Source organism: Pinus tabuliformis, chromosome 4_2 (genome assembly GCF_031772625.1).
Source record: "Pinus tabuliformis cultivar Carrire ecotype Pingquan chromosome 4_2, CPIR1, whole genome shotgun sequence".
Classification (NCBI taxonomy): Eukaryota; Viridiplantae; Streptophyta; class Pinopsida; order Pinales; family Pinaceae; genus Pinus; species Pinus tabuliformis.
Genome location: NC_142304.1, coordinates 764,918,020 through 765,494,735, shown reverse-complemented (window position 1 = coordinate 765,494,735; position 576,716 = coordinate 764,918,020). Strand labels below are relative to the sequence as shown.

The 576,716-nt window shown below is 39.3% G+C and overlaps 1 protein-coding gene and 1 pseudogene across 1 annotated transcript; one reads left to right on the top strand and one right to left on the bottom strand.

Moving 5' to 3' along the window:
* The first annotated feature begins 103,241 nt into the window (after positions 1-103,241).
* Positions 103,242-338,131, top strand: LOC149171847 (long chain acyl-CoA synthetase 4-like). Its single transcript, XM_089424140.1, has 20 exons — positions 103,242-103,690; positions 103,833-103,981; positions 216,463-216,526; positions 216,667-216,756; positions 216,958-217,014; positions 217,634-217,682; positions 217,864-217,940; positions 218,072-218,111; positions 218,262-218,356; positions 241,878-242,045; positions 242,341-242,451; positions 242,599-242,686; positions 242,780-242,846; positions 242,964-243,039; positions 243,146-243,263; positions 243,430-243,675; positions 336,832-336,971; positions 337,094-337,276; positions 337,421-337,540; positions 337,687-338,131. Exons 2-20 carry the CDS (start codon positions 103,836-103,838, stop codon positions 337,723-337,725), a joined length of 1,974 nt encoding a protein of 657 aa, XP_089280266.1. The 5' UTR covers positions 103,242-103,690; positions 103,833-103,835; the 3' UTR covers positions 337,726-338,131.
* Positions 338,132-424,960: 86,829 nt separating this feature from the next.
* On the bottom strand, positions 424,961-566,278 carry LOC149171846 (ubiquitin fusion degradation protein 1 B-like; annotated as a pseudogene).
* Between the last annotated feature and the right edge of the window lie 10,438 nt (positions 566,279-576,716).

Sequence of the window (576,716 nt, the reverse complement as noted above, 5' to 3'; positions counted from 1 at the left end):
TTGGATCCCTTGGATTATTGACAATTCATGCCTGATGCTGCAAGGCACAAAATTGTCTATAACAATGTGCGAGCTTCAGACCCTATAATCTCGGACCTGTACGAACCGCTTTCCACATCCCAACCCCAAACCTCTGCAAACCAATCAATGAAGAAGAGAAGAATAAGGTGCTTGGTGATGTCTAAATGAGCTTGAGGTCACTTGTATTTATAGGCTTCCAAGGGTGACTGATTTCTTGTTAGTGTTGACCTAATTAAATGTGACATTGTGGGCTTCAATTCAAAAATGCACTTTCCCTTGTCCAAATTGAGTGCTTCAATAGTCAAAATTGATCCTCTCGAAAAATAGGAATCTAGTAACATAGTTCGAAATTTTCACTGAGCTTGAAAAATAACATATTTAAGGTGGTAAAGGCTTCTAATTTTGTGCAGGAATTTATTTTTGGAAAGGACGTTTATTCAGAAAAGGTATCGGGATTACAAAAGAGGGCACTAGTTGGCCACTAGGAATTCACCAAAATGGATGAGAAGTTGATGAATGATTGGGTGGATACCTAATGGGAACCCATTATACATTATAATTCCAATATTAGTGTGTTGATCAATAACTAGTTCTATTTTCATTTTCATCATCCCAAGGTTGGAGATAAAATTATGGGCATTCCATGTGTTCAAGGGCGGAGCTTCTTGAGTCTGCAACATTGGTACGCTGGCTTTAATCCAATCATTGAGGTTCCTTGTAGGAAATTGATTTGGGTGAAGCTTCCTAGCCTTCCCCTGGAGCTGTGGACTAGACATGCCTTGGTATAGATTGGTAATATGATAGGAAAAATTATTTTCCTAGACGACCATAATTTATGTGGGTTGGATAAGCATCTTTCTTGGTTATTAGTGGAGATGGATTTCTAAGTTCTTTTTATTATGAAATTGGATATAATTTAGGGTGATATGTCTCTCCATTTGCAGATTAATCACTCGGGGTTCCCATCTAATTGCAAATTGTCCTCTGTGTTTTGGGAATCCTTCATATGTGCAGAAGGAAAATATTTGTACGAGGTCAATTCATCAGGATTGGGCCTCATTGATTGATGACAAGGCAACTAGTTCATATTTAATGATTCATCGTACCTTTTTAGGTACTGATTAAGCTATTGTTTCTAATTTTCTCTCTTCCGACTTTCCTGATTGTGGTGTTGAATTGGTTTCTAATTTACGTGTTAATAAATCTATATGTTATTCAGATGCACATATTTCTCCTTTTAAAAACCTGGTGATTATGTCAGGGTTTATTGATGTTTCTTCTATTTTCAAAGCACTCCTTGATATTAGGCCTTGTCCCCCCGAAAATGTTCCCTCGATCACTGAGGATTCTAGGGTGGGAGGCAGCCTTCACATGCTGGATGTGAATTTTGACCCCCTTTCAAAATTCAAGTCCCTTGTGATTTTTTTTGGTTCTTATATTAGTGTGCATTCGCAACAATTTTGTTGGTAGTGACATTGATATTTTATGACACAAATCGGCTCTAAATATTGAGCCTCTAACCATATAGTCAACTGCGGTTTCTCTGAATTGTTTGTGCATTAGGATGAATCCAAAGTGAAATGTTACCATTAGGAAGAAGTGAAGGTGTAGGTTACATAAGAATCCTCTGAGGTACCCTAATCCTCCTAGAAAACCATTAACATTCCAGGATTGTTTGGATTCACTCATATCCCCTTCCCTTGTTGATTCTAAAAAGCGGGCTCTTAGATAATTTTCACCCATAGACAACATTCCTCCATGACGAATATGTCCCTTAATATTCATGGATTGGGGAATTCCCCTGAATTGAATTCCCTACGTCACATGATAATGGGACATAGGCCATTTGTTATTTTAATCCAGGAGACTATGGTTATTGGTGAAAAGGCTCATAAATATTTTCTGAAATTATGCTTGTGGTGGAAGTTATGTTTGATGGATTCCCTTAGTCTCTTGGGGGTCTGGCTTCTCTATGGGATCCTCGAATACTTAATTTCATGGATTCCAATTTTTTTGTAGGCATATTACTAACATATTTCACTGAGTCAAAGGTTCAATTTCACATCTTAAATGTTAATGCTTCCTATGATTCCATTCTATATTTCTAGAACAAGATCGATAATTGTGGGTTGTTTAAGATTGGATCCCTTATAGTGGCAAGGGATTTAAATTTTACAATTTATGTGGAAGAAATATGGGGTCGCAATGAAAATTAGATCCATTAGATGGTTATTTTAAGGAGCTTATGAGGCAAAACCACTTAGTGTAATTCTTCCCATTCCTCTTACTCCTACTTGGAGGAAAGGGTGCACTCGCTTGGATGGGATTGCCAAGAGATTGGATAGATTCATTGTTCAAGAGAACTTGTTGGAACAATTCAGTTCAATGTGTACTTGGTGTAGAAATTATGGTGTATATTTGCAACTACTCATGAAATTTTAATCAAAATCACAAGACACAAACCTACTCTATTATTATGCAGAGTTCAATTCACAATTTAAAACATCAATCACAAACATGTAATGAGAAATAACACACATGCACACAATATTTTTCCAGGGGAAAGAAACTTGTTAAAAATCCCTTTTCATGTTTGCATTAATCTGATGAATATATATGCATTAAAATTGCTTTGCTCAACTGAGCATAACCCACAAGTGAATAACCTATATCTCTGCTCACTGAGAAGATCTGACCCAAACTTAGTCAATTTTTACCTCTTCTTTAGCCCCTATTTGCTTGCATAATTCTTGAGGAAATCATGCCCCTATTATTAAGGAATTTCCTCCAAAATCATTGTGCAATTTCCAAGGTTGATCATCTGACTGCATGCAACATCTATACATTTAAGACTAGTATACAACTGAAGTTAGATTGCCTTGGAATCTCCACAACAGTTGAGGAACTCGAATTCTCTACATGCATTAGCTATTTTGGGCTGATTGATCAATTAACTAGATGATCACTAAGTTAGATTGAAGTCCCAATGCACAACTGACCTTCCATTAGTTCCTCCAATAGTTAGAACTAGTTTAACTAAAAGCAACTTCAAATAACTGACCCTGATTGCTACAAATTATAAATCACACATGCTTAACTGAACTCCAAGCCCTCTAAAACGAATTTTCTGAGCAAACCGAGTGAGATAATCCATGTCACACACATTAACTACATCCAAGTTGTCTGTTGATGTGGAAACCTGAATTTTCTTACTTTGACCAACGCAAAATCAAATTGAGACTTTCTTGTTGCATTTTTCAACACTCCATCTCACCGATAAAGGTATTATCAACCACCCCTATCCCTCACCTATGGAATTCGAACTTCCCTCTTGACAAAGCCTTTGTCAAAATGTCAACATCTTGTTCCTCTGTCAGAATGTATTGTAGCAACATTATCCGCCTTTGCACACAGTCCCGTAAATGGTGATACCAAATATCTATATGCTTGGATCGATCATGAAATACATCATTCTCAAAGAGCTTAATGAAACTATGATTATCACAATAGAGCACAATTGGATCCATCATTTGACCAAACATTCCCAAAAGTACCTTTCTCATCCAAATCACCTCACATGTTGCTTGACTTGCAGCCATGTATTCTGCTTCTATTGAGCTGAGCGCGACAAATATTTGCTTTCTATTGTACCTAGAAATAACTGCAGACCCAACACTGAAAATTCTATCTAATGTACTATTTTGGCCTGCTTGGACTCCCTGCCCAATCTACATCTGTGAAGCCACATAACTTCACTCCCTCTACCTGTTTGTACCATAGTTCAAACTGGGTGGTGCTTTAAGGTATCGTAAAACATGCTTAGTTACTTTCCAATATAATTTGGTTGGCCTAACCATAGCTTGGCTAAGTTGGTTGACTTCATAGCACATATCTAGTCATGTGTTCACAAGATATATCAGTGAAACCACTGACTATCGATAAATGGTAGCATCCACTTCCTCAACTAAACTAGCATCCTCTTTCCTTAACCTAGTAGTTAGAGGTGTCTCCATGGGTTTACAACTCTCCATGTAGAATCTAAGTAGTATATCATTTTCATACTTGCCTTGAGACATAAACAATTCCCCATTGCCTTCCCATACTTCCAACCCGAGGAATTAGTGCATTAGATCCATGTCCTTTATTTCAAATTCCCTTTCAAGTCTGTCCTTGCAAGATATGCTCAACTACTCATCACCAGTTAAAATCAAATCATCAACATAAAAGACAACAATAAGAAATTTACCTCTAGAGTTTTGCATATACTTCACTTTTTGTGAAGCCCAAACCAGTGAGATAGTTGTTGATCCTGGTGTACCAAGCACGAGGTGCTTATTTGAGATCGTATAAAACTCACTTGAGTTTGTACACACAAGATTCATGATCAAATGTCTCAAAAACTTCTGGTTGCTCAATGTACACCTCCTCCTTAATAACCGCATTGAGAAATTTTGTTTTTACATCCATCTAGTGGATCTTCCACCCCATCTGCGCAACTAGTGCAAGAATTGATCTAATGGATGAGTACCTTGCTATAGGAGCAAAGGTCTCCTCATAGTCAATTCCCTTAACTTGAGAGTACCACTTGGCCAAAAATATGACCTTATACTTCTCTATGCTTTTGTATGCTGCATGCTTAACCTTGAAGATCCATTTCGAGCCCACAACTTATTTATCTATCATTCTTGGGACCACTTCCCAAACATTGTCCTTTACAATGGATTCATATTCTTACACCATTGCATCAACCCATACAGGTTTCTCTATTGATTCCTCGAAAGAGGACAAATCTAGCTCAATCTCTACAAGATTAGTCATTAGAGCCATGTAGCCAGTGTACCATTCAAGTGACCTCCTCTACCTGTGCAAATTTGAAGGAGCTCCCACATTCTCCCTCGCATCCTGCACAATTCTATCATCTTCCCTGGTTCTTTTCTTGCATTCTCTGGATGTTTATGCTTGAGTGGATGTCTCCACTCTCTACTACTCTACTTGTGGCTACTCCACAACTTCTTGAGGCTCCTCCTTTGGAGCTAAAAGTTCCTCTTCTAGTTGGATCTGAAGCCCCCTCTCTAGAGACCACTGCATCGCTTTCTCCTCATCAAAATTTACATCCCTTCGCACAACTGTCATTCTGAGGGAAGGTAAGTACACATGATAGTTGTGAGGAGTTTCTCTGTAACCCACAAATAACCCCAACTCTGTTATCATCTCAAGCTTCTTCCTTGATTCTTTGGAGACATGGCAGTAAACAAAGTCTCCAACAATCCTGCAGTGCGACAAATCTGGATTTCTCCCCGAGAAAGCCTCCTCCAGTGTAATCATACCAAAAATATCATGAGGAATCTAGTTCTACAAGTATGCTATTGTTTTTCATGCATCAATCCACAAATGCAAAGGTAGGCCTTGGTCATGCACCATAGCCCTCGCAACTCCCACAATGTTATGGTTCTTTTTCTCGGCCACCCCATTATACTGTGGGTTGTGGGGTGTTGTCAGCTCTCTTTGAATGCCTTCTTTCGCACATAATTTTTTGAATTCATTCAAAACATACTCACCTCTATTATCACTTCTACGAGGCTTTACCTTCTTGATGGGTTCTTTCTCAACTAGTGCCTTGAATTATATGAACTTTGAGAATGACTCATCTTTCTTCTGCATGAAGAAGATCCAATACTTCCTTGAGACGTCATCAATAAAAATGACAAAATATTTGTGTTTGGTAGTGGAGGTTGTCAAGAAAGGTCCATAGACATCATAGTGGATCCTTTCCAAGACTACATGTACTTTGTTGTCCTGGTCATGTAATTTGGATTTTGCATACTTCCCCAAGGTTACATCATTTGCATACATCATGCTACTCAAGTGCTCCTTTGGAGAGGCCAATGGTTATTTGTTGCATAATCTTCAAGGCACCATGGTGCAAATGGCCAAATTATGTGCCAAATTTCATGACTCTGCACTTTCTCTGCCTTATTGCTTAATGCAACACAATCTTCCACATCTAGCTTATACAAGTTCATCACACAAATCCAGATCTACTTCATTTGTCCCATGGCTATGTGTCTCAAGAATTATTTCCCTTTGCCGAAGATCGCATCATAACCATGGTCTTCTAAAATTGCAACAAAGATGATATTTTTATCTAGGCCTAGAACGGACATGACATCCTTGAGTCTGAGATGGGAGTTTGGCTCCCTCTGAAAGGTGATTGTACCAATCCCAGTCGTGTTGTACCTTTTGTCATCCCCCATCTCGATGTGCATCTAGAGATATTTCTCCTCCAAGTCACTAAAAAAAACTCTACACCCTATCATGTGGAACGATGCACCTGAGTCCAAGTACCACACACTCCCCATCAACGTGTTTGCCATACATGGGATAAGGGTGAATTCAAGATCAAACTGTGAAGCCAAAGCTTCACCTGCTACCCCTCTTGAGGTCTTCTTGCTTGACTTTTTTTGTGGACACTTCATAGCATAATGATCAAGGTGGATATTGGTGGCCACCCACCTATTCCACCTAGGTCTCTAGTCGGTTTCATTTGTTTCCTTGTTTATTTCAGCATTTACTATTTTTAGCAGTTTTTTGGTTCTCGAACTTCCAGAGCAGTTTTTACCCCCTAAACGACATTTTTTGAGGTCCACTACAGGTTTCCATTAGCACGAACCTATACAAAAACCTATAGTACTCAGAGAGACCTTTCCAACAAGGTATCGTACACGCCAAACAAAGATAATATGACTAAGTTATGACCCCGGGAAGTTGGCTGCCCAACTAACCCCAACAAGGCACACAAACTCTTGGTGTTACATCTCCTAGGGTTAGGGTTTTCTCATGTTTTTCAATAATAAATAGGCCCTTGAGCCTCATTGTAACACAATTCAAAGGCATTTAGCTGCCACATCTCTTCTCAGAGACCATCGCCCGAGGTAGTCTTATTTCCATTCTGCTTGTAAGCACATTTCAGTATTTTGATAGTAATGAAATGAAGTGTTATTTATGATGCATCTTTGTGTTTATGGCTATATCTGTAATTTGTTGCATTCCTGTTTAAATTCGGATCGGTGGTATCAAAGTGATCTGCTCTTTCTCTATTTTTCTTTACATGTCCCCAACAAGGTTGGAATATAAGGACTTAGGGCTTGAACTGGTCAAACCTTTGCAAGACCAACCTCGCAAATCCCGACAGCCTCCCATGGGGGAAGAAAAGAAAGATGAGGGGGCAGGAGATCCTTTCAAAATCTTGCTCGAAGAATCCCTCTAGCAACAGAGGAATGTGATGATGGACAACTTTTCCCAAATCCTTCAGCGGCTACCCAAGGGTGACACATCTACTTTGAGTAGCTACTCTAGAAGTGCCACACCCTTTAAGGTACAAGTTAACTTTGAAATTCCCATATTTGAGGGCCAGAAAGATGCGGACGTCGTAGATAAATGGTTAAATATGCTAGAAGGATATTTGTTGTTCATGATTTTTCCAGCCGAGAAAAGATTACTTGTTCTCTTCTCAAAGCGACCTCCGCATCAAGGACTGGTGGGAAACCTACTATGAGCAGAAGGATGAAAGTATGCCCTCACTATTTTTGGCTACACCCACTTGTCGTTTCGGGATGCCATCAAGGAGCAATAATGCCTTGTTGGAAGCTATGAGGATAAATACATAAAGTGGACCACACTGCAACAGGGAAAGGGCCAAGATGTGTCGGAGTTTACCAATGTTTTTAATACCCTTCGCACTAAGTTAGGTATCAAGGATTCTAAGAAACACTTGGTATTCAAGTACCATGACTGCCTACATAGATACATCCAGGACGAGATGCAGTTCTTGGACATCTCCTCGCTCGGCACGGCGTACCGATATGTTGTCAAGATTGAGCAGAATATTAAATAGAAAAAGTGAGACTTTGGATCTACGAATCTGAAGCAAGGGAAAGGCGCCCCCAAACTGCAAAGCAAAGGGAAAATCCAAGGCGGGACGACCTAGGATAACCCACTAAAGCGCCAAGAAAAGAACAATGCCATGAAGACAAAGGACATGGGAAAGTGGTGTGAATTCCATAAGAGATCCACTCACAACATAAGTGAGTGTCAGATCAAGCAGTCATGGTTGGCTAAGCTTAAGGATTTTGAGTCCGATGTATGTTCCAAATCTGAGTCAGAACCCAACAAGGGGAATGACAAAGGGAAGTATATCATTAATGCGGAGCCCAGTGCCACTATGGCCACCACCAAGATCAAGAAGATTGATCCTGAAGATCCAAAAGAGGGTGAGTGACTATTCCACTCACAGACGTGGGTGAAGGGTTCTCCAATGCACTTCATTCTCGACAGCAGGAACCAAAATAACCTCATTTCAGCAAAGGTCATGAAGTGATTGGGCCTACCAACTACAACACATCTGCAGTTGTACACCATCAGGTGGCTTGACCAAGGACGAGATCTTTGTGTTAGCCAGCAGTGTCACCTTCCCTACAACATCAAGCCCTTCACGGATGAGGTATTGTGTGATGTGGCTCCTCTTGAATTTTGTGATGTATTATTAGGATAACCATACTTATGGAAGTTGCATGTTCTAGATGAGTCTAGACCTCACTATGTTATTATTTCTTTAGGTACTAAGTTATACAGGATACCGGAAGTAGCCCCACCTATCGCCATCTCTTTGATCTATGCTAAGTAATGTAGTAAGGTCATCTCCCAGACTGGGAAATTTGTTTTCTTTTTTATTCGCTCTTAAAGTAAGGGGAAGGTCGTGGCCACATGCATGGCCCTCGGGAAGGGTTCCTCCAAGCAGTGGAAGCAGGTGGATATGGTCATGGAATAATACAGGGACATCTTCTCCTCACCCACAGGGGTACCCTTGCATTCTTAGGTCAAGCATTCAATCAATCTGACTCCTGGAGCACCTCTACCCAACAAGCTGATATATCATCGCTCCATTCTAGAAAATGAAGAGATAAGCAGAAAATCCAAGAGTTGTTGCAAAAAGGGCACATCCGATCAAGTTCCTCGCCTTTTGGGAGCTTGATTGTACTTGTATAGAAGAAGGATGGGACCTGGAGGCTCTGCATTGATTATTGGGCATTAAACAAAATCACTGTCAGGAACAGGTATCCAATCCCATGGATTGATGACCTGCTGGACCAACTCAAGGGGACCAAGTATTTCACCAAGATCGATCTGAAGTCTGGTTATCACAAGGTTCCAATAGAACCCATATATATATGGAAGAACACCCTTAAATTCAAGGAAGGCCTTTTCAAATGGTTGGTCATTCCCTTCGGGTTGATAAATGCCCCTGCTACTTTTATGAGGCTAATGGATGACATCTTGCGGCCCTTCACTGAATCATTCGTGGTGGTTTATCTAGACAACATCCTCATCTTTAGCAAGAGTTGGGAAGAACACTTGCAACACATTCAACGAGTCCATCAAACCCTTCGATAGCACAAACTGTGTGCCAACTTAGAGAAATGCACCTTTGGCATGAACCAGGTCCAATACTTGGGTTACATCATAGATGAGCGTGGCGTGCATGTGGACCCGACAAATATCCAAGTCATTCAGGACTGGTCATCCCTGACCACTTTAACGGAGCTTCTCAGCTTTTTGGTCCTTGCAAATTTTTATCAGAGGTTTGTGTTGGTATTCTCCCATATTACTTGGCCTTTGAGTCAGATTACTAAGGGCAGGGAAAAAGAAAAATTTTCCTGGTCTGAGTCCCAACAGAAGGTGTTCATTGAGTTGAAGCACTACCTCTTCTCTACACTGGTACTCACACTGCCATACCTACAGCAGCCATTTGAAATCGAGATAGACGCCTCAGACTATGTTAGTGGTGCAGTCCTCACCCATCACGGGCATCCAGTGGCCTATCATAGTGAGACACTTTCTGATAAAATTCAGAAGTAACCCACCTATGATAAAGATATGCATTCCATTGTGTAGGCTTGCCGACAGTGGAAGCACTACATTCTAGGGAAGGAGACAGTCATCCACATCAATCACCGACGTCTTCAGTTTATGCAGACACAGAGGAAGTTGCAGAACAATCACCATCAGAAGTGGTTTACATATATGCAACAATTCCACTTGAACATTAAATACAAACAGGGAAGCACCAATCTGTTGGAAATAATACTAATAGAGGGGGGGATCAGTATTAGTCAATCAATTACTTTTTCTTTTCATACTCAAAATTTATATACGCTACTTTAATGAAGGTAACTCGTGTGTACACGCAACTGTCTCTAAGCAACCACCGTATATCTAGTAAACTTATGATTCTATTAATTCATCATATGTTGATCTTTAATCAGTGCATCAGTACTTCATTAACCATATAAATAGTAACCATGTGCAGTAATGATATAATAAACCATCACACATAAGCAACACACATGAACACCAAGATTTAAGGTGGAAACCCAATGCAGGACAAAAGCTACCTGTTGATGTCTTCTTTTAATATAAGAAAAACCGGTTTAAAATCTTATACTAGTGCAGACTGATATCAGTACGCAGGCACCCACCTGCATAAGGCTACAACCTTCTCTCATTCTCCAGCTTCTACTCGAAGGAAGCTACAACCCCCTAGCTCTTGTACTACCCGATCCATTTACTAGTACGTAGGCGTCAGCCTATAGAAGGCTCTAACCTTCACTTGTTTTCCAGCTGCTACTAGAAGGGAACTCCAACCCCCTGGCTCTTGTACTGGCCGATATGTTTACCATTATGTAGGTGTCGACAGAAGTCTACGACCTTCTCTCTTCCTCCAGGGACCACGTTTCATAAATTTTCATACTGGATACTCCTGGAACACCACACCACAATTTGAAGGCCACGTTTCATCTAATTTTCATACTGGACCCATCAGTAACATTGAAGCTCAAAATCAATCACCACTGCAATACAACCATCAAATACATATGCATCAACCAATCACTGAAACTCAGTCATCAATCTATGAATCAACCACAACTGAATCAATCAATCACTGAAAACCCATCATCACTGAAGCAAATCACAATCAATAAATTTGAAGATTCAGAACATTGTCACTAGAACACAAACAAAACCCAGAACTCTGCATCAACAACCAGAACCAACTGCAACTTCAAACATCATATTTCATAATGTATACGCTACTTCAAGGTGCCAAACCAACATGTATACGCGCTTTTACCAAAGTGAACCAGTGACATACAGATATGCAAATACTAACTTAAAACATCACAACTATTCCAGACTTCAGTCATACCCAGATCAGAACATTTACAGTGTAAATCATGTGTTAGTATTCAGATCTAGACTATCCATGATTAGACCACATAATGATAATTCATTTCAGGTCTTATGATCCTGATCCATCATTAGATCTCATCCCTCATCAACCACTAAGGTTCATCCTTAGTTTAGATCAAGCAAAGCACCAGAAACCCATAACATGCATATTTTCTTTTGATTTCACTCTTCATAAGATATTCATTACTTGCACACATATCCCTTTGATCTTCTCCTCCTTATATAGTTTTAGGCCTTTCTCAATACCTCAGACCAAAACCACTTAGGACCAATACCTCGAACCAAATACCTCAGACTAATACCTCATACCAAAACCTTCATTTTCCATTCCATACGCGCTTTTTCCTTCTGTGAAAGTGCGTGCACACATATACATCTTTTTGTTCTGTGAGACCGCATGTGTATGCTACTTGGACAAAGTGAACCAACGTATACTTCTTAAACTACTCTCTTTCTTCAATCTCTGGAGTCTGATCTATAATCCTTTTTTTTTTAACCTGTTGCACTCTGAACTGTCATCTATGTGAGTTGCCATCAAGGACAACACCTGTATCATAACGCCAACACAATCATCCTGTAGACTGCCTCAGCAAGCCCCAAGTTGCAGCACTGACTATTGTTCTCAACTCTTGTGGTCATGAGACCTCTTGATGGCCTTAGCTATACAAAAATGGTCCAGAGTTCGCCTCCACATACCAGCCAGCCGTGGCAATCCATCTCCATGGACTATTTGTGTGGCGTCCTGTCTACCAAGCATGGTAACGACTATGTATTCGTTGTCGTGGACAAATTTTCTAAGATGGATATATTGGGGACCTGCAAGAAGAGTATCACTACGGAGGACATCTTCTTTGAACGAGTATGGGTAGATTTTTGCATCTCGCATACCATTATATCATATCGGGATAGCAGGTTCCTGAGCACATTCTGGTTAAGCGTCTGGACACTATTGGACACCAAGCTCGCCAAGTCAGATGCCTTCCATCCCCACACTGATGGTCAGACAGAGGTCGTCAATACGATGATAGTGCACATACTCCACATGTACAACTCCAAGCATCCTCTAACTTGGGATGAGAGTCTTCCATATGTGCAACATAGTTATAATAGAGCTCTCGATAGCTTGACTGGTCGCAATCCCTTTCAAGTGGGTCTAGGATTTCAACCATTGTGTCTGATTGATGTTTCCATGCCTCACGTGACCACACAGACAGAATCCACACGTGTATTGTCCGAAGCTGATAAAGCGACCAAATTTATTGAATGCATCCAACACATCCTTCGGTAGGTTCATGACATCCTGGAGAAGTCAAATGCCAAGTACAAGCAGTGACATGATCAACAACTGGTGCCACACAAGTTTTAGGTGGGCGACAAAGTTTGGTGGCATTTGCAAAAGAATGCCTTAACGAAGCCCAATGGAAGCTAAAAACACTTCAATATGGTCCTTACACCATTACCAAGGTTGTGGGAGACAATGCTTTTGAGTTCAACATTCCCCCATTCCTTAGCCTGCACCCAATGTTCAATGTGGACCGCCTTCAGCCATACTTCCCACCATTTATTGACACATCAGACATTGCAAAACACCTCACACCAATAGAGCTGAACCCAGACTGCATGGAATAAGCCACAAATAATCTAATTATGGACACATAGGTCAAGGGCAATCGCCAGCAGAAGATCCAACTATATCAGATTGTCAAATCTAGCCAACTCCTACACCAAGGCAAGTGGCTCATCAGGGACTACGTTCAATAGAAATTTCCTCACCTCATGGAGGCTCTGCACGCAATGGGGACCATTGCTTCCTAAGGGGGGAGGAATGATCCAAGTGGATATCGGTGGCCACCCACCTATTCCACATAGAACTCCAGTCGGTTTCATTTGTTTCCGTGTTTATTTCAACATTTACTACTTTGAGCAGTTTTGACCCCCTAAATGGCGTTTTTTTGAGGTCCACTGTAGGCCCATAACTATAAGTAGGTGCCTATGGCAAAACTTGTAATACTTGGACATACCTTTCTAACAAGGTATCATACGCGCCAAATGGAGATAATATGACCAAGTTATGACCCCGGGAAGTTGACTACCCAACTAACCCCAACGGGAAATGTAACACATTTCAGAGGCATGTAGCTGCCACATCTCTTCTTATAGATAATCTACCATTGCCCGAACTAGTCTTATTTCCATTTTTCTTGTAAGCATATTTCAGTATTTTATAGTAATGAGATGAAGTGTTATTTCTATTGCATCTTTGTGTTTATGGTTATATCTGTAATTTGTTGCATTCCCGTTTAAATTCAGATCACATAATGCCCAAATTCATGCCAATTGAAGCATTTAATTTTGGAAAAATATTTCCTCTTTCCCCCATGGTTGGATTCTGGTTTGGTTTGATATTTTTTCCCTTTTCCCTTCTTTCCCTTTCCAACCATTGCAAATTTTTCTTCATCCCTGCCTTTAGATGAAGTCCCATCTTTGGTATTCCGTTGTATTTCCTCTTGTACCAAATCAGACCGTAAACATTCCCAATTCAGTAGTTTCTCCCTCCCATTCACTGAATGTTGGTAGTTATGCCAACTCTTGGGAAATCCTAGAAGGATTAGGCTCACCAAGTCATCTTTTGCAACATTAACACCAACCCCACCAAGTTCATCTCGAACTTGTGTAAATTTACTCAGATATATGGGATAGTGTCATTCCTCTGCATCTTGATATTTCAAAGTTTATCCTCAAGCGCCAACTTCCTGTGGTCACTATTATTCTCAAAAAATTTTGTCAGTGATTTCCACATTGTGAATGAAGTTTCTTTCCCATGGATATTTGAGACAATGTGATGCCGTACTCCCTCCAATATTATTCTCCTCACCTTGGCTATATATTTCTTCCATTGGGCTAGGTTCTGTGCATCAAATGTCTATGGTTTTTCAACATTTGTTTTGATATATTCTAGCAATCCATTGTCATCCAACATCACCTCCATGTGATCCTTCCATGCAATGAAATTTGAGTTTCCTTCCAAGGCATACTCAAGTCTCAACATGTTGAAGGTCATTCTCCCAACTCTGAAGAGATCCTGCTACATTGAACTACAAATTCCATCCTCTTGAGAAACAACTTCGAAATTCTTGTTCTAATGTGAATCCTACTCTAATACCATGTAGAAATTATGGTGTAGATTTGCAACTCCTCATGAAATTTTAATGGAAATCACAAGACAAAAACCTACATTACTGCTCTGTGGAATTGAATTCACAATTTAGAACATCAATCAAAAACATGCAATGAGAAATAAAACACATGCACATAATATTTTTCCAAGGGAAAATAATCTACTAAAAACCCCTTTGTCTGCTTGCATTCAAATGATAAATAGAGATGTATTACAATTTCTTTGCTCAACTAAGCATAACCTGCAAGTGAATAACCTATCTCTCTACTCACTGAGAAGATCTAACCCAGACTTATTCAATTTATGCCTTTGATTGACCCTCTATTTCCTTGCGCAATTCCTAAGGAGATTAGGCCCCTGTTATTTAGGAATTTCCTCCAAAATTATTGTGCAATTCCCAAGGTTGATCATTTGAATGCATGCAACACATGTACACTCAAGACTAGTATACAACTGATGTTACACTGCCTTGGAATCTCCACTATAGCTAAGGAACTCAAATTCTCTGCATGCATTAGCTATTTTGGGCTAATTGATCAGTTAATTGGATGCTCACTGAGTTAGAATGAAGTCCCACTACACAACTAACTTTCCACTAGTCCCTACAATAGTTAGAACTATTTTAACTGAAAACAACTTGCAATAACTGACCTTTATTACTACAAATTAGCAATCACACATGCTTAACTGAACTCCAAGTCTTCTAACTCGAATTCACTGAGTAAATTGAGTGACACAAGCCATTTCACACAAGTTAACTGCATCCAAATTGTCTTTTGATGTGGAAATTCGTATTTTCTCAATTTGACCAAGGAAAAATCAAATTGAGACTTTCTTGTTGCATTTTTCAAAACTTGGGTCAACTCATCGATTATGTCTGATCATTCTTCGATTTTTTACAATGGTTTGGTGAGTTTACATTGAAGGGCCTCCCTTTTAAATTTAATCATTCATGGTTAAAATTCTGTGACTTTGAGAACCTAGTAAAGGATACATTGTAAAAGGTGGAATTTCAAAATGAGACTTCCTGGATGGATGTTGTTCGTTTGAAATTAAAGGAACTAAATAAGGTGCTAAAATGATGGGAAAGAGATAAAAATCATAGGAATAAAAAATAACTAACCTAGATAGACCGAGAACTCGAGTTGATATCTGACCCACCTGATCTCGACTTTTTCTCTGGGGCTAAAAAACAAATGGTCTTGGATCTGGAAGCTTGAAAGAGAATGATATTAAAACCAAAAAAAGAGGAATGTAGGCTCATAAGTTGTCCCATTTGGATTGATGAGGGTGATAAAAACAGAAAATTATTTCATAATTTTGCCTATCAAAGAAGGAAAGATAATACAATTCGGGACCTAGAGGAGGATGCAGGTAGGAAAAATTTCAAACTCAGGGATTTCATAAGGAGGTTGTCAGATATTTTGGGAATCTATTTAAATTCAGGGAAGGGGTGGACATTAATTCTTAATTTGGGTTCATTCAATCATATCCTTAGATGTTCACTACGAAAGACGATTTGGTTATGGGGAGGTCAATCACAGTTGATGAAGTGGTATATATTATAAAGTCTTTTTCCAAGTAAAAAATCCCAGCCTAGGATGGGTGGACCATGGAATTATTCCTTCATTTTGAGGATATCATGGGGCCGACTCTGTTACTCTTATCTAAAGAATCGTGGACTTCATGTAAAATCGCATGTACTTTAAAATATACTTTTATTGCCTTGATTCCAAAAGTACCAAATGCTTCTTATTTCCAATATTATCAAGCTATTTCACTGTGTAATATGGCATATAAGATGGTTTTGAAGATTATTGCAACTAGGATGAAGGACAAGTTATTTAGATTCATTACCCCTAAAGAATTTGGTTTTTTTAAGCATCATCAGATCTGGGATGTTGTTGTTATTACTCAAGAATGCATGCATTCCATTAAGGCAAACAAATAGAGGCATTGCTTCTAAATCTAGATTTGATAAAAGCATATGATTGTGTGGCTTGGAACTTTCTTAGGATGGTTTTACACAAAATCAATCTCTCTTTGGGCGTTGTTGATTGGATTATCACTTGCATCACTTTGGTTAACTAAGCAGTCTTGATAAATGGTGTTCCTTCAAATTCCGTTAAGTCATCAAGGGGACTGTGGCAGGGATGCTCATTGTCCCCCTTATTATTTATGTTGGTTATTGATGGACTAAGCAAATTGTTTATGGAGGCACACATTAGGGAATCTTTTGTGGGCATTAAGATCACCAAAAATATTTTTGTAACACACCTTATGTTTGTGGATGATGTTCTAATTTTTGGGCAGATGTTCACTTTGAAATGGAGTTATCTTCATCAGATCATCTCCACTTTTGGTGATGTAATAGGTCTATATAAGCAAATAAAAATCTATGCTTATTAACGCGTCTGTTGATCAGGTTATTGTTTCAGAGATTGCCAGTATATTTTTTATATAGGTGGTTGTGATGGACAGGGGTTTCAAATATCTTGGCTTCCATTTGAAACTGAACAACTATGGTATTAGAGACTGGTGCTGGCTGATTCAAAAATTTGAAAGAAGGTGGTTGTTTTTTCATTAAAGTTGCTGACTCTTGGGGGAAGGTTGATTTTTGCTCAGCCAGCTTTGAAAAATATTTCAGTATATTGGATGCGCCTCTATTTGATGCCTAAAAATATCATTAAAACGATAAACTTTATAATCTCTAATTTTATCTGTTTGAGATCCAAAGATGAAAACAAGATTCATCTAGTTTTTTTGGAGGATATTTCTATGAGGAAGTACAATGGAGGTTGGGGATTAAAAAAACATTGATAATTTTGGATGGACATTGGTGGTAAAGATTTTATGGTGTGCTTTATTTGGAGTAGGTATTTCACAATGGATATGGTAAAGGAAAAATACATAAGAAAGTAGTTTGTACAGGAATGGATTAATTTTGGGGTTCGGGTCCCAACATTGCCTCATAAATATGGAATAGTTTCATGAAGGTCAAACATTGGTTGTTTGGGAACTTGTGATGGGAGATAGGATTGGGCACATCAATGGAGATATGCTTGGACCCTATAAGGGGATTCCATGATAACCATTCATTGCCTTTAACTCTCAGCAGGTACATCCATGAAAAGGGCATATATTAATTAAATTAGTTCCTAGTTGCAAATGATCCTACTTTTCAATATCTGATATGGATAAGCCCTAGTGATTTGGGTCTAATTAGTGATTTAACAAAGATTTTGGATAGGTATGTGATCAATTTATCCCTGGATGGAATCTCTTTAGTGAAAAAGGCTGACATCTTTACATGGGATGGAAAATTTATTCAGGAGCATATCACTATCAAGGAGGCCTATAAGTATATTTCTTTATCACGCGAAATGTATGAGGATAGATGGTGGTTCTAAAAAATCTAGAAATGGAACTTTACCCTAAAGCTCAAAAGTTATGGGTGGTTGGTATGACAAAATAAGATTTAACTTGGGCGAATTTATGTAGGAGAGGATTCATTGGTCCTGGAAGATGTATTCTGTGCAAGTCTACAAATGACAAAGTTTCATATATATTTCTTAAATGTCCCTATACAATTTCCATTTGGATCGGTGTGTTGAACATTTTAAACATAAATGTGGTATGGGTTTTATCATCTGTTGAGAAATATCTGAAGGCCTCAAAGTTGGAATATAATGAATATAGAACCCTTCCATTCTATATATTATGGGGAATATGGAGGAACAAAAATGCATATATATTTTAAAATACTCCTTTGGATATCGACATAAATTGCATTTAAATATGTGCATATTTTAATGAGATCGGGCCAGCAACATATAAGAGATATTTGAGATGCATACAACCAGTATAGATATGGAATAGATATCCAACATGTTTCTTTAATGGGGTTGCACATTAAAACACATGTGGTAGTGGGGCATACATTGTCATAAATCTAGGTCACTTTTATCATTTATGTTGGAACAATGGTACTGACACAAACACTTGGTCTGAAATCATTGCTCTTTGGGGAGTTTTATTATGTGCAAAATGGTTATCCATTGAGACATTGGAAGTCTTTGGGGATTCAAAAGCAGCTATAAAATGGGTAAATGACAGGTCTTCATTCCCTCCACCAATGCTTATTAACATGATGAACAAAATTAAGGCATTAATTGGACATTTCAGTGGGGTGACCGTCACTCATACATATAGGGAAAAAAATAGTGCTATTGATGCTCTCTCAAAGATGAGGCATAGAGATCAACTGGGGGAGATTAATTTCTCTGCATATATGATGTTGACCTCCAGGTTTCCCATGTTTAGATTTAGTCGTCCACTTTTGATGATTGTTATTTTCATATGCAAAATTTGTAAAGACTGCAGAGACATATTTTAAAAATATGGGATATGTGTTTTTCCTTTTGTGTTTCAGTCACAATGTTAGTCACGGTGATTAATGGATTTATGTTATATGTAAACCATTTTTATTAAAATAAAATCTTTTTGGTTCTTTATTTCCTGATAATAATAAAAAAGGGTCATTTAAGTCCAAAGCATTGAACAAATATGTAAATTAACTAAGAAATGTATACACATAAATGGCATCAAAATATAACTTCAAAAGTGTACTTATATAACCTAATTTGAACTATGCCTACTTCAATGGTAGAAACATAAATGCATTCCAACATATTTTCATGATTCCTAATCTCTTTCATTAAATAATTCTCTATTTATCCATAATTATTCAAAATAATCGTGTAACTTTGCACTGATGTGGTTGATGGCATATATATATATATATATATATATATATATATATATAGATAATTTTATTTTAGTTTATTTTACTTCTTTTTTTTCGAGGAAAAATATCATAATTTCATTTATAAATAAAACAAAATTACGTGTTGTATATACACGACCAATTGTGTATTCATGAAAGGTCTGCCAAGAGCCTTTCGGAGGCAAAGAAAAAAACAAAGCATATTTCCCAACATAAAAGTTCATATATACATCATTTTATCCTGAGGGTCACCATAGAACTCATAAAATCGAAGAGATATAAATTCCATATACAGACTGTCAAAATTTTAAGAAATTTCAGTCTAAGAGCTTCTAAAAATAGTGCAGAAAAGAAAACAATCTTCATCTAATGAGATAAGAAGTAGAAATAGTAAATATAAATAGGAGCTATATCTAAAAAACATGTGCGTCCATGTATGGACGATGGAAGAGATGGAAATGTTTATCGTTTAGAAACTCCTCAATGGTCTAAAGCCCCCAATCAAGCTGAACGCCTCTTTAGAAAGCTTGTCTGTTTCCCAATTTTACTAGAAATTACGATGTTGATTTGCAGTTGCTCATGAAATTTTAACCAAGATCACAAGACACAAACCTACTCTACTTCTCTGCAGAAAGTAATTCACAATCTAGAACAAAAATTTTAGACATGCAATAAGAAAGCACACACATGCAACAAGTATTCTTCCCAACGAAAGAAAACCGCTAAAAACCCCAAAGTCTGCTTGCGTTAATTAGAAGAATAAAGATGTATTACAATTGCTTTGCTCAATTGAGCACAACTTGCAAGCGCATAACCTATCTCTCTCCTCACTAAGAGGGTCTGACCCAAATTTAGTCAAATTTTACCTCTGCTTGAGCTGTTATTTCCTTGCATTGTTCCTTGAGGAATTAAGCCCCATATTATTTAGGAAATTCCTCAAATTGATTGCGCTATTACTTTAGGCTGATCCTCTGACTGCATGCAACACCTATACACTCAAGACTTGTCTACAACTAATGTTACACTGCCTTGGAATCTCCACCTCAACCGGGTCACTCGAATTCTCTGCATGCACTATCTATTTTGGGTTGATTGATCAATTAACTAGATGATCACTGAGTTTGACTGAAGTCCCACTACTTAACTAGCCTTGCACTAGTTCCTCCAAAAGTTATAACTAGTTTAACTAAAAACAACCTAAGATAATTGACCTTGACTGCTACAAATTAGCAATCACACATGCAAAAATGAACTCTAACTCCTCCAACTCGAATTTACTGAGTAAATTGGGTGACACAATCCATATCACACAAGTTAACATCATCTAAGTTGTCTGTTGATGTGGAAATTCGAGTTTTCTCAATTTAATCAAAGCAAAGGAAAATTGAGAATTTCTTGCTGCATTTTTCAACACTCCCTCTCAGCAAGAAATGGATTATCAACCACCCCTATCCTTCACCCGTGGAACTCGAACTTCCCTCTTGACAAGGCCTTTATTAAAGTGTCGGCATTTTGTTCCTTTGTCAGAATGTGCTGCAACAACATTATCTACCTCTAAGCACAATACTGTAAATGGTGATACCGGATATCTATATGCTTGGATCGATCATGAAAAACAAGATTCTCATAGATCTTGATGCAACTATGATTATCACAATAGATCACAGCTGGATCCATCATCTGACCAAACAACCCAACAAGTATCTTTCTCATCTAAACCGCCTCACATCCTACTTGACTTGCATCCATGTATTTTGCTTCTGTTGAGTGGAGCATCATAGATCTTTGCTTCCTGTTGTACCAGGAAACAACTACGGACCCAATACTGAAAATTCCTGTAACGGCCTTGGTGAAAATTCCATGTAATAAAAGTTAATAAAGGAAAAATAATAACCATTGTTATGGGACACTTATTCCAAGTTGAATGTTGGACAAAATATTCTAATGTGGGTGCTCATTTCGGTTATTATGACTAAGGAAATTGGTAAAGGAAATAAAAAAGTCTTTGGAAAGGCAAAATGGTTTTTTTGGAAATTTATTTATGAAAATAATGGAAATTAGGAGAAAAGGAAGGTAAAAGGTCACAGGTTGCATGGGAGGAGGAAAATGAAGGAAAATAATAGAAAATGAGGCTTTTGGTTAGTTCAATTTTTGAGTTCTCTCTCTATTCTCTCTCTCACACACTCTTGGATACTTCGAGTTTTCTTAGAGCACTTCAGCATTAGATCAAGAAAGACAAGAGGAAGCAAATATCAAGCAAGGAAGAGTAGGATCAAATTGCTGCAGCGGGTTTACTTGCAGGTATCGATTTGCATGTGTGATTTATTTGCTATATTTGGCATGCATGGTTATGCATGTGTGTTCTTGGTTCTCTTGTTGTCATCGACATGGGTTTTTCCAAGTGTGACAGTGTTATTTAGCCTTGCCTTGCCCTTCCATTTCCGGATAGCCATGGTGAGATGGGGTTCACATGTTTTGGTTGAGCTGGATTGTTGGATGGATTTGAAGTTGAGTGAGGTGGATCTTTGAATGAAAGAACACATGGCCTGGTGATCCATGAACCAGACTGTGGGTTGCAATAAAGCCAGTTATTGTGTGCCTAGGAATCATCGACCGATGAATAGAGGGATATACATAAATCTTAGAGGTGGTTTCCCTTGATCAAGCATAGGAATCCTTGTCGGTGAATGGTGGGATATACCCCTAACGCCTAGAGGGAGGTGTCTTGATTATGGCCTAGTGATCCCTGGATTGGAATGTGGATTGTGGTAAATCCTAGAGACTAGGAGACAGGAAAACTCCTCACGGTGTAGTTGGAGAAATCCGGCGGCATCCATGCTTGTTTATGGACTAATGATTCAGTGAGCATTGTGTTAAAACCTGATTCTATTGATGAGGGTGAGGTGGTTTAGCCTCAAGAAGCCCTAGTTGGTTCTTTTGGTTTGAGTCCCACATTCATGCTCAAAAAATGGCACGCAATTGATTGGAGGAAGAGAAACTTGGCTCGACCAATCTATGGTCGGGTGGAACATGGTAGTCCCATACTAGGTTGGATTTTGCATTCATTAATAGGAGTTTCTTTTCTTGGTAATTTATGAGCAAACGTACTAGATTATATGTGGCATTTATGGCTAATTTATCCTCATTATTTCTAATGTTTATATGCTAGTTATGAATATATTTTATGACAGTGAAAATGTATGCTTCTCGTCATGTTTTGATTTGTAAATGAATGTACAATAAATATATGACATAATATATGATAATGTAGCTAATGTGATAAGGAATCGATGCTTATTAGTGATTCTCAGATAATTATAAGACCCCTATGCTCAGATCTATTATTTAAACTTGTAGAATGCATATTTGTGACAAGTTTGATGAAATGCATGTGATGGCTAGCAGGGGTCCAGTCAAGTCTTTGTTCAAAAATTGACATCGGCATTGTCTCTATGTTTCTTTTAATTTATGTGAATTCCATGAAGTTCTAGGAAGTGAATGGGTCCTAGCCCTAGAATTTAGCCTTAGTTCTTACGTTCGCTGGCATAGCACTAGCAAAGAAAGGCTACAATCGCACTGAAGCAGGCTCATGGGAGCGACTGGGACCCTCATTCACTTGGAAGGCTTGGAAAGGGAGTGACTGGGACTCTAGGTCCTTGAACTGTTGAGTTTTCTCTGGGGTTGGTCACCTGGAAAGGTGGGGTAGCTCTTAGAGGTTTTGTAGGATGTGTGGATGGTCAGTTTGGTTGTGTTTTTTCGGTTCCACTTCCTTAAGGTGACCTATGAGGTTGAATCAAATCATAGTATCCTCTCGTCACAAGTTTACCCCAGCTGGCCGGTTACTTGGGTAGATGTGGGAGGAGGGTGTTATAGAGTGGTATTAGAGCATGGTACACCCCTTGGACTTGATGGGCGGTGTGTTGCTCATACATTCATGTCAGTTGCATATGTGTTTTCATTTTTATGGTCTATGTGATGGTTGTGTATGCATGGTATTGGTTATGGTTACAATGGTGTTGCCATGTGAAAATTTAATGTCGTTGTTGTTGGATGTGTTTATCATGAGTTTATGTTAGTTATGCACTCGACATGCATGTTAATGTTTGTATGTAAGGTGTATGCATGTGTGTCATACTTATGTTGATTATGAATACATTGGTATGGGTGTAGTTGTCATGCATGAGGTCATGATGTGTGATGGGTATGGTCATGCATTGATGGCTGGACTATGGTTAGGATGATATCTATATGTTGATATGATTGTATTTATATATTTATTGTGCTAATATGGTCAGTCTTTCAAATGAAATATCCTCCCTGAGTTATACTAAGGTATGTTGGTTTATTTATGATTTGATTTAGTTGACACAATATGCCTTTCAGGAAGAAATCAAGATGACTAGAAAGATGGTAGACTACAAATATTCTCCCTATGAATTAGATAAGCAACGTGGTTTTGGGCACTCTTTTGACTCAGCAGACACATTGAGGAGTTTGAAGAAAGAAATAAGGAGTTGTAAAGCAGATAATGATAGAATCATGCAGGCATGTGAGAAATAAGCAGAAGTCAATGCAGTAATCCTTCAGAGTTTGTCAAAATTGTTGAGACAGGGACCACTCTGGATCAGCTATGGATAGGAAAATGGGACTAATGGGGCATATGGAAGTAGGTATCATGGTCATCATAGTTCAGATAGAGATGACGTGATTAGAGATGGTAAATTCTTGGATACTCCAAATAAGAGAGTTGATGGACACCGATACTATTCTAGTTATGGCTCTGATAGGTATCATGATCGTCATTGTTATCACCCTTACAGGAGGAGTGATAAGGGATACTTGTTGGATGATTTTAAGAAAGTGAATCCACCTAATTTTGATGGAGAATTGAAGAATCCTGAGGATGTAGAGGCTTGGTTACTTGGTATGCATAATTTCTTTGAACTGCATGAGTATACTGAGAATATGAAGGCCAAAATAGCTATCTTCAGCCTCAAAGGGAAAGCAGATATCTCGTCAGAAGATGTAAAATAGTTCAGAGACATCAGGAAAGAGGTGTTGATTTGGTATGACTTCAATAAACTCTTAAGAAAGAAGGGCTTATCGAAAAGGTACTACGACAACAAAGCCAGGGAATTATATGAGCTCAAAATGGGATCGATGACAAATGAGGAGTATACGACCAAGTCCTTAGAGCTACTAAGTTATGTACCATGTCTTAAATATGAAAAGGCTAAAGTTCTGATATTTTTCAGTGGATTTCCATTAGAATTTAGAGATCAAATTGAGGATGATGATCCCTGGTCACGTGAGGAAGTTATTGGGAAACTAAATAATTGCTATGAACAGTCAAAGCGTAAGACAAAATCTCAGGAAGGATGGAAAGGGAAAGATAGAAGTAAATGTAAATGGTAGCCGGAAAGAGAAAGGCCTCATAATGCAAAAGGAAAAGAGAATGTTGCACAACATAAGAAGTTCGATGTAGCTAGAAAGGGACATCATACACAACAACATAATATAGGTGATGGTACAGGACAGTTGGAGTGTTGGACATGTGGTAAGGAGCATCTTAAGATGGATTGTCCATAGAATCATGGTGGTAGGCCTAAGATCTATAGTGCATAGTAGGTGCATATTGTTGGGGATGTTGGGCAGAGCATTCCTCGTATATATGAAGTGTTGGATAATACGCAAGAAAATCATGAGGCATATATCATTGAGATGGATGGTAAGCTTTGTGATCAAGTTGTTTCTATTTAGATTGACCCTGGATCTAATTATAGTTCTTCACATGGTGGATAAGTGTGGTTTGAATAAAGAAGTGCATGTAGAATCTTGGTTAGTACAGTTGGCTACAGGTACCAAGAGAGAGTTCATCATGTAAGAAATTATGAATTTGAGTTGAATGAAATATCTACTTCAACACATTTGAATGTATTACTATTGGGGTCATACAGTATGCTTTTGGGTATGGACTGGCTATATCTTCATAGGACTAAAGTGGACTTTTATGGCAAATCCATTGAGTGCTTGGATGACAATGGGGAGCAGAGAATCTTGCAGGGTAAGAAGAAAGCAACATTAGTTAGCATGGTGACAACTATGAAGGCAAAGCGCAGTTGCATAAAAGGATGTGTGTTATTTACAATGCACATTTTTGGTGACAAAGGTAAGGAGGATGAGGATGTGGAGATAGTGAGCAGGTACCCGATTTTAAAAAACATTTTCAGGATGTGTTTCCAATGGAGATCTCATAATTTCTGCCTCATAGAGAAGTGGAGTTGGTACCCTGGGCAACACCAACATCAAAGGCACCATACAGGATGAGCACTCTAGATTTAGTAGAGTTGAAGTTGTAGTTGAAGGAAATGTTGGACAAAGGATACATTAGGCCAAGTGTATCACCATGGGGTGCACCGGTCTTGTTTGTGAAGAAGAAAGATGGTACTCTCAAGTTATGCATTGATTACAAGCAATTGGACAAGGGGACCATCAAGAACAGGTACATGTTGCCGAGGATTGATGACTTATTTTATTAGTTAAAGGGATTTGCAATGTTCTCAAAGATTGATTTGAGATCCAAATATCATCAGGTACGCATCAAGGAAGAGGACATTTACGATACAACTTTCCAGACCAGGTATGAGCATTATGAGTTTGTTGTAGTTCCATTTGGTTTGACTAATGCTCCAACTACCTTTATGTGTTTGATGAATAATGTGTTGCATCCATATCTAGACAAGTTTGTTATCATATTCATTGATGACATTTTCATCTATTCTAAGAATGAGGAAGAGCACCTCCAGCATTTATCAGCAATGTTGAGACTGTTGAGAGAGCATCAATTGTATGCTAAGCTCAGTAAATGTAGTTTCTTTCAAATAGAAGTGCATTACTTGGGGCATGTGGTCTCCAAGGAAGGCATAACAGTAGATCCAGAGAAGATAAGACCTATCAATGGAGTGGTCAACTCCTGGAAATGTGGATGAGGTATGATCATTCATGGGGATAGAAAATTATTATAGGAGGTTCATTACAAACTTCTCTTGAATTTCATATCTATTACGTCATTACAGAGGAAAGGTAAGAAATTTGAATAGAAAAAGGAATGTGCAACAAGTTTTGAGTAGTTAAAGCAATTGTTGACAAACGCTCTAGTGTTAAATATTGCGGACCAAGACAAAGAGTTTGTAGTGTGTACAGATGCTTGCAAGAGAGAACGTAGTGGAATCCTTATGTAGGAGGGACAAGTAGTATGTTACGAGTCATGGAAACAGAATGAGCATAAGTAAAACTATCTAACACATGATCTTGAATTGGAAATGATCATTCAAGCATTGAATATGTGGAGGCATTATCTTCTTGGAAGGAGGTTTAAATTTATGAGTTATCACAATGGATTGAGATACTTTTTTGACTAGCCAAATTTGAATTTTGGGCAAGTTATATGGTTGGCCACAATCAGTGAGTTTGGCTTTGAGATCAAGTACATTAAGGATAAAGAGAAAAGAGTTGCATATACTCTTAGCAGGCAGATACATGTGAATCATATAGCAGCTATGAGCTCCTATGGGACAGACTTACAGGATCAGATTTTACAAGTAGGTCAGCAAGATGGTAGGTATAGAGAGCTTAGGAAAAGGTTACAACAAAGTCAAGGTATAGGTAAAGGTAGTGGTACAGGTGTACAGGATGTGGACTATCATCTCTCAACACATGGCTTGATCAAATTTTGGGACGCGATATATGTGCCAGACATTAGTGAGCTCAAGAAGATTATCTTGAGGGAGTTTCATGCAAAACCGTATTCAGGTCACCAAGGCTACCAAAACACATTGACATCAGTAAATAAGTTTTTTTATTGGTTTAATCTAAAGAAGGATGTGGCAGAGTTTTTGGCTACATGTTTGGACCGTCAACGGGTAAAGGCAGAGTGTAGGCATCCAGGTGGACTACTACAGTCGATTTTGAATCCAGAATGGAAATGGGAGGTCATTTCCATGGATTTCATTATAGGTTTGTCGAGGACATCTAGACATCATGATTCCATCATGGTTATGGTGGACATGTTGACCAAGGTAGCACACTTCATTCCAGTGAAGACTATGTATTCAGCTAGTGATGTAGCACAGGTCTTCATCAGAGACGTGGTTAGATTTCATGGTGTTATGAAGAAGATTGTGTCAGATAGGGATGCAAAGTTCACTTCCAAGTTTTGGAAGGAGTTGTTTGCAGGTTTAGGTATAGAGTTGACCTTCAATACAACTTATCATTCGTAAACATATGGACAGACAGAGAGGGTCAACAGGATATTGGAGGACATGTTAAGGATGTATGTGATGCACCAGTAAAGGAGATGGGAGGAGTATCTGCCATTGGTCGATTTTTCTTATAACAATGGTAAACAAGATTCACTGAGGATGAGTCTGTTTGAGGCATTGTATGGGTGGATTTGTAATACTCCCATTAGTTGGAGTGATTCAGTGAACATGGTATTGATTGGACAGACATGTTAGAAGAAACGGAACAAGAAATGTAGGTAATCAAGAAGAATCTAAAGGAAACATCAGACAGACATAAAAACTATGTAGATCGGAACAGGTTGTTTAAGGAGTTCTAGGTTGGGGAACTGATGTACTTGCACATCAAGCCAAATAAGAGATCCTCGTAGATTGGATCGTGTGCCAAGCTGGCAGCTTGGTTTTTTGGACCTTTCAAGATTCTTGAAAGGGTTGGACTAGTAGCCTATCGAGTTGCACTGCCTCCACTAGTGAAAGTGTTAGGATATTCCGACACATAGGATATAGTTAAGTTCAGCTTGGTCTAGTATAGAGTTAGGTTAGAGTTAGGTAAAGTGTGTTTCTTTACCGTTGTACATTTTGTAACTTACAATCCGACGGTCACGATATGTAGTGATCCGACGGTTCACTCTCACCTCAGTATTACCGACACTTGATCCGTGGCTTGACACCCGATTGGTCCATGAGTTCTATTTAAAGCGCATGGAGGGTCATTGTTCGGGTAATCCGTGCATGAGAGAAGCTTATGTAAATTTTCATTCTTTGATTAATAAATTGCCTGTAGTACCCACGTTGGGACAGGCCGTGGACTGTTTCCCTCCTTGCACTTTGAGGTTTTAACCACGTCAAAAATACTGGTGTATTGATTTGAGATCTGGTTGTGAGCGGTGTCCTTTTGGTATTCTTTCTGAGGAACTTACCCTGTAAATTCCTACATGGTATCAGAGCTATTTGAGGGCCGCGTCCGTTGGTGATCCAAATCTGAAGCCGATAGAACTGCATGCGGCTGTCGTTTCCTAGATCTGTTGTTTCTGACTGCTTTCGGGCCGAGAGGACTGCTCTGTTGCGTTCGGAGCATCTGTTCCAGTGAGGAACCCCTTTCGTTTCACGCGAAAAGGTTTCCGGTAGCCCTAGCTGCGTCATTTTTCAGATCAGGAGGTATACAGTGTTTTTTTTGCAGTTTACTGTTATTTTCTCTCTGCTTATTTCGGTCTCAGTTTATTTAGCCTTTTTTTTTTAACCGGATCTATACCTTTCATTTCTGCGTATGCTCTTTGCCCTGCGACTCTGTGCGATCTGGGCAAATCAGAAACAGAAAGGAAGGATTTTTCTCATGCGTATGCTCTTTTCCCTGCACCTTAGTGTGATCTCGGAAAATCAGAAACATTGAGAAAAATATTTAGTTTTTCGGCTAAAGCTAACTTTGAGATTTTTTTTTAAAATTTCTAGTTTTTTGGCTAAAGCTAACTTCGAGCCGTAAGGTTCATTTTTCTTTGCATATTCGTGTTGGGTTTTGTGTTTTGTAGGGAAAAAGAGCTTTCTCAAGGCAAGCACGCAAACCAAGGTCCCCCCCCCTCTCTCTCTCTCTCTCTCTCTCTCTCTCTCAAATTTTTTGTATAGATCAATTGGTTCAAAGCTATTTTAAGAGAGTAGAGGTCTTGGGTTCAAGTCTCCATTTTGTGGGGGCGGATTTTTTCATTCCCGCACATTCGCGCACTTTGCCGGCAACGTCAACATTTTTTTTTCAAAAAGCCATAACTTCTTCATCCGGAAGCCTTTTTCAGAGCCGTTTTTTTTAAAACCGCCTATTTTTTCGAGATCTATCCATTGGAACACTTACTTTCAGCATCTTCAGCTTCAGTTTTTTACAAAAATGGAAAGTCCATGCCAAGTCATTCTTGACAGCACTAACTACTTCCAATGGGTAGCCTACATGGAGATTTACTTAGAAGTAAAGGTCTCTACAGAATAGCCACAGACCAAGAGAAGAAACCAAAAGATGAAGACAAGGCGGCAAAATGGGAAAATAGACAAGATCAAGCACGTGGTTTGATAGGGATGTCTGTTTCTCCTGATCTTAGATTCCACATTGCAGAACTTGAGACTCCTCATGAAGCATTAGAAAAACTTGCTAAAGTTTTTGGAATTAAAAATGAAATTAGAGCCCATCAACTTGAAAATGAGCTGCTTACTTTGGATCCTAACAATTTTTCTTGCATTGAAGATTTCTTGTCCAAATTCAAGACCCTTAGATATCTCTTGGAAGGTGTTAAAGTTAAGAAAGAAGATGGTAACCTTATTTATTCCATCCTTACTAAGTTGGGACCAGCCTACTCTGTATTTGTTTCCACTTTCCATTCTACAAGGGAAGCTTTCATTTGTCAAGGACAAGAACAAGGCCCCTTCCTTTGACTCCTTTTGTGATTCCTTAATAAGAGAACAAGAAAAACTCTTACACCTTGGTCTTCTTAATCTTCTTCCAAAAGCTTCCCGAAAGCATTAGCCAACCAAGCAACCAAATTCAAAGAATCCTAAGAAGTCATATCCTCAAAAGAATGGTCCTAAACCATCTCAGCCTCAAAATGAAAGATCATTTCAGCAAAATGATAAGACCAATAAAAACAAATGGAAGAAGTCTGATAGACATTGTAACTTTTGTAATTGAGATGGCGACTTAGAATCTAAATGCTTAGAAGATGGAAGCCTTTAAGCCGCAAAAGAAACAAGCCTGTGGAAGCCGCAATGAAGAAACATAACATCCAATGGCCTACTCTGCATTCAACTTCATTATCTTTCTCATCTCATCTGGTTATGCATTTATGTATCTTCTTCTTCTTCTAATTCTCATGAGTGGCTCATTGATTCTGGAGCCTCTTGTCACATGGCCAAAAATCAAGCCATGTTTTCTTCTTTAAATGATTGTAACACCAAAAATATATATATTGGTGATGATAGATCTCTTAATGTTGTAGGGACTGGAACTGTTCATCTAGACAATGGTCAGTTTAATGATGTATTATGTGTTCCAACCTTATCCTGCAACCTTCTATCTGTCTATCAGATAACTCATTCAGGTGAAGGTAAAATTGTTGAATTTTCACCTCATGATGTTGTAATCAAGGATCTAAAAGATCCTAAACAGATTCTAGCTACTGGTCTTGCTGATGATTCCAAAAGGTTGTATAAGTTTCACAACTTTGGGTCATCAAATCTTCCCTCAGTATTTGTTGCTCATAATGATGAAGTGAGCAAACTTTGGCATGAGCGATTTGGTCACTTAAACTATCGCTCCCTTCAGCATCTATGTAAAGAAAATATGGTGACAGGTCTTCCTATGGTATCTTGCAAAGATGGTGTTTGTTCCGAATGTGTACTCGGAAAACATCATTGGGACAGTTTTGACAAACGTGCCTCTTGGCACGCCTCAGCCCCTTTACAGCTTGTGCACAGTGATTTATGTGGTCCTCTTCCTGTTGCTTCATTCTCTGGCTGCAAGTACTTCTTAACTTTCATTGATGATTTCTCCAGACGCACTTGGGTATACTTCTTAAAACTCAAGAGTGAAGTATTTAACACTTTTTTGGCCTTCAAAGCCTTTGTTGAAAAACAATCTGGACATCAAATTCTTAAGCTAAGAACTGATAATGGTGGAGAATATGTTAAAAACACATTCATCAACTTTTGCACCGAAAATGGAATTCAAATGCAACATACTGTTCCATACACTCCACAACAAAATGGTGTAGCTGAAAGGAAAAATCGCACCTTAAAGGAAATGGCTAATTGTATGCTGCAATCTAAAGGACTCAGTCTTAGTTTTTGGGCCGAAGCAATTAATTGTGCAAATTATATAATCAATCGCACTCCTACTAAGGTTCTAGAGAATATCACTCCAGAAGAAGCTTGGAGTTCCATTAAACCAGATGTAAGTCACTTTCGTGTGTTTGGAAGTGAAGCATGGGCCCATATTCCAGATGAAAAGCATAAAGCTTTAGAACCTAAGAGTGAGAAATGTACTTTTGTTAGATATTCTGAAGATGTAAAAGGTTATAGACTTATTCCATTTAAGTCCAAAAATGTTATCATTAGAAGAGATGTAAAATTTGATGAAACTAAATCGGCCTGCGAGCCTAGTCCGGCGGATGTGCCACCTCTTCCTATCTCTTCTACTTTTGAAAACATTTCTTCTTCAGATGATGAAAGCGAGGATGATAATCCTCCCCCACCTTCTCAGGATCCTCAACTTCCAAGATGGGTCCGTGCTACTTGGGATGCAGCAGGTGATCTTGCCGGTGATCCTACAGATCAGCGACATACACATTCTCAGTTTGAAAGAGCCTCTTCTTTACTGGCTCAAGCTCCAGTAAATCATGATCCTGACACTTTTGCAGAAGCTTCAGGCCATCCACATTGGGAAGCAGCTATGAATGAAGAATATCATTCATTGATGACAAATGATACATGGGATCTTGTTCCTCTACCAAAGGGACGCAAACTTGTTAGATGTAAATGGGTTTACAGAACCAAGTATGGACCAGATGGGAAAGTTGATAAACATAAAGCTCGTCTCGTTGCTAAGGGATTTTCACAGGTTGAAGGCATTGACTACACTGAAACCTTCTCCCCTGTTGCCAAAATGAACTCTATCCGTCTTGTTCTTTCCCTTGCTGCCTCTTTAAAATGGGAAGTCCATCAGATGGATGTTAAATCTGCCTTCTTGCATGGGGACTTGCAGGAAGAAATCTATATGGAACAACCCATTGGCTTCATACAAACAGACTCCAGCCTTGTTTGTCGACTTAAGAAATCCCTTTATGGCCTCAAGCAAGCTCCTCGGGCTTGGTATGCCAAAATGGATAGCTTTCTTTTAGAATCTGGCTTTTCTAGGTGTCATTCTGACAATACTGTCTACACCAAGAAAGTGGGCAACTCTCTTTTCATCCTTGTTCTTTATGTTGATGATCTTATTCTTACTGGTAGTGATACCAACCTTATAAACCATGTGAAGTCCAGCCTTAAAAAGAAATTTGAAATGACAGACTTAGGACACTTACACTATTTTCTTGGTCTTCAAGTCTTGCAATCCCAAGAGGGTATTTTCCTTTCCCAGTCAAAGTATGCTTGTGATATTCTTCGTCATTTTCACATGGAAGACTGTAAGCCAGCCCCTTCTCCCTTTCAGTCTGGAGTCAAACTTTCAGTCTCTTGTACTTCTCCTAAAGTTGATGCTACCTTATACCGTTAACTTGTCGAAAAACTCTTGTATTTAACCCATACTCATCCTGATCTTTCCTTTGTTGTTGGCTTTGTTGCTCGTTTTATGCAAAACCCCCGTGAAAGTCATTGGAAAGCAGCTAAAAGAATACTTCGTTATGTTCCAGGTACAGTACAGTTTGGGATTCATTACAGTGCCAAAGCAGCTCCTCTGTTAGTTGGTTTCACTGATTCTGATTGGGCTGGTGACCCTGATGATCGAAAGTCTACTGTCGGTTATGTCTTCACTCTTGGTTCAGGACCTATTACATGGGCTTGTAAGAAACAGGCTGCCATTTCTCTTTCGTCAGCAGAAGTAGAGTATCGTGGTGCCGTGGAAGCTAGTAAGGAAGCCTTGTGGCTTTGTCAGATCCTATCAGAGTTTGGCTTTGAGCAACAGCATCCAACCACACTTTGGTGTGATAATCAAAGTGCCATTCAGCTATGCAAAGATCCAGTCCAGCATCAGCGCAGCAAACACATTGAACTACACATGCACTTCATCAGAAAGCTCATTCATGACCATGTTCTTGAAGTGCAATATTGTCCAACAGATGATCAGGTTGCAGACATCTTCACAAAGGCTCTCACAGAGGCGAAGTTCACTAAACTTCGATATATGCTTGGAGTTCAGGAAGTTGTCACTAAGGGGGGATAGGCTCTAGTGCCTCCTTCCTTCTCCTATTGTGTCATATTTGTAAATCCTTCAATCCTATCCCAAGTTGTTCTTAAGGGGGGATGTTAGGATATTCCGACACATAGGATATAGTTAAGTTCAACTTGGTCTAGTATAGAGTTAGGTTAGAGTTAGGTAAAGTGTGTTTCTTTACCATTGTACATTTTGTAACTTACAATCCGACGGTCACGATATGTAGTGATTCGACGGTTCACTCTCACCTCGGTATTACCGACACTTGATCCGTGGCTTGACACCCGATTGGTCCATGAGTTCTATTTAAAGCGCATGGAGGGTCATTGTTCGGCTAATCCGTGCATGAGAGAAGCTTATGTAAATTTTCATTCTTTGATTAATAAATTGCCTGTAGTACCCACGTTGGGACAGGCCGTGGACTGTTTCCCTCCTTGCACTTTGAGGGTTTTAACCACGTCAAAAATATTGGTGTATTGATTTGAGATCTGGTTGTGAGCGGTGTCCTTTTGGTATTCTTTCTGAGGAACTTACCCTGTAAATTCCTACAGAAAGTACATGATTTTTTCCATGTGTCATTGCTTAAGAAGTATGTTAAAGATGTTCATCATGTGATTGAATGGTATGTATTACAGGTGTAGATGGATGGAGAATTCTGTTGATTTTTGAATAGCTTGGGAGGTACTCCAATACCTAGGTTTTAGAGTTTGGAGGATGGAGCATCACAAGAGTCACTTGTGGGCTTGGAACCCAAGGTTGGTGTTTTTCACCCATCATGTTTTGGTCCAAAACCATGAGCACATTTTGACATGTGATGGGTGAGGATGATAGCTCTCGTCGAGACCAATCCAATGCGATGAAGATCACTCGATTTAGAATTGTAGAAATGGAGTTATGAAATTTTGAAGTATATGAGTGGGTTTGTACCATATGAGTCAAGGCTAGCTTGAGTTAAATAAGCTCCTTGAAATTTGGATAAGCCCTTGTTGGATGTTTTGAGAAGCCCTTCTTATGTGTATATATAGAAGGTGTTGGAGGACACTTAAGAGCATCCATTTGTGAAACACAAGGGCAGCATGTTAGAAAATTATATATTACGGAGCAATGGAACACATAAAATATTACAGAAATATAAACACAGAAAATGCATAAAACAAGAGAGACACAGATATACGTGGTTCACCCAGTTTGGGCTACGTCCACCCCAAACAGCCAGTCCTTCCTTTCTATTATCCAACAAAATGAAGAGACACAACCTACAGAAAATCCGTTGTAATATCCTCTATTTTCTCTCACAGTCTCACCTCTCTGTTTCTCGCTCAGAGAATACACATCTATGTCACAGCCTCAAATATAGTGCCCTCATACAAAGAGAGGGGTTGCCTTCTCGGGCAAAAACCCTAAACTAAACATCAGTTCTACCGTCAGATCATCCGCCTAATGAACGGCCCAGATTGGCTAGAAATTACTATACTTTTACAAGGCAATTTTACATCTATTTTTGGCTTCGGGGGCGCTACCCCTGGACCCCCCAGCCAGGGGGGGTCGGCCCCCCTGGACCCCCCAGCCAGGGGGATCGGCCCCCCTGGACCCCCGCGGGGGGGACAATCCCCCTCCGCACCCCCCCCTCCCCCCCGCGTGGAGGGGTGTACAAACTTCCTAGGGTATACATCCGACACAAACAAAAGACCTCTGAACAATCATGCTCCACACACAACAATCTCCCACTTGGAGAATGATTGTCGCAACTCCATTGTTGCTTCATTTGTTGGACAATGACTCCTATTTGGACCTGACTGTTTCTCATCTTCATCGTCATCCTTGAAGACCAATTGAAACTGAGAATGTTCTCAGTTTCTCCCTGGTTATAACTTTTGTTAGCATGTCTGCAGGATTCTGGCTAGTGTGTATCTTTTCCAGCTTCAACTCTCCATCTTCCAACACTAATCATATGAAATGGTACTTGAGCTGTATGTGTTTAGTCCTAGAATGAAATGTTGAGTTCTTTGCAAGATGAATGGCACTTTTTCTATCACTGTATAATGTGCCCATATCATGCACCTTACCCAATCCACCCATAAACCTTTGTAACCAAATCATTTCTTTACTAGCCTCTGTAGCAGCAACATACTCTGCTTCTGTTGTTGAAAGCGCAACAACACTTTGGATTTTTGAAACCCAACTGACAGCTGTTCCACCAACAGTAAATACATATCCTGTAGTGCTCCTCCTGTTATCTCTGTCACCTGCCATATCTGCATCAACATATCCCTGTAGAGAAATGTTTGAACCACCAAAGCATAATGCTTGATTTGTGGTACCTTTCAAATATCTGAGAATCCATTTCACTGCCATCCAATGTTCCTTTCCTGGATTGTTCATGTACCTACTTACAACTCCCACTGCATGTGCAATATCAGGCCTTGTGCAGACCATTGCATACATTAAGCTTCCAATTGTTGATGCATATGGAACTTTAGACATATAATCCATGTCTTCTTGGGTCTTTGGGCACATTTCCTTACTAAGTTTGAAATGGCTAGCAAAAGGTGTACTAACTGGTTTTGCATTGTGCATATTAAATCTTTTCAACACCTTTTGTATGTACTCATTCTGAGACAATGTTAATTTACTATTTTTCCCGTCTCTAGTTATTCTCATACCAAGGATTTGTTTTGCAGCTCCCAAATCCTTCATTGCAAATGAATTTGCCAATTTTCTTTTGAGCACATTTATTTCCTGCATGTTAGACCCTGCAACAAGCATGTCATCTACATATAATAACAATATAATATAGCTGCCATCATTTTGCTTTTTCAGATAAACACAATGATCAGAGTGACATCTAGTATAACCTTGTTCAGACATAAACTTGTCAAATTTTAGATACCACTGCCTTGGAGCCTGTTTTAAGACATACAAGCTCTTCTTCAACCTGCACACTAGTTTCTCCTTCACTTTCACCTCATATCCTTGTCGTTGCTGCATATATATCTCTTCCTCCAAATCCCCATGGAGAAAGGTTGTCTTTACATCTAACTGCTCAAGATGCAAATCTTCAGTTGCTACTAGACTTAAAATAGTTCTGATTGCAGTCATTTTAACAACAGGAGAAAATATTTCATCAAAATCAATACCTTTCTTCTGTGCAAACCCCTTCAGCACAAGTCTAGCTTTGTACCTCTGTTTCCTTCCATCTTCTTCCTTCAGCTTGTAAACCCATTTATTCTTCAATGTAGTTTTTCCTGCAGGCAACCTGACTAAGTCCCAAGTCTGGTTATGCATTAAGGAGTCCATCTCTTCTTCCATGGCTGCCTCCCACTTCTTCCTGCTTTCAACCTGCATTGCTTCTTCATAACATTCGGTTTCACTAGAATCAGTCAACAATAAATAATATAATGAAGGAGAGTATCATTCAGGGGGTCTACTTATCCTGGTAGATCTTCTAACACCACTTTCAGGTGTTTGGGGTGCATGTTGTTGTTGTGGTGGTTTCTGCTATTGTGGTTGTTGATTATTATTATTTTCAGGCACCTTTACTTTTTCAGTGATTTCGTCAAGAACTGCATATTCCTTGTTTTCTTTTTCTTGCTTCTTTTCCTGCAACTGATTCTTATACAAGACCTTTTCATTGAACATTACATCTCTGCTCCTAATGATTTTGTGATTTTCGTAATCATATAAGCGATAACCAAAATCATTAACACCATATCCAATAAAGGTATATTTCTTTGACTTTGCCTCAAGCTTTGTTCTATTTTCTTTATCAATATGGACAAAGGCCTCACAACCAAAAGGCTATAAAAAGGAGTAGTTTACCTTTTTACCTATCCATGCTTCCTCTGGAACACCACCATCCAAGGAACTTGAAGGCCCTCTGTTTATTAGATAAACAGTAGTATCTACAACATCTGCCCAAAACTGTAAAGGCAATCCTGCATGCAATCTCATGCACCTTGCATGCTCCATGATTGTTCTGTTCATCCTTTCTGACACACCATTTTCTTGTGGTGTTCTTGGAACTATCTTCTCTCTGCGAATTCCATGCTCTGAACAGTACCTATCAAACTCTTTGCTGCAATATTCACTTCCATTGTCTAATATAAGACACTTCAATTTCTTTCCTGTCTCAATCTCAACCAAAGCTTTCCATTTCTTGAAAGTATCAAATACATCAGATTTATTCTTAATACAATAAATCCAAGTTTTTCTAGTTGCATCATCAATAAAGGTAACATAATAATGAGAGCCGCCGAGAGATGATACCTGAGCAAGTCCCCATACATCTGTATGCACAAGCTTTAATTTTTCGCTCTTCTTTTCTTTCCCAACTCTGAGAAATCTGTCTCTCTTCTGTTTTCCATAAATGCAATTTTCGCAAAAGTCCAAATCAACATTCTTCAAACCTAGCAACAAATTCCTTGAGTGAAGAATCTTCATCCCCTTTTCACTCATGTGTCCGAGCCTATGATGCCATAATGTTGCATCTGCTCCTTTAGAAGTTAAAGCATTAATAGAGTTAGAAATACCATTGCATAAATACAATGTACCAACCTTTTCGCCTTTTGCTATTACTAGGGCTCCTTTGGTGACCTTCCAAGCTTTATCTGTGAAATTTGTGACACAACCTTCACCGCCTAACTGCCCTGTTGAAATCAGATTTTTCTTTAGATCTGGAACATGCCTTACCTCCTTTAGTAGCCATTGGTTTCCATTCTGTTGTTTTACAAGAACCTTACCCATTCCAACAATTTTACAGGGTTTATCATCACCCAAACGAACTTGTCCAAAATCTCCTTGAACATAGTCATGAAAGTATTTCTTATCAGGTGTGGCATGGAATGAGGCCCCTGAATCTACCACCCAGGAATCAGTAATATTTTCGAAAGAAAGAATCAAAGCATCTTGTAACACCTCACCTGTCACATTTGCTTCATGATTGTTTTCTTTTTTTGCATCTCCTTCTTTTCCCTTCCGAGATCTACAGTCTTTCTTTAGGTGTCCTTTCTTTCCACATTTCCAGCACACTATCCCCGATCTGGACTTGGATCTGCCTTTCCTTGATTTACTGCGATATCCTGAGCTCTTTCCTCTTTCCATTTTTCTTCCCCTAGACTCTGCACTCAAAGCATTACCTGATGTCTCACTAGAGCTTTTCTGTCGCATTTCCTCGCTAAGGATAGCACCGACAACATCATCAAACTTTAAAGTACTAGATCCAGAGACAGAGTTACTAATGGCCATTACTAAACCATTCCAACTTTCTGGCAATGAGCACAAGAATAACAGAGCTCTAACTTCATCTTCAAAGTTTACCCCTACAGAACTTAATTGACTTGTAACTGTATTAAAATCATTTAAATGATCTGCAACAGATCCACCTTCTGACATCTTCATATTAAATAACCGTTTCATAAGAAATACCTTGTTTGAGGCTGAGGGTTTTTCATATAGTTTCGACAACGCTTGAATCAAACCCTCTATCGTTGTTTCCTTCGAAATGTTGAAGGCGACTGACGCAGCGAGGCACAACCGTATTGTTCCAAGTGCCTTTCTATCGAGAAGGTTCCATTCTTCATCTATCATAGCCGTCGGCTTCTTTGTTTTTCCGCTCAATGGTAGGTACAGATCTTTCTGATATAGATAATCTTCCATCTGCATCTTCCATAGCGAGAAGTTTTGGCCGTTAAATTTCTCAACCCTAAACTTACCATCTTCCTCCATTGCTCCCACTCGAACAAGGAACCCTTCTTTCCTGCGAATTTATCAGCCAAATATACCTTCGGCTCTGATACCAGTTGTTAGAAAATTATATATTACGGAGCAATGGAACACATAAAATATTACAGAAATATAAACATAGAAAACACATAAAACAAGAGACACACAGATATATGTGGTTCACCCAATTTGGGCTACATCCACCCCGAACAGCCAGTCCTTCCTGTTAGTGTCAGTCTTTCCAGCCTTCCTCCAGTGATCAAATGTGCTCTTACAAAGTGATTTTGAAGTGTCAAGGTCAAATTTTGTCATTTCAGTGAGTCTTCAAGCAAAATTTGGTCACTAGGCATTAGGTCTAGGGTTTGCTTTCACTCTTCTCAAAGTTGTCCAAATGGCGGTCCATGTCATCATTCAGCTGAGTCTATCATCATTCATAGGGTTTTCATTATCATCTCAGTGTCTAATGAGTCTTTTTACAACTTATTCATGCTTCAGTTGTGCCTAGGCAAGGTCATTTCCCTCTCCTAGGGTTTTGAAGGCAATTTCTCTTGGGCGGCTAAATAATCGGAAAAACTCATATCCTAATGTTCATACACCTTCCCCTATCCTTAAAGTACCTTATCAAACACTTCCCAACACTCAGATCCCCCAAATTCCTCATTTTTTCACAAACCCTAGTTTCTAGCTACAACCTGGCAATTTTCTAGGTTGGGCCTGTGTTTTTCCCTTTTGGACCCCTTCCCCTCACTCAATCTCTGAGATTCCACTTTCCCCTACTTCCTAACATCCCTCCATACTCCCCAAAATTTCCCCAAGAATTTAGAAGCCCCTTATCCCCTTCATTTCGCTTCATTTCGACAAAATTCCTTGTTTCACACATCGGGACAAGTTTCACTCAAATTATGTTTCAGAGCAATCAAAGATGAATTTTGGAAAACTGAGAGAGGTTTTTGTCAAAAACATGCCAAGGAAGAAAAACCTCCTTCACTTTTTACACAGGTGTCATGGTTTGAGAGAAATTTCAAGAATATCGTTGCCTCAGGAGAATCAAAGACACCTCTGAAGTGACCTTGGGAAAATCAAGTTTTATCCTAGCTTGGTTGGCCAAATGATTTTCTTGATGGGTAAAATGATAACTAGACACAAAGAGCTTTCCAATGAGATATCATGAGCTCAATTGGGGTTTGAGGAAGGCATTCAAAAGTTGACTACAACAGCACTCTTCCTTGAGGCAGCCTCATTTGGCACTTTTTGACTAGTCTTGGGAGATTTGATTTTTGACAGGTCAAATGAACTCCAAATTGAAAAATTCTAGTTGGGTTGGAAAGTAGACTCAACGACCTTTCCAACGAGCTATACTGCACCTGATTCTGACACTGGGAAGGCCTCCAAAATCCTCCTGCAAAATTGCGCGACCCGTCAGAGGCGCGCAACCCGTCAAGACACCTTTACCAGTGCAAAAATTACACTGGCGCGACCCGTCAGGGGCGCGCGACCCGTTGGGGATTTCTCCACAGAAATTTACCAGTAAACTTGCCAAGGAGCCAAAAATTGCCAAATTTTGTAAGGTAGGCCCTCAAATCATCAAAAATTGTTGCTTGTTACAGTTTAAGAAGATCATGATTATATTTGTAGAGGTCTCCATTTGCAAGTAGAAGTCTCCATTGTGCTTTGGTTTGAAGTTGTCAAATTGCTAGGGTTTTATATTCTGTTTTGAGGTATCCCTTGTCTTCCCTATTTTTCACCTCCCATTCCATATTCCCTATCATTTTTTTAAATTTCCCTTCCACAATTGCTAAGAGCCCTAAACCCTACCCCTCTTCCTAAGAAATCAAAAAATTAAACCCTAACCCTACCTCCCATAACATCCTTGCAAATGAAATTGTATGATGATGTATATGTCATGCACAGCACCACCACCACATCCTGAGATTGTTCACGAGGAGGAAGGACCATCACAGCAGCATGACATCCTCGTCACTAGACATGTCAGCTCCTCACCTTTGGTTACTTATCAGAGAGGCCAGAGGGCCTTATTTGCAGCAGCTCGGCGAGTACTTTCTCCACAGCATGTGGAAGGGGTCTCGCCTTCATCATCAGCTCAGCGAGTGTTATATCCACATCGGGTGGAAGGGGCCTCGCTTTCTTCACCAGCACAGGTAGCACAGAGGGGCAAACATCCCATGATTGATGAGGGTCCATCAGGAGTTCCCGATATTGAGTTTGTTGACCTTGAGGCCAGTTCTCCTAGCCAAGAGGCAAAGGAGATCATTCAGCATCTCAGAGCTAAAAATGATGCCTTGCAGAGGAGATTAGAGGGGGCACAATGGACCATCACCTACCTTGAGCAGCGCAACAAACAGTTGGAAGATGAGCAGGCACTTGATGAGTTATGGAGGATTCGTAGTGACCGAGTCTTGAACCGAAGAAGACCCGGTGATCCATTGTCCACTGACCGAGAGTCCATGCTCATCCAGGAGAACGCACACTTGGAGAGGCTGTTGGCTAAGGCCAACCAAGAGAAGAAATTGCTGAGGAACATGAAAAACCATTACTGGGCAAGAATGCATGTGTGCAAGGCCAAGATGAAAATGTTTCAAAGGCGGTTGTCCGAGGCCCTTAAACGGAAAAAGAGGACCAATCCACTCTGTATCTTGGCTGAGGCTTCCCTCAAAGATCAAGGCACTAATTAGCCCAACCACAACACAAAACCCAAAAAAAATTGAGAATTTTGGGTGAATTTTGACATTTTCAGGCAATTTGCAGGTTTTTCCCATTAACGGGTCTCACCCCGCGCGCGACCCTTCATCATGGCAACTCCTTTTGGCGAAAACTCAGCATTTCTAGATTTTTCATGCAAAGTTACATATGCCCATGGATGGACTTGAGATTTTGTGCAGTTTTGGTCCCCCAAAAGGTCAAAAAACTACCAAAAAATGACTTTCTGGCCCTTTTTTGAGTTGCAGAAACCAGTCTTGGGAGAATTAAGTTTTGATAGGGCAAATGACCTCCAAATTCAAAAATTCCAGTTGGGTTGGAAAGTAGACTCATATACCTTTCCAACAAGCCCACTTTTGCTTAATTTGGACACCTGAAAGTGCCTCAAACATCGCTCCAAAGGCGTGTGACTCGTCAGGCAGGGGCGCGCGACCCGTCAGGCAGTTTTTGCCAGATTGCATTGTACAGCCCAGAAAACGCAGTTTTGACCCAGTTTGACTTTTTGGGGTGGAAGATGATTATATTTGATGTAATTATTGTAACTCTAAGACACTTTTACTCTTGTTTAACACTTCTAGAAGATTCATTCATGTAAAGGGTAAATATTAAATGAATGAATTGGTTTCCTAGCTTATAGAGGCAAGTTGTTTTGACTGCCTAGTTTGTAGTGCTTAGTTTAGAAGTGGTTGAAACAGCTCCTAGGATAGTGAGCTCGACCCATGGAGGTAGGGAAAGAGGTTAGATCATCTATATTATGTACTTTCTTGCTCATTTTCATGGTTGGACTCTTGAGGGAGAAGCTATCATTGTATTATTCATTGTATCAATGCAATTTTTGGCTAAGGAAGACCAGGGTTTTGCAGTCCTCTTTGGGATTCTTGTGGACTCATGTGTTTATGGTGTGCTTCTCAATGTACTTGTAAGCTTGTTATGTGATTCATTTCCTTTCTTTTACTTCTGCACATTAAACAAATGAAGTGTTAAAGTAAGAATTCATGCTTGCCATGCTCTGCTTTTAAGTTTGTTTAATTTCAATGTTTTATACTGTCTAAAGAGAATTCAAAGTGATTGTTTGCTCTCTTTAGCTCCTCACCTTTCATTCCTGACCATCCACCTCAGTTAAAGGCATCAACACTGTCTCCTACCTCGCCCCAAGGAACCCCCTGCAGAAACTGTGTCCAATCCCCGCACCCAAAATTGCCCTCTCCTCAATTTGCCACCAAAAACCCAAAAAACCCCAAATCAACCTTTTTTATTAGTTTACTAGCCTAATATCAGTGTTACCTTGTTGGTCATCTCATCCCATTGAATATTTCACGAGATAGACCGGAGAGAGCCTTCTCCTTCCTCGTAGGGCTAGCTACGAGGCTAAATGGTTTGATGTTGCCTTGAGGTTTACCTTTCTCAGCCTGAGGTGAAATTTCAAGCGCTAACACTTCCTTTCTATTATCCAACAAAATGAAGAGACACAACCTACAACAAATCCATTGTAATATCCTTTGTTTTCTCTCACAGTCTCACCTCTTTGTTTCTCGCTCAGAGAATACACATCTATGTCATAGGCTCAAATACAATGCCCTCATATAAAGAGAGGGGTTTCCTTCTCGGGCAAAAAACCCTAAACTAAACATAAGTTCTACCATTAGATCATCCGCCTAATGAATGGCCCAGATTGACTAGAAATTACTATACTTTTACAAGGCATTTTTACATCTATTTTTGGCTTCGGAGGCGCTGCCCCGAACCCCCGCTGGCCCCCAGACCCCCCAACCGAGGGGGATCGGCCCCCCGCGTGGAGGGGTGTACAAACTTCCTATGGTATACATTCGGCTGAAACAAAAGACCTCTGAACAATCATGCTCCACACATAACACAACATAGAAGGATAGATAGGAACTCGTAGGAGGAGAAGAGGCATCTTTGTTTTGGGCCGTAGAAGTAGGGCTACTTCAGTAGAGAAAGACGGTTCATTGGAGCATCTCCATGACTATTTGAAGGTGTGTTTACATCTGCAGGAAGGTCACATCAAAGAGGGAGAAGTTTGGGTTGTTGGGAGGTTGTGTTAGGGTGATTCCCACCTAAAATTTGTAGGCCGCAGCCCTGTAGTAGTCACAGGAACAACGCAGACTTGTTAGGGTGATTAAAGAGGGTCATAAGGCTTATTTATACAGTTGGAAGTGTGGAACAGGATAGCGTGGATAGGTAGCAAACAAAGGAGGGTAAGGCATAGCATTTGAAGGACTGTTGAGGGTGTTTTTAAAGTCGACGTGGACTGTGTATTCCCTAACCAGAATTGCAATAGTCACAACAATCCATGAGATAAAGGTATGGGTTTTCTCTATGGTTTCTAGGTTTTGGATCCTTATTAAGGACCAGTTTTGAATCATTTTGTGAGCAACCTATAAGTTCCATGTGTTGAGGTGAAATTGGGCAATGGAAGACCTCAACTAGGAGCAGAACTTAAAGTGAAGTGTTGGGTGCCATTGGTCTGGTGGAGTGCAGTGTGTTGGTTACCCAAAGTATCCCTAAACAATCAATCTTGAAGTGACGAAGAGAGTTGAAGGTTGGGTGAAGTTTGGTACCTAATGTGCAGCACTTCGCCGGACAAAAGTGACTGCTAGATTGACAAATTGGATCTCAAGGATTGGATAGCCTAGAAAGTAGATTGGTTCAGCTTGTGTACATGCAGCAAAAGTGACTTGCAACATTGTTAGGTGGAAACCCTCCTGGAGTCTCTATGTGTTTTCCTTTGAAGGAATAAGGGGCAGTTAGAGAGTAGTATGGAATCGAAGGACCGACATGACAAGATACGACATAGAAGCTACAATGAAGATTGTCATTCTATATTGTATTCCATTTATTGTTGTATTATTTAGATTGGTTTAATATAACGAAGATTGGGTTGTACAATATTTTTTAAAAATTGTGTATACTTGTGCATATGTGATTTAATACTTTGTATTTTCTGTTGTGCAAAGTAGTTCTTGTTGAGATTCTTGGTTTGGTAGCATCAAATATTTTAAGATTCTAACCTAGACCCAAGATCATGGAAATTCAACAAATTCCAGCCGAAACGTTAATGTATATTACAAAGAAATGTGCTCATGCTCTAGAACAAAGCAATCGAGTAGGCTAAAGTGCAGTGGAAGTACTTTGGGCTTGATGAAGCTAAATGGGAGATGGCGGATAAGATGCAAGCTATGTATCCTTCTTTATTCACTGGTTGAGAGAATGTCCTTGATATATGTTTTGGGTATATGTGTTGGTGATGTTTTGGTATATGTACATATGTATATGGATGTAAATATCGCCATGAGTTGCATTATAAAGCTCCAATAAGTGATATAGGTGTCATGTTATTATGGTTGTCATGTTGTTATGTTGTCATGTCGATTTGCTTTTCAGCAAGTTGATCATTGTAAATACTGCATTGAGCTAAGTTATAAAGCTTCATGGGCAGTATCTTATGCTTTCAGCAGTCTTGTTGGTTGTAGGTGTCATTGAACACCGAGGATGGTGTTCCCCCAAGGGGGAGGGTTCTGTAATAACCCTGGTGAAAATTCCATGTAATAAAAGTTAATAAAGGAAAAATAATAACCACGGTTATGGGACACTTATTCCAAAATAAATATTGGGTAAAATATCCTTGTGTGGGTGTTCATTTCGGTTATTATGGCTAAGGAAATTGGCAAAGGCTTTGGAAAGGCAAAATAGCATTTTTTGCAATTTATTTATGAAAATAATGGAAAATAGGAGAAAATGAAGGTGAAAGGTCACAGGTTGCATGTCAGGAGGAAAATGAAGGAAAATAATGGAAAATGAAGAAAATAGAGGCCACATTAATAAAAAGGCTTCTGAGGGTCAGTTCATGGCTTTTGGTCAGTTCAATTTTGGAGTTCTCTCCCTATTCTCTCTCTCACACACTCTTGGATACATAGAGTATTATTGGAGCACTTCAACATTAGATCAAGAAAGGAAAAGAAGGCAAAGAGGAGGCAAAGATCAAGCAAGGAAGAGAAGGATCAAGCAGCTACAATAGGTTTATTTGCAGGTATCGATTTTCCATGTGTGATTTCCTTTCTAGATTTAGAATATATGGTTATGCATGTGTGTTCTTGGTTCCCTTATTCTCATTGGCATGTGTTTTTCTAGGTGTGAAAGTGTTCTTCAACGTTACCTTGCCATTTCTGGATAGACATGGTGAGATGGGGTTCTCATGTTTTGGTTGAGATGGATTGTCGAATGGATTCGAAGTTGAGTGAGCTGGATCTCTAAATAGAACACATGGCCTAGTGATCCCTGAACCAGATTGTGGATTAAGGTAAATCCACTGGCTTAGTGACCCCTGAACCGAACTGTGGGTTGCGGTAAATCTAGGTATTGTGTGCCTCGATGGCTCTAGGAATCCTCGACCGGTGAATGGTGGGATATACGATAAATCTTGGAGGTGGTTTCCCTTGATCAGGCCTAGGAATCTTCACAGTGAATGACGGGATATACTGTAAAGCCTGGAGGATGGTGTCTCTATTATGGCCTAGTGATCCCTGGATTGAACTGTGGATTGCGATAAAGCCTAGAGATTAGGAGACAGGAAAATTCCTCACGGTGTAGGTGGAGAAATTTGGTGGCTCTCATCATGTTTTGATTTGTAAATGAATGAACAATGAATATATGACCTAATAGATGATAATGCAACTAATGTGATAAGGCATCAATGTTTCTTAGTGATTCTTAGATAAGTATGAGACCCCTATGCTCAGATTTGTTGTTGTGACCTCTAGAATGCATATTTGTGACATGTTTGATAAAATTCTTGTCATGGCTAGTAGGGGTACAGTCAATTCTTTGTTAAAGATTTGGCATTGGCATCATTGTTTCTATGTTTCTTATAATTTCTGTGAATTCCATGAAGTTCTGGGTAGTGATTGGGTCCTAGCCTTGGAATTTAGCCTTAGATATTATAGTCGTTGGCACAACACTGACAGAAAAAGGATACAATAGCACTCAGGTAGGCTCATGGGAGCGACTGGGACCCTTAGTCGCTTGGAGGACTTGGTAGGGGAGCGACTCGAGCTCTAGGTCCCTGAACTGTTGAGTTGCCTCAGGGGTTGGTCACCTGGAAAGGTGTGGTAGCTCCTTGAGGTTTTGTAGGATGCGAGGATGGTTAATTTTGTTGTGTTTTCTCGGTTCCACTTCCTTAAGGTGACCTAGGAGGTTGAATCAGATCACAGTATCCTCTCGTCACATGTTTACCCCTGTTGGCCAATTACTTGGGTAGATTTGGGAGGAGGGTGTTAAAATTCCACCTGATGTACTCTTCTAGTTTGATGGACTTCTTGCCCAATTTGCATCTATGAAGCCACACAACTTCACTTCCTCTGTCCATCTATATCATAGTCCAAATAGGGTAGTGCCTCTGAGGTACCGTAAAACATGCTTAGTTTCCCTCCAAAATAATTTGGTTGGCCTAACCATAGCTTGTCTCATCTGGTTTACTGCATAGCACATATTTGGTTGAGTGTTCACAAAGTAGATCAGTGAACCCACTAGTTTTCGATAAATGGTAGCATCCACTTCCTCACTTTAAGCGGCATCCTCCTTCCTCTAGTGGGTCGCTAAAGGTGTCTCCATGGGTTTACAACTCCCATGCGAATCCTCTTTAGTATCTCATTTGCATACTTTCCATGAGAGAAAAACAATTCCCCATATCCTTTCCGTACTTCCAATCCAAGGAAGTAGTGCATGAGACCCATGTCCTTCATTTCAAATTCTCTTGCAAGGTCCTACTTGCAATATCTAGTCATTTGTTCATCACCAGTTAAAATCAAGTCATCAACACATAAGAAAATAATCAATAATTTACCTTCTACCAAATATGATAGAGGTTTGCATCTGCTTCACTTTTGGTGAAGCCCAAACTGGTGACATAGCTATCAACCTTGTGTACCATGCACAGGGTTATTTCTTGAGACTGTACAATGCTCGCTTGAGTCTACACACATGAGAATCTTGATCAAAAGTCTCAAAGCCTTCAGGTTGCTTGATGTACACCTCCTCCTCAATAACTCGATTGAGGAATGTTGTTTTTACATCCTTCTTGTGGATCTTCCACCCCATCTGCATAGCGAGAGAAAGAATTGATCTGATGGATGATTAACTTGCTACAAGAGAAAATGTCTCTTAACAGTCAATCCCATCAACTTGAGAGTACCCCTTGGCCACAAATTTGGCCTTGTACTTTTCTATGCTTTCATCTGTTGCCCACTTTACCTTGAAGATCCATCGCGAACCCACAATTGATTTATCCGTTGGTCATTGGACCACTTCCTAAACATTGTTCTTTACAATGGATTCACATTCCTCCACCATTGCATCAACCCATATAAGTTTCTCTACTGCTTCGTCGAAAGAGGATGGCTCAATCTCTACAAGCTCAATCATTAGAGCCATATAGCCAGTGTACGGATCTGGTGACCTTCTCTGCCTATGCTAATTTGAAGGAGCACCCACATTCTCCTTGGCATCCTACACAAGTCTCTTAGCTTCCCATAATGCTACAATTATTTCTCTCATCCAACCCATTTTGTTGTGGGTTGTGGGGTGTTGTCAACTCTCGTCGAATGCCTTCTTTTGTACATAATTTTTTAAATTCATTCGACAAGTACTCACCTCTACTATCACCCTTGAGAGCCTTCACCTTCTTGTCAATTTATTTCTGAACCAATGCCTTGAATTCTATGAACTTGTATAATGTCTTGTTTTTCTTCTGCATGAAGAAGATTCATCACTTCCGTGAGAAGTCATCAATAAAAATGACAAAATATTTGTGCATGGTAGTGGAGACCTTCAAGAAAGATCCACAAACATCAGAGTGGATCCTTTCAAGAACTTCATGCGCTTTGTTGTCTCGGTCATGGAAAGTTGATTTTGTGTACTTCCCGAAGTACATCCTTTGCATACATCCTGCTGCTTATAAAGTGCTCATTGGGTAAGCCCTATTGTTATCTGCTGCATAATCTTCAGGGTGCCATGATGCAAATGGACAAGTCTTCTATGCCAAAATTCACAGGCATTGTGGCTCTGCACCTTCTCTGCCTTTCTTCTTAATGCAACACAGTCTTCCACATCTAGCTTATATAGGTTCTTCACACAAACCCTAATCTTCTTCACTTGTCCCATGGCTATGTGTCTTAGGAATGGCTTTCCTTTGCTGAAGATCACATCATAACCATGGTCTTCCAAAACTGTAACATAGACGAGGTTTTTCTTTAGGCCCATAATGGACATGACATCCTTGAGCCTGAGGGGGGATCTTGACTCCCTCTTAAAGGTGATTGTACCAATCCCAGTTGCGCTATACCTTATGTCATTCCCCATATCGATGTGCATCTGCAAGTCTTTCTCCTCTAGGTCACTGAAAAAGTCTCTATTCCCCGTCATGTGGAACGATGAACCTGAGTCCAAGTACCACTCCCTCCCCATCACTATGTTGGCCATGCATGCAAGGAGGGTAAAGTCAAGCTCGAACTTTGAAGCCAAGGCTTCACCTTTTTCTCCTCCTAAGGTCTTCTTGCTTGCCTTCTTGTGTGGAAACTTCGTGGAATAATTCTTGGATTCATGACAATGCAAGCATTTAATTTTAGACAAATATTTCTTCTTACTCCCTTTACTGGATTCTGGTTTGGATTGTCATTTCTTCCCTTTTCCCTTCTTTGCCTTTCCATCCACTGCAAAGTTGTCTTCATCCTCGCCCTTGAATGAAGTCCCATCTCTAGTATTTTTCCTTATTTCTTCTTGCACCAAACTAGACCATAAGCACTCCCAATTCGGTAGTTTCTCCCTCCCATTCACCAAATCTTGATAGCTATGCCAGCTCTTAGGAAGGCCTAGAAGGGATATGATTACCAAGTCTTCTTAAGGGACAGTAACACCGACCCCGCCAAATTCATCGCAACGCTCTATAAACTTGCTCAGATACTATGGAATTGTGTCATTCTTCTGCATCTTGATAATTCAAAGTTTATCCTTGAGTGCCAACTTCCTGTGGTCACTATTATTCTCGAACAATTCTGTCAGTGCTTTCCACATTGTGAACAAAGTTTCTTTTCCATGGAGATTTTAGAAAATGTGATCCCGTACTCCCTCCAATATTATTCTCCTCGCCTTGGATACATCTTTCTTCCACTAAGCAAGTTTATAGGCATCAAATGCTTGAGGTTTTGCAACATTTGTCTTGATGTATTCTAGCAATCCATTGTCATCCAATATTTCCTCTATGTGATCCTTCCATTCAACAAAATTAGAGGTGCCTTCCAAGGCATACTCTAGCCTTAGCCCATTGAAGGCCATATTCTCATCTCTGAAGAAATCCTGCTATATTGAACTCCAAAATCGAACCTCCTGAGAACAACCTTGAATTCCTGCTCTAGTGTGAATCATACTCTGACACCATGTAGAAATTACGTTGTAGATTTGTAGTTTCTCATGAAATTTTAACCAAGATCACAAGACACAAACCTACTCTACTGCTTTGCGGAAAGTAATTCACAATCTTAAACAAAAAATTTTGACATACAATAAGAAATCACATACATGAAATAAGTGTTTTCCCTGAGGAAAGAAAACAACTAAAAACCCCAATGCCTGCTTGCATTAAATAAGAAGAATAGAGATATATTACAATTGCTTTGCTCACTGAGCACAACCTGCAAGTGCATAACCTATTTCTCTGCTCACTGAAAGGCTCTAACTCAGCCTTAGTCAAATTTTGCATCCTCTTGAGCTCCAATTTCCTTGCATTGTTCCTTGAGGAATTAGGCCCCTATTATTTAGTAAATTCCTCAATTTGATTGTGCAATTCCTTTAGGCCGATCCTTTGACTGCATGCAACACATGTATGCTCGAGACTAGTCTACAACTGATGTTACATTATTTTGTAATCTCCACCTCAACTGGATAACTCAAATTCTCTGCATGCACTAGATATTTTGGGTTGATATATTAGTTAACTAGATGATCATTAAGTTTGACTAAAGTCCCACTGCTTAACTGACCCTCCACTAGTTCCTCCAAAAGTTGGAACTAGTTTAACTGAAAACAACCTGAGATAAATGACCTCGATTGCTACAAATTAGAAATAACACATGCAAAATTGAACTCTAACTCCTCCAACTTGAATTTACTCAGTAAACTGGGTGACACAAGCCATGTCACATAAGCTAACATAATCCAAGTCGTCTACTGATGTGGAAATTTGAATTTTCTCAATATAATCAAGGCAAAATCAAATTGAGAATTTCTTACTGCAATTTTCAACAATTTCTCTCCCTGTAAATATGATTACAAGAAAAAGATACATATGTAAGTTTGATCCTTTGTGAGTCCTCCAAAATGTGTAAAAGGTGTAAACTACGACATTGTTTAATTTCATTGACACAGTTAATGAACAACAAATAATCACCAAAATATCGTAAATGATTACATCTCTTCTCACGAAAAAAATCCAATAAAGAACGACAAGATAACAATTCAGTTAGATTGTTTGTTCCCCTCCCTAAACCCATGTTGATATCGTAAAAGTGTTGTTCAGAAAATATAGAATGAAACCACCATTGCAAATGGTATCTTCCACTTGCTCAACCCCATCAAAGTAACCCCATGGTCGCGATTTGTCACGTTCCTCCGGTTCATGACAAATATTGTTGTTGTGTGAGTAGAGATATTAATTCATATACATACATAAAAGAAATAATTATTATATCATTGCACCAAATCATCTTAATATACTATAACCTTTGATGGTTTATAAAATTGTATTACTTTCAAGCTTGAAAACAATTCTTGCATTCCACACATCCACAATTATTATTTTGCAATTCAAAATCATTTAGCAGTTGCAATCAGTCAAAGGATAAAATACAATTTTATAAATAATCAAAATTGGTAGAATAAATTACAATTTACAATCAAAACAAATATTATTGGTACTTATTCAAAATTGATGGGATAATTATATATGTTGGTTTATTAGTTTTGAATGTTCAGTTCTTTCAATATTGTACACTTCTGAGAACATTGAGGCATGTGCCAGAAAGGGTTGGGACTCCTAGGTTTTCTTAGAAGATTCATTGGCATAAATCACTCGATAAGTCTTTATATGTGGTCTTATTTGTAGAAATCCTTTTGCAATTCTTTACATGCAATTATACACATTACATTATTGAATTCATATATAATTGATTTAATTATGGTTTTTTTTTTATGCCGAAACCTCTCTACACAACCTTCTACCATTATTGTGGTGGATTGAATTTATTGAATACATGTATTTTAATTTAGTATATACTAAATTAAAATACATTTATTGAATAAATTCAGTGCACCACAATAACGCTAGAAGTATATATATATATATATATATATATATATATATATATATATATATATATATATATATATATATATTTATTTATTTATTTATTTATTTATTTATATTTTTCTTATGTTAATTATATAAGTTTTTATATATACTATAAGTGTATATATATTTTTTACATTCTTATGTAATTGTATATATGTTATTATGCTTTTATGTAACTACGTAATTTCAATTAAAACTAGTGAGATATGTCTCTAAGTGGTAGAATAGAGAAGCCCTCAAATAATAGAATTTACATTAATAGATATATTTGAAATTTAATATAATATTATAAATTCGAGCATCTTATATATTCTAGCAAACCTAAAAAAACATAACTCGACCATTTAAATCCAAAATATTGAATAAATATAAATTAACTAAAAATTTTATATACATAAAAATATAACGTAAAACGTAAAAAGTGTATATATATAACCTATTTTGAACCATGTCTAAGTTCAATGTAAGACTCCAACATATTTTCATGCTTGTAAATCTTTTTCATTTTGTTATTCTCTAATTACCCAGGATTATTGGACTGATTTAGTTGATAACAAGCATTGTTGATGTCTGGGTAGAGATATTAATTTATATATTTATTAAGGAAATAATTATTATGTCAATGCACCATATCATTTTAATATACAATAAACTTTGATGGTTTATAAATTTGTATTACTTCAAATCTTGAAAAAGGTCTTGCATTGGTCTTGCATTCAACACATTCACAATTATTATTTTTCAAGCCAAAATCATTTCACAGTTATAATCTATGATCTAGAGAGGGATAAAAATGCAATTTTAATGCACACTTTTATAAACAATGAAAATGGGTGGATAATGATCTACATTGGTTTAATAATTTTGAATGTTAAAGTTAATTCGATTTTGCATACTTCCAAGAACATTAAGGCTTGTGCCACTAAATAAAGAGATTGACACTCAGGTTTTTTTAGAATATTGGTCGTAGAAGTGACTTAACAATTCTTTTTATGTGGGCTTATTTGTAGAAATTCCTTTGTAACTCTTTACATGCAATTATACATATTACATTCATATCTAATTTATTTAAATTGTTTTTTTGTGCAGAAATCCAATTACACAACCTTTTGTGGTTCACGTATGTAGACTAAGTTTATTTAATAAATATATTTTAATTTTATATATAGAGTAGTTATATGTGTGCGTGAGTGCGCAAACACCTTTACATAATTATATATGTTGTTAAGTTAATTATGTTTGTTTTTATATCTACTAAAATGTATATATTCTTGCATTCTTATGTAATTGTATATATTTTATTATGCTAATATGTAAATACATAATTTCAATCAAAATTGGTCTCTCGATGATATAGTAGAGAAGATTTAAGATGGTAGAATTTGCATTAATAGTTATAGTTGAAGTTTAATATAGTATTATAGATTCAAACATATTATATATTCTAGCAAACCTGAAAAAGAATGAAACTCATTCGAAAAATTGAGAGAACCAATCTTTTATGTTGCAGGTGTATTGTAATTGTTGTATTAATTGATTTTTATTTAATAAATATTTCTTTTATTTTTCTTTTTATATGGCACGTGTCGACTCCACATTGAGCATGGACGAAATGATACATCATCCTCATATTAAGTTGTAAAATGCACCTCTCAACACAAATATAATTGAAATTGACTAAACAAATTACAATAATAATAAAAACTTAAAACACTAAGATTTTAATATTTTAATGTTAAAAAATAAAACTATATAAAATGATTTTTTATTTCTAAAAAATTAAAATTGATTAAACAAATATTATATAGCATTTTTTGCAATTTATTTATGAAAAATTAAAATTAAAATAGCATTTTTTGCAATTTATTTATGAAAATAATGGAAAATAGGAGAAAAGGAAGGTGAAAGGTCACAAGTTGCATGTGAGGAGGAAAATGAAGGAAAATAATGGAAAATGAAGAAAATAGAGGCCACATTAATAAAAAGGCTTCTGAGGATCAGTTCATGGCTTTTGGTCAGTTCAATTTTGGAGTTCTCTCTCTATTCTCTCTCTCACACACTCTTGGATACTTAGAGTTTTATTGGAGCACTTCAACATTGGATCAAGAAAGGAAAAGAAGGCAAAGAGGAAGCAAAGATCAAGCAAGGAAGAGAAGGATCAAGCAACTACAACAGGTTTATTTGCAGGTATCGACTTTGCATGTGTGATTTCCTTTCTAGATTTAGCATATATGGTTATGCATGTGTGTTCTTGGTTCCCTTATTCTCATTGGCATGGGTTTTTCTAGGTGTGAAAGTGTTCTTCAACGTTACTTTTCCATTTCTGGATAGCCATGGTGAGATGGGGGTTCTCATGTTTTGGTTGAGATGGATTGTCGGATGGATTCGAAGTTGAGTGAGGTGGATCTCTAAATAGAACACATACCCTAGTGATCCCTGAACCAAACTGCGGGTTGCGGTAAATCTAGGTATTGTGTGCCTCGATGGCCCTAGGAATCCTCGACCGATGGATGGCGGGATATACGATAAAGCTTGGAGGTGGTTTCCCTTGATCAGGCCTAGGAATCTTCACAGTGAATGATGGGATATACGGTAAAGCCTGGAGGATGGTGTCTCTATTATGGCCTAGTGATCCCTGGATTGAACTGTGGATTGCGATAAAGCCTAGATATTAGGAGACAGGAAAATTCCTCACGGTGTAGGTGGAGAAATTTGGTGGCTCTCATCATGTTTTGATTTGTAAATGAATGAACAATGAATATATGACCTAATAGATGATAATGCAACTAATTTGATAAGGAATCAATGTTTCTTAGTGATTCTCAGATAAGTATGAGACTGCTATTCTCAGATTTGTTGTTATGACCTGCAGAATGCATATTTGTGACATGTTTGATGAAATTCTTGTCATGGCTAGTAGGGGTACAGTCAATTCTTTGTTAAAGATTTGGCATTGGCATCATTGTCTCTATGTTTCTTATAATTTCTGTGAATTTCATGAAGTTCTGGGTAGTGATTGGGTCCTAGCCTTGGAATTTAGCCTTAGATATTATAGTCGTTGACACAACACTGACAGAAAAAGGATACAGTAGCACTCAGGTAGGATCATGGGAGCGACTGGGACCCTCAGTCACTTGGAGGGCTTGGTAGGGGAGCGACTCGGGCTCTAGGTCCTTGAACTATTGAGTTGCCTCATGGGTTGGTCACCTGGAAAGGTGTGGTAGCTCCTTGAGGTTTTGTAGGATGCGAGGATGGTTAATTTTGTTGTGTTTTCTCGGTTCCACTTCCTTAAGGTGACCTAGGAGGTTGAATCAGATCATAGTATCCTCTCGTCACATGTTTACCCCTGTTGGCCAATTACTTGGGTAGATTTAGGAGGAGGGTGTTAAAATTCCACCTGATGTACTCTTTTGGTCTGATGGACTCCTTGCCCAATTTGCATCTATGAAGCCACACAACTTCACTTCCTCTGTCCATCTATATCATAGTCCAAATAGGGTAGTGCCTCTGAGGTACCGTAAAACATGCTTAGTTTCCCTCCAAAATAATTTGGTTGGCCTAACCATAGCTTGGCTCATCTGGTTTACTGCATAGCACATATTTGGTTGAGTGTTCACAAAGTAGATCAGTGAACCCACTAGTTGTCGATAAATGGTAGCATCCACTTCCTCACTTTAAGCGGCATCCTCCTTCCTCTAGTGGGTCGCTAAAGGTGTCTCCATGGGTTTACAACTCCCATGCGAAACCTCTTTAGTATCTCATTTGCATACTTTCCATGAGAGAAAAACAATTCCCCATATCCTTTCCATAATTCCAATCTAAGGAAGTAGTGCATGAGACCCATGTCCTTCATTTCAAATTCTCTTGCAAGGTCCTACTTGCAAGATCTAGTCATTTGTTCATCACCAGTTAAAATCAAGTCATCAACACATAAGAAAATTACCTTCTACCAAATATGATAGAGGTTTGCATCTACTTCACTTTTGGTGAAGCCCAAACCGGTGACATAGCTATCGACCTGGTGTACCATGCACGGGGTTATTTCTTGAGACTATACAATGCTCGCTTGAGTCTACACACATAAGAATCTCGATCAAAAGTCTCAAAGCCTTCAGGTTGCTCGATGTACACCTCCTCCTCAATAACTCGATTGAGGAATGTTGTTTTTACATCCATCTTGTGGATCTTCCACCCCATCTGCATAGCGAGAGAAAGAATTGATCTGATGGATGAGTACCTTGCTACAAGAGAAAATGTCTCCTAACAGTCAATCCCATCAACTTGAGAGTACCCCTTGGCCACAAATTTGGCCTTGTATTTTTCTATGCTTTCATCTGCTGCCCACTTTACCTTGAATATCCATCGCGAACCCACAATTGATTTATCTGTTGGTCTTTGGACCACTTCCCAAACATTTTTCTTTACAATGGATTCACATTCCTCCACCATTGCATCAACCCATACAAGTTTCTCTACTGCTTCTTCGAAAGAGGATGGCTCAATCTCTACAAGCTCAGTCATTAGAGCCATATAGCCAGTGTACGGATCTGGTGACCTTCTCTGCCTGTGCTGATTTGAAGGAGCACCCACATTCTCCCTGGCATCCTACACAAGTCTCTTAGCTTCCCATAATTCTACAATTATTTCTCTCATCCAACCCATTTTGTTGTGGGTTGTGGGGTGTTGTCAACTCTCGTCGAATGCCTTCTTTTGCACATAATTTTCTAAATTCATTCGACAAGTACTCACCTCTACTATCACCCTTGAGAGCCTTCACCTTCTTGTCAGTTTATTTCTGAACCAATGCCTTGAATTCTATGAACTTGTATAATGTCTTGTTTTTCTTCTGCACGAAGAAGATTCATCACTTCCGTGAGAAGTCATCAATAAAAATGAAAAAATATTTGTGCATGGTAGTGGAGGCCTTCGAGAAAGATCCACAAACATCAGAGTGGATCCTTTCAAGAACTTCATGCGCTTTTTTGTCTCGGTCATGGAAAGTGGATTTTGTGTACTTCCCCAAGTACATCCTTTGCATACATCCTGTTGCTTATAAAGTGCTCCTTGGGGAAGGCCTGTTGTTATCTGCTGCATAATCTTCAGGGTGCCATGATGCAAATGGACAAGTCTTCTATGCCAAAATTCACAGGCATTGTGGCTCTGCACCTTCTCTGCCTTTGTTCTTAATGCAACACAGTCTTCCACATCTAGCTTATATAGGTTCTTCACACAAACCATGATCTTCTTCACTTGTCCCATGGCTATGTGTCTCAGGAATGGCTTTCCTTTGCTGAAGATCACATCATAACCATGGTCTTCCAAAACTGTAACATAGACGAGGTTTTTCTTTAGGGCCATAATGAACATGACATCCTTGAGCCTGAGGGGGGATCTTGACTCCCTCTTAAAGGTGACTGTACCAATCCCAGTTTCACTATACCTTATGCCATTCCCCATATCGATGTGCATCTGCAAGTCTTTCTCCTCTAGGTCACTGAAAATGTCTCTATTCCCCGTCATGTGGAATGATGCACCTGAGTCCAAGTACCACTCCCTCCCCATCACTATGTTGGCCATGCATGCAAGGAGGGTAAAGTCAAGCTCGAACTGTGAAGCCAAGGCTTCACCTTTTTCTCCTCCTAAGGTCTTCTTGCTTGCCTTCTTGTGTGGAAACTTTGTGGAATAATTCTTGGATTCATGACAATGAAAGCACTTAATTTTAGACAAATCTTTCTTCTTACTCCCTTTACTGGATTCTAGTTTGGATTGCCATTTCTTCCCTTTTCCATTCTTTTCCTTTCCATCCAATGCAAAGTTTTCTTTATCCTCGCCCTTGAATGAAGTCCCATCTCTAGTATTTTTCCTTATTTCTTCTTGCACCAAACTAGACCATAAGCACTCCCAATTCGGTAGTTTCTCCCTCCCATTCACCAAATCTTGATAGCTATGCCAGCTCTTGGGAAGGCCTAGAAGGGATATGATTACCAAGTCTTCTTCAGGGACTGTAACATCGACCCCACCAAATTCATCACAACACTTTATAAACTTGCTCAGATACTATGGAATTGTGTCATTCTTCTGCATCTTGATAATTCAAAGTTTATCCTTGAGCGCCAACTTCCTGTGGTCACTATTATTCTCGAACAATTCTGTCAGTGCTTTCCACATTGTGAACAAAGTTTCTTTTCCATGGAGATTTTAGAAAATGTGATCCCGTACTCCCTCCAATATTATTCTCCTCGCCTTGGATACATATTTCTTCCACTAAGCAAGTTTATAGGCATCAAATGCTTGAGGATTTGCAAAATTTGTCTTGATGTATTCTAGCAATCCATTGTCATCCAATATTTCCTCTATGTGATCCTTCCATTCAACAAAATTAGAGGTGCCTTCCAAGGCATACTCTAGCCTTAGTCCATTGAAGGCCATATTCTCATCTCTGAAGAAATCCTGCTATATTGAACTCCAAAATCGAACCTCCTAAGAACAACCTTGAATTCCTGCTCTAGTGCGAATCGTACTCTGACACCATGTAGAAATTACGATGTAGATTTGTAGTTTCTCATGAAATTTTAACCAAAATCACAAGACACAAACCTACTCTATTGCTTTGCGGAAAGTAATTCACGATCTTAAACAAAAAAATTAGACATATAATAAGAAATCACATACATGAAATAAGTATTTTCCTGGGGAAATAAAACAACTAAAAACCCCAATGCCTGCTTGCATTAAATAAGAAGAATAGAGATATCTTACAATTGCTTTGCTCAACTGAGCACAACCTGCAAGTGCATAACCTATTTCTCTGCTCACTGAAAGGCTCTAACTCAGCCTTAGTCAAATTTTGCATCCTCTTGATCTCCAATTTCCTTGCATTGTTCCTTGAGGAATTAGGCCCCTATTATTTAGTAAATTCCTTAAATTGATTGTGCAATTCCTTTAGGCTGATCCTTTGACTGCATGCAACACATGTATGCTCAAGACTAGTCTACAACTGATGTTACATTGTTTTGTAATCTCCACCTCAATTGGATAACTCAAATTCTCTGCATGCACTAGATATTTTGGGCTGATATATTAGTTAACTAGATGATCATTGAGTTTGACTAAAGTCCCACTGCTTAACTAACCTTCCACTAGTTCCTCCAAAAGTTGGAACTAGTTTAACTAAAAACAGTCTAAGATAAATGACCTCGGTTGCTAGAAATTAGCAATAACACATGAAAAATTGAACTCTAACTCCTCCAACTAGAATTTACTCAGTAAACTGGGTGACACAAGCCATGTCACACAAGTTAACATAATACAAGTCGTCTACTGATGTGGAAATTTGAATTTTCTCAATTTAATCAAGGCAAAAGCAAATTGAGAATTTCTTACTGCAATTTTCAACAATTTCTCTCCCTGTAAATATGATTACAAGAAAAAGATACATATGTAAGTTTGATCCTTTGTGAGTCCTCCAAAATGTGTAAAAGGTGTAAACTATGACATTGTTTAATTTCATTGACACGGTTAATGAACAACAAAGAATCACCAAAATATTGTAAATGATTACATCTCTTCTCACGAAAAAAAGCCAATAAAGAATGACAAGATAACAATTCAGTTAGATTATTTGTTCCCCTCCCTAAACCCATGTTGATATTATAAAAGTGTTGTTTAGAAAAATATAGAATGAAACCACCATCGCAAATGGTATCTTCCACTTGCTCAACCCCATCAAAGTAACCCCATGGTCGCGATTTGTCACATTCCTCCGGTTCATGACAAATATTGTTGTTGTGTGAGTAGAGATATTAATTCATATACATACATCAAAGAAATAATTATTATATCATTGCACCAAATCATCTTAATCTACTATAACCTTTGATTATTTATAAAATTGTATTACTTTCAAGCTTGAAAACAATTCTTACATTCCACACATCCACAATTATTATTTTGCAATTCAAAATCATTTAGCAGTTGAAATCAGTCAAAGTATAAAATACAATTTTAATCTACAATTTTATAAATAATCAAAATTGGTAGAATAAATTACAATTTACAATCAAAACAAATATTATTGGTACTTATTCAAAATTGATGGGATAATTATATATGTTAGTTTATTAGTTTTGAATGTTCAATTCTTTCAATATTGTACACTTCTGAGAACATTGAGTGCCACAAAGGGTTGGGACTCCTAGGTTTTCTTAGAAGATTCATTGGCATAAATCACTCGATAAGTCTTTATATGTGGTCTTATTTGTAGAAATCTTTTTGCAATTCTTTACATGCAATTATATACATTACATTATTGAATTCATATATAATTGATTTCATTATGGTTTTTTTTAATGCAGAAACCTCTCTACACAACCTTCTACCATTATTGTGGTGGACTGAATTTATTGAATAAATGTATTTTAATTTAGTATATACTAAATTAAAATACATTTATTCAATAAATTCAAATATACTAAATTAAAATACATTTATTCAATAAATTCAGTCCACCACAATAACGGTAAAAGTATATATATAGAAGTATGTATATATATATATATATATATATATATATATATATATATATATATATATTTATTTTTATTTTTCTTAGGTTAATCATATAAGTTTTTATATATACTATAAGTGTATATATATTTTTTACATTCTTATGTAATTGTATATATGTTATTATGCTTTTATTTAAATACGTAATTTCAATTAAAACTGGTGAGATATGTCTCCAAGTGGTAGAGTAGAGAAGTCCTCAAATAGTAGAATTTGCATTAATAGATATATTTGAAGTTTAATATAATATTATATATTCGAGCATCTTATATATTCTAGCAAACTTGAAAAAAAAAACATAACTCACCTAAATTTAAAGGACCATTTAAATCCAAAATATTGAAGAAATATATAAATTAACTTAAAAAATTTATATACATAAAAATATAACGTAAAAAAGTGTATGTATATAACCTAATTTGAACCATGCCTAAATATTGAAGAAATATATAAATTAACTTAAAAAGTTTATATACATAAAAATATAACGTAAAAAGTGTATGTATATAACCTAATTTGAACCATGCCTAAGGTCAATGTTAGACTCCAACATATTTTCATCTTTGTAAATCTTTTTCATTTTGTTATTCTCCAATTACCCAAAATTATTGTACTACTGATTTAGTTGATAACAAGCATTGCTAATGTGTGGGTAGAGATATTAATTTATATATATTTATTAAGGAAATAATTATTATGTCGATGCACCATATCATTTTAATATACAATAAACTTTGATTGTTTATAAATTTGTATTACTTCAAATCTTGAAAAAGGTCTTGCATTCTACACATTCACAATTATTTTTTTTCAAGCCAAAATCATTTCACAGTGATAATCTATGATCTAATATACAATAAACTTTGATTGTTTATAAATTTGTATTACTTCAAATCTTGAAAAAGGTCTTGCATTTTACACATTCACAATTATTTTTTTTAAGCCAAAATCATTTCACAGTTATAATCTATGATCTAGAGAGGGATAAAAATGCAATTTTAATGCACACTTTTATAAACAATGAAAATTGGTGGATAATGATCTATATTGGTTTAATAATTTTGAATGTTAAGTTAATTCGATTTTGCATACTTCCAAGAACATTAAGGCTTGTGCCACTAAATAAAGAGATTGACGCTCATAGGTTTTCTTAGAATATTGGTCGTAGAAGTGACTTAACAATTCTTTATATGTGGGCTTATTTGTAGAAATTCCTTTGTAACTCTTTACATGCAATTATACATATTACATTCATATTTAATTTATTTAAATTGGTTTTTTTGCGCAAAAATCCAACTACACAACCTTTGTGGTTCACGTATGTAGACTAAGTTTATTTAATAAATATATTTTAATTTTATATATACAGAGTAGTTATATGTGTGTGTGAGTGCGCAAACACTTTTACATAATTATATATGTTCTTAAGTTAATTATGTTTGTTTTTATATCTACTAAAATGTATATATTCTTGTATTCTTATGTAATTGTATATATTTTATTATGCTAATATGTAAATACATAATTTCAATCAAAATTGGTCTCTCGATGATATAGTAGAGAAGCCCTAAGATGGTAGAATTTGCATTAATAGTTATAGTTGAAGTTTAATATAGTATTATAGATTCAAACATATTATATATTCTAGAAAACCTGAAAAAAGAATGAAACTCATTCGAAAATTTGAGAGAATCAATCTTTTATGTTGTAGGTGTATTGTAATTGTTGTATTAATTGATTTTTATTTAATAAATATTTCTTTTATTTTTCTTTTTATATGGCACGTGTCAACTCCACATTGAGCATGGACGAAATGATACATCATCCTCATATTAAGTTGTAAAATGCACCTCTCAACACAAATATAATTGAAATTGATTAAACAAATTACAATAATAATAAAAAACTTAAAACACTAAGATTTTAATATTTTAATGTTTAAAAACTAAAACTATATCGAATGATTTTTTTATTTCTAAAAAATTAAAATTGATTAAACAAATATTATATAAAAATTCAAAACATTACCTTTTTTCCCCAAAGAAAAATTGTAATTTTATTAGTGAAAACAAAATTACATGTTGCAGATGCTTAAAAGCATTCCATCATCTAGTCTATGACTGGTGATCATAAGTTCATAAAAAAAAAAAAAAAACTAAAAACAGATGAAGAGAAAAGTTAAACCTTTCTCCCTTTATTTTTTTAAACCTTCCGCCATTCTCCTTAAGATGGTGTGGAAGAGACAAGAGAAAGTTGATTTCCTTGTTCTATTCTTGCAAGATTTTAATATTTTAATGTTTAAAAAATAAAACTATATCAAATGATTTTTTATTTCTAAAAAATTAAAATTGATTAAACAAATATTATATAAAAATTCAAAACATTACCTTTTTTCCCCAAAGAAAAATTGTAATTTTATTAGTGAAAACAAAATTACATGTTGCAGATGCTTAAAAGCATTCCATCATCTAGTCTATGACTGGTGATCATAAGTTCATATAAAAAAAAAACTAAAAACAGATGAAGAGAAAAGTTAAACCTTTCTCCCTTTCTTTTTTTAAACCTTCTGCCATTCTCCTTAAGATGGTGTGGAAGAGACAAGAGAAAGTTAATTTCCTTGTTCTATTCTTGTAGTGTCCTTGTCTGAATCTGACGTGTCTGATGTATGATGACATTTGTAGGAAAGCTGATTTCCTTCTTCTATTCTTGCAGTGTCCTTTTCTGAATCTGAGGTGTCTGATATATGATGACATTTATAGCCGTCGGTATCCTTTACTTCTGGTATCTTTTATGACTATGTCAGGATGATCTGTAATTCAAATGGATCTTGAGATATTTCCCCCTTTTCTTCTTTTTTCAATCAACATTTTTATAGCTCTAAAATTAATTAAAATTTATATTAGATTAAAAAAGGTTCCCAAACATTTAAATTATACAATTTCAATAATATTATTTTAATGTTTTTGTACTAACTAGTTATTGTGAAAATTATGAACTTTGAACTTGGATAAAGGAAAAAACAAACTTTCATTTTAAATTTTAAATGGTGTGAATTAAATATTTCCATGATTTTTACATTTTGAATCAATACATAATTTAATCAAAAAAAAATAAAAATATCAAAATATAAATTAACAAAAAAAACATTTAATTTGTATTTTACCTTCATTTCTAATTGAAAATTATTATATCATAGAAAATTTTATATGGCTTTTAATCTTAAAAAAACATTCACAAGGTATTACCATTAATAATGATTTAATTGTGAAGTTAATATGCTTTAAAGTTAGGTACCATTTTATTCGTATGAGGTGACTTAGGAAGTAAGCGATAGTGGGGAAGCGGGGACACAACCACCTCCCACCATGAGAGAAGTTGATGTGCTTCCCTCCCACATTACAAAGGATATATGTGATTAAACTCGGGCTATCGTTCATTCATTACTACATGTGGCCTTTCACCTCCATGGCACTGGGCCATATCCCTAAGGAGATTGTCACAAGCACATCACTCTACTTCTCTACACTTGGTTTATCGACCATCATGGTGTTTAGTTGCTCTATTTCGAGGGCACCTTCCTCCATTATGTTGGTTTAATGTTTATTATTTTGTGTGAACCTGATAGTGTCTTGTTTAGAAGCTTTCTATTTTTGTTGGTGGTTTATTTGCAATATTTTCTTCACTTAACAAGGTAGACTCTGCATCCTCTTCTCATGCCATTGCATATTTTTTTGTAGCCTCTCCCTCCTTGTGGTGTTTCTTTCCCTAGTATTTTAGTGTCTCTCATTTCTTCCTCTATTGAAACCATGGTAAAGGAGAGGGATTGTTCTGGGTGTGGTGGTGAATGATCTGAAATGATCATATGTTAAAACTAAAGTAGAATTGATTATGACAACAGTGAAACGAATGTTAACTTAAAGTGCTCAAACCATTTGCTTGAGAAGATAGACTTTACGACAGATGATAAACATAAGAAAGATGCAAAACATAAGTGAAAACAACAAATACACAGCGATACCAGATAGTAAGATTGATTACGGAGTTCTTCCTTGATGGACTACGCTCTGGGTCCACTTTCAAGATGGGCGACTGCTTTATTAGGATTGAATATGAGAAGGTCGATTACACAGAAAATTGACCAAACTAAATGTGCATGCAGGCACTTCTGGTCACTTTCATAAGAAAGCTTTCTGAACCAACTTTCCAACGCCTATCATGGTTCCAAATTTCGATTCTGAATCTTCCTGTTACACTGAAAACAAAACATCCTATATCCTCCAGAACCTGCACATAAAACTCAAAAACACTCTATCTCATCTTCAAAGAGCAAAACTGCCTTTTATAACCTCCTAGATGCATTCGAACTTCCTCATCCAAGTTTTGGAGTGAACTACTTCTAATTTTGGTTACAAAAGGCTCAGTCTAGTTATGATGTGCCACCTTAGGGTTAGGTTGCATGGTCTTGTTATTAGTTTAACCCAATAATACCTTTCAAAAACCCAAAAATAACTTTGGTTACACATAAACTGCAGGTGGTCAGTAAATGGCGTGGAAACAGTTTAACTGTTCCATGTGAACAGGACTACTGTGCCACCTAGCCGTTATCTTTGGCGGTCCAATGTGAACACCTGGCGGAAAACTGTCTATGGTTTGTTCAAGCGACAGCTACTGTTACAACCTCCACCCGATTATCCTGTCCGTCATGGTCAGCTGTAACCTGTTCACATGACCTGTAACTGTTGGTTTTCGCGCGGTTATCCTGGACCTCCGACACCTCCTACCCGTAGTTGCTATCTCCCATTTCTACTCACATGATGCACTACGGTTAGCTCCCTGCGCGATTTAGGCCAGCGGTCAGGGGAGTGTATATATATTGCAATGTTTTTAAAAGGTCAAGAGGGTTTTTTAACATAGGTTATGTGTTTTGAATTGTTCTTATTACATAGTTTATACATGTAACATGGTCCGATAAGTTTAGGACTTAGGGTAATGGTTTTTAAATGCATTTTTAATGTTTGTATTAGATTTTAGGTTAGGTTTTAGGGTTTACATTTGATTTGTACCATAGATTTTTAAGGCTATGACTTAGGTTTAGGATTTTAGTCATCACATCAAGAAACCCATTTACAAAAAATTGTCACAAAGTGACATTTGCGACAAATGTCACATGATGATGACAACCAAACTATAAAAAGGAGGATGACCAACCCACGTTGACAACCATATCTTGGTGGAACTGACGACAACCAACATGTCAAAAACCAAATCTGGCGAGGCGAAAATGACGACAATCACATATCGCAACTAGGTATCCAACCATATCATCATGAAAACCATATACATTACCGGACAACTTGAACCATAAACATCACTGTCGAAGCTGACGACACCAGCCCTGAATGCTGACGACTAAACTAAACCTGTGCAACTGATCTGACAAGATCCTCCTGGACCAGTGAAGGTTGTGGCTCATAGGTAAGTTCTTAAGCTCAACAATAGGTTGAGGACTTAGCTTAACTCTTCAAAACAAATATTGCAAGGTGTTAACAACTAACTACACAAGGTTCCAACCTGATTAGAGAGCATAAATGTATATTGGATTATGAGGTCTTGAACGTAGTCGTTGCATGGGTGCCAAACGTGGGGCATACCCATAAACAAAATAATGAATACATTTATATCATAGATCTTTACTAGCACATGAAGGCACTCCTAGGCCATGTCCTGCTAGACAAGAATAATGTCAAGGATGAGATCCTCTTGGTTTTGGATGACATGGTTCTACAATGTAAGCAGATAAACATGTTAACTCATATTAAAGATAATGCGACTCCAGGCCCTGGACCAAGAAACCAAAGCCATATGGAACTTGTGCTAGTTGAGGATGACACCTCCAATTCCTCCTAGTTTTCTTGATGCTTAGTTATTTAAAATCATTTTTGTTTACTAGTAGGCCAATCAAGGCTAGAATGTCTCATTTAGGTAGTTTCTTTTGTAGCCCTTTGGCAAAATAGATTGTTTGGACAGTCATAATATTTTTTTGGATGGGTTATGCTTAAAGATAGATATCTCTTGTTCTATCAATGGTTTGGTTTCCCATGTGGCAGGCCACTGATAGACAAATATTAATGATTTATATAACTTGCAGTTACTAATTGAAAATATTAGCTTGCCAAAAACAAATTTAGGTACCATTCATAATTTATGAGTGGTTTTTAGTAATTATCTCTCTCTCTCTCTCTCTCTCTCTCTCTCTCTCACACACACACACACACACAGAGTAATACATGTCCTGTAAATTGGTATATATATTATAAATTATAATGTGTATTTTTTTTAGTAAATCTAATATTTATTAATTATCAATTGTAACAAAGGAAATAACGATTTAATTACAAAATTACTATTTTTTAAAGTTTTTCTATTCATTCATAGTTTTAGTGGATTTTGGCAAAAATTTACACCCACAAACATAGTAATAAATGTTGTAATAGTTGGGATATGCATAATTAAAGTTACTATGCTTTAAGGCCCACACAAAGATTCATAGTCTCATGATTGGTTCTTCGTAAATAATTAATTGCAAAGTCATTATGCTTTAAGTCTTATGTATTTATTCATAGTCTCATGATTGGTTCTGTTAGAGCCTAGATTGACCTCAAGCTGAAGGGAGGCAATCCTATGATAACCACAAACCAAGCTTAACCTAGTAGCTAGCCCTGCCAGGTCGGGAGAGGGCTCTCTTCTTGTCAATCTCAGTTGAGATGACTGCAAATATGGATTTAGGCTAGGTATAGTAGCTCTAGGGTTTTTTGATTGATAGTGTTGGTTTTTTGCTGGATCAAATGGAGCAGGCAGCTTTGGGTCCGGGAAATCAAGTCAGGAATGCAGGGTGTTCTATGGGGCGAGGAAGGTAGGTGTTTTAGCACTTGAAATTGAGTGAGATGGTAGGTTTAAGACTAATGAGGAGCTAAGGAGGGCATGCAGAGATCATGTGTCCTCTTCAAACTGTAGAAAACATCAAAAACTAAATGGATTCCCGAGGCAAAGCACTGTAACCAATGTATTCTACCTATCTATCTTGATTTCATTTAGTTTAGAAGAATGAATTAGATTTTGGCACACATAACACATGAGAAAAACTAATAACAAAAGGAGAAACTATGCAAAAACACTTTACCACAAGTATCCCACAAAAATAGCTGCAAATCCTGGTTTATTTCCTTGCCAAACTACTGTAAAGATGTACAATGTAGCTCAGAGCATCCAAGAGAGTCCAACCTTTGCTAATGACTGAAAAAGTACATAATATAGACAATAAAACCACCTATGCTAGCCATCAGGGGTTGAATCCAAGAGATAAGGAACTATTACAACCATTTCCAAACAAGGAGCAGGAATATAGGCAGTGGAACAACTTACCTCTATAAGCATGGAAACTGATTCATTAACCCCCAAACCACCTCAAAATGATGAATCTACCCTGTAAGGTCATTCTACAATTACATTTACATAGAATAACATCATTTACAATCATAAATTCATACATGATGAGAGAAAAAGTCAACTTGTAGAAAAACTAGGCGAAAACTGGATTTTTGAGCAAACTAGCTCTATGCATAGCGCCACTGGCCAGGTGCGTAGCGCCACTTCATAGCTACTTTTGGAGGCCTTCCCCTTAGCCAAATTGAGCCCAATATAGCTCATTGGAAAGGTATTCCTGTCTATTTTCTGGAACATCTTGAATTTTTTCATTTGGAGGTCATTTGCCCCCTCACAAGAGGTTGCTTCTGTGTGTCCAAAAAGAGGCAGAGAGGTCATTTTTTGATGGATTTTTGACCTTTTGGTGACCAATTTTTGCTCCAAAATTGTTGAGATTTTCTGGGTTTGATGCTCTCATCATGCTGAATCCAAATATACAAGCCATTTCTTCAACAAGTCCTCTAGTGAAAAGCTTAGCACCGGTTTGGTGCGTAGCGCCAATTCATTTTTACACTGTGCAAAATACCCAAGTGCGTAGCGCCAGTCAGATTTCTCCAAAAACACAATAAATGCACCCCTTTGCTCAATAACACTTCAAAATTGCGTTTTTAGCTCATGGACTTCAACTCAAACAATGAAATGAATTAAGAGAGGGATGACCTTTATATAGCTTTTCAACTTTTGATTTCTGAATGTTCAAAACCCACTTTGTAATGTCTATTTGCTTTTCAAATACTCTGTTTTTAAGATGCTTGATATTTGGCTTGAATAGGTGAACTGATGCTTGATTTCTTTGACTTTTGTAGTGGCATGTACTTGGAAATACCAGCAGGTGACCAGGAGTAGCATGAAACTATTAATTACATATGAGAAATAATAAAATTACATGAAATTTACAAATAATACCAATTTTCACCTTAGAACTAGTTTTGAGGTGAAAATTTTATTAAGCTTACAAATTATGATATTAAAACTTTTCTGATGATTATTGTCATCCTCACGTGTCTGCTGACCATTATTAGTTACTGTAAATTTGACCATGGTAAAATCCTAATACCTAATGAGACTGAGACCCTAAGGCCTAAGACCAAATTGATGAAATGAACTGAAAATAAACATGAATCATGGACTGAAAAGTATGAAAGGAGGTCAACAGATATATGTCATGAGGGAAAAAAACTGAAATGAACACTACCATCAGTTGATCCATGACCTAATGGAATGCAACTCATCAGAATGGGACACCTAGTATGAAATGCAAAAGAGTAAATTTTGATCACTGATGGCAGTGTGAAGGCACTGACACTAACATGTTCTTTGTAAATAATTAATTGCAAAGTCATTATGCTTTCAATCCTATGTATTCATAGACTTGTTAATGATTTTTTTGTAAACACTATGCACCTCAAGACATAGTCATAAACATTGTATGGATTGGAATATACATCATCAATACAAGTTGTATATATTGGGATATAGTTTATATAAGTTAGGAGGTAAAGGTTGGTGTAGATATACATCCAAACTTATATTGAGTATATCCAAATTGATAGGTATACTCGTAAATTTATAGAGTATATTCCCACTAGTAGTGGATTTTTAATTAAATGATATCACTTATACTACAATTCAATTTGTAGTGAATTTAGAAATATAGTATACACTAAATATACATCATATATTAGCATGAATAAGTTGAGATATACTCCATGTAGGATGATATTTTGCAATTAAATATTTAGAAAATGTCACTCATGATACTACGAATTATTTCATAGCCTTTAAAGCAAAGTGATGTATATCCCAACCTATACAACATTTATTACTATGTTATCGGGTGTATAATGTTTATCAAAAGTCATTCATGAGACAATAATGTCTACATAAGCCTTAAAGCGTAGCAACTTTGAAATTAAATGTTTATAAAAAATCACTCATGAGACTATGGTTGACTACATAGGCCTTAAAGTAGATTGACTTTGCAATAAAATGTTTCCAGAAAAAAATGTACATGAGAGTATGAATGGATATACAAACCTTAAATCATAGCGACATTAATGATGTATATCCCAACCCATACACTTATAATTTAAATATGAATTGATCGGTATACTTATTTATACCCCAACCTATAAAAAGTATATCCCAATTGAAAAGTGTATCTAGACACATATTAGTTGGAATATGATGTTGGCATTATGACACAGATGTGGTGCTATGGCATAAGTGTTGTCCTTGATGGCAACTCACTTAAGTGGAAAATCATTGTTCAGGCTCTCAAAATGATAGAAAATGAGATACCCGCAGGTGCGCCTAACAAAAGCTTCGGACCCGCAGGTGCTCCGAACAAGAAGTGCGGACATACCCGCAGGTTCTCCGAACAAAAGTGCGGACGTCACTTTCACTCACTTTCATGCAGAGAAGCGTGTGCACGTGGAAATTTTATGATTGATCCATGGTATTTAGTCCGACGTTTTTGATCCTATGGTTTTGATCGTGGTATTGCATCTAAAATATTGAACCCCGGTTTTGGGTCCCTTGTATTGGCTTTCTACGGTTTTGATCCATGGTTTGAGTAAGGGCTTGCCTATAAAAAGGAAAGGAGATCAATTGGCTAGGCACTGATGTGTTGAATATCTTAAGACGAACAAGATCTGAAATACTTGTAATCGGTTGGTGAGCTATAGTTGAACTTGAGCATGAGAAGACAGATCAATTGAGGGGTCGTGATCTCTTTGGCGCATGATCAGATCTGTGAATCTGACAGTCGAGGGTATATCTGAGGACTGATAAATTGTCTTTATCCGGAGGTCCGCAGGCCAAAAACAATTCAGGTACAAAGGTACATATATCAGAAGACGCACCAGTTGCGGAGGTGCGCGGAGAAGCCGACAGTGCAGGTGCGGAGGTGCGCGAAGCAGCCGAGAGTGCAAGTGCAGAGGTGCGCGAAGCAGTAGACAGCGCAGGTGCGGAGGTACGCAGATCAGAAGACGTCGAAGGTGCGGAGGTCCGCAGGGCAGAGACAGTACAAGTGCGAAGCTGCGCAGGCCATAGACAGCACAGGAGCGAAGCTACGCAGGTTACTGACAAAGAAAGTGTGGACATCCGCAGGTTACATTTGCGGGAGTTGCGGACTTTTCTCTTGAAATTTGTTTTAGCTGCTTCTGTCTATCACTGCTGTGTTCAGGGTTCTGATTGGTGTCTAATTACTGGTACTGTGTTCTGAGAAGTTATTGATTCAATATTTGCACAAGGAAGTTGGTTGATTGCAGATCTATTTGATGTTTGATTGAGATTCTTGGATCCAGTTTGAAAATTTATGAAATGTGGTCCCTGGAAGAAAAGAGAAGGTTGAAGCCTTTAGTAGGTGAGCACCTACGTACTAGTAGCTCAGCTAGTACAAGAGCTAAGGGGGTTGTAGCTCCCTTCCAGGAGAGTCTGGAAAACGAGAGAGGGTTGTAGCTCTCTGCAAGTTGTAGCCTGCGTACTGGTAAAGGACTACACCAGTACAGAATCATTGTAAAAAGAAGTTTCTAATTGAAAGAAGATAGAGACACATTGCAGCAGGTGGTTTTCACCCACATTGGGTTTCCACCTTATATCTGGTGTTCTTTGGTGTGACTGTCTGTTTTTCTTGTTCCTGTTCATTATTATTCAAATTAATGGTCAACATCTGAAGAATAAATTAAATTATAAATCTAGAGGGTATATTGAAAAGAATTTGATAATACTAATTCACCCCCCCCTCTCAGTATTATTTCCAACAATTGGTTTCAGAGCAGGTCCTTCAAAAGAAGCTTGATCGCTTGAAGGAAGATCTATCATCATGAGCAACTACGAGAGAGAAGCATCAATCAGGCCACCAATTTTTGATGGGACAAACTTCGTATACTGGAAGGTAAGAGTCACTGCCTATCTTCAATCTCTTGGTACATAAGTCTGGGATATCATAGATACAGGGTACACTTTTCCGTCAGCAACACCTACAGATCCGGCTGGTAAGAAGCAATATGAAACAAATGAAAAGGTTGTCAATACTCTATTAGGATGTCTATCTCAATCAGAGTTAGTCAAGGTTATGTAGTACAAATCCCCAAAAGGAATATGGGATAAGATCGTTCTGAGCTATGAAGGAGATGAACAGGTAAAACGAGCAAAACTTCAAACCCTCAGAATTCAGTATGAAAATCTCAAAATGTACAATGATGAAAGTGTGGCTAACTATTTTCTATGTATAGATGAGATTGTTAATTGTATGAAAAACTTGGGTGAAGAAATAAAAGAGGCTGTTGTGGTTGAAAAGGTACTAAGATCTTTGTCCTCTAAGTTTGAATCAAAAGTTTCTGCAATAGAAGAAAAACAGAATCTACAACAACTTACCATGTCACAGCTGCACGGGATTCTAATTGCTTACGAAATGAGGAAAGGAGGACCATCAGACAGGAGAGAAGCTGCATTCAAGGCTGTAGGCAAAGGAGATTACTATGAGTCAGGACATATGTCAGAAGAAGAGGAAGAATCAAATTTTGTCAAGAACCTTCAATGAGGAGTTGGAAGATTCAGAGGTAAGTTACCTTTCAAATGCTTTGCTTGTGGAAGAGTTGGTCACTATGCTGCCAAGTGTCCTCATAAGGATAAGCCTGACAAAGGTAAGGAACCTGTTAGATGGAACAAGAAACAGAATGTAAATAAGAAAAGCTATTACACTCATGAAGACAGTGATGGACTTTCAAATAGTGATGAAGATGAACAAGGTAATAATTATAGACTTTTAATGGCCTTTGAAGATGATGATTTCATGGATGCTATAGATGAAGAAGGTCTGTATGAAGAAATTTCTAAACTCAAAATTTGTTTAGAAGAGAAAAATATGATTATTGATACTCTGCAATTCCAACTGGATGAAAGGGAAAAACATCATGAAAAGTTGGAATGTGAAATTGTGGGTCTTAGAAAAGAGATTGAGAAAACAAAAGCGCTTAATCTTAGATTTGTTAAAGGATATGAAACTCTAGATGAAATTATCAATGTGCAACGTTCTCCTCTAATCAAGACAGGTTTGGGATATAATTAAGAAGCATCTTAAGCACAGAAACCATCCACCTCCAAAAGTTATCTTGATGCAGCAAGGAGGAGTGAACAAATTGACAATCGACAACAAAGGCACTATGGAGATCACCAGGTAAATCAGGGACAATTTACCTCAAGAATGAACAAAGACTACCAGGTAAATCGGGGGCAATCTACTTTAAGGATGAACAGAAGCTACAACCAGCCACAGGTAAAACATTCTCAATTTGCCTCAAGAATGGATGTTGATAGAAAATATAATCATTTGGTTGGTAGATTTGATAATCGCAGGAGTTTTTTCAATGGCCAATGTTTCTCTTGTCATAACTTTGGTCACAAAGCAGCTCAATGTGTTGCCTATAAGACAATCATGACTAGAGAAGCTCAAAAACAAAGAAGTATGACTGGGATCACGAAAATAACCGACAATAACTTTTTTGCCCTTGAGAATGAAATTGAATGTCCTATTTGTAACAACTTCGGTCATGAAGGTTCTGAATGCAGGAGTAGGTTTCGGCAAACAAAGGAACAAGCCTCAAATTCCAAAACATGGAGAATGAAAGAACCGTAACCAGAAAGATGTGGTATAGCCTTATATGCGAAAGGGCAAGAAAATCAATGGTACATCGACAGTGGATGTTCGAAACATATGACGGGTGATAAAGGAAAACTTCAGTCATATAGTGCCTTAGAGAAGGAGAAGAAGGTCTCATTTGGAAATGACACCCCTGCAATCATAAAAGGTAAAGGTTCTGTTCAGTTGAAAGAAAAGGTCAAAGTTGGAAATGTTATGTATGTTGATGGCTTAAAGCATAATCTATTGAGTGTCAGTCAGATGTGCGATCAAGGAACGGAGGTAATGTTTCGATCAAATGGATGTAGTGTTCGTGATCTTGATACAGGAAAACAGTGATCAAAGGCGTAAGGACTCCAAATAATTTATACATATTCAAAGAAGGACAACATCAATGCTATCTAAGCAAGAACGATGAACACTGCTTATGGAACAGAAGATTGGGGCATCTTAGCTTCTCACAGATAAGGAAAGCATGCAAATACCAGGCAGTTCGTGGTCTTCCAGACATCAGAATTCCAGAAAATACAATATGCAAATCGTGTCAGTTTGGTAAGCAAACTAGAACTAACTTCCCTGAGAAGGAAGGATCAGCTAGCAAGCCACTTGAAATTTTCCATACTGATGTATGTGGTCCATCTAGGAAAAGGTCACCTCGAGGAGAAGAATATTTTATATTATTCATTGACGACTTTTCCAGGATGTGTTGGATAGGACTTATGAAGCACAAAGACGAAGCCTTTGAAAAGTTCAAATCATTCAAAGCCTTGGTGGAGAACGAATCAGATCACAAAATCAAATGCCTCAGGTCTGATAGAGGTGGGGAGTTTACCTCAAATGAATTTTTCAATTTTTGTGAAGAACATGGAATAAGAAGGGAATTCTCTACAGCTAGGACTCCTCAGAAAAATGGAGTAGTGGAAAGGATGAACAAAACGGTTCAACAAATGGCTCGTGCTATGCTTGATGAGTCTGGAACTCCCGCAACCTTCTGGGGTGAAGCCGCATTTGCTGCAGTTGTTATTCTCAACAAGACAAATATCCGGGTGAACAGCACTCAAACTCCTCATGAGCTCTAGTATGGTGAGACTCCTTCGGTAAAACATTTCAAAAATTTTGGAAGCAAATGCTATATTAAAAATAATGATGAAAATCTTGGTAAGTTTGAACCTAGAGCAGATGAAGGCATTCTCCTTGGTTATTCTCCTCACAGCAAAGCATACAAATGTTATAATAAAAGGCTTGGAAGAATTTTCGACAGCATTGATGTAGTGGTGGATGAAGAAGAAATCACTCCCAAACAAGTAAGATCTGAAGACTTCGAAGATGATGAAGATTATCCATCAACATCAAATCAGATTCATAATGAAGAAGAAACCCATGAGGCACCAGAGGAACAGATAAGGATAGAAGAAAAGACTCCATCCAGGTATGTTCAAAAGAATCATCCAGAATCTCAAATTTTGGGGCAAAAGGAGGCAGGTATACAAACAAGAAGAACAATTGCAGAAGCTTCAAGCTATTTGGCATTACTCTCCTCCGCTGAACCACAAAATGTAAAAGAGGCATGCCAAGATGAATGTTGGGTCAAGGCAATGGATGAAGAACTTGAGCAGATCGAAAAGAATAACACTTGGGAGTTGGTTCCTAGACCAAAAGATAAGAATGTCATAGGGACAAAATGGATCTTCAAAAACAAGTTGAATGAAAATGGGGAAGTAATTAGAAACAAGGCCAAACTTGTTTGTAAAGGGTATGCTCAACAAGAAGGAATAGACTTTGAAGAAACTTTTGCTCTCGTTGCTAGACTTGAGGCCATTAGAATGTTCCTTGCTCTCTCTAGCTTTCAGAAGTTCAAAGTATTTCAAATGGATGTGAAATCAACCTTTCTGAATGGAGACTTAGAAGAAGAAGTGTACATTGAGCAACCAGATGGTTTCATCCTTGGGAATGATCCAAATCTTGTATGCAGGCTAAAAAAGGCTCACTATGGTCTTAAACAGGCTCCAAGGGCTTGGTACTATCGTTTGGACAAATACCTACATCAACAAGGTTTTTCAAAAGGATCAACAGATAGCAATCTTTATATAAAAATTGAAAATGACAAATTGTTAATACTTGTTGTGTATGTAGATGATATTATCTTTGGCAACAATGAAGAAGCTATGAGTCAAAGCTTTGCCTTGGTAATGCAGAAAGAATTTGAAATGTCATTGCTTGGAGAGCTGACATATTTTCTTGGTCTACAAATCCAACAAAATGAAGGCGGTATATTTTTATCTCAAACCAAGTACCTCAAGCAGATCTTGAAGAAATATGGCATGGAAGATTCGAAAGCAGTATGTACCCCTATGGTTACAGATGCAGCCTTAGTGCAAATGATGAATCAGAAGCAGTGCATCAACCAACCTATAGATCCATGATTGGAAGTCTGCTTTATTTGACAGGTACCCGACCAGACATCATGCATGCAGTGGGAATAGTTGGAAGATTTTAGGCAAATCCAAAGGAAACTCATCTTCAGGCAGTTAAGAGAATCTTCAAATATCTTCAAGGAACTCAAAACTATGGCTTATGGTATCCTAGAGATACAGATCTCACACTTCATGCTTATACAGATGCAGATTGGGCCGAAAGCGTGGATGACAGAAAAAGCACTAGTGGTGGTGCATTCTTCATGGTTTCCAGATAAGTATCTTGGTTCAGCAAAAAACAAAGTTCAATAGCATTATCTATAGCTGAAGCAGAGTATGTGGTTGCTGCATCTTGTTGCACACAACTTCTTTGGATGATGCAAACTTTGCAGGATTTTCAAATCACTTGTACTCCACCTATCTCCATCCTATGTGATAATACAAGTGCTATCAGCATTTCAAAGAACCCAGTCATGCATTCAAAGACCAAGCATATACCTATCAAATATCATTTTCTTCGGGAACAAGTGCTTGAACAAAAGGTCAAGTTGGAGTATGTTCCCTCTAAGGAACAAGTTGCTGATATACTCACCAAACCACTGCCCAGGGAGACCTTTGAATACCTCAGACAAAAGCTGGGGGTAGTTGATGCATCATCTTGCTGTTGAATCTTGTCTGTTTCAGAGATTGTTGGTTGTACGCGAGTTTCATATGGGGCATACGCGTACATTCGCTGGTTTATGGATTGGTCAAAGACCAACTGGCATAGGTTCAGGGGGAGCATATATTCTTCTAATAATGCATTGTTGGCATTATTGTAGAAGATCTTGGAAGAGAAAGTACAGAAGGAGAACATGGATGCTGATCTGAATAATGTTGCTAATGTTTTGTCTCTATGTCTTATATTTCTTTTGTCAAGGTCATGTAACGGCCTATTTTGGTTTCCCCTCTATGCCTGGGATGAATGATATAATGTACTTGGTTGTCATATGTAAATTTCTGATGTAACCCCACTTGGTTGGGTGGATGATCCCCACTTGGTTGGGTGATGAATGTATGTATAGAGTCTTTTGGTGATAGGAAGGTCATTTATGGTGTATGGTGGATTATGGTTCTTCTTGAAGAAAATTTCTTTTGCAGATCTGGCCTACAGCCAGGGGGAGCACGATCAGCATAGCAGAGCAGAGTTTTCAACATGTTCTCAGGGGGAGCATAACCCTTTGCCCTTGATGACAAAGGGGGAGAATGACTTTGAGGATCTTGGGGTTGCCATCAAGTCCAAAGGGGGAGATTGTTGGCATTATGACATAGATGTGGCGCTATGGCATAAGTGTTGTCCTTGATGGCAACTCACTTAAGTGGAAAATCACTGTTCAGGCTCTAAAAATGATAGAAAATGAGATACCCGCAGGTGCGCCTAACAAAAGCTGCGGACCCGCAGGTGCTCCGAACAAGAAGTGCGGACATACCCGTAGGTTCTCCAAACAAAAGGTGCGGCGACAATTTCACTCACTTTCATGCAGAGAAGCACGCGCACGTGGGAAATTTCATGATTGATCCATGGTATTTAGTCTGACGTTTTTGATCCTATGGTTTTGGTCCGTGGTATTGCATCTAAAATATTTAACCCCGGTTTTGGGTCCCTTGTATTGGCTTTCTACGGTTTTGATCCATGGTTTGAGTAAGGGCTTGCCTATAAAAAGGAAAGGAGATCAATTGGCTAGGCACTAATGTGTTGAATATCTTAAGACGAACAAGATCTGAAATACTTGTAATCGGTTGGTGAGTTATAGTTGAACCTGAGCATGAGAAGACAGATCAATTGAGGGGTCGTGATCTCTTTGGCACATGATCAGATCTGTGAATCCGACAGTCGAGGGTATCTCCGAGGACTGATAAACTGTCTTTATCCGAAGGTCCGCAGGCCAGAAACAGTTCAGGTGCGAAGGTACGCAAATCAGAAGACGCCCCAGTTGAGGAGGTGCGCGGAGAAGCCGAGAGTGCAGGTGCGGAGGTGCGCGAAGCAGCCGAGAGTGCAGGTGCAGAGGTGCGTGGAGCAGCAGACAATGTAGGTGCCGAGGTACGCAGATCAGAAGACATCGAAGGTGCGGAGGTCCGCAGGGCAGAGACAGTACAACTGCGAAGCTGCGCAGGCCATAGACAGCACAGGAGCGAAGCTATGCAGGTTACTGACAGAGAAAGTGCGGACATCCGCAGGTTACATTTGGGGGAGTTGCGGACTTTTCTCTTGAAATTTGTTTTAGCTGCTTCTGTCTATCACTGCTGTGTTCAGGGTTCTGATTGGTGTATGATTACTGGTACTGTGTTCTGAGAAGTTATTGATTCAATATTTGCACAAGGAAGTTGGTTGATTGCAGATCTATTTGATGTTTGATTGAGATTCTTGGATCCAGTTTGAAAATTTATGAAACGTGGTCCCTAGAAGAAAAGACAAGGTTGAAGCCTTCAGTAGGTGAGCACCTATGTACTAGTAGCTCAGCTAGTACAAGAGCTAAGGGGGTTATAGCTCCCTTCCAAGAGAGTCTGGAAAATGAGAGAGGGTTGTAGCTCTCTGCAGGTTGCAGCCTGTGTACTGGTAAAGGACTACACCAGTACAGAATCATTATAAAAAGAAGTTTCTAATTGAAAGAAGATAGAGACACATTGCAGCAGGTGGTTTTCACCCACATTGGGTTTCCACCTTATATCTGGTGTTCTTTGGTGTGACTGTCTGTTTTTCTTGTTCCTGTTCATTATTATTCAAATTAATGGTCAACATCTGAAGAATAAATTAAATTATAAATCTAGAGGGTATATTGAAAATAATTTGATAATACTGATTCACCCCCCCCCCCTCTCAGTATTATTTCCAACATATGGTCCATATAGGTTAGTAGTATACTTAATAGTTGAGATATGCTTTGTAGAGGTTTCTAGTTGGTATACCTACTAGTTGGGATATCAGTCAAGATATAATGTGTACAAGTTACTAATACACCAGATACCATGTACAAATTAATGGTTGATAAACCTATAAGTTGAGATATATTTCATGTAGGTTACCTGCTGACGCCCCTCCTAGTGGGATATATTTTAATAAATTACTAGTTGGTATATACTCTATAGAAGTTGGGATGTATAGGTAGCTCCCACTTTGGATATACTTTGTGGAGGTACATCTATGTTTACATCCAACCTATACAATGTATCCCAATATATACTTCCTAACCTATGCAATACTTATGATGTCAATGCGCATACAACATTTATTGACATTAATACAATATTTGTTGGTGTTAATAAGCATTGAATACAATACAATATTTGTTAATGTCAAGAAAATCTCGATACAACATGCAAGATTTATTGAAATCAATAGATGTTATATATAACATCAATGATGCCAATAAATGACATTATATATATATATATATATACACACACACGTCATTAACATTGCATACAACAATGTTGTCTATGTATAATATTATTGATGTCATCAACATTATATACAATAATGTTGACATATACCTATATATGACATTACTAACATCATTAATGATAATGATGCCAATAATTGTATTAACATTGTTAACATCATTAATGTCAATTACATTAGTAATGTTGTCGTTTATATATAACATTATTGATGTCATTAACGATGCTTATCAACACCAACATTAATAAACATAGTTAATGACATTAATAATGTTATATATAAACATCATTTATTGATGATATTAACACTATATACAATACTAATTGCTGCCATTAATGTCATGTACAAATTTTATTGACATCATTAAAAGGTGCATGTTGTATTAAATGATTATTGATATTAATAAATGTTCTATTGAGTTCTATATCTAGTGTTTATTGATGTCAAAAAATGTTATTTAGGTATTAGCTATTGGAAATATGTTGTCTTTGATGTCAATAGGGTAGTCCCTGATGTCAATAGGGTTTCCATTAAGCATATCGTTGAAAATGATGTCAATAGGTGGTACAATTGTCTCAGAAGAACATGTTCTAAACACAAGAAGAAGAGTTAAGGTGCAAAGAACAATAGAGAGTTTGAAGCCATTTTTCAGGCAACGAGCTCGAAGTGTTAAGAAATCAATGCTTATGGGACTTAGGGTTTGATTGCTCTTCCTTGATAATTACTTGTGACTTATGTTGGATTATTTTACTTCTTTATTAGTTTATATTTCATCAAGTAATTACCAAATTATATGTATATGAAGACCACAAGAACAAGAGACACAAGATGTAGGAACTCAGCTATGGAAAAATCCCTTCAAGGGGAAACGTAGACCAACTCTTCAACTAGTAGATTCAAATCAAGATGAGACAATCCAAGACCCTTTATACCTAGACAAATACCTCCACCAACCACCAAGTCATCCTTTCCTTCCAATAGATGATCCCTGTCAAAGTCTCAAAGTGACAACTTCCCAGTAGCAACGTCAATCCACATTTTCGGCCCCCAACTATTGAATTTCAGACCTACAATAGACTTTAGAATTTCGTCCCCAACAATTGCCTAAAAATTTCGCACATTTGAGAGATAGATAGCCCAAAAACTCGAATTATGTCTTCCCATCTTCTTTCGTCCTTCTCTAACTACTTCTCTCTCTTTTCTGCTTCTCTTCCTTTAAGATCAAACTTGTTGAGTAAGCAGCCCAAATAGGTCGAAATGCCTCTCTCTATATAGCCTTTCTGCTGGGTGGAATTGCCTTAATGTAGGACAACTTCATGGGGACAGGGCCGACTTGGTATGGAGGTGACAAATAACATTTTTGACTAAAAATTAATTCTTTTTACATATACAAAATCCCAATAAGGGTATAATAAAAATGGCAATGACTCTAATGACACAAGACAAAACCTAGAAGCCTTCAATGGAGACTTTGACCTAGAAAACATTGACCCAAGCATGAAACCCATGGTTTAATAAGTCATTTTATTTAATAATAAAACCCTCTTAACTAGGGAGGTATTCATAATTACATACATATGAAGCTACATGGAAGATCTCAAAATGAAATGAACTATGAAGAGTTCTAGCACACTTAGTGATACATATTAGATCCCTGACCAGTGTACTCTAATCGGTTGGGACTAAGGTGAAATCAAGCTTTAGCCACTTTAGGTACCATCAGGATTTTAATCTCTATCACCAACCCAAGGATCTAGGTGCGTATCTAAGTTCGGAGCTCCATGACAACCACCACCCTCCCTATTTCGGGATCTAGACATCAACACATAGGCCAACCAGATGTCCTCCCAAGCATATTGTCATAATATTCTTCATATCTCCCTATCAACTAAATATATAACATCAACCAATCCAAGCATGCTTCTAAAATATTCAAACTTCTTATTCAAAAGAGTTTTCATCAATACATAAGCTACCTATTCATCTGTCGGAATATATTGTAGCTTCACAAGCCCATATTTTACCAAAACCCTAATGTAGTGGTACTTGTTGTTGATATTCTTTGTCCTTGCATGAAAAATGAGGTCTTCAAACATCTTGATGTTGCTTTTATTATCACAATTTATCATTGTAGGATCTAGAGGCTTTCCAAACAAATCTGACAATAGTTTTCTTAACCAAACAACTAATTTTCATGTTTCACATGCAACAACATATTCCACTTCGACACTACTTAACAAAATAGGGTCTTGTTTTCTACTCATCCATGAAATCATTGCAAATCCCAAACTAAAACATCCACCGATATTGCTCCTTCCATTAGTCTCACTGCCACCCCAATCAAAATCAGTAAAACATGTTAACTTGACTTCCTTTCCATCATACTTTAGGCAATGATGTATTGTTCCACTTAGGTATCTCAAGATATGTTTAACAGCTATCCAATGGTCATGACGAGGCTCCAACTAAAATTGAATAAGAACATTTATAGCAAAACATATATGAGTTCTTGTATTTACCAAGTACATTAGAGAACCCACCAACTTACGATAGCTAGTAAGATTGATGAGACTAGAGTTGGAGCTTATCAACTTCTTGATATTAGTGATCAGGGAGTGGTCATAGGTTTGGAATCCATCATATCTAACTTTTGTAGCATCTTAATTATGTACTTCCCTTGACTAAGATATATCTCACCGTGTTTCTGCCAGACTTCCAAGCCCAAATAATAATGCATGAGTCCCAAATCTTTCATTACAAATTTTGTTGTTAGCATTTTCTTGCTTTCTAGAATTTTGTGCTCCACATTTGTAATAAATAAATCATCCATATATAGTACTATAATCACAGGTTCATTCTTCACTATCTTGATGTAGAGTTTTACATCGACATAGCTTTTGACAAACCCAATCCGTAAGAGATATGCATCCATTCTTGCATACCAAGCCCTAAGAGCTTACTTCAATCCATATAGAGCTTTCTTGAGTCTGCAAACATGTGTATACTTGTTATTTATTTCAAAGCCTTTTGGTTGTTCAATGTATACTTCTTCATCAATGGTTGCATTTAGAAATGTTGTTTTGACATCCGTTTAATGGATATTCCATCCCATAGCAGCAGCTAGTGAAACCAAAGATCTTATAGTGGTATACCTGGCAATAAGAGCAAAGGTTTCTTCATAGTCTATTCCTTCCCTTTGTGATAAACCTCTTGCGACATATCTAGCTTTTTATTCATCTATGCTTCCATCAATGACATGTTTGAATTTGTAGGAGGTGACAACTGATTTGTCACTTGGTCTAGGAATGATTTCACAAACCCCATTCCTCATGATGGATTGATATTCTTCCTACATCACCTTCTTCCGTTCTTCTTGATGAGAAACTTATTCAAATGTAGTTGGTTCTACTTCTATTATTTTTTTCATGTATGCTGCATATCTTAAATATCTCTTTGGTCTTTTTCTTTCTCTAAAAGACCCTTTAGTTTCTCCATGTCCTTTGGCCTCTTCAAGAGTATCTTTTAACCAATTTGGCCTCTTCTTTGTTTTGGGAATTATTATAGGATGAATAAGCTCACTTTTTCCTTCTTCTTCAAATAGCAGTATATCTTCCTCATCATATTTTATTGATATACCTTTCGATCTTTGTAGGCATAGTTTTCATAAAATATAACATTATTGTTAACTTCAATTTGTCTTCCTTTTCCTTGATGTAGATTCTATAAGCCTTTGATAAAATACTATAGGCAACGAAGATCCCTTTTATGGTTGTATAATCCAAATTATTTCGCTTGTATTTTGGAACATGGATGTATGCGGGACAACCAAAGATTCAAAGATGATCTGCACATGGCTTCTTCCCTATGAATGCTTCTTCTCGTGTCATATTGTCAACGATTCTATGAGGACTTATATTTTATATATATATTATTGTCATGGTTGCTTCTCCCCATAGAAATTTTGGTAGACCTTGATCAAATATCATAGTCCTTATGCATTCTTCAATGGTTCTATTATTCCTTTCTGTAACTCCATTCTACTCGGGGTTGTAGGGAACAATGAGCTCCCTCTTAATACCTGCTTATTTACAATATGCAATAAACTCTTTTGAAGTGTATTCCCCTCCATTGTCGGATCTTAATTTTTTTTTTATTTTTCTTTCAGTTAAGGTCTCAAATTTAGATCTAAATTCTTTGCACTTTTCAAATACTTCGTCCTTTGTCTTGAAAAGCTAGAGCCATGTATCTCTAGAGTGATCATCAATGAAGGTCACAGAGTAAATATGGTCTCCAATATATTTATTAGACATTGACCCACACACATCAGAATGAATGAGTTCTAGTATCTTTTTAGACCTTGTATCACTGATTGCAAAAGGTTTCTTAGTATTCTTACCAAAAGCACATCCCTTGCATACTCCATGATCTCCCTTGATGTTGGGGATGCCCTTTACCATTTGACTAAGAGAGGGTATTATATTGTAATGAATATGCCCATATATTCTATGCCAAAGTTTGATGGGTTTGATCTCCATGAGAACTAGGGCTTGAGGATATGGTGTTAAAACTCTCTATAGTCTTCCTTCACGAACTCTAATAACCTTTTCCTTTTCAATACTTGAATCATTTCCCCAAACCAAAAATTTACCATCTACAAAGACAATCACATCTCCTTTATTTTTTAAACAAGAAATGGAAATTAAATTATTTTTCAAACCTAGGACATAGAGTATGTTGTTGAGCTTTAGCTTTGCTCCGCTTTCCAGCTTTAATGATGTAGATCCAAGGTCCTTGACTACATAATTGTTGTTGTTTCCTAGCTCCACTACATGTGATGATGGTTCCCTTGATAGAGTATGAAGTTGTCCACTTTCCCCTATCATATGTCTTGATGCTCCATTATCAATGATCCATATGTTGTCATCATCAAGAGTATTTGTAACTGTAGCCAAGAATCCTTCACTCTTGATTCTCCTAGATAGATTGTAGACGATTCTTCCAATCCAGCTTCCTACAACTTTCATGATATTGAGACCCATATTCAAATAACTTGCCTAGAGGGAGTGACCTTTTCTTCTAAGACTACTTTTCTCTTCTTCAAGTGATTGCCAACAAAGTGATCTTCAACCTTCTTCCACCTTAGCTCTGATACCATGTTGAGAAATCAATGCTTATAGGAATTAGGGTTTGATTCCTCTTTATTGATAATTACTTATGAATTATGTTGGCTTCTTTACTTCTTTATTAGTTTATCTTTCGTCAAGCAATTACCAAATAATATGTATATGAAGACAACAAGAACAACACACACAAGATGTAGGCATTCAGCCAGGGCAAAACCCCTTCAAGGGGAAAACCCAGTCCAACTCTTCCACTAGTAGATTCAAATAAAGATGAGACAATCCAAGACCCTTTAGACCTAGAAAAATACCTCCTTCAACCACCAAGTCAACCCTTCCATCAAATAGATTATCCATGTCAAAATCTCCAAGTGATAACTTCCTAGTAGCCGTTTCAATCCAAAATAACGGCCCCCAACAATAGATTTTCAGCCCCTAACTAAAGCATTTCGGACCTGCAGTGGACTTCAGAATTTCAGCCCCATCGACTGCCAAAAAACATCGTATATGTGAGAGATAGATAGCCCAAAAACTCGAATTAGGTCTTCCCAGCTTCTTTTGTCCTTCTCTAGCTACTTCACTCTCCTTTCTGCTTCTCTTCCTTGAAGATCGAACTTATTGAGTAAGTGCTCCAAATAGGTCAAACTGCCTCCCTATATATATCCTTTATGCTGGGTTGAATTGCCCTAATGTAGGCTGACTTCATGGGGACAAGGTCCGACTTGGTGTGGAGGTGACAAATAACATTTTTTACTCAAATAATTATTTTTACATGATACAAAAGCCCAAGAAGGGTCTAATAAAAATGAAAATGACTCTAATGACTCAAGACAAAACATAAAAGCCTTCAATGGAGGCTTTGAGATAGAAAACATTGACCCAAGCATGAAACTCGTGCTTTAATAACTCATTTTCTTTAAAAATAAAATTCTTTTGACAAGTACAATTATGAAGACTGACACTAGTTACATTCTTCAACACAAACACTACATCAGACCCACTTAACTGGAAAGTGCAGTGAAAGATTTTACAACAGTATAAAGAAGTTTGCAAATGGCCTTTTGGACCAAAAGATAGAGGTAGTCAAAGTTTGTCCTACAAAAGTCAAAATCTCGTAACCCTGGAACCCTGGAAGGTTGGAATCTTGGAAGGTCAGAATCCCGGAGGCAGGAAGCTCGGAAGGTCGAAATCCAGGAGACGGGAAGCCCCGAAGGTCAAAATCTCGGAGGTGGGAAGTTCGGAAGATCGGAACTCCAGAACTGCGGAACCCCGTAACTATTTAATAATGCATGAAAGGGCGATGGGTTAGCGAGTTAGCATGGATTATTAGCTGATAGAACAACAAGAGACAAAGTTTTGCCAACACATAGTGTTATAGGCCATTTGTTAACATCCGATTAGTGAGCCTCCTAATGGGATCAATCAACATCCTATTCCCCCTTGTCACCATCTTTCACAAAGCCCTAAGCATGTTCCCTTCATCCCCCATAATTTCAGCCCTAAACTGCATCATCTGAGCCAGTTTTAGGACCAATGCTCCCTGTATGCCTACTGGGGTGCGATCACCTACAAGTTGCTCCATTGTGGCCTGCGTTGGTCACCAACAGGTTTCTCCCCTTTGCACTTGCATTGGTTCTAGAAATATGGGAGAATGATCAAGATTCTGGAAGCTTCCCCTTCTAGGAGTTTCTAGAAGTTTTTTCAACTACTTACCTTGGATAAAACATTCGGATCCTATCCTTCCCTACTTTGGAGTTTTCACCACTTATCCTTTGATCCTATCCCTCCATAAAAGGTGGATCTTAAACCCTATATTGGTAATTGGATAAGAACTCCCAACTTACCCTACTTCTCTATATATTCCCAACCTTCTATGTGATTGGGGGTTGGCTTTGGGAGAGTGATTATGCCCTTATGTTGTTGTAGTGGGTGGTCATCGTCTCATGCATTTAGTGTGATTGGAGGTGCATATTGTGACAAGGAAAGGATAAGTCATCAACTTGGAGGAGCTCTTCTACAATATCAACTGCTACTTATGGTTGTAATCTCCTTCCATTTATATTAATGCAAATAATTCATTTTTTTCCTATATGCGATGTTGTTATTTCATATATTTCAATACCATGTTGATCTATTGAATGAAGTATTTAGATGATACTGCATAGATCTCGTAGTTTCTTGGCTTGTGTTATCTAACTGTGTAAATTCTAATTTTGGCATTCGGAGTTGGAATTGGAGCTTCCAAGTTAAATAAGGAGCGAAGTGTGCAAAGGATTCCAGGTAGGCCTCACTACATCATCTATTTACTTTAATGAAAAGCATTATGTTCTTTTTCTCTCTGTTGTTCTAGGTTAGCCACCAACCTAGGGGAGATAATTTTGTCTGCAATTGTAAATCTCATATAAGACATAGAACGGTAGAGGTGGCCCCATGGGTGGATGACAATCAATCACAATCAATGGGTCAGATAAACTCTCGAGCAACGACGTAGATCGAATCCAATGTATCCAATGGCGAGGAGCGACATGAAGTTTATCAAACATTAACAAATAAAGTGGTCCCAGAAGGTGGTTTAATAAATCGTGATCTACTGCTCACAACTATTCCGGGGGCACTCTCCCCGATTTCAGAAACCACCGAGGGTGGATTTCGATACCACCATGGTATTCTGTGAGACCCTTAATCGTTTGCAAAACCAAGGATCGAGGGACCCTTTCTCTCTCCTTCGATAGGATAGGTGGTGACATTCATGTTGTAAAATGAAAAGCCCTGGGGAAGCTCTATTGGGTAGTAAGGTTATATTTAGTGGTAGCGACAAGTTAAAAAGCCTTGAGGTTTGGCATTGAAAGATGAGATGGCATCTGTTTTTGGTGGTATGATCCCGATAGAGGCATGGATGGGCCGAAAACTATTTTTGGACGGTGTTCTTGGCATAACTACCTGTTAAGAGACAATTTTGACCAAATTTATAGTGGTGTTAAATTTAGCTAACCTCAGTTAAATCTTTAAAAGGAAAAATTGACTGAAACTAGTAGAAAATTTCACAAAAAAGGTTGATATTTGCATAGGACCTTAAGATAACATGAAGAGCAGATTTAGAGGACCAACTTGAACATGACAAAGGAAAAAATAAGAAAAACCATGCAGTAGATCAAAGAGCAAGATAACTCAAGTCCAATACCAAAAATATCAGTTCAGAGTTCTTTAAAAGCGGAATTAAAGCAGCAGAGTGATGGTGGAGTGCAACAGATTATGAAAGAGTAGCAACGTGTGGGAGAATGTGTGTGAAAGTCGCTGGTATGCATAAGAGGTGTATCAGAGACCTGTTACCACTCAAATTATTAGGGACCCTAAAAGGGGATCCTTGAAGGGTTACTACTAGGCTAAGGGCAACCACAAAGTGATATCCCACTATCACCTCAGCTAAGTCTCCCTACTCTTTACAAATTTTCACCGATGGGAGGAGACCCATTATTATAAGGATCACAAAATGGATGGATCAATGATAGGGCGAGGGGTGATATTGGAAGCCTATTCACAAGAGAGGCTCAAATATGTGGCTTTCTTGTCTTGGAAGACAAGATGGAAGGCTCTCCAGGAAGGGCCTGGGGAAAATTTCTAGTGTTCGGTTTTGAGTATGTGCCTTATGAAGGAGATCCCTGAGTCTAAGAATTCTTGTGGAATATTAGGTTCCAGGTGATATTTGAAGAACTAACCTTGATAGTGCATGGGCCCACACAGGTCCAAGTGGACCGAAGGTTCAGTCAAGGGGATAAAATTTAACAGCCAATGATATGCTTGACCTAATTAGGGAGGGGAAAGGGATCAAGGAATGAATTTTTAATGAAAGGAAATTTAAGGATCCCAATGAGGTTTCTAGCCTAAGGGAAACCAAGGGAAATAATTTATTTTCCAGCTAGGGCTTGCGATATCTCTAGATCCCACCATAGGAATCTCATAAAATTTGGAGGGTTTCTTGAGGACACACCATTTGTGGACAAAAAATTGAAGTATTTAGGTGGAGATAATTGATGCCCTAGGTGACCTAGAGGACTATACCTAAAGAAGAGGAAAGGGGAGAAGGAAAATAGGTTTAAGGTGATCACCTTTGGGTGGACCAATGCCTAATACTTTGAGGAGATTGGAGTCAGGTAGAATTATGACTATGGACCTTTGGATTTTCTAGGTCAATTAGGCCTTAAAGACAACTTCGCTTAGCATTAGGGCAACAACAAAAACAACTTCAAAGACTTTATACTTCGTTTTGCAAGGTAAATGGATTGTCAATATGAATTTCAGTAATGAAACATCCCTAGGAACATTCATTCATTATACATGGCCCATGCATGAAGCATTCACTCTCTAAAAACAAAATTTCCACAACTTCGCATAAGAGATGCAACAAATAAGCCCTAGTATAGTAAAATCCCAACAACAATGTATTTGAAAAAATTAGAAAGAAATAATAACTTTAAAATGTACTTACATGTATAAGAATATATCCAACCATCCAAAAGATTTCCATCAAGAAGCTCTAAGGCATATGAAAATGATCCAAACATCAAAATTCATTCCATGCTCCAAAAAATCGTCCTCCAAGAAGGATAACAAAAGTTTATAAAGAGATACTAGTTCCAAATACAAGTGATGATGCTAAAATGAATCCTCATCACTTCTATTTATACACTTCTAATGAATTTGATTTAGCTACTTGGGCCTACATTAGCCCCTAAAATAAAAATATTGTGCAAATAACTAACTTTTGGTGACAGGCCCACCAAACTAGCTCATAAACAAAAGAATAAGCCTCTCAAGAGGTCGAATGATCAACGATACATGTCGTTGGGCCTTCTAGGAAGGATGATGAAGTCCAAAAGTGCCACAATGATGAATAGGACTCCCAAAAGTAGTGGACAAGGGGTTTGCCCCTTGTTCTCCATATAATAAACCTGTGGTGCTCCCAATGGGTGTGAGGGCACACAAGTAACCTCACAGGTCTCCAAGTAGGTCGAAGATGCCTGTAGACCATCTGTAAGGGCTCAGATGATCATGTAAGTGATACCACATCAGTGTACAAGTCCTGGGTCGTCTGCCAAGTGCATGGTACAACTATGGGGTTGGCTGGGCATAGTGGACTAGGTGCATCTTCCTCATCCAATAGGTGAATCTCGAGCAATCTCTAAAAATATTTGGGGATCCATGGAGTGTTTTCTACTGTTGTGGAGGCCCATGTCTCTCAACACACACCCTACATGTGCCAATGTAGCCCTTTGGAGGGTTAGGACCCCGTATAGGGAGACCAAACCCAAAATAGAGACCATCTGCAATCCTTCATAAGATCCAATGCGTCGCTTAGCCTTCCAGTACAATAAGTCATAAAAGGAAATCGAGTAAAAGAGCTTACAAATCATGGACAAACAGGTGGGCACTTCATAATGGCATGCCCTTCCATAGTGGGTTGTGGCATGTGTTAATGTCTCTAAGCTCCAAATGGGGTTAACCAAGTATCATATTAGGTGGTTTCTACTTTAGAGGGGATAGTCTGTCCAAGGTACATCCTCTAAAGGGTGGTGGCATGTGATAAATAGATGAATGGAGTAGGGAATGAAAGGGGTGGCCCTGGGCCACATGCTAGGGTACAAGGGTAGCTAATAAAAGGGAGGCCCACACTTGGGTATATAATGTATAGGAGGGAGAAATCGTGGTACATGAGGTACCCCGACCTTGATTTTTCCACCCTTATTTATATGCCTTTTTCCTTTTATGATTTTTCTTTAATTAACTGCTCAGGGCTCAAGGGATAAGAGCATGATGTGTAAGATATAGTAGTGGATACCCCTTTTAAGTTAGGGAGATTCATTGCCTACCAAGGGTTGGGACAATTATGGCTTCCTGAATGATAAAGGAGGCTCATCTAGGGCCTATAGGAACTAGGGTGATGGCCATGATGATGGGGTAGAGCTCATGTATTGAATTTTTCCCACGTGTTAAATCTATTTGTCCCGACCATGTTTTGAATTTTGTGGTACTTCTTGTTGTTGAATGTGGCCAATTATGCTTTTACTTTTTTTTTAGCCGCATCAACCTCTGTGGCAACATTCTAGACTTGACCCAAGGTGTGGGCAAGGTGAGGGGGAACGATAACCCTATGCGGACCTAGTGGAGGAATGTGGACCCAGGTGGGAGAAATGATGAATGGGGTTATAATGAGTGGAAGGGGAGTAATATGTGTGGATGAGGAAGCAAGACCATGAAACCAAAATCAAGGTTTCCCATGTAGTACCATCCCTAAATCCAAAATGGTAGTAAAAGAGATCCCATGGGACAAGGGTCAAAGGTTAACATCCAAAAGAGGCCTAGGGGACAAGAGCACAAACCTAGCCCACTCTTTCCGTCGAAGCCCCTCATTAATCCATGCCCAGAAGTATCCATGACAAGTAAATTGCAACACTCAATTACCAAATGACAAGGCATACCATTAGGTTTGAGAGGCCCACCTTCAAACATACGATCATAACAGATGGGTGAGGGACCACATGGCTAGCTCAGGTGGTGGAGAAATGGCACAACGAGCTAGTTGGTGGCTACAAGGGGTTGGTGGCTGCCAACTGAGGACTATCTTGGAGAAAAATATTCTCCTAGGGATATTAACCATAAAATGGTGGGTAACAAGACCAATCTTCGTATTTGAAAGCTGTTTTAGAGAAGAAAACAGAGATTGTTGAAGGCATTGGTGATCAAGGAGAAATTGTTTTAATGTGAAAGGAGAGATGACATTCATGGATCTAGTGTGAAAATGGATGAAAGATTAACCATTGAGTGTTTAGCAAGTTGTATCTTGAAAATTAGGGGTTGGTGCTGGAAAATATTTGGGGTTTTAACTCTATTCTGTTGTAGCTGATAAATCAAGGAGTTGAAGCTTCCTATTGGTTGTAGCCAGAGAATTGTAACAACAAGTTGCAGCTTGCCCTATGAATGAATTGAAAAGTGGTTTTGAAAATTTACTTGTTCTTTGTGCTTTCCATTGATATTGTTGATATTGATTCTTGTTATGCTTGCTAATTGTTGAAGTGTTTAATGGTGAAAGAAAGTTGTTCATTGTTAAAAATTCCTACAATATCGATTCACCCCCCCTCTCATTATTGTCTTGGTTTCCAACATTAGCAACTATAAACACTATATATGTTGGGATGTATAAGGGGGGATATCATGTATCCCAACTCATACAACATTTATTACTTAAATATTGGGTGCATAATGTTTACCAAAGATTGTTCATGAAGGGCTATGTAGGCCTTAAATTACTCGTGAGACTATAATATTTATTATTCATTTGTTAGCTCCATAATGTTTAACAAAAATCACCCATGAGACTTTCAAGGTCCTCATAGGCTTTAAATCGCTCATGAGACTTGGAATTGCTAGGTAGCCAACTTTTTGATTGTGTGCATATGCTTACCAAACATTGCTCATGAGACTATAAAGGGATATGTAAGCCTTAAATTTCTCATGAGACCTAGAATGGATTTGTAAGCAAATTCATAACTAGGTGCATAATGTTTACCAAATTTTTTTAATGATATTATGAAGGGATACACAAGCCTTAAATCACCCATAGGCGCATAATGTTTATGAAAAAATATTCAGGAGATTATGAAGGATTACATAGTCCTTAAATAGCTCATGAGGCCATAAATGGCTACAAAAAGTGCTCCTGGGAGCATAATGTTTATAAAAAAGCTTATGAGATTATGAAGGGTTACATAGGGCTTAAATCACTCATGACATCATAGTCATTCATAGGCTCACAAGCAATTTAAACCATACCTATCCCTTCATAGCCTGATGAGAAATTTTTGATAGTGTTATGCACCCATGGGTGATTTAAGGCCTATGCAGTTATTCATAGTCTCATGGGTATTTTTTGGTAAACAATATGCACCCACATGGCTATTCATAGATGTGAGAATTTATGAATCTACACATCAGAAATCCTACTGCAATCACTGGTTTATCATCTCCTACTTGTTATTTACATTCAACAAGTTATTTAATTACTTAAACAATGATGAAAACACTATTGCACCCTACACATACATATAGATCATGAAATGAAATAAATTGAGACAATCACACAAGGGAAACCGTTATTTTTGGACAATCGTCCCCTGAAAAACACAATTCGGGAAAACTGGTGCAACATATAGAGGGTTTGTATTATTAAGCAGATTTCTGAATACAACTAGGGTGCCAAATCCGGCTCACCCAGTTGAGAATAAACCTGGAAGAAGTACCTCTATCCAGAGACATATAGTTTGGAAATATAGCAACTAGATGATCAAACCCCACAGATGACAACTGTTGTTCCCAATGCTGGGCAACGATGGTTGCTCCAAGATCTGCGATGGAGTTGTTTGTCACCTCCTCTAGGAGCTGCGTCACGCTCCCAGTGAACGTCCGTTGCTCAGAAGTCAATATGTTGAATTGCTGCTCTCTCTGCTCCACAGAAAACCCCAGCACTGCATCTAAGGAACTGTGTCAGCCCCTCTAGCTTCTGCATCACCCTCTCCAGAGTTGCGTTGTCTCTCCTATTTCTGTTATGTCTCTATGATATGTATCCTCGGCCTTGGATTGAAGTGCTTCTGCCAAACTGTCCCTCTCATTGCAAATCAGATCACTTATCTCCACTTTCTTAGCAAACCACGCCCCAGAAAAATCAAACTCTTTGATCTCTTGGTGTGTCTCCAACTGACCCTTAAGCCTCCTCTTATACTTTTCCTCTTGATGAATCAACGGTTGTGATCTAATCTCTAATCGATGGCTAAGATTAAAACAGGGTTGATCCTCGTCACTTAGAACCTTCCCACCCATATTTTTATTAATACACATTAATATTTTATTTTCCTAAGTTTAGACTTAAGAACCCATTAAAAATATTAATTATTTTAATAACTCCTTATCCGGGTGGAATTTGTCCAAACAATTTCTGGGTTCTGGAGATATCATGTGTTCTAGACCCTCCACAAAAGTTTGGAGCTAGATCACATCTGATGCTACCCAAAATCAACACTCCATCTTAGCAAGGAATGTGCTTTAGCAATACTTCTCAATAGAAGTACTACATTGATCCACTGCATCGGTCCTCTGCGCTGCTGATGCTTGACCTACTTCCCTTCATCCACTACATCATTGCTTCCTATACTGCTACCCCTGACTCTCCCACTACCACTGCTACATTTGTATTGCAACTGAACCATCACCCAAAAACTAACATCATGGTCAGTATGGATGCCTCGTGATGCTGAAGCTACCTCTACTACTAATCTGTGTTGACCCTCTGCTGCCATTGCGTTGCTGCAAACTGCTCTGTGCCTCTCGCACTGCTACAACATCCACTGCGCTGCCTTAGACTTTGGCACTCTAGCAATGCCACTACTGCTCCATCAGACCTCGCTCCAACTAACACCCACCATTTTGCTACTATCGTTAAGGACTCCCGTAGCCGTATGTGATCAAGAGTTTGGGCACCTCAAGGAGGACTACAACTCAATGTCGCCCCACCTCTTCTCTATAGGTGCATGAGCACTCGTGGCACATTCGTCATCCTCACCTTCCTTGTCTGCTTTCGCTGGAGTAGCCTTCAATTCAGAAGCTTCCCCCTTGCCCTTCTTCTGGGGGCATTGAGTGGCATAATGTCCTAGTTCCCCACAGTTGAAGCATCTAACCTTGGTGATGTCCTTCTTCTTCCTCTTCTACTGCACTTGCTATCCCGACGATGTGAGAGTTGCATCCTCCTCCTCCTCCTCCTTGACTCGGGCTCCCTTGCCGCTACTCCCTGTCTTGGTCATCCTCTTGAGCTCTTCTTGTCGAAGAGCTGCCCACATCTCCTCCCAACTGGGGAGAGTCGCTCTGCCCAAGATACTTTGGACAAAGGTCTCCCAATCCTTGATGACTGCATTAAGGGCAATCCTGACCATGAACTCAGGATCTGGTGTAGACCCCACAGAAGTCAACTGGTTGCGAATCTCTTGCAACCTAAGAAGGAAGGGATCAATCTCTTTTCCCTTCTGCATCTGGTACTATCTCAGTTGATTTTCTAATAGCATCTTCCGTTGGATGGAAGAGCCCTGATACAAGGTGGTCAGCACCTCCAACATCTCCCTTGTTGTGTTCTTCTCAGCAATGTGTGGTACTACATGATCTTTGACCCCGTCTAGGATCATGCACTTGGCATTAGCCTGGGCCTCCTCAAACTTCTTCAACGGAACAACGTCGACTAACTTAGCAAATACCTTCAAGGCATAGTCCTTGATGCGATGTTTGTCTAGGATTGCTAGGATCCTAGCCTTCTAGATGACAAAATTGGATACTCCATCCAACCTGTCCCGATCCCTCAACCCATTCATTGCCATCTCTACTAAAAAATAGGATTGGTTCTCTTCTCCCTCTCCTGATGTCAATTTAGAAAGATTTGGATCTGGTTTTCTTTGGTGCAAGAAACCCTATAAGGAACAAGCTCCTCTAGACTCCCTCTGAGTCCTGATTTCCTTCACGGAAATACTCTTGCCAACTGTCAAATCAATTTCTCTCCAATCCTCCTTTGTTGTTGCAACTCAAATTTAGATTTCTTTGGCTTGAAATCTATCAAGGCAGTGACTCCCTCTACCTCTATGTCTCCACAAACAATGTTCCGCACCAACAAAACCAACGTCCCACTAGCTCCTCAAATCGAATATGCTCTACCTCCTCAACCCCGACAACTCACTGATTTGAACCTCTCAGGCTCTGCACTGGCCCAGAGAGCTGACACGGTTAATGCGTGGGCTCCTCTCTGGCTCTGCGTCACCCTCTGCAAGCTTGAAATGCTAACACAGGCACTGTGTGAGCCTCTGCATCACCTCTCTTGTTCTGCGTCACTCCTTCAGCTGCTCCTCTGCCTTTGAAACAACGTTGTCACTCGGGACAACTGCTTCTCTGCAGCAAATTCACTGGATTTCCTGGCTGATGTCTTTAGTGTCCTATGATTTTCAATCGTCTCATACCATGTGAGAATTTATGAATCTACACATCAGAAATCCTACTGTAATCATTGGTTTATCATCTCCTACTTGTTCTTTACATTCAACAAGTTATTTAACTACTTAAACAACAATGAAAACAATATTGCAGCCTACACATACATAGAGATCATGAACTGAAATAAACTGAGACAATCACATAAGGAACACCATTATTTTTGGACAACGGTCCCCGTAAAAACCCAATTCGAGAAAACCGGTGCAACATATAGAGGGTTTGTATTATTAAGCAAATTTTTGAATACAACTAGGGTGCCAAATTTGGCTCACCCAACAGAGAATAAACCTGGCAGAAGTACCTCTATCTAGAGACATATATTTTGGCAATCTAACAACTAGATGATCAAACCCCACATATGACAACTGTTGTTCCCAGTGCTGGGTCGCGATGGCTGCTCCAAGCTCTGCACTGTAACTGTGTCACCTCCTCTAGGAGTTGCGTCACCCTCCCAGTGAGCCTCCCTTGCTCAAAAGTTGATATGTTGAACTACAGAAAAGCCCAACGCTGCCTCTAAGGAACTGCATCAGCCCCTCCAGCTTCTGCGTCACCCTCTTTGGAGTTGCGTTGTCTCTCTTGTTGTTGTTCGGCCTCTTTGATATGTATCCTCAACCTTGGATTGAAGTCCCTCTGCTGAACTACCCCTCTCACTGCAACTCAGATCACTTAGTTCGACTTTCTCAGCAAACCACACCTTAAAAAAATCAATTTTTTTGATCTCTTGGTGTGTCTCCAACTGACCCTCAAGCCTCCTCTTATACTTTTCCCATTAATGAATCAATGACTGTGATCTAATCTCTAATCAAAAACTAAGATTAAAACATGCTTGATCCTCGTCACTTAGAACCTTCCCACCCATATTTTTATTAATACCCATTAATATTTTTATTTTCCTAAGTTTAGACTTAGGAACCCATTAAAAATATTAATTATTTTAATAACTCCTCATCCGGGTGGAATTCCTCCAAACGATTTATGGGTTCTGGAGATCTCATGCGTTCTAGCTCCTCCACAAAATTTCAGAGCTAGAGCACATCCAATGCTACCCAAAATCAACAATATCCTCACGAGTGATTTAAGTTCTAAATAATCTTCATAGTCTCATGAGCACTTTTTGAAAAACATTATACAATTACCAATAGAGTAGTAAATGTTGTATAGATTAGGATATACAATGTGAGTGAAACAAAGTAGACCATTTATAGTCTCATGAGTGATTTTCGATAAACATTATGCACCTTGTAGCAGAGTAATAAATGCTATATAGATAGGGATGTACATTGTGTTAGTTTTTGGTAGCATCAAATGTGCTCTAGCCATGAAAATTGTTGGAGAGGCTAAGGCACATGAGTTCTAAAGAACCCATAAATCGTTTGGTGAAATTACATCCGGATTGTATTTTATTAAAATAATTAATATTTTTAATGAGGTTCCTAAATCTAAACTTAGGGAAATTAAAATATTAATGGGTATTAATCAAAATATGGGTGAGAATGATCTAGAAGGCGGATCAAGTCAAGTTTTAATATTAGCTGTTGACTAGAGACTTACTCTTGGCCATTGAAGTCTCAATGAGAAAAGTATAAGAAGGAGGCTTGGGGTTCATTTAGAAAGACACACAGAGAGAACAAATTGATCTGGAGTTCGATTTATGGGGTTAGGAAGCTGAGAAATTTGAACTGAGTGATCATTATGAAGCAGAGGGGCAGGGATAGTTCGGGAATATTGGGCAGAGAGGCACATAGCCACTAGTGGAGGCAGCGCAACATCTAGAGGGACTAATGATGGGCCAGTCTGGGCCCACGCAGTCTTGATGCTGAGCCAGAAGGGCAAGCGCAGAAGTGAGGCTGCCCTCATGTAGAAAGCCGAAAATTGTCGAGGAACTGCTAGAACAGCCGGGAGAGGTTGAAGAAGAAGTTCTAGGAGGCAAAAAGAGACAACGCAGGGCAAACACAGAGCTTGTAAGGTTAACGCAGGGCCTACGCAGGGTCAGCGCAAAGATAGCCGGGGTTAGCCAGTTTTGCTATTGGATCAGTCGGATTCTACCGAGTGAAGTGAGGTAATATCACTCAAGTTTTCTGCCATTATATTTTTCTTTGTCGCTGGATTTTCGGGAGGGCCTCCAACATTTTATTCAGAACTACTGCTTAATAATAGAAAACCCTCAGAGTTGCTGCACTGGTTTTCCCGCATTGGGTTTTTCCAGGGACTATTTTGTCCAAAAATAATTGTATCCTATGTATCTTGTTCTTTGCTCAGTTTCTTGTTTCATGTAATCAAATTTAGTTGGTGTAGGCTGCAGAAGTAATTTACTTTAGTATTATTCAGAAAATAGCTTGATAATGTATATTAAAATCAAGTAGGAGAAGTAAATTCAGTTTTGCTACAGTAGGGGTCCCTTAAGGATAATGAATTTTCACATGGTATCAAAGCATTGATTTTGAAACAGGAAGAACAGATCCAACGCTGAGCAGAGAGGCCAATAGCTTCATTTGGCAGCAATTTGAATCCCCTTGAAGGGATTGTGCAGTCCTTGTCGGGAAAGCAGAGATTCCAAGGAAACTCTCTCTCAGAGAATCGACAACGGTACAATTTCCAGTTCATGAGATTGCAGAGGCAGAGGGAGTGACGCAGAGCCTGAACGTAGTGCTTGAAGGGTGCAATTTCTACTGGGGCAAAAATTTGTCGGAAAAGAGCGAAGACACATAGAAGGGGAATTTTCTCCTCAGCGGACTTTTATCGCCAAAAGTTCGAATTTTTCACTTGTCGGGTAGCATACCAGTGCTGAGCAGTGACTAGAGGAGTCAATTCGACAGTTTGGTTGAGATGGCATCACATGGGCTAAGAGATCAGGACAAGTTGGAAGGAGCTTCCGACTATGTCATATGGAAGACCAGAATCTTAGCTATTCTGGAGGAGTACGATCTCGAAGCTTACATCAAGAGTGTTGTGGTTGTTCCCGCTGACAATGATTAGAAAAAGAAGTACAAGTCCAATCAGGGGAAGGTGAAGAGGTTCATACTCGTTGGAGTTCGAGATCATGCGGTCTCACATTTGCAGTGAAAATATACAACCCAGGAGATGTGGGAAGCTTTGTCTTCACTATATGAAGGCTCTTCCGAACAACGAAGGATGTACCTAGAACAAAAGTTGCAACAGACATTGATGCAGAAGGGAGAAGGAGTCAACTCCTATCTTCAATGTCTTCAGGACACCAGAGACCAGCTTGCTGCAGTGGGGTCTACTCCTCAGTCTACTGTGATGGCAAGGACAACCCTGAATGGAGTCTCATATGAATGGAAAGTCTTTGTCCAAAGTATATTGGGCATGGAAAGACTACCTCCGTGGGAGGAGATGTGGGGAACCCTTCAACTGGAGGAATTACGGAGGGACCTGGTAAAGGTCAACCTCAATGGCAACAGTGGGAGTGGCACGAAGACAAAGGAGGAGGAGGAGAACACAACCCTAACATCAAAGGGACAACAAAAGCAGAAGCGGAAGAAGGACATTTCGAAGGTGAAATGTTTCAAATGTGGCGAGATGGGCCACTTTACATCCCAGTGTCTTTTGAAGCAAAAGGATAAGGATGAGAAACATGATCCTAAGGTTGCTACAACAAAGATTGATCAAGATGAGTTTGTGATGAGTGCCCACGCATCTCTAAGAGGGAAATGGGGCGATATTGAGCTGTAGTCAGGAGGACTATATGTGGGCAGGATCCTTGAGGAGTCCACATATTGGATTAATTCCTTGCTACAGGAGCCCAAGATTCAGCAATAACGAGATGGACTTAGTGTCAGATGATGCAGTGGATTGGTTGGAGAGACAAATGTAGTAGATGGAGACCAGAGACTGATCAACGCAGAGTAAGGTCGGCAACAATGCAGATGGCACAGTGCAGAAGTTAGAGGCAACACAGAAGATTCAAAGGGTCAGAGACTAGTAGCAATCAGATTCCAACATTCATGGTATTATGCTAAACATAATTAAGTTTAATTAAGTTTAGATGCTTTTCCATTGCTGAGCAACAACAATAGGAAAATGACGCAGTGTAGAGCTAGCAGTGGCAGTGTTAACAACAGATGCAGATGGAGCTGTAGTACAGATGCAGCAGTGGAAGTGGTAGTGTCATGGGTAGCAGCAACACAATTTTGCTGGCAGAAACATTGCAGAAAGGAGGTGCTTCAGAAACAGAGCAGCATGCAGTTGGACATTGTTGCTATAACACTTTCCTCGCTAAGAGGGAGTGTTAGTTTTTGGTAGCATCAAATGTTATCTAGCCATGAAAATTGGTGGAGATACTAAGGCACATGAGTTCTAAAGAACCCAGAAACTGTTTGGTGAAATTCCACCCGGATTGTATGTTATTAAATTAGTTAATATTTTTAATGGGGTTCCTAAGTCTAAACTTAGGGAAATTAAAATATTAACGAGTATTAATCAAAATATGGGTGATAATGATTTAGAAGGCGGATCAAGTAAATTTTTAATCTTAGCCGTTGATTAGAGACTTAATCTCGACCGTTGAAGTCTCAACGAGAAAAGTATAAGAAGCAGGCTTGGGGTTCATTTAGAAAGATACAAGGAGAGAACAAATTGATTTGGAGTTCAATTTCTGGGGCTAGGAAGCTGAGAAATTTGAACTGAGTGATCATCCTGCAACAGAGGGGCATGGATAGTTCGGGAATACTAGGTAGAGAGTCAGAGATCCACTTTTGCAGGCAGCGTAGTATCTAGAGGGACTGACCCTGGGCCAGTCTGGGCCCACGCAGTCTTGACGCAGAGCCAGAAGGGCCAACGCAGAAGTGAGGCTGCCCTCACGTAGAAAGCCTGAAACTGCCGAAACAATCAAGAGAGGTCGACACAGAAGTTCTAGGATGTAGAAAGAGACAACCTAGGGCTGATGCAGGGCCAGTGCAGAGATAGCTGGGGTTAGCAAGTTTTGCTGCTGGATCAGCCGGAATCTACTGGGTGAAGTGAGGTAATCTCACTCAAGTTTTCCTCCATTATATTTTTCTATGTCACTGGATTTCCAAGAGGGCATCCAACATTGTATTCAAAACTACTGCTTAATAATAGAAAACCTTCAGAGTTGCTACACCGATTTTCCCGCATTGGGTTTTTCCGGGGACTATTTTGTCTAAAAATTACTGTCCTATGTATCTTGTTCTTTGCTCAATTTCTTGTTTCATGTAATCAAATTTAGTTGGTGTAGGCTATAGAAGTAATTTACTTCAATATTATTCAGAAAATAACTTAATAATGTATATTGAAATCAAGTAGGAGAAGAAAATTCAGTTTTGCCTCAATAGGGGTTCCTTGAGTGTAAGAATTTTCACACATTGTAAGTGCAATGAAGTAGGTTGGGATATCCATTATGGGTGCATAAAAGTAGGTATATCCCAATACATTAAACATTTATTACTCATTTTGTTCCACTTAGTATACTTTAAGATATACATTATCTCAATGTATATCCCAACCTATACAATGTTTGTTATTGTGTTACACACATTTATTACTAATTGTAACATCTAAAATGTATATCCCATGTTGTATAATATTTATTGCTTCACCTTTGCGTGCATAATGTTTATCAAAATAGTTAGTGACTTTTGCACAATGTTTGCCAAAAGTTGTTATGCTTAGCAACTTTTGGTAAATATTATGCACCTAGAGGTGGAGTAACAAACATTGAATAACTCATGATATGCATTGTAGGTGCAACAAAATAATAAATATGAGTGCAATAACTTTTGGTAAACTATATGCTAAACATAACAACTTTGGTAAATATTATGCAACCAATAACAAAGTAATTAATGTTGTATAGGTTGAGATATATATTATAGGTGCAATAGAGTAATATATATGGGTGCAATGAAGTGATAAATTCAAATTACAACAATTGACATGAAATGAACTAAAAACAAAAATAGAAAGTCTTTCTTTTGTACTCCCAAGCTTGCATGAATGTTCGGGAAATAATGTTTGTAATTCTATAAACAACATTACACTTCTTATTCATTCAAGGGCTCAACTACTCAAATCGGTGTGTTAGATGTTCCTAGTAAAGAGTGATGGTATCCTGTGTGACCCCATGTAACTATGTTCTATGTTTTTTTGCTTTTATGACTCCAAATCAATAACATGAAATAAGAAAAAAGATGGGTTGGTTACAAATAACAATTTCTTACTTATCACACAACGTAAAAAAAAATATGTGAGTACAACAAAGTGTCGAATCGCGACCATATCTTACTTCCCCAATTCATAAATAATATCTTAAACAACGATGCATAAAAGAAAAAATAGATATGCATCATCACATCACTACTATTATCTTACCCTTTATCTCCATAAATAATAAATTATACCATAATATATAAAAGATAAAACACATACTTATAAGACTTATAAGACTTTGAATTAACAGTGAATAAGTGTATTATATTGTTACAACACTGAGTGACCATATATTATCAATTCAAATCTCTTATAAATTAATCGAGAAATAAAAAAACATAGAGATTAGATATACACCATCATCACATCACTGCTAAACCGTGATGATACTTTTGCTTTAGGGAGGGAGGGCCACAACAATAAAGTCACAACGAGTAAAGTGAAATATGAAGGATTTAAAGGTAGTTGGAGGGCCGAGTAAAGTGAAATAGGAAGAATTTAAAGTCACGACGAGTAAAGTGAAATAGGAAGGATTTAAAGGTAGTTAGAGGGCCTACCATAGGAGGTGGCTTCGAACCTCGAATTTTAAAAGAGAGGTGATGCTTACCCACAAAATCATCATCCCTCAACTGGTCGCAGCGTTGTTGACCGCTAAAGGAATGAGAGACACTTTATCTATCAATAATGAAACTCAAGGTCCTACCATCAATCAAATATAGTTAGAAAAATGCATTCACAATTTCAATGTATACCCCATGCTGCATCGTCGGAGCATTAAAAGCTATATAAGTTGTGATAAAACTTATATACCTACTCTACACACCAATTTAGGAATCAGGTGAGCGTTCACGCTGGGCTACTACGCAATTAAACGTTCTCTGCTCTGGTTCATTATTTCATATTGGTTGCCGTGATTTTACATGTTCCCTGACTGACAGGATCAAGAAAGTAGGCCGTACGCACACATGTCAAATACAGAGGCGCAGTATGTACAAAGCCCTGAAAATTCCTACAAGACACAGAAAAACTGGCCCAAGGACAAACTGACACACCCGTTACGAGTTAGACTCCATAAGATAATTTCTGAGAACATTAAAACTGAACCTACTCCCAGCCGACACTCATCAGCGAGGAGGAATGGAGACCAAAAGTAAGCAAATTTTGGCGAAGGAACCATGGACAGAGGACTGTTCAGTTAGTCATCCTTTACACACAGCATTAAAATCACGTTAAATACATTTGTTGCGCGTCAGTTCGCCATTACTGTTATCACCTACTACACATTATGTCATTTCAATTCAGAACTGTATGCCTTTGAGCTACAAAGTTTACTTTTAAAATCAGCGAAACGTGACTCCTCTGAGACTCCGACAACGAGAAATCTGAAGACGCAAGATTTGGCGCATCTAAGGTTTTTCGTGTTTGATACTTTATATTTTATTTTTACAGGGATTCTTCGCAAGACGACGTGTTAATTTCCATTGTCTGGGCTGCAGGAAACGTTCTTTAAGCGTTTGCAAATTTGTTTTCAATTGTTTGATGTATTTTGGCAGAAAATGGGCCAGTATGCGGTGGCGATGGAGCCCGGACGCGAAGGAAAGAATGGCGCGCCGTCGGTTGGTCCCGTTTACAGAAACATATGGTCTAAAGACGGTTTTCCTCAGCCACTGCCTGGTTTGTCGACGTTGTGGGAGGTTTTCAGGTATTTATTTGTGATTCTCGTGTATACATCAATGCATAAGGTTAAATGGTTTGAAAAAATGAACAATGTTAAGTCTGTAAAATTTAAGCTAAGAATAAGAACGTTATTGGTTTATTATTAAAAATATTACAAATTTAAATGTTGCAGCCAATCTTTGACACATCCTCTATTTTTTATGCATATGTCAATAGACAAAAAAATGAGTGTGAAATGTTAGTAAAAATATCATAGGACTTGAAGATTCAACCACATTTGGGGGAAGTCATCAAAAGAAAAAGGAAAGAAATTGCTCCGAAAGAAATTGCTTAAGGTTATGTAGTTGCTTGGCAGACTTTGGAGAAAGTCATCAAAAGATAAAATTTTGCTTAGAGGAATTTGTTTAAGGTTAGGTAGCTGTTTGGTCGACTTTAAAGATTGCACCTAAATTTTATAAGAACTTAAAAAGAAATAGTTGCAGGGAATCATCAAAGGATAGGTAAGTTTGGCAGGCTGTGAAGATCGCAGCTAAATTTCACAAATCGTTCAATGATAAAATTTCCCCATGAGAAATTGTATAAGTTTAGGCCCTTTTAGAGGAAATTGTTTAAGTTTAGGTAGCTGTTTGGCCGACTTTAAAGATTTCACCTAAATTTTATAAGAACTTAAAAAGAAATAGTTGCAGGAAATCATCAAAGGAAAGGTAAGTTTTGGCAGACTTTGAAGATCGCAGCTAAATTTGACAAATCGTTCAATGATAAAATTTCCCCATGAGAAATTATATAAGTTTAGGCCCTTTTACACAGATTTTAAGGTTTCATATACTTTTAAAGGAAATTATTAAACTGAAGTTGCGATGCCTCAGATTATGGAAAGTTTCATTTAATTTTCTTCCTTTCTTTTAGTTCAGCAGTTCTTTGGAGGAGGAATTCAAAAAAACATAGAGTTGGATACTGGGAAGCAGGTGATATGACATGTCTTAACAGGACCGATGTGGTTTATCTGAGATGAGAGTCAACCAGGGCGGAAACAGAACACAAAAAACCGGTCAAGAAAGGCAAGAAATTTGTATGTACATAAAGAATTGGTGAATGTTACGTACAAGCCAAATTACATTACTACCTAAATGTCCATTATTTATTGTTGCCATAAGTGCTAATAAGAAATGTTTCGTTTGGCTAACCTAAAATGCAATATTAACGTTAAGTTATATCTGTGACATACACGATTTGCACGATTAGGAGAATGTCCAAAACATAAAAAACGCTCTTCAATTTCTCTGTACTTAGAAGGAAGTTATCCCTAATAAGGAGATCCACTTAGCTTGTTGAGGCAAGCTTTCTTCTTCGTCAAGTAGCTATGTGGTAGTATAATTCCTTATAGTAGTTCTGGTCCCGTTGTTGATGGACCATAGAGAAAGAATGTGGAGATGAGCTAGAAGAAAAGGTTAAAGCGAAAATTATTTGGTTAAATATTCAACAAAATTATGCATTTGATGGATTAAAGATCATAGAAAGAATGTGGAGATGAGCTAAAATAAAAGGTTATAGCGATAAGCAATTGGTCAAATCTTCAACAAAATGATGCATGGACCATATTTAATGGGTTTTTGATCCAGGTGGATTTTGGTGGCCTTGCTAAGTCCACTTGGACTCCCACCATTGTTTCTTTCAGCTTTTCAGTTTCCTTAATTGTAGCATAGTTTACTATTTTTAGCAGTTTTTCGGGTCCTGAACTTCTGGAGCAGTTTTGAGGCCCTGAATGACGTTTTTTGGAAAAACTGGGAGCAACATGGGTCCATGGATCGATGTGCTCTTCCCAAAGTTGTAGTTCTCAGATAGATCTTTTTAATGAGATATTGTGCGCATCAAACGGAGATCGTATGCCAAAGTTATGACCTCGGGAAGTTGATGTACCAATTTACCCAAACGGGGCCCATAGTTTGGTGTTTCATCTTCTAGGGTTAGGTTTTTGGATGTTTAGGGTTCTCCATTGTCTCTCAATAATAAATAGGCCTTCGAGCCTCATTGTAACACAATTCAGAGGCATGTAGCCGCCACATCTCTTCTTAGAGATAAGCTACCATCGCCCTAGCTAGTTTATTTTCATTTTGTTTGTAAGCATATTTCAATATTTTACAGTAATGAAATGAAGTATTATTTCTGTTGCATCTCTATATGTATGGTTATATTTGGAGTTTGTTGCGCTCCTGTTTAAATCCGGATCAGTGGTATCAGAGGGGCCTGCTCCTTCTCTGTCTTTCTATGCATGTCCCCAACGAGGTCGGGATATAAGGAGTTAGGGCTTGAACTGGTCGAACCTTTGCAAGACTAGACTCGCAAATCCCAACGGCCTCCCATGGTGGATGAAAAAAAAGACGAGGGAGCAGGAGATCTTATCAAAATCTTACTCGAAGAGGCCTTTGAGCGACAAAGGAATGCGATGATGGACAACTTTGCTCAGATCCTTCAGCGGCTACCCAGGGGCGACACATCTACTTCCAGCAGCTACTTTGGAAGCGCCACACCCTTTAAGGTACAAGTTAACTTTGACATTCCCATATTTGAGGGTCAGATAGATGCAGACGCCGTAGATAAATGGTTAAATCTGCTAGAAGGGTATTTTTCTGTTCATGATTTTTCCGGTCGGGAAAAGATTACTTACGCTCTTCTCAAAGTCGCTCCCTATTGGAGCCTTCGTTAATTTTGAAGAGTTTTGACCAATCGTAGGGCGGGAAAGGACAAATGGCAGCAATGGTTGGGTGGCAGAACGAGCAGTTGCAGGAAGGCAATGGCAAGGTGGCAGCGAAAGGCAAAGGCAGCCGCGGAGACGGTAAAGCGCAAAGGTAACCAAGGAAGCAAGCAGCCGAGCAAGAACTCACAGTCCAGGCAGTCGAGAAGGATATAAAAAGAGGAAGAACAGAAAGGAAGAGGTTGGTTGTTAGTGGTGTTGCTACTATTGTTGTTGAGTTTTGTTGATCGTCGGTGTTGTCGCTGAGACACTAAAGCATTGGGCCGCTGAAGAGGTACGCAGACACAAGAGCAGAAGCAGGAAGGGCTAGAAACTAAGGAACTGAGTTGCGGAGTAGATCTGACCCGAGCTACTAAGCCGGGTATTCTCTATATTGTTGATGGCGAGAAGCTGAGTTATAATGTATTCTATTTTGTCACTTTAATGTAATTCAAGTTGATGATTGTTAAGACTCATAAGTGTATTGCACATCTTGTACTATGGCTTATCAAAATTTTAATTAGTCTCCTTTTTACATGAGGCTGGTGCTTGATAGATCGATACTAGTATGTTGTTAGTTCTATGGTATATATGATGAGTCCCTATGTATGAGTTTAGGATATCATTATCTCTGTTCCATGTTTTATGAACGCATATGTGTATGACCGCCTGTGTCTAACTTAGACCCCCTCAATTCCATGCTGAGCCCTTCTCCCCTTTTGGTCGCGGCGTGCTTCGGGTGAGACTCTTTGCCCTTCGGGGTGAGGTGAAAATGCCAACGCTCTCGTAGACTACAGTGGACCATTGTTGGCCTTCCGTGCTTGAACCCGGGGTCTTTTCCCTGATGACTCGCTTGAGCCAACACCCCCCATGTTAAGGACTAGTGGGAAACCTACTGCGAGCAGAAGGATGAAAGTATAGCCTCATTGTTTTCATTCGCACCCACTTGGAATTCATTTCGAACTGCCAGCAAGGAGAAATACTACCCTGTCGAAAGCTATGAGGATTAATACATAAAGTGGACCATGCCGTGGCAGGGAAGGGACCAAGACGTGCCGGAGTTTACCAATATTTTCCATACCCTTCGCACGAAGTTGGGTGTCAAGGATTCGGAGCAGCATTTGGTACTTAAATATCGCAGCTGCCTGCACAAGTACATCCAGGAAGAAATAGAATTCCTGAACATCTCCTCGCTCGACACGGCATATTGATATGCCGTCAAGATCGAGCAAAAGTTTAAACAAAAGAAGTGAGACTCTGGATCTGCGAATCCGAAGCAAGGGAAAGGTGCCCCCAAACCGCAGAACAAAGGACAAAGCCAAGGCTGGGCGGCCCAAGACAACCTGCCAAAGTTGCAAGCAAAGAACAACGCCGCGAAGCCAAAAAAGGACACGAGAAAGTGGTGTGAGTTCCATAAGAGCTTCACTCACAACAAAAGTGAGTGTTGGGCCAAGCAATCACTGGTGGCCGAGCTAAAGGTTTCAGATTCGGATGCATGTTCCGACTTTGAGTCAGAACCTGACAAGGGGAATGACAAAGGGAAGCAGATTATCGATGCGGATCCCAACGCCACTGTTGCCACCACGAAGATCCAGAAGGAGGAACCCGAAGATCCAGAGGAGGAGGAGCGTCTCTTCCACTCCCAGATGTGGGTAAAGGGCTCCCCGCTATAGTTCATTGTCGATAGTGGGAGCCAAAAGAACCTCATTTCGGCAGAGGTTGTGAAGTGGCTGGGCTTACTGACCACGACACATTCACAACCGTACACCATCGGGTGGCTTCACCAAGGACGGGATCTTCGTGTGAGCCAGTGGTGTCGCTTTCCATACAACATCAAGCCCTTCACGGATGAGGTATTGTGTGACGTTGCTCCCCTTGATGTTTGTGATGTATTATTAGGACAACCATACTTGTGGAAGCGACATGCTGTGTATGAATCAAGGCCTTATGCTGTTATTGTTACTTTGGGAAATAAGTTGTACAAGATACCGAAAGTAGCACTGCCTACTGCCATCTCTTTGGTTACTGCAAAACAATGCAGTAAGCTCATTTCCAAAACCAGGAAATTGTTTTCCTGATGATACGCCGTCAAAGAAAGAAGAAGACGGTGGCCACAACCTCCAGATAGGGACCCTCCGCATGACAATTACAGATGGACAAGGTCGTGGAGGAGTATGAGGACATCTTCACCTCCCCTGCAGGGGTTCCTCTGCATTGTCAGGTCAAGCACTCCATCGATCTGACCCCAAGTGCGTCGCTGCCCAATGGACCAATCTATCGGCGCTCTATTCTGGAAAACGATGAAATCAAGAGGCAGATTGAGGAGCTACTGTAGAAAGGTCACATCCATCTGAGTTCATTGCCTTGTGGGAGCCCGATCGTGTTGGTACAAAAGAAGGATGGGACTTGGAGACTCTGTATTGACTATCGGGTGTTGAACAAGATCATTGTCCGTAATAGGTACTCGATCCCATGGATTGATGACCTCCTGGACCAACTGAAGGGGGCAAAATATTTCAGCAAGATCGATTTGAAGTCAGGATATCACCAGGTACCAATCGAACCCTCCGATGTGTGGAAGACTGCTTTCAAAGTCAAGGAGGGCCTTTTCGAATGGTTGGTTATGCCTTTCGGATTGACGAATGCTTCTGCAATCTTCAAGAGGCTAATGGATTACATCTTGCAGCCATTCACCAACTCATTTGTAGTGGTATACTTGGATGACATCTTGATCTTCAGCCAGAGTTGGGAAGAGCACCTCCATCACATCCGACAGGTTCTCCAAACATTGCGGCAATACAAGTTATGTGCCTGTTTGGAGAAATGCACTTTTGGCATGACCCAGGTTCAGTATCTGGGATACATTATTGATGAACGGGGGGTGCATGTGGATCCAGCCAAGGTCTAAGTCATTCGGGATTTGCCATCTCCAACCACTCTGACAGAGCTCTGCAGCGTTCTAGGTCTTGCCAACTTCTACCGTAGGTTCGTGTTGGGATTTTCTCATATCACTTGGCCCTTGAGTAAAGTCACCAAGGGAGGAGCGAAAGCAAAACTCTTTTGGTCTGAATCTCAACAGAAGGCATTCACAGAGTTGAAAGATTGCCTCTGCTTAGCACCAGTGCTCGCATTACCAGACTTGCAACAACCATTCGAGGTCGAGACAGATGCCTCTGACTATGCTATTGGGGTTGTCCTTATTCAACACGGGCATCCAATGGCATATCACAGTGAGACACTTTCAGACACAGTCTGGAAGTATCCCACTTGTGACAAAGAGATGTATTCCATTGTGTAGGTCTGCCGACAATGGAAGCATTACATTTTGGGGAAGGAAACGGTCATCCACACAGACCACCGACCCCTGCAGTTCATACAGACCCAAGGGAAATTGCAGAATGATCGCCATCAGAAGTGGTCCACATACCTGCAACAGTTCCATTTGAATATCAAGTATAAGAAGGGCAGCACCAATAATGTTGTAGATTGCCTCAGTCGACCACCGATCATGGCGTTAACCACCGTGCTCAACTCTTGTGGGCACGAGACTTCTAATTGGCCACTTCTCTACAAAAGTGACCCAGAATTTGGCCACACATACCAGACACTCTTGGAGGGTTAGCATGTTCCAGATTTTCACCTCCAGGATGCCCTGTTATGCCACTTGGGTCACCTTTGTGTTCCTTCAAGCGAGCGTGCCAAGATGATTTGGGAAGCACACTACAGTCGGGCTGCTGGGCATTTCGTGGTCGAGAAAACAGTGGCAGTACTGCAGAAGTATTTCTATTGGCCGAATCTTCGACAGGATGTCGAGAAATACATCAGATCATGCACTGCCTGCGCCATTGCCAAACCGACCATCAAGAAGCAAGGCCTCTATACCCCGTTGCCTACCTCTAGTCGACCTTGGAAATCCATTTCCATGGATTACATGTCGGACCTTCTTTCTACTAAGCATGGAAACTACTATGTTTTTGTGGTCGTCGATAGGTTCTCGAAGATGGCTATTATGGCAGCCTGCAAAAAGAATATCATAGTAGAAGCGACTGCTAAACTCTTCTTTGAACGAGTGTGGGTCCACTTTGGGATCCCACAGTCTATCATCTCAGATCGGGACAGCAGGTTCCTCAGTACATTTTGGTCCAGTCTCTGGTCGATGCTGGACACTAGACTCACTAAGTCCACAGCCTTCCATCCTCAAACTGATGGCCAGACAAAGGTTGTCAACAGGGTGATCGTACACATTTTGTGCATGTACAACTCAAAGCATCCACGCACATGGGATGAGAGCCTCCCCTATGTTCAACATAGCTACAACTGGGCTCTCCACAGCTCGACTGGTAACAACCCTTTTTAGGTGGGCTCGAGATTCCAGCCACTATGTCCCATTGATGTGGCCATGCCATTTGTAGCTACTCACGTAGATTCAACTCATGTCCAGTTCGAAACAGATAAGGCAAACAACTTCATTGAGCACATCCAACATATTTGCCAGTAGGTCCAAGACATTCTGGAGAAATCAAATGCCAAGTACAAGCAACAACATGATCAACATCGGGTGCCACACAAGTTTCAGGTGGGCGACAATGTCTGGTTGCATTTGCAAAAGGAACGCCTTACCAGAGCCTATTGGAAACTTAGACGACTCCGATATGGTCCTTACACCATTACTAAGGCTGTGGGAGACAATGCATTTGAGCTCAACATTCCCCCTTTCCTTGGCCTGCACCTAGTGTTCGATGTGGACCGACTTTGGCCATACTTTACACCATTACTAGACGCATCCGACATTGCAGAACAACTCACACCCACAAAGTTAAATATAGACTGCATGGAACAAGCTGGAACAGATTGGATTGTGGACACACAGATCAAGCACACTTGCTAGCAGAATATCCAATTGTATCGAGTTGTCAAAGTAGGCCAACTCCTTCACCAGGGCAAGTGGCTCACCAGGGACCAAGTTTAGTAGAAGTTTCCTCATCTCATGGAGGAACTCAATGCAATGGGAACCATTGCTTCCTAAGGGGGGAGGAATGATCCAGGTGGATTTTGGTGGCCACCCGCCAAATCCACTTGGACCCCCACAATTGCTTCTTTCAGCTTTTCAGTTTCCTTAATTGTAGCACAATTTACTATTTTTAGCAATTTTTCGGGTCTTGAATTTCCGGAGCTATTTTGAGGCCCTAAACGACGTTTTTTGGGAAAACTGGGAGCAACATGGGTCCATGGACTGATGTTGCTCTTCCCAAAGTTGTAGTTCTCGGATAGATCTTTCTAACGAGATATTGTGCGTGTCAAACGAAGATCGTATGCCAAAGTTACGACCCCAGGAAGTTGATGTACCAATTTACTCAAACTGGGCCCACAGTTTGGCATTTCATCTTCTAGGGTTAGGTTTTTGGATGTTTAGGGTTTTCCATTGTTTCTCAACAATAAATAGGCCTTCGAGCCTCATTGTAACACAGTTCAGAGGCATGTAGCTGCCACATCTCTTCTCAGAGATAAGCTACCATCGCCCTAGCTAGTTTATTTCCATTTCTGTTTGTAAGCATATTTCAGTATTTTACAGTAATGAAATGAAGTGTTATTTCTGCTGCATCTCTATATGTATGGTTATATCTGTAATTTGTTGCGTTTCTGTTTAAATCCTGATCAATTTTAATTTTTTATTTTGTTGGTTTGTGAACCTTTGTCTTTGTGAGTGCAACACACGTTGTGTCCCACTTGAAAATGAGTCTGTTCTCTGAGATCTCCGTCTTAAAGATGATGTCGGACCCTATGATTTATTAAAAAGATTGATATTTATCGTTGACGTTCTATGTATTTGCACTAAAAGATCTAAAAAGTACTTATAGATACTCTTTGCTCATGTTTTGTGGAAGGTGTGAGGGGCTAAATAGAAGCTCATATGGTGAAAGGAGTTGAAGTTCATAGTAAACCTAGGAAAGCAAATCAACATCTTTTTCTAATGTTTTCTCTCACTAAATGTTGGATCAATGATAAATGTATGGACAAGGGTCCAATTTGATCTATAATGTTAGGGTTCAAGGAGTGATAATGTTATCACAACAACGAGTGATAATATTATTACTAAGATGAGGTAAAAAATACATTAATGAAAATAAAGGTAAATAATTAGATTGCAATAATCTTTGATTTTTCACGTCCAAGACTCCCTATGCCCTAGCATTTTCACTTGCTACACACAACCATATATGTGACATGGATTTACCCACATCTTATTTTTTCATCTTTTGAACATCATCTAACACACCCAAAGACACCTACCAATATGGAATCATCACATACACCTAATATTAATGCACACATTTTAACTCCTAAAAATGCCCTTCATTTCCATATTCACAGGTAGGCCAATCATCTCTTAAAACTTTTCAAACCTTTATGTTCTGAGAGGTTTAGAAAAGAATTACGCTATTTGTTTGTGTATGTTGTAATATATTACCTTGATTTTTCCAATCCACACTGTATCTTTTGTGAATTTGAATGTGCTTGCTCCTTGAATAATATGTTAGGTTTTTCATGAAATTTAGTACTCTCTAATTGTTGCCAAGGATCTTTATAGACTTGCTATGTTTTAACTGTGGATTTGAGCGTTGGAAATATTGAGGGGGGTGAACCAATATTTCTTTCAATTGTTATATTATGCCAGTGAAAGTTTTTCACACATAAGATGCATTATTAATATTAGAACAAAAATAACTTTATTATTGAGAATAGTAATGAGGACTTCAATCCTTTTTTACAAAATTCAGGCTCTAACCTGTACAATAGGATATCCAAATTCTTCAAGGCACCAACCTTGAATGAGGACACTAATCCTCTTTATCAAATCTAGGCTCAAACTTGGTCTACATGAGGACACCAATCCTCGTGGACAAATCCAAGCACCAACCTGGTCTATATGAGGACACCAATCCTCCTAGGCTCCAACCTTTACAAAATACTTCAAATACAACCCAATAACTCTATCAAGATAGATTAAGATACTCCTTCAAGGTGTCTTCAAGGTTCAAATTCTCTTCAAAGGATGCTCCAAGATAGCTGCTCCAAAACTTCTTCTTTGATTGCCCAAAGTATTCTCCAAGGCCAGCTTCAAATCTCCCAGCTTCAAATCTCCTTCAAACAAGCTACATGGTTTGTTCCAGAAACCCTCTAGAGTCACTCCAAAGTTTGCTCACAAATACTTCAGATCCTTCTTCAAGAATTGATTCTAAGTCTGTTCCTAGATCTACTCAAGAAGATAACTCCTCAACCATATCCATGTCTTCTCCGAATAAGGTCGAAAACACAAGGTTGAATATACTTCTTTGCCTCAGGACCGAATTCTATCACATGAGGCTGAATTTCTTATCTTAGGGTTGAAATTCCGTAGGCCACAAAGGAGTTGAGTCACCACATACAAAAGTATCCTATCTCAGGCCGAATCATAGAATCCTCAGGCATAACCATTGGTCGAACTTCTAGCTGTCAAGAGGCCGAAATATGTGCCTTAAAGAGGCTAAATTTTGAGCTGTTTAAGAGGCCAAATTCTAAGGCTAACTCAGGCTGAGTTCAAGCTACAAAATAAATAAATATAGCTTCAAAAATTTTCCCAGAGTCTGATAAAAAACCCATAATAACATTTGTAAAAATCTCTGTTTTCCCACCCCGGTTTTCAGTTTCTCCTTATTTCTCCCATGTAGTTAAATGCCCATTCCCATAACCATACATTTAACAGACTGGAAAAAATAAATATTGCTGAAAACACAAATTCTGGAAATTTTTCAGAATGCTGGAAATTGCAGAATTAAAAATCAGCAATCAAAAACAGCCATTAAAACACATTAAAACACTGATATTTTTGGTCAACTTGACCCTGGAAAAACCCCCTACAACTCTTGGGGAAAACCAGTTTGAGAGCTCTTCTTTATTTCTGAAAATTGCCTTTTTACAGTGAGAATTATTCAGCAAAAAATCAGCAAACAAATTTACAACTTATCTCCTTTCCCGCACCTCATAGCAATCTGGAAATTACAACAAACAGGACAACAATAAATGTTGTACGGCCTCCGTTTTGTGTGCAGAAAAATCAACAAACTGCTCCTCGATTTTTGTGCAAAAATTTGCCTTTCACTATGTGCTGAATCAGCGGTACAAATCTGCTCAACTGCTGCCTTGGAATGTGTGCCAAGCTGCTGTCTCCTTCTCCTCCCTGCTCAGAAATCTCTCTTGCTCTCTTGCTCTCCTTCTCCCAATCTGCTCATGAAAGAATGAATGACCTTTTCCTCCTTTTCCTCCTTTAATATAACTCCAAGTGACTTTTGGGTGATCTCTAAATCCAATGGCTAAAATAGATTTAGATCAATGGCTGAGATTAAATGCTCATTTAAATCTCACTTTCTATTTTTTAATTCACCCCACTTTAATAAAGACCCACTTAGTCATTTATTTCCAAAGTCACTTTTCCTTTCTAATTTTTCATTGACTTTATAAAAGTCACTTTAAAATTAGACTTAATAACTTTATCACTTAAAGTCACTTTTAAATTAAATTTAACTTTATAAAATTATAAAGTCACTTTAGGAGAAAAATTAAATTCTTTTGGACACTTTTCCCTAGGCCAAAGATCAAAGCCTAAGGGAACCACCTGTCCTCCGGTACCAAATTTCAACACTCCCTCTTACCGAGGAAGGTGTTCCTCACCACACCCATCTTGTCCCTGAAGTAGACATGCTTGCCCCGTGGTAAGGCTTTGGTAAGAATATCTGCAACCTGCTCATCAGTGGAAATATACTCAAGCTTCACAGCTCCCTTCTGAACATAGTCTCTGATGAAATGATATCTGATCCCGATATGCTTTGACCTGTCATGAAATACTGGATTCTCCGTGAGTTTAATGCAACTCTGATTATCACAGTAAATCATTGAAGGTCTCAACGGCTGACCAAATAAGCCAAACAACATCTTGCAAAGCCAGATAGCCTCACAACTAGCTAGACTGGCTGCCGTATACTCTGCTTCCGCTGAACTCAGTGTTACTGACTGCTGCTTCCGGCTGAACCATGACACTACTGCTGAACCCAACCCAAAACAGCACCCTGAAGTGCTCTTCCTATCAGAAGCACAACCTGCCCAATCAGAATCAGTGTATCCTGCCAATCTCACTCCATCTCCCTGCCTGTAGTCCAGACCATAATCCACTGTCCCCTGCAAGTACCGCAAAATGTGTTTTGCAGCCACCCAGTGAACCTTCCTAGGCTCACACATAAACTGACTCATCGTGTTGACTGCAAAACAGATATCTGGTCTAGTGTTGACCAAATACATCAAGGAACCAATCAGCTGCCTGTACAATGTGGGATCCACCAACTCGGAATCCGAAGCATGAAGCTTCTTCCAGTTGGTGATCATCGGTGTCGACATGGGTCTACAATCCTCCATGTGGAATCTGCTAAGGATGTCCACAATATACTTCTCCTGCCCTAGGAAGAAATGCCCCTCCTCCTGCCACACCTCCAAACCCAAAAAGTAATGCATCAAGCCGATGTCCTTCATCTCAAACTCCGCCGCAAGATCTCTCTTGCAGTGCTCTATGAGTCTCTCTGCACCTGTAATGATCAAGTCATCCACATACAGCACCAGAATGAGAGGCTCCTCACCAATCACAATAAAGTAAAGGTTCGGATCTGCCTCACTCTTTGTGAAACCCATCCCCTGCAAGTATGCATCTATCCTGGAGTACCAAGCTCTGGGAGCTTGCTTCAGGCCATAAAGGGCCTTCTTCAATCTGCACACATGGGACTCCTTCCCATGCACCTCAAAGCCCTGTGGCTGCTCAATGTACACCTCCTCCTGTATGAAGCCATTGAGAAATGCGGTCTTCACATCCATCTGGTGGATCTTCCAACCCATCTCTGCTGCTATCGATATAATGGAGCGGATCGAAGTATATCAAGCCACGGGAGCGAAGGTCTCCTCATAATCAACTCCCTCTACCTGGGAGAACCCTCTAGCCACAAACCTCGCTTTGAATTTCTCAATGCTGCCATCTGCAGCATGCTTTACCTTGTAAAGCCATCTGGAAGTAACCACGGATTTGCCCTCAGGCCTCGGCACCACCTCCCAAACATCATTCTTCATGATAGAAGAATATTCCTCCTGCATGGCCTCTCTCCAGACCTGCTGGCTAGCTGCCTCCTCATAGCTAGAAGGCTCAGAGTCAAGGATGCTCGTAACCATCGCCATATAGCTACAAAACCTCTCAGGTGGTCTACTCTCTCTGACCGGCCTCTTCGGCTCAGCAACAGATGTGGCATCTCTCAAGGTGTCCTGAAGCCACTTGGGCTTCCTCTTCCCTGAGCGCACTTCTCCCACCGGAGAATGAAACTCCTCCTCCTCATCATCATCAGTAGCCTGAACTCCTGACTGTCTGTCTGCTGTCCTCCTGCCTGCACCTGAACCTGTAGAAGCTGAGGTACCGTGTGAACTGTCCATCAGTGGACTCCCTAGTGAACTGCTCTGTGAACTGCTCTGCATGCTGCCCGGAGCACCACCCCTCTAGCTCGATGAGCCACTGCTCACTGACGGACCTGACATCCTCATAGATGTACCTCCTGATCCTTCTGATCCCTGCCCACTGGATCCCTGCGACTGACTCAACTGCTGCTGAGGGTCTGGCTGATCCAGATACTCTAACTCCCGTGACCTCCTAAAGGCCCTGTCCTCCTCGAACTTCACATCCCGTCTGACAACAACTCTCCTCTGTGCAGGAATGTAAATCCGAAAGGCCTTTGAGGTCTCACTGTAGCCCACAAAGATACCCTTCTCTGCGGTGGGCTCTAGTTTGGTCCTCTTCTCCTTGGGTATATAGGAGTATGTAATGCATCCAAAGATATGAAGATGACCAATATCAGGCTTCTTCCCAGAGAAAGCCTCCTCCGGAGTCATGTGCCCCAAGGCACGATGCGGACTCCTGTTCTGCAAGTAAACAGCTGTGTTGCAGGCCTCTGCCCACAAGAACAATGGCAACCCCTGATCATGTACCATGGCTTTGGCAGCCCCTATGATGGATCTGTTCTTCCTCTCTGCAACCCCGTTCTGCTGGGGGTTGTAAGGAACAGTGAACTCCCTCCTAATGCCTGCCTCCGCACAATAGTCAACAAACTCTCCAAGGGTGTACTCTCCTCCATTGTCCGACCTCAAGGACTTGATCTTTCGACCTGTCTGAGTCTCCACAAGAGCTCTGAACTCCTGAAACCGCTTGAAGACCTCACTCTTGGTTTTCAAAAAATAAATCCAGGTCCTCCTGGAGTGATCATCAATGAATAAAACATAGTACTCATATCCACTCAAGGAAACATGAGACATCCGACCGCTCACATCGGAATGAATCAAATCAAGTATCCCCGTCGCTTTGCTGTCACTGCTGGGAAAAGGGGATTTGGCAAACTTGCCCATCGCACAACCTCTGCAAGTATCAAAGTGATCAGTACTGAAATCTGGCACACCTGTAGTGATCTCCCGCAATGTCCTCAAGGCTCCATGATACATATGTCCCATCCTGCGGTGCCAAATCTCACACAGCTCAGAACTGCTAGCTCTGCTGTCGGTACTACTGCTCAATGCCAAAAGGGGCTGAAATGCAAACTTGTACACCTTTGCATGGCGTACACCTATCACTCTAGCTGAATCAGCTGGAGTGTCCCTGGGATACATCAACACCTGTCCTCCCCTGAACAGTACCTCATATCCTCTGTCCTCCAAAGCTGAGACGGATATGAGGTTCTTCCTCATCCCTGGCACATAAAGAACCTCTGACACCTTCAATGGAGGTTTGGACTCCCTCTGAAATGTCACTGTCCCCACCCCAACTGCTCTAACAACTCTGTCATCACCGAGTACTACCTCAATATCAGTGCCACTCTCTGAAAGCTCTGAGAAGTACTCACGGACTCCTGTCATATGACGTGAAGCTCCACTGTCCACATACCAGATACCTGAAGATGCTCCGCTAATCGAGGGAAAAGCATGCTCCCTCTGAACCTGTGTGGCAGGTGATCCTGCACTAGAGGACTCACACGTGGTGAACGCAAACTCTCGGTCAAAACGACCAGCAAAGTCCTTAATCTCTGCTGAAGCTGCCACGTCCTGGTTCTTCCCCTTCTTCTTCTTCTTCTCCGGACACACAACTGCATAGTGTCCCATCTTCTAACAATTCCAACACTTCACTTTGGAATAGTCCTTCTGTGTGTTCCCCTGTTTACCTTTACCTTTGCCTTTGCCCCCACCACTGCTTGTGGAAGCCTGCTTCTTCCCTTTGCCTTTCTTGCCTCCTGCCACCAGTGCTACATCCTCATCCTGCTCAACTGAATGCAATCATCCCAAAACCTCTCCCATGTGGGAAGGGTCTCACGTGCACAAACCCCATCAACAAAGTTCAACCATGAACGGGGGAGGCCATTCACTGCAATCCGCACCAACTCAGTGGGTGGAATGGCCTCTCCAATCGCTGCCAACTCATCTCTCACATTGGTAATCTTTGTGAGATATCCAGCTGCACTATCATTCCCCATCTTAATGTTCTTCAGCTTCTCCTTCAGGACCATCTTCCGGTTCTCATTGGTACTCTGGTAGAGATTGGACAATGCTGTCCACATCTCATGGGCATTGCTCTTTCCTCTCACATGAGGAATGCAATGGTCTTTGATTCCGTCTAGAATCAGCTTTTTACCCTTATTGTTCTTCTTTTTATACTCAGCCAACTGAGTAACATCAGTGGGCACAACAACAGGGTTCTGTGCGGTATGCACCATGATATCCCAGACTTCTGCCTCCTCAAAGATACTCTGCATTCTCTCCTTCCAAACACTGTAATTTGTATGCCCATCCAACCTATCCTCCACCCTCAATCCCAATGACATCCTGCTGTCCTAAAACTGAAAGAATAGCACTGCTGTAGTAAAGATAAAACTGCTGTTTATGAAAAAATCAGCTTGCTGGAATTTTCTGAGTGAAAAATCAGCAACTGTAATTTTTCCTTTCGCTGTCCCAAACTGCCCTTCAGCACTCAAGCTCTGATACCATGTAAAAATTTCTGTTTTCCCACCCCGGTTTTCAGTTTTTCCTTATTTCTCCCATGTAGTTAAATGCCCATTCCCATAACCATACATTTAACAGACTGGAAAAAATAAATATTGCTGAAAACACAAATTCTGGAAATTTTTCAGAATGCTGGAAATTGCAGAATTAAAAATCAGCAATCAAAAACAGCCATTAAAACACATTAAAACACTGATATTTTTGGTCAACTTGACCCTGGAAAAACCCCCTACAACTCTTGGGGAAAACCAGTTTGAGAGCTCTTCTTTATTTCTGAAAATTGTCTTTTTACAGTGAGAATTATTCAGCAAAAAATCAGCAAACAAATTTACAACTTATCTCTTTTCCCGTGCCTCACAGCAATCTGGAAATTACAGCAAACAGGACAGCAATAATTGCTGTACGGCCTCCGTTTTGTGTGCAGAAAAATCAGCACACTGCTCCTCGATTTTTGTGCAAAAATCTGCCTTTCACTATGTGCTGAATCAGCTGTACAAATCTGCTCAACTGCTGCCTTGGAATGTGTGCCATGCTGCTGTCTCCTTCTCCTCCCTGCTCAGAAATCTCTCTTGCTCTCCTTCTCCCAATCTGCTCATGAAAGAATGAATGATCTTTTCATCCTTTTCCTCCTTTAATATAACTCCAAGTGACTTTTGGGTGATCTCTAAATCCAATGGCTGAAATAGATTTAGATCAATGGCTGAGATTAAATGTTCATTTAAATTTCACTTTCTATTTTTTAATTCACCCCACTTTAATAAAGACCCACTTAGTCATTTATTTCCAAAGTCACTTTTCCTTTCTAATTTTTCATTGACTTTATAAAAGTCACTTTAAAATTAGACTTAATAACTTTATCATTTAAAGTCACTTTTAAATTAGATTTAACTTTATAAAATTATAAAGTCACTTTAGGAGAAAAATTAAATTCTTTTGGACACTTTTCCCTAGGCCAAAGATCAAAGCCTAAGGGAACCACCTGTCCTCCGGTACCAAATTTCAACAACATTTTCAAAATCAAGGATGAAAACTAAGAAAAACTTCCTTCAAATTGCCTTTAGGTTCATGAGATATGAACCTTCTTCATTCCTTCCTAACGCTGAGTTCTTCCTCAAATCTGCTTGACCGAGTTGGTGGTGGAATGAGGGAGAGGTTCTTATTTATACTGGCCCAATCACCCAACAAAGCTAACTTGTCTATGGGGGGGTGTTAATTTTTTCCACTGCTCTATACAATTTCAATTACTTTAGCCCAATTCACTTTTTCAATTAGCAATATTTTCAACAATAATTAATTCTTCCAATAAACAATGTTGACACCTAATCATAGGGATTGGGTAAACAACTGTAATTAGTGTAAATAAATAATAGAAGAAATGGAGAGTCATCGGGAGATGAACTGAACAGTCTCTCCCTCTTGGATATAATAATAAACAACTTGAATGAATAATACGATTACATTTGAGGAGTTACCTCCTGGTCTGACATGGTATCAAAGCCAATGCCACTTTTGGCTTCCCTCTCTGCTTTGTAACTCCCTTCTGCCTATTTTGCCTATATTCTGTCTATTTTGCAGAACTAACCTCTTGCAACCGCTCCACAGGTGTGCCTCTGTCAAGAATTTGATAACTGTTCTACAGGTTTTCCCCTCTTCGGCAACTACTGCAGATGTTCGGCTGGTTATGTGAGGCAATTGCTCCATGGTATTGGCCCTCCGCCTTCCCTAAAAAAAATTCATGGGTACTTGCTTTGACACGAAGTTTTAGACTGTGACTCTCAGATTGATCGTGAAGAAAACCTGTAGATTACATGCCTTATTATCTATTCTAATATGTTTTTAAGTGGGCTGTACTGGTGAATTTTGAAAGAGGCATTTTATTTGAGTCCTGTATAGGATGTTTTTAAGTGGGCTGTACTGGTGAATTTTGAAAGAGACATTTTGTTTTGTCAAAAGTGTGATTGTTTTCATCAGAGGTACAAGTTCTGAATGTGTGCTTTGTTGATAGTTAGACATTGAGGTTCAATTTTTGTGTGGACCATCTCTAAATTGGACCTTCTGAAGTGGAAGCCTTACATCTGTACTCACCTGTTGGGTTTTGTGAGCATTTCCATACCTCTGTTATATACATTAAAATTGTAGTTAAAAAAAAAAAATGCACTCATTAATATCTATTGTGGGAGTGGTCCTCGATGGAAAGGAAAATTATTCTGAGTGGTCTCGGAAAATCAAACACACTCTCATTTTTAATGAGCTGTGAAAGGAGTGTGTGTTGGAAACGAAGATAAAGAGCTAGAACAACTTACCTTAGACAAGGAATTCGCCATTTGGGAAAATAAGAACAACAAGGCTTATGCATTGATTGCAGCGTCAGTAAATGAAGAGGTGAGTCGCCATATTTCGCCATTTTCAAATGCTTTCGAAGCCTTACAAAAACTGAAGGAACTCTATGACTCACACTCTGCACTTGAAGTTGTTCAACTTATGATTAAATTGTTCACCCTTGAATTACAAAATGATGATCCTCTTGCTCTTGCATCAGAAGTAAAATCTATTATGCATGATATCAAAGTCGTTAATGTTGAACTGGACATTCCTGTGATAGCTTTTCTCAAGGCACTTTATCCCACTTACTCAAATTATCTTGAGTCATTGCAAGCAATTGGAAACCTCAAAGATATTACCTTTGACTCCCTTGTGAAAAAATTTGTTGAAAGGGAGAAAGTTTTTGGGAAGAAGACAACTCCTCAGTCTTCTGAAGAGGTTGTGTGCATTGCACATAGAGAGAAGAATCTTGCTCAAGATTCTTCCAGAGGAAGAGGTGGTCGAAGAGGAAGAGGAAGAAATTTTAGAGGCAGGGGGGGCAGATACTCTCAAGGAGAAAAGTCATTTGCACTGCATACGCTGCAAAAGAGATGGATCACATGATTGATCCACATGCAAGTTGCCTTGGGACAAAATTGAGCATGAAAGAAACCAACCCAAAGGTAAAACTCATGACAAGCACCTGAATCTGCTCACTATGTTGTGGCACACTGTAATATTGGAGTAAATGAAGACTTATTTAATGCTTCACTTGCTTCTAGGAAAAATGATTGGTTGCTTGATTCAGGAGCAACTTGCCACATGATTTTTAGAAGAGATTTTTTTGAATAATTTACTGACAATGTTGATGGAGCAATGTATTTTGCAGACAAATCAAAACTCAAGCCATTAGGGCTTGGTACAATCAGGCTTAAATTGCCTAGTCTTCCAGACTTTCTTTTGCATCATGTTTTATATCTCCCACAACTGAGGAGAAACTTGTTGTCCTTGGTCCACATCCGCCAGCAAGGACACTCCATTCATATGTTTGATGTCAAGCTTGAGGTGAGAAAAGCATCAGACCACTCACTTGTCATGACGGGGATAGAAGAAGAAAGGCTTCTCAAGCTGCAGGGTACCTCTGCTCGTGCACAAAATTTCTCATACAATTCTCATTATGAGAAAGGTACATTTCCATCAAGTTTATTATGGCATGCTAGATTTGGACACTTGAACTATGACAACCTCCGCTTGTTGAAGAAAAATGGTGTTACTGGTTTGCCTACAATTCCTAGGAAACTTAAGCAATGTGATGCTTGCATTCTTGGAAAGCATAGCAAACATCTTTTCATGACTCACATCCCAGAGCACATAGAAAACTTGAACTCATTCATTCAGATTTATGTGGTCCAATCCCTGTTCCTTCTGTAAATGGAAATAAATATATGATGACATTTATTGACGACTACACCAGAATGTGTTGGGTTTATTTATTGAAGAACAAATTTGATTCTTTTCAAACATTCAAGAACTTTCATACATGGATTGAAAATGATGCACAATCTCATATTGGCTCTATTCGCACTGATAATGGAAAAGAATACACTTCAAATGAATTTGAAAACTATCTTCGCCAAAATGGGATCAAATATCAAACAACTGTGCCTTATAATCCCCAACAGAACGGAGTAGCTGAAAGAATGAATAGGAAGATCTTAAATATGGTGCGCTCCATGATGTTTTTCAAAAATGTAAAATTGATGTTTTGGGCTGATGCAGTTCTATGTGCTGTATATGTAAAGAATAGATGTCCATCTAATGCTATTAAAAACAAGACTCCTTATGAAATGTGGTATCGGCACATTCTTTTGGTAAAGCATTTCAGGGTCTTTGGTTCCACATGTTATGCCTTGATACCAAAGGTACATAAAAACAAACTTGGTGCAAGAAGTCGTAAGTGTATCTTCCTAGGGTATTCAAACACCTCCAAAGCATACCGTCTCTATGATGAAGTCAATAAAAAGTTTGTTGTATCTAGAGATGTAATCTTTCTTGAATCATCCAAAACTGACAATGTTGTTGAGTGGCAACTTGATCGCTTGGATAGATTCGCAAATGCAAAATCATTTCAAGAATTTGATAATCAGATTCCACATCTTGAAGGGGGGATTCCTATACTAGATCAACCTGTGGAATCTTCTTCTGAAGCACTCTCTCCCCCACATGAAACTCCAACAACAGATGATACTTTGAGTAATGTGATTGACAGAATTGGGAGACTCAATCTTGATTTAGTCCCAACTCAATCAACGGAGCAGCCTGCATCATCTCAGAAAGGTCCCTCAAAATGGCTAACAAAGACACTTGAAAGTGTTCATCCTGACGAGGTTGGAAAGATAGGAACTAGAAATTCAACTCGGCAAAATGGAGGTGATGTAGATGACTCTGATTCACCTGTTGATATGGATGTTTCTTATGATTGTGAATTGAATTTGTCTATAGATTTTGAATCAACTTCTTTCAAAGAAGCTGCTTCTCATGATGAATGGAAAGAAGCAATGCAAAAGGAGTATGATGCCTTGATAAAGAATGGCACTTGGAAGCTAGTTGATCCTCCATTGGGAACTAAACCAATTGGCTGCAAGTGGGTCTATAAGAACAAGTATAAAGTTGATGGCTCACTTGACAAGCACAAAGCCAGGCTTGTGGCAAAAGGTTTTGCACAGAAGGAAGGGGTCGATTATGAAGAGACTTTTGCCCCCACTGCAAAATGGGCTACCATCCGGACACTCTTTGCCCTAGCAACTCAGAACGGTTGGAAAGTCCATCAAATGGATTTAAAAACTGCTTTCTTGAATGGAGATCTAAAAGAGAATGTTTTTATGTCCCAACCTGAAGGGTTTGCTGTAAAAGGACATGAACATAAAGTATGCAAACTTGTGAAATCTTTGTATGGCCTAAAACAAGCCTCGCGAGCCTGGTATGAAAAACTAACTGAGCATCTTTTGAAACTCAATTTCAAACATTATGATCTTGATCATGCAACTTTGTTTATCAAGAAGGTTGGCAAAACAGTTGTATATCTTGTGGAATATGTAGATGATCTTTTGATGACAGGGAACAATGAGAGCTACATTGCATCCATAAAGAAGGAATTGAAGAAATGTTTTGAAATAACTGATTTGGGCTATTTTCATTACTATTTTGGTATTGAAGTAACTCAACATCCGAAGTCCATATTCCTTTCTCAAAAGAAATGCATTGGAGATCTGTTGAACAGATTTGGCATGATTGAATGCAATCCTCTGACTACTCCAATGGAACAAAACTTAAAGCTCACATCCATTGAAGGAAAATAATTTGAGGATGTAACAAAGTATAGACAGCTTGTACGAAGCCTCAACTACCTAACTACTACCAGACCAGAGATTTCGTTTGCTGTTGGAATCCTCTCTAGGTTTATGCAAAAGCCTTGTGAGGGACATTGGTTGCTGCAAAAAGAGTTCTAAAGTACTTGAAAGGAACTCAAGACTTTGGAATCAAGTATACACAGGTGGGCGACTTCAGCTTGATTGGATACTTTGATTCAGACTTCGATGGAGACAAAGAAACCGGGGTATCTACTTCGGGTTATTCTATGAGTCTTGGATTAGGAGCTGTCTCCTGGAGATCGCGCAAACAATTAGTTCTAGCAGATTCCACAACAGAGGCAGAATATGTGGCAGCAGCTGAGGCAACAAAAAAAATTGTGTGGCTCAGGAAAATTCTTGAAGATTTGCAAGTAAAACAAGTACAATCAACTCCACTCATGATTGACAATACCTCGGCAATAAAGTTGGCCAAGAACCCAAAGTTCCATGATCAAACGAAGCACATCAATACAAAATATCATCTGATTCGACATCATGTTGAGGCCAAAACAATCCATCTTCGCCATTGTTCCACTAATGAGCAGATTGCAAACATCTTCACTAAAGCGCTTGGAAGAGAAAAGCTTGAAAGATTCAGAACGATGCTTGGACTCACCAACATCCCTTCAGATTAAGGGGGGGAATGTTGACACCTAATCATAGGGATTGGGTGAACAACTATAATTAGTGTAAATAAATAATAGAGGAAATGGAGAGTCATCGGGAGATGAACTGAACAGTATCTCCCTCTTGTATGTAATAATAAACAACTTGAATGAATAATACGATTACATTTGAGGAGTTACCCCTTGGTCTGACAAACAATAGTAACTAAAGATAGAACAATAAATGCAATGACAATAATAAACAATCAACACATCAACAAGAGACACTGATTTGGTCAAAGACTAGGGAAAAGCCCCACGAGGGGGAAAACCCTTTGAAATTCATCTTCTATTAGATTGTCATAAAATGTTCAACAGAGAGTACAATGAGCAATATCCATCAACAAAAGTGAAAGTCAAAGGCTCTGACTATCAACCAAGTCAACCAACCATAAATGCAATATACCAATGATGAAAAGTCAAATTTGGTCAACTATCATAAATCTGCAATTTTGTCCAAGTCAATAGCAGTGAGCGTGCCCTAACCAATCCACAAATGTCAACAGTGAACCCTCCAAACAACTTGGTCAAAGTAGCAATAAATGCAGCCTTGAATGCTGGTCAAAATCAACCCAAAATAGTCCAAGATATTCTAGTCAAACTTGGTCAAAGTATGCACTTTTCTCTGTGGTCAAACTTGAAGTAAACGCCAATCAAACAACCCATATTTCCTCGGTTCTTGTGCCAGTCAACTTGGCCTCTGAAAATCAGAATTTTCCCAATGAAAGCAAGTCAAATGATGAAGTCAAGCTCGTTCAAACTATCCATCTAAAATGTCAACATAGAAATTGTCTCCTTGGACCCTTGCACGTGTGAAAGAGAAGTTCCCTTGACCTGTATGAACCAATCAAATTCAAAGAGAGAAGAAGAGATGTTGTGATGTGATGATGTCCAAATGAGCTTGAGGTGTCCTTAATTTATAGGCGTTGGAGGAGGGCTAATTAGCCTCTAGGCCGACTTGATTAATTGTGACATTGTGGGCTTCACTTCAAAATTACACTTTCCCTTGTCTGAATCTAGTGCTTCAAAGGTCAAAATTGGTCCTCTCGGAAAGAGGAATCTAGTCCAATGATTGGAATTTGTCACTGAGCTACCAAATTAACACTCCCTCTCAGCTAGGGAGAAATTCCAACTGTATCATGTGATCATTGCAAATATCCTGTCATCAAATCATGTCCCATCTCTGCTCAACTCTATCTGCTGAATCATTCTTGAATTTAAAGAAGAAGAATCATAGGGTATCTACAACTACCACCCTCTAGGGATAATGAGGAAGGTCCTATGGGACACTCTCACCTCATGTCTATGACAATGGGGAAGGTCCTATGGGACACTCTCACCCTAAGTCATCTTATTGAGCAATAGGCAAGATACAACTTATCACATAAGGATCACAACCATCGCATTATCCAATCAATGGGTGAGATACCATTTGCTATATAAGAGGTAAATATCACATCCATCCTACTGCCTATCGATCTTCCCAACAATGACCCTCAAGAGTTGTGGTAGAAAACCTGCATCATAATCCAAGCTTGGGTGAGGTACTCGGCTTACCAAAGTTAATGATCACGCACCCCCAAGCCTCCTCAACCCATTGGCCAAATGGGGAGGGACAGTCCCAACAAACCCGTCTTGTGGGTATGATGCCAACTGGGGTATACTCTACGAGACCAAGATAGGGGGAGATACCTGACTTGTCAAAATGAACAAGGATCACACACACCCTATGGGTGACAAATAGGGGAGATACCCTATTGTCCAGAGATCCCTCAACCCTAGGAGCCCTCAAAGCTCCATTCTCGCATTGGGAGCTCAACCAAGGGGGAAGAGCTATATTCAGTGTTCTTGATCAGCGAAGCCCCTTGTCAGTAGGGTTCATATCCATTAGTCCAAGCTGCTCTTTGAAGACCAAAAACTTTCCTTTCGGCAAAGCCTTGGTGAGAATATCTACAATCTGCTCATCTGTTGAAATGCGATGGAGTTTAACAACTCCTTTTTGCACCATGTCTCAAATGAAGTGATATTTGATCTCTATGTGCTTGGATTTGTCATGAAATACAATATTCTTTGCCAATCGAATCCCACTCTTTTTGTCGCAATTTAATACTGCAGTGTCTAGAACCTGCTCAAACAACTCTCCAAAGAGCTTCTTCAACCACGCTGCTTCGCAACTAGCCATGCTAGCGGTAATATACTCTGCCTCGGCAATACTCAATGCTACAAACTTCTGTATCTAGCTCATTCAAGATATCATGGCAGATCTAAGGCTAAAACAACATCCAAAACTGCTCTTCCTGCCAAGTCAACATCGGTATATCCATGAAGTCTCACATCTTCGACAAAATATCCCAGACCAAGGGTGATGGTCCCATGCAAGTATCTCAAAATGTGTTTAGCAACAATCCAATGTGCACGGAGAGGCTTGGTCATGAATTGATTCAATGTGTTCACTTCATAGCATATGTCCGGATGGGTGTTCACTTAGAACATTCGAGCCCCAATCAACTGTCTATACTCGGATGTGTTTGCCAAATCTGGTCCTGCAAATTCTCCACATAGCTTCTTGAAATTCATTTCCATCGGTGTGGGCAGGGACTTACATTTTGTTCTTCCAAATCTCTCCAACAGCTTCACAACGTATTTTCCTTGTGAAAGGAAAATCTCACTGGGCCTTTGCCACACCTCAAGGCCTAGGAAGTAGTACATGAGTCCAAGGTCTTTCATCTTGAATTCTAAGGCTAGATCCCTCTTACACTCGATCATCAAGGGCTCACTACTTGTCAGAAATAGATTGTCAACATATAAAACTAAAATCAATGGCATACCTTGGACCACCTTGAAGTAGAGGTTGGGATCGACACTACTTGTGAATCCAAGCTTCCCCTAGTAGCTATCTATGCGGGCGTACCATGCTTTGGGGGCTTGCTTCAAGCCATACAATGCTTGTTCTTCAACCTGCAAAAGTGTGTCTTTCGGCCCTCTACTTCAAATCCCTGTGGTTGCTCAAGGTAAATTTCTTCCTGTAACATGCCATGGAGAAATGTCGTCTTCACGTCCATCTGATGAGGGTCCATTCTTGACTTGCGGCAAGGGAAACTATTGAACGAATGGTGGTGTATCGGGCCATAGGAGCAAATATATCATCATAGTCTTCTCCCTCTTTCTAGGAGAATCCTCTCACCATGAACCTTGCCTTATATTTCTCAATACTTCCATCGGCTCCATGCTTGATCTTGAATAGCCATTTTGAAGTCATAACAGATTTCCCCTTCGGTCTCGGCACAACATCCCATACATCATTCTTCATAATTGATTCGTATTCTTCGGCCATAACATCCTTCCAGACTTGTTCTTTCACGGCTTCTTCAAAGGTGGGAGGCTCAACTTGAATCATATTGCTCATCGCTACAACATATCCCTGGTACTTGCACGGATTCTTACTTTCTCTAAAAGTCCCTCTAGTGGGAATGTGTCTCTCGACATCCTGTAATGTGTCACGAAGCCAAAGTGGCCTCTTCTTGGCAGGGGGATCACATGAAGGAGGATCCAATGGGTCCATGGGATCATCAACAATGTCTCTCTCAGATTCAAGCACGAAAGGACCTTCTAGAACATCTATATCATCACTTTTCTTCTTAGGAGGAGGAGGCAGAGGAAGATCCCTTGCTTTCCCAAGGAAAGCATCTTCATTGAACGTTACATCCCTGCTAATTTCAACCTTCCTTTGACTAGGAATATACATTCTAAATGCTTTGGAATCGTCACAATACCCAACAAATGTACCTTTTCTTCCAGTGGCTTCCAACTTGTTTCTTTTGTCCTTTAGCACATGGAAATATATAGGGTAGCCAAATATACAGAGATGACCAATGTCGGGTTTGGCACCTGTGAATACTTCTTCGGGAGTCTTTTTGTCCAGTGCTTGATGAGACACCTTGTTTTGAACATATATCGCTGTATTTGTTGCTTCACCCCAAAGGAGCTTCAACAACTTTTGATCATGGAGCATGGTTTGGGCAGCTTCCACAATAGACCTGTTCTTTCTCTCATCCACTCCATTTTGTTCGGGATTATAGGGCACAATCGTCTCTTTCTTGATGCCTTACTTCTTGCAAAAATCTATGAATTCATTTGAAATGTACTCTCCATCATTGTTAGACCCGAAGATCTTAATTTTCTTCCCTGTTGATCGGGAAAAATGACCCTTTCAACATTCTAAGGGAGACCACCTGGTCAAGAACATAAATCAATTTCTTTTCCATTGAAATGGTAGTTCCGACTGGTTAGACTAGGTCTAGTTACCTTTTCTCTTTCTCTATTGGCTTAAGGTATGTCTTTTAATTACCAACATATAAGAGACATTAGATCAATTCTCCTTGTTGATCAGGCAAGAGAATGATCCTTAAGCTAACTTTGTGGCTCAGCCAAACCACTCTAAACTTTGCCTCTTTGGGAAGAGGACTTCTAAGATGCAGAAACAAGAATTAAAATGCAAAACTTAACCTATGATGCACTTATCCTAGACCTATCTCGATTGAGGAAAGAATAGTCTTTCTCTTAATCGAGAGCAAGCTAAAAGGACAGGAAAAGAAGCATGTAGGAATTGGAATTGGAATGAAGGAAATAGACCAAGTGTCATGTCCCTTCTCAAATGAATTAGTCACGGGATGCAACTACACAATTTTGGCAGCAATTTTGGTTTAGGAGGACCCCACACGCAGAAACTTAGGAACTATAGGTAGTTCGAATTATTTTTGGTAGCTAGTGGAATGTGGGGGCCACCACATGCATAATTCGAATTTGGCCAAGGAGGACGTTGGAGGGAATTCGAGCTAGTGGAAGGAGGGGCCCACAAGAGGTTAAAGGAGCCCAAGGTGATAAAAGAGGATGGAGCTCTCATTTTCTAGCATTCTGACTTTTTGACAAACAAATTCACTCCTGCATGCTCTATTGTTTAGCGAGTCTACCGACTGTTTAGCCACGAGTCTTCCGCAGGGAAAATTCAACCTCTACTTCGGGGGACTATCTGTGCCTGCCCTAGGGAGGCCATTCCATAGAGATTGTAAGAGTTTCCAACAGTGATTCACAGCTTAGCCAACCACGCAGAGGGACTGCGCATTTTTTGGGCAGCGAGAAATACGTAGAGGTTGATTCAGCCAGCCAAGGGGCCACTAACTTGTTGGGAGTTTTCGAGAGCAAAAAAGATAGAGGATTGAGGGTATTTTATCAGTGTTTGCAGCCAGCTAGCCAGTACACGCGACATTTTACATTTCTGGGAAGAGACACTGCGCAGTGGCCTCCGACAACAAATTCGTGGGGCTTGATTGAGCAGCCATCAGGGCCAAATACCATTTGGGAAGCAAGGGATCAAATAGTATAGGGGAAAGCAGCATTTTAGGGGTGTTTCCAGGTGGATTTGCAGGTTGTTTGTTGCAAATTGAATTTGGCAACAATAGCCGGAGAGTAGCTCCCAAGAGGACGAAAATCCAAAGTCAAAATCAGAGAAATTCCTTTCTGGGTTTTTTTGGGTTTTGTCCAAGGAGTCTAAGGCTAAAAGGGAAAAATTTTCTGGGCACTTTCCAGCAGGCCGAAGTCAGCAGATCAACAGTTTACTGGGATAGCGCAGAGCATATTAGTGCAGTAGCTGTGCAACCATCTTTCCAGCTATTCTACCACTTGGGTTTGGTCCAGCTTGTCCTTGAGACAAGCCCAGGTGCACTACTCCATTTATATATTGTACTCATGCTCTCATATTTCATAATATATGGCTCAACAGTTCCAGTATTACAGTGTCTGATGGGTGTTTGCTAAATGTTTTTAATTTTTCATTGTTTCACTGTTTGTTTAATTGGATTATCACTTAATTTCTTGTTTAGGAACATTACAACAAGGAAATAGTTCACGAGACCTGATCCTTGTTAAAACAAATACAAACAACTAAATGCCTAATAAATAGTTACCAGACACTTAACTGTAAATAGCTCCAACTCCTAATAAAAATATGTATAAGAACGAGAAATTCATGTCATAGTACTAAAGTAGTTCAAATAAAATGTCATGTAGAAAAGCAAAACATCTATAACTCTAAACTGTTAGATAGCTAGCCGGCCTAAAGAAATAAATGTTTGTTCTTGTTGATTTGGGGTAGCATCGGATGTGCTTTAAGCCTCAAATTTTGTAGGGAGGCTTGGTCATAGGTATTCCAAAGAACCCAGAAAGCATTTTGGGAAATTCCACCCAGGGACAATTATATTAAAATAATTAATATTTTTAACGGGGTTCCTAAGTCTAGACTTAGGAAAATTAAAATATTAATGGGTATTAATTTAATCAGGGTGAAACTTCTAGAAAAATCCATGGATCAAGCCAAAATGATCTGAGCCTTTGATTAGGAGTTAATCTAGGTCGTTGGTTGTCCAACAGGGAGATATAAGAAGGGGCTTGAGGGTCATTTCGAAAACACACAAAGAGATTGAGAAAATCAATTTTCTGAAGTGAGAAGTTCTCAGGAGGAAAATTGATTGAGGAGATCTTGCAGCAAAGGGGTAGTGAGAATCCGGGAGAAGGAATTTTCGGAGAGTACAAGGCAGAGAGAGGATAAAAGACTCTAGAGGAACACTGACATTGGCCTACGTAGTGCTGACGCAGAGGCAGTGCAGTCAGTGAGGGGAAGTCGAGTCCCTGCTGAGGGAAGTTGAAGTTCAGTTGCCGGAAGCCAGGTTGTGAGTCTGGGGGGCAAAAAAGTCGATTTCTTAGCTAGTAGAGGATCCAAAGGAGAGGCGACGTAATACCAGGAGGGGTGATGCAGAAGCTGCACAAGGTGACACAGTTTTGCGTAGAGGCCATGCAGAGAGTGACGCAAAACATCTAGAGCTGAAGGATTAGTCACTGATTCTCCAGTGAGAGGGTGAGATCATTTCACTAGTCTTTTGTTCAATATTCTCTCTGTAATGGATTTCTAGTTGAGCATCCTAGAATTGTAATCAGAATTTTCTCCTGCATAATAATAAACCCTTAGAGTTGCTGCACCGGTTTCCTCGCATTGGGTTTTTTCGGGGACTATTTGTCCAAAAATAATTGTGTCCTATGTGTTGTATTTTTCTTTATTGCTCAGTGTTTTGTTTCCGCATATATGTAAATTAAGTGAAGGTTGTAGATGTATTTACTTCAAAATTTACCGTAGAAGACAGTAAATAACTTGTATGATTTAATCAAGTAGGAGAAGTAACATTAGTTTGCTGTAGTAGGGATTCTGGCGTAGGAATTTTCACACAGTATCAGAGCTAGTGCAAGTGAGACAAGAAGGGCAGAACCAGAAACCCCAGCGCTGAGCAGAAGGAGAAATCGAAAAGCTGTAGGAGGCAGCTAGTTGAAACCCAAGAGGGTTTGCGCAGTTCTAGCCGAAGGATCGAAAATTCGAGGTAGTCTCTCTCTGAGTGAGTTGATGGAGATAAAGAACTTCTAGTTCGAATTTTTTCATGGCAGAGGGAGGAGTGCTGAGCCTCAACGTGAGGAGCAGTTGGTGGACGTAGATTTTTCAATAGGCAGCTTTGTTGGGCTGAAAATATGTTAGAAGAAAGAAGCAGCAGAGCATAGTGAGGGAATACTTAGTGATTTCTTGCTGAGGAAATCAACATTTCTCAATTGCTGAGCAACAGAGGAGCAACAACTTACCAACTCCATCAAGGAGTGTGTAAGTCAACCCAGAAGCTACGCAGTAGGGAGAAAGAGGGAGTTGTTCGACAGTTTTCGGAGGAGATGGCAACCAGTGGCTTGAGGGATTATGACAGGTTGGATGGGGCTTCCAACTATGCCATCTGGAAGGCTAGGATGACTTTCCTTCTAGATGAGCATGCCCTCAAGACTTATGTTGATAATGTGGTAGCTGTCCTAGTGGATGCAGATCCGTTGAAGAAGTACAGAGCTGAGATGGCTAAGGCGAAGAGGATGATCCTGGATGGAGTCAAGGATCATGTGTTGTGCCACGTTGCAAGCAAAGGAATTTCTAAGGAGATGTGGGATGCCTTGGCTACATTGTATCAGGGATCGTCTGAGCAGCGGAAGATGTACTTAGAGCAAAAGTTGAGATCTGCTCAGATGCAGAAGGGGGAGTGAGTGGATTCGTTCCCTATGAAACTGAAGGAGACTCGTGATGAGCTGTTAGCTGCGGGACATACTCCTCAAGACTTGGAGTTAGTGAGACTGACTCTAAATTCCATCTCAGATGATTGGCAGATCTTTGTCCAGAGTATCCTTGGCAGAGCAGCGTTGCCAAATTGGGACGAGATGTGGGCAACTCTGAAACAAGATGACCTGAGGAGAATCTGCTCAAGGTGAAACTTGACGGGAGCAGCAGCAGCAGTGGGTTGAAGCCCAAAGTAGAGGAGGAGGATAACGCAACCCTTGCATCAAAGGGACAACTGGGGCAACAGAGACGAAAGAAGGACGTCTCCAAGGTGAAGTGCTTTAGATGTGGTGAGATGGGCCACTATGCATCCCAGTGTCCTTTGAAGAAAAAGGACAAGGATGAGAAGCATGATCCCAAGGTTGTAGCCGCAAAGATTGACGAGGAGGAGTTCGCCATGACAGTCGAGATACCTCCAAGAGGGAGGTGGGCTGATATAGAACTGTAGTTCGATGGACCTACAAATGGGCATGATCCTTGAGGAGCTCACCTCTTGGATCATCACCTTGCTACGAGAGCCCATGATCAGGAGTAGCGGGATGGTGGAGTTTCATTTGATGCCATGGAGTGTTGATTCGACAGATGCAATGGCTAGGAGAGCTAGAGACTGAGCAACGTAGAGTAGAGAGGCAATAGTGCAAAGAGGCACAGTGTAAAGCTTCAGTAGCGTTAGAGGTAGAATGGGACTAGCACCAGTTAGGATTTCAACACCGAGGTGTATCCACTAGATACTTGTCCAGTTTGGGTGTTTTCAGTTGCTTCTCTTAGCAACTGAGTTGCAATACGGATGCAGTGTTAGTAGTGGCAGTGCTAACAGCATGGTAGATGCAACATTTGAGAGGGAGCTGCAGTACAGATGTAGCATTGGCAATGGTAGTGTCAAAGGCAGCAGTACAGTAGCAGCGATAGCGCAATGGTTGATGGAAAACATGTTAGGCATCAATAGCGCAGTGGTTGATGGACAACATGTCAAGGATCAACAACGCAAAGACGATGCTTCAGAGTTAGAGCAGTATGTAAAGAGGCAGTGTATTCTTAGAGCACATTCCTCGCTAATAGGGAGTGTTGATTTGGGGTAGCATCAAATGTGCTCTAAGCCTCAAATTTTGCAGGGAGGCTTGGTTACAGGTATTCCAAAGAACCTAGAAAGCGTTTTGGGAACTTCCACCCAGAGATGATTATATTATAATAATTAATATTTTTAATGGGGTTCCTAAGTCTAAACTTAGGAAAATTAAAATATTAATGGGCGTTAATCTAATCAGAGGTGAAACTTCTAGAGAAATCCACGGATCAAGACAAAATGATCTGAGCCTTTGATTAGGAGTTAATCTAAACCGTTGGTTGTCCAAGAGGAAGATATATGTAGGGGCTTGAGGGTCATTTGGAAAACACACAGAGAGATTGAGAAAATTGATTTTCTGAAGTGAGAAGTTCTCAAGAGGAAAATGGATTGAGGGGATCTTGCAGTAGAGGGGCAGTGAGAATCTGGGAGAAGGAATTTATGGAGAGTACAAGGCAGAGAGAGGACAAAAGACTCCAGAGGAAGGCTGACGCTGGCCTACATAGTTTTGACGTAGGGGCAGTGCAGTCAGTGAGGGGAAGTCGAGTTCCTGTTGAGGGAAGTCGAAGTTCAGTTGCCGGAAGCCAGGGTGTGAGTCTGGGAGGCAGAAAAGTCGATTTCTTAGCCAATAGAGGAACCAAAGGAGAGGCAATGTAATACGCAGGAGGGGTGACGCAAAAGCTGCTCAAGGTGACGCTGTTCTACGCAGGGCCATGCAGAGGGTGACACAGAGCCTCTAGAGCTGAAGGATCAGTGACTGATTCTCCAGTGACACGGTGAGATCATTTCACCAGTCTTTTGTTCAGTATTCTCTCTGTAACGGATTTCTAGTTGAGTATCCTAGAATTGTACTCAGAATTATCTCCTGCATAATGATAAACCCTCAGAGCTGTTGCACCGGTTTTCCCGCATTGGGTTTTTTTGAGGACTCTTTGTCCAAAAATAACTGTGTCCTATGTGTTGTATGTTTTTTTTCTGCTTAGTGTTTTGTTTTCACATATATGTAAATTAAGTGAAGGCTGCAAATGTATTTACTTCAAAAATTTACCGTAGAAGACAATAAATAACTTGTATGATTTAATCAAATAGGAGAAGTAACATCTGTTTGTTGCAGTAGGGATTCCAGTGTAGGAATTTTCACATGGTATCAGAGCTAGTGTAGGTGAGACAAGAAGAGTAGAACCAGAAACCCCAACGCTGAGCAGAAGGGGAAATTGAAAAGTTGCAGGAGACAGCAAGTCGAAACCCAGAGGATCGAAAATTCGAGGTAGTCTCTCTCTCCAAGTGAGTTGCCGGAGGATCGAAAATTCGAGGTAGTCTCTCTCTCCGAGTGAGTTGATGGAGAGAAAGAGCTTCCAATTCGAATTTTGCTGTGGCAGAGGGAACAGCGCTGAGCCTCAGCGTGAGGAGCAGTTGGTGGACGCAGATTTTTCAATAGGCAGCTTTGCCGGGCTAAAAATACATCAGAAGAAAGAAGCAACAGAGCATAGTGAGGGATTACTTCCTTAGTGATTTCTTGCCGAGGAAATCAACATTTCTCAATTGCTGAGCAACAGAGGAGCAACAACTTACCAACTCCATCAAGCAGTGCGTAAGTCAGCCCAGAAGCTACGCAATAGGGAGAAAGAGGGAGTTGTTCGACAGTTTTCGGAGGAGATGGCAACCAGTGGCTTGAGGGATCAGGATAGGTTGGACAAGGCTTTCAACTATGTCATCTGGAAGGCTAGGATGACTTTCCTTCTAGAAGAGCATGCCCTCAAGACTTATGTTGATAATGTGGTAGCTGTCCCACCGGATGCAGATCTGCTGAAGTAGTACAAAGATGAGATGGCTAAGGCGAAGAGGATGATCCTGGATGGAGTCAAGGATCACGTGGTGTGCCACGTTGCAAGCAAAGGAATTGCTAAGGACATGTGGGATGCCTTGGCCACATTGTATTAGGGATCGTCTGAGCAGCAGAAGATGTACTTAGAGCAGAAGTTGAGATCTACTCAGATGCGGAGGGGGGAGCTAGTGGATCCGTTCCTTAGGAAACTGAAGGAGACCCGAGATGCGCTGTCAACTGCGGGACATACTCCTCAAGACTCGGAGTTAGTGAGACTACCTCTAAATTCCGTCTCAGATGATTGGCAGATCTTTGTCTAGACTCTAGAGTATCTTGGGCAGAGCAACGTTGCCAAATTGGGACGAGATGTGGGCAGCTCTGAAACAAGATGACCTGAGGAGAATCTGCTCAAGGTGAAACTTGACGGGAGCATCAGCAGCAGTGGGTCGAAGCCCAAAGTAGAGGAGGAGGATAACGCAACCCTTGCATCGAAGGGACAGCCGGGGCAACAAAGACGAAAGAAGGACGTCTCCAAGGTGAAGTGCTTCATATGTGGCGAGATGGGCCACTATGCATCCTAATGTCCTTTGAAGAAAAAGGACAAGGATGAGAAGCATGATCCCAAGGTTGTAGCTGCGAATATTGACGAGGAGGAGTTTGCCATGACAATCGAGATACCTCCAAGAGGGAGGTGGGCTGATATAGAAATGTAGTTCGATGGAGCTACAAATGGGCAGGATACTTGAGGAGCCCACCTCTTGGATCATCACCTTGCTACGAGAGCCCATGATCAAGAGTAGCGGGATGGTGGAGTTTCATTTGATGCCATGGAGTGTTGATTCGACAGATGCAGTGGCTAGGAGAGCTAGAGACTGAGCAACACAGAGCAGAGAGGCAACAGTGCAAAGCTTCAGCAGCGTAGTAGCGTTAGAGGTAGAGTGGGAGTAGCACCAGTCAGGATTTTAGCACCGAGGTGTATCCATTGGATACTTGTCCAGTTTGGGTGTTTTCAGTTGCTTCTCTCAGCAACTGAGTTGCAATACGGATGCAGTGTTAGTAGTGGCAGTGCTAGAAGCATAGTAGATGCACCATTTGAAAGGGAGTTGCAGTACATATGTAGCATTGGCAATGGCAGTGTCAAAGGCAGCAGTACAGTAGCAGCAGCAGCGCAGTGGTTGATGGACAACATGTCAGGCATCAGCAGCACAGAGACGATGCTTTGGAGTCAGAACAGTGTGCAGAGAGGCAGTGTATTGCTAGAGCACATTCCTCACTAAGAGGCAGTGTTGATTTGGGGTAGCATCGGATGTGCTCTAAGCCTCAAATTTTGCAGGGAGGCTTGATCACAGATATTCCAAAGAACCCAGAAAGCATTTTGGGAAATTCCACCCAGAGACGATTATATTAAAATAATTAATATTTTTAATGAGGTTCCTAAGTCTAAACTTAGGAAAATTAAAATATTAATGGGTATTAATCTTATTGTTGCACAGATTGTCTAGGCAGCACGACAACGCTCAAACCGGGGGCTGTCACCCTGATCCCCGATCTCTTCGTTTAAGCCGTCTCCCTAGGCTAAGGGGGGTAGACCCTATAGGATAAAGGAATACCAACTGGAGACAACTGGCTTGGGAGACACAACAAGGAAGATTAGCACCTAATTGATTTTAGAAGTTAATGTCCCAGCGCCTTATGGAGTTAATGATTAAATGATTATTTATTATATGTTGCAGAAATATGAACCTTGTAAAACAATCATTTATCATCGAATATCCCAAGCAATACAAGCTATTCAATAAACTCACAACGCTTTAATAATGATCCAACAATTAAATTTCTAAAGATTAAATGCTTTAAACAACCATACAATTTAAACGCTAACCAATTATCACTTTCATATAGCTAACTTTTAAATAAACTTTTAAGTGCATTTAACTATAGAGAAGTGGAACATAGATACCACAAAAGACACCAAAAAATGAATTTTCAAATTTTAGTTAAGCTTTTCAATTTTTTTTTTTTTTTTTCTTTTTTAATATATTTTTATATTTTTAAATAAAACAAAACAAAACAAAGCAAAAAACTAAAGTAAATGAAACTTAACATTATTAAAACTAAACTAAACTATTTTTAAATAAAACAAAACAAAACTAAGCAAAAAACTGAAGTAAATGAAACTTAACATTATTAAAACTAAACTAAACTAAATGAAATTTAAAATTATTAAAACTAAATCCTAAAATCAAATAAATCTAAAAAATCAAAGCAAAATATGAAGCCATTAAAATCTAAAATTTAAACCTTTTATGATTTTTTTTTCTTTGTTTGTTTCTCTTAATTTATTTTATTTTTATTGATTTTTGAATGAAACTGAATATATCTAATTTAAAACTAAAACCTAAGTTAAAAATCAAAAGTTAATGACAATATTAAACAAAACTAAAAAAATTTTGGAATTTTTTTTTTGCTAACCAAAAAGATATAAACTAAACTAAACTAAAATATATCTAAAACTAAAACTAAAAATTTTAATTCTAACTGGAAAAAAAAAAAGAAAAAAGAGAAAGCTACCCTGAACAATCTATGAAATCGAAATATGCTAACCTCAACTCATACGACTACCAAATCGAATTTTCATTTCTGTTTTTGCTGTTGTGTTTTGCAGGTTGAATAGCTTGGGTAAGGGAATCAACGGAATGGAACGAGGAGTTGAGGTAGTAATGGAGAAGATTGCAGGTTGAGGTTGAAGAGGGAGATACGTAGCAAAAGGAACGTCATGGCGAAAGCTGCATGTAAACGAATGGCAACAATGGTAGCTCGATAGGCAGCAAAGATGGGAAGGCTGAGAGATATGAATGCTGCGGGGAAGGGATAAAGAAAAGATTGAGATGAAGGATGGAGCTACGTGGATGAGAGGAGATTCGAATGGGAAAGGCAAGCTGAAAGGAGAAGAGGTCCACGCAGCAAGGAAGAGCACATCAAGCAGATGGAGAAGGAAGATTCAGGCAGCGTTGAATGTGAGGAAAATCGAGCAGGGATGAGATGGAGCTGTGTATGGCATCAGTTGAGAATTTCCTGCAAAACACTTCCAAATTCTCCACTCCAGTAAATTTTAAATCACCTTGCTTTAGATTTGCCCAATGGAAACCCTGATCAGATTGCCTGATGGAAAACCCTGAAGAATTTTCAAAATCTGTACCTGTAATGATAAAAGCAAAATGCCCAGAAACAAAATAATAATGAAACCTTAAAACCCTAGCTAAATAATTACAATATTCACAAACTGCAGCCTCTTAAATAGCCAGATTTGTTAGTATGCCACAAAAATATTTTTTAAGATTTTAAATATAAGATGACGTGCTTTAGAAAACCCTTCATGCATTGACCAGAAAATTTCAAATGATAAGCCCGGGATCAAAACTAGCTGGGCTCTTCAGAAAATGTAATCCGAGAGTTGGCTGGTTCAGCCGAGAACTTCCCCGAACACCCGGTAATCTAAAAAAAAGGATTTCCTGCACAAATTAATTCAAACATTAACAAAGAGGGAGAAAACGATACTAAAATCCAGATCTAATGGAGATACCTGCCATCATACTCAGAAATTTAACTACCATTCAAACCCTAGCGACTAAACAAGATACCTGTGTTTAAAATCACTCTTCATCAAGCTATCATCAATGGCTGAAACTAAATTTATGCAGAAAAATAAAATATCTTACAACATTTTCAGAAGAGTAACACCAGCAAGATTTTCAACCCCAAAGTCTTTCTTTATTGCACAAAAAAAATGACTACAAGAGAGCTTTCTTTAGCACACGACTCTCAAATCGAATGATCTCAAATGACCCCTGACACCTTATTTAAAGGAAAATTTCCCAGCGGCTAGTTCGAGTGATCCATGTCAAACTAATCTTGACTGTCGATGAGGATCAAAATCCCTTTTAATTTCATCGGTCGAAATTTTAAATGCATTTTAATATATTAAAAATTAAAATTTTGCATTTATTTTCTCAATACTTTGACTTATTATTTTATTTTATTTTTCAAATTTTTATTTATTTTTAATTTATTTTATTTTATTTTTTAGTTTTTATTTTTTAATTTTATTATTTTTTTTATTATTTATATCTTTTATTATTTTTATTGGACCCTCGAACTTAGCCCTTTGGAAAAATCACCTAGGACCTAGGACTTATGAGGGGATAAAACATTTTCTAACCCTCAAGACACTTTACTTCATGACTTTTACAATTTTACATCTCAAGGGGGAAAACCCATTTAACAAAGACCCTCATGGACTACCTAGTTCTGCAACACAAATATAATCTAGCAGATCAAGCAATTTGTAATAACCTAACCAAATAATTATGATTATTTCCAAATTACTTTTACATAGACTCGAAGCACACTAGGATTTCCCTAAGATTCTAATGACAAAATCCATTCTGGCTTTGGGGTTAGGCTGAAGGAAAACTCTGTCGACCATGGGTCAGTGAGACAAAAAACCTTCCGGAACGTATATCATCACTAGAAAATTAAGTTTACCTAGGCAATTACATGCATGACACAGATCTGCTGAGATTATTTACAATTTACACATGCACACTGGTTTTACAACATAACATGATCAGGCTGATGATGACAGTCGAATGGCACGGACATATCGATCAAGCACTATCCCTTTTGCAAAAAAGGGGGTTTACCTATGGGTAGTTGACACGTAGTGGTCAACAAATCTAATCATGGGTGAAACTTCTAGAAAAATCCATGGATCAAGCCAAAACGATCGGAGCCTTTGATTAGGAGTTAATCTAAGTTGTTGGTTGTCCAACAAGAAGATATAAGAAGGGGCTTGAGGGTCATTTGGAAAACACACAAAGAGATTGAGAAAATCGATTTTTTGAAGTGAGAAGTTCTCAGGAGTAAAATCGATTGAGGAGATCTTGCAGTAGAGGGGCAGTGAGAATTCGGGAGAAGGAATTTCCGGAGAGTACAAGGCAGAGAGAGGACAGAAGACTCTAGAGAAAGGCTGATGCTGGCTTACGTAGTGTTGACGCATAGGCAGTGCAATCAATGAGGGGAAGTCGATTTCCCGCTGAGGGAAGTTGAAGTTCAGTGGCTGAAAGCCAGGGTGTGATTTTGGAAGGCAGAAAAGTCGATTTCTCAGCCAATAGAGGATCCAGAGGAGAGGCAGCGTAATACCCAGGAGGGGTGGCGCAGAAGCTGCTCAAGGTGATGCAGTTATGTGAAGAGGCCACGCAGAGGGTTACGTAGAGCCTCTAGAGCTGAAGGATCAGTGACTGATTCTCCAGTGACAGGGTGAGATCATTTCACCAGCCTTTTGTTTAGTATTCTCTTTGTAACGGATTACTAGTTGAGCATCATAGAATTGTGCTCAGAATTTTCTCCAGCATAATAATAAACCCTCAAAGCTGCTGCACTGGTTTTCCCGCATTGGGTTTTTTCGGGGACTATTTGTTCAAAAATAACAGTCCTATGTGTTGTATTTTTCTTTCTTGCTCAGTGTTTTGTTTCCGCATATATGTAAATTAAGTGAAGGCTGTAGATGTATTTACTTCAAAATTTACCATAGAAGACAGTAAATAACTTGTATGATTTAATCAAGTAGGAGAAGTAACATCAGTTTGCTGCAGTAGGGATTCCGATGTAGAAATTTTCACAGTTCTTATACAATTTCCAGTTTTCAAGATGCATTTTTGATTAATTTTGCAAAGGTAGCTTGAGAAAAATATTAAATGGGCTAACAATTAACATTTAACAATAGTGCTAAAGCGAACAAATAACAATAGTGCTAAAGCCAACAAATAACTCATACAATAGAAATGTAATTGAAAACTGAAAACATTTATTTCAATAATCAATGCAAACAATAGTGCCATACAACAATTACAGAATAGACTTTATTATGAATATGAATCAAGTTACAGAACCTCAAAAGATTACAGTAGTGCAAATCCCTCACTGCCATCAACTCGATCTCTGTCTGCAAAGAAGACTCCAATTCCACTACAATAGTGCAAATGAGCGCTGAAACTCCTCTACAAACATACTGAAAGCTCCTAAATTATTCAGCCTCTTCTCCTGGATTTGAATCCCCTTAACTCAGCCCAGAGATGAGTATTTATACAAAGTTTACAATGTTAATAGTTCCCCTCTATTACTCAACAGTCAGAGCATTAAAATTAAAATGAATATGGTGGTTTTTCTTTTGTTAGATCGCAGGCCAAATACAAATTGTATCAGTTGAGAAAAATCGCCCTGTTTGGTATGTGCTGATGACTTTGGTTTGCTTTTGTCAGAATATAATCGCATTGTTCACAGTGATAGCCATCTTTAACCATTCGTTTCAACAATTTTTTTGGCCCATTAAACAGTCTTTCGCCACCTGGAGAAATTTCTTCGAGAATGTTGATTGGATGCGCTAATTCTCATCGGCCCTATGCACCTTCTGTCATAACAGAAAACATAATTAATCTATTATAGTGAGCTTTTATTAAAATGGCGGAAATATAGATTAAACTATAAAATGCGTTAAAACTATACTTATACCCAAGACTTTATAACTAAATGGTTTTTTTAAATTCAGTGGCTATAACAGTGGCCGGAGGATGATACATGTGGCAAGAGTTGAGTGGTATCGGAGGTAAGCCCATCAAATTTTTTTATAATGCGCACAAACAAAAAACGTTGATACATCGATATTGGGAGTCTTCGATATGGAGCGGACGCTATTTTGTATTAAATCATCGTAATAAAACTAATAGAGTCCGGAACCATATCAGAGATTTTAGACGTGTGCCATTCCAAAAGCTCCGATATACGAGCGAACGCAATTCCACAATTAAACCGAATCTTAAATCATATCGGGTCCGACCTATCGAAGATCAATAAATATGAGCGGATGAGTTATTGGCGATATCGGAGAAGATTGGACCTTCGGAATATCGGAGCGAATATTATATCGAGGGTCGGAAGGATTTGTTCTTAGCTTAAGGATTTGATGTCCAGATTGTTTTTCAACAAAGGCTTTGAAGGCCAAAAAAGTGTTAAATACTTTGCTCTTGAGTTTTAAGAAGTATACCCAAGTGCGTCTGGAGAAATCATCAATGAAAGTTAAGAAGTACTTGCAGCCACTGAATGAAGCAACAGAAAGAATACCAAAAGGACACCGCTCACAACCAGATCTCAAATCAATACACCAGTATTTTTGACGTGGTTAAAACCCTCAGAGTGCAAGGAGGGAAACAGTCCACGGCCTGTCCCAACGTGGGTACTACAGGCAATTTATTAATCAAAGAATGAAAATTTACATAAGCTTCTCTCATGCACGGATTACCCGAACAATGACCCTCCATGCGCTTTAAATAGAACTCATGGACCAATCGGGTGTCAAGCCACGGATCAAGTGTCGGTAATACCGAGGTGAGAGTGAACCGTCGGATCACTACATATCGTGACCGTCAGATTGTAAGTTACAAAATGTACAACGGTAAAGAAACACACTTTACCTAACTCTAACCTAACTCTATACTAGACCAAGTTGAACTTAACTATATCCTATGTGTCGGAATATCCTAACATCCCCCCTTAAGAACAACTTGGGATAGGATTGAAGGATTTACAAATATGACACAATAGGAGAAGGAAGGAGGCACTAGAGCCTATCCCCCCTTAGTGACAACTTCCTGAACTCCAAGCATATATCGAAGTTTAGTGAACTTCGCCTCTGTGAGAGCCTTTGTGAAGATGTCTGCAACCTGATCATCTGTTGGACAATATTGCACTTCAAGAACATGGTCATGAATGAGCTTTCTGATGAAGTGCATGTGTAGTTCAATGTGTTTGCTGCGCTGATGCTGGACTGGATCTTTGCATAGCTGAATGGCACTTTGATTATCACACCAAAGTGTGGTTGGATGCTGCTGCTCAAAGCCAAACTCTGATAGGATCTGACGAAGCCACAAGGCTTCCTTACTAGCTTCCACGGCACCACGATACTCTGCTTCTGCTGACGAAAGAGAGATGGAGGCCTGTTTCTTACAAGCCCATGTAATAGGTCCTGAACCAAGAGTGAAGACATAACCGGCAGTAGACTTCCGATCATCAAGGTCACCAGCCCAATCAGAATCAATGAAACCAACTAACAGAGGAGCTGCTTTGGCACTGTAATGAATCCCAAACTGTACTGTACCTCGAACATAACGAAGTATTCTTTTAGCTGCTTTCCAATGACTTTCACGGGGGTTTTGCATAAAACGAGCAACAAGGCCAACAGCAAAGGAAAGATCAGGACGAGTATGGGTTAAATACAAGAGTTTTCCGACAAGTTGACGGTATAAGGTAGCATCAACTTCAGGAGAAGTACAAGAGACTGAAAGTTTGACTCCAGACTGAAAGGGAGAAGGGGCTGGCTTACAGTCTTCCATGTGAAAATGACGAAGAATATCACAAGCATACTTGGACTGGGAAAGGAAAATACCCTCTTGGGATTGCAAGACTTGAAGACCGAGAAAATAGTGTAAGTGTCCTAAGTCTGTCATTTCAAATTTCCTTTTAAGGCTGGACTTCACATGGTTTATAAGGTTGGGATCACTACCAGTAAGAATAAGATCATCAACATAAAGAACAAGGATGATAAGAGAGTTGCCCACTTTCTTGGTGTAGACAGTATTGTCAGAATGACACCTAGAAAAGCCAGATTCTAAAAGAAAGCTATCCATTTTGGCATACCAAGCCCGAGGAGCTTGCTTGAGGCCATAAAGGGATTTCTTAAGTCGACAAACAAGGCTGGAGTCTGTTTGTATGAAGCCAATGGGTTGTTCCATATAGATTTCTTCCTGCAAGTCCCCATGCAAGAAGGCAGATTTAACATCCATCTGATGGACTTCCCATTTTAAAGAGGCAGCAAGGGAAAGAACAAGGCGGATAGAGTTCATTTTGGCAACGGGGGAGAAGGTTTCAGTGTAGTCAATGCCTTCGACCTGTGAAAAGCCCTTAGCAACGAGACGAGCTTTATGTTTATCAACTTTCCCATCTGGTCCATACTTGGTTCTGTAAACCCATTTACATCTAACAAGTTTGCGTCCCTTTGGTAGAGGAACAAGATCCCATGTATCATTTGTCATTAATGAATGATATTCTTCATTCATAGCTGCTTCCCAATGTGGATGGCCTGAAGCTTCTGCAAAAGTGTCAGGATCATGATTTACTGGAGCTTGAGCCAGTAAAGAAGAGGCTCTTTCAAACTGAGAACGTGTACGTCGCTGATCTGTAGGATCACCGGCAAGATCACCTGCTGCATCCCGAGTAGCACGGACCCATCTTGGAAGTTGAGGATCCTGAGAAGGTGGGGGAGGATTATCATCCTCGCTTTCATCATCTGAAGAAGAAATGTTTTCAAAAATAGAAGAGATAGGAAGAGGTGGCACATCCGCCGGACTAGGCTCGCAGGCCGATTTATTTTCATCAAATTTTACATCTCTTCTAATGATAACATTTTTGGACTTAAATGGAATAAGTCTATAACCTTTTACATCTTCAGAATATCCAACAAAAGTACATTTCTCACTCTTAGGTTCTAAAGCTTTATGCTTTTCATCTGGAATATGGGCCCATGCTTCACTTCCAAACACACGAAAGTGACTTACATCTGGTTTAATGGAACTCCAGGCTTCTTCTGGAGTGATATTCTCTAGAACCTTAGTAGGAGTGCGATTGATTATATAATTTGCACAATTAATTGCTTCGGCCCAAAAACTAAGACTGAGTCCTTTAGATTGCAGCATACAATTAGCCATTCCCTTTAAGGTGCGATTTTTCCTTTCAGCTACACCATTTTGTTGTGGAGTGTATGGAACAGTATGTTGCATTTGAATTCCATTTTCGGTGCAAAAGTTGATGAATGTGTTTTTAACATATTCTCCACCATTATCAGTTCTTAGCTTAAGGATTTGATGTCCAGATTGTTTTTCAACAAAGGCTTTGAAGGCCAAAAAAGTGTTAAATACTTCGCTCTTGAGTTTTAAGAAGTATACCCAAGTGCGTCTGGAGAAATCATCAATGAAAGTTAAGAAGTACTTGCAGCCACTGAATGAAGCAACAGGAAGAGGACCACATAAATCACTGTGCACAAGCTGTAAAGGGGCTGAGGCGTGCCAAGAGGCACGTTTGTCAAAACTGTCCCGATGATGTTTTCCGAGTACACATCCGGAACAAACACCATCTCTGCAAGATACCATAGGAAGACCTGTCACCATATTTTCTTTACATAGATGCTGAAGGGAGCGATAGTTTAAGTGACCAAATCGCTCATGCCAAAGTTTGCTCACTTCATCATTATGAGCAACAAATACTGAGGGAAGAGTGGATGACCCAAAGTTGTGAAACTTATACAACCTTTTGGAATCATCAGCAAGACCAGTAGCTAGAATCTGTTTAGGATCTTTTAGATCCTTGATTACAACATCATGAGGTGAAAATTCAACAATTTTACCTTCACCTGAATGAGTTATCTGATAGACAGATAGAAGATTGCAGGATAAGGTTGGAACACATAATACATCATTAAACTGACCATTGTCTAGATGAACAGTTCCAGTCCCTACAACATTAAGAGATCTATCATCACCAATATATATATTTTTGGTGTTACAATCATTTAAAGAAGAAAACATGGCTTGGTTTTTGGCCATGTGACAAGAGGCTCCAGAATCAATGAGCCACTCATGAGAATGAGAAGAAGAAGAAGATACATTTAATGCATAACCAGACTGAGATGATTGACAATGACATGCAGAAAGTGCCATTCCGGAAGTTGAAGCTGAAGTAGGCTCCACATGGATGTTATGTTTCTTCATTGCGGCTTCCAAGGCTTCCATCTTCTTAAAGCATTTAGATTCTAAGTGGCCATCTCGATTACAAAAGTTACAATGTCTATCAGTCTTCTTCCATTTGTTTTTATTGGTCTTATCATTTTGCTGAAATGATCTTTCATTTTGAGGCTGAGATGGTTTAGGACCATTCTTTTGAGGATATGACTTCTTAGGATTCTTTGAATTTGGTTGCTGTTGGGCGGCTAACGCTTTCGTGGAAGAGTTTCCAAGATTAAGAAGACCAAGGTGTAAGAGTTTTTCTTGTTCTCTTATTAAGGAATCACAAAAGGATTCAAAGGAAGGGGCCTTGTAGTCTTGTCCTTGACAAATGAAAGCTTCCCTTGTAGAATGGAAAGTGGAAACAAATACAGAGTAGGCTGGTCCCAACTTAGTAAGGATGGAATAAATAAGGTTACCATCTTCTTTCTTAACTTTAACACCTTCCAAGAGATATCTAAGGGTCTTGAATTTGGACAAGAAATCTTCAATGCAAGAAAAATTATTAGGATCCAAAGTAAGCAGCTCATTTTCAAGTTGATGGGCTCTAATTACATTTTTAATCCCAAAAACTTTAGCAAGTTTTTCTAATGCTTCATGAGGAGTCTCAAGTCCTGCAATGTGGAATCTAAGATCAGGAGAAATAGACATTCCTATCAAACCTCGTGCTTGATCTTGTCTATTTTCCCATTTTGCCGCCTTGTCTTCATCTTTTGGTTTCTTCTCTTGGTCTGTGGCTATTCTGAAGAGACCTTTACTTCTAAGTAAATCTTCCATGTAGTCTACCCATTGGAAGTAGTTAGTGCTGTCAAGAATGACTTGGCATGGACTTTCCATTTTTTAAAAAAAAAAAACTGAAGCTGAAGATGCTGAAAGTAAGTGTTCCAACGGATAGATCTCGAAAAAATAGGCGGTTTTAAAAAAAACGGCTCTGAAAAAGGCTTCCGGATGAAGAAATTATGGCTTTTTGAAAAAAAAATTGTTGACGTTGCCGGCAAAGTGCGCGAATGTGCGGGAATGAAAAAATCCGCCCCCACAAAATGGAGACTTGAACCCAAGACCTCTACTCTCTTAAAATAGCTTTGAACCAATTGATCTATACAAAAAATTTGAGAGAGAGAGAGAGAGAGAGAGAGGGGGGGCCTTGGTTTGCGTGCTTGCCTTGAGAAAGCTCTTTTTCCCTACAAAACACAAAACACAAAACCCAACACGAACATGCAAAGAAAAACGAACCTTGCGGCTCGAAGTTAGCTTTAGCCAAAAAACTAGAAATTTAAAAAAAAAAAATCTTAAAGTTAGCTTTAGCCGAAAAACTAAATATTTTTCTCAATGTTTCTGATTTTCCGAGATCACACTAAGGTGCAGGGAAAAGAGCATACGCATGAGAAAAATCCTTCCTTTCTGTTTCTGATTTGCCCAGATCGCACAGAGTCGCAGGGCAAAGAGCATACGCAGAAATGAAAGGTATAGATCCGGTTAAAAAAAAGCTAAATAAACTGAGACCGAAATAAGCAGAGAGAAAATAACAGTAAACTGCAAAAAAAAACACTGTATACCTCCCGATCTGAAAAATTACGCAACTAGGGCTACCGGAAACCTTTTCGCGTGAAACGAAAGGGGTTCCTCACTGGAACAGATGCTCCGAACGCAACAGAGCAGTCCTCTCGGCCCGAAAGCAGTCAGAAACAGCAGATCTAGGAAACGACAGCCGCATGCAGTTCTACCGGCTTCAGATTTGGATCACCAACGGACGCGGCCCTCAAATAGCTCTGATACCATGTAGGAATTTACAGGGTAAGTTCCTCAGAAAGAATACCAAAAGGACACCGCTCACAACCAGATCTCAAATCAATACACCAGTATTTTTGACGTGGTTAAAACCCTCAGAGTGCAAGGAGGGAAACAGTCCACGGCCTGTCCCAACGTGGGTACTACAGGCAATTTATTAATCAAAGAATGAAAATTTACATAAGCTTCTCTCATGCACGGATTACCCGAACAATGACTCTCCATGCGCTTTAAATAGAACTCATGGACCAATCGGGTGTCAAGCCACGGATCAAGTGTCGGTAATACCGAGGTGAGAGTGAACCGTCGGATCACTACATATCGTGACCGTCAGATTGTAAGTTACAAAATGTACAACGGTAAAGAAACACACTTTACCTAACTCTAACCTAACTCTATACTAGACCAAGTTGAACTTAACTATATCCTATGTGTCGGAATATCCTAACAGTGCCATATCGGAATATCAACGGAGTGCCATATCAGAATATCAATGAATGGTATTATTAGCATATCGAAGATCGGAGGGAGTGTTGTATCAATGTTTTTAAAAGCTTGCTCAGTTGAAAATCTCCGACAAGTGTTGACCCTGATGGGAATGGGAGTAATGATGTGGCAGGTGGGTCCTCCCGTCGGCTATATTATAATATGGTGGGACTTTGGGTTTTGATTGAATATATGCCATAAGCCATATAAATATGAGTTCAAACTTTGAATATTTTTAATATAGTTGCGATTATATCTCTCTCTCTCTCTATATATATATATGCCACTTGGTTTAAGCCTTCCACTATGACCACTTTTTAAAATGTGAAAGGTTTAAATCTGCTTTTAAATAATAAGCCATTACATAATAAAAGGCTTGGTTTCGGGGGCTATGAAATGCATGATACAAAATAAAAAATAATATTTACAAATATAAACATTTCCAAAAAGCTAATTATTTACAAAGAGACAAATTTATAAAATAAAAGGTAAAATACATTATATAAGGCCAAAGTAGTGAAAAACATCCAATCTTCAATTAGGCGCTATTTGCAAACCAAATGTCCAAATGAGATCAAATGAGTTATGATAGGAAGATAGGAACAGATTGAACTCATTGAAGCCATCCAAATACTCAAAATCAAATAGTAATATAACCAACCATTCAATCAAAGGGTCCCCATAATGAGAATTAAGTGAATAATGGGGGGTTGTGTTTTTGCCACAACACGACCAAAGCCTTGAAGTCATTGAACAAATCGAAAGCCTCATCCTTATGCTTCAAGTAATATATCCATGTCTTCCTTGAGAAATAATCGATGAAGGTAATGTAGTAGAGATGGCCACCAAGTGAATGTATGGGCATCGAAACACATATGTTAGAATGAATGAGTTGGAGGATGTCATTAGACTTGTTCTTACTAGAGTGAAATGGTCCCCTTGTCTTCTTTCCACTGACATATCCTAGACATACTCCATCATGATGGGTTTGAACATTAGGAATCCCAGAGACCAAAATCTTCAATTTCGGAAGAGCTTCATAATGTAGATGGCCAATCTTCGGTGCCACAACTCGCTTTGATGATTAGTGTCATAGACCATCGCTAGAAGGGGTCTTCCATTGACTATAGAGTCCTTCAAATCTAGATCCCAATGTGAAAGCATCTCTCATAGGGGATCCCACCGGCCAAGTAAGTACTTTTCCTTTGATGAAAGCGACTCTCATTCCTTTGTACTCCAAAGATGATATAAATACCAAATTCTTCTTCAATCCCGGAACATACATCACATCATGAGGCAAAATGAATTCCCAAGAGTCCAAATGAAATTTAACAGAACCAAAGCCTCTAACAAGATGAGTGGAGTTGTCTCCAAGAATAATCTTCAAATTTGACTCCCTCTCTACCAAATTAGAGAGAAACTCCTTATACCTAGAGAAATGACGAGAGACCCCACTATCAACCAATCAACTATCCCAAGTATTCAGAGGAGAAGAAATTTTTCTTGTATGTATTCCCAAACGTTATTGTCATCAACGACGATTTCCAACCTGATCTTCCAAGCAGCAAAGTTAGATGAGTCACCCAACTTCTCATTTTCCTTAAAGTAAGAGGTAGACATCTTGATTTGATTACATAAGCTCTTTCAAATGTTTCAAAGATGATTGCTTCAACTCTTGTCTCCTTTGGGCTTGTCCTTCACCTTAGCTTTGATGTCGTGTTAATTTTTTCCACTACTTTATGCTATTTCAATTACTTTAGCCCAATTCACTTCTTCAATTAGCAATCTTTTCAACAATAATTAATTGTTCTAATAAACAATAGTAACTGAAGATAGCATAGTAAATGCAATGACAATAGGAGACAATCAACACATCAACAAGAGACATCGATTTAGTCAAAGACTAGGGAAAAATCCCACAAGGGGGAAACCCTTTGAAATTCTTTTTCTACTAAATTGTCATAAAATGTTCAACAGAGAGTATAATGAGCAATATCCATCAACAAGAGTCAAAGTCAAAGGCTTTGACTATTAACTAAGTCAACCAACCATAAATCTAATATACTAATGATGAAAAGTCAAATTTGGTCAACTATCATAAATCTCCAATTTTGTCCAAGTCAACAACAGTCAACGTGCCCTAACCAGTCTGTTGTCGCTCAAAATGTACACTAGAATGCGACAACGCTTAGGGCAGGGGCTATCACTCTGATCCCTTTCCTTTCCGTTTAAGTTGTCTCCTAATTGCAGACTAAGGGGAGTAGTTCCTATGGATGAAGAGATGAACTACTTGTTGGAAACCAACAAGTAATGGGGACACCACTGAATGGCTTAGAAACTTGGTTAAGAATTAGGCGGAAAGTGTGATTATCAAGCACAACTTGATTAGATTTCCCAAGATTAAAGTTAGAGACCAGTGCCTTAGGAGTATTTACTTGCTCAAATTAAATTTAGATTCCAAGTTTTACCGGATGAACAATTGTTGCAGGATGCAAATCTATCCTAAATGAAATGCAAGATCTTGGTAAATTTTAGTTAAATGCCCTATCTAAATGAGTCCTTACTCTCAACTGTTTTGGAGTTAGTCTCGAATGTAGGTTGTAGAGAGAAGTCCAAAGGAAGGAGGCTAAGGCCTCATTAATGATGCCTCTTGTGGAGTTCTAACCACCCAAGGGATTTTCTGCAAGAGAACTGCAAGGTCACCTATGTTAACCACAAATGAGGGTCTAAACTTTGCAAGTTGGGTGAGAAAGGTGGTCCTATCTTCTTACAACCAAACTTATGCTTGGAGGTATATTTTACAAATGCACTTCTAGTCCTAGAATGAAATGAAAGATGTGAGTGAATGCCTTAATGAAATTTATTAACCAAAATAAGTTCCTCAACAAGATTTATTTGATGCACAATTAGCAAGAGGAACTTGAGATCACAACATTAATAAAGAAAGAGCTTAAGATATGATGCTCAACTTGCAATATCAAAATGTAAAAAGGTAACACACTCTAAGCTACTTCAATAAACCGATGCTCTTCAATGATATCCAATGACAATATATAACATTCACTTTAGAAGAATTAGCAATCCCATAAATGAACCAATAGATAGCAAGATGTGTTATGAGCACAATGGCAAGATCTCTTTAAACTTGGTGTGTCAATTAGAGACAAAAGAGACATTCACCACAATAATTATCCAAGCTTCTTATTTATGCCACTTAGGATTTACTTTTGCAATAATGAAAACCAATTAGAGCACAATTATCTTGAAATGAGATTGCTAACAATGATCTTCAAGAATAGAGGACATCAATGAAATGCAAGAGAAACTCAAGAATGCTATGATGCACTTTCCAATGCAAAGAGAACATGATCAAGACATTCAGGGATTCCTTTTTACCACTTTCAAGATAAACAGGTTTTATGAAAGCGATCACTTTAACACTTTACCATTAGCTTAGAGATGAGTTCTTATGAGTGTTAGGCCTTTGCAAGATGTTTTCTTACCACTGTTACTTTAGATACCAGACTTTTATATGCTCATATCAGACCTTAGAAAAGTTATATCAGACCTTCAAAAACATAGGAAATGTCATCAATAGGAAAAAATAAATGTTTACATGACTTATTGCAATATCTTAGATGTATCTTAGGGCTGTTATGGATGATTTTATTGAGATTATACCATTGTTAAAAGTCACTTCATGATCTGATTATAAAAACAGAGAGGAGAAGAGGGAATAAGAGGCAAACCCTTAGGCCTAGAGGCCTTGTTGAATGGATAGATGGACTTCCAATGTGCACTTGAACTCCTCCAAACACCTGCAACACCAATTTTAGTTTGATAGAAACCACCAAATGATAGATCAACCCTCTTGTAACTGTGGCTAGGGCTTCCAAAGCTAATTGATGGACTAGTGAGACTTCAAGCTCCTCAAACCAATGGTAGGTCTGCAAAACAAAGTGTTAGCTTGAAATACAATAGATCAATGGCAAAAATGATATGAGAATCAACTTCAAACCCTTGCCAAACTCACTGTGAAAATTCCAAACGGGAATCCTATTATAGCAACTGGAAATTATTCTTCTAATTGTTAATTTAATTTAACAATTTATTTACTGTTTGCTACAACAAACACTGAATAAATCACACTGCAATCTACATAAATAAAATTGCGGAAGAATAAACGCTGGAAGAAATACTAGCCCACACATAAAAAATAATACAATTATATTTGGACAGATGTCCCTGGAAAAACCCAACTTGGGAAGACTGGTACAGTAGTTGAGGGTTTTATTATTAAGCAACAGTGAAATAATTTGAGTACACTCTGGATGCCGAATACTGGAAATCTTGTAGAGAAAATACTGGCAAAAATTTAGTTAGGAAATTTCCTCACCCCACAGGGAAATCCAGGCTCTGATCATAGCTCCAAGTGAGCCATCCAAACTGCCTCAGCGCAGCTACTGCATCACCATAGCGAAATCCCTTCTGCACTCAGTCTGAATCAGCCTCTCTTCAAGCTGTCTAGTCTGCTGCTGTCTGGGAAAATGTCTCTCTTGGCCTCCGGAACCTTTGTCCATCTTCTGGCACTGAAACTCGTCTTTCCCCAGCAAAATCGAAATTGCCTTTAGAGGCTACTGCGCTGCCCCAACATCAACGTCTCTGTGGCTCTTCAGCCTCTGTGTAAATGCACTCATCGGATCTCGAAATCTTCCTTTGCTGTTACTGTCTTTGCCCCTCTCTCACAACTTCGATCTTGGGCTCTCTCTCCCACAACTGACTACTACTACTTCGGAAATCGATCTGCTCATGAAATCGAACTGCTGAAGTGTCTTCTCCATCACCACATCGATCTCCTCTTATAATCCCTTGTTGGAGCACCAAAAACCAAGACTAAGACATAATCAATGGATAGGATCATCTCTAGATTGATCTGTGTGAGTTTCTAGATGATTCATGTATTGACTTAATTAATACTGATTAATTAACCAATTTTCCTAAGTTGAGACTTAGGAAACATTAAAAAATTGGTTAATAATCTAATTAAGTCACTTCTAGGCGGAATTTCCAGAAACGAGTTCGGGGTTTTGGATATCTCATGTATTCTAGCCTCTCCACAAAATTTCGTGGCTAGAACACATCCGATGCTACAAAAACTAACACTTGCTCTTAGCGAGGAATGTTTTCTAGTGCTATTGAACCCCTTGTAGCAACATCCTGTCTCTGCATCATCCCCTGTCACGCTGCTAATGTCTGGCTATATTTCCCACCAACCATTGTGCAAATTTGATGGACGATGCATTTGTGTTGCTGTTGACCCCGCTGAACTGCTGCCGACACTGCATTTGCACTGCAACTCCCTCTCATCTGTTGTTGCTGCAACTACAACATTTGCAACTGAAAAGCATCCATAATACCGAATCAACTGTGATCAGTATAATGCACCTGTCACCTGAGTCTCTGACTGTTGCTAGTATCTGCACTGTCACTGTGGCATTTGACTGCATCAACTGTCACTGAGCCATGAGGTGGACTCCTCAAGGTATTGAGCCATGAGGTGGACTCCTCAAGGATCCTGCCCATCTGTAGTGCTTTGGGGCTACAACACCAAATCTCTCCACCTCACTCCTGGAGGTATATCAACAAACATGGCGAAGTCTTCCTCCAACCTGGAGGAAAGCCTATCGATCTCTGCTGAAGCTTCCTGCTGGTCTTGCTTCTCCTCCTTGTCCTTCTTCTTGAGAGGACACTGGGTACTGTAGTGACCAAGTTCACCACACCTGAAGCACTTGACCTTCGACAGGTCCTTTTTCTTACTCTTCTCCCCCTGTCCCTGACTGGGACCCTTCGATGCGAGGGCCACATTCTCCTCCTTCTCCTACTTCGATCCGCTGTTGCTGTCACTGATAGAGATCTTCAATAGAGCTTGTCTCAACTCCTCCTGTTGCAAATCGACCCACATCTTGTGCCACCTTGGAAAGGTATCTTTGCCCAAGATGCTTTGGACGAATACCTGCCACTCCTCTGAGACACTATTGAGTGCCAATTGCACTAGCTCCGTGGGTTGAGGCGCTGCCCCTTCTGCATCCTGACACACCTCACCTTCTCCTGTAGGTACATCTTCTGCTGCTTAGAAGTACCCTGGTATAGTGTGGAGAGGGCATCCCACATCTCTTTGGCATTATCTTTGCCAACTATGTGTGAAACAACATGATCCCAAACTCAATTTAGGATCAACTGTTTTGCCCGTGCCATCCTTTCTGTACTCCTTCAGTTGTTCTACCACTGCATCAATATATGTTTTAAGGCCAAACTCATCTAGAAGGAAGGATATCCTTGCCTTCCAGATGACGTAGTTGGAAGCTCCATCCAACCTGTCCTGATCACGAAGTCCAACATTGGCCATCTCAACAAAATGTTGAAAATCTCCTCTTTCCTTCTGCTCTGCTATTCGCACTCCCTTCTGGAGTGAGAAGATCTGCTCACAACAACTATTGATCTACAAGGAAAAATCGAACTTCTTGAGACTAGAAGTCCCATGAGGAAAACTTTCCTTGTGTGTGTGCTCTTCTTCCTTCTACCCCTACCCGACAATGGCTCTGCTCTAGCTGACTGATGCAAAACTTCTGCGTCTAGCTAGAGATCTGCTCAATGAAGAAATTTGAGCTGCTCCCTCAGCCTCTGAAATCACTCGATCTGGAAATATCAATTTTTTCTTTCCCTCACTTAGAAAAATCAAACCTCCACAAGTAATTCGGCCTCTTGGTAGAATGACTGCGCTGCCCTTGGGAATTTTAGCTTGCTGCCCACAACGAGTATCAAAATTCCTTCTCTCTTTGCCTTTGAGCTCTTCGACTGATCAACTGTGCTCAAGCAATGATTTTACAGAGAAACTGAAAGAAAACACCTGAGACTTTCCTTTTGAAACTTTCTGACACTTGGAGATCCTTCTCCCATTACTGCATCACCTCTGCGTCACTATGCGTGGCTCTGTGTCCCTCTGTGTTAGCCTGCGTGAAGGCTATGTCTCTTCTCTCGATTGTGTCTCTCTCTGTGCTGTCTCTCACTGTCCCTGCGTTACCTCCTACTCAGACACTGCTTGTTGCTGATGCCCTCCTCTTCCTCCACCTTGCAACTCTCCCTCTGAAATCGATCTCCTTCTCTTGAGAATCAATTTTCCTTGAGATACCAAGTATCTGCAGGTGTGTCACCAAATGATCCTCAAGTCTTCTCTTATACTTTTCCTGTTGATGAATCAACGGCTGAGATTAAGTCTCTAATCAATGGCTAAGATTGAAATAGACTTGATCCTCGTCTCTTAGAAGCTTTTCACCCTTATCTTTATTAATACCCATTAATATTTTTATTTTCCTAAGTTTAGACTAAAGAACCCATTAAAAATATTAATTATTTTAATAAATCCTTATCTGGGTGGAATTTCTCAAAACGATTTATGGGTCTTGGAGATCTCATGTGCCTTAGCCTCTCCAAATTTCAAGGCTAGAGCACATTCGATGCTACCAAAAATCAACACTGATGAGTCGCCTTATGAAAACCTTGAGGAAGGTAATCCCATGGGCTCTTTGGAAAATGACAGTGGCTGCATGAGTAATGATACATGCAGTCATATGTATATTGATGTGATGATATGTTGGTTGCACTGGCTTTATGATTACACTTAGTGTCAACATTACTATATGCATTGCATGCTGATTTCTGCATTAGAACTAACCGCATATGATATTTCTCATGATAGATTAGATTGCACTTAGATTAAAAAAAGAAAAAGGAAAAAAGAAATACATATTTTATTTCTTGTTGGTTTATGGGATAACATTAGGCATGGGTGATCATAAGACACCGTGAAAAGCATGCCGCCCCGTGGTTTTGATCTTTGACATGTGAAAATAACAGGGCTACGGTGACCAAGAGATTGTTGGAGTTCTCGTGACCTCCCGTTCGAGCAACCTCGTCCACTTCTTCGAGAGATCACATCCCAGTTGGAGCTAGATGTTACTCAACACTTTCTGGGTGATATCCCTAGGAGAATTTTTTTTCCATGATGAGCCTCAGCCAGTAGCCAGCAACCCCTTGATGCCTCCTACTAGCTCGTCGTGCCGTTTCTCTGTGACCTGAGCCAGCCATGTGGTCCCTCACCCACCTGTATTGATCGTATGTTTGAAGGTGGGCCTCTTGAATCTAAAGGTATGTCTTGTCATTTGGTAATTGAGTATTGGGTTTACTTGTCATGGATACTTCTGGGTATGGATTGGTGGGGAGATTTGGCGGAAAGAGTAGGCTTAGTTTGTGATCCTATCCCCTTGATCTCTTTCTATTGTTACCCTTGCATCTTAGTCTCGTGGAATCTCCTTTATTGACCATTCGGTTCTAGGGTGGTACTACTTGGGAAACCCCGACTTTGGGTGTGTGGTGCCGTTTTTTTACGCGCACATATTACTCCCTTTCCACTCACTACACCCCCATTCATCCTTTCTCCCATCTGAGTCCACATTCCCATTCTGGGTCCACATAGGGCTAGCCTTCCCATCCCCTTGACCCCACCTTGGGTTAGGCCTAGAATGATGCCCCAGAAGTTGAAGCAATTAAAAGAAAAAGTGAAAAGCATAATTGGCCACATTTAACAGGAAATTGTACCACAAAATGCAGAAGATGGCTGGCACAAAAATAATTAGCACGTGGGCAAAAGCTGACAGATGAGCTCTACCCCATCCATGGTCATCACCCTAGTTTCATAGGCCCTAGATGAGCCTCCTCTATCATTTAGGAACCCAGGATTGTCCCAACCCCTAGAGGGCTATCAACCGCCCTACTTCAAAAGGGGTAATCACTGTTATATTATACACATCAGACTCTCGTCTTTGAGCCTCGAGTAGTTAATTAAATAAAATTCATAAAAAGAAAAAGGCATATAAAGAAGGGTGGAAAAATCAAGGCTGGGACACCTCATGTACCACGACTGCTCCCTCCTATACATTATTTACCCAAGTGTGGGCTTCCCCTTATCTAGCTACCCCTATGCCCCATTATGTGGCCCAGGGCTACCCCTCTCATTCCCTATTCCATCTCACCTATTTGTCACTTGCCATCCCGATTAGAATGGTGTACCTTGGACATACTATCCCCTCTAAGGGTTGAAACCACCTAATAAGGTACTTAGCTAACCCCCTTTGGAGTTTGGAGACACTAGCACATGCCAAAGCCCACTATGAAAGAGCATGCCATTATGAAATGCCCACTTTGTTATCCATGGTTTGTAAGCTCCTTTACCCGATTATTCTAATGACTGATTGTATTGGAAACCTAGGGGATGCATTGGATCTTATGCAGCATTGCATGTGGTTTCCATTTGGGTTTGGCTTCCCTATATGAGATCTTGACCGCCAGAGGTCCACATTGGCACATGTAGGGTGTGCAAAGAGAGACATGGGCCTCCACAGCAGCAGAAAACACTCCACAGATCTTCATGGATGTTCAGAGACTATTGGCGATCCACTTTTGGGACGATGGTGACATGATTGGTACACTATGCCCAGCAGGCCACCACAGGAGCCCCACACTCTTGGTAGGTGTCCCAACACTTGTATAATGTCATGGCAACATTCATTCCACCATCTGGACCATTGCAAAGGATCTATAGACATCTCCGATTCATATGGAGACCCATGGGGTCATTGATGTGCCCTCAGACCCACTGAGAGTAACACAGATACTTGGAGAACAAAGGGCCACCCCCTTGTCCATCATATTCCAAGGAATTTATTCCTCAATATGGCACTTCAGAATGTATTGAGCCTTTGGAGGGCCCTACGACATGCATACATCATTATTTGGTCCCTTGTGAGGCTTGTTTTTACATTATGAGATAGTATGGTAGGCTTCTCACCATTAGGGGTTATTATTTGCATATTATTTTATCATTAGGGGCCCATACGCAAATTTGAATTCCTTAAGAGGCTATATATTAATGTTAGATACATTCATTTATATCATCACTTGACTTGGGATCTCTCTAATCATAGAGAATTTTCGCACTTTTTCTTTGGTGGATATTTTTGGAGATAGATGAATTTTGATGTATGGATGTGGGTTATTTCTCGTCTTATAGCTTTATTGAGCAAACGAAATGCTGGTTGGATATACTCTATAATATTGTAAGTAAATTTTGATGCTATTATTCTTGTTGCTGCATACTGCTAAAATTAGGACTAGTTGCTGCATTGTCGAAATGTGGAATTGAGCACATTTTAGCTAATTTAATGTATGGGCCAATGTTACATGAATGAAATGCCCTAGAATTTTATCTATCTCGAGAAACTTGCATCATTTGCTTTGAAGTATAAATGCTTGAAGGTCACTTTTATTTTCTTTCTCTCAACATTGGACGAAGTTGACTTTCTGGGCCTCCTTGATCAAGAAACCAAGTTCTTGCTTATTATTATCCTTGACTCCATATCCCCAAGTGAACTAGGCATTAATCCCTGAAAAAGGGTGATCATTTCAACCCTCTTTTAAGCATTTTCCCCTTTTTCCCCAAGTCTAGCACCATTAGTCACCTAGGGCAACAATTTCTCGGGAGTTGATCCAAGGAAAAAATTCGATCTCCTATAGGCTAATGCGCTGGTGGGTCCCCTCCTCTCCTCCAAATTTGAGGCAATTCTAACTATGGAATCTTTGGGAATCTCAAGCCCTAGCTCTAGGTTCGAATTGTGCCTAACATCCCCAAGGCTAGGCCTCAATAGGATCAATTCAACCTTTTGGAGAAAGTATTCTTGTTTGGTCCTTTCCCCTCACCTTGTCCAGGATAGGAATATCATTGGTTGCAACATTACATCCCCGAATCTGGGCTAGGTCCACTTGGCCCGTGTGGTCCCACTTCTCAGTAAAGACTATTTGTCAAGGACCATTCGGGAATCCAAGTTTCCCAAGGATTATAGGGATTGCGAAACTTGTTCATAAGCCCATCCTTTCTCCCTCAACCCTCCAATCCTCGCCGCTTATCTCTGGTGGACCAAGTTCCTTGCTTAAAGAGCAAGCAAGCTCCATTCTTCACTCCATCCTTAAGAAAGGGTTTTCAGGGTCACTTCTCACTTATCCATTGACATATACTTTACAAGTGAATCCCTACGCTACTGGGACTCCTCCCATCGGTGAAAGTCCGTAAAGAGCAAGGAGACTTAGCTGTGGTGACAGTGGGCTAAGCCTCCACAATTGCCCTTAACCTAGCAGTTGCCCTCTTAGGAACCCCGTTAGGTCCCTTGTTGGTTTGAGTGGTAACAGGCCCTAACCCAGGTCGTCGTCTCCATGGGTAACCTCTGCAATTCCAACAAACTAATCTTAAGGAAACTTGGGTATGTCTTGATTGCTATTTGAGGTTATAATGAGTGGAGGGGAGTGAGATATATGGTGTCGGGAAGCGGGACCATGCAATCAAAATAAGGGTTTCCTATGTAGTGCTACTCCTAAAGCCAATAGACAATAGCCAAGATGGGACAAGGGAAAAATAGTACAATCTGTTAGCGCTCGAATTTGCCTCAGGCTGAGGAAGGCGAAACTCAAGGCAACATCAAACCAAGCTCAGCCTCGTAGCTAGCCCTACGAGGACAGGAGAGGGCTCTCTCCGGGTCTATCTCGGCAAGAGGTCTTCAAAGGGGCTGAGATGACCGATATGAATACTGATTTTAGGCTAGTAAATTGATAAGATAGTTTGATTTAAGATTTTTAGGGTTTTGTTGGAAAACAGGGAAAGGCAATTTTGGGTGCGGGGATGTGACACAGTTTTTGCAGAGGTCTTTTTGGGGCAAGGTAGGCAATCGTCCTGATGTCTTTAAAGGAATTGAATGGATAGAAATGACTGGTGAGGAGCTAAGGAGAGCGAGAAAATTTCAGGAGTTCTCCTTAAACAGATGAAAACATAGATATTAAACAAACTTAAAGGCAGAGCATACAAGATTATGAATTCTACCTTAACACTTCATTTGTTTAATTTGCAGAAGAGAATAGTAGGAAAATGATACACATAACAAACTTACAAGTACATGAGAGAAACACACCATCAACACAAATAACCACAGGAATCCCAAATAGTGCTGCAAAACCCTGGTCTTTCCTTTGCCAAAATCGCTGAGATACAATGTGTAATACAGTCTAAGCTTATCCCCCAAGAGTCCAACCATGAAAATGACTAAGAAAGTACATAATATAGGCAAGCTAACACATTTCCTTGCCTCTAGGGGTCGAGCTCATCATCCTAGGAGCTGTTTCAACCAATTCTAAACTGAGCACTACAATCTAGGCAGTCAAAACAACTTGCCTCTATAAGTTAGGAAACAAATTCATTCATTAATTTTTTGCTATTTTATGAATGAATCTTCTAGAATAGGTAAAAAAAAAAGTGTCATGTCATCATGAAAATACATTAGTTACATCAAAGAGGGTGAAAAATCCCATGAAAAGTCAAAACTAGTCAAAAGCTGCGTTGTCCTGAGCTGTAGATGAAAAACTGGCAAATTTCCCTGATGCGTAGCGCGCCTTTGAGCCCACTTTTGGGGCACTTCCCGGCATCCAAATGAGGCTCAAGTGGGCTTGTTGGAAAGGTCTGGATGTCTACTCTCCAGCCCAAGTGGAATTTCTCAATTTGGTGCCCATTTGCCCCTCCAAAAATGCAATCTCCCAAGACTGCTTCCTGTGTGTCCAAAAAGTGGCAGAAGGTCATTTTTTGCTTGTTTTTTGACCTTTTGGGGGCCCAAACCTCAATGAAATGTCTTGGCAGTGGCTGAGCAAGTGTAATTTGTCATGACAAATCCAAAAATGCAGAGTTTTTGTGAAATGGACCTCCCCATCTTCAGGGTAGCGCGCGGCGCATTACGCGTTGAGGGCAAAAACCTATTTTTAGCAAAAAAAAATTCAAAATTGACCAAAATTGCTCCAAATTTTCTGAATTTTGAGCTGGGGGTGTATCATTGAGCACCATGCTCCTTCAAGGAGGCTTCGGCCAAAATCTGAAGTGGATCGGGCCTTTTCCTCCGTTTTAGTGCCTTGGCCAATCGTCCTTTGAGTACCTTCATTTTCGCTTTGCACACATGCATGCGGGCCCAATAATGATTCTTCATGTGGCGGAGCATATCTTTGTCCCTGTTTGCCTTGGCTAGCAACTTCTCTAAATGAGTGTTCACCCGGATGAGCATAGACCCTTGCTCAATAGGTGTCAAATCACCGGGTCTCTTGCGGGCCAAGTTTCGGTCTTCTCGGATTCGCCGCAACTCATCAAAAGTGTGTTCATCTTCTAGCTGCTTGTTACGCTGCTCCAAGTAGTTGATTGTCCAATTGGCCGTTTCCAATTTCTGTTGCAACAAGCGATTTTCAGCCTTCTGTTGCTGAATGATCTCCTTTAGCTCCGAGCTAGGAGAACTGATGTCAAGGTCAATAATGTCTATGTCCAGATCACCTGATGGTCCCTCATCAATCATGGGCTGCTTGCCTCTCTCCTGTAACTGTGCTGCTGTCGAAAGCGAGGCCCTTTCCACCTGATGTGGAGATAACACTCGCTGTGCTGATGAAGAAGGCAAGACCCCTTCCACCTGGTGTGGAGATAATACTCGCCATGCAGATGCAAATAAGGCCCTGTGGCCTCTCTGATATGTAACACATGCTGGAGTGCTGACATGCTCGGGCTCTGGAATGTGAAACTGATGTGAAGGCCCTCCCTCATCATGGACAATCTCAGGGGGTGGCTGTGGCACCGTGAAGAAGTCGCGAGAGATGAAATCCTCCCAAGCAATACCCTGCTGTGCCAACTGATGCATCACTATGATCTCGATCAGTGCATAATGATATATACTCTTGTGTTGCTGTGCGGGGTTCTTCCTTTGCACTAAGGGCACCATCCTCTCTATATTTCGGCACATGACAAATGGAATGTTCATCATTCGTACCCGGGTGAAATGCATCAACAAACGAATATGGTACGAATATAAACGTGAAAATCTGCCCTCACAAGTGAAATAGCGCATAATGAGCCTCATCAAGGGTGCATACTCATCCCTTAGGAATCTGAAGGGAAAAACAGCAGTTAGGTGTCTCATACACCCGGGTTTGATATATGGTTCATAATGAAATCTGTCTAGTTGCTGGCGCTTGTTCCACTCCTCCCCAACATTTGGTATCCCGGTGGCTTGAGCAACAATTTCGGGTGATAGGGTGAAATCCACTCCTGCAAGGTTCACCTGACCATTGTGCAAATGTAGGACAAACAAGCGGACTAGTTCTCTGTGATGTTGAATTTGCGAGATCCGCTCACAATATCCAAAGCATGATTGATACTGAAAACATGTCATTGCAAGTGGACAAGCTTGCAACTGAGCCAAAGAAGTGGGCTCCTCCCTGACATGCCGACCACCTTTACCACCCTTATGATGCCTCCTTGGCACTTCTATCTCCGGTGTCGAATCACTGTCATAACTCTGCTCATAATCTGATTCGGTTTCTGACATGGTTTTGAAGGCAAGATGGCTGAAATGTATCGCTGACTTTGCACCCAATTAACTGCTGTTTGACTTTTTCAAATGCTGTCACCAAGGGGACATAAATACAAGGGGATTGTTAGGGAAAGGGGAACATGAGGGAATTAGGGACAATAAACATAAATAAGGAATTTAGGGAAGGCAACATGGGAAATCATAATATTGTGGGATTTTAAGGTGAAGTAGGGTTTGGGAATTTAGTAGGTTTTAGGGATTTTAGAGAGGAAGATTATAAAATTTTATGGGAAAATTTGAAGGAGAATGTTGGTGAAGATGAGGGAAAAGAGGGATAAAAAATGGGCAACCTTGGACAGCAAAATACTTTGAAACCCTAGCACAACTAAGTCTTTAAATTTTCCACAGCAATGTAGGGTTTTAACTTCTCATTTTCATGGCATTTTTAACATATTAATTTCTCATTCATCTTGCAAAACCAAAACTAGCCATGGAGGAGAGGCCTACCTGAAATTTGCTTGAGAGAAAAGAGGATTTGGTAGCTTGTTGGCAGTTTATTGGGTGAAAAACCCAACGCGTAGTGCACCTTGCCCAACGCGTAGTGCCCCTCTGGTGCGTAGCGCGCCGCGCCCTGAAACTGCCCAATTTGCTCAATGACTCTTGAAATCGCCTTTGCAAGGATTCAGTTGGCTTGTGAGAGGCAAATGAGTTGCTAATGAAGAGTGATGTGCTTTTATAGGCTCCTTTTTGATTTTTATTTGCCCAAAACCCACTTTATAATGTTTGAGTGTTGACACTTTTTGAATTAATTGGCTCTGACTTCTGGTTTCCTTTTTTTTGAAAAAATTGGTTGAAATGATGATTTCTTTTGAAAATTTTTGCAGGGATGGCTTCTGAGATGCTTTGGCAAAGGAGACCAAGGTTGCGCTTCAACATTTGGAGAATTTGAAATTTTGACAATTTTTTACAAAAACAAGATAATGACCTTTGTTTTTCAAAAACAGAGTTTTGAAAACAAGGTGAAAATTTAGCTGTACAATAATGAGAATTATTGAAATGATGTTTTATGAAGGACATCCCTCTGGCCTGCTGGTCCTTTATGACCTCTCAAGACAAAAATTGACTCAACCCTAGACCTAAGACCTCGAAATTTAAAACAAGATGAATGACCCTTTGAAGATTTTATTTACTTAAACAAACCTGAACCAGCAGTGCCAAACAGGAGGGGAATAAAAGACACAAACTCCTCCACCAGAGTTATGGCATGCCTAACGGAATGCAACATGATCACACTGATGGGACAACTAATCATGAAATGCAAAGAGCTTTGATCTCTGGTGGAGGGCTACTAGACCGACTCTAACACAATCTAAGCCCATTCTTGTAGCCAAATCCGCCCACTAATCCATGTCCAAATGTGTTTAAGGAAAACAGACATACACCCAATTACATATTAAAAGCCATACCTTCCGGATTGGAAGGCCCACCTTCAAGCATACGATCATAACAAATGGGTGAGAGCACACAATGGTTGGCTCAGGGGGCAGAGAATAGTGGGACATCGAGCTATTTGGTGGCTACAAAGCGCTACTCGCTGCTAGCTGAAGACAAATCTAGGATAATTTTTCTCCTATAGCGGTCACCTACTGGTGGTGGGTAACATCTGGCTCCATCTTGGAAATGAGCTCTCAGTAGAGTGCATGAATCTTGTACTTGAATAGGGAGGTAATGAGAACACCAACAATCTCTTGGGATTGTAGCCCTGTTACCTACGCATCAAAGATGAAGCAAACGAGTCTGTTGATTTTGGGTAGCATCGAATGTGCTCTAGCTCTGAAATTTTGTGGAGGGGCTAGAACACATGAGATATCCAAGACCCGGAAATCGTTTGGTGAAATTCCACCCGAATTGTATTTTATTAAAATAACTAATATTTTTAATTGGGTTCCTAAGTCTAAACTTAGGAAAATAAAAATATTAATGGGTATTAATAAAAATATGGGTGAGAAGCTTCTAAGAGACGAGGATCAAGTCTAATTTAATCTTATTCGTTGATGAGAGACTTAATCTCGATCGTTGATTCATCAACAGGAAAAGTATAAGAGGAGGCTTGAGGGTCAGTTGGAGATACATCGGGTGAGCATATTGATCAGTCAGTTTGATTTTCTGGGGTGCGGTTTGCTAAGAGAATCGAATTAGTGATTTGTTGTAGTGAGAGGGCCAGAAGCAGAGATTTGGATCAGAAAGTAAGTTTTGAGGCAAATAGTACATGGCAGAGAGGCAACTTGAGCAACAGGAAGGCAGTGCAGAGGCCTATGTAGCCCAAGATGGGCTCACACAGTGGCAGTGCAGAGTGTCGTCTATAGTTCGAGATTTTGTTGGAGAAGTGAAGTTCTGAGCCGGGAGGGCTGAACGACAGTCTTCATCCAACAGATCGATCCAGTAGTTGGGGTGACGCAGTCCTCTAGAGGCAGGATGCAGGCCCACGCAGTGATTGCGTAGGGATTGCGCAGTATTTGCTGGGAGGGTGCGAGATTGCTCATTGGATCAGTGGGGGCTTGGGGATGAGGTAAACCCTCGTATGTATTTCTTGTTGCCATGAGTTCTCTGTAAGGTTTGTCGGTGTGAGAGACAACCTGTTGTACTCAGATCCTGCTTGCTTAATAATACAAAACCCTCTATTTGCGGCACTGGTTTTCCCAAGTTGGGTTTTTCCGGGGATGTGTTGTCCAAAAATAACGGTGTCCCTTGTGTTTGTGTCTCAATTATTGTTTCAGTTTATGGTCTGTATATCAGTGTAGATTGTAGTAGTGTTTACATCAATGTTTATGTAATTAAATAACCTGTTGAATGAAATAACAAGTAGGAGATGTTAAGCCAGTCATTGCAATAGAATTTCTGTTTCTAGATTCATAAATTTTCACATGGTATCAGAGCATTGATTTTGAAACAGGAAGAGTAGATCCAATGCTGAGCAGTGAGGTCGAACGCTGCACTTGGCAGCGATTCGAATCCCCTTGAAGAGATTGTGCAGTCCTTGTCGGTAAGCAGATCCGAGGAAATCCCTCTCTGAGTGAGATGACAGAAAGGTACGATTTCCAGTTTAGGAGTTTGCAGAGGAAGACAGAGTGACGCAGAGCCTCAATGCAGTGCTTGAAGGGTGCATTTTCTGCTGGGGCAAAAATCCGTTGGAAAAGAATGAAGACACGTAGAAGGGGAATTTTCTCCTCAGAGAACTTTGTGCCAGAAAGTTCAAATTTCTCACTTGCTGAGTAGCTAAGCAGTGCTAAGCAGTGACTAGAGGAGTCAGTTTGACAGTTGGGTGAGATGACATCTCATGGGCTCAGAGATCAGGACAGGTTGGAAGGAGCTTCCAACTATGTCATATGGAAGACTAAAATCATAGCTGTTCTGGAGGAAAATGATCTCGAGACCTACGTCAATAATGTTGTAGTTGTTCCTGTTGAAAATGATCAAAAGAAGAAATGCAAGGTCGAGCAAGGGAAGGCAAAGAGGCTCATTCTCGATGGAGTTTGAGATCATGTGGTCTCACACTTGCAGGGCAAGGATACAACCAAGGAGATGTGGGAAGCCTTGTCTTCTTTGTATGAAGGCTCTTCCGAACAACGAAAGATGTATCTGGAGTAGAAGTTGCAACGGACTTTGATGCAGAAAGGAGAAGGGGTGAACCTATATCTTCAACGTCTTCAGGACACTAGAGACCAACTCGCTGTAGTGGGGTCCACTCCTCAGCCAACGGCGATGGTGAGGATAGCCCTGAATGGAGTCTCGGATGAATGGCAAGTTTTTGTTGAAAGCATATTGGGCAGAGAAAAACTACCTTCATGGTAGGAGATGTGTGCGGCTCTTCAACAGGAGGAGTTTAAGAGGGACCTAGTGAAGGTCAACCTCAGTGGCAGCAGTGGGAGTAGCTCAAAAACGAAGGAGGAGGAGGAAAACACAACTCTGGCATCGAAGGGACAATAGAAGATGAAGCAAAAGAAGGACATTTTGAAGGTGAAATGTTTCAGTTGTGGCGAGATGGGCCACTATGCATCCCAATTTCCTTTGAAGAAAAAGGAGAAGGATGAGAAACATGATCCTAATGCTGCTTCAGCAAAGATTGACGAGGACGAGTTTTCCATGAGTGCCCATGCATCTCCAGGGGGGAGATGGGGTGATATTGAGCTGTAGTTGGGAGGACTACATGTGGGCGGGTCCTTGAGGAGTCCGCCTCTTGGATCAATTCCTAGCTATGGGAGCCCAAGATTCAATAGTAGCGAGCTGGACTTAGTGTCGAATGAGGCGGTGGAGTGTTTGGAGGACAGATGTAGTAGCTAGGGACCAGAGATTGATCAGCACAGAGCAAGGTTGGCAACAGTGTAGGAGTCAACAACAACGCAAAAGATTCAGAGGGTCATAATCAACAACAGTCAGATTCCAACATTCATTGTATTACATTGAACACAATTAAGTTCAACTAATTTTGGGTGGCTTTTCAGTTGCTTACTTCTCAACAACTGAGTTGCAGTGCAGGAGTTAGGAGTGGCAGTGCTATGGGCAGCATGATGCAACATATTGAGAGGGAGCTGCAGTACGAATATAGTAGTGACAGTGGCAGTGTCATGGGCAACAGTACAGGTTGCAGCAGCGCAGTGGATGAGGGGCAATAGGCCAAGCATCAACAGCGCCGAGGACCAATGCAGTGGATCAATGTGATATTTGTACTGGGAAGTATTGCTAGAGCACATTCGTCGCTAAGAGGGAGTGTTGATTTTGGGTAGCATCGGATGTGCTCTAGCTCTGAACTTTTGTGGAGGAGCTAAAACACATGAGATCTCCAAGACCCAGAAATCGTTTGGTGAAATTCCACCCGGATTGTATTTTATTAAAATAATTAATATTTTTAATGGGGTTCCTAAGTCTAAACTTAAGAAAATAAAAATATTAATCGATATTAATAAAAATATGGGTGAGAAGCTTCTAAGTGACGAGGATCAAGTCTAATTTAATCATAGCCGTTGATTAGAGACTTAATCTCGACTGTTGATTCGTCAACAAGAAAAGTATAAAAGGAGGCTTGAGGGTCAGTTGGAGATACACCGGGTGAGCATATTGATCAGTCAGTTTGATTTTCTGGGGCGTGGGTTGTTGAGAGAATCGAACTATTTATCTGTTGCAGTGAGAGGGCAGAAGCAGAGATTTGGATCAGAAAGTAAGTTCTGTGCCAAAGAGTATGAGGCAGAGAGGCAACTTGAGCAACAAGAAGATAACGTAGAGGCCTATGCAACCCAAGAGGGGCTCACGCAGAGCTTACGTAGTCCAGGAGGGGCTCACGCAATGGCAGTGCAGAGTGTCATCTATAGTTTGAGATTTTGTTGGAGAAGTGAAGTTCTGAGCCGTGAGGGCTGAACGACAGTCTTCATCCAGCAGATGGATCCAGCAGTTGGGATGACGTAGTCCTCTAGAGGCTGAGCGAGGCCCACGCAATGATTGCGTAGGGACTGCGCATTATTTGCTGGGAGGGTGCCAGATCGCTCATCGGATTAGCGGAGGCTTGGGGACGAGGTAAACCCTCATATGTATTTCTTGCTGTCGTGATTTCTCTGTAAGGTTTGTCGATGTGAGAGAACTTGATGTACTGAGATTCTGCTTGCTTAATAAAACAAAAACCTCTATTTGCTGCACCGGTTTTCCCAAGTTGGGTTTTTCCGACGACGTGTTGTCCAAAAATAACGGTGTCCCTTGTGTGTGTGTCTCAATTATTGCTTCAGTTTATGATCTATATATCAGTGTAGATTGCAATAGTGTTTACATCAATGTTTATGTAATTAAATAACTTGTTGAATGAAATAACAAGTAGGAGATGTTAAACCAGTCACTGCAATAGAATTTCTGTTTCTAGATTCAGAAATTTTTGCAGGGTCAGCACGCTTTTATGACGTCTTTTGATCACCCATGCCTTTGTTAGTCCTTAAAAATTAACATGAAATAAAATCCATGCAAATTTATTCTAAATGCACCTAATCTAGCATGATAAATATGATATGAAATTACTTTTTAATGCATAAATCAATATGCAATGCATCCTACTCTAATATGCATATTGCATCATGAAAGTACTAAGTGTAATCATAGACCCAATGCAACGAATGTATCATCCAATCAATATGAGTACACTTGCCCCTCTGCTTTCTCATGTAATAGATCCAAAGGCAAGGACAAGAATGGCCATATGAAAGGTCACAAAGGTGGGAGGTGGGAAAATAAAATGACCACACATGGAGGATCATGGGTAAAGAGGGAATAAAGGGATGCAACCTACTCCATAGGATCCTTTCTTTCAACCAAGAGATAGAGATATCAACAATTAGGCTCATAAATCTCCAATGAATTGCAACCTCAGGCATCTAATTCTTATCATGGTCCTTATCATTGATGTCATGATTGGAATGAAAAGGGGATTGATGATATGAAGAAACACAACTAGCAGGTAGCTATGATGATCACAATCATGAGAGAGAGAAGGCTCCTCATAATTTGTGATTGCATGAAAAGGGTCAACATGTGATCACACGATAGTACCAGGATCATGAGAAAAGACAAGGCTCCTATTGATATCATCATCATTGGTATTCTTACCCACCATTTTGTGGGTGATATCCCCAAGAGAATTTTTTTTCTCCAAGATGGTCCTCAACTGGTAGCCAGTAGCCCCTTGCAGCAACTAGTGAGATCATTATGCCATTTCTTTGCCCCCTGAGCCGACCATGTGGTCCCTCGCCCATCTGCCATGATCGTATCTTTGAAAGTGGCCCCCCTGAACCTAAAGGTATGCCTTCTAATTTGGTAATTGAGTATTGTAGTTTGCTTATCATGGACACTTTTGGGCATGCATAAATGGGGGGATTCGATGGAAAGAATAGGTTAGGTTTGTGCCCTTGTACCATGGACCCTTTTTGGATATTAATCTTGCATTCTAGTCCCGCGGGATCTCTTTTGCTGACCATTTGGCTTTAGGGATGGTATTTCATGGGAAACCCTCATTTTGGTTGCGTGGTCCCACTCCCTTACCTACCTATATTACCCTCTTTCCACTAATTATTACCACATTCATCATTTCTGTCACCTGGGTCCACATTCCTCCATTGGTTCCACATAGGGTTAGCTTGCCCCTTTCCCCTTGCCCACACCTTGGGTTAGGCCTGGAGTGATGCTCGGAGGTTGATGCATCTATGAAGAAAGATAAAAGCATATTTGGCCACATTAACCAGGAAAATGTACCACAAAATGCAAAATATGGCCGGGACAAACACATTTAGCACGTGGGCAAAAGCAAATACATGAGATCTACTCCATCATCATGGCCATCACCTTGTTTCCTACAGATTCTATGAGCCTCTTTCATCATTTTAGGAACCCATGATTGTCCCAACGCCCGGTGGGCAATGAACCGCCCTACCTTGAAAGGGGGTGTTCACTGCTATATCTTATACATCATGCTCTTACCCATTGAGCCCTGAGCAATTAATCAAAGAAAATCATAAAAAGGCAATAGGCATATAAAGAAGGGTGGAAAAATCAAGGGCGGGGCACCTTATGTACCACGATTGCTACCTCCTATACATTATAAACCCAAGTGTGGGCTTCCCTCTTATTAGCTACCCTTGTAGCCCAGCATGTGACCCAAGGTAGCCCCTTCCCATCCCCTACTTCACTCACCTATCTGTCACATGCCACCACCTTTTGAAGGATGTACTTTGAATATATTATCACCTTTAGAAGAAGAAACCACCTAATAGGATTCTTGGTTAACACCATTTGGTGTTTAGGAGACATTGGCACATCCCAAAGCCCATTATGGAAGGGCATACCATTTTGAAGTCCCCACTTGTGGTCCATGGTAAGCTCATTTATTCGATTTCTCTAATGACTTCTTGTGTTGGAAGGCTAGGGGATGCATTGGATTTTATGCAAGATTGCAGATGGTTTGCATCTTGGGTTTGGTCTCCCTACACGGGGTCCTAATCCTCTAGAGGGCTACATTGGCACATGTAGGGTGTGCGTTGAGAGCCATGGGCCTCCAAAACAGTAGACAATGTTGGAAACACTAATAGGCGGGGTGAATTAGTTTTCCTTAGCAATTAGCACTTTAAATCTTTTCAGAGCATTAGTTAATCTTCAATTATTATTAATGTTTATGCAATAATAACAGAAAATAAAAGAACACAATAGACACAAGAATTTTAGGTGTAAAACCCCCTCTGGAATGCTTTTCTAATAAATTCTTTAATCTTCAACCCCAACTGAAATGAAAGCAACAACTTCCTAGATATCTAGAAAAGCATTCTTCTCCAGCTCCCACTGGAAGGATGCCCCAACACCCTGGTTTTTTCAGTAGTCAACTGAATGGATGCCCCAACATCCTAGACCAACCTACCACCCTGAAGTGTTCACATGCTCCAACCTGTAGGCAACTTCATGCACCAACCTAGCACCTCCCTGCCACCCTATAATCACTGAAATGAGACAAGAGTATGGATTCCCGTACCAAGGACAATTATCCACGATACAATATGATTTACAATGCTTTTGACCGAATACCCAATCACACTATGCCCTACAACCCATCCATCACATCATCCCAACATAGACTCCTATACCTCCCAATAATGCCTTTTCGACTCTAGGTAGATTGACTCTTTTACAATAATGACCCTTCCAATGATGACACTTTTACAAATGAATCTTTTAGAACTTTACAATGATGACTCTTGGCCTTGACACTTCTTCACAATATATGGATGGCTGTCATGTATTCAAAGGATGTCCTGTTGCAATGCTTCCTTTGATTTGATACTTCTGCGCTTGAATTCTTGCTTGAAGTTGTACTTGAATCTTCTTCTACTTGCATGCAAAATTTGCCCGGAAAAACCAATCCCAAAATAAAACAAAATACCCTTCAACTTACCTCTGCCTACAAAACACATGTAAGTGCATAATAATGAATAAATGCAAATTAAAATTACAATGCGTACCTGAAGTGTGCTTGGAACTTTTCTTGTTGACTTGTTGCAGTAGTAGACAAAGACTCCCACTCTTGATATAGCCCTGGACTCTATGCAAGACTATATCCAAAACTGACCTTGCTGTAGGAGACTTACCCTTGAATGTTGATGTGTGGTCCTTACTTTAGTGATCCTTGAATGCATGTTTTTTCTTGCCTTCTAGGAGCTTGATATTGAATCTGTTGTATCTATGTAATTTCAAATCTCCAGGGTCTGAAATTTCGTCTTGTGGTAGCCCTCTGAGTCCTCTTTCCAACCCCATAGGTCTGATCAAGATTGGATTCTTCAAGAAAGAGTTATTCCCAATCTCCCACGATGACCTGATTATAGACTGGTTCAGTAGAGTGAACTTGTACAAAGTGCCACGTGTCACTTTTGCGACCTTAGGTCCTGCAAACGCTACTCAACAAATTATAGTCCATCCTCTTTCTGTGACTATTTACGAAATTTGAATCCAATGCTCAGAGAGAAAGTTATGACGATTTTACCAACATCCCCTGTTTGACATGGAATTCGGGAGTCTGCAAAAACCCTAACTTCCTCATATCATATCTCCGAAAATATAGCGAACCAAGATCCGAAATATGGTCACGAGGTTCATCAAGATTTTGGTTCAAATAGGTTTTAATTTTAGCTTCTGTAGTTTCACACGAAAAAAGTTATAACGAAAATGCCACAATGACCTGTTTGAAGCCACACAATCCCTAGTAGAGGAGGGTGTGAGGGTCATTATTTATATGAATGTCTTGAGTTGAGAGGGTCCTAAACAAGTGAACGTTGGAGTGATTTTAGGAGCAATTTTTTTGTAATATTATTGACTATTCAATGACCACATCCAAGTGCCATGCCACAACTCCATAGGGTTTTAGCCCATTAATTGGGGTTACTAACTTCAAACATGAATATCTCTCAAACCGTGAATAATTACTTGCCGTGCCATATATCAACGGAAACATCTCGATGAGTAGAATACATATAGAAGATCCTTGACTCATAATATAGTAAGTTGTCAAGTCAAAATTCCCATGCAAGATCAGGGTAGCCCCTGGTGCTGCTTGGGTTGACATCAATGACAACCACTGATCAACAATCTCCCCCTTTGGCATTGATGGCAACACAAGTACTCCCCCTGCGATCATGACACCTCTTCCTACTGCCTTCTCTCCCCCTGATAAACAACCATCTTGCAGACCTGTACACACCTCCACTCCCCCTTTCTACTCGAGTAGATAAGAGAAAGAGTCTAATGAAAACTTTGGAGAATCCCAAGATTTTGGTGAAGATACTCAAATGCTTCACGAGGTAATGGTTTGGTAAAGATGTCAACAATTTGTTCCTTTGTGCCAACATATTCAAGCTTGATATTCCTTTCGGCGACCTGCTCTCTAACGAAATGATATTTAATCGGAATGTGCTTCGTTTTGGAATGCATCACAGGATTCTTGGAGATACTAATGGCGCTGGTGTTATCGCAAAAGATGGGAATAGGCTCATCAAACTTGACTTGAAGATCTTGCAAAGTTTGCTTCATCCAGAGAACTTGTGTACAACAAGTTGCTGCCGCGATATATTTTGCTTCTGTTGTGGATAACGAGATTGAAGACTTCTTTTTACTTAACCATGAAACAAGACAACCACCTAGATAGAATGCCGCTCCACTGGTACTTTTACGATCATCAACACTTCCTGCCCAATATTCATCTGTATAAGCTTGGATAACCAAATCATTCCCTTTGGGATACCATAGACCATATTCCATTGTGCCCTTAAGATACCGAAGAATTCTTTTAGTGACAATAATATGAGATTGTTTTGGTGCTGCATGGAATCTTGCTACTTGTCCAACTGCCTGCATCACATCAGGCCGGAAGGCTGTCACATATAGGAGACTACCAATCATGGATCTATACAACCTTTGGTCCACATCCTTTGATGAATCTTATAAGCTTAACTTGCAACCTGTTATCATGGGCTTAAGGACTCACTTGCAATCTTCCATTTGGAATTTTTGAGCATTTCCTTTATGTACTTGGGTTGATATATAAATTTCCTTTATCTTGCTGAGAAATCTGAAGCCCAAAAAAGTATGTCACCTCACCAAGCATTGACATTTCAAACTCACTTTGCATTTTTGTGGCAAAGTCTTTACTTAATCTGTCATCATTGCTTTCAAAGATTATATCATCCACATATACCTCGATAATCGTTAGGTTATCTTGATCCACTTTCACATAGAGATTGTTGTTAGCGCTTCCTTTCTTGAATGCTTGTTGTTGTAGATACCTATCAAGACGAGCATACCGAGCCCTAAGAGCTTGCTTGAGACCATATAATGCCTTCTTTAATCTGCAAACGTAGTTTTCTTTGTCAGTGAGCAGAAAACCTTCGGGTTGTTCAATGTAAACTTCTTCTTCCAATTCACCATTTAGAAAGGATGACTTAACATCCATTTGGTAGACCTTGATTTTTCTCGAGCATGCATAAGCGAGAAACATCTTGATAGCTTCCATTCTGGCAATGGGAGCAAATGTTTCTTCAAAATCGATTCCTTGAAATTGTGCATATCCTTTGCAGACGAATCTTGCTTTGTTCTTGGTAACTTGTAATCCTTCAATTGTTTTGCTCCCCCTGAACCTGTAATGAAACTACCATCTTGTTCAAACTACCTTCTTGTCAATCGTAGACTTGTGCCATATACTGCTGCATAAACTCCTCCTCTACAAACATTAAGGAGTCAACAAGCCAGATTGTTCAAAATAGTGAGTCACCTAACGGGCCATCTTGACTTGAGTCATTATCTGAAGCAACTGCTAATTCCTCATGATCTTTTGCTTTTACAAATCCTGAAAGCATAACTGCTGAAACCTTGTTATCTGCTTTGTCTTCCCGTACCTGTTTCCTTTTCCAAACCTTCTTATTACTGGAATCTCGAGCCAGGTGCCCATGGTTATGACACTTGAAGCATTCAATGTTGTCCATAGGTGATTCCATCCGATATCTGCAACCACGAGCGCTATGGCCATAGTTATGGCATTTGAAACATTCAATGTTTGGTCCATCTAGGACGTATTCTCTTTTGACAAAATCATCGTGGACCCTGTCTCGTGATCCTGCAAACTTGCTTCTAGGGTTTTGCAGATAATGATTGTACTTGTCAAAAAATTCACAATCCCTAGCCATATGTCCATAGTTAGCACATAAAAGGAAATAACCATTAAATAAATGTGCGTACTTGAATGGTTCATTCGGATGCGATGATCCTTGATAGTTGTACCTAGAAGATTTTTCATTCTTCTTTGGAGGCAGTGTTGTAGTTTATTGTGGTCCTTTGTTATTGATTGCTTTCGTCTTGTTCTTTGGAGTTGCAACATTCTTCTTTGGCTTTTCAATTTGATCAACTTCCTTCTTAGAATCATCCTGCGAAGATGTGGAGCTTGTACCTTCATCAACTGGAGCTTTACCATCTTTAATTGCATTCATTTTTGCTTCTTCATCTGTCTTATCTTGTAAGTGTTCTTTCAGCGATCCCTTGGGTTTGTTGATCTCATCACGGGTTGCATCAAGTTCTTCTTGCTTTTGAGCAAGATCTTTTTGAAACCATCTTTTCAAGATCTTCCTTCTTTTTTCTGCCTCCTCAACATGTAGCTTGAGAAGAGTGGTCTTCTCTACTTCTCTGTTGAGAACCTGTATCTGTTCCTTCTGCTTCTCATTTTCAATCCTGAGCCTGCGTATTTCTATTGAAGATGTTTGTAATTCCTTTTGCTTTTGGTCAACAATGGATATGTATTTTTGATCAGATTCCTTCCTTTCAATTTCTGCTTCCTGCATCTATTCTGTGATCCTGCTAATCTCTGCAAACGTTGTGTCGAGTTCTTGTTGCTTCTGTTGGACTTCTCTCTTGAGGTCTCGGGTCGTTGTATTCTTGATTTCTTTCAATTGAGTTTTAAGACTACTAATCATCTTCTCATAGTCTTCATTTTCTTTGATGAGTTCTTTCGCTGTCTTCAATTATGCTTCCAAAAGTACTGTTTTTTCCTTTTGACTTTTGAGTTCCTTTATCACCTTGATCACTTGATTTTGAAACTCTGTTTTACTCATTTCTCCCATTTCTTCATCATAGTTAGAAGGATCCGAATTTTCAATAACATCTTGCCCTGATTGCTTTGTTGAATAGAGATTATGAAGCTTTTCCCAAAGAGCTTTAGCTGTTGAACATTGACCAACTTTTGTTTTCACAGAATCTGGCAAAACATTCAAAATTACATTCATGGCCTTTGAATTGTACCTTTTAGCTTCGTCGGCAAATGTCTCTGTAGAAACAATTGATTCCCATACACCATGTGTCTGCAAATGTACTTCCATCCTAGATTCCCATATCCAGTAATTATCTGCATCAAAATCTAGGGTTGGTACACAATACTCACTTTCTTCAGATTTTGTTGTACCTATACCTTCCTTTGAAATCCTTGTAACCTGCTTTTTTGACTTTCCCATCTCTATGCTCTGAAAACTGACTTCCACGGTTAAGCTGTTACTGAAGGAAACAAGCTTTGATACCAATTGTTGGAAATACCGAGAGGGGGGTGAATCAGTTTTCCTTAGCAATTAGCACTTTTAAATCTTTTCAGAGCATTAGTTAATCTTCAATTATTATTAATGTTTATGCAGTAATAATAGTAAATAAAAGAACATAGTAGACACAAGAATTTTAGGTGGAAAACCCCCTCCGGGTCAAAAACCACCAAACGCTTTTCTAATAAATTCTTTAATCTTTAGCCCCAACTGAAATGAAAGCAACAACTTCCTAGAATTCTAGAAAAGCATTCTTCTCTAGCTCCCACTGGAAGGACACCCCAATGCCCTGGTTTCTTCAGTAGTCAACTGAATGGATGCCCCAACATCTTAAACCAACCTACCACCCTGAAGTGTTCACAGGCTCCAACATGTAGGCGACTTCATGCACCAGTCTAGCACCTCCCTGCCACCCTATAATCGCTGAAATGAGACAAGAGTGTGGATTCCTGTACCAGGGACAATGATCCACGATATGTTAGAAAAATATTATATATGACAGAGAAATGCAAGACATATAATATGCGGAAAAACACAAACACATAAAACCAGAGAGACACAGATATACGTGGTTCACCCAGTTTGGGCTACGTCCACCCCAAACAGCTAGTCCTTCCTTTCTATTATCCAGCAAAATGAAGAGCACAACCTACAACAGATTCGCTGTAATATCGTCTGTTTTCTCTCACAGTCTCGCCTCTCTGTTTCTCGCTCTGAGAATACACATCTATTACACAAACTCAATACAATACCCTCATACAAAGAGAGGGGTTGCCTTCTGTTAAATTGGCAACTAGGGCCAAACTCCATGTGGGTCAGCTTATTTATGGCAGCTGAGATTTTTATTGGATCCCTCTCGTCGAGAGGTCTAGGATTGATCCAAAGATCATCCGATTCCGATAAGTATTTATGGAGATATGAATTTATTTTGTTTATGAAATTATTATCAAGCCGACCAACTATTATGTAGGCTCTAGAAGCCCAACCGACGTGTCTATTCATCATCCTCGCTTTAGTATAAATAGAAGAGTTTTGATGTCAATTGGCACACTCATTCTTGATGTGATCTCCTCTCCACGTCTTGGGTTTTTGGAAGGAGAATCACAAAAAGAGTACGCTGGCCTAGATTAATGATGCCCTAATCCAACGCAGTCTTGGAGACCTTATAAGATATAAGCTGCTCATAATATACGCTGTTCACATTGGATACGCTGTGGATGCTATACGCTGGTTTCATGCAGTCATGGGATCACGTTGTACATGTTGATTATACGTAGCCCTAGCAATATACACAGATATTCATACGATGGCATGGATGGAACGCAGTCATAATACATTGTCATACCTTGCCACGCAGTCATACGCTGTTCATGGTAAAACCGTAGCTGGAAGGAGCCCTCCCACATATACGCAAGGCATAGAGACTGCTTACACGCTGTTCCATATGTAGTTCATGGAGAAATAGATACGCTGTGTATATGCCGGTTAATGAAACAGTAATACACTGTTTATGAAAATGCTGTTCACATATACGTTGATGCTGTTCACATATACGCTGGTCCATACGTTGTTTATGAAAACATCTGTTCATATAATACGCTGGTCATTAATGATACTCATACGCAGATCATGGAGATTCTACGCAGGTCATGAAGACTCATACGCAGTCAATGATGACACTAATACACAGATCATGGAAACACTATGCTATTCATGATGACGTTCATTTATACGCTGTTCATGGTTATTATACGATGCCCTAATCTATGCATTGGGTCACGCTGTCCACATAGTAGCTGCAACATTATTAGAAGCCGTTGTTCACATGGTAGCCGCAGCTGTCATAAAAGGTATCATAAAGGGTAGTTGCTGTGATGTCAAGCATGAAGAAGAGCCGCAGTAAGGAAGACATCTAGCCACAGAGAGCCCAGGTATATGAAGCCGAGGTAGCCGCAGTTAAGAGCAGATATGCACTACGGGAAAAATGACGCCAATCTCAGGTGAGTACAGGTTCTTGGTGTCAAGGTGCTGAAGCATATATGATAAGGGTTCTGGAGGAAACCCTTGCAACCTTCACTTCGGACCTACCTGCACATGTATATAAATGAATATGGGTACCCTCTCAACTGCATGCTATCTCTAATTAGAGAAGGCTAATGATGATCTCAGTATGTCTATGAGTAGCATCTCGACATACTTGTAGGTGATGTCACCAACCGGATGAAGTTGAAGGATCTTAAGGTGCAACATGATGGGCATAATAGTAAAGGGCAGCACATGCAACATAATAAGGACAGCATGATGTATGGGCAACATAATGATGGGAGCATGAGCAACATGATGATCATGAGCAACATGATGGTGCTACACAGTAAGGTGCAGCAAATGGACGAGATGCAGCACGATGATAGGTGAAGGAGTCACCTTGAGAATCAGTTGAAGCAGAATGTCTTCAACTGATCTCATCATTATATGAAATGATCTATGCTAGATCTAGATAAGTCAAAGTATTGACTTCTGTTGTAAATGTACTCTCTCTCTCTTTCTCTGCTGAACTTTGAAGATAAAAGAAGATTTGATCAAAGGGTTTCCCCACACATTGTGGGGTTTGTCCCTGGCTCGCGCCACATCTTGTGTCCTCTTGTCTTGGCTTGTTTTTTGCGTTTTATATTTATGTTCTATCTACAGTTTATCGATGCTGATGTGATTGCTAACGATTTAAATAAATTGCTCCAGCATAGAACATACCTAAACTTAACACCTTCTAGGGCAAAAAACCCTAAACTAAACATAAGTTCTACTGTCAGATCATCCGCCTAATGAACGACCCAGATTGACTAGAAATTACTATACTTTTACAAGGCAAGTTTACATCTGTTTTTAGCTTCGGGGGCACTGCCCCCAAAACCCTCGCCGAGGGACTACCGGCCCCTGGACCCCCTAGCCGGGGGGGATCGGCCCCCCCGAATCCTCGCTGGGGGGACAAGTCCCCCCCGCACCCCTCCGCGTGGAGGGGTGTACAATCTTCCTGGGGTATACATCTAGCTGAAACAAAGACCTCTAAATAATCATGCTCCACACCAAGGACAAGAGTATGGATTCCCGTACCAAGGACAATGATCCACGATACAATATGATTTACAATGATTTTGACCGAACACCCAATCACACTATGACCTGCAATCCAACCATGACATCATCCCAACAGAGATTCCTATACCTCCCAATAATGCTTTTTCGACTCTAGGCAGATTGACTCTTTTACAATAATGACTCTTTTAAGGATGGCTGTCATGTATTCAAAGGATGTCCCGCTGCAATGCTTTCTTTGATTTGATACTTCTGCTCTTGAATTCTTGCTTGTAGTTGTACTTGAATCTTCTTCTACCTGTATGCAAAATTTTCCTGGAAAAACCAATCCCAAATCAAAACAAAATACCCTTCAAACTTACCTCTGCCTGCAAAAGACATGTAAGTGCATAATAATGAATAAATACAAATTAAAACTACAATGCGTACCTGAAGTGTGCTTGGCACTTTTCTTGTTGACTTGTTGCAGCAGTAGACAAAGACTCCCACTCCTGATATAGGTCTGGACTCTATGCAAGACTATATCCAAAACTGAACTTGCTATAGGAGACTTACCCTTGACTATTGATGTGTGGTCTTTACTGCAGTGATCCTTGAATGCATGTTTTTTCTTGCCTTCTAGGAGCTCGATATTGAATCTGTTGTATCTATGTAATTTCGGATCTCCAGGATCTGAAATTTCGTTTTGTGGTAGCCCTCTGAGTCCTCTTTCCAACCCCATAGGTCTAATCAAGATTGGATTCTTCAAGAAAGCGTTATGCCCAATCTCCCACGATGACCTGATTATAGACTAGTTCAGTAGAGTGAAATTGTACGAAGTGCCACGTGTCACTGTTGCAATCTTAGATCCTAAAAACGCTACTCAACAAATTACAGTCGATCCTCTTTCTGTGACTATTTACGAAATTTGAATCCAATGCTTAGAGAGAAAGTTATGATGATTTTACCAACGTCATTTGTTTGACATGGAATTCAGGAGTCTGCAAAAACCCTAACTTCCTCTTATCATATCTCTGAAAATATAGCGAACCAAGATCTGAAATTCAGTCACGAGGTTCATCAAGATTTCGGCTCAAATGGATTTTAATTTCAGCGTCTGGAGCTTCGTACAAAACAAGTTATAGCGAAAATTCCACAATGCCCTGTTTGAAGCCACAAAATCCCTACTAGAGGAGGATATGAGGGTCATTATTTATATGAATGTCTTGAGTTGAGAGGGTCCTCAACAAGTGAACGTTGGAGGGATTTTAGGAGCAATTGTTTTATTAATTATTGACTATTCCATGACCACAACCAATTATGAGTGCCATGCCACGACTCCATAGGGGTTTAGCCCACTAACTAGGGTTACTAACTTCAAACATGAATATATCTCAAACTGCGAAGAATTACTTGGCGTGCCATATATCAATGGAAACATCTCGACGAGTAGAATACATCTAGAATATCCTTGACTCAGAATAGAGTAAGTTGTCAATTCAAAATACCCATGCAAGATCGGGGTAGCCCCTGGTGCTGCTTGGGTTGACATCAATGACAACCACTGATCAACAGACAACACTCCATGGATCCCCGAGGATGGTCAAAGATGCTCGAGACACTTGCATTGGACGAGGAAGATGCACCTGGTTCATTTTTGCATAGCCGGCCCCACATATGTATCATGCAATTGGAAGCTGACCCAGGCCTTGTAGGACGATGTGGCATTCCCTACTTCATCATCAGAGCCCTTGAAGATGATCTACAAGCATCTTCGACTCAATTTGGAGACCTATGAGGTTATTGATGTGCCCCCACACCCATTGGGAGCACCACAAGTTTATTGTTTGGAGAACAAGGGGCCAACCCTTTTTCCATCACTTTTGAGGGTCCTACTCTTCGTTATGGCACCCATGGACCTAATTAGGCCTCTTAAAGGGCCCTACGACATGCATAGATTATTATTTGATCTGTTGAAAAGCTTATTCTTTGATTTATGAGCTAGTTTTGTGGGTTTGTCACCAAAAGTTAGATTATTAGAACATTATTTTTTATTTTTGGGGCTTATGGAGGCCAAGGAGGCTAATTCAAACCCCTCATTAGTGTATAAATACAAGTGAGATGAGTTCATTATCTCATCATCACTTTGGATTGGATCTCTTCTCTCTCATGAGAATTTCGCACTTTTTCTTAGTGGATGAATTGGAGTTTTATGGATAAATTTTGATGTGTAGATTTGGTCTATTTTATCTTGGAGCATATCTCTTGTTAAATTGTGGATGGTTGGATATATTCTATTATATGTAAGGACATGCTTTTAACGTTATTCTTGTTTTACTTTTTCATATACATTGGATTGGGATTTTCCCTATTCTTAGGGCTAATTGCTGCATGCATTTATTGCTTTAAATTGTGGAATTTTTTTCTCTATTATAACATCTCTCAATGTATGGGCCATGTAATATGAACGATATCTCCCAAGAGTTATTCTACCAACAAATTGATCTTGATAAGCTATCACCTTTTGCACATCGAAGTATAAAAGCTGCAAGATTGCTTCTCTTTGACTTAGAAGGGTAGCGAAGTAGTCTTGAGTCTTCCTTGACCAAGAACCAAAGTTATTCACTCATATTCATCATAGGCTCCATTCTCCCAAGACTAAGGCACTGATCTACCAAAAGGTGGTCACCTTAAACCAACTTCTTTCACCTTCTCCTGGGTCTAGCCAAGTTGGGTTACCTAGGGCATCATTTTCCTGATGAACTAGCCCTCCAAAAAGTTCGATCTCCTAGCCACTCCTCCGCTAGTGTTTCCTCAAGACGTCCTCCAAACTTGAGGTCATTCTGATAGTGGAGTTGTGAGAAAAGCCAAGCTCCAGCTGCTCCGAGATGAAACTTTGCCCTAACATCGCTAGAGGCTAGTACATTATTGGATCAATTCAACACCTTTAAATGAATATTCTTCCTTTGATCCTTTCCCCTACCTTGTCTAGGTTAAGGACACCATTGGCCGAGGCTAAAGAAATGACAATGGAAGTTGAAGAAAAAATACGAATCTCAAAGGTTGACATCAATGACCACCCTAGAGCTAAAGTTGAAATCAAGAAGGAGAATTCCAAAGACCCCTCACCTCGTAACGAACCACCTAAGGAAGATTCATCACCTAAGCAAGCCCCTCTCAAGGAATCCATCCCCAAAATTCCTCCCAAGAAGGATCCCCCAACAAAAGCCAATTCGAAAAGGGATCCTCCAAGGAAAGAGTACATCAAGAAGAAAGAAAAGGGGAAGGAAATTAAACTCGACATTAACATAGGAGCTGCCATAGGAAAGATGACTATACCTTTTCCCTTAAAGGAGATTGCTAAGCTTCCCTAGCAACAACAACAACTTAAGAAGTCCCTAGGGATTCAAGAAGAAGAACTACTTGAAGAATTGCCAAACATTCATATTCCTGACCGAAACCCCGGGCATGAACCTTTCTTGCTTACTTTGGCTATCAATGCCCTCTTCTTACACAATTGTATGTTAGACTCAGGGATTCTGCGAATATCATGCCTTTGACTGTTATGAAGCAACTAGTTCTCAGCGTCAGTCGACCATACAAGAAGGCATGTGGTTTCAATTCCAAACTGTGGAAGTAGAAGGTATCATCAAAGACCTTAAGGTTTCTTTAGCTAGGAATCTCGATATGTCCCTCATGGATGTTATTGTTATTGATATTCTTGACGTGTGGGGGATGTTGTTATCTAGGAAATGGGGAGCTATTGTTGGGGGGCATGTTCAAGTGGACCTATCATATGCAACCATACCGCAATCCGATGGCACCCCTTTTATACTTTATAGGGAACTTGCTTACTTTCCTCATGTGACCAAGCCTGGGCCATACTATGAGACATGCGAGATCGAGAAACCTCCCACTATTCTCCCTACTGAGGAAGTTTGAATCCTCGAGCGACCATACCTGTCAAGATTCATGGAAGGTTGGAGATGACTATTACTACATTTCCAAACTTAACGACGAACTTCGGCCTGAGTCGGTCAAAGTAAGTCGTATCGCCTCCTTCCTTGAGACTTGACACTGTATCATATGCTTGGTAGAGTAGGATGTATTGCATGATGATTTTTGTTTTATAAATAGCATTATATGATATTTCTCATGGAACATAAGTGCATATCTGCATATTTTTTTATTTTATTTTAATGGCCTGACATATAGCATGTGCGATCATGAGACCCTGCGAAAGCATGCTGCCCCGTGTTTTTCCATCTATTATATGTGCAGGTGATAAGTCTACGGTAACTAAGAGATTGTTGGAGTTCTTGTGACCTCTCGTTCGAGCAACTTTGCCCACTTCTTCGAGAGATCATGTCCCAGTTGGAGCCAGATGTTACCCACCATTTTGTGAGTGATATCCCTAGGAGAATATTTTTTCTCCAAGATGTTTTTCAGTCCGCAATTAGCAGCCCCTTGTAGCCACCAACTAGCTCAGTGTGCCATTTCTCCGCCACCTGAGCCAACCATGTGGTCCCTGGCCCATCTATGATGATCATATGTTTTAAGGTGGGCATCCCAAACCTAAAGGTATGCCTTGTAATTTGGTAATTGAGTGTTGTAGTTTGCTTATCATGGACACTTTTGGGCATGGATTAATTGGGGGATTCAGCGGAAAGAATGGGTTAGGTCTGTGCCCTTGTCCCCTAGACGCCTTTTGGGTATTAATCTTGCATTCTAGTCCCATGGGATCTCTTTGACTGATCATTTGGATTTAAGGATGGTATTTCATGGGAACCCCTGATTTTGGTTGCGTGGTCCCGCTCCCTTATCTGCTTATATTACCATCTTTCCACTATTGTTACTCCATTCATCATTTCCCCGGCCTGGGTCCACATTCATCCATTGGTTCCACATAGGGTTAGCTTGCCCCTTTCCCCTTGCCCACACCTTGGGTCGGGCTTGGAATGATGCCCGAAGGTTGATGCAGCTAAAAAGAAAGATAAAAGCATATTTGGCCACATTCAACAGGAAAATGTACCACAAAATGCAAAAGATGGCCGAGACAAACACATTTAGCACGTGGGCAAAAGCCAATACATGAGCTCTGTTGACCACTACGTGTCAATAATCCATAGCTATACACCCCCTTTGTAATATCCCGTTTCCGGGATATCTCTCAAACCCAAGCAAACTCCAACCAAACACGTCCAAATGATATAGTGACCGGGAAACTCAAAGTGATAAAAATAACAGTAGTGCAACATATAAAAATGTGAACATGAAACATAAGCAGATACTCAAGAAATGCAGAGAGATGCTAAGCCATTTTATTATATTGAGTAATGGAATGAGTACAAGAGGTGATTAGAAAGATGGCACCTCGACTTGCACAAGGCAAGTGAAGAAATACACTCGGAATAGCAAAGGAATGGCCGCTCTCTGAACTGTGTCCAAGCTACTGGAGAATTGCCGTGCTGCTGCCACTGCTGGAAATCAAATGAGGATTTGGGGTTGTTCCCCTCAGAAAATGTTGAAACTCTGGAATCAGACTCTACTCAAGAAACCCAGAAAAACCCAGAAAGCTTTTCTGAAATAGCCGACCCCCGAAAATCACCCCCTTGGGGATCTACGCTGTCCCTCAAGGCTCTGCGCTGCCACTGAATAGAATCCACCAAAACTCAGCCCGAAACTCTGCCAAAATCCTCCAATATGCAAGAGCTGATCCCTTGCTCAATCTCCCAGCTCTAATCCTCCACAAAACCCCCAATCCGGAACTCCCACCAAAAGAACTGCGTCCCTCTCTCTCAAGACTGCGCAGTCCTCAAATGCTCAACTCCTCCACAACGCCAAAGATCAATCCTACTGCAAAAGACTGTTGGAAACTACCTTGCCCGAGTAGGCACTCGAAGTCCCCTAGGGCTAAGGGTGAGATCTCCAAATGGAGACACTCAATGCACTAAACAGTGTTGCAGACAGGCTAAACAGCCAGCGTGCTCCAAGTCGAAGTGACTAGCTTAAATGCACATAATCAATGACAAAATGAGGAGGCTCCTCTCTCCTTTATAGCGTTGGCTTCTCTCAATCCCAAGGCCCACCTCCTCCAATGTAGTCCCTCTCCTGCCACGTGTTCCTTTCCATCTGTGTAGTCCCTCCAAGTGTCTGCATGGGCCCCATCTCTGCATGGTCCTTTGGCCCCCTTGGCTCCCCTTTAAGTTACAACGTTGTGCTACTAGGTAGTGACTTTATTCTAAAGGTGAGTTATGTCCCCCTTTTCCTCACCTTTTTGTTTATAAATAACTATAGAAGGCAAAATTGAGCAAAATCGAATATTCCAATTAGTCATCGCTAATTAGGAATATTATAGTCTCCATCGGCAAAATGTTGCTTGTTCTCAAGCAACTGAAGTGATGGATGCTGCAGAATTTTCTCACTCTCCCAAGTGGCATCCTCATCCGATAAATTCTTCCACCTCACCAAGAATTCCCGGACCATCCTGCTCCGCAGCTGCCTCTCCCTGGTATCAATAATAGCCTCTGGCTACAACACCAAATGCCCCTCATCATCCGTGGGTGGTAGCTCATCTGTCACTGTCACATGCTGCCCCAATGCTTTTTTCAGGCATGATACATGAAAGACGTTATGAATCTTGCTGCCTTGGGGCAACTCTAACTCATACGCAACCTGTCCAATCTTGCGTATCACCTTGTATGGCCCATAAAAGCGGGGCTTGAGCTTCTCAACCCCCTTCTGCTTTAGTGACGACTGTTGGTATGGCTGTAACTGTAGGTAGACCAAGTCCCCTACCTCACACTGTCTCTCCACCCGACCCCTGTCGGCATACAACGTCTGCTGGTTCTGCGTTGTAGCCATATTATCCTTGAGAGCTCAGAGAATGCCCTGACTCTCTTGGATCCAAATCTTGGCTCTCGGAGCCTTGCTAGCACCAAACATCACGTTAGCAAAAGATAAGGGATGATATCCATACAAAGCATAGAATGGTGACATACCAATGGACATGTGATGTGTAGTGTTGTAGCAGTACTCCCCCAGATGCAGCGACTTCAGCCATGCTCGCTGCTGCCCACTGACATAGTTACGCAAGTAGCCCTCCAGCCACTTGTTAACTCTCTGTCTACTTGTCTGTCTGTGGGTGATAACTGGTACTTGATGTCAACTCCGTGCCCACCAACCGGAAAAACTCTTGCCAAAATCCGCCCATGAAACGACTGTCCCTGTCACTGGTGATGGTCTTGGGAAGACCATGTAACCTGAAGATCTCTTTGAAGAACAGCTTGGCCACTTGTGTTGCTGTGTAGTGTGCGGATATGGCGAAAAAGTGTGAGTACTTCGTCAGTTGATCAACGACGACAAAGATGCAATCCTTGCCTTGTACCATGAGCAACCCTGTGATGAAGTCCATCGAAATACACTCCCATTTCCCCTCTGGAATGGGAAGACGCTGCAATAATCATGCGGGATGGCTCATCTCCTCCTTGTTCCTCTGGCAAATGTCGCACTCCCGGACATGTTGGAGTACGTCCTCCTTGAGGCCCTTCCATGAGAACCTCTCTTTAATGGCCCTGTAGGTTTTGGTAAACCCCTGATGGCCTGCCAATGGTGAATCATGTGATGCCTGAAGTATCTTCTTCTTGAGCTGAGATCTCTCAATCAAGAAGATCCGGTCCCTGTAGTAGATGATCTCATCGACCATCCTGTACCTATCATCTGCCACCTGCCCATCTAGAACCTCACATGCAAATCTGTCCTTGGAGTACTCTACTAAGATTCGAGCCCCTCTAGTTTGCGTCCAAGCTCATAAGAGACAATGTGGCTGGTCTCCGTGAAAGGGCATCTGCTACCGCGTTGTTCTTACCCTTGACATACTCATTGTCAAAGTCATACGCTTGGATCTTACTGATCCACTTTTGCTGCCTCTCCTGTAGCTGCTTCTGCCCCAAAAAGAACTTGAGGCTGTTGTGATCAGTCCTCACCCTGAACCTGTTACCCACTAAATATTGTCGGTACTTGGCCAATGCATGCATGATGGCCAACATCTCCTTGTCGTATATAGAATACAACCTCTCGTGCGGAAGGAGCTTTCAGCTCTCAAAGGCTATAGGGTGACCTCCCTGCATCAACACTGCGCCGATCCCCTCTCTTGATGCATCACACTCCAAAACAAATCGCTGCGTAAAATCCGGCAGTGCAAGCACTGGGCAGCTGCTCATAACCTCCTTGAGCTTGTCAAAGGCTCGCTGCGCTGTATCCATCCAACTGAATGCCCCCTTCCTCGTTAGATCTGTCAGGGGTGCAGCAAGCTATGAGAAACTCTTGACGAACTTCCAGTAGTAAGTACAAATGCCAATGAATCCTCGAAGTTCTGTCATGTTTCTTGGCTCTGGCCAATCTCTGATTGCCTTGATCTTCTCCTCGTGGACCCTCACTCCGTCCACCCCTATGATGTGTCCCAAGTATAACATCTTCATTAACCCAAACTCACACTTGGAGAGTTTGGCATAGAACTGTTGCTCCTCCAAGATGCGCAATACTGTCTCAACGTGCTGGAGATGCTCCTCCTAAGTCCTGCTGTAAATGAGGATATCATCAAAGAACACTAACACAAACTTCCTTAAGTGACTGCGGAAGATGTGATTCATGCAAGACTTGAATGTAGTTGGGGCATTGGTTAGCCCGAAGGCATCACCAAAAACTCAAAGTGCCCATAGTGACACCTGAAGGCGGTCCTGGGAATGTCCTGCTCCCTCATGCGAATCTGATGGTACCCAGATCTCAAATCAATCTTTGAGAAGAACTGTGCTCCTCTCAACTCATCGATCCTGGGTATGGGGTACCTGTTCTTCAGTGTCTTATTGTTCAGGGCCCTGTAGTCAATGCACATCGTTAATGTGCCGTCCTTCTTCTTCACCAACACCACAGAAGAAGCAAAAGGACTCGTGCTCGGCTGAATGTGCCCAAGAGCCAGCAACTCCTGAATGGCCCACTCAATCTCATCCCGATAGGCCTTGGGATGCCTATAGGGGGTAGTAATCACTGCTTGTATGCCCTGCTCAAGCTCAGTGGTGTGCTCAAACCCTCGGTCCGGTGGCTGTCCCGGAGGAATCTCCCCAAATACTGTGGCATACCGGTCAAGGATGGACTGTATCTCCGGGTGCACTGTCTGCCTTGTAGTCCCTGTCTCTGATGCACGCAGCGCTATTTCCCACTCTATGTCTCCCTTCTAGAAGATTGCCTCCATCTGATGAGCCGAAACAGTGTGAGGCAGATATGTGTTCTATCCCCGTATCTTCTCATGCCTCCCAGTCTTCTCATCATCCCACTCCATCTCTAGGGCCTTCCAATCTGTCGTGACTTTCCCTAGAGTGATAAGCCACTGAACACCCAGTACTATGTTGGTGTCTGGAATATTGACCACGAAAAAGTAGTAAATCAGTGTGTAGGTGCCCATCGTCACTGATAACTCTGGGACATAACGAGCACACACCATGGTCTGATCTCCTGGGACCAAAACTAAAAATCCATCGAAGCTCTCTGTCTATATACCTCTCCGCTCAACCATCTATGCATCAATGAAGTTGTGGGTTGCCCCACTGTCAACCAAAACAGATACTCGCTGGCCACGTACTGTCCCCCGTACGTGCAACATCAAATACTTGGGAACTCCTCGCAATGCTGCAAGGGCTCCTCCAGTAGGTGCAAAAGCTGCACCACCTACTGCTGGTGGTGGAGGCGGCGAGGGACCCTGCACTGCATGACTATCTCCTGCCTCCACATCATCCTCCTCACCCTCTTCCCCGCTGCTCTCGGAGAAGACCTCAATAAAGTGTGCTTTGCCAGCAGCACATCTATGTCTTGGTGCCCACGGCTCCTGACAGGTAAAGCACAACCGCTTTTTCAACTCCCTCTTGGTGTCATCATCAGTATGTGCTCGTCCTAGATTCCCTTTCGGAGGCGGAATCCTCACGTCTTTCCCCTTAGGCTGGAAATCCTGTGTCTGGGGGTAAGGTGTCCGGGTCTTGGGTAAGGCATCCTGTAAGTCCTGGGTCCTGCTGATAGCACCCTGGAGTGTGACTGGTCTAGTGGACCTGACTAGACCCCGAAGTGGCTTTGCTAACCCGTCAACAAACATGTAGATCCTCCGTGCCATGGATAGATCTGGCACCATCACAAAAATCTTCAAGAAGTCTGCAATGTAGGTCTTTGGGCTCCCTGTCTGCTTGAGCCTCGTCAGCTCAACGAAGTGCTGTTCCGGGTCCCTCCAGTCAAACCTCTCCATCAATCTCCTGGTGAACTCGGCATATGTCATCACTGTGGAATGTCCGAGTGTAACCATCCCATGGAACCACCAATCCTGGGCCTCACCATCCAAATGTAATGTCTCCACCTTGATGTTCTCTGCCTCCGACATCTGGTTAAGCTAGAAATAGATGTCCAGCTTCTCCACCCAAGACCTTGCTGAATTGTTTGATGACCATCAAACGTAGGCAAGTGGAATCTACTAGCTGTGTGGTGGGTGTCTCCATTGTGATAATGCCGATGTCCTTTGTGATGGTCGCGGGGTCTACTATCCTGCTGGAGCTTAACAAAGTCTCCGAATGAGAAAGCGTCCCTGAACTCTTGCCCATAGGCCTGATACTCTGCAAAATAATCGCCCATGTGACCGGGCTCTGTCTCCTGTTGGGCTCCAGCCCCCGTGTCTGCTCCTAGGAAAGTGGGCATGGTAAATTGTGTAGGGGCATGTGAGGCCATTTTCTGAGTAGTATCACGCTGAGTGGTACCCTTGCTCTGGAAAATGGTGGGATGTACCCGATCCCTCACCAACCTGGAAAACCCGCAGGTTCTTACGCTGTCTAGCCTCCATTGCTGTGAATCTCTGCCCCATCACCTCGATCTGCCTCGACAGATCCTGCACTGATTTGAGGAGCATGTCCGCAAATCTCTTCCCGCCCTCATCTGCCATTGGATCCTCCTTCTCTGCGTCCACCACAGGCTCCTCCTGTCTTGCGTCCACCACCGGAACAAAGTCTCCCTCTCCCTAGGTGTTCTCCAACCTACGCCAGTGTCTCTGTATCTCCTACCTCTGTAACAGATGTAGGGCTTTTCCTCCGGTGTCATAGATTGCTAGCTCCACAGGCTGAGCCAGATCTATGGTCTGATACCACTGTAATTTCCCGTTTCCAGGATATCTCTCAAACCCAAGCAAACTCCAACCAAACACGTCCAAATGATATAGTGACTGGGAAACTCAAAGTGATAAAAATAACAGTAGTGCAACATATAAAAATGTGAACATGAAATATAAGCAGATACTCAAGAAATGTAGAGAGAAATGCTAAGCCATTTTATTATATTGAGTAATGGAATGAGTACAGGAGGTGATCAGAAAGATGGCACTTCGACTTGCACAAGGCAAGTGAAGAAATACATTCAGAATAGCAAAGGAATGGCCTCTCTCTGCACTGCGTCCAAGCTGCGGGAGAACTGCCATGCTGTTGCTACTGCTGGAAATCAAATGAGGATTTGGTGTTGTTCCCTCAGAAAATGCTGAAACTCTAGAATCAAACTCTACTCAAGAAACCCAGAAAAACCTAGAAAGCTTTTCTGAAATAGCCGACCCCCTTGGGGATCTACGCTGTCCCTCAAGGCTCTGCGCTGCCACTGAATAGAATCTACCAAAACTCAGCCCGAAACTCTGCTAAAATCCTCCAATATTCAAGAGCTGATCCGTTGCTCAATCTCCCAGCTCTAATCCTCCACAAAACCCCCGATTCGGAACTCCCACCAAAAGAACTGCGTCCCTCTCTCTCAAGACTGCGCAGTCCTCAAATGCTCAACTCCTCCACAACGCCAAAGATCAATCCTACTGCAAAAGACTGTTGGAAACTACCTTGCCCGAGTAGGCACTTGAAGTCTCCCGAGGCTAAGGGTGAGATCTCTGAACGGAGACACTCAATGCACTAAACAGTGCTGTAGACAGGCTAAACAGCCAGCATGCTCCAAGTCGAAGTGACTAGCTCAAATGCACATAATCGAATGACAAAATGAGGAGGCTCCTCTCTCTTTTATAGCATTGGCCTCTCTCAATCCCAAGGCCCACCTCCTCCAACGTAGTCCCTCTCTTGCCACGTGTTCCTTTCCATCTGTGCAGTCCTTCCAAGTGTTTGCGTGGGTCCCATCTCTGTGTGGTACTTTGGCCCCCTTGGCTCCCCTTTAAGTCACAACGTTGTGCTATTAGGGAGTGACTTTATTCTAAAGGTGAGTTATGTCCCCCTTTTCCTCACCTTTTTATTTATAAATAACTATAGAAGGCAAAATTGAGCAAAATTGAATATTCCAATTAGCCATCGCTAATTAGGAATATTACACCCTTTTTTTTTTTGCAAAAGGGATAGCGCCTGATCAATGTGTTCCTGCCATCCAGCTATCATCATCAGCTTGAGGATCATGTTATAACGTAAACCCATTCTGCATGTGTATAATGTAAATAATCTCAACAAATTCGTGTCGTGTATGTAATTACCTAGGTAAACATACTTTTCTGGTGACGACCTACATTCCGGGAGGTTTTTTATCTCACCGATCCATTCTCGGATGGTCGACAGAGTTTTCCTTCAGCCTTACCCCAAAGCCAGAATGGATTTTGTCACTGGGATCTTAGGGGAGTCCTAGTGTTCTAGATCGAGTCTATGTAAAAGTGATTTGGGAATAATCCTAACCATTTGGCTAGGTTATTTTATTACAAATTGTTTGATCTGCTAGATTATATTTGTGTCGCAAAACTGGTAGTCTGTGAGGGTCTTTCGCAAATGGATTTTCCCCCTTGAGATATAAAAGATGTAAAAATCATGATGTAAAGTGTCTTGAGGGTTAGAAAAATAATTGATTCCCTCATAGGTTAATTAATTAAATTTTCTGGCCAAATTAATTAAAATCCTAAGCCAGAGATTTGATTAATTATAGGTCCTAAGTAAATTTAAATTCTTCGAAGGCAAAATTCGTTGGTCCTTAAAAAATTAAATTTTAAGAGGTCCAGGGACTAAGGTAAATTAATTATTTTGCTAAATTTTAAGCCTTTGGTCCCTGGCGTTAAGTCAAAGTCAAAATTTTGAGGAAATTAATTCAAAAATTTAATTTCTGAATAAATTAAAATGAATTTAATTGAAAAATTCGAATTTCCTCAATAATTTAAAATTTCAACGGATGAGATTAAATGAAATTTTGATCCCTCATCAACGGACGAGATTGCTTTGATGAGGATCACTCGAACTAGCCATTGGAGGATTCATCTTTAAATATGAGATCATTTGCCAGTCAGTTCATCCGATCTCTGGATTGTGTACTAATCTCTCAAGCTCTCTTGTATACTTTTTTGAATTAATGCAAAAGTCTTTGGGGTTTCGACGTGCTATAGTGTTCCTCTTCATGAATTTATGATAACATTATTTTAATTTCTGCTTAATATTATGTGAAAACTATCAATCAATAGCTCTCTTAGAATACTTTGAATACAGGTATCTTATTCAATTTGTTGGATCTAGGGTAACATTTTTAATTTTGATTGAAGTAGCAGGTATCTCTATTTCCTCAGAATTTTATTGTTGTTCTATTTCTCTACTTGATTTGATGGTTGATCTAGTGTTTGCAGAAAATCTCTCGGGTTCTCATTGAGCGTTTGGGTATAGTTCTCGGTTGGACCAATCAACTCTCAACACATTTTTTGAAGAGCCTACTTCATATAAGCCTCAAGATTTATCTAACGATAATCTTTTTTTTGCAGGGTGTTTTTGGGCTAGTACCTCTCTAAAATTTCAAAATCTTTTAAATATTTTGTAGAAATTTTGATAGATTTGGCTATTAAGAGCCTTAGATTATCAGATCTGGGAGTGGAGTTGGACTCATACTCCTCAGATCTGTAAATTATTTGTATAGATCTGTTATTTGCTTATGTAGATATGAAATTTTGTAACATAATTTTGAATTTTAACACTTGGGTTTTTGGGATTTTCTCTATTTTTGTACATATTGGGTATTGGGTTTTTCTCTTTTCACTTGTGCAGGAATAGATCTAAGAAATAAACTAAGAAAATTTTCACATTTGAGCTAGATCTAGACTCTGGAGGGCAAGATCTGGGCTCAAAGATTGTGTGTAGAAATAAATCTGAGAAATGAACCAAGTAAATCTTCAGATCTGAGATTTTTTCAAGCAGATTTGGGGGTTTTGAGGCAGATCTAGGCTCTGGAGGGCAATATCTTGTCCCAAATATTTTTGCAAGGCCAACCATTAAAGTTTTTGCAATAAATCTGAAAATCTGAAGCAAAATAATTTTTTTCAGAATAAGGGTTTCGAGTTTTGGGGCTCCTAAGTCCAGATCTGCCTTCTCCTAGCCCAAGTGCTAGCTCTCATTGGCCCTAGATTCCCCTTGCTCTATTTCTGATTTGAATATTTGATTTTCTGAAGCTAATCATTGGTGAGTTTTGCAAAAAATTTGGTAAAAATTTGTTTCAAGTATTGAAATTTTTTTGGCAACTTGGGCAAGTGATCTTTAAGGCGGAGGCCCTAGGGGTTTGATTTCTAAACCATTTTTTTCCTCACTGTTTGCTACAACAATCATATACATTTCTAATAGCGGTGAAAAACACATCTAAGTGGTTTGAAATTAACAAAAAATTTGCTAAATACATTAACAAGTCATTTATGTTTGATGTGTATCAAGAATTTGGCCTAGATCTACATTTTGGGTGACTGTTATTTCTAAATATTTCTGTTTCTGAAGTTTAAAATATAACAGTGGCAAAATTTCATGTGGGTTAGCCTAAAATCAGTTCCTAAGTTGTCTAATACATTAAGGAATTAATTTCTTGAGTTGGACATTCATCATTAGGCTTATTTCATGTTTTAATTGTTGGTTGTAATAAGTATATCAGATCTGATATAATTCTGGAAATCACATCATAACAAGGTGATTTTTTTTTGATAATTCATGTGGGCAAGTTTGAAAAATTTTCAGTAAATTTTTGGCATAAAGATATCATTGATAGCGTACTGTTTTCATTGTCATCTTGTTGCTGTCATTAAGTTTTTCTTACTGCTGTTCTAAAAACTAATTTCTGAAAATTAAGTACTCTGTCGTGGAATTGTAATAGATTGCATATCTTTGTTTCTTACGCTGAGTATACTTTTGAGCATCTGTTGAACACAAGGAACAGTCAGAGTCACTGTGGGGTTGATCTTCTGGTTGCTAATTTGCTAGAATATTCGTCTCCGGAGAGAGGTACTACTGCCAAGGAAATTCTCTGAAGGGTGAACCATTTCTGGCACCCTAGTTGTATTTAAAATCTGCTTAATAATAAAACCCTCTATATGCTGCGCCGGTTTTTCCGCATTGGGTTTTTTTGGGGACGATTGTCCAAAAATAAAGGTGTCCCTTGTGTTATTGTTTCTGTTTACTTCAATGCATGATCAGTATTTGTGAAGGTTGCATTTGTGTTTACTTCGTTATTTAAGCATTTAAATAACTTATTAATGTAAAGAACAAGTAGGAGATAGTAAACCAGACATTGTAGTAGGGGTTTCTGATGTGTTAGATTCAGAATTTTTCACAGCTGCAATAAGAACGATGACTATACATGTTCCCCTAAAGGAGATTGCTAAGCTTCCTGAGCAACAACAACAACTTAAGAAGTCTGTGGGGATTTAAGAAGAACTGTCTGAAGAATTGCAAAACATTCATATTCTCCTCCTCATCCTACCTCTGTTTCTCCATCTGCTGAGAACTCCTTGGATTTCTCGCACTTGAGGAAATATTGGCACTGGTCATATTATTCGATCCTTGTGAATGTCCTCCTGCCTGTCACACTGGCTGCCCCTGTCGCTGGACCAAAGGAGCTTCCGCTCACTGATTTTGATCACTTGCAGGCATCTCACGAGATCTCGTGAAAGCTCGGTCCTTCATGAACTTCACGTCTCGCCTTACTATATTCTTCCTATTGCTAAGAGTGTAGATATATATGCCTTTGAGGTTTCATTGTACTCAACGAAGAACCCCTTAGCAGTCTGATCCAGTTTGGTACATTTATCATCTGGCACGTGGTAATAAGAAACGTTGCCAAAAATTCTGAAGTGGCTAACTTCTGGTTTCTTCCCTGTGAAGACTCTTGGCGTTTTCTTCCCTGTGAAGACTCTTGGCATTTTCTTCCCCAATGCTCTATGAGGAGTCCTATTTTGAATATATACTGCTGTGTTACATGCCTCTGCCTATAGGAATCTGGGTAGATCCTAGTCATATAACATAGCCTTTGTAGCTCCAACAATGGTTCTGTTTTTCCGCTTCGCTACATCTTTCTACTGTGGATTATATGGAGTTGTCCATTCTCTCTTTATTCCTTCCTTCGCACAAAAATGTGTGAATTCTTTATGAATATATTCTCCACTATTACCTGAGCGAAGCACCTTGATCTTCTTCCCTATCGTATTTTCCACGAGAGCTTTAAACTCTTTGAAACGATCGAAGACCTCATATTTGGTCTTCAAGAATTAGATCCAGGTTTTCCTAGAATGGTCATTAATAAAGGTGACAAAATATTTGGCACCGCTGAGAGCTTTAGTGAACATCAGACCACAATATTTGAATGTATAAGTCCTAACATGCCATCAAATTTGTTGTCACTTCTTGGAAATGTTGCCTTAGCATACTCCCCAAGTACGCATCCTCTGCACACATCATCATTTTCCGTGCCAAGTTACGGAACCCCTGTTACTATTTCTCTGACCATGCTGAGTGCTCCATGGTGTAGATGTCCCATTCTCCTATGCCATAACTCATTCAACTCCTTCCCACTGCTACTGTCATTGCCTATCAGTGCCATTGGAGAATTGATTTGTAACTAATCTGTTACTTCGAACTCTAATATGTCTTACCTTTTTCTAGCTCGGGTGTTTGACATACACTTTCTTCCCTACGAAGTGAATATCATACCCCTTATCCTGTAACTGGGATACTGAAATCAGGTTCATACCCAATCCTGGCACATGCAATACATCTGTAGCACTGGTGCTTGCTCCTGACTCCCTCTGAAAATCTATGGTACCTCTCCCTACTGGAGTACATTTTGTTTTGTTTCCCATAGTAATCTAGAAGTCCATCTGCTCCTCCTTGTAGCTAGAGAAATATTCTCTAACCCTTGTCATGTGAGTTGATGCCCCACTATCTATATACTAGAAACCTTGTGAAGTTGATCCTGAAAAGCAAGCAAATTCGTCCTCCAATTTGGAAGACAAATCTGAAGTCTCCTGAATGTTACTTTTGTCCATGGTTATGTTGAAGAATTTATGGTGTGCTCTTCCTCTTTTCCACCCCGACGTTGGCTCTGCTCTAGCAAATTGCTGCAAAAACCCTCTACATCTAGCTAGAGATTTGCTCAGCGAGAAAATCTAAGTTGCTCTCTCTGCCTCTAGAATCACTTGCTTTGGAAGGATCAAATTTTTCTGCCCCTCCTAGAAAAATCGGTCTTCCCCAAACAATTTAGCCTCTTGGCAAAAAGACTGCGCTGCCCCATGGGGGAATTTCGGCCTGTTGCCCACACTGAGCAGCGAAATTCCTTCTTTTCGCTTTTGAGCTCTCCCGCTGATCAACTGTGCTTTGATACCATGTGAAATTTTTATCTATTGCAGCAATTGGAAATTATTCTTCTAACTGGGAATTTATTTATGTAGTTTATTTGCTACGACAAACAACGAATAAAATCACAACTCCAATTTTCACCATAAAAATATTGTGAAAAATAAAATACTGGAAATTGAAAAATTCTAGCACACAAGAATTTTGACACAGTTATTTTTGGACAATTGTCCCCGAAAAAACCCAATGCGGGAAAATTGATGTAGCAGATGACGGTTTTATTATTATTCTTTAGCAACAATGCTGAGTACAATAATTTAGATGCCCAGCTGGCGATCTAACCTAAGGAAAATACTGGCAAAATCTAGTGAGGAATTTTTTCTCACCCCACAACTATTTTCTGCCTCTGAAATTACCTCCCCAGCCTCTGCGCTGAGCCTCCTACGTCACCCTCTGTGTAGAGCTTACGCTGGCCCTTTAGAATTTCGGTCTTCCTTCCTTTGCCTCTTCTAAAGACTGGAAACCATCCTCCTAGAATGCTGTTGCCCTCCTCTTTCACCTATTACTCACCCTTCTTCGCTGAGCTACTGCTACTAAGAAAATCAAACTACTTGGGCAACTGAGTATTTGCACTGGTGTGTTTTCCATCACCACATCGATCTCCTTTTATAGTCCTTGGTTGGAGCACCAATGACCAAGATTAAAATTTAATCAATGGGTAGGATCATTTTTGGATCGATCCGTGTGAGTTTCTAGATGATTCTCAGCTTGACTTAATTAATATTGATTAATTAACCATATTCCCTAAGTTTAGGCTTAGGAAATATTTAAAAATAGGTTAATAATCTAATTAAGTTATTTCTAGGTGGAATTTCAAGAAACGATTATAGGTTTTGGAGATTTCATGTAATCTAACCTCTCCACCAAATTTCGTGGCTAGAACACATACGATGCTACAAAAACTAACACAAGTGATATTTTATCTGCTCATTTTGATTTAACATTGGTTTTGCTGGGCCACTTCTCATTTTACTTTGAATGTCCTGTTACTGCTCAAACTAGCAGGGGACCTAAGGGGAATCCCTAAAGGGAAAGTGCTAGGCCAAGGGCAACAAATGGAGACTTAGCCCAATGTCAACTCAACTAAGGATCCCTTCTATTTATGGACTTTCACCGATGGGAGGAGACTGAATATGTATGGAGTCGCCAATGACGGATAAGTCATTTGGATATGAGTGACCCAAATAAACCCTTTCACATAAGAGTTTGAGGGATGGAGCTTGCTTGCTTTCTAAGCAAGGTACTATGTATTCTAGGGAAAGGAAGAGAGGATTATTGAGGGTTAGGTTTATGGGATAAGACTTGTGAAGGAGTTCCCCAATCCCTAAAATCCTTGTTAGAATTGGTACCCCGGATGGTTTACAAAGAATGATCTTTCAAATGAGCGGACGACATGGGGCCAAGCGGACTTGGTCTAGGGTATGAGGAAAGAATGCAACAGCCAATGATATTCTTACCCTAGATAAGGTGGGGAAAAGATCAAAGAAAGTATTTTCACTTGAAGATGTTGCTTTGACCCTATAAGGTACTAGCCTTGGGGATGGCAAGGCAAGTTTTGATCCCAGAGCTAGGGCTTGCATTTTCTCCCAAATCCACCATTGGAATGGCTTCAAAATTGGAGGAGAGCTAGAGAAAAGGAAAGGCCAACGCAGGAGAAACTAGGAGATAATTTTTTTTGATGGCTAACTTGTCGGGAAATTGATGCCCTAGGTACCTCAATTTGGCTAGACCTGGAAGGCGCTGAAAGAATATGATTTTTAGTGACCACCCTTGGTAGATCAATGCCTTATTATTTGGGACAATGGAGTCTATGATGAATATGAGTAGGATTTCTTGGTTCCTAGTCAAGGGGGCCTCAAGATCACTTCGTTTGCCTTCTAGGTCAAGAAGAAGCAACCTTGCAGCTTTTATACTTCGATGTGCAAAAGCAATGACTTATTTAGGTCAAATTATTTGGTAGAATTACCCCTAGGAGATTTCACTCATATTACATGGCCCATACATTGAGAGATGTTATAATAGAGACAAATTCCACGATTTTAAGCAGTAAATGCATGCAACAATTAGCCCTAGAACAATGAAAATCCCGGTCCAATGCATCTGACAAAAGTAAACAAGAATAACATCAAAAAGAACGTACTTACATGTAACAGAGTATATCCAACCATTCACAATTTGCAAGAGAGAAGCTTGAAGAGAAGATAAACTAATATCCATACATCAAAATTCATCCATAAAAGCTCCAATTCATCCTCTAGAAAAAGTGCAAAATTCTCTAAAGAAGAGACAGATCCAAACCAAAGTGATGATGAGCAAATGAACTCATCTCACTTGTATTTATACACAAATTAGGAGGAATTAGCTTCATTGGCCTACATAAGCCCCAAAAATAAAATAATGTTCTAATAATTCAACTTTTGGTGACAAGCCCACCAAACTATTCTCTCAATAGGTCAAATAATAATCTATGCTTGACGTAGGGCCCTCTAAGAGGCTTAATGAGGTCCATGGGTGCCACAATGAAGAATAGGACCCTCAAAGAATTGGACAAAGGGGTTGGCCCCTTGTAATAACCTGTGGTGCTCCAAATGACATGTGGGGGCACATTGATCATTGATCATTGCTATGTTGTTCTTTTAAATAATATAACATATGCACCTTTTAGTTAATATTTATTTCTTCTAATTCTTTTGTATTTTATTTAATATAAGATATATAATTTCATTAATATAATTAATAATTAACGATAATTAATATGATATTATGTTATAGTTCTTATTTAGTTAACGTAATTAATAATATTATAATTACCATTTTTTTGTATAATACCTTGTATTTACTTTTGTTATGAATAATATGTTACTTATATATTATCATGGTGGTATATATAGTAAGTAATCCACCTCAATTTGTTCATTATATTTTGGCTAGTTTAAGTATTTACTCAATATGTCTATAATTCATTCATTGGACTTTTCATAATTGGTTAGCACATATACTAGTGTAGTGCATGCGATACATGCATATGTAGCTATCATATGCATGTTTTGTATGCATGCTAATATTTTTGTGTTCCTTATAACTTGAGGTGGATCATTACAACCAACAATTTCCCATTTCTCCCTTTTAATGTGGAAATAATCTTCAATGTCATCTTTCAAGGGGCTAATGGGATCATCTCTCTCAAGGTTTTCAAAAGAGGATTCATCCAGAGTAATATCCTTGAGAAAGGTGGGGTTGGTCTCAATTTCACTTTCCATAAATTCATCCTTTCCAGCACATGTGTCCTCAAAATCATCATTTTCATCATGTGGACCCAAGGAGGATTCATTTTCTTGCCCATTACCTAGATTCTTTATGTTTTGATGATGCTCGATGAAAGCTTTCTTTTGGATGCTTAATGCAGGGTATACTTGTAAATCACCAAGAGATCACATGAATAATAACATAAGGACATCTTGGTGGACAACCTTCTCTCTTGAAGCATGTGCATTAAATCTTTCGACATGGTCAATTGCGGAGAATGGATCACCATCAAACACGGGCACCCCACGTACCATCCTTCCTGTGACATGATTAGGATGTCCAGGGATGCTAGCAATGTCCAAAGCAGGGAAAGAATGACAACCTATTTGAGGTATACATGAAACATATGTGGGAGTCGCTAGGGTGAAATTAAAGATGCCTAGAAAAATGCTTGCTTCACCCTACAAGCATTGACCTTAAGGTTCAATGAAGAACTAGGACTTCGTTCTTCCAATGGAGTTGCCAATAATGATATGTCAGTATGTCCTATGGGGAACAAAACACACGTTTCGTGTCCCTGACAACGATGCCAAAATGTTACCACTCAAACTAGCAGGAGACCTAAGGGGATCCCTAAAGGGCAAATGCTGGGCCAAGGGCAACAAATGGAGACTTAGCCCACTGTCACCTCAGCTAAGGGTCCCTTCTATTTATGGACCTTCACCGATGGGACGAGACTCGGTATGTATGGAGTCACCAATGACGAATAAGTCGATGGATATGAGTAACCCAAATAAACCCTTTCCCAAAAGAGTTTGAAGAAGCTTTCTTGCTTTCCAAGCAAGTTACTATGTATTCTAAGGAAAGGAAGAGAGGATTATTGAGGGTTAGGTTTATGGGATAAGACTTGTGAAGGAGTTCTGGTATTCCTAAAATTCTTGTTAAAATTGGTATCCCGGATGGTTTTTGAAGAATGATCTTTCAAAGGAGCGGGGCTAAGCGGACTCGGTCTAGGGTATGAGGAAAGAATGAAGCAACCAATGATATTCTTACCCTAGACATGGTGGGGAAAGGATCAAAGAAAGTATTTTCACTTGAAGATATTGGTTTGACCCTATGAGGTACTAGCATTGGGGATGGCAGGGCAAGTTTTGATCCCGGAGCTAGGGCTTGGATTTTTACCCAACTCCATTGTCGGAATGGCTTCAAAATTGGAGGAGAGCTAGAGGAAAGGCCAATGCAGAAGACCTTAGGAGATCACATTATTTTGATGGCTAGCTTGTTTGGAAATTGATGCCCTAGGTACCCCAATTTGGCTAGACCTTGAAGGAGCTGAAAGAATATGATTTTTAGTGACCACCCTTCGTAGATCAACACCATAATCTTTGGGAGAAAGGAGTCTATGATGATTATGAGTAGGATTTCTTGGTTCCTAGTCAAGGAGGCCTCATGATCACTTTGCTTGCCTTCTAGGTCGAGAAGAAGCAACCTTGCAGCTTTTATACTTTGATGTGAAAAAGTAATGGCTTATCAAGGTCAACTGTTTTGGTAGAATTATCCCTAGGAGATTTCACTCATATTACATGGCCCATACATTGAGAGATGTTATAATAGAGACAAATTCCACAATTTTAAGCAGTGAATGCATGTAGCAATTAGCGCTAGAACAATGAAAATCCCATTCCAACATATCTGACAAAAGTAAACGAGAATAAAATAACAAAAGAATGTACTTACATGTAACAAAGTATATCCAACCATTCACAATTGACAAGAGAGAAGTTCTAAGAGAAGATAAACCAATATCCATACATGAAAATTCATCCATAAAAGTTCCAATTCATCCTCTAGAAAAATTGCGAAATTCTCTAAAGAAGAGAGAGGTCCAAACCAAAGTGATGATGAGCAAATGAACTTATCTCACTTGTATTTATACACAAATTAGGAGTTTGAATTAGCTTCCTTGGCCTACATAAGCTCCAAAAATAAAATAATGTTCTAATAATTCAACTTTTGATGTCAAGCCCACCAAATTAGTTCATAAATGAAAAAGTAAGCCTCTCAAAAGGTCAAATAATGATCTATGCATGTCTTAGGGCCCTCTAAGAGGCCTAATGTGGTGCATGGGTGCCACAATGAAGAATGGGACCCTTAAAGTAGTGGACAAAGGGTTTGGCCCCTCGTAATAACCTGTGGTGCTCCAAATGACATGTGGGGGCACAAAATTGTCCTCATGGGTCTCCAAACAAATTGAAGATACCTGTAGATTGCTTGCAAGGGCCAAGATGATGGTGTATGTGATGCCACATCATCATGCAAGTCTTGGATCATCTGCCAAGTGTCTGGTGTAGCTCTGGGGCCAGCTGGGCATGATGGATCAGGTGCATCTTCCTTGTCCAATAACTGAACCAAGAGAAATCTATGACATACTGTTGGGATCCATGGAGTGTTGTTTTTTGTTGTGGAGGCCCATGGCTCTCAATATACACCCTAGCCTTCCAGTACAACAAGTCATTAGAGAAATCGAGTAACTGAGCTTACCAAATCATGGACCATAGGTGGGGACTTCATAATGGCTTGCCCTTCCATAATCGGCTTCGAGATGTGCTAATATCTCCTAAACTCCAAATGGGGTTAACCGATAATCCTATTAGGTGGTTTCTACTTCTAAAAGGGATAATATAGTCAAGGTACATGCTTCAAAAGGCAGTGGCATGTGATAGATAGGTGAGTGAAGTAGGGGATGAGAAGGGGCAACCTTGGTCACAGGCTGGGGTACAAGGGTAGCTAATAAGAGGGAAGCCCACACTTGGGTTTATAATGTATAGGAGGGAGCAATCGTGCTATATGAGGTGCCCTGACCTTGATTTTTCCACTCTTCTTTATATGCCTTTTGCCTTTTATGATTTTCTTTTATTAACTTCTTGGGGCTCAAGGGGTAAGAGCATGATGTATGAGATATAGTAGTGAATGCCTCCTTTTTAAAGTGGGGCGGTTCATTGCCCAACAGGGTTAGGGACAATCATGGGTTTTTATATGATGAAGGAGGTTCATAGAACTTGTAGGAACTAGGGTGATGGCCATGATGATGGGGGAGAGCTGATGTATTGGCTTTTGCCCTCGTGCTAAATGTGTTTGTCCAGACCATCTTTTGCATTTTGTGGTACATTTTCTTGTTGAATGTGGCCATATATGCTTTTATCTTTCTTTTTAGCTGCATCAACCTCCAGGCTTCATTCCAGGCCATGAGCCAAGGTGTGGGCAAGGGGAAGGTGCAAGCTATCCCTATGTCGACCCAATGGAGGATTGTGGACCCAGGTGAGAGAAATGATGAATGGGTAATAATGAATAGAAAGAGGGTAATATAAGCGGATAAGGGAGGGGGAACACGCAACCAAAATTGGGGTTTCCTGTGAAATACCATCCCTGGAACCAAATGGTCAGTAAAAGTGATCCCACGAGACTAGAATACAAGGTTAATTCCTAAGAGGGGCCTAGGGGACAAAAGCACAAACCTAGCCCATTCTTTCCACCGAATCCCCCAATTAATCCATGCTGAGAAGTGTCCATGATAAGCAAACTACAATACTCCATTTCCAAATGATGAGGCATACCTTTAGATTCGTGAGGCCCACCTTCAAACATACGATCATGGCAGATGGGTGAGGGACCACATGGCTGGCTCAGGTGGCGTAGAAGATGGCACAATGAACTAGCTGGTGGCTGCTGGCTACTGACTGAGGACCATCTTGGAGGAAACAATTCTCCTAGGTATATTACCCACAAAATGGTGGGTAACATGTCCATTTGAGCAATAATTTACAAGACATTGGTTACATTCTTATCTCTTGGATGTTGCACTGATTAATATTGAATATACATCTTTATAATGCTGATATATTCACAAGCTTGCTCATATCTTGAAGTAGTTCCACTATCCCAAATGTCCTAGAAACTCACATTTTATCCACTAATCTTCATTAGGGGCCACCCCGCTTAGCTCTAGCTAGGAGAGAACCTTAACGGAGAGAGTTGGGAATATGCGACAACCCCATCTCTTACTTTGCCACCAAGTCACACCTTGTGGGGTTGAGGATTTTTCCCACATTAACTAGGTGTGCAAGCGAGGTGGCAATGTTGAAGTTTTTAAGTCTACCAGTTAGAAACCCTCCATGCACTTTACTGGTTTATTCCTACCTACTTGTTCCATTACTTAACAAGTTATTTACAATGTAAATACTGAAAATAAACACTAGTGTATGCTCAACATATTACAGATCATCAACTGAAGGAAACATAAACAATCACACCAAATGACACCGTTACTTTTGGACTAATGTCCCTGGAAAAACCCAATGCGGGAAAACTGGTGCAGATATCTGAGGGTTTTCTTATTAAGCAATTTCAGAGTACAATCTTGGGTGCCAAATCTGGCTTACCCAATAGAGAATTTCCTTGGCAGTAGTACCCCTCAGTCTGAGACAAATGTCCCGGTTGAAACCCCGGATAAACTTTCTGGCAGCTCCTCAGCTCCAATCTGCCTGAGAAACCCCAGTGTCTGCCTTTCTGGACTGCATCAGCCTCTCTCTGCCCAGCGCTGGTCCTGCGTCACCTTGAATGGGTCTGCGCCAGCCTCAGGAGGCCTTGTGTCAGCCTTCTAGCCCTCTGCGTCAGCAACGCTGGCCTCTTTGAAGCATTGCACAGCTCCTGGCTGCCTCTGCGTGAGCTCTGGCTTCTACTGCGTCACTCTCTCTGGCTCCTGCGCTGCTCTCCCGGCACTATCTCTACCTTTCCGTCTCTCTGTACTCAATGCCCTTCAGCTGCAACTCCGATCACTAATTCTATCTCTCTTAGCAAACCCCTCTCTAGAGAATAGAATCACTGATCATCTGGTGTACTCTCTAAGTGACCCTCAAGCCTCCTCTTATACTTTTCTTGTTGACATATCAACGACCGAGATTAAGTCCCTAATCGACGGCTAAGATTAGATCTGGCTTGATCCATGTCTTTTGGACCATTTTAACACAGTTTTATATTAATCCACATTAATATTTTAATTTCCCTAAGTTTAGACTTAGGGACTCCATTAAAAATATTAACTATTTTAATATCTCCTAAACTGTTTAGAATTTGCCCAAACCCTTTCTGGGTATTGAGATCTCATGTGCCCCAACTTCACCAAATTTCGTGGCTAGAGCACATCCGATGCTACCCCAAATCAACCCTCCCTCTTAGCGAGGACTGTGCTCTAGCAATACTCCTCACTGAGTATTAATCTGATCATTCGACATCGGTCCCTGTGCTGATGCTAGGCCTGTTGCCCACCATCCTTTGTACTGTTGTATCCTGTATTGCTGCCCATGGTTCTGCCACTGCCACTGCTGCATCTGTACGACAACTCCCTCTGCATTCGTGCTGCTGCTGGTCCTTTCTCCCAACACTGCATCTGCACTGCAACTCCTCTCATCATGCTGCATCGCGCTGCCCACTGCTGCACTGCAACTCAGTTACTAAGAAGTAAGTAACTGATATCCCAACTCTGACCTCTCTGTTGGGCTAGAGACGCTCCTGATGCTGAAGCTCCCTCTGTCACTGACAAGTGCTCCCTCTTTGATCTCTGCGATGTTGCAACAACTCCCTGCATCTCGCACTGTTGCACACCTCTCTGTGCCATCCTGCACTGGTGCAACACTCCCGTGCCTCTCGCACTGTTGCAGCTAGCTGGCCTCGCGCTGCCTTGGGACTCCTGCACTGTATCTCTCTCTGCCGCTTCATCCGCATCCATCTCTACCCACATCAGCTAGTCCTGCTACTCCTCTTGGGAGCTCCCGTAGCAAGGTCTAATCCAAGAGGCTGGGTACCTCGAGGATCCTGCCCCTCATCGCCTGTAGTCCGCTTGACTACAGCTTGATGTCTCCCCACTTCCGCTCAAGTGGTGCGTGTGCACTCATGGCATAGTCATCGTCTGTCTCCACTTCCTTTTCTGCCCTTGCTGGGAAGACTCTCCCTTAGTCTTCTTCCTTGGACACTGGGTCGCATAATGACCCAACTCCCCATAGTGGAAGCACTTGATCTTGGAGAGATCTTTCTTCTTCCACTTTTCTTGCTTTCCCTCAGATGCTAGGGCAACATCTTCCTCCTCTTCATTTTTGACTTCGATCCCCTTACTGCTGCTTCCCGCCTTTGACTGTCGTCTGATCTCTTCTTGGCGAAGAGCCGCCCACATCTCATCCCAAGGTGGAAGTGTCCCTTTGCCAGTGTACTCTGGACAAATACCTCCCAGTCTTCTGAGACTGCATTCAGGGCTGTCCTTACCATCAATTTCTGATCCGCCTGGCTTCTATAACAGTCAACTGATCTCGGATCTCATTCAATCCTTCGAGGAAGGTGTCAATCGGTTCTCCCTTCTTCATCTGATATGACCTCAACAGATTCTCTAGTAACATCCTTCTCTGCACAAAAGTATGCTGGTACAACTTCTTTAGGGCCTCCCACATCTCATATGCCGTTTCCTTCTCGGCAATGTATAGTACTACATGGTCTTTGACCCCATCAAGGATGATGCTCTTGGCCCTTGCCATTGCCTCCTCGTAATTGTCGTTCTTAGTTGGGTCGACTAGGATAGCTATAGTCTTCAAGGCGAAGTGCTTGACATGATTTCTGTCAAGTACGGATAAGATTTTGGCCTTCCAGATTGCGAAGTTTGACGCTCCGTCCAGCTTGTCTTGGTCTCTTACTCCGTGTAGTGGCATGATGCTCTTCTACTTCCCTCTTGGAAGTTCTCGATGAGACTCCCTCTAAGTCTCGATTTACCTCCTGGAAATCCTTCTGCCGATGTCGAGATGCTCCCTACTCTGATCATCTGTGCAACCGCACCACTGATCCAGATTTCTCGGCTAGAAACTCTTGGTAGCAACTCCTTCCTCTTGGCCTTCCCCTATCAGGTACTGTTCTGACTACAGTTCCTGACCAACGCCACTCTGCAACTTTCCCACAGCCTCCTAAACCCCAACAACCTGAAGGTGAGAGCTCCAAGGCTCTGTGCAATCCCGGCACCAGCAACCCGACCTCTTCAGTAAACTGTGTCAGCCCTCTTAGCTTTTGCGTGGCTCTGCGTGAGTCTCCCTTTACCTCCCTTAGCCTCTACGCTGCCTCTTCTTGGCTCACCCTTGATGACGCCAGCACTACGTCACCCTTCCCTTGTTGCTGTTATGCTAGAAACAACTTCTGTCACTCGGGACAGCTGTTTTTTGCTGCTATTGCTCCGGTCGGCTGATGTCCTCAGTTCTCCTGTGATCTGCAACCACACTCCGATACCATGTTGAAGTTTCTAAGTTTACCAGTTAGAAATCCTCCATGCACTTTACTGATTTAGTCTTACCTACTTGTTCCGTTACTCAACAAGTTATTTACAATGTAAATATTGAAAATAAACGCTAGTGCATGCTCAACATATTACAAATCATCAACTGAAGGAAACAGAAACAATCACACCAAATGACACCGTTATTTTTGGACTACTGTCCCTGGAAAAACTCGATGCGGGAAAACCGATGTAGCTATTTGAGGGTTTTCTTATTAAGCAATTTTAGAGTACAATCTGGGTGCCAAATCCGGCTTAGCCAACAGAGAATTTCCTTGGCAGTAATACCTCTCAGTCTGAGACAAATGTCCTGGCTGAAACCTCGAATAAACCTTCCGGCAGCTCCTCAGCTCCAATCTACCCCTGAAGTCCCAGGGTTTGCCTTTCTGGACTGCGTCAGCCTCTCTCTGCCCAGCGCTGGCTCAGTATCACCCTGAATGGGTTTGCGTCAGCCTCAGGAGGCCCTACGTTAGCCTTATGGCCCTCTGCGTCAGCAACGCTGGCCTCTTTGAAGCACTGCACAACTCTTGGTTGCCTTTGCATGGCCCTGCTTGAGCCTGGCTGCTACTGCATCACTCTCTCTGGCTCCTGCGCTGCTCTCCTCGCTATCTCTGCCTCTCTTTCTCTCTGTACTCAATGCCCCTCAGCTACAACTCCGATCACTGATTCTATCCCTCTTAGCAAACCCCGCTCTAGAGAATAGAATGACTAATCATATGGTGTACTCTCCAAGTGACCCTCAAGCCTCCTCTTATACTTTTCTCGTTGACATATCAACGACTGAGATTAAGTCCCTAATCGACGGCTAAGATTAGATCTGGCTTGATCCATGTCTTTTGGACCTTTGTAATACAGTTTTATATTAATCCACATTAATATTTTAATTTCCCTAAGTTTAGACTTAGGGACTCCATTAAAAATATTAATTATTTTAATATTTCCTAAACTGTTTATAATCTGCCCAAATCTTTTTGGGTATTGGAGATCTCATGTACCCCAACCTCTCCACCAAATTTCGTGGCTAGAGCACATCCGATTCTACCCCAAATCAACAGGCAACAGATCCAAGGCAAGGGTAGGAATGACCATATGGAAGGTCACAAGGGCGGGAGGTGGGAAATAAAATGACCACACATGGAGGATCATGGGTGAAGAGGGAATAAAGGGATGCAACCTACTCCATTGGATCCTTTCTTTCAATCAAAATATAGAGATATCAACAATTAAGCTCATAAATCTCCGATGAATGGCAACCTCAGGCATATCATCCTTATCATGGTCCTTATCATTGATGTCATAATTGGAATGAAAAGGGCACTCATGATATGGAGAAACACAACTAGCAAGTTGCTTATGATGATCACACTCAGGAGAGAGAGAAGGCTCCTCATAATTTGTGATTGCATGAAAAGGGTCCACATGTGATCCAACTATATTCCCAGGATCATGAAAAAAGACAAGGCTTTTATTGATATCATCATCATCAGTATCATAGATAGGGTCCTTGTCAAAACGATGCCCATGAATTTCCCATTTCCCCTCTTCAATATGTAAGTAATCATTGATATCAAAGCCCAAAGGGGTTGTAAGATCATTTTTTCCAAGATCTTCATGATGCTCAATGAAGGCTTCCTCTTGAATATGTAATGGTTGGCATGCTTGAAATTGTTTAAGAAAGCCATCAAAGAATGCTTCAATAGATGAGATGCTTCGAGGTTTGCTATTATGTATTCATGAATTATGACCTTGGAGGGATCTCATGGATAACAATATGTGGACATCCTGGTGAATCACTTCAACCTTTGAGGTATATGCAGCAAACCTTGCTACATGATTAATTGCAGAAAGTGGATCCTCGTCAAACTTCGGTGTCCCACATATGATATTCTAGGTGACATGATTAGGGTGCCTAGAGTTGGAAGCGATGTCCAGAGCACGGAATTCATTGAAACAAGGCCTCCTATTAGGCTTACACATATTAATGATGTAGGAGTCGCCACGGTGAAATTAGAGATGCCTAAAGAGATGCTTGCTTCACCCTACAAGCATTGACATTAAAGTTCAATGAAGAACTAAGGCTACGTTCTTCCAATGGAGTCGCCAAAAGGATATATCAATGACGTTGTATGGGAACAAGACACGCATCTCGTGTCCCCAACAACGACACCATAAATGTTACCACTCAATCTAGCAAGGGTCCTCGAAGGGGTACCTAAGGGGAAACTACTAGACCAAATGGAAACAATGGGACAAGGACCCATTGTCACCACAGTCAGTGTCCCCTGCACTTTATAGACTTTCACCGATGGGAGGAATCCTTCCCAAAGCCCATTCAAAGGAGAGACTCGAATAGTAGTTCAATTGCTTCGGAGAGAAGTTAATGGCTCTCCAAGAAGGGCTCCAATGAGGAGACTTGGAGCTAGGAGGAGAGGTTATTCGATTACAAAGGTTACTCCCAGACCAAAGGCTTCCTATGGAGGCAAGATCTCCCCCAGGGTTTTGAAAGATAATGACCATATAAAGGTTTGGGATCACAAGAGAGACCTAATTAAATACAAGCAATGCCTGGGGTTTCGAGAGATTGACTCTTAATGCGATTACTAGGTCAAGCAAGGATGAGAAAGGTCAACGAATGATTAACTTCCTTTGAGTTTTCAAGAGCAAAAGACCTTTGGAACGAAGCTAACCAAAGTTCAAGTATAGAATCAATTTTAGAGCTAGGGTTTGAGTTTTGTCTCAAACTAGCTGTGGGAATTGTCTCAAAATTTGAGGGTCACTAGAGAGGACAACAACACAATAACCTATCCAATTAGTTTTTCAATGTCATCTCTCTAATGCAATTCATACAAGGCCCTAGCTAGCCGTCTAGGGTTAGGGAAGAAATTTAGAAGAAGGAAGGAAAAATGGTTGAGGGTTGGTCATCAAGGATCTAGGACCAGTGTTAGGCTATTGGGAAGATTGGAGTCAAAATGATGAAGATTTGGGAACTTAGCTCTTCAAGGAGGTCTAAAGAAGCAACTTCACTAACTATGGATGCAACTACACGACAACTTTAGACTTTTATACTTCGAAGCCAAAGGTTATGGAGTTTCAAGGATTCAAATACACATAATCCTCTAGGAACATTCATTCATTCTTTATCCAATGAGTAACACATGCAAAAATTCTCAATAGCTTCAATGATTCCACCAATTCGCATTAATTAGGGCCCATTATTTCACCATAAGAAAATAATTCCATGCATTAGACACTTATTAAAACAAAAACATAGCATTATATTGCACTTATAAAACAAAGAAGAGTATATCCCTCCACAATCTTGCCTAAGAGAAGCTCCAAGAGAGATAGCAAAAACTTTCCACGCGTCAAAATGCATTTGATCATCCTAATCATTCCACAAATTGCAGGTGTGAATTCTTTAGAGAGAGATCCCAAATCCAAGTGATTATGAGTTACAAAGGAGGTTCTCCTTCAATTTATATGAGCCTCTCATAAGTTCGAATAGCCTAATTAGCCTAATGAAGCCCTTAAAAATGTTTTAATGGGCAAAATAACAACCCTATTGGTGACAAGCCCACCAAATAGCTCAAAAGTATAAAATAAGCCTTCCTAAAGAGGCCGAAATGATAGAATAATGGTGGAAAGGGCCGTTGGAAGGCCAAGATAAGTCCTCCATGTGCCATGATGAAGAGGAGGGCTTCCCAAATGATGACCAGTGGGGTTGCCCCTTGATTTTCAAGCCAAACATTCGTGGTGCTCCTAAGTGGTTGTGGGGCACAATCAATGGTCTCATGGGTCTCCAATTGGATCAAAAATGTTGTTGCTCCATCAATAAGGGCTAGAATGATGACACATGCCCTCCCATTTCTCTTTGGATGAGACAACACCCCATCTGGGCCTTGGATCAGTTGCCAAGTGCCAAGTGCAAGTAAGTGGCCGTCATCCAAGTGCATCATCATCTCTGTGTAACTAGGGCACAAACAAGAAACATGTGGTGCTAAAGAAGCCCATGGATTGTCAATCTATTCTTTGCTGAGGAAGAGGCCCATGGCTCTCAACGCTCACCGTACAAGTTCCATTATGGAACCTATGGGGGACTTAGGCCCTGTATAAGGAGACGAAGTCCAAATGGATACCCACCTGCAATCCTGCATAAGATCAATGTGTCTCCTCTCCTTCTAGTACAACAATTAATTAGTGCAATTGAGTAAATAAGCTTGCTAACTAGGGGCAAAAGTGGACACTTCATAGTGGCATGCCCTTCCAAATGGGCTTCAGAGGATACAAGTGTTTCCTTGCTCAACAAGAGAGGTTAATAAAGGGGACCCTATTAGGTGGTTTCAACCTCAATAGAGGTAACAGGTCCATGGTACATTTGTCAAATGGCAGGGGTCTTGTGAAATAATGGGGAAGCCCACACATTGGGTGTATAGATGTAGGAAGGAGCAATCGTGGTACTTGAGTTACCCTGACCTTTGTTTTTCCACCCTTCTTCATATGCCTTTTTCCTTTTATTGATTTTTCTTTCTTTTAACTGCTCGGGGCTCCGGGGGATGAGAGCATGATGTGTATGATATATCAGTGATTACCCCCTTAAGGTTGGGCAGTTCATCGTTGACCAAGGGTTAGGACATTCTTGGGTTCCTTAATGATGTAGGGGGCAAATATAGGGGCCCTAGGAACCAGGGTGATGGCTATAATGATAGGGGTAGAGCTCAAGTTTGGATTTTGCCCACACACTGAATTCTTATGCCCCGACCATCTTTTGCATTGTGGTACATTTCTTGTTGTAAGTGGCCAATGATGCTTTTAATTTTCTTTTTAGTTGCATTGACCTCTAGGGAATTGTTCTAGGCCTGAACCAAGGTGTGGGCAAGGGGAGGGGAAGGCTAACTCCTTGTGTGCCCAATGGAAAAATGTGGACGCAGATGGGAAAAGTGTGAAATGGGGTTATAATGAGCGGAGGGGAGTGAGATGTATGGTGTCGGGAAGCGGGACCACACAACCAAAATCAGGGTTTCCCATGTAGTGCCACTCCTAAAGCCAAGAGCCAATAGAGGAGATCCCTTGGGATTAGGATACAAGATTAACCACCAAGTTGGGACAAGGGAACAAGAGTACAATCCAAGCCCATTCTTTCCACCGAATCCCCCCACTTATCTATGTCCAAATGTGCCCAAGGAAATCAAACATAAACACCCAATTACATAATGAAAAGCCATTCCTTCAGGATTGCAAGGCTCACCTTCAAACATGCGATCATAACAAATAGGGGAGAGCACACAATTGCTGGCTCGGGTGGCAGAGAATAGTCGCACATCGAGCTATCTGGTGGTTGCAAGTGGCTGTTGGCTCCCACTGAAGACAAATTTAGGAGAAATTTTCTCCTATAGGGGTCACCCATTGGTGGTTAGTAACAGGTCGAATTTCCTTTTTGAGTGGTCCCCACATCCCATTACCACTTTAATTTTTGTTTTCTCCCAAGTTTATCTTTCTTTTCTCTCCAAAACTTAAATTGAGCCTCTACAACCTACTTTTCCTAAGTTTATATGCCAAGAATATTTATTAATCACCAAAATTACAAAATTGAGAATTCCCTTAGCAAAATTATTATTTGGGGACATGACACAAATCTATTGCTAATTTAATTGTGAGAATTGAGATAGGGTTGTAAGACTAACTCAGAATTCATATTGTTCTAAAAGGGACAATGATAAACAAAGAGGAATTGAAACTTGTGTAAAATTCACACAGAGGGAACGTTGAATAACTCTTGAATAATTCAAATGAGTAGATATTGAACAGGTGTCTTTTCAGAAGGTGAAATGCACTGCTGGTTAAATTGACAATCATAAGGGATTGAAACTTCAATAGGGATTGGTGGACAGTTCTGTGAATGTAGGCTAGACCCTGAAGGAGTATTTAAATTCATCTCTAGAAGAACCAAGTCTAAGCGTGGGCAAGGAGTGGCTTGATCTTATCTGAGATACTAAATGGATGTAGTTTAGGTGGAGCATGGTGGTGAGTATTGGGTGACAATTCATGAGAACAAAAACAAAACACAAATAGCTTACTCAGGGTATGATTTCAGTTGTATATTCTGATTCATGAGAATAAGTTATATGCACGTGTGGTGTCGTTTAGTGCAAGGACCCATTCTTATAAATTTAACCTTTAAAAATTGAAGTGAATGATACGACACCTTCCAGGATTCTACACTTACAAGTCAGTTACATAGCAGAGCATAAGTGACCTTATCACTTTAAGTGCTAGTAGGAAATGTTTTATTAACATAAAAACAACACTAACATGTCATACAACAATAGTGTAAACATGACGATCACATCTTACATAGCATATGGACATAAAAGTTCTCATCATGATGGTGATTTTGGAACCACTTAATATAAAATTGCTGGTTTTTATTTGGTTTTTGACGAAGTTTTGTAGGAACTCTTAATTTTAAGTGTAAATATCAAAACTGGATGTTACTTTGTCATTGAACATGGAATCTGTGTTTTATAAAGCTGAAGTGCATTCCCTCTATTTGCAGCACTGCTTGTAAAAAAAACTCCTTTAGGAGGATGGTTGGGCACAGGGAAATTCATAATGGAAAGGTAAGCATTGCATTATTTCACATTACTTTTTTTTTTGGTTTTTCCATGTAGCCTATATCATTCACCACCATGCTAAAGCCACTTTGTTTGTTTCTTTGCAAACTCTTGTTAAATCACTGACTGAAATGTATCATTTACAGGCAGGCAAATATGTATGGCAAACATATGGGGAGGTCTTTGATCAGGTGTTGAATGTAGGAGCTGCTATGCGTACATGTGGCATTGAACCGGTAAGTTGAAGAAACACAGTGTACATTATTTGCCAGATAATTGTACAAGTTTGCATGATATTACATATTCATCCAAAAGAACTCTTTCTCGAACATTGAGGAGGAGTTTATGGATGCATTTCTTGTTTCAACCAGTGTATGTGTTTTAAGCATTTATTCTTCTTAGTCTTCGAGGGACTAAATGAGTCTTGTGGATTACAGTTTGGACGCTGTGGAATTTATGGAATAAATTGTCCTGAATGGATTATAGCAATGGAGGTTTGTAACAAAATAAAGATTTTGTTTTTGTTATCTTTTAGTAATCTCCTTTATTCATTCCTCATCTTAGAAATTAATTAGATGATATATCAGATGTATTCCATGAGTATGACAACCTGTAAGTATTGAAAATTCTGTTTAGATTTCTCTGTTGACTCCCTTGTAAAATTGATTCTTATGACTTTTTGCTTTTCATTTTGCTGCAAATTTTCTTTCTTCATTTGTTTTCCTTGACTTCTTTTCCCATATTGCCATCATCTTCTAATTCTCTCAAAATGCTACCTAAAGTGCACTTAGATTTATGCATATGTTGATTGAATAAACTCAAATATGAATATGTTTGCATCATTTTGCAGAGCGACGGATATTTGGGTAGTATGTTCATTACTTGAAAGTGAGAGTTTCAAAATAGATGCGTAGCAGTAATCCTGGCAAACAGTTACTTGAAATGCTCTTTATGGATAGATACAAAACAGTGTTGTGAATAGAATAAGCATTTGCAACCGTTAAGAATGCCATCCCACAAACTGATAAACATTTTTGTCTGAGTGAAATAATTCGGGATTTTCACTGTGTGGAATTGATTTTAGAAACTAATTTGGCTGAGTTGGCTTTTTAGGCATGCTGTGGCCATAGTATTACCTGTGTCCCTCTCTATGATACACTCGGTAAATTCTTTGCTTCAATTATTTTTTATTTGCAAAAAGATCAATTTTCATATTTATTCTTTATTGTTGTCTTTGTAAAACAGTCACTTATTTCTAATTCTTCTGGATGCATTTGTGACAATATTTTGTCTAATCTTTCACTCTGTAATTCTTTTGATTGAATCTTTTGGCTGGGCAAAAGGAGAAAATGCTGTCGAGTTCATCTTAAGGCATGCTGAGATCAACATTGTATTTGTTCAAGACATCAAAATCCCAAATGTAGGTACCCTTATACTTGTTCCATTCTAGAGATGAATTTCCTAGCAGCTTTTTTCCTGACACAAACATTGTTTGGTGGATAATGTTTTATTTTATGCTTATTTGGAACCAAACTTGAGTTGTTTATGCAGCTATTCAAGTCTATACAAAAGGGTCCTGGACATGTAAAGGGTGAGTTTTTCTTTCAGATTATTAACTTTCTGAGGAATTCTTCTACATGAGCTAGGCGTTGCTTAAACTACAGCGTTTTAGGGTAATGCAGTGGTGACTTGTGTTCGTACTCTCATGCCAATGCTTTTGTCCTTTGTCTGGTCACTACAGCTTTAGTCTCTTTTTCAAGTATTACTGATGAGCAAGAGGAAGAAGCTGGCAGGTTGGGAATAGCAGCATACTCCTGGAAGATGTTTCTAAAGCTGGTTTGTAACTTTGTCCTACTAATTTTAATCTTATTTTCAAAAAAGTTATTGCTTGAAATGTTTTAGAACTGAATAGATCATAAGTAATATAAGTCACGACACTCGTTTTTGAAATGGCTATTTGAATAATTTTTCAGTTTTCCTTTTTGTAATTATAATTCTTAAATTTGTATTTTCCTGAATCTAGATTCTAGCGTTGATGCTGATAGCTTAGAAATTGATTTGTGCTGAAAAGTGGGAGAATGCTTGCAGCACACTAGTTTGCTTTTGAAAATAAGTTGGTTCTTTCAATAAATTTGATTGATGTATTAGGCTGTTCACCGTTATTATTGTTTCTCATATGCTTGTTATTTTCGCAAACACAAAAGTTCTGTTTGCCAGTTCTTATTGTGAGTTTTTGTAGCATCGGATGTGTTTTAGCCTTGAAATTTTGTGGAGAGATTAGAATGACTTAATTAGATTATTAGTCAATTGTTAAATATTTCCTAAGTCTAAACTTAGGGAATATGATTAATTAATCAGAGTTAATTAAGTTATGGTGTGAATGTTCTAAAAACTCACACGGATCGACTTCAAGATAATCTTAGCCATCGATTAAGATCTAATCTTGGCTGTTGAAGTCTCAACAGAGGATTATAAGAAAAATTCAACGGGCTTGGAGAAATCACTTGAGCAGATTGATTCCCTGAGTAGCAACATTCAATTGCTAGAGAGAGAGCTAGAGAAATCGAAACAGTGAGAGCGAGGCAGGGACAGTGAAAGTCAGAGGAAGAATTCTGGTTCTTGTGCGTGCATTTGCAGAGAGGCAGAGGAGCCACAGAGACATTGACACAGAGCAGCGTAATAGCCTTTAGGGCCAATTTCGATTTTGTTGGGGAGAAGGAGAATTTCAGTGCCAAAAGCTGGGTAGAGGTTTGAGAGGTCAGGAGAGACATTTTCCTAGACAACTATTGATCAGACGACTTGAGGAGAAGCTATTTTGAGTTGAGTGCAGGAGCAACTGCGCTAGGGTGATGCAGTCACTGTGCAGAGCTAGTTTGGACGACTCAATATGAGCTGAGGTCAGAGCTTGGATTTGCCTGTGGAGTGAGAAAATACCTCACTAGACTTTTCTTGCCAATTTTTCTCTGTAGGATTTCCAATTTCGACATCCAGTTGTACTCAGATTATTTCATTGTTGCATAATCATAAAACCTTCAATCGTTGTATCGGTTTTCCCAAGTTGGGTTTTTCCGGGGACATTGGTCCAAAAATAACTGTGTTAATTTGTGTGTGTGCTAGCATTTCTGACAACGTTTATTCTTCTGCAGTTTTATTTGTGTAGGTTGAGTGTGATTGATTCAGTATTTGTTGTAGCAAACAATAAATAAATTGTTAAAAATTAATTTAACAAACAGGAGAATTATTTCCAGTTGCTCCAAGAGAATTCCAGTTTAAGAATTTTCACATGGTATCAGAGCACAAATGATTAGCTAGAGAGCGTATTAGCGAAGGAAGAGGGAGTTTCTTGTTCATTCAGGGGAAACAGATCGAAACCCCAGAGGCAGCACAGTCACCTTGGCCAAGAGGTCGAATTTCTTGAGGAGAATCAATTTTTCTCAGAGAGGGATAGAAAAATTCGATCTCTCCAGATCGAGGGATTCCAAAGGCAAAGGGAGCAACCAGTATTTTTGCATTCATATTCTAGAGGCGTGCAGAGATAGTTGAGTGCAGTCAGATACTTAGTAGACAGAGCAAAGTTAGTTGTAGTCAGAGACTCAAGGGATAGTTGTAGAAGCCAGTTGCAGGGTCAATAGATCAGTTCTCAGATCTAGTAGTTGCAGTAGCATGAGAGAAGATGCAATGCAAGTAGTGTTGGAAATAGTGCAAGGAGGCATAGTGCAGTCTCAACTTCAGCATGGTTCAACTATAGGGTTAGTAAGTGAATCAGAGTATGCGCAATAGCTTGGTGGACAATAACATTAGTTACAGATGTCAAATACCACAGTGTGGTTCGACAATAGAGGAGAAGGATGTTGCGGAGAGAACAACTTCCTAGCTAAGAGAGAGTGTTAGTTTTTGATTGATTTGGTAGCATTAGACAAGTGTTCTAGTCTCGATTTATGTCTAAGACTCTAAGAGGCTAAGGAACACGAGATCTCCAAAACCTAGAAAAGATTTCACGAGATAAGCTTGTGAAACAACTTAATTAAATTAATTAGCCATCATTTAAATATTTTCTATGTCTAACTTAGGAAAAGTGGTTAATTAAAGTGAATTGATTAAGGAGATTGACTTATGCTCTAGAGATTTCCAAAAAATGACTTGGGTCAAGTCTGAGATGATCTTAGCCGTCGATAAGAATCTAATTGTGGTCGTTGAAGCTCCAATGAGAGGTTATAAGAGTAAGTCGATGGGATGGAGATAAACACAGTCTCAAGGGAGTGAGCAAGGCAAATTAGCTACCTAATGCGCAAAGATTCAGCAAGGGACTAGTTCAAGCTAAAGGGAGGGCGTCAGTGATTTAGGGAGTAGAAGAGGAGAATTTCGAGGAGTTTCCCAGTAGTTTTCTAGTGTCGGAGAGGAAGGAAAAGGGAGGGTGAAATTATTCTATAGAGAGGCCAAGTAGCCAGTGCAAGGAGTCGGAAAACACAATGCGAGTGCCGGGAAGAGGGTCGTTTCAGTTGTTCAAGGTCGGGAGATCACCCAAAAAGTAGAATGAGTCATTTCCAGAGGTAGAGGGAGGTTGGACGACTTTGTTAGAGCTGAGTAGTAGGAAATACGAATTTCCCAAGCCAGGCAGTGTGAATTCTAGGTAGGCTGATTTGCCAATGATAGGGTTCGAGTAGGCTAGAGGGAGGCCAAATTGATTGTAGAATGGAGAAAGTTTCTCTAGTTGATTTTGCCAAATTATTTTCAGAGGATTGCCAGTTAGGGATCCAGATTATTGTACTCCTAGAATTTGCTGCATAATAATAAATTAAACCCCATCTGCTACACATTTTGTAGCATCGGATGTGCTCTAGCCATGAAAATTGGTGGAGAGGCTAAAGCACATGAGATCTCCAAGACCCAAAAATGGTTTGGGAAAATTCTGCCCGATGAGAGAGATATTAAAATAATTAATATTTTTAATGGGTTCTTAAGTCTAAACTTAGGAAAATAAAAATATTAATGGGTATTAATATAAAACTGGGTTAGAAGGTTCTAAATGACATGGATCAAGCCAAATCTAATCTTAGCTGTTGATTAGAGATTTAATCTCGGCCGTTGAAGACTCAACAGAAAAAGTATAAGAGGCTTGATGGTCAATTGGAGATACACCAAGTTGATCAGTCAGTTCGATTTTCTAGAGTGGGGTTTGCTGAGAGAAATCGAACCAGTGATCTGAGTTGCAGCGAGGGGCAGTGAGTGCATAGCAGAGAGGCAGAGATAGTGTCGGAAGACCAGCACAGAGGCAGAGAAGGCTATGCAGAGCCTGCAGGAGCCACGCAAAGGGCCAGAGGGCTTGCGTGAGTGACGCAGAGGGCCAGAGAGCCAGCACAGAGTATCTGTAGGCTGACGCAGAGGCCAAGAGGGCTGACGCAGAGCCTTATAGAGGTGTGGGAGAGAGTTTCGTGGAGCAGACTTGCCGAATATCTGCTTCCAAAGAGAGGTATTACTGCCAGATTAATTTCTTTGTCGGGTGAGCTAGTTTGGCACCCAATTGTACTCAAGAAAAGTTGCTTAATAACAAAACCCTCAGAATTGATGCACCGGTTTTCCTAAATTGGGTTTTTCCAGGGACAATTGTCCAAAAATAACGGTGTCCCTTGTGTGTTTGTCTATTTCTTTCAGTTGATGATCTATAGATGGTTGAGACTGCATTTGTGTTTATTTCAGTATTTATATGGTTAAATAACTTGTTCAGTAATTGAACAAGTAGGTGAAATAAACCAGATAGTGCAGAAAAATTTCTAATGGGTTAGACTTAGAAATTTCAACATGGTATTAGAGCATTGCAGATCACAGGAGAGCTGAAGGCACCAATTTAATCAAAGAATTTGCAGTAGAAACAACTCTCGAGAGAGACAGAGCTGTACCTCAGTAGAAAGCAATAGAGGAGGAGTGACTCAGAGGGCTTGCGTCATCATTCCGAGCCAGAGAAAGGGTCAGTGTAGAAGTAGTGAGAGGCTCACGAAGAGCCACATCATCCTGCTCAGGCAAGCAGGATTGACGCATGCTGATCTGTAATTTGTTTGTCTTTCTTTACATGTCCCCAGTGAGGTCGGGATATAAGGAGTTAGGGCTTGAACTGGTTGAACCTTTGCAAGACCAGCCTCACAAATCCCGACGGCCTCCCATGGTGGTTGAAAAGAAAGATGAGGGGGCAAGAGATCCTATCAAAATCTTGCTCGAAGAGGCCCTCGAGCGATGAAGGAACACGATGATGGACAACTTTGCCCAGATCCTTTAGCGGCTTCCCAGGGGTGACACATCTACTTCTAGCAGCTACTCTGGAAGTGTCATACCCTTTACAAGTTAACTTTGACATTCCCATATTTGAGGGTCAGATAGATGCAACTGCCGTAGATAAATGGTTAAATCTGCTAGAAGGGTATTTTTCTGTTCATGATTTTTCCGGCCGAGAAAGGATTACTTTCGTTCTTCTTAAAGTCGCCCCACACGTCAAGGATTGGTGGGAAACCTACTGCGAGCAGAAGGATGAAAGTACGACCTCACTGTTTTCAGCCGCACCCACTTGGAATTCATTTCAGACTGCCATCAAGGAGTAGTACTACCCTGTCGGAAGATATGAGGACCAATACATAAAGTGGACCACACTTCGGCAGGGAAGGGACCAAGACGTGCCGGAGTTTACCAATATTTTCCATATTGTTCGCACGAAGTTGGGTATCAAGGATTCAGAGCAGTATTTGGTACTCAAATACCGCGGTTGCCTGCACAAGTGCATCAAGGAAGAAATAGAATTCCTGAACATCTCCTCGCCCAGCACGGCATACCGATATGCCATCAAGATCGAGCAAAAGTTTAAATAGAAGAAGCGAGACTTTGGATTTGCGAATTCGAAGCAAGGGAAAGGAGCCCTCAAACCACAGAACAAAGGACAAAGCCAAGGCTTTGGTGGCCCAAGACAACTCGCCAAAGCTGCAAGCAAAGAACAGCGCCGCGAAGCCGAAAAAGGACACAGGAAAGTAGTGTGAGTTCCATAAGAGCTCCACTCACAACACAAGTGAGTGTTGGGCCAAGTAGTCACTGGCGGCCGAGCTAAAGGTTTTAGAATTAGATGCATGTTCTGCTTTGAGTTAGAACCCGACAAGGGGAATGACAAAGGGAAGCAGATTATCGATGCGGAGCCCAATGCCACCGTTGCCACCACGAAGATTCAAAAGGAGGAACCCGAAGATCCAGAGGAGGAGGAGCATCTCTTCCACTCCCAGATGTGGGTAAAAGGCTCCCCGCTACAGTTCATTGTCGACAGCGGGAGCCTACAGTTCATTGTCGACAGCGGGAGCCAAAAGAACCTCATTTTGGCAGAGGTCGTGAAGCGGTTGGGCTTACCGACCACATCACATTCACAACCATACACCAGCGGGTGGCTTCACCAAGGACGGGATCTTCGCGTGAGCCAGCAGTGTCGCCTTCCATACAACATCAAGCCCTTCACAGATGAGGTATTGTGTGATGTTGCTCCCCTTGATGTTTGTGCTGTATTATTAGGACAACCATACTTGTGGAACCGACATGCTGTGTATGAATCAAGGCCGCGTGTTGTTATTGCTACTTTGGGAAATAAGTTGTACAGGATATCGGAGGTAGCACCGCCTACTACCATCTCTTTGGTTACTACAAAACAATGTAATAAGCTCATTTCCAAAAGCGGTAAATTTGTTTTCCTGATGATACGCCCTCAAGGAAAGAAGAAGACGGTGGCCACAACCTCTAGACAGGGACCCTTCGCACGACAACTACAGATGGACAAGGTCGTGGAGGAGTATGAGGACATCTTCACCTCCCTCGCAGGGGTTCCTTTGCATTGTCAGGTCAAGCACTCCATCGATCTAACCCTAGTTGCGCCGCTGCCCAATGGACCAATCTATCGGCGCTCCGTTTTGGAGAACGATGAAATCAAGAGGTAGATTGAGGAGCTGCTGCAGAAAGGTCACATCCGTCTGACTTCATTGCCCTGTGGGAACTCGATCGTGTTGGTACAGAAGAAGGATGGGACTTGGAGATTATATTGACTATCGGGCGCTGAACAAGATCATTGTTTGTAATAGGTACCTGATCCCATGGATTGATGACCTCCTGGACCAACTGAAGGGGGAAAAATATTTCAGCAAGATCGATTTGAAGTCAGGATATCACCAGGTACTAATCGAACCCTCTGATGTGTGGAAGACTACCTTCAAAGCCAAGGAGGGCCTTTTCGAATGGTTGGTTATTCCTTTTGGATTGACGAGATTGACGAATGCTCCTGCAACCTTCGTGAGGCTAATGGATGACATCTTGCGGCCATTGACCAACTCATTTGTAGTGGTATACTTGGATGACATCCTGATCTTCAGCCAGAGTTGGGAAGAGCACCTCCACCACATCTGACAAGTTCTCCAAACACTGCGGCAACACAAGTTATGCGCCAATTTGGAGAAATGCACTTTTGGCATGACCTAGGTTCAGTATCTAGGATACATTATTGGATCTAGCCAAGGTCTAAGTCATTCGGGATTGGCCATCTCCAACCACTCTGATAGAGCTTCGGAACTTTCTAGGTCTTGCCAACTTCTACCGCAGGTTCGTGTTGGGATTTTCTCATATCACTTGGCCTTTGAGTCAAGTCAACAAGGGAGGAGCGAAAGCAAAATTCTTTTGGTCTGAATCTCAACAGAAGGCATTGACAGAGTTGAATGATCGCCTCTGCTTGACACCAGTGCTCGCATTACCAGACTTGCAACAACCATTTGAGGTCGAGACAGATGCCTCTGACTATGCTATTGGGGCAGTTCTTACTCAACACGGGCATCCAGTGGCATATCACAGTGAGACCCTTTCAGACACAGTTTGAAAGTATCCCACTTATGACAAAGAGATGTATTCCATTGTGCAGGCCTGCCGACAATGGAAGCATTACATTTTGGGGAAGGAAACGGACATCCACATAGACCACCGACCCCTGCAGTTCATATAGACGCAAGGGAAATTGCAGAATGATCGCCATCAGAAGTGGTCCACATACCTGCAACAGTTCCATTTGAATATCAAGTATAAGAAGGGCAGCACCAATAATGTTGTAGATTGCCTTAGTCGACCACCGATCATGGCGTTAACCACCGTGCTCAACTCTTGTGGGCATGAGACTTCTGATTGGCCACTTCTTTACAAAAGCGACCCAAAATTCGGCCACACATACTAGACACTCTTGGAGGGTTAGCATGTTCCAGATTTTCATCTCCAGGATACCTTGTTATGCCACCTGGGTCACCTTTGTGTTCCTTCAAGCGAGTGTGCCAAGATGGTTTGGGAAGCACACTACAGTTGGGTTGCTGGGCATTTCGGGGTCGAGAAAACAGTGGCAGTACTACAAAAGTATTTCTATTGGCCGAATCTTCGACAGGATGTCGGGAAGTACATGAGATCATGCACTACCTGCGCCATTGCCAAACCGACCATCAAGAAGCAAGGCCTCTACACCCCGCTGACTACCCCTAGTCGACCTTGGGAATCCATCTCCATTGATTACATGTCGGGCCTTCCTTCTACTAAGCATGGAAACGACTATGTTTTCGTGGTCATCGACAGGGTCTCGAAGATGGCCATTATGGCGGCCTGCAAGAAGAATATCATAGCAGAAGCCACTGCTAAACTCTTCTTTGAACGAGTGTGGGTCCACTTTGGGATCCCATAGTCTGTCATCTCAGATCGGGACAACAGGTTCCTCAGTACATTTTGGTCCAGTCTCTGGTCGATGTTGGACACCAAACTCACTAAGTCCACAGCCTTCCATCCTCAAATTGATGGCCAGACAGAGGTTGTCAACAGGATGATCATACATTCTGCGCATGTACAACTCAAAGCATCCACGCACAAGGGATGAGAGCCTCCCCTATGTTTAGTGCAGCTACAACCGGGCTCTCCACAGCTCGATTGGTCACAACGCTTTTCAAGTGGGCTTGGGATTCCAGCCACTATGTCCCATTGATGTGGCCATGCCATTTGCACCTACTCACGCAGATTCGGCTCATGTCTAGTCCGAAACAAATAAGGCAAACAACTTCTTTGAGAACATCCAACATATTCGCCAGCAGGTCCACGACATTCTGGAGAAATCAAATGCTAAGTACAAGGAGCAACATGATCAACATCAGGTGCCACACAAGTTTCAGGTGGACGACAAAGTCTGGTTGCATTTGCAAAAGGAACGCCTTACTGGAGCCTATCGGAAACTCAGACCACACAGATATGGTCCTTACACCATTACTAAGGCTATGGGAGACAATGCATTTGAGCTCAGTGTTCCCCCATTCCTTGGCCTGCACCCAGTGTTCAATGTGGACTGCCTTCGACCATACATTCCACCATTACTAGACACATCCGACATCGTAGAACAACTCACACCCACAGAGTTAAATCCAGACTACATGGAACAAGTTGCTACTGATCGGATCATGGACACAGAGATCAAGCACACTCGCCAACGAATATCCAACTGTATCGAGTTGTCAAAGCAGGCCAACTCCTTCACCAGGGCAAGTGGCTCACCAGGGACCAAGTTCACCAGAAGTTTCGTCATCTCATGGAGGAACTCAACGCAATGGGGACCATTGCTTCTTGGGGGGGGGGGGGGAATGATCCAGGTGGATTTTGGTGGCCACCCGCCAATTCCACTTGGATCCCCACCATTGTTTCTTTCAGCTTTTCAGTTTCCTTAATTGTAGCACAGTTTACTATTTTTAGTAGTTTTTCGGGTCCTAAACTTCCGGAGTTGTTTTGAGGCCCTAAACGACGTTTTTTGGGAAAACTGGGAGCAACATCGGTGTCCATGGACCGATGTTGCTCTTCCCAAAGTCGTAGTTCTCGGATAGATCTTTCTAACGAGATATTGTGCTTGTCAAACGAAGATCGTATGCCAAAGTTACGACCTCGAGAAGTTGATGTACCAATTTATCGAAACGTGGCCCACAGTTTCGTGTTTCATCTTCTAGGGTTAGGTTTTTGATGTTTAGGGTTTTCCATTGTTTCTCAAAAATAAATAGGCCTTCGAGCCTCATTGTAACAGAGTTCAGAGGCATGTAGCCACCACATCTCTTCTCAGAGATAAGCTACCATCGCCCTAGCTAGTTTATTTTCATTTCTGTTTGTAATCATATTTTAGTATTTTACAGTAATGAAATGAAGTATAATTTCTACTGCATCTCTATATGTATGGTTATATTTGTAATTTGTTGCGTTCCTGTTTAAATCCAGATCATTTCAGTATTTATATGGTTAAATAACTTGTTCAGTAATTAAACAAGTAGGTGAAATAAACCAGATAGTGCAGGAAAATTTCTAATGTGGTAGACTTAGAAATTTCAACATGGTATCAAAGCGTTGCAGATCACATGAGAGCTGAAGGCACCAGCGGAATAAAAGAATTTGCAGTAGAAACAACTCCCCCAGGAGACAGAGTTGTTCCTTAGCAGAAAGCAACAGAGGAGTGACGCAGAGGGCCTGCGTCATCATTCCGAGCCAGAGAAAGGGTCAGTGCAGAAGCAGTGAGAGGCTCACGAAGAGCCACATCACCCTGCTCAAGGAAGCAGGAGTGACACAGTTGGCCAAAGGAGCGATTCAAGCACTGCCGGGATTGCGCAGAGCCAAGAGGCTCAGTTTCTTCAGTTGCTGAGGCATAGGAAGCTGTGAGCAGATTGTGGATTGTGACGCTGGTGGGGTGATGTTATCGTGGGAGCAAACAGTACTTAATGGGACAAAACCAAGGTAGAGGGAGTCGCTACCTAGGCGGATTTCTAGCCAAGAATTCCCGATCAGTGTTGTAGAAGCAAAGGGGATCGGAGAGGTGCGATTCGACTGTTGGCAGAAGGATTTCCAAGAGGGAAATCGAGACTCAGCGGGAGTCTAAAAGAGAACTTCCAGGAGGGAAATATAACACTTAGAGGGTGTCGAAAAGAAGAGCAGAGATGGCAATGAACAGGCTGAGGGATTAGGACAGGTTGGATGGAGCATTCAACTTAGTCGTCTAGAAGGCCAGGATCCTGTCTGTTCTGGATAGACATTGCATCAAGCCATTCGCCTTGAGAACCGTGACTATCCTAGTTAACCCAGCTGATAACGAAAAGTATGAGGATGCAATGGCCAAGGCAAAGTGCATAATCCTTGATGGGGTCAAGGATCATGTAGTTCATCATATTGCCGAGAAGAATACGACAGAGGGGATGTGGGATAGCTTGACGACATTGTATCAGGGCACTTCCGTGCAGAGGAAGATGATACTGGAGAATCAGTTGCGGTCGTATCAGATGTAGAAGGGGGAGCAGATAGATCACTTCCTCAGCAGGTTGCAGGAGATTTGGGACCAACTTACTTCCATAGGGGCCACGCCGGATTAGGAGTTAATGGTGAGGACCGCCCTTGACGCAGTCTCTGAGGAGTGGGAGACATTCGTCCAAAGCTTTTTGGGCAGAGCAAATCTTCTAGATTGGGAAGAATTATGGGCATCTCTTTGCCAAGAAGAGATCAAATGGCTGACCAAGGCGGGAAGTAGCAACAAAGGAGGTTGAGTCAAGAAAGAGGAGGAAGAGGATGCGGCTCTGGCATCTGCGGAGCAGCAAGGGAAGAGGAAGAAGAAGGACATCTCCAAGATTAAGTGCTTCAACTATGGGGAACTGGGCCATTATGCAACCCAGTGTCCCAAGAAGAAGAATAAGGGAGAGGCTTTTAACTCCAAGGCAGCGCCGACTAAGGCGGAGAAGGAGGTAGAGGATGATAACGATTGTGCCATGAGTGCTCATGCACCGCTAGAGAAGAGGTAGGGTGACATCGAGCTGTAGTGACATCGAGCTGTAGTCAGGAGGACTACAAAGGATGAGGGGCGGGATCCTTGAGTTACCCAAACTCTTGGATCATATCTGGTTGTTGATTTGCGGTAGCATTGAACGTGCTATAGCCACGAAAATTGGTGGAGAGGATAAAGCACATGAGATCTCCAAGACCCAGAATGGTTTGGGCAGAATCTAACAAGTTTGGGAGATATTAAAATAATTAATATTTTTAATGGAATTCCTAAGTCTAAACTTAGGAGAAATAAAATATTAGTGTGAATTAATATAAAACTGAGTTAGAATGCTCCAAAAGTCATGGATCAAGCCAGATCTAATCTTAGCCGTTGATTAGGGACTTAATCTCGATTGTTGAATTGACAACGAGAAAAGTATAAGAAGAGGCTCGAGGGTCAGTTGGAGAACACATTGAGTTGATCAAGAATTCGATTTTATGGGGCAGGGCTTGCTGAGGAAATCAAAGGAGTGATTAGAATTGCAGCTGAGGGGTAGTGATTACAGTAGCAGAGAGGCAGAGATAGTACCGGGAGCATCAGCGCCGAAGCAGGGAGAGGGTTGACGCAGAGCCAGCTAGGGGCCATGCAGAGGCAGCCAGGAGCTGCGCAGAGCCTGAGGAGGGCCAGCGTGGGAGACACAGAGACTCCAGAGGCTGACACAGTGCCCCAAGAGGCTGATGCTGGGCCAAATACGCTGACGCTGGGCCAGAGAGGTTGACGCAGACCCTAGAGGCTGACGCTAGGAGATTTCGTGGGACAGATTGGAACTGGAGAGCTGGATAGGGTGACGCAGTCCCTATTAGGGTGACAGAGAGCAGCAGAAGTGTTGCTGTGGGATCGTTCCTCCGGTGATTTAGTCGGAATATTTGTCTTCGACTAAGAGGTACTACTGCTGAGGGCATTCTCTGTTGGGTGAGCCATTTTTGGCACCCAGATTGTATTATGAAAACTGCTTAATAATAAAACCCTCTGAATAGCTGCATCGGTTTTCCCGCATTGGGTTTTTCCGGGGACATTAGTCCAAAAATAATGGTGTCACTTGTGTGCTTGTTTGTTTCAGTTGATGATCTGTATGTGTTGATACTGTACTTGTATTTATTTTCAGTATTTACATGGTAAATAATCTGTTAAGTAAATGAACAAGTAGGAAGAAATAAATCAGATAGCACAAGAAGAATTTCTGACGGATAGATTAAGAAATTCCAACACCGTCTACATGAGCCCTGAGAGATAGTAGCAAGATGGCGGATGTCAATAGAAGCAAATGCGGATGGAGCGGCATAATAGTGCTAGAGTGCAGGGATCTGTAGCAACGCAGATAGGGTTGCAGCAGTGCGAGAGGCACAGAGGAGGTTGCAGCAGTGCAGGAAGGAACATATGTGTTTGCAGTAGTGCGAGAGGCACAAAGTTGTTGCAGTAGCGTAGAGGCAGCACATGATAGCAGCAGAGAGTGCTTCAGCATCAGGAAGGTTTCTAGCTTGGCAAGGATGTCATTAGTTGGGTAGATCAGTTACCAACGTCTTAGTAACTGAGTTGCAGTGTAGCAGTAGCAGTGGTAGTGCTATGGGCAGCACGATGCAACAAGATGAGAGAGGGTTGCAGTGCAGATGTAGTGTTGGGAGAAAGGACCAGCAACAACACAAATGCAGAGGGAGCTGCAGTATAGATGTAGCAGTGGTAGTGGCAGAGCCATGGGCAGCAGTACAAGAGGCAACAGTGCAGAGGATGTTGGGCAATAGGTCAAGCATCAGCACATGTATCGGTGCCAGATGTTCAGGGTGATGTTCAGTTATGGAGCATTACTAGAGCACATTCCTCGCTAAGAGGGAGTGTTGATTTGGGGTAGCATCAGATGTGCTCCAGCCATGAAAATTGGTAGAGAGGCTAAAGCACATGAGATCTCCATTACTCAGAAATGGTTTGGGAAAATTCTACCTGGTGAGAGAGATATTAAAATAATTAATATTTTTAATGGGTTCCTAAGTCTAAACTTAGGAAAATAAAAATATTAATGGGTATTAATATAAAACTGGGTTAGAAGGTTCTAAATGACATAGATCAAACCAAACCTAATCTTAGCCGTTGATTAGAGATTTAATCTCGGCTGTTGAAGACTCAATAGAAAAAGTATAAGAGGAGGCTTGGGGTCAGTTGGAGATGCACCAAGTTGATCAGCCAGCTCGATTTTCTAGAGCGGGGTTTGCTGAGAGAAATCGAACCAGTGATCTGAGTTGCAGCGAGGGGTAGTAAGTGCATAGCAGAGAGGTAGAGATAGTGCCGGAAGACAACCGTAGAGGCAGAGAAGGCTACGTAGAGCCTGCAGGAGCCACGTAGAGGGCCAGAGTGACTGCGCAAAGGGCCTGTGTGAGTGACGCAGAGGGCCAGAGAGCTAGTTCTAAGCATATATAGGCTGATGCAAAGGGTTCTAGGCTGACACAGAGGCCAGGAGGGCTGATGCAGAACCTCAGTGAGGCATGGGAGAGAGTTTCGTGGAGAAGACTTGCCGAATATCTGCTTTCCACGAGAGGTATTACTTCCATATTAATTTCTCTGTCAGGTGAGCCAATTTGGCACCTAGTTGTACTCAAGAAAAGTTGCTTAATAATAAAACCCTCGGAACTGCTACACTGATTTTCCCAAGTTGGTTTTTTCCGGGGACGATTGTCCAAAAATAACAGTGTCCCTTGTGTGTTTGTCTATTTCTTTCAGTTGATGATTTGTAGATGGTTGAGACTGCATTTGTGTTTATTTCAGTATTTATATAGTTAAATAACTTGTTCAATAATTAAACAAGTAGGTGAAATAAACCAGATAGTGCAGGAAAATTTCTAATGGGTTACACTTAGAAATTTCAACATTTTCCTTTGAGATTTTCCGAGGATGTTAGTCCAAAAATATTGGTGTCATTTTATTGTGTGTGCATCTATTTCTTAGTTCCTGTTTTATTTTCCGCAGCGTTTTGATGGTGAAGATTTTTGCAATTGTGAATTATTTGTTATTTGCCATAAACAAGTAAACTACTAACAATTAGGATAATAATATCCAGTAATTGCAATCAAGGAATTCTCATACATTGTCAAACTAGCTATACGCGCACTAGCTGATTCGGTCTCCTCTGGAGATGAATTTGGGTTCTCTTTCCTGCCACTCTAACACTGGAAAATAATGAGGAAATCTCCTTCAGAATCCTGCTCCCAAATCTCTGTTGAACTCGTGCTACTGATGCTTCCTTAGCTTCAACTGCGCCCTTGTTGAATACTGCAACTCGGTAAGTCAAACTGTTCTCTCAATAAACTATGTCTTCTCCAAACCCTTCAACTTGCTCTTATAATCTCTCCTTGGAGTCTCAATGGCCACGATGATATTTGAAACGATGGCTAAGATCATCTTGACGTCAAATAACTATTCTGAAAGTCTCTAGATCAAAATTGAACTTCCTCAATTAGTTCACTTTAATTAACCAATTTTCCTAAGCTAGACTTAGGAAATATTTAATTATGGGCTAATTAATTTAATCGAAGAATCTCCAAGTCTTTTATCTTGAAACCTTTCTGGGTTTTGAAGATCCTGTGTTCCTTAGCCTCTTAGGCACCATAGAGACTAGAACACATGTCCGCTGCTACCTCAAACAAAATCTAATAGTTCCAAGGAAAGTTTTGAAGGTATCCCAAATTTTTCTTCGCACTTTTGTTTTTTAGTATGATGAATGAGATCATGTTGACATAAAGAGTGATCAACCCAAGAAATTTGTTCTTCAAATATATGTTGTCAGAGCTATCATCATCTTTCGCAAGAAGTGACCTTACCAAGTACTGTTAGTTTTTTGTAGCATCAGATGTGTTCGAGCCACGAAATTTGGTGGAGAGGCTAGAATACATGAGATCTCCAAAACCTGGAAATTGTTTCTGGAAATTCCACCTAGAGATGACTTAATTAGATTATTAACCAATTTTTAAAATATTCTTAAGTCTAAACTTAGGAAAACTGGTTAATTAATTTGTTAATTTTAGGTATGTTCTATGCTTAGAGCAGTGTATTTCATTTTTCATAGTTAGCTCCATATCTTTTCCAGATTACCAATCACATCAGCGTTAAAGTAAACTTCAGATAGAACATAAACATAAATCGCAGAAGACAAGCCAAGATAAGAGGACACAAGATGTGGCGCTAGCGAGGGACAAACCCCAATATGGGGAAACCCTTGATTAATTCTTCTTATATGTTCTTCAATAGTTTAGTAGAGAGAGAGAGAGATAGTACATTTACAACAAAAGTCAACACTTTGACTTATCTATATTAGAGCATAGATAATCTCTAAGAAGATGATACATGAGATCAGTTGAAGACATGCTGCTTCAACTAATTCTCCAAGGTGACTCCTTCACCTATCGTTGTGCTGCATTTCGTCATCACGCTGCACCTCGCCGCGCTGCACCATGCTACACCCATCATCACTATGTTGCATCTCAACACACTTCATTAATCATGATTGTACCCATCACTAACTGCATTATGTGCCATTGGTGCACCATGTTGCCATCCTGACCTATGTGTTGGTTGCACCTTGCTTGCTTGTTGTCCCTTCCTTGCTTGTTGTCCTTAGCATGCTTGTTGTTGCATGCTAGTTGTCCCTTGCATGCTAGCTGTAACATTGCATGCTTGGTGTATTTGCTACTAAGTACCATACAACTGTCCCAATGTTAGTTAGCTGTCCATTGCATGCTGCTCTCCTTCGGAGATAGATGCTTCGGCTGTTTCGACAGTTCCTAGCAGTTCTGGCTGTTCCCGGCAGTTCCCGCAATTCCGGTTGTTCTCGGCAGTTCCGACAGTGCCGACAGTTCCGACTCTTTCAGCAGTTCCGGCTTTTCCGGCTTTTCTGGCAGTTCCGACTTTTTCGGCATTTCCGGCTTTTCCGGCAGTTCCGGCTTTTCCGGTAGTTCTGGCAGTTCCCGACTTTTCCGGCTTTTCCGGCAGTTCCGACTTTTCCGGCTTTTCCGGCAGTTCCGGCTTTTCCGGCAGTTCCAGCTTTTCCGGCTTTTTTGGCTTTTTCGGCAGTTCCGGCTTTTCCAGCAGTTTTGGCTTTTCAGGCAGTTCCGGCTTTTTCGGCTTTTTCGGCAGTGTCGGATTTTCCGGCAGTTCCGGCTTTTCTGGCAGTTCGACTTTCTGCCCTCTAGATCAGGACAACGTTATTCCTTAGGATCTCTCCTCCTACTAAAACCCAAAGGCAAGTAGAGAGAGGAAGAGATCCCAAGTGTGTTGAAATGACTTGAAGGCCACCTCTATTTATACTAAAACGTTGATCACATGTGGGGTTTATTGGTTGCTAGCCGACCTTGACGAATTGTCTTATAATGCAAATAAATTCATAACTGCATGAATACTTATCGGAATCGGATGATCCTTAGATCAATCCTACACCTCCCGATGAGAGGGATCGAAGAAAAATATCAGCTGCCATAAATAAGATGACCCACATGGAGATTGGCCCTAGTTGCCAATTTTAACACTCCCTCTCAACTAGGGAGAACTCCATCCTTTGATCCATATGTCCAACTGTACTATCTCTGCCATCAGTGCCCTGCACTATTATGCTATGCTCTGATCTGCTGAGCTCTGCTCTGCTGAACCGTGAAGAAGAAGAGTTGATCAAGAATGTCTCATACCATTCTCTACTGACTCGAAGTTAGTTTCATCTGAAGAGAGTGTGTCACATCACTCTTACTGACCCGAAGTCAATTTTATTGATCCCAGATCAATATCACAAGAGAGTGTCTCAAACCACTCATACTGATCCCAGATCAGTTTCATTGATCCCATATCAATGTCACAAGAGAGTGTCTCAAACCACTCATACTGATCCCAGATCAGTTTCATTTTTCCCAGATCAATGGAGGTCATCCTAGCATAGGGAGTACGGTAGATATAACGATGTGTCCATCGATAGTACTACTATGGTCCCTATCCTCATTTCCTTGCTCATTGATCAGATGAGAGGTACTTCCCATGAGTGCCAGACTGCATGGGTAGGATGCCTCGACAGGAGAACTAATCATCCTGTCCACAGGAGAATGAATCATCCTGTCCACAGGAGAACGAATCATCCTGTTAGTGGATGCCACAGAGAACTAATCATCCTGGCCCACAAGAGAACTAATCATCCTGTTCCACAGTCGCCACGAAGAACAAATCATCCTGGCCCATAGGAGAACTAATCATCCTGTTCCACAGTTGCCACGGGAGAACTAATCATCCCGACCCACAAAAGAACTAATCATCCTGTTCATAGCGCACCACCAGGGGAGGGTGAGTCGCCCTGTGGTCATATGTTGCTCTAGTAAGTACCCCAAGCCCCTAGAGCTCCCAGAGCTCAATGCATACAACATGCAGGACCCTTATAAGAAGGTCTCTCAACGACTCCAAGTCGTTCAGGAAAGTCACAGATTTGACCTTTCCCCGGGGCTTTGACAAAATGCCTGCGACCTGTACTTCAATCTCAATGCGATGGAGCCTCCTCGCTCATAGACTTACCATATCGCAAATAAGGCAGTATCTGATGTCTATTTGCTGGAGCAATCATCGAATACGGGATTCCTCAATAATCGAATCCCCCCTCTGGTTGTCATAGAGAATCACAGTGGTATTCATCATGTGTACAAACAACTCACTTAAGAGCTTCTGCAACCATGCAGCTTCACACTAGATCATACTCGTAGCTATGTATTCGGTCTTGACGGTGCTTATAGCAACCGACTTTTGCTTCCTGCTCATCCATGATATCGAATCAGAATCCAAAGAGAACCAGCACTGAGAAGTGCTCTAGTGATCCTCCACACTGCCTTCCCAGTCAGCATTTGAATAACCATGCATTTTCATATTTCCGGCAGTGTATCTCAATCCATGAGAGATTGTGCCCCGAAGATATCTCAGAAGATTCTTGGCACCAAACCAGTGAGGCTCAACCATATATGAGCTCACCATGTTAACTACAAAACATATGTTCGGACGAATGTTCACCAAGAACATCAATGCGAATGAGTTTATGAAACTCGGAGGCATTTCCCAAATCTGGTCTTACATCACTACCATATAATTTCTGAAAGTTAAGATCCTCGAGGTAGTCACAGGCTTGCAGTTTACCATTCCACATCCAGAATCCAAATCACTCTTACTTCTGCAAATGAGAGGGTTTGCACTTGTCAGAAATAGGTCGTCCTCATAAGGTGCCGGTATGAGAGGTCTATCATCCACAACCTTCGGGTAATGGTTTGGATCGGTTTCACTCCTAGTGAATCTCAGCTTCATCAGACAACTATCAATCCTCTCATACTACGCCTGGGGTGTTTTGTTTCAAGCCATAGAGGGTTTTCTTCCACCTGTATACATGAGATTCCCAATCATGAATCTCAAACTCCTTGGGTTGTTCCAAACCTGTGGACATGTTGGATGAGGGGAATGGTCCCCTTATAAGATTTTCCTTCGGTACATCTCAGACATGTACCTTCATGCTCTACTTGAATTTAGACATCCCTATCACCATTTGACTCACATCAGGTAGGGCCCCATAGGTAGACCTCCGGTGTTATAGATGTGATATGTTAATTGACATGATCCCCAATGGACCATCCTGCAACTTGATACAAATTTCCAACCCTGAACCCATGAGAAAAAGCATATTTGAAAATTATATTTTTTAACATGTACCTTTCCATCGATGAATGCCACCCTGAAACCTTTGATTTCCATTTTCGAGATGGACACCAGGTTTTTCTTGCAATTAGGTACATAAAAGAGATTCTGTAAAAGAGATTTAATTGAGAGTTAACATTCCCTACACCCTTTTCGGGATAGGTGGCATCGGCTCCAAGTATAATCCCACGATTGTTTCCATCTCTACCAAATTTGAGAGTGCACCCATCTATCCGATGAAGTGCCTTGAAGCACTACAATCTATAAGCCAGATTCCCAAAGAATCTTAAGGAGAGGGCCAATACAAGATAACGCTTCTTTATCTTATCAGAAACAACATTTGATTCTTCATACCTGGGGTTCCTTGCTTTCTATGAAGAGTCGGCCATTTCCTTGATGACCTGCATTACCTGTCATTCCTTTGATCATTAAAGATGTCCCTGGAATGATTGGTATTATCATCAAGTGACGTGTCCCTGCCATTCGGACGCTTCGCCGCATAATGGCCGAACTAGTTATCTACCTTTCGTTCCACCCTGAAATCCGGTCTTCTAATGAAGTGATCTTTAGGTAGGCCATATTCCGCTATGCCATTCTGATAATATTCTCTGCTTCGACTTCGCCCTTGGTGAATTTGAAGAGGGATGAGGAATCCACTGATCTTTTTGTCCTTTCCCAACTGTCTTCGGTGATTGCTCTTTCACTCTTGCTTGGGCATTGTCTTCACCTCAGCTTTGATACCATGTTAATTTTAGGTATGTTCTATGCTTAGAGCAATTTATCTCAATTTCCATAGTTAGCTCCATATCTTTTCCAGCTTAGCAATCACATCAGCATTAAAGTAAATTGCAGATAGAACATAAACATAAATCGCAGAAGACAAGCCAAGACAAGAGGACACAAGATGTGGCGCTAGCCAGGGACAAACCCCAATGTGGGGAAACCCTTGATCAATTCTTCTTATATGTTCTTTAATAGTTCAGTAGAGAGAGAGAGAGAGAGAGAGAGAGATAGTACGTTTACAACAGAAGTCAACACTTTGACTTATTTAGATAAGAGCATAGATCATCTCTAAGAACATGATACATGAGATTAGTTGAAGACATGCTGCTTCAACTAATTCTCCAAGGTGACTCCTTCACCTATCGTTGTGCTACATTTCGTCATCATGCTCCACCTCACCGCGCTGCACCATGCTGCACCCATCATCACTATGCTGCATCTCAACACGCTTCATTAATCATGACTGTACCCATCCCTAACTGCATCATGTGCCATTGCTACACCATGTTGCCATCCTGACCTATGTATTGGCTGCACCTTGCTTGCTTGTTGTCCCTTGCTTGCTTGTTGTCCCTAGCATGCTTGTTGTCCTTAGCATGCTTGTTGTTGCAATCTAGTTGTCCCTTGCAAGCTAGTTGTCCCTTGCATGCTAGCTGTAACATTGCATGCTTGGTGTTTTTGTTGCTAAGTACCATACAACTTCCCCAATGTTAGTTAGCTGTCCCTTGCATGCTGCTCTCCTTCGAAGATAGATGCTCCGACTGTTTCGGCAGTTCCCGACATTTCTGGCTGTTCCCGGCAGTTCCCGCAGTTCCCGGCAGTTCCTACAGTTCCGGCAGTTCCGGCTTTTATGGCTTTTATGGCTTTTATAGCTTTTTTGGCAGTTCCAGCTTTTCCGGCATTTCCGACAGTTCTGGCTTTTCTGGCTTTGTCGGTAGTTTCGTCTTTTTCGGTAGTTCCAGCTTTTCCAGTAGTTCTGGCTTTTTCGGCAGTTCCGACTTTTCCGGATTTTCTGGCAGTTTTGGCTTTTCTTGCAGTTCCAACTTTTCCGGCATTTCTGGCTTTTCCGGTAGTTCCGACTTTTCCAGCTTTTCCAGCAGTTCCGACTTGCTGCCCTCTGGATCAGGGCAACGTTATTCCTTAGGATCTCTCCTCCTACTAAAACCCAAAGACAAGTAGAGAGAGGAAGAGATCCCAAGTGTGTTGAAATGACTTGAAGGTCACCTCTATTTATACTAAAACGTTGAGCACATGTGGGGTTTATTTGGTTGTTGGCCGACCTTGACGAGTTGTCTTATAACGCAAATAAATTCATAACTCCATGAATACTTATTGGAATCGGATGATCTTTAGATCAATCCTACACCTCTCGATGAGAGGGATCCAAAAAAAATATCAGCTGCCATAAATAAGATGACCCACATGGAGTTTGGCCCTAGTTGCCAATTTTAACATAATCAAAATTAGATTTTGGGATTCAACTGCGTTAAGTAAGTCATTCAAACGTATGACCATTTCCATGAGAGGTAGTCGTAACTGACTAATTTCTCATGATTTTTGAATAGTTCACTTAGCACTCATTGCATCGGGTGATGCTCACAGGGGTGAAGAAGTGGGATTGAAACTAGTGAAATGTGGAGAACGAATCACATAGCATCAATCATCACTTCCGGGGCTTGCACCCGGTAACCAGGACTTCCCAGGAGGTCACCCATCCCAGAACTCCTCTGGCTCAAGCGCGCTTAACTGTGGAGTTTTTCCCACAATCAAGCCCACTTAGCTTGCTACCCCATTTGCAAAACCTTAGCAAGTATTGTGCCTCATGAACCATTCAAGTAGAGATCCCTTGACTCTTTTTGAATTTAAGTATGGGGGATTGCATTATATTAGATTTTGGGATTCAACTGCGTTAAGTAAGTCATTCAAACGTATGACCATTTCCATGAGAGGTAGTCGTAACTGACTAATTTCTCATGATTTTTGAATAGTTCACTTAGCACTCATTGCATCGGGTGATGCTCACAGGGGTGAAGAAGTGGGATTGAAACTAGTGAAATGTGGAGAACGAATCACATAGCATCAATCATCACTTCCGGGGCTTGCACTCGGTAACCAGGACTTCCCAGGAGGTCACCCATCCCAGAACTCCTCTGGCTCAAGCGCGCTTAACTGTGGAGTTTTTCCCACAATCAAGCCCACTTAGCTTGCTACCCCATTTGCAAAACCTTAGCAAGTATTGTGCCTCATGAACCATTCAAGTAGAGATCCCTTGACTCTTTTTGAATTTAAGTATGGGGGATTTACGCAGTGCATTATATTAGATTTTGGGATTCAACTGCGTTAAGTAAGTCATTCAAACGTATGACCATTTCCATGAGATGTAGTCGTAACTGACTAATTTCTCATGATTGTTGAATCCCAAAATCTAATATAATGCACTGCGTAAATCCCCCATACTTATAATCAAAATTATTTTAGTCAAGGTCAGAATTCTCTAGAAACTCATACAGATCGATCCAAAAATGATCTAAGCCATCGATTAAGATTTAATGTTGGTTGTTGGAGTCCCAACATGAAGATATAAGAAGGGATCTATGTGGTGATGGAGAACACACCAGTGCAGATACTGAGTTGCCCAGGCAGTTCGATTTTGTCCGTAGCAGAGACTCAGTAGAGAAGATAGAGCCAGAGGGTGAGTAGCAAGTGGCAGAGGAGGTTAGCAACATTTTCGGATGAAGTCTTCTAGTTCTGGGAGAGACAGTAAGAGGTAGTGCGAAATTCCAAGAGGGTCTGCACAATAATTCTCACAATAATTTTGCTAGTATTTTTCCTCAGACTAGATTGCTAGTAGAACATCTAAATTATTGTACTCAGATTTGCTGCTGAAGAATAATAATAAAACCCTCATATATTGCACCGATTTTCTCGCATTGTGTTTTTCCGGGGACAATTGTCCAAAAACAACCGTGTTAGATTTTGTGTGTGCTAGAATTTCTTAGTTTTTAGTATTTTATTCTTCCACAATTTATTTGTGATAAGCACAGTGTGAATTATTTTGTATTTTCCGTAGCAAACTGCAAATAAATTGTTAAATAAACTTAACAATTAGGAAAATAATTTCCAGTTGCTATGTTAGATGGAATTTTCACAAGTACATCCATAGAACTTTAGTTTTGGCAGGGAAACCCTTTGATCCTCCCAAGAATGATAGTTTGCCACATTTAGGTAAGGAAAAAACCACTTTGAATACATAAGGTCAACAACAAGGGGACACAGACTCCTTATGGAATGAATACTCTAGAAATTCACGTATATAGATCTGTACAAAACCCTAAGTAATCCTAGGAATGAAGACATTGGTCTTAAAGAAGGGTGAAAAGTGCTAAAAAACACTCTAGAATGAAGGAACAACCCTAGATTAGGGTTTATCTCCTTGGGACCCTTAGAGAAACTCTAGAAGAGATGATCCAATAAACCCTAGTTTGGGATTGGAACAACGATGCCAGTAGCCAATAGTATTTGGATCTGAAAAAGAATCGAGAAAGGTTCACACCCACTTAGATAACCTTCAAGAGGGGGTTACGGGCCTTCAAAAACAAGGGCACACTCTCCAAGAAGGTTGTTGAGCCTATATATCAAGTTGACTAGGACGGCCTTAACTATACATGTTAATATAATAAAAGAATAAAGATATCCTTAGCCATAATTGCAAGTATATAATGATAAAGATGAATGGGCCTCAGACACATTTGCATATTATCAAAATAATTCCAACATTCTGATGTATTGTTATTTCCTAGATGGTAATCATTTGTTGTGATTTTTCTCCCATTGAGACCTATTTAATACATTTTTGTTTGTGTGGTGTTGAAAATTTGCTGTGTTTTATCTGATAATGTGCATCAGCTCAGATCTATGTTGTCTGGTGGCCTTTTATTTTTATTATTTTTTATTTGTATGCATTAGAATTGTCATTGTAGTACCAAAACTTACAGGAAAACTCTAATAGGCTCTATTTTGCAGGGAAAACAGAATCCTACAGAACTCTCACCACCTGTGCCTGAGGACATTTCCACAATCATGTATACAAGTGGAACCAGTGGAGAACCAAAGGGTGTTATCTTGACTCATGAGGCACTTACACAGACTATAGCTGGAACTGAACTTGTCTTTGAAAAAGTTAAAGAAAAGGTGAATTTAAATCGAGCTCTACTCCAGTCGAACTTAAATTTATTTTGCAACATTTTTTAAGTCTCTTGTCCTTAGTTTATATCATCTAGGTCTTTTATGTTTATGTTACCCTTTTACTCATACTGGATGTATCCTTCAGTCGCATTGACCTACTTTTGTGGTTATTCGTTGGACATCAATAAAATTATCTCATCTTGTCTTATCTAACTTGAGTCTTTCTACAGATTGTGTTCACTGAATTTCTTGTCTAAGAATTCTGAATGCTGCTGAATTAATTTTACTTTTCAAAATGTAGATGACAACTGAGGATGTTTATTTGTCTTTCCTTCCACTGGCTCATATCTTTGACCGTGTCATTGAAGAATTCTTTTTCCATCGGGGTGCCTCAGTGGGGTATTGGCAAGGGGTAAATCAAGTCATCTATTTACTTTTCAAAATATTAAGCATAGACAATTCAAATAAAGTTTTAATTACAGGACAAATTAATTATTATTCATAGGAGTTTGGGGAATTAGTTTGGGCATTCTAATAATGAAATATTTTGCCTGCAAAGGATACTAAATTACTTGGAGATGATTTAATGGAGTTGAAGCCAACTTTATTTGCAGGCGTGCCTAGAGTTTTTGATCGCATTTTTGCAGGTTTGTGAACTTTAGCTTCCAATTTGGGTGGTCTATTGATCATTCTAAAGCATGACTTTTAATTTTTGATCTCTGTTCTCCTTCGGCTGACAGGAGGCATGAAAAGACTCAAGGAGAGTGGTACGATCACGAGATTAATTTTTAACTCTCTATATAACTAGTAGGTGCATTTGTTTTCCAAGAGATTTCTTATTTCAAAAATCATTCTTCATTCCTATGTTTTTAAACCTTTGGAAAATTACTGAATGTACTTTCTATTCTCATGTCCAAATTACAGTAAGCTTTCATGGATGAAACTAGGCTTCAGGCAATGTCAAGCATCACCATTGGCAGATGCAATTTTGTTTAGTAAGGTTAGGGTTTACATCTATTCTTAATCTTCTCTTCTTTTTATCAAGAGTTTTCATTTGTTGACTGCAATATACAATGCTCTTTTGTTGTGTTGCATGATGTATTCAGATTAAAGCAAGATTAGGAGGTCGGGTACGACTTATATTGTCTGGAGCAGCTCCCCTAAGTAGTTCCGTGGAGGAATTTTTAAGAGTAACTACTTGTTGTCATGTTTTACAAGGATATGGTAAGGCCAAAGTTTTTAGACTTTGGTTATTGTACTCCAAAAATTTTAAGCTTTGGATCCAGTAGCTGATTATTTGGCTGGCCTATGGATGCCTTTTTTTTAAAGCTACAAGGCTCAATTAAAGTTTAGGAATTATAAGTTATGATCTCTTATTGGTGCATGTCAGGATTGACAGAAACTTGTGGATGGAGTTCTGTTGCATTACCAGATGATTTATCAATGTTAGGTACAGTTGGTCCTGTATCTCCAACAGCTGAAGTGCGCCTTGAATCAGTCCCAGAAATGGGTTATGATGCATTGGCAGATACCTCTCAGGGAGAGCTCTGTTTCAGGGGTAAGACACTGTTTTCTGGGTATTACAAGAGAGATGACCTTACAAAAGAAGCTTTCAAAGATGGCTGGTTTCACACAGGTAAGAATGCAGAAACATGGAATGGTTAAAACATCTCTCAGCATTGTCTTGTTTCATCTTTTGAAATATTTAAGGTACATAACTGCTCATGGAACGTGGAAGGAAGGCTAGTTTCAATCACACTTTTTCTTCTTTATCAGCTCAGGAATTGGAAAATCTAACGAAACTGAGCAGGAAATCCCTGTAATATGTATCGGTCAAAATTTTTAAAGGCAAACTTGAGGAATAGGTAGAAGATGATAACTTGATGGCTAATGAGCTTCTTTTGATTTATTGTAATCAGTATAAGCTGAATAATTTTAAAAGAAGGTACCCTAGATATCTCCTCTATTGTGACTGGAACTCAAAAGATTAGATGCTGTTTTTTGAGTTTTTCTTTCTTGTTTAATTTGTGGGGGTGAGGAGGTGTTGGGGGCATTTCCTGTTACAGCAGACATTCTCTGATTTGGGGGACTTTGTTTGCGGATGTTCCTTATTAGGCCTGCAGACATCCTCAGTGGCTAGTGATGTTTCGGTAGCCATCTCAGGTACAGGAAATGTTGGGCCCTGTCTAGGTGATGTGACTACAGGCCAGGCAATGTGACCCCCACAACATAGGTGAAAACTAGTGGATCAAATTCCAGTCCATATGGTCTATTTGGAACCATAGCACTTCTTTATGATAGTATCCATGTGGCTTAAAGCTTGTTTTGGTGCAAGTACCTGCTCAAATATGTTTATGATACTGAATATATCCTTAGTTTCTTTGAAAAGATTTTTGCAACTTTGAAATGTTTGGAATCATTAATAGACCGTTTAGCTACATTTGCCAATAATAAGCATACCTCCAAGTGACTTCTTATGTTCGTTCTCAAATTGCCATAGGTGAAAACTAGTGGATCAACTTCCAGTCCATATGGTCTATTTGGAACCATAGCACTTCTTTATGATAGTTTCCATGTGGCTTAAAGCTTGTTTTGGTGCAAGTACCTGCTCAAATATGTTTATGATACTGAATATATCCTTGCATTCTTTGAAAAGATTTTTGCAACTTTGAAATGCTTGGAATCATTAATAGACCGTTTAGCTACATTTGCCAATAATAAGCATACCTCCAAGTGACTTCTTATGTTCGTTCTCAAACTGCCAGTGGTGCTTGACAGCATATTTTCAAGTGTTCATACATTGATGTATTTCTTGGGCCTTCATAAAGAAGATAGCTTGTACCATAGGTTCAGATGATTTATTTGGGCTGGGGAACGTAAACCAATCATCAGTACAGTAAGGGTGTTTGATATGTGGTTATTGCTTAGGGTTAAAGTAGACTTCATTTGCATTTATGCAACTACGATGCAAAGCACTTAGAAACACATGCTTACAAGAAAGGCAATGGAAGTGTTTTTATTCTTGTAAAAGTGGAAATATCAAGCAAAATCAGCTGATAACATCTATTTAGAATCAAAATGACACCGCCTTGGGACCAGTTGTTGAGAGGAATTAACTAGTGATATCCTCATGGACCACTTAAGCTAGAGGTCCATTGGTAAACACTCGGGAACCAAGATAAGAAAATAATAGAAAAATCAAAGTTTACATGTGACAAAATGTAGGTTTTCACCAAAGGTTGGCACACAGATTAGTGCATATCTTCCACCAAGGCATCTATCATGTTTGTTGGCTCTTTTAGAACACAAGGATATGCACAAGGTGTCCAACAAAAGTACGATGTAGTCTACAATGCTAGCATATTCAAACTTCAAAAAGGAGGCAGTCTTTAGCTAAAGGTCTACTTGTAAGCAATCGTGAGCCAGGATGAGAAAATAATAGAAATTAAATGTTTACACATGGAAAAATGTAGGTACTTATATTGATGAAAAAAAGAAGATTGTTATTAAAAAAGTACCTTTTATAAGTGATAGAAAAATATAAGATCAAAAAGAGGAGATTGTTCCATTATTCAAGTCATTATAGCTGGAATAAAATGTGAGACTTGGAGAAAAAAATTAACAATTCATATTAAATTTAGGTTATTCTAAGTATAAAGAGGTTACCCTTATACTTAGGGCTTGTCTCGAGAAAGTAAAATGGAGACTAGTAATGAAAGGTTTCCTAAAACCTTTGGTAAATGTGTTGATACATTAATTAAAATCAAAGGATCACTCGTAGGAAGAGATATCATAATCTCTATCAGTCCTACTGAAAGAAGTAATTATGTTAGTACTAAATGTGCTAACCAATTAGTGATTCCTGAATCAAATATAGTTGAAATGAATTTTGTTGACGCAGTTGACAAATAATACGACATAAGCAATCTACACCTAAGTATTGGAGATTATACTTTTACCTCGCAATTCAACGTAAAACCTTAATTTTTGACGATAGTGATATTATTTTGGGTTCTCTCTGGATGGAAACCCTTGGTTCCTTTATTCTAAATACAAAAAAGAAGTTTTTGACATTTTCTTGCAAAAAAGAAAAAAATAACGCTACAAGATGTAACTTTGAAGCCAACTTTAGTGACGCCAGAAGACATACAGGAAATCTCAAAAGTAATTCTTCAAGAAAGTAAAAAAGTGATACAAAATATGCAGAAGGAAGTTGACAAAATCACCACTGACAAGAATGAGGAAGTTTCTCGACTTAGAGACCATAGTGAAAAATTATTATTGCAAATTAAGAAGCTTAAGAAGGATAAGAAGTTGTCGGAAAACAAGGGGCAACAACTTGTTGAAAAGGAAGCGTCGACATCTTCAAATGTAGAAATTTAAGTTGAAGAAAAAACGAACATCGATCCAGTGAATATGACAACTCAAGAAGAAGACACGTCAGTTGAAGAAAAGACACACTTAGATGTTGCAGTTCATATGATAAACATCCCAAGTGAAGGTTCTATAACAAACTCAACAACATCGTCACCTGATGTAAATAAAAAAAATTCCACACTTAATAAGGGAAAGTCAAACCAAAAAAAGTTCCCCATCTAAATCTGAATCATGCGAGTAGACAACCCAACCATGCTATGTATCGGGACCATTCAGAACAAAAACAACAAACTTTTGTTCAGAAGGATACTGAATCGCGCACAATTCAGTGCAGCGATAATGATTCATCACAAGTTTCTAGTGATCAAAAGATTCCACAAAAGATTAATCTAGGATGGTCTGATCCCTTCTGAGTGCAAAAGTTTTGTTTATCACTTAGAGGATCGTATCGTCTTGCTTCGACGAAGATGAGAATTCTGAGACAAAAAGACATCCGAAATAGAAAAAAGAGATCAAGCCTTTCATCAGTAAGCTTTGAGGATAGATTTTTGAGGAGGAAGGCAATGTTATGAATAAAATATATAGGAAATAATGTAAATGATAATAATTATAAATAATGATTAGTTAATTAGTAATTAGGTTGAAGAGGCATGTCTAAATGAGACATGACTCTCCATGAAGAGGCACCTGCCTAATATATAAGCAGGCCCCTCAATCTCATTATATCATCATTCTTATTCATACTTTTAATATATAATATTTTGTATCCTCAATGGATATTTTCATATTCCAAGTCTTCTAAAGTATTTAATGGCAAGTACGCACTTTGTTTGCTTCAACAACAAACACCCGCATCTGTTATGAGGGAGATCGAAAAGCTGCAAGATGCAGCAGTTCGAAACCCTAGAGAGTTCACGCAGTTCTTAGCCGGAGGGTTGAAATTTCGAGGTAGTCTCTCTCCGAGTGAGTCGACGGAGAGAAGGGCTTCCAGTTCGAACTTTTGCCAGGGCAGAGGGAGCAACGTTGAAGCCTTAGCGTGAGGAGAACTGGTGGGACGCAGATTTTTCTGCAGGCAGTTTGCTTGGCAAAATATCGCAAGAAGAGAGGAGAAGCACGATTGAGGTAATTTCTTTCTCAAAGAATTCTCCTAGCCAAGGAATTCAAATTCTCTAGAGTTGAGCAGTAGTAAGGGGCAACAATTTTACTAGCTCTAGCAAGGAGTGCATAGGCTAGCCCAGCAACAACGTAGAAGAGAGAGGATATTTTTGACATTTTTGGCAGAGATGGCAACCAGTGGCTTGAGGGATCAAGACAGGTTGGATGGAGCATCCAACTTCGTCATCTGGAAGGCTAGAATGTCATTCCTTCTAGATGAACATGCCCTCAAGACATACGTCGACAGCGTGGTGGCTGCCCTGCAGATGTAGATTTGTTGAAGAATTACAGATCAGAGATGGCGAAGGCCAAGAGGAAGATCCTTGATGGAGTAAAGGATCATGTGGTGTGTCATGTCGCTAGCAGAGGGACTGCTAAGGAGATGTGGGATGCCTTGGCTACGTTATATCAGGGATCTTCCGAGTAGCGGAAGATGTACTTAGAGCAAAAGATGAGATTTGCTTAGATGCAGAAGGGGGAGCGTGTGGATCCATTCCTCACAAAGTTGAAGGAAACTCGTGATGAGTTGTCTGTTGTGGGACATACACCTCAGGGTTCAAAATTGGTTAGACTGGCCCTCAATTCTGTCTTAGATGAGTGGCAAGTTTTTGTCCAGAGTATCCTGGGCAAAGCAGCCTTGCAGAATTGGGATGACACGTGGGCAGCTCTAAAACAAGAGGAGTTGAGGAGAGACTTGGTCAAGGTCAAACTTGATGGAAGCAACAACAATAGTGGGTCAAAGCCCAAGGAGGAGGAGGATAATGCAACCCTTGCATCAAAGGGACAGTAGGAGCAACGGAGACATAAGAAGGACGTCTCAAAGATCAATTGTTTCAGGTGTGGTGAGATGGGTCATTACACTACTCAATGTCCTCTCAAGAAGAAGGATAAGGATGAGAAACATGATCTGAAGGCTGCGCTCGCGAAGATATAAGAGGAGGAGTTTGCCATGACAGCCGAGATACCTCCAGGAGGGAGGTGGGCTGATTTAGAACTGTAGTTCGAAACAGCTATAGATGGGCAGGATCCTTGAGGATTCCACCTCTTGGATCAATACCTTGCTACGAGAGCCTAGTTTTGTGGTAGCAAGATGGACTAGTGTCGGATGGTGCTGAGGAGTGTCAGGGAGATCGTTGCAGTGGCTAGGAGTCCCAGAGACTGAACAACGTAGAGTAGATTTGGTAGCAGTGCAGATGGCACAAAGCAGAGGTCAGCAACAGTGCAACATATTTAGGGGGTCAATGCAGAGGCTAGCAACAGTCAGGCTCCAACATTCATGTAGTATCATACTGAACACAATTAGTTCTGTAATTTTGGATGTTTTTCCGCTGCTGATAGAGTAGTAGCAACAGTTTGTAGTGCAGTAGCAGTTAACAGTGGCAATGATAGCAACAACACAGATGCAACACTTGAAAGGGAGCTGTAGTACGAATGCAGTGTTGGCAGTGGTAATGTCAGCAGCAGCAATGCATTAGTTGGTGGTCAGCATGCCAGACATCAGCAGCGCAGAGGACGATGCTTCAGAGTCACAACAGTATGCAGCAACGTATATTGCTAGAGCACATTCCTCGCTAAGAGGGACTATTGATTTGGGGTAGCATCGGATGTGCCCTAGGCCTCAAATTTTGTAGGGAGGCTTGGGCACACGTATTCCAAAGAACCTAAAAAGTGTTTTGGGAAAATCCACTTAGGAAATTAAAAATATTAATGGGTATTAATCTAATTGTGGGTGTAACTTCTAGAAGAAGATGAGGATCAAGCTAAAATGATCTTAGCCATTAATTAGCTTTTAATCTGGGCCATTGAATGTCAACGAGAAGATTATTTAAGGGAGCTTGAGGGTCATTTGGAAAACAAGCTGAGAGATCAAGAGATCAAATTATTGAAGTGAGAAGTTCTCAGGAGAAAATTTTGATCGAGGACATTTCTTGCATTTGAGGGGTAGGGATAACATCCGGAGAGAGAGAGAGATTTTCTCAACCGGAGAATCATCAACAAAGAGAGGCAGAGAGATCCAGCAGCTCTCACGCAGAGGTTGACACAAGGCCATGAAGGGCCACACAGAGGCAACGCAAGTGGTGAGAGAGAGTCCGAGATTTCGCTAGGCAGAGTTAGTTTCAGAAGCCGGGAGCTAGGGTGTGGGACCGGGAGGCTGAGAGTAGAAACTCTAGGTAGCAAATCGATCAACAAACTCGGTGATGCAATGCCTAGAGAGGTTGACGCAGGGATTGTGTTAGGATTGCGCAGAGGCAACGTAGGGCTTGCTAGAGGCACTTCATCCAGTGTCTGGATCAGCCGGGATTTTCTCGAGGATTGTGTGAGGTAATCTCACAAATCTTTTTGCCAATATTTCTCTTTGTAACTGAATAACCCAAGAGGTATTCAAAGATGTATTTAGAATTTTCTAATGCTTAATAATAATAAACCCTCAGATCCACTGCACCGGTTTTCCGGCATTGGGTTTCTCTGGGGACTGTTGTCCAAAAAAACAGTGTTTATTGTGCTGTATTTTCTTTCTTGCCCAGTCTCTTGTTTCTGCATAATATTTAATTAAGTGAAGGCTGTGTTGTATGTATTACGATATTTGCCGTAGAAAACTGCACGTAATTTGTTTAAAGGAATTTAACAAATAGGAGTAATATCATCAGTTGTTGCAGTAGGGATTCCGGTTGAGGAATTTTCACAGTGGCTTGGAGCCTTTCTTCTTGCCCCCATTCCGTTCCATCATTATTTCACATGACACCTCTCATTTGATGGATGTGCCATGGACCTGTCATTGCCTTAGAGGTTGAAACCACCTAATTGGGTCCTTTATTAACCCCTCTTGTCAATCAAGGTGACACCTGTACATTCTAAAGCCCATTTGGAAGGGCACGCCACTATGGAGTGTCCAATTTAGCCCTTGATTAGCAAGCTTATTTACTCAATTTCTCTAACGATTAATAGTATTGAAAGGTGAGGAGACACATTGGATCTTATACATGATTGCAGGTGGGTCTTCATCTTGGACTTGGCCTCCCTATACGGGATCCAAGCCCTCTAGAGGGTCATAATGGCACTTGTAGGGTGAACATTGAGAGCCATGGACCTCTAGTAGAGCAGAGCATTGATTTCCACACAATGGGCTTCTTCAACATTGAGAGCCATGGGCCTCCCTGTACATGATTGCAAGTGGGTCTTCATCTTGGACTTGGCCTCCCTATACAGGATCCAAGCCCTCCAGAGCGATGTTGCACGAAGCGGCGACGAAGTGGGGACGTTTTTTGGAAGCGGGGACGCGGAAGCGTCATTTTCCAAAAATCTAGGAAGCGAAGCGTCTGCTATATATATATATATTTATATTTTTTTGCATTTATACTCCAAACAAACATCCCAAATACCAAATTAGTTGTAGAAGACATGAAAACATGCATATTTTTGCATAAATCAAGATAGATATAACATCCATTGTACATTAATGATTAGTTATTCGAGCATCAACCATCTAGAATCTAGATTCTTCTCCTCTTGTCTAGCCTTTGCCTCTACCTCGATTATCTAGGGATATTAGTCAACATTGCCCAATTTTGATCAAACTACCTAATTCAAGACTTAAAATATGGTAGAAAAAGCTTAACATGCTTGATCGATGATTTTGATTTGATTGAAAGGTAATTTTTTGCTAAGGGCGTGCCGCGTGACAAAGGAGTTCAACAATTAACACCACCAACACTACGGTACATATAGGGCTTGGTGCTCTTGATTAAATGCTAATCGTATACCTTCATACTTGATATAATCTAATGAAATGCCACAATCCCATTGATCCTGAATTCCTGAAAACTGTTAAGTCTGGTGAATTTTGAATAGGATATGAAATTCTATTTTCTCCATATGAAGTCCAATGAGGCTGAAACCACTGTCAAACATCCTGAGTCATTTCATGGTAATGTTAAAAATTTAAGTAAAATGATGAAAATGAAAAATAAAGGAGAATGTCACTTTTACTTTAAGAATTTAACATTACCATGAGGGAGCATCTGCTATATTTATATTTTTTATTTTTATTTTTTTGCCTTCATTCCTCACCCTAACCCAAGGTGGACCCACCCCCAACAAGCAAACTCACCTAAAATTAAAAAAAAAAATTGAAAAAAAAAACGATTTTCTAAACGCTTTTCGGAATCGTACGGAAGCGTACGCTTCACCCTCCAAAGCGCCACGCTTCGTACTACCGAAGCGCCGTACGAAGTGCGCTTCGGAGGAAAGCTTCCGAAATTTCCAGGAAGCGTCCAAAACAGGCGGAAGCGCACTTCCGCCGAAGCTTCCTAGACGCTTCCGCACGGGACGCGCTTCCGGGCTTGGAACCCGGGGGGGGGGCGCTTCGTGCAACATTGCTCCAGAGGGTCATAATGGCACTTGTAGGGTGAACATTGAGAGCCATGGGCCTCCAGCAAAGCAGAGCATTGATTTCCACACCATGGGCTTCTTCAACACCATACATTTCTTGTTCGTGCCCCAACTATACAAATATGATGATGCACTTGGATCACATTGCCCAAGGGACCACACACTCGCACCCAACACTTCGTAGCTGATTGAGGTCCCAAATGGGGTTTTGTCTTATCCCCTTGTGGGGTTTTTCCCTGGTCTTTGACCAAACCTGGTGTCTATTGTTGATGAGCTGATTGTCTCCTTTGTCATTGAATTTATTGTTGTATCTTCAATTACTATTGATGAATGAAAAGAGTAATTGTAATTGAAATTATTGCTAATTCAAGTGTGGAATTGGGCTAAAGTAATTGATACAACATAGAACAATCTGAAAAATTAACAAAACTTGAGATGGGCCATAGTCTGGTGATAAATTCAAGGGACTAGAGGTTAACCCTACCCATTGCCCCTTGTGTTTGGGGCTTGAGATAACCCAATGCTCTTCTAATGCAATCTAAATTTTTGTTTTCATGGTCTGTTGCTCTGTATAGAAAGGTTGGTACTTTAAGAGTGAGACCAATTTCAACTTCCAGAGATTGAGCCAAAGAGGCTTCTTGATGTAGAGAGGCATTCCCCAAAGGGTGGTAACAAATGTGGTCAACAATTCCCAATCTTGGATGAGTTCTAGGATACCCTTCAAGATTTATTGTCTATGCGTACCCGACATAGTGTGCAATACAATGTTTTGGGAAAAAAAGATACCTATTGTTGTTCTGACGAAGAGAGAGGAAACACAAGTGTGTAACCTACACGGTTGTTGTCTGATAGTTTTTGGAGTAGCAACATACAAGTGTTCTAGCCTATATGCTGTCTAAGAGGCTAAGGAACACAGGATCTCCAAAGCCCAGAAAAAGTTTCACGAGAAAAGCCTTAGAAACACCTCAATTAGATTAATTGAATAATAATTAAATATTTCCTAAGTGTAACTTAGGAAATCCGGTTAATTAAATCAGATTAATTGAGGGAGGTTGATTTTTCTCTAGAGACTTCCAGAAAAGTTAATTGATGGAGTCAAGATGATCATAGTCGTTGTTTGAGATGTGGTCATGGTTGTTGGTTGTCCAAAAGAGAATTATAAGAGTAGGGTCGATGGGGTTGGATAAAATATCCAGTGAGTTCAAGCAGTTCAACTTATCTACTTGTTGTGATTCAGCAAGGGAATAATTGAAGCTAGGGAGACACTAGCATCGAGGTATTCAAAAAGAGATTTGGGATGAAATTTTTCAGAGAAAATTTTGACAATGATTTCCAGTTTTGAGAGGCACGAAGGAAATTGATTTAGTCTGTAGAGTAGGCCGATGTAGCAGTGTGAGTTAGCCAGTTTATACAGTGTGAGTTGCAGGAAAGACCACATTTCAGTTACCAATTTCCAAAACTATTACCGGAGGCAGAGGGAGTGGGTTTAGCAGCTGTTAGATGCAATTTTACTTGTAGGGATGATTTCCCAGAGCATGTACGGATTTCTTGGGATCAATAGTGCGCATTCCAGCTAGGTAGTGAAAATAGGTTGAGGAAGTGTGAATTGGTTGGGAGAGATTGAATCTAGTTGTAGAGGGAGACATTGAGTCTCCAATATATTTTCCTAATGGAGATCAGTATTTGCTGGAGGTTTGCCAGTGAAAGGAAACCAATTGTAATTTCTCAAATTATTGAATAATAATTTAACCCTCATATGTTGCACTGGCTTTCACTTCGGGGTTTTTCTAGGGACGATTGTCCAAAACTAATGATGTCATAATTTTTATGTGTGTGTGTGCATTATTTCTTAATTTCGTATTTTATATTCCACAACGTATTTTTATTTGTGAAGATTGCAATAGTTATTTGATTGCTATTTGCTGAATCAAAATTGAGAAGACAAATGATCTCCAATAGATAGAAGATTAAATTCTAGTTATTGCAATCATGGAAATTTCACAGTCTTTGGCTTCAAATGCATTGAGGAGAGCAACGACATGTGGGTAGGCCTTATTTTCCTTTCCTATGGCATTCATGCTCTCAGATACATAAAACGTAAAATAAGCTACAACTGCTTGTTTAAAATGTTTAAGATACATGACCAATTGTGTGCCCACACATCTTAAAAGTGCGGGTTATCCATCAATTTCATCGATGCTCTCAAAAGCTCAACGAAAACTATTATCTTAGGGAAGATTCATTGCATTTCTTGGCTCTTTGTTCAATCGAGGCTTTTAGATCATCCACCGTGGCATTATCACCCAGATCGATGCCACCCTTGGTGATTCCTTTGCCACTTCGAGATATCACGAAGATATTCATGTTCACAATCCCCTCTGTTATTAGTATGACCACAAGTGTTAGGAATTGGACTCAATGAATGAATGGTTGTGTGTTGGTGAAGTGTGGCAACAAAACAAGGGGGCGTATTGGTGAGTGAAGTCTGGGCTATGTCTTCGAGTGAGTGAAGATTTGTTAGAAATTAAGGACCGAAGGCCAATAGGCATAGAAAGATGTATGGAGGGTTGTGTATCATAGATAGATAGAGAAATATTTAATTTACTAAGTAGCATGAGCATGAGTACCTCTTGTAGACACAAGCACTCGTAGCAAAGGGAAAAGTAACATTCACCAATCGCTGTAATATATATATATATATATATATATATACACACACACACACGAATAGGGAGTAAAGCTATAACTTGATATTGCTCATATTCTGAATGCTAATAGAGCTACTTTCATGGAAGGAGCTAGTGAACCAGACAGAGAGTGGATTGGGCAGATAGATCCAATCTCCTAGATAAAACCTAAATAGAAGGTGTGATGGCAAACATGGAAGCATTACCTGCCTTCGCCTCGGTGGTAGAGGCTTTTGACTACCACTGAGTCGCCAATAGAGAAGAAATTGGAGGACCATATTGTTGATTTGTGTTAGCATTGGATGTTCTCTAGCCATGAAAATTGGTGGAGGGGCTAAGGCACATAAGATCTCCAAGACCCAGAAATGGTTTGGGGAAATTCCACCTAGTTGGATAGATATTAAAATAATTAATATTTTTAATGGGGTTACTTAGGAAAATTAAAATATTAATGGGTATTAATATAAAACTAGGTGAGAATGTTCTAAATGACATGGATCAAGCCAAATCTAATCTTAGTTGTTGATTAGGGACTTAATCTCGGCTGTTGAAGACTCAACAGGAAAAGTATAAGAGGAGGCTTGAGGGTCAGTTGGAGATACATGAAATTAATCAGTCAGTTCAATTTTCTGGTGCGGCGTGTGCTGAGAGAATCGAACCAATGATCTGTTGCAGCGAGGGGCAGTTCGGCATGAGGCCGGGAATACATAGCAGAGAGGCAGAGATAGTGCCAGAGAGACAACGTAGAGCTTGTAGAGGCTGATGCAGAGGAAACTGGGACTTACGCAGAGGCTGAGGAGGCCAACGTGGGTGACGTAGAGGATTTGAGAGCTAATGCAGAGAGCCAAGGGGCTGACACAGAGGCATTAGTAGCTGCGCAGAGGCTACTAGAGTTGACGTAGGACCAAGAGGCAGCATTGGGATATTTTTCGTGGGGCAGACTGAGTTTTGGTGAGCTGGGAAGGGTGACGCAGTCCCTGCAGAATGATGCAGAACAGTAGAGAAGCTTGGAGTAGCTTTCGCTATGCAGCGAAGGAGCTGCCATTGTTGTTGTGGGATCGTTCATCTGGTGATTGATCAGCCGAAATATTTGTCTCGGAGGAGAGGTACTACTGCTGAGGGCATTCTCTATTGGGTGAGCCATTTTTGGCACCCTAGATGTATTCAGAAACTGCATAATAATAAAACCCTCATATCTGCTGCACTGATTTTCCCGCATTGGGTTTTTCCAGGGACGATTGTCCAAAAATAATGGTGTCCCTTGTGTGTTTGTCTCAGTTATTTCAGTTGCTGATTCGTATATGAGTTAAGGCTGCATTTGTGTTAACTTTATTTTAGTATTTATATTTATAAATAACTTGTTAATGGAATAAACAAGTAGGAGAAATTAAACCAAATAATGCAGTAGGGATTTCTAACGTATCAGACTTAGAAATTTCAACTTATACAACCCTTGCACTGAATTCCCCCCTTTCTCTATCCTGTATGCATCTACCCCACATTCTGTTTCGTCTGTCCTTTTTTCCTGCTTAGCCAGGCTCTCTTTAGCCCATGAAACCATGCTAGCTGCCCCTTGTCTCTCTGATTGTTTTGTTAGTTTTTGTTTTTCCATCCTTAATCTATTTTGTGTCTGTTTGCCAAAATATTGTAGGCCAATCACCATGGTGCTAGACAAGTCCACATTCCCAACAATTTTCCCTGTTCACCTTCGCTTTGGAATCTGTATCCCCAACTCATCACATTTAATTTAATTAATTTACAATGCTTAAAATAAGTAGAAAATTTGACTGGGGTTATTACAAACCCCTCCCCCGTTGGGGGAACATCGTCATGAGTGTTCAATGACCATATACAATAGAAAAAAATGCTTATAAGATCAAACACAACTGAGAAGGAGCTTTATATATATATAGCTCGTTTCAACTTTTACAATCCATCCTGCATGTACAATGGCTTGTCCAACCACTTGGTAAATATAAATTTATAAATTCATCCATATTCCAATGGCCCTCTTTGCAGCCTTTTGATGCTTTAGATGTGTTCAATCCAACTTGGATTTTTTACCTTTCTTTGGAGTGCTGCCTGCCTCCAATGTCCAATGCTACTATCCTTGCGCTCCTTGTTCCTTCAACAAACTGTTCTCGGCTCATTATATCTGGGCACAGCCCCAATATGCTTCTGATTTGAATCAACAATGCTCATGACCAAAAACCAATTTATTTTCTGGCTTTCCCTTCTTTTCTTCCTAGTTCCTCAGGAAATTTGGTCCCCTCCCTCGCTTCCGTGTAGTCACTTACCTTCCAAGTTCAGGCATCCCCTTCTCTGCTTCCTAGTCCCTCGGGCAATCCATTCTTGGTAAGGCATCCTTGCATTGGAAAGGCTTCAAAACCAAGGCATATCCATGCCTTAAAGCTATCATACCGGTCATAGCATGCTTTATGGCAATCAATTGGTACCATTAGTGCTAGTGTCCCACAAAAACCCTGTTCTTGAAATCTTTGGCTTTTGCACACTATTGTTGTTCCATTGAGTAGTCTCATGTCTATTCCTACATCATAAACACACAAATCTCATAAGACTCATCATAAAGAAAATGTAATGAATGTAAATTATACCTTATTAGTAGTTTATCCTTGCAGTGAACTTGGAATTTTCCATAATTCCTATAACAAACTAGGTTAGTGCATAATCAAGTCATCATAAACTAAATCATATCATTAGGTTAGCTCAAAAATCCAAGATATCATACATCATGCTCATAATTTATAGATTTAGAAGATCAATAAAGCACTGGTACTTATCTTACTTTGATGACTTACTTTTTTCTCGTACACACACGGGTTCGATTGCCTATCCTGGCAAGCACCTAGACAATAGCATGTCCTCCACGGCCAAAGTGCCAACCCAAAGTGGTTGCTCCAAGGCTCTAGGTACCCTCTAGGCTATCTGCCAAGGTACCAACTCAATAGTCATGCTGCTCCAGGGCTCCAGGTACCCTCCAGGCTAACTGCCAAGGTACCAACCCCACAGTCATGTTGGATCAGTTGCCAAAGCAGCAAGGAATCCATATGCTCACCTCCACCTTGGATCATAAAGGGAATCTAGAGGTTATATATATATATATATATATATATAAGCCCATTCGCGACTATGGGTATTACCAAACCAGGTAGTCTTATGTCGATAGAAATACTGGGAATCCATAGACTATCCCACCTCCACCCATAAACAATACATAGCACATGGGCCCAAACCAATAACATGAACTTATACATATACGTGTGGTACCATACCACGTACACATAACATGATGCCACGTACACAACACAAACGCACAACGGGAGTCTAGAGCACTTGCTCCACCTGCGTGTTTTTCCTCGTTGTACTGTGTGCATCCATATTTACATTAAATGACTATAGACCATCATTCTTCCACAAGAATGTCTCTTGAAAAAAGCTGTCAGTCAAAATGGCATTTTCATATCAGCGTAATCATGTATACAATATATAAGCATGTGCAAATAAATTTAGGGTTAAGAGAACTCCCTTTTACCATTTTGTTGTCCATCATTTCTATGGACTCAACCAACCTACTTGGTTGTCATATCACATTCCACTTACCCTTTTTCTTTTCCATATGCCTGTTCAGTGTTACCATATTTTTTCTAGCTTGCCCAATATAGTTACGTATGAAATTCATGTGTTGCCCCTTTCTTAGGAATCCATGGCTCCCTTGGCACCTTAATTGACTTGTTCCAAGGCCCCAAGTATGCAAATTAAGCGACAATTATAAAATCAACAAGCAATGCAAGAAGAAAAATAACAGGAAACATCAAAAAAGGAAAATAAAATCCATAATCGCAGTCATCAAGGGAAACTGCACACAAACAACATGGTCATGCATATTCATAAATCAAATTGCACAATTAAAGTTCAAAATCATAACACATCAATCATCAAGTAAAATAGTCCCAAATATTGACTCAATGTCCTGAGTATTGCATTCATGGCACCCTTAGCCGTCATACCATGCATACATATATGCAACAAAATCAACTTCCTTTCCCTGTCTCTGCCACTGAGTCTTTCCATGTGCAAGTGGACTCAACGTGTTTACCTGTCGTTGTTCATGCATACATATGATTGTTACCAGCCATATATATCACAACCCAAAAATAACATATACGTAAGTTTGCTTTCAAATTCAGGAACACATATGCACATTGATCATAACTATTTATCCATATTAACAAAATAATTATAATCAACCTCTTTAACGAGACCACATTTACCATTTGGATCAGTCTTTTTCAAACACTTGATAAGGATTTGGCCTTCTTGTTAAGGCCAACCATCATAGCACCTGCAACCTCAAAGAGTTAGTCAGGACACTACATGTCACATTAACATGCATCACAAAAATAAAATGCATCACCAATCTTGTAGACAATCTTAGGTTAACATATAATCATTCTATTTTTAATGTCATTAGCATTCAATTTCTCCAGTAAGTAATTAGCATCCATGATCCTAGTGCTATACCTAGCAAACAATAATTGTCATCTGCTAAATTCCCAACCAATGTACCTCTCATCATACAACTCATAGGATCCATCCAATGCATGCATACACATATACATAAGCATGTCTATACAAACAACAAAACAATATGCAACATAAGAGACACGTATTTCTACAATCCTTCACACTATGTATTTACTCACATGCATACCTATGAGAAAACACATCACTTGTATAGTAATGCCAAAGTCATACACAAAATCATGCATGTAGTTCTACAATGGTAAGGTTCAATATCATATTGAAAACATTTTTGCGGTCAGCATTCAATTTTGTAATAAAAAATTATAGTTAATCATATTCAAAGTTAATTATAATATTCGGGGGTTAGAGTTCCACTCCTCTTTAAGGGTTCACACTTGAGAGGTCTACTTGTTAACTTTGTGATAAGGTACTAGCTTTGTGCTCAAGATCTCTAGGGTTACACCTTTAGTCTTTCATTCGTTTTCATGATACAACCCATTAGGTCCAAGTGTTGAACCTGAGAGCTCTGATACCACTTGTAACACACCCCCTTAACCACAGGAGGTGGTTACTGTGCAAACCCGACTTTCAATGTGCAGTTAGGAGAATGGGGTAATTTTTTTTTCCATTGGCTTGACACATGAGGTTTGAATCTCATTGTTTACATAACACTTCATAACATGATGATCACCAAAGAAGATGAACCTCGTGGACTTTTTTTTGTTCTCATATTAACTAGAAATACTTGCATATTTAATTTATTAACCAGGGTTTTCAATGTAATTGTGAGGCACAATGTATTGTTTGTACAAATCAGGGATACTTGCATAGGCTGACTTTGAGATGATGAACCTTATCTACTTCTTTCAATTTGACAACAAGAAAATGAATCTATTCTAATATTGCAAATTGAATAAAAATAACTTTAAATGAGCATAAGTAAAATATTAAAATTGTTAAAATCTGAAAGTTCTATTCAGAAATTTAAAAGTTTCATGCAGAAAACTGAGTGTACTTGCAAAAAATGGAATGTACTTTGCAAAAAACTGAATGGAACTGAATGTACTTAGCAGGAGGCTGAACATACTTTGCAGAAAGTCAAATGCAATTTGCAGAAAACTGAATATACTTTGCAAAACACTGAATGTTCTATGCTGTTACAATTACTTAATGCAGATTTCTTCTTCACAACTTTTTAGATCAACAATTGTAGATAGAACGTAAACTTAAGGATCATATGTAGACAACCAAACACATATATGAGACATTGAGAGTTAGGTCCAATGACTAGGGGAAAACCCACAAGGTGAAAAGACAAATGACTATATTTTTATTAGATTTCTTCAATTGGCCAGCAGAGTACGGAGAGAGAGAGAGAGAATGAGAATGAATAAAGTAACCAATGTCTAATCAACTTGCAGCTGAAGTGTTTTTGCTCATTGTTTGAAGACCTCCTCCTTCTCTTGATCAGATCTTGTCCTTCACACTTGCTCCAACTCTTCCCTTACTCTTACTCTTCACACTTCTCTTGCACACACTCAATACTAACTCTCCTTATCCACAATGAACATGCTACTCTCAACTCTAACTTTCTCTTGCTTAATTAGATGTGAAAGGAGAGGAGTTACAAAATGAATTCATGCCTTGAGCCAATAATAAGAGAATTGAATTCCATGAGGGAGAAGTTACTTGAGGAGAAGTGTAACTCATCCCAAGAATAGAGAGAGATACACTTGTCTTGAGGAGTTACAATTCGAATTAGGGAGAGAGAGAGTTACACTTAGACATGAGAGAATATTTGGTGAGAGTTACAAATCGAATTGAATGAGGGAGTTACAAGTGCATTTAATGAGGAGGAGTTACACTTTTGCCATACATTGAATTAGTGAGAGAGAGTTACATTCTCTTAAGTGTGGAGTTATTATTTTATTCCAAGAGAGAGGTTTAATTTTCCAAGTAAGAGATTCTCAATTTAATTTACTTATTTCATGAACGAATTTGGTTTTATTAATCTATTAAAGGTGAATAACTTTAAACTATTTTATAAATAATAGTATCATAATAATAAGAATACTAGTAAGTATAAAAATATTAATTCTTGACTAGTATAATCATGATTGATTTGATTTTAAAGTGGATTCCATATGTCGAGATCATCCTTGATCATTTAGACATGAATTTGTATTTTTGGAAAGTTACTTCCAAATTGAGATGTGACTTACTATTTTTGGAAATTCATATTAGAATTATTAGAAATGAAATTTTATTATAGGAGGTTCAAACAAAACTGAAAGATATGATTTCTTCTAAGAGAAATTCATCCCTGAGTTGCCAAATTTTAACACTCCCTCTTAGCTAGGGAGGAATTTCTTTCTGCATCAAAGATCTCTGCTTCCTCTGATCTCTTTCATTCATCTCAACTCAACTCTTCTCTGTAATATCTGTAACAATGAAGTCACAATCTAAAGAAGAATCATCCACTTGACACAAATTTGGAAAGGAAAGAATCATCACATGTGACATAGACAAGGATTACAGTCAACCAATTTTCATCTCAAAAATTAGGTGATAAAACACAAACATCACATAGACAAGACTCAAACAAGTCACACAGACAAGAATCAAACACAACCAAGTGTCAAGTGGTGGAATACTTGCATCCTAGACAAGTCTCACTACACCTATTGCCCAGATAGGTGGCTCTTCCCACGTCCCAGACTGTGGGTCGGATGCATACTAAGGCCTACTCTTATGTCACACACTATAGAAGAGGTCTTTCATCCTCAGGAGCTTTCCGACATCATTCCCTAATCCTGTGAGCTTTGACAGGGGGAAAAGACAACTCAATGTTCTCAATCAGTTGTGACCACTTCCCAGAAGGGTCATGTCCATAAGTCCAAGCTGCTCTCTAAAAACCAAGAACTTTCCTTTCGGTAAAGGCTTGGTAAGAATGTCAGCGATTTGATCATCAGTGGAGATGTGATGGAGTCTCACTGCTCCTCTCTGCACCATATCTTAGATATAGTGATACTTGATCTCAATATGCTTGGACTTGTCATGAAACACAGGATTTTTTGCAAGACGAATCTTACTCTTATTGTCACAATATATAACTGTTGTGTCTGGAACTTGCTCAAATAGTTCCCCAAAAAGCTTCCTCAGCCAAACTGCCTCACAACTAGCCATGCTAGTAGCAATGTACTCAGCTTCAGTTGTACTCAGTGCAACAGACTTCTACGTTCTGCTCATCTAAGAGATCATGGCAGATCCCAAGCTAAAACAACACCCATGAGTGCTTTTTCGCAAAGTTACCAACCCAATAAACATCAGTATATCCATGAAGTCTTACATTTTTAGCAGTGTATTTCAATCCTAGATTAATAGTTCCATGCAAGTATCTAAGTGCATGTTTTGCAACAATCCAGTGGGCATGAAAGGGATCAATGATATATTCACTTAAAGTGTTTACAACAAAGCATATGTCAGGCCTAGTGTTTACCAAAAACATCAAAGCACCAATGAGTTGTCTATACTATGTGGGATTTGTCAAATTAGGTCCTACAACTTTTCCACATAATTTTTTAAAGTTCATTTCCATAGGAGTATTCATGGACTTACATTCTGTCTCAACAAATCTTTCAGGGAGCTTTGTTACCCACCATTTTGTGGGTGATATCCCAAGGAGAATTTTTTTCTCCAAGACGGTCCTCAGTCAGCAGTCAACACCCCCTTGCAGTCACCAGCTAGCTTATTGTGCCATTTCTCGCCACTTAAGCCAGCCATGTGGTCCCTCGCCCATCTGCCATGATCGTATGTTTGAAGGTAAAACTGTCGAATCTAAAGGTATGCCTTGTCATTTAGAAACTGAGTATTGTAGTTTGCTTATCATGGACACTTCCAGGCATGGATTAAGGGGGGGATTCAAGGAAAAGAATGGGCTAGGTTTGTGCTCGTGTCCCCTAGACCCCTTTTGGGTATTAACCTTAGATTCTAGCACCGTTGGATTTCTTTTGCTGACCATTTGGCTCTAGGGATGGTATTTCATGGGAAACCGCGATTTTGTTTGAGTGGTCATGCTCCTTTATCTGCTTATATTACCCTCTTTCCACTTATTAAAACCCCATTCATCATTTCTCCCACCTGGCTCCACATTCCTCCACTGGGTCCACATAGGGTTAGCATGCCCCCTCCCCTTGCCCACACTTTGGCTCATGGCCTGGAATGAAGCCCGGAGGTTGATGCAACTTAAAGAAAGATAAAAGCATATATGGCCACACTCAACAGGAAATTGTACCACAAAATGCAAAAGATGGGCGAGACAACACATTTAGCACGTGGGCAAAAGCCAATACATGAGCTCTACCCCATCATCATGGCCATCACCCTGGTTCCTGTGAAAATTTCTGAATCTACACGTTAGAAATCCTACTGCAATCACTGGTTTATTATCTCCTACTTTTTCTTTACATTCAACAAGTTATTTAATTACTTAAACAATGATGAAAACACTATTGCAGCCTACACATAGATACAGATCATGAACTGAAATAAATTGAGACAATCACACAAGGGACATCGTTATTTTTGGACAATCGTCCCTGGAAAAACCCAATTTGGGAAAATTGGTGCAGCATATAGAGGGTTTGTATTATTAAGTAGATTTATGAATACAACTAGGGTGCCAAATCTGGCTCACCCAACATAGAATAAACCTGGCAGAAGTACCTCTCTCTAGAGACAGATATTTTGACAATTCTAGCAACTGGATGATCAAACCCCACAAATGACAATTGTTGTTCCCAATGCTGGGCAGGGTTGGCTGCTCCAAGCTCTATGCTGGAACTGCGTCACCTCCTCTAGGAGTTGCATCACCCTCTTAGTGAGCCTCCCTGGCACAGAGGTCGATACGCTGAACTGCTGCTCTCTTTGTCCCACAAAAAACCTTAGTGTTGCCTCTAAGGGACTACGTCAACCCCTCTAGCTTTCGTGTCACTCTCTCTGCAGCTGCGATGTCTCTCCTGCTGCTGCTCTTCCTCTCTGATATGTATTCTTGGCCTTGGACTGAAGTCCCTTTGCCGAACTGCCTCTCTGTCTCTGCAACTCAGATCACTTAGTGTTAAAATTGGCAACTAGGGCCAAACTCCATGTGGGTCATCTTATTAATGGCAGCTGATATTTTTCTTGGATCCCTCTCATCGAGAGGTGTAGGATTGATCTAAAGATCATCCGATTCCGATAAGTATTCATGGAGATATGAATTTATTTGTGTTATGGGACAATTTGTCAAGGTCGGCCAGCAACCAAATAAAGCCCACATGTGCTTAACGTTTTAGTATAAATAGAGATGCCTTGAAAGTCATTTGGACACACTCACAACTCTCTTGTGATCTCTTCCTCTCCATTCATTTGGATTTTAATGGAAGGAAGAATCCCTAAGAGAATACGTTGGTCTTGGAGGTGTGCCCTAGCCCCAGACGAAGAGATCTATATGCTGCCCTCATCTACATTCATGGAGAAGAATCTTCGTTGCCCAAAAAGGAGGCTCTTATATTGCAGCAAGGATAGGGTTCAACGCTGGTATAGAGAAGCCCTAACAACCCTAACGCTGTCCTAAAAGAAACCCTCAAACGCAACAAGAAGAAAACCTTGATCTGATCTTAATACGTTGTCATAATTGGAAGAACAGTGTGGGAAACACAGGGCTAAGAGATGCCCAAATTGTTGTTCTCTACAAGATCAAGGCACAGTCATAATTGACCTAACACTGCCCCTAACACAGTCATGAAGGCATAATGCCCTAGCCATAGGACTAAAGGGAAAGGAGATGCCCTAGACATAGTTACTGTCTTGGGTAAGAAGAAGTTATGCTGCTTAAAGAAGATGCCACCTAAAACACAGACTTAGAAGAGAGACCTAAACTTTGTCATGGATCTAGCTGCCGTCTACGCTCTCTTGGTTCTAGGGAATAGTCATGTACACTGTTATATTGAAGTTGCCCTAAACGCAGTCAAGTTGAAGTTATGGTGAAGACCTTAACACTGTTCTAGACCGCGGTCTTAGGAGGGGTCTCATGTACCTTAATCGCTGAGTGCGCAAGAGAAGATATAAAGATAGTTGGGTTGTCTTGCTGCTGGGCTAGGCCGCAAGCCATAGCCAACAACATGGTGGATTAGAGTTTGACTTCGGTGCAACATAATGGAATAAGGTGCGTGGGCAGCATGGGACAGTAAGGCGCTGAAGACAACATGAATGAATGAAAAGGGCTGCAACATGTTGTGATGGAAGCAACAACATCATATACTACAACTGCATGATAGTGCATCATAGTGCACAGTAACAGGGGTGCAGCACAATGAAACATAGTGCAACATGATGTGATGGAAGCAGCAATAGGATGCTGAGGTATTGCAACATGCATTCGGGTGCAACATAGTGCATTGAAGAGCTCAACATAGTGCAGCAAGAGGAGATGCAGTACAGTGATGGGTACAGTCATGATTAGTAAAGCATGATGAGATGCAACATTGTGATGATGGGTGCAACATGGTGCAGCACGGTGAGGTGCAGCATGATGATGAGGTGCAACACAATGAGAGGTGAAGGAGTCACCTTGGAGAATCAGTTGAAGCAACATGTCTTCAACTAATCTCATGTATCATCTTCGTAGAGATGATCTCTGCTCTTATCTAGATAAGTCAAAATGTTGACTTTTGTTGTAAATGTACTCTCTCTCTCTCTCTCTGCTGAACTATTGAAGAAGATAAAAGAAGAATTGATCAAGGGTTTACCCACATTGGGGTTTGTCCCTGGCTGGTGCCACATCTTGTGTCCTCTTGTCTTGGCTTGTCTTCTGCGATTTATGTTTATGTTCTATCTGCAGTTTACTTTAATGTTGATGTGATTGCTAATCTGGAAAAGATATTGAGCTAACTGTGAAAATTGAAATACATTGCTCTAAGCATAGAACATACCTAAACTTAATATGGTATCAGAGCTGAGGTGAAGACAAAGTCCAAGCAAGAGTGAAAGAGCAATCACCGAAGACAGTTGGGAAAGGACAAAAGGATCAATGGATTTCTCATCCCTCTTCAAATTCACCAAGGGTGAAGTCGAAGCAGATAATATTATCAGAATGGCGTAGCGGAAGTTTTTGATGGCCTAAAGATCACTTCAATGGGAAGTCTAGATCTAAGGGTGGAAAAAAAGACAGATGCCTTGTTTCCAATAAGTTCGGCCATTATGCGAAGGAGTGTCCGAATGGCAGGAACACATCACTTGATGATGATAACAATCATTCCAGGGACATCTTCAATGATCATAGGAATGAAAGGTAATGCAGGTCATCAAGGAAATGGATGACTCTTCAGAGAAAGCAAGGAATCCTAGGTATGAAGAATCAAATGTTGTTTCTGATAAAATAAAGAAGCGTTTTCTTGTATTGGCCCTCTCCTTCAGATTTTGTGGGAATCTGGCGTATTGATTATAGTGCTTCAAGGCACTTCATTGGATAGAAGGGTGCTCTCTCGAATTTGGTAAGAGATGGAAACAATTGTGGGATTATACTTGGAGCCGATGCCACTTATCCCGGAAAGGGTGTAGGAAATGTTACCCCTCAATTGAATGAGGGTAACTCGATTCATTTACAGAATCTCTTTTATGTACCTGATCGCAAGAACCCAGTGTCCATTTGGGCGATGGAAGTCAAAGGTTTCAGGGTGGCATTCATCAATGGAAAGGTACGTGTTTGGAAATAGAATTTTCAAATATGCTTTTTCTCATGGGTTCAAGGTTGACAATTTGTATCAAGTTGCAGGATGGTCCATAGGGGATCATGTCAATTGACATATCTCATCTATAACAATGGAGGTCTACTTATGGGGCCCTACTCGATGCGAGTCAGATGGTGACAGGGATGCCTGAATTCAAGAAGAGCATGAAGGTACATGTCTGAGATGTACCAAATGAAAATATTACAATCCCCTTACGTAGTAGGTCCACAGGTTTGGAACAACCCGAGGAGTTTGAGATTTATGATCGGGAATCTCATGTAGACAGGTGGAAGAAAGCCCTCTATGGCTTGAAGCAAAACACCCCAGGCATATTATGAGAGGATTGATAGCTGTTTGATGAAGCTGAGATTCACTAGGAGTGAAGCCGATCCAAACGTTTGCTTGAAGGTTGTAGATGATAGACCTCTCATACTGGCACCTTATGTAGCAGGTCCACAGGTTTGGAACAACCCGAGGATTTTGAGATTCATGATCGGGAATCTCATGTATACAGGTGGAAGAAAGCCCTCTATGGCTTGAAGCGAAACACCCCGGGCATAGTATGAGAGGATTGATCGCTGTTTGATGAAGCTGAGATTCACTAGGAGTGGAGCCGATCCAAACCTTTGCTTGAAGGGATGATAGACCTCTCATATTGACACCTTATGAGGATGACCTATTTTTGACAGGTGCAGACCCTCTCATTTGTAGAAGTAAGAGGGAGTTGGATTCCGGATGTGAACGGTAAACTGCAACCCTGTGACTACCCCGAGGATCTTAACTTTCAGAAGTTATATGGTAGTGATGCCGGACCAGATTTGGGAAATGCCTCTTAGTTTCATAAACTCATTCGCGTTAATGTTCTTGGTGAACTTCCGTCTAGACATATGTTTTGCAGTTAGCATGATGAGCTCATATATGGTTGAGCCTCACTGGATTGGTGCCAAGAATCTTCTGAGATATCTTTGGGGCACAATCTCTAATGAATTGAGATACACTGTCGGAAATGTGAAGCTGCATGATTATTCGAATGCTGACTAGGTAGGCAGTGTGGAGGATCGCAAGAGCACTTTTGAGTGTTCGTTCTCTTTGGATTCTGCTTCGATATCATGGATGAGCAGGAAGCAGAAGTCGCTTGCTGTAAGCACAGCCGAGACCGAATACATAGCTATGAGTATGATCTTGTATGAAGCTGCCTGGTTGTGGAAGCTCTTCAGTGAGTTGTTTGTACACATGATGGATACCATGATGAGCGAGGAGGCTCCATCACATTGAGGTTGATGTACAAGTTGCAGACATTCTGTCAAAGCCCTAGGGAAAGGTCAAATTTGTGACTTTCCCAAACGACTTGGGGTAGTTGAGAGATCCCCTTATGAAGGTCCTGTATGTTGCATGCATTGAGCTTTGGGAGCTCCGGGGGGCTTGGGGTACTACTGGAGCAACACGCGACCATAGGGTGACTCACCCTCCCCTAATGGTGCACTGTGTACAGGGTGAATGGCTCAACCTTCCCCTGTGATACCCCAAGGCGACTTAGGGACAGGATGATTGGTTCTCCTGTTGAGGCATCCTACCCATGCAGTCTGGGACTCATGGGAAGTACCTCTCATTTGATCAATGAGCAGGGAAATGGGGTTAGGGACCATAGTAGTACTATCGATGGACGCATTGTTGTATCTATCATACTCCCTATGCTAGGATGACCTCCATTGATTTGGGATCAATGTAACAGATTTGGGATCAGTATGAGTGGTTTGAGACACTCTCTTGTGATATTGATATGGGATCAATAAAACTGACTTCGGGTCAGTAGAGAATGGTATGAGACATTTTCGATCAATTCTTCTTCTTCATGGTTCAACAGAGCAGAGCAGTGTAGGGCACTGATGGCAGAGATAGTACAGTCTGGTAGATGGATCAGCGGATGGAGTTCTCCGTAGTTGAGAGGGAGTGTTAAAATTGGAAACTAGGGCCAAACTCCATGTGGGTCATCTTATTAATGGCAGCTGATATTTTTCTTGGATCCCTCTCATCGAGAGGTGTAGGATTGATCTAAAGATCATCCAATTCCAATAAGTATTCATGGAGATATGAATTTATTTGTGTTATGGGACAATTTGTCAAGGTTGGCCAACAACCAAATAAACCCCACATGTGCTCAACGTTTTAGTATAATGCCTTGAAAGTCAGTTGGACACACTCACAACTCTCTTGTGATCTCTTCATCTCCATTCGTTTGGCTTTTAATGGAAGGAAGAATCCCTAAGAGAATATGCTGATCTTGGAGGTGTGCCCTAGCCCTAAACAAAGAGATCTATACGCTGCCCTCATCTACATTCATGGAGAAGAATCTTCACTGCTCAAAAAGGAGGCTCTTATATCGTAACAAGGATAGGGTTCAAAGCTGGTATAGAGAAGCCCTAACAACCCTAATGCAGTCCTAAAAGAAACCCTCAAACGCAACAAGAAGAGAACCTTGATCTGATCTGAAATACGTTGTCATAATTGGAAGCATAGTGTGGGAAACACAGGGCTAAGAGATGCCCTAATTGTTGTTCTCTACAAGATCAAGGCACAGTCATAATTGACCTAATGCTGTCCCTAATACAGTCATGAAGGCAGAATGCCCTAGCCACAGGACTAAAGGGAAAGGAGACGCCCTAGACATAGTTACTGTCTTGGGTAAGAAGAAGCTATGCTACCTAAAGAAGATGCCACCTAAAACGTAGACTTAGAAGAGAGACCTAAATGCTGTCATGGATCTAGCTGCCCTCTACGTTGTCTTGGTTCTAGGGAATAGTCATGTACGCTGTTATATTGAAGCTGCCCTAAACGTAGTCAAGTTGAAGTTGTGGTGAAGACCTCAACCCTGTTCTAGACCGCAGTCTTAGGAGGGGTCTCATGTACCTTAATTGCTGAGTGTGCAAGAGAATATTTAAAGATAGCTGGGTTGTCTTGCTGCTGGGCCAGGCGGTAGGCCATAGCCAGCAGCATGGAGGATTAAAGTTTGACTTCGGTGCAACACAATGATATTTAGCTGCAACATAATGGAATAAGTTGCGTGGGCAGCATGGGACAGTAAGGTGTTGAAGATAGCGTGAATGAATGAAAAGGGGTGCAACATGTTGTGATGGAAGTAACAACATGGTATACTACAGCTGTATGATAATGCAACATAGTGCACAGTAACAGGGGTGCAACACAGTTAAACATAGTGCAGCATGATGTGATGGAAGCAGCGACAGGATGCTGAGGTATTGCAGCATGCATTCAGGTGCAGCATAGTGCAATGAAAAGCTCAGCATAGTGCAGGAAGAGGAGATGCAGTATAGTGATGGGTATAGTCATGATTAGTAAAGCATGATGATATATAGCATTGTGATGATGGGTGTAGCATGGTGCAACACAGTGAGGTGCAGCATGGTGACGAGATGCAACACAATGAGAGGTGAATGAGTCACCTTGGAAAATCAGTTGAATGTTGGAATCCAGAGGCACAGCAAATCAATTAAACACACAGCAGAATATCAAGCCCATATGACACAGTATTTAACGTGGTTCACCCAACCAATCTGGGCTACGTCCACCAAACATAGGCATCAGGAATTTATTAATCAAATTGGAGATTACATAATGAAAACCTCATAAAACTCTCACCCTCATAGCAAACCATCCGAATGATTGCCTGTTATATAGCATAGAGAATCTAACAGTCTCGTTAACTCCCTCACATCAAATATAGGAGGCATTAACTCCCTCCCAACAAACTGGAGTTAATCTAGGACCTGAATTCTATTGTTGTCATTAGCTGAGATTTTTCCTATTTTGCTCCAAACAGAAAATCTCAACAATCTCCACCTTGACAAAAATTCGCTTGATGCCCTGTTATTATTATTTTATCTTTTCTGCAAGCCAAGAGAAGCCAAACACCAGCGTAGCTTCTCCAACAAAACTGGTTTCGTGAACATGTCTGCACAGTTCTCCTTTGTATGCACCTTTTCAAGAGAGACTCCTCTTTCAGTGATAACCTATCTTACAAAATGATACTTAATTGGAATATGCTTTGATTTACTATGATAGGCCGGATTCTTAGCCAAATGTATTGCACTTTGACTATCACAAAGTAACCTGATGTTGTCCTGTAACCTACCAAACTCACCAAGCAAACCTTTCAACCAAACCGCCTCTTTGCAAGCATGCGAAGCAGCAATGTATTCTGCTTCAGTAGTGGACAAAGCAACAATGTTCTGTAGCTTTGACATCCAGCTTATAGCTCCACCTGCAAGAGTAAAGACGTACCCTGAAGTTGACCTTCTCTTATCCAAATCACTTGCAAAATCGGAATCAACATATTCGCAAACAAATTCACTACTCTTATTGTAAGAAATACAATAACTACTTGTGCCTCTCAAATACCGAAGCACCCATTTCACTGCTGACCAGTGTTCTTTACCCGGATTTTCCATGTACCTGCTGACAACCCCAACTGCATGTGAAATATCTGGTCGAGTACAAACCATCGCATACATTAAACATCCTACTACATTGGCATACGGAATTCGAGACATATAATCCTTTTCTTCATCTGTATTAGGACATAAACTGGAAGAAAGCTTGAAATGGGAAGCTAAAGGGACTGACACAGGCTTCACATTATTCATACCAAACCTCAAAAGTATTTTCTCAACATACTTCTGTTGTGATAGCTACAGCTTACCATTATTCCTGTCTCTGAAAATCTCCATGCCCAAAATTTGTCTTGCTGCTCCTAGATCTTTCATATCAAACGTCCTTGCCATCTGAGTCTTTAACCTGTTGATTTCTTCAATGCTTTTGCTTGCTAAAAGCATATCATCAACATACAACACTAAGATAATGAACATGCCATTATTTAACTGCTTAAAGTAAACACAATGATCATATTCACTTCTTACATATTTCTGACTCAACATGAAAGAATCAAACTTCTTATACCACTGTCGAGGCGACTGCTTCAGGCCATATAATGACTTCTTGAGCCTGCAGACAAATTTCTTATTGCGATGCTGAACAAACCCTTCCGGTTGTTCCATATATATTTCCTCATCTAAGTCTCCATGTAGAAATGCAGTCTTAACATCTAATTGCTGCAATTCTAAATCAAACAAAGCCACTAATGCTAACACAATTCTAATTGAAACAATTTTAACCACTGGTGAAAATATCTCATGAAAGTCTATGCCAGCTTTCTGAGAAAACCCTTTTGCAACCTGTCTCGCTTTGTACCTGTCTTCCGTATCATTCACACCCCGTTTCACCTTGAACACCCACTTGCATCCCACAGTTTTCCTGCCTTTGGGAAGTTCAACCAGATCCCACGTGCCATTCTTACCTAAGGCCATCATTTCTTCCTTCATGGCTGCTTTCCATTTGTCACTATTTGAACCTTCTACAGCTTCCTGATAACAAAAAGGTTCATCATCATTAGCGATCAAAGCAACTGAAGTAACATGATCATCATACCTTCTCGGAGGGCGTTTGATCCTTGTAGACCTCCTTAAGAATGTTTCTAGTGCTTCCACAATTGGCTGTCTATCAACTGTAGGAATTTCTTCATGATCGCCATCTGAGACCTGTTCATGTCCTCCATCTGAACCCTGTTCATAATCTGATTCTGAAACCTGTTCATGACTAGAATCTGAACTATGATCATCATGACTATCAGAAGAAGTGCTGTCAAACTGAATGTGCTGAAAATCAGATACATCATCCTGTTTCAATCTATTATTTACATCTAACTGTACAAGAGAGGATTCATCAAACTTTACATCTCTGTTGATGATGATTTTGCGGGTAGTAGGATCCCACAATCTAAATCCCTTTGTTCCATCACCATACCCAAAAAAGACATACCTTTTCGATTTCGGATCTAATTTAGTTCGCTGATGTTTAGGCACTAGAGCATATGCATCACAACCAAACACTCTGAGTTTAGAATAGTCACAAGGGTGTCCTTTCCATACCTCTTGCGGAATCTTGCAGCCTATTGCCGTTGATGGAGATCGGTTTATCACATAACAAGCTGTTGCCACCGCTTCCATCCACAACTCCTTTTGCAACCCGGCGTTACTCAGCGTACACCTTGCTCTCTCTAGAAGAGTCCTGTTCATGCGTTCAGCAACTCCATTCTGCTGGGGAGTATAAACCGTGGTCTTATGTCTCTCGTTCCCTGCATTCTTGCAATAGCTGTCAAACTCCTTGGAGGAAAACTCACCACCATTATCAGTTCTTAAACATTTTATAGTTCTACCAGTGCTGTTTTCTACCAATGCTCTAAACTACTTGAAAACTGTAAAAACATCAGACTTCCTTTTCAACATGTAGACCCATACTTTCCAAGAAAAGTCATCAATAAACGACACAAAATACGACGAGCCACCATACGACGCTGTAGGGGCTGGACCCCACACATCTGAATGGATATAATCAAGTATGCCTTTACTAGTATGTTTGCCTGTTTTAAACTTTTGTTTACTTTGTTTTCCAAACAAGCAATGTTTACAGAAATCTAACTTTCCAGATCTTAGATTAGGAAGTAACTTGCGGTCAGCCAAAATTTTCAACCCTCGTTCGCTCATATGGCCCAACCTTTGATGCCATAGGCGAATGGAACTACTGTCCTGTTCAGACACCGACACATGATCTGACCTTGTTCTAACTTCTAATTGAAAAAGATTTCCTACCTTCTTAGCCTTCATCACTAGTAAGATACCTTTATAGATTTTCATAACTCCACCTTGAATTACAGTTTTATATCCATTCGTATCCAGTGCTCCTAATGAAATTAGATTTTTTCTTAGATCTGGTACATGTCTCACATCAGTTGACATTTTGGTTGTGCCATCAAACATTTGTAGTTGTATGCTCCCAATTCCCACAATATTACATGTTACATCATTACCCATGTACACAACACCATCATCAATTGATTTATATGTTTTAAACCAATCTTTATGAATACACATGTGGTTAGATGCCCCGGAATCTAACAACCAATGTTGATCATGTTTAGAAATATTAACAGACAATACCTCATCACTCATACCTGAACCTGATACTGAACCTGTATCTGTGGTGTTGGCTTCCTTCTTTTCTGTCGAAGAGCCTTCTTTAGCAGCCTGCTTTCGCTTCCAGCAATCCTTTTCAGATGTCCAGCCTTGCCACAATGCCAGCACTTCACCTTTGGCTTCTTTCCTTTGGACTTTGAGCGAGAGTCGCTATGCTTTCCCCCGGAGTGTCTCTCTCGTGAGCGACCTCTGGCCATCATTACCTCTGATGTAGAGGTGTCTGCGTTCGACCTCTTCCTCGTCTCCTCAGCCAACAAGGCTCCAACAACATCGTCAAACTCAAGGATATCTGATGTACTAAAGCTTATGGAAGTAACAAAGTGATCCCAGGATTCGGGCAATGAACATAATAGAGTTATTGCCTTATCCTCTGAATCAAATTTCACATCTAGACTGTCTAATTGCACCAGTAAGGTATTAAAAACATTCAGGTGATCAGCAAGCGAGGTACCTTCTTTCATCCGCAAACCGTAAAGCTGTCGTTTCAGGAGAATCCGATTTGTCAAAGATTTCGTCATATAGAGTTTCTCAAGCTTCGACCACAAGCCTGCGGCGGTTTTCTCTGACACAATGTTGAACAGAACATCGTCCGCTAGACATAACCGAATTGCGCTCAGAGCTTTATCGTCCATCTCATCCCATTCATCCTCCGTCATGGAAGGAGGCCTTTTGTTTTTCACCAACAGTGCTTACCTTGTTGAACCAGCAGATCGTGCATCTTTACCTTCCAGATCTCGAAATTATTCTTGCCATTAAATTTCTCAATTTCAAACCGGGCACTTTGAGTTTTCGCCATTTTGTATCAGCAAAAAAACACAATAATCTCCAATATCCAACTTTAAATACCAGCAATAGAAAAAACTGCCTATGCCTTTAAAAAACAAGCAACTATCTGCGCTTTGTAAGCCGCATACATATATCTGCCATATGCCTATGCTTAAAAAAAAAACTTCAATATCCCAGCACACAAATATGCACATACGCACCAGATGTCCCAGTGCATAAACATTGACTGCGCATAAACATTCCCACATACAACTGGCACTGCGTTTTTAAAAAAAAATTGACTGCGCGCTTAGATGCCTTTTTGCCTTAAACAAAAAACTGCCTATGATAATGTTTCGTGTGGTCTTAGGTTCTAGGCTTTACACGCCATTGAAATACATAAATCCACCTGTACGCCGTTTTAACGCAGGTGTCCATACACATACTAAGCAAAGCAGTTTCAAAACGCAGTTTCAATAGATATCCACGCCGGTTTAGAACATATATCCGTGCTGTTTTAAAATATATATACACGCATCAATTGCAATTTAATACCCACGTTGCTTTTAAAAAAGACCCACGCTGCGTCCGTTTGCAATACAATACCCACGCTGTTAAAAAAAAAATATATCCGCTGGTTTAAATACATATACACGCTGATATTCACACCGTTTTCACACCGTTGTCAATACACCGTTTTCAATACATATACACACTGCTTTAGATATGAATCAACGCCGTTTTTCAATATATTAACGCAGGTGTTATAACATATATCCACGCAGGTTCAAGATGTACCTCTGTCAACGCAGTTTACCAACGTACCAGGCAGCGCCCGCAGACGATTCGCGCAGCAGTAAACTCCATGCAATCTCCAGCACACACCAGCGCTCCACCTCCAGCACACATTTCAACTTGCCTCCAACTGCTCTGATACCAATTGTTGGAATCCAGAGGCACAGCAAATCAATTAAACACACAGCAGAATATCAAGCACATATGACACAGTATTTAACGTGGTTCACCCAACCAATCTGGGCTACGTCCACCAAACATAGGCATCAGGAATTTATTAATCAAATTGGAGATTACATAATGAAAACCTCATAAAACTCTCACCCTCATAGCAAACCATCCGAATGATTGCCTATTATATAGCATAGAGAATCTAACAGCCTCATTAACTCCCTCACATCAAATATAGGAGGCATTAACTCCCTCCCAACAAACTGGAGTTAATCTAGGACCTGAATTCTATTGTTGTCATTAGCTGAGATTTTTCGTATTTTGCTCCAAACAGAAAATCTCAACATTGAAGCAGCGTGTCTTCAACTGATCTCATGTATCGTCTTCCTAGAGATGATCTCTGCTATTATCTAGATAAGTCAAAGTGTTGACTTCTATTGTAAATGTACTATCTCTCTCTCCCTCCGCTGAACTATTGAAGAACATAAAAGAAGAATTGATCAAGGGTTTCCCCATATTGGGGTTTGTCCCTGGCTAGCGCCACATCTTGTGTCCTCTTGTGCTGGCTTGTCTTCGGCGATTTATGTTTATGTTCTATCTGTAGTTTACTTTAATGCTGATGTGATTGTTAATCTGGAAAAGATATTGAGCTAACTATGAAAATTGAAATAAATTGCTCTAAGCATAAAACATACCTAAACTTAACACTTAGCTCGACTTTCTCAGCAAACCACGCCCCAGAAAAATCGAACTCTTTGATCTCTTGGTGTGTCTCCAACTGACCCTCAAGCCTTCTCTTATATTTTTCCTGTTGATAAATCAACGGCCGAGATTAAGTCCCCTAATCAACGACCAAGATTAAAATAGACTTAGAAGTTTCTCACCCATATTCTTATTAATACCCATTAATATTTTTATTTTCCTAAGTTTAGACTTAGGAACCCATTAAAAATATTAATTATTTTAATAACTCCTCATCCGGGTGGAATTTCTCCAAACGATTCCTGGGTTCTGGAGATCTCATGTGTTCTAGCCCCTCCACAAAATTTCAGAGCTAGAGCACATCTGATGCTACCCAATATCAACACTCTCTCTTAGCGAGGAATGTGCTTTAGCAATACTTTCCAATAGAAGAATTACTCTGATCCACTGCATCAGTCCTTTGTGCTGTTGATGCTTGGCCTGCTGCTCTACATCCACTGCACCACTGCTTCCTGTACTGCTGCTCATGACTCTGCCACTGCCACTGTTACATCTGTACTACCTCATGCTGCCCATGGCACTGACACTGCTAACTGCTGCATTGCAACTCAGTTGCTGAGAAGTAAGCAACTGACAGTTCACCCAAAAGCTAACATCCTGATCAGTATGGATGCCTTGTGATGCTGAAGCTACCTCTGCTCCCAATCTGTGCTGACCCTCTGCTGCCACTTCACTGTTGCAAACTGCTCTGTGCCTCTCGCACTACTACAACATCCATTGTGTTGCCTCAGACTTTGGCACTCTAGCAATGCCATTGTCGCTCCATCACACCTCGCTCCAATCGACACCCGTCATTTTGCTACTGTCGTCAAGGGCTCCCCTAGCTGTATGTGATCCAAAAGTTTGGGCACCTCAAGGATCTTGCCCGGCATGTAGTCCTCCCGACTACAACTCCATGTTTCCACATCTCTTCTCCAGAGGCACATGAGCACTCATGGCACAATTGTCATCCTCACCTTCCTTGTCAGCGTTCGCTGGAGCAGCCTTCGATTCAGAAGCTCCCCCCTTGCCTGGAATGAAGCCCGAAGGTTGATGTAGCTAAAAGAAAGATAAAAGCATATATGGCCACACTCAATTGTGACACAAAATGCAAAATATGGGTGAGAACACATTTAGCACGTGGGAAAAATCCAATACATGAGCTCTACCCCATCATCATGGCCATCACCCTAGTTCCTGTGAAAATTTATGAATCTACACATCATAAATCCTACTGCAATCACTGGTTTATCATCTCCTACTTGTTCTTTTCATTCAACAAGTTATTTAATTACTTAAACAACGATGAAAATGTTGATTTGGGGTAGCATTGGATGTGCTCTAGCCACGAAATTTGGTGGAGAGGTTGGGGCACATGAGATCTCCAATACTTAGAAAGGGTTTGGGCAGATTTTAAACAGATCAGGAGATATTGAAATAATTAATATTTTTAATGGAGTCCCTAAGTCTAAACTTAGGGAAAATAAACTAAAGACATGGATCAAGCCAGATCTAATCTTAGTCGTTGATTAGGGACTTAATCTCGGCCGTTGATTTGTCAACGAGGAAAGTATAAGAGGAGGCTTGAGGGTCACTTGGAGAACACACTGAGGGAGACCAGTCAGTTCAATTTTCTGTCGCGGGGTTTGCTGAAAAATTGAGCCAGTGGTCTGGAGAGCAGTCAGGAGGCAGCAAGTACGGAACAGAGAGACAGGAGATCAGTGCAGAGGCAAAAGAGCCAGACACAGAGCCAGAGGAAGCCACGCAGAGGCAGCAGAGACTGCGCAGAGCCAGAAGGGCCTACGTCATCCATGCAGAGGCTGTAGGAGTGATGCGGAAGGCCAGAGATGCTACGCAGAGCCTCAGTAGGCTGAGGGTTTCAGGCTTACACAGAGGTCAAAGGGACCTACGTTGGATTCAGAAGAACTGTTGGAAATTTGTCTATCTGTGGGTAAGCCAGTTTGACACCTTGTTGTACTAGAAAATTGCTGAATAATAAAAATCCTCCCTTGCAGCATCGGTTTTCCCACATTGGGTTTTTTTGGGGACATTAGTCCAAAATAACTGTGTCAATGTGTGCATATGTTTGTTTCTGTATTATGGTGTGATATCCGCAGTAGTATCTATTTTAATGTTTGTTGAAGTAATTTCATGAATAACTTATGATGAAATAAGTAGGAAAAGTAAATCAGTTGTTGCAGTGATAGAATTTTCACATGGTATAGGAGGAAGTAATCAGAGACAGAAAGGGAAAATCAGTTATGGGTTGAGACCATGATGTAGAGGCATCCACCTCAGGGGACTCACGAATATTTTCAGAAGATTTCACAAGCGAGAGATTTCGATTTCTCTATGTTGGCTTCCAGGTTGGAGGAAAAAGTGGCGTGCATGACTAGTGTTGCATCATCATAAGTATGGTATATAGACAGCGGAGCCTTGTGGCATATGACGGGAATCGGGGAGTGTTTCTTAGAATATCGAGAGGAGAAGATGAACTTTCAGATCACCATGGGGAACAAGGCAAAGTGTACTCCAGTAGGAAAGGGTACCATAGTTTTTCAGACAGAATCGGAAGAGCGGTTCTGTGCCACAAATGTACTGCATGTACCAAGGATGAACTTAATTTCCGTGTCACAACTACAAGACAAAGGCTATGATGTCTACTTCATCAAGGAAAAGGTATACGTCAAACACCCGAGCTGGAAAAAGAAAGTGCAGATCGGGATCAAAAGTAATCGGTTGTATAGACTACAACTAGAATCTTTAATGGCACTAATAGGTAGTCATGGGGACAAAGACTTGAATGAACTATGGCATAGAAGGATGGGTCACTTGCACCATGGAGCTCTGAGAATTTTTAGGAGCACTGTAACAGGAGTTCCGAATCTAAGTACGGAACGAGATGTGTATGCAGGGGATGCGCTCTGGGAAAGTATGCCAAGGCGGCATTTCCCAGGAGCAACCACAGGGCCAAGAGTGTACTAGGATTGATACACTCACATATTTGTGGACCTATGTTCGTCAAATCTCTCAGCGGTGCCGAGTATTTCCTTACCTTCATTGATGACCACTCGAGGAAAACTTGGATCTATTTTTTGAAAACCAAGGATGAGGTTTTCTGTCGATTCAAGGAGTTCAAGGCTCTAGTGGAGAATCTGACAGGTAAGAAAATAAAAGTCTTGCGCTTAGATAATGGTGGAGAGTATGTCGATAAGGACTTCATTGATTATTGCGCTAAGGAGGGCATCAGAAGGGAGTGGACAACTCCCTACAATCCGAAGCAGAATGGGGTGGCAGAAAGGAAAAACAGGACTATTGTAGAAGCAACTAGGGCCATGCTGTATGATCAGGGTATGCCAAAATTCCTGTGGGCGAAAGCATGCAACACAATTGTCTACGTTCAAAACAGGACCCCTCATCGGGCATTGGGCAAGATTACTCCAGAGAACGTCTTCACTGGGAAGACGCCTGAAGTCAGTCATTTCAGGATATTTGGGAGTTTAACATATTGTCGCATACCCAAAGAAAAGAGGAAGAAGCTGGATCAGACTGTAGAAAAGGGGTATCTGGTAGGATATAGCAAGAACGCTAAGGCATACAGAATCTATCTTCCAGGGAGCAGGAAGGTAGTAGTACGATGAGATGTAAAGTTCATGGAGGACAGAGCTTTCAGAAGATCTCACGAAATGCCTTTTGAGGAGCAGTTGAAAAAGGATCCGTTGGTCATGCCTCTTCAACCAACATAAGTGAAGAATTCTTCCTCAGATTAGAAAGATTCTCAGGATGAGGAGGAGGAGCAAACAAAAGCACCTAGTGGCAGAGGAAGAACCAGCAGGGAACTTCGTCAGATTCTGTGTGATGCAAAGAACTTCATCGGAGAGCCAAGGAACAGTAAAAGGGAGCGAAAACAACCAGACATGTATCAGGCGTTAGTAGCTCAGGATGGGGAGCTTGCTAGCTTTAGGGAGGCAGCTCAGCATCAGGTCTGGCTAGATGCGATGATGGAGGACTATAACTCCATAATGGTAAACGATGTTTGGGAGGTGGTGTCAAGGCCTCAAGATAGATCTGTGGTAGGTTGAAGATGGATCTACAAGATCAAATATGCTACGGACGATAGTGTTGAAAAATACAATGCCAGGTTTGTGGCTAAGGGGTATGCTCAAAAGGAAGGGATTGACTATGAGGAAACCTTCGCCCCGGTAGCCAGGTATACATCTATTAGGACCGTGATATCTCTTGCAACCCAGATGGGATGGGAGATCCATCAGATGGATTTCAAGACGACATTTCTGAACGGGGTAATAGAAGCAAAGGTATACATTGAACAACCAGAGGGCTTTGAAACTCATGAGAAGAAGTCACATGTATGTAGACTGAAGAAAGCCTTGTATGAGTTGAAGCGGCACCGAGAGCGTGGTATGGTCGAATAGATGGCTAGTTGTGAAAGATGGGGTTTGTCAAGAGTGACGCGGATCTGAATCTCTACTATCTGGTCGTAGAGAACAAGCCACTTATCTTAGTATAATATGTGGATGATCTCTTCCTAACAGAATCATCCAGACTCATTGAGAACTGCAAGAAGAATCTAGCCACAGAGTTCGATATGAAGGATCTGGGATGAATGCACTAGTTCCTAGGGTTGGAAGTTTGGCAGCAGAAAGGAGAAATCTTCCTTGGGCATGGGAGGTATGCTACAGAAATCCTGAAAAGGTTCAGGATGGGAGACTGTATACCTATGGCTACGCCAATGATCACCAACTAGAAGAAGATTGATGCATCAGAAGACAAGTATGTCGATCCCACCCTTTACTGACAGCTCATAGGGTCCCTGATGTATTTGGTCAATACCAGGCCAGATATTTGCTACGCTGTCAACACCCTCAGTCAGTTCATGGTAGAACCAAAGAGGGCTCACCGGGCAACATCCAAACACGTTCTCAGGTATTTACAGGGAACAATTGATTATGGGCTCTTATACACCAAGGGGAAGGATATTAGGTTGAGTGGATTTACAGATGCAGATTGGGCAAAGAGTTTAGTGGATCGGAAAAGTACCTCTAGGTACTGTTTCAACATTGGATCATGAATGACCTCCTGGTGCAGTAGGAAAGAGAAGTTCGTGGCTCTGAGCTCATCTGAGGCAGAATATATGGCAGCAAGCACAACTTCATGTGAAGTCATATGGCTTAGAAAACTGCTGGTAAATCTATTCAGAAGAAATATGGAGGCAACCAAGATCATGTGTGATAATTAGAGTTGCATCAAACTCTCTGAGAATCAAGTATTCCATGATAGGGCGAAGCATATTGATATCCGGTGTCACTTTGTTAGAGATTGTGTCCAACGAGGAGCTATACAGTGGAGCTACACTCCTACAGGGGAACAAGTGGCAAATATCCTCACCAAGGCACTTGGAAAGTTAAAATTTGACTACTTCAGGGGAAAGATGGGGATGGTAAAGAACCCCTTTTAGAAGTAGTGTGTTAGCAACTTAGTAGCACGAATGAAGAGGGAGTTGCAGTGCGGATGCAGTGTTGGGAGAAAGGACCAACAATAGCATGGATGTAGAGGGAACTGTCGTACAGATGCAACAGTGGCAGTAGCAAAGTCATGGGCAGCAGTACAGGATACAACAGTGCAGAGGATGTCGGGCAAGGAGGCTTAACATTAGCATAGGAATCGATGTCGGATGATCAGGGTGATACTCAGTGAGGAGTATTACTAGATCACAGTCCTCGCTAAGAGGGAGTGTTGATTTGGGGTAGCATCGGATGTGCTCTAGCCACGAAATTTGGTGGAGAGGTTGGGGCACATGAGATATCCAATACCCAGAAAGGATTTGGGCAGATTCTAAACAATTCAGGAGATATTAAAATAATTATTATTTTTAATGGAGATCCTAAGTCTAAACTTAGGGAAAATAAAATATTAATGTGTATTAATATGAAACTGTGTTAGAATGGTCCAAAAGACATGGATCAAGCTAGATCTAATCTTAGTCGTCGATTAGGGACTTAATCTCGGCCGTTGATTTGTCAACGAGGAAAGTGTAAGAGGAGGCTTGAGGGTCACTTGGAGAACATACTGAGGGAGATCAGTTAGTTCGATTTTTTGGAGTGGGGTTTGCTGAGAAATTGAACCAGTGGTTTGGAGAGCAGTCAGGAGGCAGCAAGTACGAAACAGAGAGACGGGAGATCAGCGCAGAGGCAAAAGAGGCAGACATAGAGCCAGAGGAAGCCACGCAGAGGCAGCAGAGATTGCGCAGAGCCAGAAGGGCCCGCGCCATCCATGCAATCGCTGCAGGAGTGACACAGAAGGCCAGAGAAGCTGTGCAAAGCCTTAGTAGGCTAACTCAGAGGGTTTCAGGCTAGCACAGAGGTCAGTAGGGCCTACGGCTGATTCAGAAGAACTGCTGGAAATTTGTCTATTTGTGGGTAAGCCAGTGTGGCATCCTGTTGTACTAGAAGATTGCTGAATAATAAAAATCCTCCCTTGTTGCACCGGTTTTCCCAAATTGGGTTTTTCCGGGGACGTTAGTCGAAAATAACTGTGTCAATGTGTGCATATGTTTGTTTCTGTATTATGGTGTGATATCTGTAGCAGTATTTATTTTAATGTTTGTTGAAGTAATTTCATGAATAACTTATGATGAAATAAGTAGGAAAAGTAAATCAGTTACTGCAGTGATAGAATTTTCACATTGATACCATGTGAAAATTTCTGAATGTACACATTAGAAATGCTACTGCAATCACTGGTTTATCATCTCCTACTTGTTCTTTACATTCAACAAGTTATTTAATTACTTAAACATTGATGAAAACACTATTGCAGCCGACATATAGATATAGATCATGAACTGAAATACACTGAGACAATCACACAAGGAACACCGTTATTTTTGGACAATTGTCCTCGGAAAACCCAATTCGGGAAAACCGGTGTAGCATATAGAGGGTTTGTATTATTAAGCAGAATTTTGAATACAACTAGGGTGCCAAATCTGGCTCACCTAACATAGAATAAACCTGGCAGAAGTACCTCTCTTTGGAGACATATTTTGACAATTCCAGCAACTAGATGGTCAAACCCCACAGATGAGAATTGTTGTTCCCAGTGCTGGGCAACGATGGCTGCTCCAAGCTCTGCGCTGGAACTGCGTCACCTCCACTAGGAGCTGCGTCACCCTCTTAGTGAGCCTCCCTGGCTCAGAAGTCGATACGCTGAACTGCTGCTCTCTCTGTCCCACAGAAAACTCGAGCGCTGCCTTTAAGGGACTTTGTTAGCCCCTCTAGCTTCTGACAGAAAACTCGAGCGCTGCCTTTAAGGGACTTTGTTAGCCCCTCTAGCTTCTGCACCACCCTCTCTAGAGCTGTGTTGTCTCTCCTGCTGTTGCTCTCCCTCTCTGCTATGTATTCTCAACCTTCGACTGAAGTCCCTCTCCTGAACTGCCCTCTCTGCAACTCAGATCACTTAGCTCGACTTTCTCAGCAAACCACGCCCCAGAAAAATCGAACTTTTTGATCTCTTGGTGTGTCTCCAACTAACCCTCAAGCCTCCTCTTATACTTTTTCTGTTGATGAATCAATGGTCAAGATTAAGTCCCTAATCAACGACTAAGATTAAAACAGACTTGATCCTTGTCTCTTAGAAGTTTCTCACTCATATTTTTATTAATACCCATTACTATTTTTATTTTCCTAAGTTTAGACTTAGGAACCCATTAAAAATATTAATTATTTTAATAAGTCCTCATTCGGGTGGAATTTCTCTAAACGATTTATGGGTTTTGGAGATCTCATGTGTTCTAGCCCCTCCACAAAATTTCGAAGCTAGAGAACATATGATGCTATCCAAAATCAACAGGTCCTTCAGGTTCTATGAACCTCCTTCATGATATAGGAACCCATGATTGTCCCAAACCCTGGTGGGCATTGAGCCACCCCACCTTAAAAGGGGGTATTCACTACTACATCTTACACATCATGCTCTTACCCTTGAGTTCCGAGCAGTTAATCAAAGAAAATCATAAAAAGGCAAAAGGCATATAAATAAGGGTGGAAAAATCAAGGCAAGGGCACCTTATGTACCATGATTACTTCCTCCTATACATTATAAACCCAAGTGTGAGCTTCCCTCTTATTAGCTACCTTTGTACCCCAGCATGAGACCCAGGGCTGCCCCTTCTCATCCTGTTAAGTTATGGTATGTTCTATGCTTAGAACAGTTTACTTCTTTTATTATTATTATCCACAGACTAGCAATCACATGTACATAAGTAAAGTGCAGATAGAACATTAAACGATCAACAGAAAACAAGCAAGGACAAGAGACACAATATGTGGCGACTAGCCAGGTACAAACCCCAATATGGGGAAACCCTTTGATCAAATCTTCTTTTATCTTCAATAATTCAGCAGAGAGAAATAGTACAAAAGTCTGATTTATATTAGCAGCAGCGAACCTTAGATCAGCGGCATCAACATCAATGGCATCAAGATCACTAGCATAACCAACATCAGCATCACCGGCATCAATGGCATCACCGGCATCACCGGCATCAGTAGCATCGGCATCATCGGCATCACTGGCCTTACTGGCATCACCGGCATTACCGGCATCAACGTCATCGACATCACCGGCATCATTGGCATCAACGACATCAGCATCATCAGCATCATCGGCATCACCGGCATCAGCATCATCGGCATCACCGGCATCAACATCGTCCTTCCTTCCACACGTGTGAGAGAAGAGTCCCTTTCTGCATAGCAGGAGAAGAGCCTCTTTTCTGCGCAGGAGAGAGAGAGAGATGTGATGAGTTGAGTGAGTCCAAATGAGGAAAAGACCTCCTGTATTTATACACAACTGTTAATGATTGAATAGATGCGACTGTTGGGCTTTTGAGCCTACATGAGTTGCTGGTCGACTTGATAATTATTCCATAATCAAAATAAATTCATATCTCCATAAATATTTATTGGAATCGGATGATCTTTAGATCAATCCTACACCTCTCGACGAGAGGAATCTAATAAAAATATTATCAGCCATGACTAAGATGACCCACATGGAGTTTGACCCTCGTTGCCAATTTTAACATTCCCTCTCAACTAGGGAGAAATCCATCTGCAATCTATTTGACCGTTGCTACGATTCATCCATCAAATGCACTGCCCAGAACAGCTTGACTCCTGCTCTGCTCTGCTCTGTTCTGCTCTGCTCGAATTATGAAGAAGAAGAAGTGATAGAGGATGTATCATACCATCCTCCACTGACTCAAAGTCAGTCTCAGAGTGTGTACCATTGGTCCCAAACTAGTCCTCAACCGACCCGAAGTCAGTGTCATAGTGGGTACAACTCCTACCACTGGTCCCATACTAGTATCATTGATCCTAGATCAATGAAGGTCATCCTAGCATAGGGAGTATGGTAGATACAACGATGCATCCATCGGTACTACTATGGTCCCTATCCTCATTTCCTTGCTCATTGATCAGATGAGAGGTACTTCCCACGAGTCCCAAACTGAATGGGTAGGATGCCTCGATAGGAGAACTAATCATCCTGTCCACAGGAGAGCAAATCATCCTGTCCAGTGGATGCCACGGAGAACTAATCATCCTGGCCCACAGGAGAGCGAATCATCCTGTTTCACAATCGCCATGGAGAACACATCATCCAGGCCTCACATGAGAACTAATCATCCTGCTACACAATTGTCATGGAGAACACATCATCCAGACCTCACAGGAGAACTAATCATCTTGCTACACAATCGTCATGGAGAATACATCATACAAACCTCACAGGAGAACTAATCATCCTGCTACACAATCGTCATGGAGAACACATCATCCAGACCTCACAGGAGAACTAATCATCCTGCTACACAATCGTCATGGAGAACACATCATCCAGACCTCACAGGAGAACTGATCATCCTGCTACACAATCGTCATGGAGAACACATCATCCAACAGTGTATCTTAACCCATAAGTAATTGTGCCACGAAGATATCTCAACAGATTCTTGGCACCAATCCAATGTATGTGGTGAGGTTCAACCATATGTTGACTCAATGTGTTGACCGCGAAGCATATATCTGGACGGGAGTTCACTAAGAACATCAATGCTCCGACGAGTTGTCGATACTTGGTAGCATTTCGTAAAACGGGTCTGGTAGCATTACCGCTTAACTTCTTAAAGTTAAGCTCCATCGGGGTAGTTACGGGTTTGCAGTCCATCACGCCGAATCTTTTCAGTATCTTCACCACATATTTTCCTTGAGATAGGAAAATTTCCCCTGGCTTCTGCCAAACTTCAAGTCCTAAGAAATAGTGCATCAGTCCTAGGTCCTTCATTTCAAATTCAGAAGCCAAATCCCTCTTACATTTGTGAATGAGAGGGTTTGCACCTGTTAGAAAGAGGTCATCCACATACAGCACCAATATGAGAGGTTTTTCATCTTCAACCTTAAAGTAAAGGTTAGGATCAGCTTCAATCCTAGTGAATCCCAACTTCATCAAGTATCTATTGATCCTCTCATACCATGCTCGGGGTGCTTGCTTCAGCGCATACAGAGCCTTCTTCAACTTGCATACATGAGATTTTCGATCATAAATCTCAAATCCTTCGGGTTGCTCCACGTAGACCTCTTCTTAGATCGAACCATGCAAGAACGTGGTCTTGACATCCATCTGATGTAGGTTCCATCCTTGTGAAGCCGCAAGGGCTATGATCGAGCGGATGGTGGTATATCTGGCAACAGGCGCAAATGTCTTGTCATCCTCTTTTTCTTTTGGTTCCCTGGTGTCAGCTTCTTGAGAGCTCCTCACTGTAGGAAGATTGTACACTTTGCTGAGGGCCATATCTTCGTCAAAGGTGACATCATGACTAATCACGACTTCCCTTTGACCGGCTACATAGATTCTATAGCCCTTAGTATTTTCACCATAGCCCATGAAGATTCCTTTATTTCCAGATGCACCCAATTTATTCCCTTTCTCTTTCGGCACATGAAAATATACAGGGCTTCCAAAAATTCTAAAATGAGATACGTTAGGTTTCTTACCGGTGAACATTTCTTCAGGAATCTTGGAACCCAATGCTTGATGAGGGCATCGGTTTTGTACATATACGGCGGTGTTTGCAGTTTCGTCCCATAGAAACTTCGGAAGTCTTTGATCATGGAGCATGGCACGGACAACTTCCACAATCGTACGGTTCTTCCTTTCCGCCACACCATTCTGTTCAGGAGTATATGGTGTAGTAGTCTCCCTCTTAATGCCAGCCTCTTTACAAAAGTCATGAAACTCGTTAGTTTCATATTCAGTACCATTATCAGTCCTTAAGATCTTGATCTTCTTTTCAGTTTGATTCTCGATCAAGGCTTTGAAGTGTCGAAACCAAGAGAACACTTCATCCTTCTTTTTCAAGAAGTATATCCAAGTCTTTCGAGAATAGTCATCTGTAAAAGTAAGGTAATATGAATATCCTCCCAAGGAGTTCACAGGCATCATACCAGATATGTCTGAGTGAACCAACTGTAATATATCGGAGGTCTTGCTTTGGCTTGAGGGGAATGGTCCCCTTTTGAGCTTTCCTTTAGCACATCCTGGACATACACCTTCTTTCTCTACTCGGAATTCGGGCATCCCTGTCACCATTTGTCTTACATCAGGTAGAGCTTTATAATGAAGGTGGGCAAACCTCCGATGCCAAAGTTCGGACTGAAGAGATGTGTCACAAGACATGACACCTAGCGGACTTCCACCGACCTGATATAATGAATCAACTCGAAACCCAAGAGTAAAGGCATCTTTAACTTTAAATAAACTCACCTGTCTATCGTAGATTTCCTTGGAGGTGTTCAACTTAGAAACATAGGCCACCAAGCGCTTGTCGATAGAGTCCCGAATGATCTTCTTTGTTTTGACTTCACCGGGTTTCCATTTGTTCCTGGCAGCAGCTGGCGCATTTGATGGAGGCTTAACAATATGCCTCTCACATGGTCCAACACTCCTTGATCTTCTAAGGTTAGATTGAGAGACATCTTCCATCTGTGATAGTCAGACTTCTCACGGAGCTTGTGTTCGGCAGGGAAGAGTGTTGAGGACCCCATAGTTCTTTTAGGATAGCCTTGCCAATATTTTCTTTGGTGATTGCTCTTGCTCTTGCTCTTGCTCGGGCTTTGTCTTCACTTCAGCGTCGATACCATGTTAAGTTATGGTATGTTCTATGCTTAGAGCAGTTTACTTCTTTTATTATTATTATCCACAGATTAGCAATCACATGTACATAAGTAAAGTGCAGATAGAACATAAACGATCAACAGAAAACAAGCCAAGACAAGAGACAAAAGATGTGGCAGCTAGCCAGGGACAAACCCCAATATGGGGAAATTCTTTGATCAAATCTTCTTTTATCTTCAATAATTCAGCAGAGAGAAATAGTACAAAAGTTTGATTTAAATCAGCAGTAGCAAACCCTAGATCAGCAGCATCAGCATCACTGGCATCACCAACATTAGCTTCATCGGCATTACTGGCATCAGCAGCATCATTGGCATCACCAACATCGACATCACCGGCATCACTGTCATCATTGGCATCAGCAGCATCGGCATCACTGGCATCAGCATCATCGGCATCATCAGCATCACTGGCATCACCGGCATCATTGGCATCACCGGCATCAGCATCATCGGCATCAGCATCGTCCTTCTTTCCACACGTGTGAGAGAAGAGTCCCTTTTTGCGCAGTAGGAGAAGAGCCTCTTTTCTGCACAGGAGAGAGAGAGAGAGAGATGTGATGAGTTGAGTGAGTCCGAATGAGGAAAAGACCTCCTGTATTTATACACAACTGTTGATGATTGAATAGATGCGACTGTTGGGCTTCTGAGCCTACATGAGTTGCTGGTCGGCTTGATAATTATTCCATAATCAAAATAAATTCATATCTCCATAAATACTTATCGGAATTAGATGATATTTAGATCAATCCTACACCTCTCGACGAGAGGAATCTAATAAAAATATTATCAGCCATGAATAAGACGACCCACATGGAGTTTGGCCCTAGTTGCCAATTTTAACACATCCCCTACTTCATTCACCACCTATTACATGCCACCAGCTTTTGAAGGATGTACCTTGACTATATTATTCCCTTTAGAAGTAGAAACCACCTAATAGGATTATTGGTTAACCCCATTTGGATTTCGAGAGACATTGACAAATCTCGAGGCCCATTATGGAAGGGCAGGCCATTATGAAGTCCCCACCTATGGTCTATGATTTGGTAAGCCCATTTACTCGATTTCTTTAATGACTTGTTGTATCGGAAGGCTAAGGGACGCATTAAATCTTAAGCAGGGTTGCTGTAATGACCCACTTATAGTAAATTAAGTTTATGAAATCAAATTAAATTAAAATTAAATCATTAAAATAAATAAATAAACTTTATTTTAAATTAAGTTATTCAAATAAAATAAAATCAGATTTTGTTTATAAAATTCAACACGTATCATACTTTGGACACGGCAATGGAGGATGTCAGTAAATGAAAACTTATAAGAAGGAAAGGATGGTTGGAGGCAGGGGAGGAAAAACAAGAGAAAAACTGATACACAGAGTTTGTTTATCATCAGGAAGAGTTGGGCCTTACTTGTTCTGAGGTTTCTGGGCACGGGGGAACAGTCTGCTTCAACTGAGAAGTTTATTGGACTGAGTAGCGAGGTTCTGCTCAGTTTGGCTGGGTGGTTTCGGTCTTTTGGTAACCGAAGCAGGAGTAGTTTGAGGCATCATCGACCGTAGGATTTTAGGTAAGTACTTTCATTGGTTCTGTCAATTAAATTTATAAAATTCAGTAATTTTATGATGTGTAATTCTAGAAGCATTTACTGTCTCTGCAGCAGACTGTAATATTTTGTTATTTCATACTCTGTTCGTAGGGAATAGTTGTTTAAATTATTCATAGTTCTTACATTTGGTATCAGAGGATAAGTTTAAACTCTCGGATCTGCTGTTAAGTTTGTTGAGGATTTAAATTTATTGAAATAAGGTTGTGCTAAAGCCATTTAAATCATGCACCCAGTAATAAATTTTACAACACTTATTGTCTGTTTAGGACTTCAGCCAGATGAACTTTCATAGTTTTTATTAATTGCTCAGCGAACTCCCTGTTGTTGTTTTATCATAGGCCTTCTCAATCTCACTGGAAACTGTATATTTAAGCTTTGTGCAAAACAACTTTGCCCATCTGATGTAAAACAGAGCCATGTAACTGCATATATCTGATCAAAGCTTCCCTTCCAAGAGAATGATCCTATACAAGCAAGGTATTTCATGAACCCTCAAACCCACAGACTCCAAGGAAGCAATCTTCAGAGTGGAGAAGACCGATTGAGTAAGTTTCCAAACAGTCACACTCTCTTCCTTTGACAGAAGGCCCCTGTATGCATCTGTGGCCGCTTGCTCAGCACGAGCTATTATGTCAGCCTGCACATTCACACCCCTCCTGCGCTGGTTACTCTGAGCTGCCGAGTAAGTAGCATTGAAGTTGCTCTAATTGGACGAAGAAGGGTTTGAAACCCTAGAGTGCTGCTCTTGTCGCTGCTACTTGCGATTTCTATTACGAAACGAGTCAGCCATTGCCTAAAACTGTCCAGATTGATCTGCAACAGAGAAAAGGTAATACAAGCAGAAAAAAAGTGTTACAGGCAGAAAACTGCCTCTGCAACCCTTTGGTAGGTACTATAGAAGTCATAGAATTATAAACTCGTGCTGTCGAATCTTCAATTTGAGGTAACGGCAGCCACGTCCCCGCTCGTTTTGGAGCCTGTCGTGAAAACAAACAAGGCGTCAGAATGTTGAATGCCCCTTCAACATAAATTAGGGACTTTCTTGTGCAGCAAGCAAACCTTCTTAAACTTTACCAATACATCCCTGGCACAGTTGCATCCTGCAACACGAAATTGGATAGATGCTCCCATTGTTCGGCTAAGAACCTAAGCCAATAATCTAGCAACAAACATGGAAAGCACCTATCCGATGATGGAAACCACAAGAAACAGGGCTGGAAATTTGACGGGGGTGACCTCCATGGCTCCTCCTCACGCCCTTGCTTGTGTGATTCAGGCAGCTCGTCCAACACATTTACAAAGACGACAAATTCACCGCAAATCCTTCATGATAAGCTCCCCAGCAGGAACGCGGCCCCAATGCCAGGTCAGACTTATATCTGACACCTGTCCAGTTAATCAACTGCGTGCTGGATTATGGCGTGAGTTTTATAGTTTAGCGACGTGTAAGGGTATGCAAACTCCGTGTGGGCTATTACGTTAAAATCACATTAATATATAACCGACTTAAATTTAGTCTGCGGCGGGTGTCGGAAATCCGATTCATTCCGTTAACTGGTTTTTTTTTTTTTTGGTGTCTGTAGGCAGATTCTAGATGTGAGAATTTTTTTGCTTGTGGAAAGATAAAGAGTATCGGAGAAAAGACGGTTTAGGTAAAAGGTGGGCACCTGTTTCGAAACCATGGCCACCTCGTCATGTCCAGCCCATCATATATATATATATATATTTATTTTATTTACGATGTTGACTCCATACTTATCTAAATTTGCCTTTTTGCGGTTTATAAATTTCACTCATCGAAAGAATATTATTTTTATATATTAATGATGACCAATGTTATTGGTGCCTCCGTTTCAACTTTGTTTGAATCGAGAAAATACAAAAGTGATCGATATTAATGTTTTAAATATATATATACACCACAAATCTTGCGGTCATCGAAGGAGTATTTTTAATCTATTTATATTAATTAATGTCAATGTTATTTCCAATCAATCGATATTAAAAAAAAAATTAATTAATTAATCTGTCTAAAATGCATTACTATCATTGTGCACGCAAGAAACTTAGTTCAGGTTTTTCCCAAGTCCGCTATGCAACGTAACAAAAGAAAGCCCGAGTGTTGAACCTATCTGCTAAATAAAAAAATAGAATCATTGGCTTTACCATGATATACAAGTCAGAATTTGGACAAATTCATCGACGAAGAAGTCAAAAAATCGTTTGACTTATTAAACTGAAATTTGATTCACGTTGCTGTGTTGGAATTTGACACGAACAATTTGACGGGATGGACGATCAGCTGAATTCTATTGCCAAATAATTACCTGCGCTGATTTTAGGCTAATCATGCTTTATGAAATTTCTTACTGAAAAATCATGCTTTATGAAATTTGTGTTGGAAAAACATTCCATCGGCGGAAACTTTAATAATACCTGAAATTTGGTGCAAATTTCATCGATTTATTAGCCGGAAAAAAACCCCGTTACTGCAAAACTAACCCTGTTCTAGCTTAAGAGCGTTTTATTACTTATGGCGCAAGGTGACCCGACGTGAAATCGTATGGCACACGGGCCTATCGACATCATCGGAGAAATGGTCCTTTGTCAACCCGGGCCCATCAAAAGAGTCGGAACCGACGGGAAGACCTGGTTTTCTTAAAGCGAAAATGCGTGCAAACTCGTGCTAATCATGAAGTTAGGATTAAAAACCATAGTTTGCGAATAAGTAATGGCCTCCGATGATTCATTAATGGAAGATAAGATAGTAGCAATACAAATAAGAAATATAAAATAAAAATATAAGATATAAAAATGTATTAAATAGTGGAGTAGAAGCATAGAAAATAGAGGAATGCAATGAAAATATATGAAAAGATAACAATTAGTAATATAATGAAATGATGCCAAATATATATGATGAAATATATAGATAATATTATTAAGTGATAGTCCCAAGTAATATAAATTAATAGCGAATGCAGTAACGTTATAAAAAAATAAAATAAAATAATTAAATAAATAAAATAATGTTTAGATTAATAATAAAATAATTATATTACTTAATTAGGTTATGTTGCAATGTTAAAAGAGGATTTATGAAGACTCATGCTTTAGAAAACTATTATTACGCATTAAGATAGGATTCCCTGCATTAGGACAAGGAGTTGCGAAACCACCTTCCTTGACCTCGGTACCAATAAGATCTGCCTAGCAGGTAAAAATAGCGAAAAAAACTATACCCGTTTATAAATATGAAATTGCAAAACTATATGTTAAATTCTCGAATATATACCTCAAATTTTTACAAATTTTATTATGTACACAGGAAACATTATGATGGTAAGGACATATGAGTGACGATGACGTGATCGGGCAGCATCACCATCATTAATGCCATTACCGTCGTCATCACCATCTCCATCGCCACCATCATCATCATCGCCTCCATCGAGACCACCATCAATACCGATTGCTTCAGCACCAGAATTGACTGTGATAATGAACTCCTTGGAAGCCTTATTGGAAACATTAAAAGGGTCAACCATGGCTAAGACCAAAGAAGAACTGCAACCCTTAGCAACCAATTCAGCGGAACCAAAGAATTTGAGTATAAAAGATCAAAGGAAGATATTTCTAGGGAGCTTCAGAAAATTAAACTCCCAGAATTTTCAGGAGGTCAAGCAGAAGAACGTGCCAAGGCATGGTTAGAAGGAATGAACAGATGTTTTAAATTAAGAGAATATTCTTCTTTTGCAAAAACAAAAGTTGTTGTATTTCAATTAAAGGAGAGTGCTTTGATTTGGTGGGGAAATCTGGAAAAACAACTACACCTCACCACGGATAATGTCCCTTGGGAATTGTTCAAGGAAAGATTCCGCGCAAAGTATTTACCTCCATATTTTCAACAACAATAAGCCGCAACCTTTCATACATTAGTTCAAGGTAATAAAACAGTGGAGGAATACGAGATAAGGTTTATGGAGCTTGTAAAATACATTCACTACTTAGATTCTGATGAACGTCAGGCTAAACGCTTCATATTTGGGTTAAATCCTTGCATCAGGGCCTTGGTAAGCATGTGGAAACCATCATCAGTAGCTGAGGTGGTAGAATGTGGCCATTATGCATAAGAACATCTACGAATCAAAAAGGATGTAGGGCCAGCAAAACCTTTACAATCAGGATTTCCAGGAAAGATTCCTCGAAATTTCTTCAGGGGAGTAGCTCAAGGCCACCTTATGGTAATAAATTTATCCCAAGAAATGTAGGAACAAGAGCTCCCATGGTAGTTAATACTATAGCCGTTGAATCATCAAACCCCAGTGCATGGAAATCTCGTGGAACTGCTAATAGAGGAAGAAAGTCGAGAGAAAGCAACATGAGAGGACAAAGCTCTTTATCTAGAAATTCACGTCCTGATTCAAGAGGACCAACACAGGTTAATTGTTAGGGATGTGGAGGACCGCATTTTCAACGTGATTGTCCGGAAGCTTCATCAAGTATATTGCATAGGACTGGAAAGGAACCAATATCAAATAACCAAGGCAATCATAGAATTCATGCATTAGTCAACAATGATCAAGCAGCACATCAATCCACTGTAGTGGAATCTTCAGGTATTATTAATGGTATAAAACTGAAAATCTTATTTGATACTGGTGCCATAGATAGTTTCATTTCGTCATATGCATTAAACAAATGTGGGTTGGCAGCGCGCAGACAAAATGATTTTAGACAGGTAGAAATGGCCTCAGGAGCCCTCCAATCCGTAGACTTAAGTGTGGATCCATGCAACATTGACCTAGGGGTCTGTTCAACTAAATTAAAAACTTATGTCATAGCCTTCGGAACTTATGATCTTGTCATAGGTATGGATTGGCTAGAAGCTCATCAAGCTTGGGTAGACTGTTATGGGAGAAGAATTCTAGGTATAAATGATGAAAGAGAAGCGATCCAAATTCAAGGAATCAAGAGAAAAGTATATCTACGCTACATATCAGCAATGAAAATGAAGCGTTGTTTAAGAAAATGTTGTCAGGCATATGTAATTCAGGATGTAAGTAAAGAAAAAGGACCATCCTTAGAACAATATCCGGTGTTAGCCGAATTTCCGGGTGTATTTCCAAAGGAACTACCAGGATTACCCCCTAAAAGAGAGCTAGATCTCACAATAGAATTGAAACCTAGTACTCAACCAATTTCTAAAACACCATATAGAATGACAGCTCTAGAACACTTCAAGAATTGCAAATTCAATTGAAGGAATTATTGGATATAGGACATATTTGACCCAGTATATCACCTTGGGGTGCTCCTGTAATTTTTGTCAAGAAGAAAGATGGATCCTTAAGATTATGCATAGATTATCGAGACTTGAATCGAGCTACAGTAAAGAATCGATATCTTATGCCTTGAATTGATGATCTTTTCGATCAAATGAAAGGAGTTGCTGTCTTTTCAAAAATTGATCTTCGATCAGGCTATCATCAGCTAAGGATTTCTGAAAGCGATATTTCTAAGACTGCATTCTGAACACGTTTTGGACATTATGAATTTACTGTGGTACCATTTGGATTAACAAATGCACCAACAGTATTCATGAATCTTATGAACAGTGTTTTATGCAAATATCTTGATCAATTTGTACAAGTCTTTTTAGATGATATACTCATCTATTCCAAGAATAAGAAAGAGCATGAAGATCATTTACGGATAGTATTGTTCTGCCTTAGAAAACATCAGTTGTATGGAAAATTATCCAAGTGTTCGTTCTTTCAGGAAAAGATTCATTACTTAGGTCATATCATATCAGGTGAAGGGATTTCAGTAGACCCTGAGAAGTTAAAAGCAATCATGGAATGGCCAATACTGAAAAACGCACATGAAGTATGAAGCTTTATGGGTTGAGCCTGTTACTACCGAAGATTTGTGGAGGGATTCTCCAAAATTGCAAAAACGATTACAACCCTTCAGCGTAATGGTGTTAAGTATGAATGGACTGAGGAATGTAATAAAGCATTCTCTGAACTCAAAATACTACTGACCAGTGCATCAATCTTAAGAGTCCCTGATATGGACAAAGATTTTACAGTATGTACTGATGCATCCAAACAAGGGCTAGGTGCAGTATTGATGCAGGATAGAGGAGTAATAGCGTATGTCTCAAGAAAGTTAAAGTCTCATGAAGAACTCTATGCTACTCATGATTTAGAGTTAGTCGTTGTAGTACTAGCTTTAAAGATCTGGAGACATTATTTAGTGGGATGAAGTTTTACACTTAAAAGCGACCATCAAAGTCTACAATATTTGTTCACCTAAAGAGACTTAAATGCTAGACAAAGACGATGGAGTGAATTCCTAAGTGAATATGACTTTGGAATATCATATATTAAGGGAAAAGAAAATGTAGTAGCAGATGCTTTAAGTAGAAGACCATAGATATTTTCTCTCATACCTATAAAAGTAGACTTAAGGCAATGAGTACTAGAATATCTCATAAAAGTTGGTATTTAAAGGTGAGATCTAGTCTTGAGAGTAAAAAGCCAAAAGAATCTAGGTTTGAAGGATATGAACGAGAAGATGATGGAATCTTACGATTCCATGGAAGGATGTATATTCCTGATAATAGGAATCTTCGAGACACTATTCTTAAGGAAGCCCATAGAGCAGTGTATTGTGCACATCCTGGAGTAAAGAAAATGTATGCAGATACCAAGAAACTCTTTTTCTGATCGGGTATGAAACGTGATATTGTTCAATTCGTTGCAAGATGTTTGAAATGTCAACAAGTAAAAGCAGATCATTGTCATCCAGCGGGTCTTTTACAAACTCACGACATTCCTAGGACCAAATGAGAGATTATTTCTATGGATTTTATCACTGGGCTACCTCTTATTTCTCAAAGACACAATGCCATTTTGGTAGTAGTGGATAAATTAACAAAAAATGCCCATTTCATTCCCGTAAGAGATACTTATAAAGTTTTTGACGTAGCTCGAGTATTCGTAAATGAAATTATCAGATTTCATGAAGTACCTAAGAAGATTATATCAGATAGAGATTCACAATTCACTTCAAGATTTTGGACTTGCATGCAGTCAGCGTTAGGAACTCAGCTAAATTTGAGCACGGCTTATCATCCTGAAACTGATGGGAAAGTAGAAAGGGTAAATCAAGTACTTGAAAATATGTTGAGGATGTATGTTATGGATCGGCAATCACACTGGGAAAAGTACTTACCCTTAGTCGAATTTGCATATAATAACAGTTACCACAGCTCAATTGGAATGCCTCTATTTGAAGCATTATATGGTAGACCTTGCAGAACACTATTAAGTTGGGACAGATTAGAAGATCGGGTGATAGTAGGACCAGAATTAATCCAAGAAATGGAGGAGCAGGTAAAACAAATTAGACAACGATTAAAAGAAGCACAAGATAGACAAAAGAGTTATGCTGATTCTCACAGAACTGATAGGAAGTATGAAGTAGGGGATCAGGTTTTCATCCACATCAAACCGAATAAAAACACTATTCGATTCGGGAAAGGGACAAAGTTGTCACCCCGATTTATTGGACTATTTAAAGTCATGGAAAGAGTTGGACCTGTCGCCTATCATCTTGCACTGCCACCTCACTTGCATAAAGTTCATAATGTATATCATGTATTTGTATTAAGACATTATTTCGCTGATCAATCTCATAACCTTCAATGGAAGGAACTGCAGGTATCGGACGAAGGAATCATATTGGTCGAACCATTATGTATACTGGAACATAGAGTTCGATAGCTCAGGAATCGTCTGGTAGACCAAGATAAGGTCCAGTGGGACATGTATAGTTCTGGATCGGCTACTTGGGAAGATACAGAGAACATATGTCAAAAATACCCCAATCTGTCTCAATTTTGAAGAACTTTAAACTATGTTTTGTATATATTTACTTTACTGGAAATCAGAGACTCAGAACCATTTTTGAATGACCACATATAAACATAAACTTTTATGACATAATATCTGTTTAATTTCGCTAGTACATGGATACCAAAACGGAATATGTTATTGGTCTTACTAAGTTATAGTTATCAAAGTAAAGTTTAAATATTTGAGTAATTTTGCTTTTGATGAGAATTAAGATATTATAATTTTGTTTTATTTATGCATATCAATATAATTGATGAGATAAAAATCAAAGAATGATTACATTTTGATATGAAAACTATTGACATGAATAGATTATGGCAAAGTATGTTATACTTTAGATGACATGTATGAAATATACATAAGCTATGTGTTTTTGAATATATTAATGCACATTTTATAAATGCATGGACAAGTGTTTATGATTGCAGATAATATTCGTTACCAAAATGACCACGTGATGACATAAATTTCAGAACAATTAAGGCTGAAAGAGATTCCATGATAGGGTAATAACCCTAATTCTACCGGGAGGGGTGGAGGTGTTGCCCACTGTTTATCCTCTAAACCCTGGAGTCATGGGAGGACTGTGCGAGTCACACTCCCCTAGACGTGTGATGATGACTGCCGGATGCCTACTAGGGATCAGTTCGGTATAGCCAACGCTGTCATCCTTGGAGTTTATGAATGGTTAGGTCAATATAACTGACGCCATGGCATACTCCAATAGAAGACGGATAGGATGGGAGTGGAAGAGATTAGGAAGGATAGGATGATTATAGAATAGCTGAAAATCAACTGAGGCAGAACATGAATATTATAGTTGTAAAATATTAAAAATATTAAAGAAAACAAATTCAATTTTATAATATAAAGACCTATATACTCATAATAATCAATAATATATTTTATAAACCCTAACTTCGGGACGAAGTTTTTAGACGGAGGGATGTATGTAATGAACCACTTATAGTAAATTAAAGTTTATGAAATCAAATAAAATTAATTAAATTAAAATTAAATCATTAAAATAAATAAATAAACTTTATTTTAAATTAATTTATTCAAATAAATTAAAATCAGATTTTGTTTATAAAAATCAACACGTATCATAGTTTGAACACGGCGATGGAGGATGTCGGTAAATGAAAACTTATAAGAAGGAAAGGACGGTTGGAGGCAAGGGAGGAAAAATAGGAAAAAGAACTGATACACAGAGTTTGTTTATCAGCAGGAAGAGTTGGGCCTTGTTCTGAGGTTTCTGGGCACGGGGGAACAGTCTGCTTCAACTGAGAAGTTTATTGGACTGAGTAGCGAGGCTCTGCTCAGTTTGGCTAGGTGGTTTCGGTCTTTTGGTAACCAAAGCAGGAGTAGTTTGAGGCATCATCGACCGTAGGATTTCAGGCAAGTACTTTCATTGGTTCTGTCAATTAAATTTATAAAATTTAGTAATTTTATGATGTGTAATTCTAGAAGCAGACTGTAATATTCTGTTATTTCATACTCTGTTTGTAGGGAATAGTTTTTTAAATTATTCATAGTTCTTACAGTTGCAGATGGTCTCCATTTTGGGTTTTGTCTCTCTATACGGGGTCCTAATCCTTCCGAGGGCTACATTGGAAATTGTAGGGTGTGCATTGAGAGCCATGGGCCTCCACAACAACAGACAACACTCCATGGATCCCCACAACCATTCGAAGAATGCTCGTGGTTTGTTTACTGGACAAGGAAGATGCACTTGATCCATCATGCCCAACTGGCCCTAGATTTACACAGTACACTTGGCAAAGGATCCAAGACTTGCACAATGATGTGGCATCACCTACACCATCATCCTAGCCCTTGCAGGCAATCTACAGGCATTTTCGATTTGTTTGGAGACCCATGAGGACACTTGTGTGCCCCCACATGTCATTTGGAGCACCACAGGTTATTACAAGGTGCCAACCCCTTGTCCAATACTTTTGAGGGTCGTATTCTTCATTATGGCACCCATGGACCTCATTAGGCCTTTTAGAGGGCCCTATGACATGCATAGATTATTATTTGACTTCTTGAGAGGCTTACTTTTTCATTTATGAGCTAGTTTGGTGGGCTTGTCACCAAAAGTTGAATTATTAAAACATTATTTTATTTTTGGGGCTTATGTAGGCCAAGGAGGCTAATTCGAACTCATTTCGCATCATCACTTTGGATTGGATCTATTCTCTCTCTTGAGAATTTCGCACTTTTTCTAGAGGATGATTTAGTGCTTTATGGATGACTTTTGATGTGTAGATGTTGGTCTATCTTATTTTGGAGCTTCTCTTTTGTCAATTGTGGATGGTTGGATATACTCTGTTACATGTAAGTACATGCTTTTAATGTTATTCCTGTTTTACGTTGTCATATACATTGGATTTGGATTTTCACTATTTTTAGGGCTAATTGTTGCATGCATTTATTGCTTAAGATTGTGGAATTTTGTCTCTATTATAGAATCTCTCAATTTATGGGCCATGTAATATGAATCTCTTAGGGGTAATTCTATCAAAGAATTTGACCTTGATAAGCCATCTTCTTTGCACATCGAAGTATAAAAGCTGGAAGATTGCTTCTCCTTGACCTAGAAGGCTAGCGAAGTGGTCTTGAGGCCTGCTTTATCGAGAATCAAGAAATCCTACTCATATTCATCATAGACTCCATTCTCCTCAAGACTAAGGAACTGATCTACCAAAGGGTGGTCACCAAAAATCACATTCTCTCACCTTCTTCCAGGTCTAGCCAAGTTGGGGCACCTAGGATATCAATTTCCTGACAAGCTAGCCCTCCAAAAAGTTCGATCTCCTAGGCTCTCCTGCGCTGGTGTTTACTCAAGGTCTCCTCCAGTTTTGAAACCATTCCGACGGTGGAGTTGGGAGAAAAGCCTAGCCCTAGCTTCAAGATCAAACTTTGCGTTAACATTCCTAAGGCTAGTACCTTAGAGGATCAAATCAACACCTCCAAGTGAAAATTCTTTCTTTGATCCTTGCCCCACCTTGGCTAGGGTAAGAATATCATTGGTTTCCATATTCTCTCCTCCTACCCTAGACTGGGTCCATTTGGTCCTGTGTGGTCCCGTTCCTTTGAAAGACAATTCTTCAAGAACCGTTCGGGAAACTTATTACAATAAGGATTTTAGGGATTGGGAAGTTCCTTCATAAGTCATATCCCATAAACCTGACCCTTGAATCCTCCTTTCCTTTCCCTAGAAGACATTATACTTTGCTTAGAAAGCAAGCAAGCCTTATCCTTCTAACTTTTCTGGGAAATGGATTGTTTGGGTCACTCCACATCATATCATTGACTTATCCTTCATCAGTGACTCCATAATATATCGGGTCTCGTCCCATCGGTGAAAGTCCATAAATAGAAAGGAGCCTTAGCTAAGGTGACAATGGTCTAAGTCTCCATTTGTTGCCCTTGGCCTAGCATTTGCCCTTTAGGGACTCCCTTTAGGTCCCCTGCTATTTTGAGCGGTAACAAGCTTAACAACCTATTTTCCTTGAGAAAGATAAATTTCACCAGGTCTTTGCCAAGCCTCTGGACCTAGAAAGTAGTGCATCAAACCAAGGTCTTTCATTTCAAATTCAGAAGTTAACTCCCTCTTACATTGGACGATAAGAGGTTCTCCTTTTCTCAAGAATAAATTATGAACATACAATACCAAAACCAAAAGGTATACTTTAGACTGTATTGAAATAGAGGTTTGGGTTTGCACTGCTTCTTGTGAAACCAAGCTTTATCAGATAGCTATTAATGCGAGCATACCAAGGTCTTGGAGCTTGCTTCAACCCATATAAGGTTTTCTTCAGTCTGCATACATGAGTTTCCTTGTCACACACTCCAAGGCCTTGTGGTTGTTCCACAAATACCTTTTCCTTGAAGAAGCCATTCAAGAAAGCAATTTTCACATCTATTTGGTGAAAATTCCATCCCTGGCTAGTAGCTAAGGCAACAACAAATCAAATAGTAGTATATTGAACTATAGGTGCAAAAATATTATCGTAATCTATTCTCTCTTTCTGAGAGAAGCCTATAGTTACAAATCTAGCTTTATATTTTTCAATACTACCAACTGCACCATGTTTAATCTTAAACAACCATTTGGAAGTGACAACAGATTTACCTTGTGGTCTAGGAACCATTTCCCAGACATTATTCTAGATGATGGACTTGTATTCTTCAGTGATGTCATCATGGCAACAACATACCCTTGAAACCTACTTGGCTTCTTACTTTCTCTGAACGTTCCTCTTGGGGCAGCATGTTGTTCAACATCCTCCAAGGTATATCGCAACCATAGTGGTCTCTTTCTGGTAGGAGGATCATGTGGTGGAGAATCTAGAGGATCCATGGAACTCATTGTATTATCAACAAGCTCGTTCTCAAGTTGTGGTTCAGACTCATATACAACCTCTTTTTCATTAACAACTTGTCTTTCAGCAATGGCAGGAGGAGGAGAGTCTCTTGCTTAAGAGCTTAATCTTCATCAAATGTTATGTCTCTGCTAAACTCTATAGTTATTTGACCAACTACATAAATTCTATAAGCTTTTGAATTATCACAATAACTAACAAATGTACCTTTCTTTACCTGAAGCTTCCAGTGTGTTCCTTTTCTCTTTTAGCACATGGAAGTATACAGGACAACCAAAGATTCTCAAATGACTCACCTCAAGCCTTTTACCAGTGAGGACTTCTTCAAGAATCTTATTGTTTAAAGCCTGATGAGGAGCTCTGTTTTGCACATAAACAACAATATTTGCAGTTTCTCCGCACAGAAGCTTTGGTAGCTTTTGATCATGCAACATGGCTCTGATTGCTTCCATAATGGTTCTATTCTTCCTTTTAGCCACACCATTTTGTTGTGGATTGTACGACAGAATGATTTCTTTCTTTATTTTGACATTTTTGCAAAGATCATTAAAATCATTGAAGGTGAACTCTCCCCCACTATTAGATCTGAAAGCTTTGATCAACTTTCCAGTTTGATTTTCAATCAGAGCCTTGAAATCTTTGAACATGTCAAATGCTTCCCCTTTCTTTATCAAAAAGAATATCCATGTCTTGTTTAAAAAATCATCAACAACAATCATGAAATATAAGTAGCCACCAAGAGAAGTAACAGGCATAGATCTACATAAATCTGAATGTATGAGCTAAAGTATCTGACTAGTTTTTGTTCTGCTTGAAGGGAATGGTCTCTTTATATGCTTTCCACTTGCACATCCTGGGCAAACTCCTTCAAGATCCATTCTGGTCTCAGGCATTCCAGAAACCATTTTCCTTACATGAATTAAGACTTTGTAGCTAAGTCACTGGATTTGTCTTAAACCCCCTACGAATTCCGAATCCAGCGAATCCGACACGATTCGGTCCGGATTCGTGTCCAAATCATATGACACGTCGTGTCTTTTTCCAACACGTCGAATCCAAGGTCGTGTCACGATTTTCAAAAGTGTGTCGCGATTTTGGGAAACGTGTCCTGTTCATGGTAATGTTAAATTCTTAAAGTAAAAGTGACATTCTCCTTAATCTTCATTTTCATCCTTTTACTTAAATTTTTAACATTACCATGAAATGACTCAAGAAGTTTGAGAGTGGTTCCGGCCTCATTGAATTTCATATGGAGAAAGTAGAATTTTAGATTTCATTCAAAATCCAACAGACTTATCAGTTTTTCAGGATTTTAGGATTGGGGGATTGCAATGTTTCCATTGAATTTTGTCATGTATTAGGATATAGAACTTGTATTTAATCAAGAGCACCAATCCCTCTATGTACCTTGATGTTAGTGACATTGGTTGTCGAACTCCTGTATCATGACCCTCCTAAAAATGTACGCATCACTCAAACAAAATCTTGACTTGACATGTTATGCTTGTTCTATCTTATGTTAATGCTTAAAGGGTGATATTAATGACAAAGATCCCTATACAAATACAGAGGTAATGACAAAGATACCTCTGGATATTAATGCTTAGAGGGTGATATTAATGACAAAGATCCTGATTTTCCAACAAGACTAAAAAATTAGACATTTCTTGTGGTGGCAAGAGGGCCAAGCATAAGAAATAGATAATAGATTGACATGTATTTGAATTTTGTATGTACTATGCATGCTAATAGCTATAGATGAAGATCTATGTTTGAAATCAATAAATTTGTATCATTAATTAAAATTTGTGTAAGAAATATGATAATATCTAACTTTTAATATATATATATATATATATATATATATTTTTTTTTTTTTTTTTAATAAAAATAATATATAACGTGTCCTAATGTGTCCTGTTCCGGGGGGTCAGCGTGTCCGAATCCAACACCACGAATCTCGAATCCTACGTGTCCCAAATCCTCGTGTCAGGTGACTTAGCTTTGTAGTGTAGGTGAGCAAATCTTCTGTGCCAGAGCTCACATTGAAGATCAGTATAATGGACCAGTGCATGAATGAGCTTACCATTGACGTTGCAAATCCGTTCACATTTTGATCCAAGAGTGAAGGCTTCTCTCATACTTGAGTTCAAAGGCCAAGTTAGAACTTTTCCATTAATAAAAACAATTTTTATTCCTTTATCTTCTAGAGCAGATATGGATACAAGATTCTTTTTCAAACGAGGTACATACAAAACTTCTTGTAGAAAAATAGATTTTCCATCATCTAACTGAACTAAAATTGAACAATTACCTTTAACTTGGTGAGTAGTCTTCCTCTCAACTAGATTAGAGAGTGTTTTTTTGTAACCAGTAAAATGTTTGGAAGCACCACTATCAACTAACCAACTATCAAATGAATCTGCAGAAGAGCTAGAAAGAACATAAACAAGAAAACACTTTGATTGAGTTTCTGCTGCATTATTCTATACCTTGCAATTTTTGTTTTCTTAGGATGGTCTTTTATTTGATTTTGAAAAGTGTCTTTTCTATAATCAGATTTGTTTTTGAATTTAGGTGCTCTTCTTTCTTCTTTACAATCACGAGCAAAATGACCATGCTTTTGACATGTCTAGATTCCCTTTATTTGATTTGAAAGAAGATTTATGTTTATTACCTTTCTTTCTCTTGTCATAAGATGAAAATGCAGTAAGCTCTCTTTCTTCATGATGTGAAATTCTCCCTCTCGAGATCATTTTGGCCTCCTCTTGGATACACTTTCCCAGGAGCTCATCAAATGTGGGAATAATGTTGATATTGCTGATAGTGGTGATAAAAGTCTCCCAAACAGAAGAAAGGCCTCCAAGCGCAATCAACACCATTTCTTTGTCGGGTACAACGTCACCAACTGTTGACGGTTGATTCCTGATTTTGGTCATTTTTAAGTAGTATGCTTGAACTGTCTCTCCTTTGCTCATCTTGATGTCCTTCAGCTTATTCTTCAAAGCAATAATCTGGTTCAAATTACTAATTGCAAACATGCTAGTTAGTTTGTCATACATTTCTTTAGTTTTCTTCAAACTAGAAACATAAGTAATGAGATGATCACTAAGAGAATCAAGGATAATTTTTCTAGTTCTGATGTCACCCTTTTTATATTCGGATTTGACAACAACACTTGCATTCTTTGGTGGATCAATTATTGCGTCATCAACATACTCCAAAACTTCATGTTCTTCGAGAGTGATATCTACCCTTCTTTCCATGGACCAAAGTTTGAAACATCATTCAACTTTTCCTCTATCTTGAAGTAGGAAGAAATCATTTTAATCAGAAAACTTTGGTAGCAAGTGGGGTCCCTTCAAGTGATTTCTGATCTCCTTCGACTTGTCTTCACCAAGGCTTTGATATTATGTTAAAATCTGAAAGTTCTATGCAAAAATATAAAAGTTATTTGCAGAAACAAATTTCTATGTAGAAAACTGAATTTACTTGTAAAAAATTGAATGTACTTTGCAGAAAACTGAATAGAACTGAATGTACTTAGCAGAAAATTGAATGTACTTTACAGAAAATTGAATGTACTTTGCAGAAATTTGAATGCAGTTTGGAGAAAATTGAATGTACATTGCAGAAAACTGAATGTTCTATGTTTTTACAATTACTTAGAATGAAAATTTCTTCGTCAAAACCTTTCAGATCAACAATTGTAGATAGAACATAAACTTAAGGATCATATGAAGACAACCAAACACAAAACGAGACACAGAGAGTATGGTCCAATGACCAGGGGAAAAACCCACAAGGGGAAAACCCTCTTTTATTAGATTTCTTCAATTGTTTAGCAGAGTACAGAGTACAGAGAGAGAGAGGGAGAGGGAGAGAGAATGAATAAAGTCACCAATGTCTAATCAATTTGCGGCGAAAGTGCTTTTTCTCTTTGCTTGAACATCTCCTCTTTCTCTTAATCAGATTTTGTCCTTCACACTTGCTCTAGCTCTTCCCTTGCTCTTACTCTTCAGTTGCTCTCACATTTCTCTTGCACACACTCAACACTAGCTCTCCTTCTTCACAATGAACTTGTTACTCTCAATTTTCACTTGCTCTTGCTTAAATAGATGAGAAAGGGGAGGGGTTACAAAATGAATTCATGCCTTGAGCCAATAATAGGAGAATTGAATTCCGTGAGGGAGGAGTTACTTGAGGGGAAGTGTAACTCATCCCAAGAATAGAGAAAGAGGTACACATGTCTTGAGGAGTTACAATTCGAATTAGGGAGAGAGAGAGAGTTACACTTAGAGATGAGAGAATATTTGGTGAAAGTTACAAATCGAATTGAATGAGGGAGTTACAAGTGCATCTAATGAGGAGTTACACTTTTTCCATACATTGAATTAGTGAAGGAGAGTTACATTCTCTTAAGTGTGGAGTTATTATTTTATTCCAAGGGAGATGTTCAATTTTCCAAGTAAGAGATTCTCAATTTAATTTACTTATTTCATGAGCGAATTCATTTTCTGTAATATTCCTAATGGAAAATTAACAGCGATAATCAAGCAAATGCAACACATACAACACAATAAAAATGTACACCAATTAGACAAGCAAAAATGAGCCAGAAATATGCCAAAATGGGCCAATTTTATTATATAATGGTAGGAGTACAATATGGATTGGAATGTGTTCACTTGGGCTTGCTTAGAGCAACCTACAAGCCCCAGGTGGATGAATATCAACTGCCCAAATGATGTAGAAAACTCCTCAACAAATATCTGCGCTAGCCCTTGGAGAAGTGCACTGCTAGCTATCTTGAAACTCCTATTTGACCCCTCAAATCTGCCCAAAAAATTTTGCCAAATTATTTCTGAGATCATTTCCCCAAACCTAGAAAAACCCAGAAAGGGTTTGTCCCAGTTTTGACACTCCAAATTTGGCCCCAAAATGCTTGGCCCTCTCCCATTGCTGGAAAATGTCACCTGTGATAGATGGAGCGTTTTCTGCTCCTCAAAAAGGCTAGGGACTCTCCTCAAATATTCTCCAATCAAGTCCAGAATAACCCCATCTCCTCAATCTTACTCTCTTGTCCTTCCCACAATCAACTCCATAACCTCCTGCGCAGTCCTGAGGCAAAATGACGCAGGGCCAACCACAAAATTACATATTGCTGAGTAAGGCACCTTTTTCTCTTGGAAATTCCTTCTTCCACCAAGAATTTATATGAGAAAATAGCCCAACAACAGAATAGCTCTTTCCTTCGACACCACACCTCTCCAAGCACTGCGTGGTCCCTTTTTTTGCGTTCCACTGATGCCAAAAATTCGTGCTAACTGCGCGGTATCCTCTTAGGATCCAAAGATGAGTGAAATTTCCTCCCTAGGGTGGCACTTGAATTCCATCGAAGAAAGGTTTAACTTCCTTCTTGTGAAACTCTTGTGCTCAACAACACTATGTAACTCAGCTAAACAACTAGAGTAACACTTAGAAGTCAAATGAACAAAAGGCCCCAAATGACGCCGCTTTCCTCTTATTTATACTTGTTGATCCCTTTCCTCATGTGGGCCCTTCCACCAACAATTTCGAGCTCCCTCCTTATATATTCAAACTCCTCATCTAGCAAATCCTTCCACTTGACTAAGTGCTCCCTGATGACCCGGTTCCTCAACCTCCTCTCCTTTGTCTCTAATATGGTCTCTAGTGTCAATACTAAGTGCCCCTCATCATCCAGCGGAGGCAACTCAGTGGCTGTTGTAACCTGCTGCCCCAATGCCTTTTTTTGGCATGAGACATGAAATACGTTGTGAATTCGACTCTCCATGGGTAGCTCTAGCTTGTAAGCTACCTCTCTGACTCTCCTGGCCACCCTGTATGGTCTATAAAAGCGTGGCTTGAGAGTCTCTACCCTTGTTTGCCTGAGTGAAGATTGTTGGTTAGGCTACAAGCATAGGTAGACCATGCCCCCCACCTCAAACTGTCTCTCCAACCTGTGCTTGTCAGCATACATATTTTGTTGATTCTAGGCTACCTGCAAGTTGTTCTTGAGAGCTCGGGGAATCTCCTGTCTCTCTTGAACCCAATCCTTTGCCCCTGGGGCCCTACTATCTCCAAATATCATATTAGAAAAAGAAATTGCATCATATCCATAAAGTGCTAAAAAAGGGGACATACCAATCGACATGTGAGAAGTGGTTTTGTAGCATAACTCTCCCAGATGAAGCCACCTCACCCACGCTCTCTGTTGCCCCGTCACATAGTTGCGTAGTTACCCTTCTAGCCACTTGTTCACGATCTTGGTCTTCCCATCAGTGTGTGGGTGATAGCTGGTGCTGGGTGTAAGCTCAGTCCCCACCAACCCGAACAACTCTTGCCAGAAAGCCCCCATGAATTAACTGTCCCTGTCATTAACGATGGTCTTCGGGAGACCATGTAGCCAGAACACCTCTCTAAAGAACAACTCGACCACTTGAGAAGTTGAAGATCTCGATGGGATGACAAAGAAATGAGCGAACTTGGTTAATCGGTCGACCACAACGTAGATACAATCCATCACCTGCATAGTCGAGAGCCTTGTGATCAAGTCCATGGACACGCTCTCCCACTTCCTCTCCAGAATGGGGAGCGACTGAAGTAATCCTACGAGATGCGATAACTCCACCTTATTCTTCTGACAGACCACGTGCTCTTGTAGGTGTCTCAATACATGCCCTTTGAGTCCCCACCATGAGAACCTCTCCCTGATGGCACGATATGTCTTGAGGAACCTGGGGTGTCCTGCTAGAGGGGAATCATGAGCTGCCTGCATAATCTTCTCCTTGAGTTGGGATCCGGGTACCAAGTATATTCAGTCTTTATAATATATCACATCATCCATCACCCTGAACCTATCGTCCCCATGTGTGCCATCCAATATCTTACTGTGAAAATTCCACAACCCAAATCCTATTGCAACAACTGGAAATAATTTTCCTAATTGTTAAATTATTTTTTAACAATTTATTTACTGTTTTCTACAACAAATACTAAATCAATCCCACTGCAACCTACACAAATAAATTGCGGAAGAAATAAATGCTAGAAGAAATGCTAGCACACACACATAAATTTACACATTTATTTTTTGACCAATGTCCCTGGAAAATCCCAACTTGGGAAATTCGGTGCAACAGTGAGGGTTTTAATATTAAGCAACAGCGAAATAATCTGAGAACAACTAGATGTCGTAACTGGCAATCCTATGAAGAAACACTGGCAAGAAAAATCTAGTGAGGAAATATCCTCACTCCACAGGGGAATCCGGACTTTGACCTCAGCGCAAATTGAGCCATCCAAACTAGCTTTGCGCAACTACTGCATCACCCTAGCGCAATCACTAATGCACTCAGCTCAAACCAACTTCTCCTCAAGCCGTTTGGTCTACTGTTGTCTGAGAAAAAGTCTCTCCTGGCCTCCGAAATTATTAGGCCCTAGATATTTTTTCATACTGGCTCTCCAAACCTTTCATTTACAAGCCATATTTATACATTTATAACATATTCCATAACTGTTATATTATCAATTTTCACTAAATGCATTCATCTTACCTTGTGGTTAATTATTAACGATTTCTTGTATTTTTAATGATTAAATGAGTTTTTAATATGGTTTTATCAATGATGGTTTACTAATGTGGTTACGTCACCAAGGAGCATGTTCCACTACGAAAATTTCTATCTTTGTATCAGTTCAGAAATTCGGTACGTAATTTTGCACTTGGATGAATGAAGGGAAAAAATTCAAAATTATAAAACATGTTTTTATTTTCTCTAGCATGATAAATTAGGTGCCACATGGACCTAATACGCTGGTACGAGCCTTGTAATATACCCACTCACACATGGGATCCTAGCACATGATTTAAGTTACAACAAAAAATATGTAACAGTTTTGAAAATGCCATTCTAACTCGATTTCTGTGCATATGATGGCAAATCTCAAAAATCTGGAAAATCGGTTTTTGGAAAACCTAACAATTTACTTGTATCTCAAACTGTTTCCCAAAATTCAACACGGTTTGAAAGTTACAACTGGTTCTTTGGAGCAGTTGTGTACAAAATTTCTCAAAACCCAGATTGGCAAAAAATCTAAACAACCATCTTTGAATGTGATTTCCGAGCCCATGGAATTGAATGAGGAAATTCCAAGAGAGATTTTGTTGCAATTATAAAAATTTAGACTCCATAGAAATAGCTCCCCAAAATACATCATGGTTGAGAAGATATGGTTGGTTCTTTAGCACCAATTTGTATAAAATTACACTAAAATCCGAGTTATGAGATTTTCCTCTAAAGTTGTAAATTCGTTGTTTGAGTTTAGGGGATTGGATTTTATCTTTCGGATTTCTTCAATGGGTTTTAAGTATAAATTTATACTCAAAGGGCAGAGGAAAGGAAGTTGTTCGTTATTGTAATAGAGGAGATCAATGATTAGTTTTTGGAGAGATTTAAGCATTGATTTGTAACAGAGATTTTTGAAGTGAATAAAGAATTGATGGTTACTGAATTGTGGTACATCTTCTTAGCTTGATTTTAGATTTTCTTAGCAAAGCTAACCACCTGGGAAGGGCCCCTCAGTGTGGGTAAGTGTTGCTACGCTTCATGTGTTTTGTAGATTAGTGTTCAATGTGGGACAACCAGCTGCTTGAAGAACTCCTCCTCATGATGTCATGAACTTCTTTTCTTTATTCAGGAGTCTTCATGTTTTGGGACTTCTTTGTAGGGCACAAACCATCTATCACTTTCATCCATGAGTCAGTCATGTCATTATTCTTTTCATCGGAAAGTGATCCATCAGTTCCTATCTGGCCTTCCTTCATGTCATGTTGCCTTCTTCTTGCCATGTTTCTTTAAGGATCTTTCATCATACTACATAGACATCAAGGGCAGAAGATATCCATAGATCTTCCCTTGGCATCCCTGCGTAAGCCCATCCAGATTTCATTAAAAAATAAAGGAATGAACATTAAATCATAATTACCTTCGTGATGGTCTTTCATCATGACATCTTCTAGTTCGCATCAACATCTTGCATAAACAATGACACATCTCTGAAAAATATATATTGTCAAGGGTCTCTTTCTTTTTCAGACTTCATCAAAGTCTTCATATCTTTCATGGAGATATCCTAGTCAAATCTCTCAGTCCTCGGACACTGATTGTCTTTTCCATAGTTGCATATTTCATGATCTCTTCCTTTCTTTCTTCACACATTTCCCTAGGCCTGGGAGGTACCCTAGTCTTGGGATTTTTCCAACATGTCCCTAGGCCTGGGAGGTACCCTAGTCTTAGGGATTTTTCCAACATTTCCCTAGTCCTGGTAATAGCATCCTACAAATTTGCAGGCTTATAAGCCCTCACCCATCCACACAAAGGGTCTATCAACCCCTCAATGAACAACATAACCAATCTCACCTTTGAGATGTCAGACACCATCATTGCTAGCCTCTGGAACTCTGCGATATAAGCCTCTGCATTGCTTGTTTCCCTCAGATGTGCCAACTCTCTGAAGTGGAGTTTTGGGCTCTTCCTACCAAATCGCTCTATAAGCCTCCGTGTGAAATCCATGTAGGAAGTAATGGCAGCGTGACCCAGGGTGATCAACCCATGATACCATCATTCCTGTGCATCATCTTTCAGGTGCAAGGTGGAAAACTTAATTGAATCTGCCTCCCTCAAGTGGTTTAGCTAGAGATAGGTGTTTGGGTTTTGCACCCATGCCCTAGCAGAACTCTTGGTCGACCCATCAAAGCTCTGGAGTGTAATATTCCCCACTGTCCTTTACAAGTCTGTATTCTGCTGACCTCCCCTGTATGACAAACCAGCTCCACCTTTGTGCTTCTCTTTCAAGTGGCAGAACTCCCCAAAGGACATGGCCATCTTGATTCTTAGGTCCAACGCATCATACTCCTCCATCCCCTTTGAGAATGACCTCATCAAAGCTACAAATGAGTCTGGCTCTCCTAAGGGCCCATCTATAAATTGGGGCATAGTGTGATGATTGGAATGACCGATTATAGGCGGGGTCTCTTGGTGGTTTGTGCATGCATGTGTTTGGCTCCTGTTAATTTTAGTTAACAATGGTATGTTCTATGCTTAGCACAATTTACTTCAATGCTCTTTAGTAGCCCAATAACAATCACATCAGCCATTAATCACATCAACAGTAAATGCAAATAGAACATAAAAACAAATGCAGAAGACAAGCCAAAACAAAAAGGACACTAGATTTGGCGGATCCCAGGGAAAAACCCCAATGTGGGGAAAACCCTTTGATCAAATCTTCTTATTATTATTCAATAGTTCAATAGAGAGAGAGTACAAAAGTCAAATAGACTAGCCTAATACAAAGTCAAATCAGCCCTGTCAAATTCTTCAGTGAACTGTAGTCAAACTTCAGCCCTAACCAGAAAGTCAACGCTGGTCAAAACAGTAGAAAAACACCTCCTTTGAAGCTCGGTCAAAGGAAGTCCAATTTGGCCTCCAGCAAAGGTCAAATTCAACCCAAAACAGTCCCAACAACTCTGGTCAAACGCGATCGAGAAACAATTAACCCTGTGATCAAACATGCCTGCGCTCAACGAAGGTCAAACAACCCCAAAATCCTCGATTTCTATGCCAAACAATGCGGCCTAGAGAAATTGAAATTCTACCGTCAAACTGTAGTCAAATTCGGTCAAAACAACCTCGGTCAATGCTAGTCAAACAATATGAAATTTGGTTCAATTTTAGCCCAGAAATTCTATCGTCCTAGCCGCACGTGAGAGAGAGAAGATGCCCTAGCTATACGAACCAATTTGATGAAGAGAGAGGAATGTGCGAGTGAATGATGTCCAAATGAGGTGTGAAGTCTCTTCTATTTATACACTTTGTTGTGGGTGAAGAGGCACATCCATTGGGCTTCTTGAGCCTACATTAAGCCGAGGTCGACCTGAACAATTTGCACATGTGAGGGAATAAATTCAAAATCACACTTTTGCTTGTCCGAATGAGATGATCTTTATATCAATCTTGGACCTCTTGAAAAGAGGAATCCAATGCAATCATCATCTCCATCAAATGAGTTGTCCCAAGGTGGAATTTGGCCCTAGTTGCCAATTTTAACACTCCCTCTCAACTAAGGAGAATTCCACCTGCCAATCCATCTGTCATCATCTTGCCATCCGGTCATCATGTACTATTTCTGTCATCTCTGCTCTGCTTTGTTGAACCATGAAGTAATAATGAAGAAGTGATCAAGAGTGAGTCACAAGACCTTACCACTCTTCACTGACAAATGTTAGTTCAAAGGTAGAACCTCAAATGATCCCAGTTCAAGTTGTTGAACACCATGCATCCTAGTCATAGGGAGTACGACAGTACACGATGTTTCCATCGATAGTGCTATGGTTCCTAGCCACTTTTCCCAACTCATTGGCCAGATGAGAGGTACTTCCCATGAGTCCCAGACTCCATGGGTAGGATGTATGTTGGGACATCGGCAGGAGAAGGTGAAGCACTCATCGTGCTCATATGCCATAGGAGAAGGTGAACCATTCATCCTATGCATATGTCAATCGTAGGGGAAGGTGAACCACTCACTCTACATACATGTCAACCATCATGGGGTATCACAAGGGAAGGTGAACCACTCACCCTATGGTCGCCCATAGCTCTAAGAAGTACCCCAAGCTCCCAGGAGCTTCCAGAGCTCAGTGTCCAACTCTTGCAGGATCCTCATAGGAGGGTCTTTGTTGAAGTTTTTAAGTCTACTTAGTTAGAAACCCTCCATGCACTTTCTCTGATTTATTCCTACCTACTTGTTATTTTACTTAACAAGTTATTTATAATGTAAATACTAAAAATAAACACTAGTGCATGCTCAACATATTACAGATCAACAACTAAAAGAAACAGAAACAAACACGCCATATGACACCATTATTTTTGGACTAATGTCCCCGGAAAAACCTAATGTGGGAAAACCGGTGCAGCTATCTGAGGGTTTTCTTATTAAGCAATATCAGAGTACAATTTGAGTGCCGAAACTGGCCTACCCAACAGAGAATTTCCTTGGCAGCAATACCTCTTAGTTTCTGACAAATCTTCTGGCTGAAACCCCAGAAAATCCTTTCGGCAGCTAGTCAGCACCAATCTGCCCCATAAACCTGAGCGTCAGCCTCTCTCTCGACTGTGTTAGTGCCTCTCTGCCTCACGCTGGCCCCGGGTCACCCCGGATGGGTCTGCGTCAGCCCCGGCAGACCCTGCGTCAGCCCTCTGGCCCTCTACGTCAGTCACACTGGCCTCTCTGAGGCTCTGCGTAGCTCTTGACTGCCTCTGCATGGCCCTGCGTGAGCCCTGGATGGCTCTGCGTCACTCTCCTTGACTATTGCGCTGCTCTCCTCGGCACTATCTCTGCCTCTCTGTACTCAAATGCCCCTCAGCTGTATCTCCCAATCACTAATTCTATCTCTCTTAGCAAACCTCGCTCTAGAGAATAGAATGACTGATCACTCTAGTGTGTTCTCCAAGTGACTCTCAAACCTTCTTATACTTTCCTTGTTAACATCTCAATGGCCGAGATTAAGTCCCTAATCAACGGCTAAGATTAGATCTGGCTTGATCCATGTCTTTTGGACCATTCTAACACAGATTCATATTAATACACATTAATATTTTATTTTCCCTAAGTTTAGACTTAGGGACTCCATTAAAAATATTAATTATTTTAATATCCCCTGATCTGTTTAGAATCTGCCCAAACCCTTTCTGGGTATTGGAGATCTCATGTGCCTTAACCTCTCCACCAAATTTTGTGGCCAGAGCACATCCGATGCTACCCCAAATCAACAGTCTTTCCACGACTCCAAGTCTCTCTTGGAAGGTTAAGAATTTGACCTTCCCCAAGGGATTCGTGAGGATATTTGCGACTTGCTCATCCGTCCTCATGTGATGGAGCCTTATTGCTCCCTGTTGTACCATATCCCAGATAAAGTGATACCTGATATCAATGTGCTTGGAGTGGTCGTGGAACATGAGATTGTTTGAAAGGCGATTCCCACTTTGGTTGTCGCAAAATATCTTGGTGGTATCTAGCACGTGCTCAAATAGCACTCACTGAAGAGCTGCCTCAACCAAACAGCTTCACAATGGGCCATACTCGCAGCAATATTAGGCCTTTGCTGTGTTTAAAGCAACTGATTTCTACTTCCTGCACATCCAAGATATTGAAATAGACCCCAAAGAGAAGCAACACCCAGACGTGCTCTTACGATCCACCACACTGCTAGCCTAGTCAACATCAGTATATCCATGTAGCCTCAATTTCATGGCAGTGTATCTCAAACCATAGTGGATTATGCCCCGGAGATATCTCGAGAGATTCTTAGCAGCAATCCAATGAATGTGATGAGGCTCGACCATAAATTGACTCAATGTATTCACAACAAAGCATATGTCAGGACATGAGTTTACCAAGAACATCAGGCCCCCCACAAGTTGTCGATACTTAGAAGGATTCACTAATGCAGGCCCAACAACATTTCCACATAGCTTTTTGAAGTTGAGTTCCATCGGAGTAGATACAGACTTGCATTCCACCGTCCCACATCTCTCGAGTAGCTTCACAATGTATTTTCCTTGAGAAAGGAAAATGTCACTTGGCTTTTTCCAGACCTTCGACCCTAGGAAGTAGTGCATCAGTCCTAGGTCCTTCATCTTGAATTTGGAAGCCAACTCCCTCTTGCATTGATAAATGAGAGGGTCTGCACTTGTCAGAAAAATATCATGCACATAAAGAACCAGAATGAGTGACCTGTCCTTTTCAACCTTTAAGTATAGGTTCGGGTCAACTTCACTCCTTGTAAAACCCAGCTTCATAAGATAGTTCTCAATCCTCTCATACCAAGTCATAAGGTCTTGTTTCAACCCATAGAGGGCTTTCTTCAACCTGCATACACGTGTCTTTCGGTCTTGAACCTCGGACCCCTCAGGTTACTCTACATAGACTTCCTTCTTAAGCGAGCCATACAAGAACGCAGTTTTGACATCCATTTGGTGTAGGCTCCATCCTTGAGAGGCAACAAGAGCTATAATCAAACAGAGAGTGGTATATCGGGAAACCAGTGCAAATATCTCATTATAGTCCACTCCTTCCTTTTGAGAGAAGCCTCGAACAACGAACTTGGCCTTGAATTTTTCAGCACTCCCATCAGCTCCATGTTTGATTTTGTAAAGCCATTTAGAAGTGACCATTGACCTGTCCTTGGGTCTAGGAACCACATATCAGACATCATTCTTCATGATCGATTCATATTCCTCATTCATCACATCCTTCCAAACTTCGTGCTTCATGACTTCTTCGAACGTACATAGCTCAGATTGAACGATGGTACTCATAGCAGCTAAGTACCCTTGGTACCTATTCGGCTTCTTGCTTTCATGAAATGTCCCCCTTGGTGCAACATGTCTTTCAACATTTTCAAGAGTATCTTTGAGCCAGGAAGGTCTTTTTCTTGAGGTAGAGGGCTTACTAGGGGGTGGATAAATGGGATCCATCGGTCTTTCAACATTGGAAATCAGCTCATTGGTTGGAGATTCATCCTTCTTTCTTGCATCATCATCATTGTCCTTCCTAGGGATAGGAAGATCTCTGACTTTCCTGAGGGCAAAATCTTCATCGTAGGTGACATCATGACTTCTTTCCATTTCTCTTTGTCTAGGCACATAGATTCTATATGCCTTTGAAATTTCACTAAGCCTGCAAAAGTTCCTTTCTTCCCAGATGCATCTAGCTTGTTTCTTTCCAATTTCGGCACATGAAAATATATGGGACAACCAAAAATTCTAAAATGAGAAACATCAAGTTTCTTATCGGTGAAAACTTCTTCGGGTGTCTTGAAGTCCAATCCTTGATGCGAGCATCTATTTTGAACATATACAGTGGTGTTGGCAACTTCTTCCCATAAGAACTTCGGTAGGCCTTGGTCATGAAGCATAGAAAGGGTAGCTTCTATGATTGTTCGATTCTTCCTTTAGGAAACTCCATTTTTCTCAGGAGTATACGCAGTGGTGGTCTCCCTCTTAATGCCAGCGTCTCTACAATAGTCATTGAATTCATTCGACTCATATTTGGTTCTATTATTGGTCTTCAATATTTTGATCTTCTTCCCTATTTGATTCTCGACCAAGGCTTTGAAAGAGTGGAACCATTTGATTACTTCATCCTTTTTTTTCAAGAAATAGATCTATGTTTTGCGAGAGAAGTCATCCACAAAAACTGCATAGTACAAGTATCCTCTTAGAGATGTTACAGGCAACATACCTGATAGATAATAATGGACCAATTGAAGAATATCAGTAGTTTGAATTTCACTTGAAGGGAATGGTACCCTTGTATGTTTTCCAGCCGCACAAACCTGACAAACTCCTTCACGATCTATGTTCAATTGGGACATAACTGTGACCATCTTCCTTACATCAGGTAAGGCTTTGTAATGAAGGTGAGCAAATCTTCGGTGCAATAATTCAGATTGAAGAGAAGTATCACAAGACATAACTCTCAAAGGACTTCCTCCAACCTGATAGAGACCTTCAACCCTAAATCCAAGTGTAAATGCATCTTTCGGCTTCCTTTGCCAAACACATACCTTCCCATCAACGAATGTCACCTTGAAACCTTTATCTTCCATTGTAGAAATAGACACTAGGTTCTTTTTGCAATCAAGTACATATAATACTTCTTATAAAAGAAGAGTTTGACTTTGATTTAAGTGAAGAGTGACAGTCCCAATCCCTTTCACGGGGTAGGTGGCATTGTCGCCAAGTATGATCTCCAAATTTGTCTTCTTTTCAACCAAGTTTGAGAGGGCCTGCTTATACCCAGTGAAGTGCGTTGAGGCACCACTATCAATCAACCAATGATCCAATGTATTTGGAGGAGAGGCAGTGGTGAGGGCAGAAATAAGATAAAATTCTTTACGCTTATCTAAAACATTAGTTTCCTCATACTTGGAGTTTTTTGACCTTTTGGGAGAACAACCATTTCTATATCGAGTAGTGGGAGCATTCCTCTTTCCATATTTGTTGAACTTGTTGTTCCTTTGATTGTCATTGCCTTTGTAATTGTTGTGGTTGTTGTTGTCATCATCCCTTAGAGTATCCTTCTTGTGAGTACACTCTCTAGCAAAGTGGCCAAACCTGTTGCAATTGAAGCATCTTCCTTTTCTTCCTATTTTGAATCCCGACTTACACCTTTGATCTTGTCTTCATGGACCAATATTGGTCTTCCTTTTAGCATGAGCAGAGAAAGCAATAGGATTATTTCCATTTGAAGGCTCATCTCTTTCCATCATCCTTATTTCTTCTTGAGTGCATCTAGCAAATAATTCATCAAACCCCGAAATCCTGTCATTGTTGAGGATGGTAGTGTTAAACACATCCCATTCTCTTGTAAGGCCTCCAAGTGCAATAAGAGTGAGCTCCCTATCACCAACATCTTCTCCAACAGATAGGAGATCATTCTTGATTTCGGTAATCCTCATGAAGTAGGATTGAATGGACTCTTCTCTATCCATCTTGATGTCTTTCAACTTGTTCTTGAGAAAGAGAACTTGATTTGCATTGTTTACTTTGAACATCCCAACCAGCTTGTCATACATCTCCTTAGATGTTTCCAAATTAGAAATATAGGCAACCAAATGCTTGTGAATGGAATCAACAATAATTTTCTTAGCTTTGACCTCACCTTTCTTGTAGTTTGTTTTGGCAGCTGTGGGTGCATTTGAAGGAGGCTCCACCACTCTTCCTTTGACATAGTCCATAACATCATTCTCTTCCAAAGTCAAATCCAAAGACATCTTCCATGCATGATAGTTGGATTTGTCCTTAAGCTTGTCCTCGGATTTGAAGTATGATGTAGTCGTCATTGAGGCTAGCTTCAAATTCTTGTCCAACAACTTTCCTTAGTGATTGCTTTTTTCACTCTTGCTTGGGCTTTGTCTTCACCGGAGCTCTAATACCATGTTTATTTTAGTTAACAATGATATGTTCTATGCTTAGCACAATTTACTTCAATGTTCTTTAGTATCCCAATAACAATCACATCAACCATTAAATGCAGATAGAACATAAAAAAAAATGCAGAAGACAAGCCAAGACAAGAGGACACCAGATTTGGCGGGGATGCCAAGGAAAAATCCCAATGTGGTAAAAACCCTTTGATCAAATCTTCTTATTATTATTCAATAGTTCAACAGAGAGAGTTCAAAAGTCAAATAGACTAGCCCAATACAAAGTCAAATCAATCCTGCCAAAATCTGCAATCAACTGCAGTCAAACTTAAGCCATAACCAGAAAGTCATTGTTGGTCAAAACAACAACAAAACACCTCCTTCGAAGCTCGGTCTGTTAGTTTTTGTAGCATCAGATGTTTTCTAGCCTTGAAATTTTGTGGAGAGGCTAGAATACATGAGATCTCCAAAACCCAAAAATCGTTTTTGGAAATTCTGCTTAGAAGTGTCTCAATTAGATTATTAGCGGACTTTTAAATATTTCCTAAGTCTAAACTTAGGGAATATGGTTAATTAATCGGTATTAATTGAGATAAGATGAGAATCATCTTGAAATTCACACGGATCGATCCATAAATTATCCTAGCCATTGGTTAAGTTTTAATCTTGGATGTTGGTGCTCCAACAGTGGATTATAAAAAGAAGTTGATGTGGTGATGGAGAGATCATCTAGTGTAGATACTCAGTGGCCCAGGCAGTTCGATTTTCTCAGTAGCAGCAACTCAGTAGAAAAGATAGAGTTTGAGGGTGAGTAGCAGTTGCAAGAGGAGAGCAGTAGCATTCCGAGAGGAAGATTTCCAGTTCCTGGAAGAGTGGAAGGAAGGAAGGCCAAAATCTCTAGAGGGCCAGCGTAGGCCCTACGTAGAGGGTGACGCAGGGAGCTCAGTGTAGAGGCCGGGGAAGCTATTTCGGAGGTAGAAAATAGTTGTGGGGTGAGAGAAAATCCTCACAATATTTTTTGCCAGTGTTTTCCTCAGATTAGATTGCCAGCTTGGCATCTAAATTATTGTACTCAAAATTACTATTGAAGATTAATAATAAAACCCTCATTTGTTGCACCGATTTTCCCAAGTTGGGTTTTTCCAAGGACAATTGTCCAAAAATAACTGTGTTGAAATTATTGTGTGTGCTAGAATTTCTCAGTTTCCAATATTTTATTTTTCCGCAGTATTTTTATGGTGAAAATTGCAGTTGTGATTTTATTCGTTATTTGTCGTAGCAAATAAACTACATAATTAATTTTTGAGTTAGAAGAATAATTTCTAGTATCTGCAATAGATAAAATTTCACACGGTCAAAGGAAGTCCAATTCGGCCTCTAGCAAAGGTCAAAGTCAACCCAAAATAGTGCCAACAACTCTGGTCAAACTCAATCAAACAACAGTCAGCCCTGCGGTCAATGTAATATTCCTAATGGAAATTTTACAATGATAACAAAGACATGCAAAGATAATAACACATAAATTTTCAGGAATGCATACACGTAAACCAAAAATTTCTCCAAGTCCACAAACTGGCCAAGATTTTATTAATAATAGTGTTGGGGTACAAATGAGTTGGATAAAATGCACCTAGGCTTGCACAAGGCAAGCTACAAGCACCGGATGATGAATACGAGAAAGCTCAACAGCTACAATAGCAAGCTCCTCCAGGAAAATGCGTTGCTACTCCAAAACTACACTGCTGCTTAACTTCACCCCCTGATTTTTCCTCTCTAGAGTTCCCAGAAAATTCTATAAAATTAGGAGAGTGCTCCTTGCCCAAAACCCATAAAAACCCATAAAGGGTTTCCCTTAGTTCCAACCATCAAAATTTGACCCTTCATAGCTTGGTCCTCCCCTAGATTCGAATTTTGTTATTGTGATTGCTTTTGTCAATCTCTGCGCTCCAAACTCTAACAATCCTCCTCAAATGGCCCTCACAATGATTTCCCAACACCTTAGCTCCAAACTCCCCCGGATGATGCTGCCCAAAAAGAGTCTCACTCCAATGACTACGTAGTCATGGAGGAGATGACGCATTCCTGTGTATGATAAAGTGAGAGTTGCGTGTAAGCTGGTCCTCTTGGTTGTGGCTGCCCTCCACACTCCTGTAAATGATGAAGGAACGCTCTTGCAGCTTCTCCATTCAATTCCCCGACAACCCTGCTCCACAAACAACCAGTGAATCCTCTCTGCATAGTGGTGGCTCCCAGACCGCATGATCTGCTCCAGAAATGTGTGGGACCTATAGTTGATGCCTCTTCCAGTCTTAGTGATGAATGAAAGCCTTCCTTGGGTGGCACTCGAAGTCCACTGAAGAAAGATTGAGCTTCTCTCCTTGGGAATCTCTTGTGCTGAACAACACAATATTGGCTTAGCTGAACAACTAAGGAAAATTCAATTTTCAAATAGACAAAAGACCCCTATTGCTCCCTCATTCCTTCCTTTTCTAATTGTTTGCCATGCATGCCTTGTGGGTCCCTCCACCAATTTGATTTGCCTTATGGAATTCAAATTCCTTTTGCCCCAAGTGCGTACTTCATGTGGGCCCCATATTCCACTAGAGCTGCAATTTTTCCCTTTTCCTCCTAAGTCCCAATGCCGAAATTGCGTCATCTCCCAAAACTCATCTCTAATGCTAAAGATCAAAATTGGGGATATTACAGTCAACGCAGGTCAAACAGCCCCAAAATCCTCAATTTTTGTGCCAAACAATGCGGCATAGAGAAATTGAAATTCTCCCTTCAAAACCACAGTCAAATTTGGTCAAAACAACCTCGGTCAATGTTGGTCAAACAATCTTAAATTTGGTTTTGTTTTGGCCCAGAAATTCTGTCCTAGCCACACGTGTGAGAGAGAGAGAAGATGCCCAAGCTGTATGAACCAATTTGATGAAGAGAGAGAAGAATGTGTGAATGAATGATGTCCAAATGAGGTGTGAGGTCTCTTTTATTTATACACTTTGTTGTGGGTGAAGAGGCACATCCCTTGGGCTTCTTGAGCCTACATTAAGCTGAGGCCAACCTAAACAATTTGCACGTGAGGGAATAAATTCAAAATCACACTTTTGCTTGTCCGAATGAGATGATATTTATATCAATCTTGGACCTCTCGAAAAGAGGAATCCAATGCAATCATCATCTCCATCAAATGAGTTGTCCCCAGGTGGAATTTGGCCTTAGTTGCCAATTTTAACAACTCCCTTCACCCGTCCAAGATCCTCCTTCCCCATTATTGTGTTGTCTCCCCGGGTTTGGTTTATTGGCTTTGGTAAATAAACGCTAGCCAACTGCGCTAGCATGTCCATCAGGAGCTTTTTCTGCGTAGCCCTCTTTGCCAATGTCAACTCCTTGTCCCCCTGTTTAGGCTCCACATTCTCCGCATTCTCCATTGCTTCTCTGCCCCAAATATCACACTCTATGGCATGCTCTAGTTTAGTGTTAGAGAAAGTGTCAGGCCCTCAACCTCTACCCCATCCTCTTCTGCCTCGACCCCTGCCTCTATGAAAGACTACACCACCAAAATGAGGTGGCATCACAAGTTCCTGCTCCCATAGCTGGCCAAGAACATGCTCTTATAGCACTGTAATATTCCTAAATGGAAATTAACAGTAAATACCAAAACAATGTACAAGGAACATCAAGATAAATAAAAACCACAACCACAACTCTGTACACCAAAGACACCAGCAAAACAATCTGAGCCATTTTATTAATAAGTCAGAAATGGGTACATAGAATGAGCTGAAATGATAGAACCTCAGATTGCTAAAAAAGCTATGCAAAAACCATAAGAGATATCTTTGACCCAAATGAGGAATGTCTCGCAACAAGAAGTGCGCACTGTCCAACGAGTAATCCACTGCTAGCTATTGGTTGAAACAATGATTTCAGGGTCCAATACTCCTCAAAATGCTCTGAAAATTTATCCCCAGACTCCTCTCCCAAAACCCACAAAAACTCGGAAAGGGTTTTGCCCCCCTCCAAGCAGTGAGGAAGTTGTCCAATAGGGGCGTACGACCCAACTGGTTAATGTTAGCCTCGCTCTCATGTGATGAAAACAATTTGAAGTCCAAAACAATAAACTAATTAAAATCAAGAAAGTTGGATTTAATCCTACCTTTCTAGATTGAGTTTGTTCCTCATGGTTAGGAGTCAGTTTAGGCCTAGTTGGTTGAGAGATTCTCTCCAACTAGTTAAGCTCCTATATTAGTGTTTGGTTGAGAGATTTGCTCAACCATAGTGTCTAAGATAGACGTACTATCTTGAGACAAACTTCCTCATGTATTTATTTGTATTATTATCATTATTTGTACATTGCATTATGAGAGGAATACAGTAAGGCTAAGGAGCATGCACCCTGTTGTGTGAATGCCTTTTGCGTGCGGGAGGAATGCTGGAGCATGGAGGTGTATGCAATTTTGTGTATGAACAGAGCGGCGTGTGAGTGAGGATATTGTAGCGTGGTGTGGCCGGTTGAATACGCTGTTGCATGGACACATTGTGCATGGAGCTTGGAGTCGTGCAATTACTAGTGGAAAAATGCTGGAGGGAGGAAATCAAACAACCAATTCAATGATTGCATAGGAAATGGCATGTGAATTGGCTAGGCTGTAGAGACAAAAATTTGAGAGATTGCTGATCCAACCACCAGATCAGGACATTTAAGCAGTTGTGTTTCTTAACATGGCAATCTGCCTGACCTTCTAGCATCCAATTCAATGAGCGGATACTTGGACCTGTTCTTGAAGATCTGAGGTACACCGGTCAAGTTTGAAGATGATTGTAGCACACAGACCTTGCAGCGATATGCAAGAAGCGAATCTCGAGGGAGACAGTTACATTGATATGCAAGAAATTAAAAATCGCAGAAAATGATGAAGATGACGTTGGTTGTAATGGAGGACGTGCTTGATCCTTCCGAAGAATTTCCAGTAAACAGTGAAAGAGGTGGCGCTTTCAATGAAAAATCGAATTTTGTGAATGCATGTTATTTTTTCAAATAACTCCATAAACTTGAATTCACTTTATTAAAGTGACTCATTAAAATTCTTTTAAATGGGAATTTAAAAGAATTTTTTTCAAGTTTATAAATAGAATGAGAAAGTGTATAACATTGTAATAAACGTGTCTAAAGTGAAAGGAAGGTTCGAGACCCATATTTAGTTTATGTTTCTAAAGTAAAAGGAAGGTGTAGTTTTTAAAAGTGGAGAGACAAGTGTGCATTTTTTTTAGTGTGGAGTGACAATTGGGATTTTTATAAAGTAAGGGCTTATTTCCTTGTAATGGAGTGATAAGGTGTATTTGTTAAGGAGGTCATTTTAATATTTTGTTGAAGAAAGTGGGTGAGTTAGTTTTGAAGACAATTTGCTTCCAAGTAGTTTTGAAAATTTTCAACGAGTTCTGGAATTTTGAGAAGTTTCAATGATGACGTTGTAAAGATAAAAGGGTGATGTACTCAATACTTAATAAAAACATATCTTTTTGTGGTGTTGATGTGTCCTAGATCCGCTTGAAATTGAATAAGGGGATCTTAAGTACACCTCGTGTAGTGATTGATTGTGCATGTTTTGTGTCTAGTTTTGACACTACAATTATCTCATCTAACACACACAAGGAGTCTAAAGCAAGTGAATGAAACAAGCACATTAATTAAAGCACTTGAAATTAAGAAGTTGCAATGAGCATTCAATCAAGCACAAACAATCACATGCATTTGCGCAACTACAACACATAATCAAAGTTGGCAACATCAACATTCTACATCAACAAAAAAATTCACACAAGGAAATCAAGTTAATGCAACTATAAACTCATGCATTTCAAAAGAATACATCAACATTCAACGACAATTGGTCATTATGTAACTTACAAAATCATAATTTGTAAGTTAACTTGTAAACAAATTCAAATAAAATTGTGTTGAAATGTAAAGGTGCATTCTCGGTAGAAACCGACACTCAAATTGTGAATTTATAGGAGGTAAAGTGAGTCAATTCTCTTCAACTGAGTCAATTAAGTGAGTCAATTCTCCTCAACTAAGTCAATTAAGTGAGTCAATTCTCTTCAAGTGAGTCAATATCATTTGAACTTGTCATTGTAAACATTGAGTGCATTTTCGGTGGTATCCAACACCCTCATCCTAGTACAAAATTCAAGCAAGCGTGAGTTCAACCATTCCATTAATAAACTAAATCAGGCACACAAGTTCAAGAATTCAAGCGAGCGAGATCTTCAAATCCCGCAAGTGTTACAAGTAAGCATCAAGAAAAATCAAGCAAGCAAGCGAGCTAGTACAAGCGAGCATGTCAAAAGTCATAATGGGTAGAGGAAAACATCTTCAAAGTGCAGAATTGGAGATTAAAGATTTGCAAATTTACAATCACAAGTTATAGAATAAAGTTGAAACAATGGAATGGAAGTTGTAGGAGAATCAAACCTTAATCAATCAACTGACCTGCACATTAGAAGCAACAAAAGACTTTCAAATTGAGCTCGAATTGAAAGAAAAACTCATTCATGCACTCCAAATTAAGTTAAGTGAAAAACAAGATTTACTTGATGCAGAATGTGTAGAGAAGACAAATGCAAGTTGTGACACAAAAGACCTCATCACAACAACAAATGAAAGTTGTGATACAAGTGATCTTATTCAACATATTAATGAAGGTTGCAACACAGATGATCTAAGCAAACTGGTTGATATAAGTTGTGACATAGGTGATCTCATCCAACTAGTTGTACTACTTAATGATGCAACAAGTAGTACCAAAGATCAAATTGATCAGTTTGATGCAACATGTCAAACAGATGAACTGTTAATGCTTGATGCCCAGTGTGATACAAAAGGTTTAATAAATCAAGGACAAAATGTTAGCAGCAGCAGCAAGTATGAAGAACAACAACAAGATAATCTTTCCAAGAAAGTGATCAGACCTTGGGAAGAAATCTCCTTCAACAAAGATCGACATGGCCTAGGATACAACAAAGAAAACACTTTGTTTGTTCCAGATTTCTCAAAACCAGTTCAGTTTGTAAGTGTTGGTTTTCTCGACAATGATCAGAATATGGTTAAGTGTAACCATTGTAAACGAAATGGCCATATGGAGAGTAAATGCTTTGACCTCCATCCTTTTCACCATTGTGGCAAGAAAAATCATTCATCCAAAAGATGCTGCAAGCGAAATCAACCACCCAAAGTGAAGATCAATTACGCATGGATTGATCCTTGGAAGTGGTCATCTACAGTCAAACAATTGTCTATGTGTTACCGAAGGATTCAGTCTCACATGAAGACCAATTCTACAGTAAAATGAAGAAACTCTCTTACACCTGAAGGGGGGAGTTCAGAAATCAAGTGAAAATGATTCTCTCCTTTCAACTGACAAAAGGGGGGGAATGATAATGGAATTGAAGGTGGTTGTTAGACTGAAAGTATCGACAACATTAGAAAAAGCAGCCAGTGGAAAGTCTTCATCAAATCAGCCAGTGGGCATCCTCAATAGCCAGTGGGAATCGACAAATCATCTAGTGGGCATCATTAAGAAATTCTCCATCAACATTAGAAAAAGAAGCGAGTGGGAAGTTTTAATCAAATCAGCGAGTGGGCATCCTCATCAGCCAGTGGGCATCGACAAAGCATCCAGTGGGCATCATCAACAAATTCGCCAATGGGCATTCAACAAACAAAAACAACAGTGAGCAGTTTTCAATGAACAACATTGAGCAGTTTTGACATCAGCAAATTCGCCAGTGGGCGTTCTCAATATTTTGTCAGTGGACAAAGCAAATTCCCTAGTGGGCGTCATCAACATTTTGTCAATGGACAAAGGATGTTGATTGAAAGCAAAGGACAGATGGATCCTTTTGCAGCTTGGCACCTGATGAAGTTGTTAAGAGATGTATCAGACTTGTAGCTGATTCATGTTTTCTTTAGATTAGAGTTTTTTCAGCATCCAACTTTGGCGGTTTTTCTGGCAGCATTTTTGAGGATCAACAATTTCTGTGTGAGAACTTGTAAGATGGTTCTTGGTTCTTATTTTGGACTTATCATTGGGGGGGGAATGTTAGCCTCACTCTCATGTGATGAAAACAATTCTAAGTCCAAAACAATTAAATTGATTAAAATCAAGAAAGTTGGATTTAATTCTACCTTTCTAGATTGAGTTTGTTCCTCATGGTTAGGAGTCAGTTTAGGCCTAGTTGGTTGAGAGATTCTCTCCAATTAGTTAGGCTCCTATATTAGTGTTTGGTTGAGAGATTTGCTCAACCACCAAGATAGATGTACTATATTGAGACAAGCTTCCTCATGTATTTATTTGTATTATTATCATTATTTGTACATTGTATTATGAGAGGAATACAGTAAGGCTAAGGTCTTTTCCAACATTTCTGTCTCTGGTATTTTTTCATGTGTGTTAATTTTGTTTAATATCCTCCAGTTAATTGTGCATGCTCCTGTAAGAACTGACTAGTTAGAAATACCCCTCAACCCCTGCTCCAAGAAACTCCTCTTAAGAAAAAAATTAGCCCTTAGAATGCCCAACTCCTTGGCTCCTCGATTCCCCAACAGTTCTGCACCAAGGCTTGTGTAGCCTTTGCCTAGGGAGGTTCACGCACTGCCAACAAAGGAAAATTTGGCCCTCAAGTATGGCCCATAACTACCATTGCAAAATGCCACCAAAACTTTGGCTCCAGGAGGGGAAATACCCCTGGAAATTCACCTCATCCCAAACATTTAGGGTGATTGAAAACTTGATGGGTAGAACTACCTTTACACCTAGGAAATGTCCACAACTGGATAAATTGCTGCAATTAACTCCCCGTGGAAGGCTCAAAATGAACTCCCCAAATTACCAACTAGGGAGACACTTGAAGTTTTTCGAAATTGGTGTGGATTTTGCTTGAAATTCCTTGTGCTCAACAACACTCCAACCATTGCGTTGAACAATTCCAAGAGAGGTAAAATTATGAAGTAAGATAGTCAAAAGATAGATGGAAATGCCTCCCTTTTCGCCTTATATACTCCTAGCCCATGCATACCCCTTGGTGGCCTCCAATTTCCACTAATTCACACTCTCTCTCTAAGGGGTGCGTATTGCCTCTTTTTTTGAACGTGGGCTCCATTTATCCACATCTCCTATGCTTTCCACAATCCAAAATTTGCCTCCAATGCCAAAAATTACAAAATTGTGTTATACTTTGCAATTTGTGGAATAGGAGATACCACAAAAAGCACCTGATTGCAAAATGATCAAAGTACCTACTGAGTGGCAACCCACCATTCAAGAGGAATTTTGGATGGTGAGAGGTGTAGTGATTGGTGTAAATGGTGGAGGAGCCGGGATATCATCAACCTCAAGCTAATGTGTAGGGTTGTTGGTTGGATCGCTGTCTAAAATAGGAGAAAAAGTTCTCTTAGGGGGTTACCCTAGGAGAAATAAAAAGAAGCCTTCTAAGTTGAAACATATATCGCATAATAAACCCAAAGCTCCAACAAGCAAAGGAATACTCCCACTATCTGACCATGAATTACAAATGAGGAAGTCCTTTTATATTGAGCAGGTAAGGAACTTTTTTTATGTGAAAATTCCTATCTTCAAGGAACCTCTACTGCAGCAAAACTGAATTTACTTCTCCTACTTGATTTTAATATATATTATCAAGTTATTTTATGAAAACACTAAAGTAAATTACTTTCGCAGCCTACACCAATTTAATTTGATTACATGAAACAAGAAACTGAGCAAAGAACAAGATACATAGGACATTGTTACTTTTGGAGAAAATAGTCTAAGGAAAAACCCAATGCAGGAAAACCGGTGCAGCAACTTTGAGGGTTTTATATTATTAAGCAGTAGCTTTGAATATAATGCTGGTTGCCCTTCCGACAAACCAGTGACAGAGAAAAATAAAATGGCGGAAAACTAAGTGAGATTACCTCACTTCACTCGGCAGTTTTCAACTGATTCGATAGCATAACTCGCTAACCCCGTCTCCCTTTGCGTTGGCCCTTTGTAGGCCCTGCGTCAATGTTATAAGCTCTGCGTTAGCCCTGCGCTGTCTCTTCTGCCTCCTAGAACTTTTGTGTCAACCTCTCCCGGCTGTTCCCGCAGCGCCCTGGCAGGTTCCAGCTTTCTGCGTGAGGGCAACTTTGCACTGCGCTGACCCTTCTGACTCTGCGTCAGCTTGTGTGGCCCCAGATTGGCCCAGCGTTAGTGCTTTTAGTTGCTGCGCTACCTCCACTAGTGGCCCTCTGCTTCTCTGTCCAGTGTTTCCGAATTATCCCTGCCCCTCTGCTGCAAAATGATCATTCTGTTCGAATTCTCAGCTCCCTAGCCCCGGAAATCGAACTCCAGATAAATTTGTTCTCTCCGTGTGTGTTTCTAAATGAACCCCAAGCTCCTCCTTACACTTTTCTCGTTGAGACTTCAACGACCGAGATTAAGTCTCTAATCAACAGCTAAGATTAAAACTTGACTTGATCTGTTTTCTAGATCATTTTTACCCATATTTTGATTAATACCCATTAATACTTTAATTTTCTTAAGTTTAGACTTAGAAACCCCATTAAAAATATTAATTATTTTAATAAAATACAATCCGGATGGAATTTCATTAAACGGTTTTTGGGTTCTTTAGAACTCGTGTGCCTTAGTCTCTCCACCAATTTTCATGGCTAGAGCACATCCGATGCTACCAAAAACTAACACTTTACATTAGAATAAATTTGTGGAATTTCAGTAGATTTAGCAAATATTATTTGTGGAATTTCGGTAGATCTAGCAAGGAAATTCTGGATCTAGTCTACTTCTAAAAATTAAAATTAATAAAATAAAGTGGTCAAAACCATATGTACAATGAGTAATAATAGATCCCCACAAAAGGTAGATCGATCCATCCAACTAGGGAAGAAAAAGTCCATAAAATATTATTCCTTGAAAACGATGACCAACTTCCTCTTGATTCATACTTGAAATGGTTGTTAAATCTTGAAATATGTCTCCACCTACCCAAGAAGTGGTCCAACATTCCTAAATTTAACTTGATCTAAGTTGATATGACAAATAGTAACCCAACAACTTGCACAAGAAGCGTCCAATGGTTAGTTTGACCATTTTGTCTCCCACATGTGAAGTTGAAGAGCCCTGTTGTCGCACAGATTGACACGACAACGCTTAGACCGGGGGCTGTCACTCTGATCCCCGATCTCTCTGTTTAAGCCTGTCTCCCGCGGCTAAGGGGGGGAGACCCTACGAGGTGATAAAGACCAACTGTCGACCAGTAGGGTTGGGAGACATGAAGAAACAAGCACTAAATTGATTTTGTTAAGTTTAATAGACCAGTGCCTTGCGGATTTAATGTTTAAACGATTAATTATGAGATGCTACAGAAATATAAACCATGTAGAGCAACCATTCAAACAAAAATTAATTTTTATCAAATGCGAGAAAATGCTTAAATGATACTCCAGCAATTGAAATTTCGAAAGATGAAGGGCTTTAAACAATCACGTAAAATATTAACTAGAGATCACATTCATGCAGTTAATCTTCAGATGAACATTAAATCATATTAAACATTAATTTCCACATCAAAATTTTAGCCTCAGCATAAAAGATGAAACCTAAAAATTCCCGAGCCAAGACTGAAATTGGCAAAAATTTTCCCAAAATATTTTTATATTTTTCAAAGAAAACAAAATTTGAAACTAAAATGAAGCTTTAAATCTAAAATCTAAACTATAGAACAAAAATAAAAATAAAAACCTAAAAATTATTTTTTATGCTTTTTTTTTTTAAGTTTTATAATTTTTTTATGAATTTTTTATTGTTATATATTTTTTTTAAAACAAAACTTTAGAGTTAAAATCTAAACTAAAATTAAAGTAAAAAAAATCTAAAATCTATCTAAACACTAAATTCTAAACTACATAAAATCAAAGTAAAAAAACTAGGGACTAAAACTTTTATTGCTTTTGATTTTTTAATTTTTTATAATTTTTATACTTTTATGATTTTAATTATTAAAATCTAACAAAGTTAAATCTATTTAACCAAATCTAAAGCTGAAAAACTTAAAATTTAATAAATTTAAAACTGTCAAACTAAGCTAAATTAAAGATTTAATTCCTAAAACTAAAACAAAACTAAAATCTATTCTAATATCAAAAGCTAATAAAAAATCTCAAACCTAAAATATATATACATATCTAACCTAAGTCAAAGAACAAAAAAATGAAATTTAATACATATCAAAATCTAAAAATCTAAAAAAAAGCAGATCGAATTTTTATTTAAATTTTTATAAAGTCAAAACAAATCAAAGAAAAGGACCTACGTTAATTCTAACCATATCAAAAATAAAAATAAAAATCGAAACCTAAATCATCATCTTACCATACGAATACTTCTGCAACGTGATTCCTGCGCAACCGATTTACCTTTTGGCTGCACGTTACGGGTGTGTCTGTGCAGGTCAGCGGCGTTGGAGCAGATCGAAGGGTTCAGCAAAAACGCAAGTGAAGAATGCGTATTGCAGTTTCAATGATGAAGAGTTTTGTGACAGCGTGGGTGGACGCAGGCAGAGAAGGCTGCGTGAAAAGACTCGGGCTGCCAGAGGGAGAAATAATGTTGCGTGAGGGTAAGGTTGTTGCGTGGAGAAGAAATAGACTGCGGCAATGAGGACTGCTTGAGGTAATACGCAGGTGATGGATTGACTGCGCGCAGAGGGCAGCATGGTGAGGAACGATGCAGGGACGCGTGAGTGAAAGAAAAATAAGGCTGTGCATCAAAGACATAGATTTACTGATTTGTTGTTTTGTTATTGCAGGTTCTGAAAAGCGGCAGCGTGAAAGGGTGAACCAGTTTGATGCATTTTGCAGGTGTGTTGAATATTGAATATAAACTATTGCTGAAGAAGATGCGTTTGGAGAGGAAGATAAACACTGGCAGCGTACAGACAGAGTTGGAATTTGATGGGGAGCACATAAAAATTAACTTCCTGTAAATAATGAAACCCCAGATTTGAAAACAACTGATATCTGAAACCCCTGGATAGCAAAATAGCAAACCCTCTGAAATCTTCAGAAAATCCTGCAACCTGGAATGAAAAATCACCCAAAAATGATATGTGCATAAAACAAAACTGAAAACCTTAAACCCAGCAAAAATTTACAGTATTTACAAACTGAAAGCTCTTAAGAAGCCTTTTGATTTTTTAATTTTTTATAATTTTTATACTTTTATGATTTTAATTATTAAAATCTAACAAAGTTAAATCTATTTAACCAAATCTAAAGCTGAAAAACTTAAAATTTAATAAATTTAAAACTGTCAAACTAAGCTAAATTAAAGATTTAATTCCTAAAACTAAAACAAAACTAAAATCTATTCTAATATCAAAAGCTAATAAAAAATCTCAAACCTAAAATATATATACATATATACACTAAGTCAAAGAACAAAAAAATGAAATTTAATACATATCAAAATCTAAAAATCTAAAAAGAAGCAGATCGAATTTTTATTTAAATTTTTATAAAGTCAAAACAAATCAAAGAAAAGGACCTACGTTAATTCTAACCATATCAAAAATAAAAATAAAAATCGAAACCTAAATCATCATCTTACCATACGAATACTTCTGCAACGTGATTCCTGCACAACCGATTTACCTTTTGGCTGCACGTTACGGGTGTGTCTGTGCAGGTCAGCGGCGTTGGAGCAGATCGAAGGGTTCAGCAAAAACGCAAGTGAAGAATGCATATTGCAGTTTCAATGATGAAGAGTTTTGTGACAGCGTGGGCGGACGCAGGCAGAGAAGGCTGCGTGAAAAGACTCGGGCTGCCAGAGGGAGAAATAATGTTGCGTGAGGGTAAGGTTGTTGCGTGGAGAAGAAATAGACTGCGGCAATGAGGACTGCTTGAGGTAATACGCAGGTGATGGATTGACTGCGCGCAGAGGGCAGCGTGGTGAGGAACGATGCAGGGACGCGTGAGTGAAAGAAAAATAAGGCTGTGCATCAAAGACATAGATTTACTGATTTGTTGTTTTGTTATTGCAGGTTCTGAAAAGCGGCAGCGTGAAAGGGTGAACCAGTTTGATGCATTTTGTAGGTGTGTTGAATATTGAATATAAACTGCTGCTGAAGAAGATGCGTTTGGAGAGGAAGATAAACACTGGCAGCGTACAGGCAGAGTTGGAATTTGATGGGGAGCACATAAAAATTAACTTCCTGTAAATAATGAAACCCCAGATTTGAAAATAACTGATATCTGAAACCCCTGGACAACAAAATAACAAACCCTCTGAAATCTTCAGAAAATCCTGCAACCTGGAATGAAAAATCACCCAAAAATGATATGTGCATAAAACAAAACTGAAAACCTTAAACCCAGCAAAAATTTACAGTATTTACAAACTGAGAGCTCTTAAGAAGCCAGATTTATCAATAATCACAGTAATATTATTAGAATTTAATTTTTGTGTAAAACGCTTCCAAAAACCCTGCATGCATCCATAAAAAAAAATATTTCGAATGATAAGCCCGGGATCAAGAACTGGTTGGGCTCTTTCAGAAAACACAACCCAGGAGTTGGCTGGTTCAGCCGAGAACTTCCCCTAACGCCTGGTAATCTGAAAAAAGGATTTCCTGCATAGCTTAAAATCAACCATTAACATGGAAGGAGAAAACAATAGTGAAACCCCGATCAAATGGAGATACCTGCCACTATATTTCAGAATCTAAACTATCATTCAAACCCCAAAGATCAGACAAGATACCTGTGCCTAGATCAATCTTCATTAAGCTATCATCAATGGCTGAAAATAAAATTATGCAGAAAAAAATAGAACAATCTTACAGCATTTTCAGAAGAGTAACACTAGCAAGATTTTTAACCCCAAAGTCTTCTTTATTGCACAAAAAATGACTACAAGAGAGCTTTCTTTAGCACCAGACTCTCAGATCTCTCTGGTTTCAAATGACCCCTAGCGCTCTGTTTAAAGGAAAATTGTTCGAGTGATCCACGTCAAAATGATCTCAACCGTCGATGAGGATCAAGATATCTCTTAATCTCATCCGTCGAATTTTTAATGCATTAAAAAATTGAAATTTTGCATTTATTTACTCAAAATATTATTATTTTATTATTTTTTTAAGTTTTTACTTTATTTTATTATTTTTATTTATTATTTTTATCTTTTTTTCTTTTTTTTTAAATGGATCCTCGAACTTAGCCTTTGGAAAAATCACCTAGGACCTAGGACTTAGGACTTAGGACTTATGAGGGGATTAAAAACATTTTCTAACCCTCAAGACACTTTACATCATGACTTTTACAACTTTATATCTCAAGGGGGAGAACCCATTTGACATAGACCCTCATAAACCACCCAGTTCTGCGACACAACTATAATCTAGCAGATTAACACACTAAGATTCTCCTAGGATTCTAATGACAAAATCCATTCCGGCTTTGGGGTTAGGCTGAAGGAAAAGTCTGCCGATCATAGATCGGTGAGACAAAAAACCTTTCGAAACGTAGATTATCACTAGAAAATTAGGTCCACCTAGGCAATTTACATACATGACTCAACTCTGCTAAGATTATTTACAATTAAATATGCAGACTGGGTTTACAACATAAATTGATCAAGCTGTCGATGACTGTCGAATGGCACAGACATGTCGATCAAGTGCTATTCCTTTTTTGCGAAGAAAAGGGGGTGTACTGCTGGGAAGTTGACAGGTAGTGGTCAACAAGCCCCAACAATCCCATGAATTGCCTTGTGGAGAAAACATCTTGCAAGATAAGCCCAATGTTCTTCTTGAGGGATATGGTCCATGTTACGAGGATTCCAATGAGCTACCCATGGACCTAGGGTGTTACCTCTGGGCTCACTTGAACCTTGACATGTGTCAGCTAGGAATGATAATTTTGGCTTGCATGGGTAATGCTCTACTTGATTGATGAATTTTGGCATTTGGGTTTTGTTCAAAGCATGATTCCTTTCAACTTTGACTAAAGTTTGCACATGCATGCCAAGGAATGACCTCCGTGGACCATTTTTACCCCCTACGTGGTTAGGAGGGAGAGTACAGCCACCTTAGAGGAGTGATTTTTGCTTGATGCCTTCTTTATTTGCCAAAATTCCCACGTGGCATGTCAAGTATAAATTGTGCTGAACATTTTGAGCGCTTGTTGTATTTGGACCTAGGAACCCTGTGCATTGGGATCCATTAAGTGCCTTTGGGGAATGTGAAACTGGCCAATAATAGCCCTGCTCTCTTGAATTAAAGTGAAGAATTTAACTATATGCACCTTTGCTGGAAACAGTGGTAACAGGAGGAAAACAAGGATGCTTTCAAGCTAAATCTGGGGAAAGCAAGGCCGACTCAAGCTTTTCTAGCTTTCGAGCAGCATGTAGGGATAGTTAGTTGCATCTTTCAGCCTTTGAGCTGAATGCATACGCATTATTTATCTTTTCTTTCCAGCGTTTGTTTTATGCGTTTAGTTTATTATTTTTTTTACTTGGGAGTTGGCTTGAATGGACCCATGGTAAATCTATAAGAAGGCCTTTGGCCAGATCAAGAAAGTTAGGCATCTGTTTGGATCGATTCTTGTTTCTTGTCCTTTTCTCTGAGTTTTTGGGCTTTATTAGTGAGATCAGGCAGAGAGCTTCATCAGTGTTGCAGGCCAACTCATAAACACATGCCTTCTCAACCTTGTGTCAACAAGGCCTGACTGACCATACCCTTTTCAAGTACAATGAGCGACAGCATGGCCAGGCTTAAGGATTATTTGAACAAGTTTTTGATTATTTATTTTGATATCGATTCTGTTGTAACTGTTGAATAATGTGGAAAAACATCAATACACCAACAAGAGTGGATGGACAACCTTCTTTGGTAATGATGATGAACACTTAAAATGGAACTGGCATTTTGTATATCTAGAGTGAAATAATAAATGCAAATGTTTCAATGTGAACTGTAAGCGAAATTTGGGTAGATCAATCAAGAAAATGAAGTTTGATGCCTTTGCAGGGGATATTGGTGAGTTGCAGCCAAATGGTTCATTGAAAATCATCGACAGGAAGAAGAACATATTCAAACTCTCACAAGGAGAGTATATTGCGGTCGAGAATCTTGAGAACGTCTATGGACAATGTTCCTGTGTAGATGTAGTAAGATCATATTCTCTGCTCGATTCTTGACTAGAAGCTGATCGATTTATTTGAAAACTTTTTCCTTTATGCACGTAATCCTCTGATTATTGCCTTTACTGGGCACTTCATGTTTCTTTCAGATTTGGATTTATGGCAACAGCTTTGAGTCATCTTTGGTGGCCGTGGTTGTACCAAATCAAGAGGAGGCTGAATCTTGGGCTAGACAGAATGGCCTAGATGGCGATTTCAATGAATTGTGTTCGGAACCTAAATTGAGAAGTCACATACTCGAGGAGCTGACTGCTCTTGCTAAAGCGAAAAATGTATACAATATATGCTTCATTACATATGCCAGGACACTCCATTTTCGTAGACCTGACATAATTCTATACTTAGACATTTTACGGGCTTGCTCTGCTTCAATTTATTCACATCGATAACTTATGCAGTGTTCTTGTCTTTATCAGCTCAGAGGGTTTGAGCACATTAAGGCCGTCCATCTAGATCCTCAACTGTTCGACGTGGAAAGAGATCTACTGACACCCACTTTCAAGAAAAAGAGACCCCAGCTGCTGAAGTATTATCAGGTAAAAGTGAAGATACTTGCCAGCGAGCTAAGTTTTCTTCAAATAAGTAGAAGCACGATTTCGATTTCGAATATATATTTCTCGTTGGAAACTTTGGCGGCTCATATATGATACGTAATATACGGAATTTTTTTATTATTGTGCAGGAACAAATCAACAATATGTACCAGAGTTTGAAAAACTGAGTAGTCTTCTGCGATATCATAAAAGAGATTGTATGCTCTTCTCTGGGTGAAAGGGAAAGGTTGCAATGGCTTTATCTCTGCGCGTTTCATCCTATGCTGCTTGTAAATTGGTGTGTATATTTTCGGAAGCTTGGGAGTGGTTCTAGCACATTATGCCAACATAGAATTTTACATCGAATTTGATCAAGGCGAATAAGCTATATGATTTCTTTTATTGAAATATTGCAGTCTTTGTGTGACTATAGGATACATACCGAGAGCCAGGTATTATGTACCTTCGATGTGTCTTACGTGTGATAAACATAAGACCATATTTTATGAGTGAAAGGAAACTTCTACAATTAAGATAGATGTATTTTAATTTTGAATTTTTACCATATTAAAATATATATATTTTTGTTGTGTATTTGTGTATTTAAAGAAAGATGAAAAAGAAAAATTAGAAATATTTTAAAAAATATTTATATTAATTTTTTTTATTTTTATTGTGTATTTAAAGAAATATGAAAAAGAAAAATTAGAAATATTTTAAAAAGTATTTATATTAATTTTCTTTGTCAATATTGGATAGTTTTTTTTCCTTATTTTAAACAGTTGACATGTGTCAAATCTCTTGTGGTGCTTATTATATCTTCATCTCTTTCAGTGCTTATTATATCTTCCATCTTTTTTCCTTATTTTAAAGGATTGGTATGTGGCAAATCTCTTGTGGTGCTTTTTAAATCTTCTATTTTTCCTTATTTTAAACCATTGGCAGGTAGCAAATCTCTTATGGTGCTTCTTAAATCTTCCATCTTGGATATTCCCTTGATGGATGCTGCTATCTTGTGAGAGTGTCAAAATTGCATCATTATTCACTATGATAATTTGCATCATTATTCACTATGATATATAACATCATGCCATGGATTTGTGAAAGTTTTATCATAATGCAATATGGTTTGGACTTTGCATTTCAAATTATTTGATTAAATTAGTATAATATAATAAATGATAAAATGAGTCTAGCTACATTAAAGATGGTGAGGTATCACTAATTATATAACTTGAAAGTTGTGTAACAAAAATAATATTGTCTTTTTTTAATACTTGTTTAACCAAATACAAATATTTATAAATAGTCATTTAAAATAGTGTACCATTTTTTACGAGGCAACTTAAAAATATTTTCAATGAATTTGGTCATAAAACTTTATTTACTATCTTTATTTATTTTACTATATTTATTTTTTGACTTGGGGACATAGATATGACATTGTATCATGTCAGGTTGTACAACTTAATTTTGTATATGACATTGTATTATTTGGACATGATGCACATGATTTTGGTCAGTCTTATATGTACATATATTTGTGTGATTTTTGTGATTATATTCATGCATGTGCTTTAATTAACTTAATGCAACCAATGCTAATCTAAAACAAAATTAGCTAATGAATCAGTTAATTTATTAAATGTTCTTAACACATGAATATATGTATTAAATTCAAAGTGAAATTCAAGGATTACCACTCATAAATATTTCTAAAGAAACGAAAAATCACACAAAGTAAATGTAATTGCCGCATTGCTACTTGTGAATAGAAATAGATGTTGCATATTGAATTAGTTGCTTTTGAAGGAAGTTCAATAATTGCACTATATTTGTCAACATTACTGGCTCAAGAATTCTCACCTATAAATATTTTTGAATAGGTATTGGATCAAATGCATAGTATATGTAATTGCAGGCCAGTTTCCAATCCAAGTAAACAGTTAGATGTTGTATAGCAAATGCAATTGCTTTATTTGGAAATATTATTAGCTCAAGAATTCTCATCCATAAATATTTTTGAAGAGGTGTAGGATCATACACATGGTATATGTAATTGCAGGGTCACTTGCCAATCCAAGTAAACAACTAGATGTTATATAGCAAATGCAATTGCTTTCAATAGAAGTTCAACAATTGCACAATATTTGGCAACATTATTGGTCATGAGATCAAGACAAAATTTTCTTGACTTTACCAACTAGCTTGTGGGAAAATAAATCACTTAAATTGTAGAAGTTATGTTTTGACTCCAACCATGATTAGTAAGTATTGAAAATGAAAATAAAATAAGTATAAAAAAAATAATTTATTGTGGCTCTGGAGCTAGTATGGAAGAGATGTCGTCACGTACATTTTGATTTGGTCAAATTACAACATAAAAATAAAAATAAAAACAAAAGAAATTTAAAAACTCTCCAAAATATGCGAGAGATATGTAATCTTGAACATTTTGAGTTAAATTACATAAAACAAATTAAAATTAAAATTTAATAAACTAAATAAAATAAAATTAGAAAAAATAATTATAATTATTAATAAAACACTTTTACTTTTTATAATTACATAAAAACAAAATAATAAAACAAGAAATAGTAGAGTCAATTTACTCTTATAAAACATTTTGACTCACTGTTTTCACAACCCATAGATTTTTCCCATGGCATTCTTGTCTAATGTAAACTATAAAATAAGAAAATAAAATTATTAAAAAAAATTGACTAAGTTTTCATAACCCATGGTTTTTTCCCATAGTATTCTTCTCTAATGTAACCTATTTAAAGGCATAAATTTTTAATGAATTTTCCACACATTTGTTGTGTTGAATTTGAATAATTTTGTGTGAGAGCTATATATAGACATAAAAGATACACAAAGCAATGGATTAAGACCTTGGAATTGTCAATTTCACAGGTGGCTATTATTGATAAATGTAACCCAAATTAGTTTTTATTTTTGTATCAGAATGTCTTATATTACAAAAAGAATTAGGGAATCTCATTTCAATGATTTGATTTATGTATCTATAGTCTTTATGTGCTTTCCCCTGCAAAACATCAAATTAGGCTTTATTTTTATATTAGAATGTCTTATAGGAAATGTTTAAATTTTTTTTAGAGAATCCCCTTTCAATGATTTTGATTTATGTATCTATAGTCTTTATGTAAAAAATAGGCTTTACTTTTGTATAATTATTATCGTCCTCCAATATAGTGTTTTTAAAAAATTTAAGAAAATTTTGATAGAACATTTTTCATTATAATTTATTAATTTAAAAATAATAAAAGAATATTTATTTTTTCTTTATCTTTCAATGATTTTGATTCATGTATCTATAGTCCTTGTGTACGAAAAAATAGACTTTATTTTTGTTTAAGATTTATTTTTATATTAGTGTTTTATAAGCAATGTTTTAATTTTTTTTTGGGAAAATTTAGGCTTTACTTTGTATAATTATTGTTGTCCTCCAACATGAGAGTGTCTTATAGGCAACCAAGGGTCAATTTGTTGTAAGAAATTTGAGATTTGAATAATTTTTGTGTGAGAGATATATGTTGACACAAAAGATTGACAAAGCAATTCAAGGATTACGACCTTGAATTGTAAATCTCATAGGTGGCTATTATTGGTAAAGGTAAGTCTTCCCTTGTAGAACACCAAATTAGGCGTTACATGGCGGTTATTATTGTTAAACGTAAGTCTTCCCCTATAGAACACCAAATTAGGCGTTAATATTCTCAGACCCAATTTTTTTATTTATTTTTGTATGAATGTTTTTATTAGAGTGTCGTAACTTCTTCATTTAAAGGCTTTTGCAAATGGTCTTTATGTCTAAAAAATTAAGTTTTATTTTTGTATAATTATTGATGTCCTCCAGCAGCGTGAGAGGGTCGAGAAGATCTTATAGCAAAACTTGGAATATTTTTATAAAACTTTTTTAATTATAATTTCTTAATTTAAAACAAAAAACAAAAACTAGAGTTATTTTCTCTTTATGAGGGTCTTATAGCAAAGCTTTTAAAAAATATTATGGAATATTTTTATAAAACTTTTTTAATTATAATTTCTTAATTTAAAACAAAGAAAACAAAAACTAGAGTTATTTTCTCTTTATTTATCTATTTATAAATTATATTTTAAAGCTTTTGCTAATGGTTTTTATAAATAAAAGAAAATTTTCAGTTCAAAAATGCCTCTATTTATTGTTTTCCTTCGACATGAGAGTATTTTTATGTAAGTGTCTTAACTTCTTCCTTTAAAGGTTTTTGCAAATGGTCCTTATGTCTGAAAAATTAGGCTTTACTTTTGTATAATTATGGTTGTCCTCAGACATTAGAGTGTTTTATAAGCAATGATTTCAAAATATCACAGACATAGCAAGTGTGACTATGAGAAAAAAAAAGAGAGGAAATATCACAATGTAAACTATTTACATTTATCCATCTTTCACAATTGTAAATTTGCATATGATATATATATATATATATATAACGAGCGTAGATCCTTCTTAACTCTAGATCTATCAAGCGTTGAGAAGGATCAAATCTCTCGAGGTGTGTGTGTGTGTGTATATATATAACGAGCGTAGATCCATCTTAACTCTAGATCTATCAAGCATTGAGAAGGATCAAATCTCTCGAGGTGCAAACATTTCCTCAAGTTTTGCACTCAAAAGGGAGGTTTAAAGATTGAACTTAAGGAAATGTTTGTACCTCGAAAGATTTGATCCCTCTTGGCGCTTGATAGATCTATAGTGCTTATATAAGATGTATAAATATTTCACAAGGTATTGCTGCCCATGCATAATACCTCTTCAATTAGAGCTCATTTTTGGGCTTGGCTAATGGGTTACCTTTGTAATCAATGAGCCTTCCTTTTTGTAAAACATGCCTCACAGTGTAAGGATCATACCACATAAGTTATAATTTTCTACCCCTATTTTATCATGTATTCATTTGCAAACCAGAGCCAAGTCTCCTTTAGAGAAGACCCAAGGATGGACACTTTCATTATATTCAACTTTAATATACATTTTGTGATCCTTATTTGCAATTTTTGCATTACAATGATGTTCATTAAGGAACTCCAAATATGCGAGGAATTTCTCTTCCTCTAAACTATTGGGCATGAGCTTAATGGCTAATCATAATGAAGGGATTTTTCATTCAATTAGTGGCATTTCTTCCAATCCATACTCAATCTAGCACGGGGTAAATCCCATAGTGGTTTTGGTGAAGTTTATACATCGAAGGAGCCAAAAATAGCATTAAAATGCCACTTGGAATTTTTTTTATTTGTTTCCATCGAAAGAATAGTTTTTAAAACTTTATCGATGGCTTCTACTTGCCCATTTTCTTGATAATAGTATTGAGATGTATGTTCCTATTAGAGCCCCAACTAGTTAGCTAATTCCAACATCATCTTATTTGGAAATGCATACCATGATCAATGTCTATCTCTCTAGGTACATCAAACCTAGCAATAACATGATTGATTACAAATAAGGTCATTGTCTTAACATCATTTTCCAAATAAGCATGGCTTCTACACACCTAGTAAAGTAGTCAACAGCCACAATAATGCACTTATTACCAACAACAAAAGTTGGATGTCATGTCGTAAAATTAACCCAAACTTGGAAAAGGGGACAATGGTGATAAAATGAATGCAAAGGAGTAGGGTGAGCAAGAATTTTCTTCATAAATACCTAACAAGGATGATAGTACTTAAGAAATCAACATAGTTTTGAAAAAGTGATGACCATAAATACCCTAGGCAATATCTTATGAGTTTAACTTAGACACATGACCCCCACATGCTCCTCTGTGATAATCCTTCAAAATATTTTGAGTGTCTTCATGAGTTAGGTATCGATGCAATTTTAAGTCAACCACTTGATGATACAAGTGTCTCCAATGATGTGGTAATTCCTTGCTAGGTGGTGAATGAACCAATATTCTTGATGAATAGGTGAGAAGGAACTGCTTAGAGACACACCAAAATGTATCCATACCAAAGGTCACTTGAGTCAATAAGGAATAGATGTTCATTTGATAAGGAATAATTTTTGACAAGATTTGCATTGGCTTGTGTTAAATCTAACATTCTCTTAGCAAAAGTGAAGGACTTCTTTGATCTAGAGAATGCAAATTCTAATTCAAACTCGGATATTATAATCCACTTGGAATACTTTCCTTGATTATTTGTCAACTAAAGATGTGTTGCATGGGATTCATATCCATAATAATTTTCATTAGATGGAGAAATATACAATGTCGAAGTCATTGGACAACATGATTTGTTTCTAGGGGAAATTTCTCCACATCATGGGAATAATGCAACTTAGGTCCAACCAACCTTTCATAAGGGAGTAAATCACATGTTTCTAGTGTGGTTCATCTTCTTGAAACAATACCTTGGCAATGGTTTAAATGGAACAACTTATAATAGGAAGTATTTGTTGTAGTCAAATGGATATTAGAGATTTTATCAAAGCATTGAATGACCATTGCACTTGATCATTCTACATAAACAAGACTTTATTCTTCAAAAGGTGCATGAATCATTTCATGATTTCAACATAATTTGTGATGAACCTTGCAAAAAGTTTTATTTTCCTTTGAAGATTTGACATTGGTCAATATTATGTGGGCAAGGAAACTAGACAATTGACCCAACCTTAAATGGGTTAGCCATTATCTTTTACTTGGAAAATATGAAACAGAGCATTTTTCTAGACATGACATATAAAATTAATTTATGAGGATTCAATCGAATTTTGTAGTAATAACATCTTTAGCATACAACATGAAGATGAAGTAGATGATTAACTCTTTTATTTGACTAAGAAACTAGATCATATAGATAGGCTTTAATGATATGCTTGATGTCATGAAACATATACAAAGTGGCTCACTGGAATGTGGCTCCAACTTTTGTAGGACCAAATGCCATTTTCCTATAAGCAGACATGCCCTAAGGATAACTAAAGATAGTATTTTGATGGTATTCCTTATGGATTTGAATTTACTGTAGCCAAAAGTTCCATCCATGAATAAAAAGATTTCATTTTTAGCACATTAATCAATGATCTAATTGATGAATGGTGTGGGACAATTATCTTTCAGACATGTTTTTTTAAATCATGAAAACCAATATAGACATGAATAGTTTCCTACTTCTTTTTAATGGGAATGGTGTTAGACATCCGTTTGGTTAGGGACGTTGGACAGTTGGCATTATCTGGATGGCTAGTGGTTGCAAGTGTGTTGGCATTGATGCCAACTATATCAACATCGAGGTTTGTGGTAGCTAATGCTAACATTGATAGGCTTGATGTGTCAAGCTTAGGGGGATTCCTATGGCTTCTACAGTCTCTAGTAGAGAATCACCATAGTAGTAGGCTTATTGGAGAAGCCATAAAATGATGACTATGGTGGTTGGGAGTCTAGGATTTCAGGCATAAAGAAGAGCGAAGGTGAAAAGAACATCAGAGAGTTTACAGAAACGTTCTAAGTAGAAAATGGGCTCAAAGTCTACATTGGACCTTCTCCACTGGAAAGTACTCGGAAAGAGATTTCCAATGGTATGTGGAAGTCTGCAAATCGCCTCTTGGATCAAGAGTTATTCCCAGTCAAATTTTGGTGACTTAAGCCATGAAGGTAGAGTTAAAAGGTGATCCGAGGAAGGAATATCAGGACGTCGGAACTTCGTAGCCTCAATGAAATTCCTTTTTGAGAAAATTTTCTGATCTGAGAACTCGAAAGGAACAGACCGACCATCAGGAGATGATTCTTAGAACGTTGGATATCAGAGAAGACAGAAGACCGAGACTTGATATTGGAAGGATTGAGCAGGTAGCATATCAGAACCTCAGAACGGAGCAGGATGGAACCTCGGAAGGTTGATACCATTGGAACCTAGAAGTTTTGTAAGACATTATGAATGAATTATTTGAAACCGTCGAGGTTGTGAGGAAATAAGAATTACAAAGGAATTTGTTGAAAAACCAAGGATCGAGGGACCCCTTTCTCTCTCCTCCAATAGGACACATGGAAGCAGGTGATTGGTCCTTAGAAGCTGACAAGGTAGATGATGTGAACATGACGTGGCAGTATGGAGGGCACGTGGAAGTTCGTTCATGCAATATTGGGTGGCCTAATGGGGCAAATCCATGTGACACATGTCACCACTAAGAAGACGCCACATGGAGTTGATGACCTCAACATGACGTCATCTCTGAGGTCAAAATTTCAGAGGTTGGAGTTTCCATAAATTCTATCTAATTATTTTATGGGAAAGTTCTGATCTGATGTGTGGAGCTATGATGTGATTGACACATGGTCGAGGGAAATCCAAAGAACCAAGAGTGGAGAAAGGGTGTAACACCTAAGTGTTGTGAAGACGCCACATGGAAAGTAATTCGGAGGTTAGAATTTTAGAAGTTCTCCATAATTTAATTGTGAGAAAGTTCTGATGCTTGAGAGCTCCAATGTTGGTGGTGACTGGTTGTGGAAGCCCAAAAGAACCAAGGGCGAGAGCTATAGCATAAAGAGATAGGCCCTCGGTAGGAGCCTGAAGGTCTTAGCACTTGAATGTTATTCTTCCATTCACGACACTTAGTCCTATGGAGGAAATGTGATAAAGGGCTAAGCAAAAGTAGCGAAAATCCAATCAATATTTTGCGATTTTGTAAGGTATTTTCAATAAAAGTTATGATATGCAAGGGCTTTGATAGTTCAGTACAAAAGAGTATTGAAGGTCATATGGGTCGATAGATGAGTAAATGCATACAAAGGAGTTTGTTGATGACGTTAATGGGGACTACAGAGATCTTTGGGTCAAGGCAACTAGGACCACAATTCTCAGAAAATAATTGCTGGGCTTGTCTCGATGTTCAAAGAAATCCATCTCTGATATCCTGTGCACACCTTATAGAAGTAAATGAAGAATATAGAAGCCATGTTGAAGTACAATCAAGCTCTGGGAGCCATGAATAAGCATGGGGAGTCTCATGGGAGTGTGTAGATGGACTGAGGTTAAATTCTCATCATGGAGAATGAAACAGGGAGTTGGTGTAGTGAACTAAGCCCATTCTCATGTTTTAATGTAGTGATAGAATTTGTGAAACGAGACGTAGCAGAATAATGAAGAGCCATGCCAAGAGTACTCTCTCGGGCAGTGTGGATGGCGACACAAACAACATTGAACATAGTGCAATAGAGGAACAAAAATCAGGATTTCTATTGAGAAACTTGGGGAATATAGTATTGTTGTGTATGTGTTGAAGAGAGTGGAGTAGAGTGTGCGAAAGCTAAGCAACTAGCCCTTTCATTGAACTGAAGCAGACTGTTGCAAAGACCCTGTGGAATAGAAGGCCAAGAGTAGAGTATATGTTGTTGTGAGAAAAGGATAGGGTACTGCTGTGTGAGGCTGAGAGAGTCTCTGGAATAGTAGAGGACCAAGAGATAAAGTATGATACTACAGTGAACCAAATTGGTATTTCTCTATATATGTATCTTCCCCAGTTTTCAGTTTGAAAATTTTATGAAAAGTAGAAAAATGGCTAGAGTAGGTGGTGGTCTGTATACATAAGAGGTTGGTACCTCTTGGAAAGTAGGTGCTTGCTATATTAAAGGGGTTGGTGCCTCCTATGAGTGGGTGCTCACAAACAAATTGATGTAATTAAGTAGGTGCTTAATTTACATCATAATAACAAACAGATTGGTCATTTTTTCCCTTTTGATTTCCACGTAAAAATACCCTTGTCAATATGTGTATGTTACTCATGTGATGGATTTATGTACATGTTAATTCCTTATTTTGTTGGTCATATATATTGTGTATGAAATCTCTCACAAGTAACTGACCATAGTGAGAAAAGTTAAAGACTTATACTTAAAATTGAAAGAAATTCACTATTATTTATTCAACTCCCCCCCCCCCCCCCAGTAATTCCTTATTCCTACAATTTGTATCAGAGACAAGTTCCTTTAGCAATAGTCTAACCACTGGAAACTAGATCCATAAGGAATTATGTCTAGGAAAGAAAGTGAATATGCTTACTCAATCAAGATACCAATCTTTGATGGGACAAGCTATGCCTTCTAGAAAGTCAGGATGGAAGCCTATCTTATGTCTCTAGGGGTAGATGTTTGGAGATCTGTACTAATAGATTACGATGTCCCTGATGTCCCTCCCACTAATACTGATGGTAAACAGTTGTTTGGAAATAATGTTAAAGCCAAGAATGTCATTCTGTTTGGCCTTAGTCAATCTGAACTCGTAAAGATTATACACTGTAAGTCTGCCAAGGAAGTGTGGTTAAAGCTCAATCAGAGTCATGAAGGAGATGACAAAGTCAAGTGAGCCAAACTTCGAACATTCCAAATGAGGTTTGAAAGCTTAAAATTTAGTGAAGAAGAAAGCATAGCAGAATACTTCCTTAGAGTTGATGAAGTAACCAATATGATTAGAGGACTTGGTGAAGAAGTCACAGAAGATATGATTGTTCAAAAGGTCTTAATAACTCTACCCATGAGATTTAATGCCAAAGTATCTGCTATTGAAGAAATGGATGATTTAAAGAGTCTCAAGATGGATCACTTGCTTGATACTCTCACTGCCTATGAGAGGAGCGTAGGAAGAGACAAGTATGAACCCAAGGGGGCAACGTTCAAATTGTCCAAGAAGGCCAAGGAGCACAAAGATCATCAAGATTTCTCTAGTCGTGAATTTGATAAGGAGTAGGCTCAATTTTCCAGGAAACTGAAGCGTGTCTCAAGAAAATATAAAGGGAAGTTTCCCTTTAAATTATCTGACCATGGGAGAGTTGGACGTTTTTTGTCCAAGTGTCGTTACAAAGAAAGGTCTGAAAAGGAAGATGATCATAAATTTAGAAACAAATCTCAGAAACATCAGAAGAAGAAGTTATATAAGAAAAAGGGGCTCTACGCCAAAGAGGATAGTTTAGCACCAAAGTCAAAAGATGTTTTAGATAAGTATTTACTTATGGAATTTGGAGCAGATTCCAAGAAACAAAATATTATGTCTGAAGAGGAAGAAGAAGAAGGAGTAGTGGACTTTGAAGGGGAACTCATCAGTGTTCTTAATGAGTTAAAGAAGGCAGGGATAAAGAAAAAACAACTAAAAGAACAACTACATTATGCTAAAGAAGGTATGTACAACTCTGGCTATGAGGAGTTTATTTATCAAAAAGAAGAACTTGAAGAAGCCATTAAAAACAAAGATAGTTTAGCCATTCTACTATAAGAAAAACAAGGAACATGTGAGAAACTAGAAGAAGAGAACAAGAATTTAAAACAAGATTTGTTCAAGGTAAAGAAGGAAACGATCTAAAAAACATGCAAAGATGAAATTTTGTCCTTGAAAGTCAAACTAGAAGAAGCTAAACAAAAGGAAGAAGTTCTTCAAGATTTGATGCATGAATGGGAAGATAATTGTTAGAGTCTCGAGGTAGAGTTCATCTCTCTAAGAACGGATCTTGAGAAAATGAAGACGAAGAAAGGTATAAATGAAAAATTTATAGAAGGAACAAGAAATATGTATCAGATTCTAAGCAGTCAGAGGTCTTCAAGAAACAAAATAGGCCTGGGATACTCAACACCACATAAATATTCTATGGGAAAGATGAACTTCAGGTTTGAAGTATTTGAGGAACCTCAGAGCTATGAAAATATGTATCAAGAAAGAATCAATGAAGACAAAAAGGGAGGAAGCGAGAGAGGATCCCATCACTGGAATAATAATTCCATTTACCCCAAGGAAACACACCAACGGAGAATGAATTAATCTGCTAGAAAACAGAGGTACCTTCATGCAAAAACTCATGAACCTTCCAACTTCAGGTACTCTCATTTATTTTATGGTCATTGTTATAAATGTCACATCTTTGGACATAAGGTTGTTGATTGTAGAAAGATCAAAGTTGAAAGAGATGAAAATTTTAGATACAATAAGTATCATAATTTTAGATCTCAAAACTCTACTCTTAGAAATCAAAATGCCTTCTCTCCCCTAATGAATGATGTTGAATGTTTCAAATGTAATAATTTTGGGCACAAGGCAAGTGAGTGCAGAAGCAAGTTTGAGTATCCATCTAAGTCTCAAAACACTTGGCAACCAATTTCTCGAAAAGATAAGGAGAATTGGAAATGAAAATATGGAAAGAGCATGGAATGTGGACTTGCTCTATCAGCACATAATCAAGAAAATAGATGGTATGTGGATAGTGGTTTCTCCAAGCATATGACTGGGGATAAGAGAAAATTTTTGTTTCTAAAATAAAAGGACAGAGGGAACAATGTCACTTTTGGCAATAATGCCCCAGCAAGAATTAAGGGTAAGGGCATAGTCAGTCTTGATGAAAATATCAAAGCCCAAAATGTGTTATATGTAGAAGGTATCAAGCATAATTTGCTTAGTGTAACTCAAATGTGTGATAATGGCTTTAATGTGACCTTTCAATCCAAGGACTATGAGATCCGAAATGAAGAAAATGAAAATATCGTGGGAAAAGAAGTCAGAACTCACAATAATGTATATGTGTTTGATGACTCAAGAGTAAGTTGTTCATTTGAGAAAGTTGAGTGAAGCTCGACTATGGAACAAGAGACTTGGTCATATGAATTTTGACAGTCTGATAAGAGTCAGCAAGCTGTGAGTTATAAGAGGTTTTCCAAGACTGTTAAGGCCTGATAATTCAATTTGCAAGTCATGTCAATTTGGTAAGTAGACTAGGACTCATTTCAAGACAAAAGAGTTTTCTTCATCAAGACAAATGGAGCTAGTTCACACAAATATATGCAGCCCAAATAGAGCAAAAAGCCCAATAGGAGAAATCTATTTTATGCTACTTATTGATGATTTTACTATGGTTGCTTAGATTGTAGAGAAAAATTAAATCTCAAGTAGAAAATGGGAAAGATCTTAAGATAAAATGCTTAAGATCAGACAGAGGAGGAGAACACACTTCAAGAGGATTTGACAAATTATGTGAAGAGAATGGCATAAGGAGGTAGTATTATGTAGCTAGAACTACACAACAAAATGGAGTAGTTGAGAGAAAGAACAGAACAATCTAGGAAATGGCCAGAGCTATGATGGATGAAGAAGATGTACCTCACATATTCTAGGGAGAAGAAGCACAAGTAACATTGTACCTATCAAACATAACACAAATCAGGCCTAATCGTGATAAAAATTCTTATGATTTGTGGAAGGGGAGACCTGCATCATTTAAACACTACAAGGTGTTTGGGAGAAAATTCTTTATCAAAAGGAATGATTAAAATGCTGGAAATTTTGATTCACACGCTGATGAGGGTATAACACTTGAGTACTCTGCTCGAAGTAAAGGATACAAGTGCTACAACAACAAAAAAAGAGGGTTGAGGATTGCATTGATGTAATAGTAGATAAAATAACTTCATAATCCGAGTCCTCCAAAGGAAACATGAAATTAGATGGAGAAGAGAGTTCAGACATCAGGCACTCAGATCAATATGAAACAAATTTAGATAACAAAGACGTGGAAATGAGCACAAATCTAAGGCCCAAAAAATCTTCCAGGTTTATATAGAGCGAACACTCTAACATTCAAATTCCTAGATATCAAAGACTTGGTGTTCAAAACAAGAGGAAATTTGTTGGTAGTTCAAGTTGTATGAACCTTGCTCTGTTGTCTTAGGTTGAGCCTAAAAACCTCAGCTAGGTAAGTGAGTACAAGTTCTGGGTGAGAGTGATGGATGAAGAACTTGACCAAGTTCATAAGAATGACACTTGGGAGCTTGTTCCAAGACCCAAAGAGAAACAATTCATAGGTACAAAATGGGTCTTCAAAAATAAGCTAGATGACCAAGGTCGAGCAATTAGGAACAAGGCTCGATTAGTCTACAAAGGGTATGCCCAGATAGAGGGGATAAATCTTGAAGAAACCTTTGCACTAGCATCTAGACTGGAATCTATCAGAATGTCTCTTGCCTTTGCCAGTCATAAAAACATCAAGGAATATCAGATAGATGTGAAGTCTACATTTTACAATGGAGATCTAGAAGAAGAGGTTTATATTGAGAAGCCAGAAGGATTCATGCTCACCGAAGATGAAGGGTTTATGTGCAAACTGAAAATGGGCTTATATGGACTCAAACAGGCTCACAAATCATGGTATGAAAGACTGGATCAATACGTTCAGCAACAAGGATTTAAGAAAGGTATTGTAGACAACAATCTATACGTACAGTTTGAATATGATCTTCTACTAATTGGGACAACAATTCTCAAATTGTATGTAGACAGAGTTTGATATGTCCATGATCGGAGAATTGTCCTTCTTCTTAGGACTACAAATTTCTCAGTCAAAAAATGGGGTATTTATATCCCAATCCAAGTACCTACTAGAAACTATGAAGAAGTTTCGACTAGAAAATTGCAAGCCAGTTAGCACTCCTATGATTACAAACTCCAATTTGTGCAAAGAATATGAGACACTGCTGCTAAATCAGACTGAGCATAGATCAATGATAGGAAGCTTTTTGTATGTCACAACTTTGAGAACATACATCATGCAAGCAGTGGGTCTTGTGGCTAGATTTCAAGATTTTCCTCATGAAAGTCATGTCATTGCTATAAAAAGGATTTTCAAATATCTTCAAGGAACAACTAATTATGGAGTGTGGTATGCTAAAAGTAGAGAGTTTAAGTTGAAGGCCTATACTGACGCTGATTGGGCAGGAAATATTGATGATAGGAAGAGCACATTAGGTGAAACATTCTTTTTGGGAAACTGATTAGTGTCTTGGGCCAGCAAGAAACAAGCCTCCATTTCTTTATGAAACGCTGAAGCAAAGTATATTGCAACTACCACTTGTTGCTCGCAAATTATATGGATGAAGCAGACCTTCAAGGAAATTAAGGTAGAATTGACTAATCCTATTCCAATCATGTGTGATAATACTAGTGCCATCAATATCTCTAAGAATATTGTCATGCACTCAAAGACCAAGCACATCCCTATCAAGTTCCATTTCTTAAGAGAGTAGGTTGTAGCCAATGTTGTTTGACTTGAATACGTGGTCACTAAAGACCAACTTTCTAATATCTTTACTAAGCCAATGGCAAGAGAACCCTTTGAATATATCAAGAAATGAATAGGATTTGTGGCTCCTACTCCCAAATGACTCAACTATAGTGTGTGTTGGCATCTACTCAGCATGTGGGACAAATTGAAGAGTATGTTGTTGTGGTTTAGGGGGGGTGTTCAAGGGAATCATTTTCCATTGATGCCAAAGGGGGAGAATATTATTGGTGCATAGGAGAAGAAAAAGATGAAGAATACCATGCCTGGTTTTAGGGGGAGCTTATGTTGTTTTCATCAATACCAAAGGCAGAGATTGTTGGATAGTTGGCATTGTTTCGATGGATAGTGGCTGCAAGTGTGTTGGCATTAATGTCAACCAGATCAACATGGAGGTTTGTGGCAAAAGATGCTAGCATTGATATGCTTGATGAAGCTTAGGGGGAGTCCTATGGTTTCAAAAATCTCTCGTAGAGAATCACCATTGTAATAGGCTTATTGGGGAAGCCATAAAATGATGACTATGGTGGTTTGGAGTACAGGATTTCCAGGAACAAAAGGAGAGCCAAGGTGCAAAGAAAATCAGAGATTTTGTAGCCATTTTTCAGGTAGAAAATGGGCTCAAATTCTACATAATACCTTCTCAAATGGAAATTTCTCGAAAAGAGATTTCCAATGGTATGTGGAAGTCTGCAAATGACCTCCTAGATCAGGAGTTATTCCCAATCAAAGTTTGGTGGCTTAAGCCATGAAACCAAAGTTAAAAGGTGATCGAAGGAAGGAATATTGGGACCTCGGAACTTTGTAACCTAAATGAAATTAATTTTTGATAAAATGTTCCAATCCAAGAAATTGAAAGGAGCAAGATGACCATAGGGAACTGATTCTCGAAACATTGGTTTTGGTTATCAGAGAATAGAACATTGGGACCTGATATTTGAAGGACTGAGCAGGCATCATATCGGAACCTCGGAATGGAGCAGGTTGGAACCTTAGAAGGTTGAGACCATTAGAACCTTGAAGTTTCGTAAGTCCTTATGAATGAATTCTTTGAAAGCACCGAGGTTGCGAGGAAATAATAATTAGAAAGGAATTCGTTGAAAAACCAAGGACTAGGGGGCCCCTTTCTCTCTCATTCAATATGACACATGGAAACAGGTGATTGGACCTAAGATGATGACGAGGAATATGACGTTAGCATGCCATGGTAGTATGGAAGACACATGACAACCAATTTCAGAAATATTGGGAGGCCTAATGGGGCAGATCCTAGTGACACGTGTCACCACTAGGGATATGCCATGTGGAGTTGATGACCTCGGCATGACATCATCTCATAGGTCAGAATTTCAGAGGTTGGAGTTTCGTAACTCTTATCTAATTGTGTTATGGGAAAGTTCTGATCCAACGTGTGGAGCTCCAATGTGACTAGCACATGGTCGAGGGAAATCCAAATAAACAAGAGCGGAGAAAGGACCTAATACCTAAGTGATATGAAGATGCCACATGGAAAGTAATTCAGAGGTCAGAATTTCAGAGGTTGGAGTTTTTGTAACTCTTGTCTAATTGTGTTATGGAAAAGTTTTGATCAGATATGTGGAGCTCCAATGTGACTAGCACATGTTCAAGGGAAATCCAAATAACCAAGAGCAAAGAAAGGGACTAACACCTAAGTGCTATGAAGATGCCACATGGAAAGTAATTCGAAGGTCAAAATTTTGGAACTTCTACGTAATTGAATTGGGAGAAATTTCTTATAATTGGGAGCTCCGATGTTTGTGGCACTTGGTTGTGGAAGCCCAAAATAACTAAGGGCAGGAGATACAACAAAGGGAGATAGGCCCACGATAGGAGTCTGAAGGCCTTAGCACCTGAATGTTATGTTGGCGATCACAACAATCGGTCCTATGGAGGAAATGTGATAAAGGGATAAGTAGAAGGAGTTGAAATCCAATCGGGACTTTGTGATTTCGTAAGGTATTTTTAATAAAATTTACGATATGCAAGGGCTCCGATAGTTCAGTATAAAAGAGTATTGAAGGTTGAATGGATCGGAAAATGAGTTGGTTGATGAAGTTAATGGGGACTACAGAGATCGCTAGGTCAAGGCAACAAGGACAACGATTCTCAGAAAAGAAATGTTGGGCTTTTCTTGATGCTAAAAGAAAGCCATCTCTAATCTCCCATGCAAACATTATAGAAGTAAATGAAGAACAAAAAATCCATGTTGAAGTATAGTCAAGCTCTAGGCGCCATGAATAAGCATGGGGAGTCTCATTGGAGTGTGCAGATGGAATGAGATTAAATTCTCAACATGGAGAATGATGCAAGGAGTTGGTGTAGTGAAAAAATCCCATCCTCATGTTTTAATGCAGTGGCAGAATTTGTGAAAAGAGATGCAACAAAATAATGGATTTTCATGCTAGGAGTACACTCTCAGGTAGGGTGGATGGCAACATAGAAAAAATTGAACTCAGTGGATCAGAGGAACAAAACTCAGGATTTCCATTGAGAAACCAGGGAATAAAGTATTGTTGTGTATGTGCTAAAGAGAGTGGAGAAGAGTGTGTGAAAGTTGAGCAACTGACCCTTGTGTTGAACTGAAGTAGATTTTTGCAGAGAGCCTATGAAAAAGAAGGCCAAGAGTAAATTATATGCTATTTTGAGTAGAGGATAGGGTACTGATGTGTGCGGTTGAGATATCCTATGGAAAAATAAAGGACCTAGAGCAAAAATATGATACTGCAGTGAACCAGATTGGTATTTCTCTATATATGTATTTGCCCCTGTTTTTAGTTTGAAAATTGTATGAAAGGTAGAAAAGTGGCTAGAGCAGGTGGTGGCCTACATTCATAAGAGGTTGGTGCCTCTTGGAAAGTAGGTGCTTTCTATCTTAAGGGGGTCGGTGCCTCCTGTGAGTGGGTGCTCAAAAAAAAATTGATGTAATTAAGTAGGTGCTTAATTTACATCATAATAACAAACATATTGGTGGTTTTTTCCCTTTGGTTTTCCACATAAAAATACATGTGTTAATATGCGTATGTCGCTCATGTGATGGATTGTATGTACCTGTGAATGTCTTATTTTGTCGATCATTTGTATTGTGTATGAAAGCTCTCACAAGTAACTGACCATAGTGAAAAAAAGTAAAAGACTTATACTTAAAATTGAAAGAACTTTATTATTACTGATTCACTCCCCCTCTTAGTAATTTCTTATTCCAACAAGTGGGAACTAGGTAGATAAAGGTGACTTTCAATAAATTTTCTATTATGCTTTGATGGAAACAACAACAAATTTTCTTCGATTCATTGATCTCATTCTTTTATTGAATAGTCTTAATGTTCTTGCAAGTTTTAATTTCATTCTCAACAATCAAGTGGTCAATGATCAACATTTCCACATAAGACAAAGAGAAAATTTCATGAAATTGTTTAAAAAGGATTGTTGAATGCAACAAGAAACTCTCAATTTGATTTTTGCCTTAATTAAATTGAGAAAATTAGAATTTCCACATCAATAGACAACTTGGATAATGTTAACTTGTGTGACATGGCTTGTTTCACTTAGTTTACTCAGTAAATTCAAGTTGGAGGAGTTAGAGTTTATTTCAGCATGTGTGATTGCTAATTTGTAGTAATCAAGGTCAGTTATCTCAGGCCGTTTTCATTTAAACTAGTTCCAACTTTTGGAGGAACTAGTGGAAGGTAAGTTAAGTAGCAGGACTTCAGTCAAACTCAGTGATCATCCAATTATAACTAATCAATTAGCCCAAAATAGCTAGTGCATGTAGATAATTTGAGTTATACAGCTGAGGTGGAGATTCCAAGGTAGTGTAACATCATTTGTAGGCTAGTCTTGAGTGCCAATGTGTTGCATGCAATCAGATGACCAACCTAAGGAATTGTACAATTCAATTAGTGGAATTTCCTAAATAATAGGCGCTAATTCCTCAAGGAACAACGCAAGGAAATAGGAGCTCAAGCCGACTCAAGCAAAATTTAACTAACTCTGGGTCAGAGGCCTTCAGTGAGAAGAGAGATAGGTTATGCACTTGCATGGTGTGCTTAGTTGAGAAAATCAATTGTAATACATCTCTATTCGTTTGGTTAATGCAAGCAAACATTGGGTTTTTTAGCATATTGGTTTCCCTAGATGAAAATACTTGTTGCATGTGTGTTATTTCTTCTTGCATGTCTAAGATTTTTGTTCTAAATTGTGAATTAATGTTCGCAGAGTAGTTGAGTAGGTTTGCGTCTTGTGATTTTGATTAAAAATTTATGATCAGTTGCAAATCTACACCCTAATTTCTACATGGTATTAGAGTTGGATTCACATCAGAGTGGGAAATTTGAAGTTGTTTCTTAGAGACTCTAATTTGGAGTTGAGTGCACCAGGATTTCTTTAGAGCTAAGAAGATGGCCTTCAATGGACTAAGGCTAGAGTATGCCTTGGAAGGATCACACGGAGGTGGTATTGGATGGCAATGGATTAGTAAAGTACATCAAGATAAATGTTGTGAAAACAAAAGCATATGATGCCCAGAACCTTGCTTAGTGGAAGAAAGATGTACCCAAGGCGAGGAGAATAATATTGGAGGGATTATAGGATTATATTGTCTTGAATCTCCATGGAAAATAAACTTTGTTCGCGATGTGGAAAGAAATGAAAACATTGTTCGAGAATAGTAGTGACCACAGAAAGCTGACGCTCAAGGATAAACTTCGAAGTATCAAGATGCATAAGAATGACACAATTTCGTAGTATCTGAGTAAGTTTACAAAATATCATGATTAACTTGGCAAGGTTGGTGTTAATGTCCCTAAAGAATACTTGGTAAGCCTAGCCCTTTTGGGCCTTCCTAAGAGCCAGCATAACTATCAAGATTTCGTGAATGGGAGGGAGAAACTACCGAATTGGGAACACTTATGGCCCGATTTGGTACAGGAGGAAATAAGGCGGAATATAAAATATGCAACTTGATCCAAGGGTGAGGATGAGGAAAAATTTTCATTGGATGGAAAGGTAAAGAAGGGAAAAGGGAATAAATCTGAATCCAAACCCGAATCCAGTCAATGGGGCAAGAAGAAAGATTTGTCAAAACTTAAATGCTTCCATTGTCATGAATTTGGGCACTATGCCACGAAGTGTCCACATAAGAAAACAAGAAATAAGACCTAAGGAGGATCAATAGGTGAAGCTTTGGCTTCATAGTTTGAGCTTGAATTTACCCTCATTGCATGAATGGCCAACACAATGACGAGGAGCATGTGGTACATGGAAGGAGGTGCATCATTCCACATGACAGGGAATCAAGACTTTTTCCAGTGACCTGGAGGAGAAATATCTGTATATTCCCATTGAGATGTGGGATGAAGGAAGGTATAGTGCGATCGATATTGGTACATGAACCTTTCAGAGGGAGTTTAGATCCCCCCTAAGGCTCAAGGATGTCATGTTCATTCCAGGCCTAAAGAAAAATCTCGTCTCTGTTGAAGTTTTGGAAGACCATGGTTATGATGTGATCTTCAACAAAGGAACGGAATTCTTGAGACACATAGCCATGGGAGAAGTGAAGAAGATCAAGATTCATGTGAAGAACATGTACAAGCTAGATGTGGAGGATTGTGTGGCATTGAGCACACAAGCGGAGAAGGTGCAGAGCCACGATGTCGTTGAACTTTGGCATAGAAGACTTGGCAATTTGCCTCATGGAACTCTAAATATCATGTGGAAAATAACCATAGGACTCCCCAAAGGAACACTTGAGCAACAAGATGTGTGAAAAGGATACGCTTTTGTGAAGTACACAAAATCCACATTCCATGATCGGGACAACAACACACATGTAGTCCTAGAAAGGATCCACTCTAATGTTTATGGACCTTTCTCGAAAGCCTCCACTGCCAGGCACAAATATTTTGTCGTTTTTATTTATGACTTCTCATGGAAGTGTTGGATCTTCTTCATGTAGAAGAAGGATGAGAGATTCTCCAAGTTTGTATAATTTAAGGCACTAGTTGAAAAAGAAACGGGCAAGAAGGTGAATGCTCTCAGGAGCGATAATGGAGGTGAGTACGTGTTGAATGAATTTAAATATTCCTATACAAAATAAGGAATTCAATGAGAGTTAACAACACCCCAAAACCCACAACAAAATGGGGTGGCTAAGATAAAGAATCGTAGCATTGTGGGAGCAGTGAGGGCAATGTTGCATGATCAAGACCTACCTCTACATTTCTGGGTTGAGGCATGCAACACAACAGTCTATTTGCAGAATCAGAGTCCTCATCAAATTATGGGCATGATTACACTGGAGGAGGCTTTCTTGAGGATAAAGTCGGATCTATTGTACTTTAGGAATTTTGGAGCCTCTGTTTAGTGCCATGTCTCCAAGGAATCAAAGAAGAACCTAGATCTGACAACAGAATTATGGGTATTTGTGGGTTATGTAGAAACTCCCCACAACTGTTGTGTGTATTTTCCATCCCTCAGAATGACAGTTGTGAGAAGGGATGTAAAATTTGATGAAGATAAAATGATGCAATTCTCTCTTGAGAGGGAGATTCAGATCCCACAAGAAGAGGAGCTTTTAGCTCCAAAGGAGGAACCACAAGAAGTTGTGGAGCAACCACAAGTTGTGTAGGATTTGAGGGAGAATGTGGGTGCTCCTTCAAATTAGTGTAGATAGAGAAGGCCACCAGATCAGTACATTGGCTACATGGCTTTAATGACTGATATTATAGAGATTGAGCCATCCTCTTTCAAGGAAGCAGTAGAGAAACTTATATGGGTTGATGCAATGGTGGAGGAATATGAATCCATTGTAAAGAACAATGTTTGGGAAGTGGTCCCAAGACCAATAGACAAATCAGTTGTGGGTTCGAGATGGATCTTCAAGGTAAAGCATGCTGCACATGAAAGCATAGAAAAGTACATGGTCAAATTTTTGGAAAATGGGTACTCTCAAGTTGAGGGCATTGACTATGAGGAGACCTTTTCTCCTATAGCAAGTTACTCATCCATTAGATCAATTCTTGCTCTGGTTGCACAAATGGGGTGGAAGATCCACCAGATGGATGTGAAAACAAAATTCCTCAATGGAGTTATTGAGGAGGAGGTGTATATCGAGCAACCAGAAGGTTTCGAGACTTTTTATCGGGAGTCTCATGTGTGTAGACTCAATCGAGCGTTGTACGATCTCAAGCAAGCACCCTATGCTTGGTACAACATGATCGATAATTATCTCACCGGTTTGGGTTTCACCAAAAGTGAAGTGGATACAAACCTCTATCACATCTTGGTAGAAGGTAAATTGTTGATTACTGTCTTATATGTTGATGATTTGATTTTAACTAGTGATGAGAAACTTATCATATCTTGTAAGGAGGAACTTGCAAGAGAGTTTGAAATGAAGGACATGGGTCTCATGCATTACTTCCTCAGATTGGAAGTATGGCAAGGTGATGGGTAATTGTTTGTCTCTCAAGGAAATTATGCAATGAGATACTTCAGAGGTTCCGCATGGACAGTTGCAAACCCATGAAGGTGCCTCTAGTGACCAACTTGAGGAAAGAAGATGCCACTTCAGGCGAGGAAGTGGATGTTATTGTTTATCGACAGTTGGTGGGTTCACTAATGTATCTGTAAACACATGACTAGATATGTGTTATGCAGTCAACCAACTGCCAAGCTATGGTTAGGCCAACCAAATTGTTTTGGAGGGAAGCTAAGCATGTTCGATGGTACCTCAAAGGCACTACCCAATTTGGGCTATGGTATATATAAATAGAGGGAGTGAAGTTGTGTGGCTTCAAAGATGTAGATTAGGTAGGGAGTCCATTAGATCAAAAGTGTACATTAGGTGGAATTTTCATTGTTGGGTACATAACAATTTCTTGGTACAAAAGGAAGAAAATATTCGTGGCAGTCAGCTCAACAGAAGTAGAATACATGGTTTCGAGTCAAGTAGCATGTGAGGCGATTCGAATGAGAAAGATACTTGTCATATTGTTGGGTCAGATGATGGATCCAACTATGATATACTGTGATAATCAAATTTGCATCAAGATCTCTGAAATTCATGTTTTTCACGATCAATCCAAGCATATATATATCCAATATCACCATTTATAGGACTATGTGTAGAGGCAGATAATGTTGTTGCAGTACATTCCTATAGAGGAACAAGATGCTAATATTTTGACAAAGGCCTTGTCAAGAGGGAAGTTTGAGTTCCACAGGTGCAGGATAGGGGTGGTTGATAATCCCTTTCTTGCTGAGAGGGAGTATTGAAAAATGCAACAAGAAATTCTCAATTTGATTTTACCTTTATTAAATTGAGTAAATTTGAATTTACACATCAACAGAAAACTTGGATGATGTTAACTTGTGTGACATGGCTTGTGTCACCTAGTTTACTTAGTAAATTAAAGTTGGAAGAGTTAGAGTTCAGTTCAACATGCATGATTGCTAATTTGTAGAAATCAAGGTTAGTTATCTCATGTTGTTTTTAGTTAAACTAGTTCCAACTTTTGGAGGAAATAGTGGGAGGTCAATTAAGAAGTGGGAAATTAGTCAAACTCAGTGATAATCTAGTTAACTAATCAATAAACCCAAAATAACTAGTGCATGTAGAGAATTCGAGTTACCTAGTTGAGGTGTTGATTCCAAGGCATTGTAACATAAGTTGTAGACTAGTCTTGAGTGCACTGGTGTTACATGAAGTTAAATGACCAACTTAAGGAATTGTGAAATTCAATTAGAGGAATTTCCAAAATAATAGGGGCTAACTCCTCAAGAAACAATGCAAGGAAATAGGAGCTCAAGGAGAAGAAAATTTTGACTAAGTTTGGGTCAGAGGCCTTTAATGAGAAGAGAGATAGGTTATGCACTTGCAGGGTGTGCTTAGTTGAGAAAAGCAATTGTAATACATCTCTATTCATTTGATTAACGCAAGCAAACATTTGGGATTTTAACAGATTTATTTCCCCAGATAAAAATGCTTGTTGCATGTGTGTTATTTCTTCTTGCACGTTTGAGATTTTTGTTCTAAATTGTGAATAAATGTCCGCAGAGTAGTAGAGTAGGTTTGTGTCTTGTGATTTTGATTAAAACTTCATAAGCAGTTGCAAATCTACACTCGAATTTCTAGAAGGACAATGTACGTTTGGACCTCTTTGGGGAAACAATAAGCTCCAATCAAGACATTTTCCATGATATAGGGCTTTGTAGAGATATTGATTGACATACTCTTAGAGATATTAGCCACATTTCCTTTTGCATACAAATTATGTGTATTGAAAAGACTTTGTTACCAATCAAAATTTCCCTAGGAAACAAGACCCTTCTCTTTAACTTCCATTTGATCCATTTTGGGAAGAATGTATGAGTGGTGGTTCATATATTCCCATGTTATCTCAAAGTAAGACATTGCTTCCAAGATGGTCTTGTGTGAAGGCAAGACCATATCTAGGAAATCTTGTGAAATAGGGGAGTTTAAGGCCCACAAGGATGATGGGGGAAGATATTGCTTAACATTTGTAGAGAAAATTTGAATAGCTTGATAAGTGACCTTAACTATATAAAAATGCATAGTTGAACACACATATCCATTTCCTAGTGAAAATGAAAACAAGTTTGACACTATCCATGGATCTTGTCCAAATTATAATAGTTCAAAAGGAACTAAGTGCTCTGGCTCTGTGCTTTATCCAAAATTGAACAATTGAAAATTAATTGTGGTGTTAGTGGCAACTCACAAAATCACATATATTGGTCAAGAGTCAATTTAACAAACGAATAGAGGGAGTGAGAAAGTACCCATTAAGAATTAGTCCTTGAACAACACAACATTGACACTTTCATCATGGATAGAGCCGTGGAAGAATAATAACTATTTTCACAAAATGAATCAATTATTTCAATGGAAATATATGTGATAAAGAGAGGAAAATATTTGCTATTTGATGATTAATTCATTTTTGTCTTTTGTAATCTATCCATACAATTCTCTTTCAATACCAAGTCTTTCGATGAATCTATACACAAATAGAAAAGAAACCCTTCAAATCGTAATAAGCATATAAAGAGATATGCATTAACTAAAATAGAATATGTAAAGAGATAACATAAGGTTATAGCAAACTAATTCTATCTAGATCAATGGCTAAGCTCAAGAGGTTGAGTATTTTGAATTACAAGCAAGAGGTCACAGGGTCAAGTCTTGTAGTTGGTTGCATTTATGGTTATTATGGTTCTCACCTTATGTTCTTGTTGAGTTAAGTTTGTGACATTTCAACTGGCTAGTTTACCTTTAGTACCATCCTCAGAATGATGGGAAGTTCCTAGTTGGTTTCCCTAGGATGTGCATTTCATTGAAAAAATAAACCCAAACTAATTTAACTAACATCAATTAATTAATTCAATCGTAAATCATTAAACTAAAAACAAATTGATATAATGTTACAAAATTATTTGGGGGATTGAAGAGAGAACTTTATATACAAGTCTTGATTTTAATCTAGATGGGAAACTCAAGGAGAGTTTAGGCCCAACTCAAAACCAAAGGATGAACTCAAAACTAAGAAGTCCTAATGATGCAAAATTTATAAATCCTAGATAGACCCTCCAACAATTTATCCACCACAAGAGTGACCTAATTAGTTAGTTCCCTTTCTCCTAACTTAAGAATACATTTATACAATAAGAAAGTGATTTATTTCCTTAGGGATGAAGATAACAGTTGTATAGGTGTACAAATTCCATGATCTCTGCTTAGGAGCATGCATTATGCACATTTATTATTTTATCAAGACATTTGAAGGAACTTAGGGGTTGCATGAAGAACACTTTCAATTAATGCATTAGTTGCTTGAGGAAAAGTTGTGTGCAACAAGCTAAAAGCTCAAAAATATATGAAGTGAAAAACAGATGGAATGATCATGAATGTGTGGCCATCAAATCATCACTAGTCAAAAAGGGTACCAAATGAAGCTATATAACGCTTGTGAAAGGAGCCAAAAAATTAGGAGGAGAATTTACATATGTCTTTTGTATATAATGACATTTTTGTGATTTGATTTTGACACATAGATCATGACCCAATAGACTAGAAGAAAATATATTATAGTATTAGTTTTTACAATCAATTTTGTATCTAGGAGCTAATAAAATACAAGTCGTGATATTGCCACTTATAAGGTATAATATTCCTTTGCAAAGTTATATGTATTACGCAAGGTTTAGAATTTAGAATCATTACAATTTTGTGTGCAATGTGCACTTGTTTAAAGAAATTGATATTAAAACAAACAGATAGTTTTGTCTCACTGAACTTGGAACTTCTATGCACATGTTGATCTCTTTTCTTGTTAAGGACCATAATCAACCTCTTAGGGAATTATTAAAGTTCCCTCTTTGTTTTTATAGAGGTGGTGCTCCTCTTTTGGACTTAGATTTTCCAATTAACTTAAATAATGTAAATTAATCATTCAACAAATTCAAACCTATGAGTTGAACAAGTGGTAAAGAGTAAGAAATGAGTAAAATATAACAAAATAATAGTCTCACAAATGATTTATTCCATCATTTCCATCCATTCACACATAGTAAGAAAAAAATATTTGAAGCAATATGCATAGACTAAAAATAAAAGAGACGTTCCAACTATTTTAGAGAGCTTTAATAGATTTCATTCATTGAATATCATAAGATCCATAATATAACATCACGAGATATCTTTCTTAATAAAAGTTTATGAAATAAAAAAAATGTCATGTGCTCTTGAAATAACTCTGTGTGAGAGTAAAAAAGATTACAAAATGAAATTTAAGTTCAAATTGAGTGTGCCGCTAAATCATTCCAAAAAATTCATAATACTTACATGGAAATTGAATATGTTCATTGCTAACGTTGAGAAACCAAGTGTAGTGAAATCTAACACCTAATTTCTCTTCTTGATAATTAATTATGAATATTATGTCTTCTTTATTACTTCTTGTTTCTTCTTCAATTTTTCAGGAAAATATAGAGATCAAAAAAAGACAAGAGACACCAAAATTAGTTTGCTAGCCAGGGAAAAAGCCACAAGGGGAAAACCCAACAATCCTTCTCTTATATAATTATATTAAAATGAGATATCCAAGACCAAACTGCCACGATGATACCAATTCCAACCTTCCTCCAAGTCACATCCAAATTCATAGTCAACGCTGGTCAAATTTGATCCAAATCTAGTCAAACTTTTGGATTTTTGGACCTGCATTTAGGGCCAAATTTTTGCTTGCAACCACTTTAGAAAATTCAGCCTCATTCACGGAAATTTTAGTCCACACATTCAAGCTGTTGCAAAGTCAAACTTCAGTGAATTAGGAATATTCTTCTTGTATTTATCTTTGTCTTTCTATCTCCTTTGACTCATCTTCCTCTTCTTCTTTGCTTGGTTCATATGTGTTACTTGTTGTGTGTTGAATGTGTATCCAAGTAGGTTAATATGATTTTTATATATAGCTATCTAGGAGGGTCAAATAGGTGTCTATTGGAGGTATAGGTTGACTTGTACAAGGAGGGATTACTTGGTCATCTTGTGGACTTTTTGACTCAACAAAAAATTCAAATTCTTTTTCTTACAAATGTACAAATGGGACATGACACAAAGACATTTTATTTTGACTCATAATAAGTTATTTTTCACTCTTTTTGACTCTGTAAGCATGAAGAACATGCTTTGACTATAACAGATATAGATATAAATATAATAAATACATCAATTATAAACTTACATTATGAATACCGACTCTAGATACAACTTCCAGACTCTGTCTTAACTAGGGAGGTATTAATAATGACTCAACATGATAGTCTCAAGTTGAAATATTCATATAAGAAAGGATTTAGATTGATAAGCATCATTGATGTTATCATCATAACTAGCATTGTCAAAATACCAAGGTCTTGACAAGTAAGCTCTATCTCTCCACTATATTAGAGCACAATGTTGGGAGGCATTCAAATAGGACACCACCACCTCTTGAGGCACATACTCTACCTAGGTTTACCAAAGTATGTTCTCATGGGACCATTTCCTAATCTATTGTCACAATACTTGACACAAGGAAATATTGATCCTTTGGACTATTTTTACACCATATCAATGTGCTTGACTTACAAATTTTAGTCTTGATTACAGTACATGTCTCAAGAATGTCGGTCCATGATGCTTATCCAATCCACCATTCTCCCTATATGTGTTCATGTAATAGACTTATGACTGTTAGTCCTGACCATTATACGTAACACATGGAGAACAAGGTGTCCATCCTCACTCCATCTCAGACATGGAAGAGTATCCATCCTCACTCCCTCTCAAATAGGGGGGGGATATCCACAAGCCCAAGATTGTCTAAAAAATACTCATCCTTTCCCTTAGAAAGGGACTTCATCAATGCATTGATTACCTATTCCTTAATTGAGATATATTCTAGCTTCACGACTCCATTTTGCATCATGCCACGAATCATAATGCACTTTGACCTTCCTGGTTCTCTTGACAATCTTCATATAGATTTAATCAATTGAATACAACATGTCATCAAACAATTTGTGGAGCCAAACTGCTTCATAGTTGACTGTACAAACTTACATATCTTCTTTCTTCATAGTGCAACATAATCTTGCTTCATGCGAAACCAAATCTCAACTATTAGTAGTATTATTGGCACTGCCAACCTATTCGATGTGTCCTAGGATCAAATATATATAAGGGAGCAAATAATATGCTGGTATAATGATGGATCAAAAATATTAGAACTCTTCAACTTCTTGCTAAATGGTGTTTCCGTAGGTATATAATTGGTCGTGTGACCTTTTGGAGGATCTTGGTCACAAGCTTCTTTTAGTTTTTCTTCCAAACATAAAGTAGTAGTGTATTCATCTAAGACATGTCAATTTTTTCTTTCAGCTCCCTTTGAAGACAATATCTCTATTTCATGATTTCTTCTTGAATCATTAAATTTGATTCCAAAGCAAAAGGTCTTCTTTAATCACGGGACTCCTTTTTCATGTCTTTTCAAGAATTAGGAGTAACCTTTCTAGCTGAGGTAAGTGAACTTCTTCCTTTTATTGGGATACTTTCATGCTGCCATATAATGATAAATTTTGACTTCTTTGATGTATACTTCAAACTACCTGTTTCTTCGATAGAATATGCCCTGCTACATCTTGCTATATATATAAGAAAACTCTACTTCCTGAAATATTCTGCTCTAGTCATCGTATTATAATTGGTTCATTCTTTGATGTATAATTTTGAATTATATTCAATAGAATTTGAGGTGAATGTCAAATCTTGCTGGAAGAATCTCTAACATGTTACAATTTAGATATTGACTACCACTGTGTTGACAGTGCTAGAAATCCATCAACCAAGGGGGTATCCCGATGTGAAGTCCCAATTATATTCCACACCGTTTGGAATACAATTCCAACCGGAAATACAATTGGTTTCCATTATCCTTAGGGATTTTCCTTATCTGACATTATTAACATAAGAGTTTATACAAACATTCTTTGAAACAAGCAAGTTGACACTGTGAGGCATACAATTGCGTTGTATACAAGGTAACTTCATGACAAGGAAAGAGAGAGTAAGCCTCTAGAATAAAGTAATATTACTATCCTAAAAGAGACACACAAGAGTATAAGAGGATCAAAAGTTAGTTGGAAAAGTAGTTCACAAGAAAAACACGATCATAAAACCAAGTACAACACACCTTCAACAAGATAATTCCCAAAGCCAATGAAATATTTCAATTTCCTTAGTACATATGAATAAAACATATATTGCAAACATCCAAAGGATAGTCCTATGAAATTCATGATACATGCATGAAAATGTGTTGGCTCATCAAGCTTCAATATTAAGTGGAAGTGCCAATATACACAAGTAAAATTACACCACACTAGCCCCAATAGTGGAACTTTAAGTCACCACTTGATCCTCCAAAGAAATATGTTCTCTCCTATGCCAATGCTAGAGAAGCCAAGGTGGGAAGTTCAAGTCCCAAAAGTCTTGTTGCTTGAGTTATGAGGGTGTATTTATAACAAATGAGGCGACTCTCCATCTCCCATGTGACTCTTGACTTCCCTCATGATTCTTGAGCTTCTACAATGACTTCTCGAATTCTTACATGACCTTTGAGCTTCTATATGACTTTAGAACTCAATATTGACTCTTCATATTCCACGTGGGAACCTTGGTCTTTTAGATATCTTACATTTTTTAAATTTGGGAAATTACACAATTACATTCCACAAATGATGTGGCAAGACATTATGACACATGTGACTCTTGAGATGACTCGGGTACAAGCAATGACTTGGCAATGATGTCATGGAACTTCATGATGATGTGTCAATGCCAAGCTTCTCTTTTCGTTGTGTCCTTGATGTCTTCAAGATGGATCTTTCATGTGATTTGCCTTCATCCTCCAAGGGGTTGATTGATATGGATCTTGTAACTTTTGTCGCGATTTAGTGTCCCTTCATCTTCGTGCTCGAAGACTTCTTCATGGTTCCAACTTCACAAGTGTCCTCCAACATAGTCTCCTTCTCTTCCTTTCCAAGCATCATCCTTTCATGTTAAGATATAGCACCTGCAAGTGAAATCCACTTATGAAAATACAACATCAGTTCGGAAATCTCCTAGTCTAATTCTCTTCATGAAATCCATTCACTGACTTGGAACATCGTACTAGATGGGGAGGAAGGCTCAAGGATTGCACATTGTGTATTTCCATAGGGAAAGAGTGAGGGACTGAGGATTTCAACTGTGAAATGCATAGTTCCTGAGGCCTAAGAAGCAATATTGTGCAATCATTAGATAAATTTTAGAGGTCAAAAATGGGCCTCAAAAAGAACATGTACAAAAAAATCACCTTTACAAGAACAAATAGGATTCAATATGATGATGTGAACCATGTGGGATTATTTACCATTTTTGGAGTAAAAAGGTAAAAAGATGAAAAATATAAAAACAAAACTACTTTTTCAACTTATGTCCCTATGATTTTACTAAAATTTCGAGAGGGAGCACTCGTTGGATGAAAAATATAAAAAAACAAAACTACTTTTTCAACTTATCTCCCTATGATTTTACTAAAATTTTGAGTGGGAGCACTCACTGGATGAAAAAATTAGTTTTGCATCCAAGGAGTACCCATGTTGCATACTTTCGATGGATCCTACTACACGAAAAATGTGAAACACATGAAAAATGTGATTATCATCACACTTTTTCGTGTATTTCACATTTTTCATATAATAGGGTCCATCGAAAGTATGCAACATGGGCACTCCTTGGATGAAAAATTAAATTTCTCATCCAAAAAGTGCTCCCGCTCGAAATTTGAGTAAAATCATAAGGATATAAGTTGAAAATATGAGTTGAAAATGTAGTTTTTTTCCTTTTTCCATCCAAAACTTGATGAGGTAATCTAATATTATTCTATTTTTTCCACTATTCTTTTATAATATTTCTTAGGAGGCCCATTTTAGACCTCAAAATTTCTCTAATGTGAGGCAGTCTTATGCACTATGATTGCACAATGTGCAATTCTTGAGGGAGACTGCGCGTTTGGATTGCACATTTGCGTAGTTTGGGGAAGCATAGAGAAATATTGTTATCTACAACTACACAATGCACAAAAATAAGCTGTTTGGAAGGCTAAATTGTGTAGTTATGGGGAGCAGGAGACTGATCTTGAGCACAATGGCTATGTGTTGTGCAGGAAATCCTTTCTGCAGACATAAACAATCCCTCTAGTCCCATGGGAGGATTTAGCAACAAATGAAGAGAAATATGTGCAAACTTTCTTAGTTTATATCAGGAAACACAACGGAGGATAGATGACCTACCTCACTCTAATGCTAACATCCGTTGGTGTCATCCTTGGTTCTTTCACTTCCAAGTTTAATCTCCATTTCACCATTATGGATGAATACCTGCAAGGAAGATCACATGGAGACAAAAAATGCATACATAGAAAAATCCATTCCAATATAAAACATGTAATAGATCAAGGAGTATTACACTAAATGAGCAATCATTGACACATTTATGGAAAGAAAAGACATAATGTATTATTAACAGATGGTAAAAGGAGCATTACAACCACTTAAGCCTTGATATTGGAAGCCTCCTTTAGGTGAGTTTCCAAGTCCTAGTCTTAACCTTCAAGAACTCATTTCTCCTTAGAAAAATGGGCAGCATTTGGGCATAGTTCAACACTAGGAAGGAAACCAAGCAATAGCCAACCAATTTGGGATAGTAGGGATCTCATTTATAGGGAAGGAGAGGGAGTTAAGGTTCCATAAAAGGAGGGAGAGGTTCCACATCTTAAGGAAAAGATCCATGAAAGTAGGATCAAGGACCAAGAATGGGATATATCATTCCAATCCTCATTCACCTGTAACCAACTCGTTGTTCTCGAGACTTATAGTAAGAGAAGATTCTCCTCCACTTTAGGAAAAACTGCCTAAAGAGGTTCAGTGCAAATTTTCCTGATAAAAGTCGCGATGGTAATGCTAGGTCAGTATAGTGCAACAAGGAACCAGCACGGGTCACTAGTGATGCAAAAAGCGCTGATCTTGAAAATAAGGTTTTTTGACAAGTTTCTTCAGAATTATTTCAAGGCAAGTTTTCTTATTTTTTCAGGGATGCTTCTGAACATGTTTCATGGTGAATACACTGACAACTTTCATCATTTTGACACTTTAGGATACGAGATGGGGAGTGTGACAAAATATTGTATAACACTGTGTAATGCATAGCCCTTGGAAGTAGTGACCACACATTTTGCATTTTCAGCAAGCAGGGATGCAAGTTGAGGCTTACAACTGTGCAATGCATAGTTCAAGGGGGCAAAGTGAGCTAACGTTGGTTGGTCATGAGATATTCCATAATTTGATTGAGTGTAGGATTAGTGAGACAAAGATGAAACCAAGGTTAGACTTGAACATGATCACACACTCAAAACAATCGACAACACAACATTAAACACTTAGCACTTGGAATCAACATGATCCCCTTAATGTGACGACAAAACAACCTTCTCCTCCAAGTGTGACACTTAAGATATACTTTGAGACGATAATGATGACACTAGTATGAAGGTGCATGAAACTTTGGGAATTAGTATAACACATGTCTATATGATAAATGGGACCCATAAATACCAAAGTTTCCTCTTGAAATGAACCCAAAATTCACTTTGACAATGTGCAACACTTCAGATACACTTTGTGACACAAGTGACGACACTAATGAAATAATTACCAAGACTTGGGGAATGTGTCTAATGCATGTCTTCATGATGGATAGAAAACAATAGTGAAGGAGGATACATTATAACTTCCCTTAAATGGGGCAAGAACAAATCCCTCTAACCATATGTGATGTTTCCCTAACTGAAAGACGACACTCACGATAGTAAGAATGCTAATTTTTCATAGGGCTATATTGTTCTTTGCTTTGATAATTTCATTTCCTCATTAACACATTACATTCACCTCGTAAGGTCTGAACATTATTCAGATTTACATAATTATTCAACAACATAGGCAACTATATATAAAGAACAATATTGTCATCATCAATGCAGTAAAACATAAAGGAATAATAGAAGAAAATCATTCACACATAGAAACACCAGGATTGGTCAGAGACCAGGGAAAAACCCACTATGGGGAAAACCATTTCAAATTATTCTTCTTAGTATATTGTCATCAAATGATTTAGCAAAAGAGAGTACAATGATCCATATCTTCATCTATGTAACTAACCAACAAAAAAAATACAACATCCATGAAATGAACCCAACAATGTATATACTCAAAACTCTAATTCTGAAGTTTGTAATGAACTGTCATTGTCTGTTGTCAACTGTTGAACCCTAGGGTCACTGAATGCAATATTTAGAAGACTGGTATTTCATTTTTTAGGCCCCAGTTTCACGAAGGGGGAGATATGCAAGTGACTATAGCTACCCACCTGCTCCCTTAAGCCTAGCATGCGAGCGACTAGGGTCAAATTTGGACTGTCAAAATCTTAACTCTCAGTCACATGGATGGAGAGTTGTCTGTGTGACTAGAAGGCTCCATTCTCATGGATGAAATTCTATGTGAGAGATTGTGGTTGAATTCTTCATGTTTTGCCTGCGACTGAGACCCAAAACCCTAAATTAGAGATGCAAGCTTCAGACCTTGTAATTTCACCTTAGAGCGAACCTGTTCCTCCACAGACGAGCCTCAGACCTGTGCAAGCCAAAAACCAAGATAGAAGAGTGTCTCATTGTAGTATTTAAATTAGGTAGAGGTCTCTTGTATTTATAGCCTTCCAAGGTGGTCCACTTTGCTTTAGGGTCGACCTTATCAAATATGAACATGTGGGATTTTATTCACAATTACACTTTCCCTTATTTGATTTGAGTGATATTTAGGTCAATTTTGGTCTTCTTGAACAGAGGAATTCAACGAAATTATTATCTCCATCAGGTGAGTTGTAAAAAGTGGAATTTGACCGCAATTGCATAATTTTAACACTCCCTCTCAACTAGGGAGAATTCCACCTGCCAATATCTGATCATCTATCAACATGTCATCTTGTCATCATATCTTATCCAGTCTCAAGTATCTCATCATCTCGTATCATCATTGATCATCTCAATTCATCTCTTACTTAATTCCTGATTATCTCTTGATTGTCACTGCTCATACGCTAAACATTCTCAAATCTAAAAGAAGAAGATTTTTTACATCACCGGGGAGCTCAATCTACCACTCTTTGTCCATCGGGCTACTACTTGGAATCTATGCCAGCAGGATACTACTTGGGGATGTCGATGGGGAGCTAAATTTGTGATTTGTATCATCATCAAAGAGCATACCATTAGGGAGAACATATAAACCTGGAACCACATCGAGGAGCTCAATCTCAACCCAAAATCTCATGGGGGAGCTACTGCTATGACCCCATATCAAGAAATAGGATATCCAAACACACAGGGGAGCACATCTCAACTCTAGAATCACATCAAGGAGCTCATTCTCAACCAAAAACGCATAGGGTTATCTCAACCCAATCCTATTTCCCGTTAATCTTCCCATCAATGACTCTAAGCAGTCATATGGTAGAACACCTGCATCATAATCAACTTGGGTTGTACACCCTTAGTACACTCTCAAATTTTTGGTCAAATGGGGAGTGGTATTCCCAACAAACCTTGCTTGTGGGTATGATTCCAACTGAGATATACTCTGCATAGACTAGATAGAGGAGAAACATATCCGACCTTATGAAGATAGGGGAGAAACATCTCCAACCTTATGGGTAACAGACAAGGTGATACCCTATTGTCCATAGTTCCCTCAACCCTAGGATCCCATCATCTGTATTCCACAACCTGAGATCTTAAGAAGGGAGGAAGAGTTGGCTCAATTTCCTCGATCAACAATGCTCTCTATCATATCATTATGTTCATATTAGGTAACAATCATTTCTCAATAGCAACTGTCTCCTGTTCATACATGAAATCAAATCAAATATCATAATAAAACAAAGAATATGTATCTCATAAAAAGGATACCATAGTTATCCTCCCTGTCAAGGATGTGCCAACCATAAGCTTGAGATTTTCTCGTACAACAACACTGTCTCAATATATGAAGGTAACTCAATCCCAACTATATGCAAGAATCTTTGTCAATCAGTTCCCAATCTTTGTCATCATAATGTATCCATGTCATATCCATATCCTACTCAGATGAATCTCCAAGGATATTCTTAATCTTACCACATAGCTAGCCATGCTAGCAACATTGTATTCAACCTCGGTTGTGCTACAAATCTCTTATCCAAGATATCATGGAAGATATCATACTAAGGCAATATCCAAATGTGCTCATTAGTAATAATCCAAAACATCATCAGTACATCCCTGCAGTCACATATAAAAAATAGATCATCCCATGCAAGTATCTGAAAGGATGCTTGGCGGAAACTCAATGCATATGAAGTGTCTCAATCATCCCATGCAAGTGTCTAAAAGGATGCTTGGCGGAAACTCAATGCATATGAAGCATCTCAATCATGAATTCACTCAAGTTCTCTCTCTCTCTCTCTCTCTATATATATATATATATATATATGTGTGTGTGTGTGTGTGTGTGTGTGTGTGTGTGTGTACAGACGGGTGTTCAAAATGGAACATAAATGCTTCAATAAACTCTCTCTCTCTCTCTCTATATATATATGTGTGTGTGTGTGTGTGTGTGTGTGTGTGTACAGATGGGTGTTCAAAATGGAACATAAATGCTTCAATAAACTAACTCTCTCTCTCTCTCTATATATATATATATGTGTGTGTGTGTGTGTGTGTGTGTGTGTGTACAGATGGGTGTTCAAAATGGAACATAAATGCTTCAATAAACTCTCTCTCTCTCTCTCTCTCTATATATATGTATATGTGTACAGACGGGTGTTCAAAATGGAACATAAATGCTTCAATAAACTCTCTCTCTCTCTCTCTCTCTATATATATATATATATGTGTGTGTGTGTGTGTGTGTGTGTGTGTACAGATTGTTCAAAATGGAACATAACTATCTCTCAAAATGGAACATAAATGCTTCAATAAACTATCTCTCTCTCTCTCTCTCTCTGTTCAAAATGGAACATAAATGCTTCAATAAACTCTATCTCTCTCTCTCTCTCTATATATATATATATGTGTGTGTATAGACGGGTGTTCAAAATGGAACATAAATGCTTCAATAAACTCTCTCTCTCTCTCTCTCTCTATATATATATATATATAGAGAGAGAGAGAGAGAGAGAGAGAGATTGTTCAAAATGGAACATAACTATCTCTCAAAATGGAACATAAATGCTTCAATAAACTCTCTCTCTCTCTCTCTATATATATATATATGTGTGTGTGTGTGTGTGTGTGTACAGACGGGTGTTCAAAATGGAACATAAATGCTTCAATTTATTGTCGGTTTCCAAATCAAGTTCAACAATATCTCTTCACAACTTCTTGAAATTCAATCGAAGTGTCTAAGGATTTTCATTTCCACTTTCCAATAATTCTTCAATAGCTTCACAATATAGATCATTCCATGATTCATTATTTCGAGCTTTAGAAGCCATATCCCTTTTACTTAGATCATAAGAGGCTCATTTCCTGTCAAGAGTAGACCATTAGCATATAAAACCAAATTCAAAATAAAATTCATACCTTGGAACACTTCTAAAGTAGAGGTTTGGATCAACACATCATCCTGGCTTCACCAGATAACTGTCAATGCAGACACATCAAGATCAAGGAGCTTGTTTTATGCAATTCTATCTGCCAACATAACACTTTACAAAGGAAATATGCTTAACCTTACACGAATCATTGTTTCCAGATCAAGACTAATATCAAACTCATCAATATCATTTGTATCAAATTCTTTAGAACAAGTGACAGGTAGAGCTCTCATCAAGTCATGACTTCTTCTATTATCATGTCAACAACTTTTCATTTATAAAAAAAATCTCAGTCCAAATTTCATCGAGTCATCCTCATGATCATAATATAAGTTGCTAGAAGCAATTGTATACACCAAGAATAAGTTATGAAGGTTCCATCCATTTATCATGATATTACTTCATATTGAATCGCAATTTTCAATACTTCGACCAGCGTGCTAAGAACAATGAGGTCAATACAAAACCATTATTAATATTAGTCACTGAAGGTCATTATGCCCATATCGAATTATTATCAAGGAAAATCATCAATCATATTAGTCAGCATGCCATATCTCAGATTTTCTATCATAGTGAGATCAATAGTCCAAGACATATCTCAATCATCAAGTCAAAGTTTTAAATCATGTCAAAACTCCAAACACTTCTCATTTGTATCAATCAGTGAAATCTAGTCAAACTCTTGCAGCACAAACTTCAATAGTTAAATCATAATGACATATGTATATGCATATCCTGGTCATTTGAAAACACAAGTTCAGTCTACATATTCATATTATAGTAAGTCATTCAAACTTCATTTGTGTGTCCTGCAGGCATAGTCACACCCATAGGCCTTCCTCTGTGCGGTTGGAAGATTATAGTCACACCCTTCAAGATGTTATGCGAGTGACTGTGGCTTCCTAGTCGCCCTATGAAGCATAGTAAGTGAACGACTATGGTTGGATCTGCCCAAAACTATCTCAGTGTCTTGGTCACACCTTTTGCTTCCGTGCGACTGAGGCTTAGAGTAAGAGAAAACTCTCTCATCTCAGATCAGAACTTTGCTACAAATCAACCATGTCAGATATTTGTCTATTCATGCCCATAAAACATACTTCAATAGTAAAGAGTATATAATTCAAATGAAAATAGGAGAAGGGATCTCATGGAGATGTTCTCCCTTTGAATGGGAATCCACTTCAGTCATCTTCATTAATACCATCAACCTGTCTATAATGCTATCATGCATCAAAAGATCTGTTAGATCATAAAGTCATACCATATCTCATATTCATCATGGTTATATTAAGTTATCATCAACTACTTCATCATGAAATCAATCTATCATCAAGGGTTAAAGTCAAAGAGCTAATAGGAGTAGACTTCAAGAATCATGATCACAAGCATTACTTCTTTGTCACATAACTCAATCCATCAAGTTAGGGTATTCAGTTTTACCTTATGTCATAATCACTAAACACATCAAAACATAACCATGGTCAACAAAAGATCCTGAGTATCAATCTCATTATTATACTTCTATCATCATGGCTACCATTCTCAATATCAATAGTATCAAGTTACAATCTATTAGAATCAAGGTGCTAGCTTTCTTCATGGGATCAAGATATCCAAAATGATAGATGTCAAAGATCATGTCTAAAAGCTAAGGTACTTGTTCAATATCAAGTGCACCATTTCATCATAAGAACCCTGAGTCCAAATAAGTTTTTTATGCATGCATGAACCATTTGAGAAGGAGACATTCTCAACATACCTTAGGGTTTACCTTTCCATCCAATTTTGCAGCTGAAACATACCACCATATATACCTGCACACCTTCTTATTTTACATAGGTATCTTGTATCACTTTGTCACTTTTTCATTAGGTGCCTCTTTACCTTTTCCAGCACTAGTTTTTCTTTCCTGCATCTTAAATGATCCTCAAGAAGGATCCTCTTATTACATCCCATCAATGAGGTTAGAAACATATACATGCAGGAAGTATAAGTAATGATAAAAGCAATAATAAGATCAATAAGTCTAAACAAAAGTAAGGATATAGAGAAGCATCATAAATCAAGAGTGCGTTTCTTCAATGAGAGGTGATCATCTCCCCCTTGAACCAACCTTCAAGAGCCATCACTATCTATTTTCCATATAACAATGTTTCCTTCAATATTTCAACCAACTCTTTCAGCAACTAGACCTAATAGTGACTATCCCATCTAGGGCTTCATCAATTCTAACACAAGTGCTTGAAATTCTTCTCTTTGACCATGCTAGATTTCATATCTCAAATATTTGCCATAAACCAGGGTTTATCTCAAACCCTAACCTCACAATATCCATCAAACCCTAATACACAAATTTCCTAAGGTTATCTTCAAACCCTAGAATTCTTTTAGGTCTCCTCCATCCTTTCTAGCATCCATCAATGGTGTCATCATGGGGGTGATCTCCGTGACTTTTCTTCAGCCTTACTCTGATACCATGTTAATTTTTCATAGGGCTATATTGTTCTTTGCTTTGATAATTGCATCTCTTCATTAACAAATTACATTCACCCCATGACATCATAACATTATTTAGATTTACATCATTATTCAACAACATATGAAACTATATAGAAATAGGAATATCATCATCATCAATGCAATGGAACATAAAGGAACAATAGAAAAAAATCATTCACACATAGAGACACCAAGATTGGTCAGAGACTAGGGAAACACCCACTATGGGGAGAACACTTTAAAATTATTCTTCTTAGTAGACTGCCATTAAATGATTCAGAAAAAGTGAGTACAATGATCCATATCTTCATATATGTAACTAATCAAAAAAACAATTACAACATCCATGAAATGAACCCAACAATGTATATACTCAAAACTCTGATTCTGAAGTCTGTAATGAATTGTCATTGTTTGCTGTCAACTACCAAACCCTGCGTTGTTGAGCGATATATTTAGAAGATTGCTATTTCATCTTTAGGTCCCAATAGCACAAAGGGGGAGATATGCGAGCGACTATAGCTTCCCAATTTCTCCCTTAAGCCTGGAATGCGAGTGACTAGGGTCAGATCTAGATTGCATAAACCCTAACTCCTAGTTGCATGGATGGAGAGTTGTCTGTGCGAATGGAAAGCTCAAGTCACATGGATGAGCTTCTATGCAAGTAACTGTGGTTGAATTCTTCCTGCTCTATGCTTGCAATTGAGGCCCAAAACCCTAAATCAAATATGCAAGCTTCGGACCCTGCAATTTCACCTCAGAGCGAACTTGTTCCTCTGTGGATGAGCCTCAGACCTGTGCAAGCCAAAAACTAAGATATAAGAGTGTTTCATCATAGTGTCTAAATGAGGTAGAGGTCACTGGTATTTAGAGCCTTCCAAGGTGGTCCACTTTGCTTTAGGGCCGACCTTATCAAATATGCACATGTGGGTTTTTCTTGATAATTACACTTTCCCTTATCCGATTTGAGTGATATTTAGGTCGATTTTGGTCCTCTAAAATATAAGAATTCAATGAAATTATTATCTCCATCAAGTGAGCTATCCAAAGTGGAATTTGACCGCAGTTGCATATTTTTAACAAAGAAAAACATGAAAATTACCCTTGCAAAAGATAAAGAAAGTGAAAGAAACACATTCCATAGCAAAGAGGACACAAAAGCACCACTTGTAGAAGTGAGAGCAATTGAAAACGAGAGTCACAAAAGTTAAAGTGACACTAATGAAAACCAAAGCACACAAAAATGACTGTTGAGAAAACTCACTCGAGAGATGATACGATCACAACTGACAGTGAGGGAATTGTTAATCCTTTGATTGTGCACTGACTATCAACAAGGAATGTGTAGTCTATGTCTCCAGGAACTACATAATCCTTTTCCTTAGATACTATGCAAGCACAACCTATTGGGATTGGATAGTCATCAACCACAAAGAACTGGACAATGATTTTTTCTTGCCTTTGCGTAGTTACTGTCAGCTAGGATTGTGTAGGGTTTGACTATATAATATACACATAAGATGCTAGGCTTGCTTGAAGGAAAATTTCTGGTGAATGCATCAAAATATATGCATGTTTAAGAAAGTGACTTTGACAGTTAAGAAACATCAACCGACCATGAAGTGACTATGATAAATTGAGGAACGACATATCATAGGATCACAAGTAGGCTCCAAAATTCAAGTGTAAGCAAAATTTTGGAGGGTTTTCGTTGCAGTGACAACACATTAATATATTTCTTGATTATTCTTCCCTTTTCCCAATTTCTATCCTATTAGCTTCCTTACTTCTTAGAGAAAAAGTTGGCTTCTTTTGGATCTTCATGATGAAATTTTGGAGACATGAACCTTTCTACATTTTATTTAAATGCAATTGAAAACTTCTTCTAGAATTTTGTGATGGATTCTATGTAGAAAAAAATCACGGAGTCTCGTCTTCTTAGTTTAGTGAGTCGATTCTAACTACTTCATGGTAGATGATTATGAGATCCCTCTTAGTTTCTATTTCCATGAAAATATTTATTTTACGAATCCCAATAATATTCTAAGCTATCCCTCCATAAATAATATAATTGCTTTGTCATTAATAAAGAGTACTCTATTTGTTATCTTCTAAACAAGAAATAGAAATCAAACTTGACCGCAAACCTGGTATAAGAATGGATTTTATAGCTATATACACTTTTTATATTCTTCATTGTCATTAATAGTAGAGATCCTTATTGTCTTAGACCTTTGTTTTCTTCAGATATTTTTCATCTTCAGTTGTTAATTCTTTATTTCTTTCCTTCCTCTTATTTCTATTATTGTTCTTAGGGTTTTTGGGACAATCTCTCTTTATATTTCCATATTAATGAAAACTATAACATTGAAATTTGGACATGTCCTTGTTTCTATGAGACTTTTTGCCATTATTTTTGTGTTGAGATCCAAACTTCTTTTTTGATCTAACTGCAAAAGCTTGAGATTTTTCATTATTACGTTCAATATCAACTTTAGATTTCAGTCTTGATTCCTCTAGAACATATGAAGCCCATAATTCTTCAATGGTTAAACTTTCCTTTTTGAGATAAATGGCTCCTACAAAACTATCCCAAGCAGGAGGCAGAGAATTGATTATAGAAGTAATCACTACAAAAAATCCATGTGATAACCTTCCTCTTTAGCTCGCTTTTTTGCTTCCACTGATTGTTTTAGTGTAATTTTCTCCGCCTTTTAAAAAAAATTGTCTTTATATATCGAGATGGCACTAGATTTGGTGTTTTCCCATCAATCACAGACAATCAATATTAAAGTCCTTGACTTTAGCGCCAACTAATGCGCCTAGTTTAGCCTCTTCTTTAGCTCCTAATGTAGCTTCATGTATATGTTCTTGTGCAATGTCCTATTTTTCTTTTGGTTATGACATTGTTTTTAGCGTCCATTTTAACTTCCTTTGCAACTTCCTTTTTATCTTCCTTTGTAACATTGTATTTTTCTCCTCGTTATGGCATTGGATATATTTTTTTCTGTTACACATGTCTAGGATGGATTTTGTAATTAAATTGGCGGGAGGAGAAAATGGTATGTATCATACGATACACATTGATCAAAAGAAATAAACAACTTCTTCCATTAATAAAAGTAAAAGATAGTTACATTTTCCTATTTATGTAAACATCCATTAGCTCCAATTATCCACAAAAGGCTGAAAAACGAACAAAGACTTAGAAATCACACATGGAATAGCCTTAAGGAAATCTGCCTCTAGGATAGCAAGAAATAGGTCTGTATGAAGTCTGCAAAGAGAAAAAATACACAAAAAACAAAATTTTTCCCTGCCCCATAGTTTGAAATTGTCAAGTAGTTAGTAGGACAAAAAAAAATGACAAACGACAAGAAAGCAAAACCAAATTCGGTAATTACCATTTGGAAGACACACAATACACTTATCCTAAATCAATAACTACCTACTGTCATCATTACTCTGCTGTCATTTCTAAAAATCAATGTGACTACTTGGAAATCATTCTTGGTAGTTTTCATTTATGATTGAAAGCTAGAATTCATTGAAAGGGTAACCTTAATTATTCCCTACCCATTTCCAAATTTCATTTGACTAATATTCTTTACCCAAGTGTTTGTATTGATCAAGTGTCACCCTATAACGGTCTCTAAGTAGTTTTGAGAAGTAACAGTCTCTAAAACAACCATGGGAGGAGCAATGGTCTGTCATGAACAATAATCCATTGATGCACTGTTACACCATCTAGAAGCCATAGAAATATTTAGGAATGTAGGGTGGTTAGTCTACTTTGAGAAGATGCAGGGTTTCAATGAACAAATTGCTATGGAATTCACATAGGCTATGTAGGAGAAATATTTAGAGGTTAGAGGATTCATAATTGTTGTTATAGAGGACATAATTTCCAAGGTGACAGGTTTACCTTAGACAGGGGCTCGCTGGTTTTCTAGGAAAATAACAGTTCCAATAGCTAGGGCAACATTTTTAAAGTGAGGAGAGGAAGTAAGGAGAAAGGGGAGAGATATTGATAGATCATACCTTCCTCACCTTTGAGATAATGTTTCCTTCTTTATTTAGAAGTTCATTACTTGTGAGGGATGTTTAAGGATAATATTCAATTATCATTTTCCGTTATTGGCACATTTTCGTAATGGAAAACTGATAAATTTTCCCTATTATTTGCTAAAATATTTACAACATATAGCAGAGGCAGTGTGTATGGAAAAACATCCAAAGAGATTCTTAACCAACCATGTGCTCATCAAGTTAATCATAATTCACTCATTGCAATAGCAGGGAAGCACATGGACTAGTTTATTGGCAAAGTCACATGCACTAGCCACTGCAATAGAGGAAAGTGAAAGGGAAGAACAAGAGGTAAGTGCTAAAACAAAACTAGAGGATAGAGAAATTACAGCTCCTAGAAAAAGTAGAGAAACTACACTTCCTAGACAAAGAAGAGCGGTTACACCTTCTAGACCCCATCATAGAAATAGTAAGAGATGGAGTTCCATAAGAACGTCTGCTGGTGCATTCACTGAAGGAAAAAGAGCATGCACTAAAGAAGCTATGGATATATACAGTGGAAAATCTAAGGATAGTTATCATGGATTCCCTATTGAGGAAGAAGGGTCTGAGGAAAATACTGTTGAAACAGGAGCACATGGAATAGTGTCAGCTGAATCAAGGGAAACATAAATGCCAGGGAATCTAAGGAAGTATTCAAAAAATATACTCTTGTACAAACTACAGTGAAAAATAAATAAATTAAAGAAGTGAGAAAGTGAAGAACAAGAGGTGAGTGTCGAAACAACACTGAAATATAGAGTAGTTACACCTCCTAGACAAAGTAGAGAAACTACACTCCCTAGACAAACAAGAGTAGTTACAACTCATAGACCATGTCGTAAAACCCTAACAGATGGAGTTCCATAATAAAATATGTTGGTACATCTATTGAAGGATAAAGATCATGCACTAAAGAACTTATGGATATATCCAATGAAAAATTTGAGGATAGTGATCATGGATACCCTATTGAGGAAGAAGGGCTTGAGGTAGAGACTGTTGAAATAGGGGCATCTGGAACAATATCATCTGAAGTAGGGGTTCCTAAAATAAAATTTCTTGGGGAATCTAAGAAAGAATTTGAAATATATACTTGTGTAGAAACTGTGGTGAAAAAGAGGAAATTGAAGAAGCCATTGGGTGGAAAGAATCCCAAGAAGAGAGTGTGGATAACTGTTACACCATCATCTACCCTAATATCTGAGGAATGTATTGATATAGCAGAACCAAAGGAGTCAGAGGGACAACATAATGAAGAGAAAGAAGAAGAATTTGTAAAAGAACATACCCCAACACCTGAAGTTCATGTTGTTACACTTGAATCAAAGGAACCCGAGGAAGAAAAGAAAGAGGAGGAGCTCAAAAAGGAACAAGAAGATGTCTCTTTACCATTTAAGTTTGAAACTAACCTCATTTAGAAAATTAATAAATTGGAGTAAAATGAGAATTTAAGGAAACAACTTACCATTGTTGAAGGGCAACTTCAGTCCAGAAAAAAGATGGATTAGAAACCCTGATAGAAGTAATGTTAGTTATATTATGTGATGGTTGCAAGGAAGTGCTTGAGGAAGAATATTGTGAAAGGCCAACTACTAACCGTTGTTCCACAAGAACATACTAAAGATGTTGATGTTACACAAGAACCAACAATTGAATAAGAGCGGGATGGAGATGTTGCGATGTGAAATTATGCAGATATGGACACATAGATACTTAAGTCGGGGGGAGATGTGTGGATGTGAAATTGACATCTTTTTGCACTAATTTTCCTACCTTTTCTTTACCTTTTTTTATTCTCGAGACCATAATTTGCCACTATAACATCCATTATCAACCTATGTATATATCTTTTGATATGTCATGCTTATGATACAATTATACTTGTAATTTTTCATGATAACTATTGTTTTAAGCTAACTTTCTCTTAAAAATGACAACTGGGTTGTTACAAGGTTTGTGCTTTGTTGAGATGTTGCAGGATTACACTTCAATTTTTTCCTCACCAAGGATAGGATAAGGGCTCGCTAAGCATTGCTATTACACATGAAGATCTATTTTGGACGCGATGACCTCCTTCAATTAGTTATGAAGATCAATTTGGAAAGCATCTAGTGAAAATATAGTTCGACTATCAAAGGAGAGGCTTATGGAAAACATAGTTGAAACAATTATGATTTTCTATTGATAATTCTTGTAATTTGGAAAAGTTGTTACAACTTTGTCCTAAAATTAGAAATTGTTATCAAATTTTTAATGAGTATTTTCAAATTAGATCACATGAGAATCAAGAGATTCTCATGACGATATTATCATTACAATTTTAAATTATAAAGAGGTGTACTCTCACCCCATGCAAGATAGACATATAGAAACAAATAGACAGTGATAGAGGGAGAGAGCACCGACATTGTAATCATGTATGATTCATTAAATAAATCTCAATCATTGGTAGTGCCATACCTTTCTGTTGACTAGCTTGTGTGTTGTCTAGTGTACTGGCCCCTACTAGGAAGGAAGGACCCTCATTCTTAGCAAGGATCACTGTTTAGGAAGGTACTATAGCTATTTGATTTATTTCCTCTCAGCTATAATTCTTGTGTGATTTTTGTTACGATTATTATTAGTCTTGTTCATGCTTTAATTATTGCAGAATTCTAACCTTTGTATTGTGTAATGACATAGGTCTTGGATCAGTCCCTTTGTTAGTATGAAATTTATTGAATTCCTGTTACAGTTTGATGGTGCGTTCATTTCATTTGAATGTGTGTTTCAACATTTATTGAGAGAATGGTTTCCATGAGTGCTCTTCTTTTTTGAATAAGAGTGACAGTGTGACAAAGTGGTTTTATTCTTCATTGTGTGTTTATTTCTTGAAAGTGTGAACAAGGTTTGAGGGTGTAACAAACATAGTGTTGAGTTGCTGAGAGTGTGATTACAACGGTTGAGTTTGATATTCATTAGCACTAGTCATCATTTTCCCTTGCATATATTTTGTGTAATAGCCTTGTAATAACAAAGCCTACTTGGATTGACGATTAATGTGAAGAGTTGGAGATATTTCTCCGAATTAAAAGGAAAATTGTTTTGCCCAAGATAAAGCTGAAGAAAAACCTATAACTTTCACATAATAAAAGTTGAAGAAAAAATTGGAATGTTGTATGAAATATGAAGCATATTTTTTTTTGTTTAACACAGTCGGTTACTTTTTATATATTGCAAAAAAAAAGGGGAAAGGAAGCTATTTCATTGTACGTTCAGAGGAGGGCTGGTTTCAAAGTAGTGCGTAAAATGGGAGCACAGTGCCCGCAAATACTTTTACAACCCTGTTTCTATAAACTGCAAAAACTATAGTGGTATACATTTGAAGCGTCCAATCATGAAACGGTTGTCCCTGCAAGTTGGGCAGCTGCTATTATTTTTATTTTATTTTATTTTATTTTTGTATTTTTGTATTTTATTATTATTATTATTATTATTATTATTTATTTATTTATATTTATATTTTTTTTATTTTTCCAGAGGATTGCAAGCCATTTATTTACTCTGCTTTTTGATGATGACTATAATTTCCTTGATCCTGGTGTGGGCCCTGAGATTTAGATGTTCTCTTCTTTTCCCTCTGGTGCTGGTGTCGTGGTTCCGAGCTATGGGATAACTTTCCAAATATTGACTTGATTTCCTTAAGCCTCGCGTGAAAACCTTTATCCAAAACCATACCCGTACTTAACTTTGGTTAGTGCAGACTTAACCCATAAACCTTTATCCCCGAATAGTGGGAATAAACACAATTTTCCATTTTTCCATAGCCTTGGTGTGTTTATCAATGCTTACCTTTATCAGGCTCAATCTCCACCGTAGATTTTCCTCCATCAGATCTGATGGACACCTCCGATCATTGATCAAACAACTTGCACGTCACTCCTCCACCATCGATCATCTCGTGATAGATACAACTGCTTTATCAGGTGGGAGAATACCCGCCCGATAAAGCAATTTTCTCACTCCACCCTCTTGCTACACGTCCATTTGTGAGTGGAATTGGGTGACTCCCTCTTGTTATCGCTTACCGCTTAATCTCATCCCGAAATACTATTCCTGCTTGTAAACCCGCCTTTCCCTTTGACTAACGATCGATCTTGTTAGCACTCGATGACCATAGATATTCTACCATCGACGACTGTGATGACTTCTCCAGGTTCCTCTTCCGCTATTACTGAAGTCAATCACCACCATTGATTTCTTGACACTAGTCTACGCGATTTAGTCTTGGCCGCTCATTTTCTTCAACCTCGTCCGTTGATCTCCAAGATCCAACAGTTCCTGTGCGTTGATTCTTCATCTGTGTCCTCACTCTGACTTTGCGTCATTTCTTCAGTGTTTTGTGGATTCCGTTGAGGAGTGCGAGTTATTCCTAATTTATTGGTCTCAGGGAGGATGAGAGACCTGCTACTGTAGGTTGCCATACTGTCTCGAGTTGCCTGGGAGCCTGCGCAGGTGTCTGTGGAGACCTGATTGTTACTTGCAATACCATTACGATCCAGGCGTTCGTGATTGACATGACTAATGCCGTCTTCGCCCAAGAGAGGAGGACAATTGAAATCTTGATTCATCATATAGTGTAGCTTTTTTGGGATTGTGAGAATCATGTGCTCTGAGCAACACTAATTACAATTGAGAACCTCTGCTGACATATAATTTCCGTTTTCCTCATGCAATCTCCTTCTTGAATTGATGTTTTGATTCTTCTTTTTTATTCCCCCCCATAATATTTCTTGTGATATTCTTCAGATCTATATCTTCTTTCTCGATCCTCATACTAGGTGGTATACTTTCTTCATACACTTCATTATTCTCTTTGACAATCCCAACTGGTATGTCAATTCTTTTTTTGGCATGGCTATCAACATCCTTATTTTCGTTTCTTAGGACATGCTTAATGGTTATTTTCCCAGACTTTCAAAACTTGTTCTGATCCTTTGATAGATTTTGTTGATGGCTATGCTTTTGAATTCCCCTTTGGCATCCAATGCAGCTATTATGATAGCCGAGTCCCCTATTATTATAGGGTCCTTGATTGCATTTTTATTTAAAATCCTTGTGCCTAGGAGAAGGTTGTATGCTTCAACCCTGTTGTTTTTCATTTCTCCAAGGCTCCATTCATAGGTTATTATTTTTTTCCCATTTGGATCTAGTATAACTCCGCCTGCCCCTGCTTTACCTGGGTTATTTTTTGTAGCTCCGTAAAAAAAGAAAGAATTTGTCTCTTATGTTCTTTCATCCATTCTGCAAATTCTGTATCCTCCAATCTTAATTTCCAATTCTTTTTTGTGTGAAATCTTTATTTTTTGTTGTAGCTTTTGCTTTTGCTTTGTTTTCTAACATTGCTTTGCTGTACCAGTCTTTCTCTTCTTGTTGTAAATTGTTTTGGTCCATTTTTGAGATTCCATTTGTACTTATTATCTCTGCAACTTGGCTCGAAGTTTTTGCTAGGATCTTGCCTAAATTTGGCTTTTGTTCTTTGAAAATGCATTTGTTTCGGGCTAACCAAATTTGACAACACAGGATTGAAGGGAGACATTTCCATATCCTATTTATTGTTGCCTTTTTTTCTTTTTATATGGTAGCTTTTATCCCAGTTTTTATGAAGAGTTGTCAACTGAGTTGTTGGATTTATGTTTATTTCCAAAGGACTTGTTGCCTGTTTCCAACACTCTCTCGCCACCATACAATTTATGAAGAGGTGTTGGATTTTTTCTTCCTCCTTTTGACACACGACACATTTTGAGGGCCCTTGTATTCATTTTTTTTAATTTTCAGAGGTAAGAATTTTACCTTTGAGAAGGGTCTAGGTGAATACTTTAATTTTGGGCAGACTCTTTGATTTCCAAGCTACCTTCCAAAGACTCTAATCATTTTGATTGTGAAGTTTTTGGAGGAGGTTGTACCCCGATTTCACTGTGTAATCCCCTCGATTTGGGTCCCAAACAAAGTCATCCTGCTCTTCTTTGTTGATGGGCACTGCCCCTACCAAATGAACTTTTAAAATTTCCCACTTACGTTTTAGTCTTGGTGGTGTAGCCAGATTTTTCCATCTTACCCAATTATTCTGATCCCAATCCGAAATAGAGTAAAGAGTGTTAAGACTTTTCTCTTCCATCCATCTCTGAAGTCCTCTTAAGTTTTGCTGCTGATTTAAGGGATTTTCCCCCATTATTCTATCCTCCCAGATAGAAATTGTTTTTCCATTCCCTAGATTTTTGGATATTTGATCTATAATAAGAGGTATTATTCTTTTAACCAATTTCCAGATTTGGGTGCATGGCCTATCTGGAATAATATCAGTGAGCAACTTTGTTCTATGACAATTTAAGTATTTCATTGTTATAACTTTTTCCCACCAGTGACCGTTCCCATTTATCATTCTCCAGATAATTTTTGTCCCTAGAGCAATGTTCATTAGTCTTGGCAGGTGTATTGCTATACCTCCTTTTTCATAGGGAAGAGTAACTTGCTCCCATCTAACAAGGCTGAATTTTTTATTATCTTGTTTTCCTCCTTACCAGAGGAAGCTTCTAATTATCAATTCCATTTGCTTGTGGTCACTTGCCGGAGCCATAATGATTGCATACTTATATATGGGCAAGGCCAAGAGAAGTGCTTTAATCAGTGTCACTCTTCCTGCCAGATTGAACCACATCACTCCCCAGTTCTGAATTTTTTCCCTCATTCTCTCCACTTGCTTGTTCCAGACTTCTGATTTTACCACTTCCTTTGCTAAGGGCAGCCCAAGATAAGTGAAGTGGCTCCAATTTATTTGTAAAGGTATTTCTAGTATTTGTGAGATATTCTGCATTGTTTTTGTTGGGGTATTCCAGCAATAAATTCTGCATTTGGTCTTGTTTAAATTTTATTCTTGAAGCTAGGAGAAATTCATCTAAGACTTTTTTGAATTGTCTTGCTATAATGCAAGATGCCCCAACTATGAGAAGGGTATCATTTTCAAAGAGAGAGTGGTTTATATCTTTGACTCCTCGAAGGTATCATCTGCAAAGAGAGAGTGGTTTACATCTTTGACTCCTCTCGATATTTGAATCCCTGTTATTTTTTTCTCTTTTCTCTGATTTTCGAGCAAAGAACTCAACGGTTTAGCCATGATGATGTACAAGAATGGAGAGAGCAGACAACCTTACCTCAGCCCTCGTGTGCTTTGGAAAAATTTACTGGGCCGTCCATTGATTAATGGGGCTATCCATGAATTTGATATACATGCCTGGATAATCTTTATGAAGTTTATTAAAAAGCCAAACTTTTTGAGAGCTGTTGCAAGAAAGTTATGGTTAACTCTATCAAAAGCATTAGCCATATCTAACTTAACAATCATTCCTCTCTCCTTTCTTTGGATACTGTTGTGAATATCCTCTTGAACAATTATCACATTGTCTATGATTTGCCTCTTGGGGATAAATACTCCTTGGTTTTCTGAAATTATTTCCCGAAGTAATTTTTTCATTCTATTTGCTAAAATTTTGGTGAGTATCTTCTAAGACGAGTTGCAAAGGGAGATTGGCCTATATCTGTTAAAGGTTGTAGGATTGGGTTCTTTGGGAATGAGGGCTAGGAAGGAGGATTTTGTATTTCCTCCAATCTTTTTTTTTTGGAAAGCATTTTTTAGCATTCTCATTAGATCTTTTTTGATAATTTCCTAATGTTGTCTGTAAAAGGCCATTGTAAACCCATCTGGACCTAGTGCCTTATCAGGGTTGAGATTCCACACAACTTCTCTGACTTCTTCCTCAATAATTTCTTTGTCTAATTCCCTGTTTTGTTGGTCGCTTATTTTTTTTTTTAGATGTTGCAAAATTTCTTCATTAGTTGCCTGCTATTCACTTGTTGAGAGGAATTCTTTAAAGCGTTTATGGGCTGCATTTTTTATTTCTTCAACTCCTTTTATTTCTTGACCATTTACTTGAATCTGTTCAATCTGATTTTTTGACCTCCTTATTTTCATTGTATTATGAAAGAAGGCTGTATTTTTGTCCCTGGATTTTAGCCAGAGGCATCTTGATTTCAATTTGCTTTCCTCTTCTTCTTGCCTATTTTGCTTATATATTTCCAGATATATTTCCTTTTCTTGTGTATGATCTTGCTTACTTTCTTCCTTGTTCTCTTTTTCCTTGCAAAGATTATCCATTTTTTTTTGCAATTCGATTTTCCTAACTTTGTCCCGGTGATCATTTTCTCTTGCCCAATTTTTTAAGTGCATCCTTAGGTTCTTTAGCTTAGTTTCCCAAACATTTTGTGGAGATCCCGTGACACTTTTTTTCCAGCTGTCCTTTATTTGTTTTCCAAAATCTTCCTTGCTATCCCAAATTGAATTATATCTGAAGGGAAGGGGTCCTTAATTTTCCAGCTTTCCCAAGGTTAGCACCATCGGCTTGTGATCTGAAGCTGAGTTGTGAACAATTTTACTTTTCACAAGAGTATAAGCAGCTTCTATGCTTTCATGAATAAGAAATTTGTCCAACCTTTCTTTTATGTTGTTTTTTCCTATTCTTTTGTTGTTCCAAGTGTATTTTCCATTGCTTGGCGGAATGTTTATTAATTTTTGTTCTTCTATTATTCCTTCAAGAGCTTCTCTTGAAGGATCGTTGTGGAATATTCCACCAAATTTTTCTTTTGTATTCCTTATCAGATTTAAGTCTCCTCCCAGGGTTAAGTTCCCACTTTGTCTCTCTGTTATATCTTCTTTAACTGATTTCTAGCATTGTTCTTTCTCTCTATTTTTTTTCTAAGTAATATTGATCTATTGATATGGTACAAAAAGGTTACAGAGAGGCATGGCCTCAGATTTGTTGATCATCTATCATCATCAAAAATTGAAACTGTTTGTTTTGGACTGCCCCTACATAGGGGAAACTAGTCCAAGAAGCCATAAAGACTACCCCCATTATGGAGGAAACCAGTCCATTGAACTAGAAAAAACTACTGTCGAGTAAACCTTGGTTTTCCAGAAAAACAAAGAGAGAATGCATTTCTAGTACGAAAAAGACAGAGACATACCCAAAAGACAGTGAGACATATCCACTAGGAAAAGACTTAACCAAAAGACCGAGGCACATCCAGAACCAAAAAACATTGAGACACATCCACCTGGCAGTAGGACACATTCGTAAGAGGCCACGTGTTAAGCCAGTGGCTCCTCCAGGGCTGGCTCCTCCTCAATATTGCAGGCAAATTGATACTAGTCATCGTCTGCTTCAGACACGCCACAACCATGAGTTGGTGGAGCACCCATCTGCCTCTCACAAGTGTCGTTTTGCAGCTGCCCAAAGTTTTTGTGCCATTATGCTTGGCATCCTCATCTGAGGAACCGCTAGCTTTAGCCTTGCCATGTAGAACCACTCTGCTATCACTTTGTTGCTTGTTGCTCGGGATGCTAATTCGTCGACAACCTAGATTCTCCCCACTCTTCTTGTCCCTAAGACTAGACAGAGGAGCTTGCTAAGGATCTTCCGCGAAGGAAATTGTGACAATTGTAGTGATTGTAGGCCAATTTAAGGAACTACGGAAGCGAAATTGAGTGCTGTGAGGGGCGGGATAAGGAGGAAGTGGGAAGTCCGCAGAGCGAACAACACCGTCCCTCCTACCTCTGCCACTTCGGGTATTTGGGTAGCGATGAGAGGGGTAAATGAGCGGATTGGGCATCTTAGTGGTTGAGTCTGGGGATTTTGAGGCAGAGCTGGTCGAGGTCTGCGAGTGGATGAATCCTCCATGAGTTCCTCCTCACCTACCACGCATGCGATGTCTGAGGCGAGCCATAGCAGAATTGTAAGTTATATTGACAACAAAGGAGCTGGAGGTATAGCGACATTGACAGTGAGCAACAGAGGTTGGGGCTTGGTCTAAAATACAGAGACTGGAATGTGAAAAATGGAAACCATTACCAAGATCCAGGCAAGGAAGAATCATGCAACGACTGCCTGTCGTAGTGCGAATACACGGTTCAGTTGCATGCGGAGAGCAGATGCCTTAGAGAATAGGAGGATTTGCAACTCGATTTGTAGGGGCCATGGCTATGTGGGAGGTGAATATGACACAGCTTTCGAGGTCATTTATTATCTCCTGCAAGATGTTATGAATTCACCTTGGGTAAGCGCTCGGGACGATGCAGGTAGCTAGATGGTTCTCCTGTTTGCCGACGGTCCATCTTATCACCTTAATTAATATTGTTGACACCTGCATCCGGGTTTGTTCTTTCTCTCTATAGTGATTTGGGGAGTACACAATTATAATGATATACTGTTCTTCTGTATTGATATTTCTCAACTCTATTCGAATCTAGTGTCTATTGATTTTTTGGGTCATTAATTCCCATTTTCTTTTATCCCAAATGGTGTTGATTCCTCCTGATGCTCCTGTAGCTTATAACGCTACTCCTTCATAATTTTTTAGTTTTTGAATCATTTTTTTATTTTCTTGCTTGCTTAGTTTGGTCTCTTGGATCATATATATGTCTGGTTGTTCCTTGGCTAAAATGTATCGAGCTGCATTGAATTTAAAGGAGGTTCCAAGGCTGCGACAATTCCAAGAGACCACTATCATTATTTACTGTTGTGTTGGTGTGGTCCTCCCTTTCCTCTCTGTTGAATTTTTTCATGGCTTCTTGTTTGTTTCCCAAGGAATGAATCCATTGGTTGTTGCATTCTTGGTGCCATTTCTTTAGCTGCTGCTTCATCTCTGATTTCTTTATTGGATTTCCTTCCCCCTTTTTTTGGTTGATCCAGGCTTGGGGGATTTCTTTGGCTTTATTTCTAGTTAGAATGCGATTCACTAAGGGAGGAGGTGGAGAGGATATAGGGTTGGGGGAGGATATGAGATCTAAAGAGATGGGGTTTGAAGATGGGGATCTGGGAGTGGGTGGATCAAAAGAGTCTTCTAATGGCTCAAAATGATTCATAGTTGTGTGATCAGGAGGAGTATGTTGGGTCCCTATAATACTAGTGATTACCCCATTACTATTGTAGTTATACCCCCTATTTATATTGTTGTGCCCCTATTACCCCCATATTGTTATTTCTGTGCCCCATAGAATCCCTCTATTGTTATTTTTGTGGCTTTATATTATTATTGTTAGGTCGGCTGGATTATATTGTGACTCCTTAGACTCCTATATATAGAAAGGAGGTTTTGTCATTTGTATCATCCAAGAATTGTTCATTTATGTAATGTAAAGGAGGTTGCCCCCTCGAAGAGGCTAAATTCTAAGGCGTGGATCTCTCTTTTCTATCTTTTTGTGAGCTGGTTTCATAACATTTGGTATCAGAGCTTTGGATTCTAGGGTTTCGCTGCTCCAAACATGTCATCGTGGAATTTTCGCTATAACTTTTTTTCTGTGACGTTTCAGAAGTCGCAAAAAAAAACCCATTTGAGAAGAAATCGCGCTGAACCTTGGGTCTAAATTTCAGAGCTTTTCGCGTGATATTTGCGGAGATATGATCTGAGGAAGTTGGTCTTTTTGCAGACTCCTGAATTACATTCAAAACAGGTGACCTGGGGAAAAGCGTCATAACTTTCTCTCTGGGGATCGGATTGAAATTTCGTAAGAAGGTACAGAAAGAGGACGGACTGTAGTTTTTTGTATGTGTGTTTCAGATTCAAAGGTTGAAACAGGGACTCGTGGCACGTCGTACAAGTTCACTCTACTGAACCAGTCTAAAAGCAAGTCACTGTGGGAGATTTCACATAACTCTTCCTTGGAGAATCCAATTTGGCTCAGACTTGTGGCATTGGAAAGAGGACACAGAAGGCTACTACAGGTAGCAATTTCAGAATTGGAGGATCCGAAATTACAGAGATACATCAGATTCAATATCAGGCTTCTATAAAGTGAAAAAAGGTGTGTAGTTTTTTTTAATTTTTGTGTAAGCTTGGTTTAACAGAATTCAAAGGGCATAGTAAAACATTATTATCGGTAACTGATGCCCCAAGGAAAGAAAATGCAAACACCTAGTAAGGAACCTGAAAGCTCTAGCATGACTCATGAAGAAGAGGAAGAAATGCTACATGATATATCAAAATTACAAGAACAAGTGCAACAAATGTCACGCTCACAAAAGCTAACAGAAGCTAAGATAAGTGGCGTGGAATCTAAGATAAATGGCGTGGAATCTAAGGTAAATGGCGTGGAATCTAAGATAAAGGGCATGGAAGCTAATATGGATGGCATGGAAGCTAAGGTGAATGGCATGGACGCTAAAATTGATGGCATGGATGATAAGATGGAAGAATTGAAGAAGTTGCTACAAGTAAGGGTCACTAATGGTGAAAAGGTAGTAAAGGAAACTCATGATGAGAACAAAAGAAATGTTAATCATGATTCCATAGACTCTAATGTTGGATCGAAGACTCACCATGTTCCAAAAATCGATATGAGGAAGTTTGATGGCAAGGATCCCGCCACATGGATATTACAGATGGAGCAATTCTTCGATCTCAATAATGTGCAAAACACACAAAAGGTACGTATGGCAACTTTATATTTGGAACCAAATCAGTTTGTATGGTATCAATGGCTTTGTTCTCGTAAACAATTTATCACTTAGGCAATTTTTACGGAAGAATTGATAGCACATTATGAGGATACAAAAAGCAACACTTTTTTTAGCCAATTGATAAGTCTCAAACAAAAGGGTTCAATAATGGAGCACATTGAGGAGTTCCAAAAATTGAACATAAGGGTAAAAGATATTCCAGAGGAGCATAGGATTGATGTGTTCATAGGGTCTTTAAAGGATAATATCCAACATGATGTGCGCCTTTGGGAACCTGATTCATTAGAGAAGGCATTCAGGTTAGCAAGAAAAATGGAAAGCAAAATTATGGCAACTAGGAAGCATACCGTTCACAACTATAAAGACGGAAGTGTTGTTGCCTATAGTCTTCCACAACCTACAAGGTTGACACCACAACAATTGGAAGAAAAAAGAGCAAAAGGGCTTTGTTACAATTGTGATAGCAAATACACAAAAGGTCATAAGTGTGCTGAGAAGAAATTATTCTACATAGATTGTGAAGAGGAAGAAGAAAAGGAGCAAGAAAGGTCAAAAGAAGAGGATATATTCCAGGAACAAAGCCTAGATGAAGAACAAATAAATCCGACCATATCTTGTAATGCATTGGCGGGAATTACCACTCCTCAAACCATCAAGATAGAAGGACAAATCAAGAAGAAAAAGGTAATAGTGTTGATTGATTCAGGAAGCACCCACAATTTTATTCATTGTAGGGTAGCAAAAGAATTGAATTGCTTCCTATATCCAGCACCAGAGTGTCAAGTGATGATTGCAAATGGAGGAACAATAAATTGTTCTGGAAAGTGCCATAATATCAAGCTATCCATGGGAGAATATGTATTGACTAGCCCAATGCTTTCCATTCCAATGGGAGGTGCTGATGTTGTACTAGGAGTCCAATGGCTACAATCCTTGGGTACAATAGCTTTTAATTTTCAAGAACTTTTCATGAAATTTTCTGTGGAAGGAAAGGAAGTTGAATTAAGGGGTATTGCAGGGAAACCAGGAAAGATAATCAGCTCTAATGGCATGACAAAGCTTCTAAAAAAGGAGCAAAGAGGTGTAATTGCACAATTATGTTCGCTAGATGTTTCCACATTGGAATCATCTATTTCTCCAGATCTCCAAAAAGTCCTGGACAATCATTCCAAGGTATTTGAGACTCCCAAAGGTCTCCCACCTATGCGTGATCATGATCATGCTATTCATCTGATTCCAGGAAGTGTTCCTCCAAACATCAGGCCGTACAGATATCCATATGTCCAAAAAAGTGAAATTGAACGTATGGTTGCAGAAATGCTAGAGGCTGGTATAATTCAACCGAGTCAAAGTTCTTTCTCATCTCCAGTAGTATTGGTGCACAAGAAGGATGGATCATGGCGCATGTGTCCAGATTATAGGGAGCTCAACAAGCTCACTATTAAAGATAAGTTCCCCATTCCTGTTATTGATGAATTACTGGATGAATTGCATGGATCAATTTACTTCACCAAGTTGGATCTTCGTTCGGGATATCATCAAATCAGAATGAAGATTGAAGACATTCCGAAAACAGCATTTAGAACTCATGAGGGTCATTATGAATTTTTGGTCATGCCTTTTGGCCTTACCAATGCACCTTCAACATTTCAAGGTTTGATGAATTCAATTTTCAAACCATTCCTTAGAAAATTTGTGTTAGTATTTTTTGATGATATACTAATCTACAACAAGTCTTGGAAGGATCATGTTGAACATGTTGACAGGGTGCTACAACTATTGGAGGAGAAACAATTATATGCAAAAAGATCCAAATGTTTCTTTGGAGTCCAGGAGGTGGAATATTTGGGTCATATTGTATCTCATGAAGGAGTTAAGGTAGACCCTAGCAAAATTAAAGCCATTAAGGAATGGAAAATCCCCACATCCATAAAGCATCTGCGAGGATTTCTTGGGTTGACAGGGTATTATCGCAAGTTTGTTAAGAATTATGGGAGAATAGCAGCACCTCTAACAACATTATTGAAGAAAGATGCATTTTCATGGACTTCGGAAGCAACAAAGGCCTTTGAACATCTTAAAGAGGCAATGTGCCAAGCACCGGTCTTAGCTACACCGGACTTCACAAAAACCTTTATTGTGGAATGTGATGCTTCAGGAAATGGAATTGGTGCTGTTCTAATGCAAGATGAAAGACCCATTGCTTTTGAAAGTCGTCCAATCAAGGGAAAGTTTTTAAACAAAGCTATTTATGAGAAGGAAATGTTGGCAATACTCCATGCACTTAAGAAATGGCGACCCTACCTAATGGGAAGACACTTCAAGGTAAAAACGGATCATGATAGCCTTAAATACTTTTTAGAACAAAGATTATCCTCTGAAGAGCAACAAAAGTGGGTCACAAAGATGTTGGGTTATGACTTTGAAATCATCTACAAAAAAGGGAAGCAAAATGTGGTGGCAGATGCACTCTCAAGAAAGGATGAGGATGTGGAAGCATTGTTGTGTGCCATTTCTATTATCCAACCAGATTGGATAAACGAAGCAAGGGAGGAATGGAAGAATGACGAAGAAGTGTGGGCACTTATTCAAAAGCTACAACAAGATTCCAGTACTTCTGATACATTTAGCTGGCAAAATGATTCGTTATGGTACAAAGATCGCTTATACCTCTGTAAGAATTCCCAGCTAAAACAAAAGATTCTTATGGAATTGCACACTTCTCCCTTAGGAGGGCACTCAGGATTTTTAAAAACTTACCACAGGGTTAAGAAGGAATTTTTTTGGGATGGCCTTAAATCAGATATTCAAAAGTTTGTGGCGGAATGTTTGGTTTTCCAGCAAAATAAAGTTGAAACAATTAAGACACCAGGTCTATTACAACCTTTATCCATTCCAAGCCAACGTTGGGAGGAGGTTTCAATGGATTTTATCACAGGTTTACCCAAGTCTGAGGGAAAGAGTGTCATCATGGTGGTAGTTGACAGACTTACCAAGTATGCACACTTTTGTGCATTATCACATCCATTTAAAGCCAGTACAGTTTCTACTGCATTTATGGAAACAGTTCAAAAGCTACATGGAAACCCAAAGATTATTGTAAGTGACAGAGATCCCATTTTCACTGGAAATTTTTGGACAGAATTATTTTCTTGTCTTGGTACTCAGTTAGCTCATAGCTCATCTTATCATCCTCAATCTGATGGGCAAACTGAGATAGTAAACAAATGTTTGGAAGGATATCTTCGTTGCTTTGTATCTGATAAACAGACACAATGGGTCAAATGGTTGCCTCTGGCTGAATGGTGGTATAACACTTCCTTCCATACAGCAACAAAAATGACCCCATTTATGGCACTTTATGGGTATCAACCACCATCCATCACATCATATTTAAGAGAAAATTCTAAGGTTCAGGCAGTGGAACATCACATCGAACATCAACAACAAGTCCTCCAACTCTTAAAGGATAACCTCGTGTTGGCACAAAATAGAATGAAACAACAGGCAGATCAACATCGCAGTGAAAGAAGTTTTGATGTAGGTGATTGGGTATTCCTACGGCTACAACCATATAAGCAAATGTCCCTAAAGCAAGCTAAGAAGGATAATAAATTATCACCAAAGTATTATGGTCCATACAAGGTGTTGGAAAAGATTGGTACTATGGCATACAAATTGGAGCTTCCTGCAGCTTCTCGATTGCACCCAGTTTTCCATGTTTCATGTTTAAAGAAGGTTATAGGTGACAAGCTCCCAATTCAAACAATATTGCCAGAACTTGACGAGGAAGGAAAAATTATATTGGAACCGGAAGCAATCACAGAAACAAGAACTCGACAGCTACGAAATCGATCAATTTCAGAGTATCTTATCAAGTGGAAGAACTTATCCGCTGAAGATTCCACATGGGAGGATGAGAATTTTATGCAGAAGTATCCAGAACTACTCAAGCGTTGAGGACAACACTTTTTTGAAGGAGAGGGGCATGTTGGGTCCCTATAATACTAGTGATTACCCCATTACTATTGTAGTTATACCCCTTATTTATATTGTTGTGCCCCTATTACCCCCATATTGTTATTTCTGTGCCCCATAGAATCCCTCTATTGTTATTTTTGTGGCTTTATATTATTATTGTTAGGTCGGCTGGATTATATTGTGACTCCTTAGACTCCTATATATAGAAAGGAGGTTTTGTCATTTGTATCATCCAAGAATTGTTCATTTATGTAATGTAAAGGAGGTTGCCCCCTCGAAGAGGCTGAATTCTAAGGCGTGGATCTCTCTTTTCTATCTTTTTGTGAGCTGGTTTCATAACAGAGTAACCTTCATTGGAGGCTTAGAGGTTGTTTCATTTGCTTCTTGGGACTGATAGATATTTGATGCGATTTGCTTATTGGTAGGTTTTTTCCTTTTCACTTGTTCCCATGTAGGTTCTTGTTGTTCTACATTTTCATGCTCTATTTTTTTAAGACACCTATTTTCAAAATGACCATACTCATGACATACCTTGCATTTAAATGGTATTTTCTCGTAGTCCAATTGCTGAATGTGTGTCCACTGATCGACCTTGATCTTTATTGCCTCTGGGAGGCCTTTTCCGAGATCTAATTCCACATATTCTTGCGCACGCATGCATGTTGTCTTTTGGCTCACATCTGTCAATATATTTTCCCACTGTGTTTCTTATAGCCTTTATAGATTCGTCTCCCTAGAAATGAAGAGAAGATGCGGGAGCCTGACCCACACAGGCACTACATTTAGGACATCCATCTCCGGATCAAAGTCTGGCATCCACCTATTCAGGTATAAACCTCTGGAGTCCATGAAGTAAGGTCCATTTCTAAATATCAGATCTCTATCCTCCTTTGTTTCAAAGAGAAAGGTGTAGTATCCCTTTCCACAAAAGCGTATTTCTATCTTCTCCTGTGTGGTTGCATTCCAATTTCTTTCCACCCATTATTGCACTGATTTGGGTGAAGGCCATAGCCCTGTGAACTATCCAATAAGTCTGTTTTCTGCTAGAGAGGTGGCTGCTCTTCTTGGAATTGCTGGAGGGAGAGAAATCTCTAGGATACTTTCAAGTTTCTTTACAAATTTATTGATTGATGGCTTGTTCCTTGGAGCTCCATTCTCTGCGATTAGAGATGTGAAGGCTTCTTCATTTCTTCATTCCCTGGCTGCATGGAGGAGTGAGGATCTCCCTCCTCATAGGGCTGCATGGTATGGTTGGCCTCAACACTAGGAGGTTGCCAAGAGAGGGATCTTAAGGGGTAGTGGCGGTTAGGTCAGCGCAAGCTCGGGCTGGGTTCTTGCACACGCAAAAAATGAAAGTATAGTTCAATAGAGATCCAATTTTCACTAGAAATTTTTGGATAGAATTATGAAGCATAATTATTTAAGGGTCAAAGTAAACATATAATAATTCAAAAGTGTGTAAAATAATTAAATAATGTTATGAAACCAACTCACAAAAATATAGAAAAGATAGATCAACACCTTAGAATTCAACCTCTTCGAGGGGGCAACCTCCTTTACATTTACAAAAATGAACAATTCTTGGATGATTCAAATGAAAAAACCTCCTTTCTATATATAGGAGTCTAAGGGGTCACAATATAACCAAGCCGACCTAAAAATAATAATATAAAGGCACAATAATAACAATAGAGGGATTCTATGGGTCACAATAATAACAATATGGGGACAATAGGGGCACAACAATAACAATACGTGATACAACAACAATAGTAATAGGGGAATCACTAGTATTATAGGGACCTAACATGCCCCTCTCCTTCAAAAAAGTGTTGTCCTCAATGCTTGAGTAGTTCTGGATGCTTATGTATAAAATTCTCATCCTCCCATGTGGAATCTTCAACGAGTAAGTTCTTCCACTTGATGAGATACTCTGAAATTGATCGATTTCGTAGCTGTCGAGTTCTTGTTTCTTTGACTGCTTCAGGTTCCAATATGATTTTTCCTTCCTCATCAAGTTTTAGCAATATTGTTTGAACTGGAAGGTTGTCACCTATAACCTTCTTTAAGCATGAAACATGGAAAACTGGGTGCACTAGGGAAGCTGCAGGAAGTTCCAATTTGTATGCCATAGTACCTATATTTTGCAACACCTTGTATGGACCATAATACTTTGGTGATAATGTATTATCCTTATTAGCTTGCTTGAGGGACATTTGTTTATATGGTTGTAGCCATAGGAATACCCAATCACCTACATCAAAACTTCTTTCACTGCGAAGTTGATCTGCCTACTATTTCATTCTATTCTGTGCCAAGGTGAGGTTATCCTTTAAGAGTTGGAGAACTTGTTGCTGATGATCGATGTGATCTTCCACTGATTGAACCTTAGAATTTTATCTTAAACATGATGCGATGGATGGTGGATGATATCCATAAAGTTCCATAAATGGGGTCATTTTTTTTTGCAGTATGGAAGGAAGTGTTATACCACCATTTAGTTAGAGGCAACCATTTGACCCATTATGTCTGTTTATTAGATACAAGGCAACGAAGATATCCTTCCAAACATTTTTTTACTATCTCAGTTTGTCGATCAGATTGAGGATGATAAGATGAGCTATGAGCTAACTGAGTACCAAGACAAGAAAATAATTTTATCAAAACATTTCCAGTGAAAATGGGATCTCTGTCACTTACAATAATCTTTGGGTTTCCATGTAGATTTTGAATTGTTTCCATAAATGTAGTAGAAATTGTACTCACTTTAAATGGATGAGATAATGCACAAAAGTGTGCATACTTGGTAAGTCTATCAACTACCACCATGATAACACTCTTTCCTTCGGACTTGGGTAAACCTGTGATAAAATCCATTGAAACCTCCTCCCAACATTAGCTTGGAATGGATAAAGTTTGTAATAGTCCTGGGGTCTTAATTGTTTCAACTTTATTTTGTTGGCAAACCAAACATTCCGCCACAAACTTTTGAATATTAAATTTAAGGCCATCCAAAAACAAATCCTTCTTAATCCTGTGGTAGGTTTTTAGAAATCCTGAGTGCCCTCATAAGGGAGAGTTGTGCAATTCCATAAGAATATTTTGTTTGAGTTGAGAATTCTTACATAGGTATAGCCGATCCTTGTACCATAACGAATCATTTTTCCAGCTAAATGTATCATATGTACTGGGATCTTGTTGTATCTTTTGAATGAGTGCCCACACTTCCTCGTCATTCTTCCATTCATCCCTTGCTTTGTTTATCCAATCTAGTTGGATAATATAAATAGCGCAAATAAATGCTTCCACATCCTCATCCTTTCTTGAGAGTGCATCTGACACAACATTTTTCTTCCCTTTTTTGTAGATGATTTCAAAGTCATAACCCAACATCTTTGTGACCCATTTTTGCTGCTCTTATGAAGATAATCTCTTTTCTAAAAATTATTTCAGACTACCATGATATTTTTTTACCTTGAGTGTCTTCCCATTAGGTAGGGTCGCCATTTCTTAAGTGCATGTAGTATGGCCAACATTTCCTTCTCATAAATAGCCTCGTGTAAATACTTTCCTTTGATTAGATGACTTTCGAAATCAATGGGTCTTTCTTCTTGCATTAAAACAACACCAATTCCATTTCCTGAGACATCACATTCCACAATAAAGGTTTTTGTGAAGTCCGGTGTAGCTAAGACTGGTGCTTGGCACATTGCCTCTTTAAGATGTTCAAAGGCCTTCATTGTTTCTGGAGTCCATGAAAATGCATCTTTTTTCAATAATGTTGTTATAGGTGTTGCTATTTGCCGATAATTCTTAACAAACTTGCGATAATACACTGTCAACTCGAGAAATCCTTGTAGATGCTTTATGGATGTGGGGATTTTCCATTCCTTAATGGTTTTAATTTTTCTATGGTCTACCTTAACACCTTCATGAGATACAATATGACCCAGATATTCCGTCTCTTGTACTCCAAAGAAACATTTGGAGATTTTTGCATATAATTGTTTCTCCTCCAATAGTTTGAGCACCATGTCAACATGTTGGACATGATCCTTCCAAGACTTGTTGTAGATTAGTATATCATAAAAAAATACTAACACAAATTTTCTAAGGAAGGGTTTGAAAATGGAATTCATCAAACCTTGAAATGTAGAAGGTGCATTAGTAAGGCCAAAAGGCATGACCAAAAATTCATAATGACCCTCATGAGTTCTAAATGTTGTTTTTGGAATGTCTTCAGTCTTCATTCTAATTTGATGATATCCTGAACGAAGATCCAAATTGGTGAAGTAAATTGATCCATGCAATTCATCTAATAATTCATCAATGTTAGGAATGGGAAATTTATCTTTAATAGTGAGCTTGTTGATCTCCCTATAATTTGGACACATGCGCCATGATCCATCCTTCTTGTGAACCAATACTACTGGAGCAGAGAAAGAACTTTGACTAGGTTGAATTATACCAGCCTCTAGCATTTCTGCAACCATACGTTCAATTTCACTCTTTTGGACATAGGGATATCTATAAGGCCTGATGTTTGGAGGAACACTTCCTGGAATCAAATTAATAGCATGATAATGATCACGAATAGGTGGGAGGCCTTTGGGAGTCTCAAATACCTTAGAATGATTGTCCAAGAATTTTTGGAGATCTGGAGAAATGTATGATTTCGATGTGGGAACCTCTAGTGAACATAATTGTGCAGTTATGCCTCGTTGTTCTTTCTTTAAAAGCTTTTTCATTCCATTAGAGATGATTATCTTTCCCAGTTTCCCTGTGATACCCCATAATTCAACTTCCTTTCTTTCTGAAGATAATTTCATGAAAAGTTCTTGAAAATTAAAATCTATTGTACCCAAGGATTGTAGCCATTGGACTCCTAGTGCAACATCAGCACCATCCATTGGAATGGAAAAAATTGGGCTATTCAATACATATTCTCCCATGGATAGCTTGATATTATGGCACTTTCCTAAGAAATTTATGGTTCCTCCACTTGCAACCATCACTTGACACTCAGGTGTTGAATATAGGAAGCAATTCAATTCCTTGGCTATCTTACAATGAATAAAATTATGGGTACTTCCTGAATCAATAAACAATATCACCTTTTTCTTCTTGATATGCCCTTCTATCTTGATAGTTTGAGGAGTGGTAATTCCAGCCAATGCATTACAAGATATGGTTAGATTCATTTCTTATTTTTATAGGGTTTGTTCCTGGTGTATATCCTCTTCTTTTGACATTTCTTGTTCCTTTTCTTCCTCCTCTTCACAATCTATGTAAAATAATTTTTTCTCGGCACACTTATGAACTTTAGTGTATTTTCTATCACAACTTTAACCAAGCCCTTTTTCTCTTTTTTCTTCCAATCGTTGTGGTGTCAACCTTGTAGGTTGTGCATGGCTAGGGGTAGTAACACTTCCACCTTGATGATTGTGAGTGGTAGGCTTCCTTGTTGCCATAATTTTGCTTTCCATTTTTCTTTCCAACCTGAATGCCTTCTCCAATGAATCTGGCTCCCAAAGGCGAACCTCATGTTGAATGTTATCTTTTAAAGTCCCTATGAACACATCAATCCTATGATCCTCTGGAATATCTTTTACCCTTATATTCAATTTTTGGAAGTCCTCAATGTGCTCCATCATTGAACCCTTTTGTTTGGGATTTATCAATTGGCTAAAAAATGTGTTACTTTTTGTATCCTCATAATGTGCTATCATTTCATTCGTAAAAATAGCCCAAGTGACAATTTTTTTACGAGAGCAAAGCCATTGATACCATACAAACTGATTTGGTTCCAAATATAAAGTTGCAATGCGTACCTTTTATGTGTTTTGCACATTATGGAGATAGAAAAATTGCCCCATCTGTAGTATCCATGTTCTGGGATCCTTGCCATTAAACATCCTCATATCGATATTTGGAACATGGTGGTTCTTTGATCCAATGTTAGAGTCTATGAAATAATGATTAACATTTATTTTGTTCTCATCATGATTTTCCTTTGCTACCCTTTTGCCATTAGTAAGCATTTCTTGTAGAAACTTTGTCAAATCTGTTTTCAAGTTTGTTTGCAAATTTTCCACGCCTTTCTTTAAATCATCCATTTTAGCTTCCATGCCATCCATCTTAGCTTCCACGTTGTCCATCTTAGCTTGCACGTCGTCCATCTTAGCTTCCACGCTGTCCATCTTAGCTTGCACGTCGTTCATATTAGCTTCCACGTCATTCATCTTAGCTTCTATGTATTTATTTAAACCATCCATCTTAGCTTCCATGCCTTTCTTTAAACCATCCATCTTAGCTTCTACATCTTTTTTTAAACCATCCATCTTATTTTCTGTTACTTTTTGTGGGAGTGAAATTTGTTGCACTTGGTCTCGTAATTTTGATAGATCATGTTGCATTTCTTCCTCTTCTTCATGAGTCATGCTAGAGCTTTCAGGTTACTTACTAGGTGTTTCCATTTTCTTTCTTCAGGGCATCAATTACCGATAATAATTCTTCACTATGCCCTTTGAATTCCTTCAAACTAATTTTTCAAACCAAGCTTATGCAAAAATTAAAAAAAAACTACACACTTTTTTCACTTTGTAGGAGCTCGATATTGAATCTGATGTATCTCTGTAATTTTGAATCTATCAGGTCTAAAATTTCTTCCTGCAGTAACCCTCTGAGTAATATTTCTAACCCCGCAAGTCTTATCAAAGATTGGATTCTCCAATGAAGATTTATGCCAAATCTCCCACGATGACCTGAGTATAGATTGGTTCAGTAGAGAGAACTTGTATGACGTTCCGCAGGTCACTATTTCAACCTTAGGTTCTAAAAATGATACCCAAACAAACTACAGTCCTTCCTCTTTTTGTGAATTCTTACGAAAATTCAGTTTGATGGTCAGAGCGAAAGTTATGACGATTTTCCCAAGGTGACCTATTTGGAATGTAATTCGGGGGTCGCAAAAACCCTAACTTCCTCAAATTATATCTCCACAAATCTAGCAAGACAGGATCTAAAATTCGGAGCCGAGGTTTAGACCAATTTATTCTCAAATGGGTTTTTTTTAGCTTCTGAAATGTCACAGAAAAAATGTTATAGCACAAATTCCACGATGACCTGTTTGGAGCAGCGAAACCATAGAATCCAAAGCTCTGATACCAAATGTTATGAATCCAACTCACAAAAGGATAGAAAAGATAGACCAAAGCCTTAGAATTCAGCCTCTTCGAGGGGGAAACCTCCTTTACATTACAAAAATGAACAATTCTTAGATGATTCAAATGACAAAACCTCCTTTCTATATATAGGAGTCTAAGGGGTCACAATATAACCAAGTCGACCTAACAATAATAATATAAAGGCACAAAAATAACAATAGAGGGATTCTATGGGGCAAAATAATAACAATATGGGGACAATAGGGGCACAACAATAACAATAAGGGATACAACGACAATAGTAATGGGGGAATCACTAGTATTATAGGGACCTAACAAATAATCGATATACAATTTGAATAAATCAGATTGGCCAATAAATGAAGTTTGGGCATGTTTTTTAGTGAAACAAGGAAATTTTAGCATGTTTTAAAAAAATTCACACCCAACCTTCATTTCAAGTCCAAATTGAATGATTCAACTTTGAGAGTTCTTTTTTACTTATAACTAACATTATTTTTTCACATAGAAATTTCTGTTGTGCAAGAATATGCCAAATTGGATCGATTTTGTAGGGTCAAAGTGAAGGTTTGAATGCCTCAAATAAATGCACACTAGGACCTGTACTTAATTGACTGTGTGATAATGATCATTCCAACCTAAATATAAAACCATTTTAGGCAACATAGCATAGTCATTTTCATAAAGGAAATTTTAAACACTGAAATCCAAGTCCATCAAATAACAATTGATCATATCTGCCAATTATCACAGTAAGAACAAATATGCACTCTCGGCCCAAACCAATTACACTCTTGGTAATTAAATTGGAATGGAACATGATTGAACAATTTTTAACCTTAGGATATAACCTTGCATCATGTTTAACAAATATCCTACATAACTATGTGTCCCACTTATACACAACTTTCACATAAAGAAGTCGAAGCAAAACTTAGAATGTTGTAACAATGCAAAAGTGTGTAAAATAATTAAATAAAAAATCTACAATTTGAATAAATCAGATTGGCTGATAAATGAAGCATGGGCATGCATTTTAGTGAAGCAAGACAATTTTGGGCCGCTTCACTAAAATGCATGCCCAACCTTCATTTCAAGGCCAAATTGAATGATTCAACTTTGAGAGTATTTTTTTACTCATAGGTAACATTAATACAATTAAATATTTTTAATTTCTCACATATATGTTTGTGTTTTTAAAAAATACTACAAATTGCGTGGATTTCAAAGGGTAAAATGCAGGGTTTTTATGCCTCAAATAGATGCACACCATGAATGTTTGGGAATAAGGTGATGGACTAAGAAAAATCAAACTTGAATTTTAATAGTTGAGACTTGTAGTCTCTTATTTAAAAACCTATAAGAAAGGTTGGATGAATTTATTTTAGTAGTATTTAAGTTTAAATGTTGCCTAGGGATAGAGAAAGAGATAACACCTAGGGTTTGCAGGGTCTATTTTAGGGTTTTTCTATATTGTATATATATTTTTAGGGTTTTAAGTTTAAGATTAGGTCAAGTGGCCTAGTCAGGGTTTGAAGATAATAAGTAAGGATAATGGAGGCAAATATGACTAGTTCTTATTTATTTTTTTGGAAATGAAGTCTAAGTAAAGCTATAACAATGGAAAAGTGTGCAAAATAATTAAATAAAAAGTTTAAAATTTGAATCAATAAGATTGGCCAATAAATAAAGTTTGCGCATGCATTTTAGTGAAGCAAGACAATTTTTTCCCGCTTAACAAAAATGCACACCCAACCTTCATTTCAAGTCCAAATTGAAAGATTCAACTTGGAGAGTATTTTTTTTACTCATAGTTAACATTAATACAATTAAATATTTTATTTTTTCACATATATGTTTGTGTTGTTAAAAAATACTCCAAATTGCATGGATTTCAAAGGGTAAAAGGCAAGGTTTTTGTGCCTCAAATAAATGCACACCAAGAATGTTTGGGAACAAGGTGATGGACTAAGAAAAATCAAACTTGAATTTTAATAGTTGAAACTTGTAGTTTCTTAGTTAAAACCCTATAAGTAAGGTTGGATGACCTTATTTTAGTAGTAATTAGGTTTAAATGTTGCCAAGGGATAGATAAAGAGATAGCACCTAGGGTTGCAAGGTCTATTTTAGGGTTTTTCTATATTGTACATATTTTTTAGGGTTTTAAGTTTAAGATTAGGTCAAGTGACCTAGTTAGGTTATTTACTATAAAACGCTTTGGGTGCCATTTTAATGAAAAAAGTAAATTTACTATAATTTATGAATAACTAGCTGCATGATGGAAATTTGGTCAATTCTACCAATGAGAAAGAAGTGATGGCCATCTTACATGCCATGAAAATATTGCAGCCCTATTTTTAAAATTATTATTTTTAATAAATTGTATCTTATATCTAAATAATAAATTTGAATTTTTTATTCTGTGTCTAAGAAAAAATAGGAGTAAAGGAGCAAAGTTAAGGAACTTTATAAAAAAATTATTTGTTTAATAAATTTTATTTTCTTTATAAATGTGATTTATAGAAAAATAAAGCAATAATTAAAAAAAAACACATTTGTGTATACATTTTTCATAGTTTATTCAACACACGTTCTTGCATTCAACATGCATTTGTCACAATTTATTGCATGTGCATTCATGCATTCAGTGTGAATTCCTCACAATCTATGTAGCGTGAATTCCTGCATTCAACTAGCGTGCCTTGAACACAGACAATGATGGCATCAATTGAAATAGGGGCATCCTCTTCCCCGCAAACAGTTGACATGTGGGGTTCCCAAGAGAAGTTCAATGTCAAAAAATTCAAAGAGTGTGTTGATATATGGAGATATACAAACAATTGTCCACCAGGTATGCTAGATATCCTGAGAAGAGCAGAGGTTTATAAATTTATATTTGGATAGTTCAATTTCCAAAATGATGATATAGATGAGGCCATATAAAATTATGATGATAAAGCCATGGAATTAAAAATATTTGGGCATAGGATTAACCTAGACCTTGATCTGGTTGTAAGAGCAAAAAAAATTCCATGCAGAGGGGGAGCAATATTTAACTCCAAGAAAACCCCTAAGCTAGAAAAGATTGAAATGACTAGTAAAATATGTGGGAAAAAAGTATTTGTTCCGAGGAATGGATTAAAAATTAAAGATGTTCCCCAAGGACTATACAAATCCTTGATTCAAGTTGTCCTTAGGAAAATTATGAATCATCACAAGCTTGATATTTCTGGTGACTGCATGAGGCTATTTATTCATTGGGTTGAAGGCACAACCATAGATGTCCCTCATCTATTGGCTAAAAAATTACATTATGCCCTACAAGAAAGTAAAATTAAGAAGGTTAAGTTTAGTTTCCCAGGAACACTACAGAAAATTATTGATTTGTATCAACCTGGTGTTGAAACAAGGCCTCTTAAAACTTACATTAGGAAATCAAAACCAAAGAAAACCATTGAGGAAGAACCTGAATAAACTCTGGTTGAAGGTGTGGAAAATTTTGTTGATACAATTTTCCATGCTAAAGATATAGTTGCTAGTGTTCTAGCAGACTTACATGTGCGTGTGGATGAAGATGAGGAGCAAGAAGGTATGGACCATTATATGGAAACATGTAATGATGATTTTTATATAATAGACAAAATTCCTTCTAAACAGTTGGCACCTTAGTATAATTTCCCTTTTATGGGTGATTCAACATCTACATCTAAAAGTTTAAATGTGCATAGTCCAACATACAATTTTGATAACATATTTGTTTTCTCATTATATGATAGAATAATACATTACAAACAAGTTGCAATGGAGGATTCTTCCTTTATATACAGCTAGAAGGAAAATTATGAACTAAAGGAGAAGGATATTGTTGAATGCATGAAGAAGATTGCAGTGTTGGAATCAACAATTGTGCAGCAAACAGAAAAATCAATGAAAGACATAAACGCCAAGGATAAAATTATTGATGAATTGTGTAATTAGGTATCTAGAATGAGCAATGAAGGTATGAGGGAGATAGATGAACTACATGCAAAGTTAAAAAAAATTCAGGCTACATATGATGAAAAAATTAGTGAACTTGAAGAGGAGTTGAGAAGAAGACCAGAGGTTCTCAATATACCTCCATTGGAAACTTCAGATACTTTTGAGGCTAAATTAGTCAAGTTATTGAATGAAAAAGATAAATTTATTGAATATTTAAAGGTTGAAATTACAAATAAATCTAAATATCAGGACCAACAAAAGCATGAATCATAGGTTAAAGAATACAAGAAAATAGTGACTAATTTGGAGAAAACTTGTCATATGCAAGCTAATAAGTTGAAAGAGTGATATCTTGAAATTTCTCGGGAAAAAATGAAGATTGAAGAACTTGAAGAGGAAAAATATATCGACATTTTATAGAAGGTGGTACTAAGAGTGGGGATAAAGGTAAGGGTAAGGGTAAAGGTACAAGTCAGGATACAGGAGTAAAACAAATGCCTTCAAAGGACTTGGAGAAATCCAAGCTAAAAGCACGAGCAACCATGTATTATGTGGGTTATATGTATGTCTCACTACTAGTTGTTTAATCATTGAAGCATATAGTAGATGAGAGAAAAAATAATTACATAGCTACACAACAATCTCACGAGCAACCGAAAAGCACATCATTTGGGATGTGACATGGAGATACAAAATTTGAAATCTCGGGTTTATGATTTGTAACAAAAATTAAATGTAGGTTTTAACCCTGTATAGAAATTACTTGCCAAAACAAATTCTTAAAATAAAAAAATATAATGGTGAGAACATAAAACAAATATAAACAGGGTTTTTCCCCTGGATCCCAAAATTGAAACTACCAGATTTATCTTTCATTATATTCCTTTCAATGTATATAGATATATATATATATATATATATATATATATATATATATATATATATATATATATATATATATATATAGATACATGCAGAAGCATTCATAAGTCCCAATCCATTAACCCTGGATTAAAACATAATTGTAGTTCCCTTGAATGGATCTAAAAAATACCATGGGAAGGAAATCATCATGCCCAAATCAATGTGAAAAACCATGGGTAGGTCCACCCACCATATTTGGGTCTACATATAAAAAATTACCGGGTCACTGCCCCAGATCTCGTGTAGGGGGGAAACTGCCCCCCTGCAAACCCCTCAACAGGGAGCGATGTTTCCCCCCTATGACCCTCCCATTGCACCCAACGCAACGTACAACACATGAGGCTAGTCATGGAAAGAACATAACACATACCCAACATTAGAGAAGGAAAACCAATAATAATAAAAAAATCGACAACAATCAAGGGAAAAAGAGCTTGAGGATAAATTACAATAACTCACTAGTGAATTGGGAAAATGTAGATATCAACTGAAATCTACAAAGGAAGCTCTTGAAAGGAAGGAAACTTAGCACAAGCAGAAATACAAGAAAAATGTGGATTTATTGAATAGGTTAAGACAAGGAAAAGTCAATAGAGAGAAAATTATGAAATGAAAATTTGACAACTTCACCAAGGATCAATGGATGTGTCTATTATAGCGCTTGAACAATATCAGGTCTCAACAGAAGGAAAGAGACACTCTTCTTCTCAAGAGGAGGCCTTACAGATTCCTCCCAAGCATCCTCGAGTTTCAAAATAACAATTTTTAGGTGTTGTATCTATGTGGACACATTTCAATATGTAATATATGTGTCATTATTTTATGTTAACGTGCATTATATATCACTATATTTTTATTTAACATGCATTTTTGAAAAAAATGATAGTCTTTTTTGAGGGCTTACTTTTATGTCTCCTTCATGGAGATTTTATCTGATTAAGGTGTCACTAAGATCTAATTACTCTTTTATTTTTGGAAAATATAATGGACTTTTATAAGATAATAACTTACTGAATTAAGAAATCAATGTTATGGAATGTACTAAATTTATATTTGAAATACAAAATATGTATTCTTTCCATAGTAGAACAAATTTACAATATTCTTAGTGCATCATATGGAAAAACTTACCATAGGGTGCCTCAGAAGACAATCTCGGGGTTTTTGGAGGTGGAGGTGTAATTTTTAACCAAAATGGTAAAAAAAAAATTGTCTACCTGGGGGATTGGCACCACCTCAATTACTTAGGAAGAGGTGTGAGCCGCTTGGAAAGGTCTCTCCATTCTTCCCTAGCATGGTTTTTTATATTAATAAGGATATTGCATAAAGGTTACACGAGATACAAATTTAGCAGCATCAAAACAAAATAACTGCATAATAAGATTGGATATATGAATATCACCAAGAATATAATCCACATATACTTATCTTAGTAGAAAAAATATCCTTCTAAGATTAACAAAATAGTACAAAAACAAGGCTTCAACTCTCAAGAAATTATTAACTCCAGCTCCAACATTCCAAAGTATTAAGCAAAAGACATAATATCTTTACTTAGTTAGTAAATAAACAATATACAATTTGAATCAACCATATCGGCCAAGAAATGAAGCCTAGGTGTGCATTTTAGTGAAGCAAGGCAATTCTGGCTTGCTTGACATAAATGCATGCCCAACCTTAATTACAAGGCCAAATTCATTGATTCGACTTTGAGAGTATTTTTTTACTCATAAAGAACATTTACGATTAAATTTTTGTAATTTTTCCCATGGAAAATAATTTTTCTTAGGCTTAGCGAAATATTTCAATTTGTTTTATAATATAAATTAACAAACAAACTTTGCATACATGTAGCCTAATGGTTTGGATTTACATTGTTTTACATACACAATAATGTAATTGTATTTTTTAACAATTGCATATTTAATTTATTGTTATTCAATAAACTCTTCATCATAATTCAATCTGAGTCTAACCAATAAGATGACAACACCTCTAAACCATTATCAACCAATAAATGACCACTAACCATGCTAACTCTTATCCAAGTAATCCTTATTTTTTGCCAACAATTCATGCCAAAGATTGAACACTTTAAGGATATTGTAATAGGTAATTTGTATCGACATAAATAATATTGAAGCATTTCAATATTTGGGCCACAAAAATTATCATTTTTTAAACATGGATTACAAATAATTCTGAAAATTTAGAGTTCTTGCTCATTAAAATTATCATCAAAAACAATGTAATCCATTGTATCATTGTTAATGTTCACATGTTATTTCAAGTATTTAATATTATGATCATCCTCATCTTGACCTGCATCATCTTCATCATCATTGTTGTCTTCTTGTGCCTAAAAATAACCATCTTCAACATCATCATGGATGTCAATTTCTTCGATGCTCTCTAACTCCTATCTCTCATTTTGTTGGCCATCATTGTTCTTCTCAGTATCCACTAATGCATTGTCAAATACATGCCTTAATATTGGATCATAATGTATGAAAAATATCCATTTCAGGTCCAAAATATCTTCATAGAAAAATTCTTGCACATGAACGACACACATATATTATACCTATGTTATAATTTTTATTTTTATTTTTTAATAAACACACACACACATGTATATATAACTATGAATTAATACATTAATGATCACTAGTACTGCTTCTTATTTGAGTTAAAGAAATACTTACTCACAATGAATTGGTAGAACATAAGGCTCCTTATCCTCTGGTAGGAACCTTGAGGAATCTATAGAAACCAATCCACTATGGCTATTATGTGTTTGTGTCCTCTCAAATGCTTCATAATATCTACACTTAAAAACACAACATATAAAAGAGCAGTAATCCAACTCAATAATTTGTTGGATTTTCCCAACATATTGTAGATTCCCTTGAATAATATTCTTATATTTTGATCTTGATCAAATGGATTGCTTGAAATCAACGATGATTCCACAATCTAAGGATTCTCTCTTTACATCTACACTTTCTACACGATAATGTCAATCATATGCCCACATTGTAGGTATTTCCTCTCCTATGAAAGACCATTTATTTCAATGAAAAAAAACATAATGATGAATATCAAAATATTTAATGGTGTTAAAAATGTAAAGAAATAATATTTTGTAAAATTCCAATTGTACCTTTCTTTCACATCCTCTACACATGTTGATTTCATCTTATTTTATGTTTGAATATATACCTACATATTCTATTTGATTTTGAAATTGTTTAGTAAGCCATTGTAGTGTGCAATATTTTCCCCATTACCCAAGTAGATTAGTGGGAAGTGGAATATTCCTTGGTTTCGATCTCTTAAACTGTCTCCATGCTTCTAACACTTCTTCTCCTTTTTTTTATCATATAAATCAATCCATTTTTTCATAAATTCCATGTGTTATTGAATGAACTTGTCGAATATATCACTTTCATCTGCACCTATTACATGTCAACATGTTTATTTCAAACTCCAAATGTCATGTCATATATTTGAAAAATAAAGTATAGAGTAAATTAATGATTGCAAGGAAAACAACCACAATGATCAAGAATTTACTTACTAATTTCTACTTCAACACCATTAGATTGTGTTTTTTCTCCATCAATAATATATGATGCTTGTTCTTCATCCCAGAAGCATGGCCCATCTTCAAAATCGTTACGAAGGAATTCACATAGGAAGAAATATGCTTCATTCATTACATACCCTTCAACCATGCAACCCTCTAGATGTGCCCTTTGTCAGACATGTCTTTTTAGAGTTTTCATATACCTCTCAAAGAAAAACATCCACCTAGTTGAAACGACACTCGCCAATTCAATGTCACTAACTAGGTGTATAAATAAATGGATTTGTAGGTCCATGAAACTTGTAAGGAGCTCCTTCTCAAACACACATACAATTTCTGCAATTTCCTTCTTCCATTTTGGCACTTCACATTTTTGGATCTCCTTGGAGGTCACCCACCTAATATAAGAACACAAAATTAGTATGAACCTTTAGTAAAAAATTAAAAGGAAATATAATATCTTTATGTCTCTCACACATGAAAAATTCATATCACATACCTTGCAAATGTCGACAATCGACTTATGTCATTCCCTAAGTCAGCGGTTGTTAGGTGTGTGTTATATTATTTCCATGGCTAGTTGCACGAGTGCATCGCTCGCTATCGGGGGGTTTTAGGGGGGTGGTACCCCCCTTTCACGGGTCCAGGGTAGCGCCATGAGATTTTTTTTTTTGGACCCTATATTAGGTGGGCAAACCTACTATGGTTTTTTTCTTGGGTTTTGCACATGTTTTGGGCATGATGGTCTTCTTCCCATGGTATTTTATAGATCCGGTCAAGGGAGATACGGTTATGTTCTAATCCAGGGTTAATAGATTGGGGTTTATGAATGCTTCAGCATGTATATATATGTATTGTAACATTGAAAGGAACATAATGAAAAATCAATCAGGTAGTCCTGGTTTTTGGATCTAAGGGAAAATATTTGTGTATTTTTTTATAATCTCGTCATTGTTTATTTCCTATTTTTTGAATTTGTCTGCAGGTAATTTTTGTGCAGGGTTAAAACCTACATTTTGGTATTGGATTTATTTCGGCTTCAAGGGGACGCCTTTGCTATTGAGGGGTTTTTATCGAGCCTGAGGTAGGCCCTCTTCACTGGGAGATCTACGAGATCGATTCTTGCGGTGAAGGAAACTGCCGAGCAATGAAGAGATAGAGATTGAGAAGTTTAATGATCAGAGTTTTGAGTTGTGGAAACTCAAGATGGAGGACATGTTTGCGGATAAAGATCAATGTATCACGATAGATACAGGTACTAAACCAACAATAATGTCAAATGAATACTAGGCGAAGTTGGATCGAAAAGAGAAAAGTACAATACGGTTGTGTATCTCAGATTTAATATTGTTGAATGTATCAAGGGAAGCTACGATGAAGTATTTGTGGGACAAATTAGGGACTTTGTACCAATCTAAGTCTTTGTTCAACAAACTATTCCTGCAGAAAAATATGTATAACCTAAGGATGAAGGATGGAGACTCGGTGACAGAGCATCTGAACGCATTTAAGATTGTGGCAAGACAATTTTTATCTGTTGATATTAAAATTTCAGATGAATATAAGTGCATCAATTTGTTGCATTCGCCACCAGATTCATGGGATAGTCTGGTTGTTGCAATAGGTAGCAATACAAATACCTTGAAGTTTGATGAAATAGTCCCATCCTCGTTGTCGGAGGAGATGAGACGAAAAATATGGAGGGTCAAAATGGAGATGCCTTGTCTGTATGAGGATGGTTCCAGAACAGGAACAAAAAAAATTCCTCGAGTGGGAGATCTAAATCTCCAGGAAAACTTGTAAAGGTGTGCTTGAAATGTAGAAAGGAAGGGCACTTCAAAAAGTACTGTAGATCTAAAGCTCCTAAGAAAGGAAAGGGATCTGATAATGGTCCTTCTACAAAGGAAAAAACCACCTTAGATGAAGGTGGGGATGTGTGCTTGGATTCTTCTTCAAGTACACATGTAGATCATGTGGCATGGTTGATTGGCTCAGGTGCATCCTTTCACTTCACTCCCCATAGTGAGTGGTTCTGCGATTATGAGAAATATGATGGTGGTGATGTCTTCTTAGGGGATGGCATGAAGGCTAGAATTGTCAGACGCAGAAAAGTCAAGCTGAAGTTGCAAGGTGGAAATATTATAACACTTCTGGGTGTTCTACATATTCCCACATTGGCCAAAAATCTAATTTTTCTAAGTAAGATGGATGATGCAGGGGTAAAAAAAGTGTTCGAGAAAGATACTTGCAAGATGGTTCAAGGAGCATTGTCATTGATGTGGGGAGTTCGGATTGGAACTCTGTAAAAGATTCTGGGTAGTACTGTTATTGATGGGTGCAACAATTTTGTGGTTCTTGAAAGTGGAGCAGAAAATCTAGTGGTCTTTGGAGAAAAGACCATGCTATGGCATCAAAGGCTTGGACATATTGGAGAGAAGGGCCTTTGAATACTTCATGGTAATGGTATGGTAGAAGGTATGTCTAATTTCTCTCTGGATTTCGATTTCTGTGAACATTGTGTGTATGGGAAGAAAAATCGGGTGAGTTTCCCATCTTGTGCTAAGAGGGCGAATGGGATATTAGAGCTTGTGCACAGTGATATGTTTGGACCTGTGCCGGTTCCATCACTGGGTAAGTATGTGTACTATGTATCATTTATAGATGAATTCTCAAGGAATACATGGATATATTTCCCTAGGAATAAATCTGAAGTCTTTGATAGGTTTAAATAATTTGAGGTGTGAAAGACTAGATAGATAAAAAGATAAAGGTGTCAAGGACAAATAATGGTGAAGAGTTATGCAAGAAGGAATTTGAAGATTTTTGTAAGAGGTGTGATATAGCATGGCAGAAGACTGCTCCATACACAACTCAACAAAATGGATTCACAAAAAGAATGAACAAGATGTTGATGGAAAAGGCAAGAAGCATGCTCAGTAGTTTCGGGTTAGGACAAGAATTATGGGCAGAGGTGGTAGAGACTGCATGTTACCTGGTTAATAGATCACCTTCATCAGCGTTGGAGGATAAGACTCAACATGAGGTTTGGACTAGTAAGAAACCCTCTCTTTCACATATGAGGGTATTTGGATATGATGCATATGTACATGTTCCAAAGGAGAAAACAACCAAGTTGGATAGTAAATCTAAAAGGTGCATCTTTATTGAGTATAAGGATGGTTTAAAAGATGAAAAGCTCTAGAACCCAAAAATAAGGAAGGTTGTGTAAAATTGAGATGTGGTGTTTAGAGAGGTGAAATATGTTATTAAACATGAATTCCTACCACAGGAACCTAAGAAGATAGAGTTTGAGCTAAAGGAGGAAGAATCAGACTCTATAGCAGAACAAGAATCAAGAGATGAAGAGCCAAAAACTGCAACCGTGAGAAGATCAGTTTGAGAAAGAAGACAACCAGAAAGGTATAATCCATTTGCTTTTTGTTAAAATTTTTCTTTATCTATTACTGATGATGATACTAGAACTGTTAGGGAGGCAGTAGATTCAGAGGATGGAAAAATTTAGAAAGAGGCCATGGTTGATGAAATGGCATCTTTGGACAAAAATGAGGCTTGGGATTTGGTGTAGTTGTTGGCTGGAAGGAAACCCATTGGAAGAAAATGGTTGTTTAAGAAGAAGATGAATGCAAAAGGCAAGGTGGAGAAATACAAAACTCGATTGGTAGAAAAATCTTATTCCCAGGTGCTAACAGTTGATTTTGGTGATATTTTTTCTCCTGTTACCAAGGTAGCTTCTATTAGATTATTTTTATCTATTGTTGCTGCTTTTGATTTTAAGTTAGAATAGATGGATGTGAAGACAAAATTTCTTCACGGGGATATGGAAGAAGAGATCTACATGAAGCAACCTGAAGGCTTTGCGGTGAAGGGAAAGAAAGAACTAGTATGAAGGTTAAAAAAATCTCTGTATGGGTTAAAGCAATCGCCAAGGATGTAGTATCAACAATTTGATATATATATACAGGGACATGGCTTCACCAGAAGAAAAGCAGATCATTGTGTGTATTTTAAATTGATTGGTGACCATGTTATTGATTTGGTCTTGTATGTGGATGATATGTTGCTGATTGGAAATGACAAAGAAATTATCTAGGATTTGAAGACCCAATTTTCCTCCAAATTCGACATGAAGGATCTTGGTGCTGCAAACTATATTTTGGGACTGAGGAAAGAGGAAGTGGACATGTCCTGTGTTCCATATGCTAGTGTAGTCAGTAGCCTGATATATGCAATGGTCTATACTAGACCAGACATTGCACATGCAGTGGGAGTATTTGTGTGGCACTAGTGATTATGGTTTGTGCTACCAAGGAAGACTAGGATTAGACAGATTTTTGGATATCCATGGCTTTGTTGATGCAAAATGGGATAGAGATCTAGATCTGAGAAGATCTACAAGTGGGTATGTGTTTAACCTATTTGGAGGTGCAGTTAGTTGGATGAGCAAGAGACAATTTGTAGTGGAAGTTTCAACTACAAAGACAAAATACATGGAAGCCACTCAAGCAAGAAAGGAAGCAGTTTGGTTGTAGATATTGTGTTCAAGTATGGGGTTAGTACAATGAGATATAAGGGTAGACTATGATAGCCAAAGTGAATTTTCCTTGGCAAAGAACCTTGCTTATCATTCAAAGACAAAGCACATTGATGTTAAATATCACTTTGTAAGGGATATGTTTGAGGACAAAATGATGTTTTTCGTAAAGGTGGACACTTTTAAGAATGTTACAAATGCATTGACAAAGTATATGAGCACTAAGAAGATTTATTGGTGTAGAGAAACAATGGGAATTGTAGGGTTGGACCAATGACTAAGCTCTCCTATGACCCCCTGTGTGGAAAAGAAAACAACAAGTGAGAGAATGATATATTCTTTCCATGGCTAGGCACATGGGCACAACCCCCCCTGTTGTGGGGTTTCAAGGGGGCGGTAGCCCCCCTACACGGGGTCTGGGGCAGCGGCCCAATATTTTTTTTTTGACCCTATATTAGGTGGGTGGACCTACCTATGGTTTTGTGCCTGGGGTTTTCTCATGGTTTTAGGCATGATGGTTTTCTACCCATGGTATTTTGTAGATCCAGTCAAGGGAACTACAATTATGTTTTAATATAGGGTTAATGAATTGGGGTTTATGAATGCTTCGACATTATATATATATATATATATATATATATGAAACATTGAAAGGAACATAGTGAAAAATCAATTTGGTAGTCTTGGTTTTCGGATCCAGGGAAAATCTCTGTGTATTTGTTTTATATTCTCATCATTGTTTATTTTCTATTTTTAGAATTTGTTTGTAGGTAATTTTTGTACAGGGTTAAAACCTACAACAGTAAGACATGGATCCCCCTAATTGCTAATGGCATGATATGTTATCGAACAAATTTCTCAAAGGTCATTAGTAATTTTTCTCACACAACAAAATATCAAAATATATTTTGTACATAATTAATGTTACCAATAAAAGTTAAATGATAATAATATCTTCATGAAATTATGAAAATAATTTTCTTTAAATCCTGTTAGATGTCCATCAACTATAAAATATTTTTCCTGTGATGACTCATAACCAGTAGGTGTCCTCATTAAATGGATGACTCTTTTTAGTTGGTCTAGCTCTTTTCTTTTTTTCAAAATCCATGGAGCTTCTACATATGTTTCATTTTCCCCGATTGGCCACAAATGTCTTCTATCAAATTTAGTATGTGAAAGAAAAAAATCACTCCTTGAAGACAACATGTCCTTCTCTTTCCCTAATATATGTTGAAATATTGAATCTGGGACATTTTTGAAGATGTTCATAGGATTTAATAGGTGAGCTATTAATAAATCCTTCTAGTAAGGGAGCTCATAAAATATGGATTTCCTTTTCATTTCTTCTGTCATGATAACTATAACTTGTTCTGTTTCTTCAATTAATCATCCTAATCAAAAAAATCTTCCAAAGCTTTCAATTCAACATCTTGATACTTCTTAAGCCAATCACCTAGATCCATAATCATCCGGGGTGGGGGGGGTGCGCCTTTATTTTCAACTTTTCCATCAAATTTATTCTTCTGGCGATTTCTAAACTTATGATCCGGTGGTAGAAAGGCCTTGTTGTTTGCATAAATAAATTTATGTAGATCTTAAAAATAATGCCCTCGAAATTTTTTTGCACATCTTTGACATGCAAATATCCCCTTTTTTTTAAGCCCTACATTTCAGTAAGTGATGCTAATAACATCAAAATAATAGTATAAATGTAAGTATGAAAGTTGGGATGAAAATCAATTATGAGTGTAAATACATAAATACTTTGTCTTAGCAAAACAAACACCAAGTCTTGGTAAATCATGAATAGTCCAACATAGCACAACATACAACATGAAGGACCTATTTGATAAAGGATATGATATGTCATGCACTCTTATGCCTTTCTATAGTAGTTGCATCTCATCAATAAAAGGTGCAAGATAAATGCCCATTTTTTTACTTGATGTTTTTCTAGAACGATGAGAGTCAGCATAAGGTGCTCCTTTCTAAGACTCATCCATGGGGGAATTGATCTAGGTGGATATTGGTGGCCACACTCCTATTCCACTTGGACCCCCACTGTTGTTTCTTTTTAGTTTCCTTCATTGTAGTACAACTTACTATTTTTGGCATTTTTTTAGGTCCTAAACTTCTGGAGCTGTTTTGAGGGACTAAAATATGTTTTTAGGGGAAACAAAGAGATAGGAAAAGTCCTAAATTGTTTTACCTATTTTTTTTTGGCCTATTCTTTGAAATATTCGAAATGAGGTATTGTGATAGCTAAATGGAGATCGTATGCCAAAGTTACTACCCCATGAAGTTGATGTACCAAATTACGCAAAAGGGGCCCATAGTTTTTGCGCTTCATCTCCTAGGGTTAGGTATTTTGATGTTTAGGGTTTTCCATTGTTTCTCAAGAATAAATAGGCCTTTGAGCCTCATTGTAACACATGTCAGAGGCATGTCGCTGACACATCTCTTCTCAAAGATAAGCTACCATCGCTCGATCTAGTTTATTTCCATTTCTATATGTAAGTATATTTCAATTCTCTGATATGAATGAAATGATTTTTTATTTATACTACATCTCCATGTTTATGTGTATATCTGTATTTTTTTGTATAAGTCCAGATAAGGAATATTATATACTATCAATTTGGCTGACCAAACACTATAATTTGAGCTCGGGAAAGAGAATGGGAACACTCCATCAATTGCAATACCAAACCTAATACTACGGGATTCATCTTTGAATTTTCTTGGCCATTTTTCCTCTATGTGTTTCATTGCTTTGGAGTCAAGCAAAATTTTCATGAATCCATCTTTACTCTTATTCTTTATATGCCATTCCATCAATTGTGCAAGTAACTTGTAACGAAATATTCATTGAAGTCTAGATATAATTGGCATGTGATGTAAAACATTCTCTGGAATTGCAGGACCTTGTACATTTGTATGATATATTTTCTTTGTTAGAAACCTAGAAACTACTGAGAGGGGGGTGAATCAACATTGTAGGAATTTTAAAAACTTTCTTTTACTTGTAATGATAATAGGACACCATGAAATACTTCAACAACTAATTCATATGAGAATGACAAGAAATAACATAATTAATCACAAAGTACACACAAATTCTTCAAAATTTTCTTCAATTTCTTCACAAGGAAAACTACAACTTGTTATTACAAATTCTCTCGTTACAACCAACAGGAAGCAACTACTCCCTAATTTATCAGCTACAACTAAAAGGAGCTCTGACCCCTAAATTTTACTAGCAACTATTGGAAGCAACTACAACCCTTGATCTACAAGCTACAACTTGCCTGGCCTCAATGATTAATCTTATATCATTTTCATACTCAAACCATGAAGGCTGACCATTTTAAAAGATAAAATAATTTATTCACCATCACCAACACCTTCAACAATTTTTCTTTACTGAAAAATCCACCATCCACACCAGTAGCCTCAATCCAACCCAACTCACATTGCTTCAATGCATACAAACTTGCTCAATCGATTACACTTATAAAGAATTTTGAATGATATTATTATCTTCTTTTCCTTTTAGTTAACTTCAATTTAATCCTTACATGAATATGTTATTTTAGCTTCTATCTTGCTTCTTTGGATGTGCTCTCTAAGTTATCAGACACCGATCTATTGTTTTGAACTCAACCTCTGAGTTAAATTGTAAATTTTTCTATTATGGCACTTTACAGGTTCCAGTTGTAGTCTACTAAATCTGGCACATCTCCAAATTTGGCTTAGCTACTAAATCTGCCTCTTAACTCATCCATGTTGCCAATTTGTCCCTTTAAGTCCCTTGCAATTTATATTTTTTCCCTTTTTCCCACCAAGTCAAGCAACTATAACCTTAGGGTTAGTCCATAAGCACTTAACCATAAATTTTGTGGGCCCTTTGCACCTTTAAGCTCTAAGGGCTTATCTTCCTCTGCACCCTTGGTCTTTTTTCCGCACCAAAACCAAGTCTTGGCACTAAAACTTGGCCCCTGACTCCTTTATCCTGACACTCCTCTATTGTGTGCTTTAAAACATTTTGGGGTCCACCTTGCAGAATTATGTGTCTTGTGGGTTTGCATTTCCTCTTCTCTCATTGGTTGTTGTCGCCAATTTATATTTCCATCGTGTCCCGATGCCCTTCATCAATTTTCTCCTTCTATACGCCTTCAATTTCCATACAGGGTCAAGGGAACATGATGAGTTATCCCTGTGGGTCCACTTGCTACACCTGCGAGCCAATAAAATACCAGTCGGGTTGAGTTGGCTCTGACAACTCTTGTGTCATCCCATAACTCCTTGCATGCAATGCTCAACACCTTTTTGGATAAACCCTGTGGGATGATGCCATACTCACATCACTAGTGCCATGAGGTGCTCTATGAGTGGTCCACATATCACCCGGATTTGGCCCCCTAGGGTACCTGAAAAGTCCAAAAATACATGACATGTTCCCATCGTTCTTAACACCATGTTAGTGGTCTTGATGTCAGATAGACCACCTATGCATGTCAAGCTTGTCTGTTTGGGCCAATCACATTGTCGCACCTGTGCATCCATCTGTCAAGCTAATCAATTATCTATCCACCATCTGGTCTATGGTCCCTTTCCTTGTCCATGGTCACGAAAACCACTTGTGTTCTGCACCCCCCTACATGGTTTATGGTTTTAAGGGCGGGGGCTGTTACAATCTACATCTATCATTGATCTTGTGATTGGCTGCCTGGGCAAACCGCTTTGTACCACTTGTTACACATTAACGATCGAGCGACAAATCCCAACAAAAATCTCTGATGCCTCAGTGGGGATGCATGGCAAAAAATCTACTCAAATACTTACACGTTGTTTAAATGGACACCTCCGCCAAATTCTTCGCCAACTTCATCGTAAAGTGTGGCAACACCACCAAACTATCTTACTCCAAGGTTCCTCCACCAAATATAGCTCTACACACATTGAATTTTTGGGTCCTGCCCCTGACTAGCCATATCTTCTTATGTTGGAGGCCATTTTATGAATTCCACATACCATTGGAAAGATATTTTAGAGCTATTTCCATCTAAGTGGGTTCCAACTATAGTGGATATGATCTTCTATCTGTAGAAATTCCTTTTAGATCCAAACTGCTTATGTAATTTTGTAAAACAAAAGACTTGAATCTACTCTACTCATCAGCGGAAACAATAAACGATCATTGAAATCACGAAGCATAAAAGAGAAAGAGTTCAAGGAACACATTACAAAATGATTTCTTGGCGAAAGACACAACTAAAAACCCCTACTATTTGTATATTACATTAATCATAAAATATGAGAAGATTACAATGCTTTTAACAAGCCCGAGCAACCTCTGCACTATCTCTATATATCTCACTGCTTCCTAGAGAAGTTTTGGCTAAAACTTAGCCAATTTCCTAGTCTTCCAAGCTCCTACTTCCTTACATTGTTCTATTTGGAATAGTTCATATTTAATTGGGAAAATCTACAATTATGAATTATGCAATCCTCATAGGCCTTCCTTTGATTTCATGCACCAATTGTACAATTTAGATGATTATACAACTGATAGTAGATTGTCCCTGAACTCCAATCTCAACTGGGTTCTTCTATGATGACATGCATGAGTTAATTATGAGCGAATCTGTTGGACACCTAATCCTCTATGGGTTGGTATAGAATGTGAACAACCATGAGAGTCCAAGAGACCTTGGGATGTGGAACCCAAAAGTCACACGAATGTACTGTAAATGTATATCATTGTCAATAATAAATGTAATCTCATGTTTATCTTTCCTATTTTGTCTTGGCCATGTGTGTGTTTAACATGGTATCAGAGCGGGCGTTATCCTGCCCTGCTTAAATTTAGTTTTTGTGGTCTTTCTTTACCTATCAGTTTTGCTGCATTTTTGGTCTTCTTGCTATGCTACATATTTAATTGTTGAGTGAATGACATTATATCCATCAACTTTGTGCTATTAGTGTTGCACTTTTGAATGTCATCTCAGCTAAACTAAAGCTGAATTCTCTGCGCACACTTCCCCAAATAGAAAATGTGCATTCCTCCTACAAGAACGTTACTCTTGAAGTTTAGATTGTAGAAACATTGAAGTCTGACCACTGTGTTATTTGCAGTAGTCATATTAGCTTTTCTCGATTCAAATGTTCAACGATTTGTTCCAAAATGGATTCCAAAATTGTTGTACAAGGCTTCATGCATTGAATATGTTTGTATGCATTTGGTTGAGTGTCAAGTCTGCAGGTCTGAGTTTCCTATGATCTCGATTTCTCAGAGGTGTCTAACAATCCTTTGCATAATGTATCTGTGCCTTCTCTGCCACACTGCCAAGTAGTTCTAACCTTCTAGCCCATATATTCTCCTATTTCATTGCTGCATAGAGAAACGCTCCCTCACTTAATGTTATTTGTGCCATTTCTGTCCTGTCATTCTGAATGTGCTCAATCGTTTCACTCAGCGGTTTCTCTGTAATAATCTACTCAAAAAAAACAACGCCATTCTGGTCAGTTTGTTAGGGCTGACACAAATTTTTGTACCTTCCTTGCACATACATTGTGATTCTATAACTTAACTTGTAATCATCATATAGAGCTCCAAGATATGGATACACTCTGACAGATTATCATAGCACACAAAATTGAGAAATGAAGCTTTTCAATCATTCAATGAATATTTTTTACCCGTAAATGCCTGGAACTTTGGTTCTTCCTTTGGTACCTCCTGCTTGAACTCTTTCATAGTTGCCTTAGAAGTATCAGAAGCATCAGCCAGAATATTTCCCGTGCCTGAGCCAAATACAAGCCTTCTAGATGGACGGCGTTGTGAAGCGCCCAAAGAAGAACCAGGCCCTGATGTTTTATTATTTGTAAATGGGATATTGTTTTTGACCTCCCAGAGGAAGTCGATGGTTTCCCATCTAGACGCCCTCCAACTCCAGTAAACGGACTAAATTTCAGTTCTGCCACATCTTTTGATTCCTCTTCAGATGCTGTTGTGCTTTCAAAAGGAGCAGGTTTGGCTGGAACTCTTTCTGGTTCTTTGTAATCAAAAGGAGGACCAAAATCCACCTCACAATCTGTCTCAATAATAGTTATGACAAAAGCTGGTTTTGCCTCGACTATGTCTATATAGTATTTCTTGTTGTTATAAGCTACCATCACCTGTGGTCAAGCAGGAGAAGTTCCTCAAACTACTGTGTTACTGGAGTTTGAAGCTCAAAAAAGCATTGGATAATCTATGTGTAGAGATGCCAGACGATCAAGAGATGATGGAGGCATTATAATTTTGTCACCAGTTTCCAGCTGAGGCTTATCAATAAAAGAAGTTGGAACAATGGAATTCACATTTGTATTGCTAAGCTATCAACAACCATGTCAAAGCATAATGTTGGGTCATTATATTGAAAGAGAAACTTTGTTGCTAGAATGCAATGAAGGAGTAGCCTTGTGTTCCAATATCCAACATAGGACTGACTGTAATGTGGATGTCTTGTTGGGTTTCAACGACAACTTCCTTAGTTTATTCAAGTACAATGAAGCGACAAAATTTAAGTGTTTGCCTACGATGTGAAATTGCAAGAACAAACTTGCATAACTCATCCTTTACCAATCTCTCAATACTATTCCAAAAGTAGTCAGAATTTTCATGAAGGCATCTCTAATGATTGTCACATTTATATGAGTATTGAGAGAAAATTGTTTTCTTTGAAGAAAGTGGCAAGTTCAGAGAATATTGGTTCATACCCTTCAAAGCATTTATATATATGAGCATTCAGTCATGTCCATGACATAGTGCGATAGTTGTTGAAGTTTTGATAGCCATGATTTCTATTTTGAAAGTGAATATGCTATAGGATTTTTGTTAATGAAAGAGTTCAATGTTCATAAGCATTGGGAACTGTTTATATTCTTTAAAGTCGTAGTTATTTGGAATTGTGTGAGTTATCGTGCAACATTGTTATGAGATGGAGAAAATTGATGATGCATTATAGTTATTGAAGAGTTTAATCTATTCCATTGTTGATGGGATGGTAAAAGTTAGTAAGGAAACTCTTTTTAACATTCAAACTTGCTTGCAACATACACAAGAGAAGATTGATTTTTTGCAACTTGAATCTTCGCTATAGCAAGCAGAATTACAAAAATGGAGTCGTCATTCTGAACCTGTTTCTGTTCAGAAAATTGAGATAACAACCCATCAACAACAAGTCAATAATGTTATAGTTCATTCAGATTTAGTACCCAATGAAGCAACAGTTGTACATGTAGATGCAGAACTTCAGTCTGCACTTCCCAAGTCGGTCATCAGACCTTGGGAAGAGCTTCTCCACAACAAGAACATAACAGGTCTTGGATATGATAAGGACATGTCCTTTCATATTCCAGATTACTTAAAGCCCATTCAGTTTCAGAGTGCTGGATTCCTTCATGACAATTCACCTCCAGCTATTCCAGATTTTGCCTCTCTTCCACAGCAACAAATTATGAAATGCCAACACTGTGACTGAGTTGGCCATATGAAAGATCATGTTTTGATCTTCATCCATGTAAGCACTGTCATAAAACCACCCATTCTTCAAATAGATGCTTTAGAAAGAAACCTCTTGCAAGAACAAGGATTCATCTAGGATGGATCACTTCTTGGCAATGGGCTTCAACAGCCAAGAAGATATTTCACTCATACAATAGGATTTGTTCTCGCATATTGAAAAGTCTTGCAGTTGAGATCTCTTCATCTTCTCACTTATATCTGACAGGGGGGAAATGATGGTCATCTACAAGCTTCAAAGCCACATCAAGTGAGCCTGAGCCACAACCTGCCACACCAGATTCAGATTTGTAGCCAGAGACAAAGATGCCCTCGAGCATGCCTTCAGTCAGTGATACCTCTTCAAAGAATTGGGGACACTTCCTCTAGTAGAAAACTTCGGCTTCTTGCTAGTTTCGGAAGAGTTCCATGAATTGCATTAAGCATTCCATAGTTGTTGTTAATCCTTAAACCATCACAGGTTGAGACCTCCCTTTTCAGGGTGAGGTTCTCCCTTTTATACGGGGTGAGACCTCCCTTTATTGGTTGAAGGTTTCCCTCTTCAAAACATCAGGAGCACTTCCTCTAGCAGAAGACCTGATCTTCATTCCAGACTTGGAAGAGTTCTAGGAATTGCACTAAGAGTTCCAGTGTTGGTGGTCATCCTTAAACCACTGCCCTTTATACCAACATTTCAGAGAGCACATTCAGCCTAATGCTGCCATGCATTTTTGCACATTTTGTATTACAACTCTCTTCTTGGACTCATACATAACCCTTCGGATTAAGGGGGTAAATGCTGGACACCTAATCCTCTATGGGTTGATGTAGAATGTGAACAGCCATGAGAGTCCAAGAGACCTTGGGATGTGGAACCCAATGGTCACATGAATGTACTATAAATGTATATCATTGTCAATAATAAATGTAATCTCATGTTTATCTTTCCTATTTTGTCTCGGCCATGTGTTTGTTTAACAGAATCTTCAGTTCACTGGTTGATCACTGTTGGTTACACCCAACTACTGCAGGTTACACCCCACTATTGGATCTCCCACTAATTCCTCCATCAGTTAGAACCAGTTTAACTGAATTTAACCCAGTTAGACTCAATTAAGTAATTATAACTCAAAATAAACTCAACACTCTACATGACTCAAGTTATACCCTCAACTCGAATTAACTGATCCAACTAAGTCAAATTAACTTAGTTAACTATTACAAGTTGTCATGAGATATGGAATTGCAATTTAATTCCTAACTTAATTCAAAGATAAAATTAAATTCAGATTTTATTGTTGCATTTTTAACACTCCCTCTCAACAAGAAATGGATTGTCTCCTACCCCTTCCTACCTCCGTGAAACTCAAATTTGCATCTTGGCAATTCCTTTGTCAAAATATCTGCATCCTGCTCCTTTTTAGGAATTTACTCCAACAACATGATTCTCCTATGCACACAATCTCATAGATGGTGATACCATATGTCCATATGATTGGATTGATCATGAAAAATTGGATTCTCATAGAGTTTTATACAACTCTAATTTTTAGAGTAAATCCCTACAGGATCCATCTGCTAATCAAATAACCCTACAAGGGTCTTCCTCATCTAGATAGCCTCACAAGCTACTTGACTAGCAAGCATGTATTCTTCTTCTATTGAACTAAGTCCAACTGATCTCTGCTTCCTATTGTACCAAGAAACTACTGCTGATCCAATACTGAAGATTCCCCCAATCTGCTCTTTTTGTCAGATGGAAGTCCTGCCCAATCTGTATCTGTGAAGCCTTGAAGCTTCACTCCCTCTTTCTGTCTCTACCAAAGACCAATCTAAGTGGTGCCTCTGAGCTATCTCAACACATGTTTATTTGCCTTCCAATAAATTTTGGTTAGCTTAACTCTGGCTTGACTAAGCTGGTTAATTGAAAACCACATGTTTGGTTGTATGTTCACCAAATACATAAGTGAACCCACAAGCTATCTATAAATAGTGGCCTCCACTACTTCACTTGAAGTAGCATCTTCCTTCCTCCAATTACCTGCTAAAGGAGTCTCCATGGCTTTGCTTCTCTTCATGTGGAACTTCTTTAGTATCTTGTTGGCATACTTTCCCTGAGAGACAAACAGTTCCCCATCTTCTTGCCATACTTCCACACCAAGAAACTAATGTATGAGCATTAGTTCCTTCATCTTGAATTCTCTTGCAAGATCCTCTTTGCAAGATTTTATCAACTTCTCATCACCTATTAGAATCAAATCATCGACATATATTCTATAATAGACAATTTACCTTCAACCACAATATGGTAAAGGTTTGCATCTGCTTCACTTTTGGTGAAGCCCAACCTAGTGAAATAGCTTTCAATTCTGGTGTACCAAGCACGAGGTGCTTGTTTTAGTCCATACAATGCTCACTTGAGTCTGCACACATGTGAATCTTTGTTGAAGGTATCAAATCCTTTTGGATGCTCAATATACACCTCTTCCTCAATCATACTGTTGAGGAATGTTGTCTTCACATCCATCTAATGTATCTTCCATCCCATCTGTGCTGACAATGCTAGAATAGATCTGATTGAAGAGTACCTTGCTACTAGAGAAAAGGTCTCATCATAATCAATTCCCTCCACCTGAGAGAACCCTCTGGCCACAAATCTAGCCTTGTATTTCTCCACATTCCCATCTACTGCTTGATTTACCTTGTAAATCCAGATGGAACTAACCACTGACTTTTTTGTTGGTCTTGGGACCACTTCCCAAACATTTTTTCTGATAATGAAGTCATACTCCTCAACCATGGCATCAACCCATACTAGTTTCTGCACTTCTTCATCGAATGAGGATGGCTCAACCTCTACACTCTCACTCATCAGATCCATGTAGCAAGTGTACTGAAATGGTGACCTCCATTGCCTGCAATGTGATGTGGGTGCTCCCACATTCTCTCTAGAATCATGCATCAATTAGTTAGCCTCTCTGGTGTGCTTCCTTCCATCTCTGGAAGTCTTTTCATGAGTGGGTACTTCCATTCTCTGCTCCTATGCATGTGGCTACTCCACATCATCTTGAGGTTCCTCCTTTAGAGCTCAAAGCTCCTCATCTGAATGTAACTGAATCTCCTTGTCAAGGGAACATCTCATGGCCTTCTCTTCATTGAACTTCACATCTCTACGAACCACTTTCATCTTGTTGTATGGTAGGTACACCCGATAGTTGTGAGGTGTTTCAGTGTACCCCATAAATATGCCCAACTTAGTTGTTTTCTCTAGTTTTTTCCATACATCCTTGGTAACATGATAGTAGACTGATGAACCAAAGATCCTGAAGTGTGCCATATATGGTTTCTTACCTAAAAAAGCTTCTTCTCGTGTCCTCATCTCGAGAATTCAATGAGGTCTTCTATTCTACAAATAAACAATTGTGTTGCATTCTTCAACCCACAAGTGTAATGATAGGCCCTGATCATATAACATCACTCGTGCAACGCCCACAATACTTTTTTTCTTCCTTTTAGCCACCTCATTTTGTTGTGGGTTATGGGGTCCTATTAACTCCCGTCGAATTCCTTCTGATGCACATAAGTTATTTAATTTATTCGACACATATTCTCCATCGTTATCACTTTTGAGAGCTTTAACTTTCATGCTAGTATCTTTCTCGAAAAGTGCTTTAAATTCACAAAATTTTACGAACATCTAATCTTTCTTCTACATGAATAAAATCTAGCATTTATGAGAAAAATCATCAACAAATATTACATAATACATGTGCTTGGTCATGGAGGCTATCGAGAATGGTCCACACACAACTACGTGAACTTGATTAAGGATCGATTATGCTCGACTGTCTTTATCATGAATGAAATATTTGGTGTACTTCCCCAATGTACACCCTTTGCATGTGTCTCTCTGCTCTAGTGTACCCTTGGGAAGTCCTATAGAAATTTGCTGCATGATCTTCAAATCTCAGTAGTGCAAGTGCCCTAATATTCTATGCCACAGCTCACTGATGTCTTGACTTTGCACCTTATTTGCTTTAGTGCTCAAAACAAAACAATCTTATACATCTAATTTGTAGAGGTTCTTCACCTAAACCTCAATCTGATTCACCTATCCTGAGGCTATGTGATGAAGGAAATCCTTTCCCTTTATAAATATCACATCATAGCCACAATCCTCCAACATGGAAACTAAAACCAAATTCTTCTTCAAACCTATAACATACATGACATATTTTAATGTGAGAGCAGAACCAGACCCCCTTTGAAAGGTAACAATACCGATGTTGGTCACGCTATACCTCCTATCATCTCCCATCTTGATGTGCATATGGAGGTCCTTCTCCTCCAAGTCACTGAAGAACTCTTTGTTTTTGTTCATATGGAATGGGGCTCCATTATCCAAGTACCACACCCTACTCATCACTGATGTCACCATGCAAGCGATGAGGGTGAAATCCAATTCAAATCATGAAGCGAGAGATTCACCTTCCACTCCTCCAAAGGGATTATTATCGGCCTTCTTGTGCGGACACTTTGCGGCATAGTGTCCCAACTCGTGATAGTGAAAACATTTAATCTTCGACATGTCCTTCTTCACCTTTTCAGTGAATGCAATATTCTCTTCATCATCATGCTTGGATGAGGATCCATATCTGGTGTTCCGTCGAATCTCTTCTTGTACCAAGTCAAACCGCAATCACTCCCACTCTAGTAGCTTCTCCCTCCCATTAACTACACCCTCGTAGCTATGCCAGCTCTTGGGAAGGCCTAGAAGCACTAGGCTCACCATATCATCTTCATCAACTATAACACTAACACTTCCAAGCTCATCCCGACATTAGGTGAACTTTGTGAAGTACTTCGGTATTATGTCGTCCTTCTCCATATTGATTTTTCTCAGCCTGTCCTTCAATGCCAGCTTCATGTGGTCACTGTTGTTTTGAAACAGGTATGCCAAGGCCTTCGACGTTGCAAATGAAGTTTCCTTACCATGGAGGTTTGAGACAATATGATCTCAAACTCATTCTAGGATAATCCTTCTCGCCTTTGCCACACACTTTCTCCACTCTTCCATATCCTCAGCATGAGTTGGATAAGGAATATCTTTGTCTATGAATTCCTTAAGCCCATTATCTTCCAACACTGCCTCCATCCTATCCTTCCAAGAAATATAGTTTGAACTACCCTCAAGAGCATATTCGAGTCTCAATTCATAGAATGATATCCTTCTAGATCTGAAGTACGATACTATAAATTTGATTTCTCCTACAAAATAAAAACTCATATTCTCCTCTTCTATAGTGATTTCAGCTCCAATACCACATAGAAATTCCTTGTAGATTCAAATTACTTATGTAATTTTCTAAAACAAAAGACTTTAATCTACTCTACTCATTAGTAGAAACAATAAACAATCGATGAAATCAAAAAGCATAAAATAGAAAGAATTCAATCAACACATTACACAATGATTTCCCGGGGAAAGCCATATCTAAAAACTCCTACTATCTATATATTACATTAATAAGAAAATATTAGTGGATTACAATGCTTTTCTCAAGCTCAAGCAAACTCTGCACTATTTCTATCTATCTCACTTCTTCCTAGACAAGCTTTGGCCAAAACTTAGCCAATTTCCTAGCCTTCCAAGCTCCTACTTCCTTGGGTTGTTCCCTTGGGAATAAACCCATATTTAATTGGGAAAATCCACAAGTATGAATTGTGAATCATCATAGGCCTTCCTCTGATTGCATGCACCACCTCTACAATTTAGATGATTATACAACTGATAGTACATTGTCCCTGAACTCCAATCTCAACTGGGTCTTTCTATGATCTGACATGCATGAGTTAATTATGAGTGAATATTTAGTTTACTGGTTGATCATTGTTGGTTACACCCCACTACTAGATCTCCCACTAATTCCTCCATGACTTAGAACTAGTTTAAATGAATTTAACTTACTTAGACTGAATTAAATAATTACAACTCAAAATAAACTTAGCCAGGGCTCCTAAAAATTAGGAGACAAACTACATGACTCAAGTTAATCCCTCAATGCGAATTAATGAGAAACTAAGTCAAATTAACTTAGTTAACTATTATGCGTTGTCATGAGATATGGAATTACAATTTAATTCCTAATTTAATTCGAGGACAAAATTAAATTAGGATTTTCTTGTTGCATTTTCAACACTATCCAAGTATTTACTTCAAAGTCTCTACACCATTTCACCTTTTTTTATCTTCATTTTTCTCGTGCCTGTTTCCTAATCACCTATGCATCCTTTTCCATCAATTACAACACAATTCTAACATTCTCCCCCTTTGGCATTGATGGCAACACCTTGATCAAACAAAACATCATCATTAAGACAAAGTGGGCTACAAACAAAATGTGTTTGTGCTCTTATCAGTTTCTTCTCCTTTGGATATTTCTCCCCCTATGATGCAGTTCTATTTTGTTGTTCTAATATTGTGAAGCATTATGACCTCACCACCAATACTATTTTCTTTCATTTGATCACCAATATTTCTCCCCCTTTGACATCAATGGCAAAGACACTAATGGAATCCTCTTGCAACCTTGCATCCTTTTTTCTGAAACCTTCCCTGTCATATGGATCCTGCGGACTTGGTAACTTAATTTTGATATGAGGAAGGTATACTAGATGCCTTTCTTCCTCTACAAGGAAGATCTAGTGGAGGGAGGAAAGAGGAGAAACTCCCAATCTTTTCCTCAAATAATCAAACTGATCTCGTGGGAGAGGTTTGGTGAAAATATTCGCAACCTGTTCTTTTGTAGGAACATACTCCAACTTCACAATATCGTTGGAAACTTGGTATCTCAAGAAATGGTGTTTAATTGGAATATGATTTATCTTTGAGTGAAAAACAAGATTCTTTAACATGCTTATGGCACTTGTATTTTCAAAAATGATAGGAATAGGTTGATCATAAAATACTTGTACATCTTGCAAAGTCTTATTCATTCATAAAATTTGAGTGCAACAAGAAGGTACTGCAATATATTCTGCTTTAGTTGTAGATAAAGAGATGGAAGCTTGCTTCTTGTTCAACCATGAAACTAGGAATTCTCCAATAAATAAAGCACCACCACTAGTGCTCTTTTGATAATCTACATCACCTCCCCAATCAAGATCAGTATAAACAATTAGGGAAAAATTATGACCTCTTGGGTACCACAGTCCATAATCCATTGTGGCTCTAAGATATATGAGAATCCTCTTGGCTGCTAGGAGATGGCTCTGTATGGGGGCTGCTTGAAATCTTCCAACAATACCAAATTCATACATAATGTATGGTCTTGCAGCTGTCAAATATATTAGGATTCCAATAATGGATCTATATAAAGTATGGTCCACTTTTGGTGATTCATCATGCTTTCTAAGTTTTCAACTCATAACCATTGGTGTGCTCACCAAAGAGAATTCCTCCATGCCAAATTTATTCAATACTTTCTTGAGATATTTACTTTGTGAGATAAAAATCCCTTTGGGATTCCATGCAATCTGCAATCCAAGGAATAAGAAAGTTCTCCAAGCACAAACATCTCAAAATTGACCTTCATATCAGTTGCAAATTGACATGTTAGTGTATCTAAATCAATAGAAAAAATAAATTCATCAACCTAAACAACCAACACTATGAGTTTTCCATCATTGGGTTTAACATATAAATTTCTATCAGTTGTGCCTCTTTTGAATCCGTAGTTGAGAAAATAACTATCTAACTTGGAATACCAACCCCGAGGGGCTTACTTGAGACCACACATGACCTTCTTAAGTTTGCAAACATAATTAATCTTATCTAACAGTTGAAATCCATCTGGTTGTTCTATGTAAACTTATTCCTGCAGTTCTCCATTTTAGAAAAATATATTTTACATCCATTTGATATATTTGGAACTTGTTGAAACAAGCGAATGTCAAAAACGTTCTAATTATTTCTAATCTAGAAACAAGAGAAAAAATTTCATCAAAATACAGACCTTCAATTTGAGCATAACATTTGCATACCAATCTTTCATTTTTCTGACCACTTCACCATGTTGTTTAAATTTATTCCTAAAGACCCACTTAGTGCCAATGACATTCTAGTTTTCCAGTATTGGATCAAGTTCCCATGTTTGATTTTTCTTGATTTGGTCCAATTCTTCATGCATAGTTTTAACTAATTTTCATCTTGACTAGCTTGTGAAACATCCTTTGGTTCCTCCATGGACAATAGGGATACATGTGCTTGTGCAGGGGAATTGAGTAGCTTCCTTCTTGTCTGCACACCTATTTTTAAATCACCATCAATCTGATCAGTTGGGTGGTATTTTTGTACATACCTTGAAGGATCTTTGGCTTGAGGACTGGAGGGATCTTCATTATCTTCTTCTAAAAGTGGCTCATGGTCCTCCTCATCATTGTTGACTGGTTAATTAGAGCTAATATTTATTGGCTATTTGTCTTTAAATTCAGTATACTCATCCACTTTGACATCAATACAATCAACAATCCTCTTTGTGTTCTTATTGTAGCATCTATAGCCTTTGCTATTATGAGAATATCCAAGAAAAATACCTTCATCAGCCCTTGCATCGAACTTACCAAGCTTGTCATCATTCCTCTTGATGTAGCACTTGCTACCAAAAACTATAAAATGCTTGATTGTTGTAGGTCTACCATACCAAATCTCACAGGGAGTTTTGTCATTTTTTGGTCTGAAATGAGCTTTGTTGAGTATCACCATTGCTTTATGAATGGCTTCATCCCAAAATCTCTGCTGAAATTTCCTTTCATCCATCATAGCTTTGGCTAGCTATTGTATAGATCTATTTTCCCTTCCAAATACACCATTATGTTGTGGAGTCCTTTTTATTATGAACTACCTTTTGATGCCATGATTTTTGCAAAAGTCATCAAACTCTTTTGAAGTAAAATCACCTCCATTATTAGATCTTATGCTCTTTATTTTACAATCAATTTCATTTTCAGCCATAACTTTGAAATCTTTGAACTTCTCAAAAGATTCATATTTTTCTCTAAGAAAAGAAACCCACATCATCCTGCTGAAATCATCAATTATAAGCATGAAATACAATTTACTTATGGGTGACTGTGTTCTTGATGGTCCACACAAGTCCATATGTACTAGCTACAATGGCTTGGATGATGAGCTCTCCTTAGACTTGAATGGTACTCGAGTTTTCTTACCCAATTGACAAGACTTGCAAATCATATTCTTTAGTTTTGATAGCCTGGGTAAATCCTTGACAACATTCTTCTTGCTCAATTTGACTATCTAATCAAAATTCAGATGTCCAAGTCTCCTATGCCACAACCAACTCTCATAAATATTTGATAAGCAACACCTCTTACTTTTCTCTTTTAGAGAAAACATTTCTATATGTTCTCGCAGCATTAGCCACTATTTCACTGTATTCTTGTAAAATTGATTTGTCAATTTTTAGCCTTAAAAATCACATCATAGCCTTGATCAAACATCTGAGACACACTATGTAGATTATGCTTCAACCCATCAACATATAAGGAATTCTTGGCTTTACCTCTGCCATTTGATAAATTGACAACTCCTTTACCAACGATATTTCCAAGTGCATTGTTACCAAAGGTTACATTATCATTTTCAATTGGTTTTCATGTGGAGAAATTTCTTTTGTCTCCTAACATGTTCCTGGAACAATCATTGTCCACATACCAGTGATTTCCTTCATTATGAGCATACAAAACAATATCACATTGATCTATGCTCTCCTTTTCTTCCCAGACCTTGGGATCTTGTCTAATTTGCTTACTAACTAGTTAAGGCCTCTTATCCTTAAGTTTTCATTCAACTACTTTGTGCCCAAACTTTTTACATTTAAAACATTGAATCAGATTGTTCAAGGGAGCAAAAGAGTTGTTGTACCTGGGTTTGCTATTCCTCTATCTGATTAATTGATTTTGCTGTTGATTTCTTCTTCTTGCTTTGATTTGTCTATAGGATAAATTTACTCTGTAATTTTCTGCTTTATGTCCATAATTAGTGCAGGTGAAGAAATAACCTAGAAAAATATTATCATACCTCGAAAATCATCTTCAAACAATTGGATGCACTGATTTCTGAGTTTTTTGAATTCCTTTCTAGCACTGTTCTTTTGTTGTGTGATTTTTTCCCCTTTGATATGTTGTGTTGATCATTCTTTGACTAGTTATTGGGTTGCGTACTGTCTTTTTTCTACTGCGTAATCCCTTCTTTTGTTGTACGTACAAAAGTGATTAACTTTTTACCTTTTATTTCTATTGTTGCACTAGATTCATCCTCAAATCCAAGACTAGTTCGATCTTTGGAGACACTTTGTGCATCCAAGAGATCATTTAAATTATCAATCCCTATTCTGAACTTCTGGTTAAAACTCAACCGAGATTTTTCCTTCTCTAGTTCTTTTCTCAACAAAACAATTTCACACTCTAGCCTTTCACAAGCTTGATTCTTCTCATTCAACTACTAATTTAAAGATTCTCGAATCTTCTTACCTTCTTCAATTTGCGAGAGAAATGGTTAAACAACTTTAGCCTTTTCTTTGATCAGTAACTCCTTCTGGGATTTATTTTTCTTTCTTAGCCTTTCTATTTCTTCAAGTGCACTTACCATCTCTTCTTCTATACCCACTTCAACATCTTCTTCATCAGAATTAATGGCTTCCACTTGAAGATTTTCTATAGCCATAAGCATAAATTATTTTGGAATTTCATCTTATTTGTCCTCATCTGAGGATTGGTTGACTTCACTTTTAGAGGAGCTGGCTTCTTGTATATAGAGACTCCTCTTCTTAGCCTCCTTCTTATCTTTTTGGATTTTCCTGAATTTTTCTCTAGGATCATTGTCTTTCTTCTTCTTTTCAGGACATTTTGAAGGATAGTGACCAGCTTTGCCATAATTAAATCACTTAAAAGGTAACTTACATTTATATTTTCTTGATCCTCTCTTAAGCTTCCTCAAAAACTCGGCTTCTTCTTCATCTAATTCACAACATAAATCATCATGATCTTCCTTGGGCTTCTTATTTGTTTTGAAGGTTGATTCTTGATCCAAATGGAAAATGGCATCAACCCATGGCATTCATCCACCCATGGAATTTACCCATGGTATTGTAAGTGGCATCCACTCATGGTATTTATCCACCCATGTTATTCATTCACCCATGGAATTGACCTGTGGTATTGTAACTGAAAAATACTATAAGTAACAAGTCACATTTTGTAAAAGGACAAATGGTCCGCCACAATGTAGCCTTTACAGTTATTATCAGTTTTAATAAAAAGTTTCTTTGTGGTTGTATTTACTGTGTGTTCTGTCATTCTCTTTCTAGCATTGCAATTCTTCAGATATTGGGGGCCTCCCCCACAAGATCCATTTCAATCTTTTAGATCTTGGGGGCCTCCCCCCAAAATCCAGATTAGTGATATTAGAGCAGGTTACGATTCCATGGGAATGAGGGTTTCATGCATATTTCAGTTTCAAATTTTTGTAGCAATATTCAACAAACTTCAGGCACTCGTTGTGATCTCCACATAGCACTTTCTTGGGCCAAGCAGGAAGAATTTTTCTTTTTTCATTTTTTTGTAGGAATTTTTTTTTTGGCGGTGAGTTTACAGATCAGATCTGAAACATTTGGTAAAATATTTACAAAAAAAAAAATAACAGATCTAGATTCCTTGAAAAAAAATACCAAAATTAAAAAGAAATCAGCCAAATCAGAGTCTGGATGAGGGAGATATCGCTGATTTAAAATCAGCTATGTTGTAGAAATTTTTTTTCTGACAACAACTGGTGGATGACAACTCTCCTATCATTTTTTGAAGTTTTTATACAAAATTTTAGAAAAAGGATTGTAGATCTGAGCTCCTCTTAAAAAATCACCAAATTTAAAAAAAAATTGGGTCGAATCAGAGTTCGGATGTGGGAGATATTTCTCATTTAAAATCAATTATTTTTTCAGAACTTTTGTGACGACGGAAAAAAATTGCAGCGCAAATCGGAGATTCGAGGGTGTCCAGATAAGGATTTCCAACACATGGGAAGATGCAAAATGGTCCTTTTGCTTCAAAAAAATGGTTATAATAAATATTCTAAGCTATATTAGCCAATTTATGTCCATTTTAATTCTAAAGCAACATTCAGAGCTGGTTCCCATTGGAGACGTGCCCTCCCACCCCACTTTAGTAGGCACTTTCTTCACATTCATCAGTTTCAGCATAGTAGCATTCAACTTGGGTTATTTGGAGAAGTGCCCTCCCACCCCAGGGTATGTAGGCACCTGCTACTTCATCAACAAAAAACATCATGGTTATGAGTCAACTACACAAAATCCTTATCATCGAAGTCCATTTGCTAGGCTGCACACTGTTAGTATCACAGTTGGTCACAAGCATTACAGGGTATCTCTATCCTCGGATATTCGTTTTTCATGGTTATGGGTCATCCACAAACCCACACTTCATCGAAGTCCATTTGCTAGGCCACACACTGTCAATATCACAGTTGGTCATAAGCATTACTGGGTATCTCTTTCCTCAAATCTTTGTTCATCATGGTTATGGGTCATCCACAAACCCACACTTCATCGAAGTCCATTTGCTAGGCCGCACACTGTCAGTATCACAATTGGTCACAAGCATTACAGGGTATCTCTATTGTCGGATCTTCATTCATCATGGTTATGGGTTAACCACATAAAACCCTTCTCTTTAGTGGCTCTTCATATTCAACAAAGAATTCGCAGGAGGGAACTTCACGCAATGGGAACCATTGCTTCTTGAGGAGGGAGGAATGATCCAAATGGAAAATGGCATCAACCCATGGAATTTACCCATAGTATTGTAAGTGGCATCCACTTATGGTATTTATCCACCCATGGTATTGTAAGTGACATCCACCCATGGTATTCATTCACCCATGGTATTGGTATTGTGACATCCACCCATGGTATTCATTCACCCATGGAATTAACTCGTGGTATTGTGACATCCATCCATGGTATTCATTCACCCATAGAATTGACCCGTGGTATTGTGACATCCACCCATGGTATTCATTCACCCATGGAATTGACCCGTGGTATTGTAATTGAAAAATACTATAAGTAACAAGTCACATTTTGTAAAAGGACAGATGGTCCGCCACAATGTAGCCTTTATAGTTATTATCGGTTTTAATAAAAAGTTTCTTTGTGGTTGTATTTACTGTGTGTTCTGTCATTCTCTTTCTAGCATTTCCATTCTTCAGATATTGGGGGCCTCCCCCACAAGATCCATTTCAATCTTTTAGATCTTGGGGGCCTCCCCCCAAGATCCAGATCAGTGGTATCAGAGTCGGTTATGATTCCATGGGAATGAGGGTTTCATGCATATTTCAGTTTCAAATTTTTGCAGCAATATTCAACAAATTTCAGGCACGTGCTGCGACCTCCACATAGCACTTTCTTGGGCCAAGCAAGAAGAATTTTTCTTTTTTCATTTTTTTCCAGGAATTTTCTTTTAGCTGCGAGTTTTCAGATCAGAGCTGAAAAATTTGGTACAATATTTACAAAAACAAATAATAGATCTGGATTCCTTGTGAAAAAATACCAAAATTAAAAAAAAAATAAGCCAAATCGCAGTCTGAATGAGGGAGATATCGCTGATTTAAAATCAGCTATGTTGTAGAAATATATATATATATATATATATATATATATATATTTATTTATTTATTTATTTTTATTTTTATTTATTTATATTTATATTTATATTATTATTATTATTATTTTTTGATGACAACTGGTGGACAACGACTCTCCTATCATTTTTTGAAGTTTTTGTACAGAATTTCAGAAAAAATGATTGTATATCTAAGCTCCTCTTGAAAAATCACCAAATTAAAAAAAAATGGGTCGAATCGGAGTTTGGATGTGGGAGATATCGCTCATTTAAAATCAACAATTTTTTCAAAACTTTTGTGACGACGGAAAAAATTGCAGTGCAAATCAGAGATTCTAACGTGTCTAGATAAGGATTTCCAACACATGGGAAGATGAAAAATGGTCCTTATGCTTCCAAAAAATGGTTATAATAAATATTCTGAGTTATATCGACTAAGTTATGTCCATTTTAATTCTAAAGCAACATTCAGAGCAGGTTCCCATTGGAGACGTGCCCTCCCACCACACTTTAATAGGCACTTGCTTCACATTCATCAACTTAAACATAGTAGCATTCGACTTGGGTCATTTGAAGACGTACCCTCCCACGCTAGGTTATGTAGGCTCCTGCTACTTCATCAACAACAAACATCATGGTTATGGGCCAACTGCACAAAATTCTTGTCATCGGAGCCCATTTGCTAGGCCGCAAACTGTTAGTATCATAGTTGGTCACAAGCATTACAGGGTATCTCTATCCTCGGATATTCATTTGTCATGGTTATGGGTCATCCACAAACCCACACTTCATCGAAGTCCATTTGCTAGGCCGCACACTGTCAATATCACAGTTGATCACAAGCATTGCAGGGTATCTCTATCCTCGGATCTTCGTTCATCATGGTTATGGGTCATCCACAAACCCACACTTCATCGAAGTCCATTTGCTAGGTCGCACACTGTCAATATCACAGTTGGTCACAAGCATTACAAGGTATATCTATCCTCAGATCTTCATTCATCATGGTTATGGGTTAACCACATAAAACCCTTCTCTTTAGTGGCTCTTCATATTCAACAAAGAATTTGCAGCAGGGAACTTCACGCAATGGGGACCATTGCTTATTAAGGAGGGAGAAATGATCCAAATGGGAAATGGCATCAACCCATGGTATTCATCCACCCATGGAATTTATCCATGGTATTGTAAGTGGCATCCACTCATGGTATTTATCCACCCATGGCATTGGAAGGGACATCCACCCATGGTATTCATTCACCCATGGTATTTTCCCATGGTATTGTGACATCCACCCATGGTATTCATTCACCCATCGAATTAACCCATGGTATTGTGACATCCACCCATGGTATTCATTCACCCATGGAATTGACCTGTGATATTGTAACTGAAAAATACTATAAGTAACAAGTCACATTTTGTAAAAGGACAGATGGTCCGCTACAATGTAGCCTTTATAATTATTATTGGTTTTAATAAAAATTTTCTTTGTGGTTGTATTTACTGTGTGTTCTGTCATTCTCTTTCTAGCATTGCAATTCTTCAGATATTGGGGGCCTCCCCCACAAGATCCATTTCAATCTTTTAGATCTTGGGGGCCTCCCCCTAAGATCCGGATCACTAGTATCAGAGCAGGTTACGATTCCATGGGAATGATGTTTTCATGCATATTTCAGTTTCAAATTTTTGCAACAATATTCAACAAACTTCAGGAATGCGCTGTGACCTTCACAGAGCACTTTCTTGGGCCAAGTAGGAAGAATTTTTTTTTTTCTTTTTTTTGCAGGATTTTTTTTGGGTGACCAGTTTGCAGATCAGATCTGAAACATTTGGTACAATATTTACAAAAACAAATAACAGATCTGGATTCCTTGCAAAAAAATACCAAAATTCAAAAACAAAATCGGCCAAATCGGAGTCTGGATGAGGGAGATATCACTGATTTAAAATCAGCTATGTTGTAGAATTTTTTTTCTGACGACAACTGGTGGACAGTGACTCTCCTATCATTTTTTGAAGTTTTTGCACAGAATTTCAAAAAAAGGATTGTAGATCTGAGCTCCTCTTGAAAAATCACCAAATAAAAAAAAAAAAATGGGTCGAATCGTAGTTCGGATGTGGGAGATATTGCTCATTTAAAGTCAACTATTTTTTCAAAAATTTTGTGACGGCGGAAAAAATTGCAATGCGAATCAGAGATTCTAGGGTGTCCAGATAAGGCTTCCCAACACATGGGAATATGCAAAATGGTCCTCCTACCTCCAAAAAATGGTTATAATAAATATTCTGAGTTATATTGACAGAGTTATGTCCATTTTAATTCTAGAGCAACATTTAGAGCGGGTTCTCGTTGGAGACGTGCCCTCCCACCCCACTTTAGTAGGCACTTGCTTCACATTCATCAGTTTCAGTAGAACAGCATTTGACTTGGGTTATTTGGAGACGTACCCTCCCACCCCAGGCTATGTAGGCACCTGCTACTTCATCAACAACCAACATCATGGTTATGGGTCAACTGCACAAAATCCTTGTCATTGAAGTCCATTTGCTAGGCTGCATACTGTTAGTATCATAGTTGGTCACAAGCATTACAGGGTATCTCTATCCTCGGATATTCGTTTATCATGGCTATGGGTCATCCACAAACCCACATTTCATCAAAGTCCATTTGCTAGGCCGCACACTGTTAATATCACAATTGGTCACAAGCATTACAGGGTATCTCTATCCTTGTATCTTCGTTCATCATGGTTATGGGTCATCCACAAACCCACACTTCATCGAAGTCCATTTGCTAGGTTGCACATTGTTAGTATCAAAGTTGGTCACAAGAATTATAGGGTATCTCTATCCTTAGATCTTCATTCATCATGGTTATGGGTTAAGCACATAAAACCCTTCTCTGCAGTGGCTCTTCATTTTCAACAAAGAATTCACAGGAGGGAACATCACGCAATAGGGACCATTACTTCTTAAGGAGGGAGGAATGATCCAAATGGAAAATGGCATCAACCCAAGGTATTCATCCACCCATGGAATTTACCCATGGTATTATAAGTGGCATCCACTTATGGTATTTATCCACCCATGGTATTGTAAATGACATCCACCCATGGTATTCATTCACCCATGGTATTTAGCCATGGTATTGTGACATCCACCCATGGTATTCATTCACCCATGGAATTGACCCGTGGTATTGTGACATCTAGCCATGGTATTCATTCACCCATGGAATTGACCCATGGTATTGTGACATCCACCCATGGTATTCATTCACCCATGGAATTGACCCGTGGTATTGTAACTGAAAAATACTATAAGTGACAAGTCACATTTTGTAAAAGGTCAGATGGTCCTCCACAATGAAGCCTTTATAGTTATTATCGGTTTTAATAAAAAGTTTCTTTGTGGTTGTATTTACTGTGTGTTCTGTCATTCTCTTTCTAGCATTGCAATTCTTCAGATATTGGGGGCCTCCCCCACAAGATCCATTTCAATCTTTTAGATCTTGGTGGCCTCCCCCCAAGATCCGGATCAACTTTTTTGTTATAGGCTTTCCATTGGAAATTCTCATCTCATAAGCAATGAGTGCACCAAGTAGATGATCTAAAGTGAGAGTGTTAAGATTTGTCATCTCTTCAATGGTTGAAACCTTAGGATTAAATATCTTAGGAAGAGACCTCAACACCTTTTGAACTACTACAAAATCATCTAATTTATCATCAAGACCTCTTATAGTGTTTACAACCTCATCAAATCTTAAGAAGTACTTTGAAATATCTTCATCATCATGCATCTTGAAAGAATCTAATTGAATTCTAAAACCTTGAAGTTTGGCTTTCTTTACCTTACTGTCACCTTCATAGTAGCTACTCATCTTATCCTAGATAGATTTGGTAGATGTGCACTCCATTATTTTGACAAGTTCTGATTCTGGTAGGCCAACATGTAGGGAATTCATGGATTTAACATTGCATGTGAAATCCATCTTCTGATTTTTCATAATCACTGATGGAGGCTTTTTATATTATTCTTCTACTTCATCCCATACATCAGCTCCAATTGATTGAATGTAGGTTTTCATCCTTACTTTCCAAAACCCATAGTTTGTTCCATTGAATAAAGATAACCTATTGGTAAATCCTCCTTCCTAGTTTTCCATGGTCCTCGAACTTTCTTCTAGCTATTAAACCAATTTGAAGCAACTAGGGTTTGATACCAATTGTTAGAAACTAGAAAAATACTACGTAGGGGGGGGGGGTAATCAATATTGTAGGAATTTTAAAAACTTTATTTTACTTGTAATGATATTAGGACACCATGAAATACTTCAACAACTAATTCATATTAGCATGCCAAGAAATAACATAAGTAATCACAAAGGACACACAAATTCTTAGAAAAAAATTCAATTTATTCACAAGGTAAGCTACAACTTGTTGTTACAAAATTCTTTTGATACCACTAGTAGCATGGTATTTTTTAAGGATTTACTATTTTTCCTATATAGTATTGTAGGCAACTATTATGGTTTGGAAATTCATATGTATAGAATGTAGGCAAATAATCAATAAAAGACATGTAGTTTACTATTAAAATAGGTAAATTTTTGGTGAATATCATCCATTTAATAATATATGTAAAAAATAGGCAAATATTTTTTTCTTTAGAAAATGTCCAAATAATAGACCATTTATGAAATTTTTCCCTTAAAATTTCCCCTAACCAGTAGGAAACAAACTACTCCCTAATTTATTAGCTACAACTAAAAGGAGCTCCAACCCCTAAATTTTTACTAGAAACTACTGGAAGGAGCTACAACCTTTGATCTACAATCGACAACTTGCCTGGCCTTAATGATTCATCTTTCATATAATTTTCATACTCAAACCATGAAGGCCAATCCTTTTACAAGATAAAACAATTTGTACAACATCACCAATGCCTTCAACAATTTTTCACTACTGAAAATTCCACCATCCATACCATCAGCTTCAATCCAACCCAACTCGCACATTACTACAATTCATACAAACTTGCTTCTGCTTATAAAGAAGTTTTAATGATATTGTTAGCTTCTTTTCATTTTAGTTAACTTCACTTTAATCCTTGCATGAATCTATTATTTCAACTTTTGTCTTGCTTCACTAAGTCTTTTGGATGTGCTCTCAAAGTTATCAGGCATTGATATGCTATTTTGAACTCAATCTCTGAGTTCAACTATAAATTTTGCTATTATGGCACTTTATAGGTTTTAGCTATAGTTTACTAAATTTGGCACATCTCCAAGTTTGTTTTGAATATCAAATATTCTTCTTAACTCGTCCATGCGACCAATCTGTCCCTTTAAACCCATTGCACTTTACATTTTGGCCTTTTTTCCCATAGGACCAAGGAGCTAGAACCTTTACTTTAGTCCCTGGGCACTTAACCATAAACTTCATGGGCCATTTGCATCTTTAAGCTCCAAGGGCTTATCTTCCTTTATACCCTCGGTCTTTTTGCTGCACCAAAACCAAAGTCTTATCGCTAAAACTTGACCCCCAGACTCCTTTATCCTTATGCTTCTCTATTCAAAACTTTTAAAACCTTATGGGGTTTTCCTTACATGATTACATGTCCCATGGGGCCACCTTTCCTCTTCTCTCATTGGTCGTCGTTTCCAATCTGTATGTCCATCATGTCCTAGGATCCTGTCATCTTGTAATTCCTTCTTTGTGCCTTCAATTTCCTTTCGGGGTTAAGGGAATGAGATGATCTGTCCTTGTGGGTCCACCCACTGCACCTACAAGCCAATAAACTGTGAGTCGGGCTGATTTGGCTTTGAAAATTGTTGTGTTAACTTGATGCCCAGTCATCACGTAACTCCTCGCGTGAACTACTCAACGCATTCTGGGATAAATCCTACGAGATGACATCATGCTCATGTCACTAGTGCCATGGGTGCTCAATGATTGGCCAACATGTCACTCGAATTTGGCCCACTAGGGTACTTAAAATGTCCAAAAATGCATGACACATGTCCATCATTCCTGACACCATGTTAGTGATGCTAACATCATACAAGCCACATGTGCATGTCAAGCTTGTTTGTTTGGGCCAATCACATTGTGCCACTTGCGCATCCATTTGTCGACCTGGTCGACTATCCATCCACCATGTGGTCGATGGGACCCTTCCTTATCGATGGTCATGAAAACCACTAGTGGTTTGCAACCCTCCCTTGCATGGTTTGTGGTTTTAAGGGAAGGGGGTGGTACACTCTACCTCTTCCATTGATCTTGTGATTGACAGTCTGGGAAAACCGCTCTACGCCACCCCCCTGAGCATTAACTATTGAGCGTCAAGGCCTAATGCAATCTCTCTGATTCCTTAGCGGGGACACATGGTGATGGGCCTTTAAATTAGACATAAATTAAGGCCCATGCCTCTAAATCAAACATAAATTAAGGCCTATGACAATCCTTCAGCACATTAAACCTCTATCTTTTGTATTAGATAATGTATTTTTAACTTCAATATATTCAGTAGGAAGGTTTATGAATAATTGCATATTTGTGCCTAATATTATTTATTTTTGTGGAATATTATGAGAATATTGGGCAGATAAAGAATATTTGGAGGAGGAGGTAATTTAGGGACTTGCTCCATACTATAGGAGGCTCACTATTAAATAATAAATCAACAAGATATTATGGAATTATGGCATAGATTATGGGACTCCAAAGATTGAGAAAATCTAGGAATGTGTTTCCCGCCATTTAATGCAGATTCCTAGTATTGGGATCTAGATCCACTAATCAAGGGATTTTGGTGGGGAAAGCTTCCTCCTTTCATGGGAAATGATTCCTATAAGTACCAAGTCGAATTTTCCTCTAGGGAGAGATTTTCATTATTGTTGTTGTGGAGAGAACTCATATTTCTGCAGCTCCATTGCATTTTCTTGCAAGGATGTAATTGTATTGATGAAAATAATGAAGATTGGTGTCATGTTCAGCTTCTAAATCTCATTCTCCTCCATAGGTCTCTGATTTTCCTTGTTCTTTGCCATCCCAGGAGCCTCAGAGCCCTTTAGTATCATTTTCTTTCCTTCTTTTCACTTCTTATTCACATGCATCTTTTGTTTTTATTTCTTTTTATTTCTGCATTTAGTATTAATGATTTCTTGTTGTAGGATTGGGTTAAATGGTTGATGTAAGTTCTTTTTCAGGATCACACACATCATTTCATACTTGGAAAATATTTTGAAGGTCATAGTAATCATTGAGCTACTTGGATTAGTCTTCTTATTCCCAAATCTAGATTTCTAGAACTCCTTTGTGGCAACTAGCAGTAAATTTCTACTATTTTTTAGAGCATGTTAACGATATTCAATCAAGTTGATTCCAATTGTATTAGATCAAAAAAACATTGTATTTCATAAAAAAATTTACCCCATTGAGTTTTCACTTGATTAGGTTAGGAATTTGATGGATTTACTAGCTCACTAGTTCTCAAATTTCTGATTTTTAGACTAGTAATTTTATGTTATTTTTTAGCATGGGTTAACAGAGGTATTTTTGAGAGATTCCAATCGAAATGGAGACCTAAGACATCCTAGTCAATAAAAAAAATTGTCCCATCCAATTTGGATTTGATTTTCTTGGTCATTCAATGAATTATAATTTCGTATAGTAAATCTGTAACATCCTGTAGGAGAACTAGGGGATCCTGTAGGAGAAATAGTACATCCTATAGGAAATCCTGTAGCGGCATATTTTGGGCCCTAATAAAAATAATCATTGAAGCTGGTATTAGGCCTCTACTTGACCTCCAAGCCATCAAAATCATTGTACCCCTCTTCCTTCACAACTGTCTCCCTTGCCAAAGTTCAAAGAAATATTAGCATTTGCATTTATAAAACAAAAAGATAAAAAAAAATGAGTTCTTTTATATTTACACATGCACACAACAGTTAGTACTCTCTAGATCAGATTTCATGCTTAGATTAGTTAAAACATCACATGTGACAAATAGGATTAAAATAGGGTTCTTTTGCAAGCAAACTATGTTAATAAGTAGATAGAGGATTTCATGTTACTTTACAAGTATTTTTAAATCCAGTCTTTCGTTCCTGCAAATAGGAAACATTTCTTTTCTCTCATGACAGCAAAGGAAGGACACATTGTATGCTGCACATATAGTGCCAATACCTCTTAAGTTTTTATGAACCCTGAGTTGATAATTAAAGTTGGTAGCCTTGGGAGTTGCAACATTTTGGTTGCAATACTGAGGCTCATCACTTTTTGGCGCCGTTGTCAGGGAGGTGTCAAAGTATGCATTGTTTTCTTCCCTAGTTGATTCATTTATTTTTACTTTGTGCAAAAAAAAAAAATATTTGCATTAGGCATATTTAATTTCAAAAGTAGAAAAATGCATTGCATTATAGTTTTCATTCAATCATAAAAAAGAAGAAGAAAAAATCCAACACCAACCCATCCCCCCATTTGATCACGTGGTGCAGTAAGAGCCACATCACCATTCACTTTTGCACGTAGAAGAATACGATGGAAAAGAATGTAGAAGAAATGGATGGAGATGATCTCAAATTTCCCATTCAAGATCCTGATGGTAATGTGCACATGAAGAAAATCCCTCCATATTTTCTTCCAAAATTTCATGGTCTAAGGTCAGAGGATACATAAACCTTTCTCTTTGAATTTGAAATTTCTTGTAGATATTATGGTTACTTATTAAAAACTCAAAAGCTAATATTGTTTCCGAATTACTACAGGAGTTTCTTGTAGTAATACATGAAGTTCTAAAAATCTATAGGAAAGGTAGTTTGATGGAAAAATTATGATGCATGCTTGTCTTGTGATAGGAAAAAAGGAAATTGACCTTACCACATCTCAGCCAACACCCATCATGACCATGTCACTCTATGGCCACACCTTCCACTCATTCCAATTCCTGTATACCCTCCAACAGAGAAAGGACACAAACATTCAAAAAAAAGGGTAGCTACAACAGCTTATTTGGAAGTAATAGCAGGCTCCAAGCCTAACCTTCAGCACCTTGAAAGAGGATAAGCATAACTACAGACACAATGAAACTCCTTCAGAGGTCAGCACCAATAGAGGAAGTCATCATCTGCACATCAACGAGAAGATAACCCATAAAAAATTTAAGATCAACAAAAAAGAAAAACATAGTCAAGAAGATGTACCTGAGTCATGAGAAGCACAACAACATCAACTTAGTAGTAGCATGCATGTCTCTCAAACAACCGTCAGGTAGGTACAGGTATGCAATATTCTTGACCTCTTCTCTTGAGCATATTATAGTTAGAAATTTGTTGTCAATGCATAAGAGATGAGGTTTTATAAGCTAAGGATAGGTTAGCAATCTCAGACGCCTTCAACTAGTTACTTGCAGCTCACTCCTTCACTCATTAAATGTTGAAAAGTCAAATTATGAAGGGTGATGATTTCAAGGAATGAGGACAACAGTTAAAAAAAGAAACTTTTGCAAATGCCAAGTCACCACAGCACTCCAAGCCCTCCATCCACTTCATATTCACTATCTATCCATCATTCATCCATCCCATTTCATGATTTCAAGAACAAATCCTATCTCACCCTGAAAATTTCTTGAAAAAGAAAACAAAGCATCCTCTCCATTTTCGCAAACCTACATCATTACTCATCATTCCCATACAGTTAGAAGACTCTGAAGGAATAAGGAATGACTACTACAAGAAGGAAAAATGTTGCTACAAGAAGGAAGAAAGAAAAAATTATGCTAAAACCCAAAATGACATTGGTTAAGAGGGACTTAATAAAAACATATAACTCCAAGGCCATTAGGCAACCATATTGATCCAGATTTAAATAGGAACACAAAAAATTACAAAGATAACCATAAACAAAAAGATGCAGTGGAAATAATACTTCATTTCATTAATGTAAAATACTGAAATATACTTACAAACATAAATGGAAATAAACCAGCTAGGGCGATGGTAGCTTATCTCTGAGAAGAGATGTGGTGGCTACATGCCTCTGAATTGTGTTACAATGAGGCTCGGAGGCCTATTTATTGTTGAAAAACAATGGAAAACCTTGAACATCCAAAAACCTAACCCTAGAAGATGAAACACCAAACTATGGGTCCCATTTGGGTAAATTGGTACATCAACTTCTCGGGGCTGTAACTTTGGAATACGATCTCCGTTTGACGCACACAATATCTCGTTAGAAAGATCAATCCGAGAACTACAACTTTGGGAAGAGAAACAATGGTCCATGGGACCATGATGCTCCCAATTTTCCCAAAAAACGTCGTTTAGGGCCTCAAAACGGCTCCGAAAGTTCACGACCTGAAAAACTTCTAAAAATAGTAAACTGTGCTACAATTAAGGAAACTGAAAAGCTGAAAGAAACAATGGTGGGGGTCCAAGTGGATATGGTGGGTGGCCACCAATATCCACCTGGATCATTCCTCCCCCCTTAGGAAGCAATGGTCCCCATTGCATTGAGTTCCTCTATGAGATGAGGAAACTTCTGCTAAACTTGGTCCCTAGTAAGCCACTTGCCCTAGTGAAGGAGTTGGCATGCTTTGAAAACTCGATACCAATGGATATTCTACTGGTGAGTGTGCTTGATCTATGTGTCCATGATCCGATCAGTTGCAACTTGTTCCATGCAATCTGGATTTAGCTCTATGGGTGTGAGTTGTTTTGTAATGTCGAATGTGTCTAGTAATGGTGGAAAGTATGGCCGAAGGAGGTCCACATTGAACATTGCGTGCAGGCCAAGGAATGGGGGAATGTTGAGCTAAAATGCATTGTCTCCCATAGCCTTAGTAATGGTGGAAGGACCATATCAGAGTGGTATGAGTTTTTGATAGGCTTCAGTAGGGCATTTCTTTTGCAAATTCAACCAGACTTTGTCACCCACCTGAAACTTGTGTGGCACCCGATGTTGATCATGTCGCTGCTTGTACTTCGCATTTGATTTCTCCAAAATTTCATGGACCTATTGGCGAATATGTTGGATGTGCTCAATGAAGTTGTTTGCCTTATCTATTTCGGACTGGACATGAGCCGAATCTACGTTAGTAGCTACAAATGGCATGGCCACATCAATGGGACATAGTGGCTAGAATCCCAAGCCCACCTAAAAAGGGATGTGGCCAGTCGAGCAGTGGAGAGCCCGATTGTAGTTGTGCTAAACATAGGGGAGGCTCTCATCCCATGTCTGTGGATTCTTTGAGTTGTACATGCGCAAAATGTGTACGATCATCCTGTTGACAACCTCTTTCTGACCATCAGTTTGAGGATGGAAGGTTGTGGACTTAGTGAGTTTGGTGTCCAGCATCAACCAGAGACTGGACCAAAATGTACTAAGGAACCTGCTATCCCAATCTGAGATGATAGAATGTGGGATCCCAAAGTGTGCCCACACTCATTCAAAGAAGAGTTTAGCAATGGATTCTGCTGTGATATTCTTGTTGCAGGCTGCCATAATGGCCATCTTCGAGAACCTGTCGATGACCACAAAAAAACAGTCATTTCCATGCTTAGTGGAAGGAAGGCCTGACATGTAATCCATGGAGATGGATTCCCAAGGTCAACTAGGGGGAGGCAGCGGGGTATAGAGGCCTTGCTTCTTGATGGTTGGTTTGGCAATGGTGTAGGCAGTGCATGATCTGATGTACTTCTTGACATCTTGTCGAAGATTCAGCCAATAGAAATACTTCTGCAGCACTGCTTCCATTTTGTCGACCCAAAAATGCACAATAGCCCAAATGTAGTGTGCTTCCCAAATCATCTTGGAACGCTCGCTTGAAGGAACACAAAGGTGACCCAGGTGGCATAACATGACATCCTGAAGGTGAAAATCTGGAACATGCTGACCCTATAGGAGTGTCTAGTATGTGTGGCCAAATTCTGGGTTGCTTTTGTAGAGAAGTGGCCAATCAGAAGTCTTGTGCCCACAAGGGTTGAGAACGGTGGTTAACGCCATGATCAGTGGTCAACTGAGGCAATCTGCAACATTATTGGTGTTGCTCTTCTTATATTTGATATTCAAATGGAACTATTGCAGGCATGTGGACCACTTCTGATGGCGATTCTACAATTTCCCTTGGGTCTGTATGAATTGCAGGGGTCAGTGGTCTGTGTGGATGACCATTTCCTTCCCCAAAATGTAATGCTTCCATTATCGGCAGGCTTGCACAATGGAATACATCTCTTTGTCATAAGTGGGATACTTCCAGACTATGTCTGAAACTGTCTCACTGTGATATACCACTAGATGCTCGTGTTGAGTAAGGACTGCCCCAATAGCATAGTCAGAGGCATCTGTCTTGACCTTAAATGGTTGTTGCAAGTCTGGTAATGCGAGCACCGATGCTGAGCAGAGGCGATCTTTCAACTCTGTGAATGACTTTTGTTGATATCTAGACCAAAAGAATTTTTCTTTCGCTCCTCCCTTGGTGACTTGACTCAAGAGCCAAGTGATATGAGAAAATCCCAACATGAACCTGCGGTAGAAGTTGGCAAGACCTAGAAAGCTACGGAGCTTTGTCAGAGTGGTTGGAGATGGAAAATCTCGAATGAATTGGATCTTGGTTGGATCCACATGCACCCCTTGTTCATCAATAATGTATCCTAGATACTGAACCTTGGTCATGCCAAAATCACTTTTCTCCAAATTGGCACATAACTTGTGTTGCTGCAGTGTTTGGAGAACCCGTTGGATGTGTTGGAGGTGCTCTTCCCAACTCTAGCTGAAGATTAGGATGTCATCCAAGTATACCACTAAAAATGAGTTGGTGAATGGCCTCAAGATGTCATACATTAGCCTCATGAAGGTTGCAGGAGCATTTGTCAATCCGAATGGCATAACCAACCATTCAAAAAGGCCCTCCTTGGCTTTGAAGGTAGTCTTCCACACATCAGAGGGTTCAATTGGTACCTAGTGATATCCTGACTTCAAATCGATCTTGCTGAAATATTTTCCCCCCTTTAGTTGGTCTAGGATGTCATCAATCCGGGGGATCAGGTACCTATTATGGACAATGATCTTGTTCAGTGCCCGATAGTAAATACAGAGTCTCCAAGTCCCATCCTTCTTCTGTACCAACACGATCAAGCTCCCACAGGGCGATGAACTCGGACGAATGTGACCTTTCTGCAACAGCTCCTGAATTTGCTTCTTGATTTCATCGTTCTCTAGAATGGAGCACCGATAGATTGGTCCATTGGTCACTGGCGCACCTGGGGTCAGATCGATGGAGTGCTTGACCTGACAGTGCATAGGATTTCTTGCAGGGGAGGTGAAGATGTCCTCGTACTCCTCCATGACCTTGTCCATCTATAGTTGTCATGCGAAGGGGCCCTACCTGGAGGTCTTGGCCACCGTCTTCTTCTTTCCTTGAGGGCGTATCATCAGGAAAACAAATTTCTCGGTTTTGGAAATGAACTTACTACATTGTTTTTCAGTAACCAAAGAGATGGTAGTAGACGGTGCTACCTTCGGTATCCTGTACAACTTATTTCCCAAAGTAACAATAACAACACAAGGCCTTGATTCATACACAACATGTCACTTCCACAAGTATGGTTGTCCTAATAATACATCACAAACCTCAAGGGGATCAATTTCACACAATACCTCATCCGTGAAGGACTTGATGTTGTATGGAGGGTGATACTGTTGGCTCACGCGAAGATCCCATCCTTGGTGAAGCCACCCAATGGTGTATGGTTGTGGATGTGTTGTGGTTAGTAAGCCCAACTGCTTCATGACCTCTGTCAAAATGAGGTTCTTTTGGCTCCTGCTGTCGATAATGAACTATAGCGGGGATCCCTTTACCCACATCTGGGAGTGGAAGAGACACTTCTCCTCCTCTAGATCTTCAAGTTCCTCCTTCTGGATCTTTGTGGTGGCAACGGTGGCGTTGGGCTCTGCATCGATAATCTGCTTCCCTTTGTCATTCCCCTTGTTGGGTTCTGACTCTGAGGTGGAACATGCATCTGATTCTGAAACATTTAGCTCGGCCACTAGTGACTGCTTGGCCCGAAACTCACTTGTGTTGTGAGTGGAGCTATTATGGAACTCACACCACTTTCTCGTGTCCTTTTTCAACTTCGTGGTGATGTTCTTTGCTTGCAGCTTTGGCAAGCTGTCTTGTGCCGCCTTGCCTTGGCTTTGTCCTTTGTTCTAGGCCATAAGAGAGAAGAAGAAGGCAACAAAAGGAAATGAGGCATCCACCATCAAAACAGAACTCAAACTGCAGTGATGAAAAGAGACTTTTCAAGAGGTCTCTAATCTCTTTCTAGATTTTTTCCAAGGCCTAAAATATGTTATAGAAATGAGAGAAAGGCATGGGAGTCAAGTTGAGGGTCTGTCCTGGGCTCAAACTATCATTTATGCTCAAAAAGGGTTTCTTGTAGTTTTAACAGGGTTTCCTGTAGTTTTGATAGGAATTATTACAGAATGTCATAGTTCTCAACTAAAGGCATTTTGAAGGTTTTAGAGGTGTCCAAATGGTGGAACAAGGTAGCAAAAGGTTGATAAGAATGTGGAATACCTTGCTAAATTGAAAAATATTCAAGAACCCATCTTGAATAAGGGGAATAAGGAAAACTAATGGTATCAAGAAACAATGATTTTTCTATGCACAAATAGATTTTTGGGCTCCAAATTAAACCTCTGTTTTTTGCATTAGATAATGTATTTTTAACTTTAATATATTTAGTAGGAAGGTTTACGAATAATTGCATATTTGTGCCTAATATTATTTATTTTTGTGGAATATTATGAGAATATTAGGCAGACTATGAAGTTTTGGAGGAGGAGATAATTTTGGGACTTTCTCCCTACTACAGGAGGATCACTATTAAATAATAAATCAACAAGCTATTATGGAATTATGGCACAGATTGTGGAACTCAAATGATTGAGAAAATCTAGGAATGCGTTCCTTGCCATTTAATGCAGATTCCTAGTATTGGGAACTAGATACACTAATCAAGGGATTTTGGTGGGGAAAGCTTCCTCCTTTCATGGGGAATGATTCTTAATAATTTTGTATAAGTACCAAGTCGAATTTTCCTCTAGGGAAAGATTTTCATTAGTGTTATTGTGGAGAGAACTCATATTTCTGTAGCTCCATTGTATTTTCTTGCATGGATGTAATTGTATTGATGAAAATAACGAAGATTGGTGTCATGTTCAGCTTCTAAATCTTGTTCTCTTCCATAGGTCTCTGAGTTTCCTTTGGCTTGGCCATCCTAGGAGCCTCAGAGCCCTTTTGTATCATTTTATTTCCTTCTTTTCACTTCTTATTCACATGCATCTCTTCTTCTTTTTTTCTTTCTATTTCTGCATTTAGTATTAATGATTTCTTGTTGTAGGATTGGGTTAAATGGTTGATGTAAGTTCTTTTTCAGGAACACACACACCATTTCATCCTTGGAAAATATTTGGAAGGTCATATTAATCATTGAGCTACTTGGATTAGTCTTCTTATTCCCAAATCTATATTTATGGAACTCCTCTGTGGCAACTAGCAATAAATTTATGATATTTTTTAGAGCGTGATAACGAGCTTCAATCAAGTTGATTCCACTTGTATTAGAACAAAAAAAATTCTATTTTCATAACAAAATTTACCCCATTTCATTTTAACTTGATTATGTTAGGCATTTAATGGATTTACTAGCTCTCTAGTTCTCAAATTTATGATTTTTAGACTAGTAATTTTCTGCTATTTTTTAGCATGGGTTAACAGAGGTATTTTTAAGTTATTCCACTTGGAATGGAGGCCTAAGACATCCTAGTCAATAAAAAAATTTGTCCGATCCAATTTGGATTTGATTTTATTGGTCATTTGATGAATTATAATTTCATATAGTAAATCTGTAACATTGTGTAGTAAAACAGGGGATCCTATTGGAGAACAAGGGGATCCTGTAGGACAACTAGTACATCCTGTAGGAAATCCAGTATCGGCCTATTTTGATCCTAAACTGAGAAAAATCATCATTGAATCTGGGATTAGGCCTCTACTTGACCTCCAATCCATCAAAATCATTGTACCCCTCTTCCTCCACACTTGTCTCCCCTTCCAAAGATCAAGGAAAGACTAGCATTTTCATTTATAAAGCAAAAAGATTAAAAAAATGAGTTCTTTTATATTTATACATGCACATAATAGTTAGTAATATTTAGATCATATTTCATGCTTATGTTAGTTAAAAAATCACATGTTACAGATAGTGTTAAAATAGGGTTCTTTTGCAAGGAAAGTGTGTTAATAAGTAGATAGAGGTTTTCATGTTACTTTACAAGCATTTTTAAATCCAGTATTTTATTCCTACAAATAGGCAATATATGTTGCACATTTTTAAATCAAGCATAGGCATTGTATGCTGCACATATAGTGTCGATAACTCTTAAGTTTGTACGAACCCTGGTTTGATAATTAAAGTCAGTAGCCTTGGGAGTTGCAGCATTCTTGTTGCAATATCGAGGCTCATCACATGGTGGAAAATCTTCCCATGTACTTACACGTTTTTTAAACGATCGCCTCCACCGAATGCTCCACCAACTTCACAATCAAGTGTGGCAACACTGCTAATCTATCTTGCTCCAAAGGTCCTCCACAAGAGATAGCTCTACACACTTTGGATTTTGGGGTCTTGCATTTGAATGGTCATCTCTTCTTATCGAGGAGTCCATTTTCTGACTTCCACATATCACTGAAAGTCTATTTCAAAACTCTTTCCATCTAAGTGGGATCCAATTGCAATGGAGGTGATTTTGTATCAGTAGTGATAGTAACCAAGATTCTCAAGATGTTAATGAACAAGATATGTGTGAGTGACCATGCAAACATTGTGGCAAATGAACAACAATTAGAAAAACTAATGGTAGGAACATAACATCATATGCAAGAAAAACCAACAACAAAAATCATACTCCTTTCATGTATAAGTAATAATCAAAATTGCCACACAAGCCATAGGGATATCATAAAAAAAAACACCAACTAGCTACAATATAAAAATCATAATATGCAAATAACAAATCCTTTTGATAGTAGCAATGATCAACAATCATATCACACCATTCACACAAGAGATTAACCCTTGTAATCACCAAATTGCAACACATATAATATGACGTAATAGCAACAATATAAAACCAATAATGCAGTGGTGGAAGCAATATATATATCACTTCAATAATCATTCTCGTATGCATCACATATCAAATCGAACCTGTGGCCATTCTCACAACCATCATAAATTTCTCCAGAGCAACAACACATGCATGTCACTCTCTCTTTACTATCAACACACACAACTTTCTCATATAATGGTAATGAGATAACATGAGTTTAATAACCTTCAATCTTAAAATAGGCAACTACATACTAACTGATACAAAAACTATGAAGAACCATGTTAGTTATGCAACCTCAAAAAAAATTATTCTCAATCTCTCATGGTTCTTGAAATAACCAATGTTATAAAAATGCATGACATGGGATATAGAAAACTCCCCTAAACAAGCTCTTTTTCCTCTTGTGTTGGGAACGGGTTCCCCCAAGGACAGTTTTGGGGCTAAAAGCCCATGTTTTGGGTCAATTTTGTAATAAAGTTGTGAAGTCTCCGCATTTTGTGGTTATAGAGCACGAAGGTGTCAAGAGTCATAAAGGGTTGTTCGCCCTTATTTTGTAAAAAGTAAAGTCAGTTGTAAAGATCCACCCATGGTTCGCGGACCATGGGATTGTATAAAAAGGAGCTAAGTAAGTAATCTCTAAGTAGTCTTAAGTATTTAGAAGATAGGAAGAATGAAGTGAAGAGTCTTGGTAAAGAAGTCTAAGTGTTCGGGACTTAGGGAAGGTAGAGGCTCTATAGATGAGTGCACAGAGGCCTAGGGTGGAAGTCCGCAGCTGAGTGCGTGGGCCCCTGCAGCTGTGTGCGCAGGGTGGATAGAGTCTGTATTAAACCGAAGATATCAATAAAGAGAAGTATTCTGCAAATTCTGTGTATTTATTTTCTGTTACTACATCTGGTTATATTGTGTTTGGGGCTTAATTTATAATGTTTATGTGATGCGTGAATATATGTGATTATATTGGTTAATTGAACGCAAGTAAGAATATCAGTTTATGTGGCGCTTACTATGATTGTTTAGTAAACTAAGTAAAACACTTAAGATAACTTGGGAACCTATACAATACACTGTCTTAGCAGTGTGAAAGTACCTGGATCACGGGTTAAGGCTACGCAAAGGTCAATCGTACACTTTCGCGGAGGTACTGAAGGGAGGAATAAAGGGGTAGACTGATAGAGCCCTAAAGCTAGTGATTTGCTCAAAAGTAGAAACAAAGGGTATAAACTGACATCACGACCATCTCAGGTGCAGAGACTTGGTTCCAGCATCCCCCCATACTACTTCGGGTGAGACTTCGATCCGTGCTTCGCGGGCTGATGTTGAAAGGGCCAGTAGTGTAGGGATTTGTTTGGCTAATTAACGTTGAACCTAGGTTAGGCCCCACAAAGCCAACAAATGGTTCTGTTACCAGGACAAGAATTTTCATAAGAGATATGTGATGTTGTATCACTGGAATCCAACTAAGAAAGAGATTGAAGACTGGGTGGATAGGAAGATCCACAAATTTGTGGCGTAGGAGAACATAAATCCACGACTGACAAAGGAATAGTGGCTGGACAAGTACCTATATATAGAAATCCACAAGATCTTTTTCTGTTCCTTTCCAGTTGAGTTATACGAGTGGATCATGAAGCTAGCGGATAGCCAAGGAAGGTGGAGACTTGACAGTCCTATTGTCTGGACCCTGGAGTTAGTACAAAGACTGGAAGCCTCTGAGGATAAGATTTCTCGTGCTGTCGATCATTGGCTCGATCACATCATAGGAGGATTTGTGACTGAATTCATGGTCGATACCTTGGTTAGTTACAACGAGGTGGAGCGATGCTTTTTCAAAGGTCCATGAGGTAAGTACTTGAAGTCTTTAAATACCTAGATTAAGATGTTATTGTGTGAAAAATGGGTTATGCAGCTACCTTAATGTTCGGAGCTACGCAAAGTGGAAAGACTTAAAGAAACGAAGGAAGAAAGGGTCCTGAATATACCCCCTGATTTCATTGTCGTTGGGTGACGAAGAGGGAGTACTGTAGGCTTCTCCGCAAAGTTTAGTTTAGGTAATAAAACAAGGATTCCCGCGACTGCCACCTCCACCTACACCACCTCCAACTTCACCACCATCACCTGCGACTTCACCCATACCACCACCACCTCCACCGCAGTTCAGCATGGAAAATTCAATGAAGCTACCTTTGTTTAAAGGCTTGGGAAATGAGAACCTAGACCAGTTTTAGTTTGTTGTGAAAGCTGTATGGGAATCTCAAGGCGTCACAAATGATCACATGAAGAAGGCAACATTGGTTAGTGCTTTGCAGGTGTTATCACTCAGGTTGTTCCCTAAAAGTTGTAGGAAAGGGAATACGATCGAGGTAACCACAGACCAATCTTTTAGATGCAGGTTCTAGCCAATCTGCATTCAGAGAGGGCTCTCTCTTTATAATTTAGCTTTGTTTGAAGGTATATTAGGCTATTTATGAAGTACAAAGGTTTGTTTGATTTTTGGATGGTGATTTTTCAATAAAACAGGGGTGTAATCTGAGAAGTTCAGTCCATTGGGCTAATGGAGTCTATCAGGATGAACTGCTGGGTATGATTTCTTTGACAGAGGGGGGTACTACAGAGCAAGGTAATTAACCATGGAACAAATTGCAAGCTAGAATAAGGTGAAACAGAGTCAGGGGTGAAGGGAAATCAAGAATGCTTCATCATGTTGACAGAGGGAAAGTGGATGAATATTGCCAGGGAGCAGTTAAGAATTCCTTAGTTGTATTCAAGATGTAAGAACTAGGGGAAACAGGAGCAGTTAAGAATTCTTGTCTATGCTAATCCTGAAGAAAACATTTAAAACTAACAGGGATTGAACACAGAGAACAATTAAGTAAGTTCTGAGTTATTCTTTTTCCCTATAGTTTGGAATATGATATATAAAACATAGAAACAGTAAAACATGAGTTAAAAAGACTTATGGATCCATGAAATAATTCGAGAATTCTGCAACATAGTCTTCTGCCATCAATTCCACAACCAGGGAGTTTAGCAACAAAGCATTCCATCAACCTTTTATTCAGAAGAGTTCTCAAAGTTACAGCGCAGTTCCAGAATGGTATCACTAACCCCTAATACTTCACTTGGGGAGATATTTGTACAAAAATGTTTACAAAATATCTCAAAGAGATAATATCTTGCAATAACTTCTTTCACCTACTCTACAGGAGAAGTAAATGATCTTGGGAACAGGAAGAAATAAATGTAGGAGTAAATGTTGTTGTGCTGGCTGCTCGGTTGCTGAGATATGTTGACTATTAGCTTGGTGAGTCGGCGGGTGGATGTTTCCGCTGATATTGCGCATTGCTGCCCCGGCTCTCTCGGCTGTATCTAGACTGTCTTTAATATGCTGTTGCTCCAGCTTGATTCTCGCCCCTTCCTGTTTTCCACTTTATGGTGCGTGACATGAACTTTTGATTTACCAAAAATATAAAGAAATTAGAGATATGCCTACAGGATCTCTAACATGCTTTGCCACCATCAGTCATCTGGTAATTGGTGTCTACGCATTTTTATTAGAGTTTCATCTGTATCTGTGTACCTGAAGAAAGTAGGCTAGACTGTGAAAAGATGTCTCACTTCATGCTCAATAAAAAATCGATTTTCTAAATTGTCATATAGGCTCTGTCCAGATGGGAGTGCCTTCTCTCCTGCAGAACTTGATGAGGCTGTGACTTGATTAGCCACATATGCATTCAATTTGTGAGCATAGTCTGCATGTGTCATCGGTCTATAGTCATTGGTTAATAAATTGGGCAGACCCTTTTCCTCCAAAGCTGTAAACTTCTATGTGAAAGCATTTATCTCCACTTGCATGTCCTGGAACTTCCTCTCCAGATTTTGTATGAAGTTCCTCATGGTCAGAACTCTTTTGACTGTTAGAATGGTGCCTGTCCTGTCCCTGATATCCAGTGTTGCCAGCTCTTCCTTGGTGTGGGTTTTCAAAAACTATATTAGCCTATTGGCCTGTTCGGGCATGTGTCCCAATAAATCCCTGGCCTTTTGAATTTCTCCTTGAGCTGCTGTTACCAAATCAATCTGCTCATGAATTATCTGTATGGATTTCCATATATCAGTGAGGGATTGGCCAATGTTGGTCCATAAAATTGTTTTGATTTCTACCAAGGGTTTATGCAGGGAGAGATCCTTTTCTAAGGCTCTTACTTTATTTTCCAATGCTTTTACCTCCCTTGACTTTTCTGCCACAGTCATTTTAGATTTGTCATAACTTATTTCCAACTTGGCCAATTTCTCTTTAGTTTCTTTTAATTCTGATACTTGGAGTCTTAGATTCTCCATATCCTTTATCAATTTCTCAGTGGTCATGGTAGCGCTACTGCTTCCTGCTGTTGTTTTTGAATTACTTGGTACTGTTGATGTCGGGACAGTAGGAGGGAATGATGTTGTAACTATAGGAGGAGCAGTTGTAACTATTGGAGCTATTTGAGATGGTTGGGAGGCCGACTCTCCCTGCTTTTCTTGCAATGCTTTCTCCAATGCCTGCTCTGTTCCTGCCAATCTCTCATTCATTTTCATTAGTAGGTCCATCATATCTTCCTGTGATTTCTGCTCAACAATCTCTATAGTTTGGGGATGCATGGTAATGGGCAGCTTGAGCTGCTTCCTGAGAGCTTCAATGTCTTCTTCCTTCTTTTTTATTAATGCTTTAATGCCTTTGGCATCCTTGGGATCATGTCCCAGCTTAATAATAATTTCTTCCAAGGATTTGATCCTATTATCCTTGGCTAAAGAGGAAGCTTTTTCCAACTCCAATTGGGCAGAGGTATTATTTAATGAATTCTGCAATTTGTGGGCCAATAATGCCTTATCTACCAATGTGGAGTATACCAATTCTCCAGTTTGTTTATGCAACTCAATCTGGTCCATTGGATGAATGTCTTTGGCTAATACTTCCAGATTGGTCCTGATGTAATCAGCAGCTGACTGTGGTTGCTGCATTTTAGGCTTAAAGTGACTCAGGATCATCTTTCCTTCTTGAATGTCATATGCTGACATTAACCTTTGTTGATTTGTGGGGGCCATCTTCAGTAAGTGATTATAAAGTTGAATTCTTATTGGCTCATTCTTTGCCTTTATTTCAGTAAATGTTCTCTTAATGTCAGAGCCTTGCTTGCTTTGTGGCCTGGCAGAAGAAAATTACACACTATGTTGTCTTCCGATCTCCTGCCTGTGTGAACTGGTCAATGTTTTTGTGACTAGGGATGTATCTTGACTGACTACTCTTTCTTCCCTTAGACTGTTTTTGGTCTCCTGAATAAACTCCTCCTCTGATAGGGGGTTGAATCTTTGCCTTTTCTCCCCTGGTTGCTCTGCAGAACCGCTGACCAGTGTGTCTTCTTGTCTGTCCCTTTTCTTGCCTCTTTCCTCGTTTATAGGAGTTTGTAGTGCAGGGATTTTAGGTTCCTTTGTCTGTGCTGAAGGAACTTGCCCTTGGCCTTGTTCCTTTGATGTAGCTGGCTAGTCTGTCATTATGTCCTGCTCTGAACCTATTACCTCCTTGCCCTTTGCTGACCCTGTACTGGCTTTTTGTGTGGGCTGCTGAGAAGTCTCAGTAAAGGATGTATCACCTCTTGTGTGTTGAGGTAGCTTGAAGGATACCTGTCCAAAAGAGTCCAGGTCAAGCGTTTTTTCAAGCTCTTTCATGGCTTTTTCCAATTTCTCTTCCTCAGTAATTTCTTCAACTAATGTGCCTTCTACCCATTCTTGTTGGTTAGCATACTGTTGAATTTCAGGGATCTTGTGGTGAACATATGCTGTTAACTTGTTTTTCACTTTTCTATAACTTATGAAATGATTGGGGTCATATGGTGCCCAATAAAAAATTTGTTTTAATTTAAGTTCCTCCCCTAAAATCTTATCAGCCTCCTCCCAGGCTTCCCTTTTATTGAAGACAAACGGGCCCAATTGATTTCTTATTTTCAGCTGTGCCTTTTTCTTGGTAGCATAAAAATGAGTCAAATCTGAGCTAATAAATTGCCTGAAGTATTCCAGGGAAAACAGTCTCATAGGCACATATTTTGGCAATTTATAGGGGCACAACTCACAGCCATATATCCTAATCTCAGTGTGATTCTGGTAAAAGTACCAGTCACCTATACTGTAGTTTTTGGAGAGCTGTAAAATTTTCTGCATTTCACCAGAGAGTCTAGTAGGAGGAGTTGTCATCAGTAGAGAGGAGGCTGGATGTATAAACCAATCAATGAATTCATAGTAGGTATAAGGGGAGTCATGAACACTGTGGAAGACTGAGGTCCATAAGATTATAGACCTTCGCTCTCCTTTAACATCCAGTTTTCTAATGGGAAACTGAAAGCTTCCTGTTTGATAGTACAGAAACATATGATACAGGTATGATGTGTACCTAAAGACTCTTTTTCTTTCTAGACTCATGAATTGCTAATGTATTTTATTGGCTATGAAAGTGGCATAATCATATTTGACAGTAGGGGGCTGTCCTGGAGTAAATATTGATAAGAGAACCAAGGTGGTCTCATCAACATATTCACTTGTTTTAAATCCCAGGATGTAGGAAATCATGTCTACAACGAATCTTCCTGCTTCAGTGAACCAAGAATGCAGATAAGGAGGAGGTTGCTGGGGCTGGCAACTTGGTTTCATGAATAATTGAGCTATTATGGTGTTACACAAAAATATCGTCACCATGATTATTTGTAGTGAGTATGGGTCTATCATCACTTGTACTGTCCTCCTAAGCAAGTCTCAGACCTCAACTCTTCAAGTCAAGCTTTGAAAATGAGAGAAAGACATTGAAAATCAACAAAGCTCTGGTTCCGCACTTTCTCTCACTGTTGCCTGCGGTCCCTCACCCCCTGTTTACAAAAACTGCAGACCTGCCTGCTCTGTCCCTAAAGGAGTGGGTGCGGACCCCTGTGAAAGTTAAAAAGGCGCAAGTTTATTATAAAAAAATCACTTTGGGTTAATTCTAGATGATTCTAGAAGGAATTTTGACGTGGATTGGTCACTCTTAGGTGGTTCATGCATCCCAAAAGAGAAGGAGCTAATCCCTTGATGAGAGGAGCTATCCCTTTGAAGGAGGGATTTATCCCTTTGAAGGAGGACCTAGTAACTTCCCTCCATTGCACTATAAATTAAGGCATTGGGCTGGTTGCTAGGGAGGTTAGAAGCTGAACATTTTTGAGGGTAAATGCTGGTGGAATTGAGACTTCCTAGTTAAGCTTGAGAGGAGAGATCACATACCTTTTTGGCTTCATTGGGAAGAGAGTGAAACTTGTCAAAGTAGAGGAGACTTCTTGTTGGACCCTGGGAGGAGCTTGTACAACATCAAGGCACAGGTTGTAAAGTTCTTCTTTCATTTGAATTAATACAATCAGATTCATTTTTCTCAACAAATTGTCCTATGTCATTTGTTTCATGAATTCCTTGATCTTCATGTTAAGTATGTTTTATGATATTGGCTTTTCAGGTGCTATTTAATTTGTTTGCTTGTTTGTGTTTGCAGATTCGCAACAAGGGAGCTCATTTGGATCAAAGGAGCGAGGCTTCCACAAACTTGCATTGGACCCAAGGTAGGCCTAAAACACTTGTTTGCCTTTGTTTATAAATGCATATTTAGAGAAAGATAGTTTTTGATTGGCTTGCTTGTCACTAGATATCGTTAGATTCTAGGAAGGTCTATCTTGTCCGCAAGATCGACTCATTTCGTGTGACAAAATGGCGACTCCACTGGGGACTTGATTTTTTCCTTGTTTTTACTTTGACCCGAGAAACTGTGTTTTTGTTTTTGTTTTTGGCTTGTTGTGTGTGGAATTGGGTAGATTTAGTCGATCTAGGATTATTTTTTGTTTTTCATAACTTTGGGAGAGGACCGCACCCTCGGCTTGGGACACAGTGCGGACTTATCTGCACTTTTCCTTTTAGCACAGAGCGGTACCGCACCTGTGCTAACTACGGGCCTGCGGACCCTGTCAAAATTTTGGAAAACCTAAGATTTTCTCTGTTAGTCAGCTTAGTTTTTGTTTAGATGTTATTATCCCCTGCCCAGACCTGCATATAACCTATCAGAATCTTTCCTTAGGTTAATTTCATTGGTGTTATGGTTTTAGATGAAATTCCTAGAAGTTTTGGTTGTTGGGTTTGATTTTTCATTTTGGTCTTGTAGTAGCTATGAGCTTAGAAGCTGTAGAAACCTCAGATCCCCTTGGTTTTTGCTAGCCTTCTTATGAGTCTGACCATTTGCAAAATATACCTTTGTTGAGGAATCCACCTTGAGTTTTCTCCTTACGAAACTTTGAAAAAGCTTGTGTTAAAAGTTTGGATTTCATTTTTAGAAAAGAAAACAAAAATTGGTTGTTTTTTGACTGATTTGTGATTCTGCATAAATTGGTCCTTAGTTTACATCTAGCTAAGTAAAACATCCTTGAAAAATACATCTTGTAAGATTTGACTTCAAATAGGTTTTTTATAGTTTATAGATCTCAAGATTAGTCATTTCCATAGTTTTGAGTGTGTTATAAAAAATAAAAAAATCTTTTTTGGAAAAAGTTTGTTTTTGTAGTGGTTGAGTGTTTTGAAAGAAAAGGGAAATTTTTGTGAAAATAACTAGTTGTCTTGTTTTGAGTGCATTGGAAAAGACAAAAAGCTCTTCTTTTAATTTGTTTGTTAAGAAGGATTTGTGTTTACAAGTATTTGCATTCTCAAACTCTTTCCTAGCTAGAAGTTCATTGAAGGGAAAAGATTGCTTAATCATCTTAAGTGCATTTTTTAGTGATTTCGAGTCGAGTCTTCACATCACGAGTTTCATCTCCGCACCTCTTGACTTAAACAAAAACCAATAAAAATAACGCTTAAAGTAAAATCTATCTAGTAATATTTTTGTTTCTAGGGCTTTGATACACCAACATAGCTTAGGCTAGTGTCTTGGAGTAGGGAGTAATTAACTCTCCAAGACAGTAAAACAAACAAGTAGCTGTATCTTGTGGTAGGAGAGAAATCCAATTGTTTCATTTATGCTCTGGGAAAGCTCCTCTTAAAGGAGAAGCACGAGATCGTGTCCGAACCAGTGTGGGAATCAATCCTTCCTCATTGGAAACGACACCAGATATTCACGTATTAAAAACGGTAAACCTTGGATTAACCATTGTCGAGGAGCCTGGGGTCACTTGTTGGTAAACCTTGGATTATGTCAAGGAGCCTTCAAGGGGATTGAGCTTGTTACTCTGCCCTTGCATGCGTATCGGATTGTAGACTGTTCCCCCAGGTATATTTGTTTCTGTTGGTAACCTTAGTGACCATATTCTATAGGATTCTTCCTAAGGTGACAGTGGTGGGAAGATCCCACTGTACCTTGAGCAGATGTCGACTAGACTCACTTGGATTTTCTGGGGGGTTCTTTTCACTCGAGATGGTTTAGTGGAGGAACTTGTGCCAGTCTATTCATTAAGCAGGTTGTCGGGGTAACTGTTCCAACCGCCATTTCTGTATTGAACTTTGCGACGTTGGGCTTCATCACCAACTAGTGTTTTCAGTACGAAAAGTTACTGTTTGTGTGTGTTTGATCTCCTAGATTCTTTAGGCGTGTGATTCAAATTTGTTTGGTTCTTTAGAGGCTTTAGGTGGTTTTCATTGAGATTTTACTTTGTTTGCGTGTGAAGTAGTTAAAATTTTTTAATCGTGGCTGAATTACCGAGGAAGTCCCGTAGACTTCGGGGCCAACCTCCTGAGTTTTCACCGAGCCAGCCTGAAGGGTTAAGAGCCCTCGTAACTCCTAGAGACAGTAGAGTTGGGTCACCTGAAGAAGGAGAGTCTTCTTTGGTGGTACATCCTGATTTTCAAGCTTTAGTAGCAGATTATAATCCACAATCAGTGTCTGTTTCCGAAGTTACTGGTAGCTTTTCATCTACTAGTGATATAGGTGAGGAACCTGAAATATCCGAACCTGAAAGTGAATTTGCTGCTACTCCAACATCGGGGTTTACCTCTCCAACTTCTAGTGGTCCTGGTTCACCCAGGGTAGAAAGAATAATTACCCAAAATCTTCCTTTTGGACTTATAGCTATCGAAGAACTTGCTACTCTGGAAGAAGAAGTAGGCATCCCTATCCCTGAAAATAAACCTGTTATTGAACTTAGGGAGCATGAATCAATTTTTTACAGTCCACCTAGGAGCAGTGCTTGGTATCTTTCATTGACTAATTTTTTGGAAAACCCAGGGTTAAGTTTTTCACCACCTTGTATTCCTTATCACCCAACACCTAGAGGTTACTATCCTCCAATAAATATGTCAAGACAGTCGTCCATGTTTACTCAATCGCCAGAATCTTTTTTGTACGGTGGTCCTTCTGTTCCCTCTAGGTATCAGTCATTTTCTGGTACTTTTTCGGGAGCATCTCCTCAACCCATTGAACAGGGGTTATTAACTGGAAACATTGGTACTAAGTCATTAAGTGTAGAAGATATTCTCATGATGTCAGGTACTATTCCTAATCCTCAACTTCAAGGTTGTCAGTTACCGCCTGGGTGGCAGCCTCAAAATCCTCAATTATCGTCTGGGGGGCAACCTCAAGGTAACCAATTTGCACCTTGGGGGCAACCTCAAGGACAATACATACCTACAGGACAGTACGTTCCTCAAGGTCAACCCTAGACTCAATATGTACCTCAAGGTCAACCCCAGTATCAATATGTACCTCAAAGTCAACCCCAGTATCAGTACGTTCCCCAAGGGTATCAACCCCAAGGTCAGTACTCGAACCAAGGTTTCCAACCACCTTCCGATCAATCATATGTTCAAGGAATGGGAAATGTACCCTTGAATTATCAACCCTACCCTCAACCCGGTTATGGTCCTCAATATTCTCAACCTGTTATGGGTCCGTACGCCGGAATGAATTTAGTGTGGGATCCATCTCAAACTCAATAGGTCTTGCAACTGAATGTACAGTTGTCATCTCAAACTGGACAACCCTTAGTTTCTGGTTCACCCCAGCAACCTGTCCAGTCTACTATTCAAACTTCTGTACCTTCGGTAGTTTCTCAGCCTGGGCCTAGTATGCCTCGTACTCCGCCTCAAACGGCTGCTGCAACTGCTGCAACATTTGTTCAATCTACCCCACCTACTTCTGGAGTATCGACAACTCCGGTTTCTACTGTTCCTGTATCTACTCCTCAGACATCATTACCTCAGTCTGGATCCACAATTCAAACTTCGATTCAGATACCTGTAGGACAACCTGGTTCAAGTACGGTTGTCACAAGTCAACCACAATTTACTTATCAACCGTACTAGGGACAGTACCAATTCGGTCCTGCTGTGCAGCAGCCAGTCTATCAGTATCAACCATACCCTGGGTACACATATCAACAACCTCAACAACCCCAGTACGGTCCAGTTAATCTTGGTTTTTCAGGAGGATACAATATCCCAAATGCAATTCCTATTCCTAGTTATCCTGGATATCCTCCTCCTGGGGTTGGTCTCATGACCCAGAGTTTTAGGGACCCTAATCGTCAGTTACCGTTTATCGCAACTTTGGACTTGCCTAACTTGTCGCGCCTAACGAACGATCCCATTAATTATCTTCCGTTTTGGCCGCCAATGTCGAATAAGTTTCCTAGTGATATTCCTAAGTTTGAAGGAAAATCAGGAGAGGACCCGTGGAACCATGTGATGACTTATCACCTCTAGTGTGCGTCTAACTCCATTTCAGATTATTCAATCCGTCTAAGGCTTTTCCAACGCACTCTAATCGGTCTTGCGGCCAAGTGGTACATTGAGTTACCGCAAGGCACTTTTTAAACTTTAGTCAGTTAGCTACCTCGTTTTTAACTCATTTTCAGTTGCCAGTCAGATATGACAATGGCACAGAATTACTAACTTCATTAAAGTAGTCGATTTCCACTTACATTTCAGATCACATTCATGAATGGAGACGTCGATGGCGTTTAGTGAAGGTTTTTATTCCAGATTAGATCTTAGCTGAATGGTTTGTAAAATCTTTGTTGCCAAAGATCACTGAGGATGTAGCTAAGGCCAGAGTCGTTACTGAGGAGCAAGTAATTGCTCAAGCACAGTACCTTGATTTGGTTTATACTCAGTCAGGTACGTTACACGAGAAAATCCCCAATCTTCCTAAGCAAAATCAAATCGCTGCAGCTCCTTCAGGGTCTCATGCTGCTGACAGTATGATTGGTACGGTTAACACCAAAAGTAAGAAGAAGTCTTCCAAGAATTCTTCTCCTATCATAACCTTGCCAGATTCCCCGATAGGAGATTCTTCCGTGGAGATTTCCGCCGATATTCATGTTGTAGAGTCATCTACAGCCAAATCAAAATCTGGTGGTAAGAAGAAAGGGAAGAAGAGAAATAAAACAGACAAAAATTCAAAAGATAAACCTGAAAAAGTGGAATCAAATGATGAGAAACGCAAACCTCGTTATCCTTGTCTCATTTGTGACGAAGAGCATTTTACGAGATACTGCCCTCATTGTGCAGAGGTTGCGAAGATTGTCAAAGGTTCCCAAATGCCTGCTGTTTTGAAGGATCCTTTTCCTAGTCAAGACAATAAGATGATAGGTTCTTCCTCGAGTGCCAATGAAGAACCCATACCGATGATGTCCCATGTTAGGATTGCGACTCGATCCATGATTATGGTAGTAAAAGTCCTGTTGATGGTAAAGAAGCAGAATCTTCTCATTCTAACCCATCAACCTCAGCTCCCGGTTCCGATCCACTATAGATCGAGAAACCTAATCCAGACTTAGTAATTAAGCCGCCCGCCAAGGGTATACTTCGAAAGTCAGCTTTCAATCCACATGCGAGAGCGGCTCAGAACTATAACATTGTTGAGGATTTGGCTATTTCACCTTCAGCAATGTCGGCTTTGGAAGTGCTGCAATCATGTCCAACACAGCGTAAATTACTTTGGTTGGCTATAGGAGCTGTTGACATTCAGGACTCGAACCTAATAATTTTTGATCTAGAAAATAGTACACTGTGCTTACCTCATCAAATGGCTTTCCAGATCCCAGTGATAGTCAAAAACAGGCCTATTCATAGGACTGTGATTGATGAGGGAGCCTCAACGTGTATTATGTCGATACAGTGTTGGAGATCGCTTGGTTCTCCTTCACTAAATCAATCCCCGATGATTCTAAAGGCCTTTGATGGCCATGGGTTTCATCCTTTTAGCATTCTATAGGATTTACCTATAGGGGTTGAAGGAAAAACTGTTAATCTAGATGTGGAGGTGGTTGATGCCCCTCTAGATTACAACCTTCTCTTGGGTCGTAGTTGGTCTTACGCTATGACAGCTGTCGTTTCATCGGTCTTTCGGGTTATAAAGTTTCCTCATAATGGAAAGATCGTAACAATAGACCAGCTGGCTTACTTTTCATCCGACCCAGCCTCTTCTGAAAGCATTCAGCATGTTGGTAAAACGACTATCCTGTATAAGGTTGTTGGAGTAGGACTAGTTAAAGATGCCGGTTTACTAGGAACTTTTCCTTTTCCTCTAATCAACGCATCGTCTTCTTTTGCAACCATTCATATGATTTCGTCAGACACCATTGTTTATGACGATCCTTGGATCGTACCTTCTGAATCTGAGATAGACTCATTTGGTGATGTTATGCCTTTGAGTCCATATGAAATTGCGTATGAAGCCGTGCAATCATTTACCGACCCATATTCAACCAAAATTGACTTAATGAATGTGGTCCGTGAGGAATCACTTTTCACATCAAGCTCGGATCTAACAACGTTTTCCGAACTTGTTCACTCTGATGAGCAAATTCGTGAAATCCTGAGTGTAGATGATTTACCATGGGAGGATCTCCATCACAGATCTTCGTTCTTACCCGAGAATGATCGTTTTGAAAATGATTTTTCATCAGTTTTTACGACTGAATATGTCAAGGAACCTCAGAATCTAATGAAAAATCCTGATTCAGAGCTAAATTTGGGAAACATCTCTCGAACTATTCCTATTGACATTTCGGTTAAGCCTGGAATTGTTGAAAACATTCATATTGGTGCCTCATGTACAGAAGATGAAATTCAAATATATAAGGCCCTATTTCAAGAATTATGCGACGTGTTTGCCTGGTCCTATGAGGAAATGCCAGGAATTGACCCCACAATTGTTGTTCATGAAATCAAGACTTACCCAGATGCTAAACCCGTCCGGCAACGTTTGAGTCAGATTCACCCAAGAAAAGCTGCTGCTATTAAAGCAGAAGTTGAAAAATTACTCAAAGCAGGTTTCATTTATCCGATCCCGTTAACGGATTGGGTATCGAATATTGTTCCAGTTACAAAAAGCAAGGGACAATAAGAATATGTATCGATTATAGGGACATTAATCAAGCCTGTCCAAAGGACAATTACCCAACTCCCTATATCGATAAAATCATTGATGATTGTGCCGGCAGCGAAATATTCTCCTTCATGGATGGTTTTTCCAGATACAATCAAATCAATATTCTACCTGCTGATCAACCAAAAATGGCTTTCATTTGTCCATGGGGGACATTTTCTTATTGCAAATTACCCTTTGGGCTCAAGAATGCCAGGGCAACTTTTCAAAGGGCCATGTCTTATGCGTTTCATGACATCAAGCACATTGTGAAACCCTATCTCGATGATTTGCCTACTCATTCATTACATCGAGCTGATCATCTCATCCATTTACGAGCAATCTTTATGAGGTGTAGGCATTATTGGATTAGGTTGAATCCACACAAGTGTGTTTTCTATATAGAAACGGGTCGATTGTTGGGGTTTGTTGTTTCGAAAGCCGGCATTCGTGTCGATCCCTCGAAAGTTGAAGCTATTGTCAAATTGCCTCCTCCTTCGAGTCTTCGCCAACTCCAAAATTTGCAAGGGAAAGCAAACTTTTTACGACGATTCATTCCTAACTACGCCGAGGTTACAAAAGGTTTTACCTGGTTGTTGAAACAACATACTCCATTCTATTGGGATGAGATAGCTCAGAAATCTTTTGATGCACTAAAACACGCATTGACCCATGCACCGTTATTGCATCCTCCAAACTACAACCAGGACTACTTCTTGTATCTCGCCGCCTCTCATTCCACCATTAGAATGGTCTTAGTTCAGGAAGATGAATTCGGTACTGAACATGTGATATATTACCTTAGTCGAACTTTAAATCCAACTGAGCTAAAATACTCACATGTGGAGAAATTAGCATTGGCAGCTGTTCAAGCTGTCCAACGTTTTCGTCACTACATTTTACTACGTAAAACTACAGTAATTTCCGATTACAACCCTATGATCTACATTTTGACCAAGAAATTGCTAGGGGGCAAGTACTCCAAATGGATTGTGATCCTGTAGGAGCTCGACTTGGAATTTGAAAAGTCTACGTCTAAGAAATCTTTAGTTTTTGCGGAGTTAATGTGTGACTTCCCGCGTGCTGACATAGAAACTGTGGCGGAGAAGCCCATTGCGGACAAATCCTTGTTTCTAATCAGCACTTTAGACCCGTGGTATGGGGATATCATCGTTTATCTCCAGACCCAATCCTTTCGGCCAGAAATTTCAAGGTTAGAACGTCGAAAAATATGATTCCAGTCCCAACAATTCAGAATTATTGGAGATACTCTTTATCACCGTGGGGCGGACTCTGTTTTTCGCCGTTGTTTAACTCATGAGGAAGTTGAAAGGGTTCTAAATGACTGTCACTCTCGAGCGTGTGGCGGTCACATGTCTGGGTATGCCACAGCCCAAAATATATTGTGCGCTGGCTACTTCTGGCCGTCCTTGTTTAAAGATTGTATTAACGCGGTCCGAAAATGCCACAACTGCCAAATTTTTGATCAAAAGATGCGCACTCCACCTGCTCCTCTCCACCCTATAATTGCCATTGGTCCTTTTGCAAAATGGGGTATCGATTTTATTACATGTAACCCTCACTCGGCCGGGGGGCATGCGTATATCATCCTTGCGGTAGATTATTTTACCAAGTGGGCCGAGGCGATGCCTACATTTGAGGCAGACGGCAAAACAGCTGCAATTTTCATGTTCAATCATATAATTGCTAGGTTTGGTGTTCCACAAGTGATTAGCACTGATCATGGGCGTCATTTTGAAACGTTATGATGACCGAACTTATAGGCCAGCTTGGCTTGCGTCACGATAGTTCAACTCCTTATTATCCACAAGCTAATGGTCTGGTTGAATCCATCAACAAAGTTTTAGTCATCATGATCCGACGAATCATTGGGATTCATCGGTCAAATTGGCATAACATGCCATTTTCAGCGCTTTGGGCGTATCAAACCTCAGTAAAAATGTCAACAGGGTTCACTCCTTTCCAACTAGTTTATGGTCTGGAAGCTGTGTTACCCATTGAATGTGAAATCCCGTCATTGCAAATGGCCATCGAGTTACTTCCAACCACTTCCGAAGAGGAAAAACATTTGTTATACTTGGCTCAATTAGATGAGAATCGACGTGATGCTGCATTGGCGATCGAAACTCACGCAAAACGTATGAAAGCTCAGTATGATCGAAATGTGACCCCTCGAAATTTTTCGGAAGGAGATCTAATCTTATTGTACGATCAAGCTAATGATAAATTAGGCACTGGGAAATTCGTTCCTATGTGGCATGGTCCCTATGTTGTCAAGCGAAAGCTAGCAAAAGGGGCCTATGAATTGGTAGACTTTGACAGGGACTCTTTAGGTAAACCCAGAAATGGTCTTTACCTGAAGAGGTATTATGCTTAAAGAATGGGTATGGAGATTTTTTAGATAGGATAGTTTTCTTTCTAGCTAGTGTGTTTTAGTTTAAAAAGTGTGCTTAGCTTAGAGAGTGTTTTTCGTCATTATTCCTGCCTATCTTGGTTTTACTCTTGATATTGCAGATGTCGATGCCTCTCCAAACATACCTTGGGTTCGCTGATGGTGCTTGTCGTAATATAAGGAACATTTCTTCCGCAGCTTGGGTTATCTATTCACCCTCTGACGAGTTGGTATCTATGCATGGGGTAAGCCTCAGTCAAACAACGAACAACATTGCCGAGTATAGTGCAGTGATTGAGTTATTATCTGAATCTATTTCATTTGGGATTCGGAGTTTGATAGTGAGGTTAGATTCTGAACTCATTGTATTACAGCTTAATAGAGTGTATGCCATTAGAAATCCAGTGTTATTGAGATTATTTTTAAGAGTGCGTCTCTTGGAACGTGAATTTGACTATATTGAATATCAACATATTCCAAGGTCTTTAAATACATTAGCAGATGCAATTGGTTCTCGAATGTTAAGTAGACATTTGCAATAATCATACATGTAAATTTAAAACCATTCCATAACATGATTTACAAGATAAGCCGGTAATAGTGATATATATATAGGAGTGTGTCAAAAAATACATCGTCCTCGATCATAGGTTGAAAAACACCTTATGATCGGCAAAAATGATAAGTACAAAAAGCAAAAATGTCATATGTGCCTACAATAGGCGATCATCCTATCACTGGTGATGATCTCTATAAGAAACCACTGTACAGGCCACCTTACAAAGGAACCTCCTAAAAGGTCCTGGGACCCCAATCACATAGCACTGTAGTCGATGAGGAATGTCATCTATGTCGGTCTCTGGAATGTCCCCTATCAAGTGCTCTAGATGACTCTCCAACTCGGCCAAGGTCTCTGCTGATTCGTCCTGTGGGGCTGGCGCCGCTGCAGCTGGTTGTTTCCTCTCGTAAGGCCGGAGAGCGGCTGGTCGCTGTGGACTCACATCTGCATTGAAACTTTTACTATCAGTTTTGGGATGATATAAAACAAAAAAAAAATTAAATAGGAAAATGTTGAAAATAATTTTACATGAATCATCCCATTGCTCTCCTGGTGGAAGAGCCATGTATGGGTCACCGCGAAAATATACCCCAGCATAAGGGAAGTCCTGAATAGCAAAAACCTGGTTTTCCAACCAATGGAAATACTCAAGTTTGAATTGAACAACCTCTGTACCCTCATCTGAATGACGGGCCATAACTGCAACCCATCGCATCCGTTTGGGCTCTCGAGGAAGCCCAGCTCCAATAGTAAGGTGCTGCGGGACCAACATTGGGACCCTCTCCAGACCAAAGCTCACAACCAAAGCCCCATAGCCAAAGGTCTTCAGTTGTCTGTTCTTGGCTCTGGTCAGTTGGCCTTTTACATTGGCTAACACAGCATCGCACCAGTTGAAGATGGTGCCTCGAAAGCAGTTAACTGCCATCCGCATCTGGGATCCGGTGGAAATATGTAGTGCGGCACTCCCGCAAAGTCTGGTGACAGTAAACGCAATCACCATGAGGTCAGGATGAGATATGGTTTTAATGTCTATCCCTTTGTCTCTAGTCTGGCTGTTGTAGAACTCTAGCCGGAGGCTATCGACAGACTAGCCACCTGGCCTAGTCCCGAATAGAGTCAAGTCTTCGCCTCTCTTAGGCAAACCAGTCAAAAAGTATATATCTTCCGGCTCAATTTCGAGCTGGTGGCCACCAATGAAGAAGCACTGGTCTGTATGCTCCACCTGTCTACCATCCAATGGCAATTATAGGGTGGAGAATTTGTACAAGCCGCATGCCTTCAATGCATCGATCGAAGGTTGGTGATTCAACGCGGCAAGATCCACATCCTCATGCTCCCTTCTCGCCAATCAAGCATGATGTACACTCTACATCCAACAAAAAGGCAAATTAGAATGCAAGAAATTAAATTGTTTGGGTCAATTTTGAGAATTTTTGGGTTAAAAACCCTTGCTGCGGGGTCTGCACCCTCTCCATTAGAGACAGTGTGGGGGTCCGCATCTTGCCTTCATGGAAGATTCAGACCCCTAAATTTTTCCCAATTGAGAAAAAGTCGGGGTCCGCGCGCTGCCAGTGTTATGCCTACGGGCCCCCGCGCGCAGGTTTCTAGCCTAAAAACCCTCTAAAAAATGAAATAAAACCCTAAAACAAAAATTGAAACAGTTGAAATTGAAGAGTAGGATGATGTGGATTACTTAGAGAAGACGACATTCGATTCCGACGGTTGGATTTTCCGCAATCTTCACGGGAAGTTTTCTAAACAAAAGCACTATTTTCTCACCCAAATCTCAAACGGTAAAAATGAATTGACGAAAGCCCTTTTTATAAGTTTTTTGAATAAATGAATTGTAAATTTGTTTATGTTTCACTTTAGAAAGGTAATTTTTGCAACATTTTTATCCATTTCAAACAGGTATGAGTAATGTTTGCATTTTTGTTCAGGATAATAGATTATTCGGGCGAAATCGATCATTTTCGACGGAAAAACATTTAGAGTCACCTTTAAGCTCTTTTCTGACTCCTAAAACATGAAAAGATCGTCGAGTTTTTCTTTTTAAACTCATTAAAACGGAACTAAAAAGATGGTCCACTTACAGCTCTTTTTCTGACCGTAAAAACATGAAAAGATCGCCGTATTTTTGTCGTTTCAAATTCAATATTGGTTATAAAACGACGTGTCGTTGATCACTTTTTTACTTTTTCAGATCAGGGGCACTAATTACAAAAAGTACTCCTTGGTCGTAAAGATCAAGCGGTTCTCTCAAGTATTATTTTATACTTTTTCAGGCTTGGGAGACACAAATTTAGGAAAAAGGTCAACCCGGCAGTCTTCTTAAGTTTTTTCAGACTCTCTAAAATTGAAAAACGCCGAGTTTCTCCTATACTGGACTCGTTAAAATTTCACAGTAAAGGACCTGTTCAATTACAAACAGTAACAAACCACTCCTTCTTAGGGTTCAAATTTAAACTAAGTTGGACTCATCCGAAGGATGAGCTTATAATCAAGCAAATGTTATCCTCCTCAAGCTTGTCAAAAATAAAGAGGTACTTGCCAGAAATGGTGAGGGAAAAGAGAGAAAAATGAACTTGTTTGTCATACTTTGTAACCACTCTTGAACATGACACTTTTATTCACCTGGGTTGGGAAATCCTTTGCCTAACAGTTGATCAAACCACATTGAAATTCTTCAGCTGGTTTCTGGGTATTAACTTTGGGTCAATTGTCACCAAACCATCTGTTGTGTCGTTATGTGTTCAAGAGGTCATTGCCAATAAGCCATTCATTTGCAAAATATCTATCATCCATTTTGACCATCCCTGAGTCAGTCCTTGCAACTAAATTTCTTCAACTTGATCTATGATTTCTTGTTGTGGGCTTGCCTACGATGGATTGCTTTCTATCGACTTCAGCTCATTATCTAGAAAGATGATCTAGAAATCGTCAGTACCTTGGGATCTACATGCCTCAATGGCATGTTTCTCGCCTTTGACGACAGATTGCATCATTGACCTTCTATCAAAGGATTCCGTGACATGTTCGACATCAACACATCTATTCACATCTCATGGATTGTACTGGGTACTTTGAGAGCCATTGACATCACTGGTGGTTTCTCTCACACTTGTTAATAGTTTACATCATTGACTGGTAATCAAGTGGTTTCTACCATGTTCAACTTCAACACATTCATTCGTATGGATAGAATCGTACTGTTTCGGGAAGTAGAAATGAAGACCCTGGATCTAGTTTCCGCAATCTAGGCTGCAAGGAATTTTGTATTCATTATATGGTGGACTATTCATAAACAGATGGCTGCATCCATACTGTGTCCACGTGAGTCTATACTTGTGATGTATTACAAGATCATTCCTATATCAGAGCAGTAGTTAGTTTTCTAAGTCAGTTTTGATCTGAGTATGGGAATGCCTACCTCAGCGATGATATGATCTCATATATATATCTTGCATTGAATGTTTTTACAGGTTTCGACCAGGCTCTCGACAAGATGATCCTCGAAATGATAAAGTACTTCACTCTTCCTAAATGATAAATGAAATCCTCATCTACTACAGACTTCGCACTTTAGGGGGCAATCTGTTACACAAAAATATCGTCACCATGATTATTTGCAGTCAGTATGGGTCTATCATCACTTGTACTGTCCTCCTAAGCAAGTCTCAGACCTCAGCTCTTCAAGTCAAGCTTTGAAAATGAGAGAAAGACATTGAAAATCAACAAAGCTCTGGTTCCACACTTTCTCTCACTGTTGCCTGCGGTCTTACATCCCCTGTTTACAAAAACTACGGACCTGCCCGCTCTGTCCCTAAAGGAGTGGGTGCGGACCCCTGTGAAAGTTAAAAAGGCACAAGTTTATTATAAAAAACTCACTTTGGGTTAATTCTAGATGATTCTAGAAGGAATTTTGACATGGATTGGTCGCTCTTAGGTGGTTCATGCATCCCAAAAGAGAAGGAGCAAATCCCTTGATGAGAGGAGCTATCCCTTTGAAGGAGGGCTTTATCCCTTTGATGGAGGACCTAGTAACTTCCCTCCATTGCACTATAAATTAAGCCATTGGGCTGGTTGCTAGGGAGTTTAGAAGCTGAACATTTTTTAGGGTAAATGCTGGTGGAATTGAGACTTCCTAGTTAGGCTTGAGAGGAGAGATCACATACCTTTTTGGCTTCATTGGGAAGAGAGTGAAACTTGTCAAAGTAGAGGAGACTTCTTGTTGGACCCTGGGAGGAGCTTGTACAGCATCAAGGCACAGTTTGTAAAGTTCTTCTTTCATTTGAATTAATACAATCAAATTCATTTTTCTCAACAAAATGTCCTATGTCATTTGTTTCATGAATTCCTTGATCTTCATGTTAAGTATGTTTTATGATATTGGCTTTTCAGGTGCTATTTAATTTGTTTGCTTGTTTGTGTTTGCAGATTCGCAACAAGGGAGCTCATTTGGATCAAAGGAGCGAGGCTTCCACAAACTTTCATTGGACCCAAGGTAGGCCTAAAACACTTGTTTACCTTTGTTTATAAATGCATATTTAGAGAAAGATAGTTTTTGATTGGCTTGCTTGTCACTAGATATCGTTAGATTCTAGGAAGGTCTATCTTGTCCGCAAGATCCACTCATTCCTTGTGACATTTGGTTATCTCTGAATTAGGTAGTTTGGCACCTTGGTCAAGCAAGAATCCCATGGAGAGAGGGGCTAGAGGCTAAGTGGGTTTGAAGTGTAGCATTTCATTTATGGATTCAGGGGTAATGTAAAATAAGACAGTCCCAGATGGAGCCATAACTGCTCTTTGAGTGGGGTCATAATTGGCACACCATAAGTGGATGATATCAGGGAGCACATTTACTGAGGGGAGGTAGTATATGGGCATGTGGGACTCCCATATTCCATAGACATCAATATTGCCGCGGTATGAATTCCTAATTTCACAAAAAGCTTGGAGATGGGGCACATCACCGATGAAGTCTCTAATATGAAAATCCCTGTCAGCTAGGGGTGACCATTCCAACTCTTTGTGTGGTTCATTGAGAGGCGCAACATTGAGGGCCATGGGCACAGGAGTTTCCATGTTTGCTCAGTGTGTTTTTAGCTTTGGAAGTCGAGTTTTTGCGGAAAATGGACAAAACAACGGTGGTTTGGGTGAATTTTCTTAGAATTATAGGTGGATTTTAGCTTGCATTTGACTTTTTAGGTAAAATTTATAGAAGAAACACAAAACTATAGGTTTGAGAAGCGGAAATGGAGTAAATACCTGGGTTTTGGAGGTGCATGAGAGCAGTTCGCAGGGTAATTGACGAGTAACAGCAAGAGACTGGTCTTTCACTGGTCGGGGTGGTGGACTATGGCTCACGCAGCTACATTGAACGTGAATTTGTACGCAATGGCTTTGTAATAAAAATGAATAGAAATGAGCGAAAACAACAGTTTAACAGGATTTTTTTAACAAAATTTGGCTTCGTGGGATTTTGGCGCTTTTTTCGGGTGACGTCAACATGACATAATATTTGTCGTGTAGCAGGGTACGGCGGATGACATGGCAGATGACATGGAGCTAAAGTGGTGGATGACGTGGGTGACGACGTCAGTGGGGGGAAGCGGGGGGCAGTAAATGGTATTATCCTGCACTGCTTTTGGAAAAAAGTTGTTTCGGGTGGAGGGGTCACGATAACACCGGGCGGGCACCACGTGTTTCTTGTATGGCAGCAAAACCGCCATTTTCCCGGACGCTAATCTTCGGCCATCGGAGGGGTTGCGATATCACTGTGGGCCGTTGGATGGGAAAGCCCAAATCCAACGGTTGATGCTGAAAGGAGCGGGTGGAGGGCTATGGCGCGGGACCCACGTTATATAAGCGGTGTATTAACAGCTCCGGGGCTATTGTGGTTGATTGCGGGGAGGCTTAAGTGTTGATTAACCAAACGTTAATCAAACCTGATAAATGTGCGCGTGGGGAGGGTTGTCCATAAGGTTTCGGATAAACGTTGGACCCCCTTAAAAACATTAATATATGGCTATAATTAAGCCTCGGGCGGGATATTAAATTTTTTTGGGGTTTTTATGTATTTACATAGTATGGGTATGGGGAGAACTATAGGGGTTTAATATAATAAGGTTAATGTGTCAATATGAAGGGTATTTTTGAATAAAAAGTGCTAAGTCATAAAGTCAAAGACTTAGGCTTAGGGAAACAAGAGGGTGCTAAGTTATGAAGTTGGATAACTTATGATGATGGACCAATAGGACTTTTACACAAGAAATGTGGCTTTGTGTTTTAAGCAAAATGTTATTTTACTTAAACATTTTCATGAAATGGAGTATTCTTAGGAGTATTGAGCAGATCTCAACATCCTTGAGGGGAGGTTAGTAAATGTTTCTGGGAGAAATATGGAGGGAAATTAGTCATGCTTCATTTGTTTTGTAGCCACCTTGCCATGGCACTTATGATATCCATGAGATGAATCACCTTCAAGAGACAAAATTGCTTATAAATCTGCTTCTGCAACATCAAAACTGCCTACCCAGCCTATCATACCTAACATTTTTTCTTCCTTTTTCCTTGGGTGCATTTAAACTAGCAAACCCTTACTCTCTTCTTTTCTTTTAACTGTCCTCGTATCTAAGTCTGCCATTATTTCTTCTAAGGGCTCAGATTTAGTTGTTGAGCACCTCTGCTTCTGTACCTAACTACTTATCTGCCAAGCTTGAACTATTTGGACAGATCTTATTCTCTAGTTCTAAAACAAGAAATTTAAACATGGACTGGCTAGGATTAAGCTGTTTTGGCCATCCATCAACTGTGGCAAGAGTGAACTGATTGCACACAAGTGAGATTCTTTTGCAAAAATAGGACAGTAGTGGCATTTTGGATTAGCACACTTTCCTGGTCTTTTCTTTGGGGTTCATTTTCTTTCTTTTTGACCAATCCATTCTTTTTGCCCTTTGATTTTTCTTTTAGGGCATACCCTCTTTTCATTTTTTAATTTTTGATTTTTTTGAAAATATAGAACCTTTGCAATGGAAAGGATGAACATATTTGGCATTTCATCAGTCAATCATGAAATATGACACCTATTGCTATAGGATCATAACAACAGGATTGCGCGCTAACTTGGTACATCAAGTACTCTAATGATAACCCAAACACTGGGTTGGCAGACATCCAAACCACGCTGAATAAAGAGTTTAGTAGGCATAAATCTAAGGCACAGTCGATTGTGGGGTTCAAGGAAATCGTGATGAAACCAGGTGAGACACCTTTAGAATTGGATCAGTGGTTGAAGTGTAAAATCCGTGAAGCTAATATGAACTTAACTGATGGACAACACCGCGAGTGGTTTGTGGCTTCGCTCCTGCCTCACTTAAGGGTTTCATTGTCACAACAGAAGATTACGACTCAGGTAGAGGCCTTGGAGATTGCAATGAGACTGCATGAAACACTGATGTAAGATCTAAATCTGGGGGTTCAACAGATCCATGCGCAGTTGCAAAATCTTTGCCTTGAAATGCAAAGTTTGAAGCAAGACATAATAGTTTGACCAGAGGTGCGTGAAGAGATATGGTGCCTCAAATGTAAGAGTTAGGGGCATGACAAAGAACACTGCTCAGTCTTTAAGACCTATATTGCAGGAGGAGGACCGATGCCTATGAGGCCAGAAGCCCAAGCAGGACCGAGCGCGGGGCCTGCATTGTGGTGCGCTATATGTCAGGTAGCAGGAAAACATACAATGGATAACTGTCATTTGCTGCAGAAGTTTGTACAAACACCGCAACAATTTTTCTGTAACTTCTAAAGGTCAGTAGGACATGATGAGCACAAATTTAGAAGTTGTGAATGATGATGGACAGAACACCCGCCTATAGAGTCTAGGAAGAAACACGGCCTCCTGACCAAAGTGCTAGGATGGTGCGAACAAGCTTTCAGGGGTGTGGAAAGCGCTACTATCCAAGAAGAGATAGTTCGGGGTTGGTGCCAATATTATATACGTAATTACGCTATTGACTTACTTACGATTGACCATTTCGCTACAGTTCCTTTAAGGGTCTTGATCTGCCCGGATTGGGCTTGTTCCTGAAGGAAAGTAAGAAGGCAAGCTTACGCACCTCTTCCTGAAGCTCGACCACCCTTTAGTTACTTATTTGAGAGGGGGCCACCCAATAAGCATCAAGGAAGCAGGCTATAGGAATTCTTGCAGAATCACTATGGGAGGGGCCTAACGGACCAAGAGGGTCGGTCAAGCCCATCGCTTCACCCCAGCATGAGAGGCTCGGCTATGAGGGAAGGTGCCGGCTAACGAGGGGATCCATCGAGCCGGTGCTGTAGCCTTTAGACGGAGGGGCAAGGATTTCGATCAATCAAGGGCAAATCCTGGTCAGTCAGGGCTTTCACGAAAGCCTGTCCCGGAGCTACCACAAGCCTAAAAGCTCCACCCAATTGATACTGGCCTTCAAGTATATAGCAGTGGTAGTACGGCTCCCAGCGGCTTCCAGGTCATTATAGGGCTCCTAAGCTTATAGATCTACCTATCTATATTGTGGGCTTAGCTGCTTTAACCACAGGTTGTTCAGGCTTATGAAAAGAGTGTATTCAAAACCAATATAGGTGAAAGGTCAAACCACGGGATTGGATGACATCACAATGCATTAATTACGATGCACCTGTGAAGGAAGGGTAATACACCTCATTGACAAACACCTGTGCTGCCGATGATAGGACTCTTTGCCGCTAGTCGATCCAGGTAGAAGAATCCGAGGCGGAGGAGGACCTGGTAGAGGTCGGGGTCAGCTAATTGGCTACAATTGTGGAGGCCCAGGACACTATTCCCGTGAATGCACTAACCCTACACATCCATCGTGCAAATATTGTAATCAGTTTGATTATGAGACAAAAGACTCTCCTACGCTGATAGCAAGGATACGTGATAAGGGGGTGCTACCACCTCAACCGAATCAGAACCTGCAAATGATGAGGTATGAGCCTCATGAAGAGGATCCAAATGTGAATATAGTGCTCCAAAGTGGAATTGGAACGGGCGATGATAAGAGGAAACAACCCAAAGACAGCGCATGGGTTCACAAAGCTCTAACGAAGGAGGTTGAGTTTGACTTAGAGCATGCACGTTGTTATCACCCTAAAATTTTTGTTTCTAAGCTTTGGAAAGTTTTCCTTGTTTCTAGTCATAGTCTTATAGGTTTTGAGTCATCTCATCTCAATAAGTGTCATTCTCTTTTCCAAAAAAAAGTCTCAAGGCCTCATTCCATGTCCTAGAAGCCTCACCGTGTGTTTTGACATCAATTTGATTCCAAAGGATTGATGTTAGTCTTGGTCTAGTCTTTCCATGGTTGTTTTAGAGTCTAAGATATAAAAGAGAGTCTTGTTGGTATGGTCAAATAGGTTCAATACTCTGTTCTTGCCTATCACTGGTCCCACATCACACATAAGTTCCATGTGTCAAACTTGTGTCAAGGTTTTCGTAGTGCAAAACTCACTCTAGGTGTTTTCATAGCGCAAAACCCAGAATTTTTGCTAGCTGCGCTATGAAATCGCGGATTCTAAACTAGGAGTTTTTGTAGCACACTACGAAACCCCTTAAGCAGCCTGTTTCAGCATACAAGACTTTGTTTTTTGCTTTTACTAGTCAACTTCCAGAAGAGTTCTTGAGTAGCTGAGAACTCAATTTTCAACACTGAAAGAGGTTTTTCTTCCTAACATACTCAACTACAAAACCTCTTTTAGTTTCTTCAAATTCATTCTGAGGTGGGAGGAATTTATGGTTAAACTTACGCTATGAAATTGCTGAAAGTCAAGCTTTGTCTTCTAGTTTTAGCAATATTTTTCAAGATTAGTTTCTGGTCACAGGAAAAGGTATTTTGTTATTTTGAAGGAGATTTCTCTTCATAAAATCTCCCGCTACAATAAACTATCTCACTTTCTTCATAAGTGTTTTCAGTTGGGAGATACTAAACTTTGTTTGAAACCCTAATTTCAAAAAACAGATTTTTCCTGTTTTACATGTGTTTTCCAAGGATAGATTCTGGAGAGCTGGAGAAGTGTTTTAAAAAACCAAGAGAGGTTTTTGTTCTAGACAGCATGGGATACAAAAACCTCCAGGTTTATAAAATATGTCATGGATGAGAAGATAAAGGCTCTGTCCCACATGCCAATTTTCAAGGATCCTAAACCTAAAAACAGGGAAACATGTTCCCTAATTTATAGGGTTTGTCATCAGCAATAAGGTGACAACGTGGGAGGCTTCATCAAATTTGACTTCATGAGGTTGCAGCTATCAAATAATGCTTTCAATGTTTATATAAGGCTGTTGTAATGATAATAAGGATTTACACTCCTAATTGTATTAGGACTCTAGCACTGCTAGTTAGTTGTCATTTGTATTTAATAGTTTGTTTTATGGTTAGAATAGGTGTCACTCATAGCAAATTCGAATTCTCTTGATAAGTGATGAGGGAATCCATGTTGTAAATGATTTATATAGAGAAAGAGGTCGAATTAGCAAAGGGGTTGGAGGCTTTTTGGCTCAGCTGCTACTCTATGTGCAGACTGTGTATATTTTTAACCTAATGCAAAATTTCTTCTTAGACAACTCAAGATTCATGAAGAGTTATTGTGTGTTATTGTTTCGGTGGAATCTTCCAATACTTACATTGCAGTGGTGTTTACTTATGATACTCAGAATTCATCAATGATGCTCTGACTTCCTTCATAGATAAATTAACTGTGTTTCATTGTTTTATATTTGCATTTCTGCACTTGAACTCTATAATGCCTTGACTTCCATGCTAGGTAGAATGCTTTGGCCTCACTACTCAGGATTCAAAGAGAGTTTTTAATGTCCTATTGTCTCATGGCTTTCCTCTTTCACTTACTTGCAGTGGTATGAATAGATGTTACTTAGAATTCATCAATGATGCTCTAACTTCCTTCATGTATTTATAAACTGTGTTTCCTTGCATTGTATCTTTGTTTTGTTGATATATAAAAACTCTCTATGCCCTGACTTCATGTTAAGCTGATCTTGCTGTGGTACTGAAACATACTTTGACTCCATAGCCCAATGGTAGCCAGCCTTCTTCTTTCAACCTATAAACATATACAATCACAAACCATAGAGTTAGCCATCTATCTTATTCTTTAATCAAAATCATTAACCCTTTGAGAGAGCCTTCTCAGGCTGAGGAGGCTAAGCCTTAGCTAAAAGATTGGTTTGAAATAGTTACACTGAGATAGTCTGATCAACAGCCTATCAGAGTCCTATTTTGGTGATAACACACGTGAAACATTCATGGCAGCAAAGAAGAGCTTCACTGAGGCCTCCAACTCAGGAAGCAAGGATAAGCCTGATTAGGAAATGGACCCTTCTATGCTTACGACCTTTCTAGAGACCTGCATGAAGTTGTTGCATGATATCAAGGTTGTGAAGGGGTTACAAGAGCTTATAAATAGATGCGCTGGAAACATTCTGGGTGAACCACGCATTGTATGGGAGATTGGTAAGCATAAAGCAAGGATACGGCGAGAGATGAGACTGGCTGCACAAATAGGAGAACATGAAATGGATCAGGTTATTCTAGATTTGGGGTTAGATGCAAACATTTTACCAAAGCAGACTTGGGAGCGGATGGGGAGACCCGCGCTACAGTGGCTTCTGATCCAGATAAGGATGGAAAATCAATAGAAGATCATTCCCATGGGACATCTGCAGGGAGTAACTGTAGATATTGAAGGCACGAGCGCATTGGCTGACTTTGAATTGATAGAAATTGTGGATGAAAACAACCCCTATCCTACGTTCCTTAGCATTGATTCGGCTACTGACATGAACGGGGTAATCAACCTAAAAAAATGGAAGATGATATTTGGAAGGAAATCTCTCCACATAATAGTGCCCCTAGATCCCACTGAAGGATCGCGCTATACTGAACCAGTCCACGATTACGAAAGCGATGATGATTTGGACTGCATATGTAAGATAATGGTGCGAGACCAAGATTAGATGAATCCAACAGTGGACGGAATAATTACATGGGATCGAGATAGTTCCTGCACCTCAGACTCTGATGAAGAATTAGAGCACTGACAGAATCAACTACATGAAGTAACCATGCTGAGTGATAACATGATGACCCAGTTGCTGCGTTGTGTATCGTCAGAGGAAAGAAATCTGCCCACTTACGATGGCCTGAATGATGTAGATGTATTTTTGGATGAATTTGAGAGGGAAGTACCAGAGAAGCAGCACTTCCAGGCCTTGGATTGGGCACTGCATGCTACGCCCGCAAGATGGTGGGGTATGAACAAGGGTAGTTTTGACGATTGGTGCGAGTGTAGAAGGATGATGCAAACACGCTTTGGGAAGTCGAAGGTATGAATGATAGACAAATATGATAGGAAGGATGATTCAAGGGCACACTTGGCCAAATGGGCTAAGGCTTATGGAGCAAAGCCCCAACCTGAAGGGGTGCACTTGTTCTGTCATATCTTGGATGTCATCCTGATGAACTGGAGACAGAGCTCCACCATGGTACAGGTGAATGGGATATTCTATGTGAAGGATTCATAATGATGTTTAGCTTCAAAGAGGGGTTTGACTGTATTGACGAAGCGCTACAAGAAGTTAAAGCAACAATCTTTAGGATACAACAGGATCCTTTGGATCTGATCCAACCCAAGTGGGCTACTCAGTTGAGCCACGCACTGCAATGCTATAATGTGACTACTGAAGAAGAAGACGAGGATCCATGAAAAATTAATATCCCGGGTCATCGAGAGGTTGAGGACCCCATATCGAGAACCTTGATCTAATTGCGCCACTGGAAACGAAACAGGTAAATATTGGTATGGAGGCGGAACCCAAATTTGCGAAGATTGGAGACTACTAGGATGACATGACGATAGATAAGGTTGCCAAATTGCTCTGTGAATACCAAGATTTGTTCCCTACCAAGTTTACGGATCTAAAGGGGATAATAGGAGACTTGGGTGTTATGAAGATCACTTCAAACCCGACGTGAAGCCGGTTAAGCAAAGACCTTACCGTCTCAATCCAAAGTATAAGGAGAAGGTCCACTTAGAGCTAAACAAGATGCTTGCCGTAGGCATCATTGAGCCCATAGAAGAATCTGATTGGGTGAGCCCAATGGTGGTACAGGAAAAGAAGAAGAAGGATGAAATAAGGATATGCATAGATCTCAGGAAGTTGAATGATGCTTGCGTACATGATCCTTTCCCGACTTTGTTCACTGATGAGGTATTGGGTAATGTAGGTGGCCAGGAATCGTACTCCTTCACTGATGGGTTCTCTGGGTACCATCAGATCAAAATCGTGCCCGAGGCTAGAAGAAAGATGACCTTCGCGACTGAGTGGGGATGTTTTCAGTACACTGTAATGCCTTTCGGATTGAAGAATGCACCTACGTTTTTTTTGCACGTAGTCATTATTGCATTCAAAGAGTTCATTCATAAGTTTTTGGAGGTGTACTTTGATGACTGGACTGTGTTTGGGTTGGTGAAACACCATGTGGCAAGTTTGCGCCTGATCCTAGATACTTGCCGAAGGTACCAGATTGTGTTCAACCTGAAGAAGTGTTTGTTTTGTGTTCCTTTTGGGACCCTTCTAGGTCATGTGGTTTGTAGACAGGGAATGATGGTAGATCTCGCGAAGATCGTAGTGACACTTAACTTGGAGGCGCCGAGGAGTGTGGAACAACTACATGCAACCTTAGGACATATTGGGTATTACAAAAAATATGAAGAACCATGTTAGTTATGTAACCTCAAAACACATTATTCTCAACCTCTCATGGTTCTTGAAATAACCAATGTTATAAAAATTCATGACATGGGATACATAGAAAATTCCTCTAAACAAGCTCTTTTTCCTCTTGTTCTAGTATGGACCATGATGCCATCAATAAACCACTAAAAATTGTAAGCATGTGAGATTCTCTCCCTGAACATGTGTCATCTCTAAACAGTCTCTTGAAACAACAATTGTTAGTGCTACAAAATCATGATAACCACCTATAACATAATTCTCATAAAACTCTCCGATATGTAAATACCTCTAATGATATACATGCAATCTATAATTCAACCATATACTCCCCCCTTAGACCATGCAGGCCTTAGATTTTAGTGGGAGTGTTTTGTTGCTCCTTTCTTCTCCAAATCTTATGAGGTTGATTCTAGGAGTGCACATTCTTATTTATCTTCTTGACTGATTGACTTTGCATGAATTTCTCCCTTTGGTTTGATTTCCTGAAACACATGGGAAGCTTGCAATCCTTGGTTTTATGGCCCGCGTTATCACAAGAATAACATCTAATGTGCCCAAGAAATGGAGAAAAAGGTTTAGATATTTTACTGATCAGATTTCTACTCCTTGCCCCATAGGCCCAAAAATCAACACCTTTATGACCAAAATCACTGCATAAGAAACAATACCCATAAAAAAAATTAGACCTGAAGACTAATGGGATTGATCTTTGAGGATGCTCCTTATTCAACTACTTATTTTGCTGGGAGGATTTTTTATTTTTTAACTTTGCAATTGGCTGAAATGTGTCTGAGTTTTTGACAACTAAAACACTTAATATTTCTCATATATTTCCTTGGCACATTCTTTGTCTCTTGATCTTGATGGTGGTTTCCTTTATTGGTGCTTGAACTTTCTGCTTTAGGGTTTTCATCTAATGCCTCATTTGAATTCTTTAGGTTACATATTCTTTCTTCTAATTCTACTTCCAGTTTCTTACAATGGTTGATATGATCTTTGAGTTGGCTTCCAATACAGTTCTCCTTGCTTTCTCTAAATGATTTTTCAGGTCTAAATTTTTTTCTTTGAAGGAACACTCTCTCTCTGCAAGAATCTAAAGAATCTTCTTCATATATTTTCTCTCCATATTAAGCTCTTTAATCAACCTTTCTTGAGATTTGTTTTTGGCTTCAAGGGTCACCAGTCCCCTAAGTTCTTCATCATCATATCCATGCATTGGAAAGACAACTTCCTCGCCTCTTGAGAGATCAACTTCAACACACTGATCATAATTCTCTTCAATAATTCCAAAATCATCATCACTTGATTGGCAACAAGAATGTTCATGACTAAAAACACTACCTGCCATACCTTTTACTAGGACGAGAGGTTCTTCAGGTTTTGCTGCAATATTAATCTATTTGCAACTCTTCCTTTCCTGAGATTGTTTCCTCTTGTTCTTGGCCATAATCTCACGATTTACCCTCGAGTGATCAAGCTCCACTAAGGGAACTAACTCTGATACCAATTGTTGGAAATGCTGAGTCCGGGGGTGGGGGGTGAATCAATAATGACAATTTTTATTAACTTTTGAACCTTTTTCCAATTACTAAGTCACAACATACATTAACCCATTAGTAGATCAAATAACATAACAAAAACACATGAGATCCATACAAACAACCAAATAAACATGTACAAGATGACAAAAGATATTTATGGTGGAAAACCCCCTCTGAGTCGAAAACCACCCTTACTGTTGTTATACTGCTCAAATAATTTTATTATTCGCCAAGTAATTCAATTACATAGAATATACAAATGGATACTATTAGTTTGGAACTCTGATCTTCATCTCACGACTCTATGGACACTTATCTAATCCACTGGATGCCACCACGACTAACAAGCGTCCCCCAACTCCCATTCAACTCATGACGAAATTTTTTATTTGTATTGAATTTTCTAGATCCCCCACTCCACTCTTCTATGTGACCCTCGTTTCGTTCATTTTTATACTTGATTCAATCTAAACTTCTCAACTAGAACAACACAACAACCTCTTACATTGTAGGATCAAAATCAAACACGAAAAATCACACTCATACGATTATGAAAAACTCACTCAATCACTGCAAAACCCAAACAATAACAAAATATGGATGCACAAATGATAATTTTATGAAAACAATATGAAAAATCATACAAGAAATGATCTACAATCATTCCTTACTCCATATCCTCACTGCTGTATAAAATTCTAGTTGAATTATGCTTCTGCTACCAACTATTATTGTTGTGAACTACTCTGGATTTTCTGAAAATTCATAGCACAACCTGCACACAATATTCTTCTCTCTCATACACTCTCCTTACTCACTTAGCCATCACTTTTCCTTATCAACAGAACCAACCAATAATGTCATGATATCATCCTTTTTGTAAGCTTTTGTAATGGTTAAAACAATACTTATAATTCTGTAGTGGAGCCCTATTCATATGATGGAAGTGGCCCAGTTCATTTCTCCTTGAATTAATCTACCAACTAATTTCACTTAACAATGAATATTATTATTTTTAACTATCTTCTAGAAGTTATCTTACACCTACAACAATTAGAAGACAAATTAACACTTCCATATACGCAAGGAAATCACAGAAATTCGCAAAGTGCGTGAGGAATTCAGAGTAATTTCTAGTTCAAGCCACAACCACACCCAAAGAAATGTTGAAGATTGGTTGCATCCGTATGCATAGGCATGTATCCTAGTGGCTAGAGACCTTCATTTGCATGCACAATCTTATCTCCATGCAACTGAGGTAGGGGATGGGAAAATGCAAACTTCCTTATCTTAGAACTTGGCCAAACTTTTTCCATTGCTTGACATACCTCTGTATGACCTCAAGGACCCTCTGTAATCACTGCAACACTCCAACAAACTATTTTCACAACTGCAACATCATCACAAGTCAAATTAGGTTGACTTGAATTCCAACCAACAACTGCACTAACTCCTGAATCATCAAACTGCTCCACAACTTCTCCAACACCTCCACAACTTTCAAATCATCAATAATAAGCCTTGCAACTAATCATACTAGCTAAAAACCATCTAGAAAATCATCTAACATAAGAGATACCAAAAAACATGACTTCATAGTCTCTAATCATTGTCAACTAGGTGTAGCAGTTGCACAACCTCTCAAGCCATCCATACATAGACCAAGTATCATCTCCTACAACCAATCACAAAGACAAGTACTATACCAATCAAACATGTACATACACAAACATCTCCAACACCTTCTACCATCAACTCATGCTACCAGGTTGAAATAAATGTCAACCAACAACACACCAATCCTACCAGGTTGACATCAATGCCAACCAAAAACTAAGCCACAATGCCAACAACTACAATTTATAAATCCTAAAATATTTTTGTGTGTGTATTCACGCCCATATATATATAAGATCACCTTTATTCATTTCTTTTCCGTTTTCCAATTGGAGACAATGTGTATAGATATTCAAATTTAGACCATATGTTGACAGGTTATGCTTATATTTTGCTAGGCTTCTCCATTCACCACTGTAATATGACGAACCATAATATGACATTAATATTATAGTGGTTTGTTGTGAATTGCTTATATGTCTAGATTCCACATGGTCATTTTGGACAATAAAGAGGCCTAGATTCACTCCATGAATATTGGAGGGTCGTATCATGTAGATGTATCGCCAAAATTGAAACACCTCATACACTCCAGGTAGTTTCTGATCATTGGGCCAAGCAAAATATAGTTGACAATCAAATGTCTCTTTGTAAATTGATCTCAAACTCAATGGAAAGTCATCATCTCCATCAAATTCATTTTCATAGGTTATGTAGTCCATCTTCCCCTTATCTTTAATAAAATTATGCATCTTTAATCTAGTTCTTGTTCTGCTACTTATTTTCGTCAATTCCTCATCTTCTGAGCTGGTATATGTGCACATATTTTTGTTAGATGTATCATTAGATAAATAATCATCGACCTCTAGGCTGGAAGTCAGTGCTCCAGGAAACTTTAAACCAAGAACTTTATCTTGTAAGTAATCATTAAGAAAAAAAATAATTATTTAAATAATATAAAACAATGTTTAAAAGAAGAATACATATTATTTAAATCAAATTGGAAAATTCCTTACCACAATTCCTATTGGATTCAAATTGATTGTAGGAGGAATACTCCCCAATCGAATCTCATCATCTATGTCATGTATTTGTGCAATCGCTTGTTTGAATTTTTTCTTTCCACAACATATAGAACATCCACAAACAACAATTTTCTCAAAGTATTCATCCCATGTACTATAGTCCTAACCAACCTCTTGTTCAATGCAATCATTTGTTGTGTCTTCAAGATCCATTGTCATATCCTCTTCCACCCACTATCTGCTATGTTATTTAACAATTTTAGGTCCACGTCCACGTACATATCTTTTTCTTTTGCTAGTTGAAGGCTTGGGCTCTGTATTTGCTCCAATATCCATCGATAATAATCAACAACATGCATTAATTTCTATCAAGATTGGATAATACATTATAAATTTTATTAATATCATGAAAAAGGATGGACATATCACAAAATGCCATTATATCAATTTTTCCTAAGTTAAGTAAAAATTTGAGTACGCTATGTCCTGTGTCATCCACTGCGTCCTCATTTGATATGACATGATCTATTACAATGGCCTCATCTGGCTCCTATAATACACAACATAGTCAATGATGTTTAGTACACCAACTATATCAATTCAATGAATATGCTATCCAACACAAAATTTCACTTTAGTCATATATTTGACATATTGGTATCATGTCAATCTGGAGTTGAAAAACAAAAAAAAATTCATGGCCCTAGGTATATACATCGAGCCAAATTTTCAACAAGAAAAGTATCCAACATTCCTATCCCACATGGTCATCCTAATTTTCAAACATTTCCCTTGATCAAAGAATCACATTTAATCACCATTCCTGTGCATTTTCAACCAATAACTTTGCCCTGAAAGGCCTTGTGGAAAAAAAATTGACTTTCTCTCCTCTATCCAAGTATGCCAATGTAGTAATTCATCATAAATTCCAATGTTCAAGTCAAAACAAATATGCATGCCCGGGCCAAACCAATTACACTCTTGGTAATGAAATTTTAAATGGGACATGATTGGAAAATACCTAACCTTGAGATATAACCTTGCATCATGTCTGACAAATATCCTACATAGCTATGTTTCCCACTTATTCACAACTTTCAAATAAGGAAAGTTGAAGCAAAACTTAAAATGTTGTATGAAATTTGAAGTATAAATATTTAAGCTCAAAGTAAATATATAACAATGAAAGTGTAAAATAATAAAATAAATAATCTACAATTTGACTCAATTAGATTGGCCAATAAATGAAGCCTGCACATGGATTTTAGTGAAGCAGGCAATTTTGGTCTACTTCACAAAAATGCATGCCCAACCCACATTTCAAGGCCAAATTGAATGATTCAACTTGGAGGGTATTTTTTTACTCATAAAATTAATAAAATTATATATTTTTAATTTTTCAAATATGTATTTATGTTTTTCAAGAATACTCCAAATTGCATGGATTTCATAGGGTAAAAGGCAGGGTTTGTGTGGCTGAAATAAATGCACAACAAAACCTATAATTAATTGCATTTATAGAATGATTATTCCATCCTATGGGTTTGCAAAATTGTACCTTAGTCTTGTGGTGTAACAATGCCCTAATGGGCCTCAATCTTATGGTGTAAGAACGCCCTAATGGGCCTCAGTTCTTGGGTATGACAACAACCTCTTTAGGCCTTCTTATTTGTGATATGAGAAAAGATTATGATAGAGATATCAAGGATATATGTTGAGCCCTATGACAGACATGTCATGACATACCTATCACAGAGATATCATGAAAAACATATCACTGTTCCACTGCATTGTTACTGGTAATGTTCTCTCTACATAATTGCTTATGATGATATGGGGGTAAATGCAATGTGAAAATTTTGAGAATATTTTTAAATATAATTATCTACAACAAAGAATTCTATCCCTAAGAAAATTAACACTATTACTACTCTACTAGTTAGTAAAGATATAACAATGTAAAAGTGTTTAAAATAATAAAATAAACAATCTACAATCTGAATCAAAAAGATTGACCAATAAATGAAGCATGTCCATGCATTTTAGTGAAGCAAGGAAATTTTGGCCTACTTCACAAAAATGCACACCCAACCTTCATTTCATTGCCAAATTGAATGATTAAACATGCATAGTATTTTTTTACTCATAGGTAACATTGATAAAATTAAATATTTTTTAATTTTTCACATATATATTTATTTTGTTCAAGAATACTCCAAATTGCATGGATTTCATAGGGTAAAAGGTAGGATTTGTGTGCCTCAAGATTTTTGTCAAGATTGGATAATACATTATAAATTTTAATAAGATCATGAAAAAATATGGACGTATCACAAAATTTCATTATATCAAATTTTCCTAAGTTCAGTCAAAATTTGAGTACTTGATGTCCCACATCATTTGTTGTGTCCTCATTTGATATGACATGATTTGTTGCCATGGCCTCAACTAACTCTTGTGACACTAACATAAACAAAAATGTTTAGTACACCAATTATATCAACTCAATGAGTATGCTATCCAACACAAAACTTCAGTTGCGTCATTATTTTGACATATTGATATTGACATGTTAATTTGGAGTTAAAAAAAAATAGTTTTATGGCCCTAGGATGTATATACATCGAGCCAAAATTTCAATAATAAAAGTATCCAACATCTCTATCCCACATGGTCACACTAATTTTCAAACATTTCCCTTGATCATGGAATCACATTTAATCACCATCCTGTGCATTTTCAACTAATAAGTTTGACCTGAAAAGCTTCATGGAAAAAAATTGACTTTCTCTCCTTCATGTTGTAGTATTTGTGAAATCATAAAGACCTTCCTCTTTTGGTTGAGGTTGCTTTGTCTTCTTACCTGTATTGTATCTACAACTTCTGTTGTCATATATTCTTCGACCCACTTTCTTCTCCGTGATTTAGTAGCTCTACGCCGTCCACATCGTATGTCCATGGCCTCCTCTAGATCCTGTAATACACAACAAGGACAATAATTTTTAGTACACCAATCAAATCCAATTATCAGAAATGAAAACAATAACTTTAGGGGTAGAATTATTGTTAGACTATATTTTGAGTAGAGTATAATTTTTCCTTACAATGTAAATATTAATTGAGATTAATATTTTTTCCCCATGTAACACACTTTACCACTAGTGTGTATATCAATTTTGTTTCATTCCTCATTTATAACTTTGTTTATGCAATCAATTTAGAGCTAATTAAATTACTTTAGAGTGAAGATAATAGATTATTGAAATTATGTTTATTCTACTGAATCTATTATATTAATATTTGATTTTATTTGAGAATAATGTTATATTCTTGTGGCGTTTCTATGTCTAATTTTTAATGGGAAAATAACCTGGTGGCACTAGACTAGGCACCATTTTTGTTCAATTTAATGCCCCAATATGATCACATTATTTCACCTGAGTTGGCGCTAAAGTTCGCATTCGTTGAATCGAAATATTCAGTGATGGACGAGTAAAAAATTTAAAATTCATGCAAACTAAACCTTCGAAATTAAATACCCACCAACTATTGAACTAAAAAAATCAAAATCTTTCTTTCTCCTCTGATAATTTTTTCACTGTTGATAGGTGTGGAACTAGGAAAGAAAATAATAGGCTCCTATTTCGCCACTTGGGTCTCGATCTGGGAGCATGGAAGTCCACCCATTCTATTGCAGATGGAAAATTTTGATATTGCCATTTTTGCTTGGATTCATGGTGGCAGTTCAAATACTGCAAATGAAATTGATGGATTTTGATGATCTTCAGTGGATTTAAAAGGATCTTAAGGATTTAGATGGAGCTTACATGAGATTTTTATTTTCCCCCCTTTTTGGTCTAGAAGTTGGAGCTATGGAGTAAAATTAAGGATTCAGATGGAGCTTACACGAGATTTTTATTTTTCTCCCTTTTTGGTCTAGAAATTGGAGCTACAGAGTAAGGCATTGTCGGTTCCATGAATAGAGGGTGGATTTAGGGTTAAATTATGGGATATTTATTCATGTATTAGTGTAGAATGGTTTGATTATCATTAATGTTTGCTAAAAATTTAGGCAACTAGTATGTATGTGATGGTCGAATTGCTTACCTCAACTTGAATTGTTGCCCTTCATGCACATTATTTTCCTTCCTTGGATGCCTTTTTATCTCCTTCCTTGCACGTTATTTTCCTTGGCTCACCTCCACAGACATGATTTTCTAGCCCAACCTCAAAATGTCAAGCAAAGGGAATGGAGCAGACAGTGGATAGTATGAGGTAAGTCATTATGAATTTATAAAGATGTAATTGTTTAATTTTTTTTTATTCCAAAATTTCAAATAAAACTTTATTTTATATATCTAGGGACATGAGACTAAAAAGGAGAAAGAGGCCTTGTCTTTGATATTGGGGATAGAGGCAGTTAACAAAGTTAACAGTGTGGACTTGAAAATGATTGCTAGACACATTAAAAAAATGATCAAGTAAAACCACTGGAACATTGCAAGCATGGAAATCAGATCAAAGGGAATCAATTGATTCCCCAACCACTCCCTGATCAAGAAAAAGATTAAGGAGAAAATAATTAAGCATAACCACTAAGAATTTGGAACAGGAAACAAATACTTCCAATTCCAATTCCACTCTCGAGACACAAATCTCTTCTTCCACACCACATTATGAATCTTGCATTGGAATCCATGATACAAGGATAGAGTATGATGTGGTTTCAGGAGAAATCCGTAGATCATATGGTGGGAAATTTTTTGTGGATAGGTTGAAGGATTCATGCCTTAAATGATTCAAAGGCCATATCCATTTGCCATTCTAAAAGATACTATTGCACCTATAGAAAGCAGTAATTCAAGACATGGAGACTAAATTTGGTGTGGGTTGGTTTGGAAAAAAGGTTAAACTACAAATGTCTCATAACTGCAAGAGATTTAGGTGCAATCAAACAAATAATATGAAAAAACTCCCACTTGAGCAAAGGCTCAAAAGAAGGCCAATTGATGTAAGTATAAAAGTATGGAATGGAAAGAATTTGTAAAAACGTATGAGAATTTGGATGAATAGAGGAAGTCCAGTGAGGAGAGTATCCAAGTATTTGAATTTTCTCATAAGATTATATCAAATTTCTTAAACAATTTTTATATTTTATTTGTGCATAGTTAAATTCAATTAGTATATGTTTCAGGACAAGGCCTCCAAGGCTAGGCTTGCAAAACAAAGTGCCACGCATCACAGTGGCCAGAAAGGTCTACATGCCTTGATTTGTACCTTTGTAAGTATATTTAATATGTGAAATGATATTTTTTTATTTCCTAAAAAAATTAAATGATTGCATATTAATTAGTTTAACTAGTCCATGTGCCATGTTTTGATAGGAGGACAAATATGGCCGTCATCCAACAAACTTCGAAAAGGACATGTTACAAAACAAAAAGTGGACCGACTTTGTTATCTGGATGGAGAATGAGGTATTAATAGTTCAATTTCAATAATTTAGTTGGATATTGTTCTGTTTATATGTCAATTTTCATTTCTTGCAACATGGAGCAGAGGCAACATACCCTTGTTTGCCATGTTTAGCCAATGAAAAATGTTGTACATTCTAATTGTAAAATTGGTTAGAATATGGTTGGAACATGATAGGATAAATGGCATCCTCCTAGGGTAATATATCGGTGGAATGTTTCCCACCATATCGATGGAATGTTTCCTATTATCACACAATCTAGCAGGGCCCTAAGGAAGGGAAAACCTAAGGGACAACTACTAGACTAAGTGACGATAATGACACAATGACCCACTGTCACTTTAGTAAGGCTCCTTTGCTCTTTACAGACTTTCATCAATGGGAGGACTCTTGGGACCACTCTACCAAAATCAAGGTTTTCCAAGTAGTGCCCTTCCTGAAGCTATAAGACATCAAGGGAGATCCCACAACACTAGGATTGAGGATTAACCTCCCATTTAAGGTGAGAAAACAAGACTATAGTAAAAAACCCTCCTTCCAAGTCACCCAAAAATCCATGCCTAAAGTGCCCAAGGAGAAACAAGCATAAGAACCCGATTGCACAATGAAAAACATACCTTTAGGATTGGATTTCCCACCTTCAAACACATGTTCTCGATAGATGGGCGAGGAGACATATGACCAAGTCAGGGAGAAAAGATCAAATGGTACAATACATTGGCTACACTAGTGGTTGTTGGTTTCCAATTGAAGAGAAATCTAGGAGAAAAAATATCCTATGGGGTCACCCACTTTTCATGGGTAACATTGCCCACCATACCTTGATTTTCCACCCAAGAGGCAGTTCTTGGAAGAAAGGGAACCAGTGCCTAGGACATCCACAAAATTGTTTCAGACTTTTTAAAAGATTGTTTAAAATGTATTAAAATTTGCTTAAAGGTGATATATTCCGTTATGTAACAGAACTTAATCTTGGTGTTGGAAAATAGAATTGATAAGAGGCTAGTGTTTAAAACTTGGGCCTTTTAATAAAATCCAAATGTAAAACTCTAATATGGAAGTGTGAATGATTTAGATTAAGAATGGAAGTTGAGAAGCAATGGAGATCCTATTAAGATATATTTAAATATAACTTATAGACATTCATTGTAACTATTAGATATACATAAAATTAATCTATAACTTTCTCAAATAAATATGCTACAATCATACATGTGCTTCATAGAAGGAAAATGAATATGGAAAACACATTAGAGAAACAACGCATACTACAATGTACCAATACATACTAGTATCAACCTAGTGACTTTTATTATTATCCCCAACAAAGCCAAAATGATTAAACACATACTTAAAATGCCAAAACTCTGAACCCTTTTCTAGTGGTTCTCATGTCTTTTAAATATTACATAATCTGTCAAAACATCTATAACTAATTAACTATTTTTTACTAAAATGTCTTTTACAACATTGAAAAATGAAAATTTCTCATTTTTTAGAAGTTTGATGACTAGTGGAACATTGACTTTGAGAGTTGGTGCTTGGTTCTGCCATTTTAACTTCTCTTTCAATAGGAGTAATCAAACTTTCACACTTCTTCCAAAGTTATTCATTTGGGAGCTTACATTGGATCATTTTATGGAATGCAACTTTCAAATTTGAAAGCTTTGTATAATCAATTTTTGCAACAAATAATGTCTTCATCAACCAAATGAGTTGGAAGTCTCTATAAAAATAATTCACTATAGTACTTCGCTTTAGAATTGCAGTCTTTTCATCTGCTCTATCTACTCTGCTTTTAACATCCACTATTTCCTTTTCATATAGTTCCCAAGAAATAAATTTTCCTTGCTAGTCCCAACAACTAGGTATACCATATCTAGTCCTTTGGTAAAATTTGGAATCAAACAAAGATATTGACTTTTGAACCTCCTTTAATCTATTCTCAGCTTGAATACAAAGTAGGTTTTTCTCATTCATTTTACTGATTTCCATAATTAATCCGTCTCTTTTTCTGATATCTAATGCTTGTAGTTTAGTTGAAGATTTTCCATTTAAATATTTGATCATATTTTTAGCCTTCACTACTTCTTTGTGTACATTTTTCTTGCATGCATCAATGATTAATTGAGAACCATTCATCATAATATTTTTTTGAGAAATTGTATGAATAGACACCCATTTAGAACGAACCTCTTGGATGATGTCATCCCAAACAATTTGTCTAGCTTCAATTAGAGAGATATTTCCCTTCAATTTGGTTTTTAACTCCTTGATCTCATCTTGTGTTTCCTTGTTCTTGGTGGTCAATTGATAATTGTTTTCTTTTGTTTCTTTTGTTTTATTTAGTTGCCTCTCCTTGATATCAAGATGTTCCTTTACCCGAGTTAGGTTGTCCTAAATTTTCTTTATTTCAACCTCTGAATTTTGAGTTCTGCTGTAACTTTTGTAAGCATTCATTTGACTCACTTGGGACCATAATAGTGCAAACATGGATTTTAATTTATTGTTGTAAGCCATACATTTATTTATGCAAAATGACAATTTATTTGCTTCTATGCAGTAGCTCTCTCCTGAGCACCTCCTTCTCTTTCTCAAGCTAAGCTAGTTTAGTTGTTTGGGCATGATTAGCCCCAAGTAGTTTAAACTTCTTCCTTAATGATTGCATCTTAGATTCTGTATTTTGCAATAGGAGTTTGACAACTTCCTTGTATTTTGGATCTATTCCCAATTTAATAAATAGCTTCTTATAGTCCTCATTTTGAATATGCAGTGCTCTAGAATTTGCATTTTCTTGCTTGAGATGATTTGAAACTTTCTCCAAAATATTTTATGCTTTACTTAATGTCAAAGATATTTTTCTTAGGTCACCATAGAGAATTTCCCTTGCTTGTCCATGCAATTTAATCATTTCAGGTATTATGATGTTAGCTACATTTATGGATAGATCTAATGTTTTAAAATCAGGTCTCGAAGGAAGAGATTAAACAGTTAGATGCATGAGGGAAAATTTTAATTGGTTCCTTTATAAATCCATAACAGAGAGTAGTCTTGTTTGATAAGTTGGATTTTCTTGTGTTTCTAGCTAAGTTTCCATGTTGCTTCTCACCTTATGACTTCTTTCTTCAATTTGTTGATAATTCCTCTGTAACACTTCTGTGGTGGAGGGAGTTTCTTCAATTAAGAATACTTCCAAATCAGTGGAAACATAGGAGGAGGTAGAGTACTCTATTTTTCCCAACTGCATTTGAAAACTTGGTTGATTTGAGGGTCCCTCTGTTAATTTAACTTGTACCTCTGCTTCTTCTTCTCTTTGAACCTTTTCTCTCTTTTGAAATTGTGAGTCTTCTATCTCAACATCAATTTGTTTAGGTATATTTCTCTTCAATCTCTTCTCCCTCACTACAAGGGTTTGCACATGTATTCTTTGCTGCTTCTTTTTCCTGACCATGTTTCTTTATTTTCCATTTTCTCAAGTTCTCGCTTGCTTTCATGAATATAAGGTGAAAAACTAATATCCCCTCTTTTATTTGAAATTATCAGATGAGGATCATATTCCCACTTCTCTCCTTGATCAAAGCCAAACTACTTCATCATTTCTTCACAATGAATGGCTAAAAAATTCTTTCTAACTTAAAAATATACCCTTTGTGTGTAGGAACAAAATGAACTTGGTAAACATTTAAACTTTTCCTTATAAATTCAAAAGAAATATCCTTATAGGAAAAAATATTGGCAAACGATATGGTCGTTCTTCAACCCCATATAGTCTTATCTCAGTGTAATATTCAAAAATATACCATTCCCCCACTCTGGTGTCCTTTCTGAGCTACACCAACTCTTTTTCTTCAGGAAAATTCCGTAGAGGTTGTTGATTGTTTAAAATAGTATATACAATGGCCACGAATGATGAAAAGTAGTAAGAAAATACCTCATTATTTTCCTTTTTCCTAACAACACTAGTCCATTTAATCACAAATGTCATTTGATTCTTTTAATCCCACATATTCAAAACCATATGACCAAACTTATCATCATATATATAAGAACATATAGACCAAGGTAAAGGGATATCTAAAAAACCATAAATATGATAGTTCTAAAATTGAACAATGATATACCTGGCTAGGTAAGAAGGGATATCCAAAACAATATCTGGTTGTAGCATCAAACTCAAAATCCCTAGGGCTTGTTCACTTACTATTCCAGTATCATTTTATCACAAAAGAGATAAAATTATAAATAAGGCATGTTTTGTAACTTTGAAAAATAAGGTTGTTGGATAGTTCACTACAGGTGGAGGAAATTCAAAATTTGGTGGAATAATGAGTTTAAACATACCTTCCCTATTCTCTTTAGAAATATGTCTATAAGTGAGTAGTAAGGACTCATCTGAAAATATCTTGGGATTATAAAATGTATGAAAATCAAGAGCTTTGTGTATCAGCTCTGAAGTGACCTCAAAAATATTCTCCTCTACAGAAGGCATAAAAAAATCCTCTGTGGGACAAGGGAAGACACTAACCAACTAACAAATTCAGGGAAATTATAGGTATGTGGGACAATCCCATGATAAATGTTAGACTGGATGACTCAAAAAATATTATCTGAGACATTAGAATGATCAAGAATGTCTTGTCAAATCTCCAAAGGGTCCAAGAAGCAATGCGAATCATATATTTTGGTTTCTCTATCCATAAGGGGTGTATGAATAGACATCATAGAGATTGCAAGTTTTTCTAGTTGATTTCGGGGTTTTCTCCATGTTTATAATTTGAAATAAAGGACAAGGAAGAAATTATGAATTATGAGTTACCCAGTAACCTGAGACAATTAATAGCTGAATGTTGATGTGGAATCGATAATGTACACTCTAGACGTTGTTCACTATAACTCTACAAATGGAGGACAAAAAAAATAACAGGCGAGACCATTTTTTTATCGAAAAATCTTGATTATGTGTAAGGGCCCACTCATTTTCCTGGCTCGTCTGATGGGTACATGAGCCACCAACTTTCAATGCGTAGTTTTCATAAAAACCATCAAGTGCTTCTAAGGTGTCCCCATAGTGGTTTGTGAAAAGAAAAGGGGACTTGTCAAAATGAATTGTGGTCGTTGATTTGGATATGGGTTGTTTATCCATCCAAATTTCTGGCGGGTCCTCATCCCGTAACTTTCGATTGCTTTAACCTTTTGGAAAGCCTTTTATTCCTTAGGTTGAATCCAATGAGCGACGATCTAACCCCAAACTTGCATGAAATTTAGTTTCCAATTTATAAAATATTTGGACCCACTTTATATACTTTAAGGTTTCACTTTTAAGCATGAAAGGTTAGGCTTGTATACAATATATAAATATATTTTTTCAAAAGGGATTGTTATATAAAGTCTTATATATAGATATATTATGGTTTTTTTGTAGGAGATGTAAAAAGTAACCTTTGACTACAACAACTTGCATTAAATAACTAGGGTCCTTGCATTATTTACCCTTTCAACTCTTCATTCTTCTTCATTTGGGATTCCATTTGGGTAATGATGTAGACTGTGGCCTTATGTAGGCCTTCCAATTGACTGGCTAGGTGTCGCATCTCCTTTCTTAACTCGTGCTTCTTGTCACACTAACACCCTTTAGGAGGAGGATAGCTAGCCATGACATGATTGTATCTAGGAATTTCCAAAATTCAGGACTCTAAGTATTTCTAGAATTAAGACTACCACCACACAAGAAAAAGAAAACAAAAGGAGGATTGGAGGGACACAACATTTTTTACTATTTGACACGACCAGTAAACTTAACAATCACTTTAAAATCCAAATAGAAACAAAAAACTAAAATTAAAAACCTATCTGTAGTTTCAACAGGGAAAATAGGTTCATTACCATCCATAGGTGACCTATAATTAGTCATTATCCATTAACCAGTAGAGTAGTAACAATATTAATTTTATTAAGACTAGAAGTCTTTATTGTAGATAATTTCATTTTAAAACATTTTCAACATTTTCACAATGCATTCACTCAACATCATCATAAACAATTATGTAGACAGAACATTAGCATTAACTATGCAACATAACAGTCATAGGTCTGTCATGATATATATGTCCTAGGGCTTAGTATATCTCCATATCTCTATCATAATTTTTTCTCATATGACAGATAAGAAGGCCTAAGGAGGCCATTTTCATACCCAAGAATTGAGGCCCATTGGGGAATTGTTACACCACAAGACTAAGGCCCATTAGGGTGTTATTACACCACAAAACTAAGGCCCATTAGGGCATTGTTACACCACAAGGTTGAGGCCCAAGGAGGCCACTGTTATACCCAAGAACTGAGGCAAATTAGGGTGTTGTTACATTGCAAGACTGAGGCCGATTAGGGTGTTGTTACACCACAAGAATGAGGCCCATTAGGGAATTATTACATCACAAGGCTAAGGTACAATTTCATAGACCCATAGGAAGGAATGATCATTATAGCACTACCAATTAATTATATGTCCCAGTGTGAATTTATTTGAGGCACACAAACCTTGCCTTTTACCCTATGAAATCCATTCCATTTGGAGTATTCTTGAACAACATAAATATATATGTGAAAATAAAAAATATTTAATTGTATTAATGTTACTTATGAGTAAAGAAATACTCTCCAAGTTGAATCATTCAATTTGGCCTTGAAATGAAGGTTGGGCATGCATTTTTGTGAAGCAAGCCAAAATTTCCTTACTTCACTCAAATGCATGCACAGGCTTCATTTCTTGTCCAATCTGATTGATTCAAACTATAAATTGTTTATTTTAGTATTTTACACACTTTTACATTGTTATATGTTTACTAACTAATAGTGGTAACAATGTTAATTTTCTTAGGGATAGAAGTTTTTGCTGTAGACAATTTCATTTTAAAAGATTTTCACATTACATTCACCCCATATCATCATAAGCAATTATTTACAGAGAACATTAGCAATAACAATGCAAAAGAACAATCATAAGTCTATCATGATATCTCTGTCATAGGTCTGTCATGATATCTTTGTCATATGACTCAACATATCTCCTTCACATATTTGTCATAATATTTTCTCATATCATAGATAAGAATTCCCAAAGAGCTCATTGTCATACCCTAGAGCTGAGGCCCATTAGCATTGTTACACCACAAGAATGAGGTACAATTTCGTAGACCCATAATATGGAATGATCATTATATCACTTCCAATTAATTACAGGTCCTGGTGTGCACTTATCTGAGGCACACAAACCCTGCCTTTTACCATATGAAATCCATGCAATTTGGATTATTCTTGAACAACAAAAATATATATGTGAAAATGTAAAAATGCTTAATTGTATTATTGTTACTTATGAGTAAATAAATACTCTTTAAGTTGAATAATTCAATTTGTCCTTGAAATGAAGGTTGGGCGGGCATTTTTGTGAAGTAGGCCAAAATTGCCTTGCTTCACTAAAATGCATGCCCAAGCTTCATTTCTTGGCCAATCTAATTGATTCAAAATGTAGATTTTTAATCTTAATATTTTACACACTTTTACATTGTTATATATTTTCTAACTAGTAGAGTAGTAACAATTTTAATTTTCTTAGGGCTAGAAGTCTTTGTTGTAGATAATTTCATTTTATTACATTTTCAACGTTTTTACATTACATTCACCCCATCTCATCATAAGGAATTATGTACAAAGAACATTAGTAATAAAAATGTGGTGGAACAATCATAGGTTTGTCATGATATCTCCATATCTCTGTCATAATCTTTTCTCATATCACAGATAAGAAAGTCTAAAGAGGCCATTTTCATACCCAAGAATTGAGGCCCATTAGGTTTGATTCAGATTTAAACAAGAATGCAACAAATTACAGATATAACCATACATACAAAGATGCAGCAGAAATAATACTTCATTTCATTACTGTAAAATACTGAAATATGCTTACAAACAGAAATGGAAATAAACTAGCTAGGGTGATGGTAGCTTATCTCTGAGAAGAGATGTGGCGGCTACATGCCTTTTAACTATGTTACAATTAGGCTCAAGGGCCTTTTTATTATTGAACAATAAGAGCAAACCCTAACCTGAGGAGATGTAACACCAAGAGTTTATGCGCCTCGTTGGGGTGAGTTGGACAACCAACTTCCCGGGGTCGCGACTTGGTAATATTATCTCCGTTTGACGTGCATGATAACCTATTGGAAAGATATCTCTAAAGACTACGACAGAAAAGATGATTTTAGACAAAATGGTGTTGGCGGTAGATTTCCAAAAAAATGTTGTTTAGGGCCTCAAAACAGCTCCAAAAGTTTAGAACCCGAAAAAATGCTAAAAATAGTAAATTGTGCTACAATTAAGGAAACTGAAAAATTGAAAGAAACAATGGTGGGGGTCCAAGTGGAATTGGCGGGTGACCACCAATATCCACCTGGATCATTCCTCCCCACTTAGGAAGCAATGGTCCCCATTGTGTTGAGTTCCTCCATGAGATGAGGAAACTTCTGCTAAACTTGGTCCCTGGTGAGCCACTTGCCTTGGTGAAGGAGTTGGCTTGCTTTGACAACTCAATACAGTTGGATATGCTACTGGCAAGTGTGCTTGATCTGTGTGTCTATGATTCAATAAGTTGCATATTGTTCCATGCAATCTGGATTTAACTCTATTGGTGTGAGCTGTTATGTAATGTCGAATGTGTCTAGTAATGGTGGAAAGTATGGTCGAAGGCATTCCACATTGAACACTGGGTGTAGGCCAAGGAATGGGGGAATACTAAGCTCAATTCCCTTGTCTCCCACAACCTTATTAATGGTGTAAGGACCATATCGGAATGGTCTGAGTTTATGATAGGCTTCAGTAAGGCGTTCCTTTTACCAATGAAACCAGACTTTGTCGCCCACCAGAAAATTGTGTGGCACCCGATGTTGATCATGTCGCTGCTTGTACTTGGGATTTGATTTCTCCAGAATGTCATGGACCTATTGGCGCATATGTTGGATGTGCTCAATGACTTTGTTTGCCTTATTTGTTTTGGACTGGACATGAGCTGAATCTGCCTGAGTAGCTACAAATGGCATGGCCACATTAATGGAACATAGTGGCTGGAATCCCAAGCCCACCTGAAAAGGGTTGTGGTCAGTTGAGCTGTGGAGAGCCCGATTATAACTATGTTGAACATAAGGGAGGCTCTCATCCCATGTGAATGGATACTTTGAGTTGTACATGCGTAGAATCAGTACGATCATCTTGTTGACAACCTCTATCTGGTCATCAATTTGGGGATGGAAGGCTGTGGACTTAGTGAGTTTGGTGTCCAGCATCGACTAGAGACTGGACCAAAATGTACTTAGGAACCTGTTGTCCTGATCTAATATGATAGACTGTGGGATCCCGAAGTGTACCCACACTCATTCAAAGAAGAGTTTAGTAGTGGCTTCTGTTGTGATATTCTTCTTGCATCCCACCACAATGGCTATCTTCGAGAACCTGTCGACAACCACAAAAACACAGTCGTTTCCATGCTTAGTAGAAGGAAGTCTCTACATGTAATCCATGGAGATGGATTCTAAGGTCGACTAAGGGTTGGCAGCGAGGTATAGAGGCCTTACTTCTTGATGGTTGGTTTGGCAATGGTGCAGGAAATGCGGGATTTGATGTACTTCTCGACATCCTGTCAAAGATTCGGCCAATAGAAATACTTCTGCAGTACTGCCACCATTTTATCGACCCCAAAATGCCCAGCAACCTAATTGTAGTGTGCTTCCCAAATCATCTTGGCACGCTCGCTTAAAGGAACACAAAGATGATCCAGGTGGCATAACAGGGCCCCTTAGAGGTGAAAATATGGAACATGTTGACCCTCCAAGAGTGTCTAGTGCGTGTGACCAAATTCTGGGTCACTTTGTAGAGAAGTGGCCAATCCGAAGTCTCGTTCCCATAAGAGTTAATCATGGTGGTTAACGCTATGATTGGTGGTCGACTGAGGAAATTTGCAACATTATTGGTGATGCCCTTCTTATACTTGATATTCAAATGGAACTGTTCCAGGTATGTAGACCACTTCTGATGGCGATCATTCTGAAATTTCCCTTGGGTCTGTATGAAATGCAGGGATTAATGGTCTGTGTGGATAACCATTTCCTTCACCAAAATGTAATGCTTCCATTGTCGGCAGGCCTACACAATGGAATACATCTCTTTGTCATAAGTGGGATACTTCCGGACTGTGTCTGAAAGTGTCTCACTGTGATAAGCCACTGGATGCCTGTGTTGAGTAAGGACTACCCCAATAGCATAGTCCAAGTGGAATTGGTGGGTGGCCACCAATTGCACGTCAATATTCCATCCTACAGGTTTGTGAAATTGCACGTCAATATTGTGGTATAACATCGCCCTAGTTGGCCTCATTCTTGTGGTGTATAATGATCCAGGTGGATATTGGTGGCCACCCGCCAATTCCACTTAGACCCCCACTAGGGCGATGTTATACCACAATATTGACGTGCAATTTCACAAACCCGTAGGATGGAATGATTATTATATCTCTACCAATTAATTACAAGTAATGGTGTGCATTTACTTCAGGCACACAAACCCTGCCTTTTACCCTATGAAATCCATACAATTTGGAGTATTCTTGAACAACAAAAATATATGTGTGAAAAATTAAAAATATTTAATTTTATTAATGTTACTTATGAGTAAAAAATACACTCCAAGTTGAATCATTCAATTCGGCCTTGAAATGAAGGTTGGATGTGCATTTTTTGAAGTAGGCCAAAATTGCCTTGCTTCACTAAAATGCATGCCTGAGTTTCATTTCTTGGCCAGTATGATTGATTAAAATTGTTGATTATTTAATTTAATATTTTACACAATTTTACATTGTTATATATTTATTGACCAATAGAGTAGTAATAGTGTTAATTTTCCTAGGGCTATAAGTCTCTGTTGTAGATAATTGCATTTTAAAACATTTTCAACATTTTCACATTGCATTCACCTCATATCATCATGAGAAATTATGTAGAGAGAACATTAAAATAACACTGCAACATAACAATCATAGATTTGTCATGATATCTCTATCACAGGGTTCAACATATCTCCTTCATATCTCTATCATAATCTTTTCTCATATCACAAATAAGAAGGCCCAAAGAGGTTGATGTCAGACCCTAGAACTTAGGCCAATTAGGGATCTGTCTCGGTTTTTTTGTTGGAGAATATTCACATTATATTAACATGGAAATATACATAGAGTACATGTGAAAAATATTGGGGGGTCTTTGCCCATAACCATTGAGGTTTCGAGAGAGAAACTTTAGAAACTCTCTATAATTTGCACAAAAGGTCTTGTGCAATTCATCATAAGAATAATTTTTAAGCTAAACATTACAAAATTTAGAACCCTCATTCTGTGGTGGGACCAAACCACCATAAGACAGATCTTGAAGAGAAGACAAAACATTAAAAAAATTTGTTGTGTTATTACACCACAACACAAAAATGTGGCTCGTCCTCAAGCCACTCAGTCCTTTTTCTATCCCCATGGATCTAGAACCTATTTCCTTATTGTGGTTATCTTCTTGCTCCTGGTACAATAGGCGCAAGGGTAAAGAAGGAACTTGGTTTCCTTAGAGCTCTTTGAAAAAACTAGGAGGTGCTAGCCACATCCCCCTCCCCACAGTGGTTCTCTCAGAAAGAGAAACATGACCACCATTGTTACTCCAAGTATGGGTCCCATGCATATCCTTGACCATTTCTCTCTTCTCCTTACTATATCTTCTCTCTCATTTGGTAGGTAGTGGCAAATATTTGGTCTTACCACCTTCTTGAAGATACTCTGATGGTTACTGGGGTGGGGTGGCTCATACTTTTTCAACCAGCCATCCCATTTCCTCAAAGTGATTCTAGCTCCTTCTACCTACCCGAATAGGGATTATGATCCATTTAAAGTAATACTTAGGTGTAAGGTACCCCTATCATGCCATTAAGAAATAGGGAAGAATCCCATCCTACTGCTACAACTCCTAGAGTGGGAGTTGTCCCCACATAATTCTGCCATATGGACTCGCAAATTCGTCCTTTAAGGGATGTCAGGCTACACTTATTGGTGAGATTGTAGCATTATGTGAGAACCATCTTTGTGAGAGGAGGGATCCCTTCCTAGTCCTGGCCACCCATTGCAACTTAACCATCTCTCATGGAAGAAATATCCTTTTTTTATATTTGTCGCTTCCAGCTCTTCTTACACAATATCTTCTTCCATAACCATGTCATATTACCACAGCCACTCCCTGAGGCCCCTTATCTCATCATTTCCTCCATCTCTTTCAATTATCCTTCAACTCCCTGTATGAGCTCCCTCATACTCCTTTGGTTTTGTGCCACTCTTACACTCCTCTTGGTTCCAACTTAAATTTCCATCATCTACCCTAATCCTCTATTACTCAAAGACTTCTTTTCAACAATTATTTCATTCCTTAATCGTCCCTTGGGTGGTATTTTATATCATTTCACACTTCTTGATCCTTCATCATGGTTGCTTATGACATTGACTCTTCCATTATGGTTTTCTGATCTGAATCACTCTGAGTCTGCACAAACTTGGTTTACAATCTTCCTTCGAATCAACTCAGTATGATGGTTCACATGTGTTACTTGTCTTGCCCTAGCAAATCTCAACTTATTTTATCTTTTTACATCGGTATTAGCCTCATTAGTTTTCACTACCTCAGAATTCCATGGTTTAATTTGACAACTTGAATGTTATCTTAAGCAATAAAAATTTGATTCACCAATCCGCCCAACTGCTTTTTTCCACTTCAACAAAGATTACGATGTAGGGAATGAATACTTTGGTGCACCTCCCATCACGCAGTCCTGACCTTCACGTGAGTTTGTGAGCCTTCACATGCTAAAGTACACTATCACTAGTGCGCCTAGTCTAAAAGATTATGACTCCTACCCCTAATTTTGTTGAATATTTTTCATTCAAATACTTAATTATGTTCTTGGCCTTGAGTGCTTCTTTTGGTGCTTTTTTCTTGCATAGATCGATGCTCAATTTTTATCCTCTTATTACAATCTTTGGCTCTGAAATTATATGAATATATTCCCATATACAACGAACTTCTTTAATAATGTCATCGCAAACAATTTTTCTAGCCTCAATTAAATAAATATTACATTTCAACTAGGTTTCCAACTCTTTGATTTCATCTTGAGTTTCCTTATAGTTACTGGTAAGTTGATTTTTATTTTTATTTGCTATGTTCAACTACCTCTCCTTTACATTCAATTGCTCCCTTACCGCGTCCAAATCATCTTGGGTTTTTTTTAGTTCAAGTTCTAGAATTTTGAGCTCTATCGTGACCTTTGTCAATTTCTCTGAGGGGTCATTTGATTCAGTTAGAACCACAATGGTGAAAACATGATTTTAAATTGATTGTTGTAGGCTCTACCTTTGTTCCTACAAAATACAAATCTCTTTATTTTTGTCAACTAATTCTCCTATTAATAGCTTTTTTTATTTTTCAACTTGAGCCAACTCAACTATTTGAGCGTGCTTAGTCCCAAGAATTTTCAAGTTATTCCTTAATGATAGCACCTTAGATTCTATGTTTTGCAACAGGGTCTTGATGTTGTGTTTCCATACTAATTCTCATTTTATAACTCCTTTCTTTAATTTGTTGATAATTCTTTTGAAAAGTTTCAAATGAAGGAGTCTCTTCTATTGTGAATGTTTCCAAATGAGTGGATATAGAAGAGGAAGTAGTGTGCCTTGGATTTCCCAACTACATTTGAAAAAAAGGCTTATTCGAAGGTCCTTTTGTTATTTGATTTGCATGTCTTCTTCATCCTTTGTTTGGATTTTTTTTCTCTTCTGTGACTGGGAATCCTCCATCTCAACTTTAATCTGTTCAAGAGCATTCCTCTTCAAAATCTTCTCTTTTACCATATGGGTTTCAACATCCATTCTTTGCTGCACCCTACCACATGGCCAAGTTTCTTGATTTTCCATTTTCTCAATTTTTGGTCTACTTCCATGAATATAAGGTGAAAAACTAATTTCCACCCTTTTATTATAAATTATATCATGAAGGTCATATTTCCACTTTTCTTCTTTCTCAAAACCAAACTCATTCATGGTCACTTCCACTTATATAATGGCTTGTCTATTATTTACAATAAATGGCCCTATAGTCCCATCTAGCTTAAAAATATACAATTTTCATGCAGGAACAAAATATACTTGGTCAACACTGAGACTCTGCCTTATAAATTCAAGAGAAAATATCCTCATAGGCAAAAAACCTAGCTTTGAAATAAAGGTTGGGCCTATATTTTTGTGAAGCGGACCAAAATTGCATTGCTTCACTAAAATGCATGTCCATGCTTCATTTATTGGCTAATACGATTGATTAAAATTGTACATTGTTTAATTAATTATTACAAACTTTTGCATTTTTATATCTTTACTTTGAGCTTAAATATTTATACTTCAGATTTCATACAACATTCCAAGTTTTTCTTCGACTTGCAAAAGTTCAAGGGGATCATCCATTTTCTACTAATGTCGAAGGGGAAGAGTTTCATATTGGTGGGGTATTGTAGCAAAGAGGACAATTCCTTTTATCCTTTTGGATTATGTGTTTTTTTGTAGGATTGTCATCAATGACAAAGGTATGATTCTTGAACATATTTTCAAGATGTAAAATAAGATATATGATAGTTATTATTGCCATTGATGTCAAATGAGAATTAATACAAGGCATAAGTTAAGGTAACAATAATACAAAGAGTTAACTGATAGAATCCATGGTATTAATTATGACATTGATTTATATTCATACAACATAGAATTAATCACATGTCCTATATGTACTACCATGGGAAAATACCATGGGATTCCAAAACCATGTGCTCATAAACCACCATTGGCAAATTCCACCTTTTATCTTATATAAATTCCTATTTTCTAAGACAAAGAGTGCTCATTCCTTGATTTTGGAAATAAAGAAGTGTTGGGGAATAAACATATATTTATTATGCTAATTAAAATCGACATGTCCTTTTGAATAGACACAACTCTCCATGAAGGGTCTCCAATAGATATAAATTAAAAAAAATGGAGGGAAAGGTATGTGAGTGAAAATATAATATCCTTTGATGTAAAGAACAAAATTTGAAGTGGAGATATATATGAGAAAACATTGAATATCATCATATAAAAAGAGAGTTGCAAAAAAAAAAAAAAAAATTGTATATGTGAAGAAGTTGTGAGTATATTTTTTGAAGGAAATTCAAATTTCCATCATTATTTTGAAGAATTTATACGTGTTAAATAAGACGTTGTGACTTGAAGGTTGGTTCCACTTAAATAAAAGGATTGGTGTCTATTCGTAAGTTGGTGCTTAGTGGTGGGTATTAGTGACACTAGTAGGTTGGTGGCTATGAATATTTGTAAGAGAAGGTTGGTGTCTATAAGGATTTCTGCCAATAGGGATTGGTGTTGGCATTATGATACAAATATTGTCCTTGATGGCAACTCACATAGATGACAATTCACATTGCAACAAGTTAACAACCAAGGATTACAGATCAAACTCTAGAGATTGAAGAAAGAGAAGTATAAACTGGTTCATTTTTTCTAAGGAGTGTGTACACACAGGTCCACAGAACAAAAAGAGCGTATACGTATACATGCACTCTCACAAGAGGAAAAGCGCGTACAGGTTGGAAAAACAAGGAAATTCAAGAGAAAAGAATATCAGGGGTCAATACCATGGTATTAGCCCACAATATTGAGCGAAGTAACGACTATTTGATCCCGCCCAAGAATACCATGGGTCCTAAGTGGTTTTGGTCTGAGGTATTGAGAAAGGCCAAAAACTATATAAGGAGGAGAAGATCATTAGGCCAGGGTGTGCAAGTGAATGGGTTTTTGAGGGATACTTCTATCTGAAGTATATGTTATGTTGCAGGGGCTATGATTATGAGATGATCTGAAATATTTTGTGCACCTTGGATACAATGTTAGATTAGGATCATAAGAATTGAAATGACTTATGATTGAATGATTTGATGTTGATTGGGCTAGATCTGATTGCTTAAGCATGTTTTATTCTGTAAATGTTATTAGCTGGGTATGACTGAATTCTAGAATGGCTATGAAGTTTTACGTTAGTATTTTCAAATCTATACACTGGTTCGCTTTGGTAAAAGCGCATATACACATTGGTTTGGCACATTGAAGTAGCGTATACATTATGAAATATGATGTTTGAACTTGCAGTTGGTTCTAGTTGTTGATGCAGAGTTCTGGGTTCTGCTCTGTGTTTTGGTGACGATGTTCTGAATCTTTAGATTTATTGAATGTGATTTGTTTCAGTGATGATGGGTTTTTAGTGATTGGTTGTACTGTAGTGGTGAATAATTTTGAGCTTCAATGTTGTTGATGGGTCCATTATGAAAATTGGATTAAATGTGGCCTTCATATTGTGGTGTTGTGTTCCAAGAGTATCCAATCTAAAAGTTTATGAAACGTGGTCCCTGGAGGAAGAGAGAAGATCATAGCCTTTTATAGGCCAAAGCCTACATACTGGTAAACATATCAGCCAATACAAGAGCTAGGGGGTTGGAGCTCCCTTCTAGTAGCAGATGGAAAACGAGTGAAGGTTGGAGCCTTCTGTAGGCCGACGCCTACGTACTAGTAAACGGATCGGCAAGTATAAGAGCTAGGGGGTTGTAGCTCCCTTCCAGTAGAAGCTCGAGAACAAGAGAAGGATGTAGCCTTCTGCAGGTGGGTGCCTGCGTACTGGTATGAGTCTACACTAGTACAAGATTGTAAACATGTTTTTCTTAAATTAAAAGAAGACAACAACAGGTGGTTTTTGTCCCGCATTGGGTTTCCACCTTAATTCTTGGTGTTCATGTGTGTCGCTTACATGTGATGGTTTATTCTGTTATTACTGCACATGGTTACTGTTTATATGGTTAATGAAGTATTGATACAATGATTAAATATCAACATATGATGAATTAAATGAATCATAAGTTTGCTAGATACACACTGGTTTCTTTAAAGATAGTTGTGTATACACGCAAATTACCTTCATTGAAGTAGCATATATAAATCTGAGTATGAAATGAAAAATTTATTTATTTTATAATACTGATTCACGCCTCTCTCATTATTATTTCCAACAATTGGTATCAGAGCAGGTGCTTTAGAAGAAGCTTGATCGCTTGAAGGGATATCTTTCAAAATGACCAATCACGAAGGCATGGGATCTATCAGACCACCAATCTTCAATGGGAACAACTTGGTATATTGGAAAACACGAACTATAGCGTATCTTCAGTCACTTGGAGCTGATGTTTGGGAAATTGTAGAAAAGGGATATCAATATCCAGCAGCTATCCCCATGGATCCAGTAGAAAGGAAAACATATGAAATTAATGCCAAAGTTGTCAATGCCTTATTGGGAAGTCTATCAGAATCAGAATTCTTCGAAGTCATGCAGTTCAACGCAGCCAAAGAAATATGGGACACAATCATTCAGAGCTACAAAGGAGACTCCCAGGTAAAACGTGCTAAACTGCAAACTCTCAGAATCTAGTATGAAACTCTCAAGATGCATAGTGATGAAAGTATTTCTAGTTATTTCTTATGAGTAGATGGGATTGTAAATCATATGAGCAATCTGGGTGAAGAGATAAATGAAACTACTTTAGTTGAGAAAATTTTGAGATCTTTGTCTTCTAAACTTATGTCAAAAGTATCTGCCATAGAATAAAAATAGGATCTTAATACTATTACTGTGACTCAACTCCATGGAATCCTAACTGCCTTTAAAATGAGAAAATGAGGTCCATCAGATATGAGAGAGGCCACTTTCAAAGCATCAACAAAGGGAAAATAAAAGGAAGAGCACAATGTATCAGGACACATTTCAGAAGGAGAAGATGAGGTAAATTTTGTCAAGAAGCTTCAATGGGGTTCCAGAAGATTCAGAGGTAAGATACCATTCAAATTCTTTGCTTGTGTTTGAGTTGGTCATTACGCTGCTAAATGCCCTCATGTCGAAGGAAAGATGTCTGCAAAAGGTAATAGAAGTTATTATACTCATGATGATAGTGATGGCTTGTCCAATAGTGATGAAGATGATCAAGAAATTAAGCTACTAATCGCATATGAAAATGACACCTTAGAAAAGGAATATTTCCTTAAAGAAATCAGTGAACTCAAAATCAGTTTGGCAGAAAAGGATACAGTCATAAACATAGTGACACATCAACTCAATAAAAAGGAAAAACACAATGAAGTGTTAGAATGTCAAGTAGTAAGTATAAGAAAAGAACTTGAAAAGACAAAGACTCTGGATCTTAGATTTGCTAAAGGATCAGAAACGTTAGATGAAATCATCAAAGTTCAGCATTTGCCTATTATAAAGACTGGTCTTGGTTTTCATGAAGGTGAATCTAGCTCACAAGATGAGGTAAGGAACTCGAATGAAAAATATGAAATGCTCAACAAGGAGATAAAAAGTCAACCCCATCAACAACCAAGGAAAGAAAGACTTCAAAGAAAAACATTTCCACCTAACTATGGAAGGGATAATTATTTATTTTCTTTGACAAATAACGTTTTAAATGTCATAATTTTGGACATGTTGCAGCCAGATGCAGAAGTAGAATGGTTCAAGACCATCACACAGAAAGATCATTAGTTTCCAGGTACTTTAAGGGATATTGTTTTGCTTGCAATATGTTTGGTCACAAAGCTATTGATTGTGATAGAAGGAATATGAAACATGTAAGATGTTATGTGTGTAACAAGTTTGGACATAAAGCAAAGGAATGCAGGAGCAAATTTTGGCCACCATACCAAAAGGAGAAAACATCATCACAATCCAAGGTATTGAAGAAGAAGGAATTGTTGTCAGAAAGATGTGGCATAGCTCAGTTTACAGACATAATAGACCCAAGGGGAGCTGAAAGTGTAAAACTTCAGTATTCCAATTCTCATACGTAGTTATTATGAAGAGAAGTCACATATATACATGAGTTAGAAGCTGCACAGTCACGTATATGGTGTTTTGAAGAAAAAGCAATGGGACAGACTTAGGAAAAGGGGTTTGATATGGTTCAGTCAATTATCAATTATCTATTTTGTTCTGATTGATGATGGTTACAGTCTGCTGATGATATGTGGAAGTGTTTTTGGCCCTCATAAGTTGTTAATAAGTTGATGAATAACTGGTTGATGATGATGCCTTGATGATTCTTACTAACAAATGCAATGATCAGATCTGATAGTGAACAGTTGGCACAGGTTCAGGGGGAGCATATGTTTCTAATAATGCATTGTTGGCATTATATTAGAAGACCTTGGTACATGACGATAATTATATTGCTTGATCCACATAGTTTTTTGATTCAAGTGACTCTTTTGATGATGGACATATACAGGCTGTTGATCTTGATGCTGCTGACATATGTGGATGGTACATATCATATATGGTGTATGATAGTTGCTGATGACTATCATGGTCTTGTTTAGATTGCTGGTCCTTGTTATAAATGTCATGTATATCATTTGATGTAAATTTCATGAAAATACCTAATTTTTGACCCCACTATGCATGGGAAGGATGAGGTAATAATTGCTATTTCAATCATGTATAAACATTTGGTATATCCCCACTTGGTTGGATGGATGAGTAAAATTTGGTGTATCCCCACTTGGTTGGGTGCTTGATGTATGTATGAGTCATTGATATCAGGGATGTCATACTCACTTAGTTGAGTTATAGAGTCATATTATTCTTTTGAAAAATATCTTTGCAGACTCTATATGTACTTAGGGGGAGCATGGACAGCATAATTAATATCAGAGAGGGAGAACATCTTGGTTTGCCCTTTGCCCTTGATGTTAAAGGGGGAGAGTATCTTGGTGTTGTGGTTGCCATCAAGTCAAAAGGGGGAGATTGTTGGCATTATGATACAGATGTCCTTGATGGAAACTCACATAGATAACAATTCACAATGCAACAGGTTAACAAGAAAGTATTACAGATCAGACTCCAGAGATTGAAGAAAGAGAAGTATACACTGGTTCATTTTGTCTAAGTAGCATGTACATGTAGGTCCACATAACAAAAAGAGCATATATGTATACACACACTCTCACAAGAGGAAAAGCACGTACAGGTTGGAAAAAAAAGGAAATTCAAGAGCAAAGAATACCAGGGGTCAATACCATGGTATTAGCCCACAATATTGAGCAAAGTAATGACTATTTGATCTCGCCCAAGAATACCATGGGTCCTAAGTGGTTTTGGTCCGAGGTATTGAGAAAGGCCAAAAACTATATAAGGAGGAGAATCTAATTAGGCCAGGGTGTGCAAGTGAATGGGTTTCTGAGGGATAATTCTATCTGAAGTATATATTATGTTGCAGGGGCCATGATTATGAGATGATCTGAAATATTTTGTGAACCTTGGATACAATTTTAGATCAGGATCATAAGAACTGAAATGAGTTATCATTGAATGATCTGATGTTGATTGGGCTCAAACTGATTGCTTAAGCATGTTTTATTCTATAAATTTTATCATCTGGGTATGATTGAAGTCTGGAATGGCTATGAAGTTTTAAGTTAGTATGTAGATCTATACGCTGGTTCGCTTTAGTAAAAGCATGTATACACGCTGGTTAGGCACATCAAAGTAGCATATACATTATGAAATATGATGTTCGATGTTGCAGTTGATTCTGGTTGTTGATGCAGAGTTTTGGGTTCTGCTCTGTGTTCTGGTGACTGTGATTTGGTGACAGTGTTCTGAATCTTCAAACTTATTGAATGTGATTTGTTTCAATGATGATGGGTTTTCAGTGAATGGTTGTATTGAAGTGGTGATTAATTTTGAGCTTCAATGTTTCTGATGGGTTCATTATGAAAACTAGATGAAACGTGGCCTTCATATTGTGGTGTTGTGTTCCAGGAGTGTCCAGTCTGAAAATTTATGAAACGTGGTCCCTAGAGGAAGAGAGAAGGTCATAGCCTTCTATAGGATGGTGCCTACGTACTGGTAAACATATCAACTAGTACAAGATTGAGGGGGTTGGAGCTCCCTTCCAATAGCAGCTGGAAAACGAGTGAAGGTTGGAGCCTTCTGTAGATCAGCACCTACATACTAGTAAACGGATCGGCTAGTACAAGAGCTAGGGGGTTATAGCTCCCTTCCAGTAGAAGTTGGAGAACGAGAGAAGGATGTAGCCTTCTTTAGGTGGGTGCCTGCATACTGGTATGAGTCTACACAAGTATAATATTGTAAACAATTTTTTATTAAATCAAAAGAAGATAGTAACAGGTGGTTTTTGTCCCGCATTGGGTTTCCACCTTAATTTTTGGTGTTCATATGTGTGATGGTTTATTATGTTATTATTGTACATGGTTATTGTTTATATGGTTAATGAAGTACTAATACACTGATTAAAGATCAACATATGATGAATTAATAGAATCATAAGTTTGTTGGATATACACAGGTTGCTTTAAAGACAATTGTGTGTACACGTGGGTTACCTTCATTGAAGTAACATATAAAAATATGAGTATGAAATGAAAAAGTTATTGATTTGATAATACTGATTCACCCCCCTCTCAGTATTTTTTCCAACAATTTGTGTCTCTAGTAGGTTATTTCCTATGAATATTTGTAACAATATATTGGTGCCTATGAAGAGTTATCAAGAGAAGTTTTAGTTGTATGGTTTTCTCCCAAAAAGGTTTCCATGTAAATCTTGTGTTCTATGCTCTGTAGTTGATATATCTTATGTATGGTTGATTTATTATGGTGATTGAACTTAAATAAGTAAAATATTTTCTTAAATTGATTCATCACCCTTCAATCCCCCCTTCTCAGTATAAGTGCATCCTCAACACTATGACATAGAATAAACTAACCATAAAACTAAGCCATTGGAACCTAAACAAAGGCAAGAAAACCAATAAATTCCATAGGATTTGATGGACATCAACTTGGAAATTTTCATGCACACTCTAAATAGCATTAGAGGGAGGACACTTCCAAGGGACTATTGAGTAGAGAGGGAAGACCTTTTTTTCTTCTGTGGGGCAAGTTTTCTAGGTGCTAAGAGTTACTTTGTCTCCATAAACTTAGCAGTGGCATACTAGTTTAGTAGTCATCTTACTTTGATATTGGAAGAATAGCATGAGTATTTTGCATTACCTATTCACCTTGGGGATATCATAGTTGATCTAGGGAGAGACCTATTATAGAAATTCCATGCGTAATAGAGCTTATGGTTGGGTGGAAAAGTATCCCGCTATAGTCAGTTGTTAGTCTACAGGCTTCAACATGGATAAGTTTTACATCTTTGTGCTAGAGTTATTTACATTTTGTTTATGACAAAATATATATGGATGATGGAGAGATAAACAAATATTTCAATCTTTGTTTATGATATTTTTTTATTGCTTGTGTGTTTCAATGATCATCCTCTATTCACTTGCATATCCAATGGTAGGGACATGCATTGCATGGGTATCTAAATTTCTTCTCCTCGATCCAACCACTAGAACTAACAATTGAATGTGGTATATTAGCACTGATATATGGGACACTATTGTTCCTATAGGATGAGAGGAAAATTCAAGTTAGATACTATCAATTAGTATCTTTATGTTTATTAGAAGAGGTCAAATTTCCACACACAAAGTTTACAATAGTTTATTTTTCATGTAGTGGGTTGAATTTCCCAGTTTTGATTGGTAGAACCAATTTCTACATCTTCTAAAGGACTACAAGAATCCACTATCATATTTTACCTTTTACTGTATTATATTATTCATTATGTATAACAATAGCCCTTGGTAAAAATACTTGCACACCTAATTTCTCTCATATGTCCTCTAAAAACACCATCAAATTAATATACTATGATTTCTCCTTGATACTAATAATGAACTTGGGAAATTAAAATATGAATTTAAAATACTGTTAAAGGCCCATTCCATTCAACTTCCATTGTTTTTTTTTCATTTTTCTTAGCATACACTAGTTGGGAAAGAAGGCGAGTGTATTGAATAAAGAATTTCCCTACATAAACTACATAATCTATTCTAATTTCTTCTTTAGTGATGATTTTATCTATCAATGATCAAATGGCATACAATTCGTGTTGCGGAGTTAAATTGAGGTTATAATCCCATGACTCTAGGTTCCTCAAATTTTATTTTATTTTATTTTGTAAAGTGTGGTGGTTTGAAAAAATGTGATACTTTCCTCTTAAGGTTAGAGTGATTTCATCTAAACATTCACTCTCCCCCTTTACATTTTTTATTGCTAAATTATTATTTCTTTCAATGATTATCTTATTATTTCCATTGATGTAAAAGTTGCAATATTGAAGGAAGATTTTAGATTTGTAGGTGATGAGTTTTGAGAAAGATAGAGGGTTGCATGCATTCACATGACTCAATAATTCTTTCACATGATTGTGCATAAGCTTTGAGTGTAGGTTTTAAACTTGTACATAAATTACCTGCAAACGAATTATTAAAAATAGAAAATATACAATGGCGAGAAACATAAAACGAATACACAGAGATTTTCCCTTGGATCCTAAAACCGAGACTACCAAATTGATTTCTCATTATATTCCTTTCAATGTTACAATACATATATATACATGCTGAAGCATTCATAAACCCCAATCCATTAACCCTGGATTAGAACATAACCGTAGTTCCCTTGACCAAATCTACAAAATACCATGGGCAGAAAACCATCATTCCCAAAACCATGTGCGAAACCCATGCACAAAACCATAGGTATGTCTACCCACCTAATATAGGGTCCAAAAAAATATTCTTGGGGTGCTACCCTGAACCCTGTACAAGGGGGCTACCACCCCCTTGAAACCTCCCAACATGGGGGGCTAACACACCCCTTGTGACCCCCCCACGTGTGCGACTAGTCGTGGAAAGAATATAACACACAACCAACATTATCCCACTTGTTTTCTTTTCCACAAAGGGGGACACAAGAGAGATTAGTCATTGGTCCAACCCTGCAACACCCATTGTTTCTCTACACCAAGAAAACTTCTCAGTGCTCACAAAATTTATCAATGCATCTGCAACATTCTTCAAATTATCCACCTTTACTAGCAACACCTTTTTTCCTCAACCATATCCCTCACAAAGTGATATTGAAAATCAATGTGCTTTGTCTTTTAATGATAAGCAGGGTTCTTTGCCAAGAAAATTGCACTTTGGCTATCATAGTCTGTCCTTATAGTTCATTGTACTAACCCCATATGTGAACACAGTCTCTGCAATCAAACTGCTTCCTTGGTTGATGAGTGGCTGCCATGTATTCTACCTCTGTAGTTGAAAGTGCCACTACTGATTGTCTCTTGCTCATCCAACTATCTACACCTCCAAATAGGTTAATGTTGGGAATAGGTTCCCCCAAGAGCAGTTTTGGGGCTAAAAGCCCATGTTTTGGGACAATTTTGTAATAAAGTTGTAAAGTCTCTGCATTTTGTGGTTGCGGAGCACGAAAGTGTCAAGAGTCATAAAGGGTTGTTCACCCTTATTTTGTAAAGTGTCAAGTTGGATGTAAAGATCTACCCATGGTCCGTGGACCATGGGATTGTATAAAAGAGAGCTAAATTGTATAAAAAAGTGCTAAGTAAGTAAGCTCTAGAAAGAAGGAGAACAATGAAGCTTTGGAAGTTTTGGTAGAGAAGTCTAAGTGTTTTTAGGTCTTAGCATAGGTAGAGGCTCTGCAGCTGAGTGCATAGAGGCCTAGGGTGGAAGTCCACAGCTAAGTGCGCGGACTCCTACAGCTGTGTGCGCATGGTGGATAGAGTGTCTATTAAACTAGAAGATATCAATAAAGAGAAGTATTCTGCAATTACTGTGTATTTAGTCTCTATTAATGCATCTGATTATATTGCGATCTAAGTTTATTTTACAATGTTTATTTGATGCATGAATGTATGTGTTTATATTTGTTAACTGAACGCAAGTAAGTTATTAGTTTACGTGACGCTAGTTGTAATTGATTGGTAAGATAATTAAAACACTTGAGATAACCTGGGAACCTATACAATACCTTGTCATAGTTGCGCGAAAGTACTTGAGCAGCTGGTTAGGGCTGTACTAAGGTCAATTGTACACCTTCGTGGAGGTACTGAAGGGTGGAATAAAGGGTAGATCAATAAATCCCTAAGGCTTTGCGACCTGTGCAAAAGCAAGGGCAGGGGGTATAAACCAACATCACGACCATCTCAGGGTGTAGAAACTTTGTTCCAGCATCCCCCCATACTGCTTCGGGTGAGACTTCGGTCCGCACTCTGCGGGCTAATGCCGAAAGGGCCAGCAGTGTAGGGATTTGTTTAGCTGACTAACGCTGAACTTGGGTTAGGGCCCACAAATCCAACAAATGGTTCTGTTTCCGGGGCCCGGAATCTGCATGAGAGATGTGTGATGTCGTATCACTGGAATCCAACTAAGAAAGAGATCGAAGACTGGTTGGATACGAAGATCCACAAATTCATAGCACAGGAGAACAGAAATCCATGGCTGAAAAAGGAACAGTGGCTAGACAGATACCTGTATACAGAAATCCATGAGATCTTTTTATGTTCCTTTCCAGTTGAGTTATACGAGTGGACTGCGAAGCTAGCAGATAGCGAAGGAAGGCGGAGGCTTGACAGTCCTATTGTCTAGACCCTAGAGTTAGTACAGAGACTAGAAGCCTCTAAGGATAAGATCACCCGCACTGTTGATCATTGGCTTGATCGTATCATAGGAGGGTTTGTGACAGAATTCGCGGTCGATACCTCTGTCAGTTACAGCGAGGCAGAGCGATGCTTTTTCAAAGGTCCATGAGGTAAGTACTTGAAGTCTTTAAGTACTTTGATTAATATGTTATTGTGTGAAAAATTGGTTATGCAGCTACCTTGATGTTCGGAGCTACGTGAAGTGGAAAGACTTACAACAATGAAGGAAGAAAGGGTCCTGAATATAGCCCACTGATTCCTTTGCGAAGTGAATTTCAGTTGATAAAACAAGGGTTCCCACGACTACCACCTCCAACCACACCACCTCCACCTTCACCACCGTCACTTGTGACTTCGCCCACACCACCGCCACCTCCACCCCAATTCAACATGGCGAATTCAGTGAAGTTGTCATTGTTTAAGGGCTTGGAAAATGAGGACCTCGACCAGTTCTGGTTTGTCGTAAAATTTGTATACGAAGCTCAAGGAATCAAAGAAGATCACATGAAGAAGGAAACATTGGTTAGTACTTTGCAGGATCATGTGCTAACTTGGTACATCAAGTACTCTAACGATAACCCAAACGTTGGGTTGGCAGAGATCTAGACCGCGCTGACTAAAGAGTTCAGGAGGCCTAAATCTGAGGCATAGTTGATTATGGGGTTCAAGGAAATCATGATGAAACCAAGTGAGACACCTTGGCAGTTGGATGAGAGATTGAAGTGTAAAATCCATGAAGCTAATATGAACTTAATAGATGGACAACACCGCAAGTGGTTTTTGGCTTCGCTCCTGCCTCACCTAAGGGTTGCACTATCATAACAGAAGATTACGACTCAGGCAGATGCCTTGGAGATTGCAATAAGACTACATGAAACACCGATGCAAGATCTGAATCTGGGGGTTCAATAGATCCATGCGCAATTGCAAATTTTTTTAATGAAATGCAAATTTTGAAGCAGGACAGAACAGTTCCACCAGAGGTGCGCGAAGCGATATGGTGCCTGAAATGTAAAGGTCAGGGCCATGACAAAGACCACTACCCGTATTGCAGGAGGAGGACCGATGCCTTTGATACCAGAAGCCCAAGCAGGACCAAGCGTGGGGCCTGCGTTGTGGTGCGCTATATGTCAGGTAGTAGGGAACATACGACTGATAATTGTCATTTGCTCCAAAAGTTTGTACAAACACCGTAACAACTGTTTTGTAACTTCTACAAGTCGATAGGGCATGATGAGTGCAACTGCCGAAGTTATGAATTGATGATGGATAGGACACCCGCCTATAGAGTTCAGGAAGAAATGTGGCCTCCTGATCAGAGTGTTGGGATGGCGCGAATAGGCTTTTAGGGGTGCGAACGAGGCCGAGGTAGAGGAGAACCTAGTAGAGGTCGGGGATAGCTGATCTGTTACAATTGTGGAGGACCTGAACACTATGCTCGTGAATGCACTAACCCAACACATTCATCGTGAAAATATTTCACTCATTTTGATCATGAGACTGAGGATTGTCCTACATTGATAGCAAGGATATGTGACAAAGGGGTGTTACCAACGTAGCCGACTCAGAACCTGCAGATGATGAGGGATGAGCCTCGTGAAGAGGACCCGAATGTGAATATCGTGCTCTGAAGTGGAATTACAATAGGCAACGATAAGGGGAAACAACCTAAAGACAGCACATGGGTTCACAAAGCTCTAGAAAAGGAGGCTGAATTTGATTTGGAGCGCGCATGTGAAATGTTCATGGAAGCAAAGAAGAACTTCATTGAGGCCTCTACCCTAGGGAGCCGGGATAAACCTGTTCAGGAAATGGACCCTTCTATGTTTATGACCTTTCTAGAGACCTGCATGAAGCTTCTGCGTTGCTTATGAACTTTCTAGAGACCTGCATGAAGCTTCTTCGTGATAGCAAGGTTGTTAAGGGGTTATAGGAACTTATAAATAGATGCGTGGGAAACACTCTAGGTGAAGCGTGTGTGGTACGAAAGATTGGTAAGCATAAGGAAAGAACAGGATGACAAATGAGACTCATCACGTAGATAGGAGACTATGAAATGGATCAAGTTATTCTAGATCTGGGGTCAGATGCGAATGTTTTGCCAAAGCAGACTTGGGAGCGGATGGGCAGACCCGCACTACAGTGGTCTCCGATCGAGTTAAGGATGGAAAATTAGCAGAATATCATCCCCATGGGAAGGTTGCAGGGAGTAACTATAGATATTGAAGGTGTGAGCATATTGGTTGATTTTGATATAATAGAAATTGTGGATGACATTAACCCCTAGCCTGTGCTACTTGGCATTGATTGGGTTACTAACATGAATGGGGTAATCAACCTAAAGAAGTAAAAGATGATATTTTAAAAGAAATCACTTCACGTATTAGTACCCCTAGATCCTACTGAAGGATAGCACTATACTGAACTAGTCTGTGATTACGAAAGCGATGATGATTTGGACTGCATATATAAAATAACAGTGTGAGACCAAGATTGGGTGAATCTAAGAGCGGATGGACGAATTACATGGGATCGCGACAGTTCCTGCAACTCATACTCGGATGAATAATTAGAGCACTAGCAGAATCGACTACATGAAGTAACCACGCCGAGCTGTAACATGATGACCCTGTCATTGTGTTGTGTGTTGTCAAAGGTAAGAAATATGCCCACTTATGATGGCTTGAATGATGTGGATGTGTTTTTGTATGCATTTGAGAGGGACGTTCCAGAGAAGCAACGCTTCCAGGCTTTGAACTGGGAACTATGCGCTACGCTTGTGAGATGGTGAGGTACACACAAGGTTATTTTTTATGATTGGCGCGACTGTAGGAGAATGATGAGAACATGCTTTGTGAAGCCGAAGGTGCGAGTGACAGAAAAGTATGATGGGAAGGATGATTTGCGTGCACACTTGGCCAAATGGGCTAATGGCTATTGAGCGAAGCCACAACCTGAATGGGTGCACTTGTTCTGTCACACCATGGATGTCATCCCAATGAACTGGTACTTAGAGACAGAGCTCCACCATGGCAAAGGAGAATGGGATATTCTGCACGAAGGATGCATAATCACATTCAGCTTCGAAGACGAGTTTGAATATATTGACAAAGCACTACAAGAGGTTAAAGTAGCAATCTTTAGGATGCCGTAGGATTCTTTGGATTTGATTCAACCCGATTGGACTACTCAGCTGAGCCACGTGCTGGAATGCTATAACATGACTGCTGAAGAAGAAGATGAGGACCCACGAAATATTAATATTCCTTAAACTGAGGGTCACCGCGAGGTCCAGGGACCACCGATGAAGAATCCTAGATATAACCACGCCACTTAAGACTAAACAGATAAATATTGGCACATAGGCGGAGCCCAAGTTCGTGAATATTGGAGATTACTAGGATGACGTGATGGTAGATAAGGTCGCTGAATTGCTCTGCGAATACCAGGATTTGTTCCCTAACAAGTTTGTGGAGTTAAAGGGGATAATAGGAGACCAAGGTGTTATTAAGATCACGCTAAAACCCGATGCGAAGCTAGTTAAGTAAAAACCTTACTGTCTCAATCCAAAGTATAAGGAGAAGGTCCGTGTAGAGTTAGATAAGATGCTCACGGCAGGCATCATTGAGCCCGTAGAAGAATTTTGTTAGGTGAGCCCAATGGTGGTACATGAAAAGAAGCAGAAGAATGAAATAAGGATATGCGTAGATATCAGAAGTTGAATGACATTTGTGTGAATGATCCTTTCCCGACTCCATTCACTGATGAGGTATTGGATAATGTAGGTGGCCAGGAAGCGTACTCCTTCACTGATGGGTTTTCTAGGTACCATCATATCAAAATCGCGCCTAAAGATAGAAGCAAGATGACCTTTGCGACTAAATGGGGATGTTTTTAGTACACCATAATGCCTTTCGGATTAAAGAATGCGCCTGCAATTTTTTCATGCATAGTCATTGTTGCATTCAAAGACTTCATTCATAAGTTTTTGGAGGTATAATTTGATGACTGGAATGTGTTTGGGTTGGTAAAACTCTATGTGGAAAGTTTGTGCTTAATGTTAGATATCTGTCGAAGGTACCAGAATGCACTCAATCTAAAGAAATGTCTATTTTGTGTCCCTTTTGGCACTTTGTTGGGTCATGTGGTAGGAAAACACAGATTGATGGTATATCCCACGAAGATCGCAGTGATAATTAACCTGGAGGTGTCGAGGAGTGTGAAATAGTTGCGCACAACCTTGGGACATACTGGGTACTATAGGAAGTTTATCAAGGGTTATGCCTAGATCACCGCGTCTATGGAGAAGTTGTTGAAAAATGATGTCACGTTCTGTTGGAACGAGGACTGACAGAAAAGCTTGGATGTCCTGAAGGGAAAAATGGTTACCGCACCTATTTTAGTCTTCTTGGATTGGAAGAAGGAGTTTCATGTTCATGTAGACACAACATGTATAACACTAGGAGCAGTACTGACATAGGCCAGCGGAGGAGAATTGGACCATCCTATAGCGTTCACAAGCAGGAGGTTATACAAGGCTGAGAAGAACTATTTCACCACCGAGCATGAGGGATTGGCCATGGTATACACGCTCTAGAAGTTTAGACACTATTTGTTGGGTGGACAGTTTAAGATGTATACGGATCATTCTGCGTTGAAATACCTGGTCAATAAGCCTGTGTTGGGGGGGAGGAGAATTTGCAGGTGGTTTTTATTGTTCCAGGAGTATGATTTTGAAGTCATTATGAAGCCTGGCCGATTGAACATGGGACCAGACCATCTGTCGCGCATCGAAACTGGGGAAGAGACCACTAATTTGGAGGAGGGATTGCCTGACGTGTAGCTGTTTACAATGAGCATTGCGAATGGTCACTTTGAAGACATCATACACTTCCTAATGATAGGAACTGCCCCAGAAGGCTACACCACCCAACAGAAAAAGGAGTTAGTGGTGCACGCGGCAGACTTTTCTATCATTGCTGAACATCTGTACAAAATGGGGTCTAATGAAGTATTACGACGATATGTACCAGAGTTTGAAAGGAGCAGTTTCCTCGTACATGCTCATGGGGGTTCCGTTGGAGGGTATTACGTAGGAAGGGTGACCGCACAGAAAATCCTACACGTAGGGTTGTGGTGGCCAGCCCTCCATCAGGATTCAAAAGCCTACTGCAGGGCGTGTGACCTCTGTTAAAGGACTCACAGGCCATCATGAAGAGATGAGCTACCTCTGAACCCACAGATGACATTACAACCTTTCAAGAAATGGGAAATAGATTTTGTGGGACCCATTCAGCCCCAAGGAAAGAATACTAGAGCGCGGTACATTATCACTGCAAATGAGTATTTGACTCGATGGGTGGAGGCACAGCTTGTGAAGGACTGCATAGGCACGGCCACTACGAAGCTTCTCTTTGAGTATGTAATGACGTGATTTGGGTGTCCAAATATTTTGATGAGTGATTTTCTTACGAACTTTCTGAACGAAATGATTAGCGTGTTGACAGAGGAACTTCAGGTTTATCACTAGAAAAGCACGCCTTATCACCCACAGGCTAATGGGACAGTAGAAGAATTCAATAAGGTATTGGAGAATGTGTTGACCAAGGTTTGCAATGCTTAGCGAAGTGATTGGGACCTGCGCATACCCGCAGTAATACGGTCCTATCGAATGACATGCAAAAATTTGACTGGACAGACACCCTTTAGGCTTGTATATGGTGTTGAAGCAATGATGCCCATGGAATACATTGTGCCTAGCCTGTGCATAATGGAACTCATGGGTATGACGGATCACGAGGCCCTGGAAGAGAGACTCACGCACCTTGCTGAGCTTAAGGAAGTAAGGTTTCTGGTTGGATTTCACCAATAGGTCCAAAAGCAGTGCAAAAAAGCATGGCATGATCGACACATTAAATTACACACCTTTAAGGTAAATGATCTGGTTTTGTTATATGACAGCAAGTTTGATAAAGTTCCAGGGAAATTTACGATGCATTAGCTAGGACCCAATGTCATTAGGGAAATTACCGCTGGTGGAGTAGTTCAGTTGGTTAAATTGAATGGAGATCCCTTCCCAGGAAAGGTGAATGGTAGTTGCTTGAAGCCATACACCGGTGATTTGGCCAAATGACTATATGAAGGTAGCATAGTCTTAGCGCTCGAGGCAGCTGAAAGCAGGCGTGGGACTATAAACTACACTACTCAGGTTGGAGAACTACGTGATTGGAGGATTGTGTGGAACGAGGAGATGTCACAGGGTTCGCGACAATGTCGAGAGAGTTGCACTACCCGGGGAGAAATTTCACAGGTCAGCCGAAAAGTGACCGTTAAATTAACGGTTGATGATTTAACAATGAGAATGTGGCCAAATGGAGTGGGCCACTGACATTTAAGACGAAATTTATGGGTAAGATCCTTGAAAATCTACCGCCAATACGGAATTAATGAATCGAATTTGGGGGGAACGGTCGGATTTGAATTCAAAATGGCCTATAAATTACATGTGGATACCCAACAAAAAACACTTGGCATTTTGAGCATTGAGTTGGTGTTGGGAGCGGGATCCCCCAAGGGCAGTTTTGGGGCTAAAAGCCCATGGTTGACTCAAATTTTGTAATAAAATTGTAAAGTCTCCGCATTTTGTGGTCGTGGAGTGCGAAGGTGTCATGTGTCATAAAGGGTAGTTTGCCCTTAGTTTTGTAAAGTAAAGTCGGTTGTAAGAGATCTACCCATGGTGGTCTGCAGACCATGGGATTGTATAAAAAAGAGCTAATCTCTAAGTAGTTTTAGAGACATACAATGTAAGAGGGTTGTAGCGTAGGTAGAGGCTCTACAGCTAAGTGTGCAAAGGCCTAGGGTACAAGTCCGCAGCTGAGTGCGCAGACCCCTGCAGCTATGTACGCAAGGCGGACAGAGTTGGTAAACACTTGGAAGATATCAATAAAGAGAAATATTCAGCAATTCCAGTGTCTTTGTTCTGTTAATTCATCTTGATATGTTATGTATGCATTTCCTTTATTATGCTTATGTGATGCGCAAATGAATGCAATTGTGTTGAATAATTGAATGCATTTACGATTATCTATTTACGCAGTGTTAACTATAATTATTTGATAAGATAAGCAAGTCACTTAAATTAATTGGGGAATCTGCACAGCAAACTGCCATAGCAGTGCGAAAGTATCTGAGCAACAGGCTAGGGCTGCGCAAAGGTCGATCATACCATTTCACGGAGGTATTGAAGAACAGAATAAAGGGATCGTCTAGCAAGCCCTAGAGCGAAGTGACCTGCGCAAAGGAAGGGATAAAGGGAATCAAATGACATCAAAACCATCTCAGGGTATGTAAACTTGGTTCTAGTATCCCCCATACTGCTTCGGTTGAAACTTCATTCTGTGCTCCACGGGCTGATGTCGAAAGGGCCAATAGTGTAGGGATTTGTTTGGCTAATTAACGTTGAACCTAGGTCAGGCCCTCTCAAGCCAACAAATGGTTCCATTGCTGGGACCAGAATCTGCATAAGAGATGTGTGATGTCGTATCACTGGAATCCAACTAAGAAGGAGATTAGGGACAGGTTGGATAGGAAGATCCATGAATTTGCAGCACAAGAGAACAAAAACCTGCGACTGAAAAAGGAACAGTAGTTGGATAGATACCTATATACAAAGATCCACAAGATCTTTTTCTGCTCCTTCCCAATTGAGCTATACGACTGGATCGTGAAGCTAGAAAATAGCCAGGGAAGGTGGAAACTTGACGGTCCTATTGTTTGGACCCCAGAGCTAATATAGAAATTGGAAGCATCTAAGGACAAGATCACCTGCATTGTTGATCATTGGCTCGATCACGTCATAGGAGGATTGCGGTCGACACCTCAGTCAACTACAATGAGGTAGAGCGGAACTTTTTCAAAGGAATGCGAGGTAAGTACGTGAAATCTTTGAATAGTTGGATTAAAATGCTATTGTCTGAAAAATGAGTTATGTAGCTACCTTGATGTTCGGAACTACGTGAAGCGGAAAAACTTACAGGAATGAAGGAAAAAAGGGTCCAGAGTATTGTCCATTAATTTCACCTCTGCAAGGTGACGAGGAAGAGATAGTGAAGGTTTCTCTGCAAAGTGCTATTCAATTAATAATACAAGGATTCCGCGAATACTAGCTCCACCCACACCCCCTCCGACCTCACCACCATCTCCTCCAACTTCACCCGTACCACCTCCACCTCCACCACAGTTCAATATGGAAAATACAGTGAAGCTGCCTTTGTTCAAAGGCTTGGGAAATGAGGACATGGACCAATTCAGGTTCGTTGTGAAGGCTGTATGGGAAGCTCAGGGTGTTACAGATGATCATATAAAGAAGGCGACAATGATTATTTCTCTACAAGATTGCACACTAACCTGGTATATTAAGTACTCTAATGATAACCTGAATGCTAGAGTGGCAGACATCCAGACAACACGGAATAGAGAATTCAGTAGGCCTAAATCTGAGGCACAGTCCATTGTGGGATTCAAATAAATCACAATGCAACCAAGCGAAATTCCTTGGGAACTAGATCAGAGGTTGAAGTGTACAATACGTGAAGCCAACATGAAATTGACAGACGAACAACATTGCGAGTGGTTTGTGGCTTCTCTATTGCCACACTTAAGGGTCTTGCTGTCACAACAGAAGATAACCACTCAGGCAGAGGCCTTGGAGATTTCCATGAGACTACATGAAACTCCGATGCAAGATCCAATCCTAGGGGTTTTGCAGATCCATGCGTAGCTAAAGAACCTATGCCTTGAGATGCAAAGTATGAAGTAGGACATGATGGTTCAACCAGAGGTGCGCGAGGAGGTATGGTGCTTGAAATGCAAGAGTCAGGGGCATGAAAAGGACCATTTCCCAGTCTTTGTGAACTATATTGTAGGAGGGAGACCGATGCCTTTAAGTTCGGAAGCTTAAGCAGGACCTAGCGCGGTGCCTTCATTATGGTGCGATATTTGTCAGGTAGCAAGAAAACATGCCATGAATAACTGTCACTTGCTGCAAAATTTTGTACAAGCACCGCAATAGCTGTTCTGCAACTTTTGTAGGTTGGTAGGGCATGATGAGCATAATTTAAGGAGTTGTGAACTAATGATGGATAGAAATACCACCTATAGGGTTCAGGCAGAAACATAGCCCCCAAACCAGACCGCAGGGATGGCGCGCACAAGATTTCACGGGCGTGGACAAGGTCGAGGCAAAGGAGGACCTAGCATAGGTTGAGGACAACTGATTTGCTACAATTATAGAGGACCAGGACACTATGCCCACGATTGCACTAACCCAACACATCTTTCGTGCAAGTATTACACATTGTTTGATCATGAAATGGAAGACTGTCCTACACTGATCACTAGGATATGTGACAAAGTGGTGCTACCACCCCCACCGACTCGGATCCTGTAGATGATGAGGTTTGAGCTACATGAAGAGGATCCAAATGTAAATATAGTGCTCAGAAGTGGAATCACGATAGGAGATGACAAGGGGAAACAACCAGAAGACAGTACATGGGTCCGCAAAGCTCCGACGAAGGAGGCTGAGTTCGATTTGGAGTGTGCACATGAAACCTTCATGGAATCTAAGAAGAGCTTTGTTGAGGCCTCCACCTCAAGAAGCAAGGATAAGCCTGATTAGGAGATGGACCCCTCTATGCTCAAAACTTTCTTGGAGACCTACATGAAGTTACTTCGTGGTAGTAAGGCTGTGAAGGGTTTACAAGAGCTCATCAATAGATGCACTAGAACTGCTTTGGGTGAGCCACGTGTAGTACGAAATATTGGAAAGAATAAAACAAGGACGGGACAGGAGATGAGACTGACTGCGCAAATAGGAGAGTATGAAATGGATCAGGTTATTTTGGACCTGGGGTTAGAAGCGAACGTCCTACCAAAGCAGACTTGGGAACGAATGGGGATACCCATGCTGCAATGGTCTTTGATTCAACTAAGAATGGCAAATCAGCAGAAGATCATCCCCATGGGATGACTACAGGGGGTGACTGTGGATATTGAAGCGGTGAGCACGCTGGCTAACTTTAAAGTAATAGAGATAATGGATGACAACGATCCCTATCCTGCGCTCCTAGGAATTGACCGGGCCACTGATATGAATGGGGTAATCAATCTAAAGAAGCAGAAGATGATCTTTGAGAAGAAATCACTGATCGTAATAGTACCTCTAGATCCTGCTGAGGGATCGCGCTATATTGAACCACTCCGTGATTATGAGAGTGATGATGATTTGGACTATATCTATAAGATAACAACGTGAGATCAAGATTGCATGACTCCCACTGCGGATGGGTGGATTAATTGGGATAGTGAGAATTCCTACACTTCGGACTCCGATGAAGAGTTATAACGCTGGCAGAATCGGTTACATGAAGTAACTACGTTGAATTACAACCTGATGACCTGATCATTGCGCTATGTGTCCCTAGAGGTAAGAAATATTCCTACTTATGATGGCCTGAATGAGGTAGATATCTTTTTGGATGCATTTGAAAGGGAGGTACCAGAAAAGCAGTGCTTCTAGGCGTTGGCTTGGGAACTGCATGCTACGCCCGCAAGATGGTGGGGCACACATAAGGGAAGCTTTGATGATTGGCACGAATGTAGGAGGATGATGAGAACACGATTCAGGAAGCCTAAGATGCAAATGATAGACAAGTATGATGGGCAGGATGATCCGCACACGCATTTGGCCAAATGGACCTAGGCTTATGGAGAAATGTCCCAACCTGAATGGGTGCACTTGTTCTATCACACCCTGGATATTATCCTGATGAAATGGTATGTATAACCTGAGCTCCTCCATGGGACCGGCGAATGGGATATCCTGCGCGAAGGATTCATGATGACATTCAGTTTTTAGGACGGGTTTGACAGTATTGATGAAGCACTACAAGAGGTGAAAGAAACAATCTTTAGGATACCACGAGATCCTTTAGACCTGATTCATCTTGAATGGGCTACTCAAATGAGTCACACGCTAGAATGTTATAATGTAACTACTAAAGAAGAGGACAAGGATCTGTGGAAGATTAAAATTTTGGAAGCAAAAGGTCACCATGAGTTTAAAAGACCATAGATTGAGAACCCTGATATAACCGTGCCATCGAAAATGAAACAAGTAAACATTGGTACAGAGGCAGAACCCAAATTCATGAAGATTGGAGATTACTGGGATGATGCGACAGTGGATAAGGTTGTTGGATTGCTCTGTGAATGCCGATATTTATTCCCTACCAAGTTCACAGATCTGAAGGGGATAATCAGGGACCTAGGTATGATGAAGATCACATTAAAGCTCGATGCGAAGCCAGTTAAGCAAAGACCTTACCGTCTCAATCCAAAATATAAGGAGAAGTTCTGCTTAGAGCTAGATAAGATGCTTGCGACAGGCATCATTGAGCCTATGGAAGAATCTAACTGGGTAAGTCCAATGGTGCTACAGGAAAATAAGAAGAAGGATAAAATTAGGATATGCGTGGATCTCAGAAAGCGGAATGACGCTTGTGTACATGATCCTTTCTTGACTCTGTTCACTGATGAAGTGTTGGGATGATGTAGGTGGCTAGGAAGCATATTCCTTCACTAATGGGTTCTCTGGGTACCACCAGAACAAAATCACGCTCGAGGACAAGAGCAAGACAACCTTCACAACTGAGTGGGGTTGTTTTCAGTACACTTTAAAAGAATGCGCCTGCGATCTTCTCACGCATAGTTGTTGCAGCGTTTAAGGAATTTATTCATAAGTTCCTGGAGGTATATTTTGATGACTAGACCGTGTTTGGGCTAGTTAAACGCCATGTAGTGAGCTTGCGCCTGATGCTGGATACCTGTCGAAGATACCAGATCGTGCTCAATCTCAAGAAGTGTCTATTTTGTGTTCCTTTTGGAACCTGTTGGGGCATGTGGTTTGCAGAAAAGGACTGATGGTAGATCCTGCAAAGATAGTGGTGATATTGAACTTGGAAGCACCGAGGAGCATGAAGCAATTACACGCTACCCTGGGACATACGGGATATTACAGAAAGTTTATCAAAGGTTATGCCTAGATCACCGCGCCTATGGAGAAATTGTTGAAGAAGGATTTCACATTCTGTTGGAATGATGACTATAAGAAGAGCTTGGATATATTGAAAGAAAAAATGGTCATCGCGTCGATTCTAGTCTTCTCGGATTGGAAGAAGGAGTTTCATGTACATGTCGACGCGTCATGTATAGCGCTGGGAGGAGTACTGACAGAAGATGGAGGAGAAGGCTTGGACAATCCTATCGTGTTCGCAAGCCGAATATTATCCAAATTAGAGATGAACTATTCCACCACCGAACGCGAAGGGTTAGCTATGGTGTATGCACTCCAGAAGTTTAGGCACTACTTGCTAGGAGGCCATTTTAAGATGTATACATATCACTTTGCGCTGAAGTACCTAGTCAATAAGCCTGTGTTGGGGAGGAGAATATGCAGGTGGCTCTTATTGTTCCAGGAGTATGATTTTGAAGTTATTATGAAGCCTAGATGACTGAATGCGGGACCAGACCCTCTGTCGCGCATTGAAACAGGGGAAGAGCCCACTAATTTGGAGGAGGGATTTCATGACGAGCAACTATTTGCAATGCATGTTGTGGATGGTCATTTTGAGGATATAATACATTTCCTAATGACAGGTACTGCACCGAAAGGATACATTTTCAAGAAAAATAAGGAATTAGTGGTGTGCGCAGTAGATTTCTCTGTCATAGTTGGGCATCTATACAAAATGGGGTCTGATGAGATATTGCGATGATATGTACCTAATTTTGAAAGAATTAGCATCCTCGCAGATGCTCATGGAGGTGTCGCGGGAGGACATTATGCAGGAAAGGCAACTGCGTAGAATATTCTACGTGCAGGGTTGAGGTGGCCAACCCTCCATCGGGACTCAAAAGCGTATTGCAGGGCGTGTGATGTCTGTCAAAGGACTGGCAGGCCATCGCAGAGGGATGAGATGCCTTTGAATCCTTAGATGACATTGAAACCCTTTGAGAAATGGGCGATAGACTTTGTGGGCCCCATTCAGCCCCAAGGAAAGACGAGATCGAGGTACATTATCACTGCAACAGACTATTTGACTCGTTGGGCAAGTCACAGCCTATGAAGGATTGCACAGGCATGACTGCCACGAAGTTCCTATTTGAGCATGTCCTAATGCGATTTGGTTGTCCAAAGATATTGATGAGTGATCGTGGTACGCACATCCTGAATGAGACGATCAACGCGCTGACGGAGGAATTTTAGGTATACCACCAGAAGAGCACACCTTATCACCCGCAGGCTAATGGGATGGTGGAAGCATTCAAGAAAGTGCTCGAAAACATGCTGACCAATGTTTGAAATGCTCAGCGAAGGGATTGGGACCTATGCATACCTGCAGTACTGTGGGCTTATCAAACGACATGCAAAAAGTTGACTGGACAAACCCCCTTCTGGCTTATTTATGGTGTTGAAGCAATAATGCATATGGAATATATCATGCCTAGTCTACACATCACAACACTCACAGGTATGACATATTGCAGAGCCCTAGAGGAAAGGCTCACACAGCTGGATGAACTTGAGGAAGAAATATTTCTAGCTAGATTTCACCAATAGGTCCAAAAGTAGTGCGAAAAGGCATGGCATGATCGACATATTAAGTTGCGCTCATTTAAGGTAAATGACCTGGTTTTTTTATATGATAGTGAGTTTGATAAATTTCCAGGGAATTTCATAATGCACTAGTTAGTGCCCTATGTCATTAAGGAAATTACCAATGGAGGAGCGATACAGCAGGTCAAATTTAATGGAGAACCCTTGCCACGAAAGGTGAATGGCAATCACTTGAAGCTATACACCGGCGGTTCGGCCATGTGACTAAATGAAGGTAGTGTTATCACTCCAAGAAGCTCTCCTAGGTTGTAGCTCAGAGATGCCTAGTAACATGTAATCTTCAATATTGTTCTCTGAACTATTGGAATGGATGATGGTTTGGATCAAGTCAGATGGTTGTTTCAACTCTATTTTCACTCAAGAAATGCATGAACACCCTCAACTTTACAAGGCTTTAGACCACTAATGCTCAATAGTTCATAGATTCAATGGATAGATGGAGAATACTGATGGTACCAGTATATACATACATAAACACATATGAATGGCTAGCTAGAGGAAGTAAATGAAGCTTGCAAATATAATTTATCAACGCAAAGATAAGATGATAGTTATCTAGCATTAGACATAGAAGAAAACATGAATAACCTATTCAAGTGCAAGCTTAGAACAGAAGAGAAAATGGGAATTGAACATGTAACAACAAAAGAAGCTTATATTGCTAGAATAAAGATGAGAAGCTAGAGGAGCAGAGTCTCCACAGTCTCCAAACATTGAACCCTTGTTACTCTGAACTTTCAAATATTTATAGGCCTTTTACAATGCTCTTGGGCCTTCTAAGGCTCGAGAGGTCTTAATCTATCCCCTCTATCTTTAACGAATTGATGCCATGACTAGGCACGCATGGGCTCGGAGGTTTCTTCTTCTAACAGCAGAGTAACCGCATTCTGGTAATTTGTTGCGCTGTCAGGGAGCTCACTTATGCCAGCGATGCTCCATGATCACTTTTGTTGATTTTAGCTGCATCGTGCTGTGGATTTTTATCCTTCCGGCCTCCATCTCCTGGCCTCTATCTGGATGAGTGCATCGGGACTTTGAAATCCTCTAAATGAACGCTTTCTATTAACACAGAGAAATGTTGCAATACTGTGAAATTTTGCCAAAACACAGTTCATTTCAGACTTCAGAAGTCATCAAATGTGGTCTATTCCTCTATCAGGTCTGCCCTCAATCGCTATCGCAAGTTGCAAATGGCATGTTCCCAGTCTTCCCTTTATATTTTGAAATACGTTAAAAATTGTGAAAATAACGTAAAAATGGCCTATGGCGGATCTGAAATAATATACAATGGTTTTAAGGAACCCTTTCGGGTCTGGCTTATTGCATTGGCGCTTCATCCTTCGCTTTACGTTTAATAAATGAAAACTACGAAGATACATTAAAAATGGCTTTTTACGGATCTCAAAATATATGCAGTAATATTTATACAGCCATTGAGTCTGGCTAATTGCTCTTTGTATTCTACGATAGCAATTCCTACGATGCAATGTGGGTCGTCGATCTGCGTTCTTTATCGACGGTCCACGTTGCATTGTCGATCGCCATTGCAAGTTTCATATGGTCCGCCCTCAATCCACCGATTACCTCTGATGATTGCGACCGACGACTATGACCCACCGATCAGATCTGGACTATTGATCAGCCAGATCTGATGGCTACTGTGCATTTCACTATTTATGCCTCTGATACTCTGTTTTTCACTGTTTTTATGTGTTTTTAGCCTCCAGATAGTGCTTTTCCGCCATTCTAATGGCTCTCCTCCTGTGATTGTTTTGATATTTGGCCTAACTTTACTAACTTTTGAAGACTTAGAGAGCATATTTGGATCCATTTTGGGACACATGCCAACAAGGCTAACAGGTAGCACAGTCTTAGCGCTCCAGGCAGCTAAAAGCAGGCACGGGACTATAAACTACACTGCCTAGGTTGAGGAGCTACACAATTGGAGGATGGTGTGAAGCAAGGAAGTGTCACTGGGTCTGCGGCAGCACAGAGGGAGTTGCGCTACCCAGGAGAAATCGCACAGGTCAGCTGGAAAGTGGCCGTTACAATTACTGTTCATGATTTGACAGTAGAAGTGAGGCCAAATGGAGCGGGCGGCCAACATTCAAGATGAAATCTATGGCTTATATCCTTGAAAATCTATCACCAATCTAGCATTAATGAACCAATTTTGGGGGGAATGATCAGATTTGAATTCAAAATGCCCTATAAATTACAAGTGGTTGTCCAACAAAAAACACTTGGCATTTTGAGTATTGAGTTGTTGATCTCTCAGACACCTATGGATCGAGAGTTCTTCAAGGCTTTCAAAAAGACTCCCGCATTTGCAAACTTGCCAGAGACGTTGCAAGCATTGTTAGAAAGCGTTATGTCAGCATCCGCAGAGATTATAAATACATGGCAAGTAGTAGAGGAGCTGGCACAGGAAATGGAAAGAGAGGTAGAAATAGTTGCTCCGGAAGTGGCTAAATTATTGGCAGAGGTCCCTAAATCACCAAGAACACCGAGACCGAAGCCAACCCCAACTAAGGAGACTATGAAGGACAAGAAGGGAAAGTAGCCTGCCATACCGGTGTGTGCATCATCAAGGAGAAACCCACCAAAGCCCACTACACAGGAGAAAGGCAAGGCTACAAACCTAGAACTAGAGGAGGAAGATATCAAAGCCATCTTGATGGATGATGAGGATGTGGGAATGGAAGTGTAGGAGGTTGAAGCCTAGGGTGCAGACCCTATTACACAGTTGCCAGAGTATGTCCCTCTAAGCAATCCTAAGTGCAAGGTTCCAAAGGACATCGATGAGAGTAAGACTCCTCTGCAAACCCCTCTGCTACCGGACAAAATTGTTTTCAACGGTCTGCACTTGGCATGAGTGCCCCTACTAAAGCTTGAAGACTGGGACTTGGCAGACCACAAGAAGTTCCCACACCTGGCAGCCGAGCAGCTGATGTGCCGCATCATTGACACGAATACGAGAATGACCGCATTGGAGCCACAAAGGTGGCTCAATGGGGTAGAAAAGGCAAGGTTTCTCAACCTGCTCTGGGTGCCACACTGTAACCGCACCCCGGTGACAGTTTTGGTCATCAAGTAGTTGCTATGCTTGGTGCATGATGGGTGTCTGTGACTGGAGGAGCCGATACCCATCACAGATAGATTGATTCACCACATAACGTTCCTACCATATAGAGGTGAGAATCCAACCATGATCTTTGGCAAAAAGGGTGGAGAGCAGGCTCTCGCAGAGTCAATGAAGGAGAAATTCAAGCTAGTGAAGAAGCCCCGTGGGTACACTATCTCCAACATCTATGACCCTACTGTGAAGGTAGCCACGCAGATACTAACAGGGAAGGTGATGCGGAAGTGTCACACTGATGAGGTGCTGATGCCTGTCGTCGTGCTCGCACAGTAGTGCACTGAAGGAGTCCAACTTAACTTGTCAAAATACGTTCACAGAGAGTTACTGGCGAATTTCTGCGAAGAACAAGAGCTTAGCAAGATGTTCCACTACACGTGGCTCTTGCTATCGATTGTGCTGGTAGCATGGGAGCTACCAGAGGATAGTCAGTCCCATTGAGTCACGCCAGACCTCCCTGAAGTAGCGAAGTACGCTTCGTTGTGGGTGACCAAGGATGCCCAGTGAGTCCGGGACAGCAAGATATTCTGGATCTTGATGGAGATGAACATTAGGATGGCCATCAATCGCAAGCCTCAATTGTAACCCACGTTGTATGCCAACCTCCAGGGCTACACTGAGTTCAAAGCCGATTTCCATTGAGTATCAATCAGAGCACAAGAAGACTCTGCGTAGAAGTGGTACGACTTGCCGTATCTAGCCACGAATGACGCCATTGATGCAGTGCTTGATTAATGGTCAGCAAAGTGGTGCACTACCACGGACTTGACGGTGGGTGAGAGAAATTCTGCTGCATAGAAGAAGAAGGAGGAGGCCAAGCTGAATATGGAATAGCTAGTCGAGAAAAGGAAAAGCAGATAGGTGGGATAGAGCATGGCTCTGATAAAGGTGCGAGATCGCCTTCCCCTAAGACAGAAGAAGAAGAAACAAAATAGCATGGCACAAACCCTCAAGAGACGTTCGCCCGCATTAAGCACCCAAGAGAGCTGGAAAAGGGAGGGTCCATGAATAAATCAAAGGTGACAAAGACCTCGCTGGACCCTATCGCACTGACAAAGGGAGACCTACATGATATCGGTGACACAGTCAGGGATGTCACCGCGAAGGCCCTGTAGTAATTTGAACAGTAGCAGCAGATCATACTAGGGGCCATCCAGAATGGGTTGTAGGAGTTGTAGACTCGCATGTCGCAAGCTAGCATGGTGTCTACCAGCTTGGCTATCGGCACTTCAGAGGCTGCCAATATGCTGCACACGAAGGCTTCCAATGCGATAATGTTGCCAAATGGAGCACTAACCACGGAAAATGAGGCTGACAGGCCCACTGTCAGTGCCATGAAGTGAGTTGGGCTAAACTTGGCAGGGCTTCCACGCGAAGCACTCAACCTCTTGCAGGATGGAGTAATTGCAAAACTGAGGGCCCGAGAGCACTGCGCCTTCCAAGTGATCAGTGAACAACAGATCAAAAACAAACATATGGCCCTACAGAGAAATGCTGCCATCGCTGCAAAGACCGAGGCGACCAATCAAAGCAAGAGGATTATGCAAGTAGTTGAGGAGGCGTGCTGAATGGTCCCAGAGTTGGCCATTTCAGATGAGGAGCCAGTCGAGGTACACATCCGCAAGTTGGACACAGGGGTGAGCGACACTTGGACTGAGATGGTGCGGGTTCAGTTGGAGCTGAACCTGCAAATTACCGAGCTATAGTTGAGGGCCTAGCCTTCAACACCACCAGAAGTAAAGGAATAGTGGGCAACCACTGTCATAGAGGTAGTAGCGGCGGTGGAGAGTGCAGTAGCAGACTACACGCAGTTGTTCAAGCAATCATTTGAGGTCCTGACAAGCTTGCAAGAGGACCCAAATATATAAAGGCTAGAGACGGAAGTGTGCGAGCTACAACAACGCTATGATGAGGTCAAGGGCACAACACGAACTGTCGCGCTGACACAGAAGCTAGCCAAGTTGCAAGAGGCCAAGCAGCTGAAGGAACAGGTGGACACAGCGCTGCACAAGGAAGAAGTGCTGAAGGCAAGACTAAAGCCCTGGCTGGAGGAATCTTACGTAGTCACAAGAAATATTAAAGGCAAGCTTGCGACTCTGCAAGCAACGCAACAAAAACTTCAAGCTGACAATGCAAGAGTAGTGACCGAGAAGACAGTGGAAGATGCGAAGCAGGCAGCAGCTCAATGCACGACCGAGGTTATGGTCATATGGGTCGAGTTGGACAGGCTTCATGCAAAGACCCCCGTGCCTACTGAGTGACTTGAGGGCGAGTCATAATGTTTGTGTTGGGGACTTGTTGGGAGTGGGATCCCCAAAGGGAAGATTTGGGGCTAAAAGACCATGTTTGAGTCAAATTTTGTAATAAAATTGTAAAGTCTCCACATTTTGTAGTCATGGAGCACGAAGGTCTCATGTGTCCTAAAGGGTAGTCCACCAGTAGTTTTGTAAAGTAAAGTCAGTTGTAAGAGATCTACCCATGGTCTGCGGACCGTGGGATTGTATAAGAAAGAGTTAAGCTCTAAGTAGTTTTAGAGACATACAATGTAAGACAGACGTAGGTCTAAAGTAAGAAGTCCAAGTCTTGGGTCGTAGCGTAGGTAGAGGCTTTACAGTTGAGTGCACAGAGGCCTAGGGTAGAAGTCCACAGCTAAGTGCGCGGACCCCTGCGGCTATGTGGGCAAGGCGGATAAAGTTTGTAAACACTTGGAAGATATCAATAAAGAGAAATATTCGGCAATTCCTGTGTCTTTATTCTGTTAGTGCACCTTGATATGTTATGTATGAATTTCCTTTATTATGCTTATGTGATGCACGAATGAATGCAATTATGTTGAATAATTGAACACATTTAAAATTATCTATTTACACAGTGTTAACTATAATTATTTGATAAGATAAGCAAGTCACTTAGATTAATTAGGGAATCTACATGGCACACTGCCATAGCATCGCCAAAGTACCTGAGCAGCAGGCTAGGGCTATGCGAAGGTCGATCATCCCCTTTCACAAAGGTATTGAAGAACATAATAAAGGGCTCATCTTGCAAGCCCTAGAGTGAAGTGACCTGTGCGAAGGAAGGGATAGAGGGAATCAAACGACATCACAACCATCTCAGGGTGAAAAAACTTGGTTCTATCATCCCTCGATACTGCTTCAGATGAGTCTTCAGTGCACGCTCCACAGGCTGATGTCGAATGGGCCAGTAGTGTAGGGATTTGTTTAGCTAATTAACATTGGACCTGGGTCAGGCCCCCTCAAGCCAACAGTTGGTGAGCTCTCATATGTGTATGAACCATGAATTTTTCAAAGAATTTCTTGACTCCCTAGCATTTGATCAATTTCCAGAGTCCGACTACAATTTCATCATGACATTATCTTAGGATTAGAAGCTATGGACGTTGAATCAGTGACAACCAAGGGGGCTATGCCAGAGGTCGTTATGGAGGTAGAGGGAGCTGCTCCAAAGGTTGCAGAGGTACTAGCTGAAGTCCCCAAGTCAACATGAATGCCTAGACCGAAGCCTACCCCGACCAAGGAGAGTGCGAAGGATAAGAAGGGAAAGCATTCTGGGATACCGGTAAGTGCGTTTCCTAGAAGAAACCCACAAAAGGACAAGCCCACCGCACAGGAAAAGGGAAAAACTATTAACTTGGAGCCGGAGGAGGAAGAGATTGAGGACATCTCAGCAGATGATGAGGATTTGCGGGTGGAAGTGGAGGATGTTGAAGTTGAGGGTTCTGACCCTATCACTAAGTTTCCTGAATACGTCCCTCCGTGCAAGGGAAAGACCAAGGTGCTGGAGGATATTGACGAAAGCAATGTCACCTTGCACATACCTTTACTGCTGGACGAGATTGTCTTTGAAGGACTGTGCTTGGGGCGGGTTCCGTTGTTGAAACTGGAAGATTGGGACTTAGCTGACACTGAGAAGTTCCCTCACTTGGCGACAGAACAACTAATGTACCATGTTGTTCACACAACCACCAGGATGACTGCGTTGGAACCACGGAAGTGGCTCAAGGGTGTAGACAAGGCAGGTCTGCTCAACCTGCTATGGGTGCCACACTACAATCGCACACCCATTACAGTATTGGTCATCAAGCAACTACTATTCTTGGTGCATGATGGGTGTCTGTGGCTGGAGGAGCTGATACCCATCACCGACAGGTTGATCCATAGGATCACACGGCTGCCCTATACAGGGGAAAATCCGACCATGATGTTTGGCAGAAAAGGTGGCGAACAGGCCCTCGCGAAGGCCATGAAGGAGAAATTCAAGCTCGTGAAGAAGTCATGGGGGTATGCCATCTCGAGTATCTGCGATCCTGCGGTCAAGGTGGCCACACATATTTTGGCAAGAAAAGTTATGTGGATGTCACACAGATGAAGTTCTGGCACCTCTCATCGCTCTAGCAGCCCAATGCGCCGAAGGAGTTTAGTTTAATTGGGCACGCTATCTCTGCGGTGAGTTCCTTGCAAACTACCGTGAGGCACAGGAGCTGAGCAAGACCTTCCACTATGTGTTCTTGCTGTCCATTGTGCTAGTAGCCTAGGAGCTGCCTAAAGATAGTCAATTCCCCCCGGTCACGCTAGACCTGCTAGAAGCAGCGAAGTACACTTTGTTGTGGGAGACCAAGGATGCTCAACACTTCAAGGATAGCAAGATCTTATGGACATTGATGGAAATGAATATACGCATGGCTATCAATCGCAAGCCACGATTATTGCCTACTATGTTTGCCAAACTGCAGGAGTATGTGGAGTTCAAGGCAGACTTTCAGTGCATATTGATGAGGGCACGAAGGACCTTGAGAAGAAGTGGCATGACTTGCCTTACTTGGCAACTGACGACGTGATTGATACAATTCTTGATCACTGGCCTGTAGAGTGGCACACTGCCTCAGACTAGGCAGTGGGATCGAGCAAGTCCATCGCACAGTGCAAAAAGGAGGAGGTGAAGCTCAAGATTGCATTGCTAGCCAAAAAGAGGAAGAAGGAGATCACTGACAAGGCCCAAGAAAAGTGTGATGCCGCACAACAGGTGGAAAATAAGACAGGCAGAGTAGAGTGCAACTTTGACAAAGGTGCCAGGTCACCCTCCCCTAAAATTGAGGAAGAAATGGACGAATAAACAGAGCAGCATGGAGTGGACCCACAGATGGCATCATACTGTATCAAGCATCCAAGGGGATAGGAAAAATTTGGGCCGCAAAAGAAATCAATGGCCAGTAAGACGTCGCTGGACCCAATCACCCTAACAGAGGGAGATTTGAATGACATTGGAGATATGGTGTAGGATGTCAACGTGGAGGTATTACAACAGTTCGAGCAGTAGCAAAAGCAAGTATTGGGAGCCATTCAGATGGGTCTGCATGAGCTGTAGATCCATGCATCACAGGTTGGCACGATATCCACCAGCCTCGCCATCTGTACTTCAAAAGCCGCCGGGATGTTGCGTGCGAAGGACTCCTAAGATATATTGCTGCCAAATGGAGCACTGACCATAGAAAACGAAGTTGATAAGCCCATTGTTAGTGCCCTCAAGGGAGTAGGGCTGAACTTGGCAGCGCTTCCTGGCAAGGTGCTCCACCTATTGCAGGATGGAGCGATCACAGAGCTGAGGGCCCGCAAACATCACGTTGTGCAAGTGATCAATGAGCAGTAGATCAATAATGTGCAGCTGTCCCTATAGCGAGACTCTTCCATTGCCACCGTGACTGATGTAACTGACTGAAACAAACACATAGTTTAGGTCATGGAGGAAGCATGTCAAATGGTCCCGTAGTTGGCCATTCCTGAGGGAGAAAAGGTAGAGTTGCACATTCAAAAGCTTGCTGCAGGGGTGTGCGACGCTCAAACAAAGTTGGCTAAGGTTCAGCTGGAGCTAAACCTACAAATTACAGATTTTCTGTTGAAGGCCCAACGTTCAACCCCGCCGGAAGTAAAGGAGAAGTGTGCAACCATTGTGACAAAGGCGATAGCGGTAGTAGACAGTGCAGTAGAAGACTACACACGGCTGTTTGAATAGTCATTCAAGGTCTTGACCAGTCTGCAAGAGGATCCTAATGTATATTGGTTGGAGACAGAGGTGCAAGAACTACAACAGTGCTATGACGAGGTAAAAGGAACAATGACACCATTTCCCTCACATAGAGACTTGTGAAGCTACAGGAGGCCAAAACACTGAAGGAATAGGTAGATACAGTGCACCACAAAGAGGCAATGTTGAAGGCGTGCTTGAAACCTTGGTTGGATGAAGCTTATTTGGTCATGACCTCCATTGAAGGTAATCTTGCCAGTATGAAAACGACTCAGCAGAAGCTTCAGGCTGACAGTACAGGACCAGCGATAGAGCAGTTGGTTGAAGAAGTGAAGCAGGTAGCCGCGCAGTGCACCGCCGAGGTTGCCATCATACAGGTGAGCTGTGAGGTCTTTGTGCCAAAATCTCTGCACCTGCAGAGTGACTCAAGGGTGAGTCACCATGCTTGTGTTGGGGGCCTGTTGGGAATGGGTTCCCCCAAGAGCAGTTTTGGGGCTAAAAGTCCATGTTTTGGGACAATTTTGTAATAAATTTGTAAAGTCTCCACATTTTGTGGTTGCAGAGCGTGAAAGTGTCAAGATTCATAAAGGGTTGTCTGCCCTTATTTTGTAAAGTGTCAAGTCGGCTGTAAAGATCTACCCATGGTCTGCGGACCATTGGATTGTATAAAAAAGAGCTAATTAAGTAAGCTCTAGAAAGAAGGAGAGCAATGAAGCTTTGGAAGTTTTGGTAGAGACGTCCAAGTGTTTTCAGGTCTTAGCATAGGTAGAGGCTCTGCAGCTAAGTGCGCAGAGGCCTAGGGTGGAATTTTATAGTTGAGTGCGCGGACCCCTGCAGCTATGTGCACAGGGTGGATAGTGTCTGTATTAAACTGGAAGATATCAATAAAGAGAAGTATTATGCAATTACTGTGTATTTAGTCTCTATTAATGCATCTGATTATATTGCGATCTCGGTTTATTTTACAATATTTATTTGATGCGCAAATGTATGTGATTATGTCTATTAATTGAACGCAAGTAAAGAATCAGTTTATGCGACGCTAACTGTAATTGATTGGTAATATAAGTAAAACACTTGAGATAACTTGGGAACCTATACAATACCTTGTCATAGATGTGCGAAAGTACTTGAACCGCTAGTTAGGGCTGTGTGAAGGTCAATTGTACACCTTCGCGGAGGTACTGAAGGGTAGAATAAAGGGTAGATCGATAAAGCCCTTAGGCTTAGCAACCTCTGTGAAAGTAGGAACAAGGAGTATAAACTGACATCACGACTATCTCAGGGTGCGAAAACTTGGTTCCAGCATCCCCCCATACTGCTTTGGGTGATACTTCGGCCCACGCTCTACGGGCTGATGCCGCAAGGGCCAGTAGTGTAGGGATTTGTTTGGATGACTAAAGCTGAACTTGGGTCAGGGCCCACAAAGCCAATAGTAAAACACATGTCCACTTTTATATCTTCTCTAATCTAGATCTCCAACCCAGTGTACATCAAAAAAGCCACAAATGTCCAAAACTCTATCCAATATTGGTTTTCCTTGGTATCACCGACAATAATCACTAGTGCCACACAAATACCTGAAAATCTGCTTCACTATTGTCCAATGTTTCTTCCCTGGTTTTGATATAAACCTGCTCAATAGCCCCACTGCATGTGCAATGTCTGGTATAGTACAGACCATTGCATACATTAGGCTACCAACTGCACTTGCATATGGAACATGAGACATGTCCTCTTCCTCTTCTTGTGTCTTGGGACACATTTCAACATATAACATTACACATATAGGAAAAGGAACCTTCACTAGTTTACTATCCTGCATATTAAACCTCTGTAGTAGTCTCTCAACATAATTCCTCTGATTTAGCCAGAGTTTCCTCTTTGACCAATCTCGTTTAATTTCCATGCCCAAAATATAGTTTGCATCACCAAGATCCTTCATGTCGAATTTGGAGGACAATTAGGTCTTCAAATCTGGATATTATCTTTGTCATTTCCAATCAGCAACATATCATCCACATACAAGACATGATATGCTTTTCTTCTAGTGAAGAAAAGTCCCAGTATACAAGTATCAAATTTCTGATACCACATCCTTGGTGACTATTCTAACCCGTATAGAGAGTTTTTTAACTTGTATACTAGTTTTTTCTTTCCCTTCACCGTAAATCCTTCAGGTTGCTTCATGTAGATCTCTTCTTCTAGATCCCCGTGAAGAAATTAAGTCTTCACATACATGTTTTCTACCTCAAAAACAAAAGTAGTAGCAAGAGATAAAAGTAATTTAATAGAAGATACCTTGGCAACAGGAGAAAAAATATCACCAAAATCAATTCTCGGCACCTAGGAAAAACCTTTTGCTACCAACCGAACTTTGTATTTCTCCACCTTTCCTTTTGTATTCATCTTCTTATTAAACACCCATTTGTTTCCAATGGGTTTCCTTCTAGCTGGAAACTCCACCAAATCCCAAGCCTCATTTTTGTCCAAAGATGCCATTTCATCAACCATGGCCTCTTTCCATAGTTTTCCATCCTCTAAATCTACTTCCTCCTTGACAGTTCAAGGATTATCATCAGTAATAGATAAAGAAAAAATTGAATAGAAAGCATATGGGTTATACCTTTCTAGTTGCCTTCTTTCTCGAACTGATCTTCTCATAGCTGAAGTTTATGGCTCTTCATATTCTGATTCATGATCTGCTGTAGATTATGATTCTTCCTCCTTTAGGTCAAACTTTATATTCTCAGTTTCCCTTGGTAGGAATTCATGTTTAATAACATCGTTCATCTCTCTAAACACCACATCTCGGTTGTACACAACCTTCCTGGTTTCTGGGTTCCAAAGCTTATAATCTTTTGTAGAAAATATTGTAGATTCACAAGCTCATGCAATTTACTAAAGCACAAGACAATAATCTGCTTCTACTTTCAACCAACAGAAGCCAATAGATCGATGAAAATAATATGAACAAGAAGAAGATAAATCAATGGCACATAACACAAGATGTATCTGGGGAAAGACACTACTTAAAACCCTGTTATTTGTATTGCATATATCAGAAATATGAGTGAAGATAAAAAGTTTGTTCTCACTAGAATAATTCTACACAAGTATGCTCAACTGTCTCAACTCACAAACTAGATCAAGCCAAATAATTAGCCTATTCAGCATCTCTCCAAGCCCCTAATATCTTGCGTAATTCCTAGGATGAATAGCTTGTATTTAAAGGGAATTCATGCTTCCAAAACTATGCAATCCAAACATAGGATCAATATTTGATGCATGCATGATATTTACACTCTAGTAAATAATAAAACTGATAGTACACTGTCCTTACACTCTAGTCTCAACTTATCTTCCTCATAATCGACATGCATGAGTTTCTATGAGGGAATCTTTAGTTAAGTAGAGTGACACTTGTGGATGCTGATGAGCCCCAAAAATGGGTAACTTATTGGTCTCATTTTGCCTATTATTCTCAATTAATCCACCATTATTCAAATTTTATGCATGCTTTTGAATATATTTATGTTAATTGAATGAATGAGAATAGTCACTTGACCATCAAGTCTAATACGTGCTTATTGCAGATTTTTGGACACCTTTTGGACCAAGGTCAAGCATTTATGAGCCAGTTGACAGCCAAATATGAGGGAAAAAGGTTGAAGATTAGTAGGAAGGGTGTCTCCTACACTAAATGGCCCCTTCCTTGAGTTCTCCACCATCAGCTCGGAGTTCAGCAGCCCACCAAAGATGATTTCCAGGGGCAGCCGAGCAGATTTTGTGAAGTGGCTGATTAACTGTAGTTTTGAGCAGCCAAGCTCCTCAAGTTAAAAAGGGATATTGGGGGTCCTCGTGGTGCATAAGTAGGAAGGCTTCAAGCCTTGTTAGTTTAGCTCTTGAACAATTGTTTTTCCCAATTTGGTGTTGCTCTGCCTTTCAGCTCATTTTCGAGCTTTTGCTATAAACATTTTTGTGACATGGTTATTTTTTGAGTAATGGAGATAAATTTCACTTTGCACCAGCGCTGAGATTTTCTTAGGAGGTTGTAGCTCTTGGGATTGGGCCCAACCCAAGTGCCAATACCTCCTTTGTGTACTATTATGTGTTTTCTTTGCATTCATAGAATAACTTCTGCTATTTAGGTTAAGATCTTGCTTTGTTACTTAGGTTGTTTTTGATGATTAAAATAGATTTTCATGCTTCAGGTTGATTTGACAGTTTGATAACAGAAAAGATCTGCAAAAATGCCACCAAGCAATCCTTGATCTCATCTCTCCCTCCTTGGGACCATGAGCTGAGACCAAGGCATATTGGCTGCCACAAAAACATTGTTTTGCCTTTCAATGCAATTGTAAGCGTTAGATTTGTAGTTGGAAAAGTTGATACCAGTTTTGCTTGCATATTTTGATCTATTCTTGCTTAGGTTTCCATAGTTATCTTGCATTATTTCTTGTTCATAACTTGTTGTTCATCATGTTTCTGGGTTTTTAGGTCAGATTAGTTCAAAGTAGATAGATCTCAAATTTTTCTAGTCTTTCTTTGATTAGTTTTGAGAAATAGTGTGAATATCACCTGTAATACATCCCTTCCTATCCTTCCTTCATCACACAACCTACTCCAACCCCGAATTCTGGATTCCTTTCCTTCATTTTCCACACTTTCTCAATTTGACCTAATTTCTACATTTTTGTGCAACATTGCTCCCTCCATCCCTGAACAAATCCAACCATCTTCATCACTCCTTAGCCTCATTTACCAGGTCCTAGACCTCTTCACATCCTCATCCATCCTCCATTTCCACTTTCTCACCGTATTTCCTCCATCAACCCTCAAAAATCCTCTCTCAACTCTTCCTGTAGAACATCCTATAGAACCCCTGCAGACTTCCTATAGAAGATCATGTGAGCAGTTTCTCGAGATCTGATTGCTGCGAAACTCTCTGGAAGGGTGATAGGGACCCCTTAGGCCCTCTTCTCACCTTACCATCCTCCTGCAAAGTGCCTGCTCCATTTCCTTTCGCCAATCAACCTCTACACAGCCAAAAACAGTTAAAGCACATGCATAATAATTCTGCAAGATTACTCAAAAATACAAAAGATGTTTTTTCCAGATTTTACTTCAGAAGTAGCTTAGTCACATGCATTTCACCTTTCCAAGAGTCAATGGCATCCATTTCAGCAGCTTTCATCTTGCACCAATAGGGTTAGTCGATAAAACTAGGGTTTGCATTTCCTTTCAGCTTTCAGCTTCTCTCTGCAAGTAGATTAGCCTCCTTTGAGTTAGCTTTTGTCCATCATAGTTAAAAGCTTCTTCTAAGAGCTCATAGAAGTTGGCTTAAGCTCCTAGCGAAGTTGTGCCAGCTGATCAAGTGACAGCCTGTGGCAAGAGCTAGTACTTGTGCATACAGCATCGTTGCTTCCAAGTTTGTTACGAACTACCGGGTTGATGAAAGTAAAGAAGGGAGTCCCAGGAGTTGCAGCATCATTGCTACAATATTGTAGCTCACCATATTTTTGGTGTCATTGCCGGGGAAGCGTCAGAGTATTTGTAATTGCTGCTTTTCTTCTATTTTCTACTACAACCTTCTGCTAAGTAGTTTCTTTCAGCAAGAGTAGAGTAGTTGTTTCATTTCATTTCCGCAAAAGTAAATTAGACATTTCCTAATTTCCTAGAATATCATTTCAATTCTACAAGCATAGATTATCAATTCCATTCTGCAATTTCAATTCCGCAAGAGTAAATTAGACATTTCCTGCTTTCCTAGACTAGCATTTCAATTCCGCAACAGTAGATTAGCATTTCAATTCAGCAATTTCAATTCTTCAAGTGTATCTTAGCATTTCATTTTTGCAATTTCATTTCAGCAGCATAGATTAGTCATTTCCTGCTTTCATTTCAATTCTGCATTTTCATTTCAGCAAGATAGATTTTAGTTACTTGCAGTTCAATCTATTTCAGTTTTGCAAGTACAAGCAGAAAAGACACAAAATTCAACCAAAAATATTTCATTTCATGCCTCATAAGAACAGAGACAATACAGGGAAATTCTTACCCAACACCCCCACCACATCACTAAGTCACCCTTCTCTCTTCTTCGGTGGCAGTGATCCAGATGAACCTCCAGAGATATACAAAGATCCTATAACAGAAGAAGAGCAAGAAAATGTTCCTCCTGAGACCATGACTGAACATAGGAACGATATACGAAATGAGGAGAGAATAGAAGGTTCCTTTCCCATCCGAGAGAGTAATGGGGACACAAAAATGAAAAACATAAGTCCCTCAGCCTTACCTCACTTCCATGGATTGACCACTGAAGACTCTGATACCTTCTTGTTTGAGTTTTTTGTCCTTTGTCGAACTTATGACTATGCAGAAGACGAGAAAAAGTTGAAACTCTTTCCCTCTACCCTCAAGGATGCAGCACTACGCTGGTTCATGGGGTTACCTGGAAATAGTATCACAACTTGGGCTCAAATGCAGTAAGCCTTTAACAAAAAATACCAGGACTACTGTAGGTCAAAGGAAACGAAAGGAGAAACCTTTCGGATGACCATGGGAAGTGATGAATCTTTAGAAGACTATGAAGAAAGGTTCTAACTTAGTTATAAAAGGGCCAGGTGCACACTTGACCCTGAATCTCTGAAGCTGGTTCTACTCCGAGGAGTCCCTGAAGACCTTCTATATACCCTCCATTTGCTAGCTAGAGGAGACATCTACCAACTACCTTATGATGACATAAAGACTGTGTTTAGAAACCATTCTAGGGTAGCCCGAAAAATAGGTAGGGGGAATCCACTTTCAGCTAGTGCCACCTTCTCCAAACATGAGTTTACAAATTAGATGGAAGACCTTAAAAGTGAGGTGAGACAGACAATTGCCATGCAACTAGATACTTTCCGCATCCAACAGAAGAAAGAGGAAGCTGAGAAGGCTTTGGCCATCTTTTGTCCCAGATGCACAAGGAAGCATCCTAAGAACGAGTGTCCATTGCACTCAGTAGAGGTATGTTTTGTTTGTGAGGAAGACCACACTACAAACCAGTGCCCAACCTTACCCAGACTTAAAGCTATGTACCAAGGGGCCGAAGGAGCCACTGAACCACTCTACTTCCTCAACCAAAGGAGGCCGCATGGATCCAGACCTTACCAGCGGGGGATGTAAGGGACATCCCAAACTTATTACAACCCCAACCAATCCACTCACATACCTTCTTGGGGTCCCCCTGCTCATCCTTCCTGGTCCGCACCCCCTCCTTGGTCATATCCACCACAATACCATACTTAACCTGCTGCTCATTCGTTTCATTCTCATGTTCAACCGCAACCTCACTGGAGTGCACCGCAACAGGGGTGGAGGCCCCAGTACAACTCTCCTCCTGCCATTTTTTCTCCACCACCTGCTCAACCACAACCATTACCTCTTGCTCCTCCAAGACAACCCTAGATTCCTTCTCAACCGAACCCAAACCCCAATAAAAAATAGGCCTAGCAGGTATATACTAGAGAGACAACATGCCCTAGCTACGCTATGGAGATTCAGGAGATCAACCTACAATCTGGGAAGGTCCTCCCAGATAGCAAACCTCCTCCTAAGGAGGATGAAGCAGAGGAATAGGAAAGTGAACCCAAAACCATTCCACCCTTTCCTAAGAGACTAAATGGAAACACACAACCAAACCGAGAAGAGACTGAACTTCTGGGAGAACTTAAATAGTTGTGTGTAAAAATACCACTTCTCCAGGCCATAAGAGATGTACCAATCTACAACAAATTGATCAAAGAGAAGTGTTTTAGGCACCTAGGCAGACGCAAGAGAGATGCCCCAACTATCAATGTCATAGGACAACTGTCCGACCTAATGTTGGGACAAGTAATTTGTCCAAAATATTTGGACCCTGGGAGTCCTATAGTTGATGTCCACATCAATGGCACCATGATTCCCCACACCTTGATTGATCTAGGGGTTGCCATTAATGTGATGACCAGGGACACTATGCTCAAACTCAACTTCCATAGTTCCCTAAGAAAGACCTCGATAGTACTGCAGTTAGTAGACCGCTCCACCGTGACTCTCGAAGGGATTGTGGAAGATGTCATGGTCTCCGTGGATTCTTGGGAGTACCCTGCGGAATTTTTGGTCCTTTAGCCAAAGGAAAAACTCACTGTATACCCCCTCATTTTGGGAAGGCCTTGGTTAGCTACTGCAAATGCTTACATCAGTTGTCAAGCTGGTAGCATGACCATTAAGAATGGGCCAATGTCCAAACAGCTAGTCCTATATCCTCTTGCCCAACCTTTGCTCGAACATGACTTACCTCTCTAGTTGGAGGAGGAAGATGAGGATGAAGTCTACTCTGCACCAGTGTGCACCATGGAAGCCACCAGGGGAGGTCCTCAAACCAAGGATGACCTTATTGAGAATTTAATTCAAAATCCACCTCCTAGTGTGCTGCCATTAGAAGAGTTGGTAGGAGACACCCAAGTCAGTGCTTTAGTGGATCTCTGTGTGGCTGATCTGACCTCTTCCTAAGTTAAGAATGTGGAATTTGGCCCTGAAAGAACCTTGAAGATCAACTCATCCCTATCCCCCTCTCAAGAGAAGGAGCTGTGTAGCTTATTGAACCACCATTTGGATGCTTTTTCTTGGAGCTATAAGGAGATGAAAGGAGTCCACCCTTCAGTCTGTACCCATCACATTTACATTAAAGAGGATTGTAAACTAGTCAGGCAGCCTCAGAGGAGAATGAATCCAACCCTTAAGGACATTGTCAAAGAATAATTGCAAAGGTTGTTGGATGCAGGATTCATCTACCCCATCTCTGACAGTGAGTGGGTTTCTCCTCTGGTGCTTGTGCCCAATAAAAACGGGAAGTGGAGAATTTGTGTAGATTATCGAGAACTTAACAAAGCTACCAAGAAGGACCATTTCCCTTTGTCTTTCATAGATCAAGTGTTAGATGGCCTGGCATGGAAGAAGTTCTTTTCCTTCCTAGATGGGTTTAGCGAGTATAATCAGATCCAAATCAGCCCGGAATACTAAGATAAGACCACTTTCACTTGTCCATGGGGTACCTTTTCCTACCGGCTCCTTCCCTTTGGATTATGCAATGCTCCTACCACTTTCCAGAGAGCAGTACTGAGCATATTTGCTGAGCTAGTTCATGATTCAATGGAAATCTATATGGATGACTTTAGTCCTTATGGGTCCAACTTCCATGAAGCATTGACTAACCTGGGAAAATTTTTAACCAAGTGTATTGAGATGAACCTGTCCCTCAGTCCTAAGAAATGTGAATTCCTGATGACTGAAGGGACCGTGCTAGGTCATACAATTTCTCAGCAAGGATTACAGGTGGATCCCAGCAAGATTGCTATCATCCAAAGGGTTCCACCTCCTCAAAAGGTAAGAGATGTTCGGAGTTTTTTAGGCTTATCGGGATATTATAGAAGGTTCATTAAAGATTTCAGTAAGCTAGCCTCTCCATTGTTTGGTCTTTTGGGGAAAGATGTTGAGTTTATATGGACTGACAACTATTGTTGGGTCCCTATAATACTAGTTATTACCCCATTAATATTGTAGTTGCATCCCTTATTAATATTGTTGTGCCCCATAGAATCCCTCTATTGTTATTTTTGTGGCTTTATATTATTATTGTTAGGTCAGCTGGGTTATATTGTGACTCCTTAGACTCCTATATATAGAAAGGAGGGATCCAATAATTGTTCATTTATGTAATGTAAAGGAGGTTTCCCCCTCAAAGAGGCTGAATTCTAAGGCGTTGATCTATCTTTTCTATCTTTTCTTGAGTTGGTTTCATAACATTTGGTATCAGAGCTTTGGATTCTAGGGTTTCGCTGCTCCAAACAGGTCATCGTGGAATTTTCCTATAACTTTTTTTCTACAATGTTTCAGAAGCTAAAAAAAACCCATTTGAGAAGAAATCACAATGAATCTTGGGTCTAAATTTCAGATCTTTTCACGCTATATTTGCGGAGATATGATCTGAGGAAGTTGGTCTTTTTGCAGACTCCTGAATTACATTCCAAACAGGTGACCTAGGGAAAAATGTCAAAGCTTTCTCTATGAGCATCAGATTGAAATTTCATAGAAACGTACAGAAATAGGACGGACTGTAGTTTCTTGCATATCTTTTTTAGAGCCAAAGGTCGAAACAGAGGCACATGGCACGTCGTACAAGTTCGCTCTACTGAACTAGTCTATAATCAGGTCACTGTGGGAGATTTGACATAAATCTTCCTTGGAGAATCCAATATGGATCAGACTGGTGGCATTGGAAAGAGGACACAGAGGGCTACTACAGGTCACAATTTTAGAATTGGATTATCCAAAATTACAGAGATACATTAGAGGCAATATCGAGCTCCTACAAAGTGAAAAAAGGTGTGTAGATTCTTTTAAATTTTTTCTTAAGACCGGTTTGAAAATTTATTTCGAAGGAATTCAAAGGGCATAGTAGAGAATTATTATCGATAACGGATGCCCCGAGGAAAGAAAATGAAAACACCTAGTAAGAAACCTGAAAGCCCTAGCATGACTCATGAAGAAGAGGAAGAAATGCTACATGATATATCAAAATTACAAGAACAAGTGCAACAAATGTCACGCTCACAAAAGCTAACAGAAGCTAAGATAAATGGCATGGAATCTAAGATAAAGGACATGGAAGCTAATATGGATGATTTGAAGATAGATTTGAAGAGAGACAGGGCGGATTTGAAGACGGTTTTGAAGATAGACATGGCATATTTGAAGACAGATTTGACAAATTTTCTACAAGAAATACTTACTAATGGTGAAAAGGTTGTAAAGGAAACTCATGATGCGAACAAAAGAAATATTAATCATGATTTCATAGACTCTAATGTGGGATCGAAGACCCACCATATTCCAAAAATCGATATGAAGAAGTTTGATGGCAAGGATCCCGCAACATGGATATTACAGATGGAGCAATTTTTCGATCTCAATAATGTGCAAAACACACAAAAGGTACGTATTGCAACTTTATATTTGGAACCAAATCAATTTCTGTGGTATCAATGGCTTTGATCTCATAAACAAATTATCACTTGGGAAATTTTTACAGAAGAATTAACAGCACATTATGAGGATACAGAAAGCAACACTTTTTTTAGCCAATTGATAAGTCTCAAACAAAAGGGTTCAATAATGGAGCACATTGAGGAGTTCCAAAAATTAAACATAAGGGTAAAAAATATTCCAGAGGAGCATAGGATTGATGTGTTCATAGGGTCTTTAAAGGATAATATCCAACATGATGTTCGCCTTTGGGAACCTGATTCATTAGAGAAGGCATTCAGGTTAGCAAGAAAAATGGAAAGCAAAATTATGGCAGCCAGGAAGCATACCACTCACAACTATAAATATGGAAGTGTTGTTGCCCCTAGTTTTCCACAACCTATAAGGTTTACACCACAACAATTGGAAGAAAAAAGAGCAAAAGGGCTTTGTTACAGTTGTGATAGCAAATACACTAAAGGTCATAAGTGTGATGAGAAGAAATTATTCTACATAGATTGCGAAGAGGAAGAAGAAAAGGAGCAAGAAAGGTCAAAAGAAGAGGATATACTCCAGGAAAAAAGCCTAGATAAAGAAGAAATGAATCCGACCATATATTTTAATGCATTGGCTATAATTACCACTCCTCAAACCATCACGATAGAAGGACAAATCAAGAGGAAAAAGGTAATAGTGTTGATTGATTCAGGAAGTACCCACAATTTTATTGATTGTAAGGTAAAAAAAGAATTGAATTGCTTCTTATATCTAGCACCAGAGTGTCAAGTGATGGTTGCAAATGGAGGAACAATAAATTTCTCTGGAAAGTGCCATAATATCAAGCAATTGATGGGAGAATATGTATTGAATAGCCTAATGCTTTCCATTCCAATGGGAGGTGCTGATGTTGTACTAGGAGTCCAATGGCTACAATCCTTGGGTACAATAGCTTTTAATTTTCAAGAACTTTTCATGAAATTTTCTATGGAAGGAAAGGAAGTTGAATTAAGGGGTATTGCAGGGAAACCAGGAAACATAATCAGCTCTAATGGTAAGACAAAGCTTCTAAAAATGGAACAAAGGGGTGTAATTGCACAATTATGTTCGCTAGATATTTCCACATTAGAATCATCTATTTCTCTAGATCTCCAAAAAGTATTGAACAATCATTCCAAGGTATTTGAGACTCCTAAAGGTCTCCCACCTATTCGTGATCATGATCATGCTATTCATCTAATTCCAGAAAGTGTTCCTCCAAACATCAGGTCGTACAGATATCCCTATGCCTAAAAGAGTGAAATTGAACATATGGTTGCAGAAATGCTAGAGGCTGGTATAATTCAACCAAGTCAAAGTTCTTTCTCTGCTCCAATAGTATTAGTGCACAAGAAGGATGGATCATGGCGCATGTGTCCGAATTATAGGGAGCTCAACAAGCTCACTATTAAAGATAAGTTTCCCATTCCCGTCATTGATGAATTACTGGATGAATTGCATGGATCAATTTACTTCACCAAGTTGGATCTTCGTTCAGGATATCATCAAATCAAAAAGAAGACTGAAGACATTCCGAAAACAGCATTTAGAACTCATGAGGGTCATTATGAATTTTTGGTCATGCCTTTTGGCCTTACCAATGCACCTTCAACATTTCAAGGTTTGATGAATTCCATTTTCAAACCATTCCTAAGAAAATTTGTGTTAGTATTTTTTGATGATATACTAATCTACAGCAAGTCTTGGAAGGATCATGTTGAACATGTTGACAAGGTGCTATAACTATTGGAGGAGAAACAATTATATGCAAAAAGATCCAAATGTTTCTTTGGAGTACAAGAGGTGGAATATCTGGGTCATATTGTATCTCATGAAGGAGTTAAGGTAGACCCTAGCAAAATTAAAGCCATTAAGGAATGGAAAATCCCCACATCCATAAAGCATCTGCAAGGATTTCTTGGGTTGACAGGGTATTATTGCAAGTTTGTTAAGAATTATGGGAGAATAGCAGCACCTCTAACAACACTATTGAAGAAAGATGCATTTTCATGGACTCCAGAAGCAACAAAGGCCTTCGAACATCTTAAAGAGGCAATGTGCCAAGCACCAGTCTTAGCTACACCAGAATTCACAAAAACCTTTATTGTGGAATGTGATGCTTCAGGAAATGGAATTGGTGCTATTTTAATGCAAGATGAAAGACCCATTGCTTTTGAAAGTCGTCCAATCAAGGGAAAGTTTTTACACAAAGCTATTTACGAGAAGGAAATGTTGGCAATACTCCATGCACTTAAGAAATGGTGACCCTACCTAATGGGAAGACACTTCAAGGTAAAAACAGATCATGATAGCCTTAAATACTTTTTAGAACAAAGATTATCCTCTGAAGAGCAACAAAAGTGGGTCACAGAGATGTTGGGTTATGACTTTGAAATCATCTACAAAAAAGGGAAGCAAAATGTGGTGGCAGATGCACTCTCAAGAAAGGATGAGGACATGGAAGCATTGTTGTGCACCATTTCTATTATCCAACCAAATTGGATAAACGAAGCAAGGGAGGAAAGGAAGAATGACGAAGAAGTTTGGGCACTTATTCGAAAGTTACAACAAGATTCCAGTACGTCTGATACATTTAGCTGGCAAAATGATTCTTTATGGTACAAAGATCGCTTATACCTCTGTAAGAATTCCCAACCAAAACAAAATATTCTTATGGAATTGCACACTTCTCCCTTAGGAGGGCACTCAGGATTTTTAAAAACTTACCACAGGGTTAAGAAGGAATTTTTTTGGGATGGCCTTAAATCAAATATTCAAAAGTTTGTGGCAGAATGTTTGGTTTGCAAACAAAATAAAGTTGAAACAATTAAGACCCCGGGTCTATTACAACCTTTATCCATTCCAAGCGAACGTTGGGAGGAGGTTTCAATGGATTTTATCACAGGTTTACCCAAGTATGAGGGAAAGAGTGTCATCATGGTGGTAGTTGACAGACTTACCAAGTATGCACACTTTTGTGCATTATCACATCCATTTAAATCCAGTACAGTATCTACTGCATTTATGGAAACAATTCAAAAGCTACATGGAAACCCAAAGATTATTGTAAGTGACAGAGATCCCATTTTCACTGGAAATTTTTGGACAAAATTATTTTCTTGTCTGGGTACTCAGTTAGCTCATAGCTCATCTTATCATCCTCAATCTGATGGGAAAACTGAGATAGTAAACAAATGTTTGGAAGGATATCTTCGTTGCTTTGTATCTGATAAACAGACACAATGGGTCAAATGGTTGCCTCTGGCTGAATGGTGGTATAACACTTCCTTCCATACAGCAACAGAAATGACCCCATTTATGGCACTTTATGGATATCAGCCACCATCCATCACATCATATTTAAGAGAAAATTCTAAGGTTCAAGTAGTGGAACATCACATCGAACATCAACAAGTCCTCCAACTCTTAAAGGATAACCTCGTTTTGGCACAGAATAGAATGAAACAACAGGTAGATCAACATCGCAGAGAAAGAAGTTTTGATGTAGGTGATTGGGTATTCCCACGGCTACAACCATATAAGCAAATGTCCCTCAAACAAGCTAAGAAGGATAATAAATTATCCCCAAAGTATTATGGTCCATACAAGGTGTTGCAAAAGATTGGTACTATGGCATACAAATTGGAGCTTCCTGCAGCTTCTCAATTGCACCCAGTTTTCCATGTTTCATGTTTAAATAAGGTTATAGGTGACAAGCTCCCAGTTCAAACAATATTGCCAAAACTTGACGAGGAAGGAAAAATTATATTGGAACCGGAAGCAATCACAGAAACAAGAACTCGACAGCTACAAAATCAATCAATTTCGAAGTATCTTATCAAGTGGAAGAACTTATCCGCTGACAATTCCACTTGGGAGGATGAGAATTTTATATAGAAGCATCCAAAACTACTCAACCATTGAGGACAACACTTTTTTGAAGGATTTGGGCATGTTGTGTCCCTATAATACTAGTGATTACCCCATTAATATTGTAGTTGCATCCCTTATTAATATTGTTGTGCCCCTGTTATCCCATATTGTTATTATTGTGCCCCATAGAATCCCTCTATTGTTATTTTTGTCGCTTTATATTATTATTGTCAGGTCAGCTAGGTTATATTGTGACTCCTTAGACTCCTATATATAGAAAGGAGGTTTTGTCATTTGTATGATCCAAGAATTGTTCATTTATGTAATGTAAAGGAGGTTGCCCCCTCGAAGAGGCTGAATTCTAAGGCATTGATCTATCTTTTCTATCTTTTCTTGAGCTGGTTTCATAACAACTGTCAAGAGGCTCTGGATGTGTTGAAAGATAAGCTGGTAACTGCCCCAATCTTGAGAGGTCCAAACTGGTGTTACCGAGAATAGTGTCTATGCAGAACTGCTAATCCCACTAAGGCTGGTAGCTACCTTAGAAACAAACAAACTAAAACTACTTTCGTTTTCCTTTATGAAAGATAGATGAGAGAAGAATAGAGGAGACCAACCTCTGTCTTGTGCTTGGTTCCTTTCTCAATTCCTCTCTCTTCTGATAGTCCTTTGCTACTTGTTTTCGTACCCAGCTTCACAGAATACCTGTAGAATCAAAGCAGCATAACACTATACGAGAACATGGATCTATTATCATAAGCAATATAGGATCAGATGTATATTAACCACACAAATGCATAAAACATCAATCACACAAGTGTATGGAGGAAAACTTGAATAGTTTTATTGATAATCAAGAAAGAGCCAAGAGAATTACAATGAATTGTTCTGACCCAGCATCATCCTCTCAGCAAGTAAGCCCTTCTTCACCTCATGAAAAGCTTAGATCACCCAACACTATGATGTTGCCTCAAGAAACCAACAACACTTCCTTACAAGATGCAAAATTCCAGCCTCTGGATCTCTGGGATGAGGGATCCATATATAGATGTCTGCAAGGGAGGTGAGTCAGCTTGAGATTTGATTAGTGTCTTCCCTCTTATAGTTCTTGATTCCACTTGGAGATTGATGATCTCTTACTCATCCCTGGTCGAATTCAGAGAGGCAAGTGTCATAGGAGAAGTTTCTGGAAGATTCCATGCTTCTCCACCTTACGGATTGACCCTGCCATTTGTCCCTTCTCGCCCATCGCACCCCATAGAAGGGCTTTTTGAAATGCAACGCACCTACTATGTGTATTTAGGTGGGATGCAACGCACTTTGCCTATGGAGCAGGTGAAATGGTCCAGTTTTGAGTAGTTTTTCATGGAGAACTTCTGGGAGATACTGTAATCAGTTGCCCTTGTTCTTTTAGGGGTTGGAACAACACCTTTAGGGACTTAGGAGCCCTTGGTTTATGGACATTTATGCTTGGGGTTACAGTGCCCAAAAATGTCTATAACAACTGGGCCCTACCTTTCCACACAGATGCCTCGAACAAAGCCATAGGAGCAACCTTAGGACAAGTTGCAGAGAAGCTACCGTATGCCATATATTTTGTCAGTAAAAACTTGTCCAAGGTAGAATTAAACTATACTATAACTGAGAAAGAGCTCCTAGCTGTAGTCCATTCCCTAAACAAGTTCAGGCACTACATCACCGGTTATCAAACATTCGTACACACTGATCATGCTGCAATTAGGTATTTGGTGAATAAACCTAATGTAAATTCTTGTATCATTAGATGGTTACTTTTATTGCAGCAATTTGATTTGACCATTGTGGATAAGCCAGGAAAGGAAAATGTTGTTGTTGATTTTCTGTCTAGACTAGATTTGCCTGCAGGTGAAGAAGGGGTGGTGGATGATCAACTGCCAGATGAACACCTGTTTGCTATTTCAGTACTCTCTCCATGGTTTTCTGATATAGCAAATTACTTGGTTTCAGCACAATTCCCGCCACGCCTATCCTCAAAAGAGAAGAGCAAGATTGTGAGGAAAAGCACCCCATTCACTTGGATTGGGGGCAACCTGTTCAAACTTGGCCAAGATCAGATTTTGAGGCGTTGTGTCAGGGAGGAGGAAGTTTTTGACATCCTCCTAACTTGTCATGATGGACCCTGTGGAGGCCACTTTACAGCAAAAAGAACTGCATTCAAAATTCTACAGGCAGACTACTATTGGTCCACTCTGCATCAAGATGTAAGAAGATACATCATCCAATGTGACCGATGTCAAAGGATGGGGAAACCGACTCCAAGGGATGAAATGCCCCTCCAACCTCAGGTGACTTTCGAGCCATTTGAGAAGTGGGGCGTGGACTTTGTGGGTCCTATCAACCCTCCTTCAAAACAAAAGTATTACATCATTGTGTGCACGGACTACCTAAGAAAGTGGGCAGAAACAAAGGCAATCAAGGAAGCAACAGAAGAAAAAGTGGCTAAGTTTTTGAGGGAAAATATCTTCTATAAGTTTGGCTACCCAAGAGAATTAGTCACAGATCAAGGAAGTCAGTTTACCTCTAACCTGATTGAAAACTTGCTTGCTCATCACAAGATTAAGCACAGAACTTCCACCCCTTATCATCTGCAAGCAAATGGGCAGGTGGAAGTCACTAACAGGGCTTTGGAAGAGATTTTGACTAAAGTGGTGAGCAGCAACAGGAAATATTGGGCAGATCGCTTGGTTGAGGCCACCCGTCCCTACAACACTACGTGGAAAACTACAACAGGTTTCACACCTTATGAGCTAGTCTACGGGAAGAAGGCTTTGCTGTCCATAGAATTTGAATACAACACATTGAGGTTGGTAGCTCAGTTGGACCTAGATCTCAGCCATGCACAACAGGAAAGATTACTTCAGCTGAATGGCCTGGATGAACAAATAATGCAGGCCCTCCTCCACTCAGAGGTGGTCCAACTTCAAAGAAAAATATGGCATTATCGGCACCTTAAAGAGAAGCAATTTCAGCCTGGAGATTGTGCATTGTTATATGATTCAAGATACAAGGATTTCAAAGGGAAGTTGAGGACAAGATGGTTGAGACCATATACAGTGGAGAAATGTAACGACAATGGTTCATTCCTTATCAGGTTCATTGATCAAGAAGCCATCCCCATGCTCATCAATGGGCATCAATTGAAGATCTACAGGAAGCCCCTTTCTAAGCAAGAGTTCATTGAAACTCTGGATAAATTAGTGCTAGTAGTGGAGCAGGCCCCTGTCTCCACCCCACCCACATTTTGAGCACCAAAAAAAAAAAGAATAAAAAAACAAAAAAAGAATAAAAGATCCTTGGGTGAAAAACTCTTGGAGGTGCCCAGGGTAAGCAATGAGGGTGAAAACCTGCTAGAGGTGCCCCAGCTGTCTCAAAAAAAAACTAAAACTAAAACAAAAACAAAAAACAAAAAACAAAAAAAAAAAAAAAAACCTGACTTCTGTTGAACAAATTGTAGGTTGCAGGAGGACATTGCAGGTTAGGAGGATTGCACAAGACAAAGACAGAGGTCAGCACCAGGCTGCATGCATCCCTCACAATAAATTCCTCCATGACCACTACCCTTCCCTAAGATTTGATCTCATTCGGGCCAAGATTTCACCTTCTACAGGAAGTTCTGTGTCTTCTACAGGAAGATCCTGTAGAACCCATAGACGAGCAAAATTGATCTCAGAAGGGAATCCAAAGGTTGGGAATCTGCCTATGAGACATGTCCATATCCCTATTTCCATTCATCACCATATGTCGCCTTCTTCTATCTCTGAACACCTCCATTGCACCCATTTTTTATATATGCCTGCACAGTCACACACAGAATCCTGTTTTCTTCATACTACCAGAAAAAAACTTTTTGATGAAAAATCAAGCAGCAGTTTCTCACTCACCATACCTGTCACCCTCCATCTAGATGCCTCATCAGCCGAAACCCTCGTCAGCAGTGTAGCCCTGCTCATTCTAGCTTTCATTCCAGGAGGAGAAGCAGCTACAGATCTTCCTACAGGAATCCTGTAGCAGCTGATCCCTCTGATAGACATACTTCAGACACAGGGATAGCCAAGAATGGCAAAAGAGACATGCAAAGAGCTCTTTTTGAACGTAAGAATATCAGCAGCAGCCGAAGCCAAGCATGCAGTGTGCATGCAGCAACAACAAACAAAGGAATGGGTTCCAAAACCCATGCATGCAGCAACAGCAAACGAAGGAATGGGTTCCAAAACCCGAAATCTGCATAACGCGGCCGTGACCACGCAGGTAAGTGCCTAAACTCATTCATCAATTACATAAATCATATTTTAAAAGTTGCATGCCTATGGTAATGGTTTGGATTGAGTGGAATTGGTGGCCAGTCAACTGGCCACCCTCTGCCAGTTACATATCCTCATGGGATCCAAACGAGCCCCTTTTACATTCAAAATTTCCGATGATATGTGCAGCCAGCACGTGTGGAGTCTCCATTCAGGGAGAAATCGTCGGGACTGGTAATAGTGGCGGTGGATAACGGTAGAGAGGAGGTGATGGCGGTCAGAAACACGCAGAAACATTATGGTTATGACGTTGAACCAACGGTCCGGTCCAGCCACCTCATCCCCTCACCACGAATCACGCCGCAGATAAAAGATGCCCAGCTGAAACATGCACCACCTTCTGTTCACTCTGCACTCACAACATCCTCGACTGGAGTACACCTCCACCACTTCCAAAAATAGTTAACCAGTCATCCCACCAATTTTTCTGCTTGTTTTCGAAAATCTCCCGCACATAGAGCTCTATCGGAAGCACAGTTTCATTCTACAGGAACCGGGCGATTTCTACAGGAAGGGTTCTACAAGAAAGGTGGAACAGCTCTGCTGGAAAAGGAAACCCAAAATTTTCATTGAATTTGAAGCTCCAAATGAGGTAGGCTCAAAAAAAACCTTCACTGTGCATAAGTTGTTTGTGCAAGGTGGTGAATTGAATGGCATCAGTTTGAAAAACAAAAGGAAAAAGTCTGCCTGTGTATTGAAAAAAATGTGAAATTTGCCTGCATATTTCACTGAGGTTCCCTAGTTTTTCTGCATCAAAAATCTCCTCCACGTTTCTTTTTAAATTCTCCTGCAAGGGGGATATATCCAGTCATAGAAACTAGTTTGTGTGTGTGGAAAACTGAATTTACATATCTACCTGTATGCTGAGAAGAGAACCTGTGTCCCTATGCTCTGTTCTGTAAAAACCAAGTTTTCCTTTTCATAAACAAACAATCGAATTTTGGGTGACAGCAGTCTTAAACCAAGGAAATTGTTGCTAGTTGATATTGAATACACGAGAAATTCCTTCTTGGGTTCAGAAGAAACCGAATTCATTTATCCTCTGTTTCATATTGACTGTTTGATTGCCTGAGTATTTCCATTTCTGGTTAAAACATAGAAAGAGCACTCACACCATGACAGGAGGATTCATTAGGAAAGAGCCCTCAGACTCTAGCAAATTGCACGAGCATCCTAAGGTGGTGGACCTTTTCACTTGAGCAAATTGGATATCCTTCTTTGACAAAATTCAGGGTCATGATGAGGAGATAACTGAGGAGTTTTTAATTTCCCTGAGACCACAGTCAAAAACACATGCCACAGTTAGTTTTAGGGGTTTGACCCTAGAACTCACCCCTGAGCTCATCAGTGCAGTTACTAGTCTACCATTGGGGCTCCCTTGGAGAAAAGAAGAGAGGTCATTAGGCCAAGTTGCTAAGAAAACATTCTTTCTGCCCGAGGAGCATCTTGTAGAAGACAAAAACGGGGTTATAAGAACCAACTTGCCTCATCTCTGGAGTGAAGTCAGTTTCCAAATTATGAAGTACATCACATGTGAAGGGAGGTTTAACATCATCTATGGATACCATTTCAGGTTGCTGTGTGAACTAAGGCATGGGATTGACTTGCCTCCAGCCAAGAAACTGAGCATACCCTATTTCCTTCTTCAGTCACTAATTGAATGTGGTACAATGCTCAATGAGGGGATCCTAGATCAGTTGGCCCATCATGGGCTCATCAAAATATTGGTGGAAGATGCCTTACATACCTATATTGTCCCCATATCTTGGGAAACCTTCAGAAATATGTCCAGGGAGGATAACATTAGAACTTTGGTTGAAAACATCACCCCATCCAGTAGTGAGGAGGGGGAGCACACTGAAGAAATTGAGAAGAACAATGATGAGGGAACACAGGACATTCAAGCAAAGGGAAAAACAGAGGAAGCATAGGAAAAACAGAAAGAAATTGGCAAGACTGCTGAGCCTAAAACAGAAGAGGAAACAACAGCAAAAACACCAAGGGAAAAGAGGATGCAGAGTAGAAAAGAAAAAGCTGAGAAAGCCCAAATGCAGGCTGCCACAGCCAAAGTAGGCACATAGAAAGAAAAGGGAAAGACACGCACTGAGATGTCAGCAACACAGACAGAAAAAGTGGACACAAAGATTTCTACAGGAAGCAAGGAAAAAGAACAAAAAGAGGAGAAATTACCTGAGATATTGGCAAGGGAGGCAGAAGCTGTGCTTGCTACCTTAAGCACACCTCCAAAACAAAAAGGGAAGAGAAAGAGGCAAGCCTCCATGTACTTTAAAGCAAGGAGAAGCACAAGGATTAAAGTGGGCAGACCCCAGCCATGGTCAAAGGAGCCAATTGTCATTGAGGACACAAAAAATAAACCAAAAGAAGAGTCTCCTTCAAAGATATCTATCACCTATGAACAAGGAAGCCCAAAAACCTCCACTTAGAGAGAGAGAATTAGGATGATGGACTCAAAGACAACTCTATAGGAAGCTGACACATCTCTACAGGAAACTCTAGCTAAGTTAAAGGAGACCGAGAAATTGAAGGAAAATGCAGCCAAACCATCATAGGGAGAGGAAAAGACCAAGGAGATACTGGAACCAAGCCCTCAGCCTAGCTTGGGCTCATACTACAACCTATTGGAGGGTGGGAAAATCATCCCACAAAAATTTGTTGTGCCACTCTTCTTTGCATTGGAACAAGAGAGGATCGGAACACACACATGGATAAAAATTGCCAAATCTAAGCGAATTGAGGACATGGGCCACATGGAGGAGAAGTTAAAAGAATTAAGAGGAGAACTGGCCATGGTAAGGCATGTAGAAAGCTGCAAAAGAGCCCAGCTGCAGGAGGAGAATGAGTTGCTGAAAAAATAGTTGCAGCTATAGGAAGTCCACAAGGAAGGTAGGCTATCCATTTTGGGAGGGCAACAGCAGCAAGAAGGACCTCTAGCAGACAAGGATAGAACTGAGAAACAACAGAAGGAGGAAGAGATACAAGCTAATGTGGAGATTCTCACAAAACTGCTGCAAGAACAAGAGTCTCAGGCAGCAAAAAAGATACAGGGTTTAAAACAATAGTTGCAAGAAAAAGGCGCCCAGATGGCCTGCATGGCCAGCTGGGCAGTAGAAGCCTTACAATGTAGGCAACCTACTAAGTCATATGCCTTATATCTTAAAGATCAATGGTTGCAATTTCAAATTAGCACAATGGCCCAAAGGGGCCCCATTCCATTTCAGAATTAGCATCAGTTTATGGACTTGTGTGACAGTAGCTCAACAGAAGATAAGGCCAATTTATCAGAATTCTATTTACACAACTTGGCCCTTCCAAACATGAATCTGTGGGACCCCAATGCTACATTGGGAGATGTGCAACTCATGGCCATGGCCTCTTGGTTAAACCATGAGGAAAAGAGGGTAGCAAAGATTCAGAATGTTATGAACAGGGAGCTAAGCGAGCCACTCATGATCAGGGCAGAACCCAAAGATCCCTTAGCTTTAATATATGCCCATCAGCACCTAGCCAACAACCCGCAGGTTCTTCCAGATTACATTGAAAGACAAGCTCAGGCCATTTCTCACTTTGAGGACATGGAAAGACTGTTGGGGGATAACTACATTCATGCTTGCACAAGGAGATGGAACACACTGTCCCACAGTCTGAAAATAAGAGAATACCACTCCCCAACAAGGATGAGGGAGGCCTTGGCAAGAGTACCACTCTATAAACAGTCAATGCAAAATCTGCACACCAACTGGATCAGCCTAAAGTTCAGTCCTCCATTGCGTTTAGGACCGCTGGAAGGGGTCAAAGAAGAAGAAGAGCACAGGCAATGGGAGGAAGTGGAGAGAAAAGGAGGGTTTCATGACTGAGAAGAGGACATCACCTTGGAAGCCTGGGATGTTAGAGAGGCAGTCAAAGCAATCAAAGATGATGAGCTGGATTAGTTGCTCAAAGGATGAGAAACACATTTAGCAGGGGGCTCATGATGAGCCCCAAAAATGGGTAACTTATTGGGCTCATTTTTCCTATTATTCTCAATTAATCCACCATTCTTCATAGTTTATGCATGCCTTTGAATATATTTATGTTAATTGAATGAATGAGAATAGTCACTTGATCACCAAGACTAATACGTGCTTATTGCAGATTTTTGGACATCTTTTGGACCAAGGTCAAGCATTTATGAGCCAGTTGACAGCCAAATACGAGGGAACAAGGCTAAGGATTAGTAGGAAGGGTGTCTCCTGCACTAAATGGCCCCTTCCTCGAGTTCTCCACCATCAGCTCGGAGTTCAACAGCCCACCAAAGATGATTTCCAGGGGCAACCAAGTAGATTTTGTGAAGTCACTGATTAACTGCAGTTTTGAGCAGCCAAGCCCCTCAAGTTAAGGAGGGTTGTTGGGGGTCCTCATGGTGCATAAGTAGGAAGGCTTCAAGCCTTGGTAGTTTAGCTCTTGAACAATTGTTTTTCGCACTTTGGTGCTGCTCTGCCTTTCAACTCATTTTCGAGCTTTTGCTGTAAAAATTTTTGTGACATGGTTATTTTTGAGTAATGGAGATAAATTTCACTTTGCACCAGCTTTGAAATTTTCTTAGGAGGCTGTAGCTCTTAGGGTTGGGCCCAACCCAAGTTCCAGTACCTCCTTTGTGTACTATTATGTGTTTTCTTTGCATTCATAGAATAATTTCTGCTATTTAGGTTAAGATCTTGCTTTGTTACTTAGGTTGTTTTTGATGATTAAAATAGCTTTTCATGCTTCAGTTTGATTTGAAAGTTTGATAACAGAAAATATCTGAAAAAATTCCACCAAGCAATCCTTGATCTCATCTCTTCCTCCTTGGGACCATGAGCTGAGGCCAAGGCATATTGGCTGCCACAAAAACATTGTTTTGCCTTTCAATGCAATTGCAAGTGTTAGATTTGTAGTTGGAAAAGTTGATACCAGTTGTGCTTGCATATTTTGATCTATTCTTTCTTAGGTTTCCATAGTTATCTTGCATGATTTCCTATTCATAACTTGCTATTCATCATGTTTCTAGGTTTTTAGGTCAGATTAGGTCAAAGTAGATAGATCTCTAATTTTTCTAGCATTTCTTTGATTAGTTTTGAGAAATAGTGTGAATATCACCTGTAATACATCCCTGCCTATCCTTCCTTCATCACACAACCTGCTCCAGCCCCAAATTCCAGATTCCTTTCCTTCATTTTCCACACTTTTCCAATTTGACCTATTTTCTACATTTTTGTGCAACATTGCTCCTGCCATCCTTGAACAAATCCAACCATATTCATCACTCCTTAGCCTCATTCACCAGGTCCTAGACCTCTTCACATCTTCATCCATCCTCCACTTCCACTTTCCCACTGTTTTTCCTTCATCAACCCTAAAAAATCCTCTCTCGATTCTTCCTGTAGAACATCCTGTAGAACCCCTGCAAACTTCCTGTAGAAGATCATGTGAGCAGTTTCTCGAGATCTGATCGCTGTGAAACTTTCTGGAAGGGTGCTAGGGACCCCTTAGGCCCTCTTCTCACCTTCCCAACTTCCTAAAAAGTGCCCACTCCATTTCCTTTCGCCAATCAACCTCTGCATAGCCAAAAACAGTTAAAGCACATGCATAATAATTCTACAAGATTACTCAAAAATACAAAAAGATGTTTTTTCCAGATTTTACTTCAGAAATAGCTTAGTCACATGCATTTCACCTTTCCAAGAGTCACATCCATTTCAGCAGCTTTTATCTCTTTTCTTGCACCGGTAGTGTTAGTCGGTAAAACTAGGGTTTGCATTTCCTTTCAGCTTTTAGCTTCTCTCTGCGAGTAGATTAGCCTCCTTTGAGTTAGATTTCATCCATCATAGTTAAAAGCTTCTTCTAAGAACTCATATAATTTGGCTTCAGCTCCTAGCAGACTTGTGCCAGCTGATCAAGTGACAGTCTGTGGCAAGAGCTAGTACTTATGCATACAACACCGTCGCTTCCAAGTTTGTTACGAACTACCGGGTTCATAAAAGTAAAGAAGGGAGTCCCAAGAGTTGCAGCATCATTGCTGCAATACTGGAGCCCACCAGATGCACTAGTTCACCAACTGACTGTTAACTCTCTATTAGTTCCACAAATAGTTTTGAACTAATTTAACTAAAATTAACTTAGTAAATTGAGTGATCTAATTTCCAACTCAATTTAAACTCATACTGGACCTATAAAACTTAGGGAGAACATATAAATGACTTCAGAAAGACTTACAACTTGAAAATCCTAAGCTAATTAAGTTAATTAAACTTAATTAACTATTTACAAGTTTCTATGAGAATAGAATTTGATTTTAATTCTAAGTTTAATTCAAGGATAATTTAAACTAGAATTTCTTATTGCCTTTTCTCAACACTCCCTCTCAACAAGAAAGGGATTTATGAGATATTTTTCGGCGTAAATCACAAGATCTATCATTTGTCAATGTGCTTCGAACTAGCCAATGTGATTCATCGTCAGGACAAGTTGAAGAACCAGATCTAGCTTTGCATGTTAAATAGCATGAGCAGAGTCTCCAACGGCTAGTTAGGCAAACGAAAAAGATAGGGATAATGGAGGAGTCTCTGCATCTTTTCAAATAGCATGAGCAGATTCTCCAATGGCTAGCTAGGCCAATGGCAAAGACAATGATGATGGAGGAGTCTTTACATCTTTTCAAATAGCATGAGCAGAGTCTCCAACGACTATCTAGGCCAACGGCAAAGACAGGGACGATGGAGGAGTCTCTGCATCTTTTCAAATAGCATGAGCAGAGTCTCCGACAGCTAGCTAGGCCAATGGCAAAGACAGGGATGATGGAGGAGTCTCTGCATCTTTTCAAATAGCATGAGCAGAGTCTCCAACGGATATCTAGGCCAATGGCAAAGACAAGGATGATGGAGGAGTCTCTGCATCTTTTCAAATAGCATGAGCAGAGTCTCCAACGGCTAGCTAGGCCAACGGCAAAGATAGGGATGATGGAGGAGTCTCTTCATCTTTTCAAATAGCATGAGCAGAGTCTCCAATGGCTAGCTAGGTCAACGGCAAAGCTTTCAGGTTTCAAGGTTGAAGTCAAATCTAGATTTTAACATGCAAAAATGGATTTGGTTCTTCAACTTGTCCTGATGATGAACCACATTGGTTGGTTTGAAATGCGTTGAAAAATGATAGATCTTGTGATTTACGCCGAAAAATATCTCATAAACCTGATATGGATCACAGAAGCCTCAATTCAACAATTGAATCCCTGCATCAAGAAAGGGATTATCAACTACCCCGATCCTGTCTTTATGAAACTCGAATTTACATCTTCACAATGCCTTTATCAAAATGTCAACATCTTTCTCCTTCGTGGGAATGTACTCTGACAACATAATCCACCTCAACACATAATATCTGAGATGATGATATCGGATATCAATATGCTTGGACCAATCATGAAAAACTGGATTTTCAGAGTTTCATACAATTCTTATTGTAGCAGTAAATCATAGTTGGATCCATCTACTAACCAAACAAATCAACCAATATCTTCCTCATACAGATGGCCTCACATGATTCTTGACTCGTAGCCATGTACTCTACCTCTGCCAAATTGAGTGCAACTGATCTTTGTTTCCTGTTGTACCAAGAAACTGCCACTGACCCAATACTGAAGATCCCTCTTGATGTGCTCTTCTTTTCGGTGGACTCCCTTCCCAATATGCATCGGTGAAGCCTTGAAGATTCACTCCCTTTGTATTATTATACCATAATCCATAGTCCAAACCATCACTTGACTAAGTTGGTTAACTGCATAGAACATATGCAGTCATGTGTTCACCAAGTAAATGAGTGAACCCACAAGCTACCTATAAATAGTAGCTTCCACTACATCCCCTGAAGTAGCATCCTCCTTCCTCCAGTTACCTACTAGAGGAGTCTCCATGGGTTTGTTTCTCTCCATGTATAGTCTCTTGAGTATCTCATTGGCATACTTGTCCTAAGATACAAATAAATCCCCATCTCCCTTCCATACCTCCAAGCCAAGAAAGTAATTCAGGAGCCCCATGTCCTTCATCTCAAGATCTCTTGCAAGGTCCTCCTTACAAGATTTTATCAGTTGATCATCACCTGTAAGTATGAGATCATCAACATAAAGTACACTGATCAATAGCCTTCCACCACTATGTCGTATAGGTTCACATCCACTTCACTCTTCGTGAAGCCCAACTCGGTGAGGTAGCTATATATCCTGGTGTACCAAGCACGGGGTGCTTGCTTCAACTCATACAATGCTCTCTTAATTCGGCACACATGTGACTCACTGCCAAATGTCTCAAAACCTTTGGTTTCTCTATGTACACCTCTTCCTCAATCATGCCATTAAGGAAGGTTGTCTTCACATCCATCTGATGTATCTTCCAACCAATCTGTGCTAATAGTTCCAATATAGATCTGATCAACGAGTACCTTGCAACAAGAGAAAAGGTCTCATCACAGTCAATCCCCTCTACTTGTGAAAATCCACGGGCCACAAATCTAGCCTTATGCTTCTCCACGATACCATCTGAAGCTTGCTTAAACTTGTAAATCCAACGGGAGCTCACCACTAACTTGTACTCCAGTCTCGAGACAACATCCCAAACACTATTACGAACTATGGAGTCATATTCCTCCACCATGGCATCAACCCAAACCAACTACTGCATTTCTTCCTTAATGGAAGATGGCTCTGTCACAACACATTCGCCCATAAGAGCCATGTATCTAGTGTACCTCTCATGTGACCTCCTCTTCTTGTGTTGAGAAGTGGGTGCTCCCACATTCTCCCATGCATCATCCAACAATTTGTCAGCCTCTCTGGTGTGCTTTCTTCACTCTCTGGAAGACTCTTCTTGAGTGGATGTCTCCACTCCTCGATCCTCTGCATTTGGTTGCTCCACATCAATATGAGGCTCATCAACCTTAGGAGCTAAAATCTCCTCATTTGCATGTAGCTCAAGCTCCCTCTCAAGGGAAAATCTCACAGCTTTCTCCTCATCGAATCTGACATCCCTGCGAACCACTGTCATCCTGCAGGTCAACAAGTACACCCGATAGTTGTGAGGTGTATCATTGCACCCCAAAAATATCCCAACTCTATTTTCAGCTCAAGCTTATTCCATGCATCTTCGGTCACATGGAAATTTACCGTTGACCCAAAAATCCCGAAGTGACCAACATCTGGCCTCTTACCAGAATAAGCCTCCTTTGGTGTCTTTATTTCAAGTATCTAATGTGGGCTACGGTTCTTAACATAAACTGCTATGTTGCATGCCTTAACCCACAAGTGTGTTGGTAGGCCCTGATCATGCAACATCACCCTTTCTGCCCCTACTATCCTTTTTTTCTTCCTCTCGACCACCCCATTCTGCTGAGGGTTATGGGGTGTTGTTAAATCTCGTTTAATCCCTTTCGCTACACACAAGTTCTTAAACTAATTTAAGAAACACTCACCACTGTTATCACTCTGTAGGGATTTAACCTTCTTATCCGTATCTTTCTCCTCCAATGCTTTAAAATCACAAAACTTTGTTAAAGTTTGATCCTTTTTTCTACATGAAAAATATCCAACATTTATAAGAATAGTCATCAAAAAATATAACATAATACCTGTGTTTGGTTGTGGATTCTGTCGAGAATGGTCCACACACATCTGAATGGACTTGCTCTAGAATAGACTCTGCTCGACTGTCGTTTTCGTGAAAGGAAGACTTGGTGTATTTTCCAAAAGTACACCCCTTTCATGTATCAACTTGCTCAAGCGTACCTTTGGGAAGACCAATAGAGATCTGCTACAATATCTTCAAGGCCCCATGATGCAAGTGGACCAATCACGTATGCCACAACTCGCCAACTTCTCGGCTCCGCACCCTTTCTACTTTTATGCTCAAAGAACCACACTCCTCTTACTCCAGCTTATAGAGATTCTTCACCCAAATCCTATGTGTCGAAGCAACACCTTTCCTTTCGAGAAGATCACATCATAGCCTTTATCTTCAAGCATGGAAACAGATACTAAGTTCTTCTTCAACGCAAGCACATACAT

Excerpts from the sequence above, each read along its gene's own strand:
- LOC149171847 (XM_089424140.1), top strand. The coding sequence starts at position 103,836 with ATGGGCCAGTATGCGGTGGCGATGGAGCCCGGACGCGAAGGAAAGAAT. Across the intron at positions 216,527-216,666 it reads GGGAAATTCATAATGGAAAG|GCAGGCAAATATGTATGGCA; the intron begins GTAAGCATTGCA and ends TATCATTTACAG. Across the intron at positions 336,972-337,093 it reads AATGTTCCTGTGTAGATGTA|ATTTGGATTTATGGCAACAG; the intron begins GTAAGATCATAT and ends TGTTTCTTTCAG.